Raw genomic sequence first — 551365 nt, 5'->3', positions numbered from 1 at the left:
TTGACCTTTCATTATTGTCGATACCTCTATCACTTCACGTCTCTCAAATAAGTAAAAAATGCAAGGTCCCAAAGCCAAATCCACTCTTGCATCTGCTGCTGAGTAAAAATATTGATGAATATGGGATTCCTAGTTTTGTTTGTTGTTTAAATCGTAAGAGCAGGAGGACTGGTAATGGAGAGGATTTACCAGGAATGAGGGAGCATTAACTGTTGAGGGCCAGGATCAGTCGATCCGTATGACAATTCTTTAATCCACCGGTGACCGCTGTCCATGATGGAGCCTGAAAGGAAGACTCAAGTACTTTGAGGAAAGCTTAACCCACATTCTGTGCCAATGTCCCAGGCTTCTATGGCCCTTTGGTACAGCAGCCTGGAATTTTTGTGGCAGTTTCACTGAAATTAAAATATAGATGCTTTCAGTGAATTAAATATGAAACTGAAAAACACAGTCAGCCCCAGTGCTATTTGTTTGGATATTAAATTCATTGTATGCTATCCCCCAATTTTCAGTTTTTAATATGCCAAAGCTGAAGGTTTTATCTGGAGCACTATACCCAGATGTACAGACACTCTTTTCCCAACCTATGTATTATATATATATATAAGCTTTAATAATTTTTTTAAAATCTGAGCACTTCACAATCTTTAATGTATTTATTTTCACAGCACACTTGTGAGGTAGGGCAGTGCAATTATCCCCATTTTACAGATGGGAAACTGAGGCACAGAGAGAGAAACTAAATGAGTGGCCCAAGGTCATGTAGGAAGTCTGGCAAGCAGGGAAGTGAGCCCAGGCCTCCAGCTAGCACCCGAAGCACTGGACCATCCATTCTGTTAGCGGTTGGTAGTTTTTAGTTAGGGCTTTTGTCCCCTCAGGGTGGTGCTAAAAGTAGGGTAAGGGTGATTGGTGCTCTGGGACCCCTGGGAAATGTGGGAGACAATTTGGAGGGTTGGAATAAACACGTGTGTTGGACATTTCTGCTAAAACAATCAGCTCTGAAATAGTCAGTGTTGACATTTGAATTGCCATCTTTTGATTTTAGTGTTAACAACCCAGTCCACACTTCCTATGGCTGACGTTTGCCGCAGACTCAGGCCTGGCCTACACTTAAAAGTTAGGTTGACATAGCTACGGCACTCGTAGGTGTGAAAAATCCAAACCCCGGAGCACCATAGCTACGCCGACCTAACCCCTGACGTAGATGCAGCTAGGTCGATGGAAGAAAACCCCTTTGGTCAGCGTAGGAAGTGTCTGCACTACTGCAGCGGTGCCATAGTTGTGCCTCGGTAGCACCCACAGTGTAGGCGTGGCCTGAGGCAGATATCACTGAATCGGTTCATACTCGCTGCACGTTTTCAAGTTGGTCTTCACCGTGAGGGTTAGAAACATAGTATTGATTTTTTTTAAAAAATGAAAGCTTGGATTCTGTGGCTCAATTCTGCGGCAAGGGGTGGGGGATTCCATGGCTGTAGAAATGTGAAATGCAAAGGCCATGGCTAAAGGCAAGCCGTCCGTAATAATTAGGGAATGATGAAGTGCAGATTCTAGGCTGCCGCTCCAGTGAATACAAGTGTTTTTTGGAGTCAGGAGGGTTGCCTGTGTGTCACTGGCAACAGAATTTGACCCTCCGTGTGTTTGTTCTTATAAAGTCAGTGGCCACTGAAACAAATTCACTGCCTGTTCATGGGTGACAGAAGTATGGTTATAAGGAAACTATGGTGAGGCAGGCTGGACAGTGATTGTTTCAGTGCTTCATCAGCTGGAAGGGATGCTAATGAGAGAAGAGATCTGCTCTTCCTTTTCCCAGGGATGAGGCAGGCTGCCATCACAACTAAAAAGAACAGGAGGACTTGTGGCACCTTAGAGACTAACAAATTTATTTGAGCAGAAGCTTTCGTGAGCTACAACTCACTTCATCGGATGCATTCAGTGGAAAATACAGTGGGGAGATTTATATACGCAGAGAACATGAAACAATGGGTGTTACCATACACACTGTAACAAGAGTGTTCACTTAAGGTGAGCTATTACCAGCAGGAGAGCGGGGGGGCAGGGGAGGACCTTTGCTCACCTTAAGTGATCACTCTGGTTACAGTGTGTATGGTAACACCCATTGTTTCATGTTCTCTATGTATATAAATCTCCCCACTGTATTTTCCACTGAATGCATCCGATGAAGTGAGCTGTAGCTCACGAAAGCTTCTGCTCAAATAAATTTATTAGTCTTGAAGGTGCCACAAGTCCTCCTGTTCTTTTTGCGGATACAGACTAATACGGCTGATACTCTGAAACCTGTCACAACTAAAGTTTCCTTTACGGTCTCTGAGCCACATCCAGAGGCTATACATAAGGTGGTGTAAATTACATGTAAATGGCTATCTGGGAGCCTAAGTTGGTGTCATTTACATGCTGAATGGTCCTGATTCTGCTGTGTCTTGCATCTTGTGTAATCAATGACACCCGTGCAAAGTGAGCGTAACATGCTACTGGTGGTGTGAGTGGAGAATTCTGATTGGATAGCATTTTTTACCCACTTTCCACAGGTGTAAATGACTCCATGTGGTGCAGAGCAGCAGGGTAAGGACTAGAAAAAACATGCAAGTTAAAATAGGGGGAAGTACTCTATCGTGCACCAACTTGGGCCTTCTTGATAGCTTCTTTTCCTGCTGCACCTCTCTCATGTAGCTTCTCAGCAAGAAAGTTATATCAGTTTAAACTCTGTTACCAATGTAACTTGCATCGCCTCTGCTCTAGGTCTTGCCAGCCTACAGCCATGAAAATGGAGAATTTCCCTATCAATATTGTCTTTTTTTTATTGGGCAAATATTTTCCCTGTGTTTTTGAAGGGAGATGAGCTCACCGTAATGTTTTTGTTTGCCATCCGTTCTTGTGTAGACAGTTTGGTACTTTGGGAACACAGCCTGGTGTATCGGCTTCACCAATGAAGAAGTACATGGCTCTGCCAACGTTAGTTCTTAGTTTGCTGCTAGAATGAGCTGGGGGAACATATAACATTTTTGTAGGACCCATAAAAATACTAGCTATTGCTTTTTTTAATATCTCACCAGTGAATGCTTATTTATTAGTAGCTATTAATACTTCATGGAGCTTTATTGGGTAGTCAAATTTTGGACCTATAAACCTTGAAATAACCTTTCAGATTGAAACTGGCATTATAATTCATTTACTTAGTGCATGTATTACAAAGAGATGCTGATTTTGCTTATCACGCACCAGCCAAAAGTCTGGGTTTGAAATTACCTGAATATTGAAAAATTATAGATTTCAAATCCAGATCCAACAGATTTAACAAGTTGCAGGCTAACCACCAGATACTGTCTTCGGCCGTGCCCAGACAATTCTCATTGACTTCAATCAGGATTGCAAGTGTGAACTGGAGAGTAGAATGTGGCCCTAAATTCTAGGCAGAATCTTTAGCTGTGTTAGGCACTTCCTCTGAACTATGGTAGAATCCTTTATAGTAGCTAAAGGTGTAACACATACGGCTTTAACTATGTGGGTCCTGTGGACTTAACTTGGAGAGGCCATGTGCCTAGGACTTCAGGGCCAGATTGCCAAAGGTAGAGGAAGAAAGGTGCCTAGTGGGATTTTCAAAAACACCTAACCTGGTTAAGTCCCTAACTCCCATTGGAAAAAAGGGAGTTAGGCACTTTTGAAAACCGCACTAGGTGCCTATCTGCACCTTTAGGCACCTATATACCTTTGTAAATCTGGCACAGTGACCAGCCTACACAAACACGACTGCCCCAATTATAACAAATACACCAGGCCTTAGCAAACTAATATTCCTATCCCAAATATCCCTGCAAATAATCTCTTTGTTCTGCCCTCCAGGTGCCCCTTCACAGAGAGTAATAGAACTGAAACCCCCATGCACCATTCTGAAAATAATTAGGTGCTATAAACTGTAGTAACTGAACTCTGACATTGGTTATTAAACTACAGGGAAATATCTACCTGTGTTGGCTGGGATCCAGATCCTGCCCTCCCTTGCTTAGTATCATGATTTTTAAACTGGAGACATTTTATTAAAGAAAAGAACTAAACGCATAGATCCAAACAACCAGACTTCCGCGCAGCTTCAGCCCCTGCTTTGTCTTCCTTGTTTACCATGACCTGTCCTGAATTCTATGCCAGAGGATCTCAACCTTTTTCTTTCTGAGGCACCCCGGAACATACTATAAAAACTTCAGGACCCAGCAGGGGGCCTTAGGGCTCCTGGCTTCAGCCACGGGATGTGTGTGTGGGGCCTTCAGGGCTTTAGCCCTGTGGGTCTTGAGGAGGCATTAAGGGCTCCGGACTTCAGCCACCAGGCGTGTGTGTGGCGCGGGGGGGAGGGGGGGGTGCTGGAGCTTTAGCTGTGGGCGGGTTTGGGGCTTCAGACCCGCAGCTCTGTTCCCGGTTTCAGCCCTGCAGGGGCACTGGAACTCAGGGTCACGTGCTTCAGTTGCAGAGATCTGCAGCCCCTGGTTGAGAACTGCTGCTCTATACCGCATACAGAGACATCTGGTGTCCGAATAACACAGAGCAATTCAACACATCATTTCATAACACTTAGGGCCAAAATAGCAATAGATGTTGCAGGTGGGATCTGTATTACCCTGGTGCAGGGGATCAATCTGCAGAAACACAAAGGGTGGTTTGGGATTTAGGGTTGGGTGAAAGTGTGGTCAGACAATCCACCCTCAAACCACTCTTTTTGTGAGAGGGAGGGTAGCAAACCCAGGGGGGTTCTGCTAGTGTTCTGTAACCTGGGGTGAGGTGATGAAGGATTCCATTCCCCTGCCGCCCTTTGCATTGTGCAGCTCCTGTTACTGCCTTTCAAGCTTCGATTTCCTGCAGGTTATCTGTGTGTTTGTCATTTGACAGCAAAAAAAAAAAAAAATTGCAAAGCCCACAAAATGCCCTGGGAAGTTTCATTTGTTACCAGCAAGCCCTTTCTAGCAACAGCTCAACAAAGCATCAGAAAGTGCCAAAAGAACGTATTCTTTTTTTTTTAACTTGCTTCCCTGTTGCTAAAATAAGGCTTAATTGATTGGAAACTGCTCTCAGGCTGACTTTTTTGTGGGTTTTTTTTTTTTTTGTATTATGAAGTTTCAATTTAAAGTGATTTAAAGTGACTGAATTACAGTGTCCCTCATACATCTTCCCATCCACCCTGCAGTGAAAAACACCCACAGACCTTTTAACTCCAGAGGAATTACTGCGTGCAGCTCGAATAGAATGTCTAGGGTTGATTGAAAGCAAAGTTTAAATACTAGTACTGCTACTCATGAAGATCATGCAGAAGCTTAAAGGCAGGAAAACTCATAGCTAAATGACACACATTGCTTCCCTCTGCTCAAACTGCATCTCTCCTGGGGATGCTTGTCCTTGTCAAAGACTTTTCTGCAATGCCTGCTTATGCAGCACTGCATCCCGTAGGCCAAATGCTGTCCCAGCTTCCCTGCATCTTGGATTAATAATTGGTTGTGGTTATTATCGTTCTTACGATCATGCCGCCTTCTCCCTTTGTCATGCTTAAAGGAAAAAAAACCCCACAATCAAAAACAGTCATCTCAATTATTTAAACAAATGGCATGTTGCAGCCTCCCCGGCTGCTTAAATAGCAGAAGGGTAAAGCCATTGCACGGTTGTTACCACACACTGCTAAATGCAGAAAGCATTTGACCTGAATTACAGTGACCTATGATAGCAATGCTGTGCTAGCTATGTACTGTTGGGTTGAAGTAAACTGCTGGGTTCTATAGGATAAAGCAAAACTCAAGAAAGCTCAGTGATGGGATTATGCCTCCTTGGCAGCACACCCCAGCGTTTTCAGGTCTGACCAGAACTGCTTTAGTGACAGAGGCCCAGATCCTCAAAGGTGACTCCTGACTTCCACTGACTTCAGTAGAAGTTAGGAGACTAAATATCTTTGGGCCAGAGGCACTGTGTTTGATCCTATACAGGATCCTACACAGCCCCATTGATCGCAGCATTGAGGGCTCTTCAGCTCAGGACTTGACAGGATCAGGCCCCATATTGGAACAGGAAATCTAAGAACTACTAGCCTTAGCCTGAGCCTGAGCAAACTTCATTAGCTTATTTAATGTTTTCAGTTTTTTTCCGAAATTGGACTATGGAGATATTTTATCAGCGTGACTTCATAGGTAGTTGCAATTTGCTGGAATATCATAGCATGTAGAAATGAACCTGAAGTAATTCCCCAGTACCAAACATCCCCAAACTTTGGATGTGGTTGAAATCTCAGCATGGATCTTGGTCCTAACTGTAATCTTGGGCAAGCCACTCAATCTCTCTGTCCCTCATCTGTCAAATGGGGCTAATAATACTTCCTTTCTCCCACCTTTTCTCTGTGATGTCTATTTTGATCATAAAATTGTCAAGGCAGGGATTACCTCTTACAGTGTGTAATCCACACACCTTCTGGGTGTGGTGTTCTGTCCCATCTAGTGGCACTGAGACTACTTAGAGAGAGTTAAATGAGTCTGCTCTCCATGTGGTAGAGGCTCATGCACTAAGCTCCAGAGGTCCCCGGCTCGATCCTGCCCGCTAACGACCAGGGGTCTGTTGATATTAGATATGCACATATACCAGGCGTTCTCAAATTTCATTGCACTGCAACCCCCTTCTGACAACAAAAATTACTACACGACCGCAGGAGTGGGGACTGCGAGCGGGCAGGCTAAAGCCCCAGGTCTTCAAGCCCAAGCAAGGAGCCTGTAACCTGAGCTCCGCCACCCAGGGCTGAAGCCCTTGGGCTTCAGCTTTGGCCACAGATGATGGGGCTTGGGCTTCAGCTTCAGCCTTGGGCCCCAGTAAATCTAAGCCAGTCCTGGCAACCCCATTCAAATGGGGTTGTGACCCACTTTTGGGTCCTGACCCACAGTTTGAGAATTGCTGATATATACAGTGCCTAGCACAATGGGGATCTTGTCTCTGTTGTGGCCTGTAGATGCTATTGTAATACATATAATAAGTAATACCGGCCTGGGCATTTATGGCAGATTAGAGGATCACACAGTGAATTTTGACCCTGAGCCAAAGGCCCGGTAGAATGACATTGCAGGGGGCTCCAGGTTTGCTTGAACCAGCAGTCGCTGTAACTGTGCATGCAAGTTAGGCCTGACATTGTGTGGACAAAATTTATGAATTAGACCCACAATATGAACGTAAGCTGAAAACCAAGAGAACCTGAAGGTGTATATCTAGGGTTAGCAGTATTATCTGGGTAGAGGCTTCCTTCTTTTGGAACAGTGTCAGTAGAAACTCTGATAAGTTTCCATAATGCAGAAAGCCACAAGCCCAGGAAAAAAAATTTTTTTGAAGGGGTGAGGTGTTTGACGTCAATGAAAGTCAGAGGGAGATTTTTTAAAAAAATTGAATTTGTGCCTTGTACTGAAATACTTTAGGGAGCGAGATTGATTCATTAAAATAACAATATTCAGGCTTTTAAAAATATATCGGCTTAGTCTAGAAAATTAACTTGTATGAACATCTGGTCAAAGATCAATCCTTGCTGTTTTCAATATCTGATTACTAATGAATGATGTAAGAGAGTGTCCTTCAAAAGAGATTTTATTAAATGAACAGTAGCCAAAGCTGAATTACAGTGGGACAACTGTGGAAATACATGTAACAAGGAGCTAATGAATATATTCATTTTGATTAACCTAGTCTTACAAATGCAAAATTAATTCAGAATGATGAAATACTTAGGACAATGGTGACTTTCCCGTCATTTCTGAATTCTGATCTTTTCCCCTCCCGCGCACATAACTGTGCATGTCAAATTATCAAATCATTCAGTTAATTCATCAACTATTACAATACAAAGGAATCTGTTAGGAGGGGGAAGGGAAAAATACTATTCCCCCTCCCCATTTCAAGTACTGTTGTTCACTGTCACAGCAAACTATGTGCCAAGACCAGATCTTAGTCATCCTGGTCAATTAAATCTATCCTTCTGATTGAAATACATCATTGTTACAGTAACATAAATGTGTGTGCAGGGAGAAGCACATTTACAATAACAGTAAAACAAATACACAAAGGGCACTTTGCCAAGAGATGAGGTGTGGTTCTAGCAATATTCCTCATTCTAAGCTCAGGAGAGTCCTGCTCATTATACTAGTAATACTGTACCTAATGGAAAAAGAAACTTCACCTGTGAAATCCTGGCCCTGCTGAAGTCAATGGGAGTTTCTATTGATTCCAGTACAGCCAGGATTTCACCCAGTGGTGCTGATCCTGCTGCCACTGAACTCACTAGGGAGCAGGAGCAAGGTCCTGATATTTTCAAGCATTAGGAACATGCATGGCTCATTCAACAGCTCATGGCTTGTTTCTTTTGAGCCAGGCCTTGGGCCCCCATGCAAAACCCTGAATGGAACCAGTGTAGGTAACACATATGTAAGTGCTGTGTAAGTCATATGGGCCAGATTTTTCTGAGCTGCTGGGCACCGACAGCTCTCATTGACTACATTTGGCATTCTGGGTAGGCAGGACCACAGAAATCAGGCTCTGTGCCCTAAATTTTCATCAATGGCTCGAAATTTTGTGTGACACAATTTTTGAGAGCTCAACTTGAGATGCCATTCAGAAAATCAGGCCCCTTTAAGGGGTGGGGTTGAGTTGGAAACCCAAAACCAGAGGTATCCTAAATACTAGCCATTCTGGAAAGTTTAGGTCTATATCAGTCGGACTTCAGTAAGTTCAAGTACTGCCTCATATGAATTAAAACAAAAGTAGCTTTTCTTATGTCAATCCCCCACATATATGTAACATATATAAATTATGTGAGATGTTATCACACTTATCTTTATCTCCATTTTTTTCTGTTGGTCACATGGCAATTTTATTACCCAACTCTGTAAAGCATTTAGAGCAGCGGTTCTGAACCTGAGGGGGGGCGGTGCAAGATGCCCTTTCTGGGGGTGCGAGACAGGCCAGATTTTTTTAGAAGGTAAATCATCAAAAACACAAATTAAGCACAGGCACATAAGTACAACTACTTTGTTTCATCAAACCTATGTATTTATTAACATTATAATTTTTTTAACGATTACTGTAATATACAAACAAAAAATATATCTAGGTTTAAAGAACTGACCTACTTCAATGATTTTTGATAAGGGGTGCGAGAACATAGTTTGAGAACCAAAGGGGTGTAGGCTGCAGTAAAGGTTAAGAACCACTGACTTAGAGCTACACTTACAAGGTGCTATATAAGTGGGAAAGTATTTAATAATATGAAGGAAGTGGTGTGTAAACATTTCAGCGAAGGACCGAACCAGGTGACATTTTTGACACCCCGCCCTCCTGCCGCCCCATCTGAAAAAAAAATCAACATGTTTTGTTTCGATATTTTGGAAATGAAACATTTTGATTTTTCAATTTGAAATGGCCTTTTGGATAGAAATTTCCTTTAATTTGAATTAAAAATTTAAAAAATATGAAATGCTCAAAATCTAAATGAAACATTTTTGTTTTGGGTTAAATAAAGTATCTAACTGAACCTGAAATGAATTTTTTTTTTAACTTTTTTGATTTGCCAAAAATTTTGTTAAAATTTCATTTTTGGTTGAAGCCAAAATGAGTCTCTCTCCCCACCCCCCTCATCCCCTGAATTGCTGGTGAATGGAAACATCTGCTATTCACCAAGCTCTGGGCAGGAATTGTCTCTCACTCTGTGTGTCTGTACAGCACTCAACACAACAGGGCCCTGATCTTGCTTTGGGTCTTGGTGTACTACTGTATTACAAATAATAGTAATACTAGATTCAGTACAATACTCTTTTAAATTCACGGGTTAATATAGCAGCTATTAGAAAGCATAACCCACACTCTGCAATAAGATGCCACTAACAATTAAAAAATAGCGACTATAGCCTATGAACCTTGACAGATGCTGTGCTGGAGCTCCTTGCCCAAGGAAGAAGGATCCCATTCACTGACCCATGCAGAGATCCCTTTTGCAATGTGGAAAAGACGTGTGTGGCAATCTGTGTGTGTGAATCCCACTCTTTACACAAGTTGCCTATGTGCATGGACTGTAATATGAATGGAGCTGCTTTCATATTCGCTCATGTGAGTCAATATATAATCTAATAGGCATTCAACATGCAAACCATATTCTACTTCTGTGAGGTCTCATCCCACCCAGACCATTCCACTGTTAGAGGTATGGAATTGGAATGACTTCTGGCTTTTATTCATGGCCTCAAAAGATCATGGACACTTTCAGCTTTGCTGCGCTCACATTTAATATCTGGATCTCAGACTTAACTGAATCACTCAGGGATTTATGGCACCCATGAGGGACCAGACATTGTGTTGGGTAATAGATTATGCTAATACATCTATGTTGGTTTTTATCTGCAACAGATTTAATATTGATTCGCTCTATTTTAATATTTAACAATGTGCTTCATTTAGGCAGTAATTCCACAAAGCACTTACATACAAATGCGAAGTACTCCACTTAGGAAGGGAACAATCAGTTGCACACATACAAAATGGGAAATGACTGCTTAGAAAGGAGAACTGCAAAAGGGATCTGGGGGTCATAGTGGATCACAAGCTAAATATGAGTCAACAGTGTAACACTTGCAAAAAAAATCCAAACTCCTTTCTGGGATGTATTAGCAGAAGTGTTGTAAGGAAGACACCAGAAGTAATTCTTCCACTCTACTCCACGCTGATTAGGCCTCAACTGGAGTATTGTGTCCAGTTCTGGGCACCACATTTCAGGAAAGATGTCAACAAATTGGAGAAGAGCAACAATAATGATTAAAGGTCTAGACAATATGACCTATGAGGGAAGATTGAAAAAATTGGGTTTGTTTAGTCTGGAGAAGAGAAGACTGAGAGGGGACATAACAGTTTTCAAGTACATAAAAGGTTGTTACAAGGAGGAGCGAGAAAATTTGTTCTCCTGAACTTCTGAGGAAGGACAAGAAGCAATGGGCTTAAATTGTAGCAAGAGTGGTTTAAGTTGGACATTAGGAAAAACTTCCTAACTATCAAGGTAATTAAGCACTGGAATCAATTGCCTAGAGAGGTTGTGGAATCTCCATCATTGGGGGTTTTTAAGAACAGGTTAGACAAACACCCGTCACGGATGGTTTAGTACAGGGGTTCTCAAACTTCATTGCACCACGACCCATTTCTGACAACAAAAATTACTACACGACCCCAGGAGGGGGGACCAAATCCTGAACCTGCTTGAGCCCCACTGCTCTAGGTGTGGGGGCCAAAGCCTGAGCTCCACCGCCCTGGGCAAGGGTAGAAGGGGGAGGATCAAAACTGTAACCTGATCCCTGCCACCCAGGGCTTCAGCCCCAGGCAGTGGGGCTCGGGCTTCAGCTTTGGTCCCAGGTCCCAGCAAGTCTAAGCCAGCCTTGGCAACCCCATTAAAACAAGGTCGTGACTCACTTTGCGGTCCTGACCCACAGTTTGAGAACCACTGGTCTAGTACTTAGCCCTGCCCTGAGTGCAGGGGACTGGACTAGATGACCTCTCAAGGTCCCTTCCAGTCCTATGATTCTAAGTACATGTTTAATTTTAAGAATACCGTATTCAGCAAAGCACTTAAGCATATTAAGCCTGTGCTTTGCTGAATCAGGGCCCCAGTAATTAACACAAGCATAAAGTAAGTTTAAAAATAGTCTTCATTTAACTAAAATCTCTTGCAATACATGTTGCTCAGGTATACTGGATGTAGGTTCTTTACCATACGTAGCAGCCACAAACAGGCTATGAGTGTGATGTGTGTGGGGCAGGGGTGGGGTGTGAAGAGGGTTGAAAGAAATTCCACTTATGAGTGGTGAGCTTATTTTGCTTATTTTTGAAGTGACGTAGTATGTTTGAAATTTTGACTCAAATTTAATATGCTATTTATAATCGTTATTTCGATTTAAACAAACTTAAAAAGCCCCCACCCCCAAATAATAACTATTTAAGGCTTTAGATATCTTTGTCATCAAATAAAACTACAACCCATCATCAGTAAAAGACTTAAACAAGGATTGGTGGAAGGATTGATATGAAAATCCTCAATCAGATCTGCAAATATAGACCCACTGAAATCAGAAATCAGAATAGAATAAGCAACCCTCTGTCCCGTTTGCACTCAGATGTGCTGCAGTTTACAAGATGAGGCCCTTATGATGTCTATGAAGAAAGGAAAATTCTGGTGCACCTCTGAACATAAGAAGTACAGTAGGATTCTTACCAGATTCTGTCCTTTTACAAATCTCACTGCGTGGAGCGGGCTTGCAGACTTCAGATGCACAGAATCAGCTTTCAATGAAGATTTCCCCCAGTATTTGGGATTAGATATCAGTATTTTTTTGCTAATTCAATTTTGCTTCATTCTGGCTTCTGAGCAAACAATGGGCTCCCTATATCATTGTCTGAAGCACATTCATGTTTGTGCTAAGGCACCCAGAGTCTCGCCATGTAATCTGAAAGAATTTTTCACAATGGGTTATCCCTGACAGTATTTAGCAAACATGTCACGTACCACAATATGGGCCAGCAGTATGTGAGAGAGAGGCTGCCGCTTGCAGCCTCATAGTATAGGCATCAGAGTGTTGTGTGCCTAGAGCGACAAGAGGCGTGACTTTGCCACAATATTTATAGTTTTAACATCCGATAATTAGGGTGCTTCACAGAATTAGATAGCCCAGCAATTTAATGGTTTCAGAGTAACAGCCGTGTTAGTCTGTATTCGCAAAAAGAAAAGGAGTACTTGTGGCACCTTAGAGACTAACCAATTTATCTGAGCATGAGCTTTCATGAGCTACAGCTCACTAGCTGTAGCTCACGAAAGCTCATGCTCAAATAAATTGATTAGTCTCTAAGGTGCCACAAGTACTCCTTTTCTTTCAGCAATTTAATGGGAGGGAGGAAACATTAGAGTACTGGACTGAGAGTCAGAACTCCTAAGCTCATTTCCAAGTTCTGCCACTGACTCACTGTGAGACCTCGTGCAAGTCACTTAACCTCTCTGTGTCTCAGTTTCATCTATTGTTCATAAGAACAGCCATACTGGGTCACACCAAAGGTCCTCCTAGCCCAGTATTCTGTCTTCTGACAGTGGCCAATGCCAGGTGCTTCAGAGGGAATGAAAAGAACATGTAATCATCAAGTGATCCATCCCCTGTTGCCCATTTCCAGCTTCAGGTAAACAGAGGCTAGGGACACCATCCCTGCCCATCCTGGCTATTAGCCACTGATAGACGTATCCTCCATGAACTTATCTAGTTCTTTTTTGAACCCTGTTATAGTCTTGGCCTTTACAACATCCTCTGGCAAAGAGTTTCACAGGTTGACTGTGCATTCTGTGAAGAAATACTTCCTTTGGTTTGTTTTAAACCTGCTGCCTATTAGTTTCATTTGGTGATCCCTAGTTCTTGTGTTATGAGGAGTAAATAACACTTCCTTATTTACTTTCTCCACATCCATCATGATTTTATAGACCTCTATCATATCCCCCCTTAGTCATCTCTTTTCCAAGCTGAAAAATCTGAGTCTTATTAATCTCTCCTCATATGGAAGCTGTTCCATACCCCTAATCATTTTTGTTGCTCAGTTTTTGTACCTTTTCCAATTCCAGTATATCTTTTTTGAGATGGGGTGAGCAGATCTGCACGCAGTATTCAAGATGTGGGCGTACCATGGATTTATGTAGAGGCAATATGATATTTCTGTCTTATTATCTATTCCTTTCCTAATGATTCCCAACATTCTGTTAGCTTTTTCGACTGACGCTGCACACTGAGTGGATGTTTTCAGAGAACTATCCACAATGACTCCAAGATCTTTCTTGAGTGGTAACAGCTAATTTAGACCCCATCATTTTATACATATAGTTGGGTTATGTTTTCCAATGTGCATTACTTTGCATTTGTCAACACTGAATTTCATCCGCCATTTTGTAGCCCAGTCATCCAGTTGTGTGAGATCCCTTTGTAACTCTTTGCAGTCTGCCTGGGACTTAACTATCTTGAGTAGTTTTGTATCATCTGCAAATTTTGCCACCTCATTGTTTACCCCTTTTTCCAGATCATTTATGAATATGTTGAACAGCGCTGGTCCCAGTACAGACCCCTGGGGGACAGCACCATTTACCTCTCTCCATTCTGAAAACTGACCATTTATTCCTACCCTTTGTTTCCAATCTTTTAACCAGTTACCTATCCATGAGAGGACCTTCCCTCTTATCCCATGACAGTTTATTGTAAAATGGAAATAAAATACATACCAATCTCAAAGGGGTATTCTGAGGTTTTACTAGTTTGTGTTAGTAAAGCACTAGGAGATTGTCAGGTGAAAGATGCTATAGACATTCAGAATATTATTATTATAGCTAACTTTTACACATTCCAATATTGTGCTGTCTAGGCTGTCGTATTGTGTTGCATGTGTTATCCCTATCAGTGACATGGGAGAGGCTTCCTGCATGCTTGGTTTTTAGCTGGGAAACACTATCTAGGCTATCCTGTGCTACTGGTAGCTCATGGTATGGCATAGTACAGTGGTCACACCATCACTCAGAAAATACTGTTGCATGCAACCTGGCTTTTAGTTCCAGTGATATGCATGATGCAAAGTACTGCAACCCCATCTTGCATTCCTGATAGCCAATTTCTGTGCCAGATGCTTGCTCACACCTGGTGTAAAATTTTTAAAAAATCTGTCTCATTTGACTCATCCCGGGAGTAGGAAGCTTTAAAGAGATGGTCACAAATGAAAAACCAGATTTTCAAAGGGACACTGAAACAAGTGTGCAAATGAGCAATTGTGACAAAGTTAACAATTTTGAATGCACATGTGAGTGCAAAAAAAAATCACACATGGATGCTCCTGCAAATATTGTGGGCACATTTGAAAATTTGAGTATCGACATCAGATTTCTCAGTTCTTCAGGGATGGTGTCCCTAGCCTCTGTTTGAAAGAAGCTGGGAATTGGAGACCAGGGATGGATCACTTGATGATTACCTGCTCTGTTCGTTCCCTCTGGGGCACGTGGCATTGGCCACTATCGGAAGACAGGATACAGGGCTAGATGGACCTTTGGTTCTGACCCAGTGTGGCCGTTCTTATGTTTTCTTTTGATATAGTGCTGGTTTGAAGGCAATTAGTATAAATTTCCTTTACACACATTACCGGGGACAGTATTTGTACAAGATTATATTTGTCACAGAAAACCTCTGAGTTTCTTAGATATTTCCTCATACTCTGTTCATGGCTTCAAGGACACAAAATTCTCCTGGGAATGTAAAAAATTCAGTGTCCTCAAGGACCATGTTTTCCAGTTAGCTCTGATTTAGCAGATGACGGTGAAAAACACAGGTAGCCAGACTACTCCTGAGTGATGGCACACATGTTGATGTTGAGGCGAGAGAGTTGCTGCAGCTAATACTGGCATATAGGCTAGGATCAGAAATAAATAATGGATATTCTGGTTTGGGGCGGTACAATATATTAGTGTGATTTTTTTCCCCTCCCCTAATGCTACTCCCTCTTAAATCTGGAGGATCACAAGGCATCACACTGCTGGTTGGTGCTGAGATTGCTATTAGCTTTTGAAATATGTAAATGGCCAAATTCTGCTCTCTGGTACGTTTGGTGCAGTCAGTAGTCTTACCCCAGATTTCCAGCAGTGTAACACAGCAGCATTTGCTCCAAAGAAAACCAGGTTTCTAGGGCAAGATTTTCAAAGGTACAAAGAGCAATTAGGCACCCAACTCCCTTTCAAAGTCAATGGGAAATGAACACCTAGCCCCCTTTTATGCCTTTCAAAATCTCTCCTCTAAGGTCCACGGGCGAATCTGTCCATATCACATGGGTTCTCAGCCTGGGACTCATGACTACTTCCCTTCCATTACTGCTGAATGGCAACAGGGTGCTGGCTAGATCCCAGCTAGACAGGAGGGAACTCCCAGAGGGTCCTGGTATAAAACCACTGTCATATTATACGTGTTTAAGTGGGTAAATCTTTAGAAGGACCATATCTGGTTCTGTGGGCGGAGACTTTGACAGATGGGATCGTGTTGTGGCTGTGACTTCATTATACAGCTGTCAGTGTGTCTATTCCTCTCAGTGTGATACGAATGAATAAATTCTTGTCATTTATTTTTCTGAACAAAGTAAATGCTTAATTTGTTTTTAAAGAGCTAAAATGAACTGAGGAAAATAGGTCGACCCTCTGAGTTCATAATCAAATCTGCTTAGTTTATTAATTTTATTTATTTGTATTATGATAGTGTTAGACGCCATGGTCGGTGTTGTATCAATTCAGAGAAAAGATGGTTTTTGCCCTAGAGTTTACACCCTAATAATTATTGTAGTCACTAAATTAAGTTTTGACTTCATTTTGCTACCACTGCTCTTTCCGTACAGCCGTGGGAGAGCGTACTGGATCCAACAGTACTTTGTGCATCATTAAAGGATTGTAAACGAAGGAGAATGGGCCTCGTGTTCTGAATGCAGAATCTTTGGTGGTGGTGATGTGTGAGCTGCCAAGAACAGATCTGGACTCAGTTCCCAGGCTGAATTTGCTGGCTGGTAGTTAAAAAGATGGTGTTTTTCTACGGTCCACATTTGGGTAGGGTCAGTGAGAGGTATTGAATATGGACCCCACTGTCCCATTTCCATGGAAACCACTGATCAGCATAGAACTACACTTCAGACAAGACCTAAATTGTAATAACTTCACTTGGGATCCCACATGGGAGCTTTGAGTGGGACTGAGAGACAATTATATTGTGTCTTTGTCTTGCCCTGAAAGGGCTCTATTTTATCCTGAGGAATAGCCCTGAGGCAGATAACTTTTATGCCACCTTTGTAGCCCCCTGGTACTATCTTTGCCCCACCCTCCTGCACAGTGCCAGCTCAGACCCTGTCCAGGATAGGCCCTGGCATGTTGGTTTGAACAGCTGGGATAATGGCACGCTGGACATTGATTTAGTTGTTTGCAGGTTTATTCATGTTAAAATCTTATAAAATCATATAAAAATTCATATTAAAAATGTTGTTTTACAAAGGACTTTTCAATTTTTTTCCAAAAGATAGTTTTTTCATGTGTTATGGAGGTAAAATAACCTCCCAGCTGAGCCACTTTATTTGTGGTTAAAGCTTCCATAGGTCACTGCTTTCAGAAATAAACATTCAGGACCCACTCCTGCTCCCACTGAAATCCATGACAAAACTCCCATTGATTCAAATGAGAGCAGGTTCGAGCCTCTACCAGCAACTAGAAAGCTTAATAACAGTTCTGATGGCTGGAGGCAAGGTCTCGCTATTTCACCCTATAACAAGAGAACTGTTCATGGTTGAGGAACAATCAGAATATTTGTCTCTTTAGATGAATAGCTCTTTAAGATTGCATTGAAAGTCAATATTCCCATCTGCGGCTGTGAGGCTATCCAGAGCCCGCAATAAATCAGCATGCAGGAACTGAGAGCTCTGTCCTTGAAGAGATGCACAGTGACCTTGCTTATGCTTACTCTGGAGGAATAACCAGGAAAAACCTAGAAACCCAAACAGAGCAGCGATGACGAAAGGCAGTGCATGGTGTACGCAAATGTTACAGTATCAAAGGCATTATCTGAACCTCACCTTGTTAAATAAAATGCAGCTTTTCATGATAGCCTAACCAGATTGCTGCTGCTGTTTTTGCAGGGGGCTGGAATGTAATCCTCATGATCATTACATACTTGTTCGATAATAGTATACCCCGGTCACGTCTCCCTGCAAGTGCATTTCACTGGAATCACTGAGCAGAAGCAAAGAAGAGCTGATGATATGTGCTGCCGAAAAAGGTTGCGGGAGCCCTGTATTTTCCACTGACTGCAGTTTTCTGTTTTATTTGCAGCTTCTCCCATCTGGAATATCAAAGCAGGATTGAAGTAGATAATTGTTAGCAGCGGGTTTATGTGAGAGAGACTGCAGGGAACAGAATGCCTCGCGCACAGCACAAACTGCTTCGTCTGAAAGAACTATGAATAGATGATTTTTAGATGTTACCCACATCTAATGCTCCTGGAAACTTTACAGTGGAATGAGCCATTGCGCCCAGTTCTTTAGTTAACAACCAAAAGGGGCAAGAAGGGGGACGCAGGGCTGAACAACGGGACACCTTGTCCTTGGATTTCTCACAGAAAAGCTAGCAAATGTTTCCCACCTCCTTCAAGTGAAAAGAGCATGAATGCTACAGTGAACTGAATTCTACCCAACAGAGCTTAAGTAAGCTTTTTTCACAAGGATGGGATACAGCGACCCCTCGTCAAGCAGGGATTTGCTGGGGAACAGAACTTTGTTCTTCATCTTCATCTGCACTTTTGCTGTGGTCACTTTGCTGCAGCAGATACTGTATGGGAGAAACTATCTCAAGAGGTAAGAGGGTAGCAGAAAAAGTTCTATCTGATCAGACATATTTGTGACAGAGATTCTGGTGCAAAGGGGAATCCAATCATGCCCTAATAGCATGAACATCCTGGCAAGAGTGTGGGAGAATGTGACTGGCAGCTGTAGCATTTGTCAGGGTTATTAAAGAAAAATGCTAGGTAAGATATTAATTGTATGTATTTTAAATCTCAGTTGGTGTAAATCACTGGTTCTGCTGAGATCATTGGACCTATGCTGACTTATACGAGCTGAAGATCTGGCCTAATGTGCCAAATTTTGCCCTGATTTATACCCTGTATAGCCTGCCACATGGCTCTGTGTCATCTTGTGTATGTCAGGGCAAAACTGTCCAGAAAGAATGAAGTGAGATCATTGTAAAAGTTTAATGCTTTTGTAAAATAAATGCAAATGTATTTCCAGAGATTCACATGATTGTAGCAATATCAGACGTCAGAATAACAAACGGCTCACTTTATTGTTCCATGACAGTATTTGTGTTAATTTGGGAGAAGGATGGTGTGAATGAATTGGTGGTGTTGCCTAAAGATTACATCAGTCATCAGCCTGAAAATGGTGAATTTGATGTTTCTTGCTCAGTCACAACAAAATACCCGCTGGGAACGTCAAGTGTTTACCTGAGCCTTAAAGGATCTATTTAAAAAATATTGTTGATGGTTTGATTTACAAAGGGAAATATTCCTATTTAACCCTCTTAGGCACCTGGGCTTCAATAACACGTGACTGCTGTGGAAGTTTTTGTTTTAATTTTAAGAGTAACTGGCAAAAAGATTTATGGTTTGATTCTCTCCTGCCTTGCATCTTTAGTAGTCATTTGTGTATGCATTTTAAATACTATCAAATGATAAATTTCCTCTCACCATGGTAGCGTTTCACAACCACTAGGCACTGACCTTACACAGATGCAAATGATAACAGAAGGGGCAGGGCAGTGGAAAATTCAAGCCCTAAATGTGAGTGAACAACGTAGAAAAATAACCACATTAAAACAAACCCAGTTCTGGGGAGAAGATGCAGTTAAAATTCTTCTATTGGGCCAAACTCTGTCCTGATTTATACCCTGTGTTTCTCCGTTGACTTCAGTGGGGTTGCAAAGGATGCAAGAAAGGGCAAAAGTTGACTCCCAAGCTCTAACTTGCGAAGAAAAGCTGGTCCTGTTATTTTAGTCTGTCCTGCTCTGGTGGTTGCTATCACAAAAACTGAAGCAATGAGATGCCACAAGTTTTGTAAGTGTAGGTTAATACACACTTACGTTAAGCTTAGCTGTGACTTTTAGTGGTTTGTGTCTTTGGTTTTTAATGAGAGTATCAGTCCCCGCAGTGCCACTCAAGACACATTTTCTTCCAGTGTTTGGGAGAAAGTACTTAGGACACCATCCTGAGGTGGGGTGATGACCCTTATCTCCCAGTGAAGACAATGGAGGTTGAAGGAACTCAGTACCTGGCGGGATCAGGCCTTTAGATATTAAAGAGGGGAGGGCAGTTGCTGTATGTAAAGTCACTATAATTTGTCACTTTCCCACTGTTCTCAGTCTCTCGCTGTTCTGCAGTGGGTTATGGTTGTGGGCTGGCACTTCTTTACATCATTTGGGTAAATGCACCACATTTTAAAAAACATAAGGTTTTGGAAGCTGCCTTCTTCTCTATTCAGCCAGCAGCGAGTAAATAAAATTACAGTTCTCCAGTGGTCTGCTCACTGGGCCACTCGCTAATGAGAATTGCACGTATCCTTAGATTAGTGTCTCATTATCGTCCTCCCGGACCAGGCCCTCCATTAAAATGTTACACAGGCTGCAGAGTTGGTCAGACCCCCCTCAGATCCTTTATATGTTGCGCCGCCTGATAACGCTGGGGGATTTTAAGAACATCTTTCTAGGGAGGAAGTGGGATATTTATAGCTGCAGCACAGCCTGCCAAGCTGGAGCTTGAGGACGCTGGCTGACCACGAGGCCAAGTTCCTCACTGTGATTCAATGTGCTTTTGGCTTTACGATAGCCTGTGCTAGGACTCTCTGCATGCAGCACTAATAGGCCTCTTGTCACTTTTCCCAAGGCGGCAGAGAGAAATTCCCCAGAGTACGTCGGGAAACCTGGAAAGTGACCCGAATTACGCTCAGAGTAAAGTTATGATGCTTTCAAGCATAAAGAGAACATCGGACCAGATTGTCTCATCCTGGCAAGAAGCCTGTGGGAATAGGAAGGGGCCTGCAAGGCAGGAAGGGTTTGTGGGGCTGAACCCACTGAGGGTACAGCTACACTGCATGCTCCTTACAGCACTGTGTGAAGTACATACACTGCACGGCACCCCTCCCCCCTCCCAGTAGGGTTGCCAGGTCCGGTTTTCGCCCCGAACACCGGGTCGAAAAGGGAATCTGGCAGCGTCAGTCAGAACAGCCGACGAGGCCATTAAAAGTTAAGTTGGCAGCGCAGTGGGGCTGGCAGGCTCCCTACCCACCTCCGTGTGGCTCCCGGAAATGGCTGGCATGTCCATTAGCTCCTAGACGGAGGCACAGTCAGGGCTCTGCATGCTGCCCCCGCCCGAGCGCCGGTTCTGCAGCTCCCATGGGCTGGGAACCATGGCCAATGGGAGCTGCAGGGGCAGCACCTGTGGGCAGAGGCAATGTGCAGAGCCGCCTGGCCGTGCCTCCACCTCTGAGCCGCGGGACATGCCGGTTGTGCTTCCGGGAGCTGCCTGAGGTAAGTGTGGTCTGGAGCCTGCACCCCGAGACCACTCCTGTGCCCCAACCCCCTGCCCCACCCCTGAGCTCCCTCCCACATCCTGAACCCCTCATTTTTGGCCCCACTCCGGAGTCTGCACCCCCAGCTGGAGCCCTCACCCCCCTGCAGCACAACCTCCTGCCCCAGCCCAGAGCCCCCTCCTACACCCTGAACCCCTCATTTTTGGCCCCATCTCAGGGCCCGCTCACCCCAACTGGAGCCCCTCATCCCCTCCAACATCCCAACCCCTTGCCCTAGCCGGGTGAAAATGAGCAAGTGAGCGTGGGGGAGAGTGGCCCAACAGAGAGGGGAGGATGGAGTGCGTGGGGCGGGGCCTTGGGGAAGGGGAGGGGCACGGGCGGAGCCGTGGGGCAGCGGGCGGGGCAAGGGTGTTCGGTTTTGTGCGATTAGAAAATTGGCAACCCTACCCCCTAGCATGGGTGTAAACAGCAGTGTAGATTGAAGTACTACTTAGGCGGATCGAGACATGCCAGAACCTGTACCCTACACTGCTCTCTCTGTGCCCAAGTGGTGCCTCCCCCATCTAATGTCCTGCTGCCTCCCCGCTGCTGGAGCCTTTCCCCACTGCAGTGAAAGACCTGGGCAGCAGGGACCTGCCAGAGCTTTTCCCTGCTGGTTACCCCCTGGCAGAGCCTTTCACTGCTGCGTGTAGCTACACACCACAGTGCGGATGCAGCCAGCTTTTCGCTGCGATGCGTAGCGACACATACCCTACATGCTGTCACCAGTGAGCCTGCAGTGTAGACATACCCTGAGTTCCTCTAAAGCAGGGGTGGCCAACCTTTGGCTCTGCAGCCGCACGCGGCTCTTCAGAAGTTAATATTCGGCTCCTTGTAGAGGTGCTGACTCCGGGGCTGGAGCTACAGGTGCCATCTTTCCAATGTGCCAGGGGGAGGGGGGCTCACTGCTCAACCCCTGGCTCTGCCACAGGCCCTGCCCCCACTCCACCCCTTCCTACCCCCTCCCCTGAGCCTGCCGTGCCTTCGCTCCTCCCCCCAACCCAGAGCCTCCTGCACGCCGCGAAACAGCTGATCAGGGAGTGCGGGGAGAGAGGGGGAGGCGCTGATCAGCGGGGCTGCTGGTGGGTGGGAGATGCTGGGAGCAGAGGAGGGGAGCTGATGGAGGTGACGTGTTACTGCAGCTCTTTGGCAATGTACATTGGTAAATTCTGGCTCCTTCTCAGGCTCAGGTTGGCCACCCCTGGGCTAAAGCATCATTTCATGAGAGGAGTAAAAGGGCCAGCAGAGATGGCAGGGGTGCCAGGGATCTCAGGGCTCTTCAGGGAAGACATTCCACTGACCAGATGCATGGAGGCAAAAGGCATCCTGAATGGTGCATTCATGCTGCTGCACTGATGCCCGCATGCTGCTATTGAGTTCCCTTGTAGCCGCATGGTGGCAGGTGCGGAGGGAAACAGAGGAAATTAACTCAGCTCCCAGCTGTATTAATTCCTGCCTGAATCTCCACGTGGATGCTGCCAAGGAGCATATCCAGTTCTGTGCTCCACCCACAGTCCCACTCCCAAAGCCCCTTCCCTGTGGAGCAGCAGTGGATGGACTTGGTGAGGAGAGAGGCCACACAACACAAGAGGAACTCTGTGACAGGTCACCTCCGCTCACTGAGATGCAAGGGATGGTCCACGCTTATGTCAGGAACCCTCCCTTCTCTCCTCCCCCTTCCACAGATGCTGAAATTCTAGCAACCTAAACAGGTGGTGGGGGGTGGGGGTGAGGAGGAAAACAGGTGCATGGATTAAAATCAAGCAGCCAGATCTGGCCATCCTTACTTGGGCTGAACTCCTGCTGCACATGGTGGAAGTTTTTGCCCGAACAGGAACTGCGGGCTTTGGCTCAGGGACTGTGACAGGAAGGGATAGAACTCTGGGAGCCTGTCAAGAAGAAGAAGAATGGCATGTGACGTGAGCTTTTAGGCCTGATCCATTAACATCTGTGGAAAAATTCCTGTGGACTTCAGTGGGCTTTGGATCAGACCCATAGACACAGGAAACTGACACACACCATGTAATAGCCCTTCCTTGCCTCCCACCCCACCCCCATTTTTACAATGTTACTAAAATATGTGAAGACCAAATCCTGCTCACCATGGTCCCTGAGGAGTTCCACTAAAGGAAATGGATCTACTTACACCACGAAGAGAAGCAAGGTTCAGCTGTGTATCTTACATGAACCTGTTAAAGTCTAATCAAATGTTGGAAGATTTCTAGAGAGGGAATCTGACAGCAGGAAAGGGTGGGCTTAGTGGCTATAACAAAGGGTGATAAAGTCAGACACAATTAGGCTTCTTTAATACTGATCTCTGGGGTAATTATTTTTATTGCAGGGTTTATGTGACATGATTAAAAATGTCCTCTCCATTGATCTGCTGAAGTAGGTTAAATCCTAGGGAGTCTTATATCTATCCAGAACACAGCGTGCTCTAGTGTGTGCTGTTGTTTCAACATTGGGCATCTGTATTTTTTTTTTTGAGTCAGATTGTCAACTGTGATCTGGCCCCTTTGTGGGGTCCAGGTGGCACAAAGAGGTTGGATTCTGCTCATTAGGTGGATAGCAGAGCATTCTCCTGGTGTGTGGGAGCTCCCCACTCCTGTAAAGATGTAGAAGTGGCTTCTGCACCAACTGCCTCCATCCCACAGCCCATGGCATAGGGGACATGTCAGATACCAAGAAAATGTAGCTGACTTGTTGTCTGCTACATTTATCTTCCGCTGGCATAGAATCCATTAGATGCCAGCCCTCTACTGTCCTGACTCCCTCACGGAGTGGGGCTCAAATGCAGGAGAGAATTTGCCCCTCTGAATTACATGCAGGTAACTAGAATAATGTTTAAAGTTTATTAAAGAACTTAACTGAAGTTTTCCATTGAGGCTCTTACTAGAAACACATATAACAATTCTCAAACAACCATATGGTGAGCAAGAAACAGTAAATCTTCCCATTCGGAGTGTATGCACTAAAGTATTTAAAGGCTTTCTGCATTCTAAGTTAGCATAAAATCTCACCTACATGTATATACTGGCACCTAGTATTTTAAAAAAAATCACACTCTTAAAATGAAAGATTACACCAACATTGGCACGTCCCTAGCATCTTGCATTCACGGACTGCAACCTAGACATCAGTTACCTACTCCTCACAACACCCACACGAGGGAGTTATCAGCTTCTGTGCAGGCTGGGAAAGTGAAGCACAGAAATGGATTGACTTGCCTGAGGTCACTGAATTTGTCAGATCTCATGACTTTCAGTCCTGTGCTCTGTCTGCTAGAGAACTTTCCCACCCAAAACGGAAATATTTTCTTGGTGAAATGAAGTACCACCAGCTAAGGTCCTACATCACTGACTCATGGCAAATTACCTATCGGAGTGTGAAACAAAGTTTTGCTATTGGTCTGGGTTTTCTTAGGAGCAGAAGGACATTGGAGATTGAAGGAGACAACAAAGCCTCAAACCCTGGTCAGTTTCTCACTTTATGTTATGCATTTCTGTCCCACAGTCTATCGTTTTTAAGGACAAGTCTAGCCAAAAAAGTTAGGTCAACCCAGCTGTTTCACTCAGGGGTGTGAAAAATCCACACCCCGTGAGTGCAGTAGTTAACCTAACCCTTGGTGTAGACAGAGATAGGTTGACAGAAGAATTCTTGCAGCAACCTACCTACCTCCTCTCTGGGACATGAATTAACTACAGTAATGGGAGAAGCCCTCCTGTCACTGTTGTGAGTGTCTACACTGAAATGCTAGAGCAATGTAGCCGCTGCTGCACTGTTGTACGTCTACATTTCACCATTACAGAAGAACGGCCATACTGGGTCAGACCAAAGATCTATCTAGCCCAGTATCCTGTCTTCCGATAGTGGCCAATGCCAGGTGCCCCAGAGGCAGAGGTGAAAGTAAGCCGGTACGCACCGGTATGGTGAAAGCAAGAACCGGTGCGCCGTAACGGAGCAGCCGGCTTCCCCAGGGGGCAATTTAAAGGGCCTGGGGCTCCCAGCAGCGGCTGGAGCCTGAGGCCCTTTAAATTGCTGCCAGAGCCCCGCTGCTGGAGCCCTGGGGTAGTGGCAGCGGGGCTCCGGGGGCTATTTAAAGGGCCCGGGGCTCCCGCTGCCTCTACGGCCCCGGCCCTTTAAATAGCCTCCGGAGTCCCACTGCTACTCCAGGGCTCTGGGGGCTATTTAAAGAGCCGGGGCGGTAGAAGCAGAGGAGTCCTGGGCCCTTTAAATAGCCCCCGGAGCCCTGCTGCTAGAGCCCTGGGGTAGCAGCGGCAGCCCGGGGCTCTGGCAGTGGTTTAAAGGGCCTGGGGTAGCGGCGGCCGAGCCCTGGGCCCTTTAAACTGCTGCTGGAGCCCCCAGCTGCTGCTGCTACCCCGGTTTGGGAAGGGAAGGGCTCTTACCGGGACAGGGTGGGCCGGAGCTGGCTCTGAGACCCCACCCCTTCTGGGGGCCAGAGCCGGCCCCAACCCAGCCCTGTACTGGTAAGTCCCTATTTCTTCTTTCACCCCTGCCCAGAGGGAATGAACAGAACAGGTAATCATCAAGTGATCCATCCCCTGTTGTCCATTCCCAGCTTCTGGCAAACAGAGGCTAGGGACACCATCCCTGCCCATCCTGGCTAATAACCACTGATGGACCGATCCTCCATGAATGTTTTGAACCCTGCTGTAGTCTTGGCCTTTACAACATTCTCTGGCAAATAGTTCCACAGGGTGACTGTGTGTTGTGTGAAGAAATACTCCCTTTTGTTTGTTTCAAACCTGCTGCCTATTAATTAGGTGACCCCTAGTTCTTGTGTTATGAGGAGTAAATAACTCTTCCTTATTTACTTTCTACACACCAGCCCTGATTTTATAGGCCTCTATCAAATCCCCTCTTAGTCGTCTCTTTTCCAAGCTGAAAAGTCCCAGTCTTATTAATCTCTCCTCATATGGAAGCTGTTCAATACCTCTAATCATTTTTGTTGCCCTTTTCCAATTCCAGTATATCTTTTTTGAGATGGGGTTAGCAGATCTGCACGCTGTAATAAAGATGTGGGGATACCATGGATTTATATAGGGCTGTAACAGTGTATGCACACCCTGGCCCAAAAAGGGGGGTACCAGGGGGTACACGGACACCACCTTTAAGTCTGCTTGTCCGTCTCTGACCTCTCCACCCCGGGGTCTAAGGACCAGCATAAAGTTAATAGTCCTAGTGCCCTGGGCACCATGGCCTACTAGCCAGAGTCAATAGCGCGGCCCTTTGGTGAAGGGCAGCATGGCCTAGTAGCCAGGACCCAAGGGGCCACCAGCAAGGGTCGCTGGTGACCCAGGTAGGGGGTTCCACGCCCACCCGACTCCATTGGGCCCCGACCTAGAGCCCTGGCAGCGGTGGAGCGGTCTGTCACTGGCACAGCGCTGAGCTTACCTGGGTGGGAGATACCACTCCATCATCCTCCCTGGGTCACTTCCTACTGTTGTTTCTGGTGTGGCAGTCCATGAGGCTTTGGGGTCTCCAGGCTCCGCAGCACTGGTCACTTCCTGGGGCTCTGTTGGTCGCAGGGGTCCAAGCTGATCCTTGGGGCCTCTGATCTCCACAGGCAGAGGCCGTAGCAGCCGCCAGTCCTCAGCAGGAGCTTCCAGCACAGGTCCTTCCCCTCCGGCATCCAGCCCCAAATGATCTGGGCTTCCTCCCTGTATACTGCTGCAGCATCTGGAGCAAGCCCAGTCTGGCCTAGGGGGCAGGACTTCTGCTGTCCATAATGTGGGCTGAACCCCGTCTTGGCTAGTGCGGGGTATGCACACCTTGTCACAAGCGGCAAAATGATATTTTCTGTCGTATTATCGATCCCTTTCCTAATGATTCCCAACATAGCCTAACTCTTTACTCCTCTTTAAAAGTGGTTATACCAGTTGCTGCTACTGCTGCGTTTCATATCTTACTGAGTACACGAGCACTCTGCATGGTGCACTCTTCTCTCACTCTCCACTGGTTATTCATTATCACTAATAGGAGCTATGTACACATCAGCACAATACAGTGTTGAATATAAAGGGCTTCTGTGGGTCTTGTCCACACTAAACATATCAGGGCAGGTCCCAAGCTGGTGCAAATCAGTTTAGCTTCATTGACTTCAGTGGAACTCCCCTGATTCACACCAGCAGAGGATGTGGCCCATTACCCTAAAATGGCTCATCATTGCAGCTCCACCTGTGATAACAGTAACAGCACCAAACACTGTCATACTGAATGCCAGCAGCTGGTCTTCACTAACACCACTGCTAGCACAGGTGATAACAGTGGGAAATTCTAGGAAACTGAGTCCCGAGTATGCACCCGTTAGCGTTCAGTCCTCCTTTTGCTTACACAGATGAAACTGTCCAACAGTTGAGGAAGGTGATTCATCCGATGAAGTGAGCTGTAGCTCACGAAAGCTTATGCTCAAATAAATTGGTTAGTCTCTAAGGTGCCACAAGTCCTCCTGTTCTTTTTGCGAATACAGACTAACACGGCTGCTACTCTGAAACCTGTCATTATGGGAAACTGATGTTGAGTGCTTATATTGAATAAAGAAAAGGAGTACTTGTGGCACCTTAGAGACTAACCAATTTATTTGAGCATAAGCTTTCGTGAGCTACAGCTCACTTCTGTAGCTCACGAAAGCTTATGCTCAAATAAATTTGTTAGTCTCTAAGGTGCCACAAGTACTCCTTTTCTTTTTGTGGATACAGACTAACACGGCTGCTACTCTGAAACCTATATTGAATAAAAGATCCAAACTCTTTAGATGTTACACAAACTTGCTCTGTGACACTACTTGTAAAGCTTTTCTTCCCCCTCGTCCATCTGTCTGTCCTCTTGATCACTGTGAATTTTTCACAGCTGTGAACATTCTGAGCTTGTGCCTGTGTACACCACTCCAAAGTTAAGGGGCCAGATCAACAACTAGTGTAAACTAGGGTACAACCATTAACTTCAAAGAAACGACAGCAATTTACACTAGGTGGGGATCAGCCACTGGAGCTACACAGATTTACACTGTAGATAACAAGTATCAGAGGGGTAGCCGGGTTAATCTGGATCTGTAAAAGCGGCAAAGAGTCCTGTGGCATCTTATAGACTAACAGACGTATTGGAGCATAAGCTTTCGTGGGTGAATACCCAACAAAATGCATCCGACGAAGTGGGTATTCACCCACGAAAGCTTATGCTCCAATACGTCTATTAGTCTATAAGGTGCCACAGGACTCTTTACTGCTCATAACATGATTCAAGGTAGTGGCGATGCAATGTATGCTCAATCTTCTGTCTTTAAACAGCCATCATTTTCATTATTTCAACCCCCAGATCTTCAGCGACGTCAGAAGCACTTATCCTAGTTCACAGCTCCATGAAAAGTATGAAGTGCTTTAGTCTGTAATGGATTAAGTAATGTTTGTAAAGTGCTTTGCAGATGCAATGCGCTAAGGAAGGGTTAAGTATTAAGTTTTTTAAAACACAGCTTGAGTTATCTGAGCTTAAAGAAAGTATCTGAACAATTTCTGACGGATGGAAAACTTAGTTTTTGATGCTTAAATAATGCAGTAACTTGGAGACCTTTAATACTTGACTGAACAAAGCACTGGAGAAAATATAGTAAGTGGGAACTAATCTTGTGCTTCAAGGGGTCTAATTTCGGTGAATAACAGCCTAACAGATTGTCATGCAACTTGGAAAACAAACACTTTTGGGCAGAGAACAAACATAGGAAACTCCAGCACATTTGCGCTGAAGGTTGAGGAATAATTTGTACTTATGAAACTTGTGGGATAGTAATACTTAATCTCTTTCTAAATTGCTTTGAGAACCTTGGGTGAAAGTTGCTATATAAGTAAAAAGTATTATTGAAAAGAGTTATTCTGCTTTTACGATCATCCTGTACTAAATGATTTTGTATGATTGGTTACTAAAAATGGCACCTTTCCTTTTGAAAGTTATACCAGTAAGTAGCTGTAAATAGGGGTATAGAATATAAGTGATAACTCAATTTTAATGAGCTGCAGCAGTACCGTACTTCTCTGCCAGTGGGATGTTAGTTACTTCATTATTTAAAAATAGTTTAGTGAACTCCAATTGGTTACAAACAGTGGACAGTCCTGTGACTGTGTTCTAAGCGCTCAAATACCGTAGTGAAGAGCACAGTGCAAGAAGCAAAGTTGAACAGGGTAGAATATGGCAGGTGGGCTGTGGAACTGCCTCAAAACTTCCTGAGGGCATTCCCCATACCTTTTTTCATTCGTGCTTCTTCCATCATTCCCCAAATAAAGGGAGAGACATCACAAGTTTTTGAGTCATGCGTTAAAACTCTGCAGAAATTTGCAAATATTCACAGCTCTTTTGTCGGCTGCAACTTAATTTTTACTGTGAAAATGTCACAAAGCAAAAATCCTAACCCTGCTAACTAGTGGCTGGGTACAGTGCGAGAATCATTTCTTGTGACTCACCAGTTCCTGTTAGCTTTTAAAAAGGAGGTAAAAGCAGAATGACAACAATGTTTTTCAGAGCTGTGCCTGTCTTAGGGTGCAATCCTGCTCCCACTGAAGGCAATGGCAAAATTCTCTCTGGCTGTACTGGGACGAGGGCCAGTCTTCCGTTCCTTCTTCTGTTCAGTGTACTGTAATGGTTGGCTGTTGACTTACTTTATTCATAGCCTTATTATCTTAAACAGCTCATTGCCGAACTGAATAACCACACACAGTACCTACCCATGATCCTTAGAGTAATTTCAATTTTGGGTCTCATTCTTTGCACTGGTGACTCCAGCATTGTAACACCAGCACATTTTGATACCCTGAGGCAGGCTCATACCTTCAGCATATTAAGTAATATAGTGAACAAATTAAAACCAAGTTCTGTTCCTTATGGTACTCCAGTAGTCCCCTGCTTTCTGCGTTAACTGCTTCTGCTATTGGTATCAAGGCCAATCCTTTGACTACTCAAATAGCTCCTCTTCAATACTTTACTTAAAAAATATGCCAGGCCCTTCATTTTTGGTTTTTATTTTATTTTTAAATTTCTAGGGGATTTATCAGTGATTATTTTAAAATAAAAAAAAACAGTGAAAACTGGTGCAAAAAATTAAGTGCGCCTTTTTCTGGGTAGATATCAGGGTTAATACTGGGGGACATCAGGACAGAAACAAAGCAATAAATAGAGGAAAGTAAGAGTATATAAACATGTTTGTGTATCTTCCACTACATTGCCTTACTTTAACAGACAGCCTCACATTTACACTTGGCCCTGGCCTGTGCTACAGAGTTAGGCTGACGCAAGGCAGCTTATGTTGACCTAGCTCTGTAATTGTCTATACTAATATTTCGCTCCCGCTGATGTAACTCGCCAGCTATCCTGACTTAACACCACCTCCAGAAGCGGGGTAGAGTCAATGTTGATGTAGTTAGGTTGATGCAGTGTCAGTGTAGACACTGTGTTGCTTACATTGACTGTTGCTGGCGTTCAGAAGCCATCCCACAATGCCCCACACTGACAGTTCAATTGGTGCAAGTGCTCCTGGTGAGAACGCATACTGCCGACACAAGGAACAAAGCATAGACACGGACAAGCAATGGAATTACTGCAGCGGTCAACTTAATTTTGTAGTGTAGACATGCTCTAGACTAATTGATTATTAACATAAATACATCTGCCTAGTGTAATGTATTTTCTCAACATAAACATATTTTCATGTACTTGAATGATCCAAAATTCAGGTGAAAATCTTTAAAAAACAAATAGTAGCTTTTGTAAAACTTGGGATTTTTTTGGTTTAAAAAGCCCCCTGAAAATGAAGGGCCTTATAAATATGGGACAAATTCTATCCGTTCTCTGTTGTTTGCATGCAAACCTGGCTGAAGTCAGTTGGAGTTGCATGCATGTAACTGATGGCAGAGTGATGGTGCTGTATTACAAACCCCAAGCAATCAAAAACCATTAGCTAGACCCTCCCAAAATCATGAAATTGGCTTAAAATGATATTTTTAAAAAGGACATCCATTTTAATTTGTCTTCTATTTTTGAACCTTTAGCTGGAAGTTGTCTGGAAGTTGGTATGCGGACAGGGTCAAAATTCAATCTTAACTGCATTTGCAAAAGTGGAGGATCCACTTACCATGTCCTGATCCTTGTGATGGGGCAGCTGCCATTTGGTCCCTCTCCGTTCTGCTCCTTTATCACTATTCTCTCTCTATCCCCCATCCCTGCACCCGGCAGCGTCCATCACTACTCACATTCTGCCTTCTTGTTCCGACGCAGTCTCCTGCCCATTACCCTCTCCCTGCATTCACTGCATGTTCATTTTTGAATGTGTGGGGTTGCCAATGTTAACCAGTGTTGCCAACTCTTCTGGCTTTTTTTCATGAGTCTCACTGTATTTGGCGTTTTTCTTAAAGCCCCAGTCCTTGGAGTCACGTGATTATGCAGAAATTGGATAAATTGGAAAGAGTCCAGCGAAGGGCAACAAAAATGATTAGGGGTCTAGAGCACATGACTTATGAGGAGAGGCTGAGGGAGCTGGGATTGTTTAGTCTGCAGAAGAGAAGAATGAGGGGGGATTTGATAGCTGCTTTCAACTACCTGAAAGGGGGTTCCAAAGAGGATGGCTCTAGACTGTTCTCAATGGTAGCAGATGACAGAACGAGGAGTAATGGTCTCAAGTTGCAATGGGGGAGGTTTAGATTGGATATTAGGAAAAACTTTTTCACTAGGAGGGTGGTGAAACACTGGAATGCGTTACCTAGGGAGGTGGTAGAATCTCCTTCCTTACAGGTTTTTAAGGTCAGGCTTGACAAAGCCCTGGCTGGGATGATTTAACTGGGACTTGGTCCTGCTTTGAGCAGGGGGTTGGACTAGATGACCTTCTGGGGTCCCTTCCAACCCTGATATTCTATGATTCTATGATTCTAAATCTCAGCTTTCATTGAAAAAAGGGAATTGCTAGTTCTCATGGTTGCAGAGAAAAGTTTGAAAACACGAACACTGTGCTCAGACACCGGTTGGTAATGAAAACGAACCCACAGCTATTATTTTCAAAAATCTCTTGATCTTTAGGCCAATCTCTCTTAATTTTGAGGCACCCTGATTCGTGATTTTTGAATACTGGGAATTGACAATACTGTGGGTGCGTGTAGGCCCAGATCCTAATTGAAATCAATGCAAGTTAGGCACCTAAATTCCTTTGAGGATCTGGGCCATACTGCCCATTGGAATAGCAATCTCCAATTGGGGGGTGGGATAACTCAGTGGTGTGAGCATTGGCCTGTTAAACCCAGGTTGTGAGTTCAATCCTTTTAGGGTTTTTATCCCTCACCATTTAGGGATCTGGGGCAAAAATTGGGGATTGGTCCTGCTTTGAGCAGGGGGTTGGACTAGATGACCTCCTGAGGTCCCTTCTAACCCTGATATTCTATGATGACAAGAGTATTTGCCTCTCTCTCAGTCAAGTCAAGTGACTAGAAACTGGCCCTAAAGTTAATGCCCCTGTCACATGACAGGGGTCAGTAACCACAGATTACAGTTACAGATATTCTCAGCGCACCAGCATCTTTCTTTTCTTCTTGACCTGATTTTATTTTCCTGATCATCTTTATACTGTGTTAACTGTGTTAACTCCAGTCAGGGATCTGCCCAGTCCTAATGTGTGTGTAAAGCTTTGTAATTTTTACTTCAGTTGTGGCTGAATCTTACCCTTGATTGCTTTTTGCATTGCCTTTTTTATTTCCTATTTTCAAGTGTATTTATTGCTCAGTAGCCCATAGAACCCCTACGCATGCTGTGGACTTAATGTCCTGTTTCCCCAGCATGTCCTTACCCTCTGTTGCTTTAAACCATTCCAGTTCATTCAGCCTTTCCCTCACCCCTCTGTAATGTTCTGCCCTGACATTCACTGTCCCTACACTGTCTCCTTTTAAGTTTCACTTTAGTCCTAATTATTCCTTGCGGATGAAACTGTAAAAGTCAAGCCCTGTCTACGCTGTTTGGACACTGCAGGTCTCGTGGCACATAAGAAATTAAGAATGGCCCTGCTGGGTCAGACCAAAGGTCCATCTAGCCCAGTATCCTGTCTTCCAGCAGTGGCCAGTGCTAGGTGCCCCAGAGAGAATCAACAGAAGAGGTAATCATCAAGTGATCCATCCCCTGTCACCCATTCCCCGCTTCTGGCAAACAGAGGCTAGGGACACCATTCCTGCCCATCCTGGCTAATAGCCATTGATGGACCTATCCTCCATGAACTTATCTAGTTCATTTTTGAACCCTGTTATGGTCTTGGCCTTCACAACATCCTCTGGCAAGGAATTCCACAGGTTGCCTGTGCGTTGTGTGAAGAAATATTTCCTTTTATTTGTTTTAAACCTGCTGCATATTAATTTCATTTGGTGACCCCTAGTTCTTGTGTTATGAGAAGTAGTAAACAGCATTTCCTTATCTACTTTCTCTACACCAGTCATGATTTTATAGACCTCTATCATATCTCCCCTTAGCGTGTCTTTTCCAAGCTGAAAAGTCCCAGTCTTATTAATCTCTCCTCATACAGAAGCCATTCCATATCCCTAATAATTTTTGTTGCCCTTTTCTGAACCTTTTCCAATTCCAACATATCTTTGTTGAGATGGAGTGACCACATCTGCACACAGTATTCAAGATGTGGGTGTACCATGGATTTATATAGAGGCAACATGATATTTTCTGTCCTATTATCTAACTCTTTTTTAACTATTCCCAGCATTCTGTTCACTTTTTTGACTGTTGCTGCACACTGAGTGGATGATTTCAGAGAACTATCCACAGTGATTCTAAGATCTCTTTCTTGAGCGGTAACAGCTAATTTAGACCCCTTCATTTTATATGTATAGTTGGGGTATGCTTTCTAAGACTTTATATTTATCAACATTAAATTTCATCTACCATTTTGTTGCCTAGTCACCCAGTTTTGAGAGATCTTTTTGTAGCTCTTCACAGTCTGTCTGGGTCTTAACTATCTTTAGTATTTTTGTATCATCTGCAAATTTTGCCACCTCACTGTTTACCCGCTTTTCCAGATCAGTTATGAATGTTGAATAGGACTGGTCCCAGAACAGACCCCTGGGGGACACCACTATTTACCTCTCTCCATTCTGAAAACTGACCATTTATACCTACCCTTTGTTTCCTATCTTTAAGCAAATGGGATGTCACACAAAGCAAACTTGCCCCATATGGAAAGCAAACCTTGATCTTGGCTCTCCTCCCAACCCTCTTACCTTGTTGTTGTCTCCATTGTCTCATGTCCTCACTTCTGTTTTGTATTTTTTACCATACTATCCCCCGCATCTAGCAAACTCCCTTTCTCTCCCACTTCAGTCCATCTCTTCAAGCAATTCCTCCTCCCTCATTTATTTCAATAGTTTTTTCTTTAGCCCTTATCTGCACAGTATTCGAGCAGCCCAGAGTCATTAATGGGTGTATCCTTACAGCACCCCTGTGAACTAGGCAGGTATTCTTCTTATTTTACAGATGTGGGACTAAGGTCAGAGAGATTGACCACCTGACTTGTCTAAGATCACATGGGAAATCCGTTAATGAGCCAGGAATACACATTGCACTTTCAAAGGGCATACTATGTGTGACGGATTGGACCCCCCTTCCGGGGTGTCACCTGATGTGCTGGGGTCTCACTGAGCCCACCCTTTCCATGAGCCTGGGTTTCCTCACCCTGTTCCACTGTGCCAGGCCCTCAAGCCTTCTCCAGCACACACACACAGGTAGGGACACACCCAGCTGCAAATGGACACAGAGACACTGAGATCAGCTCTGTGTGGGAGGAATCAGCTTGGGGATTGCCCAGAACTCATGTGAACATCTCCTTTGGGGTATAAACCCAAAATAATATTGTCTTGCGCAGTATAGAAAGATCTGCACAGTGCATGCTCATTAAAATTCACCCTTTCCCTCAATGTGGAGAGAGATATGCACAGCTTTTTGCCCCCCTACCCCCCCGATATGAATCACACAAACTGGGTTTCGAAATAAACAAGAAATAAGTTTCTTAACTACAAAAGGTAAAATTTTAAGTGATTATAAGGGATAGCAAACAGAACAAAGCAGATTACTGAGCAAATAAAACAAAACATTAAAACTAAGCTTAATACACTCAAGAAAATAATTTCTCACCCTAAATGTTGTTTTAGACAGGTTGCAGAGTTTCTGTAGCTTAGAGTTCCAGCTATTTCTCTTTACAGACTGGACCCTTGTCTCAGCATGGACTCAGCCCCTGCCTTTCTTTTCAGGTGTTTTTAGCAATCTTCCTTCTTGGATGGGGAGGCAATGGAAAAGACTCCTGTTTGCCTTACTCCCCAGCCTTAAATAGAATTTACATAAGGTGGGAACCCTTTGTTTCCAGTGGAAAAATACCAGCAGTGTTCAAGGTGGTACTCCATATCACGGGACATCCCTTAGATGACTCTGCAGTGTCAAAGCAACATCCCAGGAAGTTTTTCAGGATGGTGGGAGATTAGTATCTCCAAAGTTCTAGTGTCCTTCTTAAATGGCTCATTCAGGCTGATTGCCTACTGTGGGTGGGTGTTCCCCCAAATACACACACAGTTGTAATTGTTACAAAGTCAATATTCCTAACCTCAGATACAGAAATGATACATGTATACAAATTGGATAATTCACATTCACTAGATCATTACCTTTTCAATGATACCTCACATGAGCGATCTTGCATAAAAAATTATGCCATATTCGTATCATAACAATATTTCTATTAAGAATATGGGGTGTAATGTCACATTATGAACATTAATGAATCTTCAACCCTCCTCCCAGCAGGGTAGGTTTTATGATCCCAATTTTAGGTTTGGGGAAACTGAGGTACAGAGTGATGAAGTGACTTTCCTAAGGCTACAAAGTGAATCTGTGGCACAGCTGGTGTTAGAAAGGCAGAGCTCTCTGGTTTCCACTCCCAGTGTCTGACTACTAGATAACTCTGCCTCAAGTAAGGACTTGAGATAGAAGATAAGCATGTAGAAGATAAGCAAGGAATGAGAGTAAGAGAATGGAGAGAGAGAAAGAGTAAAGGCAGTGAAGAGAGAAAGAGACAGGAAGACATTGGGAGAAGTGTGAAACACACTGATTTCTCCTCCTGTCAGGGATAAAGTTCCCCTTACTGGGGGGTGGGATTATCTTCTAACTTCAGTGTTACCCTTCGCCAGACCATGTGTGGGATCAGCAGACTTAGTCAGGTTTCAGGTTTGCTTACAGGCATTAAATGACATTGGGTTCAGTCCATTGATGCTTGCCTTTGAGTTTATTCACCCTCTCTAGGGTAACTGCAGTACAACAGATAATGGGGATGTCAGCCTGACAAATCATGGTAAATACCCCTCATCCTGAGAAGAAACAAGTGTGCTGGAGGTTTCTTGGGACTGGTTGACATTAGAGGTGTTTGGGGTCTTCTAGTCTCCCCCTGACTAGTTTGCATGGAGCCTTCATTGCTATTCCGACCTTCTTGGAAATGAATGCTGAGCTTTCGGATGGTTAATCAGTTCTTCGTTTGTCCTGATCTGCCCTATGACACTCCAATGACAAAGAGGTAAGTATTTAGACTGTGATCAGTAGTGGGCAGACCAGTGCAGGAGCTGCACGAATGATTAGGACCATCCTTCTGTTTAGGGCAAGGATAGGGCCATCAGGGACCAGGTGAAGCCCTTCAGAATCTTCTCTCTTGTTTGAGCTGAACTTTAACCAGATATCTTGCATCCATATTGTACCTTCAGAGCTGCCCTGAGATGGAACCTCTGTAATCTGATGAGATGATTATATGGATCCTAAATTCCTTATCTTAGTTCATTCACTTGCTTGGTCTTGCTCATGCAATATTTCAGAAACCCATGATTATTTGACCTCTCCTGCTACTAAAACCTCAGTTCAGGCGGTAGTGGTTTCTTATTTGGATTTTCGCAAGGGGCTTTTTGCTAGGCTGCCTGCTGCTTTCTGACACCACCCTTGACAGGCCCTCCAGAATTATGCAGCCTGATTAATTTTCTGTTTTCCCATTATTTTCACATTACTTCAGTGTTCATTCAACCACACACTAGCTCAATCCTTGTAGCTACTGATTAAGGCCAAAACATTGCTATTGACATTTACTGGCCTGAAAACTTCAAGTCTTCTTTGTTTAAGGGAGCTGACTTGTGACTACTTTCTAGTGCAAGTCTGTAAAACTCAGTCTGTCGAGAGGGTCATACTCCATGGTGAATTGTTGCCTGTGAGTTGGCCTCTAAATTAGGATCATGCACTCCCTTCCATCCACAGTAGAACTTCCTCTGATATCAAGGAGAGATTTTTCTCAAAGATCAAGGGCAAGATATGGCATTTATGTAGTAACGAAGGTCTTAATTATCATTGTTATTTGTTCGAGATTTTTATTGTCATGTTCAGCATCAAGCAGTGGGAAAATATGCTAATTTAAGGGGGAGATGATATTTTATAATCATAAAGCCATCATTTGCAGCCACAAAAAAGTGCAGACATATCTTGGGAGGCTGTTTTTGAATATCTGATTCTCTGTCCCAATTACATATTAGGCCACTATTTCTGCCTGCACTTTCCCTTCCTTCCCCAACCTCTTCTCTTGTTTCTTTTCTTCTTCTTGTTTCTTTCTTCCTTCTCGCGCCCTCACCCCAGTGCATTTCTTCCTCTGGCAACTTTCAATTCCAGAGGCTTATCTTACCTTTTCCTCACTCTAGCCACTAAGATGATAAGCAACAAAATCGTTAATGCTGACTTTTTAAGTGTTGTTGTTAGGCTTTTGAATTAATACCCCAATGAGATAGATTGGTGGGGTGGTTCGCACATCTCAGAGCCATTGTTTCAAGCTGTCTGCAGATTCAGGCAGAAAGCGCTGCATCAATTTACATTTTGGTCTTGTCTATATGGACAGTTAGTGTGCAGCAAGCCAGGGTATAAATCTACAGTGCAGTAGCTTACCATGAGCTAACTAGTGGTGTGGACCTTGCTACCTCACACTAAAAGTTCCGTAGCGCACTTTGATCTATTCCCATTTCAAACAGCAGTGGATCAAAGTGCGCTACGGAACTTTTAGCGCATGGTAGCATGGTCCACACCACCGATTGGTGCATGGTAAGCTAGTACACTGTAGATTTACATCCCAGTTTGCTTAGTGTTAATTCTCCATCTAGAGACAAACCCTTAGTTCATGTTTTCAAGGTTTTCTTCACAACCACAAGGAACTTTTAAAAACTTCTTAAAAACTACAGCTGAGATTCTGAAGCATTGGCCTCACTCTGCTCTTTTTGAAGTCAATGGTAAAACTCCTACTGATTTTGATAGGAGCAGAGTTAGGCCAAGGCAGAGAGCTTTTGAAAAATCTCACCCTTAGTTTTCCTTGCAATTTGTTGTTTATGGAAGTTGCCTTACTCATAAGAATAGTTCTATTATGAAATATAGAGTTATAATAGAACTCCAGAAAATACATTACAAAGGCATGGACCCGATCCTGCATACCCGTATTCCTCCTTGCAAGTAGTCCTAGGATTGCTGTAATGTATCTTCTTGAGCGGTAGTATAGCTCTATACGTCGTTAAATTCTTGAATGGTTCCATGTGTCACTCCCTCCTTAGTGAGGGATCCTGACACCTACCTTGACACTTTGTCTCTCCTTAAACTCAGCTCACAACCTTGTGGCTTGTCCTTACCATGAAGAGAGAACAGATTCATAACCAGACCCTTAGTTGCACTCCTTAGGTATGTGTGTATCTTAATTAGATCTCTTCTCTGCCATTTCAGGCTAAGCATGTGAAGCCTTTCCTCATAAGATATACATACCTTCCATTCCCTTGCTGATCTCCTCTTGGATCTTTTCCAAAATGTGAATGCCGTGCTTTAAACTTCATGCCTCAATTGCTGCATGGTGTATTCCAAATGAGGCCTGAGAAGAGGGTATTATAGCGTGGAATTATCATTTCCTTTATGAACAGATCCTCCTGTCTGAGCATTTGAGCATTTCTTCTGCTTTTCTCCGAGAAGTTATGTGCTGTGTAGAGATGCATGAGAGGGCAGAATTTTGCTTCACATTTTTAAAGTGTTTTTCAATTATCTGAAATCCATCTGTCTGAATTTTAGCTATGGCACAGGAAGGGTCATGTATAAGGGACACACTGATACGAATTATACATCTAGATGAGCGACCTTCTACTTCAGCTTGCAAATGTTTATGTGAATCTGAACTTGCCAAATGGAGCCTAAATCCAAATGTCAACTCAGCTCTATGAAAGCACCGGGACTATTTGTCTCACTATTACTCCATCTTCTTGTTCACTACTGCCTTCATTAATTCAGAATAACTTTTTAGAGGATATACAATCAGACACATTTGACACTGGTTTAAATTTAAATCAAAACTCTTTAAAGCCATAAAGTGCAGTCACCAATCTGCTGGACTGAGGAACCTGGAAGAGAATAACAAGTATTTATTCCAACAGGCACAAAATCTAAAGTAGTCAGCAGGAGTGAAAGCTTTCTCATGCCTGCTTTACCCTAACATGCCACACAGAAATATGCACATGGCCTTTCTCAGAAAGTTCTGTTTGCAGAATGGAAACCAGATGGGAGATGGTCCAAGCTCCTGAGTGCATATCCTAATCTGGAAGTGGGCTCTTACACCTGTGCAGATTTCCCATTGACTTCCATGATTCTCCACTTGAGAATAAAGGGACACGTTAATGGGTTTTGTTGCAGGAGTGGGGCTCAAGAAAGCAACTTTTTTTTTCATTGGATCGTCTCTCTTTTAATGTGCTACATGGAGGAATTAGAATGATCCCTTTTGATGCCAGGGTGCTTTGGTGGAGAGAGAGCAGAATGGATGGATCACATTTTATATACTGGTTTTCCCCTGCCAGGCAACTGTCTAAACTGGCCATTATAGTAGCGCCATCCAAAATGAATGCAAACTCTAAATTTGCTCTACAACCTGGTCTTACTTCATGATAATTCAGCATACACTTTTGCACTGGCTAAATATTTCTGTTTATCTTTGGAAAGTCAATGGGACACATTCAGTTACTTATAGGCCGTTGGTCTTTATTCCAAGATGTCTGTAAACAGAGTTATTGTTACAGAGGGAATGACATGTTATCATTTCATAAAGGATTTTGTATTTACATTTTGGCTGTGACTGCCATTACCTGCAGAGCCAACCAGTCTAGGAAAAGTATGGTGTCTAGCACACTGGGCATCTGATCTTGGCCGGTGCCTTTGGACTATAGTGCCAAACAAATTAATAATAATCAATGCAATGAGCAGTGTGATATCTGCATGATGGATACTCAAATTTATCCTTAGTATATTATGAGTATATGACATAATTAGCAGCATGCTGGCAACAGACCCTTTAAATACTATATCAGACTACTATAGTAGTTTCCAGCTGGAGTTTTTTGGAAAGCCAAAGCTACATGATAGTCACATGATTCCCAGCAGCCCAACCTCCATTGCGGGCTAGCGCACACAATAGATAGGTTGGAGGTGGACTATGGCCATGCAACTGTGCCCTGCAAGAGGCTCATAATCAAGGTAGGTGGGAGGAGGCTAGTTTGCCATACTAGCCTGCACTAACACAAGTAGGAACCACTGAACCAACACCTACTAGTAGGTCATGTAGCAAACACTTTGTTGCAGATAAAGAGAGGCAACGGTGGAGCTACCCACATGCTGCAAGAACAAGCTTGTGAACATTTGTTTGAACTCCACCTGGCCGTTTGGTTTGACCGTGTTTGTTTCCCTTCTTATTTGCTATATGCACAAATGGGCTTTTGTTTACACAGATGTTTGGGGGATGGCTGTTCATCTTAACATCACCCACATTAGCTGGCGAGAAAGAGTATTTGTGGTAGACAAACTCTGGCTATTCACTGTGTGCTATTCATTTTGTGAAATACTGCTACTTTGGCGCACTAGGTATTTAGCAGAAATTAGTGCCAGAGATCTGACTGGGATTTACTAGTGCCTTAGAACACCTATAACAAGATAGAAAGTATGTGCCCGCCCACAGATTTTCCCCATCTGGAACAAGTAAACTGCTATCATATAGATTCCTAAATTCCTAGGCCAGAAGGGACCATTGTGATCATCTAATCTGACCTCCTGTATGACACAAACTATAGAACTTCCCCAGAATAATCCCTAGGCACATCTTTTAGAAAAACACATACCTGGTGCAAGGCCAGAGAACAACTGGAGTTGTCCTCCTTCTCTGCTTCTGGAAGGAAGAAAACCCTTCATTTACATGTCTCAGGCAGTTCCTTCTTCCTAATTCACTTCCTGTGCAGATAACAGCTGTCAATTACACTGGTAAAAGGACATAGATGGATCACTTCCTCCCGCTTATCATCAACCAAACAACCCCCCTACATCTAAATGCCTTTAATTTCCTGAGAAATCAGCTGACAACCTGTTCCCTCATTACAACACAGCTCAACTTCTACACTATCCAGCCAGCCCATGCTGGTAAACAACTTTATTGGGAAAACAGTATTGTCACCCCAAGTGTTCAAAAATCATGAGTGAGGCCCCCCAAATCATAGGATTGGCTTAAAAATCATGGTTCTTTTTCTTGGGCTGCAGGCTTTTGAACGTTTGGGGAGCTCTCGGCTCATGTTCTCAAGCTTTGCTCCAGAACCATGAGGGCCAGAAACCTTTTTTTAAAATGGAAGCTGAGATTCTCACATACGTGCGTGGTTCCCAGAGTTGGGGCTTTAAGAAAACTGCCTACTGTCATGATGAGTGTTTGCACCACTTGCAGCAGCAATGGCTCATATTTGTTTATAACACTTCAGTTCTCCAATCAGGGAATGGAAACAATACCATGTGACTTAGGCAAGCAATCAGATGTCATAAATAATGACAGGGAGGGGATTCTCAAACCTTCTTCCAGCCTGGCCCACAAATCAGAGACATCTAAATTCCATCATTTTTAAACCTGTGGGTCCAAACTGAAACTGAGCCAAGTTTCAAAGCTCTTTGCACATACAATCATCTGGTTTCACACACACCTGTCTCTCTCTGTATGAAATTACCTACTTGGTCATTGTACACTTATTTTGCATGCATAACCCAGGTGCTTATCTTTGACAATTTGGCCTTTTAATTCCACAAGTTTTTGTTTTGTGTTTAGCAAAATCAGGCTGAGCAAAGTGAAAGCTCCATCCATAACTATTAACAATAATAAAACAATGAGTCATGGCGCTTGATATTTTAATTTTTTAATTTAACCCCCCTCTCCCTCCTTTTGGTGAATGTCTCATATCTGCTGTATCAAGAAATGGACAACAGAACACATGCTGAAAGAATTAATCAAATGAATGACATGAACTATCAACTGCCTCATTTTCTTATTAGAGGGCTGCAGTTTAGCTGGCAGAGTGGAGAGGAATTGGCAAATTGGACCGGGACCTTTAATTTCACGGATGATGGAGCAATGAAGAGTGGCAGTGACACAGGCACCAGGTACAAACACACAAGAGAATGACTATGGAGGGGAGAACTCCAATCGATGTAGATCTCTCTTTGTACAAACTGGGGGCAACAGCATATATAACAGGGGCCAGATTCACCAGGCCACTCTGTGATGCAAAGCATCGAGGGCATACTTGTGAACCTAGCCCTCGATATTTATATAGTTATATATATACATTGTAATTCCCTGTAGTAGAATTGTTAGGGTGCCTAATAGAAAAAAAAATTCTGCCAAGATGTTACTATTCCCTTTATTTACTCTATTTTGAAAACTCTTTTTTCTTAAAGAAAATCAATTGAAATCCCCAAAGGTTTTACCGTAGAGGTGTTGTTTTAAGTTTTTTGGAAGAAATGCCGGTGCCCTAATCTACTCCCATTGTTTATTACTCGATTGCTAAAAGCAATATATTTATAGTTGGTGGTTAAATGAAACACAGTTTGTATTATAAGGTGATTTAACCAATTTGGGCCCCAACTCTGCTATCAGGTTCACATGGACCAATCCTTGTTTCCATGAAGACCCCATTGACAAGGAAAATGATTCACCTGCACAGATCCAGTTGCAGGACTGGGGTCAATACTGAGACTGTCCTCATGAGAATGTGGGTCTGTGTTATTCCCCCCAACCTCAGAGGCTGGTCCCTATAAGAGATTAATGAATCTGTTACTGTTCCCAGCTAGGGGACTTATTTATTTAGCTCAAGCAATATTCTTTACGTATTTAGTGCTATTGGTCGTGAGGTCAAATCATGCTGTTGGCCAAATCATGCTGTTATCCAACATGCGGCTGCCCTCAACTCCCACTGACTTCAAAGGGAATTGAGGGTGATGAACATCTTGCAGCATCAGGTACAGTATATAGAAGGTATCGGGGTGGGGTAGCTGTGTTAGTCTGTATCCACAAAAACGACAAGTGTTGTTGTTGGTGGCACCTTAAAGACTAACGGATTTATTTGGGCATAAGCTTTCGTGGGTAAAAAAAAACACTTCTTCAGATGCAACTGAAGTATATAGAACGGAAGCTCTTAGAAACACAGTTAAGCGAAAAATGTAATAATAAAAAAAAACAGGTCAGATCTATTTCCTGGGTATAAATACAACACTAGAGTGTCTGGATAAATTAAACTCTCTGTGTGAAATATCATCATAGAGTATTTCAGTAACCATACCCCACTACAGCTAGGGAGCTGACAGCATTTGAAAGGCAAACGGAAGTACAAAGGCTGGCCTGCCAAATCATACAGTCGCACTCAACTAAAGCAGCTCTGCAATTCCTGTTAGGGATCCCTGAGCTGTAATGTGATACCATATCAGTGCTACCAGTCGCTCATTCTGTTTAACTAGACAAGGGAGCCTTGTGAAAAGAACCAACATAACTGCATTTTTAGCCCATGGACTAAAATATTTGGTTTACATATTTTTTAATTTCATTTGTTGTATTGATCTTTTTTATATTCTTTGTGTATATATTTACAGTCCACATATGCAAAGTCTTCAGTGTGGGCACTTGGCATAAGAGAAAACAGCATGAGACACAAAGAAAGAAATCTTCGTGCTGAGAATTAATAAAGGTAGAGATTTCCCTCCCCTAAGCACCCTTGATAGATGCAGTTGGACTATCCTTTATTGTTGGGTTGGAGAGCGAGAACTCTTGACTATGTTGTTCAAAGTAGTTATAAGGAAAACAGATACATTTGAGATTAAGAATTTGGCTCTGATTTTCAACCTGCTTACTCCTGCAAAAGTTAGTGTCTCAGTTCAGATTCAGGCTGTTATACAAACAGTCTGTAAATGTACAAGTCAGATCTGGATTTCAAACCCCACTGAAGTCCAATGCCAAATGCATGTGTGAATGTTTGTAGAGTTGGGGGATTAGGATTTTGTGTTGTGGGTAAGTCCCTCTCTCAAAAATATATTAGTATGCGTATGCCCACTTCATATGTGACTGTAAATTGAAAATACATAAATAAGAACTATATGTATGAAATACCTGGAGGCGATACCATATGATGAATTGCAGAGCTAGTTGATCAATTGCATTTACCAGGCCCCTTTGGCCACCTCATCTGCCCTCTGCTCACTAGACTTTCCAGGGATTTATCCGAACACTCCAAAACTCTGAGCATCTTTACACTGCTGATATTTATTAAAAACTGCCAGCCACAAAAACGATTCACTCTTTCTACCAAATTTGGAACTTGCTGCCTAAATTACATTGGTCCTGAGGTGTGTTGATTTTAATTCTATATGTAAATCCTTGGGAAGGTGTCTAATGAGCACAAGGTAGGTGAGGTGGTCAAAGGTGCACAGTAAATGCAATTTATCGCATAGTCTGTAGTTTATCAGAGAGTGTCACTTCCTTGTAAAGTGTTTATGTAAATATTTATATCACTTTGAACAGATATTATTATAGTGATATAAAACTAACACACCTCTGACAAATGCAGAGCTCTATGATGTATATAAATAATGTGTCTGTGTATGCAGCACGGAAATAAGGTCGCAGGGTATGGGGGGGTCATCACTTCTGCACTGCCTTCAGAGCTGGGCTCCCAGCCAGCAGCTGCGGCGCTTCCTGTAGCCGGGGGAGGTTCCCGGAGATGGGTCTGACCCTGATTCAGGAGCAGCCCCTGCAGGGAAAGAGGAAGTCCTGTCCCTCCCCAGCCCGGCCAGGACTAGCAGCTGGAGCCCAGCGCATGGTAGGAGCCCCCATCTCCCGCAATAGCCATGTCCCACAGGGAAGATCAGATTTCACACTCCATGATGTGTTTTTTCATGTCCGTGAATTTGGTAGGGCCCTAATCATACAGTATATTTGCACGCTGCCGTGTGTGTTTGCTATTTAATTATTTTTAAAATAAATGATTACTAACCAATAAGGGTGTCATCCGAAGTGCAAATATGCATTCTAGCAATACTGACTTTAGACCCAGCCCTGGCCCAACAGACCCTTTAAAGACCTGTTGTAATGTAGGTAGATGGGTGCATCTGACATATTCCTGCCTTTTATAGCAACATACTTAGGGCGTGAGCCCTCAAATCTCCTTGGCTAGGATAGTAGTAAAGGGTAGTGGCTCACCTTGCTGGACTTGGCTCTTAATAGAGAAGGGGCCAAAATTCTTCACGAGAGAGAACAGGAAGAGCCCAAGGTATCGCTTGCGATGCTAAAAAGGGAAACAAAAAATAATATTGTTCAGGCATAGTGATTGATGTTATAAGATTTGCCATGTGCTCTGATAACCCCCCCCCCCCATATGGGTCATATGGACAACAAGATCAGCTGCTTATTTCAATCCGAGTGATGGGAATGAACTTGATTAAAATAAGCAAACAGCAGTGTATTCAAAATGAGAGCGTTCTGGAAGGATGGAATTAAAATAGGTTTCCCTGCAGCATCCCCCATCACTGCGTGTCACAAAGGAGCTGATGTGGTCTTGATGCATCACCCTAGAAAGCAAAAAGAGACCAAAGCCTCTCCATTTCCAAAAATTAAAGACATTATTTTGACACATTGTGTCCTGGGCATGCCTTCCGAAGAGAAAACATGACAATCCATGTTACGGTTGATATTACCAGAAGTCCCTCTCAGAGCAGTCAATAACCATGTAAGATGACCCTGAAAGTTTGGAGGCTGTGGTATTCTTATCAGTACTGTTACATAGTGTCCTCTGCAGGGAGGGTTTACTCTGGATGAGTAGACAAACAATGGGTTACTAGTCTGAACTTTTGATGCTTCCTCAAGGACTGCTTTTTTTAGTTCCTGATGATACTCCTACCATTGCTGCAACGTAGGTGTAAGTATAGGTTCGAAGTGACCATGCAGATGCAGGAGAATATACTGTAAGGAACGATTCTGCAATGGCAGGACTAGACCTTAGGTCAATTACCATCTATATTGTCTGTGATAAGCATATTGAGCAGCTGAGCTAAATAGTGCTAAATCCCAAATGAGCAATGTATCAAATTGAGGAGGAGGAGGTCAAAATCAGAGTTCTGCTGAACAGGAGATGAGATCTGTTGCCAGGAGGACACAGACAGGAAGAGATAGTAGTGGTGAAGATGGCATCCCCTGGAATGACCATCATAATCCTAATTATGCAGATGTGTCAATTGTCTGCAGATGTCATGGGGCTTTCTCACAGGATTCCAGAATGGAGACATCCCTGAAATCCAACAGGAGGAACCATGAACATCTCCAAGGGCTAGTCTACGCTAGAATCGCTACCGTGGCGCAGCTGTACTGATTTAGCTGTGCGGATGTAGCATGGCTAGTGCTCTCTGCTGGCAGGAGAGATCTCTCCCGTTGGCTCAGTAACTCCGCTTCCCTGAGCTTTGCTGGTGGGAGAGCATCTCCCGCTAACATAGCACCGTGCACACCAGCACTTAGGTTGGTGTGCCATACGTTGCTCAGGGCAGTTGCTCAGCTTTTCCACACTCCTGAGCAGCTTAAGTTGTATCAAAGTAAGCGCTAGTGTGTACAAACCCTAAGATTCACTCGGGTGGGGATGCATAAGGCTAGGGTCATCATCAGTGCATACCCTGTGGTGCAGATTAGTAGCTAAAAGCTAGAGGCCACTCTTAGTGATAAGCGCACATCCACAGTTTGGGAATTCAGGTCCAGTGTGGGGAAGCATCTGAATTTTTGGATGCTTGACTGAACACCTAGAATTTGGAAAACTGGGCAAAATATCTCATGGGAACAGTCTTCCTATAAAGAAAAGGAGTTCTTGTGGCACCTTAGAGACTAACAAATGTATTTGAGCATAAGCTTTTGTGAGCTACAGCTCACTTTATCGGATGCATTTGTAGCTCACGAAAGCTTATGCTCAAACACATTTGTTAGTCTCTAAGGTGCCACAAGTACTCCTTTTCTTTTTGCGAATACAGACTAAAACGGCTGCTACTCTGAAATCAGCCTTCCTATAGGTATCTTGGCACTTCAGACGCAGTCTCTAATCTGAAAGTGGAGAAGCTTGTGGAAATGGAGGAGAACTAAGTTAGCCAAACATTTCAGAACCTCATAAAAGGTTTGGTTCTAAAAACTAGTGAAGGTTCGGAGATTCACAGATTTTTAAGGTCTGAAGGGACCATTATAATCATCTAATCTGACCTCCTGTATAAAACAGGCCACAGAACCTCACCTAGTAATTTCTGCAATAAGCCTGTAATTTCTGTTTTGAGTGATAGTGTATCTTTTACACAGATATTCAGTCTTGATGTAAAGACTTCAAGCGATGGAGAATTGACTGCATCCCTCAGTAAACTGTTCCAATTGCTAATTACCCTCACTGTTAAAAATGCATGACTTATTTCTAGTCTGCATTTGTCTAGTTTCAGGTTCCAGTCATTGGATCTCATTATGCCTTGTTCTACTAGATAAAAGAGCCATAAACGCCGACTCCATGGGTGCTCCAGGGGTGGAGCACCCACAAGGAAAAAATAGTGGGTGCTCAGCACCCACCAGCAGCCCCGCGGATCAGCGCCTCCCGCACAACCCGCTGGCGGGCCCTGCAAATCAGCTCCGTCCTCCCAGCGCCTCCCCCCACCACAATCAGCTGTTCAGCAGTGTGCAGGAGACACTGGGAGAGGGGGGAGAAGGGGCGGGGATGGAGTGGGGGGTGAGAAGAGGCAGGGTGGAGTCTGGGGCAAGGGGAGAAGTGGTGGTGGGGTCTGCGGCAGAAGGGGGTTAGTGCACCCCCTGGGAACTGAGGAAGTCGGCGCCTATGTAAAGAGCCATATGCCATCAAAAATCTCTTCCCCATGTACGTACATGTAGACCAGGATGAAATCACCTCTTAACCTTCTCTTGGGTAAATGAAATGTGTGAGACTTAAGAAGCTCAATCTTATAAGGTATGTCTCTTCCAATCCTTGACTCATTCTTGTAGCACTTTTCTGAACCCTTTCCAATTTTTCAATATCCTTTTTGAAGAGTGGACCCCCCCCCCCCCCCGAACTGGATACAGTATTCCAGTAATGGTCTCCCCAAAGCCATATAGAGGTAACATGATCTCCCTACTCCAGTTGATATTCCTCTGCATGGGTGCTGGGACTAAGGGTGCTGGTGGTGTTGCCCCCATCTCCCCCCTTCCCCCTGGATTGAAGTGATATCCATTATATACAGGGTTTACAGTTTGGTTCAGTGGCTCTCAGCACCCCTACTATAAAAATTGTTCCAGTGTCCCTGTTCCCCTGTGTATACACTTGAGAATAGTGCTCAGCCTCTTAGCTACAGTAGCACCTTGGGAGCTTATGTTAAGTTGGCTATCTACCATTACCCCAAATTCTTTCCAGTGTCATAGTCTGTCAGTGCTCTTCTTTCCAAACACGTTCACCCATCCGTAGCCCTTACTGTTGCTACTGCTTTTAATTTTTATTAGTGCTATTATTACTTACTCTGTCAGGTCAGGCTACGCCTGCTGACCAGAGTAGATGGTTATTCTCTGTGGCTCATCAAACCCACTGTCTTGTGGGTAGTCCGGAAGGGTGTAAGGCTAAGGGAGCAACCCCTGACAAAAAAGCCCCAGTGCCTTGTGGGTGAATTCAGGAGAATGGAAGACGATGAGAGTAAACTTAGACAGAATATTTGGAGTGGAGCCCCAGAGGCGGTCAGGTACTAACATTTTAGTATCTTCAGCGGATCGGGTACCAGATATATTGGTTCTTCCTCTCCTATGGATTTTACTGGTGATGCTAAGAGTGGGGTCCTGATGCATGAGCAACTCAGGGCCTCCATATCATTTGCCCAGGCTTGTGCCCTGGAGAGGTACTCCAGCTTCACCTCGAACATCGACACAACACGGGAGGCAGCAGTCACTGGTTCTAAGCTCTTACTCGATTGGTGTAGAGTTGAGTGCCAGGGGCTGCCTCTGACGGTGGGAGAGATCAGCGAATCTCACTGGACAACTGTAAGTGGGGGAATAGTCCCGCTCTTGTGGGGAACTTTCCTGGCTTCTGCACTACCCCGGTGAAGTGGGCTAGCGAAAGGATCTGAGTCCTCGCTCCCACTTCCTTTACCCAGTGGCCTCCCTGCCCTTGAGGACTCCCCTTCCACTCCTGTCTGGCAGAGTCCTCGTAACCCCAACAAGGATGGGCCCAGGATTCCTGGGGGGCTCAACCCCCAATCCTGCTGTGGTCACCTAGGACAGGGGCTAGGGTGTCCCCACTCCGGGGTACTCTCTCTGCACTGGGCACTTCTCTGACCATTACATACAAGTTAAAGCAAATGCAAGTTATTTAATCAACAAATTTAAAAAGAATAAGGAAGAATGGGAAAGGTTATAGGAAACACATCACCCCGCTCTGTGGCAGGGAACATCGCAAACAGTGTCTCTGGAATGTCAGGGCAGTTCACAGTCTGCTCCTTGTAAGTCCCAGGCCTCCTGCTCAGGCCCTGGCTGTGCTGCAGGGATGCTGTGGGTTGGACACTTGCTCTGGTGGTGGCTGCACACTCTCAGGCTCTGAGTGGTAGGACCCTTCTTCCCGGTGTCGCCCCCGCCCTATCGGGGTTACGATCCAAGCCTGGCCGGCAGAGCCTGTTGGCTGAGGCGTCTCTCTGTGCTGGGCCCGCTGCCCAGGGTCCCCCTCGCTCTCCCCAGCTGCTCACTGCACCCAGCTCCGGACTGCTCCAGCCCCAGCTCCACCGCTCTGTCTCTGCACTGCTGCTGCTCTGCATCCAGCTCCCTGGGCTGCTTCTTTGGCCCCTCTGGCTCTGGTTGCTACAGCTCTGCTCCCAGCACAGGTCTGCTCTGCAGGCTGCTTCTGTGACTCTGCTCCCAGCACTGACCTGCTTCCTGAGCTGCTTTTCTGGCCCTTCTGGCTCTGGTTGCTGCAGCTCTCCTCCCAGGGCAAGTCTGCTCTCTCTGGGCTGTGCCTCTGGCTTTGGGGCTGCAGCTCTGCTCCCAGGACAGGGTCTGCTCTCTCTGGATCTGGCACAGCTCTGCTCCCCTGCTTAGCTTGGGCCCCTGCTTTCTCCTTAGCTCGGCCCCACTCTGTCTGTCTGACCCAGGCAAATCCAGCTCACATGGAGGAAGACGGGACCTCCCTGGCCTCCTGACTCCCTGATTAGCCTGCTCGCCCTGTCATTCAGGCTGACCTGGAGCATTGGCCTCTCCCCATTGTTCCTGGGGGCTGTCAGTCTCAGGGTTCTGATTTCCCATTGACCCTTCCGTCTTTTTAGTACTGGGAGCTAGAAAACCAAAACACCCCCACTGAATGTTAGTAAGGGGGCAACAGTCCCCTTACACCACTATCGCCTGCCATAAAACTGGGCAGCCCCCAGACAATAGGGTGTTGTCCCACCACAGTTTGCCTGCTTCAGTGGGTGCTTGGAGCTTAGTTTTATAACACGACAAGTGGATTGTAACCAACGCACCAGACAAATCAAGTAAAAGAAAGAAAACATCCTTAAAGATAGGGTGCTGGAACATTCACACCGTGACAACTGGATTATCTAAGGACCTTCAGCAGATCAAAGATGCACGTAAAACTGCCATGATCAATGACAAGCTGAAACAACTCAATGTGGATATCCCATCCCTCCAAGAAATCCGGTTAGCATCACGTGGCTCTCTCAGAGAAAATGACTACATATTTTTCTGGCAGGGGAAAAGCGCAGAAGAAATGCAAGAGCATGGAGTGGGATTTGCCATCAAGAACTCACTTCTGGGGATGATTGAGCCACCTACAAAGGGATCAGAGAGAACTTTGGCACTATGTTTGTTCACATCTGAAGGCCCAGCCAACCTTGTGAGTGTGTATGCCCCAGCACTCACCTTGTCTTCTGATATCAAGGACCAGTTCTATGACCAGTTGAACCCTGCAAGGTGGGAGTGTCCCAGTGCTCGGGCTAGAGTCCAAGCCTGACCGTCTACATCATGTGGTGGGGCATCTGCCCCACACTGACTCATAAGGGGTTAATAGAGCCCTTGGGAGGCTGCCAATCAGAGAGAGGCTGCGATGAGCAGGCAATCAGGGCTGGGCTGGCCCATATAAGAGCAGAGCAGCTTCAGTCACTCCCTGGAGCTTGAGGAGGACTGGCTGCCTGGCAGGCGGAGGGCAGCCAGCACCCTGGGCAGAGCGGTGCTGCAGGCAGAGACTCAGGGAGCTAAAGGCAGCTCCTGGCAGGCTGCAGAGATCTGCAGGCTGAGGCCCTGAGGCAAGGGCAAAGAGGGTGCTGGGGCCCTGGGGAAGTGGCCCAGGGAGATCTACAGACGAGTCGGAGGTGATGCAGCAGGTGGCAGCCAGTCACAGGGTCCCTGAGCTGGGACCCAGAGTAGTGGGCAGGCCTGGGTCTCCCCCCCCCCAGCCACTTGCCACTGAGGAAGTGGCTGGACTGGGACTGTGATACTGTCCCCCGGGTGGGGGGAACATGGAGTGTGGCACAGCCGGAGGGCTGTGTCATGAAGAGGATGCTGCAGTCTTGGGAGTGATGTGGGTCCCAGGAGCAGAAGTGACGATGCCGAGACATCACCAGTAGAGGGCACACTGATGTACAGAGCGAATCCCCAGGACAGCCAGCAGGAGGCGCCACAGTGGTGAGTTGAACCTCATCACACACCACAATTGGACAGCCCCTTAGCCTGAGCCCCATCAGCCTGAGTCAGCTGGCACGGGCCAGCTAAAGGTGACTAATTGCAGTGTGGACATAACCTGTATAGCTTGAAAGCTTCTCTCTCACCAACAGAAGTTGGTCTAATAAAAGCTATCACCTCACCCACCTGGGACTTGGGACCAACATGGCTGCAACAACACTGCTTAAAACACAGGCCTGGCACATGGTTTTATGAGCCACTCCAAGACCCAGCAAAGGTTCACCAGCAGTAGGCTGTGTGGGGCATTGTTTTTTACTGCCTTTCTGGGTACAGGCCTACAGCAGTGTTGCAAAATAGACAGGCTTGGCCTGCTAGGTCAGACTCTTATTAGAGAGAAGGCAAAAGGCGAAGGATAGGAAAGCAAAGAAATAAGGGAAGGAAGGATAAGGACACACACACCCAGTTTCACATCTGGGATTTTGCCAGAGCCAGTGAAGGTGGCGATGTCATTGGGGTCCCTTTGACTGGCTGGGACTGGTCAGGGCATTGCTCAGGCCCAGGACAAAGAAGGGCCAGTGGCGTTGTGGTGGACTCTAGGGTTTCAGGAGACGGGAGTAGCAGCCACGATGGTGAAGCTTGCACCTTTCTGCTTTTCTTTTAGTCACCAGCATTTTTGGCCGACAGCTGCTGCTGCTTAATTTTTCCCCATGAGGTTTTCTTTTAAGGAACCCAAAAGGGAGTGGTGGGTGGAGTAGTCTTTTCTCTTATTATTCTCTTTACCAGTTTGGGCTAATTTTCCACACACCAATTTTGGTCTATTGATTTTTTTCAGTCCGCCACTTTTCTTATTTACCAGGCATGCTGTTAACACAGTCTTTAAATTAACTGACTAGGCCTTTTTTGTTTAGACTAATTTAGTCTTTCTGTCTCCCTTTCCCACCTTCTCCCATTAATTATTATTGTTATAGGGTGTTATGACATTGAATGAACTTTTACTCCCTCCTTACCCTTGATCTTACAATTAGGATAACTTTGTAGGCCCAGTTATTACAACCTCCCCACCCCCTCAAGTCACGCCTTCACTTTAAAGACCCTTCCCTTCCCAGTATCTAGCTACCACCAATGAAGTGAGCTGTAGCTCACGAAAGCTTATGCTCAAATAAATTGGTTAGTCTCTAAGGTGCCACAAGTACTCCTTTTCTTTTTGCGAATACAGACTAACACAGCTGCTACTCTGAAACATAGCTACCACTGATAGTTTATCAGACTGCAGAAACAGCATACAAAGCAATGTGACTTTTTTGTCCCGTGCCCCTAGAGGAGTGTAAATTGATCCACATGCTGTACTGTTCCCACTCCCTTGCCAGTTCTGAGCTGCTATGAAAGCAGGAGATTCCATTTGGCAATGATATGTTTTCAGGTGTTCTTTTTCACAGATACCATGTGAAAGGTTATTTCATTTAATGTCAGTGGCTGGAGTCATGCACTCAGTGTTATTGGTGCAATCTCATTCTAGTTAACAGGGATCCACTGGTATAGAGTGAGAGCAGAACCAGAACTTCCTGGGTTCTCATTCTGGCTCTGCCACGCCAGTCATTTAACCTCTGCATTAGCTTCCTCATCTGTAAAATTGGGAAATTACCTACCTACCTTTCAGGGATATGGTGAGGATTAGTTTATATTTGGACAGCCTTTGGAAGATGTAAAATGTGAGGTAAGTGTTACTGTGTGGCTAACAAATTTGAGGTCAGAATTTAAAAGGAGATAATACATTCATCAATTTATTTGGGCCAAATCCTGAAATCTCTGTTAATGGCCAAACCTTGCTAGCCTTATTCTCGTATTCACGTTGAATTATTCATTTGAGGAAGGCAAGAGAGATTTGGCCCTCACTCAGATCCTCCATTGAAGTCAAAAGGGCTTTTCCCTTATTTAGAACTTCATAAAAGCCTGCAGGACCTGGCCCTTTACTTCTCATTTTCTTAGCCACCAGAAGGTGTTTGGTTTTGGAGAAAAGCTTGTTCTTCCTACAGTGAGCTCATAACCCTGTCCATATGGCATCAGGATCCCTTGCTGTGGAAGTATGACACGCGGTCATCACAAACTGAGTATGATGACTTAGATACGGAAGCCAGTAGGAGAGAAAGCTCTCGTTTAAAGACCCACGTCTGACAATGACACTTAACTATATTTTAAAAATCAGCACAATATATCTAATGAACCGATGCCCCAATGGTAGAGTCCCCCTAGGGCAGGACTGAGGTTGCAGACATAAGTAATGGAGCATGAGCAAGGAGATCTTGGAGGTCAGGGAGAAGAGGTAACTTGACAGCAGTTGATCGAAGAGCTCAGAGTTACACTAGCCAATGCACGAGCATGGTGCCAATTCCTCCTCTCAGTAGTGAACTCAAAAGCTGCACAGCTATAAACAAAAGCATGAAGGAGAAATGAAGGTTAGAGAGGAAGAAAGCCTTAGCTAGTCAGCGCTGGAAGGCCACAGTACAAATCACATTTCTTTTCACTATTGAGAGTCATAAGGAAAGAATCCTCTTCCTGCAATTGCAGCTGTAGGTGTGGTCTTAAGACCTGCGATTTGATGCTAGAAAGAGCCATCAAATATTAGATAACCAAAAGTGACCTGAATGTACATAGAGTAGTATGTAAACAAAGTGTATAGGGTACCACTATGAGAAAATCTAACCCAGTGTGTTTGCATCTTTGGGCATGTTACAGCTCCTGTACGTGTACTGTATATTTTGATATCGTTTGACCCATTTTGGACTTATGTGAAGATTCATGTATTTTTGTTTCAGTGTGTATATTTTTTGCATCAGTGTGTATTTTCAGTTAATTGGTGGTCTTGGGGCTGAGAGACATAAATTACTCAGGTTTCCAGAGATTGGGGGGTGGGGGGAGATAAAATAGAGAGAAGTGATATTCTGGGCATGCATTGTAAAACTTCTTTGAAGTAATGGAAGAATGATCATTGTTCTTGGGAAGGTAGAACATCGAGCCCCACTGGGTAAAGGGGATTGCTGTTGAGTGTCTGACAGTGAGAATGTGCACCTGGGTAATCAATAGTTTAAAACAAAATAAAATGTACCCTGCTGCCATTTCTTAGAGGTCTGTCAAGTTTAGACTAACGAAGAGAACAGAGAGGACAGATTTCTGTCATGTTATCTATTTGTGCTAATTATACTACTTGAAAGCCTAGTGCCCTGTCAGTTGCAAGGAATTGCATAATTCAGAGTGGGAGTTAATAGGCAGAACTTGCACTTATAATATAGTGAGTGGGTGAAGGTACAGTGCCTCTCCTGGGAAAGTACCGCACACTGCAGTTCTGAAGAAAGAGGCCTACCTGCGTTTCAGCAAACTGCCTCTATTAAAAGCAAATAAATAGAGCAAATGCTACAGGGGAGAAAGAGAGGCAAACAGGATTTTAATACGTGTTTAATAGATACCATTTCAGTGATTCTTTAAATCGGTGACAGCTTGGCTCTGGAGACTGGATATCCCAAAGCTAGAGAGCTTCACCTCTGGGTTGATGGTTCAAATCCAGATCAGGGTCATAGTCCATGTGATGGTTGTTCCATGGCTTGCTTGAGACGAGCTGGTTTTAGATCAGTTCCTACTGCATCAACATCTAAATCACAGTTCGCACCCTTTTCTGGCAGTCGCACCAGAAAGACTAATGGTGGGGCTGGCATGGAGACTGAGCCACCTTCGCCCTTTTACAGGTGGTCCCTCCAGGTTCGGCACTGAAGCACCCTGTCAGGATAGCATGGGGAAGCTTGAGCTGCCTTGCTGTGATGTACACGCTGTGTAGCTAAGCAGAGGGCTTCAGTCTCCAGGCATCTCAGTCTGGCCCTTTCCATAGCCTGGGGGCCACGGCTAAAGGGGTCTCGGACCCCCAGATCTATTTCTGTCTGGTGGCACCACGGAGGGAGCCGGTTGGGGCATCATGTGGGAACAGCCCTACCTGTGTGCTGGATTCCCAGCAGGTGAAGCTAGAATCAATCCTGGCAGGGGGTGCTGGCTCCTGAGTGGCGCCTCCTGGGAATGGGAAGTGGGGACCCTGAGGTGATGGAAGTGGGGAAAGGACTGTCTTGAGGGAAATGAGGGGGAATCCTGAGGTGATGGAGGGGGGAGGTGAGTCTGGGGGAGGGAAAGCTCCTGAGGCCCCATGTCTGGCAGCACCAGGGGTCAGGAAGGGGGCAGGGTGGAGCAGGATGTTGCTGGGGGAGGGCCCCGCCTGCATGCCTGCCTGCTGAATAGGGCTGGCAAATGTCTAATCGCACAAAACCGAACACCCTTGCCCTGCCCCTTCTCTGGGGTTTTCACTGGGCTGGGGCAGGGGGTTGGGGTGTGGGAGGGGTGCAGGCTCCGTGGTGAGGCCAGAAATGAGGAGTTCAGAGTGCGGGAGGGAGCTCCAGACTGGGGTAGGGGTCCAGGAGGGGGTGAGGACTCTGGCTGGGGGTGCAGGCACTGAGGTGGGGCTGGGAATGAGGGGTTTAGGGTACATGAGGGGGCTACAGACTGGAGCTGAGGGGTTCGGAGTGCAGGAGCTGAGGCAGAGGATTGGGGTGCGGGCTCCAGGAGGGAGTTTGGGTGCGGGAGGGGGCTCATGACTGGGGCAGGGGGTTGGGGTGCAGGGAGGGGTATGGGTTCCAGGAGGGGGCTCAGGACTGGGGCAGGAGGTTGGGGTGCAGGGAGGGGTGTGGGTTCCGGGAGGGGGCTCAGGACTGGGGCAGGAGGTTGGGGTGCAGGCTCTGAGAGGGAGTTAGGGTGTGGGAGGGGGTTCTGACCTGGGGTTGGGGGTGCACTCCAGCCAGGAGGCACTTACCTCAGGCAGCTGCCGGAAGCAGCCGGCATGTTCAGCTGCTAGGGGCAGGGGTGGCCAGGCGCCTTCATGTCCGCAGGCGCCACCCCTGTAGCTCCCATTGGCCATAGTTCCCGGCCAATGGGAGCTGCGGAGTCAGTGCTCGGGTGGGGGCAGTGCGCGGAGCTTTCCTCATTGCCCCTGTGCCTAGGGGATGCAGGGATATGCTGGACGCTTCTGGAAGCTGTGTGGAGCCAGGGCAGGCAGGGAGCCTGCCTTAGCCCCACTGCACTCCAGACTGGACTTTTAATGGCCCAGTCAGCAGTGCTCACCAGAGCCACAGCGTCCCTTTTCAACCAGGCGCTCTGGTCGAAAACCAGACACCTGGCAACCCTAACATCAAGTAATACTGTGGCAGGCGATTAATCTGCGAGCAGCAAGAGCAACGGGCTGGAGCAGAGAGCGGGGCCCAGCCCTGCAGGCCAGTATGAGGTGAGTGTTGGGAGGGCTCAGCCCCCCAAGAAATATGTTCACCAGCCGCCTATGTAGGAGCCAGTCCAAGGAGCCAGGCTGCAAATCCCTTGTTCCCACAGGATCCCGCTGAAAGCAATGAGGCTATTTGAGAAGCGAGGTGCTACTCAGTGAGAATAAGGGGATCACAATATGGCCCTCTAATCTTTTCAAATGTTATTTAATGGAGTTCCTCGGTTTATAAATGCAGTACTATTACTGGGGTTTCCTTTCATCCTGTAGGCACTGTTTAGTTTTAGTATAATCCCTTCCCCCACCCCATTCCCCCTGGTTTATAACACATCCTTTCTTTTCTCGGGCTTTTGGCTTGGCTGTTTGTGTAAACAGTAAATGATCCAGGGGGATCTCTGGGACTCAGGACATTTCATACATAGCTCATAAAGTGCCATCTCCCTCTCTGACGGAAGCCAGCTTTTCCCCCTGCAGGATTACCATATGGTAACGTGAGCTGTTTGATGTCGGAGCTGGGGTTCTCTAATTTAGAACAGCACGGGAAAGAAGGGTGTTCATCTGGATTTTAACAATTTCTTTCAGTCTCCAGGGACTTACTGTGTATTCTGTTCATTCGAGGTGATATGCACCCCTGTGCAGAAGGCCAGCACCAGGTCCACACACCCCTTGTGTCCCCCATAAGCCCTGATGGACTGAGTGGTGCCTACCTTGTGGTGGATGTTGGCATGGCCTTCCGTTTCATCCTCTAGCTGTGGAGTGAAGTGCGCACATTCAGGGTTGCACTCTCCTCTCGCTCACAGCAGTCTAAGTAAGGAGTGACTCCGGTAAACTCAATGGAGCTGCGCTGTTGAAAATCTAGTGTCAGAGGAGAATCAGACCCTCAGTTTATAGTGGCTGTTTTGTACTACAGCAAAATACTGTCATTGATCACTCATCCTGCCTTACTGTGTTACCAGCGTTTCCTTGAGAGAATGGAAAGAACAGATGGCAGAGGCCAATGGGAGAGAGGAGTGGCTCATGTTCATACCCATTGCAAGGACAGGCTGTGTGTAGGGTGACCTGCTGTGTGTAGGGTGACCAGACAGCAAATGTGAAAAATCGGGACAAGGGGTGGGGGGTAATAGGAGGCTATATAAGAAAAAGACCCCAAAATGGGGACTGTCCCTATAAAATCGGGACATCTGGTCACCCTAGCGGTATGTAAGGGTAACCCCCATGAATACCGTGTGGCTCTTTGTCTCCTGCTAGTGCTCAGACCATGTAAAGAGCATTATGAGTTTGCTACTATCTTTGAGATGGGTCCTTTAGCTGAGGAGTTTTCAACCTTTTTCTTTCTGAGCCCTCCCCCAAGACATACTATAAAAACTCCATGGCCCACCTGTGCCACAATTGTTTGTTCGCATATAAAAGCCAGGACTTGCGTTAGGGGGTAGGAAGCAGGGCAATTGCCTGGTGCTTCATGGGTGCCCCTATGAGGCTAAGTTGCTCAGGCTTTAGCTTCAGCCCCGGGTGGTGGGGCTCAGAGCCCTGCGCTTCAACCCCGCATGGTGGGGCTTTGGCTTTCAGCAAAGTCTAATGCTGGCCCTGCTTTGGGGCCCCCTGAAACCTGCTTCTGGGCCCCCAGGGGCCCCAGACCCCTGGTTGAGAACCACTGCTTAAGCAGTGGTGAGCCATGCTTTTTAGATCCAGAGGGACTGGGTTCAAATCCCACAGTTGACCCAGGTGTCATTAATACTCAGTCCATGGGCCTAGCTATATGCAGTGGAAGTGCACTGCATCATGCCTTCAAAAACAGCAGCAACATGTGGGGCTTGGTGGTGTCTCCTGACTGCAGTCTCAGTCTGGTAAGAGAAGCTGTGTACACATAATAGTTCTGTGACCAAAAAGATGTGATACCAACACTGATTCCTTATCGAGTTAAGATACATTGGCATGATTTAAATCTAAGTGTGTCCCCAAAAGATTTGCACTGGTTTAACCAAATCACCTGTTAAATCAATGTAAAGTCAAACTGGTGTAACTTTGAATATAGGTGAGGCCCTAGACACACTTACCTTCAGTTGACTTCTTTTGGAACTGTGAGTGCTCATTACTTCTCCAGATTAGATGTCCCAAGATGAGTTCCCAAAAATTAAGGCACTTCTTACTGCTTGAACTACCAAGAGAAGTAACTTTTTCCATGAAAGTTTCAAATGAACAGTTATTGAAAACTTAGTATTTTGATGCCAATTTACTTAAAAATAATGTTAAAAATGTGTTAGGAACCAACCCACATTCCAGTTCTGATCCCAATATATGGCCACAAAGTGGAAAACCCTTGTACTTTTCTTCCTTACGGAAAATACAAAATACATAGTAAATGAAGTCTGTAGTTATAGATACATAGTGTTTAAGGCCTGAAGACAACATTATGTTCATCTAGTCTGACCTCCTGCATAGCACAAACCATAGTATTTCCCCAATAATTTCTGCATTAAGCCTATATCTTCTGTTTAGGCTAGAGTGTGTCTTCTAAAAGATAAATGATTTTGATTTACTGACTTCCAGTGATGAAATGGTACTTAAATATTTAGGCAGATAGGGAGATTGGTTTGAAATCATCATTCTTCCTTTGGTAGTTCCAGTATGTTTTCATTAATTTGGTAGACAGCATGGGCTCCCTCTGGTGTCTAATTTGGATATCTGAACTTTAATTTAATTTGCCCTTTCATCCCAGCCCAACGAATACGGTAGGTAGGTTTAACTTAGAAAGCTGTGTTTTCATGTCTGTGTTAATCAAAAACTTGATTATCAGTCTTATTTGTGATGTAGATTAGTAAATCCACTTAAATGATTAAATCCACTTCTTACCATTTAAATTCTTGTTTTCTACATTAAAGGGATCTCAGATCAAAAACATGTACTAAGGGGGAAAAAACCCCAAAGAAAAGGTCAACTGCTTAAAATTGTGATATTGACAAGGAGAACCAAACTCAAAATGCTATTCCTGTCATGTAGAAATTGTAGCTTTCATCCTAAGAAAAGACACCAGGGGCAGATCTTAAAAAAGTACTTTGTGCCCATCCAGGCCTCTAAATGAAGGGGGACAGATATTCAGAAGTGTTCAGCCCCCAGCAGCAATCCACTGCTGTCCTTGTCTTTAGTGGGAGCTGCTGCATACTGACCACTTGAAAATCTGGTGACTTCATTTAGGTGCCTAACTGGGAGCTGAGCCGTTTTGAAAACCTGGCCACTTATTTAAACTGGCTAAATGGAAAGTGGTGGTGGGAGCTGTCTCTTGAAAATCTGACCATTAGTATTTGAGTTTCTAAAGGGACAGGGACACTTGGCCCATGTGGCATTTTGCAATCACAGATGATCATAGAATCATAGAATCATAGAATATCAGGGTTGGAAGGGACCCCAGAAGGTCATCTAGTCCAACCCCCTGCTCGAAGCAGGACCAAGTCCCAGTTAAATCATCCCAGCCAGGGCTTTGTCAAGCCTGACCTTAAAAACCTCTAAGGAAGGAGATTCTACCACCTCCCTAGGTAACGCATTCCAGTGTTTCACCACCCTCCTAGTGAAAAAGTTTTTCCTAATATCCAATCTAAACCTCCCCCATTGCAACTTGAGACCATTACTCCTCGTTCTGTCATCTGCTACCATTGAGAACAGTCTAGAGCCATCCTCTTTGGAACCCCCTTTCAGGTAGTTGAAAGCAGCTATCAAATCCCCCCTCATTCTTCTCTTCTGCAGACTAAACAATCCCAGCTCCCTCAGCCTCTCCTCATAAGTCATGTGCTCTAGACCCCTAATCATTTTTGTTGCCCTTCGCTGGACTCTCTCCAATTTATCCACATCCTTCTTGTAGTGTGGGGCCCAAAACTGGACACAGTACTCCAGATGAGGCCTCACCAGTGTCGAATAGAGGGGAACGATCACGTCCCTCGATCTGCTCGCTATGCCCCTACTTATACATCCCAAAATGCCATTGGCCTTCTTGGCAACAAGGGCACACTGCTGACTCATATCCAGCTTCTCGTCCACTGTCACCCCTAGGTCCTTTTCCGCAGAACTGCTGCCTAGCCATTCGGTCCCTAGTCTGTAGCGGTGCAGTGTTTGCTTTTGTGTAATAACTTTGCTCTATCCTGGGGCCAGACCTTGCAGTCCTAAAAGGGACAGGGAACACTGGCATTTGCTTCAGGCATGCTTCCCTTGATAAACAAAGCTATGTTTCAGAATCTAGCATTTGGGGGCATTGTTTGTAACCTTTGTTATTTTTGTCCTTGTTCTTCCTTAGGTACTTTGAGTTTTATGAAGGGCCTTTGGAATACAACTCCACCAAATGCCTGGAATTAAGACAGGATATCATTGAGGTGAAAGTGCTCTCTATGTAAGTATGAGCAATTGCTTTATAAAATGGTTGCCCTGTGTGATACAGAGAGCAGTGGTAGAGTGCTAGAGGGGAAATATATAAACCCAAGGCTAATTAAGGCGTGGTTCCCTGTAAACTAGGGAGGGTGGCTACAGGTTAATTGGAGCACCTGCCGTCAATTAAGGCCCTGTCAGGAACCTAATAAAACCCCCTGGTTCTGGCAGTCAGGGGGAAGGAGAGAGGACTGGAGCTTGGAGGTGTGCTGTGAGACTTGAAAGATCAAGAGCAAACCCAGACCCCTCCCCCGCTTCCCTCCTTTACCACCTTCCTGGGCCACTAGCGGGGCCTTCAGCGCCCCAAGAGCAGGGGCAAGGGATGGCATCTTAGCCCCCACCAAGAAAAGCGCAGGACCCACCATACTAACATCAGCCATCTTGTCACACCTGTCAGACGGGTTACAAACACATGTATAATGAGGGGGCCAAAAACACGTCTCCAAAGAGCAAGGCTTTTGAGCTTCCATGTCAAAGTAATGGGGATTAAGAATTTGATCCCTAGTGTAAACAATGAGGTTCTTTCCATTCATTTCAGTGGGCTTTGGGCCAGGCTCAGTGCCACTGTCTGAATTTTATTAATATAAGGAGCCCATGTTTTCATCTGTAATAGCCAAGTAATTTAAACAATTCAATAGCATAGCACGATTCTGTCATTTGATCGATGCGGTATCAGTATTCTGTCTTGTATGGTCCCACAGGTACATCAGGAAATATATCAGTTGCCTAAGAGGATTATACATCCCTGAAAAGGGGTTTTAAAACATAATAAAAAGGTAAAATAATAACTGGTGTAAGGACAAAATTCTCTTCTTCAGTCCACAGTGCATATTCCTTATCTTCACTATAGGCCTTCTTAGTGCCTGCACAGACTCCCATTGATATCCAGGGGAGTTGTGCTCATGAAACAACTGCACAAGAGGTAAATGTCCATGTAGCAGCTGGAAGCGTGCTTCCCAGTGCAGGCAGACAAGCGCTAGTTCTGCTCAAGCTGGTAGCAGCTTGAATACAAACCTGCCTGGACTGCCTGGGTGCATGCTCGGGTGGCTAGCCCAGGCAGCTGCCTCAGCTATCTTTAGCTACACCGCTATGTTTAGAGCACTAGCTCTTCTGCAGGGGTTGGCAACCTTCAGCATGCGGCCCATCATCAGGGTAATCTGCTGGCGGGCCGCGAGACATTTCATTTACATTAACTATCCACAGGCACGGCCCCGCGCAGTTCCCAGTGGCTGTGGTTTGCCGTTCCTGGCTGATGGGAGCTGCGGGAAGCGGTGGCTGGTCAAAGTAAACAAAATGTCGAGCGCCCTTCAGTGGATTACCTGATGGGCCGTGTGCTGAAGGTTGCCGACCCCTGCTCTAATGCATGCCTGTCTACCCACACTGAGAATCACACTCCTGCTGCAATGTAGACATACCCTATGACTGAGTTCTAAGCTATGGAGCGGAGGAGTTTGTCCTAGAGAAAGTAACTTAAAAGTCTTCTCTACAAAACTGTAACAAATCCTGGAGAGATTCCACATGTAAATGAAAAACAGCCCAGGTATTGGTTTAAACAATTATTTATTATTAAAAATAATGTGTCACCTTGAAAACAGTGTTGCAGTATGGTCTTCTGGATAGAGCATTGGATGGGGACTCGGGAGGCCGGTCCCAGCTCAGCCACTGGCCTGCTGGGTGACTTTGGGCATATTACTTCAACTCTCTGTGCGTCAGTTTCTCCACCTGTAAAATGGGAATAATGACACTGACCTCCTGTGTAAAGCCCTTTGAGTTCTACTGATTAAAAGCACTATGAAAGAGCAAGGTATTATTATTGTTAAACACAGATCAAGACATGTTTCCTGTCCTGGGCCCCAATTCAGCTAAGTAGCTAAGCAGGTGCTTAAAGTTCATTTACTTCAATGAGACCACTTGTGCACTTAAAATTAAGCATGTGCTCAAGTGCTTTGCTGAATCAGGGCCTTGAAGAGCTTTTGTTCTAAGACAAGACAAAGACAAGATAAAGCACCGGCTGGCAGTTCAGATGAGGGAGGGTTGTGGGGATTAATGATGATGACAGGAAAGGAGGAGGGACCCAACACACACTACTCTTCGGATGTTTCTGGTGTGCTTTTGGTAGCGTGATAGGCAGGTCCATGCCAAACTCTGCAGTTTGCATTCTTTACATAAGGAAATATATTGGCACTCTCAGTTGTCCTGTGTGGTCCACTGCTACCCTCTGAAAGGGAGTATCTGTAATGGACATAGTTATAAGAACAGTTTTCCCCTTACCCTCTATCTTTCATGTTTCTGACATGTATCACATTTGGCCTTTAATACATGATCCTGGACAAAATGCCTCCATCCATGGGTGGCGCATGAACTGCCCATTTGAGGAGGCTAGCCCCTGAGCCCATCCCTTCTGCCTGAGGCCCTGTCCCCCTCCCCCGCCACAGCTCCGAGTGCCCCACCACGGTGGGAGGAGCCCCGCACCAGCCACCCTGAGTCCTGGCTCACAGGCCGGCCCCAACCGCCGGCTCCTCTGTCCCAGCCCTGGGCTGCCCCGGCCAGCCCACCCCAGCCCCAGAGAGCTGTACAGGCGGCCCGAGCACCCACACCAGCTGCCCCAAGTCCTGGGCCCCTGCCCTAGCCCCAGCCCCAGCCCCTGCCTGCTTCGGGGAAGAGGAGCAGCCTGGGTTGTGGCCACAGGGGAAGAGTGGGAAGCAGGAGGGGTCCTCCAGGCGGGGCATGGGCGGGCTCCCCTGGCCTGTGATACCCACCCCCGTGCCTCCATCCACAGCATATTCCAGCCCCAGACAGGCGTTCAGTGGAGAATCTCAAGCAAAGGATGAGCAGGACCTGAAGACTTGGTTGCTATCTGAACATTCTATGGGACTTACTGGAGTCAATCTTGCACTTGCCTTGGGGTCAAAGAAAACCCTGCGGCTGGTCCATAAAAATATATATATATATATATATATATATATATATATATATATATATATATATATATATATATATATATATATATTTAGCCATTGCAGCAGTAGGCCTACATGGGAGGAATTTCCCTACAGCTCAGCCACTCATTTATCACCTATTTGTCTGAGGGACTGGGTTCTCTAGGGGTTAGAGCAGGGTAACTTGGAATTAGGATTCCAGGATTCTAATCTCAGATCTGCCACTGACTTTAGTGTGGGACCTTGAGCAAGATGTTTAACCTCTCTGCCTCCGGCTGCAAACTGGAGATTGTAGTTACTTATTATCTGGATAGTGCCAGGTAGTAGTTACTTTATAGACAGATATAAAAGACAAAGTTCCTGCCTCCGGGTGCTTAGAGCCTCAGTGATAACACTGACCTATTCAAAGGCCTGATTATTGTTTGTAAAGTGCTTTGCGATTTTCAGATGAAAAGGTGCTCTAGAAGTGCAAACAGATGAAAACAGACATCTAAAGCAATAGCAACAGCACTTTGCTGCTACAGCTCTTCATGAATCTTGGACGTACATCTCCCTCATGGACTCTGCATTGGTAGCAAAGCTGGCTGCTGCCTTTCCCCCTGTAACTGGCACTGGATGAAGGACATTGGCATAGCAACTTTGTCTACTTTGCTGACTCACAATGCTTAAAAATAAATAGTGAGAATGGGAACAACTTGCCAGGGTGCGTGCTGAAGGTCGTGAGTGCTGGAATTGTGTTCTCTTATATTGATTGCAGGGCACAGAGAAAATCACCTCTCTGTATCTTATCCAGTGGCACTCAGTTGTAAGTGGATTCCAATTTAATTGAATAGAATGAGCCTTGGATGTTCAGTTATAAATTATGTGTATTACTGTGGTATCATAAGCTGTTTAACACAGCAAAGCTCTGTTTGCCACGCTGGGTTCTTCTAATGTGCTTGTGGAATATTCTTTTCCCCTTAGTTATCCCTCAGGAATAATGGAAGATTTCCAAATTAGCATGCTCCGATGGGCCACAGAAGGTACAGTATGACCTAGTTCTTTAAGAGTGACTTCCACACTCTGGAAAGTCCTAAATTACACCAGTGTTAAATATAAAGCTATTCTTAAAATACCCTTGTTATTTTATTGAAAACCAGCATAGGGAGCATTCAAACCCCTCAAACCCAAAGAGAATGCACGAAGATCCAGCAGCCTCAAAGAGACCTCAAACTTCATCGAAGTCCAAAAGGGGACATCACATATCCATTCTACCTAGGTATTTGTGAGTTCTCAGTCACCATGATATCTAGGTGCCAGATATTGTAGCTCACACATGAACTCGTCTAGGTAGGTAGGAGCAACTTCTGGAGCTTTAAGGTAGTCCATGGTGCTGACCATTGAAGTCTTCTTCCTTTTCCCAGAAGATATGAAAGACAATCTTCTAATGTCAAATCTATAGACCAATCTGGCTCAGACTCTTAGCAGAAGGCTATTTTATGTTCTGCTCCATGAAATAACTGAGCAGTAAGAACTTTCCCACTCTTAAGTACATTTTCTCTTGGTTCCCCCTGCTGAAAGCTCTTTTTTTTCCTTATTGGAGTCTGCAGAGATGCCATAATGGTGAGGCTCTGACCTCCACAGCTGCCGGCTAATATACTACACATAGGATTATGGCTGCGGTGGAGGGACAGGCAGCAGAGAAGCTGGGTTGTGAGGCAGAAAGTATGTGTTACAGTACATCCAGGAGCAATGGCATGAAGTTAAACAAAAGAAAATTTAGGCTGGATATCAGAAACAAAAATTCTTCCAAGTGTTGACTGTGGAATAGTTTCCCTAAGGGAAATGGAGAGAGTCCCATCACTGGAGACAATTAAAACTAGAGTGGACAAAGCACTAGCAGAAAATACAGCTGGGAAAAATCTTTAACTGGAAGAGGTGCACTAGGGGCTTGATCCAACCTCCCTTAAAGTCAACGGGGACTTTTCCCATTAACTTCAAAAGTAGTTGTCGGGTCTTAGGCATTGCCTGCACTGAGGACATGCTCTGGTTACAGCCATCAGTGGCCAGCCACCAGTGTAGCTACCCCAGTGCATCACTGAGTGTACATCTACATTTGAGCTGGGAGGCGTGATTTCCAGCTCGCATAGACTTACCCATGCTAGCTCTGCTTGAGCTAGTGTCTAAAATTAGGAGTGTGTCTGTGATGGCACAGGCAGCTCCTCAGGCTAGCTGCCCCAAGTACAATCCCACCTGGCCCCTGTGTACACACTTGAGTGGCTAGCCCAAATCATCGCCCATGCAGTCACAGACACAGTGCTGTTTTTAGGTTCTAGGTCAAGTGCAACTAGTGTGGGTCTGTCTGTGCAAGCTGGGAATCACAGCTTCCAGCTCCAGTGTAGACATACCCTTAGCGTAGATAAGCAAGGCATCTATCAGTTTCATTTGGCATCAGGATCACTTACTTAGACTGAAGCTGTTTGGGACAGGGGTCTTCTTTGTGTTCCGTGTTTGTACAATGCCTAGCTCAAAGCTCTGTGACTAGGCTCCTAGATACTACAGCAAGATAAACAATCAATAATAATAATTTATTCTCCCAGTTTCAAGCAGGGTTATGTTGCAGGGGTGGAAATCACAGTTTATAGTAGTTTTACATGTACATTAGGAGTTTGCACAGGTGCAGCTAGCCTGATGGCTGAAATTCCTAGTGTGGACAAGGCCTTAGAGGAGAACTTGAGGGCTTATACTTTGAGAATGGGATTTTCAAAGGGTCTTGAAGAAACTGGGCACCCAATTCCCTTAGGCCCATTGAAATTCCCAGCCCAAATCTTTTCCAGATCTTATCTCTGTGGTTCCATAAATTAGCCATCATTAGCAAGTGGAATCCAGAAAATCACACACAAGGGATCACCTTGTTTTTTAAACATTCTGTTTCTCCAGTTTTCTTTCAGAGTTGGAGGAAGAGAATCTGAAAGTATAAGTGTGATTAAAAGAGAAACAGGCATAAATAGGATGTGTGTATTGACATTAACTGCCACTGCTTAATCAGACTTCAGGGTCTGTCTTTAATGTAGATATATAACATTCATAGTCTAGTGGACAGGACACTGGACTTGGACAGTTCTGGACTGTTCCTGTCTTTGTTACTGACTTCTGCATGACCTTATGCAAGTCACTTCACTTCTTTGTGCCTCTCTTTCCTCTCCTGCCCTTTGCCTGCCTTGTCTGTTTAGATTGTAAACTCTTTGGGGCAGGGAATGTGTTTGTACAGCACCTAGCATAATGGAGTCCCAATCCTGACTGGGGCCCAGTAGGCACTACTGTAGTAGAAATAATAACAGTAAGAGGAACCATAGTGTCACATTCCGGGGTGCAGCCCAGACCAGCGAGGGGTTGTGCCTCACCATGCTTTGCTGCTGTAGCTCCCAACTTGGGCCACTCACAAGCAGCCTGCCAGCATGCAGGTCACACCCTGAGTGTCTGTGTATAACAGTAGCCCTCGTCTAGCACCTCTGATCCCATCAGCCTGTCAGCAACACACCAATTGCACTCTGGCTTCCAGTAACCTTGGTTACTACTTGCAGGGTGACCCCAACATACTCCCAGTCCCTAATTTCCCCCAAAATGTGTGTTCTGCACTGTCCAGCCCTCTCCTGGGCAGTTCAGATATTAAAGGTCCGTTGCCCCTGTAAAGGGTCAATAGTCAACAGTTTGCTACTTTTAACTGGAGTTACCAAATAGTTCGGTTTACATACAACACTGGATTTTTTTAGATTAAAAATAAAACAAGTTCATTTAAAGAGAGTTTTTAAGTGAGTCCAAGTATAAGCCATTATTGCAGAAATGATTACAAGAGAAATAAAGATAAAGTGCTTCCTACTAGCTAAAACTTAACAAATTAGACTTAGTTCAAGGTAAAATCCTTACCACATGTTCCCAGCAACATGGCTGACCAAATTCTCAGGTCAGGACCTCCCCTCAAAGTCAAAGAGGTGATTCCTTTGTCTTCTTAAGTGAAAGAGTAATAACCTGGGGTGTTTTTGCCCCTCACTTTTATAGTCCAGTCACATTTTGCAATGCGTTTTCCTGAGGGTTACCCCTAGATAAAGTTCATTCCAGCTGAAAGGAAGGAGACATGGAGTCTTGTGGTGAAGGTTCCATGTTGTTGTTTGCTAAAATGCAGATTGCTCTGTTCCTGCCCCACTCTGTTGGCAAAAAATGGGCACTTGACACATAATTGCCAGTCAACTTTGACACCTGGCTAGCATTGTCAGCTTGTCTTTTGTCTTTGAGAAACCGGTTTACCGACTCCCCAGACTTGCCTGATTAACATGTTATAGTCATAATTTCAGTTTATGTTCAGAACTCTTACTATGCATTTTGTCCATACATTACAAAAGAATACTGATGATCCGTTAGTTTTTAAATGATACCTCACAGGGGGTATATTTTGCACAAAGGTTATTGCAACAATGTTTATGGTTTGAATACAGGGGTGCTTTCGTCATACATAGGGATTAGATTTTAGACAGAGAGCATTCACGTGGCCCAACTATCTCTTCCTATCAAATAACCATTACATGCCTACATCAATGCAGTGGTTTGAATGGAGAAAAGTGCATTTCATAAAAGTGCACTCAAAAGTCTTTGGTTTTGTCTTTAGGGTGAAGCAAACCGAATTGTTTGACAGGTGGAAGAGCCTACAGATGTGCAAATGGGAGATGAATGTGACAGAAGCCAACCTATTCAAGTAAGAAGGGTTTCTGTTAATGAGACTATAGCTACCAGTAACTAACAGGGGTGAGTTTCAAGGTAATCGATTATAAAGGAGTGATGTCGTCACATATCAATGGTTGTTAAAGAGCAAGTAAAACACCAAGAGGCTGTTACTTTTCCCCATTCATTGTGATCGGGGAGACCAATGCATTTAAATAGGTTTTGGTTATTGTTAATTTTAAAAAAGTCAGGTAGCAGGAAGGGCTGAGGGCAGAAGAATGCTATAGATGCACCTAAGACTCACACCCCCCCCCCCCCAGGGTGACCAGATGTCCTGATTTTATAGGGACAGTCCTGATATTTGGGGCTTTTTCTTATATAGATGCCTATTACCCCCCAACCCCATGCTGATTTTTCACACTTGCTACCTGGTCACCCTACCTGTGGAGGAGGGGGAATCTGTGCTGAGGGTCCCCCCAGCATGTTCAGGGAGAAGAGAGATGGGGGCACAATCTGGGCCCGGGAGAGATTATGGAAGATCACAGGGAGTCAATGACCAACCATAGAACAGAACACTGGAGTCCTGTGCTCCAGTCCTAAACCAAGAGTTCATCGTGATGCTCCTTGCGTCCAGCGTGCTGACCAAATTCTCAGCTGGTGTAAATGATTTCAGCTACACTGTCTTCAGCAGTAACACTGCTTTACACCAGCCATGAATCTTCAGAATCATCAGAATGAAAATCTTGATAGCTTGTTCTGTACTCCACTGATTATCTTTCCTAATTAGCCTTCTCAATTGCCATTCTCTGGCCTCCTCAGCTGCTGTTCTGGTATCCAGAGACCGCTGCCATTTGTCCCTAGAACACTCTATCTTATCTTATATCCTTGCTGAAGTTCATCTACAATGATTTCAGAACCCAGCTTTGGAATTCTGTACTGTAGGGCCAATATCTGAATGAAGCCACAGCATTGTTTTAGCTTTGTGCACATATATTTATCACTGCAGATGCACAGGCATCAGAGGCATGGGCATTGGCTCAGAAACAAACGTGCTCTGGAATAAGAGTGGGAGTAATTCAAGGATTTCTGTTGCAAAGACAAAAGTAGAAAAGGCATTGCTTCCATTTTGGCACACACAGCACTCACGCCTCTGTATATTTAAGTTTAATATGAAATCTATGGTGAGAGTAGCACATTAACCATAACATCATTGGGACAGCAATTTCTATCTGTTTCAATACTCATTGTAACTCTCAGCTTTAATCCATTGATTTAAGCTATTGGTTCATGTAAACTTCTTCACCTATAGTTCATTTGACAGGTCAACGTTGTCAAGATGTTGCAATGCCCCTGCCTTTCTGTTCACCACACAGAAAAATACTCCCCTGGGAACTAAATTGAAATATGAAGTGGATACAAGTGGAATCTTCCATATCAATCAAGAAATCTTCAGAATGTTTCCAAAGGTCTGTTACATGTCTGCGTCCATTTGCTAAAACCTCACACTGTAGCTGCTGCATTAAACAAAGTCTTATATAGTAATCAAGCTTTAACCAACATTTTGAAATTTTTGCAAACATCCTTGCTCATGTTACCAGCATCTTCATTTTTCATATGATATTCCATTTGTTTTTTCCTCTATCTAGGTGCCATCTACTCCAGCTGGCATGCAATGTGTATACTTTTGACTGCAGAATTTACTGACCACATGTTGACTGGCAAGTGAAATGGCTTTAGAAATCAGCATATAATGAAACTCAGTGACCAGAACTCAACAAGGACATGTCTGCATATTTTAAAAACACTATTTGTCTGGGTCTGATTCTTATTCTTCTTTGAAAATCTGAGAACTCAGTGATTTTTACCTTTTTTTCCATTTGCAGATTGTGAACATGTTGCAGAATTCTCAAATGTATTTATTAGAATTTATACACAAATTTCTTCAACAAATAATCCTTGACCTGAAGAACATTACAACCCAATATACAATTCTCAGTGCACACTGAAATTTAAGAGCAGAAACTAATTTATGTGACTATGAATTTTGTAACAAACCCACACATCTCGAATTTTAAGATGTATGTTTGTGGAAATATCTGAAACTCATCTCTTTGCAGAGGACCAGCACAATATTGATTTTAAGAACGTATATGGCTGCCATTATCATAGTATCCAAGCACCACACTAGCTTTAACACATTTATCTTCACGACACCTCTGTGAAGTAAAGCAGTGCCATTATCCCCATTTTACAGATGGGATCTGAGGCTCAGAGAGCCAGCCCTAAGGCCCAATTCTGGGTGCTAGGTATGTAAATACCTTTGAGGATCTGGGCCTAAGTGACTTGCCTGAGATCTTATAGGAAGTCTGTGGTGGGTGGAGCAAAGAATTGAATCCAGGTCTCCCAAGTCCCAGATCCAGGCTACTCCCCCACAGCCACCAGACCACTTTTACTCTCCAATGCTCATTCCCTCCCCAGGTTATAAGAACATAAGAATAGCCACACTGGGTCAGAGCAGCAGCCCATCTAGTGCAGTATCCTGTCTAGTCAACTATCCTGAGTAATTTTGTATTGTCTGCATGCTTTGCCACCTCACTGTTTACTCCCTTTTCCAGATCATTTATTAATATGTTGAACGGCACAACAGGTCCCAATACAGATTTTTGGGGGACCCTGCTATTTACCTCTCTCCACTGTGAAACCTCACCATTTATTCCTACCTTGTGTTTCCTATCTTTTAACCAGTTACTGATGCATGAGAGGACCTTCCCTCTTATCCCATGACTGCTTACTTTGCTTAAGAGTCTTTGGTGTGGGACCCCGTCAAAGGCTTTCTGAAAGTCCAAGTACCAACTGAACCACCCTTGTCCATGTACTTGTTGACTCCCTCAGAGAATTCTAATGGATTGGTGAGGAGTTTACAAAAGCCATGTTGACTCTTCTCCAACATATTGTGTTCATCTTTGTGTCTAATAGTTCTATTCTTTACAATAGTTTCAACCAATTTGCCTGGTACTGAAGTTAGGCTTATTGGCTTATAATTGCCATGATTGCCTCTGGAGCCTTTTTTAAAAATTGATGTTACATCAGCTATCCTCCAATCATCTGGTACAGAGGCTTAAGCAATAGGTTACATACCACAATTAGTAGTTCTGCAATTTCATATTTGAGTTCCTTCAGAACTCTTGGGTGAATATCATCTCGTCCTGGTGACTTACTTGTCACCAGGTTTGTTTCAAAATCTCTTCTATTGACACCTCAATCTTGGACAGTTCCTCAGATTTGTCACCTAAAAAACATGGCTCAGGTGTTGGGCTCTCCATCACATCCTCTGCAGTGAAGACCGATGCAAAGAATTCCTTTAGCTTCTCTGCAACGGCCCTGTCTTTCTTGAGTGCTCCTTTTGCACTTTGATTGTCCAATGGCCCCGCTGGTTGTTTGGCAGGATTCCTGCTTCTGACATATTTTTAAAAAACATTGCTATTTGTGTTTGTGTCTTTGGCTACGTGCTCTTCAAACTTTTTTTTTGGCCTGCCTAATTATATTTTTTTGACTTGCCAGAGTTCATGATTCTCTCCCAGCCTCTTTTACTCCATTGTTTAGCCATGGTGGTATTTTTTTGGTCTTCTTACAGTTTTTTTGTTATTTGGGGTATATATTTAGTTTGAGCCTCTATTATGGTGTTTTTAAATAGTTTCCATGCAGCTTATAGGCATTTCATTTGTGTGACTATTCCTTTTAATTTCCTTTTAACTAGCTTCCTCATTTTTGTGTAGTTCCACTTTTTGCAGTTAAATGCCACTCTCGTGGGTTTCTTTGATATCTTCCCCCCATAAGGATGTTAAATTTAATTGCATTATGGTCACTTTTCCTGAGCATTTCAGCTATATTCTCCTCTTGTACCAGATCCTGTGCACCACTTAAAACTAAATAAAGAATTCCCTCCCCCTGTGTGGATTTCAGGACTAGCAGCTCCATAGAATCAGTCATTAATGGTGTCTAGAAATTTTATCTCCGCATCTTGTCCTGAGGTGACATGTACCCAGTCAGTATGGGGATAGTTGAAATCCCCCATTATTACTGGGTTTTGTGTTTTTACAGCATCTCTAATCTCCCTGAGCATTTCACAATCAGTGTCACCATCCTGGACAGGTGGTCAGTAGTATATTCCTGTTGCTATACTCTTATTATTCAAGCATGGAATTTCTATCCATAGAAATTCTATGGTACAGTTTGATTCATTTAAGATTTTTACTATATTTGACTCTATGCTTTCTTTCACATATAGTGCCCCTCCCCCATCAGCACGACCTACTCTCATTCCTATGTATTTTGTACCCTGTATTACCATGTCCTCACTGTATTTTCCACTGAATGCATCTGATGAAGTGAGCTGTAGCTCACGAAAGCTTATGCTCAAATAAATTGGTTAGTCTCTAAGGTGCCACAAGTACTCCTTTTCCTCATGTCCCATTGGTTATCATCGTTCCACCAAGTATCTGTTATGCCCATTATATCAATATCTTCATTTAATACCAGATACTCAAGTTTACCGATCTTAGTATTTAGACTTCTTGCATTTGTATACAAGCATTTATAAAATTTGTCAGTATTTAGTTGTCTGCCTTCATGTGATGTAATTGAATGGGATTCTTCTTTGTTTGACTGTTTCTCTTCAGTTCCTGCCCTTTCTTTATCAACTTCTGTTCTCTCTTCTTTGATGGGATGTTGAGTATCCCCTTCAGTAAATCCTTCCCAAGGGATGTCTTTGTCCAAACCATGTGCTCCTCTGCTCCTGTTGGCTTTTCCGAGAACCTTAGTTAAAAAGTCTTCTATGACCTTTTTATTTTACATGCCTGAAATCTGGTTCTGTTTAAACGCTGTTTAAGTTCCAGGTATGCCCTCAGAACACTGTTTACATGAGACTTACGTCATGCGTAAGTGTGGTGCGAGCCCTCTGCATAAGGAAGGATTGACTTTTACCCAGTATGCCTCCATTTTAGCAAAGCACTTAAACACATGCTTAAAATTAGGCACATGAGTAATTCAATCCCTGTTGCTCCGAGCATGTAAAAACATGCTTAATTTTAAACACATGCTTAAATCCATTAAAATCAAGAGGATGAAGGCATATGCTTAAATTTAAGCATGTGTTTAAGTGCTCTGCTGAATCAGGGCCTATGTTGGTTTGTTGCATTAGTAATCCAATCAGGGACCAGCAATAATACCACATGATTTATGTAACTAACCAGCACAGTACAAATTGTGAATTGCACATTTTACAATCTTAGGGACAATTTGTGGTCAGCTTTCAGTGAATATTGAGCTGAAAAATTTCTGTTTATTTTAAGAGTAATTAGTGGGGCTTGTAGGTGTGCGGAAAGTGAAAACAGTCAAATCAAATTTACTTTTGAATTTGGATAAATGTTAGCCAAAACCCTGTCCCACTATTTACTCATTTCTAGGACATTCCATTGTATAAGAGTAACAAGATAGCCCAGCAGCACATGTCTATGGGGTTGTTGTTGCTTTTCTGAGATGGACAGTTGTATGTCCTTCAGTCTCATGCCCCATGAGCAACATGTGAAGTGCACTGTAAATAATCACCTAGAAACTCATTTCACATCACTACTCTATCTGGATGTGTATTTCATCATGAAATTACTTATAAAATATGTATGTGCCAATAGGAGCATTCTCATGCTTATATAAGCACGTCTCTACCATATTCATAGGGTGTCAGCTCTCCTGAGCTTTGCCTCACACTTCTCAGACCCTAAGGGCCTAATTCTTCCCTTGGATATGTGATTATAACTCTCATTAACTTCAGTGGCTGCTCCATACATTCATCTGAGAGCAGAATTTTGTCCTTTAGGATATAGAAGAGATGCTTGATGCTTAGACACTAGCCCTGCAAAGGCTTATGCATGTGCATATCTTTATGCATTGCGAGTAGTTGTGTTGACTCCACTGGGATGACTCATAGGCCCATATTCTCAAAGGTACTTAGGCTCCTTGCTTCCATTGATTTCAATGGGCCGTGGTGTTTAAGCTGAAGCAGATGCATAAGTCTTTGGAGGATCGGGGCCTTAAATTGTAAGCCATCTTTGTGTTATGACAGTAGAGGTCTTAGCACAATGGGGCCCAATCCCTGATTAGGGCTTCTGGGCACTGCCTCAGTACAAGTACAGTAGAACCTCGGGAATGGAGGTTGTTTGTCACTCTGAACTGGTCGTAACTCTGAACAAAACATTATCATTGTTCTTTCAAAAGTTTACAGCTGAACATTGACTTAATACAGCTTTGAATCTTTACTATGCAGAAGAAAAATGCTGCTTTTAACCATCTTAATTTATATGACACAAGCACAGAAACAGTTTCCTTCCCCAAATCTTTTTTTTAAACTTTCCCTTCTTTTTTAGAAGTTTTAGATGTTTAACACAGTACTGTACTGTATTTGCTTTTTTTTTTTTTTTTGTTGGGTCCCTGCTGCTGCCTGATTGTGCACTTCCAGTTCCAAATGAGGTGTGCGGTTGACTGGTCAGTTTGTTACTCTGGTGTTTGTAACCCTGAGGTTCTTCTGTAGTAAATAATAATTACAATGCTGTTATTACAGCAAGAGATATCCAGAATCCAGGTTCGGTTCTGATTAGCATCCCAAACATTCTCCCTTTCTCTGAACTATGCAGACCTCTTGAATCTTCTAAACTATACCAGGTGTTTCCTGGGATCAGATTTTCTGGCATTTAAAATCAGGACAGAAATATCGTAAGAGCAGTGTTTTTTAGGCAATTTATAATATAATGCCTGTGATAGATTGAATCTATGGTTTTGGTCCCCATCTGGAAACTAGAAGTGAAAGAACATCTCTTACATTATGGAAACTTACACATTCAGTTCTAGATATTGCCTAAAGGTTCAGGTGTTCTTACATTTTTTTTTCTTTCTCTGAACCAGTTTCCCACAGCATCTCTAACTACAATGAGAGTGGTCATGTCAGTTCATATAAACATGTATCCTGGGATTATTGGACCCCAGGGAGGGACCAATGGTCATTGCCTATTATTATTCCATCCATCTGATTTTCATTCAAGATACAGCTGAAGAAAAGGGAACTGCTGCCACATGCATGTCTCAGGAAAGTAACTGGTTTATTCTCGTTTTGCTGTAGGATATGCCGTACTATCGCTCCCAATTTAAGAAATGTGCTGTGGTTGGGAATGGAGGGATTCTCAAGAACAGCAGATGTGGACGGGAGATTGACAGTGCAGATTTCGTATTTCGGTAATCATCCTACAGTACAATTGTTTTAGCATTGTATAGTATTAAATAAAAGATCACACATCTATTCTTTCTTACGTTGGAATATAGGAATTGTGAAAATGGAACAAATGATCCAGCTAATGAATTATCCTGTTTCTGGCAATGGTTTAGAAGAAAAACCCACCGAATAGACAATTATGAAGTTACATGTCTGTGGGGGTAATTTCTTCCTAACTCCATGCAGTTAGTTGCTGGTTTATGTCCTGAAGGCGGATATCCCTATACATTTTCATCCTCCTTATTGTAACTCAGGAGGTTATTTTTATTATTCATATCAATGTCTTTAGTATTGTAGCTGTGTTGGTCTCAGGATGACAAAATGGGTGAGATGATGTGTTTTATTGGACCAGCTTCTGCTGTGGGAAGAGCCAGAGACAGGCTTCCGAGCTACACGGAGCTCTTTTGAGAGCTGTCTCTGTCTCTTCCCCCAGCAGAAGTTAGTCCAGTAGAAGATTTTATCTCACTCACCTTGTCTCTCACCGATCAATGTCTTTGAATCCTATTAAACTCTTTGTCTGTGTTACATTTTGAGTCAGTGATTTCCACAGATTATTTATTGTGTTGCATAAAAATATTTCTTTTTACATTTTTGCCTTTATTGGACCAGATTCTGATCTTAGTTACATTAAAGTCAGTGAATTACCCTGATTTACACTGGTGAAAATGAGATCAGCTTCTGGCTGATTAACTTTTAATTTCATTGGGTGTCAAGGGATAATTAGGAAAACCCTATGAGTCTTCTTTTCACGCTTCATTACTATATACACCTCTGTCATGTCATCTTTTGTATCCTTACTAAACTAAACAGTTGTGATCTTTTTAATCCATTCCTCTGTGCCTCTAGTAATTTTGTTTGGCTTTTCAGGCTAGTTTCTATTTTTGCTATATCCTTCTGGAGACAGGGTAACCAAAACTGAATTTATATAGAGTCCCACCTATTTGTATTGATCAACGCTGTTCCTGTCACTTTGATTGAAATAAGCAGCTGATCTTGTTATGAATTTAGATTGCCAACCATGAGTAGGTGAATGACAGCATGTACAGCAGAAGTCATAACATTAGTGTCTGCATAATACAACTTTTAGTTGTAATAATCTTTTTTGGACTCTTTTTTTTTTCTGTGATCTCATTCAGAATGTTGACATTTCTGTTACACCATGACTTTCCATAGCCTGTAATTGACCTGTACCTGCCCAGAGAGATGGAAGTGGATCAAGATAAAAAGTGGAAGTTGTGTTTATATTGATACTAATGATTAGGTTCCTGAGAGTTTGATCAAATGAAAAAAAAAAGAGCACATCAAAAAATGACTGAATTTCAGTGGAAACAATTGTAATATTAAGGATTCTCATGCAAAGAAAGTGGTGTGATGTCTAGAAGGAAGATAGGCTGTGATTAAGAACTGCACATGCTCAAATCCAGAAGTCTGTTCAGAACAGAATTTCACATGTGCTTAACTTTAAGCACATATTTAAGTTCTGTTGATGTCAACTTTGAAGTAAAGCATGTGCTTAAGTGCAGCCCCAAAGAGGCAGGTTTTCCTGAACTGATGCCATATTGCTTCACTGTGGGATGATAATCATCTCATTTTGCCATAAAAACTGCTCAAAAATACATAGCAGGACATCCAAAGAACTCTGCTGCAGTCAGTGGTAATGATGTTGATGCCCATTTTAACAGTGACAGGGAAGTTTATGTTTAGAAGGATTTTGAAACTTTTTTTCCCCTCTAGAAAACAAATATAGACAACAGTGGGTTTTATTTTAGATTATATATGGAATTTCCATTTATCACCAGTTGCTGTTGCCTATCTCCACCTACTGACCAAATAGGAAAACTACATGGAAACACATCAAACACATTTGGAGTAGATCCCTGGCAGGTTCTTGCACAAAATGTTATGATTTTATGATTCTTGCACAAAAAATATGGTTCGTTTAAGCTGATTTCATTATTTGTATAAGATGTTTTCTAATTCAACAAATAGAATTTGCCCTAATGTATTTCTGTATTGCACTGATACTTGCTACTAGTTGGGTAATTAAGAAAATTAAAAATTGAGGCTGAATATTTGGGGAATCTTCCTAAAAGTGAGTTCTAATAGGCTATGGAATAAGCTGCCAAGGGAATTAGTAGAACCCAACTTACTAGAGAAATTTTAAACTAGACTGGACAAACTAGCAGAAGAAATATCGTAGGGAACAATCCTACCATGGCTGAAGGATAGACAATGATTTCAGTCTCCGAAATGATATGGACACTAGTGCAAATATATGAACGATTGTCTTCGAATACATTCCCTCCAAAGGGTCATCACTGTCATCTTGTTAAACAACTTCAGATCTTATTGAAACGACATAAAACTTCTAATTGCAGAATCCTCAATATTAGAAGATTGTGCCCTGATAGGGAGGACTTGGAAGAGCTGAGGTCAGTTCCCTGCTCCTCCCAGTCTTCCTGTGTGATCTTGAGCAAGGCTCTTAGGGCCAGATTTGTAAAGGTACTTTCGTGCCTAATGAGGTAGATAGAGCCCTGGTGAGGTTTTCAAAAGCACCTAGCTGCCTCTTTACATGCCTTAATACTGTAAAAAAAAAATCTACCTCTTAGGGTATGTCTGCACTACAATGTAAGCCCAGGGTTAGTGGGCCTTAAGTCAGCTGACCCTGGGTTAGAGAACCAAGGGCTTGAGCATCTACACTGATGGTTACCAGTACATTAAGAATTTTCTAACACAGGCTTGAACCTGGGGCTCTGGCATCCACGCTGCAGCAACCAGACCTTAGTTAAACCAACCAAATCCCAGACTCCCTACATACCCCCAACAAGCATCATACTCCAAAATACCTCCCACAAGCATCAAGTAATCTTTAATTAAAAATTCTGTCATGTGATGAAATCTCCAAAGTTGGCAACCCTACCAGAGGAGCCCCAAGGCACCCCACTCCCGCCCGCACTGCCGGAGGAGCTCTGGCCCACCTGCCTCAGTGCTGCCCTTGGCCACTGGCCCATCCCGTCCCCCTGGGTCAACTAAGCTCCAAGCCACCAGCGGGAGCTGAGCCCCTGCCAGCTTCAGGGGTGGGGGGAGGGAGGGCAGGGCCTCGGAGCGGAACATGTGAGGGCCATGGTCTGGGTTAGGGGAGGCTTAGCCTGCCCTTGCCTTTGATATCCACCACCCATAATTCTGGGGCCACTAGGGTGCCATTCCAGCTGACCAGGTCATCATGCACAACGGTTGGCTCCATTCTGGGTTCAGCACCCAGCACCTGGCCAAACTCCTCATAAAACAGGCATGATTTTGACAAGTTCCCCAAGGTGCAGTTCTGGTACCTGGTTTTCCGGTACTCACTCTTGAGCCACTTAACCCACTCCCTGCACTAGTCACTGGTTTGATATATTTGCAAAGCTGCCAGCTTCTTCACTATTTGCTACTGTGTGTGGTCATTCCTGGTCCTCTTACTGAAGTCCACAGTTCTGCTGGCCTTGCACCAGAGAGTATCCAAAACCAGGCTGTGCTCCTGTGACCATGAAGCAGTGCGCTTTGCAAAAAGGCTTGTTCTTTTCTATCTCCATTGCAAACAAGGAAGGCTCTCTGATGGTGTGTAGGCAGCTCAGTGATCAGAAGACAATGGATGGGTTAACACTGACTTACTAAGCTGCTGACGTACACCGAGGGTGATTACTGCTGTTTTCTATAGAGTAGGTTGAAGATTCTAGATAGAGAAGACAAAGGAAGATAGCAAGGACAAAGGAAATTGGTCTATGGGATTGTGGGATAATTTTTGGAGGACTCCCAGGACCTGAGTCAAGTGGGGCAGCATATACTCTGCAAAGCAATAGGGCTTGAACCCTGGGTCAAGGTCCTGGTACCCTGTGTCTGAGCCCTGGGTTAGCATGATTTGTGTGTGGACGGATGTGGGGTTAGGCTTGAGCCTGAGTCTGAGCCTGGGCTCACATTCCAGTGGTAGTGCCTCAGTTTCTCATCTGTACAATAGGGAGAACAGCACTGCCCTACCCCAGGGGGTGCAGTGAGCATTAATACAAATAAGATTTTGAGTTGCTCCAATAGTGTGGTAACAGAAGGCATATAAGTGTGTAAATGCCAGTGTTACCTAATTTATGTTTTAGCTTTTTGGTAAAGCGTTTTAAGTATCCACAATATAGAGGGGGATATTTGAGGAACCCTTGGGGTTTAGAGATTAGTTTTCTTGGAGTCTCATCCAGATATTTCTGGCCATAAATATAATGAGAATCAAAGCCAATGAACTGATAAGAGGGAAATGTTACTAACAAGCAATGGACATTTCTACAGGGTGCATGTGTGTGTTAACACTCGCATGAGCAGGGAGGAGTAAATATTTTTCTTCTTACAGCCACTGACATTAACAATTTGTGACCTGTAGTGTGCAGTTTAAGCATCAACTCATTTTAGAATCAGAGAATTGTAGGGCTGGGAGGGACCTCAAGAAGTCATTTAGTCCACGCCCCCATGCTGAGGCAGGAGCAAGTATACCACGGTCCATCAGATTATGTATACCATGATCAGATTTTTAATTCACAGGCTATTTCTAATTTTGCTGTTTATAACAAATGTTTAAACACAGTTCCATATTCTCATCCTGAACAGCTGCAAGGCATTCTTGAACTTGCTTTTTACTTCTTTCCTTTAGATGCAATTTACCTCCTGTATCTGAGAAATATATAGTGGACGTTGGAGTAAAGACAGACGTCGTGACAGTCAATCCCAGCATTATTACTGAAAGGTCAATTCTTTTATTTTTTTTAACCCCTTTAGACTTTTCTCCTGTCTTCGCAAAACAGACAAGCAAAAGTGTCACAGAAAATGTGGCTGCAGACAAGACTTAAAGGATCGATCGTGTAATATGCTGAGCATTCTGGCCCCAATCCACCGAAGCACATAAGCACATGCTTAAGTCCCACTGAAATCAGCAGCATGTGCTTAAAGTTAAGCAGGGCCTTATGTGTTCCCAGTGAGTCAATGGCACCACTCACACGCATAATGTTAATTGCATGCTTACGTGCTTGCAGGACTGGGGCCTTAGGGCTACATCTTGCTTGCCTCACTCAAGAAGTCCATACAGTGTGTCTCCTTGCATGAGTAATGTGACTGGGGTTTGGCCCCAACAAATACAAGCTTCTTTCAAACATTACATTTTAGATGTTTCTCTAAAATTTCTGCTCTGAGGTGATATTAATTCTTGTATAATCACTGACACTGATATGTGTTAATACATATCGAATACCATTGGTAAAAACATTTCAAAATTTAAAGTTTTCTACCTAAATTTTGATGGAAAATATAAGGGATGAAATTTTTGTGGACATTTTTTCTCATTTTTTGACCACTAGTCAAAGAATTTATTGGCCTGGAAAGGAAAAATATATCCATGATTTTTTCTCTTCCCCCTCCGTTTTTTGTTACCAAAACTTCTTAATGACATATTTCCTGCCATCTACAGAGCTAAGTACATTTTTGTTTGTCACTGAAACATCATTTCAGAAGAAATTTTGCAAACAGCACTATTTATTAAGATCAGGGGGGTTTCATTGTGCCAGGGAATCTTTATTGAAAGGTTCTTGTTGGTTAGTTTAAGTCATACTGGAACTTCACAGCCTGATCATCGCTTGTACCCTTTGATCTTTAGATTCCATAAGCTGCAGAAATGGAGGAAACCTTTCTATGATGTGCTACAGGTTTATGAAAATGCCTCAGTGCTGCTGCCTGCTTTCTACAACACCCGCAACACAGATGTCTCTATCCGGGTCAAATACGTCCTGGACGATTTTCAATCTCAGCAAGCTGTCTACTATTTCCACCCTCAGTATCTCATCAACGTCTCGCGCTACTGGCTTGCTCAAGGGGTGCGTGCCAAGCGGATTAGCACGGGATTGATTCTGGTGACTGCTGCCCTGGAGCTGTGTGAAGAGGTCCACCTTTTTGGCTTTTGGGCTTTCCCCATGAACCCCTCAGGGATTTTTATAACTCACCATTACTACGACAATGTCAAACCTCGCCCTGGCTTCCATGCAATGCCCTCAGAAATCTTCAACTTCCTCCACATGCACAGCAAGGGGATCCTGCGGGTTCATACCGGGACTTGCAGCTGCTGTTGATGATGATGATGATTTTTCCTCTGATGTAAACGTGCAACAGGAACTCAGTTTAGTGCAGAAGAGTTTTATTACATCCTGAGATTATGCAATAATTATTCGATATCGATTTCTCAAAGCATTGCGTCCAATAGAAGCTGAGATTCCAGCATCCTTCCTGCTAGTTGGGGTAGGGTTATGTGATTTGGGTGAAGTGAAACTCGTCCATCATAGGATATGCACTGCCCTGAAAATCAGACCAAGAAGCACATTTCCAATAGGTTTTAGAGATATACAGAGCACATTAGTGTAGCTATCATTTCACTTTCAGGAAAAGCACCAAACTGAACCCATTGGGTAAAGCGAATTTTAGCATATACTGCAGAGCATGAGAAAGGTGTTTTGACTCATAGACAACTGGGGACATTGCTGATTTTATTGAAACTGCTGTTCTCTTGCATTAGGGTTTTACAAACAAATTCTTTAAGCATTATTGTAGTTGTAAGGGGAGAGGTATAAGCTGTGGTCTTTATTGTGTAATGATGCATAGCATCGATGAAACATGTCTGTGTAATATCTCATGGTCAGGTTAGCTCATTGGTTAGAAACCAGGCAGGACAGAACAGGTGGTTAAACTGCAATTCCCAGCAAAATGTAACTGCATCAATCTTATCAAATCATAGCTTCCTCTTCTTTGGTTTCCCACATACCTCCTTGTGTCTTACCCGCCTCCCTCCCTTCCCCAAACATGTTTTCTTCCTCAGAGCCTGAAATACTTTCCGTCTAGCTTAAAAAAGCTAATGGTGTGTGTTTGCTCCTGCAGTCACCAGCTCTGGACTTCTGACTGTTTCTTGGCAAAGCAATATATTGGTCCCATAGAATTCTGCCAGGGCATGTGAGTAGTTCTCTTGAAGCCCCTGAGACTATTCTACATGAAGTTTGCAGTACTGATTTTTGGGTTCATACAGCACCAACCATAGGAGACGACAAGGCTCTTCTTGCAGATTATTTTTTTCGGATTATTTTGATGAAGCAACAGAATGATGAGGTACTTCCCCCATTGGGAAAGCTTTCTAGTTACTTAATATTTACAGCAGTTGGTGGAAGGTAAATGCTGTTGGCTGGAGGGCTGGGAGGAGATAGAAATGAAGTTAAACAATGGAGTCACTTCTCATAGTTCGTGTGTGTTTAATTTAAAGTTATACATTCAGAGACCTTAAGTGTATGAATTAGACATTGTCTTCTGTTGGGGACACGGTTGTGAGTGTTACCCCATTTTAGCACTAACCTACACTTAAAAGTTTTACCATCATAACTATGTCAGTGATGTCAGAGGGAATTTTTTGCTCACATAGTTATGCTGGTAAAAGTCCTAGGTAGTTGCAGTTTTATAAAAGGCGCCTTATACTGGTACAGCTTATTTCAGTTCCTGTACGGAAATTTGTCTATGAGTCAAATCTCCTTCCTTTGAAGTTTTTAAGGCCAGGCTTGACTGAAAAACAAAGGTGTGATTAAAGAGAGGTTAAAAGGCATAGTAGAGAGACAACCCTTCCGTTTATTGTTGCCAGTTCTGCTGAGGTCTGATTCTTGATCTGTTGATGTCAATGTTGATGCCAAGTTAGTTTCATACATTGAGTTTCATACGTTCATGGAACTTGTCTAGTTTGGGGGACAGATTAATTTAGTTCCCGGGACTTACTTTAATGGCCTGTAGTAGAGAGCTAATACGGCAGATTCCAGAGTTCTTAATGACTTCAGGATATTCTGATTCCTTATCCCTATTAGGGGTAGGCCAAGGATGTGGAAGTTGGATCCAGACAAGGATTATGTAGCCATCTTTTTCAGAAACCAAATTTGCCAAATCTGACAAACTCTCTCCCTTCACTACCCTATTCCAACACTATTTCCTTCCCTTCTTTCTTCCCTCCCTCTTTCTGACCCTGAGATCTTTCTTCTTCTGTTTGGCTTTAATCCATCAACCTCTCTCCCCCTAGCTATTTATAATATTTCTATGAATTTAGCATCTAACCCTTCGTACCTCCTTTCATTCCAGTCTCCCTTTCTAAAGGCCAATTTGAAGTCAAACACAAACTTATTGATTCTAGTAGTAGCAGGCCTAATTCTCTATCTCCATTGACAACTGCACTCTCCTTCTTATTTTCCAGGCCCACAACCTTGGTGTTATCTTAGACTCTTCTTTCTATGTCTATCCAGTCTCTCACCAAATTGCCTAAATTCGGCTTGCTGAATATCAACAATATCTGCTCTTTCTCCAACCCCACCATTAATAACGTACTTGCTGGTTCTCTCTCACCTTTATTACTGGAACTTGCTCCTATCTGGTCTCCCTGCTTCTCACCTCTCCTTTCCAGTCTTCTTTCTGTTTCCCCATTCTGTCACATCAGTCCTTTCCTTAAGACCCTCCATTGGTCCCGTCTCTTACTGTGTCAAATCAGTCCCCTACACAGCCCTGTGTGATCTCACCCCATTTATATCTCACACCTCTGCTTTCATTTCTCTCCCTCCCTCATCCTCTGCCGATGCACTTCCCAAACTTTTCCCATGGCATCCTACATCTTTATAACGCTCTCACCTTCATGCCCCATTTACCTGAGACACTCTTGCTGTCCTCTCTCTCTTCCTTCAACCTCACCTCTTCAAACAATACACTTTCTCATCTTCCTCACCTGAATTGTTGTCCAGTGTCTTGTCTTATTTAGATTTGAAGTCCTAGGTCAGTAGGTCATCCAGTCCACCCCCTGCTCAAAGCAGGACCAACCCCAACTAAATCATCCCAGCCAGGGCTTTGTCAAGCCTACCTTAAAAACTTCAAAGGAAGGAGATTTGACTCATAGACCTTAATTGGCATGTAAAGAGCTGTGTACCTTTATGGAGCTACAGGAGGATCTGATATAAGGTTTTGCCTAGGGTTTGAGTCCGAATCAGGGGCCTAGGGTTTTTAGTTTACAATGTAGAGATCTCAGAAGCTGTTCTTGCAAGACTTTGACTCTCTCCTTTGAAATTTGGTTTCAGAGCTCCTTCCTATCCCTATGTCTATCAAAATTGCTTCCATTATAAACAAAACATAAAGAAAACAAATCTGAAAGGAAGAAAAGTACAGTTGTTTTAATTAAAAAGTCAGTGTTTACCACAAGTGACCAGGATGATGTTTGGAGATGCTACCATACCTCCCTTTCCTTAGAACAGGAAATACTGTGATATTTAAGATTCTGCAGCCTGTTGACTGTGGAACAACCATCACTGTAATTGATTATAGCATTTCAGAGCTCATAGGGGAAAGCTCACAGGGGAAAATACCGAGTGAAACAGAAGAGATGCCGATGCTTCAGGGTCCTGTAGTTTTGTTGTCATACTGTAGGCATATTACATTTGAGCAAGCATTAATTTGTATTTAACAGACATAAAATACTAAGCACACAATATATGAGCGGATGAATGTCTGAGTGAGTGGAATGTTTTTCCTTGATTTAATATGCAAAAGAGGTCTCCAACTTTGATGTGTTGACTAAACTAATGTATGTATAGGGTCTTGATGGTAAAAGTGTGATATACAGAGCAATTTAGACTACTGGCTATGGCATTTGAGAGGGATTAGGAGGCCTGAGTTCTGTTCCCTTTGCTGAGTGACCTTAGACAAGCCATTTTAACTTCTGGGCCTCAGTTTCTCCACCTGTGAAATAGGGATAATAGTGGTCACCTACTGTTCACAAAATACCCTGAGAGCCTCGGATGAAAAGTATGATATAAGAGTCAATATTTTTGTTAGAATGGCATAATATTTTTCATCCCTAAAATGTTCCACAAACACCAACTAGCTTATCCTCACAACTCCCTGGTGAGGTAGCTAAGTATTAACATCCGCATTTTATGCTTGAGGAAACTGGGGCAGAGGTAAATTAGGTGAATTATCACAAGGTGAGTCATTGTCAAAGTTGAGATTAGAACTGGTGCACAGTGTCTTGCCTAGATCTCTAGACAACATTGCCTTTTGCTATGTGTTAAGCTTTATAATAATAAGAATGATCCTGAATCCCTGACTTAGCTTTGACTGGTTCTGCCTGAATATGGATTGGGTAATGATGTCAGCATTTGCCTCAATATTTCTTTGCTGCTCTTTTTGCTATGGTTACTTTGTTTGCTGAGGAAATTTCTTTGCTTTATTGGTTGACGTGAACAACAGTGACTGAAAGGAGGCTGATGTATTGTTTGTGACAGATACTTATAACAAGGGAAGACTTGGAAAAGCATCTGTAAGTGGGGAGAAAATGGTGCAAATCTGCCTTTTCATTATAAGAAAGTGTGTCAATTTTTAGGACAGGAAAGAGGATAATAGAAAACACAACTACATGGTAACAGGCCTTTCCTTTTCTTTGTTTGCTTTACATAACTGATTGATGTACCTCAACCGGGGTTACACTGTAATAGGTGCAGTTTTACTGTCTTTAGAATTTGCTTATGATTCTATAATTACTCTATTTTTTTAACAATTTAAAAATGTATATGCAAGATACTTACACATCTGCACCAAAGGCCCAGTCCTGCAATGTTTATCCAGATGAAATTCCCATGGAAGTAAATGGGAGTTTTGTTTGTGTAGGCACTGCAGAAACAGTCCCCAAACATGTGTAGGAAGATTTTCATTATAGTGTACATAGCTGTATAGAATTAGATATATACAGTCATACACAAACTATGTAGATCTAGAAAAACCCATTTCATATATGACTAGCCTATGAAATAACATGTATGCTATTTCCTGGAGAGTTTATGTTTACCTGCCTGGTATGTTTTGCAGAGTGTTGCTCAAAAGTTGACTTGTGAAAAGTGAATGCAGGTTTGAAAATGCCCTAAGTAGAAACTTTAGTCCAGTTCTCACCTTGGGCCCCGATTCTGCATTAGGCTCCATAAAGTCAGATGCCTGTGTCCCCACAATGACTTCAGTGGGGCTCTGCACAGTTGCAGGGGTCTAGCTTCATGGAGCAGCTTTCAGGATGGGGGTGTGAGACCACGGAATGCTGATCCATTCTTTCCAGAATGCAAATAAATATAACGGAGGGGTACAACACTCCTCATATGCACAGTGATCATTACCTGTAAAATGTTACTGTAGAATGAGATGCACAGTGGTCAGTGCCAAAGTTTATGGCATAGGCACCCTGCCTGATGCCGCAGATTAATCAAAGGGAGGAAAAGAAGGATTTTAGGGAGAGCTCCACCATCCTTTTTTAATACGATCATTTCTTATCCCGTTCAAGTACTGTTAAGCTTAAGAAAATACCTCCTTGAAATCAGGAAGCTCGTCGAATTGGATGGTATTTTGCTTCCCTTCCCCTTCATTCAAACACTGAATGGTAAATGACTGCCTAGGAAGGAGTACTGTGGAAAGGGATGTGGGGATCATAGTGGATCACAAGCTAAATATGAGTCAACGGTGTAACACTGTTGCAAAAAAAGCAAACATCATTCTGGGATGTATTAGCAGGAGTGTTGTAAGCAAGACATGAGAAGTATTTTTTCCGCTCTGCACTGATTAGGCCTCAACTGGAGTATTGTGTCCAGTTCTGGGTGCCACATTTCAGGAAAGATGTGGTCAAATTGGAGAAAGTCCAGAGAAGAGCAACAAAAATGATTAAAGTTCTAGAAAACATGACCTATGAGGGAAGATTGAAAAAATTCGGTTTGGTTAGTGTGGAGAAAAGAAGACTGAGGGGGGACATGATTACGGTTTTCAAGTTCGTAAAAGGTTGTTACAAGGAGGAGGGAGAAGAATTGCTCTTAACCTCTGAGGATAGGACAAGAAGCAATGGGCTTAAATTGCAGCAAGGACGGTTTAGGTTGGACATTAGGAAAAACTTCCTAACTGTCAGGGTGGTTAAGCACTGGAATAAATTGCCTAGGGAGGTTATGGAATCTCCATCACTGGAGATTTTTAAGAGTAGGTTAGACCAGTGGTTCTCAAAGCCGGTCGCTGCTTGTTCAGGGAAACCCCCTGGCGGACCGGACCAGTTTGTTTACTTGCCGCGTCTGGAGGTTCGGCTGATCGCGGCTCCCACTGGCCACAGTTCGCCACTCTGGGCCAGTGGGGGCTGCAGGAAGGGTGGCCAGCGTGTCCCTTGGCCCGCGCCGCTTCCTGCAGCACCCATTGGCCTGGAGCGGTGAACCGTGGCCAGTGGGAGCCGCGATCGGCCGAACCTCCAGACGCGGCAGGTAAACAAACTGGTCCGGCCTGCCAGGGGCTTTCCCTGAACAAGTGGTGGACCAGCTTTGAGAACCACTGGGTTAGACAAACACCTGTCAGGAATGGTCTAGATCAGGGGTCAGCAACCTATGGCACACATGCCAAAGGCGGCACGCGAGATGATTTTGAGTGGCACTCACACTGCCCGGGTCCCGGCCACTGGTCCCGGGGGCTCTGCTGCCGGCCTGGCGTCCTACCGCTGGCCCCCTGCCACCTGGGGTCCTGTCCACTGGCCCCTGCTCAGCCCGCTGCTGGCCCCAGGTCCCAGCCACCGATCCCGGGCGCTCTGCTTCCATCCTGGCGTCCTGGCCACTGGCCCGGGGCTCTGAAGCCGCCTGGGGCAGTGAGGGGTGCAGACAGGGGCAAGAGAGGGCGCAACTCAGCACCCCCACTTTAAAAATTTAAAAATTGTTCCCGTGCCACCGTACTGGGATATTTTAAAGTCCTGATTTGCTGCTTACATCACTATAACGTCACGTGGAACAGTACATTGTATTTAACGTTGTGCATGCCATCTGTTGCGATTTTTCCCCCCACTGTAAGTTGAGGGGTACATTTGACAAAATGTCAGCTCCTAAGAAAGCAAAGTTAAATGTTCGTTCATTTCACTTCACAGCAACATTTGGTGTCTAAGTCATGGCAAAGTTTTGGTGCACTTTGTAAACTGTTTTGATGCAGTCAAGGCCTTTTTATTAGAAAAAGGACAAAACTACACCAAACTGGGTGATGACAAATGGCTGAGTAAGCTCATGTTTCTAACTGACATCACCACTCATGTAAACAAACTCAACCTCTATCTCCAGGGCTCAGGGCAAACGGTTCTGGATCTTTATGAAACCTGGAAGGCATTTGTTGTAAAACTACCCTTTTATTCTCGGGATATTTGAATTTCGACTTTCTGCTACTTCCAACACGTGAGCTATCTGCATGTTGCACTGTCAGTGTCGATGAGATTGGAATGTACATGCAAGAACTGGAATCAGAATTTCCTGACAGATTTCAAGATTTCCAGCGATTTGGCCCAATGCGTTCTTTTCTAATTAAACCTGAAAAGTTCAATGAAAGCAACTTGGATTTGTCTGTATTTCAGTGGATGGGTGTTGAAGATTTCGAAATGCAGCTCATTCAGTTAAAAAGCTCAGAATTGTGGGCATCAAAGTTTGGAGTGCTGCGGAGTGCACTTAAAGCTACCGAGAGAGATCATGGGGCCTCTATTCTGACCTGCTGGACATCCCTGCCAGCAAAATTTAACTGTTTGAAGAAACTTGCATTTGCAATACTTTCAGCATTTAGATCCACATGCCTCTGTGAATAGGTATTTTCACACATGAAATCTGTCCTCTGTCCTTCTTGGAGCCAGTTAACAGCTGATCACTCAGAAGCCTGTGTGCAGCTTCAATTATCCAAATGTGTGCCAGACATTGGAAAACAGCAAGGAAAAGCAAGGGCAAGGATCACACTAAACTGATAAGATCCGCATTTTAATTTAATTTTAAATGAATCTTTTTAAACATTTTAAAAACCTTATTTACTTTACATACAACAATAGTTTAGTTATATATTATAGAGAGAGACCGTCTAAAAACGTTAAAATGTATTACTGGCACCGCAACCTTAAATTAGAGTGAATAAATGAAGACTTGGCACACCACTTCTGAAAGGTTGCCGACTCCTGGTCTAGATAATACTTAGTCCTGCCATGAGTGCAGGGGACTGGACTAGATGACCTTGCGAGGTGCCTTCCAGTCCTATGATTCTATGAATATCCAGTGTTAACGCAGCTCCTTTTTAAAAGGCCTTCTAAAAAGGGTACATCTGGGTGCTAATAAGTGTCTGTCAATGCTCCTTTAAGGAAACAAGGGGATGGTTTGCTGCTCACATATACACCAGCCAAATGAGGAGCTGACGAGGATCCTGTTCCATTTCTGAATGCTGAGATTTCAGACAGGAAAGGCTGCAGGCCTTTGGCACCAAATCGCTGATCTGCCAAAGCAGGGACTTGTTCAGCTCTTCAGCTTCACTTTTGGAGGTTAAAATTTAATTTCAGGCATATTGCTGAGAACGTGAAAAGTTGAGACAGGGATGGAGTGGGGGGGATAATATTAGGAGTTAATCCCTGGATACTGATATTATCCTCAGGAGACTCAGAGAGAAGCTGTATTAGATGAACCTCAAAACATGATATGAAGTGATAATAGTATGTGGGGAATGCAGGCTCACATAGGGTAGCAATGTATACTATATAGGGAGGGAAGAGGGGATGAGACTGCTCCGTGTTTAGTGACTGGTCCATGAAGAGGTTTATGAATCTGCTACTGCTTCCAGCTAAGGGAGTTAGTCTTTTAGCATAAGTAGTACAGCCTCTTGCTTTTAGCTCTACAGAGCCCATGTTCAACCCCTGGGCTTGGTCCCAGCAGGTTGAGTGGTATTAGGTCAATTACATAGTACAGCACAACTGTGGTGGTTCTCCTGGGGTAGGGAAAAGTCCGGTCACAGGCTGCACAGGGAGACACTAAGGCTATGTCCACACGTGGCCGCGTGCCTCCCAGCCTGGTTCAACAGACTAGGGTTAGTGGGGCTTGTGCTAGCACTCTAAAAATAGCTGTGTAGAAGTAGACAGCAATTTGAAGGGTGGCTCAGGCTGGAGCTATGGCTCTGAAGCCCACCCGCCTCCCTGGGCTTCAGAGCCTGAGCTCCAGCTTGAGCCGCAATGTCTACATTGCTATTCTTAGTGTGGGAGGCTCCCTGCCACAGGCTGTGTAGACATATACCCTAACCGCCCTGTGTGCCACGGAGCAGTGCTTGGAGGGTCTCCAGGACTGTCCCTAGGAGCGGTCTGGTCATGCCAAGTAGGTCTATGACATCCCCCAACCAACTGGCTATCAAAGCCACATGGGGAAGAGTGTAATAGGCAGGAGCCACGACTATGCTGCCGAGGCTGTATTACTGTAGAATTACATTTTGGAGGCTGTAGTAATAGCTACATAGTTGCTGCACAATTCATTCTGGAGGCAGGGTGGCAGGAGTCATTTCCCCACAGCCTCATATAGCTAGCCCCCAGTGAGGCTTGGTGGAAGAAAGGGGTAATTCACCCGAGGTGACTTGATGAAGTAAGAGAGGGCCGCAAAAATCAACATTGTTCCATGAATGTTTTACACTGACTGGATGGTTCATTAAATCAACAGGAACATTGACATGAGAGTGACCAGGCTGGTTAATAATACAAGAGCTATCGCTGACAGAGCCATATTTCAAGCATTAGATTTTTATACCGTAATACGTAATGCACTCATTTCTGCTAGAATGGCTTCTTTGCATAAGGAGGAGCGGGTCCTGAATGAATGGTGCTGGGGCAAGTGACTGGAGGCTTTCCTCCTCCTGTGACCCTTTGAGGCTCTGATATTTGCCGTCAGACCCCTAACTTTACAAAAAAGGGGAGCTGCTCTTCTGAATAGTTTGTAGCTAGATCTGGATGCAGTTTTTTGACTGAAACTTTTTCCGTTAAAAAAAATGCAGATTCAGTGATGCTGAAACCTTTCGTGAATTCATGTCAGTTTCACCAAATTGTTTCGGTCAGAAAACAAGCCTAAAAAAAAAAAATCTGAAAAAACCAAAATATTTCATTCTGACATTTTCAAAACAAAACATGTTGATGTTTTGGTTCAAAACAATGTTTTGTTTCAAAATTTCCTTCAATTTCCTTTAAGAAAAATCCAAAAACATTTAAAAATGATCCAAGCCAAAACATTTGGATTTTGAATCAAAACTAATATTTTTTCTGATTTTTTTTTTTTTTTTGGAATTACTACTGAACCAAACAATCTGTTATGTAGCTCTATTATGAACCCTGCAGAAGTCTCTTCTCTATCTAGTTTACATCTCAGGGTGCAGAGAACTCTTTGCTTTTTAACTAGTGAGCAAAAATCCCACTGCTGCAAAATCCCACAGTCTGTACCCAGACAAAGAGGCATATTGCAGTATTCTCCTTGGAATTTTGGAGTCAATGGGGGTTGTCCGATTTGCGAATAAAGCTCCAGTCCTCAGTAGGTGTTCAGCATGCTGAGGGCCTGACCCAGAGCCCATTGAAGCTATTAGAAAGATTTTAATTGACTTCAGTGTGCTTTGGATCAAACCCCAAAGGTTCAGAGGATTGGGCCCTGAGAGTAAACTGCAGGATCAGCCCTTTGTTTGTCAGTGACTTATTTTAGTAGAAAATGATATTTTTATAAATTGCAGATACTGTGCAGTAGCAATATTGTGGTTTAAATTGTGTATGTGTATAAACAGGAACAAAATCCTATCTGGAGGCAAAAATGTGTCTCTCCCTGCTCCCCCACTCCCCACTGATATCTGCACTTTCATGGTTATCTCTGAGAAGTGTTACATTTTAAATCATCTATGCAAAGCATTTAACTGAAGCAACATAAATTGCCATACAAAATCACAGGAGCTTCAGTTATTAATGAGACTTTCATACACAACTGTGTATGTACATTAACCACATGCCTTTAGAAAAGGGATATTCTGTGCTGTCTTTAAATAGCTGTGTGGTGTTCCTTGGTGATATTAACTATTCAGGACGAGAACCCAATCCCGCTCCATTTGAGGTCATAATGAGTTTTGCCATTGACTTCAATGGGAGAAGGACAGGGCCCAAGGCTTGTAAATCAAAGTTTCAGGCAAACTGATAACTGGTATCACTGGGAAAACCCTATCACACTGTGGTCCTTTTAATGTAGGTGAAGCCATGGGGTATTAGTGTGTCATTTGCATGGTATTCAAAAATCAACAGTAACTGTTCTTAGGAAAGTGCTTTTCAGTAACCCTGGAAGAAATCCAAAGGTCCACTAACGTTAACATTTAGGGGCCGGATACTGAAAGCCTTGTGAACCTCAAACTGAGTGTTTGGGGTACAAAAGAATGCAGGAATGTGTCTTACTGGGAGACCAGAGGAAGAACAAAACTGGCTTGAAAGCATACAGGATTGGAAGTTTGTAAATAAATGATCATGCTATTGACATGTCTGAGTTTCCCTTTAGAAAGCCATAAATGTTCTAGATGTTTGATCTTTAGGTGAGTTGATGTGCATTATTCTTAATAACACCAGTCATTGTAATAGGTGTCAGCATGCAGAATGGTTACAAATTAGTAAAATTTGTGCGAGGAAAGCAGATAATATGTTGGATATATCTTGATACTTATATCCTGTTGAACTGCACTAAGATGGACAAGGAACTGAAGTGTCTCCACTAGTCGGTACAACTTGAATGAACCATGGTTAATTCCAACATTAATGGTTAGAAGCAAGCAGGACTGAACTCGTCCCCGTCTGTTACACCATCCTGATTATAAGGTGTGATACACACTTATGCACATGTGACTACAGGGCCTATTTCTTTAGTTATGAAGAAATTTGCTTGCTACTATACCTAGAACAGGAGATAGTGATTTGTTGCTTCTTTCCTGGGTCCCCCTTATTGTAAACCACAAGCTCTCTGACCAGACATCAGTGTTCAGCAAATGTAAATTGTACTATATTCAAAAGAGGCCTTCGAAAAGGAGAAAAAGAGAAGGAAAATGCTGGTTAAATGTCCTCCATTTTCATCTGATGGAAACAAATGCTCCAATTTACTGGAGCAAATGTCTGTGTCTTCATGCTGATGGAACTTGGGCTATTACTAAAATAAACGTTGTTTTGTTTTTTGTCAATTTTAAGTTGAAAAAATCCAAATGGAGTCTCCTTAGTTTCATGCTGATTTGTTAATGATCTCATGTTCAGTGACTTATGGGTTTACTGAAATCTTCCACCTTGTAATTTTTGCTTATTGTTTTTGTAGCTGTATTATGGGTGTGATAGAAAACCTACCAACTGGTGTAAACCATAACTAAAAGAGTAATCAGGGTATTTTTTTTGTCTGTGTCACTGTGTTTGAAAGACAATTTAACTATCAAATAAACCAGTCTAACAGTTTCATCTGAAAAGCAAACTTTGCACTACTTCTTTTTGTGCTTCTGTACTAATTTGTGTCTCTTACAGTTCCTTGTCTCTGAACACATAGAGCCAGAACCTCTGTTGGCATAAACCAGCTTGTAAATGGAGAGTGAAGTCAATGCAGCTATGTCAATTTGCACCATCTGAGGAGTCAATACCATAATGATTGTACTTTAAATGTTAAATCCTGCAGTATTAAACAGCAGTCTTAAAACGCTCTGATCTGCAATCCACTCCTATCTATGCATCTCTAATGAATTTGTCTCCATGTATCTAGGCTCCTTCCGCCAAATTACGAGTAATATCATTTCTGCCCGCAAAAGGACCAGACTCTCAACTGCTTTCTTGTTTTAGACAATTTCCTAGGTGCAGTTCATTCTCGGTGGTTGCTCTGTTGTAAGAGAATCTTTCTCAGGATGTTCTGCAGCTGCTGTTAATGAGGGCAACATTGCAAAGAGGAATCTTGCATCATGCTGCAAAAGTCGCAAAACTCGGTGCATTTATATAGTGAATCTATATCGGCAGAAATCTTGGCCTCATTCTGATCCTTGAGGGTGGGAATTATTAACCAAGGCCTTTCACCTGAGAGCGCCCACCCCTGTGGTCACTAAGAGTTCTAGCCTGGAAATGGTCAGTCTCAGCCTCTCTCTTTCTCTCTCTCTCTGCACTAGTAATACTCCCGTCACTGCTGTTTTTAGGCACCATCTTGTTCAAGCCAGTTTGTTTATGTTACGCCAAACAACTCCAGCAGGTTCTATTTCTGTTATCTGTACTGAAAAGTCTAAAAGTCCCATCACGCTTTGGAGTTAAGTGACATTGAGCAACCCATGCTGAAGCCCATGAGTTCATTCCAAATGCTGCTTCACGTGGGAGACCAAACAAAATTATTCCAATTGAGTGGGGAGAGCTGTGTAAGGCACATAAAGTAGGTGAGCATTTTAGTTGGCAATTTCTGGTACAGTGATCAGCAGTGAAATGGTTAACAATGGCTGGTTTGTTTAAAACGATTCTAATCAGGCCGAAAAGAGATGACCCTAAAGCGATGAATAGGGGAAGCTTACACATCTCTAGATGCTACTGATTCGTCCTGTGGCTGCAGATTTGCAAGCCACAGTGCATCAGTTTACATGATATTTTCAGAACCAAAAGAAGTAAAACACCAGTTTTCAAGGATTTGTGAGAATACAGAAAAACATAACAGGAAGCCCCTAATTTTTCTGGAAGTCAGATATTTTCCACGCCTGTGGGTTACTATTGCTTCAGGTTACAAGCAGCTGAAACTAGGGACTGGTAATGGAAATGCTGCCCTCTCAGTGTTAACTAACTGACCCATTATGAAGAAGATTGAAATTGCTTTGGAGACATAGCATTAAGATGAATACTGGAGGGAATCAGTGCTCATTCTTGCTGACATTAAAACTGATGGGTGCGCTTCCTTCCTACAGCTGCTCGTGATTATCGTTAGTGATTAGTCAATCAAGAAGAGGAAACATGTGGAGAGGGAAAGAACGAGTAGACAAACTTACTCTGTATGATATAATTGCAGTCTATCAAGTTGCAGATCGCTCAGCTAAGCAAGCAATCAAGAAATGGTTCATGTCCGTTACATCGCAGGAGCTTCAAAGTGTCATCCTCCGTAGCAGTGCATGCAATCCTTCGTCTCCCCCAATGGGCAGTGAAATTATTGTCTCAACCAATGGATTCAGGTCAGAATCTTCTCCCACCAGCATGGACCAGGTGGCTCTGCCCACCACCAGCTCCACTGGAAGCAGTCTGGGAGCCTGAGTGTCCTTCAGGGTGCCAGGTCCCTGATCCTCCAGCCATTCCCTCCCATCTCCACCAGTGGGGACACAGCAGGGGTGGGGAATGGGAAACTGTTTACTTTGGGAAAAAATTGCAAGTGAGAGATTTTCTAACTGTGAGAGTGAGGCTATGGCTCCTCCCCGAGCCCCTTCTACCAGCATAGAAATGCCCACCAGGAACAGAGCTCCCAAAAAGCTATGCTGCCTTATACAGCCTCAGCCCTGTTCCTCCAGCCTTGGCTTCCATTTCCTGATTACAGGACATTTTACAGTGGTAACTCTCCCCCACTACTCAATAAGTATACTATCTCCCTTCCTTTCTCCCTTCCGTGCAATGCAGATAAGAGCAGTAGGGGTGTCATGACAAGACAGACATCTTATTTCAGGGGAATGGACGTCTGTTGCCAGACACACACACCTTTTCTTGGCCTCAGCCCTGACTAGTATTATTATTGTTGTTATGCCACCATGCAACCAGCACACCCACCACTGCTCCAGGAACAGACTGCTTCATCAATCCCGAGTGCCAACAGCCCACAGCAGAACCTAACACCAATTGCTGTGAAGAACTATCATCCTACTTTGCTGAAAAGGTGAGGGAAAGTGTCACAAACAGCATGGATCCGATCTGGATATACCAACCAAGAGCCCCCCTGTATCCCCAGTACAGTACAGTCACTCATCAAGAAGTACTGGACACTCTAAAGGAGTCTTGGCCCAAGACCTCTGAATTCAACCTATATCCTTCCCAGTTTGTGAAAGATAGTCATGAACAACAGATGCCACTCCTGCCTCATTCATTGGCTAGGGGAGACTGTCCCATCCTGGTGGATGGTGACCTGGCCTCAGTTATACACAGCTTTGTCAACTCCCCCACCCCCCAGACTGCAGCGATGGATATACCTGGGCATGAACCCGCAGCCCTTAAGAAACTCCAACTATTACAAAACACTGCAGTGTGTCTCCTAAGCAACATGGGCTACCACGAGCATGTCAGACCCGTCCTCCTTTCTCTACACTAGCTTCCCTTACAATATTTAGTCAACTTCAACTTCTCTATCTTTATCTTAAAGGTGATCCATTGCCTAAGCCCTACATATCTAAAAGATCACCTAGAGCTCCAGGATGAAGACTGTGGTCAACACCTCCACTCTTCAGGCACAATGGAACTCTCTACCATCAGGGTAAAGCTTGTCTGTATGAACACAGAGCTTTCTTGGGGGCTGGTCCTACGCCATAGAACAAACTTCCTCAGGAACTAAGGACCATCACAAACTTCACCACCTTTTGCTCCAAGTGCAAAGCGCACTTCTTTGACCTGCTTTCTTGAACATAAAGCCATAAAAGCATGTACATTAAAAAGCAAACAAACTTCACAAACAAATCCCTGCCCAAAACAAAACACTCCTCTGCATACACACCTCTCCCCCTGGGAAGGCTGGGGGAGAGAACGAACAACACAAGACAGATGTTAGTCATATAGCTTAATGCAATACTGGAAGGTGCTCAGATTCACAGTGATGGGGGTGGGAAAGAACCTATCTAGAACAGACCACAACAGAACATGAAATAAGGGCATTCCCATTTGTTTATATGCAGATGATCCTATGAAAACATACCTGGCATCACCAGAGGGCAAGGGGAAGGTTGCCATGGGAAAACGAGAAGAACAGGGAAGACAAGGGGATAATTACCTTTCCCTATCAACTTATTTTAGATATTCCTAGAGTACCCATCACTGTAGTATCCAAGTACTAGTAATGGGGCTGAAATAAAGAATGCAAGAGAGAGGGTTGTCATGGGGAGAATAGTCTTGCATTCATTTTGTTGTATTTATGTAGAATCAATATCAAATTAAAGTTAGCTTACATTTGGTTAAAAACATATGAGTTATAAAGAAAGGCCCTAATGAGCCAGCAAAAGAAAGGCCTTGAGTGTAATGGGTTGTAAGGCTAGAAGGAATGAAGTAGGAAGGGTGTCTGGTTCAAAGAATAACTAATGAAATAAGGGGAAGTTTCTAAAAAGGAGGCCTCCTGACTGATGGGGGTGACTGTAGATGGTTTAAAATAAGACAAACAGAATCTGTTTTTAAAAGAGCCAACAGATTTTCCTACCCACATACCAGTGTTATTTCAAAAATTAGGGCCTATGTGAACCCATGTGCAATGGAAGAACTGTTGGTCAGCAAGAGGGAGGGAAAAGATAGGGAGGAAAGGCCTTGGGGAGAAAGGTGGTTGTAAATCTTAGCTGGATTCAGACTGGAAATAAGGGTGAAGTGTCTCAGAGTGGTTTTTATCTGACATCACTAACTGGCAGTGACATCACTTCTCTTTTCAAGAGTATCAGAAAATACACTCTTACAGGGTTCATTGCTAATACCTGCTGGACCGCATTGGAGCCAGCCAATATAGGTTTAAGCAGCCCTTGGTTTAGCCCACTGGTAAGTATCTTGATCAAATACTTATCAATGTTTTGTTACTGTTTGGATGTAGTAAATTGCTTATTATGTAGCCTTTTTAGGCATGTTTTGAACAATTGTATAAATACCATTTGGCCTTTGGATGTAATAAAAAAATTTATTATTAAATTACTGTTGTAATAATATCCTTCATAAATACTAATAATTCCAACTATTTATTTGGTGTCACAATGACTTCATTATTGTATTGTATGGCTTATAATCATGAGTGAGACCCCATTGTGCTAGGCCAGGGACAAACACACAGTAAGAGACAGCCTCTGCTTACAATCTAAATAGGCAAACAAAGGATAGGAGGGGAAGCAGTCTCAGAGAGTGAAAGTGACTTGCCCAAGGTCACATAGCAGGTCAGTTGCAGAGCTGGGACTAGACCCCAAGACTCTTGGGTGCCTGCCAGATACCCCATCCACTGGATCAAACTGCCTCTTGCACAATTATGGTATCTGAGATATTTCATACTTGAAAACCTCCTAGCTGTCCATTGCTTACTCTAAAATGTTTCTTTCTCTTAATGTAATGTAGTGTGTCCATCACCGATCTGTGAGTGGTTGTCATGTGCACAGGTGTGAAAGATATACCATCTTCCCAGTGAACGTGTGAGACTATGGCCATGCATGGTTCCTCTTTCTGAAGACATCAGCGTAAGATTGTGTCAAGCTTTGGGCATCAAATTCAGTGAACGGCAGCAGGGGTATAAATATTTAATGTTTTATTATTAATTATTATTATTATTATAATATTTTATATTATGATTTATTTGTTTGTGGCAGTGGCCAGCAATGTGCTCAGCACTCTACAAGAAGAGAAAGTTTGTGCTGCGAGGAGCACACAGTCTAAGGACAGACAAATAGATGATGTGATGCTTCCCAGCCGGTACCTGGGGTTGGGAAACATCTCACTACCACCTGCCAGGGGGTCAGTTCCCTGACCATCCCAGCCACAGGCTACACAAAGTTACACCTTAGAGCACAGCTGCACATAGCACTGAGATATGTTTATAGAGAAAGGACGTATGAGTTTATTTAACAAAAAATGGAGATTCGTATGATAAAAACCATCAATAATGGAAACAAAGGGTTACAGATAAAATCATAAAAAGAAAAGGAGTACTTGTGGCACCTTAGAGACTAACAAATTGGTTAGTCTCTAAGGTGCCACAAGTACTCCTTTTCTTTTTGTGAATACAGACTAACACGGCTGCTACTCTGAAACCAGATAAAATCAGAACACTCATTACAAAGCCTAAACTCGGCTAACACAATGGCCTCTTGTCAAATAAGGTCCTTCTCACAGCATTTTCAACCTAGATGGCTGAGAGACCCTTCTTTTATGAGCCCAAGTCTACGAGCAACTGACAGGAGTATGTGGATCACCTTTTGGTGACCTGCCTTAGCTCACAGCCCTTGAGAACATACTTTTCAGTATACAGGATCTACATATTTTCTGTGGACACATCTCAATGATTATGAGGACTGATGCGACACAGGCTTTCATTAGAGACCTGACCTGACATTCTTTAACAAACTAGTATGTAGATTCCAGACCAAGGTGATCCCTGTAACTCTTATGCACCCTTGTTCCTGCTACCAGCTGGATGGTTGTTCGCAACTTATTTCCACATGATGGAAGTGTCCAATGTATTTTCTCTGTCAGTCATTTTCTTTTCCCTGGTCACTTGTTTCCTCACCACCATTTTAAAAAGCGCCTGCCCTTCTAAAATAGAAGTAGACAAAATTATGAATGGGACATAGAATGTCAAAGGTCTTGACCAACATTAATGGATGCAGTCTCACAACAGCTGCGTGAGGCTAGTAAGCATCATGATTTATGACCAGTGTAATAATAAGCAGCTTTGACTGCTGCTTATTACGTTAATCATAAGTGTTTCACTCTTACCTTGCGCTTCCTGAGTGGTTTGTCGTCTGTTTTAGGGCTTCTCTACATGGGGACACTCAGAAAAGTTAATCCAAATTAACTAAAGGTGGGAATTTAAAGTGGATCACTTAAACTGCACTAAAGCCCCTTGTAGAGCCTGTTAGTCAGAATTAATTCAGTTTAGCTTGATTTAGGCCTTGTCTGCACAGCGCATCTGGGGTTGTGACTTTTAAAGTGCTTTAATGTGTTGGGCACCAATTGGTCCATGTAGACCTTGCTGGTGCACCCTAAAAGTTCCCTAGTGCACTTGAATGTAATACTCTTTGAAATGGGACTGTGTTAAAGAGCATGATGTAACTTTTATATGCACCAACAGGATCTATATGGATCATTTAGTGTTTACCTATGAATTTTCCCTCTAGGACTTTCCATATCGGACAGTCTGATCCTTTCTCAATGGACTGCATTAGGACCAGGATTAGCTATTGCATGCTTGTTAAGTAGTTTGAAAGGGAAGCAGGTCTTCCTCCAGGAAATCCCTAAATTCAATGTCAAGGCTCTGCTGCAAATGGTTTGATGTTTAAACTTCTATATAGTTAGTATTTTTTCACTTTGGAAGCTGTTCTAAACCCACACTCAAAGGTCCGGTCTGCCCCCACTTGCAATGGGGGCAGGGAATGCGACACCTTGAAGACTGTCTGCCATGGGAAGCGCCTAGAATGAAAATCCACAGGTAAGACAAGAATTTTCCCTGTTTCTACTACACCTGATTCCAGTAAGAAATAGCTTTGCTTTTTTTAGAATAGCCAGTGATGGAAAGTATTGATGATAACCCTGCTCTTGCTGTGAACTTGCATTACAAACCATATGGGGTTCACTGAAGTGTCCAACAACCGGACAAAGATTTGTACTGGGCCTCAGAGCTGGTAACTAATTCATAAAACCATGAGGCATTTCTTAAAAGGAAACAACATGCTCTAATCCGAAGGACACTGGATGGTACTAAGGCAAGGCATTTAGAGCAGCTTGACTCTAGCTCACAATTTCATGAAATGGAAGGAGGTGGGCAGACAGTGAAATACAAACATTCATGTGAAGCTGCAGGCGGATGCTTTTATGCTTTGAAGCTGGCTCACTTATCCCAGTCAGAGGCTCTGTGAAAAGAAGGCAGGACTTTTCCATACTTCCATGAATCTCACTGCAAATCCAGCAGGGGACGCAGAAACCGCAAGTGTTTTTTTTCTCCAAGAAGCTATTGCATTTCAACAAAAAGGGAATGGAAACAAGATAGATACACTTTCCAGTTTATATTCTCCTTCCATAAAATACATGTAAAGGTGATCCGCAAAGGGGAAAAAAGGGATTTGGACATTGTTTTGCTTTTTTGAGAGGTATAAACAAGGCCAGAAAGGGTTTATTTTTTTTCAGATTTTTCTTCTTCTTGCTATCAATATCAGGAATATGAAGTCTCGCTCAGCAGCAAATTTTGGATGTGGATTATTGGCATAATTATTATGTATTTGTATTACAGTAGAGCACAGAGGCCTCATTAAATGAGTAGAGCCCCTTTTGCGCTAGGCACTGTATACACCTAGAACAAAAAGACGTTCCCAGCCCTGCAGAGTTCGCAGTGTAACTATAAGGGCTTGTCTACAAGGTGGACACTCACGACTGGGGCTGCGTGAAACGTTACGGAAATGCAAATACAAGAAATACTAGATTGTATCACAGCCGTGGCACAACTTTTGTACATGGGTAGAGGACTGGCTCTAGGCACCAGCAAAGCAAGCGCCTGCTTGGGGGCGGGGGGGGGGGCACAATTCCAGGGGTGGCGATCGGGCCACCCCCCCCCTTTTTTTTTTTGGCTGGGGCAGTTGCGCTCTCGGAGCTTGGGGCAGCAAATTTTTTGCTTGGGGGGGGGGGAGGGGGGCGGCCAAAAACCGAGATCCGGCCCTGGCTGGGTGACCGGGCACCGTGGTCACCCCGGTGGACTAGATCTGTGGCTGTGGCTCCGGGCTCACTCCAGCGGGCTCCTGGGGTGGCTGGAACGTGGTTTATTCTTGCAGTGAAGATGGGACCAAACTGGGGGTTAAGCAGGATGCCAGGGGCAGGGCGCGGGCCGGGGCTCGCTGGATGCGGGAGGGAGGGGAGCCGGCCCCCCCAGGGCGGCGCTCTGAGGCGGCGGGGCCGGGCTGAGGAAGCCCCAGAGCAGGGGGAAGCTGCTCGCCCCCCGGCCCCGCCCCCGCCGCGTCCTTAGCAACTGCTCCAACCGCCGCCGCCGCCGCCGCCCAGCGGGCCCGGACTGGGGCAGCCTCCCGCAGCCCCCCCGGACAGGTGTGTCCGTACCCCTCCCCTCCCGAGACAGGTGTGTGACCCCCCCCGACAGGTGTGTCTGTACCCCTCCCTCCCCCCGGTCAGGTGTGTCCGTACCCCTCCCCTTCCGAGACAGGTGTGTGACCCCCCCCGACAGGTGTGTCTGTACCCCTCCCTCCCCCCGGTCAGGTGTGTCCGTACCCCTCCCCTTCCGAGACAGGTCTGTATCCTTCCTCCTCCCCCCCGACAGGTGTGTGACCCCCCCAGACAGGTGTGTCTGTACCCCTCCCCCCCCCGACAGGTGTGTGACCCCCTTCCGAGACAGGTGTGTCTGTACCCCCCCCCGTCAGGTGTGTCTGTACCCCCTCTCCTCCCCGGGACAGGTGTGTGACCCCCCCTCCCGAGGCAGGTGTGTCTGTACCCCTCTCCTCCCACCCCGGACAGGTGTGTCTGCACCCCTACCCCCCCGACAGGTGTGTGCGCGCACCCCCCTCCCTTCCCTTCCCCTCCCCTTTTCCCTGAGACAGCTGTGTAACCCCCCCTTCCCTCTAACAGGTGTGTTTGCTCCCTCTCTTCCCTCCCCAAGACAGCTGTGTCTGCACCCTCTCCCCCCACCTTCACAGGTGTGTCTGCCCCCCCTTCCCTTCAGCAGGTGTGTTAGCACTCCTCCCCTCCCATCCTCTCCCTTCCCCCAGACAAGTGTTTCTGCACCCCCTTCTCCTCCTCTCCTCCCCCCCCAGAGATGGGTGTGTCTGCACCCCTCCCCCCACAACAGGTTTGTCTGCACCCCTCCCCCCGACAAGTGTTTCTGTACCCCATCCTCCTCTTCCTCTCCCACCCAGAGACAGATGTGTCCACACCCTGACAACTGTTTCTGTACCCCCACCTCCTCCCTTCCTTCCCAAGACAGGTGTGTCTGTACCCCCACTTCTCCCCTTCCCTGCCTAAGACAGGTTCTGTCTGCATCACCACCCCCACCCCCCAACACAGGTAGGTTCCCCCCCACCAGACAGGTGTATCTGCACTCCACCTTCCTCCTCCACACCAGGTGTGTCTGCACCACTTCCCCACCACTCCCCTTCCAAGACAGGTGTGTATTTACCCCCCCTCAAGGTGCCAAGTGTGTCTGCATCCCTTTCCCCACCCCAGTAATGGTGCCAGGTTGCATCACCTTCACCCAGTAGTGGTGCCATTTGTATCTGTAACTGTGTCTGTAACACCCCAAACGGTGCAATGTGTACTTTTGCAGCTCTCTGCCTCCAAATAACGCTCCCTTCTGCCATCATGGTGCTAGGTGTGTCTAAACCCTTTCTGCCCAAAATGTGGTGCTAGATGTGTCTGCAACACACACAACACGTGCCCCTGAATGGTGTGGGGCGCATCTACAACCCCTCACCTTTGTGCCTGTATATTGTTTTTCTTTGACAGATACCTTCCATTGTATATGCTGGTAATATCTTTGTGAGTACTTGGTCTGAATGTTGTTTTTGCCCTTTCAATAATGCAGGAGAGATACTGAACCTTCAGGAATTTAATAAGACCCAGCCCTGGTCAAGATTTGCTGGCCCTGTCGCCTGTGATCAACTGGGCACTGACTGAAAATGCCAACCCAAATGCAGTATTATAACTCCTCTCCTTCAGTGACAGGGATTCTGCATCCACAAACTGCACAGTGTGCCTTTGAGAACATGAGGCCCAGAGACCCCTATCCCAGTCATACTGCACCACGGATACAACCCTCCACAGGTAAGGGTGTGTGATGGAGTCTATCCGGTAATGGCTACATGCTCTCATTGCATCTCTTTGGTTTATTCTGTGGCTGGGGAAAACACAATTTGCAGCTGGTAAAGCCTTAAAGTTGTGTTCTTCCAACAGTGCGCATTTGAAACTTCTGAAGTGTACACATACAACAAAAAGAAAAGCAGATCCCTTATATTGTAAACATCCTTCTATAATCGAAACATCATAATATGGAGGTTAAAAATAAAGTAGAACTACCGCTAACTTTTTATAATGGACGCTGAGTAGTGCATTCATTTACCACGAATGCATGCTCAAATTGTGATTGTGCAGGTGCAGATGACCAGTTAGATGCATACATGGCCATTTAAGGATGTAAAAATACTTGATCTGTGTATGTAGTCATGATGTTTGTGGACAATTGCACACCCCTGTGTGCACATTTTGAAAATCAGGCCTTATGTGACTTTCCCAAAGGCACACAATATATTAGTGGCAGAGCTGGAAACGGTACTCAGGAGCAATGTTCCCTGTAAACTGTGTGCATGTGTGGCCATGTAGCAATCTTGTGTCTACCGCACATGTCATGTGGCAGGGAGTGTGGCTGGCACCCAAGTCCCGCTCTGTGTTCTGGGCCCTCAGCCTGCCAGAACTCATGGTTCATCTTGGCACTGGGGACTGGGAAGCAGGGCAGACCTGAGTAAGGAGCAGGGTGGGGAAGGCAGGGGTTCCTGGTAGGGGTGGGTATAGGAGATCACAGGGGGAAAGGGAGGTGCTCCTGTGCATTTAGTGACCTGGCAAGAAGGGAGGGCTGTGGCCCCAGCTGTGGGGAAACAGGCCTTGGTCTGTAGGGTAGCTATAGCAGGCACACAGCCTTCGCTACCTGGCTCACCCTTGTTGCTGCTTAAGGGGTTGTGCACCCCCACAACTGCATTGTAGGACCAGCATATGGTCTGTGAACCCCTGTGAATCTCCCACACCCAGCCTGGAGAGAGACAATTAATAAATAATACAGGGAGGTCTGAGTCTGATCATCACTAGTCCTAGCAGTTCTCTCTTTTGTCTTGCTGTTTCCTTATTATGAGATTATGCTTTAATTCTTTTGGGAAACTTGCAAATATATAAGCCAGTGTTTCTGTTAAGCTCTCATCACAAGATCTGTTTCTCTGCCACTTGCAAGTTTCTGTTGAGATGAATGGTTATTTTATTTTGCCTTAATCTTACTGTATGTATAATGCTGTCATATAAATCAGTGCCCTTGCTTGGAATACTGTGTTCAGTTCTGGCACCCTGTCTGACACCACATTCTACAGGCCATTACCCTCTGACCCCACTGAGGATTACCGAAAGAAACTACACCATCTGCTCAAGAAACTCCCTCAAGAAGCACAGGAACAAATCTACATTGACACATCCCTAGAGCCCTGACCAGGGGTATTCTACCTGCTACCCAAAATCCATAAACAGGGGAATCCTGGACACCCCATCATCTCAGGCATTGGCACCCTGACAGCAGGATTATCTGGCTATGTAGACTCTCTCCTCAGGCCCTATGCTACCAGCACTCCCAGCTATCTTCGAGACACCACTGACTTCCTGAGGAAACTATACTCCTTTGATGATCTTCCAGAAAACATCATCCTGGCCACTATGGACGTAGAAGCCCTCTACACCAACGTTCCGCACAAAGATGGACTACAAGCCGTCAGGAACAGTATCCCCAATAATGTCACGGCAAACCTGGTGGCTGAACTTTGTGACTTTGTCCTCACCCACAACTATTTCAGATTTGGGAACAATTTATACCTTCAGGTCAGTGGGACTGCTATGGGTACCAGCATGGCCCCTCAATATGCCAACATTTTTATGGCTAACTTAGAACAACGCTTCCTCAGCTCTCGTCCCCTTACGTCCTTACTCTACTTGCACTACATTGATGACATCTTCATCATCTGGACCCATGGGAAGGAGGCCCTTGAGGAATTCCACCAAGATTTCAATGATTTCCACTCTACCATCAGCCTCAGCCTGGTCCACTCCCTGTACACTACAATGCTAATAAGCGATGGTCACATAAACACCACCCTATACCAGAAACCTACTGACCGCTATACTTACCTACATGCTTCCAGCTTTCATCCAGACCACATCACATGATCCATTGTCTACAGCCAAGCTCTAAGATACAACCGCATTTCCTCCAATCCCTCAGCCAGAGACAAACACGTACAGAATCTCTATCAAGCATCCTTAAAACTGCAGTACCACCTGGTGAAGTGAAGAAACAGATTGAAAGAGCCAGAAGGGTACCTAGAAGTCACCTACTACAAGACAGGCCCAACAAAGAAAGTAACAGAACGCCACTAGACGTCACCTACAGCCCCCAACTAAAACCTCTCCAGTGCATCATCAAAGATCTATAATCTATCCTGAAGGGCGACCCCTCACTTTCACAGACCTTGGGAGATAGACCAATCCTTGCTTATAGACAGCCCCCAAACCTGAAGCAAATACTCACCAGCAACTACACACCACACAAAAAAACCCACCAATCCAGGGACCAAACCCTGCAACAAAGCCTGTTGCCAACTCTGTCCTCATATCTATTCAAGGGACACCATCATAGGACCTAACCACATCAGCCACATCATCTGGGGCTCGTTGCACATCTACCAATGTGATATATGCCATCATGTAACAGCAATGCCCCTCTGCCATGTACATTGGCAAAACCGAACAGTCTCTACGCAAAAGAATAAATGGACACAAATGTGACATCAGGAATCATAACATTCAAAAACCAGTAGGAGAACACTTCAGTCTCTCTGGTCACTCAATAACAGACCTCAAAGTGGAAATACTTCAACAAAAAACCTTCAAAACCAGACTCCAACATGAAGCTGCAGAACTGGAATTAACTTGCAAACTAGATACCATCAGATTAGGCCTGAATAAAGACTGGGAGTGATTGGGTCATTACAAAACCTAAACTTAATTTCCCCAATACTAATTTCTCCCTACAGTTACTCAGACCTTATTGTCAACTGTCTGTAATGGGCCACTCTCTTACTACTTCAAAAGTTATTTCTCCTCCCTTGGTATCCTGCTGTTAATTGATTTATCTCGTTAGACTGACCTAACACTTGGTAAATCAAAACACATCCTTTCATGTATTTATACCTGCTCCTGTATCTTTTACTTCATACATCTGATGAAGTGGGTTCTAGCCCACAAAAGCTTATGCCCAAATACGTTTGTTAGTCTCCAAGGTGCCACAAGGCCTCCTCGTTTTGTTTTGTTTTTTTTGTCTCAAAAAAGTTATAACTGAAGTAGGAGTTTAGAAATAGGTGATGGAAAATATCTGGAAGAGTGGAGAGACTTCTGTATGAGGAGACATGAAAAGATTGGGTCTGTTTAGTTGAGAGAGGAGATGCGTCGGGGGAGACATAATAGTGGTATGCAAAATAATGAAGAGTATACTTCCATATAGAAGGTGCTCCTATTACTAGATGACCTCCTGAGGTCCCTTCCAACCCTGATATTCTATGATTTATCCTTGTCAATAATACAAGAACAAGGGGACCTTTAAACTGAAAGATGATAAATTAAAAATTTCATTTTAGTTTGGTCATCTTTAGTTTTAGTGTGCTGTCGTAAAAATACTTTCCTTCTCAGTGCATATGCATAGTTGTAGCACCCCAGTGGCGAGTTAGATCAGTGTAAGAAGTCTTTAAAAAACAAACCTGTAAGCTTGCCTGAGGACAAAAATGTATTGCGCATTGGAGTTTGTAGCCCTCTCACTACAAAGAAAATTCAGAGGGAATGTTGCCCAGGAGTCCTGACTCCCCTTCCCCTTCCTTGATGCTCAAACCTTTTTCCTAAAGTAGTCAAGGATGAAAATTACAAGCCTATTTAACAGTAAAAAAATCAGCAGTTTGAACTAAGTAGGCACTTATACTTGCCTGCATCGCCAAGGGTAGGGTCAAGCCCAAAATATAATTAAGTTTACTAGGTTTTTAAACTTGAAATGTACCACAAGGAAGTAATTGGTGGTGAGCATGGCTAGATGCTGCAGTGATACTGGGAGGTCTGTCTTGCTGGCATCGTGTGGAGGAAGGGTGATTGTGCTTATTCATGAGGAGTGACAAAAGGTTTAGGAAACCAGACCTATGAGGAAAGGTTAAAAAAACTTGGGCATGTTTAGTCTTAAGAAAAGAAGACTGAGGGGGGACCTGATAACAGTCTTCAAATATGTTAAGGGCTATCATAAACAGGACCATCATCAGTTGTTCTTCACGGAAGGTAGGACAAGAAGTAACCAGTTTAAATGGCAGCAAGAGAGATTTCTGTTAGATATTAGGAAACATTTTCTAACTGTAACCCTTCTGCCTGTCAGAGATGGCTGCAACAAGGGCCGGGTTCAGTATCTAGAAGTTCCTTTTCAACAATACAACACTTGAGCTCCCACCCAGTAACCTGGGACAATTAAACCCAACCCCCTGGGCACCTCTAAGAGGCGATACTTCCTCTCTTGCAAGCACAGAGTCTGAGTGTAGAAAAAACTTTAATTAAAGGAGGGAAATAATGTGGTATTAATTTGGGGAAACACCGCAAACAGGGTTTATAAACATAAACCATGAGCAAAAGACCCACTGTCAAGTAAGTTGGGAAGTGTCCTTTTCCCTTCAGGGTCTTAAGTCCAGCCTTTTCCCCTCAGGGTCTCAAGTCCAGCAACCCAAAATTCCCCTTTCATGTGCCCGACCCTTCTCTGCACCCCATTCACAGTTGCTGTCCTTGGACAGTGCAAACCCAGAGTTCGGAGGTGCATCTGCAGAGTTCACCTCCCACCCTAGGTGGATGGGGGCAGGTAAGGAGGCCCCTTACTCCCTCTGCTGCTCGGGCACTCACTCACTACCCCTCTCTGCAGGGCTCTGCTCTGACAATCTCTGCCAGCCACCCTGCTGGCTGTGCCAAGATGTCTTCAGGGCCCCCCCTTATCAGCTCTCAGTGATTTCAGTTCTGAGTGATTTCAGCTGTTAGTGGGGGAGCCTCACTTCTGGTGCACACTGGGTAGTTTCTTGCATCAGACACACGGTCCCAAAGCAGGTCTAATACTTAGACCTATGTATAAGTAATTTCAGCTCTGCAGCATGTAACAAGACTCTCAATTGAATGTAAATTAGCTCTTTTATTACACAGTGGAGAGCGGAAGGGCCAAATGGTGTCTGTGACCTTAGGCAAAGCCCACCCCACCAGATACAAGTACTTGTCATGGCCCTCTCTCAACTCACTGGGCTTTGGAACCCATATCCCCTGCCTAGCGAGTGCCATTCAGTTGAGTGCGATTCCCTCAATCGAGAAATGCCAAGTACAGTTCTGCTGCCCTTGATTCACACAACAAGGATAACAGCCCTTTATTACTCTTGCACCAATAACAAGGAGACTGGCGATCCCACACCAGCCAAAAGTGATAATTTGGGCAAGCAATCCCATCATGCTGAGCAGCTAGGCAGGGTGGGTGTGCCTATGCAAACGAGATCCGCTCCTGAAGTCCTTTTCCACAGCTCACCACTAGATGTCGGTGGAGAGCTCATTCAGACTGTGCTTACATAACTATAAGGGTAGTTAAGTATATTTCAGAAGGCTAGTACAGATACACCCCAATCTAGTACAAGATAAGATGGTTTGACAGAACAACGAATAGGGATGTTTTGTCCAAGATATCAGGAACAAGGGAGGTAGCAAACAGAGGTCTTGAAACACGTAAGGCGGTATATAAGTTGTGTATCCCCGTTGTTTGTCTCAGTCTACAAATGTCAGGGTACGTTGCCTCAATCCTTTGTGTAGCCTAGCAGAGACTCCTGCTGCTGACTGAGATACTCCTTGCCACTGGGCACTCATGTGTTAGTTGTACCTGTAACCACGGAGTCAGGATGCTAGGACTGTGCCTTGACGGCAGTAAACTGGGCCGAGTGCCTTTGTCACTGAACTGCGACTGTGATCGTTCTTTATGAGTAACATCGAGGTCTGCTGAATTCGCTTTATCTGCTTGTCCAAGGACAGAAGCACTGAGCAGCCTGAACAGTATTACCAAGGCAATGACTTTCCAACCTTCAACATTTAACAACACCTGGGACCTCTGCATCTAAAAACCTGAGCTTCTACTGCCTGCTCTAAAAGGCCTAGGTCTGTTAGCATAAAAGCTGTCATGCTAGGCTAGGACTTTTCAGCTTGGAAAAGAGGAGATTAAGGGGGGATATGACAGAGGGATATAAAATCATGAGTGGTGTGGAGAAGGTGAATAAGGAAAAGTTATTTACTTGTTCCCATAATATAAGAACTAGGGGCCACCAAACGAAATTAATGGGTAGCAGGTTTAAAACAAATAAAAGGAAGTTCTTCTTCACTCAGTGCACAGTCAACCTGTGGAACTCCTTGCCTGAGGAGGTTGTGAAGGCTAGGACTATAACAGGGTTTAAAAGAGAACTGGATAAATTCATGGACGTTAAGTCCATTAATGGCTATTAGCCAGGATAAGTAAGGAATGGTGTCCCTAGCCTCTGTTTGTCAGAGGGTGGAGATGGATGGCAGGAGAGAGATCACTAGATCATTACCTGTTAGGTTCACTCCTTCTGGGGCACCTGGCATTGGCCACTGCCGGTAGACAGGATACTGGGCTGGATGGACCTTTGGTCTGACCCAGTATGGCCGTTCTTATGCACCAGTCACTACAGGGGAAGAGAGAGCCACACTGCGTAAGGCTGGGTTACACACGGCCCAATTTGCGTTGGCCAAGATTGCAGCCAGTATATCAGGGACTGAACTGGGGACCCTCAGAGCTTAACTTGTGAGTCTTGACAGCTTTAGCTGAAGAGCTGGGCTCTGTAGCTGGGGTCTCTATCAGACTCCCATCTTATGTGGGTTGGGCACAGAAGGGGACATGTAACCCACACTGACGTGTGCATTATACACACACGATACCCTCCAGTCCTAGCTCACCAAGGCATACCCTCTCTGCATACACGTCTCTCTGAAGGACTCACCTCTTTCACAAAGCCCACAATGTTTTTTAGATTATAAACTCTTTGAGGTGGGGAATAAGTATCAGAGGGGTAGCTGTGTTAGTTTGTATCCACACAAATAATGAGGAGTCTGGTGGCACCTTAAAGACTAACAGATTTATTTGGGCATAAGCTTTCATGTGTAAATCCCGCCACCGCCCCCCCCCCCAATGTCTGATGCATACATCAGATGCATCTGAAGAAATGGGGGGTTTTACCCATGAAAGCTTATACCCAAATAAATCTGTTAGTCTTTAAGGTTCCTCGTTGTTTTTGAGGTGGGGAATGTCATCTGTCACTTTTAGAAGTTGTGACACAACATTACTGGTGACTATTTCATTCTGATTAGGATTCCAGTTCCGAGATGTTTCACCTCTGCGGGACAAACCTATTTGGAATGACCCACGCAACAAACCAGAACCTTGGACTAAGTCCCTCCGGAAATATAGAGTAACCTTGAATCACAGGCCTGTTGAATCTGTGCTGAGCAGAAAAGCACCTTTTGCAGGTAAGTAAATATTTCTCTGTCAGTTGAAACAGTAAGAACAAGTAATGATCTGGTGATTCCCTGGCTGGGATAGTTTGAATGAGGTGTTAAGAATTAAATCTACTGAAAATCTTTGTAAGAGGAGCAGATTTTGACGGTGGGTTTGAATGTGCCTGTTATTAAATATAATAAGTCCTGCTGACATCACTGTCTGTGACATGTACCTGACTCAGAGAAATGTGTACACAAGGATTTCAGAAGACTTTGTACCAAATGGCCATACTTTGAATCAGTACAGTAGGTCATGGGTTCTCAGACATTTTAATACTATGCAAAAAGAAAAGGAGTACTTGTGGCACCTTAGAGACTAACCAATTTATTTGAGCATAAGCTTTCGTGAGCTACAGCTCACTTCATCAGATGCATCCGATGAAGTGAGCTGTAGCTCACGAAAGCTTATGCTCAAATAAATAGGTTAGTCTCTAAGGTGCCACAAGTACTCCTTTTCTTTTTGCGAATACAGACTAACACGGCTGTTACTCTGAAACCTTTAATACTATGCACACTTTCAGTCAGTTGCAATTGCTTCACTTTCAGTGTGCCCCAGAATCTTGTGTGTCATTTTTCATGGCATTTTAGTGGAGTTGCTATGGAAAATGGTGCAATGATGATGGAGTAAGTCCTTAGAAGACTGAAGACTTGCAACAGGAGGTGGTTCATGAACTGCACTTATTTTATTCTACCCAGGTTTTTGTACTGTGCCTATCACTTTAATACCATAGAAGCCTTATGCAAATGCTTGTGGCCCACTGTGAGTAGCGGTAGGAAGGTGGATCCCTGCCTAGAAGCTGAGAATTTCTGAAGTAGATCAAAAACTACTATTCACCTCTGACTGTAAAGCCAGTTTACTGGTTAATCCTTTTGCATTATTTAGAAATTCCTTTAGCAATGGATTCTCAAACATGTTGTTAGCTAGCTCTGAGCTGTTGTTGCAAAAAGCAGGATGACTTAGACATGTACATATATACTCCACTGACTTTGCTATTACTTTTGATTTCTATGATTTTTGCTTTTTGTTTTTTTAAATATTTATCAAACATCTTTAAAATCTTTATTATTTATATGGTTAGGGCTCAGTCCTGAGAAGTGCTAAATACACTCAGTTTCCACTGGGGAACCAACTCCTTTGCAGCTTGTATATATTTCATCATGTGCAATTATATGCTATTTTGATCATGGGTAGTGCAAATTTTCATTGAGATTGCTATTGAGCTTTGGCTTCCGAAATTAATTAGTTCTATGAATAAGAAGCTTAATTTTTATCATGAGAAGAAGAATTAATTTCTGAGGAAAAGTGAACATACTCATTCTCACTTTAAATGTCTGGAAGAATTTTTGTATGTAGTGTTGTTGTAGCCATGTCAGTCCCAAGATACTGGAGAGACACGGTGGGTGAGGTAATATCTTTCACTGGACAAACTTCTGTTGGTAAGAGAGACAAGCTTTCAAGCCATATGGAGTTCTTCTTCAGCTGAGGAAGAGCTGTGTGTGGCTGGAAAGCTTGTCTCACCAACAGAAGTTAGTCTAGTAAAAGATATTACTTCACTCACATTGTCTCTGGAAGACTTTTTTTTACCTTTTTAGACCTTTTTAACTTGTTTCTGTTGTCATCAAACGCTGTGCCTACAGAATCCAATTTCTTCTACAAGAAAGAGGATATTATTGCTAGAAAGACAAAATAGGGTGTGTGAATTCCTTATCACTACAATTACTCTTCAATATTTGTTAATTTCCATTACCTAGCCATTTTCTAGATGCATTAATAATACCAGGTTTCAGAGTAACAGCCGTGTTAGTCTGTATTCACAAAAAGAAAAGGAATACTTGTGGCACCTTAGAGACTAACCAATTTATTTTAGCATAAGCTTATGCTCAGATAAATTGGTTAGTCTCTAAGGTGCCACAAGTACTCCTTTTCTTTTTATTAAAAATACCAACAGATGAAAAAAATAGCAGAAGAGAGATTCAGTAAACCGTGTGGGATTTGTTCTCTGTAATCCTTTACAAAAATCCCTTTTACTATGTTTATGTAATCCAGATACAAAAATGTTATCAAATGTAAAGATGCTGCTATATTATCAAAAACTTGTAACCTACATAATAACATGAAGACATGGTCTTATATACTTGCTATAAATGCCTTTATTTATTCTGTTTTTGTAGCTCGAACCTTAAGTGCTGGCTTGAGTGGTCATAGGTATAGAAATGGTTGTGTTGATGTGTTGCCGCAATATAGTTCAATGAATGATCCCCACTTGTTTGACTACTATGCTAGGAAGTTTGGACTGCGAGTGACTACCAGGTGTCTTCCAGTTGTACGTACTGTTTTATTTCAGTTTATTTGTCTATTCCACATTAGTAGGAATTAATATTATGTATTTATCTAACCCTTCATCCTGAAGAATTCCAAAGCTCTTAACAGCCATGCATGTATGTAATATATACAAATTTAACATTAACTTCATGCGTTGCTGAAATGCAGCCACTTCTGGGGTGAAATGTTTAATGCAGGTAATAACATTGCACAACTCTGGAAGATACATAGTAAAATAATGCAGTGTCCAAGCTTTAGGAGGACTTTAAGCAAACTGGAATTTGATCAAGACACAGAATAACACGCTGTTGCAAAAATGTGCTGTGAAATCTTTAATAGTCACAAGTAGTCAGTATGTCATACGTCCCATTTGGACTTCAGTACCATTCTCTGTCAGCTGATTTTGTAAAATAATGGTAATAGGGCTTTGTCATCCTATTTAACATTAGAATTTGTACTTTCAAAGTAGTGTATCACATTATTTATTAGACAATTGAGAGAGAGAGAGAGAAGGAATTATATTTATGCCAAGGATTCCAAATGTTTAAAAAAACAGCGCAAACCCCACTTGCTTTACTTCTATACACAAAACAAACTCCCCTCTCCCCTGCAACCAAAACAACAACAACAAAACAAAAACAAAAAAACCAAACCTCTATACTAAAAAACCTATAAGGTTTCTCAGCAATAATTTTTCTTCTCTGTTTTTAAACTTCTTAAGTCTGATTACATGAAGAGACGTCACCAAAGTGCACCCCAATACAGGAACGAGCGTGCTGGTACCAGATCCAGTTCTGCAATGCACGGAAAAGTGCTATACAAAGTCACTGTGAAGACTGGAGATAAGAGAGGTTCGGGAACTGATGCCAGGGTAAGAACATTTTAAATGTCAAAGCCTCCAAAACTGATAGGATCTTTTCTCTTTATATTTAGCAATACTGGAAAAATAATCCTCAAAAATAAATTTGATTTACATCTGCTATAAAACTTCAGCCATTTAAAAATCAATTACTGGTGGGTTTCAAAATACAAATTGTCATTTTCTGTATGTGCTCTTTACTACTAATGTGGTAGTAAGTCATATGTGTTTCTAAAGTGGGTCTTTCAGAAGCCATTAAAATCAGGGTTACTGATACCCGCTAATCTGAACCAATATTAGTTCTGCCAATCTGGCTGGGGGGCCCATTAATCAGTGTTTATCATTTTCAACTGTATGATTTCTTAAATAACCATAATCACAGTATGAAGGCAAGAGGATTACAGGTTCTGTTTGCTGTGAAGGAGACCAGATATTTGATGAAAGGATCCATCTGTAATTTATATAAAATAAGCCTGAGTCAGTTGGGTTCCTAAAGATTCCTTATTACCTCTTTTTAAGCCCAGTATACCAGGCGTAAACTCTGCATAAGAAGACTGAACAAGATTCCCCTCAGAACTCATCAGTTCATTAGCTTTGATCAGCTAACAACCTCTCTGCTAATTGACAGATGACTTACCTTCATGCTGAGCTTAATGGCTTGCTCATTGGCAGTGCAGAGAGCTACCAAACCGTAAATGAGCCCTGTTAATTGACTAGTCTAGCATGTCTATGTTGCCTTTCTGTCAGTGATCTCAAACAGCTTTACAACATTAATGAACTTAGCCTTACAACACACCTGTGAGGTAGTTATTAATAAGGCTACGATTTAGTCACAGAGGTCACAAAAGTCACAGGTTTCAGAGTAGCAGCCGTGTTAGTCTGTATCTGCAAAAAGAACAGGAGGACTTATGGCACCTTAGAGACTAACAAATTTATTAGAGCATAACCTTTCGTGGGCTGCAGCCCACTTCATCGGATGCATAGAATGGAACATATAGTGAGGAGATACATATATTCATACAAAGAAGGTGGAAGTTGCCATACAAACTGTGAGAGGCTAATTAGTTAAGATGAGCTATTATCAGCAGGAGAAAAAAACTTTTGTAGTGATAATCATGATGGCCCATTTAGACAGTTGACAAGAAGGTGTGAGGATACTTAACATAGGGAAATAGATTCACTATGTGTAATGACCCAGCCACTCCCAGTCTCTATTGAAACCCAAGTTAATGGTATCTAGTTTGCATATTAATTCAAGCTCAGCAGTTTCTCATTGGAGTCTGGTTTTTGAAGCTTTTCTGTTGCAAAATTGGCCAAACCGGACAGTCTCTATGCAAAAGAATAAATGGACACAAATCTGACGTCACGAATCATAACATTCGAAAACCGGTAGGACAACACTTCAACCTCTCTGGCCACTCAGTAAAAGATTTAAGGGTGGCAATTTTGCAACAGAAAAGCTTCAAAAACAGACTCCAACAAGAAACTGCTGAGCTTGAATTAATATGCAAACTAGATGCCATTAACTTGGGTTTGAAGAGAGACTGGGAGTGGCTGGGTCATTACACATATTGAATCTATTTCCTAATTAATTAGCCTCTTACACTTTGTATGGCAACTTCCACCTTCTCTGTATGTGTATACATATATCTTCTTACTATGTGTTCCATTCTATGCATCCGATGAAGTGGGCTGTAGCCCACAAAAGCTTATGCTCTAATAAATTTGTTAGTCTCTAAGGTGCCACAAGTACTCCTGTTCTTTCTACAAAAGTCACAGAATCTGTGACTTCCGGCAACCTCCATGACTTCGGCCTGCAGCGGCGCACAAACCCCTGCAGCTCCCAGCCATGGGTGCTGCGGGACCTTGCAACTCCAACACCCAACCCCCCAGAACTCCTAGCCGTGGTGAAGCTGCCCCATTGCAGGCGGTGTGGGGACCTGCAGATCCCCATTTTGTCACAGATATTTTTAGTAAAAGTCATGGACAGGTCACGGCTTCCATGAATTTTTCTTTATTTCCCGTGACATGTCCATGACTTTTATGAAAAATATCCATGACAAAATCTTCGCCTTAGTTATTAATATATCCAGTTTATACTTTTTGGGGGGGGGCAGGGGGGGAGCAGGGATGGCTGGGGGCAGAGAGAGGTTTAAGGTCTTGATTTTTTTTTTTCCCCGGAGGCACTGAGTACCCACAAATCCACTAAAGATCATTGGGAGTTGATCAGTCCCTATCCCTTATGAAAATCAGGCCACTTATTTAGGTGTCTAAATATTGATTTGGGAGCCTAACTTTTAGACCAAGATTTTTAAAAATTGAGAATTAGAGCTTAGAGATTTCCCTGGGGTCCCACAGGAAGTCTTCGATGGATCGTGACTAGATCTTGGGCCTGTGTCTTAAAGAGAAAACTGCCTCTCCTCTCCTCCAGCAGTAATCTTAAGAGTGGGATTTATTAGGCTATGTTTTGTTTACTGTGGAAAATTACATAAAATTTAAACTCCTTTGACGGGACGAGAGTAAAAGAGTGTCTTGTGTTCCCCCTCTGGATCACACAGGCATGAGTTGAGCTCATACCAGCACTCCTTGGCTAAAAGAATGTGTCCGCTTCTCACTGACCCCACCTGAGAACCCTGCTGTAGTCTTAAAAGATTACAAATTAAATCAAGGGTCTAATTTTGAAAAGTACATGAGCATATTACTTGTATATTGAACATGAAAAAATGCATATGGAAGCATGTGTAAGTTGCACATACGTTTTTGCACTTGCAATATCAAATTGGATCTCAGTGACTAGTAAAATTCCCCAAAGTGCCCAAATCTGACTTCCAAAAGAGATGTGGGTACTTAGGCTTGGTCTACACTAGAAATTTAGGTCAGCATAGCTACATCACTCAAGGGTGTGAAAAATCCATATTCCTGAGCCAGGTAGTTAAGTCAGTTTAAGTCCCTGTGTAAACAGTGCTATGTCAATGGAAGTGTAGACCTTCTTTCATCAACCTAGCTACTGCCTCTCAGGGAGGTAGATAACCTATGCTGGCAGGAGGGGTTCTTCTGTCAGCTTAGGTAGTGTCTATTTTGAAGTGCTACAGTGGCACAGCTGTTACAGTTTCAAATGTAGACAAGCCCTTAGTACCCTAAGTCCTATTAAAAATGAATGGGACCTGGGCTCTTTTGAAAATTTTACCCGACTAGTCGATTTGCATGCATGGTGGTAGTAATTACATCTGCAAATTAAGCACACATTTTTAATGTGTGATTGTGTGTGCACATTTTTGAAAGCCAGGTCTTTAATCTGTTGCACACGTATCACTACTCATAATATGTTTTTACTAATAAATTAGTGTATATTTAACTCTTAACTCCTTTAATCTTAATGAACGTGTCATAGGGATCTTTAACATTTTTCTCACTACTATCTTTCCAGTTATTTTTCCTCTCTCCCTGCCTCAGAATGATATTTTTAGAGTTTGGAACAGAAGTCTTTGATATTCTTGGCACTCTTATGCATTTAAATTATATAATTGACTGGATGATTTTGATTACACAAGGGTAACATAGGCAATACAGTTTCTGAAATATTTTTTCATGAAGCAGAAAAAGACACGTGTGTGAGGACTGAAAGCAGAAATTAGTTTAATCTTAGGTTATAATCTGCAAACGCTTAACCACTGGTTTAACTCTGGTCATGTGAGGATTCGCACTGGCTGTGCTCTCACTACTTCTGTTACCAGAGTTAAGTGGATACACTACTACTGCTGTTTACACGATCAGGACCTTAGTAGAATGTCTCTTGTCTAGCTGAATAACTGTTGATTTGGAGACTAAGTGGCAATGGCTGATTTTAACAGTTTTTTAAAAAGATAAAATGATTACACAAAAAAATAAAAAATTCCTAGTGCTTTGAAGTTACGTAACACCTTCCACTTGAGCATTTCAAAGAGCTTTAAAGACCTAAACTAGTTAAGCCACAAAACCCTGTGAGTGAGGGATGTATTATTGTCTCAATTTTACACATGGGTAAACTGAGAAATAGATGTGCAGGGACTTGTCCAAGGTCAGTCAATAAGTCAGTGGCAGACAGGGAAATAGCGATGAGTTGTGACTTAGGCCAGGTCTACACTAGAAAATTAGGTTGGTATGACTATGTTGCTCAGGGAAGTGAAAAATCACCACCCTGAGAGATGCAGTTAAACGGACCTAACCCCTGTTGTAGACTGCGCTATGTTGACAGGAGAATTTTCCTGTCAACATAGCTACTGTCTCTCGGGAAGATGGAGTATCTATGCCAATAGGAAAAGCCCTCCTGTTGGTGTAGGTCAGTGGTTCTCAAAGCCGGTCCGCTGCTTGTTCAGGGAAAGCCCCTGGCGGGCTGGACCGGTTTGTTTACATGCCGTGTCCGCAGGTTTGGCCGATCGCGGCTCCCACTGGCTGCGGTTCGCCACTCCAGGCTAATGGGGGCTGCGGGAAACGGCGTAGGCCAAGGGACGTGCTGGTCGTCCTTCCCGCAGCCCCCATTGGCCTGGAGCGGCGAACCACGGCCAGTGGGAACCACGATCGGCTGAACCTGTGGACGCGGGAGGTAAACAAACTGGTCTGGCCCGCCAGGGGGTTTCCCTGAACAAGTGGCGGACCGGCTTTGAGAACCACTGGTGTAGGCAGTGTCTTCACTGAAGTGCTATATTGGCATAGCTGCATGCTGCTGCAGAGTTTTAAGTGTAGACCTACCCTAAGTTTCCTGCTTTAAATTGTACTACTATTATTATTTATTAAAAAGCTACCTTTTAGAATTAGATTTAATAGCAATATTTTACCCACAATTTTTGCTTTCAGTTAATTAGAATGTAGGAGACAATTTTAAACTAACTGTTTACTTGACAATATTTAACATACTGGAATGAAGTTTATAACGGCAGTGTTCTTGCTAGGATATGGGTACCAATCCCTTTTGGTGGTTTTATAGTAGGAGCAGCTGTGGCTATTTATGGTGTGAAGTTTCCATTCTTCCCCTTCCCTTTCACCTGCTTTTCAGTTATTCATAACTTTCTCAAACAAATTCATTCTAGGCTGGAATTTTCCATGCTTGGCCTTGGATCAAATACAGTTTTTTTCTTTTGAAAGTTCAGCAACATGTTCTTAAATGAATCAATTAAAAATATATATTCTGATATGCCCAGAAGCCTGGACAATGGTTGCCTATTTTCATAGCTACAGAAATAAGATCTAGTTGACGTGTAAGGTAAGAATAAAAGTAAACACAAAGGGACTGACTGATCCAAATAGGCCAGACTTGTGTTGTGGGGAAGTGGGTAATTTCATGATACAAGTTTAAATGTTGTGACTTAATTCCCTTTATAATATGTACAAACTGTTTATATTCTGCTCCGTTTGAAGTCAGTGGCTAAACTGCTATTGACTCCAGACCTGGTGTTAGAATGCATTTATTTGAGAGACTTAGGGCCAGATTCTAGTCTCACATACACTAACATAAATCCATAATAACCCCAATCAAATCTATAGTTACACTGCTGTGAAACCAGTATAAGTGAGATCCAAATCAGGGTCTTACAAAAGTGAATCATTTACCTGCTTACCATATCTTCCTAGACAATGAAATCTTAAATGTTTTTAATGCAGCTGAGTTATTAATACAGGGATATTTATTATATATTTCTTAGGTATTTCTTAAGATGAAGGGCTCTAAAGGAAAACTCAGCAAGACACGTTTATATAAGAAAACTGGATCTAATGTGTCTCAACAAACAGCTGTGTTTAAATTCTCCAAAGGGTCAATTAATACCTTTAAAATTCATGGTCCAGAAATTGGAGAAATCCAAAACATCACCCTGGAGGTAACCATTTTTTGTGACTTGAAGTTAGTATAATTTGCTTAGAGGGGAAAATGTATATAATTTTATAGATCTGAATGGGTCACTTGTTTACAATATGTTAAATTGAGGCTCACATAATTAACTGAAAAGGGAAATGCAATCACAGCTTGATAGACCAGAGGTGAGTTGAAGGAAAAATAAGTTGTGACTCCAAGCTTCTACCCCTGCTATGCAAAAGCATGATAAAGATAATAAAAGCTGTCTGAGCATGCAATAGTATTAACTTTTGAGGTTATAGATTTAAGAAGAAGTCATGCATGGGAACAGCAAATCAATCTTCCCAATTAGGAGATGAGGTATAGCAGCGAGAGAAACCTTGTGATAGAGACAAGTTGCAGAATTCTGACCCACATCTCAATTTTAAGAAGTTCTTCCCCTCCTGCAAGAGAAGGAAAACAAAACCAAAAAACTTTGGGTCAACCAGTAGGAGCTAGTTAGGACATTGAGAATTGAATTCAGATTTACACCCCGCCCCCAATCTTTTGAGGTGTTCAAATCTGGTGTTGTGTTTTGGATTAAGGCCTAGAAATAATTCAACAATTATTATTTTTTCTTTGACAGTTTGAATTGGCGACATGGGGTTGAGGCTGGAGAAGGGGTTGAGGCTGGAGAAGGGGTTGACAGGGAGAATACTAAAAAAGGAAAAGAAAGGAACATAAAAATTCTCATCACAGAGTAGCTCCAATGTCCCAGAGTCCGGAATCCTATCTCTGATAAATACCAGTAAATATCCCTCTCAAACGTCTTGGAGCTAATATCATGATAGAGTGACAGGTTTCAGAGTAACAGCCGTGTTAGTCTGTATTCGCAAAAAGAAAAGGAGTACTTGTGGCACCTTAGAGACTAACCAATTTATTTGAGCATAAGCTTTCGTGAGCTACAGCTCACTTCATCGGATGCATACTGTGGAAAGTGTAGAAGATCTTTTTATATACACACAAAGCATGAAAAAATACCTCCTCCCACCCCACTCTCCTGCTGGTAATAGCTTATCTAAAGTGATCACTTTACAATGTGTATGATAATCAAGTTCGGCCATTTCCAAGTAAGAACACTATCCCCAATAATGTCACGGCTAACCTGGTGGCTGAACTTTGTGACTTTGTCCTTACCCATAACTATTTTACATTTGGGGACAATGTATACCTTCAGATCAGCGGCACTGCTATGCATACCCGCATGGCCCCACAGTATGCCAACATTTTTATGGCTGACTTAGAACAATGCTTCCTCAGCTCTCGTCCCCTAATGCCCCTACTCTACTTGCGCTATATTGATGACATCTTCATCATCTGGACCCATGGAAAAGAAGCCCTTGAGGAATTCCACCATGATTTCAACAATTTCCATCCCGCCATCAACCTCAGCCTGGTCCAGTCCACACAAGAGATCCACTTCCTGGACACTACAGTGCTAATAAACGATGGTCACATAAACACCACCCTATACCGGAAACCTACTGACCGCTATTCCTACCTACATGCCTCCAGCTTTCACCCTGACCACACCACACGATCCATCGTCTACAGCCAAGCTCTGCGATACAACCGCATTTGCTCCAACCCCTCAGACAGAGACAAACACCTACAAGATCTCTATCAAGCATTCTTACAACTACAATACCCACCTGCGGAAGTGAAGAAACAGATTGATAGAGCCAGAAGAGTTCCCAGAAGTCACCTACTACAGGACAGGCCTAACAAAGAAAATAACAGAACGCCACTAGCTGTCACCTTCAGCCCCCAACTAAAACCCCTCCAACGCATTATTAAGGATCTACAACCTATCCTGAAGGATGACCCAACACTCTCACAAATCTTGGGAGACAGGCCAGTCCTTGCCTACAGACAGCCCCCCAACCTGAAGCGAATACTCACCAGCAACCACATACCACACAACAGAACCACTAACCCAGGAACCTATCCTTGCAACAAAGCCCGTTGCCAACTGTGCCTACATATCTATTCAGGGGACACCATCACAGGGCCTAATAACAGCCACACTATCAGAGGCTCGTTCACCTGCACATCCACCAATGTGATATATGCCATCATGTGCCAGCAATGCCCCTCTGCCATGTACATTGGTCAAACTGGACAGTCTCTACGTAAAAGAATAAATGGACACAAATCAGATGTCAAGAATTATAACGTTCATAAACCAGTCGGAGAACACTTCAATCTCTCTGGTCACGCGATTACAGACATGAAAGTTGCTATATTACAACAAAAAAACTTCAAATCCAGACTCCAGCGAGAAACTGTTGAATTGGAATTCATTTGCAAATTGGATACAATTAACTTAGATTTGAATAGAGACTGGGAGTGGCTAAGTCATTATGCAAGATAACCTATTTCCCCTTGTTTTTTCCTACCCCCCCCCCCCAGACGTTCTTGTTAAACCCTGGATTTGTGCTGGAAATGGCCCACCTTGATTATCATACACATTGCAAGGAGAGTGGTCACTTTAGATAAGCTATTACCAGCAGGAGAGCGGGTTTGTGTGTGTGTGGGGGGGAGGGGTGAGAAAACCTGGATTTGTGCTGGAAATGGCCCAACTTGATTATCATACACATTGTAAGGAGAGTGATCACTTTAGATAAGCTATTACCAGCAAGAGAGTGGGGTGCCTTGCCTGGGGACCATAGCAGAATAGCATATCAAAAACTAATATGATCAAATGGGGCTATTCTAATGACACACGTATATGTGAGTGGGCTGAGGTGCTGACCATGGAGCATCTGCTCATTTCCTGACTCTTTGAGGAAACCTGTACAAAGGAGGATCCCGCTGCAGCAATGGAAAGAGCCATCATTTGTGCACAGTCCTGGAAAAGCCTCTAGTTTTTGACAAGGTCATGAGGAGAAGAAGAAGAAGAAGCTGGGAGGAGCAATTTCAGGAAAAGTCTTGCTCCGCTCCTGCAGCTCTGAGTTGGAGTATGATCGTTCAATGTGTGGGGATGGCGCATGTGAAGTCTGGTCAACCCAAAGGAGCTCTTTGAGGATGGAGGATACCCTGTGCTGCCAGCCTTTAACAAAATTCATATGTGAATTGCGACTTTTAGGAGTTTACGACTTGGACAAATTTGGATGTTTTTCACAACAATGGCAAAAGACACATTCCTGACTCTAGGCCGACCTTGTGCCAAATTTCAAGCCCTTACGGGTCACCACCAGTCTGTTAGGAAAATATCTAAATGAAAAGTCTTGTGGCCTGTCCCATAGGTGTTAAGATTTGTGTGTGTCTGTGTATGCATGGGTAGTATATGGACGTTATGGCATGTAGATGTATGCATACATGTAACACATGCAGTGTGTGTGTGTTGAAGTTTCACTAGACCCCACATCCCTGTAATCTCACTTTTTAAGGCTTTGCATGTTTCTGTTTAAGCATGATGGTCTAGAGAAGCAGCAAGCCTGGTATGTGGAGGAGATAACTGTGACTAATCCAAGCCGGGAGAAGACTTGGCACTTCCTAGGTCGACAATGGCTATCATTGTATCACACTGACTGCCAGCTCAGCCGCAGCTTTATGCCCACTGGCAAAAGCAGACTCGCTGTTGTGGATGGAAAACCTGACCACACAGGTAAGCACAGTGCTGCACTTTCTGCAAGCTGCCAGCCCCGTGTACACCCCAATGTGCTATGTTCAGTTTCTTGGTGGTGGTGTTTTATGCAAGCACGTAGCAGGTGGGGATACATTCCTTTTATTAACATACTACCCGTTATCTATATCTAACTATACATGTTGTAACGTGAAATATAAAGACAGATAATGCAGTTCCCTTTCACACTGGACTGAAATCTACTGCTCTGTGCAGCGTCAGCTTATATATAGGAAATGTATACTCATCATGAATTTTTCTTGCCTTCTTTAGTATCACGCTTGTATCTGGGAATCTAAGCATAGGTCACTCCACTATTATTTAATTCCAGACTGTGAATAGGAGGCAGGAAAACCTCCCAGTTCATGCATGTTTTTCTTGTTGTGAACTGACACAGTGATATTCCTGGGCTGTGCGTATCCATCTGGGTTGCTGTAGAATCTGTGTGCCAAAACAAAGGGACGCCACGCTAACCAGACTTAAATAGCATAAATGTTGTTCCCAACTGAAAATATTGGCTTCAGGATTCCATCAGTGTGTTTCTTCTTAAAAACACACAACAGCAGTAGGAGATTTACTAACTGGGAAAAAATGACAACAATAATAAATAATACAAAGCCAGGTTGGCTTGCGCTCTACATAAACTAGGGGATGGGCAGGAGGCAGAAGAGGTAAGCAATAATTACTGGTTGGAAACAGGCAGAACTGGTAAGGAATGAACTCTGTTCTCAAGCTTGTAAGAGAGCAGCACAGTGTAAATGACAAACCTTAAGAATAAGTGAGTATGTAGACGGTGTCCTTTAAGTTTAAACCACATTTCTGCCCTATTGAGCCTTGACTTTTCAGGACATAATTTTATGATACTTGCCTAGTTTTGTGGTAAAATAAATTCATGATCTGCAGACAACAGGAACAACTACTGCATATAAATCATACACACAAACAAATTGGCAGCTGGGACTATAAACCTGGTCTGTCGGCTCAGAAGCCAAGCAGTGGTACCCTGTAGTTTAAGAGCGAACTCCTGAGCTTCCACAAGTAGCAGCTCCCTTATCCTTTTTGTGGGTCAGCCACTAGAGAACAATGTCTACATACTTATATATATATATATATATATATATATATATATATATATACACACGCAGCCAGTGCATCACAGTGGGACAATATAATGAGACCATATGTGTAGAGAGTGGCCCACAACTTCACAACTGAGTGACAGAATTAAGGCCTAAATTCAGTATTCTCTTCCCTAATGTGGTTTTGTTTGTTAAAACTGCACTATAAACTTCATAGAGTTTTCTGTTTGATTTGCACACATACTGCCAATGTCCAGGCATAGTAACTATAACAATCTCCAGGGTGATCTGTACAAACTCATAACCACCACTGGCAGCAAGTGACACAATCGTTAAGAAAATGAATGTATGCAGTGTAGTTGTAGCCATGTTGGTCACAGGATATTAGAGAGACAAAGCGGGTGAGGTAATATCTTTTATTGGACCAACTTCTGTTGGTGAGGGAGACAAGCGTTTGAGCTTTTTGAAAGCTTGAGCTCTTTTTTCATGTTTTGAGAGCTCTGTGTAAGCTTGAAAGCTTCTCTCTCTCACCAAAAGAAGTTGGTCCAATACAATGTATTACCTCACCCACCTGGTCTCAAGAAAATGAATGAGCATTCTATTATCGGCTCTGCCACAGATTCCTGTATGATCTTGGGCAAGTCACTTAGGCCAAAGTCATGAAACTTGAATGCCTAAGGTTAGGCACTTAAATAAATGCCAGACTTTCCGAGGTGTTGAGCCCCTGCATCTTCCTTTTCTCGTGGGACTCCGGTAAATCAAGGGGAGTTGTATAGGCATAACACCTCTGAAAATCAACCTGCTTATTTAGTGCCACCGATTGAATCACTAACACCACTTTCTGCAGTGCCTCGCTGTTCCTTGGAGGTCTCTCGTGTTTATATACTGAGTCAGATGTTCCCACATATGCACCCAACCCAGCCCTGCTTAGCTTGGGAAGTCTGATGAGATTGCTATTGAACATGGCACAATTGCAATTTATTTTGATGCTGCTGTTAGTGCTTGAATAACATCTTTGTTAAAGGTCAGGCGCCAGCTGTGACTCACAGCATTTTGCCTTGTTTTTTATTCACAGGGAAGAGAGTAAAGGGAAAAAAGTCAGTTTAACTTTACCTTTCCTGGGTTTGTCACATCTTATTTTTCCAGCAATATTAACATTGACATGTGGTAGGGCAGATTCACGCGGGGTCTGTCTGCAATAGAAAGGCTGCCAGGACGGGTATTGAGGCAACCTGTGCAGGTGCAAATATTGGGAAAATGCATAGTAAAGACATTCAGGTGTCAGGAATTAGGACCTACAGCAGAGCCGGTCTCCGGGCTACCTAATGCACACAGCTGGCCTGTAGTAGGCTGTCTAATTGGCTATGCCACCTGAGTGGATGGCTCAGCAGATTGGCTCTTAAGCCCAGCAGCAGTTGCAGTTTAGCAGCTGCTCAAAGCATTTTCCCATGGCTGTGACAGCGCCTATACCTGATTGTTCCCAGCCTTGGCCCATGCCTTGCCTTGCTCCAGCTAACCGGGTTCTGACCCTCGGTGCTGATTCCTGAGCTCTGACTTTGGCTGTGGCATCTGACTGCTGACTCTGACCCTGGGTGCCAATTCCTGGCTACCGATGCCTGCTCTAACCACTAGGCATGTTCCAACCACTAGCTGTGACCACCTACATCTCAGTCGCCAAGAGCAGAAGTGCTGTCTGTATCCCTGGACTTGAAGTAGTAATAGCAACCAAATGCATGGCTTAATCATATGCAGGGTTTACAGTTTGTGCGATGGCTTTCAGCACCCACACTGTAAACATTGTTCCAGCGCCCATGAAGATGTGCTGATTTCACACGTAAACTCAGTAGTCTCCGGTGGCAGGAGACTTATGGAGACCTCTGCAGAACCCCAAGCTGCCTAGCATGGTTGAAATTCTAGGGGAGGGTAGTGTTAAAAATGCTGCCTGCATTCCCCAGGGGTGAATTCCCCTGCATAGGCACTGACCTGGCTGGCATGGGAAAGTGTAATTTGCATCTCCCTCTGCCAGCAGAAGTGAATCCTGACTAGTTTCTTTTTACATTTTAATAAAGAAAAATCAGAAAGGTTCAGGGTCAGGTTTTCCTTTGTGAACAAGGCTTGTTATTGTGAACCTTAATTGGCTGTCAGGTCACCACCAGTGCACTACCTAAAAATAGGCATCTCCTTGCTTTATTTATTAATTAGGGTAAGTATTTAAAGGTTAATGTCCAGGGCTGCAAGCACTGTTCTACCAGACATTGGCTGTGCTATAGAAATGTACAGCTTCTGTTGTACTATAAGGGCAGAGGTCCACATTTTCAAAAGTGGCCTTTAATTTTGGGAAGCTGCAGAGTGCTCAGCACTTTTGAAACTTGGGGGAATTGTCCGTGGCCAGTTAAGTACTTAAGCCTTTAAATATGCATAATGAAAGCACAAAGGTGTACATACAATATGTCTCTGTATTTATAATCATGCATATTGTACAGTAGATGTAAAATGATTGGGATCTGATTTTTATAAAACATTGCGTCCTTCAGCGGCACCTTCTAGGGACAAACTGAACACAGTCCTATAGTGTGCTGCAGACCAGTGAGCTCTAAACTGTGCCTCCCGAATAGCGCTGACAGCGTTAATCATCCTGACCTATAGTAATATTTCCTGGCAGTTGTTGAGCATAAAATAAGAACATAAAGAACATAAGAATGGCCGTACTGGGTTAGGCCAATGGTCTGTCTGGCCCAGTATCCTTTCTTCCAACAGTCGCCAGTGCCAGATACTTCAGAGGGAATGAACAGAAGAAGGCAATTATTGTATGATCAATAACGTCCAGTTGTCCAGTCGTCCAGTCCCAGCTTCTGGCAGTCAGAGGTTTAGGGACACCCAGAGCATGGGATTGAATCCCTAACCATCTTGGCTAATAGCCATTGATGGACCTATCCTCCATGAACTTATCTAATTCTTTTTTGAACCCAGTTATAATTTTGGCCTTCACAACATCCCCTGGCAACCAGTTCCACAGGTTGACTGTGCTTTGTGTGAAGAAGTACTTCCTTACATTTATTTTAAGCCTGCTGCCTATTAATTTCATTGGGTGACCCCTGATTATTGTGAAGGGGTAAATAACACTTCCCTGTTCATATTTTCCACACTGTTCATGATTTTATAGATGTCTATCATGTCCCCACTTAGTTGTCTCTTTTCTAAAATGAGAGCCCATTATGGTAAAGTGTCTCTGGAATAGTTGTCTTTTTTTGAAGGAGCAATAACACCTCTTCAAAATATTTCTTTGATTTTAATGGTACAGCAGCTCCACAGTAGTTAAGCTTATGTCACATCTTCTGTTTCAAGGGCAAATTTCTAAGACCTCTGTAATCAACATGCTTAGTCAGATTCCTTTGAAATTTGGTGTGCTGCAGGAGGGTGCCAGGTAGGGTTAATAAGCCAAATTTCGGGTCATTTGAACAAGGGGTTGCAGAGATATAAACCCAGAAAATAATAGCCATTTTTCAAAATATTTCTAGGTGGGTTTTTTTGTTCAGAGATAGAGGTCAAATTATTGATGTGATGCAGGCCAAAATGATCTCAATCTGTCGAGTTTTACTGAAGGTAGTGCGTGGCATCCACTAAATCTACAGGGGACCCAAATTGAGAGTGGTATTTAAGAAAATGACAGGTTTCAGAGTAGCAGCCGTGTTAGTCTGAATTCGCAAAAAGAAAAGGAGTACTAGTGGCACCTCAGAGACTAACCAATTTATTTGAGCATAAGCTTTCGTGAGCTACAGCTCACTTCAAGCTATAGCTCACGAAAGCTTATGCTCAAATAAATTGGTTAGTCTCTGAGGTGCCACTAGTACTATTAGTAGTACACTAGTAGTACGCTATCACTAGTACAGCTGCTAGAGGTTTCCGTTCCCATTATTTTATATGCTTTAAAGCGCAACCCTTTAAAGTGCTCTAAAATCTGATCTGTTCATTTGGATTGCTTTGAAATTTGTGCCTCATGGGGGCTTGGGGTAGCATTATTGATCAAAATTTGCCGTCATTTAACCGAGGGGTTAGAGTTTCATCCCCCCATCCCTCCAAAACAAGTTTTTTCTCCTGCCTTGTACTGTTAAACTGAGAGGTACTAGTGACTGGATGGCTCAGAGACCTTGTTGAGACTGATAGCTGTAAACTCATCCTTCAGTTGACATAACTAAGGCTAAGTTAATCACAAAGGGGGTTTGGACTATGACTGGAGGTTGCTACAATCTGTAAGTCGCGGGTGACAAATTTATTTTCTGGGGAATGTAATAAAAGTCTTTCTTTGGGAAAAATTAGACCTGTGAATGCTTCCTGGGAGGGGAGAGGTATTGGGGGTGGAGGAATGAAAGAGATGTCAGGGCTCAAGCAAGTAGGCGCAGGGGCTCAAACAATTATTTTAGTTTCATAACTGATGTGGTAAGCCGAGAGGTGCTGGGGCTATTAATTGCCAAGCCAAGAGGTGCCAGGGCTCAGTCCTGGCAAGCCCCAGCAAAAATTAAGCACTGATCTTGGCACTATAAGATTCAGGAGGTTCCAGATCCTGGCGTACACTCACACACTTAGTCAACTCCCCAGATAGAATACCACACATGTAAACTTAAAAACCACTTCTCAGCCTTTTACAACTCCCTTACACATACTCACAGGATACCATCTTAATCTACACTTCACTTAACCATCATTAAAGCACTGGAATCCTCTCATATTCCACCTCACTGCTGACAATATTCTTTGTAATAAAAGCCTTGTCCCCTGCTACTGACAACCTACATAATTTTTCATAGAAATGATGGATACTGCATCCTGAAGGTACACATGCACCTGTTCCCTTTGCTCTCACATACTAGAGGGTGGAAAACATAGATCTTCTCATATCACAATAACAGCTTGATCACACACTTCAAAGAAATCCACAGATCTCACAAATGCACCTCTGCCAAGCAGAGCTAACTACTGCCTCTACCATCAGTACAGCTACACCTGACACCGACCACACTCGCTTTACCTGGCGTGCATTCAGATAATAAATGCTTAGACTGCTTTCATATCCCAGCTCACTATTGACAATACTCTTTGTAATAAAACACCTGTGCCCTGCTACTTATATGACATACACAATTCTGCCCTGAAATGATGCATACTGGATCCTGATGGTACACCTGCAGCTCTTCCCTTGCTTACACACATTGGAAGGTGCAAAACACACATCGCCTTATATCATAATCACGGTTCTGTCACACACCTCCAAGTAACCCACGTGTCCTAAGATCACAAATGCACCTTTACCAAGCAGGCTCCGCTACTGCCTCCTCCTCTTAATGCAGGTGATAACATAACACACTTCCTGCTTCTAGAGTGTATGCAGATAATTGCCAATTTCTCCTGCTCCAGGAGAAAACAGAAAAGAGCACAATCCTTTTTTTTTCCTTCCCCATTTTTGTCCTTTAATAGTGTTAGATGGAGTCCTGGAGATGAGAGTGAATGGGTTATAAAAGAGCTTGTACATTTCAGTAACTGTGGAGTTGGCAGAGTAAAGGTATATGTGTTCATGAGGCGTACTGGGGCTTGCTGAAAGAGGGCAGAGTTAAGGTTGCATGAGCAACCTTCACTGTGCATTTCCTAGTTTTCAGAAGTTTGTGTTGTCCAAAGTTCTGCAAGTGGAAGACATGCCACCAAGCAACCGTAACTCTGCATAAATGTAGTTTTTTGCCACTGAATATTTCTTGCAAATCAGAAGTAGGTCCTCCCATGCTAGATGCAGAAGCAAATAACAATCTCCTCTCCCGTACCACTAACAAAGATAAGGTATATTGTAATATCATCCTCTGTGCAGATTTTAGAAACTTTTCTATAGAAACAGCAATAACTAAATAGCACGTAACATGCATAGCTCTGGTAGCAAATACTAAACTTCACAGAGGCATAGATCTTTCTCCTCAGTGTCTTAAATGAAGAAATCTCTTGAAGAAACTTTAACTCCAAACCTGCTGTGATGCTCTGTACCTCGGGAGAACACCCTGCACCCCCATATTCATCTTTATAATATGATTGTGTGGTGTCCAATAAAAAGTTTGTCATATCGGGTGTCTTTGGAAGGCTCATGATGCACTGAGCATTGTTGTTATCGTAGAATCATAGAATATCAGGGTTGGAAGGGACCTCAGGAGGTCATCTAGTCCAACCCCCTGCTCAAAGCAGGACCAATCCAATGGCATAATCAATGTTATAGTAATGTTATAGTTTGTAATTCCATGTATATAGTTATGAGGCTGCAAATGTGTCCTCATGGCTTAAAACAAGCCCAGGCAAAACTCTCCAGGAGCAGAGGGGCAGTTCACACCTCATCAGGGCATGTATGGGGCAAACCCAGCCCAGCCTCACAGGAACAAAGGACACTGGCCTAGGCAGCAACAAAGGATCTATTGGACTCTTGAGGGAGTCACCCCCCTACCCTTGTTCAGTTTGGGTCTTGGATGAGGTAATGCTCACCTGACTCTGAAGTGGTGCAAAGCCAAGAGGGAAGAAAGAACATGATAAAAGGGAGAGACATTTGTCATGCTCTCTCTCTTCCACCTCCATCTACAGACACCACCACCAAAGGACTGAAGAGCTGATCAAAGGATACAGCTGGGCTGAAGTGCAGCCAGCCAGCCTGTGGTGAGAAGCATCTAAGTTTGTAAGGGCACTGAAAGTGTTAAGATCAGCTTAGAATGCGTTTTGCTTTTATTTCATTTGACCAAATCTGACTTGTTGTGCTTTGATTTATAATCACTTAAAATCTATTTTTGTAGCTAATAAATTTGTTTGTTTATTCTACCTGAAGCAGTGCGTTTGGTTTGAAGCATGTCAGAGACTCCCCATGGGATAACAAGCCTGGTACATATAAATTTCTTTCTTAAATTGACGAACTCATATAAGCTTGCAGCGTCCAGCGGGCATAACTAGACACTGCAAGATGAAGGTTCCTGGAGTTGAATCTGGGACTGGAGATATTGGCTAATGTCATTCGGTTGCACAATCCAAGCAGTGGCTGGCCAAAAGAGCTCAGTCACGTAGCTTGGAGCAGCTTTGCTAGAGGCTGTGTGGGAACAACCTGGTAGTGGGGGGTTCTCACAGTAGAGCAGGGTAAGACTGGCTCCCAGAGCTGAGGAATGGAATGACCTAGCAGATCACCGGTCCAGATAACACCAGGGGAACATCACAGTGGCGTGGATTTTCTCCATCTGTAAAATGAGGATAGTAAAACTGATCTCACAGGAATGTTGTGCAGCTTAATTCATTAATGTACCTAGACACTGTGACTGGTGCTCTATAGATTCCTAAAAGATTTGTAAATTACATGTGAGATTCTTGGATGAAGCGCTATTATTGCTGCTTTAAACACCCTTGGCATAAGATTGACAAAATCAGAGTCTTATACAGATGCTATCACATGGTTTTAAACCCAAACTGTAGTTCTTCAAATATTTATTTATTTATTTTTAAAGAAAACCTAATGGTCCCAGTTCATTTCTAGTGTAACTCCACTGGTTTATAGCGGTGTTATGCCAGTGATGAAGCTGGCTCAATAGAAATAATGCTTTTCATGCATTTTTTAATGTCAATGAAAACACTTTTTAAACATAAGCAGCACCCTCCCTGGCTGGGGTGTGAAACCAGACAGAACAGCATTGTATCACAAGTGGAGTTCTTGGATTCTGAGTTGTCCATAACTGTTATTTCTCCAAAGGTGCTGGGTGAGATTTTCTAAGGTCTTCAGCACTCACCTAACTTTGCTCTGATTGGAATCAGTAGTACACTACCCATTGACTCCAGTGGGAACAAAGTTAAACCAATGTGGAGCGCTTTTCTGAAAATCCATCTTTGTTTTGCTGCCCAAGTAGTAGGTGCTTGGGAAGGGGTAGTGAGCCTAGGAGATGGTCTTTTCCTATGTGGTCCACAGAATGACAGAACCATGGGTGAACCACTGTGCTGCAACAGTAGAACTTGGAAGCAAAACTGCCTACATCCTAAAGTAGAAACAATAGTTCAGTGCCCAGACGGAGGGAAATGTGCAAGAGCATACAGGCTGAATAGCAAAATAGCTTCTTACAGCTCTCTCCATTTTAAAAATCTAGATGTTCTTAGCTATATAGGTAAGGATTTTTCAAACAAATCTTTGATTTTTATTTTGATAGAATCCTTTTGCCTCTCTGTTAGTGACATTAAAAGCCTGAATTTCCCCTAGTTAAAAAAACTCCAGCCATTCAACAAAAAAAAACCCCTCTGTATATTATTGATATTAAAGTTCTGCTTTAGTGAACTTTTACAAAGCAGCTAATGTAAAGCATAGATGAAGAAGAAGGTAGGGGGAAAGGGCAGAATCTCTGTACAAAATGACATTAGTGATTCCTCTTAGTTTTCACTTTTATGATCTTCCCTCATTCTAGCAGAGGTTGATAGGTCCTTGCCAGCTTCATATTTTTTTAAAGCACTCATTAAGTCTGAAAGGGCTCTCAGTTGGCTGACGCTTGCACTTAAATACCAGAAGTGATAGCTGGTACATCTTGACTTCTCTCTTTGCTGGATCATTCAAGCTCCTTTGCTGACAAAGCCATACCTGAGACAACATGAAGAGAGCTCCCTTTCTTAAGTGGTTTAGTTAAACAATCTGCCCAGCACCAAGACCTGAATTAAGGGAGTGGACAAGACCTGCGTCAGATAAATTGCAATGTGGTGGAGAAAGAGACTTCAGTCTTCTAGTGCACGTACTGGTAGGATAACATTTTGTCTTTTGTGTTGAATGTTTCTTAAACCATAGCCACCTGCAAACAGTTTGGAGTATTCCTGGAGTATTCCTGTAGATTGTAATGTGGTTTGGTTTCAGAATCTAATGTTCCACAAAAAAATTCCCAGCTGAAGATATCCTTTTATCTCTGTCAAAAGAAAGTATTTACTATATTTGAACAAAGCCCTTATCTAGAGGTTGGAAGCATGCAAAAAAAATGCCTTAAATTGCTTCCATTCACCTTTAGTCTAATATCAACATTTGCAATTGGATAAACACAACCAAAAGTAAACCCAAATCTGTGGGATGATCTTGTTTGTCTTTTGAATCCCAACAAATTACTCCCTGGGGAAAGAAATAACAGATGAGATAAAAATGCTGTTACTCTTTAACCCAGATAGGGCATAGCTTTTGGAATAGGCATACGTCAGTATAAAATATTTCACTGTAGCAGAGCCCAGTTGGCATTCCCCTATTACTGCTGATCTTTAAAGGAAGCGTATTAATAAGGTTAATGCAGGTTAATAATAATAATAATTAATTATAGGTTTATATAATAATAATTCAGGATTAAAAAGATGGACTATGTCTTGGTAGTATCTTATATTTTTTAATTATCATAAATTCATATGGCTGTTCAGCTATTAGGCTGCTAAGTATAGCTAGGCTACTAGAGTATAAAATAAGCAGGTTTAAAGTTTGCTTTCTCAAATGAAATGGTGAAGAACATTGCTGGGAGTGAGCTGTTTTGAAAATCTGACTCCGGTTGTGATTACTGATCCTCGCTGAAAGGTCTGGCTGTAGTCAATAAATAAAGGTTGAAGGTGCCTTGTTGTTTTTGTTTCTTTTTATTTGTAAGTGAAAAGGTGCATTAAGCATTTAAAAACAGACTACTGAACAGGTGCAGTTATTTTATTTTAATTGCTCCATTCTGTAGAGTCTCATGGTACGATGTGTTATCTACTTCTTTCCCAACTAAGTATTGATTTTTGGACAATATTTATTATATTTTTTATCTATACTCATTGTAGGAGCCTTGCTCTCTTCCCTGTCCCATGCTGTTCTCTAAAAAAGCACCCTATTCCTAATATTATTAACAGTCAAACAAGAGCTTGACCAAACAAATATGTCGTAGAGATTGTCCACAGTGGAGATTTTAGCGTTGATGCAGCCAAGCACAATGCCTGCCATAAGAGAGAGGTGGTAATTCGGTCTGAGTTCAATTAGTGATTTATAGATAGTAACCAAAGCCTTGATTCACCCTTGGAAATGACTATAGCTCGAATCCAGCAAAGTGCTTAAGTGTGTGCTTAACTTTAAGCACACAAGTAGTCCCATTAACTTTAATGGCACTTTGTGTGCTTAATTTTAAGCACATGCTTAAGTGCTTTGCTCGACTAGGCCCTTAGTAACCAGATCAGAGCATAGAGCCGCCATAACCCCTTAGGAACACATAACTCTTCACTCAAGAGATGGAGTGCTCTGCTCCTGGGTTATCTTTTGAGGGTAGCCCTGATTGGAGTACATCAGAGCAATCCTAGCACCTAGGTACAGTTGTGTGGATCTCTGTGGATAGCTCAGAATCAAGGAGGAACAGTTCCAGCCTCCTAGACATCAACAGATGAAACAAAGTACAGTTATATCACACATCACCTAGACATCCAGGACCCGGGTGGATCTAAAGTTACTCAGAGATTATGAGCCATATTGGCTAGGGACAGCTATATCTAAGGTAGATAGTCCCAAACACAGTCCCAAAGTCTCTCAGGGAAGGGGAGGTAGTGTATGTCAGCTCTCCCTCCAGTGACTTCATCAGGATGGCCTAGGAGCTATGATCAACCCATGTCTGCCAGAAGGAAACCATCAACAAAAGGAGGAGCAGGGAGATTCCAGCAAAACATTTCTGGAAAAGCTTCCTGTTTTGAAATATTTACACAAAGGTAAATAGTTAACATTTTAGACATGTTATAAAATGCCTTAAGTGGCTCTATATTAAACAGTTGTTTTCACTTTCATCGGGGGCTTTGCAAAGTATTAAGTGTCACAAAACCATGTGAGGTAGGTAAGTAGTATTATCCCAATTTCATGTATAGAAACAAAGACTCTGAGCCAGCAAAACACTTTAGCATATGCTTAACTTTAAGTGCGTTGGCTTCGATGAGAATACTCACATGTTTAAGTTAAGCATGTGGTTAAGTGCTTTGCTGGATCAGATTTAAGACCCCAGAGGTTAAGGTTTTGTTTTTATTTTTGTTTTTTAAATCAAACTTGAAAGCCTAAAGGTAGGCACCTAAGTATAATTGTCCTGATTGCTGGAGATGCTGAATGCCTGCAGTGCCCATTGAATTCAATGGAGACTGCAGATTCTCAGCCCCTGTGAAACTAAGGTGACTTACTTCACTCAAGTGACTTGACCAATGTCACAGAAGTAGTCGGTCGCAGAGCTGGAAATAGAATCGGGGAATGTTGACTCCTTGTTCTCTACCCCAAGGCTTGATCCTTCAAGGGGCTGAGCACTCTGGCCTGATCCAGCAAAGCGCTTAAACATGTGTGAGGTTCTGTTGAAGTCAACGGGTGAAATTCTGGCCCCATGGAATTAAATGGGAGTTATGCCCTTGATTTCAGTGAGGCCAGAATGTCACCCTGTGGGTCTAATTATATTCTGAGACTGGATCACATGGTGAAGTGCTTAGCTAGATCCAGTCAGAGTGCTGAGAATTCCACCTTCCAGAATTGAGCCCTTACCCACTAGAGTACACTATGATATAGATGGCTTTAGTCTGCCTCCTAAGTGCAATCATAATATGTGACAGAGTAGAGAATCCAGCATAGCTTATGACTTAGTAAGTATCTTCCTGTCTGCCTGCTGGAAAGGATGATATTAGCGCTTTCATTTCATCTTGCCCTCCTAAAGACGCCCGCTACATTTTCCATAGCAAATTACTTGAGCTGTTTGATATTGCTCCTCTGCCATGTTATTTCATGTTACTCCTTTCCATTCTGGGTTCAGCTCCAAGCCTTTGCAAAGAAAGGGCTGGTAGGATTGAGTTACTTCTTAATTTTTTTTTCCTTTAAAGTATTTGTGTGAGTGCTTAGATGCTCTTGTGCCTGTGACATTAGAAGACCCACTTGCCATTGTCACAGTGTCCTTTTCTCCTGGCTAATGGCAAATACAAGTAACTATATCACTCTGCTTTTATTTCTGGAGTTCAGCTACTTAGTAACATAATGTTTATTCATAATCTTGTGAAATCCTCAGTTAGATGATATTGTGGATTAAGCTTTAAACAGCATTTCCAGGCACCCAACTGTCTGGTTCTAACAGTGTGAAGAATCACCAGTTGTTTGCTTCTTGACAGCTGTTTACTGAGCCCTGTAATATGGAACAGTTTGGGGATTGCACTCCAAATATTTCTGAAGGCAAAGTAAACTAGTACTGGAACAAAAGTTCAATGGGAAATTCAGTAGTCTACATTCTAGGGCAGGTTTTTAGTGAGGTGCCTTGGGATCTAGATCTTGTGGGCTGAAAATGTACTTTTTATTGCATAGAAACTGGCTCATTTGCATTCAGCTACCTGACTAATGTAACAAATCTGTAATTATGCACAGACCAGTGTTGCCAGCTAAACAGCACGTAGGCTGCATGAGGAATAGGACTTGGGGACCCTCTGGTTCACAATAAAGGTCTCTGCTACTGGAGATAGAGAAGTCAGTAAATGGAGGTTTTATATTTTCTGGATGCCACCCATTAGACTAGAGGGCAAAACAATAACTAGAGAGTTCTGGTTCTATCAAGCAGAAGGCAGCGGTACACATATACCTGTGAGTTGTATTCACTCTGAAGCAGCAGTAGAAGCAGCTGCCTCCCTTCTTTATGACCTGTTGGACCCTTGAAATAAGTAATGGCAATGGATGTCCTTCTCTCTAGCTAATGTGGTTCAGGAAGTGATGTGCTTGGTCTGTGATTTGCAGGAGGAAAAGGAGATGGGAATTGGATCTTACTGCCCTTCAGCAATCCGAGCTGCCCAAATGGGAGCAGAGCAGTGTTAATGGTGGTTCTTCTGGCCAGGGGAGAAATCAGATGCAGCAGCAATTAGCAGCAGGGTAAGATGGATGGGGGAATTAATATGGTTTAGTAATAAAGGCTGGAATGGACCAGGCAACTAACTTGTTCATGGCGTGTGAGGAGACTCAGGTTTTTGCTCGCTGTATGGGGCTTGGAGCATGTTAGTGGCAGCACATTTAGTGCCATGTTCATTGACATGCTGCTGAGGCATATCAGCACAGTATTCAACTGGGGAGTAATTTCATGTGACAGAGTTCCCTGTGTTCTGGGAAGCAATTTGCATGCTTACACCGACTTACATCCATATTCAGATAAGGTATGCCAGGTGGCAGCTACTGCAGGAAATAACTAGATCAAATATGAGAACCTTAAAGTAAATCCATTGCACAGACAGATAAGAGGTATTAATATTTCTTGGGTTTGAATCTATGTAATCCTGAGAGCTTCTTCATTTTATGACAGGTTTCAGAGTAACAGCCGTGTTAGTCTGTATTCGCAAAAAGAAAAGGAGGACTTGTGGCACCTTAGAGACTAAGCTCATGCTCAAATAAATTGGTTAGTCTCTAAGGTGCCACAAGTCCTCCTTTTCTTCATTTTATGTAGGCCTAATGGAAATCTTCCTATTTATTTTCCCTGATCCAGACAAGTACAGCTGCAATTATTTTGCTTTTATCCTTTCCAAGATAACTTTTTTTGCCCTCCTGTTTGTTTGGCCGCTTTTAACAATGTCTCGAATTCCCTCTCCATGTGGCAGAAGTTTTCTAAAAAACCCAGTTCTGTTAATATGATTGTCACTTGCCTTGATTTTCCTCTGACCTAGAGGTTAAGATAATATGAGTGAAGAAGCCTGCAAGTTCCCTGAATTTCACTCCCAGTCCACCTTGGTTTGCTGGTCTGTGCTGCAAAGCCATATTAAATCTCCTCCGAACAAAGGATCTCAGGAGAATATTACTACAAAGAGAGAGAGAATGCTGGCTCAGAAAATCTGCATGAGTGAAGGCCGCCAGGAGTGAGAAATAAAACTGCCTTCTGGATGGCAGGCTCTTCAGCAGAGAACACTGCCAGTGCAAAGGTCAGCCAGCTCACCAGAGGCAGACTATCTAGCTTTTGCACAGAGAAAGTACGCATTTCCCAGTTAGACCAGTCCTGGCCAAGGAGTGCTCCCGAAGCAGCATTATTAGTCACTGAAGAGAGGGCACACCTTGCATTTCTCTAGAGCAACCTTCCTTTGATTCTCAGTGACATTGATGAGGTTGTTACAGGACTACTGTATCTGCATATATGTAAATGGTTCATAGATAAGGTGCCAGCGGATGGCATTCAAGAATAGGTAGAATAGTTCCTGAATTTTGGAGGACCAATAAAACTTCTTGTGCACTGCAAACGGTTTCCTCTGGCTGCTTTGTACATCAGCTCTAATGGGTCACATTCAGCGATCATCTGGAAGAAGGGTCACTGCTGGGATTGGTTGGGACCAAAAAAAAAAGGGTAAACAATGGGGAGATATTAGCAGGCCCATCCAAAAGTATATATTTTGTCTTGAAAAATATGGCTTTGTTGGGCAAATCATCTGCTTTATTGTTGATCAATGGCTAATCTAATGCGCTAACAACTGAAGCTGTAGGAAAGCATGTTCCATTTTCAAAGTACTGTGCAAACAGACAATTACGTAACAGAGGAGATAGCATGGCCCATTGGAATAGGAGTTGGGACTCCTGACTGCTACTCCCGGCTCTGCCACAGGCTTGGTTTATGCCCGTGGGCAAGTCCCTTAACCTCTCTGTGCCCTTGTCTGTGAAATGTGGATAATAATGCTTTACCATTATAAAGATCAATGGATGGAAACACTAGAATGTAACCCCTATACTGTTACCTGGCACTAGCCAATGTGTAGAAGGCACCTGGGTTGTTAGGATAGGCTGATGTTGAGCTACTTTGTGCAATTATCCGTTTAATCGCAACTGTATCTGATATAATCAATTAGTGCTGTGGCTGTATGGTGTCTCCAGGATGTACAAAGTGGGGTCATCCTGCCTATGAGAACTATCTCAATACACACCGTGCTCTAAGAAAACAAGGAACCAGTCAGGACGTGAAAGTAAGAACTCTTAGTGCCTGGGTACTACAGGGAAGGAGCGTGTTGTGGAAAAGGTAATACTTCAAACGAAAAATCAAACTGTTCACCCATTAGCGCCTTCCGCATCCCTGGTCAGCCATTCTGTCAGATCTCTGAATCCTTAGAAAGAGACCCTAGTTCTTGCATGGATAATTCTGAGACTTCTACTGTCCTTAAGGCCCAGTGTAGACAGGTGTGTGTCTGGAAGGGGCAGTCAGGAGTTGAGGAGTTGTCTCCAGTTAAGCAGGAGTTCATAGCTGTAACAGGGCGGTAGAATCTAGGTGTCTGCATGGGGTTAAAGGGCTATTCTGCTGAGTTATCTCTGGGTCAGGTGTCCAGCACCGCATAGCGAAGCAGAGGTGTGTTTACGTAGTGACTAAGGTAAGGTGAGGTGTGTCCAGTGGGCTTCAGTCTAGGGGCCTGATTCTCATGTAAGCCATCCAGGTGGGTCTCAAGAGTAAGCCCATTGAAGTCAGTGGAGTTATGCTGGTGTAAGGATCTCAGAATCAGGCCCTAGGAATATAAGAGGGGTTGGAGTGTCACTGAGGCAGAGGCAATTCGATACAATGACTGGGAATGGGGGGGCGGGGAAACACTGGGAATAACCAAGGCTGACTCTTATATGGTAGTGATGTGTAATGCCAAACCTCAGGAAGAGGGTATGCTTGAACCTTCTCTTGAGTATATATGCTTTGTGAGGAGCAGGGTGGTGATGCTACCTGCTTAGAAAGTACTGGGTAGTATAATTTACAAGTTCAGACGGCTGAATGCAGTGTCCTCCACAATTAGGTTGAAAAAAGACAGCACATTTTCAATGTTGGTGCAATTTGGTTGTATGGGAGCGAGCAGATAGAACCGTAGGACTCAGAGTCAGGGGACCTGGGTTTTATTCCCATCTCTGCCACTGACCTGCTGTATGACCATTGGTGAGCCACTCACACATCTTTGAGCCACTGGTTGTCTTGCCCCTTCCACCTTGTCGGTCTTGTTTATTTAGATTGTAACTTTTTCTTGCTGTGTGTTTGCACAGGACTTGGCACAATGGGGCCCCAGTTTCAGCTGGGCACTCTAGGGGCTACAGTAATAAATACAAATAATAAATAAGAATAATAAGCTTTTTCATTATCTAGGTATAAATATGCGGAGGTCTGTCTGATGCCAATTACATGGCATCCTTGAAGATAAAATGTCGCTGTCAGTAGAGGCAAGTCTTTGGATGCTCCATAGTGATAAAGCTAGATTCATTGATTCAGCCATTTTTGCTAAGAAATGTCAGAGAACCTCCAGCCCGCAGCGTGCCTTGTCAGAAGTGCTCAGCACTGTTTCCTATAACTGTTCCTGACCCCGTACTCAAGGGCTTGGCAGATGGGGGAAGGGGGGACTGCAGTCAGAGGCAGAAGGAAGGTGATACTCAATAGTGTTTTGCAATGTGATGGCATCCAGAAAAGGAAATTGATTAATACTGCAAAGCTAACTTTGCAGCCTTTGAAGAGTGGAATGTTTTATCTCTTCTATTAGGATTGACTGATAGATGAGAAAAGGAGTGGTGGTTACCCCAGGTTTTCACTGCCTTGTGGAGCAGTGAAGACGTTGCTTATTCTGCCTTATTTCAGTGCTGTGCTGGAAAGAGCAACCGGTGTAGTGAGCAAAATACACACGAATTTCAAGGGGAAACACACAGCTTCCCCCTGTTGTGTTAAACTCCCCAGTTTCACATTGTTTTTAAAGAGGAAAACCAGCCAGCTAAACAGGCATGTGCACTGTGAAAATCCCCAGATTGCCATCCTAGACAAGTCATTGCCTATAGCCCTGAGCCACTGACTGTTACGGACCTGATTCTGACCTCACATATCGTGGCGTAACTCCATTGACTTCAGTGGCATTACTCCTAATTTACACCAATGTGAGAGGAAGGTCAGGGGCTGTGGGTATGTCTGCACTGGGATTTCCAGCTTGAGGAGATATATTTGCGCTAGCTCTCAATGAACTAGTGTGTTAAAAATAGAGTCGAGCTACAGCAGCATGAGCTAGCGGCCCCCAGTACCCACCCCTCTGAGATTCTAGCCACATACTTGGGGTAGCTAGCTCGTCCGGTGCACACACTGCTGTGGCTCAATCAGAGCTAGCATGAATAAGTCACCTCCAGTTGGGAATCACCCCAGCTCTAAGTGTAGACATATCCTGTATATTTAATTAGCATGCTAACAGTGATGGGCCTGATTCTGCAAACGTTCCTGGGTGCTGTGTTACCGTTGTAAGTGGTCCCATTGGCTTCAATCATAGTAGTAAGCACTACACCTGGTAGTAAATATTGGAAGGAATGGTCCCTTAAGTACCATGTGCTTTGTGTTACATGTATCCAGTTTTTGTAGTTTTGGAGTCTGTGTGACTAAGTTATCTAAATCCAAAGTCTCAACTAAAAAAAAGTTATTTTAACAAGCAAAACTTTGGAAATGGCTGTTAAGTTTGCAGTATAATAGTTATAGTCCGACTAAGCAATACTGAGAGATTTGGGGGTAATTTTGAATTTGTGAGGCAATTAACAGCTCTATCCATTGAAGTAAATAATGGTTTAACATGCAAAATCAGACCATATGTTGTTGTGGAATTTTAAAAGGCTGAATTACTATTCTGTGTTCATTTAAACCTTGATGCTGTTTTGGATACAGGTAACTTCTCTTCCTTGGAAATTTGTATTTAGTAGGTCTTAGTGCTAATAACCAAAAAAGTTAAACTTGGTTTCAGTTAGAGGGGTTGATTTCTGATTTAATAAAAGGGTGTGATGTGCTCTACAGTAATTTAAATTTCTTCTGAATTTAAAAGCCTACTTTTTCCTAATTTTCTGCTTTTTTGTCTTGTGGTTGTGGTACATTCTCGTGAGTTTGGAGAATTTTAGAGACCCACTGTCGGGTTAACAATATTAAAACAAATAAAATACTCCTACCCCATGACCAATATTAATACCTACTTTACAGATAAAACTACAGATTATTAAAATTGACAATTTTTAAAATGTAACTTTTGCTGATCCTGCTATTCAATGTTTTTTTTTTTTTTTTTTGCATTTCTTTCAGATTGGAAAATGTACAGGGTTTGGAAAATGTTAGTTTCACTTTTGGTTCTAGTCAATTTCACTCTCAGTTTTCTCAGTGCAGCAATGTCTGGGCTGCAAACACAGCAGAAAAACCCTTGTTCAATGAAACAACCTGTTTCCAACTGGATTTTTTAAATGGAAATTTACAAATTGATTTTATCCTTTGTAAAAACCTATTTTTACAAAATCTAAATCTAATCTTTTGGACAGATAGTGCCTATTTAAGATCCATCATTGAAGTTTCACTGTCCAGGTAAGACTTCCAAAGCAGCCCATACATGTCTCCTGCCCATAAGGCCTCTCTCTAAGTTGAGACCCTGTCTTGTTAAAGTGTGCCACACACTGTAGTAATTCTGGGACACAGACAAGTGTTCCCCTCGCCTCAAGCAAGATGCCCTAAGGCTGCTTTCCCTTGGCTTCTAGAAATGAGAATGCATTAACCCACAATGCAATCTTAATCCCAGGAAGTAAATATATAATCCTTATGCAGGGGAAACAAATACAGAAGGCAGAAGTAGGGGACTGGAAGTCAGGACACTTTTTCTCTTGACTCTACACTGATTTGCTAAGTAACCTAGGGCAGGCACTTACATTGCTCTATGCCTCAGTTTTCCCATCTTTTCCTAACCTTTTCCTTCTTGGCAGGGCATTGTAAAGGTTATTTAATGACTGTAAACTGCTCTGAGATATTTGGAAGAAAAATATAGAGGTGCAAAATAGCTTTATGAAGGTTTTATGTTTGTCATGGCCATGACTTTTGTGACAGAAAGCTGACACATAGGGTATTTCATTTTTTTAAAGTCATAAGGTCTGATCTTTAACTGGTTTAAATTGGTGTAGCCCCATTTAAGAAAATGGAGCTATTCTGATTTTGCACCAGCTGATGATTTGACATATAGTCTCTGTCAGTAACCTGCTACTGAGCCAGACTCCTGAATATTTACCTCTCTCTATGTCCTGTGTAGCAGAGTGTGGGGTTTTTCTATTGTAACTCTTAATTTAAATAATCATTTAATGGGCCTAAATGATTTTGTATGTAAAATTATTTGACTTTCCCCATATCTTCTGAAGGCAAACCACCGTTAAAATGTTCTGTGGTATAATTTTCTCTTTAATAAAAACACCTAAAATTATAAAACTACAGTTTTTCATGCACATCCTCTGTACTGTGTTTAGCCCAGTGGAACCTTAAACTTTGAAATATCACACTGGCTCAAGGCACTGCTTGTTAACCATACGAGCATTCCCATATTTCTTGGGTAGTGGCTTTCAGCAATAAAGATAATGGAATCACCTAGATAACTTACTCCTTATCTGGTATATCTAGTTTCCTTCGTTGTGCTTTGACATTCATGCTTGACTTCTCCACCTCTCTTTTAATAAATGAAATAGGTTTCACCTTGTTGACAACACCAGCTTTTGGCCCGTTATCTCCTCTACATTGAGTTCTCCAGTAATTAAATTACTTCAGGTTCCTGGCCAGCTAACCTAATGAATACCATTAATGAATATGTTTTAGGAGGAGAGTCTTTATTGTTAACTCACAGAAGAAGCGCTTTCATGAACTGCAGTGCAAGAATGGTGTTTGGATGCTTTTGAAAGGATTAGTTACGCTTTGTTCAGTGGTACTAGATGATTTCATTTCTGGAGCTCTCTGAAGGCTTTTGTATGCTTTCCATTTTCCTCTGAAGAAGGTACAATTGGAGAGGTAGGCAGATTAACTGTGTTCCCAATCCCTTGAAGGAAAAGCTGAAAGATTAACTTCATCATTATTATTTGATGTGCCTATAGGACATGCCACCTGATTATCCCTCCTCCCCCTTCTCAGCACCCTTCACCCTGTCTGCTATTAACAAATTGCTCACTAGTGAGGACAGTGAAAGGTTGGCATATCTGGCCTCTTGACCTTCCATTATCCCATATCCTTGTGAAATGACAATGAAAGCACATTTTTGTGTGCCCTACATTAATATTGGTCTGTGTCATATCCACCATCTGCTCTGCTTTTTTTCCTCAACCTCCTCTGTTAGTGTCATTTCAAGATGAAATCATGTACAGAAAACACATGCACATCAGATGACTGAATCTGACCCTTCATTTCTCCTTTTTTTTTTTTACTGTATCCCCACTCCACTAGGAGGCACTAGCAGACTGTTCATGAGGGGGCTGAGTGCATTGGCTGGGGTGATATTGGCCTGGCTTGTGTGGTACTGACACATACCCGCATGGCCATTTCTGAGTGTACCTAAAAATACACCGTGCACCCTTTTATGTATTGTTCTGACATTGTAACATTTCCCACCAAATGCTGTTAAAACATCTGGATCTGTGTAATTTTAAGAACAGATAAACCAAAAATGAAGTGCATGTGCACAGGAAAGGAGGACTTCCAGCTGAGGCAAACGTTAATATTACAGGGGAGTCTAAGCCACGCAGTTCAGATTTCAGATGCCCCAAAGCTCAGGATGTTCTGATGCAAGGTTTGGGTGCTGCAGGTGCTAATTACCAAAAATATAGTCATTGTATTTGAGGATCTCAAAGCACTGTTCAGAACAGGACAGGTGTAATTACTTCCCTATTACAGATGTGGGAAACTGAAACACAGAGCGATGAACTTGCCTTAGTCATTCAGTGAGTTAGTGGCAGAGCTGGCCTCAACCCTGTCAATCTAGTGCCCTGTCTGCTGCACCATAGAGCCCGAGAGAGGGCGGTGCGCCTTCCTCTCCCGTCTCCTCTTCCTACGGGAACTTGCAGTGGAGCCACAATGGTAAATTTTGTGAATTCACATTTATTCCTATGGCCACAGATTAGGATTTCATAAATTCAGCAGAGTAACTTCATTGTAGGAGCATGTAGCAAAAGATTCATCTCAAGCTGTAATGCAACGAACAGGCATCTCTGAGAGAGGCATTTGCAGAAGCAGCACCGTTTTGCCCTGGTGGGTCTCAGGGGCTAGTGATGCTTTTGAACACTTCCACACCAATGGCCTTGGGGGAAAACCTGCAGAGAGACTCCAGCTGGTAGGAGTGGAAGCAGCCAAAGCAGGGACCTTCAGACACTGAGAACTTTCTACAGTTCTGAGTGGACTTACTCTGCCCTGGGCTGTTTGCTCCCGCCCTCTCTTCTCTTCAGCTTCGTTCTATGCTTGCCCCTCTTTTCCTCTTTTTCCCCCTGCCCCATCCCTGTCACCCTCTTCCCTTCAGTGCCTCCTCTCCCTTCATTTTCCCTTTCCACTTATCTTAACCCCTGCTAACAAAACCCACCCCAAAACAAAACATGTGGAACTCCTAGGATGTTGGCTGCTATCACATTGTTCCCTCTGCTAGTGTATTATGCCCCTTTCCCCACCTTGTGTCTATCTTGTCTATTTGGATTGCAAGATCTTCAAAGCAGGGACTGTTGCTGCTCTGGCTTTGTAGAGTCCCTAGCCCAATGGGTTGGTCCTTTGGCACTACTACAATAAGCCTGATTATTAATAGTAATAGTGTTGTTTCCATAACTGAAGAGGCTGTAGTTGCCCCCAGAGATATTAGGTCATTGTGAAGGGGAGAGGAAATGATCCATGCAAGCGTGAATGGAAGGGGGAGTGATCCACATTGTTGTGAATGCAAACTGTCCTCGTAATGTGGCCCTTGCTATGACCTTTATTCAGCAAGGTCCTTAAACATGTGTGTAACTGTCAGCACGACTAGATCCATTGAAGTCAGTGGGACTACTCATTCGCTTAGAGATATGTGTAAATGTAAGTACTTTATTGAATCAGGGCCTCATATGGAAAAAAAATTGAGAACCCTGCCATAGTGTGTGTTAGGTGTGTTCAAAGGGAACTTTGATTTTCTTGATGTGGTTGTCATTTAGTTATCCCTGCTGCTGTCTGTTACTAGTTATTTTGTGGCTTGTGTTGTGTACGTTCCTAGAGAAATCCATATTTTTGTGCATATCAAAGGATATTTTATTGAAGTGACTCCTGATTTTTAGTAAACACAAAACTGCCTTATGGTGGACGAGAGATGCCAGCTCTTGTCAGGATGTGGCTTGATAGATTGCCCTCTGTTGGTGGAATTAAAAAAAAAAGAAAAAGTAGAGTGTATGACAATGGAAGAAATCCTATATTGTAACAAACGCAATACACTTAATGTACAAAAACGGGGACTGGATTAGTAGAAAACATTTGGATGAAATACTGTAGCAACTCCTTGTAAGCCAGATATTTTGGGTGATCATACACAAATGTAAAGTCAATTAAAATCTTAGGGCTGAATCATTCTCATCTTACTCACATTGGTAGTCTCCTTTGAAATCACTGGGATGACACGTGTAAGGTAAGTGGGAAATAGCCCTTAAAACTGAAATTACACACCTTTCTATTGATTGTATTTGAAACTTTACTTATGGCTGGATTGTCAGATGGTATAAATGGATGCCCATTTATACTGGCAATGCCCTTTTCTACTAGCTGAAGATCAATCTCCCTATGCACATGCTTGCAACTCTGTCCATTTGAAATTCCTTGTCTCTGCAGTAGCTGTCCCTCTCTCTTCACAGACAACTGTAGAAGAGAGTGTCAAAATACCGTCAACTCCTAACACTGAGGCCTGGCCTACACTTAAAATGTAGGTCTACATAGCTACGTTGCTGAGAAGTGTGAAAAATCCACACTGTTGAGCGCTGTAACACTGCCGACCTAACCCCCCAGTGAAGATGCAGCTAGGTCAGTGGAAGAATGCTTCTGTCGACCTAGCTACCATTGCTCAGGAAGGCAGTGTTCCTGTAATGAGAGAAAAACCCTTTTTGTCACTGTAGGCTGCGTCTATGCTATGGGGTATATGTGATGTAGCGATGTCACTGCTGTCCCTGTAGGGTGGATATGGCCTTTCGCTTCCTGAAAAGCTTTTCCTACTCTGAAAAGAAAAGATCTCCTAAAAGGGAAGATTTTGATTGCATTATCCCCTGAGTCACATTGTATTTGTTTATTTGGAACAGTCTGCATTGTTTTTTGTTACTTTGGAAATCAGCTATATATGCAAAAGAATGCATTACTCCTGTAGAAATAAGAATAGCTTAGCTCCTTGTACCCCACTGAGCGTGCGTGGGCACACATGTACTGATGACTTTCTAAGGACACATGATAAGCCATAATCACTGTTCAAACTATTTTTAATTGTTGCTAATTGCTTGTCTTAGCCTCGTTTAAATCTTGTGAATTAAACAGATAAAACTTAAATGGAAGAGAGCCTGCGTTTCGCCAACATTACAAGTTTGTTCTGATAAGGGAATTCTGTTTAATGCTCTCAGCTTGATGATACTCTTCTTGCCTAGGATTGTGTCTTTTAAAATAGTGTCTGTGGATGGTTATTAGTTAGCAGTTGTGTGCACAATAACCAGTGTACCTCTCAAGCTGTAGCCGTAGACGCTGGAGTCATGCTCCCTCTCAGCCTAGGAATTTGGTAGTTACGCACAGACCCATGTGAGGAGCCAATGACAATAGAGGGGAGAGTATAGTCTAGGAGTTAGATTGCGGATCCAGATTCCTGTGATCTGTTCCCAGCTTTGCCACTGTCTCACTATCACCTAAGGCAAACTGACTCAACCTCTCAGTGCCTCAACAAAATAGGTGTAATACTTACTTATCTCAGAAAGCATTTTTTAGGCTTCAGTAATGGGTGCAAAGCACATTGAGGTCCTGTGATAAGAGGCTATGTAAGTGCCACACTTGGTGGTGATGAAGATGTACTAGATAGTGTTAAACCATTGCTCTCTGCTGGGTGGACTCAGGCCTGCACAAGTGTGTAGCCATTTGTGCCAACAGAGAATGGCCTTCAGCTCACTTGGTAAATAAAGACCTGTGGCTAATATTTTCAAAAACAGGTGCCTAAAGTTAGGCTCCTAAGTCTATGTTTAGAAATCTGAATAAGTGTTGTGTCTGCAAATGCGCATTGGCACAGATTCTGTGGGTGCTCAGCACCCACCGGCAGCCCCACAGATCAGGGCCTTCCCCTCACCCCCAGCGTCTCCCATCTGCCGGCGACCCCACCAATGAGCTCCTCCCTCTCCCTCCTAGTGCCTTCTGCCTGCCGCAATCAGCTGTTCAGCGGCATGCAGGAGGTGCTGTGGGGGTGGAGGCTTGGGGGAAGGGATGGAGTGGGGGTGGGGCAGGGGCAGAGCCAGGGTGGAGCACCCCCCGGGAACTAAGTCACTGCCTATGGTGCTGAATACCCAGTAGCCAATGAAAGCTGCTGACCAGTCAGCACTTCTGAAAATCAGGCCACTAAGCATATGTCTGCAGTGCAGTGGGGGCGGGTTGTGAGTGCAGCAGGAGCAGACATGCTCAAGCTAGCTTTAATCTAGCTTGCTCAGATACCAAGAGCAGTGAAGCCCACTCAGGACTGAGGCACATTACTCATACTGAAGTCCATGCTGATGCAGCTTCACTGCTATTGGAACCTGAGCTAGCTGGATTAAAGCTGTCTTGGATAAATCTACATATGCTGTAATTGCACCTCTGATTGCAATGTGGACAGGACCTATCCTTATTTACATCCCTAAACATGGCCTTAGGAACCTAACTTTGGGTACCTGTTTTTGAAAATCTTGGTCTAAATCTATAAGTTTCGTGTTGGTTCCTTCTAAGGTTTCTGACTTTGAACAGTGCATTCAAACTATGTTGTCTGTGTTCATGCAGTCTGTGTTGCTAAATAGCTAGCACAGGGGACTGGGATTCATGACCACTGGTTTCTATTCCTATCTCTACCACTGACTCCTTCTCTGATCTTGGGTGAATCACTTAATCTCCCTGTGCTTCAGTTTCCCCACTTGTAGAATGGGTCTAATAACAGTTACCTCGCAGAGACATACGTGCTGGGACTAGGGGTGCTGCTACACTGCCTGGTTTGAAGTAGTAATAACCCAAATACAGTAAAAGCTGTTTTATCCAGCATGTTGGGGGAATAGGGGATGCCAGTAAGTGAAAAATGCTGGTTAACAAAGAGGGAGGGAGTTTGAGTGCAGGGCGGGGGGTTGGGGCATGGGAGTGGGTGCGGGCTCTGGGAGGAGTTTGGGTGCAGGAGGGGGGTTGGGGCATTGGAGGGGTTTCGGGGTGCCGGATCCAGGGGGGACTCACCTCAGGTAGCTCCCTGCAAGTGGTGACCTATCTCTGCTGCTCCTAGGCGGAGGTGCGGCAGGCTGCTCCCGCTATGAACGCTAGCTCCACAGCTCTCATTGGCTGGGAACCTCAGCCAATGGGAACTGCGGGGGTGGGGCCTGCAGGTGGAGGCAGCCTGCTGCGCCTCCGCCTAGGAGCAGCCGGGATAGGTCACCGCTTGCGGGGAGCTGCCCGAAGTGAGCGGCCCTCGGATCCGGCACCCCGAAACCCCTCCCATGTTGGTAGAGCTTTCTAGTTGGTACAGGGCCAGATAACACAGCTTTTACTGTGCATGGTTTCCACCTTCAGCACTCCGACTGTAAACATTGTTCCAACACCACTGCGCAGTGGCGTTGTAAAGCTTAATTAAGGTTTGTGAAACATTTATACCTATGTGAAGCAAAAGGCTTCTGTGAATGCAGTGGGATCTGGGGAAAACTGTCTATCCTACCACTAATAGGAAAGAGGCCGCACTGTTCCATTAAACAGATCTAAAAGTCTCACTCAGTTAAATCACATTTTACCAGCAGGGGACGTTGTATCCATAGATGTGAAAACAGAGAGCTAAGGAGAAAGACCATTCAAAGATTAAACCTTTTTAAAATGCAACTTTTCCTGAGGTACCTTGGCTACATGCGGTGTTTGACAAACTAGGCCCAAACCTTGAACATCCAGAACTGCTCATGGGGTAGAGATGGAGGATATATATCTATATATAGATATAAAATATTTTTTTCTTCTTCCCACAAAAGTATTTTTTTCTCCCCAAAACATGAGCAGCTGGTGTGAGACTGAGAGGAAATAAAAGCTCCCAGTAGATTTCATAAGCTGTTCTTAAATGTACAGTACATGAAGCCAATGTGGTACAATCAACATTTTGATGAACACCTCACACAAAAATGACCCCCACAGCCTGTTAATCCCATGTCCCAGCAGCGCATGCAGAAGGGAGTGGGGGGGTAAAGGGCTAGAGAGTCTGTTGGGTTTTTTCCTTCCTCCACTGAAACAAAGACATTTATCAGATCTCTAACCTGGGCATACAGACATGCTGGCCTGGAAGAAGTATTTACCAGAAATTTTCCAGTTGATGGGGAAAATCCTACCCTAGCCCCAGCTGTGTGGAAAAGACCCATAACACTTGTGACCCACTATAGTTTTGCTGCATGTTGCAGGGGGAAGCAGCAGAGTAATGCTCAGTATGTGTGAGTGGAGAGGGGGCGGGGAGGTTATGTGGGTGGGCATGGAGATAACCATTGGATGTGAAAACTGTGTAAGATCCACTGGCCAATGCTCTGTGTTAAGAGATAGCATAGAAGGCTGTGAGTGATACTAGTTTCCAGGAAGGTGATGAGGTGGTAGCATTATCTATGGGATCGATGGGAGCAACCCACTCAACATGTATAACTTACAAAATTCACTTGGGGCTGTGTAGAAATGTAGCCCCAACTAAGAAACGGAGAACAACAATCTGTATCCATCAGCTAAAGGATCTCAAAACCTGTGAAACCATATTAATATAAATACATAGGTCCATAGAGTTTAAGGCCAGAAGGAGCCATTAGCTCACCTACTCTGACCTCCTGTGTATCACAGGCAGTAAAATTTCTCCCAGTTACCCCTGTACTGAGCCCATTTTTAAGGCCAGCTCCTCAGTGGGGACCAAGAGGAATACAGCACAGCTGCGGGTGGGAACAAAGGTGATTTTAAGCTACCTTTGCATTCCCCCAATCCTCGGGCTGGATAGTGCCTAATCCAGTGCTCAGTGTAACTTGGAGCATCCTAAGGACTGTTGTAACAGCTACCGATCTCTGGGGGTTAGGGGTGCCCTACCCACACCCTCCTTTTCCTTGGAATTCTCCCTAAGCTGGGAACTGGGGATGGTGTAATAGAGACTAGAGAGATAGTTAAGCCAACTTTTCCAGCTGCTTTGTGATGCCAGAGTGCCCCCAAGAATCAGGTCTTTAGTCTAGACCCATGCCCAAGAAAATCACTAAGGAGCATGTACGCACATCATTCTCTACAAACACTAAGACATGGTCTTCACTGCCTATCCTTTACCACATATGACCCCATGACTACTGCCAAGATGGCCCTGTACTTGGATGAGATCAGCTCATGGATGATGAACAGCTGGCTGAAACTGAACCTAAGCAAGAGAGAGGTGATATTGGTGTGCAGAGGAAAGCATTTTTGAAGAGTTTGCAGCCATGGGGCAGTTGGCTTTGGTTGCAGATACACACCCACAACTGGTGACTTCAGTCTGTGGTCTAAGAGTACTCTTGGATTCCTCCGACATTGAGCTCTCACACATCAGAATCCACGAGTAACTTTTTTTGTCATCTCCAGCTGACTACAATACTCTCTCATCCTGGAGAATGATGACCTGGCCTCAGTTATTCATGCCTTCGTCACCTCTTGGCTTGACTACAGCAGTGCGATATATCTGGTCATGAAGCCTTCAGTATTTAGGAAACTCCAACTGGTACAAAACGCTGCAGTGTGTCTCTTCAGCAACACAAGCTACCCTGAGCACATCACACCTGTCGTCCATCCATCCATAGACTATCGAATCAAATTCAAAGTCTCAATTCTTATTTTCAAGATGCTCCATGGCCTGGACCTAGACTATCTAAGGCAGTGGTTCTCAACCTTTCCAGACTACTGTACCCCTTTCAGGAGTCTGATTTGTCTTGCGTACCCCAACTTTCATCTCGTTTAAAAACTACCTGCTTACAAAATCAGATGTAAAAGTACAAAAGTGTCACAGCACATTATTACTGAAAAACTGCTTACTTTCTCATTTTTACCACATAATTATAAAATAAATCAATCTGAATATATTGTACTTACGTATCAGTGTGATACTTGAGCCTGTTTTTCACTTGTGCGCCTTTTCTGGAGCCCCAGGCAATTGCCAGGCTTGCTACCCCCCTAACGCCAGACTTGCACTTGTAACCCCCTAAACCTGTCTCATGACCCCCCACAGGGTCGCAACCCCCAAGTTGAGAAACACTGATCTAGATAATTTGAGAACCTCCTGGAAGACCTCTGCGTAACCCCAGAGGTTTGCGTACCCCTGGTTGAGAACCACTGTGGACTGCCTAAAGCTCCAAGATGAAGACTATGATCAACACTTCATTTCTCTGGCACAATGGAACTCTCTCAAACAAGAGTAAAGTTCACCTGCGCGGAAGACAAAGCTTTCTTGGACATTGATCCAAGACTGCGGAATGAACTCTCACAAAACTAAGGACCGTCACAAACCAAAACACCTTCCATTTCAAGTATTAGGTGCCCTTCTTTGACCTTGCCTTCTCATAGCAATGTGTATATTAAACAACCAACCAACAAAAAAAACACATCCAAAACAAGACACCACTGCAGATGATTCTTCTCTGGGGAGAGGATGAGAGAACAAACGGGTGAGAGATGTTAGTTGTGTCACTTAATGCAAGTGATGGGATGGCCTGCTGTTAAGGGCAGTAGTGTCTAGTGGTCAGCCCTCTCCACCAGCTGGCATAGCCCTTTAAGGATTTTGAAAAGCCCAATAGAGATATACAAGGACCTGAGGAGGGATAGGGATAGAGAGAAAGCTATCCCATTAATAAGTAGTATTTGGGAGAAAGATAGATACTGTTTCTTTAAAGGCCTGGGATCAGGAACCTGGTAGAGTGGGTGGGGCAAGGTTCCTCTCTTTCCCAACCAATCAGGGGATGAAGTGGGAGAAAGGAGCCAACATAAAGTCTGCCTCCTCCCTCACAGCAGGCAGACACTGCCAGGAGGAAGCTGGCCTGCTTAACCCTCCAGAGTGGAAGTCTAATGGGAGAGGGTGTTCAGCTGAAGGGAGCTGGCAAAAGCCTTGCAGCTGACCATTCCAAGGCATCAGGGCTGAGAAGTGGGCTGAGGGGACCTCCTGCTTGAAGAAGGGAAAACAGGCTGTCCTAAGGCAAGAGGCCTGAGAGACAAATCCCAGCTCAGGAAGAGGGCTGAGGGGAAACTCCTGTCTGAAGGATGGAGATGTGCCTGCTCTAAAGATGACAGGTAGAGGGACTGGAGGAGAAAGGCTGGGAGTGGTCTATGAGAAAGCACCTTCATCACTGGCTAAGGAGAAGCTCTGAGGAACCACAGATCCAGGTGGGGATAGTGAAGTCCAGAGACCTGGTAAAGATGTTGACAAGCTGGGTGAGGGTAGGAGCAGCCCAGGGAAGTGATGAGAGGATTGAAGAGACAGTCTTTATCTGCCTAAACCAAGGTCCCTGGGCTGGAACACAGATGAGAGGGCAGGCCTGGGTTCCCATATAACTGTCCCCCAGACCAAGAGGAGGAGCATGGATGTTTAAAAGAGGCCACGAATGGCAAGTTCCAGATAGATGTCAGGAGAGGGACTTTAAGGCCATTAGATTGTGACTTTTCCATTTTTGGACTTTTCTGTTTGCCCCGGAAGGGGAATGGACGGGGTAGTGCCCTGGCCAGAGGGCTGGGCCATGGAAAACATCAGATCCTTGTGGAATCAGAATTACTAAAGGAGGCACTAAACTGAAAAGACCCCTTGAACACCACACCTGAACATTTGGAGATGCTGTGGAAGTGAGAGGCTTGTGTACAATGTACTTCTGGAAGGAGTTCAGATACAGGTGGTGAGTACAACTTAAAAGCTTCTGTTTGCCAGAAGCTGGGATGGATCACTTGATGATTACCTGTTCTGTCCATTCCCTCTGGGGTCCCTGGCCATTGGCCTCTGTCAGAAGACAGGATACTGTGCTAGATGGACCTTTAGTATGACCCAGAATGACCTTCTTATGTTCTTTATAGAATACAGTAGGCTACGAAAAAGGTGTGTTCTTACCTTGTGTTAGCTAACTTGCGATAACCCACATGAAGTAAAATCCTAGTGAAAACAAGGAAGTTTGTAGTTGCTGTTTTCACGAGAGTTTGCAGGGTTAGGAACTCTTCCATAGTCTTTACCTCCACCTGCTCACTCTTGAGTAAACTGCCTTGCTTTCATTAGGATGTTGTCTCGTGTTAGTGAACAAGAGGTAAGGACACACTCCTCCCTGCCCCCCCTCCAGTGAAGACTCACCTAAAGGGACCACATTCTGATAGGGTGACCAGATGTTCCAATATTATAGGGACAGTCCCGATATTTGGGGCTTAGTCTTAAATAGGTGCCAATTACCCCCCACCCCCTGTCCCAATTTTTCACCCTTGATATCTGGTCACCCCACATTCTGATCTGGGTTACACCTCTGCAAATCTGGTGTAACTCAGTGAAGTTAGTCTGGGTTTACCATATTCTGGCAGAATTTGGTCCTAGATCCCTTTTTAGGGAATCTCTTGCTGAAATCCACCATAAGAACATAAACCGGTATAAATACTGGTGACAGTTTAACTAATGGTTCTCACCAATAGCTTGGTAGCTTTCCCAGTAGCTCTTTATGCTCCATTAAAGCCCATTATACTTCTTCTTCCATCTAATATTCAAAGAAAAACCAAAGGATGCTGGAATGGTCTCAGCACATTACTTTTAATTTTATAAAAGTAAAATAGTACCAAGTTGAGACAGAAAATGCTAAATGTTTTTCCAAGTTAGTGTTACTTTAATCTTCTTCTTCAACACTTAGCCAAAAAGGCGGCCATCACAACTGTTCACCATTTGGTCTGTTCCTGTGTGGCCCCAAGGGCTTCACAGACCGAGAGTCCAACGATGGAATAGACTTGATGCAGCCATGTAATAGGGGGTCTTCCTCTGGGCCGTCTCCAGCTCTGGGTGGTAGAATTTTATCACGGATGTTACAGGCTACCCGGAGAATGGCGTTCACTGGAACATCTTGCAGCATTCTCACGACATGTCTGAAAAGCATAAGACACTGTCTGCGGGCAGTTTAATCTACGGAATATAAAACATCTTTCTTGTTATGCCTGCGAGCCTGTTGTGCCAAAAGGCAGTGTCACAAGGCTCCTCTGTCACTACCTGGGCAGTTCATGTGGCCTGTCACAAACACACAGCAAGTCGTTACCTTGTCACCACGTGTGTATTTATTCTTTCCTTACAAAGTAACACAATGTCCTGCAGTCTTACAGCAAGGAGAAGCTTCCACACAGCGTTTACTCCTCAGCCTCAGGTCCACCGTCTGAGATTTCCTTCTGCGCCTTCCCCATTTCTTCCTGTTCCTTACACTTATATCTTCCCAATTACATCGTTAGCCCAGTGGTCACCACCCAGATGTTCATCATCCCCAAAAGAAATTGATTAATTTGGTGCATCTCAGGGGATTTGACAAACACAGGGTGGAAATGGAACTATGTCAGCTCGTTTACACACTTATCCTGGCAGCAGTAGCTCTGGAGAGTGCAGTGGTGGGACAGAGTTACTCTTATGTCTTGAATTGCTTTTGGAGATGTGCACTGGGCCTTAGCAAATCATTGTTAAAACTGGATTACGGTCATCTGGATTTTTAGCAGCCAGATTAGAGCAGGAAACCACATGAAGTAAATAAAAGGGCAGATGGGGAAAGTTTATTTTAGAAAACACAAAGTTACTTGCTGTACATATGGTATGGTAGTAGACAACACTGGGCAAAGCATTTTAAGCCAGAAGGAATCACTATAATCATTTAGTTTGACTAGTAGTCCCTAATGATCATAGTGATCCCTTCTGACCTTAAGGTCTATGCTTCATTACAGGGTTGTCAGTATCTTCCTTGCACAAACCTTGAGATCTAGAAGTTTAGGCCAAAACTGCTGAATGTGTGAATCCACCTTTAGGCACCTAAATACATGGCCTGATGAAGTGCTCAAATCTTAAGTCATGAAATCACAAAAGAAATGAGCTTTTATTATTCGGATGTCCTGTAGGTTTGAAGGGTTTCTTTTTCATTTTGAGTCACACAAACACAATGTCCACTTTAAACTGAGATGTTTATACCTGCAAAACATACAGTGGTCTGGTGTCAGTTTATATCAGGGAATAAATATGAGTAGAAACTTCATTATCATTTAGATAACACACATACTGCATATGGAAAACAATTGCTCATCAGCGAACATTTGTTTGATCCCCAGTCCCTTTAGGGGTCCAGAATTGCATTCCAGCATCCAGACATTCAACTCGAGTTGATTAGCACAGCTCCTTTGAACATCAATGCAGCTATACTGATTTACGCCAGATGAGCATCTACTCCCTTCTTGTTAAAGGCGATCTACAAAAGGGAGGGAAGGGGGAATGGGCTTGTGACTGTTTTTTGTTCTTAACAAGGAATAAAGGAGGCCTGACATTTCTAGTGAGATGGTGACATCCCAAGAGCTCAGCAAGTGAAAGCTGACCTATTGTGGGGGAAAGAGACTGTTAGTCAGATTGTTTAAACCTTTGAAACCCATTACACTCAGTTTTGTCTGTATTCTATATATTAAAGGACATTATTCAATGATAGCTCCCAGCTAGGCTATGATATTTAATAGTAATGCATTCTTTCAGCAATAGACCCATCAAAGAGTCCAGTGCATTTTTCAGTAACTCTAAGTTGATGGAAATGGTATACTTCATTGACACCTGGTAAATGGCATACCTGCATAATTGGGCCAATTGCCTGGGAACAGATTTATCCCACTTGCACCAGCCTCCTTGTCTCTTCTCCTTCCCTTCTCAATACAGGATTCCACCTCTCTCTTCTTCCCCTTCTGCTGCCCCCTGGCAGTATTTCTCCCCGCCCCCCATTTGTGAAAAGTCCATTTAAATGGTTCACCTGTTGTCTGCTAATCTACTGCAGTTGGTGTAAACTGGTGTATTCTAAACCAGACTTCTCCCCCTATGACTCTTTGTTCAATTCATGCCAGTTTCCTGTTCTAGTTTGGCTAATAAAAAGTTTAATTTACCATAGGTGAGTTTTTTTTAAAGATTTAACATTGCACAGTGCTTATTTTTTAAAGTAATGTGTGCAATAAAAACAACTCTGTCCAAGCACCATGACAGAGCTCAGAGCTGCTGTCAGGCTGAGTGTATAATTCAACAGGCATATGCTTCTGTTTCCACTTGGGTTTGCCTTGGTCACTGTGGAGCACCAATTATAGGAGTTGCATTTTTAAAAGCCCCCAAATATTTGTGTCACGCTGTAACACTTACAAGGCAGGTAGTGAGGATCACCTTACAGATAAGAGACATCCCAGTCATTCTGGAGGTGGCTGGGGCTCTGGACCAGATCAGATTTCATGAAAAAGAAAAAATACATCTCCACCATAGTCCACTGGGAGCTGTCTTTGGCAGCATAAACCATTGCTTGTTGTGTAAATAATCTGCATGGTAGACCAAATTAACCCTCAGTGCAACTCTGTGGAAATAAATGGAGTTATACCAAAGCTGAATCTGGCTGTATATCTGTTTGCATTTCATTGTTTTATTTGTTAACACTGAAAATAAAAATGATTTACCAAGCACTAGTTAATATTGTATCATGAATGTCTGTGGTGTGTATCTGCAACTAACTCACATGTAACTCACAATTTGATAAACCACCTATGCTGCAGGAATTCAGTGCGTTCTATCTTAACTGTAGCAGATGGTAGTGGGTGACTTATTATGATCCTATCATGCTACCGTCCAACCTGTCATAAATTTAGCTCATGGTCCTTTCATTAATATGATTTAGTGCCCATATAACTAGCAAGCTTTGTTACATACAGCTACAGCTATAACATAGAAATTGAATATAGTTTTCCATATAACAATTTTTTAAATGCAAACTTTCTATGACAAATCCAATAAAAGCATATTTATAAAAGACGAGATCAGATTTTTTCTTTCTTTTTACATCTGCAGCCAGACCTTAAATCATCCACTCTTGACTGTGACTCACATTCATGCAGACTGATATTACTGTATTTGTTGTTTTCTTATATACTGTATTAGGGAATGGATTTTAAAATAGACTTGCTGTCTGGAATGACAGCATGATTTGCACTGTAGTAAGCAGGCGTGGGATGATCAAACTTTTATGTCAGCAAACGTCAATTTCACCTTACTCACAGAAACTGACAAAAAATTATAATTGATAATCATAAACATTTACAGATAAGCAAAGTAAGAAAAGTGCTGCTTGAGAACTTAGAGTAAAAAATACAGGGATATAGACTTTTGAATTAGCCTTGTTACAAATGGACTTGTGAATGAATAGTAAAAAGATCTATGATTTGTTGATTTAACAATATTTACTTTGTATATTTTGTCATGTGACATTTATTGGTTTATAAAGTTTTAACTTTTTGAATATCAGTGTGTCTGCTGTCATTAAATAATTGTCTGTTCCCCCATAATTTCCTGCAACTATGAAAATTTAAATAGATAGAAATCTAAAAAATGCTTGAAAATAAACATTGATATCCATTGAAATTATAAAAAGAAATCAAATTCTGCCAAGCCTAGTTATAAGGTACAGACTATGGAGAATTAAATTTTCTTAGCATACAACAAAAAGGCACTCCTCGGTACTGGCTTAGCATAAAACAAACAAGACTGGTAACAGTCTATGTTGCACCATCCTCTCTACCTTGAAGTTATGCCATTATTCATTCTTTTTTCCCTTGAACCCTCTGTAGCAGCATTTGTCCATGATAGCAACCAGAGTGGCACATGCCCATGTCCGGTTGCTAAACCAGTCCATTTGTTCCTTTGGGCTTGGCCAAATTAGGTCATTACAAGGGCACCGTAGAGCAAACAAAGCATTTTCATTTGCCTACTCTATTTAATTTGCTGAGTATTAATGTTAATTTGATTGGAAACATGGCACGGTAATCTAGGGAACAGAGTAATGGGATCCTGGAGTGGTTTACCGTGCTGCGTAGGACTCCATGTGGAGGGCATCTGTGCTGCTTTTCCTGGTCACTATTGTCATGATATCTGGACTGGTCAAAAAAAAAATCCATGTAAAATTGAGACCTCTCTTATCTGTAAATTGATCCTGACACCATGAATAATGGAGAGGAAATGCAGACCAGTAGGGTAAGGTAACTGGATGGGTCTCCTTTTTCACCTATCTGTCTGTCTTGTGGTCACATGACCTTAGTATCAGTAAGTAATTTTTCATGAGGTTCCTGAAACTGCTTCAGGCAGTGAAGGGATAAAAGCATACTTTTTTTTCCCTTCAAAGCTTGCATGCATGCTAAGGACAAGGAAGGGTTTGACCATGTGGCCCTGCCTGACCTATTTTCCAAAGAACCATTTCCTTGATTGGCTAGTTCTGATACCATAGACCCAGATCGTTATGTGATTCTCATCTAGAGCCAAAGGGCTCTAAAAACAGAAAGTTCTCAAGATGGACCAATGAATTAGTAATGTCACTGAAAAAGAAGAAAACCCCAAGGCAAGAAGAGACAGAAGAGGACGAAGAGGAAAGTGCATGGGTCAAAGAGGTGGAGGAGAGGCAGGAGGCGTTAGAGGAAGAGGGCAGACCAATTGCTAATGAGAGCAGTGGTTCAGGAAAGAAAAGCAAGCTTACAACATACCAAAGTTTAGCTGGCAAGGAGAAAAGGGACGCAGATGCTGAGGAGTTAGAGGATCCCAGTCATAGATATAGGAGGAAAAAGAAACAAGGAGTTAGGGAAATAAATCAAAAGGGAATAAATTGGAAGGTAAAGGATCAAGGGAAGAGTGGCAGAGATCCAGGAGAGGTGATAGTCGCGTGTGATATTAAATGCAGTGGGGAGGAGAACAATAATGACATGAAAGAGAAGAATAAAAAGAATAAAGCAACAGAGGAGGAGGAGGAAGATGAGGAAGATGAAATCCATGACAAAAAGAAGAAAAAATCCTCCTCCACTGAGGCCTCTGAAAAGAAGAAATCAAAGTCCAGGGAGGCATTGGATAATGGCGCGGTGAAGAAGAAGAAGAAGAAGGAGGACAAGGGACATGAAAATGCCAGCGAAGATGAGGATGAAGATGCAAAAAAACAGAAGAAAAAGGCTAAAAAAGGCAAGGAAGAGGAGAAATTGGACAAGAAGAAGGGGAAAGGTGAGAAGTCCAAGAAAGAAAAGAAGGAGTTGAGCTTCGCAGAGCTATATGAACAGGAGCTGCGGGACTATCATACGGATTCCACCAATGAAACAGAAGATGAGTACAACAAGAAAAAAGGTGAACGTGGTCCTCTCTAATCTTTCTCTTTGAGCTGGCTCTTGATGCTGCTTATTTTGCAGCTTGGGTGGGTTTTTTTAGCTCTATGAATTCCCCTCTGGGTATCTTTCCTAACAGAGTGCTTGTCGTTCCTGCATGGGGAAGTCTTTAATATTACAAATGTAATATGGATTATTCACATGGAAGAGTCAATAAGCTAATGCTACGATGGTGCTTGTGTGTGTGTGTGTGTGTTGGGTCTTCAGTTTGTGGCCATTTGCTATATAATTCAAGGCTCCATGAAAGATTTATTCTCCTAAATATAAAAATGTATTATTTGTATTATGATAGCACCTAGAAGCTTCAGGTGGGGATCAGGCCCACATTGTGCTAGACGTGTATTGTGTATATACTTATAACAAAAAGATAATCCCTGCCCCCAAAGAACTTCCAGTCGAAGTATGTGGTGAGATACAACAGGTGATTTCGCCAAACATGTGAGGGGGAGCACAAGGTGACCGTGAGATGATTATGATTAGTGTAATAAGCAGCACTCACAGCTGTCCAGCCATTGTAAGTAACCAAACAAGTCTAGAGAAAGCATTGCTGAACTTTTTAAAACATAATATTCATATGATTAAAATATCCCTTGGTTTTATATAGCACTTGTCAAACATGACAAAACAGTGCATTGGATACTGACGTTGCAGGTAATATACAATGGGTCAGTTCTTAAGTCCTCAGCCATAGCTCCAATTTGGATACTAGAACCTGTTTTATTTGAAGGGGGAATTGTTGGCCTAGATGCTGGGGGTAATCTCAAGATCTTTTGGAAAGGAGCAATGGGATCTTTAACTTCCTCCTACATGGCTTACAGAAAAGACTTCAGTTCAGCCTTTCATCTGAAGGGTGGCATCTCTACTAATCCCCGTAACCCTGTGCTGAAGTGTTAATGTTGGATTTAAGCCCAATTCAATGAGTGGGATGTGAAACCACAAGCTCATGGCCGCCAGGGAAGAGGTGCTGCAAAGTGAGCAGTAATGACCCATGACGCATCTCCAGCACCTGAAATGTTTCAGCAGGCAACCCTCAGTAAATTAGAGGGTGCTCACAACTAAAACAAGGTTATATGTAGATCTAAGAAATGAAAAAGGAACAGATAACGGACAACTGGGGGATGACACTTATCGATCCCAGCACCTGTGCAACTGATTGTCCTGGAGATCGTACGCAAGTCACTGAACCTCTCTGCGCTTCACTTTCTCCATTTGTTAAATAGGGATGCTAATACTTACTCCCTACACTTGGAGCTCCTCAGAACTGCATAAATTCAAAGTATCAATTATTATTTGAACCACATAGTGAAATGGGAATGGTGACTCATGGAACAGTGTTTTATGACACTATTTGAAACAGAAAAGTGACTCTAATTCTGATTCAGAGAAAAGTAAGTTTTTATATCATGCGTTAGGAAATACAAACAGTTTATTTTGCATATGTGTCTTCCTTCAAACCACAGTTTCTTTAATGTAACAGAGTAAAAATAATTGTTACACTTTTCATATTTAGACAGTCAAAGATTTTTTTTATGGCTCAAAATACCCTGGAGATCGTCTAGTCTGACCTCCTGCATTATGCAAGTAAAAAAAAAAAATCCACCCAGCCATTCCTGCACCAAGCCCACTAGTTTGTGGCTGAAATAGACTGAAGATCCAGTCCTGAGACTCTTCCTCTCATAAGTGCTCTCAGTGAGTTCAGTGGGGCTACTCCATGTGAGTAAGAATTCCAAGACTGAGCCTTAATTAGTTCACTCTGTTAGTTGGATTTAGTGAAAATTTAAATCCATAACATAGTAAAACTGTGCTGGTGGTTCTGTAACATCACTGTAGGGTTGTCCTGGGAAATGGATAGAAACAATAGAAAATACTACATAAGTGAACATTTTAGCCCCCTTTTGGTGAAAGCTTCCTTGAAGCACCTTTTAATAGTTCAGATTTAGCTTTATGATACCATCAGACCCTAGGTTTTACTAGGGTGTTTAAGGGGTCACGGAGGCCTCCCTGGCTGATCAAGGGTCTTCTGGGAAGTTTCCACTGTCCAAAGAGGCAGCGTCCCAGGTCTTTATCGAAATGTGTGTGTGAGAGAGACAGGGAAAAAGTGGGGGGAAACATGGAATCAGCACACATCTCCATTCTTTATTACTCCACCAGAGAAGGGTGGTTCCAGAGAAATTTCGCTTCATGTTCGCTTTTAAAGTGAATAATTTGTGCTCTTTAGCATCAACAGCATAAACAATAGGGAGCTGGCTGGCAGATACTAACTGCAGCTACATCCTCGAAACTACTTGAAACAATTACGAAATCCTATAATCCCTTTGATGCTTGATTTATGAAAAAAGAAAAGGAGTACTTGTGGCACCTTAGAGACTAACAAATTTCATGAAGTTGATAGATTTCCACTCCATACGCCTAAATTCAGTGCCTTGAAGAGTTTCATCCTTTTCCAGTGTCTCGTGTGCTCTTGCGGCTACATTGCCTTTTTGTTCTAAGAGGGCAAGTTCCTTTTTCGCATGACTTAGTGAAATCTTCATTGCTGCTTTTTGATGGCAATAGCATTGACTGAAATGTGTGGTGTCCCCTTTGTGGGATTTCTAAGATTTGTTCAAATGCTCTGCAGGGCCGGATTAACTCTCCTGTGGGCCCAGGGCTATTGGGTTTTGTGGTGACCCTGTATACAAGTCTTTTTCCTAATTTAAAACAAAACGATCACAATTATCACATCGAGGCTATTAACGCTATACTAAACTTGCCTTTTAATTAACATAAAGCCATTTTGTGGTCACATTTCAGTCTTAAAACATGTAGAATATAGTTAAGTTAATTCAAAATACCCTACTTCTTACCTTAGAACAGCTGTTATATGAGTTTCTCTCTGGGAGGGGGTTTTGGGTGCAGGAGGGGGTGAGGGCGGGCTCTGGGAGGAAGTTTGGTACAGAAGGGGATTCTGACCTGGGGCAGGAGGTTGGGGTGCGGGGGGGGTGCGGGGTCTGGGAGGGAGTTTGGTTGCAGGAGGCAGATTCTGACCTGCGGCAGGGGTTTGGGGTGTGAGGTGTAGGCTCCGGCCGGGAGGCACTTCCCACAGGTGGCTCCCAGCTGGCTGCGCAACATAGCCCCATGCCGCTCCCAGAAGCGGCCGGCTGCTGGTATGTCTCTGCGCGCCCCTGGCGGGAAGGGGACAGCGTGTCTCTGTGTGTTGCCCACGCCCGTAAGGCCTGGCCAATGGGAGCTGTGGGGACGGGGTGGGTCAGCATGCAGAGCTGTCCCCCGCCACCAGGGGCTGCAGAGATGTGCCAGCAGCTGGCCTCTTCCGGGTGTGGCGTGGGCATGCAGGCAGCCTGCCTGAGACTTGCTGTGCCGGGGCCCCCCTTAGCCTGGCGTCCTGGGCTGCAGCCCCTAAAGCCCCGCGTTAATCTGGCCCTGCCCTTGTGTCCCTCCAGACTGCGGGGATGCTGGCTACCTTTGATGCTAGTGAACAAACAACAGCGCTGGATCTTAATTCATAGCGGCAGGTTGCCTTATTGTAAAAAGGAAGGGAGGTAGTGTAAATGTTTTATAAGCTGTGGATTGGTAGTGTCTGTTGCATCTGGTGACTTCTTGATCTTTAGTAATAAGGGATGCCATCCCTTTGTTACATTTGGCTGATGATTGAAGAACAAGGGGCATCCAATCCCAAGGGACAGGGAAGCAAAAGGCATAAAGTGGCAGGGTGATGCTGTACATGAGGAAATTATAGCTGAGATAACTGCCATTTTTAACTGAATTGCAGCTATTGTCTCTTCCTGCAACCCCAATGTTAACTAAGTTTTTTACTTATCTATTAGCTACATTTTGCAAAATTCTTTGTTCAGTATATCTCTGATTGCCATTAATCCTGCAAACGTGGTGGGATTGCATAGTTTAGGGCTAATAGGTGCCAATTGGAAGGCTTTAAAGTAAATTGGGGTAAATATGTGGCAATACCATCACACATAATTTAAATCCATCAGCAGTGTGAAATTTTGAGAGCTCCTCTAAATATACTGGAGTGAGTGGGGTAGAAGGAATGGTGCTTTAAAATTAGTGGGCTGAATTCCGCTTTGTTACACACACAGGCTTCCTCTCTGACATCTGTAGAGTCCAGTCTGGGGAGCCAGGCCTGTGCATCCAGATCCTGTAGCTATTGCAAGCTGGACTGCCATGAGAGTGAGCTGGTTCTATGGAAACCGAGCAGAGTTCTAGGAAGAGCGCTGCAACCCCTGCAGAGCAGGAGGTGGTAGCAAAGCCTTCTCTGAAGGTCAGTTGGGTACATAAAACCCAACTCTCTAAGGCAATTCCCTTCCTCCTCCACACCCTTCCCTAAGTACCCGTACAGACTTACCTACTATTGTCTGTTCTGGGGAGGAGGGGCAGTGGCTTGACCATGCACCCTTAATGCTCACTCCTGGGTTCAGTTGGCTCCTTCAAAGGGCTCTGTGGGTGCTGCTGCCTGGCTGATCCCACTATATTCCAGCTTCAGGGAGGCCACCAGCGAAGGACTACTGTCACCAAAGCTATACATAGCTCTGGGTTGGCAGCGAGTAACAGGATTACCTGCTTCCTCCCCTGTCCCTGCCCCTAGTGTGCACACAGGACAACAAACTAAACATACCTTCTGCAGCCAGCTGCTAGACTGAAAGAGACTGCAGCCCCAGTGCCTCTCAGGATAGCAGGGGATCATGGGGAATCTGAAAGAGCGTATGCTTGCCACAGAAACCTCCAGTGGTTCCCTCAACTCTGCAGCAGGGAGTATAAGGTGCCATCTGTCTCTGTGGGCAGAGCAGCAGAGTGGCTGGGAGAGGTCAAGGGCTTCACTCTGTGTCTGTGAACGTTCATGGGCTTGGCTTGATGGTTTGTGGGTAGGGCTGGAACTTGATCCCACCTTCATTTCTGGCAGTTCAGAGTCAAACATTTCATGCAGGCTACTTTGCCCTCCTTGCTGTGTTGCATATGGTCCTGTTAGCTCCCTCACAAACATGCACTAACATCCAATGGATCCTTTCACCATCCTTCCCATCACGTAATGGCACAATGGTGAGCTTGGAGCCTGCTGGTTTCCATTAGTCTATTGGATTTTCTAATTCAGTGCATGTTCAACAGCTGCCCAAACTGCTGTTCTTCCTTTTGCAGAGAAACGCATCATGAGCCTCCCATTTTGTGGGTGGATTTCTGATGAAACTTCATCGATATTTTTGACAGCTATTGCATCTCATTGGCATGCTCAACAGCAGTCATGATTTTTCTCTCTAAGGAGCTGCCTGTAACTCATATTAAACATCCCTGTGATGTACATCTCATTTCAACAGAAAGGGTGTTATGTAAATCTCCCTTGTATCCTAATGATAAGCCTCTTCAATATCTACTGTGATGTATAGGAATTGGGTCGTATCTTTTTAAATAATTTGTGAGCCTTCTAATGGCCCTCACTATCTTCTGTGTTTCAGAAGCCCCCAGAACCCTGTATACAGTTGCGACCTCAGGCCACTCCCCTATCCCCATCAACAAATAGTGTTGACATGATGACTTTGGTAATGTATTACTAAAATGTTTTAGAGAAACAATTTAGAAATGTTTCCTGGAGATCTTTAGTTGGAAGCTGCTGTAGAAATTCACATAATTATTCGGGCCCTGGATTTGTCATGGTGAGTTCTTGGTATAATGGTCATTTGTAAGAAGGTTGGCTAAATAAAGTGATCTGAAATGAACTCCTTTAAACAGTGGTCCCTTTATGGTCGGCCAGTCTGCAGATCTGGCCAGTTATTGTGTACACTTTGCTCTAGGGGAATGCAAATTCTTCAACAGGACAGCCAAGAGAGAAATTCATTGACAAATCTTATCCAGCCATCTGGAGCAGGGGCTCTCAAAAACTTTTCCTTGGTATGGACCAGAGCTTAACAGAGAGATTTACTTATAAGGACCTCCCCTCACATTTGTGTGATCAGGTATCTTCCCTTTAGCAACTACAGAAATTCCATACATGGAAAAAACCATTAGCAAAGTGATCAGTGTATTTTTAGCCTTCTTTTTAAGGTAATTTAGCAGCTGGAATCAAAGAAGAGAGCAAGTAACATGTAACCAACCAGCTCTCCAAGTACCATATAAATGTCACATACCTGTGTGATACACGTGATGAGCTGCTTTGATGATGCACCATTAGCCTCCTCACCTGCTTTCTGCTCACTAATCTAAACAAAATGCAGTTAGAGAGTCACCTTAGTAAAAAGTTTGGGAACCTCTTGAAGGTCCTGAGATACAAATGTGACATTATTTCACATGAGAAGACTGTTTTTAGATATCATTTAGGGTTTCACTAAGTCAACACACTTATCTAGGAACTGTGTTAAGGTGCAACAGTGTTCACTTATGTACCAATCCAGCACAGCATGTTAAGCACAAGTAGTTCAGCATGGGCTTAAGTGATATGATGAATCAGGACTCTATATCATAGGGAAGAAAAATTCGCTACGTCCCAGAAATTAATGGGTGAAATTTTGTGGTCTGTGTTATGTAGGAGGTCAGACTAGATGATCACAGTTGTCCCTTCTGACCTTAACATCTATGAATTTATAACAGCATTACCATTAGTGTAGTATTGATTTGTAAGTATAGGAAATGATAACCTTAATAAGGACAAGTACAATTAACTAAAACTTATAGAAAAAACATTAATGAGGTTAGCCAGTTTGAGAGTTTAGAACCTGATTCTGCAAAGATTTACTCAGGAGCTTAATTTTACGCACTCTGAATATTCCTGCTGATTTCAGTGGGACTACTCACACTGAGTACGGTGTGTAATTGTTTGCAGGATCTTGGCCTTTTTTTAATCCACAAAAATATCCAAATCCAATATTCAGAAAAAATATTTTAAAAGTGTGCTCCTGACACATTCATGCCCTATTTAAACTGGCTTAGCCCAGATGGCAGACACAAAAGACACATAAAAATACAGCTGTAGTAGCAAGGCTGCCATGCAAATTCTATAGCTGTCCTGTTGGGGAATTCTGGCTGACATCTGGGTAAAACTAAATGAAGAAGAAAGGCCAGATTTTTAAAAAGTCACTTCCCTTCTCAAACCTGAAATATTTGGTCCTAAATAATTGCAGGTACAGTTTTTTATCCTCCGTTGTGGGTGCATTAGGACATTGCCAGAAAATAATTGGGAGTCCAAAAGGAGAAGCCCAGCAAGACTGAATTGAAAATCAGGTGTTAAATATTCAGTTTAGCGTAGGTTCAAATTTTTCCAGAAGGGAGTGTCTCTTTGGCTGTAATCAGTGTCATTCAAAGGAATTCACGTTGGATATCCCCTGGAGGGAAGGAGACATTTCAAGGGGTCAGGACTAGAGCTAGGTTACACAATCATAACCATTTTTTTATTCATCGAAATTTGGTCTTTTTTTTAAGTTCATGAAACATCAATGTAACTTCTGCATTTTCAGAAAATTTAAAAGATTTCCAGTGAACCTTCACTGGGATTAATTTTACTATCTCATTTTTCACAATGTAATGAGTAGCCACTTTTGCTTAAACATACATTATAAGCTTTTTGGGGCCGCGATGGTCTCTTTTTTTTTTTTTTTTTTAACACAACGGGGTGTTGGTCCTGGGCTGCGGCTCCTAGGCACTATGATAATACAAACATACATAAAATCCAACAGTTCCACCAAAACAACATAGATCTGATGTGTTAAGAACTACTTTGGAAGACAGGCAGTCCTGAGTTCCATTCCCATCTCCGCTACTTACTAATACTTTGCAAATCTTCTGTCTAGTTTTCTGTAAGGTTGTCCATCACTGTGGTCTCTGAGCACCTATGTTGTGAATATTATTCAGTTAAGACGTAAGTAATAGGAATTGCTCCCATTTAGCAGATGGAAAATATGGACTGTGTGTGACTTACTGTAACCTAGTAGAATAAGCGCAGAGCTGGACAAACTGCGTTCTTATTCTAGTTCTGATATGGATTCTTGTGCAGCCTTGGGTAGGGCTATTCATTTCTCCAAGCCCCAGGAAAAGCAGACATTCACAGTGGAGTTGGTGCGATTCAAATGTGTAATGGCATAAACAGCACTGCTCTAATTTATGATTTGGCTTCATCTGTCAAGCATTATGGGTGTGATTGGGACACAGGTTCCAGATACATTCACAACATGTCTTCTGTCCAATTAGGTTTTGTCTTTGTGGCATTATTGCCGCTGTTAGAAACGTTTGTTTATTGTTGTCAGCCTGCAGGTGAAGTCTTTCTCCAGGCGTTGTTGGTCTGAGGCCCTTATGCCTTCAGTTTCTGTTCCCTTCAGAATGAGAGAGGCTGGACTCTGGCAGGTGGTGTGTTCCATTCCTGCTGGAGGGTGCAATTCCATTCAGCCCTGGCAGTGCTGACAGGAAATGTCAAGCAGATTAGTCCTTGCTAACATGGTTCCAGGGCCTCCAACTGCTGTTCCTGCTGGCGTGTCCAAAGAGATCTTGCAACATGAGATTGATTGACACCACTATCATAATCACCTGTAAGGCGATATTTATTTAAAAACAGGTTGCATACAAATAATTATAGAAAAAAGGAGGATACTTTGCTAATTAATTCACTTACATGGTGTGACTTCATGGGCAGATATTACAGACCGGTGACTCAGCATTTCTGTCATCTTTTGTGTGATAATCAGATTCCATCAAGTCTTTCACATGCTCCACTCTTTCAAATTCAGATCCAAATGTATTTTGCAGTATTAATTTAGCATAGTCACTTCACTTTGTAGACGTTTATATCGTGATAATATTTACCTAGCCACCTACCTTTCTCTTGCTACTGTGAGGATTAATTAGATGATGTTGATAAAGACTGAGGAAAGGTTAGGGGGTCACACTTTACATTGTTTCCATTTATAAATAGATTATAAAAGGGTTAATTAGTGATTAGTAGCTGTTTTTAATAAATGGTTAATCAATTGTTAAAGATTGTTACAGAGTCAGATTGCTTATCATCCTGTCTTATAATCATCTAAAATATCTTCTAGTTATGTATTTATAGTATATAAAAAACTCATGTCTAACATTCTTATGACATCTATCAATCATTTATTAACTTGTTATAAACCATTTATACATGAAACATGAATCTAAAATGTGACTAGATAGGGAATCAATTCATGTTTGCAAAAAATACTGAGATTCTCAGATACAAGGTGCAATAAAGTATTGTTAGTGCATATTTTTAATCTTTATTATAGGTGGCAGGGGTAGCAAAGCCTATTGTTAGGTTTTCTGACAGGTTCCATTATAAGATCTTGTTTTCAGATGCTTATAACTTTGTTAAACTTTAACTGTTTGGACAGAAATTTTCTTGCCATTCAGATTAAGAGAGAATATTTTTGAAAACTGTCAGAAAAAACAGTTTGTTTCTCAGCAAAAGGATAGAGGAATATATATTGTTTTGTCCATGTTAAAAATCTTTACAACTTTTTCATTGAGAAGCTCTAGCACCCCCATGGTTTGGAACAGAGACAGGAAATTTGGCTGGGAGTTTGGGGGGCCATAGGCACTGACTCCATGGCTGCTCCAGGGTTGGAGCAGCCACAGGGAAAAAATGGGGGTGCTGAGCCCTCACCAGCAGCCCCCTATCAGCTTTCCCCCCAACCCCCAGTGCCTCCTGCCTCTCGGCAGGCCCCACAAATCAGTGCCTCCCCCTCCCTTCCCGCACCTCCCCCCCGATCAGCTGTTTCCTCTTCTGAAAATGCCGTAGCTCTTCCTCACTAAAGGGGTGAGTATCCCTGCTCTGTGGCATGATTCCCTGTTCTAGGAGAATGGAGATCCTAGACCGACTACCCTGACTTTCAGAAGCAGCAGAAGACTGGTAGGAGGGGGATTTAGAGGGTGTGCAGAGGAGAGTCAGCCAAAAAAAACTGACTGACTGCCCCAAAGGCTTGCAACTGAACACTCAAACAGCCAAATGTTGGGTGCCTCACACATGCTTGGAGGAAGCTGCTTGCAGATGGATTGTTGTGGGGCATGTTGTACTAGCACAGGCTTTGGCTACTCACTGTTGCTGATTAAAGTCAACATCACACTTTATACAGATCATGTTGCAGAGCTGATTGCACCTTTTCCACTGGACAGTCATTTCTAAAGCTGCTGTCTGGACACACGATATGCAGACTGCTCCACGCTCTGTCAGGCACTTTGCCGTGCTTGGCAGATATTGAAAGAAGTGGACCAGTTTTCTCCTTCAGCAGGCCAAGCCAAAGCCTTTTCCCCAAGGCATGGCATTTTCCTGCAATGGATTTTCAACTCAAATAACAAATATGTCAATTTCTAAGCTAATTCAACTTCTTGTTTCAAGGAAGCACCAAGATGTTTGTGTTCTGGTTGTGCTAAGGTGACGGCTCTTTTTACTCAAAGCGAGAGCACCAGATAAATCAATATTTGCCTCTTGCAGTGCATCAGAAAGAAACTTTGACTTTGCAATGGCTGATCAAGCATAACAAACTTCAAACTGTAACTGTCCTTGCCTGCAGGAACATACAGGAATCTGCTCTGCTTTGGGTTTGTTTTTCAGTAGTATACAATGTTTCAGGGCTCAGGATAATCGTATCTGTACTGGCGCTGAATGGGATGCAGAATACAACAATCCGGCCTAGTCTGTGTTGGTGATGTCTCAGAGAATCCATTGAGACATTATTAATTTTGAATTTCTTTATATGATGCTTGAACAGAACAAATGGATAACAGAGTGCAATTGGTCCAGAGACTCATGAAGAAAAAACTCCCTCTAGCTTTGAATAATTAATTTGGAGCCCACAACGGGATTCAAATGCTGTTTTTGCTAGTTCCTATAAAGAACATGTAATCTTTTATTAATACATAGCCAAAATCTATTCTCCGTCACACCAGACTGAATCCACTGAAGTCAAGGATTGACACCAGAGTAAATGAGCCCAGGATTTGCCTCAGTTTGCATATGGCACTGATATTTCTGCTCAAGATTAAGGCACCAGTGACCTGATTAGAACCCCAATGATTTCTGAAGGCCTAATCTAGCTGTCTTCACGAACAAGGTCAGCTCCCAGACTGCTTCACTGGGCAGCACAGCATGGGGAGGAGGTGACGAGCCCTCTGTGGAGAAAGAAGTGGTTCAGGACTATTTAGAAAAGCTGGATGAGCACAAGTCCATGGGGCCAGATGCGCTGCATCCGAGAGTGCTAAAGGAGTTGGCAGATGTGATTGCAGAGCCATTGGCCATTATCTTTGAAAACTCATGGCGATCGGGGGAAGTCCCGGATGACTGTAAAAAGGCTAATGTAGTGCCCATCTTTAAAAAAGGGAAGGAGGAGGATCCGGGGAACTACAGGCCAGTCAGCCTCACCTCAGTCCCTGGAAACATCATGGAGCAGGTACTCAAAGAATCAATTCTGAAGCACTTAGAGGAGAGGAAAGTGATCAGGAACAGTCAGCATGGATTCACCAAGGGCAAGTCATGCCTGACTAATCTAATTGCCTTCTATGACTAGATAACTGGCTCTGTGGATGAGGGGAAAGCAGTGGACGTGTTATTCCTTGACTTTAGCAAAGCTATTGACACGGTCTCCCACAGTATTTTTGCCAGCAAGTTAAAGAAGTATGGGCTGGATGAATGGACTATAAGGTGGATAGAAAGTTGGCTAGATTGTCAGGCTCAACGGGTAGTGATCAATGGCTCCATGTCTAGTTGGCAGCCGGTATCAAGTGGAGGGCCCCAAGGGTTGGTCCTGGGGCAGGTTTTGTTCAATATCTTCATAAATGATCTGGAGGATGGTGTGGATTGCACCCTCAGCAAGTTTGCAGATGACACTGAACTGGGAGGAGAGGTAGATACGCTTGAGGGTAGGGATAGGATACAGAGGACCCTAGACAAATTAGAGGATTGGGCCAAAAGAAATCTGATGAGGTTCAACAAGGACAAGTGCAGAGTCCTGCACTTAGGACAGAAGAATCCCATGCACTGCTACAGACTAGGGACCGAATGGCTCGGCAGCAGTTCTGCAGAAAAGGACCTAGGGGTTACAGTGGACGAGAAGCTGGATATGAGTCAACAGTGTGCCCTTGTTGCCAAGAAGGCCAATGGCATTTTGGGATGTATAAGTAGGGGCATTGCCAGCTGATCGAGGGATGTGATCATTCCCCTCTATTCAACATTGGTGAGGCCTCATCTGGAGTACTGTGTCCAGTTTTGGGCCCCACACTACAAGAAAGATGTGGAAAAATTGGAGAGAGTCCAGCGGAGGGCAACAAAAATGATTAGGGGACTGGAACACATGACTTATGAGGAGAGGCTGAGGGAACTGGGATTGTTTAGTCTGTGGAAGAGAAGAATGAGGGGGGATTTGATAGCTGCTTTCAACTACCTGAAAGGGGGTTCCAAAGAGGATGGATCTAGACTGTTCTCAGGAGTAATGGTCTCAAGTTGCAGTGGGGGAGGTTTAGGTTGGATATTAGGAAAAACTTTTTCACTAGGAGGGTGGTGAAACACTGGAATGCGTTATCTAGGGAGGTGGTGGAATCTCCTTCCTTAGAAGTTTTTAAGGTCAGGCTTGACAAAGCCCTGGCTGGGATGATTTAGTTGGGGATTGGTCCTGCTTTGAGCAGGTGGTTGGACCAGATGACCTCCTGAGGTCCCTTCCAACCCTGATATTCTATGATTCTATGTGGATGATAGAATCCTATGGTGAAATGCTATGTTTTGTGAATCTTCAACTAATATATGCAATTCTCTTTAGTGTACAGTACTGGCCCCCTTAATATGTTGCAAATGCTTTTAGGTACATTTCTGAGACTCTGATCAAGCACTGAAAGTTAAGCTCATGGTTCAGTGTTTTGCTAGTATGGGGTCAGAATTATCAGCACCTTCCAGGAGTCAGCTCTAAGTGAATATTTACAATATTCAAGGAATTCTCTATTGGAAATATAGGAAAGTATAAGAGACTTCAGCTACTGACATAAACCTATTCATCTTTGATAAAACTGGCAAGTTTCTGAGGCTCTCAACAGTATCCGTAATCTATAGTTACTATCTAATGTTTTCCTAGACCTTTTGGCCTAACTAGCCATGAATGTACAGAATTGCTTGTGCCCTCCTTTACCCTTTTATTCATTACTAGGGCATGTTTGAATATTATTAATATTTCTGTACTGCCAAGGTGTGCTAGGTGTTTCACATAGAAATGAGAAGATAAAGCATGTGTCCAGAGGAGTTTACAGTCTAAATAGGCAATATTCTAAAGAAGGGGAAGGGGGCAGGGAAGCAAGCAATTAAACAGTGATATTTACAACATAATTCTCTCCTCACACCTTTTGCCTCTTAGTGCCTGTCTTCAACAGCTTACAATATAAATTACTATCTGTTTGTAAAAACAACAAGGAGTCCTTGTGGCACCTTAGAGACTAACAAATTTATTTGGGCATAAGCTTTTGTGGGCTAAAATCCACTTCATCAGATGCATGGAGTGAAAAACACAGTAGGCAGGTATATATAATACAGCACATGAAAAGACGGGATTTACCTTACCAAGTGGGGGGGTCAGTGCTAACAAGGCCAGTTCGAACAGGGTGGATGTAGCCTGTTCCCAACAGTTGACAAGAAGGGGTGAATATCAACAGAGGGAAAATTACTTTTGGTAGTGCTAATGAGGGTGGATGTGGCCCAGCACCTAGTACAATGGGACCCTGATCTCAGTTGGAGCCTGACTAATGTGTGAGTAATAACAATAAATAATAATAGTATGTTATTTCCAGAGAGACAGGGTAGGTGAAGTAAAATATCTTTTATTGGACTAACTTCTGTGGGTGAGAGAGACAAGCTTTTGAGCTCCACAGAGCTCTTCTTCAGGTCTGGAAAGGGTAATCACAGCGTTACAGCTAAATACAAGGTGGAACAGATTGTTAAGCATGAGGAGTTAACACGTGTTGCAAGAAACCTCTGCAGTCATAGGACACAGCATGCTGCTGATCTGTCTTCATGGCAGTTGAATCACAAATTGATTTCCTCTACCCAATCCGCCAGAACAGTCTTCACATGATAGAGAAAGGCAATTTCCCTATCTCACCAAGGGTAAAAGACCTATCGGCTACCCTCAGCTAGTTTAGCCCACTCATCGAAGTGGTTTACCAGGATGTGGACACTGTCGCATGCAAACAATTACTTGGAGCCACCGGTGAGAGCTGGATGTAGGTGGGGACTAAAGCGGATGAACTACTCCCTACGGAGCATGACGTGTTCATATGACAGAGGTTCTACCCCTCCCTAATACCCCTCATACATCCCATGACAAGGCACTGAAGGTGTCCTGATCACCCACTGCAGCTAAAGAAGTCCACAGACACAATGATTCTCCATGCCGCTGGAATCCGGCTTCCATGGCTGAGAGAGTGGGACTGCCTCTATGCAGCGGCTTTCTCGCTCAAACATTTCCTGAACAGTTTGTTTTTCTTGCAAATCTCATCCCATCAATATCATCTTTGGCGGCCTTGGGACTAGTGGTCATTCAGCTCCATCCCCAGGGCAGTGGAGAAGTTTGGCACCATCCTAGGTGGCTGAGCAGACCTTTTTAGGATAGCACTGCTCACCTTTTTAAAGGGATGGGGCTCAAAAAGGTGCTCGTAAACATTGCCTGCCCCATAACATCTGGCCGACTACCATGGCTGGCAGATCATCCTGCAGTGGTCAAAAAACAACAAAGAAGAAAAGACTCATTCTAGGACTGTGGAACGTCTGCACCCTTATGGACGGAGAAGATGCACAAATGCCTGAGAGAAGAACAGCTCTTGTTTCCAGAGAACTTGCCCACTACAATATTGATATTGCAGCACTGAGTGAGAATAGACTGTCTGGAGAAGGCTCCATCTGTGAGCTAGGAGATGACTACACTTTCTTCTGGAAAGGAAAAGCAGAGGATGATGACAGGATCCATGGAGCTGTATTTGCAATAAGAACGTCTTTCCGGAAACAACTTCCTGACCTCTCTATTGGCCTGCACGAACTGCTCATGAAACTTAGGTTCCCCCTGAGCCCTTCACGGCATGTCACTGTCATCCGTGTCTACACTGACCAGCACAGAGGAAGGCAAGGAGCAGTTCTACTCTGACCTGGACTCCATCCTGAGATCATCCCCTACATATGACAAGCTCATCTTGCTGGGAGACTTCAACACTAGAGTTGGTAGAGACAGCAGTGACTGGAGAGGTATGGTAGGACAACATGGAGTGGGAAAGATGAACAGCAACAGATTCCTCCTTTTCGGTAAATGTGCAGAATTTAGTCTGCTCATCACTAGCACCATTTTTGGGCAAAATGATAAATATAAAACAACGTGGATGCACCTATGGTCCAAACAATGACACCTGATCGATTATGTACCATCTGCCAATGAGACATCCACGATGTCAGAATTACCAAAGCTGGAGCATGGCACAGAATGCTGGACAGACCCCAGTTTGGCAAGAACAATACTCAGCCTGCATATAGTCCCTTCATAGCGCAAGTGCCCCAAGCTAAACAGAATAGCCTTCAACATAGCAAAGCTCTAGCACATCAACTATCAGGTGCAGTTTCAGCAGTCACTTGATGACAAGCTTTTTTCATGCTCACCATTCACTTGCAACCCAACTGAAAAATTGAATCAGCTCAAAGATGTGATTATGGACATATCTAAATCAGTGCTGGGGCTAAAGAAAAGGGTACACCAAGATTGGTTCAATGAGAACGAGGACATTTCCAAACTCCTAAGTGACAAACAGAGCATTTGCTGAATTGCAGAACAATCTCACTTCCATCTCAAAGAAAGATAGGAATAAGTACCTACAGAGCAAGGCCCAGTGTGAACTGAGGAGAATGCAAGATGAGTGGTGGGAGAGAAAAGCTGTAGAAGTTCAGCATTACACAGATATGAATAACGCAGAGATGTTCTTTGTCTCTTTTAAAGCAGTCTACCAATCATTTAAATCTGGCACAGCTCCCCTGAAGTCAGCAGATGGCACAACCCTCATCAAAGACTAGGAAGGAAACATACAGAGATGGGCTGAACACTTCAACAGTCTACACAATAGACCATTCGTAGTTGATCGATGTGTCATTGATCAATGACACGGGAAACCCATTAAAGAGGATCTCAACCTCCCTCCATGAGTTGAAGAGGTCATGAAAGCCATCAAACAATTGAATTCTGGCAAAGCATCCAGAAAGGATAGAATTCCACCAGAACTGTACAAAGCTGCAGGTCCAAAGGCTATTGAGGTGTTTCATGACATCTTGAGTAGCATTTGGAAGGAAGAAGAAATGCCAAAAGACTTCAGAGATGCTATTATTGTACCACTATTCAAAAACAAAGGCAGCAAACCTGACTGTGGAAACCGCATAGGCATTTCTCTCCTCTGTACAGCAGGGAAAATACTAGCTCGCATTCTGCTGAACAGACTCATTGCAAATATATCTGAAGAGAATCTGTCAGAAGCGCAGTGTGGTTTCAGACCAGCTCACAGTACTAGGGACATAATTTTTGTCATAAGGCAGGTCCAGGAAAAATATTTTAGAGCAGAACATGGACCTGTATGCAGTTTTCATTGACTTGACCAAAGACTTCGATATGATCAACTGAGAATGTCTAAGGGCTATTCTACATAAACTGGGCTGCCAAAGAAAGAATGTTCATACAAATCATCTGTCTGTTCCATGTCCATTTGATAGTGCAAGTGTTCTTGAATGGTGACTCTTCTGATGCATTTGAAATCTGAAATGGAGTGAAGCAAAGCTATGTACTTGCTCCAGTGCTGTTCAGCTTGTTCTTTGCCTGTATCCTCAGCCACACCACAAGGGACTTGGATCAGGGATATACATCCGTTACGAACTCGATGGATCTCTCTGATCTTTGAAGACTTAACGATAGGACCAAGATTCTGGAGAGACTTCTAGTTGAGACACTTTTTGCAGATGACTGGACCCTGTTGGCCCATAGACATAACGACCTTCAGGTTGTCGTTGATAGATGATTTAGTTGCGGATTGGTCCTGCTTTGAGCAGGGGGTTGGACTAGATGACCTCCTGAGGTCCCTTCCAACCCTGATATTCTATGATTCTATGATTTTTCTGAAGCATCCCAGCTCTTTGGCCTCACCCTCAGTCTTGGTAAGACAGAGGTCTTGTTCCACCCAGCACCTCATTCCAATGCCCCAGTGCCAGCCATCTCCATCCAAGGCACACAGCTGAAAAATGTGGATCAGTTAAAGTATTTGGGCAGCACCATCTCTAGTGATGGTTCCCTTGATAAGGAAATTGCCACCAGAATCAGTAAAGCCAGCCAGGCCCTTGACTGACTCTGAACAAAAGTCCTTAACCAACACAACATTCATCTCTCCACCAAATTGAAGATCTACAGTGTAGTGATTCTAACATCTCTCCTCTATGGTTCTGAGACATGGACTCTTCAGAGCCAGCACTTTAAACAGCTTGAGCAATTTCACATGCGCTCAATAATGAGCATTCGCTGACAGGACAGAGTGATCAATACTAAAGTTCTTGAGAGAGCAAACACAACCAGCATCAAGGAAATACTACTGAGAGCACCATTTAGGTGGACTGGACCATCTCATCAGAATGAAGGAGTACCGCCTCCCAAAACAGATCCTGTATAGCGAGCTGAGACAGGTAAAAGAAAGAAGCGTTTTCCATATAAGTGCTTCAAAGATCACTTGAAGAGCAGTCTCCAGTGGGCTGGCATCAATCTCAAAGAGCTTGAGAAAATGGCTCAGAACAGAACTCACTGGAAGTCTCTTATAAGATGAGCATGCAACAGGTTCAAGTGGGATCAATGAAATTGTCTCCAGGCTGCACATGAAAGGTGCCACAGAGCTGCATCATCTAACATCATAGATACAGACTTCCTATGACCTCAGAGTGGCCAACTCTGTGCATCAGAATTCAGACTTTGGAGTTATATGCATAGCTATAGATGGGAATTGTGACAATATCATCATCATCATGCTCAGTGATGGACTACTACTACTAGTCATAGAACAATGGAGAGTTAGTGGTTTACAGATTTTTATAATGAGACACAAAACCCTCTTCTCCATTGAGTGTATGATTTTTGGGGTCTAGCAGAGTTATGAATTTAAGTTCTCAGGCTCCTCTTTTGAAGGTGTTGTGTAGGTTTCCTTTCAGGATAAGGGCCAAGAGGTCAGATATGTCATGATTGTTTTGTGAAAAGTGTTCACCCATGGGCGATAGGGTGTTTTTGTCTGTTTATCATTTTTCTGTGTGCATTCATTTGAGAGCGTATTGATTGTCTGGTTTCACCCACCTAGTTGTTGTTGTGGGATTTGATGCACTGAATGAGGTGCACCACATGTTGTGACAGGCATGTGTAGGACCCATGAATCTTGAAATGTGATTTTTTTGGCGGGGGGGGGTGATCATTGTAGCAGTGGAGATATATCTAGCTGTGACACTCTACCACCATTCCCAGGCCTGAAGAAGGGCGCTGTGGAGCTTGAAAACTTATTACTTCCACATAGTTTGGGTTCCAAAGGCTTTTGTTTCTTTCTCTTGCTCTCTTAGCTAGACTACCCTATGCTGGCAAACCAGCTGACCCTTGACAGCTTAACAAAAGGATTGCCATTGTAATCAAGAGAATTCACTTGTGTGTGGATATCAAAGAAATGTTAATTAGGCTAGCAACCTCTAACCCATTTACTTGTGTTGATAAGAATCAAAGAGTAAATGCTAAGTGTATTTGTCTGTGTTTACCTATGTCCTGTTAGAAGAACTCAATTTAGTTTGTAGATGCTAAATGTGTCTTGTAGACACATATTGCTATATTACAATTCTTGATTGTCTTTGGGTCAAAAGGGATATTAGCATTTAAATGAAGCTCGGGAAGTAATAATATTATTATTCTCATCTAGCTTTGAAACTTGTGATTCCACATTGTAAACCACCTGTAAACTATCCTGGTAGTTTAAATGGCGGTTGCTAAGGGCATCCCCTTTGAATGGCCCATCGAATAAAAATCACAGACCGTGGGAATATGCTTTTCATCCAAGCCCACATAATGAAGTTGCCTGTCAGCTTGCCAGCCTGCTTCAGCTATAAAAAAGGAGCCTCGAGCCTGATTCTGGCCTCTGTAGAAACAAGGAAAGTTTAAGCCATAGGACTGAGATCTTTCAAGCAGTTGGTTGGAATACCCTGCAAAAATGCATGGAAAGACTCTAATAAACTCTACTTCTAAGGTGCACTTTGCATTCTGACCTGTTGCAATGAGTCTAGAGAGACTTTTGTGCAAACCAGCAAACTCACCATCAATGCTCCAATTCTGATTGGAGGGCTTGGCAATCACTTGTAATGTATATGATTTCTTAACCATTTAATAATTCGCTTATTTTTCTTTTTTATTATTAATAAAAGCTTTAGTTAATTTACTAAGGATTGGCTGATAGCATGATATTTGGGTAAGATCTGAAATACATACTGACCTGCAGGAAGTGTCTGATCCTTTGGGATTGGTAGAACCTCATGTATGGTGAATTGGGTTTTCAGTAACCTCTCACCATAGAATCATAGAATATCAGGGTTGGAAGGGACCTCAGGAGGTCATCTAGTCCAACCCCCTGCTCAAAGCAGGACCAGTCCCCAACTAAATCATCCCAGCCAGGGCTTTGTCAAGCCTGACCTTAAAAATCTCAAAGGAAGGAGATTCTACCACCTCCCTAGGTAACGCATTCCAGTGCTTCACCACCCTCCTAGTGAAAAAGTTTTTCCTAATATCCAACCTAAACCTCTCCCACTGCAACTTGAGATCATTACTCCTTGTTCTGTCAACTGCTACCACTGAGAACAGTCTAGATCCATCCTCTTTGGAATCCCCTTTCAAGTAGTTGAAAGCAGCTATCAAATCCCCCCTCATTCTTCTCTTCTGCAGACTAAACAATCCCAGTTCCCTCAGCCTCTCCTCATAAGTCATGTGTTCCAGTCCCCTAATAATTTTTGTTGCCCTCCGCTGGACGCTTTCCAATTTTTCCACATCCTTCTTGTAGTGTGGGGCCCAAAACTGGACACAGTACTCCAGATGAGGCCTCACCGATGTCGAATAGAGGGGAATGATCACATCCCTCGATCTGTTGGCAATGCAAGTGTCATCTGCAAACTTGCTGAGGGTGCAGTCCACGCCATCCTCCAGATCATTAATGAAGATATTGAACAAAACCGGCCCCAGGACTGACCCTTGGGGCTCTCCGCTTGATACCGGCTGCCAACTAGACATGGAGCTACCCGTTGAGCCTGATGATCTAGCCAGCTTTCTATCCACCTTATATTCCATTCATCCAGCCTATACTTCTTTAACTTGCTGGCAAGAATACTGTGGGAGACCATATCAAAAACTTTGCTAAAGTCAAGGAATAACACGTCCACTGCTTTCCCCTCATCCACAGAGCCAGTTGTCTCCTCATAGAAGGCAATTAGATTAGTCAGGCATGACTTGCCCTTGGTGAATCCATGCTGACTGTTCCTGAGCCTCCAAGTGCTTCAGAATTGATTCCTTGAGGACCTGCTCCATGATGTTTCCAGGGATTGAGGTGAGGCTGACTGGCCTGTAGTTCCCCGGATCCTCCTCCTTCCCTTTTTTAAAGATGGGCACTACATTAGCCTTTTTCCAGTCGTCCGGGACTTCCCCCGATTGCCATGAGTTTTCAAAGATAATGGCCAATGGCTCTGCAATCACATCCACCAACTCCTTTAGCACTCTCGGACGCAGCGCATCCGGCCCCATGGACTTGTGTTCGTCCAGCTTTTCTAAATAGTCCTGAACCACTTCTTTCTCCACAGAGGGCTGGTCGCCTCCTCCCCATGCTGTGCTGCCCAGTGCAGTAGTCTGGGAACTGACCTTGTTTGTGAAGACAGAGGCAAAAAAAGCATTGAGTACATTAGCTTTTTCCCCTTCCTCTGTCACTAGGTTGCCTCCCTCATTCAGTAAGGGGCCCACACTTTCCTTGACTTTCTTCTTGTTGCTAACATACCTGAAGAAACCCTTCTTGTTACTCTTAATATCTCTTGCTAGCTGCAACTCTAAGTGTGATTTGGCCTTCCTGATTTCACTCCTGTATGCCTGAGCAATATTTTTATACTCTTCCCTGGTCATTTGTCCAATCTTCCACTTCTTGTAAGCTTCTTTTTTGTGTTTAAGATCAGCAAGGATTTCACTGTTAAACCAAGCTGGTTGCCTGTCATATTCACTCTTCTTTCTACACATTGGGACGGTTTGTTCCTGTAACCTCAATAAGGATGCTTTAAAATACAGCCAGCTCTCCTGGACTTCTTTCCCCCTCATGTTATTCGTCATATAAGACCAGTTTGTCTGGATGGCAACCAGGGGCTGGAATGCCAGAAGGGGCCTGTGTTTTAGCTTCTAGTTAACCAGTGTGGTGCTACTGAAGCTCTTTTGGGGTGTGTCTGCCCTGTTTCTTGCAGTATGCCCTGAGTGAGGCATTCTCAGCAGTGATCCATTCTAGGCACCGGTCACAATTCCCTAGAAGAAAGGACTGTGGTTTGCATACACAAACACTGTGTTCACTCCAAGCTGGAGTGTAAATCTTACCACTACCACTGTCTCAAGCTGGCATCTTTCAGACATTACAATTGTTTCACCAACAGCTTTGGAAATAAGTGTTTCCTCTTGTCTGACACCTGAAAATGGCTGGGTTAATAATAACCCTCTCTTCGTCCAGGATTAGTAACTGGATGCAAGTTGTATCAGTCACCACAGTGTATCTGTATAAATTGATTTTGCACTTTCTACATCCCGCTCCTAAAATGAATCAGTTTTGGATGCTAATCTCTGGCAAAGTTGTCTGTGTATATTGTTTCCCTTAATTGCGTACTATTCTTCAAATCAGAGACTGTGCATGCTCATAAGAACCTGTAGCGTATCTGCAGTATAATCACAAAACAGTGGGATTTGTTCCCCTTTGCCTATGTTCTACTCATTAATATTTTGTATGCCTTGAAGACTGGCCACCCAGTTCTGTCAATAAGAGATGAAGTATCTGTGATAAGACTTTCATCAGCATTTCTTAAGACATATCACTAGTCAGCTTAATCATGGTCTCAGCTGGGGATTCAATATCCACCAGATGAGACAGAGTTTGAACTAGGCTTCACTTGCTATTATTGAAGTACTCCGTAATTGATGTGATAATTGGAACAGGATAGTCTGCACTAGTGACTGCTGTGCAAGCCTCTTGGGGAATTAGACATTGCTTTTATCTGACTCTCACTGAGAGAGACATGAGATCCAAGCACAAGACTGGGAGCCAGGCATTCCTGAGTCTAATAATGGCTCTCATGCTGACTCCCTGAATTGACCTGGACAAGTTACTTAGGGCACTGTTTGGCCCTCAGTTTGGCCATTTTCGTGAATCCACAGTCCAGGTCAACTCCTCCAATATCAAGTAGAGAGTTGAGGGGATGGAGGGAACCCAGGTCTGTCCTCTACTCTGAGTTACAGCCCAGGGCCCTGTGGATTGCAGCTGTCTACAGAGGCTCCTATAACAGCTGCGTGACAGCTACAACTCCCTGGGCTACTTCCCCATGGCCTTCCCCCAACATCTTCTTTATTCTCACCACAGGACCTTCCTCCTGCTGTCTGATAATGCTTGTACTCCTCAGTCCACGTTCTCACTCTTAGCTTCTAGTGCCTTTTGCTCCCAGCTCCTCTCACACAGACCACAAACTGAAGAGAGCTCCCTTTTTAAACCCAGGTGCCCTGATTAGCCTGCCTCTCTTAATTGATTCTGGCAGCTTCTTGATTGGCTGCAGGTGTTCTAATCAGCCTGTCTGCCTTAATTGTTTCCAGAAAGTTCCTGAGTGTTCTGGAATAGTCCCTGTTATTTTACCCAGGGAAAAGGGACCTGCTTAACCTGGAACTAATGTATCTACCTTCGACCACTCTTTTGTAGCCATCTGGCCTGACCCTGTCACAGTATTAAATTCAAGTGTTTAACCAGAGTCTTTTTTCTAGGACCTAATCTACCTCTTCAGAGCTGTAGCCCTGATGTAGCAACATTGAGATCTCTAAACCAAATTCCACCTTTGGATGTAAGTGTGGCTCCTGATTCTGATTTCAAGATTTTCAGCTAATTCAACTGTATTGCCTCAGGTAGTAAAGTACAGGATGTTTAGCTTTGGATTCAAGAGGGCTGGGTACATTCTCTCAAAGCCAGAATAGCCAATTTACTCAAGAGCAGACTTGTGTCACATGTAGCCTCATACATCTGTGGAGAGTGAGTGCAAAATGGGTGTAAAAGGCTAGCCCATGAGAATTGTAGCCCTTTCCACACACTTCCTCATTTGACATGAGTATATACATGATACAAGGCAGTGGCGAATCAGGTCTATTGATTTTTGCAATGGTTCAAATATATACAAAAATAAAAAATAATAAAGACAAGGTCTGAACCAGACCTGGACACAAAGATCTCTGAACTTTGAGGCAGTTCAGCTCCAGATCCAAGTTTTACAGTGTGGTCCCACTGCTATAAGGAAATGGAACTTTCTGCTTCTTGAGCACAATGGATTCTGCTCTGACTCTGTGTTAAAGGGAGCCAGATAGCATTAGACTCTAGTTTCAAGAGAAGCAATGTGTCTCTGTTTTCATGCTGATGTCTTCATGACATGGAAGTCTTATAATGTCGTTTACTTAGGCAGATGGGTGTACTGGCTGTAGTGCAAGAGCTGGGAATTGCAATAGCCTCTCACTTCCAGTAGTACATTGTGGAATTGCCTAAGCAGCTTATTAAATGGCCTTCTGATATTGCAAATTCTGCTTGGCTCCCATTTCCCTCTGTTTCCATTTTGTCCCTCTGTGGAATCTTAATTTTAATTGGTACTTGACAGTGTTTTTAATAATAGCACATGTTCCCCAAGCAGAGTTCATTGTATCTGTTTGTGTCCTCCATGCTTAAATTCTTGCCCTTAATAACTGTGGATATGTGCACTGCCAAGAAACCAACCCTGCTCTACTATGTGAATAAATTGTGTTCTTTGTCCTGTGCATGTAACACACATCCGTACCTAGTCACAAAGTTGTGCTTCCATGTACCGGTACAACTCCCTTTGCAGGAAGTATAGAAGTTACACTTTTTTTTGCTACTAGCTTCTTCTTTTATTTTTCTTTGATATCTTATAGTCTAGTATCTAGGAAGCTTTGGAAGTGAAGGGAAATCAACCTAGACTATCTATTCCACAGACTCACCCTCCGCCATTGTGTAGTTTGCCAGTGATGTGCATAAGTGGAGATAAAATGCACAGCAATCCCATTCAGGGACACAAAAGAAGAGGGTGCTTAATGAGGGAGATGTAGACAAGTATAACTTATATTGTCTGCAACATACAATTTGTAACAACTCTGAATGCTTCACTAGTCATGAAGTAACTCACTAAACAACTGATGAAATTTTGACAGACTATATGCTTGTTCTTGATATAACACTGGTATCTTAAGGGTGTAATTTGTTGCTGCAGCTGATTTTAAAGCTATTCATTGTCCTTCCATAGGCCTGTTTCTCAAATAACTGAGGAAGTGACTTTTCATCAGTACACTCACGTGGCCACCTAGAATGAAAAACAAGGGTGGGCACAAAGGTTAATGCCATCACCTTTAAAAAAGCAAGCGACCAGATGTTGCCTGGTTTCTGCGTGGGAAGGGGAGTCTTCAGACAGGGATCTTTTACAGTTCCCTGTCTGAACCCTCACACCCTGCACATCAGCTGGATACAATGACAGGGTCTGCTCCTGGGCTGCAAGCAATGCCAGAGGGAGTGAGGAAGGACAGAGACTGATGCTATGTCTACAGTACAGATCTTACAGCGGCACAGCTGCAGCTGTACCACTGTAGGGTCTCCCGTGAAGCTGCTCTATGCCAACGAAACCCCTCCAACGAGTGGCGGTAGCTATGTCAGCAGGAGAGTGTCTCCCCTCGACGTAGCGCTGTCCACAACGGCACTTCTGTCAGTGTAACCTATGTCAGTCAGGGGTTGTTTGTTTCATACGCCCCTGAATGACAAAAGTTTTACCCACAGGCGCCAACTCTGTGGGTGCTCCAGGGCTCCCACCTGCTGGTGGCCTTGCTGATCAGCGCTTCCCCCTCCCTCCCAATGTTTCCCACCTGTCACGGGTTAGCTGTTCTGTGGCGTGCAGGAGGTGCTGGGGGAGGGAAGCCCGAGAGCGGGGTGCGCTCGTGGGAAGGGGTGGAATGGGGCAGGAAGGGGTGGGGGCAGGGAGAGGCAGGGTGGGGACTTGGGGGAAGGGGTGAAGTGGGGGCGGGGCCTGGGGCAGAGCCAGAAGGAAGCCCCACCCGGCACATTAGAAAGTCAGTGCCTGTGGTTTTACTGATAAAAGTGTTAGCATAGCCATGACCTGATTTTCCCTCTGCACCAGCTGGCATGCTGTCTAGGCAGACAGAGGGGAACATGCTGTGCCATCCTTGGGGAGCATGCCAAAGGTATGCTCATCTTGTGCATCTGGGAGCACCAGCAGAATAATCCCCCCTGGAGCTCCCACTGGGCTGATGTGGCTCAGTGCTACCCCAAAATTGGATTTATGGCTAAAAGCCACAATGGAGCCCCAGCTTAGTTTATTGTTTAGTTTATTGGATCCCATGGCCTTTATGTTTGGCAGCAGGTGAGAACAAGGTGGTGCAGCTTGGGGGAGGTGGGGTTGACACTTGTTCAGAGGTGGCTTTAAACTACCCATGTATATTCCTCCCCAACCCCGCATCCAGTCCTGAGATCCCAACACCACCAGAAGCCAGCGTGAGCCTATTTTACCTGGCCGAGCTGGCTGTAGGGCCACTTGACTCCAGTGGAGTGGCACCAAGTGGCGCTAGCATAGAGTAGCAGAGGGAATATCATTGATTTCCCTTCTTTTAACAGGTTTTCTGCAATCTGAATGGCAGTTGGAGCGGTTGCTATGTGGCATGCCCCACATGTTATCCTGTACAGGCTGAAATATCATTGTCTGCCCCAACAAATACAAACCTTTGCCCCTCCAAACAACTCTCTGGATTAGACGGTCGTGCTCCTTTAATAAAACAAAAACAAAATCAAAATGTCCCTCTATCTAAATAAAAAATCAGGCAGTAAATGGCCCTCTATATAATATGTGAATTCTGATTAAAGCTGCTGAAAGGTAACCATGATTTCTGGTGATTTTTAATTATGAGGCAGAGAGTATGTCTACACTAGAAACTTAAGTTGAAACTTAACTTATTCCTGCCATGAAATTGACAAGACAGCTAACAGCTGATGTAAGGAAGGCAGTGTCTATACTGACACTGCATCGCTCTAACTACAGCGACATAAGCCCTACACCTCTTGTGGAGGTGGAGTTATGATGTTGGTGTAGTAGGGCACTTACATCAGACCTAAGCTGCTTTACCTTGACCTAACTGTGTAGTGTGGATACCAGACCTCACTTGGGAGAGTTCTTGTTTTATTGTTGGCCTCACTGCCTGTGCCGCAGCAGGTGGAGTGCTGCTATTGGCTCTCTCCAACCAGTCTGGAAGGGGTGTTGTGAAACTTAATTAATTCATCTTTGTAATTAGCTAATGTTTATAAAGCATCTGGAAGACCTTAAATGCTACTGAATGCGAGTGCTAAATATTCTAAAGTGCTTTGAGGTCATTGGAGGAAAGGGCCTATGCATTATTATAAGTTATTTTCTGAGGGAATTTTGGTATTTCTAAAAAAAAACTAATACAAAATTGAAAACCATAAAACAGCCAGTGGTGAATTACCAGGGGAGGGAGAAGGGAATTTATAAGTTTATTTCCATTGGTTGGAAATGTGACTAAAGGTTCTGACCATTAGCAACATACCAATCATTCACAGCTTGTATCAGTGACCAACAAGGACCTACAAGCTGGGGGAAGCTGAAAGTGAAACATTGCTCTATGGAGGCAAAAAATTGGTTTGCATGCTGTGGGTTTCCTATTCATGCTATGCAGTTAATACAAAACCTTGTTTTCCTTTGAGTACATGCATAAGGCACCTCGCCCAAGGAATTCTCAAACTTTAGTAGAGCACTAACCAGGTTTTAATAGACAGATTGTCATGTGGCCCACTCCCTGTCCTGTTTATAGATGTGCCAGATCACTGTGGAAGCTATAGCAATTGCTTTCATTGAAAGATGATACTAGAAAAGTATGTGGGTATTTCTAGCTGGCTTTTAAATCAATGGAACAGCTGGAAATAAGGAGGGGAAGCCAGCACTATGCGACCAGTCAGTCTCCAGTAAAGTCCTTATAGATCACAGTTTGGGAACATCCGATCTAGACCATTTCAGTGTTGTCTGTATAGCAGAGTTTGCCTGCCATCAGGACTTGGTGTAAACTAGCTCATTTTTCTTTCCAGCCAAATATTTCCTAGACGTTTTGGCTAAAGCTCTGAATGAGTTTCTTCCCTGCTGGTGTGTTGAGATGGGGGATAGCAGATGACTGTTATTTCTGCCCAGTGTGAACAGTGCTGGTGAATGCTTTGTTTCTTTTCTATGTGTGTACGTCTGCAGCCACAGAATTGTGTAATAACAGAATATGTAATAATTATTACAGGTCCAGACAAAATTTACATCCTCACAATGTTAAGATGGGACTGCCGAGTTTAAAGGTCGGAAGTTCAGCCTTAACTCCGCCACTTTGTGCCTAGAAATATAGTTGATATCAAAGATATCTAATATTCATAGATCTTAAGGCCAGAAAGGACCATTAAATCACCTAGTCTGCCATGTATAACAGAGGCCTGGTCTACAATAAAAAGTTAGGTCAAAGGAAGCCACCTTAATACCTGTTAATGTATGTGTCTACACAACCAGGTCCTTTATGCCAACCTAAGTCACCTCTAATGTTGACTTCTGTAATCCACCTCTCTGAGAAGCGTAGCGCTTAATTTGATTTTCATGGGTTGACTGTGAGGTAGTGCAGATGCAGCATTGTGTAATTCGACTTAATTGGCCTCCAGGTTGTGTCCCACAACGCTCATCTGTGACCACTCTGGAGATCGTTCTCAACTCTGCTGCACTGCAGCCAGGTACACAGGAAACAGGCCCTCCCTGCTAAAGCCCCAGGAATTTTTGATTTCCTATTTCCTGTTTGATCAGCATTGGGAGCATGCCAGCTTGAGCACAGCTGATCATGGAGACTACACGCCCCAAAAGCGTTCCAGCCTGGTCTGCACAGGAGGTGGTGGATCTCCTCGCTATGTGGGGAGAAGAGTCTGTGCAGGCAGAACTCCAATGCAGCAGAAGAAATGCTGACATCTATGCAAAGATCGCTTGTGGAATGGGGGAGAAGGGCTACACGAAGGACGCACAGTAGTGCCATGTGAAAATAAAAGAACTTTTCCAAACATACCAGAAGGTAAGGGAGGTGAACAGTCATTCTGGTGCTGAACCCCACACATGCCAGATATACAACGAGCTGCATGTGATTCTCGGGGGTGACCCTACCAGCACCCCCACAAGCAACATGGACACCTCACAGGTGTGTGAGTCTAGGGACAACAAGGGGGGTGATATGGTGGATGAGGAAGAAGAGGAGGAGGAGAATGGGAGACAGGCGAGCGGTTGATCCATTCTCCCCGAGAGCCAGGAAATATTTTTAACCCTGAATCCCTGTGGGTTACAGGACATCACGGTGGCCAACCGTGATGCCAGGGAAGGCACCTCTGGTGAGTATACAGTTACAATCAAAGTCCAGTTAAACTTTAGCGGGCACACACATTCAGTAGTATTGCATGTTTACTGTGAAGAAAAAGCGAGTTGCTGTGGCTCTCTGCTTACAAGAAGCCTCTCCAGTTACGCAGAGGATGGTCCCAGGAAACGACTGAAAATATTTTTCCTGTTCCAACTTTACAACCACTTTTCCCCAAGCTTACCTTTTTTTCTGTTCTCCCTCTTTACTTATGTTTGTTAAATAAAATAAATGGATTTGAGAAATAAATGTTCTTTATTGAGTAGAAGCAGTGGGCTTGAGTGGGGGATTGGCTTTACAGGGACAGTGATATAAGGCAGGTGAAGATTTGGGAAAGCACAATGCAGACAAGCAGCTCACATTACTGTGACTCATTACTGAAATGGCTTTTCAAAGCCTTACAGATACGCAGTGCCCCTTGCTGTGCTCTTCTTATTGCCCTGGTGTCTGGCTGCTCAAAAATCGCTGCCATGTGATCTGCCTCAAATGCCCACCCCTGCAGAAAATTTTCCCCTTTTTTCAGAGATATTATGGAGCACACAGCAGGCAGCTATAACCATGGCGATGTTTTCTTCACTAAGGTCCAACCTTGTTAGTAAACTTCTCCAGCGCCCTTTCAAACGACCAAGGGCACATTCAACCACCATTCTACACTTGCTGAGCCTATAGTTGAACCATTCCTTACTGCTGTCCAGACAGCCGGTGTATGGCTTCATGAGCCATGGGAGCAAGGGGTAGGCTGGTTCCCCCAGGATTACAATAGGCATCTCAATGTTGTCAGTGTTCATTTTGTGGTCTGGAAAGAAAGTCCTGGATTGCAGCTTTTTGAAGAGACCCGAGTTCCTAAAGATGCGTGCATCATGAACCTTTCCTGACCATCCTACGCTGATGTCGGTGAAACACCACTGTGATCCAGCAGCGTTTGCAACACCATTGAAAAGTATCCCTTTTGGTTTATGTACTCTTTGGCAAGGTGGTCTGGTGCCAAGATGGGGATATGCATGCCATCTATTGCCCCATCACAATTAGGGAACCCAATTGCGGCAAAACCATCCACTATGTCCCGCACATTTCCCAGACTCACTCCCCGTCGTAGCAAAAGTCAATTAATGGCCCAGCACACTTGGAGCACAGCAGCTCTCATGGTTGATTTACCTACTACAAATTGATTCCCCACTGACCAGTAACTGTCTGGTGTTGCAAGCTTCCAAATAGCGATTGCCACTTGCTTCTCCACTGTCAGAGCAGCTCTCATTTTTGTGTTGCTGAACTGCAGGGCAGAGGGAAAGCTCTGCACAAAGTTCCTGGAAGGTGGCCTTCCGCATTCGAAAGTTCTGCAGCCACTGCTTGTCATCCCATACCTGCAAAACGATGTGGTCCCACCAGTCAGTGCTTGTTTCACGGGACCAGAAACAGTGCTCAACAGAGTACAGCTGCTCTGTGACTGCCATCAGCAACTGTGAATTGTTTTTTTCAATGGCTTGCAGCAGGGCCGCTTGCAGGACATTGCTATGTTCCGTGCGGCAGACCCTACTTCGGCTCTGGAAATACTGCAGGAGAAGGCACGCGAGGTGTTTGAGATGCTCACAGCAAGAATGCACAACTGAGCAGGCTCCATGCTTCTAGGGTTATGGCATACATGCGGCAGCTTTAAGGCACAAAAACCACTGGGTTGTTTGCTGTTAAGCACAGTGCATAATGTGATGTCAGTGTTCCCATTCTCCCCTGCGACAATGTTTTGGTCCCATGAGGCGTTGCACAAACTTCCCAAAACATACTATGGCAAGTTGCACTTTGGGATAGCTACCCACGATGCACTGCTTTGTGCATTGATGCAGGCACTGCTAGTGAGGAACACTCCATCCAGACAATAAGCATGGTGTGGCCACGCTCAGTTGACTTAATTAATTCGGAGGTGCCAGGTTGAATTAAATAAGTCGACTTAATTTTGTAGTGTAGACAAGCCCAGAGGCCATAGAATTTCATCCAGTTACCTCTGCATTGAGCCCAATAACTTTTGTTTGACTAAAGCATCTCTTTCAGAAAGGCATCCAGTCTTGATTTGAAATCTGCAAGAGATGAAGAATCCTGTTCCAATGGTTAATCATCCTCACTGTTAAAAATTTGTCTTATTTCTAATTTGAACTTGTTTGGCTTTAAATTCCAGCTGTTAGTTCTTGTTATGCTTTTCTCTGCTCAGTTACATAGTCCTTTAATAGACCCTCCATTTTCTCCCCTTGATGGCACTTATACACAATAATCAAGTTCTCTTCATCTTCTTTTTGGTAAACTAAACAGATTGAGCTCCTTCAGTCTCTCACTATAAGGCATTTTTTTCCTGCCTTCAGATAATTTTTGTGGCTCTTCTCTGTACCTTCTCCAATTTTTTAACATTGTTTTTAAAATGTGGATACAAGAACTGGATGCAGCATTCCAGTATCAGTCTCAGAAATGCTGTAAAGAGGTAAAATCACCTCTCTAGTCCTGCTCACTACTCCCCTGTTTACACATCCAAGCATCACACTAGCCCTTTTGGCCACAGCACTGCTCTGGGAACTCCTGAATTGTATGGCCTCTATAACCGCTAAGCACTTTTCAGAGTTACCGATTTCCAGGATACAGTCCTTTTTTTCGCTGTAGGTATGACCTACATTTTTTGTTACTAGATGCATGACCTTGCATTTGCTTGTATTTAAACTCATTTTCTTTGAATGGGTCCGGCTTTCCAAGCGACCCAGATCATTCTGTATGGCCACCGTCTTCACCAGTCTTTAACATTTACACGTCAGTGAGATCTACAAAACAAGTCAAATTTGAACTTTCTAGCTTTATTCGTTTCTCAGTTAGCCTTATGCAAATATCTCATTGGAACAAATAAGGAAGAATACATTGCTTTGACACATGCATAAATCAAAAATAGCTCAACCAATTTTACTCAAATAATAAATATAAATTTACCTCCGGGCTTAGACCAAGTGTGGAACACTTCAGCCATGAAGGAGTTTGTCTGAGGATGTTACGAGCAGTTGGAAAAGTGGCAGTAGAAGGAATTTATAACTCTAACTAGTGGGTGCTTTTTTTTAACTTGACATGATATATAATATGGCAAAAGTTTCCACACATGGCTACCTAAAATTAGGCTCCTAAATCCAAGGATCTAAGGGTGGAATTTTTAAAAGCACCTAAGTGAAGTATAAGTCCCTTCACTTAGGTATTTTTGAAAATCCGAGGAGTCTAATTTTAGGTACCTACTTTTTTAAAAAAAAAATCTTGTTATACAAATAACATACATAAAAATATATATACACATGAATGGATATGCACACAGAGCCTTATTTTGTTTGAATTAACTCTGTCCTGCCCAATACCAATCTGAGTAAATTCCATCTGTCTACATAAATATCTGCATCAATTTTAGTTGGATAAGTTCTAACCTGTAGTGTTAAGCAGTGATTGTTGTTCCATCCCAGAGATGGATGCATTGCAGTAGTGGGTGAAGTGACCTGTGAGTAATTTGTATTTCAATTTGTTTGTAAAGTACGTTGGGTCCTTTTAAACATAAGACCAGGGGATTCCTTCTATTGTCTTGATTTTTATTTTCTTCTTCAACAGTTTATGAGGTGGTGACTGTGACAGGAGATGTACGAGGAGCAGGAACTGATGCCAATGTCTTTGTTACTCTCTTTGGAGAGTTTGGGATCACACCGAAGACTCATCTTACCAGCAAGTGAGTATTAGAGAGAATTGTATAACCCTATGGGCCACTCTGCATTCAATAATTTGTATTGCTTTTGTTGAAACATAACAGTATTTTGCTGATAGATGCAAATGGAACATAGCCTAAATATGTGCAGATTTTGTAAGGAAAATGCAGATTCATACAATTGGATATTTCTCACTCCAGTGCCCTACAACCCTCATGTGTAAAGTTGTGCTGAAGACCATACTGTGTAAGGTCCAACCCTGCAATTTGCTGAACACTCTCATTTTGCAAGAAGATAGATTGGAGTGGAGAGCACTCATTGCCTTGCAGGTCTGGACCCTGTATGCCTTGAGTGCCTACATCTCTTTCACGCATAGTTCTGTACATCCGCCATCGTAACACCTGTAGGGTTCTTGGTACATCCTGACTTTTTCATCACAGTATATGAAATGAAAGGTCAATATTTTCTCATCTGGGTGCCTAAAGTTAGGCTCCTGACTCCATGTATAGTCACCTTTGTATGTAGCCTGTTTTTCATAACTGCTGACCACCCATAACTTCCAGAGAAATCATCAGAAGCTGCATGTGCTCAGCACCCAGAGTAGAAAACGTTGACCTGTGCTGTTAAAAGTTTGTATGGGGCATGGAATGTAAAGGGTTAATGCCTTGTCCTAAAGATAAAGGCCAGCTGTCTGGAACCAGTGCAAATAAGAGTTAGTGGATTAGGAAAGTATGGGCCAGACCTTCCTGTAGTGTAAATCCATTGATTTTGATGGAGCTATACCAGTGGACACCAGCTGAATGTGTAGCTCTGCACATAAAGAAAACATTTCAGAACACTGCAATTTCTAAAAAAATCAACCTGTTTCTGCTTTATGGGGCCTGGTACTAGGCTGTGGAAGGTTGTAACACATTCTTGGAAAGAGCTAAGAACAGTCAGGGAAACCACTGCAGGGGTCTTCATGGACATTATTAACTTGCAGTTAAAAAACATTATGCAGCTTTCCTTGTGGCACAGCAGACTTGAGACTAGAGTTTTATTTGAAATATGCCTGGCTATCCCTGGTCCTGTTAATAATATCCATTTCCCCCTCCCACCCCCCTACTGGCTCTCTTTCTCAGAGGAGAGAACAATCCAATGTAATGGGCACTGATACGCCATAGGCTCCTGAAAAAAGCTCTTTGACTAGTTTGGGTTTTGTTACATAAGCATCTGAGGGCAGGGTTTGAAATTTGTGTCACTAATGTAGACATGTACAGTTCTGTGGAAAATTGCTCCCACCCCCGGAGCGTCTATTTTTTGAAAAACTATTCTATAAATTATTCTTATGAGTAACAGTATTTATTATTTGTATTACTCAGTCTCTCAAACTAAGAACGAGAGTCCCTTGTGTGAGGCTTTGTACAAGTGTGATGGCCGCCATCTTGGCTAGCACGAGGGTTTGAACCAGGAATATCCAAGGTAAAAGCATGAACTGCTACAGCTTGAGCTGAGGACCCAAAGCCCTCTAACTGGTCTTGTAACAGACTCATATCATTCGTGGATTGGCCCAGACAGGAATCTGTAACGTACACTCACCAGTGGGTTACATAAGTGCAATAGGTGACAGTCCTTGCCCCAGAGAACTTGCACTCTGAATAGATAAAACAAGTAGGGGAAATGGAGGTACTGGGTGTTGAAGTGACTTACCCACAGTCACACAGTATGTCAGTGGCTGAGCTGGGAATAAATCCCAGAATTCCTGCCTTCCAGTCTAGTGCCTTATTCACCAGATCATATTTTTTTAAAGATAAATATAATTTTGATTTTAAAACCCAAGAGAAACGGTGGTCTGTTTGCCCCTTTTGAAAATTATTGACTCTGAGAAGAGAAAATCTTTTTGATTTTATGAGCATTTCACTTGATTCGGAGTTCACAGTGCTCCAGCAGAGATTCCACTGAGTCCAATTGCTTGACAGGGCTATGCTTTACCTGGATCTGCTCAGACTAACATGTGCTGATAACAAAATTGTCTGCAATATTAAAATATTATTGCTCAATAGTTTCTAACTTCCCCTTTGGCAGAACAATGTTTTAATAGAAAAAATATTAATTCCCCTTACCTATAGAATCTAGAGGGTCTTATCTTTCATTATGCTTGCTTGTTTAATTTTGTTGCAAATGTGTTTCAGAAAATACTAACCCTCTGTTAATGTCATACGGTAACTTCACATTTTCTCCATTTCTACAGCACCGACAAGAGGTACCTGAAGCTATTTTAAATTTTATCCTCAAAAGAGCTTTTCTTCCCAGTGAAGCAACTCAAACATGAGAATCTGTAAAGAAAAATGATATGGGAATGGTAATGAAAATACATGAAATTTCAGACCTGTTTGCCATATTTGATATTCTGAAATCACTACTCACAGAGGTGTTTTGTTTTGTTTTTTTTTACTATTCCAGCCATCATTAGCAACAACAGTGAGAACTTGCTGTGCATATATGTATCTAAAAAAAATCCTAATACAACATATCTCTTATCCGTAGATCTCAAAGCACTTTACAAGGTAGGTATCATTTTCCCCATTTTACAAGTGGGGAAACCAAGGCACAGAGCTACAAGGTGACTTGCCCAAGCTCACAGAGCAGGTGAGTGGCAGAAGTGGGAACAGAACCCAATTCTCCTGACTCCCCATCTGCTGCCCTACCCATTGAACGCTGCTGCTGTCCCATTAGAGCACTCCTATCTGCCTTATGGTAATTGGTAAGGCCATTAAAGGCACCTGTTTTTCAGTGAGTTTTCTCCTGGTCAGCTTTTATGTGAGAAAGCCCTTTAGGGTATGTCTGCAGAGCAGTTAAAGACCCGTAGTGGCTGGCCCATTTCAGCTCACTCGGGCTTGCACTGTGGGGCTGTAAAATAGCTGTGTAGATGTTCGGGTTTGGGCTGGATCCCAAGATCTGGGACCCCAAGAGGGGAGGGTCCCAGAGCCCAAGCTCCCGCCCGAGCCTGAATGTTTACACTGCAATTTTACAGTCTTGAGCCCAACCTCTGGGAGCCTGAGTCAGCTGACATGGGCTAGCCAAGGGTCCTTAATTGCTGTGTAGACATACCCTTAGTTGCACTGAAATGTTGTTCTGCTGGTGGCCTTGGAAAGAATCCAAAGCACACTTTAAAAAAAACAACAACACTGCATGCCCTTTTAAGAGGAAGTGAAGATATCCCAATAAAAATGCTGGCTATTTTAAAATCAGTGGTGACCTTAAATGAGTTACAAGTTGTGTAGGTCAGCTTTGCTGACACTCTAATTAACGATTTTCCTTCCAGAAGCATTAGTTGTATTTCTCTGAATGAAAGAAAGAAGAGATGGTGGTGGTTTCACTCTACGATTGGCATAAGTATGACTGTTCAAAAACATTGTAAGGGTGGCTAGCATTATCAACTTCATCCTTGTTATGGAGGAAAGCAGAGAGCTAAGATGGCTGGAAATGAGAATGAGAGTCATAGCAAACAAGCCTTTTGCATTCTGAGGTTCTTAAAATTTGGTCCCCTGGGAGATGACCATTTCTACCCTGACTACAGTTTTCCACTCATGGTTTCCTAAATGTCAGCTAAAATTTCAGCACCTATAAGCAAATGCTTACAGAATTGTGGTGGTTTATCAGGTAAAAACAAGAGGAAATGATTCCAGATATAGGTTGCTGTCCTATTGTTTAATTGATTAATCTTTTCTCCCAGATTTGAAGTGAGCAATGGAATAGTGAGACTGCCACTAAATGTTTTACTCCACTTTGTGAATATGGCAAAAGGATGGAATCTCATGCATCTTCCAACTAGGAGTTTATATAGAGTTCACTGATGAAATGTCTGCAAATGCATGACATTTTATACATGTTTATTTTATGGCATAGATGGTATGATAAAAAGATAAAATACCATGCATTTCCTAATGAAGGTACTACCATTTCAGCTTCTGGTTAGCACAGGGGTGGTTTTTTTTGTGATTGTGTGCTGGTAGTGAAATACATGACATTTTAGACCTTTTTGTCATGCACACATGCCTTCAAAGTAAAATTATGACAAGACATGACAAGGTGATGAAATATCGTGTGTTTGTAACATTTTGTCCAACAATACGGTAATTGTAGAAACCTACATGAATTGTCATACTGACTTGTCATAAAAAGCATGAATTTTGGAAATGGAAGCTTCCAGAATCTTTCCAGTATAATGAAAGAGAAGTTTTTTGATCCCATTAAATAGAGTTAAGTCGTATCTAGGGTCTTTAATATACTGAGCCAAATTCTTTTTTCTCCTACAGCTCTTTTGCACGTCTTTTCCAGCACAAAACAGTTGTAAAGCTAGTGGATCTGGTATAAGGAAAATTCACAGGTGGCAAAGAGCGAGTGTAATGGCTTTGTGCTGCTCGCATCAGAGCCCCAGCATAGTAGGTCATGGCTAGGGTAATGGCCATAACACTGGTTAGCTCTGGCTGCTGTGGGCAGCTGGGAGAAGGCTGGAGTAACCTTGAAGCTGAGTAGTTCGGACAGCCCCCAGCCATGCCCAGAACCAAAGAGCAGAAGGCCACTTTGCTTCCTAAGTGAGGTCCTGCACCCAGCGCAGCTCAGTCAGACCCAAGCACAAGGCCACTGTAAAAAGTTTGTCTTTTCATGGGTTTCACAGTGGGTTTGCACGCTGGGTCTGACTAGACCCAGATTCAGAGTCAGCAGTCCCCTGCCTTGCCTCACAGAATTATGGCATTTCTCCTGCCTTCATCGCCTCCTGCAGGTGTTCCCTGTTCCCAGGGGCATCCTCTGCACCAGGGGTAGAATTCTGAAGATCCTCCGCTAATTTTTCCTGTCCTTAGCCACCTTTCCCCAAGATTCGCTGCACTGTGGCCTCTACAGCTCTTGGGCTGAGGGCGATGGAACGGGATAGACTAAATAAATCACATCACTAGGGTAGCAATGCTGCTACCACTAAATGTATTACATCCCAGTGTTTACCTAGCTATGTTATTTTTGTTCATTGAATTACAATCTCACAGTTACCCAGTCCTATTTATGACAAGTGGCATATATATTCATGTATTTTTTTCTATAATAAATTAATTTTTAAAATGGTTTAGCAATTACTGCAACTTGAAGCAAAGGTGAAAGAACTGTTCCTGGCTCAGAGCAGATTGGTAAATGATAGCTGAGTTGTTGTAATATTAATGAGATTGAAGGTACTGTGGATTGATTTTGTTTTTTTAAACATGCTGCAGTTTCTGAATTGGCAAACTCTTCTACCTGGTCTTGAATTACCTTCACACAAGGTTTTTCTGATTCATAATTCAGCCAAATAAAGATGAATTCAGAAATATCTACACGTTGGGCCAGATCCTCAGTTGATGTAAATCTCTGTAGCTCTACTGAAGTCAATGGAGTTATGCTGAATTAAATCAACAGAAGATCTGGGGCGAAACCTTACTCCCGTTGAAGTCAATGGAAATGAGGCCATTAACTTCAATTGGGCCAGGATTTTACACTTGTTTTTTATTTAATAACTGTAAAATAAATCAATAAATATAAGGAAGGGAAGACAGTTAACTTCAGTAAATACATTAACTTAGAAAGTGTTGTTATTCATGTTTTTTCTTAAAATAAGAAAAATCAGCCTATTTTGCATGGCCCACGAAAAGCACAGCTAGAACAATTCTCCAATCTCCAGGAGGCTGAGAAACACTTGTGCAAGAAAAGGGACTTGACTGACACATTCTCCTTTTAATGGCTCAAATTGTGCTGTCATTCATACTAGTGCAATTCCATTGCATTCAGTAGAGTTGATGAGGTGCTGCAGATTAATACTGCTGTAAATGACAATACAGTCTGGAGTTACATATTTCATTTTTTTTAAAAGGAACATTCTTGCTCTTTCACCCACAAACTTTTGTTAATCTATAGTCATTGTTGTACACCAAAAAATACATGAAAAAAATGTTACGGTTGTGAAGTCTCGTACTCAAAAATTAGGAAATGCCAAATTTCAAGTTGCCTGTGCAACCTTAATTTGACCCCTCTTCTTCATATGCATTATGATGATGTCTTTAATTCAGTAAGCAACACCTGGGAGCTGCAATTGCAGGGAAAGTCTTGCCCAGGCCCTGAAGCCCTGGGCTGGCACATTCTCAGTACAGATAGAATCTTTGGAGAATTCAGCTGCTAAATTCTAAGAAGTTTCTATTGAGCATGTGCAAACAGATTTTTCAAAGGTTTATAAACGTGGCCACATTTGTGTGTGTTTTCATGGGAATAACATAACACATATCACTGATGTAAAGGGGAACACTCTACCAAATTTCAATTCTCTACTCCAAAGTATGGAAGTGATAGAGCTTCTTAATAAAACATTTGCAAAAATATTTTCAACATGGCATTTTTCCCTAATCTGATTCTCAGAAATTACTGACACATGCTGAAACATTCAAAAAACAATTCAGCCTGAAGCTAATAGTTGTCTTAGGAAATTTTGGCTCAAATGATTAAAGTTTGGCAAAGTTATAAGCAACTGAAAATAGGGTCTTATAATGGGAAGTGTTGAGCAACCGTAAGTATAGGTCCTATAATTTCTACAGCAAATAACCAATATACAAAATACATAACAAGAATATCACCATTAACCCCTCATTGGTCTTAAAAGTATGGAAATCATGACCTAACGTGACACATAAATGTCTTATATATTTGTACAGTTTATTCATTCGTTTCACAACATCAGCATAAAAATTCACATTACACATTACAATAACAACCTTAACTCTGACAAACAAGACATACATTGAAAGAGCTCATAAAGTTGTGTTGTGGGTCAAAATTAAGGTTACTGGAACGTGTAATGTGAACTTTCAATCACTGGGTTTTCACACATCACTACTGTTAAATGAAGGTATGGGCTGCAAGGATGATAGAACGTTTATTTGTTACCTTACGTCATCATTTCCATGTTTCTAAGGTTTAGGTGTAAATCAATCACATTTTTTGTGTGGCAGTTAGCACCAGCAGTCAATTACAACACTTGACTTGCTGGCACTCTTGCTTTGGCCTTTAGCCTCTGCCAGTTACTTTCAGCACCTGTGCCAACTGCTGCAGCCACGTATAGAACATATTTGGCAGCTGAGACTTAAGGGCTGAATTCTTGCATTGGCTTTTCTAGCATGGGCAGCTAAGGCTTTGAACTGGCTTCTTAAATGGATTCTTGGCAAGTTCTCTGTTGGCTGTAAAACAATTTCTGAGCTATCATAGATTTAGCCTAATGCTGGGCTGTCATGTCCTACTGGACACCTCTGCGTTCTCCCACACTTTGACTGCACAGAATTATAGCCTTATAAGTGTGACCATTATATCATTGTGCAGAAGCCAGGCAGCAATGTTTACATGCTTTGTTTAAACAACTTGCTTGGCCCCTGTCATCTGATGACAGATTATTCCTAGCAAAAGGGAAATAATGGCCTTGTCATATGGATGCTTGTCAGGAGTGAGGGAAGCTCCCTAAAAGAGGGGTGGCCACTGGTCCTTGAACTGTGGCCTCGCCTCCACGCCACCTCTTTTCCCCTAGCCCCGGTCCTCGCGCCACCCCTTTCCCCGAGGACCAGTCCCCACACCACCGCTTCCCCACAAGACCTCACCCCCACTCACTCCTCTCTGCCCCTTCTCCCCATTTCTCACCCTTACGGCTGGTAAAAAGTGGGAGGTCATAGCCCTCCCACTTTTAAAAGTGATGGGGCCACGGCTTGTACTTGGTGTGCTTTCTCAGCTGGCACCTTTCCCATCTGGGGTGTCTTCTGATGTTTGTCTACCATATGCAGTACTTTCTGCAGATTACTGATTTAGCATCATTTTGTCAGCAGAATGACAACAGGTTATAGTGGATCACAAACTAAATATGAGTCAACAATGTAATATTGTTGCAAAAGAAGTGAACATCATTCTGGGATGTGTTAGCAGGAGTGTTGTAAACTCGAAAGCTTGTCTCTCTTACCAACAAAAGATATTACCTCACTCACCTTGTCTCTTAACAGATTTGATGACAGATTTGAAAGCCAAAACATCTGGATTTTTCATCCCTTATGGAAGGACAGTAGTGACCGTGCTTTAGGGTGCATCCACACTAGGAGAAAAGGTGCTCTCTTACCACATCTTAGCTAACACATGGTAAAATCCTGTTGTGGACAATACAGTTTGTAGTTTTCACATGGAAGTCAAGGAAAACAATAGCATAGAGCCTATGGCTTATCCCCACCAGCTAGCTCATGTAAGAGCTGTACTGTATTGTGCTTTGTCCACAATAGGATTTTACTACATTAGCTAACACATATATGTTATAAAAACACTTTTTTTTTCATAGAAAAGGGCTGCGAGTTGATCTGTATCACCAACAGTACCTTCTAGAGTCATTCTACTAGAGGTTCTTCTAAAACATCAATAGCAGCTATAACAAACAAATCACAATCAGAGTTAACAAGAGTAACAAGAGTTAATAAGATACTAAGAAGATCTCTTTGCTAATCCAATGGAGCAACTCTTTAATTTATCCCAAATTTATATCTTTAATAAGAATACTACGGACTTCTATACAACTTTTCTTCCATGATCTCAGAGTGCTTTTACAGATTATTCTATGTGGGTGTGCAAGACGGGGGTGGGGGAAGGGAGGGTTCATGATGTATGCAAAATACATTGTCAGGTAAAATGTGCATCAGAAATATAGTTTAATTTATCATTAATCCACTGATTTTTGCCTTTCTTTCAAAGCTAACATAATTCAGTCTACTGCATTAACAGTAAAGACTTTTGGTTCTATCCCTATATCTACCCACTTTAGCAATAGGTAAGAATTTCTGTATGTTCCTAGAGGCTAAGCTTTGAAAAGGATTGTTATTAGCTGATTAAACAGGGAAAACAATTTCACACAAATGTTCAAAATTTCAATTTCTTATGTGAATTTTGATTAGGCAATGATCTCAGGTGTTTCGTCTTTGCTTCCCACACACATTAAAACACTTGAGATATATACTGGTTCTGAAGGTGAATTTTGAATTGTTCATTTGACTGTAAAATTTGCAATTTTCACTATGTTGATTAGTAGCAGATCACAGGATTTTGTTTCTGTGCCCTAACTGGGTGGTTTATATAATTAATCCACACAGAGAACTATAAATATTACAATTGACTGTACACTTCAAAATCACCCTGTGCTTATTAGCTACCTAAATCATTCAGTCAGGGAACAGACCACTATGTGACTTGTGTAATGAAAAAGCACGGTACAAATTATGACTTCTACATTCACTTGTGAGAACTGCAAGTATGACAGTCTGCAGGCAGAGAATTATTCAGCTGAAGAAAGTTATGGATTGATTCATAGATTCGAAAGCCAGAAGGGACCACTGTGGTTATCTAGTCCAGGGTTTCTCAACCCATGGGTCAAGACCCAACATTGGGTTACAGTCACCAGAATGTTTCAAAGGGTCACATGGCAGCTTCTGTGGCTCCTGTCCCATGGTGCTGGCTGGACTGCCTGTTCCAGGCACTGCAACCTCTGGGGTCCCAGCACCATTCAGCTTTGGCCCAGCTGTCAAGATGACAGGAGTCTGGATAGGCCAAATTGGAGTGAGTGGCACAGAAACCCCATGAGCCAAGTCACAACTCCACTCACATGAATTTGGTCCAGTCAGGTGAGCGGGGCCATACCTGAGTAGTGCTGCAGCCCCAGAGGTTGCAATGTCTGGAGTGGAGAGCCAAGCCAAGCCAGTCCCACACCGCACTGGAGCTGTAAGAGCTGCCACTGTGGGGTGAGTGCCAGGCAGGACCCAACCTCTCCCTGGGGTAGACATGCCAAACCTGGAAAAAAAAAACGCAGAAATTGGGCTTGTTTTTGGCTTCATTGGCTTATGATTTGCTTGTTGGCTAGTTTTTGGCTTGTAGTTTGTTGCTTGTTTGGCTTGTGGCTTGTGGCTTGTAAGCAGGAGCAAGGCAGGGAGAGAGTCAGGGGTGCACAGCAGGTCCAACACAGTCCCAGACTGCATGCCGGGGGGATCTAGTCACATAGAGTTTTGGGGTTCTCAGGGATTGGCTTGTTTTAGCCTTGTTTTGAAATGGAATTTGCTTGATTTTTGGCTTATTGTGAAAGTCAGGGTGCTTATTTACCACATGAAAGTTGGCAACTATGCCCTATGGGGTAGGACCCGCCTGAAATGACCTCAGGACCTCCACCCCCAGACTATTTACTGGGTTGCAACAGGCCATAAACATTTACAAATGGATCCTGAGCCCAAAAAGGTTGAGAACCACAACTCTAGTCTAATCTTCTGTGGGAGAGAGGCCACTGGACTTCTGAATAAATTCCTGTTTGATTGCTTTGGATAACAAATGTATCTGAGAATTTCATATTCTACTCAGTGAAATTTGTTGCATATATTATCAGTTATGAAAAAAGAAAAGGAGTACTTGTGGCAGCTTAGAGACTAACAAATTTATTTGAGCATAAACTTTCTTGAGCTACAGCTCACTTCATCGGATGCATTCAGTGGAAAATACAGTGGGGAGATTTATATACATAGATAACTTGAAACAATGGGTGTTACACACTGTACCAGAGTGATCCATACACACTGTAACCAGAGTGATCACTTAAGGTGAACTATTACCAGCAGGAGAGTGCGGGGGGTTGGGGGGAGAACCTTTTGTAGTGGTTAACAGTGTGTATGGTAACGCCCATTGTTTCATGTTCTCTATGTATATAAATCTCCCCACTGTATTTTCCACTGAATGCATCCGATGAAGTGAGCTGCAGCTCACGAAAGTTTATGCTCAAATAAATTGGTTAGTCTCTAAGGTGCCACAAGTACTCCTTTTCTTTTTGCGAATACAGACTAACACGGCTGCTACTCTGAAACCTGTCATTATGCAAGGCACTGAATTTAGCCATATGGAGTGGAAATCTATCAACTTCATGAAAAAACTCGTACAAATACAGACAGACATCATCTTCCTCTCCAAATGCAAACAGATGAACATCATACCAAAAGGACTGAAGGTAAAAAATCCATTACAATCTACATATCACACAGACTATGCTGACAGCTTGTGCCACACGCTCTCAAAGAAACTGCGAAACCACCTGACCAACATCCTTTACAGCAAACAGGGAAAGATTAAGAATGAGCTCTCAAAACTGGATACTCTCATAAAAAACCAACCTTCCACACAAACTTCCTCGTGGCTGGTCTTTACAAAAACTAGACAAGCTATTTACAACACACACTTTGCTTCTCTGCAACAGAAAAAGGACACTAAACTATCTAAACTACTACATGCCACAAGGGGCCACAACAGTGGTTCCCTTAACCCACCCAGCAATATTGTTAATCTACCCAACTATACTCTTAGCCCAGCAGAAGAATCTGTCCTATCTCGGGGCCTCTCCTTCTGTCCCTCCACCCCCACGAACATGATACAGTTCTGTGGTGACCTAGAATCCTATTTTCGACGCCTCCGACTCAAGGAATATTTCCAACACACCTCTGAACAACATACTAACCCACAGAGAGCTTCCTACCAAGACTACAAAAAGACGGATTCTGGGTGGACTCCTCCTGAAGGTCAAAACAATAGACTGGACTTCTACATAGAGTGCTTCCGCTGACGTGCATGGGCTGAAATTGTGGAAAAGCAGCATCACTTGCCCCATAACCTCAGCCGTGCAGAACACAATGCCATCCACAGCCTCAGAAACAACTCTGACATCATAATCAAACAGGCTGACAAAGGAGGTGCTGTCGTCATCATGAATAGGTCAGAATATGAACAAGAGGCTGCTAGGCAGCTCTCCAACACCACTTTCTACAAGCCATTACCCTCTGATCCCACTGAGGGTTACCAAAAGAAACTACACCATCTGCTCAAGAAACTCCCTGAAAAAGCACAAGAACAAATCCGCACAGACACACTCCTGGAATCCTGACCTGGGGTATTCTATCTGCTACCCAAAATCCATAAACCTGGAAATCCTGGACCCCCATCATCTCAGGCATTGGCATCCAGACAGCAGGATTGTCTGGCTATGTAGACTCCCTCCTCAGGCCCTACGCTACCAGCACTCCCAGCTATCTTCGAGACACCACTGACTTCCTGAAGAAACTACAATCCATCGGGGATCTTCCTGAAAACACCATCCTGGCCACCATGGATGTAGAAACCCTCTACATCAACATTCCACACAAAGATGGACGACAAGCCGTCAGGAACAGTATCCCTGATAATGTCACGGCAAACCTGGTGGCTGAACTCTGTGACTTTGTCCTCACCCACAACTATTTCACATTTGGGGACAACGTATACCTTCAAATCAGCGGCACTGCTATGGGTACCCGCATGGCCCCACAGTATGCCAACATTTTTATGGCTGACTTAGAACAACGCTTCCTCAGCTCTCGTCCCCTAATGCCCCTACTCTACTTGCACTATATTGATGACATCTTCATCATCTGGACCCATGGCAAAGAAGCCCTTGAGGAATTCCACCATGATTTCAACAATTTCCATCCCACCATCAACCTCAGCCTGGACCAGTTCACATAAGAGATCCACTTCCTGTACACTACGGTGCTAATAAGCAATGGTCACATAAATACCACCCTATACCGGAAACCTACTGACCGCTATTCCTACCTACATGCCTCCAGCTTTCATCCAGGCCACACCACACGATCCATTGTCTACAGCCAAGCTCTACGATACAACCGCATTTGCTCCAACTCCTCAGACAGAGACAAACACCTACAAGATCTCTATCAAGCATTCTTACAACTACAATACCCACCTGCTGAAGTGAAGAAACAGATTGACAGAGCCAGAATTGTTCCCAGAAGTCACCTACTACAGGACAGGCCCAACAAAGAAAATAACAGAACGCCACTAGCCATCACCTTCAGCCCCCAACTAAAACCTCTCCAACGCATCATGAAGGATCTACAACCTATCCTGAAGGATGACCCATCACTCTCATAGATCTTGGGAGACAGGCCAGTCCTTGCTTACGACAGCCCCCCAACCTGAAGCAAATACTCACCAGCAACCACACAACAGAACCACTAACCCAGGAACTTATCCTTGCAACAAAGCCCATTGCCAACTGTGTCCACATATCTATTCAGGGGACACCATCATAGGGCCTAATCACATCAGCCACAATATCAGAGGCTCGTTCACCTGCTCATCTACCAATGTGATATATTCCATCATGTGCCAGCAATGCCCCTCTGCCATGTACATTGGTCAAACTGGACAGTCTCTACTTAAAAAAATGAATGGACACAAATCAGATGTCAAGAATTATAACATTCAAAAACCAGTCAGAGAACACTTCAATCTCTCTGGTCACTCGCTTACAGACTAAAAGTGGCAATACTTCAACAAAAAAACTTCAAAACCAGACTCCAATGAGAGACTGCTGAATTGGAATTAATTTGCAAACTGGATACAATTAATTTAGGCTTGAATAGAGCCTGGGAGTGGATGGGTCATTACACAAAGTAAAACTATTTCCCCATGTTTATCTCTCCCCACCCCCCACTGTTCCTCAGACGTTCTTGTCAACTGCTGGAAATGGCCCACCTTGATTATCACTACAAAAGGTCCCCCCCCGGCCCCCCCGCGCTCTCCTGCTGGTAATAGCTCACCTTAAGTGATCACTCTGGTTACAGTGTGTATGGTAACACCCATTGTTTCATGTTCTCCATGTATATAAATCTCCCCACTGTATTTTCCGCTGAATGCATCCGATGAAGTGAGCTGTAGCTCACGAAAGCTTATGCTCAAATAAATTTGTTAGTCTCTAAGGTACCACAAGTACTCCTTTTCTTTTTGCGAATACAGACTAACATGGCTGCTACTCTGAAACCTACCAATTATGAATTATTCACTCAGCTATCGTCTTTATACTCTGTTACCCACTGTATTACACCTTAGCGCTGTTAAATTGAATCCACAACTTCCAGATCATTACTAGAAATGTGAAATAAAACTCAGCCTGAAACCTAGCCCTGAGGTCCCCTACTCTGGTATCCAAGCCAATGTGAATTCATGTTTCAAGAGAAATTGTGCAACGTGCCATGTCAAATTCTTTGCTAAGTCTAATCGTGTCTAAAACCCCACATCTGAACAACTCCAAGCTTTAAGTCTCAGAATGCTGGAGCTGCATTTTCAAGTCAAGTTTTCCTCAGCTTTATTTATCACTAGAGAGCTTGGTAATTACAGTCCCCCATGACTACATTATCTTATAGTATCAAACTCCTTAATGATAATAGGTCCAGGAATTTTCTGCTCTCACTTCCAGTCTTGATGGTCTGTAGCAGAGGCCCACAATAATTTCTCGTTTACTTTTTATTTTTTGTAACTTTATGCAAACTAGTTCACTAGTTGGATTTTTTCCCCACACTGTATTTAAGCAACACTACTAAGTACAACATTATTTATTTTTTCCTAAGCATTCAATTTCAGCTCTTTGATGCTATACAATCAGTTCAAGGGCTGGGAGACTTTAAATGCTCATTGAATTCCATCCACAGTTTAACAATTACATTTTCCAGCAGTTTGTCTCCCTTGCCACAGACACAGTTCCAAATCCCTTCACAAGCACCTTCAAGACAAGTGATGCATACAGTCTGAAACCATTTGAGGCAATGATCGCAGACACATGCTCTTTGCTGTTTAAACACTGAGTTTTCGTTCTGCAGTTTCAAGATGCAGATCGTGCCTGTGTCACAAACATAATGAAGTCACATGTAAACTTAATACCAGTATTCAGACATTTAGTGTTGTCACGTGAATGCTGTAAATCAGCAGCAATTCAAATTAGTCTGCTAAAAGCTTTTGGACAATTAACTGCAGTTGATACTTTTACATAATTGCTGTAGTACTTTGGGAATCTGCAGTACTGTCCTGATCTCCAGGGCATGAGCAGGAAGATGCTGCTGTCATTACAATGTTCACTCACCCCTGGCAAACTAATTGCCTTGCACTTGCTGACTGTTTTCAGTTTGACAGCCAAGCTGCGGTTGAGGGGAGCTCTACTGGGTTTAATTGTCTCTTGCCATAGTGTTCTGGCAAGGTTAACTCTTTTAGCCTCTTTATGTAGCAACAATGGTCTAGCACAATATGCTCAGTATCGGTACTGGGGGTGAAAGCTACTCATGTATTTGCAGAATACAAAACAGACAACCTTTAGACACTGGCACACACACACCCTAAAGTGATGAGGAAAAAGATCTGAGCAAAACTGGATGTTATTGCTCAGGTTATTCGTATTCATTGACCTTCTGAGAACAAGTTGCTTGTCACTGCAGCATTGCTATGGTGATGTGCTGTAGTTGTTTGTTTTCAAATAGGGTGACTGCTTTTTGTTGTATATGTTCATTAGTATTACGGTGAAACCTAGAGTCCCAAATCTCAACTGGGGCCGCAGTGTGTTAGGCGCTGTACAAACTGAGCAAGAGACAGTGCCTGCCCTGAAGCCAGACAAAGTGTGCCTCTAGAATACAGAGACACAGACGGATGAATTGACTAGTTCAAGCCACATCGAGGTCACTGGGAGAGTAGGGAATAGAACCTGGATACCCTGACTCTCAGTGTTCTAGCCACTGGACCATGCTGTCCTTAACCTTCTGTCACAATTTCAGGGCACCTGAATTCCCCTTCCATGGCCACTGAGGGCACTCACTTTGGGCTTCCATCTCCCAGCCATCATCACTGTTGGGTGAGAACTGCATCTCACTCCCTCCTGACTGGAGTTCTTGGGACCACTTGGCTCCTGCCGACACTGTGATAGTCCCAGAAAGCCAGACTGCTTAAACAGGCCAGGGCCTGCACTTTACTTTCTCTGCAAGGGCTATCAACAGTGTATTGCCTGAAGTTATAAATTACCACACAGCTCCTTCTGAGCAGGCACATTTACTCTTAAGCAGTGAAGGATTAGCTACTGGGCCAACAGGCCTGTGAGCAGGGGCCCCGGTTTACTGGGGGGCCCTTGAAAAAATCCACCACCAGGCAGTGGAAGCCTGGAGCCCCAGTTGTGGGGCAGGGGAAGACCCCCCCAGTGGCCCTCCCCACACGGCAGCCATTGCAGGATGGGGAAGCCCGCCCCGTGGCTCCAAACCCCGTCCCCGATGGTAGCTGCGGGACAGGGGAAGCCCCTCCCCCCCAGTGGCTCCTGACCCTATCCCCAGCAGAAGCCCCCAGGTTCGGGAAGCTCCAGCGTCCCCACCCATCTCTGGAAGAAGCCGCGCCTGACCCCGCTCTCTGGCACAAACGCCGGGCAGGGTGGGAGAAGCCCCAGCGCCCCGATCCTGGTCTCCCACAGAAGCGTGGGGGGTGGCAGTGGAAACCTGAGCACATGAGCCCCTGCTGTGGCTCTGGGACTGGAGGACCTCTTGCTCCCCGCTGCCCTTTGGGGCCAGGGCCCAGGGACAGAGCTTCTCCGGTCTTGGGTTGCGGGTGGGGGCAGAAATGAGCACAAGGGGTTGTGAGGCTGCAGTCGGAGTGGGGGAGGCAGAATACAATAAAGCCTATCAAGGATATTGCAGGAAATTGCCTTATCTATCACACATTCCTCTGTCAAATGCTTAGCACTTTACAAATAAAGAAGAAGAAATAGTCCTTGTCCTACACACATTGCAATCTAGTTCTGACACAAATAGTACAGGGAGATGGTACAGGAATTGAACAGTGGTCATTTTTTTTTATGGTCTTGGTATGTCAGAAGAAGCAGGGGGAAAGAAATCTTTGACGCAGCTGCGCCTGTCTTTTATCTGTGCCTGAGCTCCAGAATAGAACTGCCAGCCACAGTGCAGCGCTTTGGGCCATGGACCCCTTCAAAACACAACCCTTGTTCTGTTGCTGAAGAACACACTCTTCTCGTGATGATGTAGGAATGTGCTGAGAAAGCAGAAGGAAACCTTTGGAAGAGGGAGCAGGCTCTGCAGGTATGGAGCAGAGAAACGAGCCCCGCTTCTATAAACCAACAGACAGGAAGGTCCAAAGTGCCTGTTTCACCGATGCTGTCTACCTTGTGTAGTCATCCAGGCCAAAGCAACTTCTATGACAAAGTCTACCATTCTGAATTTGCACTTCACACTGGTCTGAATGACAGCACAAGGTGCAAGGCGACAGAGAACCGCGCCCTAAGCCTTTGCCCACAGAGTCTGTATTTTAGTATCTATCCAGGTAGTTTTAGATGAATTCAAGAAAGGAGAAGAGATATTGTAAAAAAAATTTAAATAATAGCCTGGAATTTTAAAGATGAATGGCGCAATATAAAAATGTCCGCACTGAATATTGTTTTCTGTTACCTCTGAAAGCCATCTGCAGAGTAGCAAACCACACACTACTGCAGCTCTTTTCTATACTGGTGATTGTTTAATAGGTGAAAGATTTTTTCTTTTTAGCTGGTATAGAATATGACCCAAGGTTTGCATCCATTTGGGCCAACTTTGCATTTCTTCCCAAGTTGGTATGTTGGAATCTGAGAGGGTGCCTACAGACCTGCCAAGATATTAGCATGGAAAAGTTATTAAAAAAAGTCCCGGTACATTCAGACCTTTTCACAGGAATTAGGATATTGAAAAGTAGGTTTGTCCAATAACAGAAATGAGGATCCTTCATTCTTAAACTCTGATCCTTGATGGGTCTGCGATGATGTATTTGCTGACATAGTAACTATTTTCTTAACGTGTTTTTTGGTATATGTATATTACAGGAGTAGAACTGCCTTTGAGAGAAGTAAAACAGACGTGTTCAGAATAAAAACCAACAATGTTGGACAAATAAAGAAGATAAGGTATCGTGTAATATTATCACTACTATACCCAGTACAGCAAGATGCCGGGGTTGAGCTCTCAGCCTCGGCTGGGATTACAGTGGAGCTCTCAGCCCTGGCAGGAGCTCTGAGTCTCTGGCCCCACCCCTGTTCTGCCCAAAGCCCTGCCCATGGCCCCACCCCATTCCATCTCTTCCCCTGTGCCTCTGCCCCTGTTCTGCCCACGGCCCTGTCCCTGTTCTGCCCCTTCCCCCATGGCCCCACTCTGCCTTTTCCCTCCAAAGCCCCGCCCACCACTTGCTCCTCCCCTCCACCCCAGCCCTGGGGCCATGGCAGGGGAAGATTTTTCAGGGGCCCCCAAATCTGCTACTGCCCCCCTTCCGGCGCAAGGTTTGGGGAGGCTTAGCCTCCAATTCGCCCTGCCCATGAATATTGTATCCAATAAGTTGATTCAATTACTTATCACTTCAGGTTCAGCCCCCTGCTTTATAGACCAGTAAACTCCACAGAGCACGAGCCGATGTCGCCAGGACTTCTTGGCAGATTTTCACAGCGCTCTGCCATACAGGAGCAGTCTCCCCATGTACCAGTTGTGACCCACTTGGCCCGGCCACCTCTCCATCAGATTTGAGTGGTGTTGTGACCATGCAGCCAGAGCAGTGCTCTGGACCACTCTGGCAGCGGCTATACTGATTTAGTATGGGACTACGGCTTAAAAGTGACCAGGCCATGGTTTCTCCCTGGCTCTCTGGCCTGTGGAACTTTGAACAAGTGCAAAAACCTACAGGGGGCATTTGCCCGCCCCCCCCCAGCCTCCCCAATTGGTGCCACTGCTCTTACCTTGCCTAATATAAAATGTGCCACTGAATCAATGTGCTAGTTGCTGTCACACCAACCAATCCAAACTCTTGGGTATATTTTGTTCCTTTGTGCTGTAGAATTGAGCATGACAACACAGGAATGAACGCAAGCTGGTTCCTGGACCGGGTGGTAGTAACTGACATGAACAGGCCTCACCTCCGTTTTTACTTTTCTTGCAACAACTGGCTGAGCAAGGATGAGGGCGATGGCCTTTATGTCAGAGATCTGATTGGCAGCCTAAACCCCATGGATGTGCCCAAAGGTAAGTGTTTCTAGGGAAGCTGGATGATGTGGTACATTGTCAGTAGAAGAGCAAGTGTAGTCCAGTCTGATTACGCATCATTGGAAGAAAGATGGTCACAATTCTGACCATGAATATGAAGGGTTTCCAAATTCTGGTAGCACTCTGCAAGCAGCCTTTCTATAGACTCCAGCCTCTTCTCTGTAACTCTGCACCAGTTCTCAGATGCCTTGGGGAGAATGTGGATTATATCATTATTGAAATTGGTGCCTGTTTTTCAGAGTGTTTTAAGTAATGATGTTGAAAAGAGGCCAGCACAGCTTGTGAACCTGACAGGTACTCCCAAGCTGACATCAGTGTGTATGCCGGGTGGTGACGTACAGTGTACATAACATAAGTAGGGATCTGACCTGGGACCAAGATATGAAAGTTGAATCTGCGGACTAATCTGCAGGTTGTGTGTGTCAGTAGCTCACCTCCAACTGCTAATGGGCAACCTCAGGTTGAACTTCCCGTGCCCACTCTGTGAGTATGCCAGTACAGTCTAGATTTGGGCATGGAGATTGAACTAGCGTCTCCCCCTTAGACTGACTTTGAGGGAAGGGCTGTGGGTGGGGGAAGCTTGTGCTTCTGTTACATACCAAACATCTTCAGTGGATAAGTAATGGACTTCTTGCTCTGGTGCTGTCAATCAGGCCTTTGTGCCTCAGTTTCCACATATGTAAAATTGGGATAATACTTACTCCACCTTCATAAAGTGCTTTGAGATCCTTCAGTGAAAGGTGCTTAGCAGGGGGTATGTGAACCCCACACCATCCAGGAAGGGTTAATGACCTGCTGTGGGCTCAGTCAGCCTCACTCACTTCACCTGCTTGAGCTGTCAGGCTTGGAGTGGGTTGTTGAAAGGAGAGAGCCAACTCAGTTGGGGATGGAGAGGGTGGGAGAGCAGACTGACAGCTCCCAAGCCATGTGAGAAGCCTGTGTGGGGAGCTGATTAGCAGACTTCAGACAGCCAGGACCACCCTGCCGGAGGGTAGGACTGACACCAGCTGTTAGTCTGTGGTTTACCAGGTGGTGGGTGTTAAGGCAAGCTGCTGCAGCTGGGGTCTGCCTGAAAGGAAGGGGGCTGAAAATTGAGCCCAGCAGGGATGAAGGTTCTTTGGGTCTGGGGTTTTGTTGAACCTTGCCTTGAGATATGTCTGCACTGCAGCTGGGCACCTCCCAGCCTGGGTAGACAGACTCGAGCTAGCACATTAAGAACAGCAGTGTGGATGTTGGGGCTCTGGCACAGACTTGGGGTGGCCACCTGAGTTCAAACCCAGGGTGTCAGGTGAGCTTAAGAGCCCGAGCTGCTGCCTGAGCCACAATGACCACACTGCTATTTTTAGCACACTAGCTCGAGCCCCACTAGCATGAGTCTGGCCACCTGGGCTGAGTGGCTCGGTCCCAGCTGCATTGTTGAACTCCCTCAGTGACTGGGCAGGAGGGCTAAGCCACATCCATAAGTGATATGTGCTGAAGAGTCCATGGGGAAACTGAGGCAGGGCTTCTGCAGTGCCACGCCATACCTTGAGGGGCATGCAGGGATGGCACCTCCCCCATAGTGCTGTTTAAGTGCAAATTATTATTGTTCTTATGGTGACTAGGGTTCCATCAGAAGTGACCTGATGGAGATAATCTATTCTTCCTGTTACTAATACCATAACACTGATTGTTCTTGCACTGTGTTCTTAAAGAATTTTGTCCTTCTAATGAGTTGTGTCTTTCTAAGGGAGGTTTTTATGCATGAAAGGAATATGAAATATCCTTTAATACTCATAAGTGAGTAAAAATGCATGTGGGAGCCATTTATAAGAGCAGGACCCTGCAGGATTTGAATGAGACAATGTCTGGAGCCACTCAGCCAAAACTCCACCCAGTGACTACATACCTCCCATTGTGACTGTGTGCTCTGATATGTTTTGCTGCTTCTATATTCCATTTAGTCTGTGAACTAGAAGAGCTCATGATACTTTAGAGGGATTGCAGGGAGGTAGCATATGATTCGAAGCAGTGCTCAATCAAAGAGAGATTCCGCAAGGGCAAGCAAACTGCCCAAGCTATTTCTCAGTGGATCCTTTAAATGACACAACCGTTTCCTTGAATCCAGTATTGTTCCTTTTTGGGGTGGCTGATTCAAATTTAAGTGTGTGATTTCCTGCACCCTCTTCAAAGGCCCGTCTCTCTGCTTATGTGGACTTACACAGTCAAGAGGGATGGAAAAGGCTCACAGACCAGACCCTCAGCTGGTGTAAATCAACATTGTTCCACTGATACAGTGGAGCGATCTTGATTTTCATCACATGATGATCTAGTCCCATGTATTTATCGGTCTAGTGAAGTGGTTTCATCTTCTGTACTGGCCAACTACACTGTGTTTGGTGCTGTACATGCAGAATGGATGTAAATAACATGGTTCCTGTCCCAAGGAACTTGCACAGGTACAAGGAGAGAGGCCATAGAAATTTCTACAGAAACGTTTGCCATCATGTCATCTATTTAGCTTATTTTATCTGCTAGAAAATCATCCTTTGAAATTCTGCAACCTGTAAATGACACAATTGTCCAGATGAACCTGGGGAGTTGGATCTAGTCCAGAGATAAGAGTGAAGTGAGGAAAGGATTGGACGCCTTCCAGGCATTAGGTATGAATTTGTAACAGAAGAGGACTAACTCAGCCGTGTTAGGTTGCAATTATGCTTGAACCATAATTAATGAAAGATAAGTGTTCACAGGCTGCTGAGGTGAACTGTCAACCTGTCAAACATTCATGTAAATGTATCTGAATTCATTTAGCTCCAGCTGAATCATGAAGGTCTGAAATGAGATTGCGGTATGATTTTCCTTGTTTGCCCTAAGAGTCTTTTTTTTTTTTTTTTTTTTTTAATCTGAAAAGGTTGAAACAGAGACATTTAATCCTGTCTCACAGGTATTTTCCAGGCTACTAGGCAAATGAATAATTAAGTGCACAGGTGATTGTGTGTCTGTCTGTCTGTCTGTGTGTAGCTAAAGATTAGTTATTCCCGACAAAAGCCATGTTCTGACTGGCAGAGTACAAGACAGGAATTCTTGTCTCTGATGAATTTTCTGATTCCTTCTGTTCTCGTTTCTTGTATCATTTTTTCCCCTCTTGGGAGCCTTCAGTCCTTCTTTGTGAACATTCTAGGCACAGATGCTGGCGACTGGGTTTTCTTACTCTTCTCTCCACCTACAACTGCAGTAGTGACCTGATAAATTCTCCTGTGGTATGCAGACTCTCATCCTCCCTTTTTCTCCATCCCCTTTCACACAGCATATTCAACTGGCTCTGTCCTATGGTCTTTGTTTGGAGGTTTCCCTCACCTTTCATGATTGATGGTTTATTTTTCAGTCATGAAGTACATAGGTGACTGCTTAGAAGTGCAGGTTTTCTGTCACTTGTCTGAGATCTGGACTGTAGGAAACAATACATTGTGAGGGGGAGACTTTTGTGATTTTTGAAGAATTTCAGTATTTTTCTGTAGAGTGTTCACCTTTCAACAGCCTCTCTACTCTGTATATTGTGGGGTTGTTACAGCTTTACTATAAACACAGTGGTTTTCACTTGCAGAGGTATTCATTTGGGATTGAATTCACCCTGTGCATAGCCCTATGTACCGCTTAAGTCACACCTAACACCTTAGAACAGGGATTTAAGTAGTGCCATAGGCCTTCTGTACGGGCGGGATTTCACGCTCTCTCTTACAAAATCAGAATTCCAGCCAGAGTGCAACGGGATCTACAGAGCTGCCATTTCCTTGATCCACCTTCTTTTCTTTGTATTGATTTAAACATTGTTAGATTTTTAAAATCTTTCTTTCAGAGTAAGTCCTTACCTGTGTTACTAACCGATTATTAAAATCCAAAGGATTGTTACAAATCAAATGTTTATGCTCTGTGTTTATTTGCTGAATTCCACTCAGCTTGAACAATGAAGAGACTAGTCAGCTTCTAGTTAGTTTTTGACTTCTGGTTCTCATGCTGTCAGAGTTCCCTCCCAACTCTGAACTCTAGGGTACAGATGTGGGGACCTGCATGAAAGACCCCCTAAACTTATTTCTACCAGCTTAGGGTAAAACTTCCCCAAGGCACAAACTCTTTGCCCTTGGAGGGTACGCTGCCACCACCAAGTGATTTAACAAAGAATCAGGGAAAGGACCACTTGGAGTTCCTATTCCCCCAAAATATCCCCCCAAGCCGTTACACCCCCTTTCCTGGGGAGGCTTGAGAATAGTATCCTAACCAATTGGTTCCAAACTGATCACAGACCCAAACCCCTGGGTCTTAGGACCATAGAGAAATCAGTCAGGCTCTTAAAAGAAACAGAACTTTATTAGAAAGAAAAAAGGTAAAAGAAGCACCTCTGTAAAATTAGAAGGGAAGCTAATCTCACAGGGCAATCAGATTTAAAACACAGAGAATTTCCCTCTGGGCAAAAACTTTAGAGTTACAAAAGAAAACCAGGAATACTCTCAGCACAGAGAAAATCACAAGCCAAAACAAAAGTAAACTAATGCATTTCCTTGCTAGTACTTACTAATTCTAATGGAGTTGGTTTGCTTGCTTTCTTGCTGTCTCTCCGGCAAGCACACAGAACAGACGGACCAAGCCTCCCCGCCTGCCCACCCCACCAGATTTGAAAGTATCTTGTCCCCTTATTGGTCCTTTTGGTCAGGTGCCAGCTAGGTTACCTGAGCTTCTTAACCCTTTACAGGTAAAAGGATTTTGTGCCTGTGGCCAGGAGGGATTTTATAGTACTGTACACAGGAAGGTTGTTACCCTTCCCTTTATATTTATGACACATGCACTAGCAAATTCTGCCAGGTTCTAGTTATAAATCCCTACAAGCACCAGTACAAGAACCTGGATAGATAGATTGACATGGCTGTTCTGATGGAAATGAGGGTTTGAAAAACATTAAATGGTTTCTATTAACAGTAGGCTTTTAAAAACTTAAAACAAAACATAAAAACTCCAACGACCTCCCCCTAAACTTTGAGCTGGAACCACCTGACAGAGTCACTTGAAAGTGGAGCAGATAGAGAATCAGATCAGGCCAGGTAAAACAGTTATTGCAATTCTGCCCCTCATTTACATAGCCCCTTTTGTTCCTTGTTCTCCACGCTATCCTCTCACCTCACTCTTCCCTTCATCCGTTTATCTCATTCTTGGATTAATGCCTTTTGCCTTGTCACCCCTTATGCTTCCATCAGTTTACCAAGTGTGACGAGTTCCCTCTGGGGTGCCACCTGGAACTGGGATACCACTAAGCCCCCCAACCCACCAGCCTAGGCTCCCTCTCACACTGTCATGCTGTGACAAGCTGCAAAGGCCTCCAGCCTGCACTTTCACCACCATACATACAGGTAGAGACAAACCCAGCTGCACTTACATACAGACACTCTGACCAGCCACTGCATAGGAAGGCTACAGCTAGGGTAACTCCCAGCTCCTCAGGCATGTACTCTCTCTGGAGTGTAAACCCAAAATTATACCGTCTTATGCTGCACAGGGAACTGCACAGTGTAAGCTCATAAAATTAGCCCCCTCCCTCAATGTGGAGAGGAATATGCAACAGCCTTTTGCTCCTGAGCTAAGATTCCCATACACTTCACTACAACTCACTGGTTTAGATAAAGCAAAAACAAGTTTATTAACTACAAAAGATAGATTTTACATGATTATAAATGATCAAAGAAGATTACCTAGAAAATAATCAAAAAATGCAAACTAATCTTAATATGCTAAATAGATTGGATATGAATAGCAGATTCTCACCCAGAGATAATACAAGCAGACTGCAGATTCTTAAGGGGCAAGATGCACTTGCTTTACAGATTGGAATCCCCAGGTGTTTCATTCACAGGCTAGAAATCTCTTTAGCCTGGGTCCAGCACTTCCCCCAGTTCAGTCTTTGCTCCTCAGGTGTTTCCAGGAGTCTTCTTGTGAGGGGAGTTGAAGAACACCCAATGATGTCACTCCCTGCCTTATATAGCTTTTGCATATGGCGGGAACCCTTTGTTCCCAAAAGTTGGTTCCCAGACCAGCCTGTGGAAAAACACTGACATCCCAAGATGGAGTCTAGAGACATGTGGTCTCATCACATGTCCTTGTAGAGTCATTACTTGGAGGCTGTTTGTAGCGTTCTCAGGAAGGCTCACCAGGTGGGAGATAAGCTTCTCCTAAGGCCTATTTTTTTTCCTAATGGCCCACTGCCCTGAATAGGCCATCGCCCCCGCCCCCCACTATCTGGACTGAAAGCATCTTGTCTAGTGGGAGTTACTCAGGTGTAACTACATTGGAAATACAGATACAGTCAATATTCATAACTTCAGAAGCAAAAATGATACACACATACAAATAGAATAATCATATTTAGCAAATCATAACTTTTCCAATGACACCTCACATGGCATATCTTGCATAAAATACGTCATAATTATACTATAATCATATCATAATATCACTATGAAAAATATAGAGTGCTGTGTCACACCAAACACCATCTCTCTTTTCCCAAATCCTTCCTTAAGACCCATTTCTTTCACAACAATTTTCCAGGACTGGAAAATCTGATCTCCAGGATATATGTGCCAGCAGACTAAGTGACCTTGGGTGAAATCCTGGCTTCATGGGAGCCAATGGGAGTTTTGCCATTCACTTCAATTTGGCCAATTTACTCCTTGTCTTTTTATGGCCTGACCAAAAATCTACTGAGTTCAAGGGAGTCTTTCCATTGATTTCAGTAGGCTTTGATCGAAGCCTTTGTGGGTGTGTTTATAGCACTGCACGGCCGAGCTGTGTTTTCTCTATAGCAGTAGGTTGAATTGTGGTGGGGATTGGATTGAGAGGGAGCTGGTGAGTTTGGCTGGGCCAACAACCCTTCCCTCGAACCAGGTGGAGGCTAGTTATAGTTTAAAAACTGATCTGTAGAAGCACCTTAAGCTTTGGAGGGGCCCATTTTTTAAAAAAAAAAATCTAACAAAATAAAAATGAACAGTAAAGATGATTAAAAATGCAACCAAAATCCATATTTTTACTCCATGAACATTGAATTGAAAAATATGGGCAAAGTTTCAAAAAAGTATTGATCAGTTTAAATAATTAAAAATAGAGATTCTCAAAAGGTAACAGTCGTGACTGTGATAGCTCAGTGACTATAGTTATTGGTTTGATGAAAACGGTTCGTGTGAAGTTCCCTGCTGAATGACCTGAGTTCCTGAGGCCTGGTCTACACTACAGAGTTAGGTCGACACAAGGCAGCTTACATCGACCTAACTATGGAAGTGTCTACACTTAAATTTCGCTCTCGCCAACGTAACTGTCCCACTACGCCAACTGAACTCCACCTCCACGAGTGGAGTAGAGTCAAGGTAAATGTAGTTAGGTCAACACCGTGTCAGTGTAGACACTGCGTTGCTTATGTCAACTGTTACTGGCTTTCAGGAGCCTTCCTACAATGCCCCCACACTGACAGTACAATCAATACAAGCACTCCTGCCGAGGTCGCACAGTACCAACACAAGGAGCGAAGTGTAGACAGACACAAGCGATGTAATTACTGTGGCGGCTGTATGCCGATATAAATTAGGTCGACTTAATTTTGTAGTGTAGATATGGCCTCAAGGAGAATATGTCACATTTAATGTACCTGTCAGAAGAACTTCTTTATCCTCTCCCAGCCCCCTGATCCATAAACACAGTGCCATATGCCCATGGTCGTTTGACAATTATGGTGCTACAGATTCTTATTTACCCAAACGCTGCTGTTGGTAGCCCGGAATAATTTACAGCATAGATATTAATTGCAAGGAAGGGATCTTGTTCAATCTTATGTGGTTTCCCTTCCCTTCATGAATTCTTAGGGTTGTGTGACTGCAACTGAACCTTTGCACAAAGGGCCTTATCTAAACTGAAGTCAATGGGAAACTTTCCATTGGTGTCAATGGCTTTGGACCAAACCCCCATTAGGAAACGAAATTGCTGCCAACTTTCAGGGGATTGAGAATAGTAACATTAGGACATAATACATGGCTCCTGGTGTATTGCTAAAGCACCAGTGTTTGGAACTCTTTTGGATTGAGCTAAGCATTGCCAAACAAAACATGGGAGCACCTTCACTGCACAGCCTGCATTCGAGGTGGCAGGAACCTCGCACCTTGCTTTGCAACTATTCCCATGGTTGATGTTCTCTTCCCTGTTTAGGTGAAGCTCAAAGCAGCACTGGCAGGCTGCTGTGTCCAGACCTCCTCAGCTGGAAGGAGGAGCCATCTGGTTCCTCATGTGTCCACATCAAAAAAACCAATACTGAAACAAGTTGGCTCCTTGTTGGGAGTCTGACCAGAGAGCCAATGACTGAATTGTCACAGATATTGAACTGCCTTGCCATACCTAAGAGAGGTCTATCTAGGTCAGGATTGAGAAATATTGGTAGGGAGTGAGAAGAAGTTTGTAGTGTCATTGTACCTATTCTCAAAAAGAAAAGGAGTACTTGTGGCACGTTAGAGACTAACCAATTTATTTGAGCATAAGCTTTCATGAGCTACAGCTCACTTCATCGGATGCATCATGAAAGCTTATGCTCACATAAATTGGTTAGTCTGTAAGGTGCCACAAGTACTCCTTTTCTTTTTGCGGATACAGACTAACACAGCTGCTACTCTGAAACCTGTACCTATTCTATGGTTTAATAGTCTTCGTGCTCCAGGGCTGTCAATCCAAAACCTTTTGCCTTTTCACTGTGGTTTTGTCTAGATTAAGAAAAGTGGCTGGGATTTGCTAACATGCTAGCTAAACATGGCCTGATCATGACCTTTTCCCTTGTGAAGCCACAGGTTAATCATTTTAACCTCAATTTAGCTGGTTGAAATCTGCCGTAGGCTTTCCACCACGTAACCTCTAGCCTACCTGCACACTAGGGATAAGGTTGTGGTTAGGCCAGGGTTATCTAGTGCATGTTAGCAGACCATGACCTAACCCAGACCTCTTTTCCTAATCTAGATAAATCCTGTAAGAACATTCTTTTACAAAGAGAAAAAAAGGAAGCTAATTTTCAAAAGGGCCTTTTACTTTTCTAAGTCTTAAAACCAATAAAGAAGCATAAGCATCCAGAAGTAAACTTATACTTTGCATTGTTTAAGTGAATACTGAATTATAGATTATAACGTTTTCATGACATCCTGCCAACGTGGCTATTCCAAACGTGTCCAGAACTAAAGACTGGTCTCCAACTGGCTCCTAGGCTCCAAAGTTGCTAAAGATCAAACACGATGGCTATAAATGTTTCAGATAACAGTTTATGCAAACCCTAACAAGGCTGCATATTTAGAATAGGACAAAATTATTACTGTACCCTGTGTGTGAGCTCAAACCATCTAACTGTTCCATTTGCTTAATTAGTGATAACTCTTTCTTTGGGAAAAGTTTAATGTTATCCAGCTTATTAATAATAAATTTGATTACAATGGAGCTATATTATGTCTCAGAAATCTAAAAGGGCTATTGAACAAACATGTCCTTCTTCTTGCTAGGAAGCAGGTGTAATGCATTGTTCATCATAAACTTGAGGGAGGAAGCAGCCAGCTTAATTTAGTGTATATATTATCCTCAATGTTAAAAGCACCAGGATTTATATTATTTATTATTATTATTATTATCATCACTGATTTATATTATTATTTTTATTATTTGGCAAAAATTTAACATTATAAATAAAGATTAGCCATATCTGTGACTACATCTAAGTAATACAGCTGCCTAAATTGCTTCCCTAAAAGAACACATCTGGCAACAAGAAATTGAATCATTATGGATGGGAACTAACAACGAATCCTCGGAGTGAGTTTCTGTATGTGAATAAATTATTGAAGTTCAGCTGATCAAACTGAATATTGACATGGGTCTGTTACTTCTTCACATGCTTTCATAGCCACTTGTTGGTACGTTCCTGTGTAGAGTGAAGGTAGTGAGATCAACCAGGGAGATTGGGACTGAGTCCTTCAACAATCAGAGGAAAAGAAAGACCATGATCAATAAGGACCATAGAATACATTTTCTTCAAATTTTATTATGGTTGGACTTTATCTCCCAAACTACCCAGAACTTGTTTGTCTGGGATGTGTATCAGTATATGCAAGATTAACATGTGTTAGGTAGTCGGTGAGTGTTTGAGTCAAGTCTAGACACAATCTGCGCTATTCAGAGACTAAGAATGAGGTTTGCTTGTTTGTTTGTTTTTTGCTAGGAGGAAGGCTTCACAACTCCCTTTTGTTATGTTTTAATATTAGCCAACGTGAGGAATTATGAGTTCTTGACGCAGTTAGGGCTTGAAAAGGCCCTCCGTTCAGCAAAGCACTTAAGCATGTGCTTAAATTCATCCTGATTCAATGGGATTTAAGCACATGCTCAAATGCTTTGCTGAATCAGGACTTAAATATTCTAAATTGTGGCCAGTATTTCTTAATAATAGGCACAGTGCTACAAGCAATGGTATAGCAAAGCTCTTTGAACTTGGACTTGAGATAAAATTTGGTGTGATCCTGCTAGGTTTTTGGCTTGATTTTGCAAACTCTCTTTATGCAGAATTCCCATTGAGTTTAATAGGAGTTTTGCACATTCTAGGGATGCTGAATTGGGACTTTAAGTGAGGCTGAACCAATGAAAAATTATGAGAATTTTGAAAGCTGTGAGAGTTAAGTAAAACTAAAGGAACTCAACCCAATACACCAGTGCTTCATCTGTAGATTGCTTCTGATGATCTGTTTCACAGGAATGTCCCTATTGTATTCCATATATTCTCAGCATTTTGATGGAGATGAAGTGGGTGAGGTAATATCTTTTATTGAACCAACTTCTGTGGACCAACATAAGTTGATTCAACAAAAGATGTTACCTCACCCACCTTGTCCCTCTCATATCCTGGGGCCAACATGGGACCAACAACAGCACTGCAAAAAACATTTTGATGCACGTTTTAATTTCATACTGATGTCACACCTGTTGGGGCTTGATCTTGTGGTCTCTGGGCTCCACAATGCTGAAATGAACAGCTGAATTAAGCACAAGAGGGTATTGGGCAAAAGGAGAATAGTCATAATACTCAGTGGAGGAAACAATCATTTTCCTTTTTCCTTTTACTGTTAGGTTTTGTTGCATAATAGCAATCATCTCGATTGCTCTGGAGCATACTCAGAGCAAAACAACTTTTGAGACTAATTAGCTTTGTTTCAGGGTTGCTTCAGACGTAGCAGCTGTTTCTAAATGTCTGTACTGCAAAGTAATAGAAATACTCTCTGGAGTTTCTTCCCTAGTAGTACTGCATTTTGATAGGGTGATAGTCGTGATCAAATTCAGTTAATAGGAAAGCATCACTGAACTCTTCATAAACATCCCCTGTCCTCCAAATGCTCTTGTACCTCCAGCGAATACACAAGCAGTCTGAATTCCCAGTTCAAATATTCAGGTGAAGAAGCTATTCACAGGTTATGAAAGCTGCCGTTCATTACAAAGGGTAGTCGTCAATTACTATTGACAGGAATTAATTATTCTGAGGCACAGAAAGGACCTGATGATCTAATGACTTCCACATTTTTCTTGTGGGGACGGGGGAAAAGATCTTTTATTGGACATTGTGCAATGTTTTTATGCAGCAAAAAGCCAAGCCTTTCCAAAGATGCTGGAGCAATGTGTATAGTAGGGGTGCTGAGAGCCACTGACTGTAAACCCTGTATATGATGGACTCTCCTTCCAGCCAGGGTATGCAGCAGCACCTCTAGTTTCAGCACCTGTGAGCATCTCTCTCTGGGAGACTGAGCTGACTCCTCTTGAGATCAAGGGGAGTTTTTCCATTGACTTCAATGGCAGTTGTTCTGGGTTCTTGCTGTTTGTCTCACTCTGCCTGTTATATGGCCCCTATTATTTGTAGTCAGCAGGGAACAATTACCACCCTCCTTTCACAGTGAGCTACTGAGGCACAGAGGGTGGGATTCACAAAGGTGCTTAGTCACCGAAGCCCCCAGACTTAGGCACCAACGTTCTGATTTTAGGTGCCACTGAGATCCATAACCCCCCTGCTCGGCTGCCAATAAACCCTGTGGGCATCTAAACTTGCTTGGCACCTACGTTTTTGTGGTAAAAGTCCCCTAGGTGCCTATGTTTCTGCCTCCAAGTATGTGTACTGCAGCCTTCCCCTGGCTGTCTGGACACCTATCTCCTGCCTAAGTCCCAGAGCGAATCATGAACCAGGGAAAGGTTGGTGTGACAGGTTCCCCCAGGGTGCCACCTGGAACTGGGGTACCACTGAGCCCTCATACCCACCAGCCTGGGCTCCCTCTCACACTGTGCTGCTGTGACAAGCTGCAAAGCCCTCCAGCCTGCACTCTCACCAGCATTCACATGGTGGGGATACACCCGACTGCAGTTACATGCAGACTCTCTAACCACCATCCTCCCAGCCTAGGACCCCAGAGCAGTACCATCCTCCCCTAGTCAAATCTGGCCAATATATGGGTTTAATATATATGTGAAGAGGAGAATGGGGGAAGCAAACATCACAGTTGAGTGCCCTAACCACTGCGCTAAGGGTGAAAAGGGAAGTCCTCCTCGTCCTCGCCTTCCTCATCCCCCATCTCCTCCGGCTGTTTTGTGTAGATCTAGGCAGTCACTGAGCATGCCTGCTGCCGTAGGCGCTGATTTTCATTTTTTCCCGGGGGCACTCCACCCCTGCTCAGCCCCGCCACTACTTCACCTCTCCCTCCGATGCCTCGCTCTTGCTCCGCCTCTTCCCGCCCCCACTCCGTCCCCTCCCCCATGGTGCCACTCTTGTTCCACCTCTTCCTGCTCCCATTCCGCCCCCTCCCTGAGGCCCCCGCCTGCACACCGCTGGCTGCTCTCTGCCCTCCGCCAAACCCCTCTCCCAGCTGCCGAACAGCTGATTGGGGGCAGGCTGCTGAACAGCTGATAGGCAGGGCCCCGCAGAACAGCTGTGGCTGGTGGGTGCTGAGCACCCAAAATTTTTTTCCATGGGTGCTCCAGCCCCAGACCACCCATGGAGTTGGCATCTGTGCCTATTGGATCAGGGCCCACACACACATTAGGTGGACAAATGCCTATCTTCCCCCAGCTCGCAGAAAGAGCTTGCTAGCAGAAAGAGGCACCTCCCTGAAGCCCGGACTTAGGCACCTATCTCTGAGAGCGGGTCGGCGCTTAGCACATACCTCTCTCATTGGCATCTCCCATTAGCTAGCTTAGGCAGTTTCCTGCTTAGCATGTGCTGGCTTTTGTGGATGGCATTCTAAGGCACCTCTCTGTCTCCATTCATTGTATAGGGCGCCTAGGTGCCTAACTCAGGCTTTGTGAATCGTGGTGTATTCCTGTGATTTTTCTCAGCACTTAAAAGCTGTTGCAATGCTCAGTGCCGAATTGCCTACGTCCCTTTGTGACCAGAGAGAGAAAGTGAATTTTTGAAGGTCACATAAAGAATCTATAGCAAAGCTAGGAATTGAACATCCATCACCTGAGTCACAGGCCAGTGCCTTGCCCACAGTACCATGCTTCCTTCTTCTGCTAGGGTGAATTATTCTGCTTTTCAGATTAGTTATGAGTCAATTTCTAGGGCTGCAATAAAGCTGGAGTGTCAGAAATCACAGGCAATAGGGCTGGCTCGTTTCTGCATGCTCCATCGCGTCTTTATGGATCCCAAACACGCGGTGGAGTAACAGTCACAGTGTTCGTCAATGTGGGGATACATTTTAACAGACTATTCCCATGGCTGTGTTTGTAAAATGGAATTAAAATTACTAAAACTCATCTAGCTAGGTAATCACAACGCTGCCCAGAGTTAGGTCTCTGGCTTTTACCCAGTGTGCTATATATCAGATGGCTGTGCCATTGCTTGATTGTTTGACACCCTGCTGGTAACCTGCCACATTGCAGGTCATGCACAAGGAAGCTAGTCAGAAATATATAATAGAGAGCTTCACTGAGCACAGTGGGAGATGATAGCTTTAAGTAATGAAGCATAATCCTCCTTGCTTATTGCAATAGATGAGTTCGGTAGCTCGTGTTTGACGGTGCCATCTAGTGTCTGAAATAAGATTAGCTAAACTATTAGCCCTCTCCTCCCCCTCCCCCAGCACTTTCTTTCTTTTTTTTTTTTAAAGTACTGATGAGATTCTTTCTTACGGAATTTCAGGAGACAGACTTCATATATCCAATGACTGACTGACAGCTAAATGAACTGCACGGTTAGTGGAATAGTGTGGCATGGCAGAAACGGCATCTGGTCAATGTCAATTTGCAAGCTGAAGGAGAGACTGAGTTTAAGCTGAATGGAAAATAAGGAAGTGGTTTTCAAATTTCTGAATGGACTGGGATGTATCCATAAGTTGTCCACAGCTACGGAAGTAAGAGTAATTTAGTAGGGATGCTATGGAGTGACTAAATGGAATCTGTGAAATGCATTATTTATTTGTATTACAGGGGGGGCTGAAAAGCCCCAGCCAAGATCAAGGCTCCATTACATTTAGTGCTGGACATATTCCGTAGTAAGGGACAGTTTCTGCTCCAAAGGGTACAATTTAACTAGACAAGAGGGGGGGAAAGGGGGATTTACACATGTAGAACTGATACCCAAAGAGAGAGAGACAGATTACTTGCCCAGGGTTTATGGGATGTCTGTGGAACAGCTGGGAATTGAGCTGAATCCCGGGCTGGTGCCAACAATCACACGACTCTCCCACTTCACAACAAAACAAAAGCCCTTAAATGCTAGAAAACTCAATCTAACGCCAGGTGGAATTACCAGTCAGTTCACTTGGCTGTTGACAGCTGCACCCAAATTTGTTAGGAGCATACAATGCAATAAAGCACTTGACTACCACACCTCCCACTTCTTCAGTACACCCAGGCCATGTCAGTTAGTGCCACCCCCTTACTTTCCAGAGATAGCATCTATGTAACATCTCTAAGAATCCTTCCTGGGGACTGCTTTATGAGTGCCGCTTTCCTAGATGAGTTGTGTCAGTGGAAGCTGGAATGCCTGTAAGTGCACAGCATACGTGATTGCATAGAAAAAGAAAAGGACGGTAGACATTATACACACATAGGATATACCCTTGCAGGTTACATAGGTTGTGCAGTAGTTACCGTGAAGATGTAGGGACATCAGGAAATAGCTGAAAGCTCTAATTTCGGAAAAGCTGAAATATGATGTTCCTTAAACACAATGTGAAATTGACGTTTGTCAGCTATTCACTGAATAGCAGCCATGAAACTGACAAGAATGTCAATTTCCTTAGCAGCTCTGCAGCAGGTAGCCAGCCTGACTTGTGATGGGCCCCCAGGGCTGCTAGGCTCTCTTCTCCTGCTGGGGCTCTAGAGTCTGGCAGGTGTCCTGCCATGGAGTGGGGATCTTAGCAGCCTGAAAAGACCTGGCTTTAGCCAAGGCTGCTGCCACAGAGCAGGGACCCTACCAGCTCCCAGAGCCCTGGCTTCAGCCAGGAATCTGGGGTTGGCAGGCTCCCTGCCACAGTATGGGCAAATTCCCATATTTAAAACTGTACAATTACAGGAATCAAATATGCTGGTCCATGTGACGATAACCTCCAAGATCAACAAAGAAATATGTGCGTGTTTTTTTTTTTTTTTTACAAATTACATGTATGCATGTACTGTAATTACAGCACTGGTTTGACAGATATGTCCTGTATTAGTGGGCACAGGAGGAAACTAAGTGTACCAAATGAATAATATAAAAACAATTTCATATATATCTCTGCAGATATCTAGTATGCAGAGTGTACATTTTTATTATGATCAGACAACGCTCATTTCCCAGGTGAAAGCCCTACCATGGGGCTATTGTCTATTCAGGGGTGGGGTGAGGTCCCTTTCTCTGTCTCTCTCATTTTGTTGTGAAAAATTTTGAAAGGTCTAATCTTCATTCTGATGTGTAACAAAAACAAATATTGAAATATCTTTTATTTTTTTTGTGAAACAGAATTTGTGTTGTCTGAAAGTTAACCACATGCACAAGTGTTTCCAAGATCAGGGCTATAGCACTTTAGTTTTGAAAGTTTTTTTCTTCCTCCTCTGCCTGTGCAACACGACACTTGGTCCCATCAGCTCTTCCAACTAGATGGTTGATCCATGAAGTCATTGCCTCAAATTTGCATCCTAGGGATGTCAATGAAATCTTCAAGGTATCTTATCTGGCAAGCACTTGTACAATCATATCTCTCACTGACTGGTCATGCTCCAAGAAAGTCAGGGTACTAGCTGCTGTTTTCAAAAATGGGTCCGCTCTGGCTGTGGCTTGAAGAAGTCCTCTCTGCTGTCTTGTTTGGACACTTATTCCCTGATTCTGATCCTGTAAATTGCTCTGTGCGGGATACAACAGGGACCAGTGAGAGGTTCTGTCACTGCTTGTCCTGAAACCTCAGTGGCTTAAAATGCTTTGCTGCTATAGCTCCCTGTCTGGATGCTTCCAGCCAGCAGACAACTATGCACTGAGTATCTGTGTGATAAATAGCCCTGGTTTAGCAACTCTGACTCCAGAAGCCTGCTTGTTGCAACACATCCACACTCTGCTCTTCACCAGCCTTGATTACTACTAGTCAAGTGACCTCAACATACCCCCCCATTCTGAATGTCCCCAAAACCGTCTGCCCTGAAATGTCCAGCCCCTATTGGAACATTTGGTAATAAGGTCTGTTGCTCCTTTAAAGAGACAAAAACAACAGGTCGTTGCATTAACTGGAGTTAAACAATCACTTTGATTCAAACACAGCACTGGGTTAGTTTAGATTGAAAGTAAATGAAGTTTATTAACAAAAAGAGAGGATTGGAAGTGAGTCCAAGTGTAAGGGAGAAAGACAGAAATGGTTACCAGCAAATACATGTAAGAAAGTGAAATCCCTTGGGGCTCTTTGCCCCTCTCTTTTTTATAATCCAGTGAACCTTTGAAATGGGCCCTTCTCAAAGTCCAGTGCCCCTGCTGTGAGGAGAGGTGCCATGGAATCTGATGGAGAAGGTTCCATGCTGGTTTCTTCCCCACTGGTGCTTTCTACCATGCATGTTGATCTGACCCTGCAGCCTCCAATATGCCAATGAATGGCTGCTTGACTGTGGTTACCAATTGTCTGTGATTGCACCTGGATGGAGGCATCAGCCTTTTTGTCTGGAAAAAACCTGTTTACCTGCACCCTAGACTTACTGGTTCAAACACGTTAGTCCCATATTTCTTTCACATTTGTACAGTCCTTTGGGCATTTACCATACATACAACATAAAAGAATATTAATGATCACTGTGTTACTTGTTTTTCCAATGATACCTTACACGACACCTGTTAGATACAGATTATGATGTACACTGAATCGGGGTACAATGAACTGGTCAGGCCAGCTGAAACGCACTACCTGGTACCAGAGCCCCTTGCTCTCTGACACTGGGATGCTCTTAGGGTCACAGCATGTTTCCCCCTTCACCAGATTGGGGACTCAAGGCCTAATAGTGTTGTTAGTAGCATGTGGGCACAGAAGTCCACCAGCAAGATGAAAGCTTTAAACTGTACCAACTCTATCTTTGTCTATTAGAAATGAGAACTCTCTGGGGTTTGCGTCTCCTGTTGTTGCATTAGCTGTACTAGCAAAAGTCTTCAAGAGTCCTCCCTATTGGGAGTCAGGTTCTGCCCTTTACTTCTTGTTGTTGATTATTAAGGGCATTTTAACTCATATTATTTTATTGTGTGCTGATGCATTTGTGAGAGGGGCTCTTCAACTGTCAACTTGATTTTTAGTCTATTTAAAAAATTAGCTGTGAGAGGTACTGTATTTGCCCCACAGCCCCCCTGGCCAAATTTGTAGTTCTGCAGTTGCATTTCCTACTTGTTCAATAAAAACTCATCAACACATCTTAAAACAGGAAGACTAAAGACTTGTAGCAAACTACCCAGGAACAGTCTCTAGACCAGGAAATAGTTGGCAAATAATAAAAATGTACAAGTCATTTATAGGCTGTTCGTGGAGAGAGCCATCACTGAATACATTATTTGCTGCATGTTGTTCACTCAGGTCTAAATATACATGGAGCATGCCACCTGGTATAAAGAAAGAGGAGTACTGCTCCAATACAGTCAGTCCACTAAACTAGGGTGGGATTTTTAAAATTGCCAAACATTGTCCTAAATTTCCTCCCATTGAAGTCAGTGGGCATTTTTCCATTGATATCAATGGGAGCGGGGTTAGGCTAACCTTGATCACATCTGAAAAATCCCATCCCTAGTTTTGAAGAGCCTGGGCAATGGAAATATAATCTGTGCTTCTTATTGATGTAATTGTTTTTCGGGCTCCTTCGTGCCACATATGATATAGCATTGCATTTTAGCATTGCAATGTCAAAGGTACGGTGCTTGATACCTTCACTCGCTTATGGCTTTTTTCATATTCTAGAAAGCAGCAGAATTTTTAAACTGGATGGGGTAGCGGGATGGGACCTTTCCAAGTCTTTGCACTGCTTCAGTTGACTGATCTTTCTTCAAAATATTTGTTATCACCTGCTCTTGCTGAGTGTCTGCTAAGTTGCAAAGTTAGCTGCAGTGTAGTGTTCAGAATTGATGTAGATCTAAACTTGAGCAGTTGTTTGGGTTACACCGATCATTGATCTTTCAGAAACACAAGGCTAACACATGTTTAATGGCCATGTGTCAGCACCACAGTTTGAACCACTTGTGTCATTTGTTCAAACTTCCAATAAAAAGGCCAAGAACTGAATGATCTGCACCTGAGAAGTGGACACCAAACGTCACTGAGATCTGACTAGGCAAAAGGTCTTCCTTGAATGGTTTGCACGCCTTCCACAGAGGGAGAGAAGATGATCCAATGCATAGGGTACTAGCCTAGCCTAGCTTGTGGGATGCCTGGGTTCAATTCCCTCCTGTGCCACACGCATCCTGTCTGAGCTTGGATAAGTCATTTAGTCTCTCTGTGCTTCAGTTCCCTATCTGTAAAATGGGAATAATAGCACTTCCCTTCTTCAGAGGGGTGTTATCAGGATAAATACATTAAAGATTGTGAGGTGTTTGGCTAGTCCAGTGATTTGGGGTGGGGGTGTTTATAAGTACTGTAGATAGAAGAAGCACGGAGTATCAGATGTCTCTGTGGCACAGTTTCCAACCCCACAGAGAGCTCACTACAGAATTGGGATGGGGGGGGCTAATGCAAGAGGGGGGATTGCACAATACCCTCCAGCAGAGTCTCCACAGATGTTGCCACTCTTATTAGGAGAGGGATCAGTGTAGGATTAATTCTGGTAAAGTTTTGGGGGAATATTTCAATTGCCTTGGCTAAGCTTTGGTTTTCCTTCTTTATTGAAATTTTCTTGTATGCATTGGCATCCTGGCTCTCCCTATGGTGGTAGTCTTACAACAGCCAGGAAAGGCTGTGAATGGTGGCCTGCGTACACATGTTGGGTGAAATCCTGACCCCCATAATGGCAAAACTCCCACTGACTTCAGTGGGACCAGTATTTCACTCTTTGAGTCAGTTGCAATAGTTACCATAGCGTTCTGTGTACTAACCATTATGAACAGTGGCTCCTAGCATCCCATCTTGTCCAAGTGCTTCCAAGGCATATTGCACCACAGTGGCAGGTCTGGTGTGGATCCGTATGCTTTATGTTGATCCATGGCTTGTATTGTTAATATGCTGGGCATTTCTCCTTCTGTCTTTGCAGTTAACAAGTATGTGGTCAAAGTGTTTACCGGAGACATTAGCGGCAGTGGAACAGATGCTGATGTCTTCATTAATATCTTTGGCGAGAATGGAGACACAGGTATTCAAATGCAAATCATTTCCTAAAATACTTTTTCCTGCTCTGCCCTAGGCGAGCCTGATATCTGAACAACAAACAGCACAATCTGGAAAATGCAAAATGATTTGGCTCCGTGAAAGGACAACAAATGGCCTGTCTAGTTTAGGATTTTTCAGACCCATAATTTTCAGCAGGTGCAACAGCAGAACAGCTGGAATGTGAACAAGGGTCAGGCTTTTCTACCGCTGTGTCATCTAACACAAAAATTCCTGGTATAGACACTCGGGCATAGACCAATTCAACAGGGAAACAATCCACTAAAATATCTGATGTTAATGTGATACCCATACATGAAGGGAAAGCAAAATATTGGCAATCCCTTTTGGGAAGCTGAGAGAAGAATTTTGTCCACACATATTATTTCAAACTTTAATTGTGGACTATGATTGAATCTCTGTCCATTTAAAGTGTGATCATGTCACCATTTGTATCACCATTTAATTCAAATCAGCTGATAAGCTGCATTTATTTTATGAAACAGAGGCTGTAGCAAAACATGATAGTATGCACTTGATTTTAGTAAACATTATGTTTCATCTGTAAGATCAGAATAATAACTAGAGATGGGCCCAAACCAAACCCACCCTTACAGAAAAGTCTTCAAGACTTCAGTAAAAAAATGAAGTCCTTTCTATAGTTTAACTATCCTATAGAATTTAATAGAGAATGATATAACTTCTCTTGCATTCTGTGAAATGGTTCATAAACATCTGTTGAAAGGATTTCATTCCCTATTAAATTCTATGGGCTTTTAGAATAATTAATATAGTACAGTATTGGTTTTATCCCTGTTCAATTCTTTAACACTTTTCCATAAAAACAAACTCCTTTGAGTTCACAGGTGTTCAAAATCCAAACCTGGATCCTAATTTTGCAAATAACTCCTCTCTTTATAGTGGTCTGGAACAAAATCCAGGATCCAAATGCCCCTGAGCTTTGAGACATAGTAAATCTGGAATTCTGCAGCTTGTATCTACCCCTAAAAGTATTTTAAATGATTGGATAGATTTTTAAGAGCAGAACTGTTTGAAATGTTGCAATAGAGAAAATAAAAGAGATGCCCACTCATCTATTTTTGGAAGCTTCTGAGTGATGTAAGTAACTGCTGTAGGGCGACCTTGCCTGGAGAAGCCTCCTACAGCAAGTCATTACACGACCGGTGTGCCTGCCTCAGTTTCCCTTTCACACAGGCTTGCTTAAGTAGTACCCCTCCTTAGGGCCAGTTAATTACCAAAACATAGAGTAAATAATGCCAAGTAAGAGTCCCAACTATAGTTTACTTCTCACACTCACTGTTTATAGTCCTTAAAACCCAGTTCTTCCCCATGGGAATCCCTCCAGCCTCTCTGCTGGGAGTCCTTCCATACCGTACTGCAGTATCTTCTGCCACACCTGGGCTCTTCATCACATGCCTCCTGTCCTTTTACCAGAAGGGCCACCACCTCTCAGCCCAGGTGGGGTGTAGCCCCACACTTCCCAATGGGAACTCTCCCTGCTGCTCTGCTGGGAGCCCTTCAGCCGTCTGGCTCCAGCTCAGGCATGTCCACTGGTAAGTCACTGCTCCCCTGCCGTCAGACCTCTCTGGTCCTTGGCTCCAGCTCTCCGACGTGAAAGCCAGAAGTCAACTCCCTCTGCTGTTCTCCTGCCTCCAGCCCTGGCTTGGGGAGATCAGCCAGCAAACCCCACTTGCTACTCTCCTGCTTTTTTGTGTTCTGAAGGAATGGTGCTTTGTCACTGGATTATAAAGTTCCCTGTCTTCTACTGTCTGCACTGTATAGAAGCAGTGCTTTGGGACTGGTTGATTTAGTCACAACAGTAGCATTGCTAGACAGATTTTTTTTAATGCATAAATATGTACTGATTCCTTCACCAACTTTTTTCCATCTCATTCACCTTTCCCTTTGCTGTTGTTTTGCTTAGGGGAGAGGAGACTGGACAACGACAAGGACAACTTTGAAAAGGGAGCAGAGGACAAGTTCACCCTTGATGCTCCAAATTTGGGAAAGTTACGGAAAATTACCATAGGCCATAATAACAAGGGTGGCTCTGCTGGCTGGTTCCTTGACAAGGTTAGTTATTCCATAGGAGACAGTTAGTTAGGGCTGCACTGGGACCAAAAAGTCTAACTTTTCATCTGCTCACTGCTTCGATACCAACAGACCCAAATACTCACTGGTAATTTGGTCATTCAAGTTTCTTGTTACTCAGAAAGATGTGGGTCAAGCACTCAACATTCAAAGCTAATAACCACACCAAAATCTTCTGAGATCATTGATTTTTAAAACTGCAAATCTGGTGTTGACGATGGTATGTGAAGGGTGAGTGCAGGTGTTATAGCAGAAACTTCTCTTACCTGCCCTGCCAGTCAACTCAGTCATGTCCTGCAACACTCTAGTTTTGAGCCTGCTCTAAATAGTTGGTCCAGTAAAAGATATCACCTCACCCACCTTGTCCCTCTAATATCCTGGGACTGACACAGCTATAACACTGCATATATTCTAAATAGAGGTGCTCAAGCAAGTGACCAAAAATCAGAGGCACTGACTTTCTGAGTGCCAGGGGGATGCTTGACCCCCGCTCTGCCCCAGGCCATGCCCCCATTCCACCCCTTCCTCCAAGCCCCCACCCCTGCCCCACCTCTTCCTGCCCTTGCCTCTTCCCTCCCACCCCAGCTGATCACCAGTGGGTGGGAGGCGCCGTGGGGGAGGGGCAGCAGCTGATAAGTGGGGCCTGCCGGCGGGTAGGAGGTGCTGGGGGGGTGGGGGAGGACCTGATTGGCAGGGTTGACAGTGGGTGCTCAGCACCCACTATTTTTTCCTATGGGTGCTCCAGCCCCAGAGCACCCCTGGAGTCGGCGTCTATGCCAAAAATGGGGACCAGGTTGTAACTCACCAGTGACTTGACCTAAGTCAGTGTTTGGGCCCTGGACTGCAGAGGTGTAAGTACTCTGCACCTTCTAACATCAACCCTCCCCATCCTCTGCTCTCCTCACTCATTCAGTGAAGGAGAGACAAAGAAAGGCCTGTTAATGTGACTCACCTTTGTGGCAAACACTTATTCTTTTACAGGCCAGTGCAAGGTCCATGCACCACTGAGCTCCCATATAATCCCTCAAAATAAATTTAGTGGCACAAGGGCACTCTATAGAGAGTATACAATTTAGTGTGTCTTGTTTGTATGAAAATGGTTGGCGCCACCGGACTCCTCGTTGTTTTTATGATTCTACGATCATTTGCATGGTAAATGAAGGGGGGTTTAAATGGGCTACTAACTTTTCTCTGTGTCCGTTTATGTGCTCACTGCTTTTACTCTGCATGACTGCAGCTCATCACCTTCTTTGTGCATCCAAAGGGCCTCTCATTAACAGTTCTCCTTGCAAGTCCCTGTTTGATTTCTTTCCTCTTCAGCCGCAAACTCTCACTGAAGTTAATGGCAAATCTGTCATTTGGAGCATTTGTAATTAGGGGCCCAGCAAATGAGTCAAATTGCTGGACCTCTTACAATACAGAAAACTTACCCATGCAGTAAGTATACCACATCTGGGCAGATTAACCAAAATCGCCCATGCTATTTCAGAGCGCTTTTATCACAAGTGGGTCCAACGACTACAGAGCACAACATATGTACCATTCTAAAAGGTGAGCTGCAGTCAGTGGGAATTGTAGATTCCCATCTCAGAAAACCATGTGGAATGATCCATGTTTTGCCTGCAGATCCACCCTGATTTATTTTCAGTAATTCCAGGCATAGCTATAATCCTTGTGTAGGAGATCTTCAAGGAACACCCCTTGTAGGTGCTGCAGGACACGGTGTTGTGATTCAACAGATGGCACATTTCCTGCTGAGTTATTACTGAACCAGCTCCCAAAAATGATGTTAGCTCTGTACTAGATGGTGTCATTGTTCAGATGAGATGCAAAACCACGGTTATAATCTGGAGATTATTATATGTAAAGAAAGGTCCTGATTAGCACCAAAATTATGTGGTAATGAATATCATAGTAATTTGTCCTAAACCAAATTTTATAACTTACACCATTCACCCTTGAAACTTTTTGTATGTTTAGTTCAATTATGCACTGACTAAGTAGTTCATCTACCCAAACATGATCCAGTGATAACAGCACAGGTTACTTAAATGCTTGTTTAACAACTTACAAAATAATTACCTTGATATCTGGGTGATATGAATCATTCCCACATCTTACAATAATATGCACCATTTTGGAAACATGGACAGACATAAAACACAAAGAAATATAGAGGAAACATTTTTTAATAAAATAGCTGTGTCTTCTTTCAAAGCTTCACCAGCATACCCTTATCTGTTGTCGTTTGCATTGTGATCATGCCCAGAGTCCCCCAGCTGTGCATACCCAGAGACAGCCCCTCCCCTGAAGCGCTAACAATCTAAGTAGACTAGACAGCCAAAGAGTGGGGAAGAGGAAGTATTATTCCCAAATTTGCAGATTAAGCAATTTGCCCAAGGTCACACAGGAAGCGTCTGGGAGAACTGGGACTAGAGCATAGATCTCCTATGTGTCAATTCAGTGCCTTGACCTTAAGACTAATTTTGCTGTCTGTCTGACTTTGCCTTTATCTTGGGATCTTGTTGTATGGTTCACTCCAGCTAGCTGTCTCTCCCCACTGCAAGGATTGCAAAAAGACTGCTTTTCAAAGCTGGCTTGCACTAGTTATTAATATCATTTTATTTGTTACGTGCCAGCAATGTTTTTGTGTCCTGTCAACTTGACAGAGTTAAGAGTCTCAAATCACAAGGCTCATTCTAATTCAAGATGCAGAAGCTAGGCAGCCCTTTCATCCATTTGTTGCTGGCTCTAGGGGTGGTCCAGCAGAGTGCCAAGTTTCTCCATCTTGGGGGTGCTAGGGCTTTGTAGGATTGAGCCCTTGGAGAAGAAAGTTAAAGGATAGAAGGTGAAATGAGACAATAGTGATCCCAGTTTGATCAAGTCATTTCTTAGAATGGCACTGCAGAGTGTTTTAGAACAGAAGATAAACACTAATATAACTCACTCAGAGTTCAAACTCCTGGTATTCTCCTATTAGACAATAAAAGGTTAAAGAGTATTTAGATAACTTGAATATATTGTCATCAGCAGGGCCTGATGAATGCAGCCTAGAGTGCTGAAGGAATCAGTGCTTGAACCATTGGCAAAAAGGCAATTACTGTACTATATCGGGTTGTATTACTAGTAATATCATGTGTAAAACAAGTCAGATAATTATTCTGCCCTACTTAGCAGTGCTTAGGTCTAAAGCATGTGAAAGTTCAGAGGAGATCGAGAAAGATGATTAAAGATCTGGAAAATAAGAGCTGTGAGTAAAAAGTTAAGTGAATTCAGCAAGTTCTCTTTGGAGACAAACAGACCAAAGAGAGACAGGGTTAACTGCCTGCAGATGTGTGAACAGATCTTGTAAAGGGGTCAGGAATCAATTATTTTTCCTACTCAGCAAGGACAGAATGGGAAGCTCCTCATTGTAGGGAAGAGGTAAAATGTAGGTTCAATACCAGTGCAGCGACCATGCCGCCACTGGACCAAGCTCTTAAAGGAGATTTGGGAATTATTTTCACTGGAAACACTCAAAGACAGGCTAGACCACGCTCCTCTTTGTGAGAGATGATTTAGGGGTAATGAATTCTGAATTCAGTTTTGCACATTTACGGGGAGCTGGATGAATCAACCCAGGAGAGTTTCTTTTGGACCCTGCTGAAAATTGTTTAAATCGGTCCAGATCCAAAGCCAACAGAATTCAGTAACTTCCTTGTTACTATAGCTGAAAAGGTCTGTTTACCCAGGAACATCAAAGCAAAGAACTGAAGCATGCACTTGCAGTTCTAGCATAAAGACGACTCCAACTGGAGTCCTTCCTACTGTATTGAGTGGAGATCTGAGTCCATCATGTTTACCTCAAGCTCAGCTAAGACTGGAGAGTGTGTTTGTTAAATTTGTGTCAGATGGTGCTTGCTTGAAGGAGTGCGTGAAGGGTTGGATGCTCTTGAGGCTAAGCCATAGGACTAGGGGTTGAGGCTCTTTGGTTCTATTCCTCACTCTGCCACTGATTCTTTGAGAATTTGGGTCATTCAATCACATCTCACTCTTCTCAACTTTAAAATAGAGATAATACTTCCCATACACACAGGTGTATTGGAAAGCTTAGATGAGGGTTTGTAAAAGTGCTGCAAGTTTCTCAGATGGAAGGCAGTACGTAGGTTATATGTATGTGTTGTGTGTGTGTATATATATATATATTGCACATATAAAAACTATGTTAAAAGAGCAATAAGGTTGCAAAGTCAAGTAGTCAAAAGTTAGGAAAAGTCAGAATTAAAGTTGCCTGTGCAACCTTAATTCTGCCCTCGTGTGTATGCATTATGATACAGGCCTTAATTACATGGTCACATGCTATTTTTTCCACCAGACCCCTGTCTCTTTCATTGCACAGGATGGACAGTGCTCAGTTAATGACCAGCTGTTCAATATTTTGTTTTATCCTCATTGTCACTAGTCAAACCCTGCTCCTCATACAGAATTATTAATTTCCGCCAGGGCTATTCTGTGACGTTCATCGCTATAATATCTGAGTGCTTCACAAATGTTAATACATTTATCTTCACAACACCCCAGTGAGGCAAGGGAGTGCTATTATCCCTATTTTACCACTGGGCAATCGAGAAGGGAGATTAAGGTCAAAAGTGTCCACTACTTTTGGGTACCCAATTTTAGATGCCTAGGACCTGATTTTTCAGAGTCCTTAGCATAATATACCACTTATATCTTCAAAGCACAGCTTCCATGGATTTCAAAGGCAGCTTTGAGTGCTCAGCACTGCTGCAAACCAGATTCTAGTTGGGCACCCAGAAAATGAGGAACACACAATAGTGGCCGTTGGTTAAAATGATTTCCTCAGCATCACACAGGAACTCTGTGGCAGAGGCAGAGAAAAAGTCCAGTTCTCCAGAGAAGCATTTAACCGCCTTAACCATGAGACCACCCTTTCTCATCCTGCAATCGTCTGCCTCATTTGCTACATACCTTCCAACTTCTACAGCAACTGGGGCAGGGGTCCTGCAGACAACAGCCTCCTTTACTAAACAGCCCCAATTCATCTCCAGGAGCTGTGGCAACTGATATTGTGCAAAGTCTTATAACTTGGCCAAATTTGGATGTTTTTTCATGGGCACAGCAAAAGGCGCATTCCTGACACAAAGGTCATACACCCCTGCCAAATTGCGACCCCTTCCACCAAAGCATGGCGTCACTAGAATTCCCCATCAAAACGGTGGTAAGAATATTTTTAAATGGCAAAATAATGTATTTTCCCTATTCTCTGAAGCAGCTGAGCCATTTTTTTGCTGAAAGTTCAAAGGAAAAGAAAAAGAACGAGCCTTTGTCAGTCACGCAGCATAGAAAATTTCAGCCCAAACAGTTAAAATTTTGACAAAGTTATAAACAACTGAAAACATGGTTTTATAATGGCAAGCTTAACTATAGGCATCACTACCTCTCCTGCCTGTAAAAGAAGTAAAGAAATAGTATATAAATTCACCACAACCTCAGCTGGTGTTGCCTTCCTGATTTATACCCGTTGAGGATCTGACCTAGTATTTTTGAAGCCTGGGTACCATGACTAGAAATGCAAGTATTATCTCAATCTTTAGTATTGTTCCTGGGGTCTAAACCAAAGTTTGCCATTTAAACTGCCCAATGGGAACAGAGAAAATGAAGAACAGAGCCCTGGGGAATCCCTCTGATCAGTGGGAACAGACTACAGGAAAAGGAGCATGATTAGGATACTATAAATAGTCCCTGCATGACATAGACTTTAGAGCCACTTTGTTTAGGTCAGTGGTGGCACAGACACTGGGGAGGTGACAAGGGGCAGCCCAAAAAACTAGCCCTCCCCTTTGCAGCAGTAATCAGTAAGATAGTTGTGAGCATAAACGAAGCAGTTTCCTGAGCTGTGAGCTTGACATGAAATCTAGCTGGAATGTAAGCCGCCCCAGGTTCGAAGGTGCAGGGTAAAACATAACAGAATTTGTTTTTCTCCTTGTGCTGTTTTTCCCAAAGTGTTCCATGATCTAATAAAGGAAGCTTTGTCAGACCCAGACACACACATTAAACATCTCTGGTCATTCCTCTCAGACTTCCTAAGTTGTGGATGTTGTTGTCTAGTTGTTTATGTTCAGAGTGAGCTTGTCAGCTCTAAATATAAAATGAAATGTGAATAAAGAGCTTGAAGAGAAGCATAAGAAAAGTCCTAATTTATAAGAGATGGCTCCAAACTATTGATACTCCTATCATGACTGCTACTGGGCACTGCTATTATAGACACCCCCAGTCCACATGTACCTTAATGGAGCCGTCTCTTTTAGATCCAGTGCCCAGCTGCTGCTTGATTTCCCAGCATGCATTACCACCCAAACTCTGGAGACAAGCTCCATTCTGGGATTAACTATATGCCATTAGAGCCGGAGGCAGCTGGCACTACCAGCTACAACCAAAGTCTTAGAGCAGGGGTGGGTACACTTTTTGACCTGAGGTCCACACCTTGGTCTGGAAATTGTATGGCGGGCTGGCTGGGGCAGGGGATTGGGGCGCATGGGGGGGATGAGGGCTCCGGATGGGGGTGCAGACTCTGGGGTGGGACTGAGGCTGAGGGGCTTGGGGTGCAGAAGGGTGCTCCAGGCTGGGTTGGAGAGGTTCGGAGGGCGGGAGGGGGCTCTCAGCTGTGGCAGGGGATTGGGGTGGGGCTTCAGGCTGGGATCAAAGGGTTTGGAGGGCAATCAGGGCTGAGGCGGGGGGTTGGGGTGCAGGGTGGCTCAGGGGTGTAGGATCTGGGCGACACTTACCTGAAGCGGCTCCTGGAAACAGTGGGGCCCTCCCCCCTCTCACTCCCAAGCAGAAGTGAGACCATGTCACTCTGCGTGCTGCCCCATATGCAGGCATCACCCCCTCAGCTCCCATTGGCCATAGTTCCCAGCCAATGGGAGCTGCAGAGCTGGTGCTTGGGGCGGGGGCAGTGTGTGGAGCCCCTGGCTGCTCCTGCTTCTGGGAGCTGTGCGGAGCTGCTGCACACGCAGAGTGGAGCAAGGCAAGCCCACGACCCCACTCCCCGGCTGGAGCACTGGAGCAGGGGAACTCAAAGGCTGGATTAAAAGGGTGTGGCCCGCGAGCTGTATTTTGCCCACCCCTGTTTTAGATGAATGATAAGGTTGGGAATCACTGGTGTCTGGATTTTGGAATAAATAGTTCTCAGACTCTCTCCCTCTGGCCTTGAAGGCTGAGGGAAATACAACAAGAACAGTCTAGCCTGGAGAGCAAATCTTATTTACTGAACACATTCACCAGCAACATGAATGGAGATTCAGATTTTTCATGTCTAGCAGAAAATCTATTATCCTCTAATGGTATAAAACATTGCAGTAGTAATGGTATAATGGTATAAAACAGTTATAGTAATGGTAGTAGTAATGGTATAAAATATTTCCTAGTCAACTATGGAAATCTACAAATGTTTTGGAACAAAGGATATAGAAATTTTCATATCTGATCAGACTAAGGGTTTGTCTAGTCTAGTATCCTGCCTCTGGTAGTAACACATGCTTCAGAAGAAGGTCAAGAAACTGCAAAATTGGTAAGAACAGCCTTTCTGGCCACATAGGGGAAGTTCTTTCCTTGGCTTATCAATGTAGAACATATTTAGTGGGCCAGGAAGCCAAGTCCCCCCTAACTCATGGAGGATAGGTCCATCAGTGACTATTAGCCAGGATGGGCAGAGATGCAAAACCGTGCTCTGAAGTGTTCCTATCCTCTGTTTGCAAGAGCCTGGGAATGAGTGACAGGAGATGGATCACTTGATGATTACCTGTTCTGTTCATTCCCTTTGAAGCACCTGGCATTGGGCAATGTCAGAAGACAGGATACTGGGCTGGATGGACCTTTGGTCTGACACAGTATGGCTGTTCTTGTGATCTAACTAGCAGCTGTTTCTGCTCTAGGTTTACTGCCCCCATTGCAGAGGGAGGGTGCAGAACTGTGAAAGGAGGAAGCTGGTAGTTCAGTAATGGAGTCACTGGGTGAAATTCTCTGGCCTGTGTTATGCAGGAGGTCAGATTAGGTCGAATGGTCCCTTGTGGCCTTAAAATCTATGAAAAAAATCTTTGAAAAATGTGTCGTCATGGGGCTACCAGTTTAGCTGCCATCCAGACTAAGGATAGAGAGAAGGCAGCCAGCTGAGTCCAGAGAGGAGTAAAGCAGGCCAGCCAGATAGTCCTGCTGTCGAAGGTAGCTGGGAGCTCCAGTAGGGGGCAGATTCTGACAAAGTCCACTAGGCAAAATAGCCGCATTAAAAGGTGACGTATGTGCTGACTGTCTGCAACTCTCTGTCAGCCAAAATTGTGGAGAGGATGGTTTCATCTTGTTGTCCAATAAATGAATTTGTAAGTCAGGTAAGACAGAATGGGCAACTCAAATGCTGCATCTCCCCTGCACTCTTTGATCTCCTCTCCATGTAACGCCGCCCTTCACTTTAGCTTCACATTGATCACAAACTGTCTCCTCTTCTCCTAGGTGATCATCGAAGACATTGGCAATAAATCTGTTTACGAATTCCCAGTTGGTCGCTGGTTTGCTTTAGATGAAGATGATGGGAAAATCCAGCGAGACATTCTCGTGGGAGGAAGTGAGGCCACAGGTAAAGGCAGTGGGCCTGATTCTGGGGTTGGGGGCAAGGAGAACTGGGGAGCGAGCAAAGGTTTAAATAGCACTAAAATGAGATCCAATAAGTGGAGCATGGAAAGTGAATGTCAACCTCCAACATGGTCATAAGGGGCAGGTCACCCACATAGCTGGGTTAGGGTTGGAGAGGCAGATATAAAGAGGCAGAGTCCACTTCTTCATGATCCTTGGACCACAGGGACCTGTGCTGTGTGGAGATCTCTAGCCATGCCCCATTTAGAAATTAACATGCCATGTTTGTGATTCATCATGGAGACCTGCTGTGGACCAGACATCTGTGACATGCCAGTCCTCCAGTGCCCAGCTCACAAACAAGCTGATGCATGACATGTCCATTGACGTAGGTCAGGAAGCACCTGCATCAGCAGGCTCCAGGCTGATGGCTCATGGAAGAAGGATCCAGTGTATGTGTTAACATGTCGACTGTCAGCCTTCAGAATGTGGGTTACCGGTGCCAAATGGCTTAATTATTTATCTGAGTAACTGATGAAAAAGCTTCCAATGTGCTGCTCATCGATCAATTTTATGCTTGATACTATTGCTGGGGAAGCATAATCTCCTTTTACAATGCACTATGTTCAATTCTAAACTCTAATATTGACTTTATGATTGTCTAACTTAATTAGAACGCAGACAGACAAATGCTTTCTCATTGTTTGAGGAAATCTGAGCTCCTATGGTTTGATAAAGATGCTCCACTTGCATAGAACATGCCAACATACAAATGTTAATGTAACTTTTGAAAAGATATGACTGTTTATAAAACATCAAGTTCTGAAGTCCCTACTTAAGCAAAAATCACTATTGAAGTTTGAGTTAGTTAATCTGAGCAAAGGCTGCAAGGCTGGACCCAAAATATTTATATGTGCACCTTGGAACATTCTTATAGTAGTAGGAATGTTTCCTTACTTATTAATGGAAGTTAGGTATGAACATATATGTGGGAGCCAGGAGTGGCTAACTTCTAATAATCCCAGCTGTGCCATCGACTCTGTCCGTGACATCGACGTCTCTAAGGCGAGATTTTCAGATTTTTTTCAATGGACATGGAAATTGCCATGCTGGATCAGACCAGTGGTTCATCTAGTTCTGTATCCTGGAGCTTATTTTCAGTGGCACTGAAGATTTACAGGTCCACTTCACTTTACTTAGAACTTCTGTTGCTCAGCTCCTCTGAAAAGCAGGTCTCTCTTACTTAGGTGATTAAATATGGGTCTAGGCACTTAATGTTAGGCACCCACTTTTGAAAAGTTGGTGCTGACAACTATGCCTCAGTCTCCTAGCTCTTAAAGTGGAGTAATCTCTGTGACTACCTTGTGAAATGTAATGCAGAACACTCTGAAGATATTACGTATGTGTTCAGTATTTTTCATTTAATTTAATAGAAAAAGCAAGAATGTCAGAACCACTGAACTTAAGCTAAGGGTTCTTTCTTTCTGGGACCTTGTAGTAGAGAGGCTATCACCCTATGTGTACTCCTGTTGGAATATATGAAGTTATATACGCTTTAGCTGTGAGTTTCTCTGAACACTCCATGGCATGAAAAAACAATCATATTTACAGTGCACTGCATGGTGGTTGAAAACAAAACACCCTGCAGGAAATCAGTGCAGCAATGAACCACATTCTATGTCATGTCAAAAATTGTTACTTTCACTTTTTTTTTCTTTCTAACTGACTCTCATTCCTTTGTGAACCCCTCAGGTATTGTTTACAATGTTGCTGTAATGACAGGGGATGTCAGAGGGGCTGGCACTAACTCCAAGGTCCACATAATCCTGCATGGCTCTAAAGGTTTAAAGAACAGTGGGAAGATTTTCTTGGAAGGAGGTGAATTTGAACGCGCCAGGACAGATCTATTTAACATTGAGATAGCAGCTCTTCTCAGCCCCCTGAGCAGAGTCACAATTGGGCATGATAACTGCGGTGTCAGTTCTGGCTGGTTTTGTGAGAAGGTGAGAACAGGTCAAAGTCTTTAGGCAACTCTCAGATTATTTCTCATTTGCAGTCTGCCCTGGACAACCAAATCAGTTTTAAAATTCTACTTTTATTTAGATTACAATATCTCCAGTGTATTAAGTCAATATTATGCATAATGCATGCTATGAGACTGATTGCCACTAATATATGTTAGATGCATAAATCAATCCCTCATTAATTGGGTCAATTGCTCGTTTGCTGTCACAAAGAGAGAGAGTATTTTCTGCTCAGCACAGAAGCACTGTTAGATGCTTGCATAATGCGTATTGAAGAAATGTAATTTAGTGTTGTGTTCAGAGCTTCTAAGTTAAGATCCAGATTCAAACTTGCCCGATGTTTAGGGGTTGTTGTGATCTTGGGTTTTGGATGGGTCCAGAACAGGGAAAGGGGTCAACCACATCACTTTATTAGGGGTCCAGATTTGGGCTTTTCAGATCTATGGGTTTGTGTCTATGCCCATCTCTAACTGTGTTCTGCCATGAGATTGTCAGCTCTTAATCTAGTTTGCCAATAAAGGGGCAACTTTCCCTAGGTGTTGGAAGGCCATGTGGTTTCTCTGGGAAGTGATGTAGTTTAGCAGTGGAGACACCTGAATCATTTGCATAACTTGGGTCTCCTGCCAATCACTGAAAAATGTGGCTGCCCAACCCCCAGTCCACTTGGGCTGTTGAATTGAAAATGAAAGATGCATGCAACAGGCCCCTGTCATTGACTTCAGTGGCTCCTGGTACATCCTGCAACCCCCACTTCTCAAGCCCATGTCTTTGGAGGATGAGCAATTGACCCTTTTCTCCCTCCAGACTCTACAGTGGTGTTTGGCCTCTGCTTGGTAGCCACATGTCAATGCACCCCAAGAAGAATCTTCTGGGGGAGTAGGAGGGCAGAAACCATTTGTTGCACTCATAATTGGACAAGAAACAGCCTGTTGTTTTTTTTCTGATGACTTCCCAAAGAGCCTAACTTTTCACAGAGGACTCACAACTCCTTGCTCAGTTGTTACCTTAGCTGTGGCAGGTTTCACACACCTCTCATTTGGGCTGCTAGTGAAAGGAACTGGATAACTGGACTTTCTTTCCTTGACTTCTTTTCCTAGGTGGTGGTTTATTGCCCATTCACTGGCATTGAACAAACCTTTCTTTGTGGAAAATGGCTGGATGAAGATGAAGGAGATGGACTGATAGAACGGGAGCTCTATGAAATGGTCTCTTTGCGCCAGAAGAGACTAAAAAGTATGTATAGTGGCAGATAGGGCACAAGCAGATTCCTTCTACCCTCAAACTTGGATGCTACCTATCCTGACACAATACAGGTAGACTGTTCTGCAAGGCAGAGGCCTAGGTAATGCAGTGATCAAAGCTCTCAGGTCTTGCTTTAATTCCAGTTTGAGACATTGAGATGGACATGGGTTTGGGGGGTTCAAGAAATTAAACTTTTAAAATATTGTAAAGGAATGCACCAGTTTCCTTATGTAGGAGAATTATGGGCTTCTCAGGTTGGGTCACTGGCCAGGAAAAGAGTCCCTATAGCACCTTTACACTGTAAGCATGTTAGATCTAGAGTTGTTCTCCCTATAATATTAAAACCTGATCTGCTAGTGAAGCTGAATAGCTCCCTCCCCAACTCCCACCCCAGGGCATCCTAAAAAAATTGAAAGGAGGAAAAATAAAAGAAGCAACCATTATTGTTGATTTTACACAGCTTGCAAACCTTATTTTTCACTTAGGGTGGGGAGGACAGGAGTAAAAAGTCCAATAATATTTTGTCATCTTGACCAACTGCAGAATGTGCCTCTCCAGGTAGCAAAGTTAAGCATTTGATCCCCCTGCATTAGAGGGAGGCATGCTCAAAGGCATTTGGCTCAGTGTGCCATTCCATCTAGCAGAGGGCAATATGGTAGCAACATGGTTCAAGACCTGTTTGGTGTCTTTGCAGCAAGAAGGGAGTTCCTACTATTTCGTCTGCATTAGAATGTATATGTAAGCAAAACATTTTAATTAGCAAAATAGATGCTATTTAATCAGGATGTCTCTGTGGATTCCAGTTTGTCCTGTTTAAGCAGCAGTTTCATTTAAACTAAGTTTATCTAAATGTTATTTAATGTTATCGTCGCATTATGTCTCTGACGCAGTCCATTCAACTAAAGCATTTATGACCTTTAACTGCCATATTATCAACTCTGATTGTTATTGACAGGGTAATTCCCTGGTTGCTATTGTATGCGAGATGGGCAGAGAACATTAGCCTTGAGAAATCTGTGCCCTTTAAATGCCACATTAAAGAATTGTAAAAGCTGGAGATGGGGAAAACCTCTTATGTCATCCAGCCCATCAGCTTGCCAGTGCAGAATTGTTCCTTACTGTACATTTATTGGAGTATTGTTCAAACTCATTTTAAATGTCCACAGAGACAAGTCTGCCTGCACTGCTTTTGGAAGAGTTTTCCACAGACTAATAGATCTCACCGTTGGGAAGCTTTTCTTGCTGTACAACCAAAAATTTTCCTTCCGTAATTTCATTCTAGAACCCTTTGCACCAAATGATTCCTGTCTTTCTTTGGTGCTTATATCCAGGAGAATCTCTGCTTACCAAACCCTGCTTATGAGAACCTCCTTGCTATCCAAACACCCTGTGTCACTTGATGTGGAGGGAGGTTTGGACAGGAGATGAGTAGGGTAACAGCCTGAAGACTTCAGATTTATAGAGCCACTAAGATCTGCAAAGATGTGGCAAATGCTTGGGGAACTCCTAGTCTCCTCTGACAGCTCCATCCAGACTCTGTGCTTGGTTCCTTCTTCTCTGACCCCTTTAGTCCCTTGGCAACCAAATAATCACTGGGTTTTGCAGTCTGTTACTGTCCAATTTTTATAAGTTCCTGGCTAATTTGATTTTACGAATTACACCTGTGCAATGTACAACTACAGTAAGGCATGGATCTATGCCGCTCCAAGTGTTGTATACCACTGTTATACCAAAGGTAACTCAACAAATCAACACCCTTACTTTGTAACTAATTTGTGTGCAACAATTTCATTGGTTGAGGGAGACTGCACACATGATGGATTAGTTGGCCCAACTGCCACACCCATGTACCCAACTGCCACACACACAAATCAACACAAATCACCCAGCACAACCCACCTCATCTAGACACATATCGACACAATCATTTAGACAGCACAACCAGTATACACATGTAGCCCCTTATGGCAGCACACACCGCTTATTCGCCACCTGCACAAATCCACATAATCCTCCCAGCATACCACAACCCTCATACAACGACACAACCTTCACACACTATAACCCCAAACTCACATAGTTCCTCACCACAGCGCACACCCCTCATTTGCTACCCACACAAATCAACACAACTCTCCCAGCACAACACAACCCACACACAAAACAACCCAACCACCCACACAACAGCACAACCAGCACACAAAATAACCCCACACATCACTCTGAAGCCTAGATTGTCTGTTAAATCAGTGTGAAGTGATAAAAACAGGCACAAGCATGGCCAGGAGCTCTTTTGGTCTGTTACTGTTCAGTTTTTAAGTTCTCAGACATTTTTGGCTTTTTTTACACATGTGACTTTACAAATTACACCAGCACAACAGCACAGGCTTTCAGCTGCTACTTATAGTTTAAAGGGAGTCACACGGTTAAATCTCCATGCAATGCATGGACTATTATTCCTGTATGACTATAGGTACCCAATTATCTATATACCTAAGAGGATAAAAGGCCTGAATTTTCCTCATATAAATACCCAGCCTCCTCTTGTCCTAGTGAAGTTATAGGAATGTTTTTACCAGCATGTTTTGATATTTTTATTTGCTGTTTTGTTTATAAAATGGTTTGAATCTTCTTTGTAGAAAATCCCTGGTCACTTTGGATCTGGACAAGTGACATTAAGAATGCAGGGACAGATGCCAGCATCTTCCTCCAGATTTACGGAGACAAGGGGAAGTCAGATGAAATGAAACTGGACAACAATTCAGACAACTTCGAATCTGGACAAACTGACAAGTTCACGGTCAGAACTTTGCATTTGTGGTGGAAGGACTTGACTGCGGTTCTCTTAGGGCGAATTTTACCCCTTTGCAGAGGGCCAGCAGCCCAAGGCCTATACACCAATTAAATCCCACTTTAAGCTTTGGACAAATCCTCAGCTGATGTAAATAGGTATAATGCCATAGACTTCCATGGAGACACGAAGATTTACACCAGCTGAGAATCTGGCCCAAGTTCTTAAAATAGGGCTTACGGCTGTTCCGGCGCTGGTGACTTGAAGTAATCATTGCGTATTCATTGCGTATTGCATAGTATGTTCCCTCCAGAGCTCCGGGCTATATCCTCAGGTGACGTAAATTGGCACAGCTCCATTGACTCCAGTTCATTTGCTGCACCCATTTCTGCCAGTGGAGGAGATGGTCCGTTATGCCTGCAGAGGGGAAGAACAAGCACAGTACCTCCAGTGGTGCTGGGGTGCGGGGAGCTCATGGACCAACAGCTCTTGTTAGAACCTTGGGAAGAGCAGTCTATCCACATTCCATGCAGCACTAGCCTCTTTGTGCTTGTACAAGTGTGACTGTCATGGCTATTAGTATGCTTAGGAATAGTCTGTGTACAGTGCCAAAAAGTGCTCTGGGCTCTATAAAGAATAAGTAGCAGACAAGGTTCCTGTCTCAAATAGTTTATAGTCTTAACCTGGCCACGTCTCCCGTCTCCTTGGACATGCTCCTCAAAGAGTAACCAGGACTGATGTCAATATTGCCTGCAGAGTTGGGGTTGGGTAGGAGCTTCCTGTGCATGCTAGTACCCCTAATTCCTTGACATGCTTGCATTTGACTGGCTATGACACATCCTTAAAACTTAGTTATGGGTTGTCCAGAAGAAGGTTAAAAAGCAACTTACCCTGTTGTAACAATAATTCCTCTGTCTAGCTGAAGCTGTAGCCTTCTCACAGAAAGAAGTGCATATGTTTTGGAGGCTTTGTTTGGGGAACAGCTGTGGAGGGTTCAGACAAGAATAATGCCGTGAGATGAAGGTGCTCCAAATTTTATAGCTGACAGCCCTTATTCAGATGACTTATTCAGGGGACAGTGGATTCTCCTCAGTGTCCAACAGTGAACAGCTCAGGCCAATACAGGAGGATCTGGATGACCTTGTAAACTGGAGTAATAGTAATAGGATGAAATTTAATAGTGAGAAGTGTAAGGTCATGAATTTAGGGATTAACAAGAATTTTAGTTATAAGCTGGGGATGCATCAATTAGAAGTAACAGAGGAGGAGAAGGACCTTGGAGAATTGGTTGATCATAGGATGACTATGAGCTCCCAGTGTGATATGGCTGTGAAAAAAGCTAATGCGGTCTTGGGATGCATCAGGAGAGGTATTTCCAGTAGGGATAATGAGGTTTTTGTACCGTTATAAAAGGCACTGGTGAGACCGCACCTGGAATACTGTGTGCAGTTCTGGTCTCCCATGTTTAAGAAGGATGAATTCAAACTGGAACAGGTACAGAGAAGGGCTACTAGGATGATCCAAGGAATGGAAAACTTGTTTTATGAAAGGAGACTCAAGGAGCTTGGCTTGTTTAGCCTAACTAAAAGAAGGTTGAGGGGAGATATGATTGCTCTCTATAAATATATCAGAGGGATAAATACCGGAGAGGGAGAGGAATTATTTAAGATCAGTACCAATGTGGACACAAGAACAAATGGATATAAACGGGCCACCAGGAAGTTTAGACTTGAAATTAGACGAAGGTTTCTAACCATCAGAGGAGTGAAGTTTTGGAGTAGCCTTCCAAGGGAAGCAGTGGGGGCAAAAGATCTATCTGGCTTTAAGATTAAACTCGATAAGTTTATGGAGGAGATGGTATGATGGGATAACATGGTTTTGGTAATTAAATATTCATGGTAAATAGGCCCAATGGCCTGTGATGGGATATTAGATGGGGTGGGATCTGAGTTACCCAGGAAAGAATTTTCTGTAGTATCTGGCTGGTGAATCTTGCGCATATGCTCAGGGTTCGGCTGATAGCCATATTTGGGGTTGGGAAGAAATTTTCCTCCAGGGCAGATTGGAAGAGGCCCTGGAGGTTTTTTGCCTTCCTCTGTAGCATGGGGCACGGGTCACTTGCTGGAGGATTCTCTGCTCCTTGAAGTCTTTAAACCACAATTTGAGGACTTCAGTAGCTCAGACATAGGTGAGAGGTCTATCGCAGGAGTGGGTGGGTGAGATTCTGTGGCCTGCATTGTGCAGGAGGTCAGACTAGATGATCATTATGGTCCCTTCTGACTTTAGTATCTATGAATCTATGAATGATTGTCCCCACATTGGTTTCTATGCAGTCCTCCTCATCTGGAAAATGTTGGCTCTGATGTTGGGGCTCTAGGTGTGCAACACCAGGAGAACACGGTGTATGGGTGTGTGTCAGTATCCTATCTAAGGCAGAACTCCAAACTATGGCAGAAAATTCTACTCCATGCCGTGACTTCAGCGACTTTCATGACTAAGGGTTGCAGGATTCCAACCTTACGTTATTTATCATGAAAGCAAATTCATCAAACTGTCATTGCAGTGTAGAGAATGAGACCTTTCTAACAGCATTCATTCTCAGCTCCTGTTCTTCCTCCTGTCGACCCTCATTGGAAGCTGTGGATTACAGGAGGTTTTAAAGAGCAATGTATGTGCCTTGCTGAGTTATGTAATGTGCCGTTTTGGGTATGTTTGTGTTTGTTTATGTAGGTTGAGCTCCCTGATCTGGGCACATTTTATAAGCTCCGGATATGGCATGAGAAGAGGAGTCCTTTTGCTGGCTGGCATCTAGACAAGGTGAGATGATGGAAAGGCAGACTGCACCTGAAAAAGCCAAGTCCACTTTCAATGGAGCAAGTCATCCTCTCTTGTCGCCAAGACAAGAGACATTTTACAGACAATATGCTGTGCTAATGAGCAAGCAGTTGCATTCAGTATGCAATGGTCTGATATTAGGAGTCTGAATTGGTATCTCCATTTACAAGAGTGTGTGGAGCTGCTGTGCAATGGATCAGGATCTGGGGAGTCTGCATGGAAGGTGCATGCGCTCTGCATATAGCAGAGCACAGCTCCACTGGGGCTCCCTGCACGCCTTTGTCTAGCCCAGCTGTGTGGGATACCAAGTGGAAAAGAGGGAGCATGGCTGGTGGATAGACTGCTACAAAGGCACACTGAATATTGTCCCCTTCTGAGTAGGGGTGCGGGTGCTGCAGGAGATACCACAACTTTCCAGTGCAGTAGTAGCTAGAGAGTGACTCCTGTTGGTGTTTCATGGGTTTTGGGAGAGGATTCCTTCTCCTCTCAGCTCCATGGCAGTTCCCCTCCCACCACCCCACCCCACCCCAGTATTCAGCCCAGCCACTTTGGCTGTCAGGTTGCAAGAAAACTTACCCTCAGAAATGGGAACTGTTTCCAAGTCCTTTGTTTAATCTGAGCCGATTCCCGAGGAAGTTTTGGTGCTGTGCTCAGGTCCTGACGGCGGGAGGGAAGAGAGGAGTGCCCCTCATTGCCCAGCAGTGAACAGATCAGCCCATTGATTGTACCCACACTGAGTCCTATGCAGTCCTCCTCCACCTGGGGAACATTGGCCCTGATGCTGAGACACTGGAGTAAGGTGTGCAAAGCAAGGAGAACGCTGTGTATGGGTGTGTGTCAGACTCCTAAGGCCTCCCAACTGGTAGGCAATGGATCCTAACTCCCGCCAAGTTAGAGGTCCTGGATTTCACATATAATTCTTTTATCACTAGCCAGTCTGAGGACTAGAAGCTAGCCCAGTCTTCATTGCAGGGGACTAAGATTTCAGTGGGGATTTGGGTCTCCTGCTACTTCATGAAGATGACACGTTGGGTAGCAGGTGTGGAAAGGAATGTGTGTAGATCAGCCCACTCTTGTAGCATTTACTGTGATAAGTAAGCCAAGGAATAGTAATGGAGCAGGACGCCAGCGGTCTAATATTCCTGTCGAGTGCAGTCACTGCAGGAGATGAGAGGCATGGAAAATGGCAGCACCCAACAGCCCGGACTTCAGTGCCTGAAGGGTACATCCCTTCTCCCCGTCTTACACAGAAAACTATATTCCCCCCTTGCCTGCAGTATAGATGTGCTTTCCTGGGGCTCTCAGACACATTATCTTATGCAGTAGGACCTGCAAGCAAGTGCCTTCCCAGCCTGTTTTGGCTGATTGTTAAGAGAAAAAGATTCCTAACAGCGAGGTCTGGGAGGGTGTGACACAGTCTCCCAATGGATAATGCTGGAAGCCCCACGCTTCAAATCAGTCATTTACATCTTCAGTGAGGGAAACAGTGGGGGCTGTGCTTTAGAGGGCACCCCTGTCCTGTCCACCCCTGTTAAACAATAACCTACTAAAAAATCTTTACTCATTTCTTATTTCTCTCACTCAGCCAGCACTAGTTCTCTTTGTTACTTATCCAGCAGGAAAATGTTCTTGTGAAGAAGGGTCTAGTTTGTTTCTCCATTACTTTGACACTGATTATGATGCTGTCAGCCTTTGCCTAGGTCTGGAGGCATGGAGTTCATCCCTAAGCTTTATTCTATCAGCCAAAAAATGCAGCATGCTGTCACTAGGCCACCAGACCAGCTCTGGATCGCTTGGAAGATTGTGCCTAAGAAAACATTCATTTCACACTACAGCCGTAAATAACAGTGATTCGCCATTTACCATTTAATAAGGTCACATTGTTTATTCTTTAGTATCTCTAATGCAATTGGGCTGGACTCTGCCCTCTTTCACACTGAGGAAGCTGTACATGCTTAGGCAGGTTCTAGTTGAGCTAGTAAACTGTGAAATATTACAGATCATACTAGTTCTGAAGATACATGCAGAGTTATTCATGCTTCATGAGCCTTTGCTTTTTTCTCCTGAAGGAGGGGATGATGCTTTTTTCTCCTGAAGGAGGGGATGATGCTGTACTGAGGAGGAATCCCCATTTTGTCACTCTCAGGGACTCCATTCACTCTCTTCACTGCCTGCTGCGAGCAATAAGTGGGGCTGCTGTGGGAATATATCATCTTTATATCAGATGGAATGGTCTTGTCTTGCTCCCGCCAGGACACTCCCTCATTTAAGTGAGGGAGGTCTTGAGTAACCCCAGTGGGCAGCTAGGAATGTTTAGAATGGGTTCTGGAAGGTTATGTATTTAGTCCTCCATCACAAGGGCAAGGAATACACCGTGGGGAATGATGGGATTCCAGAGGAACCTCAGCTAGTTGCCTTAAGATAATTATTGGACTCTGGGAAATGACATGTTCCCACAATAGATTTATCTCAGTGTGCCGTTCTTTGGAGTATAAGCTGCAAATGCAGCCTCTTTGTGGAGCACCTGAAAGAATCTGGAGGTCATCAGGATTCACTAGAGCTGGTGGGACCATTTTGCACTTGACCATTTCTACATTTAGTGCAACTGAGATGTCTATCCTGGCTTCTGCCCCAGAGTCCGTGTGTTACAGTGCCTGGGTTCTGGACCATGTTGCTTCACCATAGCACCACTCAACTCAGCATGTATGAAGTTGGCAGCACCACCGAAACTATCTACTGTTGGGTTTCATACTGGCACCCATCACCGTAGTTTCTGAGTGCCTCCAAGGTCAAATGAATTGGCATGGCAAGGTCCCTACTGAAGTTCATGGAGTTTCCAGCTCCTCCTCTTCGCTAACAGGAAGATCTGTGTTGGGTAACTTTTTTCAGGGAGTGTGGAAGGTTGAGGATTTTTTTGCATGGGGATTGTTGTTGTAACTATCATTCTGGTCAGTCTTTATCAAACAGAGAAGTCTTGCAGCATGAATTTACAGGTAGTCAGATTCTGGGTGTCCAGTCTTCTCTGCTAGTTTGTTCCATAGCTATTTCCCTTGACCAAGAACACCTTATTTCCAGCTCTCTCACACTTCTTCCTGGCTTTGTGATCTGCATTGTCTCAGAAGACTAAAACTGCAGCTGTCTTGGCAGTTTGTAGATGATGATGTAGTCTCTAATATAACTGGGACCTAAACTACTAATAATGTTCAAGGTCCTGAACTGGAAGTGGACTCAGACTGTGAGCCAGTGGAGGGACTGAAGCACAGAGACCTAATCTACGGAGAAGCCAGGCCTCTACATTTTATACAAGCTGGAGTCTTTGTGTTGTTTTTGTCTTCAAGTTCAGGTTCAGGTGAATTGCCGTAACCCGGCCCGGAGGTGACAAATGCATAGATTGCCAGGGCGATGTCCTTGTCTGGGAGGAAGGGGTGGCATTTCTTAGCAAGCTGGACATGGGAAAAAATGTTTTTTGTCACGGATGCTAGGTGATCCTCTAGGGTATCACGATGTGTCAAACAAGACCCCAAGGTCCCAGATCACTTTCTGATGAATGGGGATGAAGGGGTGTGTGCCTGCAATGGGAGATGATGACAATCTCCCAGCATGTTCTTCAACATGTTTAACCCTGCTGACCAGCGTCACTTTGGTCTCACCTGGTTGAGTTTGAGCCTGCTACTTTTTATCCTGGAGATGATCTTTTCCAGGCTTGTGGCATCATAGCAGCAACAGGACTAGCATGCAGATGGTGCCTCCTTCCCCTGTGCCATGTGGCCTTGGGGAAAGACTGCAGAGAGCAGCCAACCAGAGATTCCAGCTGGGAGGGGCAGAAGCAGCCCAAGCAGGGATCTCTGGACCTTAGACATTCAGAGCAGTTTCTACAGTTTTAACTGGACTTTCTCCTCCCTGTGCCAATTGGCTGGTTGTTCCAACCCTCCCCCTCTCTCCCTCACAGTCCCTTGACCTCAGCTCCAGTCCACATCTGTCCCCCTTACCCTCTCCTCCTCGGCCCCCTTCCTTTCCTTTTCTTTCTGTTTAGCTGATCCCCTCCTAACTAACTCCCTTTACCCCCCAAATTAGTGGAACTAATATGTTGATTATTATTATCTATTTGTATTGCCAGAGCACCTAGGAGCCCCAAGCACGGACCAGGACCCCATTGTGCCAGGTGCTGTACAAACGCAGAACACAAAAACAGAGCTGACACTCTAAGTCTACATAAAAGACGTGAGACAACAGATGGATACAGACAGACAAATGGGGGAGTACAAGGAAACAATGAGGCAATATTGGTCAGCGTTGTAGGCAGTAGTATCAGCACACCAGCCACCTCTAACTGTTGTCAAGTTTTGTGTAGGCCTTACAGCAAAGGAGAGTTTTAAGGAGATTTTGAAGGAGGATAATGAGCTGGTGGTGGGGAGCTCCTCCCAAGTGGGAGGGGAAGTGCTGGAGAAAGCACAAAGATGCTTGTTTGACAGTGTAACAAATGGGTGATGGAGGCTGGCGTCATGGGCTGATTGGAGGCGGCAGTCAAACTTTCAATACTGGATGAGAGATAAAAAGTAGGGTGGGGTCAGGTCATAAAAGGCACTGAACGTGAAAACAACTCGCTTATGTTTGATGTGGTAGAGCAGGGGGAGCCGGTGGAGGGATGCCGAGAGAGGGGTGACACAGTCAAAGTGATGGGCTAGAAAATGATCTTTACAGCAGCATTCCGAATGGATATGAACATAGCAAGATTGCATTTGTCCAGGCCAAAGAAAGGGCTGTTGCAGTAATCATGACACAAGGTGATGAGAGCCTGGACAAGAACTTTAGCTGTTGTGGAAGGACAGGAAAGGCTGTATTTTAGCAATGTTATGCTGAAAGAATCAGCAAGATTTAGACGTAGCCTGGATACGAGGGCTTAACGAGAGGTCCTAGTTGAAGATGACCCCCAGGTTTCAGGCATGACTGACTGGCAGAATGGTGGAGTTGTCTGTGGTGATTGAGAAAGGAGATAGCAGGGAGGGGTTCGGAGGGAAGATGAAGAGTTCTGAGATGATGGGAGCCATGTTTTAGCTATGTTTTCCCACCACCACATTGTTCACTCTGCTTCTGTTTTATACTCTTACCCTCACTCTGTGTCTTCTTGTCTATTGATATTGTAAGATCTTCAGGGCAGAGACCATCTACTACTCTGTGTTTGTACAGCACCTAGCACAATGGGGCCTCATTCTTGGTTGGCCCTGAGGCCCTATGTAATAAACACAGGTAAGTCATGTGAGTTGCACATTTGTCAATGAAACCATGTAGAAAATGTTGAGGACAGCAGTTCATGACATTTCTTATTCCATGAGACTGCTGGGTGGGAGGTCTTCACACTGGAAGATGGGCTGGACTAACGAAGGAGGAGAAAAGCTACTTAGGGAAAATGGGATTTTTTTTTCCTTCCAAATTTGGAGTATCAGTAGTACTTTAAATAGTTATCCTCGTTATTTCTTAGTAAAGATAAGCCCAAACTGCGAAGTTTAGATGGCCTTTCAGCACTGGACATTATTTTCATCACCAAGCCACCACCCTCTCCCCATTCATATCTCTCCTACAGACTCACATCTTCATGATACACAACCCAACAATAATAGTTACATTTAAACAAAAATCCCAGTCATTCCACCCAGTGTGTCTTGCCTGTTCTGCGTTTTTCTGCTTTGAACTTGCAATCTGTATGATTGCATGAATTATCTGTATGTTATCTCTATGTTGTCTGTATAGTGCTGCTGGGTGTAGTGTGAGCACATAAGAAATTCTGAATAATAATGAGCTTGATCAAAACTTTTTTCCAAGTTTTTTGGGGGAGGGCAGATGTGATTGAGTCAACGGTTTTGCCTTGAGGAGAGTGGAGAAGAAAAGGAATGAAAAGGACTCAGATTTGACAGACGTTAGCCTCTTTGTTCAATATCCTAATTCTGGTAGGTGCTCATATACCACAACGATGAGCATAGTATGCAAACCTGAATAGGTTCGCTAATTATTAATACTTATTTCTTCACTGCTCTGAACCTACCCTTCCTCCCCTAGCAGAGCTTATTGGGAGCTTGTCATTTTTGTTTTTAAGCCTGTGAACTCATGTGGTGTTTCGGTTTAATTAAGATAACTCTGCTGAAAACGCTGACAAAAGAGAAATATACGTTCAACTGTGGCCGTTGGCTGGATATAAATGAAGACGACAATGAGATCATCAGGGAGCTCCCTGCAGAGGGACCTCTAGTGACTGAAGTCATGCCAGGTAAGAATCAAGGACTCCTTATAGAGGCTTGTTTAGTGAATGAATAGAAATAAATCCTCTTTGTTTCAGTGATGCACAGATAGACCTGTGCAATTCAATTAGCCTCTTTTTTTGGCACTGATTTTCCAATGGGATTTTATTTTTGCACCATTAACTGCACAAAGTGTTTGAAATTGTAGGCTCTGTTTTGAGCCGACTTAACAATAGAGATGGGAAAGATCAGGCCAGAATACAGTTGTTCCTTAAAGTATATTTTCTTTCTTCTCATGCAATTTCCATTCCGTTTTTAAATGGAAAGTACAAGATTTGAATATTTGTGTGTGTATAAAAATATTGAAATGAGGTCTAAAAAGTTTTGTAAAGATATATATACCAAAAGGGTGTACGCTATATTTTTATACATACACACACACAAGGAAATGGGCACCTTTCGTACATGCAAGTACTCAATATATGTTTATCACCTGTAGCTTTAATTAAGGAGCTTAACAGGACTCCATTTATTCAAGAAGAATTCCATCCTATTGCTTTTAGAACTGAATCATGAGTACAACCTCTCAACTGTATTTCGTAAGCATTAAACTTACTTAACAGAGACTTTCCGTGGGGGAAGGGAGGAGGATACCTCACATCTACTTGCTGTGGGGTTTCCTGTACCTTCTTGCGCCTCTCTAGCATCTGGTGCTGGTCATTGTTGGAGACAGGACACTGGACTAGATGGACCATGAGTCTGATCTCATATGGAAATTTTGATCTCGTATGGAACTCAGTGATCTGTAAGCAGCTGAGTGCTCCTCTAATGATGAAGAATAATTGTAATTGCAAATGTTATTAAAATGTCACACTGGTTTTTAAATTTATTTTTAATCAGCTATGAAGAGGAGGCCTGAATTTAAAAAGTTTATTTGTTAGGGAGCACCTGGTGATGCTGTTTTAGTTCTACTGTTCACCTGAGTTTCAGGCTTGAGCATTTAATGTGCCTAAACTTGCATGTAGGTGTCTAAGGGCTAGATTATGAAAGACTGTGCTCAGAGTAGTTATTAATGGTTTACTGTCAAACTAGGAGGATGGATCTAGTGTGGTCCTGATAGGACTTAGTCTTGGCTCCGGTACTATTCAATATTTTCATTAATGACTTGGATAACAGAGTGACGTGTATGCTTATAAAATTTGTGAGTGACACCAAGCTGGAAGGGGTTGCAAGCACTTTGGAGGGTTCAAAATGATCTTGATAAATTGGAGAACTGGTCTGAAATCAATAATATGAAACGCTATTAAATGAAAAATACTACACTGAGGAAGGAAAAATCCAGTGCACAAATATAAAATGGCGAATAACTGACTAGGTAGCGGTACAGAGGAAGAGGATCTGGGGGGTTATAGAGGAGGGTTATATCCATGCGTCAATAGCATGATGCTGCTGTGGAAAAGGCAAATGTCATTGTGGAATTTATTAACAGGAATATCACATACAAGACATGGGAAGTGATTGTTCCACTTTACTCAGTACTGCTGAGGTCTCAGCTGGAGTACTGTGCCCAGTTGTGGGCACCATACTTTAAGAAAGATGTGAACAAGCCAGAGAGAGTCAAAAGGAGAGCAACAAAAATTGAAAGAGAATTAGAAAACATGGAAGGTTGAAAGAAATCAGGCATGTTTAGAGAGGAGAAGTCTAAAGGGAGATTTGATAACAGTTTTCAAATATGTAGAAGATTGTTATAAATAGGATCGTGATCAATTGTGCTCCATGTCCACTGATGATAGGACAAGAAGTAAGCAGCTCAGTTTGCAGCAAGGGAAATTTAGGTTGGATATTAGAAAAAAAAATTAAACTCTAAGGATAGTTAACTACTAGAACAAGTCTTCTAGGTTGGGTGCGTTCATGGCTGATTCCCCACTCTTGCACTTCACTGCAAGAATTTTAAAAATTAATACTGGCCACTCCAGGCTTGTATTAAACCACCAAGGTTACAGTTTTTCTCTGACCTTGGATGGGTAGATGCTGCCACCACCCAACTGCAAAAACCCCTTTGAGAACCCAGGAAGGCGCACTTGGGAATTCCTTCCTGTGGAGTACCCTCAAGCCCTTTCACCACCTTCACCCCAACCCAGGGAAGAGCTGAGAAAGAAAACAAAGGAAATCAGCTGTTGCCACCAGATAATTAAACAACATGTGCACAAACCTCTTAGGACACAAAAAATCCAATCCTGTTCTTAAAAAAGGTAAATTTTATTAAGAACAAAAAAGAAAGAAAGTACATCTGGAAACTTAGGCTATTGCTAGATTTAAAAAAACCAAATACAAAAATTAAGAATCAAGAATAGCTTCCTTGAGGGCCAGCTTAAAGGTTACAAGCAAAACAAAACCACCTGGGGTTAGCACAGAGGAGTCCACAAACTATAAAGAAATAAACAGAGATAAACCTAATCGCGTCTTCCTAGACATTTCCTGATCTACTTATGTATCTGGGATTTTAAATGAGTAGTTTCTAGGTATGATCTGATGATTTTTCATACCTGGCCCAAGCTCTTATAGCATTGCTGCTCCCTGTCCCTTCTCTCCGGGAGAACCAAACAGACAAACAAAGGGAAAGTTTTTTTTTCCAATTTTAAAAAGTTTTAGCCTTCCCATTGGCTCTTTTGGTCAGGTGCCCACTCCCTTCCTTTTACCTATGAACTTTTTAACCCTTTACAGGTAAAGCAAGTAGAGAACAGCTACTAAGAGGAATTTTATAGCTAACTGGCTGGCTGGGGGTGCATAAAAGGAAGCTACCCCTTACCCCACTTCATTTATCACAGGTGCAGAATCCCTGTCATTGGAACAGGGTTAGATAAACACTTGTCAGAAATACTTAAACATACTTAATCCTGCCTCACCCCTGGGGGATGGACTGCAAGACATCTTGAGGTCCCTTCCAGCCCTACATTTCTATGTTTCTGTGATAAAATGCTTTGAGGTCCTCAGCTGCAAGACACTACAGGGTGAAAATTTTTATTGCTGCTTCTTTAGGGCTTGAAAAGAATGTAGGTGTTATATGTATTATCGTTAGGACTGTTATACATATATCTGTGGGCTTGGTGGTTATTGTGTTTGCTGGTTAATGGGTAACAAAGAGTTAAATCAGCCTTAGTTAGCTTTGCAGGAACCAAAACTCAATGGCTGGAGACAGCACCAGTAATCTGTACTCAAACAGACAATGGAGGTGATAATGCCTTTGAGGTGTACCTCCACTAATGTGAAATCAGCATCTGGATGGTTTCACAGGATGAGGGCAGGGAGAGATTCCAGTTTAAGGGGGTTTTAGTCCGAAACTCTCAAACAAAGAGCTAGAAAGTGGTTAAAAAGCTGTTCCTCTGAGGAGACAGGGAGACACATGGTCTACAGGTTTCAGAGTAGCAGCCGTGTTCCAGAAAATCAGGCTGCAACTCGGTTCCCAGGAAAACAGGGGTGGGGGTACCGAGGCTAAATCAGGCCGGTCCAATTGCATGAGGCAAATGTTAAATTTAGGTTAGACAACGTATGTTAGGCTGTTGTTGTTGTAACCCTTTTCCTGTGTTCCTATGGATGAATAAATTATAACAGCACTTGCTCTGCTATAGTTAAGATTAAAACCTTCTTTCTGTTTAAAGCTCGACTGTTCTAAGTGCTCTAAAATCTATATGGTTAATCAGATTACCTTGAAATTTGGTGTGCCTTATGGGGGCGTAAGGTATGGTCAGTGAGCTATATTTGTGGCCATTTGACTAAAGGGTTCCTGAGATACAGCCCCCAGAAAAAACAGCTTGTCTTAAAGTTGACACATTCTAACAACTTTTTTTTTTTTTGCTTACGGAGAGACGTAATCTCTGATAATCATGCCAGGATCTCAGACACACGAGGGTGACCACAACAGAGTGCATGGTATCAACAGTCCCTTTGTCTGAAATATAATCAAAATGTTATTTCAAAAAGAGTTTACTTCTCCATTTAGGCATGCTAAATCTCATGGGTTTATTCATATGCCTAGCGGATTACACTGAGCTTGTGCAGAGGGAGAGGCTAACTATCTAGAAAGACACCTTTCCATCACAATACCTGGGTGACTCTGACGCTATGTTACAGTCATTTAATCTGAGCTGTGCCTTATGTACTCTGAGTTCAAATCCATCCAAGGGCAGAAATCTGAAGTAAAAGAAACAGCATATTGCTCCAATCTGCCCCTATCAAAGGCGGGTATTTGTTTTGGGGACATGTTATCTGAATACAGCAGAATAATCAAATGGTGCTGAAACTATTTTTGGAAAAGAAAGGAAACTAAGCAAGCAAATGCTGGTTGAGGGGGAGGGTGATGAGGGGTAGAAGAGTAAGTGGGAATGGGGGAGCTGGGGAGGGGATGGGGACTGGGGCAGTGGGAGGAGACAGTGGGACACTGGGAAGGCGGACATGAGGGTGAGTGATAAAGTGAATGGGACAGAATAGGGACAGGTGTGCTTGTCAGCCCCACATTCCCCTCCCATGTGTGTGCCATGATCTGGGCCCCCCTCCCCAGCCTATCTACACAGGTATAACCCCATTCCTTGCTCCCATCATGTGAGCTGTGTTCTGGAGGGGGCTTGTCTATCTGGGGAGTTTGAGTCTCCTCTCCTTATTTTCCCATGTGAGCTAGGATGTGGGAGTCCCTGTCCCTGGAGGAGTCTGAGACCCTCACCCGACCCTCCTATCTATCTGAGTCGAGATTGGCGTTTCCCAGCCAATGGGAGCTGCGAAGCTGGCACTTGGAGTGGAGGCAGCGTGCGGAGCCCCCTGGCTGCCTCTATGCATAGGAGCTGGAGGGTGGACATGCCTCTGCTTCTGGGAGCCGCACGGCGCCATGGCAGGCAGGGAGCCTACCTTAGCCCCACTGCACTGCCAACCAGATTTATAACGGCCCCGTCAGTGTGCTGACCGGAGCCACCAGGGCATTCCAGGTCAGCCACCGGGCATTCCAGTTGAAAACTGGACACTTGGCAACCTAGATACAGCCCCAGTAAAAATAGAAACCCCCCTCCCCAGCATTTCATTAAGTTCACAGCCTCTAGCAACTTTGAAGTTTGAAACCCACCCTGGACAGAAATTTGAGAATGATCTGTAAACATCTGGGGAAATCTGCCTCTGTCAAGATTCTTGTTTGTTTGCAGGGGGACGTTGTTTTTTTTTTGAGAAATGTAGTCTGAGGGCAGCAGGATATTCAGTAGGTGCTGAAACTATGTTTGAGAAGAAAATAAATTACACATGCAACTGCTCACTGGGAAAGGAGGGTGATTAGAGGTGCAACAGTAGCAATGAGGAAGAGGGGTTTAGATCTATAGTGAAGGATATAGCGTATTATGGGGAGGGGCATACATGGGAGTGGGTGGCAGGGGAGGGATGAGGGTTTGGGGGATGCTGGTAAATGGGAGGGGGAAGGATTAGGGTGAGTGAGAGGGGAGGCAACAGGATGGGAAGCAGAAGAATTAGGGTGTTTTTAGGGGTGCGGTAGGGATCTGTCAGGCCTGAATTCTCCCCTTCTATGTGTGTGCTGGGATCTGGGAGAGTGCTACCCCTCTGCAGGGCCCCTCTCCCTGACGGTTGTGTATCCTGAGACATGGGGGACCCTGCTCCTCTTGGGGTGTGTGAGCCCCGCTCCCTGCCCCTCCTTGTGAGCTGGGATCTGAGGTTTGGAGGGGCTGAAGGTGACACAAATGTATATTTAAGGTACATATCACCCCTGGGAGAATGGTCAGATTGTGTGTGGGAGGGTCCCGGTATAGAGTAGGGGTGAACTGGGTGAGCCAGGGACAGCTGGGGAAGCCTGGAGGAAGCCGGGGCAGGAGTCTGATCTGGGCATGGGTACTGGGTAATTGGAGTGAGGGGCTGTCATAAATATAAAGGAAAGGGTAAACACCTTTAAATCCCTCCTGGCCAGAGGAAAAAACCATTTCACCTGTAAAGGGTTAAGAAGCTAAGACAACCTCGCTGGCACCTGACCAAAATGACCAATGAGGAGACAAGATACTTTCAAAGCTGGAGGTGGGGGAGGGGGATTGTTCTTAAGATCCAAGGGTTTGGGTCTGTGTTCACCTATGCAAATTGGTGAGGATTTTCATCAAGCTTTCCCCAGGAAAGGGGGTGTAGGGCTTGGGGGGGGGGATTTTGGGGGAAACGACGTTTCCAACTGGGCTCTTTCCCTGTTATATTTGTTAGACGCTTGGTGGTGGCACAATAAAGTCCAGGGACAAAAGGTAAAATAGTTTGTACCTTGGGGAAGTTTTAACCTAAGCTGGTAAAAATAAGCTTAGGGGGTTTTTCATGCAGGTTCCCACATCTGTACCCTAGAGTTCAGAGTGGGGAAGGAACCTTGACAGGGGCCCTGCTCAGTGTGCAGCTCAGGCTACATAATCAAGGTAACATGCAGCCCTGCAGTAAGCTGTTTCCTGTCGCAGCACTACAGGGCAGGAGACTACAAGGATCAACTTCTTATGTGTTAATGGCTTCTACAGGCCAACTAATGGCTTGATGGGATGGGATGCTGGGGAGGAGGAAGATCTGGAAATGTTGGTGGGGGAGCTACATGTTGTGGGAAATGGTAGGACAGGTGGTGGGGAAAGAGCAAGAGAGACACCGCTCTTCTCTCACATGCTTTAAGTTATTGTAACAACCATGTAATAAAATTATCACAGTTTTGGGACTTAGACTGTGGATGAGATTTCTCTCACCCGCCCTGTTAATAACTACATACTGCAAACATTTCAAAGCACAATCATTATCCCCATTCAAGTATAACTAGATGTACAGGAGTGGAAGGAGTACTTAAGGATCACATAGTAATGTGGCCTAGTGGAAAGACCACTGGTCTGGGACTATTCCTAGCTTTGCCACTGCTGGGTGACCTTGGGCAAGTCACTTCACCTGTCTGTGCCTGAGCTTCCCATCAGTAAAATGGGGATAATGATGTAAAGTGCTTTGAGATCTACTGATGAAAAGCACTATATAAAAGCTAGGTCTCATGATTATTACCTAGCCAAAATAATATAACAACTGCAAACCTAGGAGAGAACTACAACTATCTAAAAGACCACTAACTCCTACAATGAACATTTCTCTTTTTATTTAAAACACTGGGGAATGAAATGACATAAAATGCAGTGAGTAGCTTGTTCAAAATATAGTGTTATTAAATGGCAAAAAAATTTGTTAACACAGAGTTAAGCTTGTTAGGCGATAGCTCATGCTGTTTCAGAAGGTCGAGTTCAGCAAAAGTCAAACTCTGAAAACCAGGAAATAAATAGTTAAGGTAAATGCCCATGTAACCTTAACTCTGCCCTCTTTGAGCGATGTGCCAGTACTCCCATAACACACACACAGACACACACATACACACACACTCCCACTCTGCCTTTTCACTCTAATGGACAGGTGCTAACAGCACTTGTGTTGTGCTCAAACACTGAGCCTGCTAGCCTGACAGGTGACCACACTTAAAAAATGTGACAATCACTTCAAGCCCTTTTACAACCCCTTCACACTGTTACACAAGACACCACCGTAACCTATACTTTCCTATACCAACCATTAAATCCATGAACTGCTCTCATATCCCACCTTGCTGAGGACAATACCCATGGCAAGAACACCTCAGTGTCCTGCTACTGACACGAGCTACACAATTCTGTACTGAAATGACAAAGACTGGAACCTCAAGGTACACATGCACCTCTTTCCTTTGATAACACAGAGGGGGAACTCAGCCCCAGGTCTCCTCATACCAATCATAGCTCTTCCAAACTGCTCTAACTTATTTCTCCACCATTTAATACAGCTACACCTAACACAGTGAATACAGCTGGAATAGATGCAGATAATTCCCAGTAGCTATTGCCAGCTCCATGGGGCAGAGTTAAGGTTACATGGGTGTTTACATTAACTCTGTATTTTCTGGTTTTCAGAAGTGAGAGTTTTGCTGAACTTGACATTCCAGAGGGGCATGAGCTATCACCCGGCAACCTTAACTGCATTAATAAAGTGTTTAGCTATTTAATAATATTTTGTTTGGAACAAGCTGCTCTTTGCCTCAACATTTTCACACTGGTCACAGCCCCCGGAGAGGAGGCTGTTGCAGGGTCCAAAGCCATTTGGACTTGCTGAGGTAATGCGGTTGGTAAATGGGATGGTAGAACCTGGTGATCCAGTCTAAAAGTGAGATGAATCACGGCATTCCACACTGAGAGAAATGCAGGCGTCGACCTGGCACTTGAAGGAGGTACCGATAGAGAAGAGAGGCCAAAGGGATAGCTCACCACTGAACTGCAACCAGGCTAAATCATAGTTTAAGCAAGGGTGCTGCCCCAGAAGCAGTGCAGGAAGCAGACTGTGACTTTGAGGTTCATAATGTACCATTCCGTCTTTGCCTGGCTGTGGTGGGGCATGTAACCTGCACCCGCCTGCACGTCTCTCAGCATGCCAGTGTAGCTATGCTAGTGTGCACACTGGTGGTCAGGGTCAAGGCTCTGCCCACTCCCCACCCCATCCTGCCCATGTGTACGGCAGAGGGCATCACAGCTCTGCAGAGGCTATATCTATCTCTGTGCTTCTACCCATGATCGGGTATCCAAGGCAGGGAATGGGTGCCTTAAGTCCCTTAGTCTCCTGTACAGCTGCACAGGATGGGCTGCTTTGCCCCTTTATTTCCTTTCAGTGGGGATGATGATGTCTACCTGCCTCACAGGGATTGTTGTAAGAATTGATTACTTTTCAAACTCTTGCAAGGTGCTGAGCTTCATGTAGCTCAGTAGCAATTGTGCTGCATACAGGTGAGTGAGTTTGTTTGCACCTCTCTTTGTTTAGTTCTGAAAATCTGTCGTTACCAGTATCTGGCTCTAACTAGCTCACATGTATCTTCTCGAGTGCTTACAGGTTACTCCTGTAGCTGGTTGGCTAGCTTGCAAAGAATGGGGAAAAATAGGAAGGAAGCCTAAGGCTGGACTCTCTCTTTCTAAAACATATCGGTCTGTTTATTGGTGGGTTTGATGTCTTTTCGCCCTGAAGCTCTTTCTCTGTTTTGCAACCAACTTTCCCTTCTGAATTCTTTGGTAATGTGCAAGAAGGGGGAACCAGAGTTGGTGTTTAAACTCTGGGTTTTTCTCCTTTTTTCTGTAACAATGTACTGACTTGTGGCATTAGTAAAGTAAAAGCCAATACATTAGCAAAATTACCTAGTGAAAGTTTGAGCTGTGAATCAGAATGTTTGGAATTAATTATGGAAAATGAAATAAATTTCAGTTACAATAAATTGCATTCTGAAGTTGCTTTATTAATTTGTGTCTTCACAGTGATAAAGTACCGGGTAACCGTTTGCACTGGGACAGTAAGCGGAAGCGGGACAGACGCCAACGTCTTTGTCAATCTCATTGGGGACCAGGGAGATACGGGGGAACGTATCCTCTATAACAGCATAAACACCATGAATAAATTTGAGAAAGGCAGTGTAAGTTGGCCCCGTGGCCCTGTAAGCCTGTCTGAGCATGCTGCTTAAAAAGTGCGACAGTTGGCAACTAACTGAGCTCCTTTGGGAATTGGGTTGGGGGAATGTAGTTCCTAGGACTGTTTTAAAACATTGCCGATACTATCTTGATATCACACGAGCTACATGTTGCACTGAGGCATAGGAGCAGCTGCAACCTCAGGAGATTCAGCTGCAAGCTTGGCACTGATACTTCTTGGGACAATGGGGGGTTAGTGGAAATCATGTGCCTGGCAGAGGTGTCCTGATAGGTTTTGAGTGGAGAGAGGGTTAGGTGAGGAGGATGGTGAGAGGGAGGAGTGTCCTTTGTTTGACAATGTCTGGATGTGCATTGTCTGGCCACACCAGAAGAAAGACAGGAGGCAATGGATGTGATGTCATTAGGCTGTAATTTTATTCACTTTAAATGTCTGGGAGTACCTGGTAACCAATTGTACAGTGCAGGTCATCATCCTTTCCTTAATCATTTCCACATGATCCCCAACTAAGTCCCAGCTATCCTGCTGCTGGGACCCTGCCTCCCTCCTCTCATAAGAGGGGTAAGGGCACTATAAAAGGAGAGTGGGTCCAGCTCCCCACTTTATGAGACACAGGAACTCCAAGTCCCTCTTACTCAGCTTCCTTAAGGGACACTTTCCATCATCTCCTTTTCCAATCCATTTTATCCGATCACCATGGTCCCTTCCGTACTGAGTACCTGCATTGGACATCCACCACAACTTTTACAGACTAAGTGGTATTAGTTGCATCCCCACCCCCGCCCTTGCTCCCTCTCACATGGTCTCAGACCTGCTGTGAGGAAGGTGAGAAAACCCAACTTGCCTTGGCCAACCCGTCAGTAAGGAGAAAATTCCTTCCCAGTGCCCCAAGGAAAAGGGCAATAAGCGTAATGCCCACAGCGGGTCAAGAGAGGGCCCAGTCCTTTTGCTATGTGAGTCCAATGAAGTTAAAAGAGGGCCTCCCCAAGGTTGCATGGGATACAAATACCCCTGGCCTCCATTCTTCTGGTCAGCAGGAAGGGCAGAGCAGTTACCTTCTTCTGACCTGGCCCCAACTGCTTCCTACTCTTCCTGTCCATCCCTGTAAGCTTTTCCCTACCTCCTCACCCATTATAGAGAGTCCTTAAAGGGGCAATGCCCCTTGTCTTTCAGCTAGCTGGACAAAGACCCACACACACAAATGGAAGACTGCGGTGAGCACTTTCATAGCATCCTGTAATGAAGCGACTCTCGTTTTGGTCTCTAGGCTGAATGTTGACTGTTGTGATGGTTTCCGGGAGAGGAGGAACTCTAGGAAACTCATCAGTCCTCCAACAATGAAAGACAGACTTCTCCCATGATCTGATGTTGGGGAGAGCAGGCTATTTGGGCAGGGGAGGGAAGAGCAGAATGTTGCAGGTAAAAATCAGAAATTCATTATAAAACCAGAAGGGACCATTTGCGATAATCTAGTCTGACCTTCTGGGTAATACAGGCCGTAGAACTTCCCTGAATTAATTACTGTTTCAACTAGAACAGATCTTTTAGAAAAACCCATCTTGGTTTAAAACTTGCCCATGATGGAGAATCCACCACATGGTAAGTTGTTCCAATGGTTAATTACCTTTCCTGTTCACATTTGCACTTTATTTCTTCAATAAAATGTTTCCTCTGTGTGTTTTATTCTCATTTCCACCCCACTCGCATTGCCACACCAAATTTTCATGTCATTTTCATGCAGTTATTTTCTTGTCAGAATATCGTGTGTTTTTCTGTCCTCCCTGGAGGAGCGTGAAATGGCCAGGGATGGAGACTGTGCACTGCTTCTGTGCAAAGCATGGAATAATAGAAAGGCTTACTAGTAGGTAAGGCCACTGCATCATTAACAAGCAAATAATGCACTGATCTGACCCATGGGGTCAACCTACTTAATATGCATTCAATTGTGCCTGACACTTTGGATTTCTGGTTTTCAGTTTAAGCTGTTAAAAGCCAGGCATGCATCTCTAAGGGAAGAATTTGAGAATCTGATTAGAGAATCATTCAAATTTGCCATTTGTGTGTGGATTTTTTTAAAGTCATTTTTAATTAAAAATTTTAAGTGGCAAGAAAATGTGAATAGGAAAGGTGAGATTTTCAAAACTGGCCATTTACATTGTTCCTGCAAAATATGCATTCACAGGTGGGACCTGATTTTACATTTCTAGAGCTTCCAAACTCCCACTGAAATTCTTAGAAGTCACAGGGAGTTTTGGGGGCTCCCAGGATGCAGAAATGAGCCCTTATTATGTCTACAAAACGTGCACACAGTTGGTATTTGCATGGCAGGATGCATAGGTGTGCTTGAAAACTGTGTATTCGACTGCATATTTACTCATGCAAAATATGCATTTTGCAAGTGTAATATATGCACATACATATTTTTTCAGACACTATTTATAGGCCCAGTTTTGGTAGGCCCAAAGTGTAAGAGGAACTTTAAAAATATGAGATGATTTATTCCAGTCTACAATGTAACAATTTTTAAACTGGAGGAAAAGTTACCTCTTACCAAATGATAGCAAAGCAAGTCTCATTTTTCTGTTAGTTTGGAAGCCTGTTTCTGTGATGTTCCAAAATCATAATCATTGTAGTTCATTTCCACCAGAAACATATTTTAAACATAGATAATAACTAGTTTCTGACTTATAAGAATGAGTTGTATGGCAATGTGCATGAAATAAACAGTGGATAATAGCAAAAATAAATTTTAGAAATCCTGCTCATACTGTAATAGCAGCCAGACTATATAAACTAACCTGGGATGCATTAAAGAATAATTGTTCTTTTGGCAGGGTGAACTGAAAGCTGGTGAGTGAAACAGAAAGATATACAGGGCTTAACTCTGACCAAACAGAACATGTCCATTCAAAAAAATGCATAGTTTAAATAAATTTAATCAACTAATCAATCAATTAAAAATTAAAAATAAATAAAAAACAAATAAAAATAAGTAAAAATAAAAAAGTGCAAACCTCTAATCTAGATGCACTTAAACCAGTTTAACCCTATCTTATATTAGTTTCGCTTAAGCAGGTAGTTTACCGATGCAAGCTAAACTGATGTAAGCAAGGGTTAAACCAATTTAGTTTTTTATACATTAGCGGGTGGCACTGGTGTAATTTCATTGACTTAATTTATACCAGAGTATGGTAAATGCTCATTTATTTACACCAGTGTATGGTAAGTGAGCTTAGAATCAGGTCCAGTATAGCCAACTTCATTAAGTTAGGTCAAACCTGCTAGGTTTTGATCAGTGAATAGGTATTTGTGAGTCTGATCCTGTGACCCTTTCTTATGCATGTAATTTTTGCTCACACAAGCACACCCATTATTTTTAACACTTAAAAGTTCAGTAGTATGTTTTTGCTGCCTTTTTTTGAAAGGACAGTTTTGCTGAAATCTTTTGAAACATATTTTGAAAGTAGTGGCTGATATTTTTGTAATACTCTTTCTTGGTTGGGAAAATTTGTCACCTTCCTAACCCTCTATCTGGACATTAACAAAGACAGGCCGCCACCAGCAGCAAATTTGTGCTTTCTGTGGAGAGAAGAGACAAATGCACGACAGCACTATGTTCCCTCCAATTTTCTCCTGGCTAACCAGGCATTAAAGCAAGGGGCCCTTGTGATTGCATCAGGAGCATGGTAAACTACAGTGGTCCTCTCTGTGTATATGTCTGTCTAAGGTACTTATATGGCCCCATTACTGGAGTATCTGAACACGTCACAATCTTTACATGTATTTATCCTCATAGTGCCCCCCTGGAGTGAGGAAGTGCCATCTCCATTTATAGTTGGAGAACTCAGGCACACAGAGACTTACCCTAGCTCCCCAGGAAGTCTGAGGCAGAGCAGAGAACTGAACTTGGGTTTCCCAGATCCCAGGCCAACACCCGTAGAACTGGACCATCCTTCCTCCCTACTAGGGGGAGGTATGAGACTATGGGTAGGAGTAAGCACCCAAAAGCTCTGGCCGCCGTTCCTTTATCAATCCCACCCTATGAGTCTAGCACAGATGTTCAGGTTCATTCTTTGGTAAATTAACTTGAACTTAATGCATTCACCTGCTTCTGAGGGATCTTCTCCATCCTGCAGCTCTGGGATTGGTTTGATCACAGTAATAAATGCTTGTGTTTCGTTTTGTTTCTTAGGAGCAATATTCCCTAATCTTGTTTCTTTTTCTCTCTGTCAAAGGCTGATGAGTTCTACATTGAAGCAGTGACTCTGAAGCAGGTGAGGAGGGTGAGGATAGGGCATGACGGCAAAGGAGGAAGCAGTGGCTGGTACCTTGACAAAGTGATAGTGAGGGAAGAAGGGCAGCCAGAAAGTCAGGCTGTGGAATTCCCATGCCACAGGTACTGGAAATGATGCTCTCAAATGATGCCTGTATTTACTGATCTGTCACACTTCCAAGAGCCTCATTACCGTTCAGGGTTGGACTCTTCTGAGCTCATCTAAATCCTGCCAGATAATTTTTTTGCTTGGCCTGAAAGCAAAATGTGTGGATTGGGAGATTAAGTATAATATGGCCCTCTCCTACCAAATAGGCAGCAATCTGAAGAATAAACTTTACAGTGATTAACCCAATGGGGCTGAGGATTTCCCAGAGACAAAATGCAACCTTCTGGTGATGAATCCAATGTCAATGCAACCTCCTGCTGCAGGAACGTTCGCATTGCTTCTGCAGCCTCCTAGTTTTTTTTGCAGATGGGGGGCCTTCTTCTGCCCCCACATGCATGTCCCATGATCCTGAGAGCTGCGGCATGCTAATCTCTTGTTGGGAGTATGCAAAATTGATAAGATGCTGTCATTAAAACTCATCACTGGAATGGAAGTGCAGATTGCCCAAGGGCAGGTGGGAATCGAAGAGAAAAGGGCCCGTGACTCTGCCACCCAGGCAAGTTACAAATGTATTCTTCTCTTTCCTCAAGACAATAAGTGGCCGGAAAGAAGGTATGAAGCTTCCCTTGGAGAAGCTATAGCTAGCACTCATTTTCACATCCCACACACAAGTGCTAGCCAGTATCTGCCTCAGTGTGGAGAGTGCAAATAATCAATAGCTAGGTGAAAACACCGCAGACACAGCTTTAACATAGAGTCCTGGGTCCTTCAAATCCCACTTTTCTTTGCAGAGGATTTCATGCTTTGCAGGGTGAATTCCACGGAATAACAATGAATTCCTGTTTTTAAAAATATAAGGCACGCTCTTCCCACAGGACTGGTAGAATTTTATATACTAATATGATTATTCTCAAATTGCCAACAAAGGTAAAGCCACTGAGTCTGATTCTGATCTCATGTTGGTATAACCGGCAATTACTCCCCTGAAGTCAGTGTAAAACAATGTGAGCTCAGAATGAGGCCCACTGAATTACTAAAGCCACATCACATAACAGAGAGCAGAGCCAACTTGCCAGTGATGTAGAATTTGACACGAGATGCGACATGTTCGTTGCAAAAATTGGGCAAGTTTCCAAATTATAGCCCCCTTAACCACAAAATAAACCTATCGTGTTATGATGTTACCACTTTTTAATACCCATTTAATAAGTTAACTCACAATATAGTAACCAGACAGGCATTGATGTGGACATGAAATGTCCACATTGAGAACTGTTACGCTGAGTATCTTCAGAGATCTTCACAAGTCTAGCCATGTGATACATCTGGCTCACATTAATGGCTACTTCTGAATAACCTCATGACTGAAGCCACTTAATTAATGGCCTTCATCCCCCTTGGGATGAAGATCCTGTTCTAGTAAGGTTGCGCTAAAGCACTTGGCACACCATCCAGTTGTGGAAGAAAAGATTTCATTGACCGTTAAAAACAACAACCATAAACAAGAGGCTGCAAATTAAGACCTGACTGTAGACTATCCAGCTTGCACATTCAGCCTTCGCACCATGAATCATTGGATTCTGCTCTTCTTGTGTTTTCCATGATCTGTTGTCCAAGTGAGACCATCGTCACTCACAAGGGTTGTTTTGCTGTCCTTGTGCCACCAGTATCTGTTCCTGTCAGATGGAAATGGTCACATGACCAACAGAGTGGGAGTAAGTGGAGTACTGTTCCTACCACTGCCTCTGGTGCCTGCGTCTTCTGCAGGATCATGAGAAAGAGGAGCAGAATGACAGTCTACAGTTGTCGTGGAGGCTCGAGGTATCTGAAGGCAAAGGTGCTCACCCACTGCATCCTCCATCGGAATGAATAAACTTGTCCATGACCCGCAGCGTTTGGATGCTTCCATTCCTGCTGGCCAGGGATACCTCCAATTCCCTTGCTGCTCTGGATATCATTCAGAGGGGCCTGCTCCTCTAGGATACAGATACTTCTAGAAACCTGGCTAGGAGGAGCAGCCCTTTCTTAATGAGCCAAGGCAAGCAAGTGGTAATGAGAGGTAGAGACTACAGTTCAGAAAGGAGAAGGGGAGCATCTGTCTCAGTCAATCTGTTGCCAGCTGGTGGATATGTTGTTGTACCCATCAACCTTCTCTTCTGTGGCCTGATCATGTTCAATTGTTACCTATAGCACATTGACAAAGTCCAGGGGAAATAATTTTTTTTTCTGCTGTGTCCTGTTATTTAGGACTGGTCCAGAGACATGCTCTGAGCTCAGCTGCTTCTGCTGTGATCCAGCAAAGCCAGAGCACAAATACCTTCTTCCAACAGGAACAGATCATACTGGTGCAGAAGATGCTAAACTTTCTCCCGCCGATCTGGGTGCACTAAGATATAGGAAATACTTCCATTGTGGGGTGCTGGTTACACAGCTCTCATGATGTCTGATGCTGCAAGAACACCAACATGGATTTCCTTTCCATGTAACACACTGAAGATCTGTTTTGTTCTTCTCATTTATGTGTATAAACACGTGGCTAAGATTTTTATTAATTTAAAAGCTTTTAACAATAAGCATTTATGTAGCACTGGAGGAACATCCACTAATTAAATCACAACAGTCCTACAAGGAGTATTAGCAAAGTGAGGTACAGAGAAACTAAATGGATTAACAGTGAGTTTGTGGCAGAGTCAGGACTAGAATCCCGGAGTAATGTCTCCCAGTCCTCTGTTTTAAACTACCAAAATAGTTGCTGTAAAGAAAATGTAATGGCTCAGAGTTATTCTCAGAGTCAGTGCACTAAAAATGCTCCTTTGAAGTACATTTCCAAGAGCTCTGCGTAAGCTCAAAAGTGTGTCTCTCACACCAACAGAAGTTGCTCCAATAAAAGATATTACCTCACCCACCTTGTCTCTCTAATATCTGAGTGTTCTTTACAGAGTGCTAGCTCACCATTCAGATGCCTTGAAATCTTTTATGACTTTCTGACATTAGAATAATTCAGATTTTTTCAAAGTGAATCACTGAACCATTCAGTGCAATGACTGAAGCCATCTGTATATTATAAGTACTTTACAGTTTGGGTGCTATAAACATAAATAGGGCTCACAATAAAAAGGATAGATGAAAGGGCTGAATCAAATAAGAATCACCTTTCCCACCCAAACCTAGAACCACACCTATTTTGAGGATCAAAGCTTAAGTTTTTTATTTTTCATTTTCACTTTGGGGCTTTGTGCAAGGCCAGGAGCGGAGGAGCTGACATTCAGTAAAAGAGGCTGCTTTCATAATATCCCAGGCAAAAATGAAATGGAAATCAGACAGCTCAATCTCATGTTAGGCCACATCCTCAGCTGGCGTAAATCATTATACCACCGTTGAAATGATTTTATACCGGCTGGGAATATGGCTTCATATTTCTAGCTGAGCTTTGCTAGAAATCTGAATATTTGTGATAAGCTTTGGATAAGTGTCCAAACCTGACCCGAATCTCTGAACTTCTTGTGGTTTTCACATCATTGTGCGTTTTGTAAATATTTGTGCAATATGGGATTACAGAACATCATTTTAGCCTGATAGCGTGTGTAGCTCAGAGTGGTACCAGACTGAGGTATGTGTATGTTAGAAATATGTAGACAGATATATATAAACTACCTAGGGATTATTGATGATTTTACATTGCAAACCAAATGCTTCTACAAGCACTTTGTACAAGAAGTACTTTGGCCGTTAGGTCGAATGAATGCTATTTTAAATGGCCTGATGTGTTTAGAATGTGTTGATCCATTAGTGTCATGTGTATATATATAACCTAGTTGAGATCATTCTAAACCTTGTTCATTATACATAGAGTTCTTTTGTCCCTCCGAATTTTTGCAAACCTTGCTGCTGGGCATGGGAGGTACCTTGAGCTTGATGTACAAGGAACAAATATGTAGATACAAGTGCTTTATGGCGTTCCATTGTGACGCCAGTGGAACAACATTTGAATGGCACTTTGTGTGGGGAAAAAGGAGAAACAAGAATGTGTTGCAAATCAAAACCACTTATCTATCATTATTCACACGTCTTCATCTTGCGCTGCTTGAGGAGACGGTGTCCTTGCCACAGCCTGCTAGTCTTTTGGTTAACACAAGATTGGGCAATGGTAGCTGCCTTAAGTCATTTCTGTTGGTGGTCTATCCCCATCTTTCTGTCACCAGCCTGTAGCAAGCTTTCCACACCTGATTTAAACTCTTCCTTGCCTCTTCATCAGTAGCCCCCGGCAAAGAGCAAAGCTCTTCTCCAGAGAAGTCTTTCTTCATGAATTCCCTTGCGGCACTCCCTTCTCCACCAGGGAAGCAGTTAATATTTTCCCTTCTGCACCCAAAGCTCTGTTTCTTGTGGAAGACATTTTGATTCTTTCACCTTGGCTCAGGAGGAGTCCTTGGATTCACTCCATATTGGGTGATTGCACCAGCAACAGTGAAGGATACAAAAACAACCACATATACACCAGCAACAGAAGAAGCAGCTTCCAAGATGACTGATGCTAGATTAGCACAAAAAGCAGCTGGCATAAAGTCAGCTATGTCAGGGGCTTCTCTCTTCCTGAAGGGCATTCTGAATTGAGAGGATCACGGGGTGGGCAGAAATTAAGTTCTGTTTTCTGGGGGCACCCCATTTAAGTGCCATGTATGCAGAGGCATCTTGACTTTTGTGATGACTTAATTCCCTAGTTGTTGGATACCTGTCCAAGAGTGGGACCACTGAATCAACATCAAGGACTACACAACACACAGGTACTAAGGATCAGTTGCAACAGGTAAAAAAACCCCAAACCAACGACTAGTACAAAGACTTCCTTCCGTAAGACACATGTTCTGGTACGCTCTTCATGTGTCCTCCATACACTCCACACTTGGCTCCAATTCTTTACATCAATCTCTCATTCTTCAACACAGATAGCTGTGCTTCTATATCCCTACAGTCCATCTCACTCACCAACAAGGGCGAACATCGCACCTGATAACCTACCAGTGTTAAACTGATATTTCTTCATGCTGATATAATTACCGCTAAACCTCTCCAACACACGTGGCCACAGGTTTTACAGAGTGAAAGGGAAGAATACTGGGTAGATTACATACCCGACAACCAACAAAAGATTAGTGGGGAGACTGGCATTACATGTGTCTCTCTTCTGCATGCTGCCGGACACTTAGTATTGCGGCAAAATCCTGGTGGCTCTTTCATGTTCCCCTTATGAATTCTGGGCTACAGAATATTCCTGGGGCTGTTGCCAACTCTGAGTTCTGCTTCGTGTTTGGTGTTCCTGCAAACGGCTGTTTCTTCCACATAGCACCTGTTCTGATATTATTTCTGTGTGCAGGGGTGGGTGCAGAAAGGAGATTCTAACTCTTTTTTTTTTTTCAGATGGAGGGAATTAGAACCTGACAAATTAAAAAAAAAACTAGCAAAACTGGTGGGAAAGGGAGTTGGTAGCTCAAGGGATTGATCATTGGCTCTGGATCCCTTCACCTCTAGGTCACCATTCAAATCCAGATGGTAGTGACTTTGAAGGTGTTACAGCTTGATGAGTGTTTGGCCTATGAGAAATGAAAAGATGGTCTCATTCTAATTGTTAGTTGATATTTGTCCATATTCTAAAACCACCGCCTCATCCGCTCTCATTGGCTTCCTTGTAATAGCAGTCTCAGCAGCAAAGCTGAAGATTGAATATGATGGAGACTGAACTGCCCTCTCCCTTTGTGTAATGGGTCAGGATGGAGTACATTGACAGAGGACAGTGTGGGGAAACTTGCCTTGCTTCTGCGCTGCACTTGTTCAGTCCACAGTTCTGTTTGTGCCAGATCTCTCTCCTTAATTAGCCTAATGATTTGCTGTTACATGAATGTTGTGATGCAAATATATTCCTCCCCCCTTCTGTGTTAGCACTCCAGGGTGAAGCATGCTACTTCCACAGCACATCCAGCTCTGAAATCGAGAGGCAAGGTCCAAAAATATAATTCAGCTCTTGTCTGGTTTCCTGGTTACCCATAGAAAGCGTAGGATGAAAAGATAGAGGAATCGGCGGTCATAAGAAAAGATGTCAATAGCCATATCTGATTTTATTGTCAGAATAAAAGACAATAAGAATTTCTGGATAATGGACAAGATTTTCAAACGGCCCAGCCTGTTTGCAGGAGTGATTTGTATCTGCTGAATTTACACCTTCTATGTAAATGCAAATGCGAGTCACAATAGATGCACCTCTACCTGTGTTGCAAATGGAAGATGGACCTTTTGAAAATATTAGCTGTTGGCGAATTTAGACTAATGTGTGACTGCTGCAGGGTTAGATCACACTCATGTTAACTAGGTCTTGTCTTCTTCACAGATGGATAGCCACCTGAAAATGTCACTTTATCTACACAGTGTTACTTTTTGTTACATACTGTATCTGTCTGGATCTTTAAAACCCTGAATGTGGTAAATATTAGGAGATAACTTACTTTTATTTGCAAACCAGATGGCTTGACAAAAATGAGGATGATGGTCAGATTGTTCGAGAGTTAGTACCGGCTGGGGATTCACCGATCCTGAAAAGTGAGTTTGGTCTGGGATGAAGAAGGCTTTGGGTTGGGCTATTTATTTATGTTTAAATCAACAGGAAAACTACAAAATTTATACCAATAACATCTAAGAAATGTGTGCTGGGCCATATGGGGGGAAATCTCTGATCTTTAAATCGTAGTTTATGAATGGGATTAATTCGCATACAAGAGGATGACCGCCACATTTTTGTGTAATGGAAAGAATTTTTAAAACATTTTAAGAATGGCTTGTTTTGTGTGACTAGAAATTGGATCCTTAAACATTTGTCTCCTGTGCAGGGTGAATTCCATTGAATAATATTGAATTTCAGCCAATCCAAAAAAAAAAAAAAAAGAAAGACAAAGATGACAACCCTCCCTTATCGGGATTTTAAGGCATCAAGAGTGTAATTTCCTAAAACATTGCTAAATGAGAACAAGAACATAGCTCTTAGTAGTTATTTTGCATGCAAAAAAAAATGGCTAAAATCAAACTGTAGGCACAAAAGTAGATAAAGCTACTTCCGTTTCTAAAAAGCTTACTTTTTTTGTGTTTTGGTGGTAATCTAACCCTGTGGGTCTGTCATCAGACATTCTCAGTTCATTTGTGTATCTGTTATGTTTTTCACCACTTGTACAGCTGGTGAACACATCTCATAGGTTTATGAGCTCCTTCCAGTCTGCTCCTCTGGGCAAGACTCTGATGCAAATGTTTCCAAGCCTCTCTCATTCATGCTTGTGTTCTATTCTAGTTTGCAGCAAGCTTCAGTGGTTCAGGATGAACTTTGGTAGTGCATCATGTGTCTGTGTTGTGTACATTAATATCTCTTTAGATGTCAGCTATCACATCAGTGTGAAGACAGGAGATGTTCCTGGAGCCAGCTCAGATTCTAAAGTTTTTATCAAACTATATGGTGAAAAGGCAAACACCAGCAAGGAGCCTCTGTTAGTTTCTGATAATGACCTAGGCAATTACTTTGAACGTGGGCGAGTGGATGAGTTTATTTTAGAGACTCTGGATATTGGAAAGGTAAGACTTAATTACAAGTGGGTCAGTATTATATGCAAGTGATTTGTGTAATAATCAGCACAGTACTAAGGGAACTGCTGCACTGAAAGAGAATCTGACCTTTGGACAAAATGTTACAAACCACATTTTCAAATAGGCTGCTACAATTGCAACTAGGGATTTTTCATAGATACCATGGTGTTTGCACATGTAAGGCAATGTTTCCATGTGCAGTGTGGCTCTCTGGCTGCCTAACTGTCCAAATTGCATGTTTAAGGGAACATTGTATGTTCACAAGCTGATACGTATAGAAAAGGTTTGCATGCACACAGTGAAAGAACAGAACATACATGGGAAGTAGATTTTTATTTTATTAAGTAAATGCCTTCCTTGTTCTCCTCGCCCCTTTTTGCTTTTTCTTTTCAAGATCAACCGACTTCTGATTGGACATGATAATGTAGGGCTCCGATCTGGTTGGTTCCTGGCTAGTGTCCAGATCACAGTTCCTGTCCATGGAAAGCAGTACATGTTCCCATGCAACCGATGGCTTGACAAAGACGAGGCTGATGGGAAGGTGGAGGTGGAGCTCTACCCAAGTGAGATTGTGTCCATTGAGAAATGTGAGGGAGCAAAGCATTTGTTGTTATTATTATTATTATTAATAATAATAATAATTATCTGTATTATTGTAGTGCCTAAAAGGTCTTGGGATGAATCAGGACCCCATTGTGCTAGGTGCTGTACAAACCCAGAAAAGACAGTCTCTGCCCCAGTGAGCTTACAGTCTATGTATAACACAAGAGATAACAAATGGATACAGACATATAGACAAGGAAACAATGCTGCAATATTGGTCGGCATGATAGGCAGTGGTAGCAGCACACTGTTTGTGAAAGTGAATGATAAAGCCCTGTTGCTGTGGTCATTTACAATCAGATGAGAAAAAATGAAAAAAAAACCCACAAGAAAAAAACACTCTCGGGTTTATTCTTGCATTGACAGGGTTATTGCTGAGATGATGATGTAATAGGTCTCCTCCATCTCTGACTTCTGAGATTCTAGGAAGAACCTAGGCTATGGCCAGGCTCAGTGCAGTCAGACACTGGGTTTCCCTTGCTGCAGCATCAAGGCATCTCACTGCTGACCTGCAGCTACCATGCTCTTCCAGAGCAGCATCCTCACACAGCTCTTCCAGTTCATTATGGTCTTGACTTGCAACAGCATCTGAATTTCCAGTCCCTAGTCTCTCTTGAGGAGAGAAGTTTTATGATAGATACGGATGAAGATCCATTCTGGTTTTGACTGACATCAGTACATTAATTTTCATTGAGAACCAAGATTAAAAGTTGACCTCGTGTCCCAAGGAGGAAAAACGTGGTGCATTTCCCCACTGCTCCACGTAGCTCCCGGCCTGCTCCTGTATGATGGAGAGGTTCTAACCTCTCCATAGTTAATGTGGCAATGAGGTTCAATTTTTAAGGCCCTATTAGTACCCCTCTAACTTTGAGTTGAGAAATTCACTTGACCTGACAAGCCAGTGGTCTGATGGAGAATATTTTTATCATCCGCTACTGGACCAGGCCAGACTATTTTTCTTGCATGAAAGGAAATTCAGGATCTGGTAAATAACTCCTCTTGCATTCTCAACCAAAGTATTCCCCTTCAGGGAAATGTATATAGGTCCATTTTCCAGGTGGGGTAAGAGCAACAGAGTTTCTGAATGACTTGCCAAGAGTCTATATGGGAAGTCTGTGGGTGGTAGACATTTGGGGTATGTCTATGTTGCAGCTGGGAACAAGCCTCCCATCCTGGGTAGACAGACTTGCACTAGTTCCTTTGGAACTAGTGGGCTAAAAATACCAGTGTGGATGTTGAGGAGTGCAAGCCTGAGTCCAAGGTCGCCTGGACCCCATAGGTCTGAGCTCAGGCAGCTGATCCAGGCTGCAGCATTCACACTGCTACTTTTAGCCTGCGTGCTGGAATAGAGCTAGTGTGAATTTTTCTACCTGGAGAGGCACGCACCCAGCTGCAGCATAGACATGCCCATATTGTATCCACTAGATCATTCAGACTGATCTCTGTACTGAGTTTGGCTACTTGTAAAATTAGAACATTAGACAAATAATAATGTTTAGCTAGAGTTTGGAGAGCTGCAGATTTTTAAAGCCGTATTATTAGACACATTTTGCAGGTGGTTTTACCAAAGCAGAATGTGTCAGAGCCATTTCTGGGAGGTACCCTAGCCTCTTGAGATAGGCACTGGCTGTGGAGCCATGCATTGTTTTATACATGGTAAAAAATATCCTTTGTGTATTATAGACAATAATTAATTTTCATCTCAAAGCAATTCTATGCACTTCACCATTAGCAAACCCACCCCAGAATTAAACTAAGGAGCTTTGTGTACTAATTCCTCCATTACATTTATTTTTTCTTTTGGAATAGTGGTAAATTATGAGGTGTCTATAGTTACGGGGGACGTGCGGGCAGCAGGCACCAATGCAAATGTCTTCATGCAGCTTTATGGCGAGACTGGCAAAAGTGAGTTGATCACCTTGAAAAGCAGGTCAAACAACTTTGAGCGGGGAGCAACCGATATTTTTAAGGTATGATGAAGGCAGCCTTTACTGTTTATCTGAAGGGAAAGAAATGAGAACCAAAATAATGTACTTTTAACAAAATGGCAAAGCATGTTCACTTTTCAACCTTCCTGCTCGACTGGCTTTTGCACTTCATGAAAAATAGACTAGTCTCCTTTTCAGGTTTCCATGCACTAGTATTTAGGATGCAGGCACTGTAGAAGAAAAAAAATATTCATTTTAGCTTTGCAAAACATTTGTAAACCTATATTTTTGGCCTTGATCTAGTGGCATTCTCCCTTAAGTTTTAATTAAGCTTTTGTATTTAATCGAAAAAGCATGCATGACATATTGTCATGCTTACTCTGGAATGTGCCATTAATCACACATGGCACTTGCGATAGAGATACACATGATTGGCTCAACCGTGCCAGTCCTTGCTACTGGAATTACTACTCTTCGTTTCGTAGGAAAGTGTACTCAGATCGTGCTAATAGTGTTAGGGGGGTACAGAGCCAAGTCATCCCAGGAAACATGCTGTTTTTAAGGGGTGCATCGTATGCTCTTCTGTACTTTATCTGTTGAAGGTGCTAACAGTACCCTCCTACCATAGTATCTGAGCACCTTATGGTGTCTCTATTGTATTCTTCCCTGAAACCTCCCACCAGGGTTTGGAAGGGCAGTGCTATTATCCCTACTTGCAGAGGGAGAACTGAGGCACAGAGAGATTAAATGACTTGCTAAGGCCACATGGTAAGTCTAGTGGAGAAGAGAATTGAACCTGCACCATCTGAGTACTAGGCAAGTGCCCTAACCTCTGGGTCTCAGTCAACCTGGGCCTAGCAACCAAGGAGTTAGTGCAGGAACTGCCGGCCAATGCTGATTGGCTGCCTGACAGCACCTGGGAGAATAAAAGGGCTGAGGGGTGGGGCAGCTGCCAATGGAGCAAGGTGGTTAGAGAAAGAAGGTCCTGCCAGCAAGCTGATGAGAAGCCTCCCCCGGGTGACAAAAACCCAAAGAAGGGCAGATCAGAGGCACAGGCTGCAGAAGCGTACAGAACCAAGAGAGGAAGGAAGGAGCTCAACAGGGGAATTGTTGAGGACTGATTCTGCCTGCCTGGGTTCAGGGCCCTGTGCTGGAACCCAGTGGAGTGGGTAGCCTGGGTTCCCCTACCTACCTATTAACAGAGATTTAAGAACCAAAAGGGCTTCCAGGCCTCTTGAGGACAAGGACCAGATAACCTTTGCCAGACATGAGGAGAAGGGGGCAGGTATGCTCCAGTGGGACAAAATTAATGTCCTTGCCTCTAGAAGAGGTCGATAGAGATTCAGACAAGAAGGGTGGGCTGACCACCTTGCTGGTCTGAGCAGACTCTGTGCATTGCCCTGTCTGGCCAAAGGGGGTGCTGACGCAGTGGGGCACTGTCCACAGGAGGTGAGAGCAACTCAGTCACAGCTCCTGTGCTATTCTGAGCACAAGTCGGCAATTCAGTGCAGTCCTGAAATAGGCCAGGCAATGGAGGGCTAACACTTTTTAAAGGAAGTAAATAAGAACACTTAGGAAGTCCTGGGTCTAGCTTGAATGAGATGGATAATTAATGACTTCTTTACACCTCTCATAAGCGGGAAGCAGCATGGCCTACTGGATAGTGCAAGGAGATCAGTCAGGAATAGGCCTATGTCTGTGCTGTTTCTTTAAGTCTACTGAAGGAAACTGGGCAGAAGGGAGGGATAGGTGTGGCAGGGTCTAGGCACAAGTCCTATCGTGAAGGAGAGTGAGGGATAAAATGTTTCCTTTGTTCTAATAACGTTCCCTGTTAAGAAACTGACTTGTTCAGTGATTCTTTACCATTGTCACATTATGCCTAGTACATGTAGGGATAAAGTGAGAAAGGCTAAAAGTCAGGTAGAGTTGCACCTTGCAAAGGGAATTAAAACCAATAGTAAAAGGTTCTATAGCCATATAAATAAGAAGAAAACAAAGAAAGAAGAAGTGGGACCGCTAAACACTGAGGATGGAGTGGAGGTCAAGGATAATCTAGGCATGGCCCAATATCTAAACAAATACTTTGCCTCAGTCTTTAATAAGGCTAAAGAGGATCTTAGGGATAATGGTAGCATGACAAATGGGAATGAGGATATGGAGGTAGATATTACCATATCTGAGGTAGAAGTGAAACTCGAACAGCTTAATGGGACTAAATCGGGGGGCCCAAATAATCTTCACCCAAGAATATTAAAGGAATTGGCACATGAAATTGCAAGCCCATGAGCAAGACTTTTTAATGAATCTGTAAACTCAGGGGTTGTACCGTATGACTGGAGAATTGCTGACATAGTTCCTATTTTTAAGAAAGGGGAAAAAAAGTGATCCAGGTAACTACAGGCCTGTTAGTTTGACATCTGTAGTATGCAAGGTCTTGGAAAAAATTTTGAAGGAGAAAGTAGTTAAGGACATTGAGGTCAATGGTAAAGAGGACAAAATACAACATGGTTTTACAAAAGATAGATCGTGCCAAACCAACCTGATCTCCTTCTTTGAGAAAGTAACAGATTTTTTAGACAAAGGAAACGCAGTGAATCTAATTTACCTAGATTTCAGTAAGGCGTTTGATACCATGCCACATGGGGAATTATTAGTTAAATTGGAAAAGATGGGGATCAATATGAAAACTGAAAGGTGGATAAGGAACTGGTTAACAGGGAGACTACAGTGGATCATACTGAAAGGTGAACTGTCAGGCTGGAGGGAGGTTACCAGTGGAGTTCCTCAGAGATCGGTTTTGGGACCAATCTTATTTAATCTTTTTATTACTGACTTTGGCACAAAAAGTGGGAGTGTGCTAATAAAGTTTGCAGATGATACAAAGCTGGGAGGTATTTCCAATTTAGAGAAGGACCGGGATATCATACAGGAGGATCTGCATGACCTTGTAAACTGGCGTAATAGTAATAGGATGAAATTTAATAGTGAGAAATGTAAGGTCATGCATTTAGGGATTAATAACAAGAATTTTAGTTATAAGCTGGGGACGCATCAATTAGAAGTAATGGAGGAGGAGAAGGACCTTGGAGTATTGGTTGACCACAGGATGACTATGAGCTGCCAATGTGATGTGGCCATGAAAAAAGCTAATGCGGGCTTGGGATGCATCAGGAGAGGTATTTCCAGTAGAGATAAGGAGATGTTAGTACCGTTATACAAGGCACTGGTGAGACCTCATCTGGAATACTGTGTGCAGTTCTGGTCTCCCAGGTTTAAGAAGGATGAATTCAAACTGGAACAGGTACAGAGAAGGGCTACTAGGATGATCCGAGGAATGGAAATCTTGTCTTATGAAAGGAGACTCAAGGAGCATGGCTTGTTTAGCCTAACTAAAAGAAGGTTGAGGGGAGATATGATTGCTCTCTATAAATATATCAGAGGGATAAATACCGGAGAGGGAGAGGAATTATTTCAGCTCAGTACCAATGTGGACACAAGAACAAATGGATATAAACTGGCCATCGGGAAGTTTAGACTTGAAATTAGATGAAGGTTTCTAACCATCAGAGGAGTGAAGTTCTGGAATAGCCTTCCAAGGGAAGCAGTGGGGGCAAAAGATCTATCTGGCTTCAAGATTAAACTCGATAAGTTTATGGAGGAGATGGTATGATGGGATAATATGATTTTGGTAATTAACTATTCATGGTAAATAGGCCCAATGGCCTGTGATGGGATATTAGATGGGGTGGGATCTGAGTTACCCAGGAAAGAATTTTCTGTAGTATCTGGCTGGTGAATCTTGCCCATATGCTCAGGGTTCAGCTGATCGCCATATTTGGCGTCGGGAAGGAATTTTCCTCCAGGGCAGATTGGCAGAGGTCCTGGGGGTTTTTCACCTTCCTCTGTAGCATGGGGCACGGGTCACTTGCTGGAGGATTCTCTGCACCTTGAAGTCTTTAAACCATGATCTGAGGACTTCAATAGCTCAGACATAGGTGAGAGGTCTATCGCAGGAGTGGGTGGGTGAGATTCTGTGGCCTGCATTGTGCAGGAGGTCAGACTAGATGATCATTATGGTCCCTTCTGACCTTAATATCTATGAATCTATGAATCTCAGAGCACTTTATAAAGGTTGGTGTCATCCCCATTTTACAGATGGGGAGATGTAGGCACAGAGACAGGGCCATCCCTAGCAATTCTGGGGCCCTACGCAGCCCCCCTGTGGCGGGGGGGGCGGCAGGCCAGTGGGCTGGAGGCCTCCGTGGGGAGCCGGGGGGGGGCAGGGCCCAGGCCTCCGCAGGGGGCAGGGCTGGCTTGGGGGGGAAGGGGAGAACCGCCTCCCGCACTCACCAGCGGCGCGGCTGAGGCTGGGTTGCTGCACTCCCGCTTCTGGTGAGTGCAGGCCCAGCCCGGCTGCAGAGCTCAGGGGAGTGGGGGCGGGGGCCCTGGGCAAGAGCCGGAGCAGGGGCTGGAGCAGCATGCAGCTGCGCAGGGCACCAGGAAATTTGCCCCAAATTTCCTGGTGCCCTACGCAGCTGTGTACTTTGCGTTTGGGTAAGGACAGTCCTGTGCAGAGAGGATAAAGTGATTTCATTCGGTCACCCAGAGGCAGAGCCAGAAATAGAACCCAGGTCTCCTGGGTCTGAGTCCAGTGTTCTATCCACTAGGTCATACTGCCCCTGTGAGACAGAGATATGCATTCCTTTCTGGGGTCTGCCACTGCCTTGCTTTGTGTGTTTGTACAGCTCTGTTAACCTCTCTCGGCCTCCGTTTCTTCATCTGCAAAACAGGGACAACTCCTTTGAGTGTCTTGAGATCCTTGAATGACCAGCACTTTATAAACACTTATCATTTGTTATAGAGAAAAGACCAACTTCTGTTATAAGACCAACTTCTGCTGGTGAGAGAGCCAAGCTTTTGAGCTATACAGGGTTCTTCTTCAGGTTAACATATTTCTAGGGTTAACTACTTAAGCTAAACATTCTGTTCCACTTTGTATTTAGCTGTGATATTCTGAGTTCATTCCCCAGACCTGAAGAAGAACTCTGTTTAAGCTCAAAAGCTTGTCTCTCAGCAGCAGAAGTTGGTCCTATAAAATATATTACCTCACCCACCTTGTCTCTCTAATATCCTGGGACCAACACAGCTACAACAACACTGCATATATAATTTGTTATAACATTTCAAATACCAGCTGTACATTCATCTGTTTCTAAAGTAAATGAGCTTCTCCTGACATATTAAATCTTACAGATTTTTATCAATCTTCTACGTAAATCACTCTATTTACATAGCCATGATTGTTTTCTATTAAATGCTCACACAATTTGGAAACCTTAAGTTTAATGTGTGTGACAGGGTCGGGCCAGATGGCAATAGGAGAGTAATAGAAGGCAGATATATTAGCCCCAGGCTAAGTAGGTCCCTTTTCCCTGGGTAAGGTAACAGGGAAGGTTCCAGAACAATCAGGAACCTTCTGGAGACAATTAAGAGAGGCTGATTAGAACACCTGTAGCCAATCAAGAAGCTGCTAGAATCAATTAAGGCAGGCTAATCAGGGCACCTGGGTTTTAAAAAGGAGCTCACTTCCGTTTGTGGTGTGCGTGTAAGGAGCTGGGAGCAAGAGGCACTAGGAGCTGAGAGTGAGAAGGCGTACTGTTGGAGGACTGAGGTGTACAAGCATTATCAGACACCAGGAGGAAGGTCTTATGGTGAGGATAAAGAAGGTGTTGGGAGGAGCCCATGGAGAAGTAGCCCAGGGAGTTGTAGCTGTTGCACAGCTGTTCCAGGAGGCACTCTAGACAGCTGCATTCCACAGGGCCCTGGGCTGGAACTCGGAGTAGAGGGTGGGCCCAGGTTCCCCCCAAATCCTCCCAACTCCTGGTCAGACACAGGAGGAGTCGACCTGGAGTGTGAGTTCAGAAAAACGGCCAAGCTGAGGGCTGCCGTGAAGCTCCAAGACAAGCAAATCCACCAATAAGCACAAGACCCACCAAGGTAGAGCAGGAACTTTGTAAGTGTTACCCAATTTCTGCAGTTTTCCAAGTACACAAGGTAGAAGTTTGAAGCATTAGGAGATTAAGGATCTCTATCTTTCCCAATATTAATATTTACAGGAAGATATGGGAAAGAATAAGACTATATGAATTACATGTTAATGAGACAATGCTATCAGCTACAGACAGGGAATACTGGATACACATGAGTTGGGAAAAGAGAGACACTTTTCTCTGTGCTGGGATAGGTGGATCAATTTCAGTTTCCTGATAAACATCTCTTTTGCAATTGATTATTGTTTTAATCTGATAAAAATGCTTCTAGGCTGAAGCCTTCTATGCTAAAATGCCAAATTAAAGCCTGAAAAAGAAAATAGTCACAGGGTTCCTAGCATATAAACTACATATCAACACAAAAACCCACCAAAACTAAAAGTGTAATTGGTTATGGGGCCACCATGCTGAGAAGCACTTTCTAATGCAGTGGTTCTCAAACTTTTTGGCCTCACGACCTATTTATAAACCTTGATGGCCTGTCGTAACCCAGAGATCCCCAAGACGTCCCAGATCCAATGCCCTCCTACCTCCTGGCAGGGGTTCATCCAGGGGTGGCAGAGCTTGGAGCTAACATTTGAGATATGATCAACCAGATGTGAACTCCGCAGGCCACTGGGGGGAGGATTGGCAAACCGAGACCCCCCCCAAAAATACAGCTCCCCCATATGGCCCATGGGGGACAGAAGGTGAATTGGGGGGAATTTGGGGGCCTGGAGGTGAAATGGGGAAATTGGGGTCCTGGCAGTGTAGTAAGGAAGGAAATGGGAGTTCAGCAGGGGCCCCCCCGACCCCGTTTATCCCAGAGTAACCTGCTGCATCCGACGCAAACAGACACCAACCACTCTGTCCCACTGGGTTCAGCTTCCCACACTGGGTGTTATGACCTCTGCAGTTGCAACTCTGTTCAGATTTGGCCCACTCTTCCTGACAGGAGGCCCAGCCAGGCCAAATTTGTGTGAGGGGAATTATGACTTGGCACAGGAGATCGCAATGACATTTGCTCAAATTTGTCCTGATCGGCCCCCATCTTCATGACAAAGGGGTGGCTGTGCCAAACGTGAGCAGTGCTGTGACCCCTTGCACCAGGTCGCAACATCTGGAGTGGGAGCTGAGCCCAGCCAGCCCTGCAAGGCATTGACACAATCTGGCGACCCAATTTTGGGTCACAACACACAGGTTGAGAAACCCCATTCTAGTGGAGCAAGTTACTAAATAATTTGGGCAAATAGTCTAAAACAATGAGGTGCCCATTCTTCATATCTGCTTTACTGGCTCGAAAGATCTACTCCTACTCCTCCCTGTATAGCCTCCATCACTGTAGTGTCTGAGGATGGTACAATCTTAATGGAGTTTACCATCGCAGCACCCCTGTGAGGTAAGGAAGTGTTATGGGGAACTGAGGCACAGATAGATTAAATTACTTGCCCAAGGTCACACAGGAAATTTGTGGCAGAGGTAGGAATTGAAATCACATCTCTTGAGTGCTAGTTCAGTGTCCTCGCCTCTAGAACAGTCTTCCAGTTTGACTGGCTTACCATACTGCATTGCTCATATTTATTTAAGGAGCACCATATGTATATACAGCATTTTACTGATCACCTAACACCCACCCCAAAAAAACCCAATAGTGCAAGGTCCACATCCCAAGAAGCTTGCAGACTGTTAGAGATTAATACAATAGTCAGCCCAGTAATTTAACAAAGGCACAGCTACAATGCTGGTGAAAGCAGGAGAGGCAGGACTGGTACCCAGTAGATCTTAGTTTGGGTGTCTCTGCCATAGATGTTCTGTATGACCTTGTGCAAGTCACTCGGTCAGTTTACATCATGTTTGGTGGAAGAGCACTACACAGTAATTTAGAACAGGAATTGAAAAAGAACTATCAATCCAGCTGAAACTGGGGAGTGGGGCAGGAAATGACTTGAGCTTCACATCTCATAGTCAAGCTAATAGTGAGGTAATAGCTTTGGGTGTAATGATCCATGTTGAGTTTTAAGCACTGTTGTTGGTTATTTGTGAAGAGAAGACATTTCATGTTCTCTCAGGCCTTAAACTTTTCTTTGGTGGCAGGTAGAGACTGCAGATGTTGGCAAGATCTACAAGCTCCGAATTGGCCATGATGGGAAGGGCATTGGGGATGGCTGGTTCTTGGAAAGCGTCACTCTTAAATGGATGGTAATGAAGGTGAAGGAGATGGATAAGAAGAAAAAGAAGAAGAAGAAGAAGAAGAAATCCAGTGAGGAAGAGGAGGAGGACTCCCAGCCTGAAGAAGTGATGGAAATCTGTAAGTTCGTGGCTCACCGCTGGTTGGCTACAGATGAAGGGGATAAGGAACTGGTTGTGGAGCTGATACCCGAGGATGGATCTGGACTTGAGGGTAAACTTCAGCAGTAAATACGTGTCCCTAAGCATCTCATAATCAATAACAAAAAATTACATTAAGAGATCAGTACACAGTTAAGCACTCAAAAGTCTGGAAATGCCATAAAGTCATATATACCCCCTTATCTCTACCCCCTGGTGCACTCAGAATAGCTCAAATAATGTGCTTCTGCCAGGCTGCTACACCACCCCAACCCCAGTGAAATGAAAAAAAACAGCAAATTTAACAATGAGAAAAACATGTACTTTTCACATAGCATGTACTTCTAGGGGAATTCTGTGCAAAAAAAAATCTGCACACAATATTTCAAAATTCTGCATATTTTATTTGTCAAAATAACACAGTGTAATCACACCAGTTTCAATTATTTTGGTAATTTATTTCAAAATACCTCTCAGCAAAGTATGTCTGTAACAATTCAGGCAACAAAAAAAAAAAAGATTCAGGAAATGTCTGTTTGACAAATAAATTCTTTAGTAGGCATATTAATACAGAACATTGAGTAATTCATTTAAACTACAATACAGAAACATATTTCCTGCACCCCTCAGAAGTAGTGCAAAGGCTTGGGGGAGTCAGGGGTAATGAAAGAGCTGAGGGAGAGGGAAGGAGCCTGGGAGTGAACCTGGAGGGTTGGTGGATATGGGTGGGAAAAGTATGGAACAGGATTTTTTTGTGGGGGGAGGGATTGTTAGGAAGCTGGGGTTCCTCCCCCATGCAGACCCTGGCTGACCCCTAGCCTCTCCCATTCAGTCAGGCACATCTGCCCCTGGTCCCCATGTGGCCTTGCAGCCCTCCTCCCGCATTCCCATGTGACCCTGCAGCCCCTGTCCCCCAAACTCATGTGGTCCTGCAGCCCCCCTCCCATTCAGTTCATGGCTCAATGCTGTCACCACTAGCTCCTGTCTGTCCCTCCCACTAGCCCTTCTGAAACCCAGTCTGTTACCTTCCTGTAGCCCTGTGTGCCCCACTCTGTCCATGCTGTGCCTCCTCACCTGGCCCCACTGTGAGGAATGCATCCTCTTCCCGAACCTCTCTGCCCTCTGGCGGCCCTCTCTTCTGGTACCACAGCAGCCCCTGGCCAGAAAATGGAATAATTGCAGTGCCTCTCCAGCAGAATCTATATTCTGCAGAGAAAAAAAATCGGAATGAATTCTGTACGTGCGCAGTGGCACAGAATTCCCGCAGGTATAAGCATGTCATTAACCTGTGGAGCTTACAGCCACAAGATATCATTGAGGCTAAGGGTTTAGGATGGTTAAAAAAAACCCAGATTCAGCATTTATATGGCTAACAAGAATGTATGACATTACAATAGATAGGGTAAAAAATAAGATCTAAATCCTTATTTTCACAGAAGCAAACATGGGGGTTTGGAAGAAAAGTCCTAAATGGCTGGGTTATTCCACAGTGGTCCACTAGGGGTTTCTTGAAACTTCCTCTGAAGCATCTAGTGTTGGCCACTGTTGGAGACTGAATATTAGACTATATGAGTGTAAGTGTAACCCACACACCTCCTGGGTGTGGTGTTCTGTCCCATCTAGTGGCACTGAGACCACTTAGAGAAAGAGATTAATGAGTCTGTTCTACAACCTTAGTTAACAGCCATATGGCTTTTAGTTCATGCAGTAGATGCTCATGCATTTAGCTCCAAGGGTCCCATGTTCAATCCTGCTCGCGGACGACCAGGGTCTGTCAGCATTACATAAGCTGGTGAGCAAATAACCTGGGTAGGGAAGGTTAAAATAAAGCCCAAGTAAGAGTTCAGTTCAAGGCCCTTTCCTCAGAGCTGGCTTTATTATCACAAAAGGATTGGAAACAAGAGCAAACAACTCAGAACAGTTGGTCCCAGCCAAGCTGGGAGGGCAGAGGTCACGCCATTCTTCCTTGCTTTCCTGGCTTACTGACAGCTCCCGTGGAGGGACTTCCTCCAGGGTCTTACCTCAACTCTTACCTCCTCTAGAATGATCCAGAAGCATTCCTTTATATAGTTTCTGGCAGGCAATCACATGACAGTCACCTGATCCCTCTCCAGCGTGTGTCCTGTCTGGACCACAACTCAGAGCAAACCTCATCTTAATGGAGCTGGCGATGCCTGTGCTTATAGGCCAGCATGTTGTTATAATGGACTACTGTCTGATCCAGCATGACAGTTCCTATGTTCCTATGTCATCTCTTCTGTGCAACTTCACCTACAGAGAACACCTATGAGGTCCATGTCATCACTGGGAATGTGTGGGGTGCTGGGACTGATGCTAATGTCTTCTTGAGCATCTATGGCGAAGGAGGAGGAGACACTGGTGAGCGCCAGCTGAAAAGGTCCAACCAGCTGAACAAATTTGAGAAGGGCCAGGTAAGGCATTAATTAGTCACTCAAGCAAACAAAAGGCAGGTATGATCCTCTGTCCTTGAACACAAGCTGCTGGTCCTTCATTGCTACATCTTCTCAGTAAACCTCAGGCTTTTCTTTGAATTAAAAGTTCGGACATCTGGTTTTCTCTCTCAAACAAATAGAGGTGGGAAATACCTCAAATGGAGGAGAGACGGATTAAAGCTGGTGATAATATGATTTTAATATCTGAGAAAGCACGAGAGAGTTTGCACTTTTTTTTAATGGAAAAAATACCCTATCCAGGGCACTGACTCCCCGTAGGCTTGAGTGTGAAACACTAGTCTGCCTCTGTTTCTGCTTTTGCAGGAAGATATATTCACCATCAAAGCCATTGATCTGGGAGTACTGAAGAAACTGCGGATTCGTCATGACAATTCCAGCAGCAACCCAGCCTGGTTCCTGGACAGAGTGGAGATTGTTGATCTCAAGGACAACACCAGGTGAGCAGATTGCTGCACTCCATTCATGATATTGGATGCAAGGGATTCATACTTCTGGTCAGATAAATATAAATCCTTAGAAATACAAAGAACATAGTGATTTTGTTACATGTGTCATGAATTCAAACTGGATGATCCTCTTAGAATGCTAAAATAATGGTGCTGTTGGATGTGGGGATGGCTCTCTCAGATGTGTGTGCAGAGGACCCCTGGCTCTGTGCAAGAGGGAGGAAGATGGTATAAAGATGTGTGTGCAGGATGCACATCGTTCCCACTGTCATCACCCATCCAGAACTGTGCTGAAAAGGCACTACAGCTCCTGTTTCTGTTTCCTTTTCTAAGACTCCCCTTCACGAGAGCTCCTGGGGTAAATTATCAGTGCAAGTAGCCCTGGGAGACCAGCTCTAATGGTGTCAAACTGACTGGGAGCCTAGAGCCAGTAATGAGGCAGCAGTGTTCAATACTGATAGCTTTGGGCTCTGGGAAATCCCCTGAGATCTTCTGGGATCAAAGTGAAACTCGGGCCAGTAAAGTATGGAAGCAGAATCTACCATTTCTTCCAGGAGGAACACACTCCACTTGAAGGAAATTCCTGTTGCAGAGCCCTTGACCTGTGGGTTCCCTCCTATAGCTTGTACTCTGGAAGCTTGTGACCTAGCACTGGGTTTGCTTTTTACATATATGCGGGCAAATAAACCAATGGGCTAAATCCAAAGGTCCTGACCCAGGCAACTTGAGAGGGAGCCGACTGAGTAAAACTTGAGCCCCCAATCCATCAGAATGCTTAAGCATGTGCTCAACTTCAAGCATGTGAATAGTTCCACTGACTTTAATGGGGCTTCTCCCATGTTAAAAGTTAAGCATGTTCATAAGTGCTTTGCTGGTTTGGAACCTGAGTGAGGACATCAAGACTCGTTCCATTGTTTGTAAATATGGAGTATATTTTACTGTGAGACTATCATTAACCCTCAGGTTATTTATCTGCTTCTGGGCCTCAAAATAAAATGAGCCAGGTGGGACTGACAGCTTGACACTTAGTACCTATCAGCAGGCATCAGTTGCCAGGCCTGGATAAGTCCACACAAAGGGAACAAAAGACAAGGAAGGAGACACATTTATGCTTATCAGCTTTGAGTGCTGTTACTCTTTGTTAACTAGCCTCTCATCTTTACTAATGACTGCTGTTCATATCTGTGAAGTGCTCTGAAGATGAAAAGTCCCGTGTGAGTGCTGTGTACCACTGGTTTCAGAGTAACAGCCGTGTCAGTCTGTATTCGCAAAAAGAAAAGGAGTACTTGTGGCACCTTAGAGACTAACCAATTTATTTGAGCATAAGCTTTCGTGAGCTACAGCTCACTTCATCGGATGCATGCTGCTAATAACCACTGTTATTCTTGCAGGTATTATTTCCCATGCCAGCGGTGGTTGGCAGGTGAGGAAGATGATGGTCAGATTGCCAGGGAGCTGGTCCCAGTGGATGAAGCATTTATAAGGAAAGATTCGGACAATGATAACCAGTCCCTTGCATCTCTGGGCCTGGAACAGAAAGGTTTGCAGCAGTCTTGTGATTCTTTCAATAAGTAAAAAGGAAGCCAAGTTATGAATAGCTCTAAGAGCGTTCTCAATTATCATATTTGTTAGACCATGAAAAAGTCCCCTCCTAGATCATGAGATCATTACGTGTGAATGAAATGTGAAATACTCAGTGCCCTGTAAGCCACGAAGCCCCACCCCGACCCCATTCTCGTGAACTGTAATCACCTTGAAATATTGGACCCAGCGTGTGGAAAGGTTTCAGAGTGGTAGGCATCCGTAGAGTCCTCATCTGTTTCAGTCTCTCCCTTTCTCTTGCAAAGGAGCAAGTGCTGCAATATATCTGAATTGGAATGCACAGCCACCATTGAAACCATAGCCGCTTAGCAGTGCTAGTTAGCAGTGGGTACAAGTCTGGATATGAAACTGGCCGGGTGTCAGTGACTAAAACCAGAGACTGTTGCTATCAAGGGAAGGAACCTGAAAATGTATCTTTTTTTCATTCAGTACCCTGCTGTCTTATGATCGGAGGTGGTGGTGGCCCACTGGGGGCCGTAAGCAGGAATATTCCCACCCCCGCACACGCACGCACAACATATACTAAAAAAGCAAATGGAGGCCCCCTTGAGCTGCTCGGGGACCTGTGCAATTGCTTGGTCAGCTTATGCCTCATGCCAGCTCTGCTTATGTTTATCTTCCTGAAACTACCTTGTATCCAGTGTGCTTGATTGCCCATGCCGACAACGGAATAATGACGCCACCATGGGGCCTGATCCTGCAAGGTGCTGAGCGTCCTGGATTTCCACTGACTCCAGTGGGAGTTGAGAGCCTTAAGCTAAGCACCTGCGTCCATATTTATATGGCTGAATAAGGGGGCTAATTTTCAAAAACGTTGAGCACCCAGCAGTTCCCATTGACTTCAGTGGGAGCTTCTTGCTGCTCAACACTTTTGAAAATCAGGACACTCCTTTGGGTGCCTAAATATGGATCAGTGAGTCTAACTTTAAGCACCCATGTTTGACAGTCTTGGCTTAGTATTTTGTCACATTGTGGATACAACTTCTAGGAATTTCCACAGTTCTTAAGAGTTTGCCACACTTTTCAGATGATGGGGTTGTGGGAAACTATACAAATGTGATATAGTGAAGGGCTGTCTGTATATATAAAATCCGGTGCTTTAAATGAAATGTTATTGTAGATCGCAGCAAGAAACAAATCTGAGAAGCATGTGAGACTCCCAGGAAAGAAATGGGAAGTCTGAACTGCTCTCTCGTCTGTAAAGATGGAGAAAGCATTACTGAATGAAGAGCGGTCGCGGACCCTGCAGCCCACAGTCCTGTTTCACTCTAGCAAATACCAGAACAAACGACAGGAATTACTGTCAGAGCTTTAGGAATACACTCTGACTGTCCTAAAATAAATAAATAACATGTGCAATGAAACAAAAGAAGAAATAGAATTAGTAGCTGCTCAGTGTTCACGCTCTCAAATTAAGAAATGCTTTTTGACAGCTAAATCAACTACTTATACTGTGAAAGTGAAAACTGGGGACAAGAAGAATTCTGGGACAGATGCCAATGTCTTCATCATTCTTTATGGAAATAAAGATGACACGGGTAAGAACCAAGTATAACCCGTGTGAGAGAGATGGGGTCCGTGCTGTTGGTATAATTGACTGAAATGGCTGAGAAGAGTTTGGGGGGTTTTTTTGCTTTCCTCAATACAGTATCTGTTCTCAGTTAAGATGATTTCATATTCTTGCTGTAAGTCTTTTTCTTATCAAAGTGCATAGGAAAGCCAATGTTATTTAGCATTTTAGTTACTAGGGGATAGAGCCTCAGCTCCTGCAAACCACTGTCATTCCATGGGCTTCAATGGAGCTAGGCCAATTTACACCAGCTGTGTAAGCCAAATTGTTGACAGCATAGATTAAAACAAAGAGTAGGAAAACAGAACACTGGGTCTGGGTCAACTCATTTGTATCCCAGCAAGGGATACAGCCCACTCTAGAAACCCAGCTTGTCTTCAACTGCTGAGATGTTGCAGAAATATTTGATCTGTTGATGAGCAAACCCTGTTGGGACCGACACGATGCATATGTAGTGAATCTTAGTATTTGTGAAAGTGACAGACAGTGAAGAGAAGTGTAGGGCAAATTCCCTTGCACAACTTTCAGAGTAGCAGCCGTGTTAGTCTGTATCCACAAAAAGAACAGGAGTACTTGTGGCACCTTAGAGACTAACAAATTTATTAGAGCATAAGCTTTCGTGGGTTACAGCCCACTTCATTGGATGCATAGAATGGAACATATAGTAAGAAGATATATATATATATATATATATATACACACAGAGAAGGTGGAAGTTGCCATACAAACTGTAAGAGGCTTATTAATTAATATGAGCTATTATCAGCAGGAGAAAAAAACTTTTGTAGTGATAATCGAGATGGCCCATTTAGACAGTTGACAAGAAGGTGTGAGGAAACTTAACATGGGGAAATAGATTCAATATGTGTAATGAACCAGCCACTCCCAGTCTCTATTGGAACCCAAGTTAATGGTATCTTCTACGCAAAAGAATAAATGGACACAAATCTGACATCAGAAATCATAACATTCAAAAACCGGTAGGAGAACACTTCAACCTCTCTGGCCACTCAGTAAAAGACTTAAGGGTGGCAATTTTGCAAAAGAAAAGCTTCAAAAATAGACTCCAATGAGAAACTGCTGAGCTTGAATTAATATGCAAACTAGATACCATTAACTTGGGTTTCAATAGAGACTGGGAGTGGCTGGGTTATTACACATATTACACATCCAATGAAGTGGGCTGTAGCCCATGAAAGCTTATGCTCTAATAAATTTGTTAGTCTCACAAGTGCCACAAGTACTCCTGTTCTTCTTGCACAACTTGGACCGCATCTCTAGCTGGCCCTTCAACAGCATAGTTGCTGTGGCACTGAAGGGAGACCGCTCAACTGAAGAGAGATGTGATGTGTATTTTGGTGTGTGTGTGGGGGGGGTTATATACAGTTGAAAATCTAGGGTTCAGTGTGACAAAGGACAGATTGGAAACCAAATCTCCAGGGATGAAAGGCCATTTATTACACCGTAGGCAAATCCCCCATTCCTGTTTACAATCCCAAAGAATTGATTTCTATACACTAAACCAGTGATACTCAGACTGCAGCTAACGAGCTGCAAGTGGCTCTTTAATGTGTCTCCTGCGGCTCTTTGAAGGACATGATATTAAAACACTGTGTGATTTAATTATTAACCAATCTAAGTTATTAACCAATCAGCATAAGTGCTGGAAGTAGGTGTGCTGGGGATGCTGCCACACCCCTTGGCTTGAAGTGGTTTCCATCATACACAGAGGTTACAGTTGGGTTCAATGACTCTCATCCCTCCCCCACTATACAAATTGTTCCAGCACCCCTGCCAGTCAGGATGCTTTTACTATGTTATTAACCAATTATAGTTGATACAGTAATAATACGTGGTCTGTCATTTTACTGTGAGAATAATTATATATACACACATCTAATCTATCTATCTATTAAATGAAACAATGAATTCACATTTTTTGGGTAATGCTGATTGCTAATTTGGCTTCTGAACCACTGAGGTCTGAGTATCATTGCACTAAACAATATCTGTATGTGCTACAACAAACAGGGATAATCAATCTAAAGGCCTCCAAAATTAACAAGAACAAATTTGAGCGTGGGAAGGTCGATGAGTTTACAGTGGAGTCTGTGGACATTGGAGACCTGAAAAAAATAAAGATTGGCCATGACAATAAAGGTAAGATGACCTGGCACAACATAGCTTTCCTTGTTCCACATGTGGGGGTTATATTTGGAAATATTCATTTCATGACTTATTTATTAACGTGCTGGTCATTATTATCATCATGTGCTTGGTGCTTTGCAAACAAATGTACAGGCCCTTTCCACAAGGAGCCTGAAATTTAATTTAGACATGGTACAGCAGTGGTGGCAAATGAGGTGTAAGCGGCATGAGCAGTGTTGAAACACAGCTGTTTTTTCATCCTTTTGTAAGCTGTGATATTATAGCAGGAGGAGTATGCACCAGGGTGGAAAGGCTACCCAGGAGAAGTGAACATTGCAAGGGAATTGCTGTACAAAACCATTATTCCATGAAAGGGGTGATGCCAATCCTCTGTCTGGCTTTATAACCACCTTGTGGTATATATTCAGGGCATTCCGACCTGATTGCTATGCTTTAAAATGATCTGGATTTCAAAATGGGATCTGTAGATAATAAAACCCTGGTGCTAAATTCACACAAAGGGCCCAGATTTTCACAAGTGACTAGTGGTTCCAGGTGCCTCAATTTTTGAATGCCTGACTTCAGACATTTTAAAGGGGCCTGATTTTCAGAAAGTGCTGCAAACCCTCCCTCTGATAATGAGGCCCCTTTAGTCTCCCACTGGACATTCAGACTCTGAGGCACCCCAAACACGTAGCCACTTTTGAAAAAATTGGCCTCAAGTTCTGACAAAAGAAGCAAGAGTGAGCGAGAGTCTAATGGTGATGGCACAGCACTACCAGCCAGTGAGCTCCTCCTGTGTGCTGACCCTGGTTTTAACTCCCTCTGGGACTTCGGGCAAGTCACTTAGCAGTAACTTGTCTACTGCAAGTGACTTTTCTGTAGAATTGAATGCTAACACTTACCTCTTTCACAGGAATCTTGCGGGATGAATTAATTAGTTCATTGTCTGTAAAGCGCTTTGCTGGTGAAAAGTGTTATTCACTCTGAGTATAATCTCCTGCTACAGGTGGCTCCGCTGGCTGGTTTCTGGAATGGGTGGAAATTGATGCCCCATCACTTGGGCAATGCCTGAAGTTCCCTTGTGGCCGCTGGCTGGATAAATCAGAGGATGATGGAGCCACTGAGAGAGATCTCTTCCCTGCAGAACTGCAGACAAAAGAATATGTTCCATGTATGTAGAGTTTTGCCTTGTGGCAGACATTGAATTGCTCCTCTCTAAGCCCCCTGCTTTCCCCTTTCCCTATTTCTGGGGGTGGGAATCCACTGTGCTTCTCATTCCTCACATTCACAACTTTGGGGCTCTCTCTGACTCTTCTCCACATATGCTGGCTGTAGCCAAATCTTGTCACTTCTGCATCCATGGCTTTTTTTAAAATCTACTCCTTCCCTTTATTAGGAAGATGGTCCAGTAGTTAAGGTGCTAGCCTGGGACTTGGAAATGAAGTTCCATTCCTTGCCCTGCCACACACTTCCTGTGTAGCCTTGGCCAAGTCACTTAGCCTGTCTGTGTGCCTCAGTTCTCCCTCTGTAAAACGTGGACAATAGGACTTGCCTTCTTCACAGGATTGTTATCAGGATTACTAACCTTAAAGACTGTGAGGCACTCAGATACTATAGGTTTATAGATTCTTTCTTCTCTCCCCGGCCCAAACCCTGGTTCATGCCATAGTTCCTTCTCACCTGGACTGTCCTCCTCTCTGGCCACCCTGATCTTTACCATCCCCTCTTCAAACTATCCAACAGTCAGAAGCTAGCATAATCTTTCTCTGGTGATGCTCTGACAGTGTCTCCTCACTCACGTCTCTGCCACCGCTGCTGCTCTGACCATGGCATCCCCTGTCTCTCAAGCACATTTGCACTTTCTTTCCACATAAAACATTAGTGGTGGAAGAAGGGATGCTCCTTGTACCCTTCCCCACCACCACCCCTTGTGCGTTCAGTCTGCTGTCACACACAACTGGCTCCAGGTTTAGAATAATAAATATATAGACACATGGGATGAATGTCAACCCATCGGAAGGCCTCTGCAAACAGATCACACTTCAGCCTTAGGGACCATCAATGTCACATTTCAACCCTATGGGACTTAACCAGTGCATAATGCTTGCGTTGGTCCTCTTCAGAGGAGTGACTGTCACCCATAGTACCGTGGTTTTGCTTCTCACCGTGTTTTTCCTGAGACGTATCACATATGGTGTTAAATTCTTGATACATAACTTGATTGGGTAATTTTTTAGGGGTATTACATGACGTAAGAGTTTCTGGAATGCCAGCTCTTCGTGTATAAAGCTTATTTGTATCAGCAGCGTCTGGGACCAGCAATCAGGGCTATGTAGAAGGAGGCTTGCAAGATGCTAGAACCAAGCATAAATACACAAGCACGTAAATACACATGTTGTACTATTCACAATATTCTAATTTCCCAACCATTAACCTGGTGATTTCAAATTGCCACTAAAATGGTCTGACATGGTTCATGATCGCTCACGCCAAATTATTTCCCTGAGCATGGGAAACGTCATTGTTGTGCCCATTAAAACAGTGCCTGTGGGGTACAACCTGAAAACGAAAGGGGATTCTGACAGCTGAGAGCTGTGACCTTGTGTTGCTGATTCAGTTCTAAACTGATGTTAATATTCAAATAAATAAACCAAGCATAGCAGCCTTGAGAAGATCAGATCATTTTTAATTCATAACGCATAGCAGGCCATTTTGGTCTCCAGGATTAGTTCTTTATTTTTACCTATTGCAGGAAACTATTTCAGTTTATCTGCAGCACAGGCGAATAGGTTTCATTGGTTCTGGCAAAAAGAATATTAAGTACCTTCAGGCTGATTGTCTCTAAAATCAAACTTCTTCATCTCTGCTCTCCTGAGAGCTGTGTTTAGAAAGCCTGGATAGTTAATGAAGGATTATGCTCTGATATGCATAATCACAGTTACTCCAGCAATAATAGAAGTGGTGCCAGAAATACGCCATCTGTTCTGATCTAGGATAGTGAGTCCTGGAACTCCCAGCACTGTGGCATAAAGCATAACAAAAAATATTGAAATGGGTGGAGTGTGGGAGAGCACAGGATTATAAGCAGCTCAGAAAGATGCATAGGAAAAGGAAGAGAATGGTTGAAGTGGGGTTTGAGAGACATGAACAGGTAAACCAAAGAGAACAGAAGGGCAACCAGAATGACAGAGTAGGGATAGAAAAAATGGAGGCCCATGGTATGTGTATGGGCCAAATGCTGCACAACTCTAACAGAGACTGGTAGCATCCTGAGTGTGAGTCAGCAAAGATATTATCTCTATTTAGGGTTCAAGAACTGCAAAGAGGCTTTTGATAATTTGAAATAAAATAAATAATATTAACGCTGAGCTCCTGTCAGGCACTTTTCATCCATATACCTCAAAACGCTGAACAAAAGAGAGTAAATATCATTCTCCACATTGGGAAACTGAGACACAGAGAAGGGAAGTGACTTGCTCAAGGTTATGTAACAGGTCAGTGACAGAGCCAGGAATCTGTCCTGGTCTTGTGGCCCCCCAGGCCAGTCCCCTATATCCTGGGCTAGGCTATTTCTTACATCAGTAAGAGTCTGAAAAAGAATAAGAATAAGAAACAACTGTAGGAAGTATGGAATTAAAGGCAACAATAAATTCTAGAGAGACCGAAGTAGGAATAAGGAAGGTTTAAAGGGCCCAATTCATTGTTGCTCTGCACGTTGTATAGTCACAGTTCTAATTAGGTAGCATTTTATGCCCACTTTGCACTAATGTAGGTGACTGGACAAGGTGCAGGGCATTGGAGAATCTGGCCTCAAGAGAACACTAGATAAAAGAGTGAAATGGAGATTAGTTCTTTAAAGCGAGAGGCAGGTTCACATTCCTTCCCCCCCCGACCCCGGTTGATGTTACCTCCGCAAACTAATACTTAAAATAGTCCAAAAGTTTTAATGAGGTTTATATAGAATTTTTCATACCAGCTCCAGCTAGTTCAGTTTTGCCAGTTTGCTTAGTTACTCAAAAATCTTCTGAGTCTTTTCAAGACTCAGCGTACTGTGGGAGATTCATGTTTCAATGACTTTGCAGTATAAATATTCAGAGCTTTCTTGACTCCCAGGATTAAATCCAGTGGGTCAGATTCTAACCTCAGTAAATCAGTATGAATTCAGAGTAGCTCTGTTGGCTTCATAGATTTAAATGGAGTTCTCCAGATTTACGCTGGTGTAACTGAGATCAGAATCCAGCCTGATGGCTTGCAACATAATGTAACAGTTGTACATAACTTCCATGTGTATAATTCCTAATGATGCTTTGTAAATGGTGACATTTCTAATCTAGGTTTGAGTTTGTTAAATTCTAAAATGAATGATAGACTTTCCCAGTTGGAAGCCTGGCTTTTTGCTCACAGCCCCTGGTTTGTTTTTTGTTTTTCTCTGCTTACCTTAGTTGTCCCTTATGAGATCACAGTTTACACCAGTGACATCTTTGGAGCTGGCACTGATGCGGATGTTTTCATTGTTCTCTACGGAAGTAATGGAATCTGCAGCCAACAGAAATCCCTGTGCCAGAACAAGAGAGAGCAAAAGATGTGCTTTGAGAGGAACTCAGTGGATCAGTTCATTGTGGAGGTAAAATAAAAAATATTTGCTCTTTTTCAGGAGCAATGATTGGGTGCGGGGTTTAGGGACACAAAGTGAAGAGAAAAGCAGTTGGGATGTGGAAAAACATTGAAAAAGGACTCTTCATGACAGCTGGGTGAAATTTTTTGGATGACTAATTCTGGACAAAAGATGCATTTTTGGCCAACCTGAAACTATTTGTGAATTTGACATGAATTGTTTTCGCCATTCACAGACTGGCCAGAGAAGGAAGAGGTGGGGCTGCTGCTGTACCCTAATAACCTTTACCCCAGTGGTGGGGGCATTCATGTGGAGACCCAGGCTTGAATCTCTGCTCTGGGTTCAAATCCCTCTTCTGGGGTAGACCTCAAGCAGACTTTCTCAATTTACCAGAGAGTCTACAACATTCAGATATGGCTCAGCCCAAACAGAATATTTTTTTCCAGTTTTTTGGAACTTCCACTGAACCAAAAAATCAATGACTTGCCCAACTCCACTCTTTACCTCTCTCCTCACAGGAGACTTGTGCAGGTACTGCAGTGAGGGAGGAAGGGTGCTCTAGTGGTTAGGGCATTAGCCTAGGACTTGGGAGTCCTGGATTCCGATCCCAGTGCTGCTACAGACTTCCTGTATGATCCCAGGCAAATCACCAAGCCTTCTTGTGTAACCTACACACCTCCTGGTGTGTGGTGTTCTGTCCCATCTAGTGGCACCGAGACCACTAGAGAGAGAGAGAGAGTTAAATGAGTCTGCTGTACAGAATTTGCTAAGAGCCAGTTGGCTTTTCGCTTATGCACTAAGCTCCAGAGGTCATAGATTCAATCCCGCCCGCCGATGGACCAAGTCTGTCAGTGTTACACTTGCACCTCAGAAACCCATTTATAAAATGGGGATAATAGCCCTCTCTCACAGCATGTTACAAGGATAAATACCCTTAAAGCGCTGTAAGGTGCACAGATACAGTAGTAGGAGCAACATAAGATAGATAAGTAGCAACCCCTGCCATTGCTTGCTAAGGGCCTCATCTAGAACCTTTAATCAATTATAATTTCTCTTCCTCTCTCTTTGGTACACTTACACATATTCTCGCTTCTCTCTGTCCCTCCAATATTTTTAAAAGGAAACACCTTCTAAGAACCAAAGGTAATATCTGAAATTGCATGCACAAATGGGGGATCTATATGCACCATTTTGTGGGTGTACTTTCAGAAGGCACTTCAGGTTACGGAGGTGTTTAAAAATCTGGCCTTATATGTTGTTTCTGTTTGATATTTTTATCCACTGCGTGCGACAGAGACTAAGTTTCCAGAGGGACTTAAAACCTTTCTGTGTTTCTTTTTGTTTTGTTGTGGTGGTGTTTTTTTAATAATCAAGACCAAACCTTAGAACACTTTTAAACAAATTAAAATATTTTCAGCTCAAATTGTTGTCCTAGGAAACAAATCACAATAAACCTTCCTCTTTACATCTTTCAAAGACCAGAACTTACCACCATGGAGTTTCCCTGGAGTTGTCTATGATGGAGTCTGCCATTAATCAATCCATGTGTATAAATCTTGAACTGCACATTATTTTAACGTTGTAACCCTCAGGATTTATTTTCCCTTTAGACGAAGCTGAGCATCAGTGCATTTGAGATGAAGAACATGAAAATGCAGTTTGTTCTGTGGATTTAGAAGGACATATTAACTGGTCCCCAAAATTTATTTTTTTCTTTATCAAACCACAACAAAAAAGCAGAAAAATATATTCTTCTTTCACCTATTCGTGAGGATCCATAATTTGAAGCTCAGTAGACCTTGAAAATAATGCTGGGATTTCAGAAAATACAGAGCTGAGAATTGCCTTTTTGTTTTAGTGGTTTTACTGCCGGTGCTGTTTGGCATTCTGCAGAAGGGGCAATAAAAGCCTTAAAAAACACATTACCAGCTACAGTTCTGAGTGGTGATTTTCTGGAGATGCCTAAAGCGTTGCAACAAACACATCTTTTTTTAATAGCCATCTTTACAGTCACATGCCACTTCACTGCTATGTATAGATTGAATACCTCATTGAGGGATGGTTATTCAGGCTGAGCGGAGGAAGAATAACATCGCTTCACCTATATTAATGTTTTTGGATGAATTCAGAGAATTTTAATTTTTATGCTAGTAAGGGATTGATAATGCTCTCTATAGTCAAATCAGGTAGAGTGAATGCAGACCTCATGCAAGCTTCCCTATCTAGTTCTGTTGCAGCACCAAACCCTGAATTGCAGCAACCAGTCTACTCTAATTCTCTGTCTCTCCTGAAATGAGACACACTGTGCTTCAGTACATGACAGTCTTGTCATGTTGGGGGCAAGTGGTAGGGGAGCTAAATTGATACCTGCAAACTTTTAACGTTTGCAAGATCAAAAAATAGTTGGTATACAAAGCTCTGTAGGGAAAACGCTAGCTTAACAGGCCCCTCCCATGTGAAAAGGAGGCATTCAATCAGTGCTGATCTACACTCAAGCTGGCACTGAAATAACAAAAGGTTCAAATCAAAATCAGTTTCATGGTTTAGGTTTACAGCTTTATTTTCAGAATATAAGTGGCTAAAGGGGCACCTAGAAAATTAGTGGCTATTTAAAATATTGATCTGTGTGATTTGCTCAAAGTGTCAGACGGAGTCTGTGGCTGAGCAAGAAAGAAAAGCAGATTTCAGGGCTCTCAATCTTGTGCTTTGATTTCAAGACCCCCCTTCCTCTGTTATAATCATGAATCAATAATCTAACTCAGAGCTGTAAAAAAAAAAAAAATCAAGCCACAGTAAACTTACAGCTTCTGAGGATTGGTTCAATTCCAATTCCATCTGAAGAGCTTGAGGAAATGCTCCATGCACAGACTTGCACCTATTTAACAGAATCTGTTCCCAAAATGTAGTTATTTCAGTGCAAGTCAGTGTGGACGCACTTATTTCAGAATAAACACAATGTTGAGCCCCTCATTCCACCTGCATATGGATGCTACGGTAAGGCTAATATTTGCCCTTTTGGGAACTTAATATAGACTGAAAATAAGAAAATGTATAACGAATCAGTGGATCTTGGCTTTAGCTGTAAAGGAACCGAGGCTGCCGCCTATTACTCACTTCATAATCTTTTCTTTGTTTCCGTAGCTGGAGGATGTTGGAGACACTATTGAGAAGATTCGTGTTGGGCACAAAGGCGGAGGGCTTAATTCTGGATGGCATTTAGATCGGGTGGAGATACGGAGACTTTTGCCAAATGGGAAGGTAGGCATTGAATCTTTGGACTTTGTGGAAGGCTTCCAGTGGCAGCTGCTTCTGCTTCCCAAAGTGGAGCAGCAATATACCAAGAATGATTAAGAGTGAAAAATGACTCCCCAGAGAGCAATGCTAGCTAATGAAGTAGCAGGAGCTTGGGGACCCTGGGGCAAACATTTATTATGGTGGTTTATTCTTCAAATGTTGATTCTAAAACTCTGCAGCTTAACAAAAAAAAAATGCTTAACCTCCTCCCCTCCCCCATTCTTAATGCACTTCTTGAGTAGAATAAAGGTATCAGGGCTCACGTTAGAGCAAAATATTTCAAGACTACAGATGGTTAACAACAGATTAATGAGCAACCAGTATGTCCAACTGATGGCCCAGTTATCTGACTTTTAAAACTGCGGACATGTCTGCTTTCGGTAGCTACGATAAAGATCTCATGGTGGTTTTTGTAAGGGTAGACTTTTCCCCAGTTATCCTGGGAAAAATTTCCCCTTCCACCACTGTTGCGAAGTGCATGCTGGCTAGCATCCTCCCATCCCAGAGTTGGCTGCATTTCAGTGTTGTGAAATGGCTGCTGTATGTGTAGATTGTAAAGAGTTTGGGGAACTTTGGAATGACTGTGCACTGTGTAAATACATATGCCACTCTGTTGGTCTATAGCTGCAAAGGCCAGGGGAGAATTTTCTGTGAGGCAGGAGCAGTGAAAGGAAACCATAATCAGACATATGCTGCCCCCTTATATGTGGCATGTCAGGAATGTCAGAAGAAATCTTCCTGGTGCGGAGCACGACAGAGATTGTGGGATGCTCCGGGATGTGGTTCTGCCACTGGCTGTACTGGGGAGTCTGTTGTAAATTTGGGTAGCCCTTGAGGCTGTCTAATTGATGCCAGGAAGGTGCACCAGCCCTCACTAGCCTGGTATCGTTCCCTCACTACCTCTGGGCTGCTGCTTCTCTGCGGCGCCTCCTGTAAGGCACAGGGCAGAAACTCTCCCAGGATGTGTAATGCTCCATTTCTGTCTGGAGAGCCTTGCAGGTTTGATCCAGCTACCATTTTGTTCCTGAGCCAGACAGGAAGCTCTTTACCTAGGTCCGCAAAAGGATTTAGGCACCTAACTGCAATTTAGGCACCCAAGTTTGAACTTCAGATCCCCCCACTCAGTTGCTGCCCAAGGGGCTGAGGTGCCTACGTTTCCACAGATAAAGTCCTTTAGGTACTAAATCTCTGCCAGTGGACATGAGCACAGCTGCCTCAGTCCTACCACGCTTCACTGGGCCAGCGAAAGAGAGTGAGAATGACCCCCTAGCCTAGTGGTTAGGGCACTCCCCGGGGATGCGGGAGACCCAGCTTCAACTCCCTGTTCCAATGACTAATTCATTATTTATACAAAGTTTCAGTTTCAACAGGAGAGATGGAGGGAGCCTCCCTTCCCCTCCCCCTCCTCTGAGTACCCCATAGCCCAGTGGTTAGGGCAGAGGTGGGCAAACTACGGCCCACGGGCCACATCCGGCCCGCGGGACCATCCTGCCTGGCCCCCGAGCTCCTGGCTGGGGAGGCTAGGCCCTTCCCCCACTTTCCCCCCTCCCCTGCACCCACGCCGCAGCGCGGGCAGTGCTCTGAGTGGCGGGGCTGCGCGCTCATGCAGGGGAGCGCGGCAGCATGTCTGGCTCCGGCCGGGCGGCGTGGCTCCCAGACATGCTTCTCTGAGCGGCATGGTAAGGGGGCCAGGGGGCTGGATAAGTGGCAGGGAGTCCTGAGGGGCAGTCAGGGGACAGGGAGCAGTTGGATGCGGTGGAGGTTTGGGGCGGGGGTGGTCAGGGGACGGGGAACAGGGGGCGGTTGGATAGGGCAGAGGTTCTGGGGGGGGGCAGTCAGGAAATGGGGAATGGGGGGGTTAGGGATGCGGGTCCCGGGTCAGGGGACAAGGGGCAGGGGTAGGATGGGTCGGGGGTTTTGAGGGGGGCCGGGAGGGGGCGGATAGGGGGCAGAGGCCAGGCTGTTTGGGGAGGCACAGCCTTCCCTACCCATCTGTACATATAGTTTCGCACCCCGATGTGGCCCTCGGGCCAAAAAGTTTGCCCACCCCTGGGTTAGGGCATCCTCCGGAGCGGTGCGGGTTCAATTCCTGCTCCACGTTTGCACAAAGGGGCTTAGGCACCTCACTCCAAGAGAGGGTTCCTGGCTGTGAATCCCCAGCAGAGGTAGGTGCCTAACTCCTTTTGAGGGGTTGGGTTTAGGCCACACCCCTCTCATCAGCATTTCCCTCTTGGCTAGTTAGGGTAGCTCCCTGTTGAATGTGCTGTGTTTTGTGGATCTCCAGTTCGTAAGGGCCTACGGGCAGGTCTACACTACAAATTTACATTGTGCAGCTGTGCCGCTGTAGTACATGATGAAGATGCTCTAAGGCAACGGGAGAGAGCTCTCCTATTGGCTTAATAACTCCACCTCCGCGAAAGGCGGTAGCTATATCACGGGGGAAGGGCTCCCGTCAACATAGCACTGTCTACAAGGGGGGTTGAGGTCAGTATAACTACATTGCTCTGCGGTGTATGCAAGTAAGTATGTAGTCTAGACCAGACCTAACTCTGCCCATACATTGTGTAGGGAGCTTGGCCACCTAACTCATTAGGCAGCGGGGCACATAAAGTTAGGCCCGGCATTGCAACGCGTAAGTCCTCTTTGTGTATCCAGCACTAAGTGAACAGCTTGATAGGATGGGGATGGAGGTGTGTGATGTCTACAGAAGAAACATGTGAGTGAATGGGGAAAATACCCCTGTGTTGACTGTAAAAGGACTGGTTCTCAGGCTGGATTTACATAGGACCCTATTACGAAGTGGATAATGGAGATGACTGAAGCGCTATAAATGCACTTTGGTAATCAAACATGGGTGAACTTGTAGCAATTGACTGAATTCAGTCTCCATGGATTGGTAGCACTTATATTTCAGATTGCGAAGCCAAGCAAATATAGTGAAGTATTAATACTATTGCTACTGCTCTATTGCTGTTAATACTACAGTAACATTAACATGGAAGCTGTAGTCATAATTAGGTACAATGATGACACATGCTTATTATTTCTTACTGTTTACCTTCTTCATCCTTTGAAATTCTAGCTCATCTGTTTGTGGGACCCAAGGGACAGGCCAGGCATAAATATAAAGGGCAGGGTAACTACCTTTCTGTATACAGTGCTATAAAATTCCTCCTGGCCAGAGGCAAAGTCCTTTTACCTGTAAAGGGTTAAGAAGCTAAGGTAACCCCGCTGGCACCTGACCCAAAATGACCAATGAGAGGAAAAGATACTTTCAAATCTGGACGGGGGGAAAAGGCTTTTGTCTGTCTGTGTGATACCTTTGCCGGGAACAGATCAAGGATGCAAGCCCTCCAACTCCTATAAAGTTAGTAAGTAATCTAGCTAGAAAATGCATTAGGTTTTCTTTGTTTTGGCTTGTGAAATTCGCTGTGCTGGAGGAATTGTGTATTCCTGTTTTTGTGTCTTTTTGTAACTTAAGGTTTTGCCTAGAGGGATTCTCTATGTTTTGAATCTGATTACCCTGTAAGATTATCTTCCATTCTGATCTTACAGAGTTGTTCTCTTATCTTTTTTTGTTCTTCTAATAAACTTCTGTTTTTCAGAATCTGATTAGGTTTTTTGGGTCTTAAAAATCCAAGGCTGGTTTGTGCTCATCTTGTTTATTCTCAGGCCTCCCCAGGAAAGGGGGTGTAAGGGCTTGGGGGAATATTTTGGGGAAATAGGATCTCCAAGTAATCCTTTCCCTGATTATTTGTTAAATTATTTGTTGGTGGTGGCAGCGTTTGACTTAATCCAAGGGAAAAGACTTTGTGCCTTGGGGAAGTTTTAACCTAAGCTGGTAGAAATAAGCTTAGGGGGTCTTTCATGCGGGTCCCCACATCTGTACCCTAGAGACAGGCCAGAACCTCATCCAGAGATCTAAACTTCCCTTGACATCCCTCTGAACTTTGGAAGAATTTGGATTCAGATCTGACCTTTACAGACCTAGCCCATCTCGAGTTTCAATGCAGCTGTCCTTATTCATAAAGAACAAGGGGAGAGAGTTATAGAAAATGACACTTACATATATGTATGTTTGCTGTAATGTTTTTTACAGTTTTCCATGCACACTCTTTGCATCTCTATGCATCCTGTCCATCCAGCTCAAACAGCCCTGTCTCCCAGATAACTCAGTGCACAGGGATGCTGGATCCAAGAAAAGATGAAGCGATGTTAATTAATAGGGTAATGCTTTGAGGAGGTGGCAAGCACCACCATTTCACCTGGAACCAGTGGTCCTTGGGTACAGCTGAGAACCTGCTTGACACAGCGCATGGCTCCTCTCCTGCCTTCTTCCCCACAGAAACAGGACGGACTCCTGATGCAGTATCCACTAGGCCCTTCTCCCATCTCCTCCTCTCCTTCTCCAAGATTTTGGCATTTTTCTTCACTGCTCCCGTAAGTTTCAAAATCATGCTAGCCCACAGTCCATAGATGGGCAGTCTCTTTTTATACGTCCCTGTCTCCCACATTGGTAACAGGTAATTTCCCGCCTCCCCAGAGGGGACTCTTGTTTTGTTCTCTTTTCTTCTCTGTAGACTTCACCCCTAACACTTCTCCAACCCTCTTTCCAGCTCAGGCCTGTTAGACAGACACACCCCCTTGCAGGGAAAATCTACTACCTCAAACTCTTCCGTGAGTTTCACCACTGCCTCCAGGGCTGTAGTTCCTAACCCAAAGATGAGTGTTCTCCTGGAGGCCATGTAGAAATTGTTCAAGAATTATGGAGTCCGTGATTTTGCCCACAGTCTGAGTGCCTGGCTTTAACCAGTGGGTGGCCCAATCAGTTAACCTTTGGGCACATGCCCTGGGCTATACACATCTGGCCCATCTGGCAGCCCAAAACTTCTGCTGGTATTTCTCTGTAGACAATCCCACATGGTCAAGTATGGCTGCCTTAACAGCATCATAGTCCTCAGCCTGTTTGCTGCCCAAGGCCATGTAGGCCACTTGAGCTTCTCCTGCCAAATAGGGTACTAACTAGAGAGCCCACGTTCCTCTGTCCCAGCCAGCTCCCATTGCTACCATCTCAGATATCACTAGAGGGGTCATTGGCAGGTCCCTTTTACACAGGCTGACCCCCTGGCTCCAGTTACCATTCCCCAGGTCGGGACTCACCAGTCTCGGAAGCAACTACTGCTGCATTTGTGCTTAATCCCTGATAAATTCCTGCAAGCTCCTCTGTTTCTCTGCTTGCCAGGCCAGCAGGGATTCTCTGGCCAGTTTGTGTGACTGATGGAAAGATTTCATGTTCTGCTGCAGCTCCTTCTGCCGTCCACCAGCCACTGCAGAGTCTGCTCCATCATCCAGATGCCAAATACTCGCAGAAGCCTCCCCCCTTATGCCTCTCAATTGCCACTGTTGTTGGTAGCTACCGGTGTGGTGCTCCGCTCTTGTTCGATGATGATAACAGTCGGCTGTGTGCATGTTCCCTCTGTGTGCTGCCCCAGCTCTGCACAGATAACTAACACCACAGACCCCGAGAGAACGCCCAAAAACCACAGACTCTAGTAAGGTACGAAGGAACCCGAGCCAGGTTTATTGTCAAACGAAGCACAGTAAGAGTTCCCTATAGACTCTACAGGGCATACTACAAATTTGTGCTCCCTGGCAATGGACACAGCTCAGTCAGTGGCGGGACACTCCACTGCCCCCGAGGCTGGACAAAGATGTGCGCTCCGGGACCTACTTTTATACCGTTGCAGGACAGATTACTCATCATAGTTCAAACGAATCTACCCATCATGTTGTCCTTTTGACCCTGTCATTAAGATGCACCTGCCTGTTCCTTGTTATGTCTATGGAGTGTCTTGCTGCCGTCTTTGCACAAGTTCCTCTCATTAGCACTTATGTGTGTGAGTGCATGTGCCTCTAACAACCTTTTCTTGCCAACTTCTGTGAGTGGGACCTGCCTCTGGCTCACAACCCAGCTTTGCTTGTCACTGCCTGGAAGTACTTTGGTTCAGGCTTTACTTTGGTTCAGGCTTCAGGCCTCAGACTGGGCCTCTGGTACAAGAATTTATGTTTCAGGGCCTCCTCTTACTACAGCCACAATTCAGGGAGTCAAGATCTCGGGCAAGCCCCCACATATCACAAGGCATGGCTTCTCTCCTGCCTTCTTCCCTGCAGAAACAGCATGGACTCCAGTGGCTGTGCCTTCACCTTATTCTTTTATGTTAAGTTCCCTCTGCCACTTCTACAACAATCCGTGTGCAACAGTTTATTTACATACCAACAGCTCTTTCGGCCCTCTCCCCAAGAACTGAGGGGAACAGAGGCGTCCCTCCCTTGAGACCTCCGTGTTACTGAGCTCAACTTGCCCTGGTCCCCTTCCTCTCCTCACCCTTGGCACTTCCTTCCTACCTCTTTAACGGCCTTGGGCTGATGGGGTAATTGGCTCCTTAGATCATCAGCCAGCCAGCCTGATTGACTAGTTCCCCCCCCCCCCCCGCCAGCTTTCTCCAGGGGAACTAATTAATATTTGAGTGATCAGAGTGCAGGCTCACCTGTTTGCACCTTGCACTCTGTCATACTGTCCCTTGAACTTTAACCTTTGTCAATAGTTCAATAGGAAATGGAGGCCCAGCAGAGAGAGGAGGTTAGAGCTGCCTAGTGCCTCTCTCTAGCGACCTTAAAGAAGTTTTTGGAACAGTACTGCGGGCAGACTGCGGAGGACTCTGCACCCGTTTTTCAGCCGTAAGAAAAGTTGCCTCCATATGAGAGAGTTCACTAAGGAAAGGATATAATAATCTCTTGTTTGGTAACAATTTTGTTTTAAGTGAATCAAAGGGTGAGGATGAAAAGAATTAGGGCATATAGTTTGAAAGATACAGTTGCTGAGCATGGGCAAGGAATTGCTTACAATCAGTCTTATAACCATAGAAGGATAATTGCAGGTGGCTAGCACTGCTGATAGACACAAAACACCCATCAGTGTAAAGCAGCGAGTCAATAATGCACGAGCACCATACGTTAGGTGGCTGATATTCTTGTGTATGCGAGTCAGCAGCACCGGGAAAATGCAGCCAAACTGCAAACTAGCAGTCATCTCTATCATGTTTCATACAAGGGAGCTTTTTCACAACCAGACTTTACAGTGCCAGTTTCCCAAAGTGGGGACATGGGGGGTTGTGCCATTAGGCTATGGTAGCAAGTCTGGGAGCATGCAGGAAAGGATCAACCTTTCTGGACTTGAAATATGAGCTACATTCAGGGACATGCAGGTTCTGTCCTCTGCCTCTTTGTCTGTTCTTTTGTGCAGTGCCCATCTATAACCTCACCCATTCTTACAGCTTCAGCTACCATATCTATGGTGTTGGGTTCAGAAAGCTGCCTCTCCACCTGCAGCTTCTACCCTCTGCCTCACATTTGGGACTTTCCAACATTTAATCCTGGAAAATCTGCTCCAATTCAAAGTAAACGTGTTTCTTTGCCCCCCAAAAAGCATGTTTCTCATGTCTCAGCCTCCCACTTTCTGTTGTCTCTCCTTTGTCCATCACCTTCAAACACTGCACTCTCCCCTCTGGTACCCAGGCTCTCGCACACAGTTTCATTTGATTCCTCCCTCCTCTTTCGATTACTCTGTTGGTTTCCTTGAACTTTCTTCATCAAATTCAGGGCCACACCCTCCTCTTCAACCCTCTGCACAACTCCATCACTGCCTACATTTTCTCATTTCCTCCTGCTGCCTATCCTCCTCCCACTCTACCATTCTAAACACACACTCATTTCCTTCTCTCACGCTCATACTTGCCTCTGCTTCCATGCCACCCACTGTGTATCAGTTTGCAACTGGCATTTTTACAACAGCATAACGATGCTTTTGCCATACAACTTATTTCACTCGGGGAACTGGTACAATCAGTACTATTGAAAGCATATTGGTGGTAGAACCTGCATCTTCACTCGGAGAGTTTGCTGGCATAGGTCTTTCCTGGTGTAGACTAGGCCTCTGATATTGATTCAGTATTTATTGAAACAGAGGAGCGCCACCTGCTGAACAATCAATATAATTTTCTGAGGCCCACAAGTGTTCCTCAGAGATCTCCCATCCAAGGATCAACCCAGCCCGCTCCTGTTTAACGTGTGATAACCGATTGGGTGACAGCACAAGGGGTGGTGTTGCCAGTTCCAGAGGGGTAAAAGAAATGGGTGTTTGACTCTATGGGGAGTTTCAAGAGCACCACGCCCAAGGGAAAGTATGCTTCCTGCCTGCTTGCCCCTATCAGGCCCACATGTTTGACTCAGCACTTTGGACAGCTCCACCTGCTCAGTGTCTGGACGCCCTCTCTTCGGGCAGGGAGGTGGGTTCTAAACCAATCAGCCAGGCAATGGTTAAATCAGCATTTAAAAGACGTTAAGTGAGAAGACTGAGCAGAAAAGCCTCACAACCTAAGATAAAGCAGAGAGATCCACAATTTTGCTGAGCTTTGACTCTGGCATGTGGAAAAGAAGAAAGCAGAGCACTGCATGATGCCGCTGTAATCAACCGCAGGATATTATGACCTGCCACAGGATAGCAATATGCTGCCAAAGCTTCTAAAAGCTGTGCTACCTGATTAGGCTGTTAAGATGTATCTGTATGTTGCAAAGGAAAAAATGAGGTCAGTCGCTTTTAGAGTAAATTGAAAGCACATGGGTAGGAAACTAAGCTCATTGCATATCAGTAGAACGCTGCCTATGCGCGTCAATTATATCTGATCATTATATTTCATTTGCTATGACTCAGACGGGGAAAGCACTGAGTTTAGCAGACTGTCATGCCGCCTGTAGCTCAAAGCCAAAAATCAAACTCGAATGAAGCAAATCCCAGTTGTAAGCACTGTGAGATTTTACAGTCGTTACCATAAAATAATACACTTTGTGTCACTGTAATAATAATACCATCACTAACGAGTCAGCTCCAATGGAAACTGTGGCAATGACATGGAGACTAGTGATTACAATACAGGTAACGCTTGCCCTGACTACTTTATTTCCATCATGCAGGCTTTTAAGCTAGAGTCCCCCAAATATCATGTAACCTAATATATAATGTTCACAGCAATGACTCAGGCACATAAAACCAACCATGATAACACTATCAGCATTTAGGATCAGTTAAAATTTTAAGCAACCCGTATGTTCCTTCAGTCATGCCTTTAATGATGAAACACATTAGGAATCTCTAACTGTAATAGGGAATACCAAAGCATAGGCACAGTTACAAAATGTCGTCTCTTCCTTCTCATTGACACTAGATTATAACGTCAACTGGTAGTTCTAATTGTAATGAATGGTTTGGAACATAGAAAATACTGGTTACATTTCCTGGACTGCAGTCGTTATGTGTAGAGCTGTGCAAATCCGTGGATATCTATTTTTGCAGATCGTGGATCAGATGTGGATACAATTTTTGTATCTGCATAGGACTCTAAATAAAGGATTTTGAAGGCAGGGAAGCAGCTGTCTGCAGCTCATAGTCTATGAGGCTGCTTCTTCGCTTTCAAGATCCTATAATCCCTCTACCCCTGTATACAGAGAAAGGGAAGGTGATAGATCAAGACAAGCAGCAAAATCACCCCCATGCTCCTATCGCAGCGGTTTAAGCAGCCAAGCAATTTAGGAAACCTATCCCGACTTCATTGCCGTATCAGGTCACTTGGAGAGGGAGGAAGCTGCTTCTGCATAGTAAGTCAGTAGCTGCAGACAGCTGCCTCTTGATTTATCAAGAGGATCTCGAGTATGGAGATGATACCGCCTTATCTGGAGAAACTACTGATCAACTGCTGCTAATGCTGGAAGAGCTGCGACAGACTGCAGAATCTATAGGACTTAAAATAGGTGGTGATAAAATCAAACTATGCATGCCTCCTGTAAAATGGAAATGAATGACCTGTCGACACTGCATGACGATGACAATGGCATTGACTGGGAGAATAGTTTTATCTATCTGGGTAGTCAGTTGAAAGCAAGAGGTTCGGTATCCAAAGTCATACGTCGGATCAGTCTTGCATCAATGGCATTTCATCACCTTCAGCGGCCTCTCTTTTGGCAGTGGGATGTAATAATGCAATAATAATGGGAACTCTGTTATATGAAGCAGAAACATGACTGTAAAAAACAGCTGAGGAGAGGAGACTAAACAGTTTTCAGTGTCAACAAGTTATGGCATATTCTTAACATCCGTTGCTTTGATTTTTATCACAAACAAGGAAATACTTAGATGATCCCGGTAAGTTGCAGTCTTCCACCAGTTGAGAACAAAATGATTGCAGTGGTCAGATCATATCCAATGTGCAGACAAACCTATGCTTTTACAGAAGGATTGTAGAGATGAGGAAATAGAGCACAAATCTGACCATGAATGAGGTTGGAAAAGGAAGAAGACTTACAAGGGATCATTCAAGATGGAAGTCTGTTCTACATGCCACCTCCTCCTGCATCCCAGGTAAAATGGAAATAAGAACTTCATTTGCCATAATCTAAAGTCCTATTTGATTTTGTATATTGTCAGTCATACAGGCCATGCTCCAAAATGCTTTAGAGTGAACTTTTGCAAGTACAGGGTTAAATAACAGCTCTGAGAAGAACAGCAAGATGAATGAAGAGGTATACGCAAGGGAGAAATCATGTTTCTGGAAAAGATTTGGAATGAGAGGAAGGTTGTTCTAAATGACAGATGCTGCAGAGTAGAAGGCTCCTGCAAAAGCGTTGGGAGTGTCGGGAAGTATAAAGAGGATGACAGCATTACAGCAGAGTGAACAGGGAGGGTAGTGGAGAGAGTATGATAGGGGAAGGAGGGCTGGCTCTCCACCAAATGACGCCCCAGGCGTGGCGAGTCTTTGGCATCCCCCCTCCATTTGTTAAACTTTTCAATACCTTATTTTTTATTGTATTTGTAGCCCATTTCATGACTTTGATGCACAATTTGTATGCATGATTTATCTCTGTCATATTGGATGATAAATTTGCACGCTAGGATCTGTAAGTCTGTATTTATTCATGCCATGTATAAGCAAATAAAAAATTGTTTTCTCTAAGCTTATAGAAACTTTTTTAATGTTACAAATAACTGAAATGTACTAACATCAAGAAATGGAACTGTGCACCAACACTGGGTGGATCAGTATTAAACACTGTTACAGTAGGTTACAGTAGGTGACAACTTTAGAATGTTAACCCTAGTCCATTAGTTCAAAAGGTCACTTTTCTCACCTTTGCCCTCGTGAACGGTAGCACATCGTTGGAGAGATCCAAAGACTGCCCAATGGCATTTTCAAGCAATCAAATAGCAAGCAATGTCAGTGTATCATTGGCCATCATCGATCAAAGATACGTTTTAATGAGCCTGAGCTTTGAAAAGCTGTGCTCACCACTCACGACTGTGACAGGCAGCGTGAGCAGAATCCTCAAAGCTATCCACAAATTACCAAAGTGTCCTTGAGCGCTGCCTCATGAATAAATTGGAAAACTTGGAGTGGAGAGTGCTTCCTGTATGGCAAAATGTGACAGAGGTCGTCCAATTCGACATAGAGGTCTTCATCATTGAGGTCCAAACATTCCCCATGTGTCAGCGTCTGGTGAAGGTCCGTATTGTTCAAGAGTGTTTTCCTGTCTGCTGGCAGCTTACTAAGATCATAGGAACCCCCCCCCCCCCTCCAATCTTTTCGTAGTGCTTCATTTGTCCAAACCTTTCTTTGATGGACACTCGAGCAGAGTCAACGAGTGAGCAAAAAAACTCCCTTTTGAATTTTTCTTCTAAGCTTCCCGTCACCTCATCTCTGCTCTCATAACAAAACTGTATCTTCTTCCAATGAATACGAGTTTCCTTGAAGACAAGCTCAACTCCTAAGTTTTCAGCCATTTCTTTGGCAGCAGTGATGACATCTTCAAATCCATTGTCTCTGTAGGCCACAATGAAATCATGGCAGCTTCTCATTAAAGTAGTAGCGGTCACGATGTCCATCGATGGAGTTTGTAATGCCTGGCTTACAACATTTGGTTGGAACAGGATATTGTGCCAAACCACAACTGAGACCAGAAATTTGAAGTCAATGATCTGGTTTGCCAGGCTTTGCACCTCCTGTTGGATTCCAGCTTTGACTTTACTTGACTGTGGCAGTTCCATCAGGGTGTCATAAACCTCAGTTACTTGATACCTCACTGGCTTTACACTGTCAGTGAGGCTCTCTGAGAAAGTGTCACTTAGCCGCTTCCTGGTCAGATTTGTAACATTGTCCATGAGGATCTTCCACCTGATAGTTGATGCTGAAAACAGGATGTGTCTCCTTTGCAGTACTTCAAAGAGAGATACTGAATCTGAAGCAGATGACACTGCTCCTGACAACCAGGTTGAGAGACTGGCAGCCACAAGGCATAAAGAAAACGCTTGGATTCAGCACAAGGATCCTTGCCTGGACGACACTGTTTCTTCCCTTCATGTTGACACCATTGTAGTAGCCTTGGCCATGGGAATCCTGAAGCTTTATTTTATTCTCATTCAAAACATTCATGAAGAGTTCTCTTAGGCCTTTTCCAGTAGCATCATACACAGACCGGAAACAGATAAAATGTTCCTTTACTTGGATACAGCTATCCTTGTCGTCAATAAATCTTACTGTAAATGACATCTTTTCATTATGACTAATGTCGGGAGAGCAATCCATTATTACAGTGTAGTACTTCACTTTGCGAGCTGCATCAATATGTTATCAAGCCCCTTCTTTGCCATAAGGTCAATCAATTTGTATTGAATTGTTTTGCAGCAGTACTGATCCATAGCTTCTTTACGAACCACTTGACATAGGTGCTCACACATGACATCATCGTATTTCCCAAGGAGCTCTACCAAACCGAGGAAATTACTGTTATGTTTGGTGAACAACTTATCTGAGTCCCAGAAAGGCAAATTAGTCTATGCAAGGAAGAGGGTAATTGAGATCAGAGGCTCAAGACTCTGCTATCAGATGGAAGCAAGTCCATGGAGGGTTTCAGAAACAGGGAGCACTAAGCTACACAGGATCTTTAAATGAGCGGGAATGCCTGTGGAGTCATTTGAATATAGATTCGAGATGGCCCTACAGAGAGGAAGGGTAGTCCGGTGGTTAGGGCACTAGCTTGCAACTCCGGTGATTTTGGTTCAAGTCCCAGCTCTGCCACAATCTTCCTGTGTGATCTTAAGCAAGTGGATCAGAATAGCACTGTCCTACCTCAGAGAGGTGTTGAGAGGATAGATACATTAACGATTGCGGGGGGACATATAAGTACCATCGATATAATTGTGTATAAATGTTACATGACAGACAATGGCACATAGCTGTTTGAAAGACAACAACATGGAGCTGCAATAGTCAAGGTGAAAAGACCTGAAGCCCTGGATGAGGATCCCATTTGAGATGGAGTCAAGGCAGTTAAACATTCAAAAGCTTTTTCTTTCTTTATGCTGTGTAGTTTGTGGGTGGTCCGGAAGTTAACTTTGTTCTGTTCACACTTATGGGATCGGCAGTTTACATGAAGATTTATGTCCACTTCATACAGAGTTACCCTGGTTAAATAACATTTTGAAGGCCTTGAAGAAGCCTGTTACTTCTCCTTAGTAAGTGATCTCACATTGATTTTATTTGCTGTTCCACTGTTTTCATTTCTTCCTTGATAGGACAGAAATCATGCTTGTTTCTCCTAAAGTAAAGTCGAAACAAAGGAAAAAATTATTTCCCTTTTTTTCTTAAAGTACTCATGGGAAATGGCTTGAGAGTGCTTGAGTTTTAGTATTTTATTGGGAAAAATCATGAAGTTTGCACTTCAGCAAAATCCTGGAGTATGTACTCAAGCAAAACTACTGACTTCAAGGAAAGTATTGTCTGAATAAGGACTGATAAAGGGTTGCAGGATCCTGCAAATCCATATTCACAAACGTCTTCAGTGGGAGGATACTACTGGTAATAATGGTTTTCAGGATCAAGCACTGAACCCACTGAAATTAGAGAGGGAGAATACCTATTGGATTATATAGTCAATCCCCTGTTAACTAGTGGAGTAGTGTACTCTGCATTATCTAGTGCTTTGGTTAGTCTCATTTGAGTGCAGTTTAGCTTTTGATACTGAATAATAGAAAGGGTTTTATTACCTAAAAGTATACTTTGTTCTGCTTCATTGCATACTTGCGTTGTCTGGTTGTTGCACTTAACACAGTTTTTAATCTGTGCATACACACATACTGGAATTCACTGTGCTTGCAAATCAGTGGCTGTGTCCAATGGCTGAGAAGCAACTAACTAGTTCTCCCTCTAAAAAAGAATATGTCTTTGTCATATTACACCAGGGTTCGGAAACAATCACATTTCCATGTCAAAGGTGGCTTGCAAAATCTGAAGATGATGGCGAGATTGTAAGAGAACTTGTACCATCTGATATCTTTACTGAAAAACTCCTGAAAGATGGGACACTAAAGCAGATAGAACAGGAAGTTGAAGAACCACTGGAAAGTAAGTAAAATTCCACCACACCTTGACTTATTATTTTGACCCTTTGGAACAAGCCATTTGGATATGTAGTGCAGGTAGATGCATGCTACTAAAGGTTGCTTGTTTGCAATTATGGCCATTGAGTGAAAAATCAATCATTTAAGCTGCCATATTTTATGTGAAAAAGCTAGTATGTCCCATCTGGATTACTGTAACTTCTGGCCTCCTGGATGCCCAACATGCTTCCCATCCAGTCCTCACAAACACAGCTGCTACAATCATCTTCCCTGGCTGCTGTTCTGATTGTGTCTCACGTACATCCTTTGAATTTCTCTGTTGGCTCTCCTTTACACACAAGTTTCCAACATCTTGTCTTCCAGGCCCTGCAAGTTATTTGTCCTCATCTAGTTATCTCTAGTTATTTGTCCTCAACTAGTTATCTCTAGTTATTTGTCCTCATCTCCTGTCGTATTGTCCTCCACCCCTTCTGCTCCACTGACCAGCCTTGATGCCCCATTTGTAGCTTTTTTCCATGATTGTCTTTGCACTTTCTTCCACAGTGCCCCTTAGGTACATAACACCCTCCCAGACCTGGTCTGCAGGGCAGCTACCCACTCCTTATTCAGATCCCTCTGTAAGTAGGTTGAGTTCCTATCCTGCTGTGAACAGAGAAGACAAATGCTATGCAACATCTGGATTTACACTCTTCCTGGTATTTGGCTTTCTAATGTAAATAGTAACCACACAATATAAATTTCAGCCTCAACTTCTCCCTCAAACTTGGCTGTTGCTAAGGATTTCTCTGCAAGACCTCCCTGACCCAACCCTTAGTTACCTCTGCCCTAGAGAGAGATTCTTACCCTTCTCATATTCTGATTGGAGCTAATTGAATCCAACTGCCAGTATTGCTTGCCATCTTCTTTCAGGGTTCAAGTACCAGGTAAGAGGACAATTCAACCATGGAAATCATCCAGTCCAGTATTTCTTATTCTCTTTCACAGCCTGATTTGTATTTATACTATGCCTAGGGCCCTACCAAATTCACAGCCATGAAAAATGTGTCACTGACCTTTTGTGTGCTTTTACCCTATACTATGCAGATTTCACAGGGGGAGACCAGTGTTTCTCAAATTGCAGATCCTGACCCAAAAGGGAGTTGTGGGGGGAGGAGGGGGGCGGTGTCGCAAGGTTATGCTAGGGGGGTCGCGGTATTGCCACCCTTACTTCTGCGCTGCCTTCAGAACTGGGCAGCCAGAGAGCGGCGGCCGTTGGCTGGGCTCCCAGCTCTGAAGGCAGCATCCTGCCAGCAGCAGCGCAGAAGTAAGGGTGGCAATACCGCGACCCCCCCTAGCAATCCCATAACAGGCCATCCTTACTTCTGTGCTGCAGCTGGTGGCAGCTCTGCCTTCAGAGCTGGGCTCCCAGCCAGCAGCCGCCGCCCTCCAGTTGCTCAGCTCTGAAGGCAGCGCCGCTGCCAGCAGCAGCACAGAAGTAAAGGTAGCAGTACCGCAACCCCCCCTAAAAAAAATTTGCGACTCCCCCCCATGCACAGAATTCCTTTTTGGGTCAGGACCCTTACAGTTACAACACCATGACATTTCAGATTTAAATTGCTGCAATCATGACATTTTCAATTTTTAAAATCCTATGACTGAAATTGGCCAAAATGGACCGCGAATTTGGTAGGGCCCTAACTATGCCATTCTGTCAGTGTACATAATGTATGCACCCCTAAGGCCTTTTGTAGTTATAAGACGAGCTAGCAGGTCAAAGTGAGGACTAGACAGGAGCCTGGGGTTTACCTGAACCTGCTAACTCCTATTACAATTACAAACTGCCTTGTCTTCATTAGGATTTTACCTCGTGTTAGTTACCAGATGTTAACTAACACCAGGTAAGAACATGTTTTTTCTAGTGAAGACAAAGCCTTAGAATATTAAGTTCTTTGAGTCAGGGACTGTGTCTTCTGAATTGTTTTTACAGCTGATTTTGGGCACTAGCCCAATATAAATAATAAAAAATAACAGCTTCCTTCACTATAGTCGTGCATTCTGTCCTGACGAGCTACTGAAAGGATATGCAAAGAATCAAATTTAATAAACTGATTATGCAGAACATATGTTGGGAGCACTGCACCCATTATTAAAGTGCAAAAAGAACAGGAGTACTTGTGGCACCTTAGAGACTAACAAATTTATTAGTGCATAAGCTTTTGTGGGCTACAGCCCACTTCATCAAATGCATAGAATGGAACATATAGTAAGAAGATATTTATATATACATACAGAGAAGGTGGAAGTTGCCATACAAAGTGTAAGAGGCTAATTAATTAAGATGAGCTATAATCAGCAGGAGAAAAAAACTTCTGTAGTGATAATCAAGATGGCCCATTTAGACAGTTGACAAGAAGGTGTGAGGAGGATACTTAACATAGGGAAATAGATTCACTATGTGTAATGACCCAGCCGCTCCCAGTCTCTATTGAAACCCAAGTTAATGGTATCTAGTTTGCATATTAATTCAAGCTCAGCAGTTTCTCGTTGGAGTCTGTTTTTGAAGCTTTTCTGTTAGTCTCTAAAGTGCCACAAGTCCTCCTGTTCTTTTTGCGGATACAGACTAACACGGCTGCTACTCTGAAACCTATTAAAGTGCAGTTATTTCTTGGCTGGAACACCACAGTTTAACTGAGTATAGCAACGCTGCACAACAGTTTAGGACATAATGTCAGAAAAGTACTTTATTCAGTTAAAACTGCAGGTGAAATTTAAGTAGGTACATTGTAATTAACTACCCAAATTGGAATTTGGCCAGCATGCCAGAGTTAACACCTCTACTCTGATGAAAAATGCCAAAGTATCTTTGATAACCACAAGCCATCAGAATATCTTTTGTTATGGCACCTACTGCAGCATAATGCTCTCTGTGGTTAGTGAAAAAACAAAGCAGAAAAAGTGAAATTGCAGCAAACCAAACAAATATTTTCAGGGCTAAATGAACCTGATCCGTCTCCCACTGCAATCACAGGGAGTCTTTCCACCGATTACAATGAAAGGTGGAACAGCCCCTGTATTATTCTGAGAGCTAAGTGTGAAAGGACTCTAAAAAAAGCAAAAAAACCCACACCTTATCTGTGAAGCTATTAATGTACACAGAAGTATCCCACCATCAAACATGGTAAGTCTCCATACCCCAAGTTTCTGTGCCTCCAATAAAAAGTACAGCTTTTTCTCCTTCTCATTTTTGAATCGTGTGGGAGTAGCATGGAAAGCTGCCAGTGAGACTCTCTTTGGGGTTTACATGGCACTAATGTGAGTAAAAATCTGTTAGCTGCTATTTGCGTTTCCAGGGAACATTCTTTCAGTCACTGTTTGTTCCCCTCATGTAAATGGGGCGAAGCAGATACATGGAAATAGCTGCATTTAACACATTAGAAAAGCACCTTACTAAAGATTGTTATGAGATTTCATTGGATCACTGTTGAGTGAGCTCAACAAAGAAGATACTTAAACAGTACAACTCCAACATGTCTTTAATTAAATATTGTCCGAGCAACAAGATTCTGGAGTCTGCCCTCTTCTTTCAGTGCCGGGAATTTATACGGCTAAGTCCCATTAACTCTGGTGGAAATTTCCGATTGAAATCCCTAGAGCTTGTTTGTGGAGGATAGAATATTAAGAATCCACAACTCCAGACCACTTAACCCTCTCATATGCAGTGGAGAGCAGATCCTGAAACGTAATCATGAAAGACGCTGCATTCACTCAACTCCCATTGACATTAGATGAAGTCAGTAATAATAAGGATACTTAGCATCTTTAATTGCACGTTTTGTGGTCAAGGCACTGTAGAGACATTAACTAGGTGGGAGTTCATGGGAGCTCAGCACCTCTTACACTGCACTCAGCATATAGGATTAGGCCCTGAGAATCCATCTGCTCCCAAATCATATATTTAGATCTCTGTTTCTTTATATAGTTCATACATACAAGATAACTGTGTTCACTGGCAATATCTATGGCGCTGGGACAGATGCAAATGTTTTCCTGACTATATATGGAGACCTCGGAGACACCGGGGAGAGAAAACTCAGCAAGTCTGAAACTAACTCCAACAAGTTTGAAAGAGCACAGGTACAGATGAAACTGATTGATAACATTTTCCATATTGCAGGCCTTAAGCAAAGCGATGAACAAATCTTGTAACTGCTCTTCCCTAATGGGAAGTACCAGTCTGCAAGGATGGTCAGAACTGATGGATCATGTTTATTACCTCTTAAAACATTACATTTTCAATTTAATGTTGGTATTTATGTACTACAATGATAGGCTCTATAGCAATCCCTAAGATGGACAAGATCTTTCTTTGCTTGGAATCAGTGAGATAGGGCCAGTCTGGCCCATACCAAGCCTCCTATATTTCAGCTGCAAAATTGGAAGTATCCAGTGCTTAATTTTTGCCAGGGCTAAGCCTGGGCACCTCTTGGCTTGGCGGTTCATAGCCCCGGCATCTGTGGGCTTGCTGCATCCGTTATGAAAGTAAACCAATTGCTTGAGCCTGGCACCTCTTTCGTTACAAATTAAGCATCGGAAGCACCAATAATTGAGGGCGTGGTTACCATCCCTTGAGCTGATCTGTATCTCCTAAAAGGAGGGCAGCTTTGGTGAATCTGACTATAATGTGTATTATAATTAATATTGGGGCATCATCTCACGACACATTTTTGTAAGCTCTTAACATATGATTGTACTGTGAGAAGTGATGTAAAAATGGCACTAGGTTGTTCCATGTTTGTCACTCCATGATTTCCAGATCAGTGTGCTCAATTTAAAAGTTACCAACAGCCAGCCCTGCAGACTCCATATTATATCTGAGGGTATGTCTACACTGCAAAGAAAACCCACCCACCAAGTCACAGAGCCTGGGCCAATCAACTTGGTCTTGTAGGCTCAGGCCGTGGGACTAAAAATAGCAGTATAGATGTTCATGTTCAGGCTGGAGCCTGGGCTCTGTGACTTTCCCTGCTCACTGGGTTTTAAAGTCCAGCTCCAGCCCAAGTGGGAATGTCTGCACTGCTATGTTTAGCCCCGGCCGCAGCCTGAGCCTCGTGAGCCCAAGATAATTGGCCTGTGCTCTAAAACTCGATGCCGTGGGTTTTTCTTTGTAGTGTAGGCATACGCTGAGAGTCAAGCAAGTTTCTTTCCTGCTAATTTCACTAGCAATTGCGTATGCATAATAACCAAGTGCAGAATTTTCTCCATTGTCTCCAGTGTGTTGCACCAGGTATAAATGATAGCAGAATTTGGAGCTGCAACTGAAATGTAGTTAACAGTTCAGTTGTTGTGTTAACCAGAGGAGAATGCAGCTCACTTTCTCTTAGCTCTGTTGTCCTTGGCGAGCTAACAGCAGTAAACGGTAAAATTTTACTTTTGACACTAAAGTCAGCAGATACCAGCTCCAAGTGCTCAACACATCTATTCCCTTTGAGTCAGAGGGTGAGTTTTTACGTAGTCATGTTCACAGCACAACTGCACTTTAAACCTCTCCCTCTCAGGACAGTTTTAACGGACACAGAATCTTTTACAGACAGCTCTGCTGCAGCTTTTAATCAATTACTGTCCAGTAAGGTTGGGTTTACACATGCATTGTACTCCATTGTATATATTAGCTATTGTCCATTGAGAGAAACTATTGCTATTAAACATCCTGTAGGAGGATAAGTTCACAATACAGGCCGTGGACCTGGGCATTATATACAAGATCAAGATTCGTCATGACAACACCATGCTGAATGCTGACTGGTACCTGGAAAAAGTGGAGATTCTGGATGAAACCACAGAAGAATTGTACCTCTTTCTGTGTGAGCGCTGGCTTTCTACAAAGAAGGAGGACAAAAGGATAGAGCGGACACTTTATGAACAGGTACAGTAACAACAGCTAGCGCAGTGATCCTGACCCAGGCTTCTGAGCACTACCGCGTTGCTGCTAATAAAAATGAGATGCATGGCCTTTCATCTGGTTGCAGTCCAGCACAGTTCATGAGTGGCCTGACCATGTTACCCCCTGAAGGTTGTGTTTTGGCCTATGTAAAATGAATTGATGGTTCTCTCTCTGGTCCTCCATCACTGACTTCTTTTGTTTGCAGTCTCAGTGGAGAGGCCAAGGACTGAATGGTTAGTGGAGACTTACCCTCTTCAGATCAGGAGCCAAGTGCACTGACAGGGCTGGGTAGAGAATTCTGCTCTGTTGCTGCCTGCGCTGACCCTACCCAGCGGATAAGTAATAGATTTCTCTCTCTGGAGTTCTCAAGCCAAAATTCCAGGTTGCATGGCCCCTGCCTCTCCACCCATCAATCCTAATCATCGAATAGGGCAGCACCTTTCATCAGCCCTAAAAATATGCAGTAAAATGTCCTCTTACCAGCACCTGGAAAGGCTCCGTATGTATTGTTTAATCAGTCTAATACAGCTAATTAGAATTCAAAGTACATGTATTAATTAAAATTAGCAAACAGGATTAAGTTAATAGGCGCTTCTTGCCTTTACACAGGAAGGCACAGCACTGCAGCTGATTAACGTCTGTTGTGTTTAAGGGGTTTGCTTTACAAAACATAGTTACATTTTAATTGAAAGTTACTACTAAAATTATCCAAACTCATCCCAGGTATAGTCCCAGAGAGGTAAGCAGGGATGATCCTGGTGCCTTGCATCTAATATAATTACAGTTCCCAGCAAAGAGTCCTCTGAGTTCTTGTGGTCACGCCCACCAAATTGCTCATATTAGTTCCTTCTCAAAATCAATTAGATAAAAAAATGAAATGGTTGTGGGGAAGGATTCTCATGTTAACTGGGCTATGACACAAAACCCATCTTCAATAACTGTTCTAAAAATATAATAGCTTTGACATTTAGGATTATTCAGCTTTGTAGCTTTTGTTTGACCTTTGACTTTTGTGTAGTGTGGATCAACTACTCCAACAGCTACAGTGTATGTCTTATTCAGCAAATCTGTGGCTACTCTACCTGTCTACCTTGCCTGTGGTCATTGCTCTCACATGCTGTGTAGCCAAGTCACAACACATCTTTGTTATGTACATTAAGGGCATGCCAGTGGCCTTCATTGTAGCTGTCAGGGTTCCCTCCCCACTCTGAACTCTAGGGTACAGATGTGGGGACCCGCATGAAAGACCAATTTCTACCAGCTTAGGTTAAAACTTCCCCAAGGCACAAATTCTTTGCCCTTGGAGGGTATGCTGCCACCACCAAGTGATTTAACAAAGAATCAGGGAAAGTACCACTTGGAATTCCTATTCCCCCAAAATATCCCCCCAAGCCCTTACACACCCTTTCCTGGGGAGGCTTGAGAATAATATCTTAATCAATTGGTTACAAAGTGATCATAGACCCAAACCCCTGGGTCTTAGGACAATAGAGAAATCAGTCAGGTTCTAAAAAGAAGGATTTTATTTTAAAAAAAAAAGGTAAAAATCACCTCTGTAAAATCAGGATGGAAAATAATTTTACAGGGTAACAAACGATTCAAAAACACAGCAGAACTTCCTCTACGCTTAGTTTCAACGTTACAAAAAACAGGAATAAACCTCCCTCCAGCAAAGGAAAAATTCACAAGCAGAACAAAAGACACACCTTGCCTGGCTTTTACTTACAATTTTTGTAATATGAGAGACTTTTAGGATGGTTTATAGGAGAAGGAGTTTTCTGACCTGATGCTTCTCTGCTTCCCGAGAGAACACACAAAACAAAGCCTCCCCGCCCCAACCCCGCGCCAAGATTTGAAAGTATCTTCTTTCCCCATTGGTCCTTTTGGTCAGGTGCCAACCAGGTTATTTGAGCTTCTTAACCCCTTACAGGTAAGGAGGAATTCTAGGCTACCCTTAGCTATGGTTATGACAGTAGCACTCATGGAAATGGTAGAGGTAAGGTCATTACAGTAAAGTAAATGGATGAGCTGTAATAACTGATGAGGAGTCATGCTTATGAGAGCTGTACTCAGCAAAAACTACATGGAGAGATAGAGGGATTTCATGTTATGTTGCTTGAGGCATATAGGAACAGCTGGCAATGCAGTGAGCACTGAACCTGGTTACCTTCACATGTGTGTGTTCTAATTAGAGCTATGATGGTGAACGGAACAGCCTGGGTGGCTCATCTCTCAGCTTGAAGAGCCAAGATAGAAATGCAAATGTGAAGAATAAGAAGAAACTCAGCTTGAACGGGTCTGCCCAGGAAGGCTCATGTAAGAGAACTGTGTGTGTGTCTGGATGCACGTGTGTGTTCTTGATTTGAGTTCTTTGGGCCATGTGTTTATAGTGGTGAAGACCAAAGTGGGGCAGAAAGGTAAATTGTTCTGGTCATCCTACAGCTGTACCCCCTGGAGCTGTGATCCTATGGGATCTCATAAACTCAGCAGAATCAGGCTGGATCGGTTCTTGGATCTGTTTGTGTATTGCTATTTCTATAGTGGTCTTCACCATAGCAACTGAATAATCCTGCACAGTAAAAGGCACTTCCTATACTTCCAGACTTCTTCTTTCCCTCCCGCCTAAATCTAGGTTATGTAGCGCTAGAGCCCGGGGATTGAGTCCTTCATCTCCTGTGAAAACAAATTCTACAAGCAACGTGTTTTGTGTGACATGAGCACATAACTAGGTAGATTCTCCAAGAACACCCTCTCCACAACCGCCCTGAGGTGAAACCTGCACGGGGAACTTCTAACACAAACCCAGAGCTCCTTAGGAAGCAGTATGGCTGGTTCGTAGGGGGTGCTCTTTTCGTCAGGTCTGTGTTGACTCAGTACTTTCTCATGGTGTTGCTGAAGGTGCTGTCTTTTGCATGAGACTCTTGGTGGGCATTAAAAATCCCATGACTCTCTTGTAAGAGTTGGGGTGTTAACACTCATATCCTGGACAATTTGTAGCTCATGCAACTGCATTCTGACTCCTTAAAATCCCCCCTGCATTTTAATTTGGAAAAGGGTTCTCACTTCCCCTTTCCTAATCTGCAGTGTAATATTACTGTCAGCTGCTAAACAGCTGCTGTGTTTCATGTGTGCATTCGGTTGTGGGCAAAGTGATCCCTGCGTATATTGTTTGTTATCATTTGTTAAGCACTAATTGTGTGATTGGCTTTGTGCAAAACTCAGAAGAAGATTTCATCCCAGGCACATGGAGCCTCCTTCCAGCCAATGTCACCTTGATATCTAAGTATAATGCCCTGATCTTGGATGGGTGACCAGGGCACGGGGAACCTTACATATTCCACTTAGCACCTACTGGTGCAGGGACCAGTGGCCTCAATACCCCTGAGTGCTAGGATAATACAAGGATGAAGGAAAAGCCAGGCAGGCACTGGCCCTCCTGGGGTATAATAGCAGACATGTCTAGATGGTTGTGAGAAGGGCAACACCTCCACTAGACTTGTAGCCAATCAAGGGGGAGCGGCCAATCGTCTAGACTTACAGGATTTGAGACAGGCAGCTAGCCCCTTAGATGAACAGGGCTTTTTGGGAAGACAGCCACCTCCCAGACACACAGAATCATGCACCAGTTCCCTCCTCCACCCTCACCTTCCGGACACCAAGGATTTGAGAGGGGGAGAGGAAAGGCAACTCTCTGGGAGGGACAGGATTGGTGGAAGAAGTTGTACAAGGCATATATAGTTTGTGCATTCAAGTATGCAAAGCTCTTTGAGATCCTTTGCCATGAAAGGGGCTATATGTATGTAAGATGTGTTATCACCAAGTAACAGCCTCTTCTGTACTGGTTAGAGGATCGATTTCCAGTGAAGACTTTTACTTGCTGCTTGTATCAGATGCTCTTTCCAGCTCTCGCTCTCTCCCTTCTGAGGCCTCATGTCCTATGTGGCATTTTAGATCTAAATTAAACTCTGTGGGCCCTGAAATTCTGTGGCACTGTTTGCCACCCGCTACTCTTATCCCATTCAAGACCCCTCCCTGCATGGCACAGTCAGTACAGTATGAATGGCAGTGTTTAGTTAATTTGATTTTCAATTCATTTATTTTAATCTGCCCCCAGATTTTCAGTGTGCTACAGATTTTGCTCCTGCAATGCGTAGCTGCATTGCAGAAGCTGGCAGGCTGGTGATTTCCTAGAATCATAGAATATTAGGGTTGGAAGAGACCTCAGGAGGTCATCTAGTCCAATCCCCTGCTCAAAGCAGGACCAACACCAACTAAATCATCCCAGCTAAGGCTTTGTCAAGCCGGGCGTTAAAAACCTCTAAGGATAGAGATTCCACCACCTCCCTAGGTAACCCATTCCAGTGCTTCACCACCCTCCTTGTGAAATAGTGTTTCCAACCTAGACCTCCCCCACTGCAACTTGAGACTACTGCTTCTTGTTCTGTCTTCTGTCACCACTGAGAACAGCCGAGCTCCATCCTCTTTGGAACCCCCCTTCAGGTAGTTGAAGGCTGCTATCAAATCCCCTTACTCTTTTGCAGACTAAATAAGCCCAGTTCCCTAAGCCTCTCCTAATAAATCACGTTCCCCAGCCCCTTAATCATTTCCGTTGCCCTCTGCTGGACTCTCTCCAATTTGTCCACATCCTTTCTGTAGTGGAGGGCCCAAAACTGGATGCAATTCTCCGGGTGTGGCTGAATAGGGGGGAATAATCACTTCCCTCAATCTGCTTGCAATGCTCCTACTAATGCAGCCCAGTATGCCTTTAGCCTTCTTGGCAACAAAGGCACACTGCTGACTCATATCCAGCTTCTCGTCCACTTTAATCCCCAGGTCCTTTTCTGCAGAACCGCTGCTTAGTTAGTCGGTCCCCAGCCTGTAGTGGTGCAGGGGATTCTTCCATCCTAAGTGCAGGACTCCGCACTTGTCCTTGTTGAACCTCATCAGAATTCTTTTGGCCCAATCCTCCAATTTGTCTAGGGCCCTCTGTATCCTATCCCTACCCTCCAGCATATCTACCTCTCTACCTTTAAAGGCTCTCTTCCCAATGACAAAGGCTAGAGACTTAATTTTTTAAGAAAGTGAAAGCATTGATTATGGAGCATAATTGTAAACCAGCTGCTTTTAAAATGGGGTATTTTGGGGGGCCATTTATGCACCTTCATGATCTCAGTATGCATGGGCCCTGACAGTATTTTGCTCTGTGTTTATAAAGCACGTGGTCACCGTGGCATCTGTACAAACATGCAGCATTTAACAGCTAAAAAACCACAGCTAGTGTTACTGGTTCTCCTCTCTTGCTTTTTCCATTTTCAGGCTTAGGTTATGAATCTGATTTTATGTTGCCCAACCCACCCTGTAACCTACTTGTCTTGGTGCCACTCAGATCTTCCTCTTGTTCTTCACTTATTCCAGGATGAGCAGATCCAGTGTTGTGCTTGTGAAGGAGGTGTACTCACCACCTGTAGCACGCCCTTGTATCCGGGTGCAGTGCTGCAAGGATCTTTGTCTCCAGTGCCTCCAACTGGCTGTCTGCCTCTTGCCATGTCTTCCGTGCCTCAGCTCTCTGGCCAAGTCACAGGAAGTTCAGTCATATCACTGTCATATCACTGTCAGCTGGGAGGGTCATAGGCAAGGCTGAGCCTGGCCTTAAAGGGCCAGCCTTCCTGTGACAGTGCTGCAATGAGAAATAAGTGAGGTCATTCTGTAATTCGCACCTTCCTTCTGATACTGCTTCCTCAGCGGAGGAAGGAATAACTGCCTTGCATCCATCATCTGGGCATTCCATGTAATTTCCCAAATCACGTGTAAAATCTCAATGTCTTCCATTTGGCGCCATCGCTAATGGAACTGTAATGGTTTCTGTGTTCTTTTGCAGGTATAGCAACTTTTAGGCCTCCAGTACTTTCAATACCTGGAGAAGTACCACATCCCCAATAAACGAGAGAGGTTGTCCCATGCCCCAGAGGAACAAACAAAGACGTTATTTTGTAGTGGTGAGGGCACAGGATTGCAAGCCAGAATGCCTCTGCTTAACTCATTGGATACCTTTGGGCAGGTCACTGAGGCCCAGATTCTTAAAGGTTTTTAAGCATGTGCTGTGCTCAGTGTTACAACACCTAACTGATTTAGGAGCTTAAATCTCATTTTCAAAAAGGATATAGGCACTTAAGAGACAAAATCCCATGAACAGTCAATGTGATTTAGGCTCCTGGGTGCCTAAATCACTTGTAAAAAAGGAAACCTAGGCTCTTATATCAGTTTGGCGTTGCAACGCTGAGCACAGCAATGCTTAAGTACCTTTAAAAATCTGGGCCTTAACAACTCTCAGCTTATCCATATGTAAAATGGGGGGTGATAATACTTTCCTAGCTCACGTGTGCTGTCAGATTTAATGCTTGTAAAGTGCTTTGAGTTCTTTGAATGGAGCATGCTATTTAAGTTCTATATAGTATTAGCAGTAATTGTATGAAGAAAGCCATTTTAACCTACCACAGGATGACAGAATGAAATGGTCTTCCAGTGGAAGCACTCTCCAAAAGGCATTCAGAATACTCTTTAATTAAGGTGGGAGGCTACACCTTGACATGTCTTGTGGTGTGTGTCAAATGTATGTAACCCACATTGTGATCTTTTCGATGAAGAGGTGCCATCATTGCATTGCTTCAACAATTGTACTACAGTGATTTCATTGCACGCTCATTACACGGATGTGCACAATTAAGCATAATTGGTATTGTATAGTGTAGAATAATTCTTGCCTAATGTTTAATTCACTTCTGTGCTGTTACAGTCAATTTCAGAAGCCTGAAATTGGGGTTGTATGAAACTCATTGGTTTCAGCTCACAGAGGAAAGAACAGATTTAATTTGCATGAAGTCATGCCCAGGTGTACGTTTCAAGTTCAAACCAAAAGCAAAAACTTGATCAACACCACTGTGCTAGAATCATAGAAATGTAGGGCTGGAAGGGACCTCCAAAAGTCATCCAGTCCCGCCCCCTGTATTGTAGCAGGGCCAAGAAACCTAGATCATCCTTGAGAGGGGTTTGTCCAACCTGTTTTTAAAAACCTCCAGTGATGGGGATTCCACAGCTTTCCTTGGAAGCCTGTTCCAGAGCTTTATGGTTAGAAAGTTTTTCCTAATATCTAACCTAAATCTCCCTTGCTACAGATTAAGCCCATTGCTTCTTGTCCTACCTTCAGTGGACATGGAGAGCAATGGATCACGGTCCTCTGCATAGCAGCCCTTAGTAGATTTGAAGACTGTTCTCAGGTCCCCTCTCAGTCTTCTTTTTTCAAGACAAAACATGCCTAATTTTTTTAAAACTTTCCTTATAGGTCAGGATTTCTAAATCTTTTATCATTTTTCTTGCTCTCCATGGGACTCTCTCCAATTTGTCCACAATTTCCTGAGGCGTGGCACCCAGAACTGGACACAATACTCCAGCTGAGGCCTCACAAGTGCCGAATAGAGTGGGACTATTACCTCCTGTGTCTTACATACAGCACTCCTGTTAATACACCTCGGAATGATATTAGCCTTTTTTCCACATTGTTGACTCATATTCAATATGTGATCCACTGTAACCCCCAGATCCTTTTCAGCAGTACAACCACCTAGTCAGTTATTCCCCATTTCGTAGTTGTGTATTTGATTTTTCCTTCCTAAATGAGTACATTGCACTAGTCTTTATTGAATGTAATATTGTTGAATTCACACGAATTCTCCAATTTATCAAGGTCATTTTGAATTCTAATCCTGTCCTCCAAAGTGCTTTAATCCCTCCCATCTTAGTATCACCTGCAAATTTTATAAACCTACTCTCTACTCGATTATCCAAGTCATTAATGAAAATATGGAAACCTTAAATCAGTCCAGAATCACTTGAACCTCAGCCAAGTGTTACTCAAAAGATTTGTGAGCCTTGCCCCCTGTAACTGGGCCTAAGTGGGTCACAACTGAGGATGCCAACTTCAGGACAAACTGCTGAGAAACAGGGGAAACACAACCTAAAACTGGTGATGGTTATTCCATAAAATATACCAAACCAGCAACAAAAATAAACTTCTGTTTCACTGCACTGGCTACCAAGAAGTCATAAAATCAATTTCCTTGGGCATTTCAGTTCTTATGTCACCACCAAAATCACTGGATTTAAAGATGAGTGGTTCTTTACAACCAGTCTCATCAAATAAAAGGTTCTTCTGATCCCAAAGGACCGGCCAGGTCAATATATAACTTAGATATTACCCAAAAATCACGCTGATGCCAATCCTTTAGTATCTAAAATGGAAAGGTTTAATCATAAAACGAAAGAAAGAAAGGCGAGAGTTAAAACTGGTTAAAGGAATCAAATACACACACCAATTGCAAAGTTCTTGGTTCAGGCTTGTAGCAGTGATGGAATAAACTGCTGGCTTGTTAAGTCTCTGGTTGCTTCCAAATCATTGGAAGGACCTCAGTCCCTTGGTTAGAATGCTTCCATTAGTATAAGTCCATAGTCCAGAGGTTTGAGCAAGACAGAGGCAAAATGGAGCTATTTCCAGGGCCTTTTATAGCTTTTGCCATGTGGAGGGAATCCCATTGTTCTCACTGTGGAAAATTACAGCAACAAGATGGAGTCTGGAGTCACATGGGCAAGCTATATGTCCATGTATTTTGCTTAGTCACAGCAGGAAATTCCATTAAGTGTAGATGAGCATCTCCCATGGTCCATTGTCAGTTAAATGTTCTTTTGATGGGCCACTCAATTTGAATAGTCCCTCCAAGATGTGCTGGCTACCTACTTGTGGGCATTACCCCAGGGGCAAACATTTGAAATCCAGGTATTGAGCCAATACTTATAACTTCAAATACAAAAATGATACGTGCATACAGATAGCATAATCATAACCAGAAAATCATAACCTTTTCATAGACATCTTACATGCCACATTTTGTACAAGATTTGTTGCAAAAATATAACGGTGGTTGCAACAATGATCTATATGGTCATATTTTAGTCAGATAATGCCACTTCCCTCCCCCACCCCCCAAAAAACCAATCTGTTGATTAACCTCGGCCAAGTTTGGAGTTTGTGCTAAGGTACATTTCACAGAGTTTTGAACATATTTTGTTGTGAACACGTTGTACAGCTTGGCTTGAAATGTTCTGAGAAGTCATAGGTGTATTCATCATCTTTCTCTTCATCATCCAACAGACGTACCCAAATGGGCTCTTGGAAACCACTTGAAAAGCAGCCTGTCACTGGAGAAACAGCTCTTCCTTACTAACAGCTGAGCTGAAATGTTTCAAAACCACTATAAAACTACCTAGTGAAGCTCCGAAGCTATGGTCTGAAGGATTTTTTCCCCAAATATATATTATATAATGTATAAATATTATTCAGTGTCTTACCTTTAATATGAGAACATTTATAGTTTTCCTTGATTATATAAAGGGACACTGGAGCCCTGAAAGTGCCCCATGTATCAAAGTGATCCTTGAACAAAGAACAAGGAGGAACTACAGTGGTACTGGGGATGTTCAGTCAATGATTCTGTTTGGCTTGGCGCTAATAGAGTTTTTTGTGCCTTTGTTATCCTATGAGTGTGTGAACTCTTTGGTCTGCTGGCCTATTTATGATGTAGGGCCTGAGTCTTGTTGACACTAAATTCCCTTAATGTAAATCAAAACCAGGCCCTTAGTCTACACAGGAAAATTCTGCACTGAAATGCACCCTATGTAACCTTATGGAAATGAATGGGTTGCGTGGGAGGTAAGTGAAGGCAGAATTTGGCCCTGTGTGTGTGTATATGGGAAAATTTCCCAGCACACGTTCATAGCCCAATCCTGCAAGGTGATGTGCATCTCACAGATTGAGATTACTCAACACCTCTCAGGAGGCACTCCGCACCTTTTAGGATTAGACTATTGGCACTTGAGATGTTGGTATCCTTGCGTCTCTGTACACGTTTTCTGATTAATGGAACTTTGTCCTTTGCAGTGATTCCATATCACCTCATCATCACTACTGGCACAGAATATGATTCAAGCACCGAGAGCCGAGTTTACATCATCATTACGGGTCCTCAGAAAGTGCAGTCAGGCAGAATGTGGCTGGATCTCCCGAAAGAAAAGAAAGAGTTTGCTGATGGCTCCGTGGAGAAGTTCTCTGTTATGGGATTAGATGTTGGGGAGATCAAAAAATTGGAGGTACTGTGTGAACAAAGAATGGTCATTGGAGGCTTGAATGAAGCATGTTTCACCTATCTTCAGTGTAGTTAGAAAAGGCCAAAAGAGGAGGTGTTTGGATCCAGAATAGAAAATGGGGTTCTCTCAAGTTGTTCTCTCACAAGATTTCGACTACACCCAAACCAGACTCAGCAAATAAGTCCCTTCTGGTTTTGGATCAGACTTAGAACCAAGACTTTAGAGGGCAGGTTCAAAATCTGCAAAATTTAAATGCCTTTGATATTGATGTCCCAGTTTTGTCCCATCTCTAATAAAATGACAGTTGCTCTTCCATAAGACGGTTGTTTGAACATCTTCAATGTAAATTTGTTTTTTTATCTGGTGCAGTTATAATTTATCCACAGGTGCAGTAAAAATAGGCTCAGGGATTTCCCTACACCCCCCCTATGGGGGTGTTTCCCCCCCCCCCGAATTTCCCCAACACCCGCCCCGGTTTTGTGAACTAGTTACATGCAGTGTTGCCAATTTAGTGATTGTTTGGAAATGTGAGTTGAAATTGAAACATTAATACACACTTTAAAAGCATATGCAGTGTATGATAAAATACGTGTATCTGAAAGAGTATAATAGATTTGAAAAGTATGAACATAGACTAGCTTCCTTGTACAGCTGTTTATGACAATGTCAGTGCATTCATTTTGGTGATGTTGGCCAACCTAATCATTTCAAATTATGATTTGTAAGCAAAGTCTAAATGAGCTCTCCCTGACAGCTAGTGATGAGCTGGGGGCTGGAGGGAAAGGCTTCAGGACCAGACTGTATTTACATTCACACATAATCTACCTAGGTATCCAGCAAACAGAGCTATGTTGCCCAAGTGATAGATTTTGGCTGGGGTTGGGTTACAAATCACTTGAATGCGAGGGGTAAAGAAATGTTGTTATTCTTATAGTATGAGTAAAGGGCAGTAGCACTGTACTTAGCCTGTGCTGATTGAGGGCATCACGAGAGAGGGTGGGGACAGGTGTTTTGCTTGATGGTCTGCCTGAGTCACAAGTACTATTAGACCTGCCCCTCTCCACTGTTTAAAGACAGAGCTGATTAGGCTCCATAGATAGTCTTTGTTTTGTTAAGTGACCACTACAGCTGAAATCACTGATAATCAGGTCTAAATGCTTAGACCTGCTGTGGGACAGTGTTTCTGTGGAAGAGATGGCCCAGTCCGCACTAGCAGTGAGGTTCCCCCACTGAGAGCTCAGCTAAAATCACTGAGAGCTGGGTGGAACCTCAAGAGACCATCTCGCAGAGGTCACAGTGGCAGGTGGCAGCAGAAGATGACGGCACAGGGCCATTGGCAACATAGCGATGGAGTGAACGGTGGCACAACGAACAACAGTGGCCAGAGGGAACAGTGAGCAGCTGGAGGAACGAGCAAGATGCCTTCTTGCCCCCTCTCCCAGAGGTGAACTCATGTGAAAGCACCTCTGAACTCTGAGTCTCCACTGACCAAGGACAACACCAGTGAGTGTTAATGAGGCTGTTACACAACACAGTTCTTGCGAACAAACATGGCCGTGGCATCGTACTTTCTATTTAAGCAAGAGATACCACACACTATAGACTGGAGGCCAATGTTAAGTGCATTGTCACTTGTTCTGAAGTTGAACACTGGTTCCAAACAAGACCAGCAAATGTTCGCTATCTTTCTGCAAGAAACTCAACTGACTGGCTAGACGCATGTGGTGCAACAGTGAAAGACTCAACAGTTGAAAAAGTGAAGAACTCTCTCACCACATTCAAAACATTTGCATACATGGCTTATGAATGCACCAATGTAAATGATCATCAAGTACTAAGTCATTGTGTATGTTATCTTGATGTCAGTGGTAGGCCAGTAGATGCATTTCTAGATGTTCGAGTTATAGAAGACAGATTGGTTGCATCTGTGACAAATCACATCTTAGAAGAGTTAAATGCTTGTCAATTGGACCCCAAACAGATGGCTGCTTGTGCATTTGATGGAGCTGCAAACTTCTGTGGAAGACATGGTAGAGCACAAGCTTTGCTCAGATAGAAGTGTAACCCTAGTCTCTCCTATATACACTGCAGAGGCCATCTACTCCAACTAGCACTGGTACAAGCTGCAGACTCTTCAAAACACATTAAAAAAGCTATAAATTTAATGTCTTCATTATATTCTTTTTTCTGCAAGAGTCCAAAAAGACTGAATATCTTGGAAAATATAGAAGATACACTGGGACTGAAGTTCAAATTAGTCCAACATTTGGATCAATCAGAGAGCTGTCCATTGAAAAAGACTTCAGTCCAGAAGTTGACTAATGAAGGCATTTATATTGAATCATTAAGTGAAGAGGACGAGAAGTGTTTGTTAAGACAACTGAAAAAGTACACAGACTTGATTCTTAAAAATCTACAGCAGCAACTTCTAGATTCTACTCAACCTCTACGTAACTTTTACAGATCCCTGTCCTATAAAACACCGACAGTTGAGTGGAGTGAGGCACTACCAGCAATGGGACTGCCATATGCTCAGGACAGAACAGAGAATTTGAAAACAGAGTGGACTATCATATGATGAATGAATGAAGATTTGACTTCAACTTCTTTTTTTATCATCACTAGTGGCTCAACTCGATCTTTATGCTATGTTTCCTGAGCTGAAAGAAGTAGGAATTCATCTCTTGCTACTCCCAGTCACAACAGCTACAGTTGAGTGTTCTTTTTCCTCATTGAATAGAATTTTGTGTTTTGAAAGAAGTCGCCTTCTGCCTGATCATGTGAATGAACTAATGAGCATATCAGTTGAAGGAATGGAAGTACTGGACATATGAGAAGCGACCAAAGATGAATGCATTGCATTCAAGAAGTTCATTAATAGAGTTGTGCACAATTATAACAAGAAACCAAGAAGGATGTAGATGTAGTGCTTCATAGAAGGCTTGAGTAGCCAACTTTAATTTGTGTGATGATTGTAAAATCTGATCAAATGGTCATGAAACATTTTTCAGTTTTTATTATGGTGCCATGCAGCCCACCTTCACCCTCACAGTCTCACCCCTCAGCGGCCCTGACCTGCCGCCCCCCTTGTAAATTTGAACACACACACCCTAATTTCAATTCCTGGGGAAAACACAGCTCCTATTCTCTATTTACCTTTTCCCTTGTTGATTTTTGCAGTGCTTCCCACTGAGTTTCATAAGCTGCCTCCAGTGAGAAAAACATCTTGTATAATTTTCTAGCTAAACATGGAAATTGTTTTCGGAGCTTGGAGGGCCTCACAAACGAGAATTAATCATGGCTCATAAGCAATGTGCACAGATCAGAGCTCCTAGAAAAGGAACCTTTCTTTTTTTATTGTTGTTATGGCTCAGGGAGACAGAATTTACATAAACTCCCCATCACTGAGTTTAAATGTAGTATGAATCTTCAAAATATGAATAATTCTTGCTCCACATGGCAGCTACCACCTCCTGAAAGTTAACCCAAGTCCCACAAGTACTGCAGTCTTTCTGCAAGCCGAAGCCCACCAGGACTGAAGATTTCAATAGGCAGTCCATTCCAGGCCATGCCCAGCTGTTGCTGTTAACTTTTCAGATGTGCTGAAAAGCCTTTTTTAATTTTTTTGTCCAGCGAGAGAGAGAGGAGTGAAATATACAAAGAGAGAGAACTCCTAAACAAATTGAAAATCTCTTGAACTTGCATGCCCTGTTGCAGCAGGTAATGGTTAAAGTGTAATGCTTCCATTAACTTCCATTCAAGCAATGCATTCTGACACCTTGAGCTGTGCTTTCTAATAGCTTTTAGTTTATTATCAAGCCACTTTCTTAATGCACTCTAAGTGCCTAGTTATTAACGTTAGGCCAATTTGTTTCCAAGCATTTTTGGTGCAGATTTTCAAAGTTAGGCAAGTATATAACGCCTTTTCCCCCTCCCTCTCCAGTGTATGTTTATATGTAAATGTACCTCTGACCTGGGCAGGTAAGTTGTGGGTGAACAAGTATTGGCCTCCACCAAACTGTTCAAAAGGAAAGGAGAGAAAATCAGCAGTCTGGGGAAAAAGGGATAAAGAAATGAGCAGGAATGGTGGGAGGAAGAGAGGGAATGGGGAATCAGAGAAGGAAGTGTGAAGTAGGTAGGGACACTGTGAGAAGGGAGACAGGCAGGACGAGGGGAGAAAATAATAGAGAAGAAAAGGGGGGAAGGAAATGATGTGAAGGTGAAATTGAGAGAGAGAGAGAGAGAGAGAGAAGAATAAAAATCAAGAAATAACACACAGCTTTTAAGCTAGCCTCTGGCCACTTGGGCTCCCAAAGCCTCAATAGGCCCTATCATTATCCTATCCACCCTCCTATTCATTTGCCCATTTTTCCTTTTTAATGTGCCCTGCCTCTGTTTTGATAGTCACCCACTCAGGGTTTTGTGCCTCTTTTCATGCAGTCCCCTGTGCCTGGAAAGTCTCTCCTGGTTAAAATGCATCTCAGTATGACATCCACAAGCCAATCTGCACTGGCTGCCATGGCACATGTGCTTCTTTTCTTGTACAATATTGTACCCTTTAGAGGTACTGGGGAAGAAAATTGCTTGCTAGTTATCTACTTGGTGGAGGTGAAGAACACCTGGGTATTTGGAATTGGCATTTGCTTGCTATTAGCAGAACGTGAGAGGTTATAGACATAAATTCTTGAGCAGAAATAACAAAGTATATTGCAGAAGATGCTGGAATAGTCTCTGTACTCTGTTTGACTGGCTTTACTAGCATAGTAATATCTGCACTGTGATGCAGTTTGTAATCATGTATTTTAAAGACAGACACAATGAAGATTTGAGTGATATGAGAGGGCCCCTTTGCTGCCTGCTTTGCCTACAGCTCTAAAACTTTGTCATGATAAATTTTAATTTACACATTGAAATAAAAATAATGTGGACACCTGGTAGTCACAGAAAATGACAGGCAGGTACTTGGTGAACGCTGAATAGTGCTTTCTTAAATTCATGTTCATTTTTTTTCTCCTAATAAAGAAAAATAGCCCAGCATCTTTGATTTCGACTACCACAGAGAATCACAATATTATTTAAAATTCCACATTTCCCCCTGTGCATGGGGTGTCTTTCTTGGGCTGATATGCCAGGAATCTAGTCCTGTCCTCATTCAAATCCCTCCGCAAGATTCACTTCTGACATGATACCTACCAGAAAGAGCCGAGCTCATTTCATTATTACAAATTCTGCCCCACTGTGCTGTGCGCTGGACCTGATCTGGAAAGACACTGAGCATCCTCTGCTCTCAGGAGTCCGGGAGATTCTCAGCACCTCCGAGCATCAGACCCTAACCATGTAATCTCTTTGCTGTGACCTTTGTCTGTTCTTTCCCCTTCTGTTTTTTTAGTTTACCCTATTGTTTTGTCACATCTGAAATTTGATTGTAGGCTCTTAAGGGCAGGCTCCCTGCCTTATTATCAGTATTGTGAAGAGCCTAGCAAACTTTAGATTCTGAGAAATAATAACAGTGACTAGGATTTTCAAAGCAGCTGTGAGGTTAGGCACCCAAGTCTCTCTGAAATTCTGCTTCGTTAGGATCCTTTCAGCATCCCAGCCAGAAATATCATCAGTCTTCCCAGGTGGTCATTATGGCTCTATGTTCAGAGACTACCCTCTGGTGTGATTATGACTTAAGACCATGCAATGTATTGATGTGGCTTATTGCACTATTCATTTCGAAAAGGAACGAATATGACAGCTATTTACCATTCCTGCAGGCTCAAAAGTAACCTGCTAAGAAAACTCAAAATTAAATAATCCCAGAGTTATGTTCTGAATGCCCCACTGACCATGCTGTAGGGGTAATTCAGCATTGAACTAAGTTTTAACTCCAGTCCTCAGAACAATGTTTAAAACCTTAGGGTTGCCGACTTTCTACTCGCACAAAACCGAACACGCTTGCCTCACCCCCTGCCCTGCCCTGCCCCTCCTCTGAGGCTCCATCCATGCCCTGCCCCTTCTCCAAGACCCCGCCCCCCACTCACTCTATCCCCCTCCTTGTGTTGCTCGCTCTCCCCACCCTCACTCACTCACTCATTTTCACCGCACTAGCTCAGGGGGCTGGAGTGCAGGAGGGGGTGAGGGCTCTGGTGGGGGATGCAGGCTCTGGGGGGGGGGGGCAGAAATGAGGAGTTCAGAATGCAGGAGGGGGCTCCAGGCTGAGGCACTTGGTTGGAATGAGAGAGGGGTGAGGGCTCCAATTGAGGGGTGCAGGCTCTGGGGTGGGGACCGGGATGAGGGGTTTGGGGTGCAGGAGGGGGTTCTGGGCTAGGGGGTGGAGCTGAGGGGTTTGGATTATGGGAGGGGGCTCCAAACTGAGGCAGGGATTTGGGGTTTGGGAGGAGCTACGGGATCTGGGCTGGGGGGTGTGGGTTCTGGGATGGGATCAGAAATGAGGAGTTCAGGGTGCAGTAGGGGCTTGGGGTATGTGTGGGGGTGAGAGCTCCAGCTGGGGGCGTGGGCTCTGATGTGGAGCCGGGAATGAGGGATTTGGGGTACAGGAGGGGGCTCCAGACTGGGTCTGAGGGGTTTGGAGTGAGGGATGGGTGTGAGGTCTCCAGCTAGGGGTGCAGGCTCTGGGTGGGGCCGGGGATGAGGGGTTTGGGGTGCAGGAGGGTGCTCCAGGCTTGGACTGAGGGGTTTGGAGGGTGGGAGGGGGCTCAGGGCTGGGGCAGGGGTCGGAGCACGGGGGAGGGGTCAGGGTGCAGGCTCTGGGTGGCGTTTATCTCAAGCAGCTCCCAGAAGCAGCGGCATGTTCCTCCTCCAGCTCCTATGCGGAGGCACAGCTAGGCTACTCTGCGCACTGCCCCATCCACAGGCGCCACCCCTGCAGCTCCCATTGGCCACAGTTCCCTGCCAGTGGGAGCTGCGGTGGTGGCGCTTGGGGTGGGGGCAGCGTGCGGAGCCCCCTGGTTGCCCCTACGCATAGGAGCCAGAGGGAGGACATGCTGGCGGCCTCCTGGGAGCTATGCGGTACGGAGGCTAGCCAGGAGTCTGCCAGCCCCACTGTGCGGTGCTGCAAACCGGACATTCAATGGCCCGGTAAGCCTCCAGGATCCCTTTTCAACCGGATGTTCTGGTCAAAAACCGGACACCTAGTCAGCCTAGAGGACCGATGAAAGTCTGCTGGTCTTCTGGATTCTCAAAGGTAGCCCAGAATGCAAATGTTGATGTCAAGAGGTGTCCCAGAATGATGCCTAGTGGGACATTTGTAATGAATTGAGACAAGAAGCAGACTTTCACAGGAGTCCCAACAGAATTTCCCCTAAAGCTACTCTGTGTCTGCTTTCTAGGACTTCCCCATCCTCCTCATTCCTGGCATCTTCCTACAGATTTAAAGAAACAGTGCACGTGTTCTCATAAGGGCTGCTGAGTTGGCAGGGAGGGTGTGGAAAAGCAAGTGCATTCTCCACACCCCCCTCGGAATCTGAGAATTATTGCATCCACTGTGCACTTGAACGTCCCAAGTGGTTAGCATCAATTGTCTGCGGCTGGACAGACATTATCAGTGTAATAATATTCCTAATAGGAGTGATGGTTGAGACTGTTTGATAAAGTGATCATTTGTTTTTGGGTGGAGTAAGATACAGACCTCTCATCCTCGATAGAGCTGTTATTCTTAAAAAGTTATTAGATATTTAGAGGGGTTCAGAAAATAATTTGTAATAGTTGAGAGCTAAGAGTTCTGTATCTCTTAATGATGCATAAGTTTTGCTTTGAAAATAATGAACTGCAGGCATCTCTTATTTCCAGCCTGTTATGAACAGATTGTTCATTAGAATGACAGATGGAGAGAAGTTTTCTTTTTGTGATTGGGATACAGAATTATGCTGTTAGGGATGTGCTAAGATTAATCTCCCCAGTTATTTAACAGTGACACACACGTTCTTGGAGAGGAGTTTGAAGGATTAGCAGTTGACGGCAGCTGTATCATCTCCGGCTGTGATGTTGTCAGATCTCATAGGCAAAGGCTGGGAGACCCGTCAAGGAGCTGCAGAATGATAACTAAATATGAGGCATTCTTCACACTGAGTCAGTACTGAACCAATGCTCAGCATAGTGCTGGGGTTACTGTGCTGCTTCGGGTACCAGCTTTCAGCTGTCTATCTAAGATAAGCAGATGGCACCATCACCATAGTATCAGAGGGTTTGTCTACATTGCGGCATGGCCACTGCTGGCCCAGGTCAGCTGACTCAGGCCATGGGGCTCTAAAGTCTCAGTGTAGATGTTTGGGCTCAGGCTGGTCTCTCTGAGGGAGCTGACCCAGGCTCCGAGTGCCATGGATGTTTTAATTGCAGTGTAGACATACCCTCAGTGCCTCACAATCTTTAATGTATTTATCCTCACACCATCCCTGGGAGCTATGGAAGGACCATTATCCCCATTTTACAGACGGGGAACTAAGGCACAGAGAGACTAGGTGACTTATCCAAGACCATACAAGACTATGGCAGAGCAGGAAATTGAACCCAGGTCCCCCAGTTCCTAAGCTAGTGCCCCTTGGACCAGCCTTCCAGAGGTCCTGGAACCAAATGGTCATTTAAAGATCCATTTAATATTTATAGTACAGTAGCAGTTAGAGACTCTGATCAACATTGGGGCCCCACTGAGAAGCAGACACAGTTCCTGCCCGGAAGAGCTTACAATTCAAGAAAATGAGCCACATACCAAAGTTAGGGAAGAGGGAAGCAATCCGATATATGTATTTTTATATACAGACATATATATGGGGGGTTGGTGTGTGTATGGGAGGGGGTGTATGGCCTTACAGGGTGTGATGAGGCCATTCTGTACATGGGGAATGGCAGGGAAGAAAATGCAAACTAAGCAGAGCCAACAAGTGGGTGGTCATAACTGTTATTGTTGGTGGAGTGGAAGGGGGTGATGCCATAATAGGTGTGGTACTTTCTGCAACAATAGGGGTGTTTCTTGACCATGTTTCAATGTGGGCAGTTGCATTCTGCCTTTTTAATATCACTTCCCCCCCACCCACACACACACACGTATGTACAATTAGGGTATTGTATTGTCCTTCACTTCTGTCTAGGTTTTAAAATCATGGCCATCAGTATGATATCTGAGCACCTTAACTAGTATTAACTGCAGTGGATACTGACATCCTTCCTTTATGTAGAAGTGTCATGCATTGTTTTACATCTGCTCTGTTCCATCCTGGAGGTGGCTGCATTTCAGCAGTACATGAAATAAACTGGCTTTGGCTGTCATTACCAATTAAAACATCTGGTCTGATCATTTCCTGTTAGGATCCCTGGATACATCTTTACTTCCTTTAACAGTCAATGTTTTTCTCTCTCTGAATGTCGTAGCTGGGTCATGATGGTGCCACACCAGAGAGCTCCTGGCTAGTAGAAGAGCTAACACTCATTGTGCCCACTAAAGGGGTCATGTATACCTTTGTCTGTAAATGCTGGCTGGCCAGGGACCGAGGGGATGGTCTCACTTCACGTGTCTTCAACATCCTGGATGCAGATTGTATTAACATTGGCCACAAGGTATGTTCTAAGATGTTGTTACTCTTTAGCAATTAAATTAAAACCTACCTCTATATAAGTGTGTATGTGCCATATATGGTAACAGATTATAACATAACTACAGTGAATACATTTGTAAACTACTGTACTTTCTACATGAGGTTTGGGTTTCTTATTTTTAAAAGGTATCTTTATTATTTATTTATAATTTTTGCTTAGTATCGTTACCTGCTATAAAGCACTGTATATATTTACAATTCTAAAAAAATAATTTCTAATCTGTTATATTGTATGCACAGGAAATAATTTCAAAGTTAACAAAGTAAGATGTGACTTTTTGTTTGAATGAAGTTTGAGGATTGTTTCTGTACAAAGTTTGTGTTTCAGAAAAAAAATATTTTTGTTTTTGCTCAATTAAAAGAAAGCATCTGGAAACCATTAGACTTTTATAGCTTTGCTTATCTCTGAATCAAGTACCAAATGATTTAAATCAAATGTAGCCAAGAAAAATTAAAAAGAAAAGACAAAAACCACTATATATATATATAAACATTTGAGATGAGATGTTGTGTGCTATATTTTAACCAAATACAAATTTAAAAAGCCTGAATTATGCAGTCCTTGGAAATAAGATTCATAATGAAAATACTAGCAGACAATAATGTTGAAGAGTGAGACAATAATACAGTGTTGGTCTGAAATCTCTGTTGGTAAATCTATAGTCACAGCTAAATCACCCTGCTGGTAAAACAGTAATTTCATACATTGCTCCTGACTTCCAACTAAATGAAATTTACTCATAAAATCTTTTTTGTACCCCAGACAAACAGAAGTATAACAACATTTTTTACTGACAGACACAGCCACTGCACACAGCCTTCAACAGTAGAACCTAGTGCACTCATAAAGAAGACTTTGGGCAGAAAACTGGGACTAAGATCTACTTTATCTGAAACGTTCCACCAGTTCTTTAACTTTCACCTTGACAGCTTTCAAAGAGTCAGACCAGAGACCTCCTCTAATGTGTCATCCATAAATCAATATTGATGCTAATTAAGGTTTAAGCTTAGTTTTCCATTAAAAGCTCAGTGTTGCCCACCACTTCCTTAAGTTTACCAAAAGTAATTCCACCCACCTGAAATCTCATATGTGAAGTTATGCCAGAATTTTGTTGGAAAATTTAGGGGAAATTAGGAACAGTGTCTGAGAGCTGAGAGTTCAAATACTGAAGGGTAGGTTTCACTTTTCGAACAGTTCACAACATATTCTGTCCCATCTTTCCTTATAAATGTCTTGAATCAGAAACTCCAAATTTGTTGGCATTGGTGAGGACTGGCACCTTTAACTATTTTTGGAAAGTTAATGGTATGATTTTTCTTCACCTCCTGCACAGCTGCCGCATAATTTAAATGTATCAGTTTTAATTTATTTTCCCTCCTATTCCTTTGACACTCTTGAATAATGTGGCATCCATGACTGATGCCTATAAAACCTACATAATGTATCACACCAATAAGGAGTACAGTGTATTGGGACAGATTCAGATATCCCTCCACTGATAAACCCAAGGGCCTTAGTTACCATGAAAAACATCTGCAAAAGTGCCTAAGTGACTTAGGTAACTAAGTCCCATTGACTTTCAGAGGGACTTCTAGGTCACTTAGGTGCTTTTTGAAATGTTATCGAAAGTCCCATGGAGCATTGGGACTCAGGGACCTAAATCACGTAGGTGCTTTTGAAATATTTTACCCCATGAGTCAAGCTGTTTACGTCTCAGAGAAAGAGAATAAAGTAAAACTAATTTGTTGAAAACGACCCCAAGTAGCATTCCTATGCAAAAGCTGGCACAACTTTAAAGTCTGATATCTTGGGAATTTCCAGAGCTAGATGCAAGTGTTGTGTATCGCACTGGGAGAGTGGGAATCTCCACTTTGCCATGGCTAAGACACCCAATTCTGCACTTGGGACAGAAGAATCCCATGCACTGCTACAGACTAGGGACTGAGTAGCTAGGCAGCAGTTCTGGAAAAAGGGACCTAGGGGTTACAGTGGATGAGAAGCTGGATATGAGTCAACAGTGTGCCCTTGTTGCCACGAAGGCTAACAGCATTTTGGGCTGTATAAGTAAGAGCATTGCCAGCGGATCGAGGGACATGATCATTCCCCTCTATTTGGCATTGGTGAGGCCTCATCTGGAGAACTGTGTCCAGTTTTGGGACCCCCCACTACAGAAAGGATGTGGACAAATTGGAGAGAGTCCAGCAGAGGGCAACAAAAATGATCAGGGGGATGGAGCACATGACTGATGAGGAGAAGCTGAGGGAACTGGGATTATTTAGTCTGCAGAAGAGAAGAATGAGGGGGGATTTGATAGCTGCTTTCAACTACCTGAAAGGGGATTCCAAAAAGGATGGATCTAGACTGTTCTAAGTGGTACCAGATGACAGAACGAGGAGTAATGGTCTCAAGTTGCAGTGGGGGAGGTCTAGGTTGGATATTAGGAAAAACTTTTTCACTAGGAGGTTGGTGAAACACTGGAATGGGTTACCTAGGGACATGGTGGAATCTCCTTCCTTAGAGGTTTTTAAGGTCAGGCTTGACAAAGTCTTGGCTGGGATGATTGAGTTGGGGATTGGTCCTGCTTTGAGCAGGGGTTGGACTAGATGACCCCCTGAGGTCCCTTCCAACCCTGATATTCTATGAGTCTATGGGTATGTCTAAAGTACAAAATTATTTCGAATTTATTCTATTCGAATTGTCAGAAGCGATTTTATACATTCGGTCTTCTGTGTCCCCAGTAAGTGCATGAATTTGGCGAACTGCATCCACAGTACCGAGGCTAGCATCGAATGTCGGAGCGGTGCACTCTGGGTAGCTATCCCACAGTTCCTGCAGTCTCCACCACTCATTGGAATTCTGGGTAAAGCTCCCAGTGCATGACGGGGCAAAAACATTCTCACAGGTGTTTCTTGGTGTGTGTCGTCAGTCGCTTCTCCCTTTGTGAAAACTATGGCAGACAATCGTTTCGCGCCTCTTTGGCATAAGGACGCCATACTGGTTTTAGCAGACAGTGCACTGCTGCTCTCCTGCTACTATGAATCCACCTCTCATTTCCTCTTGTAATCTCTAGTATCGACTCTTTCTCTTCCTCATCGATCGCTTCCACTGCCAGCTCTGCTCGGCCATCATGAACCGAGCAGCACAGCTTCCGCCACCAACTCTGTTCTTCCGCTCTTGCCGCGCTACCAAGCTTCTCCATGTTTTCTGTCCTGGGCTCCCGCCTCCGTGAAAGGTACAGAAGACAACCATTTCCCGCCTTTTTTCGGCTATCGTGAACCAAACAGCACCTCTTCCGCTACCACTCTGCTCTCCTACATTTCGTGCCCTTTTCCCAGGAATACCCATGCAGGCACCATAGCCATGGAGCCCGCTCAGATCTCCACTGCAGTTTTGACCATTGTAAATACCTCGCGCATTATCCAGCAGTATGTGCAGTACCTGCAAAACCGGGCGAGGAAGCGACGACAGTGCGATTACTATAATGATGAGGATATGGACACAGACGTTCCTAGAAGCATGGCATGTGGCGATGGGGAGATCATGGTGGTGTTGGGCCAGGTTCATGCCGTGGAACGCTGATTCTGGGCCCGGGAAACAAGCACAGACTAGTGGGACCGCATAGTATTGCAGGTATGGGATGATTCCCAGTGGCTGCGAAACTTTCGAATGCATAGGGCCACTTTCATGGAACTTTGTGACTTGCTGTCCCCTGAAGCGCAAAGACATCAAAATGAGAGCAGCCCTTACAGTTGAGAAGTGAGTGGCCATAGCTCTGTGGAAGCTTGCAACGCCCGACAGCTACCGGTCAGTCGGGAATCAGTTTGGAGTGGGCAAATCTACTGTGGGGGCTGCTGTGCTGCAAGTAGCCAAGGCAATCATTGACCAGCTGCTATCAAGGGTAGTGACTTTGGGAAATGTGCAAACCATTGTGGATGGCTTTAATATGCTGGGGTTCCCTAACTGTGGTGGGGTGATAGACGGAACACATATCCCTATCTTGGCTCCGGAACACCGGGGCGGCCAGTACATAAACCACAAGGGGTATTTTTCCATGGTGCTGCATGCACTGGTGGATCACAAGGGACGTTTCACCGACATCATCGTGGGATGGCCGGGAAAGGTGCATGACACTCGCATCTTCAGGAACTCTGGTCTGTTTGAACAGCTGCAGGAAGGGACTTACTTCCCAGACCAGAAAATTACTGTTGGGGATGTTGAAATGCCTATAGTTATCCTTGGGGACTCAGTCTACCTCTTAATGCCATAGCTCATGAAGCCGTACACAGGCACCCTGGACAGTAGTGAGGAGCAGTTCACTATAGGCTGAGCAAGTGCAGAATGGTGGTAGATGTGCTTTTGGATGTTTGAAAGCACGCTGGCGCAGTTTACTGACTCGGTTAGATCTCAGCACAACCAATATTCCAGTTGTAATTGCTCCTTGTTGTGTGCTCCACGATATCTGTGAGAGTAAGGGGGAGACGTCAATGGTGGGGTGGGAGGTTGAGGCAACTCGCCTGGTGGCCAGTTTAGCACAGCCAGACAACAGGGTGATTAGAAGAGCACAGCAGGTTGCGCTGCACATCGGAGAAGCTTTGAAAATCAGTTTCATGACTGGCCAGGCTACAGTGTGACAGTTGTGTTTGTTTCTCTTAAAGTTACCCGCCCCCTATATATATGAAAGGAAATAAAGTCACAATTGTTTAAAAACTGTTCTTTATTATTTGTTGCACCAAACACTGAGAGAAATCAGAAGCTAGATGGCAGGGGAGTGGGGGGAGGGATTGGGTTGGTGGGTGGAGGAGGAGGGAAGGACAAGTCCAGAAACCAGATCAAAATTTTGGATATGCCAGATTTCTGCTGCTTGTGCAATCCTCTGGGGTTGACTGTGTGGGTCCCCGTAGCCTCCCCCCCACGTGTTCTTGGGTGTCTGGGTGAGGAGGCTATGGAACTTGGAGGAGGGCGGTTATACAGGTGCTGCAGCGGCAGTCTGTGGTCTTGCTGCCTTTCCCGCATTAGATCCATCATACAGCGGAGCATGTCAGTTTGCTCCCCCATGAGCTTGACCATAGCATCCTGCCTGCTCTCATTGCGCGTGTCCCTCCTCTCTTCGTATTCATGTAACGTTTAACGCAACTCCGCAATTGTTTGCCTCCACGCATTCAGCTGGGCCCTATCAGTGTGGGAGGACTGCATGAGCTCGGCGAACATATCGTCCCGAGTTCATTTTTTCTGCCTTCTAATCTGGACCAGCCTCTGGGACGCAGTAGATAGGGGCTGGGTTGAAATATTTGCACTGGCGGGAGGAGAAAAAGGGAGGGTGGTATTTTAAAAGATACATTCTAGAGAACAAAGGGGACACTCTTTCTCAGTGAAACAGGCAATTCACAGTACACAACACATGTTCTTTCTGTACAAGGTCGCATTTTGCCTCTTATACTGAAGTGCCTGCCACTTTGGTGTGAGTAAGCCATCGATGTTATTGATGCGGCTGGGCAACAGAATGCAACTTGCAGGCAGTCATGGTAAGCCCTAGAAGCACGCGGGATTCTGCTTCTTCCGCATTCATTTCAATGTTTTCAAACTGCCAGGTTCTCTGGGATGATCGCTTCACACAACACGCTCCCCCGCGCCCCCTCTTCCCACTGCATGGCTCCAATGAGGCTCTGAGCAGGGATGAGCGAGCCCTTTAAACTAAATGCGAACAGCCCAGCACAGCTGGGTTTTCCCCCACCCTCCACCGAGTGGCTCTGATCAAGCTCTCACTCACCAGAAGTGCCTTCTCTGGGGTGATGGTCCGGGAACATGCCTTGGGAGTGGGGGGAGGCTATTGTCTCCAGCATTAAGAATAGTTTCTGGCTAGGGGAGGAAACGGATTCCCCACTTGCTGCCTGTGCACTGTCCTCCTCCTCCTCCTCCTCCTCTTCATCCTCCAAAAACTCATCCTCCTTGCTCCATGCTACTCCCCCTTGCAGGTGTCCACGGACAGTGGTGGGGTTGTGGTGGCATCACCCCCATAATTGCATGCAGCTCACGGTAGAAGCGGCATGTATGGGGCTGTGACCCAGAGCACCGATTCGCCTCCCTGGCTTTTTGGTACACTTGCCTGAGCTCCTTGATTTTTGTACGACACTGCTCTGTGTCCCTGGAGTAGCCTCTTTCCATTGTGGCCCTGGAGACTTTAGCATATGTATTTGCGTTTCTTTTTTTGGCATGTAGTTCTGCCATAACAGATTCGTCTCCCCAGCATGCAGTGAGATCCAGTACCTCCCATTCGGACCATGCTGGAGCTCGTCTGCAAATCCGGGACTGCTTGGTCTCTGTGATGGCGGACTCTGCATGGTCGCCTGTGATGGTGGACTGTGCTGATGGTCACCTGTGCTGATGGTGACCAAACAGGAAATTCAAAAGTTCCCAGGGCTTTTACTGCCAACCTGGCTAGTGTATCGGAGTTAAGAGTGTTGTCCAGAGCGGTCACAAGGGAGCATTCTGGGATAGCTCCCAGAGGCCAATAATGTCGAATTCGATCACAGTACCTGTAACCCGGAACTGTGATCTCGATTTTAGCGCTACTCCACTTGCCAACGTGGAGTACAGAAATTGGATTCAAGAGCCCCTTAAATAAAAAAAAAACTGGTTTGGTGGTGTGGATGGAATCAGTTTTATTTCGAAGTAACTCGGCTAATTCCGAAATAACCGCGTACTATAGACCAGATTCTAATTCTTGCTGTGCAATGTGGTGAGATACGTATCAGGCTTTAAACCTGTCACTGCAGCAGGACTGAATATTGTTCACTCTGGGCATCAGAGCAGTAGCATTTGGGGAGGCAGGTCAGGGAGGAGACTGTATTTGAGGAGAAGAAACAAACATTTTCCTAGCAAGTTGATTTTTTAAAGTGGCAGCAGTTTGAAGCTGCTTGGGGCGGGGCTGGAATATCGAAACAGTCTCGAGGGAGATGGATTTCTGGGCAGAGTACAGATGAAATAGACAAAGCTGTATGATCATTGCCATTTATCTCTGCCTCGCAGTTCATCAGATGCCTATCACTTCCAAAGTGTGTATGGGTGTAGTAATAACAGAGTCTCTCTCACACTCAGACACATTGTGGGGGCTGTCAAAACCCTCTGAAAAGGGTTAGGTGATGAAAAAGGAAAATATTTCATAATACGTTTTGGCCAGTAACTTTGCAATAGAAAATATCAGTATAAAGGGAACCGGTATTAAAGGTACAGTGCAATGATAACTACACTTAAAGAAGCAGACAAACTGCAGAGTTTGACTCGCTTTTTGCTTAGGCTTTTGTTTGAATCAAGAATAGCTGTTTGCAGTGAGACGCTTCATGATTGTTTCAATCCTTGCCAGATTCTATATGAAGTTACAGTTGTGACTGGAGACATCCAAAATGCTGGAACGGATACCAGTGTTTACATGACTCTCTTTGGATCCAGCGGGAACACTGAGGAGATGCGGCTGGAAAAAAATGGAGAGAGGTACAGTATCTTGTCCTCTTTGTTCCTTAAAAACAGGCAACAACAAAGCTCAGCTTTCAAATTTAAACACAGTCAGGGCCCTGCTCCTGCTCCCACTGAAGTAAATGGCAAACGTGCCATTGACCATTTCCAAGTTGTGGTATTGGACTTAACAGCGCAGTGGGAAGAAATATACTGTGCAACAAGTGATATATCATCCTTGGGCATTTGCACAAGTCTTGGAGTTTATCCTGTTTCTATGCAGTCTTAAACCTAGACATTATACGGAAAATTGTGAATACAGATGCTCCCCAGGTTACACAAGACCCGACTTATGCAAATTCGCATTTATGGAAAAAGTTCCATAAACCAGAAATAGGATTTTTGAGTTGGCGGAAATTTTTGCGTAACGTACAGGTATATGTTTCCGACTTCTGCAAAATTCAAGTTACGCAAGGCTTTCCGGAACGGAACAATTGCGTAAGTTGGGGGCATCTAAAGTCTTGTGTCAGCTACAGCCAGGGTCATATATATTCCATGGTATCATAGGGGCAGTATCTGATGTGGAATCCACCTTTGCGGGAGAATCTAAGATTTGGGGATTTTATAAATTTATCTTTCATAGTTGTGAAGAAAATGTAAAAAACACAGATTGAATGTAAACTGACACTGTAATTCTGCTGACAAAGCCATGTGGACTGACCCACCCATACCAAGGGGTGGTGTACTCTGTAGCCTCAAGATAACCATTGTAATTACTTCACTAATGATCACTTTCACAGACACAGCTAAAATATGTACCCTATCATCCTAATCTGACTCCATCACCTTTCCGGATGCCAAAAGCTCAAACTGACCCTTACTCATCTGCCAAAACCACCAGCATCCTCGCTGATATCTTCTGCCATCCAGTTGTACCTTATCAAAATGTGAGGACAGCATGGAATGAATATCACAGGGATGACAGCAATGATTGTAAAATTCCATTTCAATTTTAGTTAAATAAACCCCTCCATTTTTAATATTTATACGAAGCTGCCACAGCATTTCCAGGCTGCCACACCAGAAAGCTGCAGGATCCAAGGATCTAGCCACAGAATTTAGATCCAGTTTGCTGTAGGGGACACCAGACCTTTGACCACAGCCTGACATTAACTGACTGAGTTCTGATTCTGTGTATAGCGCACTGACTAGTACTACTGAAAATAAGAGCTCTGTGGCCAGGATGATGAAGAGATGTTATATTTTCAGGTGGCAGTAAGGAATAGTTACATGGGCAAGTATATTCATTTGATGCCTTCCTGTGTTTCGTTATGTAACGAGAAGGGTGCTGTTGTTTTGTTTTGGAAAGGTAGAACGCATTTACCTCTGCCTAAAATCTCTGCATCATCTTCAAAGGACCCAACCCAGCAGAGTGGATACGCTCCCTTCTGAGCCATGCAGGCTACAGAATGCCATCGCTTTTGGATCCAGACAGAGACACGCAGAAGACAGTTTGTTTCCAGGCATGCTCAGGTGCTTTTAACCTAAGAGCACCAGAGAGATGACCTTCCCCGGCCTGCTGCCCTTTGCAGCTCCCTACACTTTTGCGGGTCTGTCTTCCAGTGTTTTAAGCCCAATGTGCAACCCCAGCAGGTCAGGGAGGGGGATGGACTGTTGTTTTTCTTGTTTAAGAAACAAAACCAGTCCCGTGTCAGCTGAAAATGCCTATGAGGGATGGGGAGAGACTCCCAGGCACTGGAGAGGAGTCCTTCAAGATAGCTGTAGATATCCCAAACTCCCCCCGTTGACTGAATAAGCCGGGAAATAACTTACATTACTGTAACTACTGAGGGAGGCCCACAGAGCTTCTATGACTAATTTTAAAGAGACCTGACCACAACATACTACATTGTGTGCCGTGACAGGGCCCCACAAAACATAGTGAAAAGCAACAGAAGCAGCAACGGAAGTACATGGCCAGCGAGTGACTCCTAAGGAATAACAGCTAATGTGTGCAATATATAAAGCAGCTTTGCACACACTGTAGCTCTCCCACAAGATGTCACAGACCAGGGCATGGGCAGTCAAGCCTAGTGCTCGGAGCAGCCGCTATCCAGCCTAGCGCTAGAGTCGAGATCCAGGAGCCAGAGCCGAGGGTCAGGAACAAGGAGTCAGAAACCAAGTGGGGCTGGAGTGGACTGGAGCAGGATAGGAGCAAGGCTGGCACAAGGCTGAGAACAAGGCAGGTACAGGAGCGATTGACGCTGTGGGCATACACAGTGAGCATTCCCTGGCTGAGTGCTACTAGTGGTCTTCAGAGCAGTCCTGGCAATGCCACTCAGCCAGTCAGACCATCCAGCTGATTAGGGGTTAACTAGCTGCTCCAGGCCCAACTGCAGGCCCTCATTCCTGACCCAAGATTGATTGTAACCTGCCCATTACTTGCATTGGCATGGCTGTCCTTAACACCCTCAGCAGAAGGGAACTTTACACAATGGGCACACTGCCTGTTTACTTGTAATTCCTGTTGTCTCTCAGCCCAGCAATTCACAACACAAACTTCTATTGATTCAAATCCCATACGGAAACATCTGTAATCATCACACAACTGGACCGAGAGAGGGGGAGGAGAAGGCACTGAATACAAAATTGTTAAAAGAGACACTTCATCTTTATTGGGGCCATCCAGTACCAGCTCACTGACAGGAGCTCTCCACCTTACCAAGAAACAACTCTCTAACCTGTCACAGATTTAAGGCGATTTTAGTTACGTTACTGTTTATTGCCCAGACCTCAAGACAATAGAAACATTTTTTAGTGGAGGCGTGGATAGGAAAGCTTAATGAAATCCTGCAGACAAATGGTTCAGTGTCCTGAAGAAGACATTTTGGCAAATACTTTATCTCCTCCAGTATTCCTTCCCCGCCCCCTCCCCCCCCCCCAGTTTTTATTCAGATTTACAATTCTTATGTTCATGCTCATATAAATTAGGGATAGAAAAGACCAATTAGGTCCTCCAGTCCATCTCCTTAGGGCGATTGTTTCCCTATAGTGTAATGAGTTCTTGTGAGTAATGGGTTGGATATGAAACCTACAAATTCTGAACAGGATATTGACTGATGACAGGAGGTTGAAAGAACGGGTTGATGGGAGACTGCTTAGACTAGAGTTATTTAGCCTGGAAAGGACAAAAGTGTGATGGGGCATAAAGCTTTACAAACAACGGTGTCCGTAATGAAAAGTGATGGTTTGCTCCTTTTCATTTTGCCTTATAAAGTTAGAAACTGGAGAATCAATCCACTTATATCATGAAAGGAAATATTATTTTCCACAGTGTATAGTGAACCTTGGAATTCACTACCACAGAAAGGAACTGAGGCAAAGAACATAGCACAAGTTTTCATGAGGGTGAGGGTAAGGTAAATTTAATCATTAATTCCTAGAAATGGACCTGAGTCAAAACCCACACCTGATGCCTCTGTAAATCTGGGGAATTTAAAGTCTGGATGAAAATTTTGCAGCTCATGCCAAAACTATTGGTAGCATCTGCAGCTATGCAGGCTGAGATAATGGCTCAAGGATAATCAGATTTACTCTATAGGGTGTAATCTGACCAGAGGCTGGAAAGAAATGTTTCCCTCATATCACAGAGTTTCACAACTGGTAGCAGATACAGCCCACTGCCAGGAATGGGGTGCCATTACTATTTATTATCTAGTCTGTAGTAGTGCAGTGTACAAAGCTGTGTCCAAACACATGAGAAGACACATGCCCTGTTCCCTAAAAAACCTCATGTTCACAACTTTTAAATGATGGACAAATGGGAAGACCATACCACACATAAGCAGAGGAGCCAGAGTGATGGCTGGTCGTTCCACTGGTGTTTTGGGGAATAGTTTATGCAAATATTCCTATCTCCAACCGCCCTGCTAGCTAGTGATTAGTAGTTGGCTATTTTCTTGTAGGTCTACAGCAATCCTGCCAGCCTGAGTGGGATATTACACGGTGGGCCTGGGAGTGCATTGGCTGTAGACAGCCTGCAATAACACATGCTTCTCACTATAGGTGAACAGTGGCCCCTCTGGAATCAAAGGTTAAACTCCTGTTGACTTCAATGGGGCCAGGATTTCTCACTGTAAGCATAGATACTAAGCAGCTGGTGAACTAGACACACACTTAACCAACGTACTACATTATTCAAGATGCACATTCCAGCCCATCAGTTGGCCCTTTTTCCCCTGGTTGTTCCCCAGCAGCAAAGGCCAACGTTCCCTCTACTCTCTTCTCCGCATAGTGCAACAGCATGACAGAATACAACCCCTGGCTTGAGGCCGAGTTTCCAAACACTAGCCTGTCCCAGGAGTAACAGGAGATGGCTTCAATCTGCAAACTTCAATTCCAGATTCAGTCTCTCAAAAAGTTTGGGGATATGTAGATGAGGTTTGTAGTTTTGCCCCATCTCTACTAGTAACACAATTTGCATGTGCACGGTATAAACGTAGTTATATCTGTGTTACAACCAGAGTAATGAGCCGTGCTGTAGATTAGCTTGGGCAACCTACAGTGGGGTTTGTATTGGCTTAATTCTCAGGGAAAAAGAATCCCTGTCCAAACTGGGCAGGGGAAGCTTGCCAGAACCGTGCTAGCATGCAATAACCAGACTGGGAAACTCAAGTCCAGAACAGTGCACATAGAACGGGTGGTTTACAACCATTTTTACTGAGGTTGCTGGCCCGGTTTGAGTTGTAGTATGCACAGAGCATGGTGAATGCATCAGCACAAGAAACCAAGCCAGATAATACAAAACCTGCGTGACCTTTTAATTTCTCCAGATTCGAGAGAGGTCAGGAGGACACTTTTATCATGGAGATTGCAGATATTGCACCACTCAGGAAGATGAGGATCAGGACTGATGGAAAGGGGACACGCCCAGACTGGTTCCTGGAAAAGGTAACATGGTTACTTCATGCAGTACACAAATCTGAACTCTGTTGTGTCGAGGACCCAAGCCCTAGTGGTGGGAGAACAGAAAGGGACCAAGCTGTGAGTAGGAATAGTTGCCTTTCTCATTCACACCATAACTAACACTCTTGTAAAAAGAAAAGGAGGACTTGTAGCACCTTAGAGACTAACAAATTTATTTGAGCATAAGCTTTCGTGAGCTACAGCTCACTTCATTGGATGCAAGTGAGCTGTAGCTCACAAAAGCTTATGCTCAAATAAATTTATTAGTCTCTAAGGTGCCACAAGTACTCCTGTTCTTTTTGCAAATACAGACTAACATGGCTGCTACTCTGAAACCTAACATTCTTGTAGTGTTTCTTTCCTTTCAGTTTCCGAATTCTTATCCTGGCAGAATCTGAGACCAAGGAGATTGGAGGGTGCGGGAGGGGAAAAAATGCAACGTATAACTTTACCCAAATGGAGTCTCTGCTGTTAAATGTCTGTCTTCCTTACTAGGAAAGAACGCTGGCTCAGTGCCAGTGCACCTGGAATATGTTATGGACTGTATGATGTAGTGAGAGCATCTAGAAAAACTGAGCTGCTGTGTGTGTATTGAAGAAATGATCATTCACTAGCAAGTGTGGGTAAATAGTACCAGCTGAGCTGGCTGGTGCATTATAAAAAGACAGTTTTGGGCAACTGTAAATCCTGTAAAACTGAAATGCATCTCCCATCCCCCATGCAATTTTTTTTTCTTTTTTCGTATGGCAACTATGGATTATTTTCTCTCTTGTGTTTCCAATGGAACCAATAATCTGGCTGCGCTGGGAAGAGGGATCAAGAAGCATATGGGGCAGCACTGCAGTGGGGTTTCCAGGTATGGGATGTAGCAAAGGCCATCACCATATGTATCACAGACAGCAGATACTTAGGGGGGCACATGCTGCTTCTTCCTAAGGCAGTGTCAGGAGCATTCGAAGGTATGCCCCATTCAGCATGGACTAAGGCATTCTGCTTGCCTCTGCCCTGTGTAGGCTGCAGATGCTAGAGGTGTGCTACTCAGCTGCCATGAATCTACACCCTTATCTTAGCATGCCAGGGACAAGTAAAGCCAAAATTGAGATACTTAGAATCCAGATGATTTTCCCCAGGAGATGAATTTGTGACAGGTCACATTTAGGGGTTGCTGTATATCTCTTCAGCAGCAGAACTGTTTCTAGGTTTGGCTGGTTTTTGTCTTGTTTTCTAGTTCAGCTCTTGAAAGGTCTGTGAGGTCTGGTCTACACTACACAGGTCGATGTAGGGCAGGTTACGGTGACCTACTTACGTCAGTGTAAACACTACAGCCTCGTCGCGCTGATGTAAGTGCCCTACTACAGCAACATAATAACTCCACCCCCACGAGAGGTGTAGGGCTTATGCCGGTGTAGTTAGGATGACGCAATGTAGACACTGCACTACTTAGGTAGGCTCTTGGCTGTCCTGTCAATTTCAGGGCTCCATGCTGGAGTTGTGAAACTGACAAGAAAGCCGGGCAGCTAGAACCCAGCAGCCCCCGGCTCCCTGCCAGGCTGTGGCCACCCGGCTCCCCACTCCCAGGCAGGCTGCACCTGCCCTAGCTCCCCACTCAGAGAGCCAAGAAGCCTGGGCAGTTGCCCCCTCTCCCAGCGGGGAGATGAGAAGCCCAGATGGCTGGCCCCTGTTTCCCAGTGGGGAATGGGGAGGTGAGAAGCCTGGGCAGCTGGCCCCCGCTTCTGGTGGGAAACAGGGAGATGAGAAGCCCAGGCAGCTGCCTCCCCACTCCTCTCAGGGAACAGGGGCCCCGGCTCTCAGCCGCCCCACACTGCCCCTCTTCAGTCAGTGAAAGCACTCCTGGTGAGGACAGGCACCACCGACAGAAGAAGGGTAGTGTGGACATCAGCCACCACAGTAAATCAACCTAACATAGGTTGGTTTAAGTCTGTAGTGTGGACATGCCCTCTGAGACCCCAGACTGCTTCTTCCTGTCCTAATTTCCTTGTGGTGTATTTGTAGCCCCATGGTCATTATTTCAGGACACAGGAAAGTTGCTCTACATTTGAACCCAAATGTAACAGTTTTTATTGCAGGGTCATTTCTGTTACTCTGAGTGAGCCTCACTTGTCAATTGGCAGATTCAGTAAGGGCAGAGTTCTCACCCTCTCTCTACACTTTCCCCAAAGCATGTCAAGCTCATATATTCTGAAGTTTTCCTTTCAGTCTTTAAGGGGAAGAGAGTGTTTGGGTGAAATTTTCAATGAGACTTAGCTTTCTAAGGTTATGTTTCTAAGAGCCGTAGGTTTCTAAGGGCCAGATTTCCAAAGGTATTTAGGCACCTCAAGATGCAGATAGCTGCCTAATGAGATATTCAAAAGTGCCTAAGCAGGTGAGGTGCCTAACTCCCAATTAAATTAATACTCCTTCCTTACTAATGGATTGGAAAGTACTTCATTTTCATCAGGTGATACAAGTACATCAGCCTGCTTCTTTCCAAATACAGAACAGAAATATTTATTAAACATTTCTACCTTTTCAACATCATTATTAACAAGTTTTCCATCTCCATTTAGTAATGGTCCTATATTTTTGTTAGGGTTTCTTTTGCTCCATTTTATTTTCCTTTGCCCTACTAGCCATGGATTTTTTCCGTGATGACTTTAGCTTCCCTTATCAATTTTTTGTTCATATTAACTTATAATTTATATTCATTGCTATCTACTCTATCCCCCATTTTTTCTATTTGTTATGTATTAAGAATTTTTTTCTAATTGCTGCCTTCACCACTTAACGAGGATGGGCTTTTATTCAAAGTGTCCTCTTTCTTGACTGTAGAATTTGGCGTTTTAGCTGTCTAATACCCTCCTCTTAAACGACTCCCAATTTTCATTCACATTTTTCTGTCTAAAATTTCCTCCCAATCAATTTTGTTCATTTTCCTCAGTTTGGGGAAATTAACCCTTTTGAAGAACTGCTGCTTGGGACTGTCTTCTTTTTGCCCACATTAGACACAATTAGGTCATGATCACTGGTCCCTAGGCAACCACCCACTGGGGTGATTAATTCATCTTTATGCACATTAGCGAGGTCCGAAATAGAGTCATCTTATGTTGGGTGCATTTTGTGTTAGAAAATTACCAACTATAATTTTTAGAAACACTAAGACTTAAATACTAAGTTTTCCTATTGGCTGCATGAGACCTACAACATATTTTCAAATTGAGGATGTGAAAACATAACTTTTATTTCCGTACACCTTACAGAGAGGTGCTTAAGGAGTAATGCATACTGTTCTCTAGTTTGATTTGGTGGTCTGTAACAGACCCCCACCAGTACCTTCCCCTGGGTTTGTTAGCTAGAGCATTGATTTATATGCATTCAAGATCGAGCGGTTCTGAGATGTCAATAACTATAAAAAAGTTAATGGTATCTGTAATGTAGAGTGCCATCTCTTTCATCCACTCTATCCTTCCTAAACAGGTTGTAACAATGTAATGATTTTAACATTCTAATAATGTGTCCCACAAGGTTTCAGTAATACCAGTACCAATTATATCAAATTTCTTCTCAGTGAGAATTTCCAACTCTAATTGTTTATTGCCCAGACTCCTAGCATCGGTATGTAAGCAATTGATATTTTCCTTCTCTTTACATTCTTTGTCACATTGGTTCAATTTGTTCATTACAGGCTGAGTTTGTACAACATTCACCTCCTTACCATTCTCCTCTTGGATTGTTAATTTAACACCCCCCGGGCTGCTCCAACTAAGAAGTCCCTTGCTGAATTATCTGTCCACTCTGATGGAGTCACCAATGATGATTGCTTGTCTTCTTAGGACAGTTGAAGAATCTCTCTTGGTAGCTGATTGCTTCGTACCATATCACAAGAATGCCCATCAAGTATGTCTCCTGTAGCATTCTGTTCCATTCTCCTAGAGATAAGTTCCTTGATAGTTGGCTCACTGAGCTGGCTCACTAGCTGGATTGAATGCCACCTGTTTCTCTTTCCTCCCTCTTGGTCTCAAATTGCCTATCTTCTTCTTTGGTTTATACTCTCTCCAATGGCAAACCTTCCCCATGTGGAATCTGTGGCGATAATTTCTGAATCTGGTTGTCCAAAAAGACTTCATTTTCTCAGACACTACACAGTGTTGATACCTGTGCTTCCAGACTATGTATCTTGTCCTCCAGTATGGCCACCAGCTTGCATTTCATGAACCAGAAATCTTTACTATATTCCAGCAGAAAGGAAAACATAGCACATCCCAAGCAAAACACAGCAGTTGTTCTCTCGTCATTCATATCCACTACCTGGCACAGAACCATACCTAAAACAGAAGGAATCACACTTCCTATTGCAATTCCCTCCAAAACTCCCCTGGTTACTCCTGTTCTCCTCCTTAAATGTTCACTTGGCAACTGACTTATATACTAAGACTTGCTGCTTAACTTTACCCCATCAGAGACTTCAAACACCAGATCTGATCAAAGAATCCCAGCCACATGGTCCTCATGGAGATGCAACAAATAGACCTCACCTGACCTGACCTGTTCACCTGGTAACCCCCAGCCACACAGCCCTCACAGGGTATGTCTTACACAGGGATTAAAAAAAACTGCTGCTGGCCCAGGTCAGCTGACTTGAGCTCATGAAGCTTGGGCTCCGAGGCTGAAAAATCACTGGGTAGACATTCAGACTGGGACTGGAGCCGGAGCTGTGGGACCCTGCAAGGTTGCAGGGACCCAGAATTCGGTCTCCCTCCCAAGCCTGAATGTCTACACAGTGATTTTTAGTTCAACAGCCCAAGCCCTGTGAACCCGAATCAGCTGAATTTGGCCAGCCACCATCATGCCACGGGTATTTTATCCCTGTGTAGACATCCCACAGAGACAGACAAACAACTAATGCACTACATTCTTTTTTAATGCTTTTGAAAATCGGGTTTAGGGTCCTAAGCCACTTGGGCACTTTTGAAAATTTTGCCCTCGTCTCCTTTTTAGTACACAAGTACAGGAGAGAGGGAAGAAGCTGAGAAAGCTGGACTTCTCTATTAACTGTAGTGCAATTTTTCGAACATTCTTTATTGATTCTTTTTTCCTGAGGTAAAAGTACAACATGATATTCTCAACAAGTGAACCAGGACAGGAGTGATCCATAAAACGGGAGAAGGGAGCCATTGTGTGCCCTGATTTGTATTCCGAATTTGAAAATGTATGTAGCTTGGTGTGACATGAAAACTGATCTGAACCATTTCTCTCAGCAATGCATATTAAAACCACATCATGAAATACATGGGGGGATATTGCTAAAATCTCAGACAGATGGTTCACAGTTAGTGCTAACTAACTGTGGTGAAGTGAGAAGCTAGATTAAGCTATCAACCCCATAATTAACCATTTGTTGCTCTATTTAGCCATAGGACATTCTCAGTTTTCTTGTTTTGTTGAAATAACAATAAACTTTCTTTTTAATTCTCTTTGGTCTTTTTGTAAACAGTTCACTGATCATAATTTATGCTGCTTTTAGTTTACTAGAAATGGAAGTGCACAAATACCAATGAAAATGCATGAATTGTCATTAAAGATGTACATAGCCAAACTTACCAGCAGAAAAGGTATTTTTCTTCAAAATTCTTTTTCTCTATTTGAGATATGTTGCAACCCCATTCAGAATCTCAGTGGGGTAAATAACCTGATACTTAAGATCCAAACTGCATTAAAAATGCAAACGGATTTAAAAGTATGACTTAAAATATTTAAAAATGGATTGAAAATTATGGCTTCAAATATTCATGGGATCAAGATCTTGATGCATAGCATGTTGAGCAGTAGTCATCATTGTTCATAGTTATTTATATATCCCCAGACATTAACATGGCATTTTACAAACTTAGTCCCCAGTTCTGCAAACAGATCCCTATGTGCACACACAGCAGTTTGGAGCACTGGGGCCATGCAGTAAGGGGTTGAAAGCTCTGAAGAGCTTAGGAAAAAATTCAAAACTTGCCACTGATTTGGGGTGATACAATTTTGGGATGTCTACCTTGAGACGCTGAAGGCCTGATTTTTCAGAATGTTGGGCGCCTATATCACCGACGGGAATTGCGGGTGCTCAGCACTTCAGGAGATCAGGCCCTGGGTGGCTGAAGTCAGGAGACCCAAGATTCAAAGCACTTAAAAGTAGAGGCCACTTTTTACAACTGCTGTTGTCGGGGTTCTGGGCCACATGGCAGCTCCACCTAGTGCCTCAATGGTTATACCTATCCCCTAGTGATGAGTCCCCTCCAAGGATCCTGCTAGCGAAGGTAAAGCATTTCAGTGGCTCTGGGAGGTAAGGTAGAGGGTTGGGAAGTAATGGGAGGAGATGAGGATTTGCTGAGTGGGAGAAAGGGAAACTGTTAGGCCTTTAAAATCTGGGCATTTGATTCATTGGGGGTTGTATAATCCATGCCCAGTCTGCTATGAAGCTGCCTTAAAGCACTCCTTGCATTACATCCAATACCTGACAAACCATCTGAGTTGGTATTGTTTGGTTAGAGTTTTCCTTTCTATTATAAAAATTCCATGAGAGTTTGAGACAGTTCATTCAAAGCAGAGCCCGTAAGTGTTCTCCCTTTGCAATGAAGAGGGAGTTATTCTCTTTCCTTTTTCAGTGTCCTGATGAGAACAATCACAGAATCAGAATCTCGTTATGGATTCTTCTACACATGTGTGCTGGGCACTTTAAAGTATAAGCACAAAGGCAATTACCCCCAGCATTGGTTTGTGTACATTAGGGAGTCTGCAGGCCCCCGGGGGAAGCTGTTCAGATTGGACTCTTCTGGCAGATGTGGGTAGAGGTCAATTGAAATTATTGATGTACCAAACCTCTCCATTACAGTACTCAGTGTGACAGGTTGGATCACAGAAAACCCCTTGGGAACTGCCAGGTGATATGCTGAGACTACTTCTAACCTATTTTCCCTGCCATCTTGGGACTCCAGAACCTTGCCAGTTTGAGCCAGAGACGCTAGCCTGTACAAACCCAGACCCAGGTCTGAACCACGTCCCGCAACAGCTGCAGGCTTAACTGAAAACAGCTTAAGAAGTGTTCCTGTCTCCAACACTCGGATGCCGAGCTCCCTATGGGGTCCAAACCCCAAATAAATCCATTTTATCCTGTATAAAGCTTATACCGGGTAAACTCATAAATTGCTCACCCTCGATAACACTGATAGAGAGATATGCACAGCTGTTTGCCCCCCCCCCCCCCAGATATTAATACATACTCTGGGTTAATTAATAAGTAAAAAGTGATTTTATTAAATACAAAAAGTAGGATTTAAGTGGTTCTAAGTAATAACAGACAGAACAAAGTGAATTACCAAACAAAATAAAATAAAACATGCAAGTCTATGCCTAATACAGTAAGAAAGTGATTACAGATGAAATCTCACCTTCAGAGATGTTCCAGTAAGCTTCTTTTACAGACTAGCCTCCTTCTAGTCTGGGTCCAGCAATCACTCCCACCCCTGTGGTTACTATCCTTTGTTCCAGTCTCTTTCAGGTAATCTTTGGGGGTGAAGAGGCTATCTCCTGAGCTAGCTGAAGACAAAATGGAGGGGTCTCCCAGGGGCTTAAATAGACTTTCTCTTGTGGGTGGAGACACCCCCCCCATGCAAAATACAGCTCCAAGATGGAGTTTTGGAGTCACATGGGCAAGTCACAAGTCCATGCATGACTCAGTTTTTACAGGCAACAGCCTTTGTTTACATGCTACCTTGAACGTCCTCAGGTAGACTTCTTATGTGGATTGGAGTCTTCCAAGAGCCATAGTCCGTTAAGTGTTCCTTGGTTGGGCACTTAACTTGCAAATTCCTTTCTAAAGAAGCTGACCAAAAGCCTTACTAAGGCTACTTAAATTCAAACAAGTACACAGCCAATATTCATAACTTTGAATACAAAAATGATACATGCATACAAATAGGATGAATATATTCAGTAGATCATAACCTTTGCAGAGATATGTTACATGGCATATGTAGCATAAAACATATTCCAGTTAGGTCATATTTACATTCATAAGCATATTTCCATAAAGCATTATGGGGCGCAACGTCACACTCAGAGCAAAATAAAATTGCAAAATTGCTTGGGTGCAGATTAAGGCTCCTGTCAGTGATGGTATTCACTTAACTACACAGCACACTACTGGGGCTGTATTTATACACACTGTTCCTGAAACACCTTTTTAAAAAAAAAAAAGTGAAGGATTGTCACAGGGTGTGCCTGCCCTATAAGACCCCTGCTGGCCAATAATGGCAATGCAGGCACTCCCTGCTCTGTTTTCTCCCCTGAAGTGGGTCCTCTCAGCCTTCTCCACACAGGCTGAAGTTGGCAGCAGTTCTTTTGCTCCCCTTGGACTCCATCTTCTGAGCTCCCTTTAAGTCTCTCTGCTCTGGGATAGAGCATTCCTCAAGGAACCCATTCTGAAGCACTTGGGGAGAGGAAGGTGATCATGAACAGTCAACATGGATTCACCAAGGGAAAGTCATGCCTGAGCAATCTGATTGCCTTCTATGATGAGACAACTGGCTCTGTGGATGAGGGGAAAGCAGTGGATGTGATATATCTTGACTTTAGCAAAGCTTTTGATACAGTCTCCCACAGTATCCTTGCCAGAAAGTTAAAAAAGTATGGATTGGATGAACGGACTATAAGGTAGATAGAAAGCTGGCTAGATCATCAGGCTTACAGGGTTGTGATCAATGGCTTGATGTCTAGTTGGCAGCCGGTATCAAGTGGAGTGCCCCAGGGGTCAATCCTGGGGCCGGTTTTGTTCAACATCTTCATGAATGATCTGGATTATGGCGTGGATTGCACCCTCAGCAAGTTCGTGGATGACATTAGGATGGGGGGAGAGGTAGATAAGCTGGAAGGTAGGGATAGGGTCCAGAGGGACCTAGACAAATTGGAGGATTGGGCCAAAAGAAATCTGATGAGGTTCAACAAGGACAAGTGCAGAGTCCTGCACTTAGGATGGAAGAATCCCATGCACTAGGGATACAGATAGTGCATGGGATTGATGCAGACTAGGGACCGAATGGCTAGGCAGCAGTTCTGCAGAAAAGGACCTAGGGGTTACAGTGGATGAGAAGCTGGATATGCGTCAACAGTGTGCCTTTGTTGCCAAGAAGGCTAATGGCATATTGGGCTGCATTAGTAGGAGCATTGCCAGTAGATTGAGGGAAGTGATTATTCCCCTCTATTCGGCACTGGTGAGGCCACATCTGGAGTATTGCATCCAGTTTTGGCCCCCCACTACAGAAAGGATGTGGACAAATTGGAGAGAGTCCAGCAGAGGGCAATGGAAATGATTAAGGGGCTGGGGCGCATAACTTATGAGGAAAGGCTGAGGGGACTGGGCTTATTTAGTCTGCAGAAGAGAAGAGTGAGGGGGGATTTGATAGCAGCCTTCAACTACCTGAAGGGGGGATCCAAAGAGGATGGAGCTCGGCTGTTCTCAGTGGTGGCAGATGACAGAACAAGGAGCAATGGTCTCAAGTTGCAGTGGGGGAGGTCTAGGTTGGATATTAGGTAAAACTATTTCACTAGGAGGGTGGTGAAGCACTGGAATGGGTTACCTAGGGAGGTGGTGGAATCTCCATCCTTAGAGGTTTTTAAGGTCAGGCTTGACAAACCCCTGGCTGGGATGATTTAGTTGGAGTTGGTCCTGCTTTGAGCAGGGGGTTGGACTAGATGACCCCCTGAGGTCTCTCCTAACCCTAATCTTCTGTGATTGACTCTCAAGCTGCTTCCCCTCTCACAAGCTCAGCCCCTCTGGGTTCCCTTTCCATCTTTCCTGCTCTGGGTAGAGCCCAGACTCCCAGGCTACTTCCTTGGAAACTTTTCAGAGCCTTCCACAAGAGTCCAGCTTGCCCCCTTGCCCCCAGACTTGTGGCTCCTCCCACAAACTGACTTTTCTTAGTCCTTGTTTGAGTTCCAGGGGTTTCAGGCTGTCTCCTGACCACAGTTAGGCAGCTAACTAGGGCATGGGGGCGAGGGAGGGGCTGACTGGCTAGCCCCAGGCCTCCTGATCCTTAAAGGAGAAGTCCACCCTCTTATAGAGATACTGAAGTTCCTGTCAAAATCCTAATAGGGTCAACTATCATTTATTAATATATTTAGATGTAAAAACATTTTAAATATTCCCATCAGAGGCTCTAGGGGCTTCGCTGAAAAATAGTTGAAACACAATCCACTCCCCCACTGGCATTGTCAAGCCAGCAGCCAATGCTCTCAACAAAAAGAACAGAAAACAAACAAAAAGAGCCCCACCTCAAAGCTAGAATTCTACCTCTAACCCTGATCCAAATGCAACGAGAATAATATTGGGCTCAAACCATGGGCACTGAGGTCCAGCTCCTTAAAAGTACTTAGGCTCCTAACTGCCATTAAAATGAATGGAAGCTTCAAGAGGAGAAATTGAGGGAGCCGCCCCGCCACATCAGACTAGCCCACAGCAGGGTGGGTAGAGCATGCTCCTGCGAGGTGGGAGACTCCTGTTCAAATCCATTCTCCCCCTCAGGCAGAGGGCAGCATTGAACTGTTGTCTCCCTCACCCCAGGTGAGTCCTCAAACCACTGTGCAAAAAATTATTAGGTGGGTGACACTACCACCTCCTTCCCTGCACATCTTGTGTGGAAGGAGGCAGGTGCCTAAATCATGCTCACAAGGAATGACTTTAGCGGCCATACTCCAGAAGAGGGATTGCAAGCAGCAATCAGTGACTCCTTCCAGCATGGATTTAGGCGCCTATGTCCATGAGAGGGCTGCCGCTTCAGAAAGACCCCTCTCATCAGCATCTTCCATTCATTAGCTTAGGCAGCTCTCTGCCTACCATGCTGGCTTCTGTGGATTGCAGTCTAAAGTGCTTACCTCTCCCCAGTCATTGTATAGGGAAGCCTAGACACCGAACTCAGGATTTGGAGATTGCAGTGTTGTGCTGTGATTTATCTAGGTGCCCAAAAGTTAGGCATTGCAATGCTTTGCATCACAATGCCTGAGTCCCTTTGTGGATCCAGGCATGGCGGCTCCTGCACCAGGTATTTTCCTGAAAGCTTTGGTCAGGATATGACGCTACTCACAATGGTACCAGAATGCATGTGTGGGGCACAGGATCACTAGTACTGGGAACAGGGTTTGGTTGCATTTTACATTGAAGATAAATTCTTGCAGTTTTGGTTGCAATATTACATTGAAGATAAATTATTATAGTTTCTTTTTCAATTGACTTTTTTAAAAATCTCTCTAGTTTGGCAACACTGCCATATGCCGATCAGGTTCCAGGCTCCTCTGACTCACCGCTCCGCGCCCAGCCCCAGATAGCCTCTTGCGGGGGCTGTTGCCTTTCCATCATACGAAGGTCCAGCATTGTGGAGAGGATTATCCACAAGGGGTTGCTCGAGAATAGCACACAGTACTTCTCCCATCCCAATGGAGCCATCATGATACCAGTAAAAGTTGCTCAGAAGGAGCTGGTGACCTGAATACATGTGTGTTGGACTCTGCGCTGGTCTGCGGCCAGAGTTATACCAAACAATCTATCCACTCTCAACTGCACAGTGCTACTTCTAAGCCTTATCTCTGCCCTTATTTTAACCGTGGCTGAAATTCCTTCGTTTCCCCAGATCATCATGAAGAACCTGTCGAATCAAGAAGTGACCACGTTTACATACAGCGCATGGCTGTCCAAGCTCAGAAATGCTAAGGGAGCTCTTGTGTGCGAGATGCCTGCAGTGATAAATGAAGAGCCGATGATGGAGAATACCACATACACTGTTCAGGTTAAAACCAGCGATATTGGAGGTAGGGTCATTTGGGCTATTTCTGATTTTCTAGCACCAGGCTCAAATTTTACCTGCAGATACAATCTCATATTTCAGTGGAAATTATGCAATTTCTTAGGGCAGAATTTAGTCCTACCGTCCTGGAACCTTGAAAATCCCGGGAGGATAAGAGTGTCTTTATTACAGAAACTTGACATTATTCAGTGGAGAACAGAAAACCTGCTAGAGAGAAAATATAATTTTAAGCCTCTAGGTCTGTATTTGACTGCAGCTGCTTCCCCTTAAAGAGTTAATAGGCAACAATTGCTAGACACATTGCTACTGTCACTGGTCCTTTCTTGACCGGGTCCTGCTGTTGCGTACAGCAGAAGGTTGTTCTTGTGGTTAAGGCTCAGGGGATCTGGGTTCAATTCCTTGACTTGCTACTCAAAGGCACCCAGAGTCTGTGGAGATGGATGCAGAAAATAACTCTATAATGAGAAATAAATGGGCCTGATTCTGATCCTGATTCCTGTGTGACTTGGGTTATTCCCTTAACTGCTTGGTGCCTTGGTGTATTTCTCTGTTAAACAGGGCTGATATTCACTGTCCTTTGTAACATGCTTTGAGACCCTTGCAGGGATGGTCTAGGTATACCTGGTTCTCCCTCAGTGCAGGGGACTAGACTAGATGACCTCTTGAGGTCCCTTCCAACCCCACAATTCTGATTCTATGAAAGTGCAAAGTATTTAAAGGGCATGAAAAGCCAGCCCAAGGGTAAGACCCAGACTGTGAAACTTTGGAAAAGTTCAGTTAATGACAGAAGAAAGCTGCAGAGCTTCAAATATCTCAATAAAATGCGCTTGCAATGCCATTTGCTGGGATCACTGCCTATTTCCATGGGACCCTCTCTCCAACTCCGCTGTGAATCTTACACTCATTTTACACAACCACTGAATGCCAAATCAGTCCAAGATACACTTTATCACGTACACACACTTTCTGACTGACTTAGCTCTGGATCTTACAACATTGCTCAGTCTTTTATTTCCCCCTTTCCAGCACTGAATTTACACTGTGTGAGGGATTTGTGTTCAGAATCTAAAGATCGCCCCGACAAGGTGTCTTCGTGACATCGCTCCGTTTTGCTGCGTCGCTACCCACTGCGTGCCTTAAAAACATGTAGAGAGACAAGGTGGGTGAGGTATATCTTTTATGAAGAGGATGTCTGGATAGCTTGAAAATGTGTTTCTGTCACCAACAGAAGTTGGTCCAGTAAAAGATATTACCTCACCCACCTTGTCTCGCTGATATCCTGGGGCCAGTGGGGCTGCAAAACAGTAAAAACGTGTTGTGGAGTACTAAAAACAAGAGAAAGAGTGAGGATGTGTTGGTGTCCTAAATATAAAGAGAAGGGTAAACACTTTAAATCCCTCCTGGCCAGAGGAAAAACCCTTTCACCTGTAAAGGGTTAAGAAGCTAGGATAACCTCGCTGGCACCTGACCAAAATGACCAATGAGGAGACAAGATACTTTCAAAGCTGCGGGGGGGACAAAGGCTCTGTTTGTGTGATGTTTTTGCCGGGACCAGAGCAGGAATGCAGGTCAGAACTCCTGTAAAGGGCTAATAAGCAATCTAGTTAGATATGCGTTAGATTCTGTTTTGTTTAAATGGCTGATAAAATATGCTGTGCTGAATGGAATGTATATTCCTGGTTTTGTGTCTTTTTGTAACTTAAGGTTTTGCCTAGAGGGATTCTCTATGTTTTGAATCTGATTACCCTGTAAAGTATTTACCATCCTGATTTTACAGAGGTGATTCTTTTACTTTTTCTTCTATTAAAATTCTTCTTTTAAGAACCTGATTGCTTTTTCATTGTGCTTAAGATCCAAGGGTTTGGGTCTGTGTTCACTTATGCAAATTGGTGAGGATTTTTATCAAGTCTTCCCAAGAAAGGGGGTGTAGTACTTGGGGGGATATTTTGGGGGGGGAGACGTTTCCAAGTGGGCACTTCCCCTGTTATTTTTGTTAGACGCTTGGTGGTGGCAGCATAAAGGTTCAAGGACAAAAGGTAAAAGTTTGTACCTTGGGGAAGTTTTAACCTAAACTGGTAAGAATAAGCTTAGGGGGTCTTTCATGCAGGTCCCCACATCTGTACCCTAGAGTTCAGAGTGGGGAAAGAACCTTGACAGTTGGTGTGATTGACCTTCCATCCGGTATAAACAGTATGATCATAGTGTGAACTTTTTCTGCAATTCAGCCCTGGCTCACCATAGGAATGAGAGCAGAACGGGAGATGACAGCAGCCACAGATTCACCTCCTCTTCATGTTGAATGAAGGGTGATGGGTATGAATGATGAAACATTTTATTTCATTATGAGCCATGGCAGTTGGTGGGATGAAAATGAGAATGAGTTTGGTTTGGATCAAATTATACACTAAGCTGGAATGATGCTGTGCTTTAGCCAACATATCTGGGAGGGGTTCAAATTGTGAACCGTGCCTTATGTGTTTTGTGGTTACCACTTGTCTTCAGGAAAAGCCCTTCTCTCCAGGTAATAAATTGCTTGTTCGATATATCGAGCATGATGCATCTGCCACTGTCACACCGATGCAAACCAGCAGTAACTTCACTGAACTCAATGGAGTTTCACTGGTGTAAAGAAAAGCAGAATCAGGCCCATTTATTTCTCATTATAGAGTTATTTTCTGCATCCATCTCCACAGCCTCTGGGTGCCTTGGAGTAATTTAAACAATAACACAAACTCTGCTACCTATATTAGGCAGTAGCACTTTTGCCAGCCACCTTACTGCTCACCCTTTCCCAACACTTTAAAATACCTCAGTGTTACTCAGGCTCAAGAAAATGCTTGAGTCATAGATGGGCCTTCTACTGCGCTCTGAAGGTCAGCAAACTTGGACTGTGGCGGAGAAATGGAGTTGATTCTACCACCCCTCCTGCAAGTGTGGGTCCTCTACTGCAAATGACCTGATCTCCAGTCTTCCAAAGACCAGACCTAGGGGCTGTCAGAAGTGCTTCAGCTGTCAGCATGAAGGTAGATAGGAAGAGAGAAGGTCTCTAAAGCAACCAGGTCCCAGGTTATATTCCTTAAAAACAACCCCTTGAATTGCTCCCTAAAGCAGATAGGAAAGCGGTACAGTGCATGAATGCAGAAATAATAGGTTTACAAGGGCCTGTTCTAAGATCCTTAGAATCCGGATACACTAATACAGTCTCTGGGTTCTAGCTCAGCCTAAGATAGGTGACCCTTTAAGAAGATGTGGGTGATTTTATGATGTCAGGGCCCTATCATGAGGCATCCTTTTTTAAAAAAAAATCCTGGCATGTCTATTTTGGGTTAAATGTACCCTAAGTCCTCCTTTGGGCCACTAGATAAGTGGCTTGGTTTTTGAAAGAGCTGGTCTCCCAGCAGCTAAGAAGGAAACTTGAGACAACTTCAGCTGGACTTTCAGAGGTGCAGAGTAGTCATAACTTCAGATGAAGTTAGTGAGGGGTATATTTGAGTCCCCAGATATGAAGGGTCTCAAAATTTAAAGACACTTTTGAATATTTGTCTTTAAGAGACTTGCCCAAGGTAATGGTGAGTCCGTCTGGTTCAGTGGCGCAGTACTAGGCAGTGAGTGTAGGCAATTTTTACTTGAGAACATTAGAAAGGGAGTTTAGGGAGGGGAATCAGCAGAGAAGGAAGGAAAGAAACATGGTAAGAGCTATTCCTTTTTAGTGACTCAGGTTTAAACTATTTAATTCAAGATATGACAGACACATAGCTGGAAATAGAACCCAGATCTCTTGATGCTCAAAACCATCCTCTCTCCTTAGTGGTCTTGATTTAAGTCATATTTCTATATTTTATTTGTAGCCATCAAATATGTGGCATTGCAAAAATAAAGATCCTGAACTAATAATAATATTGCTCTCTCTATCTTCAAAACTCATTACTTAATGCAGCTGGCCTAAGAGGCGGGTAAATATTAATATCCCTGCTATTATACGATCCATTATTGCTGTTGTAAGCTCAGCTACAGTTTACAATTTACCTAATATGAGGTGATTGGTGCAGTCCGTTTCTAAGTGTCTGATCCAAAGCCCAGTTCAGTTCAAGGGAAAACTCCCAATGACTTCAGTGGACTTTGGATCAGGCCCAAGTCTGGCAAATTGGTACAGCTCCTCAAAGAGTAAAGGACCCACTCTGGCTTCTGCCACCAGGAGCATGACAGCTACCTCATCAGGCTGACTTGACCTCTTTGTTTTGTTTGTCAATTGCATGTCAAATTTGCTGCAGCTCCTAAGTGTGTCTGACTGTTTCAAGGAACCAAAAAAAGTCAGCTAGGTGAAATAGCCATTGATTCAGCAATTTCTGTTCTTTTCTTTCCCATCTCGTACTAATTGCTTGTGAGGTTACTGTCACGGCATGAGGCCTTCATAAGCTGCCTCCTGCCAAGAAGGTTTTGCTAAAAGCCAGTTGGTTCTGTGTTTTTTTGAGACCTTGCATTAATTGGGAGCTTGCCTCTTATAAGAAAGTAGACTATTTTGCTTTCTTCATCACCTCAGCAAGCTTTAGGGCCATGAAAGGTACTGCCGACTGAACTGCATGAATCCCTGGTGCTTTCCTTCCTTCCTTAAATTTTTCTCAGGGAACTGCTGAAAATTAGTCCCAATTTAACATAAGCAAAATGTCATGTGGATGTGAGACATTTATTTGACTGTCCTCTGCATGCAAGTGAGTCACTTTTGCATTGGTTCTGTTTTTCTTTATGTAAAGATGTATGTGGTTAATACAAATTTGGAAGAATGAGTTATAAAGTATTGTCCTGCAGTGAAACTTATTTTGTCACAGGCTTTCCAGGTTCCTCACATTTTCCCCTTGGCACTTGAGCAGAGCTGTACAAAAATCATTGTACAGATGATGGGTTTGCAATATGCTTGTACAAGAATTGGCTTGAGGCCTCTAAAGTCTGAAAAATTGGGGCTTCTAGCAAAGGGTGGCAAAGGCTGTGTTTCTTTGTGAGCCAAGTTTGGGTTTGATAGTCTCTTTTACAGTTGCCAGAATTAGAAGGCCCCTCAGGTCTGATGCAGCAATAAAAGTCCGGCCTCAGAAAAGCAAATTTGCTTCTGTGAACCAGTGCTTTATTATGGAATTATAGAAGGTGCCAGGCAAAATGCTAAAATGCTCATAATTTCACCCATGCCCAAGTGAAATTCCATACTGGGAACCAGATTGGTATAGAGGCCATCTTAGAAATGCTTCCTTTCTAGATTGTTCTGTGGTGGGATGGGGTGGAAGAGAGACGCATAATAGGTGAGATTTTCTAAAGCACTCAGTGTTGTCCTAATTCTGCTACCATTGAAGGAAGTGAGAGAAGAATTAGGCCAATGCTGAATGCTTCTGAAAATCTCACCCACTGTATTTATGTTAGATAAGCACACGTGTGCATAGACACTGTGTGATGCAGAAGAGACTAGAAGCAGATAGGAAGAAGGTAAGGATGGTGGTGCAGCTGGGAGAGAAACTGAGGGCACTTGAATGAGGCGTGCGGAGGGCATTGTGCTGAAGAATGGGGAAAGCAGATGAGTTAGAATTCTGGGAGAGACAGCAAGTGTCTGAGATGACCTCTCAAGGTCCCTTCCAGTTCTGTGATTCTGTGATCAAGAGAGCAGCAGTTTGGTCGTGTCTGTGGAACACTCCCTGTGCTCTTTGCTTAGCCCTGCACTCAAACCCCATGCTTGACAAAGGGAGGAAGGTAGCAGCAAGATGGGCAGTATCTGGAGGGCCAGCCCGCAGAGCACGACTAGCCTCTCTCCCATGTGGGAGCACTTTGAGGATCAGTCTGGGGCCACTACTTGCCAGGAGAGGGAAATGGCGAAGTGGGAAGGGTCCCTGGCAGGCCAAGAGAGGCCTGTGGCAGTGAGGAGGAAGGTGTCCATGCCAGCCCACAAGCCCAACATAGAGCATTCCAACAGGTACTAGCTCCTTGACCACTAGTTTTTCTATGACTTTTGGCATCCTACTCTTTAAGCAAAGATGAGACAAATCTCTTACTGTCGGCTTCCCTGCCCTGCCTTTAAGAGCATCTGTGCTGGGCCCCAGTGCAGTGCTCCTGCTGCCTGCCTCTTATGCAACTGTGTGTCCTTTGGCCTGTGGTGGTGCTTAGAATGGCTCCCAAAGCCCGTGTTATCACACCATGCTATTTGGGAGATCCCAGGCTACCCCGTGAATTAGAACTGCACTACTGAATGGCAGGCAGTGGCAGGCAGCCATGTTCTTACTGTATTACTCTGGTACAGACACCAGGAATGTTAGGATGAAGCACTGGACTGGAACTTAGAAGACCTAGGTTCTGTTTCCAGTTCTGCCACTGGGCTGGCGGGTACCTTGGGCAAATCACTTCACTTTCCTGTGCCTCAGTTTCCCCATCCATAAAATAGGGATAATGACAGTGCTCTCCTTTGTAGAGTGCTTTGAGATCTGTGGATGAAATGTGCTATATAAGAGGTACGTATATTATCATAATTATTATGACAACTTGCGTATAAGGACTTGCTACTCACACTAAATTTGTGGGAACAAGTTAAAAGTATCCACTTGTTACCTGCCTGCTGTGAAGCCTCTCTTTGCTGGTCCAGCAGAATCCTGCAAGAATCAACTCTAATCATCACCTCTGCCCTAAGAGTTTTGCACATTAGAGCAAGAATCCCAGTCACTTTTAGCCTGCCATCTCTGTACCCATTTTGGTTGGCTTGGTAATCGTTCAGAGACATCATAGCAGTTACTGTGTTGTGTTTTGCCATCTCCTTCCAGGGGCTGGTACCGACGCCAACGTGTCCTTGATTATGTTTGGGGAGAATGGAGACAGCGGGACTCTTGCTCTGAAGGAGTCTAACAAGTCTAACAAGTTTGAAAGGAACCAGATGGATGTTTTCAATTTTCCCGACACACTGAGCCTGGGAGACCTGTGTAAGGTGCGCGTCTGGCACGACAACAAAGGTAACCAGACTGACGTGAGTGGCTTGCTGAAGGGTGGGGTGGGTGATGGTCTAGAGCTAGGAGAGGCAGCCGGGTCTAGTGGATTTGGCATGGACTCAGGAGTTCTAATCCCAGCTCAGCCACTGACCCAATGCGTGATCTGCAGTAAGTCACTTCACCTCTTTGGGCCACTGTTTCCCCTGCCATTCTTTGTCTGTTTAGTCAGGATCTCTTCAGGGAAAGGACTCTCTCTTACTATAAGTTTGTACAGCGCCTAGCAAAATGGGGCCCCTCTCTCAGTGGCGGCTTAGGAGTGCTACTGTCATACCAATAATAACCTCTATAGCCATCTTTATATTCTGCAAAGTGCCAGACATCCGGCCTCTGCCATCCTCGCAACATGACTCGGTTAATGAAAAACTTTAGTAACATGACAATACCACATTCCAGCAATTTAACTTCATCAGTCTGACACTGACAAGCAACAGAGTAATGTAGCTTGGTGTAATGCACTGAGCTTTAGAAGATAAAAACCATAAGGATCTGTGTCTATCTTTATTAAAATCACTATATTATATGTATTATATGTATAGAGTTTGCAGGGCTCTGCCTTTTACTGTTTGAAACCTTAAATGAATTAGGGAGCACAGCACTCGGTGCAGCTATATTCATTAGGGAACGTATGCAGATGCCAAGTAGCATGTTAGCAAACTGTCCAAGAAGGTATTACCATGGTTCATTGTGGCTTCATCTTGTATCTTGGCTAACAACTGAGTTTCTCATCTCAAAAAGAAGATCTTGCATTCACACTTGGTTTTCATTATAGCAATACATGTAAATGAATCAAATGCTGACTCCTCTTATTCTATCTCTCCTTACGGACAATATATAGGAATGGGGAAGGTTGTGACCCACATGGAATTCATGTAAAATCATCCTTTTGGATCAGAATCTCAAACTGAAGAGCTGTTTGCCGTTAGTCTCCAAATATAAACTTGTTCTGAAACGGCCGAGTAAAAACATAAGAAATACAAATTTTCACTTAACTTGGCCTCCATTTCTGCTTGCACACATCAATGCAAGCATAACTTTGGATCCACAATTATTTGCACCAACAACATAGGTCACTTAGGTGTGTGGTTTCTGTGTCTTCAAATTAGGGATTTAGACAAGTAACGGTCTAGACCAGTTCTCATTGAAGTCAGTAGAAACACTCCTATTGACTTCATTGGACCAGAATGGATCAATACTGAAGATTTCAGACACAATAAATTGTAGATATACAATTTGCCCACAGTTATTTGTGTATACAATTTGCACCTGCAAATGTAGAGGCTCAAAATCTGAGCAGTATAGCATGCCAGGTTTTCATGGGCCTAATTCCGTGCTCACCCAAACTCTGCTAAAGGCCAGCTCTCTATCTCTGATTGACTGAGCACTTAAACACTACAAAGGCGCTATAGAAACACATGGTAGCATTTTGGCTGGGCAGACAGTGCAGGCTCCACCTGATTTTTCGGTGCCATGTTTGAAAGCAGAGTCTGATCAACATGGACCTGCCAATCTGTTTTCAAAGAGGTTAGTAATTAAAAATATTACAAAGAGAATTTTTTCCTTAACAGAACTTTTATCTCCCCGATGATATATCATGCTATCAAAATTATAACATATCCATCAGACGCAAAGCAGATCTGAGAAAATAGTTAGTGTTTATGTATATATTCATACACTGCAATCTCAAATTCTTCTGTCTTCTTATTCCCCCAATGTATGTTTAAAACTGCATGTAATAGGATTTTTGCCAGATTTAGGAGCTGTAATTTTGGGCCCTATGTAAACTATCTACTTAGCTTTTGTTCAATATAAATTTACTTGTTTTTTTTTCCCCACTTGTAAGAAAGAGAATTGTGCTTTAAATCAGAACACGTCATCTTCATTGATCATTTTGAATTTTAATCCTATTCTCCAAAGCACTTGCAACCCCTCCCAGCTTGGTATCGTCTTCAAACTTTACATGTGTACTCTTTATGCCATTATCTAAATAATTGATGAAGATGTTGACCAGAACCAGACCCAGAACTGAACCCTGTAGGATCCCACTGGATATGCCCTTCCAGCTTGACTTTGAACCACTGATATGGGTTCTCTGGGAACGGTTTTCCAGACAGTCATGCACCCACCTTATAGTAGTTCCATCTAGGTTGTATTTCCCCAGTTTATTTAGGAGAAGGTCATGCGAGACAGTATCAAAAGCCTTACTAAAGTCAGGATAGATCACATGTACCGCTTTCCCCTATCCACAAGACTTGTTACCCTGCCAAAGAAAGCCAGTCGATTGGTTTGACATGATTTGTTCTTGACAAATCCATGCTGACTTTTACTTATCACCTTCTTATAACGTTTCCCAAAAACGTGACCAATATTGAAATATGTAAGGCCGCTACTTGGGTGTCTCTACATACTATGCAATAACTCACGACTCTGCTTCTGATACTGTGTTCAGCTTGGGTGTACTTACTTCCATACTGGACTCAACTTTGATATGCCGGAGTCCTGAGCAGGGGGTCTGGCCTCAACTGGAAGAGGCGTGGCCTCAACCAGAAGAGGTGGGGCCTTTAAATACCCCAGCCCTTTAAATCAAGATTTAAAGGCCCCGGGGCTCCGGCAGCGGCTGGGAGTCCTGGGGCCTTTAAATCACCCCTGGAGCTACCAGCTACCTTTAAATCGCCGCCGGAGCCTGGCTGCCAGAGCCCTGGTGTAGCAGCGGCAGGGCTCAGGCAGTGCTTTAAAGGGCCCAGGGCTCCCCACAGCAGCCAGAGCCCTGGGCCCTTTAAATCACCACCGGAGCCCTGCTGCCGCTACCCCAGGGCTCCGGCAGCCGGGCTCGGGCGGCGATTTAAAGGGCCCGGGACTCCGGCTGCTGTGGGGAGCCCCGGGGCCTTTAAATCACCCCCGGAGCTACCAGCTGCAGAGGCGGCTGGGAGCAACGGGGCTCAAGGGCGATTTAAAGGGCCCAGGGCTCCCCGCAATGGCCTGAGCCCTGGCCCTATAAGTTACCACTGGAGCCCTGCCGCCGCTACCCCAGGGCTCCGGCAGCTGGGCTCAAGTGGCGATTTAAAGCGGGGCACGGGTGGCGCTTTAAAGGGCCCGGGGCTCCGGCCGCTGCAGGGAGCCCCGGGCCCTTTAAATCGCCAGCCTGGAGAAGCCGGTCCAGTCCGGCACGGTGTACCGTCTCTTGCCGGTACACCGTACCGACTTACTTTCACCTCTGAGTGGAGCACCCATAAGGGGACACATCTCGAAGAACCGCAGTTACTCCACAGATTGAGCAAGCATTTCTTCCAAATCCCTTCCTGGTTTGGGAATTAGTCATCAATGTGGAAGTATCAGGTTTGAATGTTTTCCAGTATCTGAGGTTCCTGCATTTAAGTAACTAAATACTCTGAGTAGTGACATTATTTCCCTACAGAATCAGAGTGACTTTTTTCTTATCTTTCCTTCCATCCTTCTTGTTAGGAGAAGTTCTGTACAGTGTTTCTAGAGTCATCACTTTCCAACTCTTGACCATCTCCATCACCTTGATCCAAAGAGATTCAAAGAGCTTAAGTACTGAGAAATCACATTTCTCTTTATTGTCATAGAAGAAACAGAGAGCAGAGAGTCACCATGTAATTCAGTCCATTCCTCTGCCAGAACAGGATTGTGCCCTACATAATATTTAGTAGCGTGTTATCTGATCTTGTTTTAAATATCCCAAGTGCTTCCACCACTTCTTTTGGGTGACTCTTCCACAGGACAATGAATCACATCCACCTTTCTTGAGATAGACACAACTGGAGAATACCTTCTTTCTGACCATAGCTGATGGCCCTTAAAGGAACTTATCAGGTATGGTCCTACTACTGTAGGTCTTACATTGCCTAGCACTTGCGCTCATTATATATCACAATTCTGAAGGCTCCATCACTGTAGTATGTAGGCACCAATCCAATTCTAGTCCTTTCAGACAATAATAAAAGAATACATTATGAAAAGAAAATGAAGGATTCTCTGTGTCCTTACTAAAGATTTGTTTAAGTTTCAAACTCCAAAAGTCTTTTCTGAAGCCCTTTAGTCAACTCTTGATGGTTATCCATGTATTCTGTGAATCCAGTGCCCAGTTTTGTTCCCTGCTTTTTTAAAATCAGCCTGCTTGAATGTATCTTGAGACTCATCACATGGAAGTGGGTGAACACACTGAGCTCCTATTTCAATAAGAGTTGTCGCTGTTCATCCGCTTTATTCACAGCTGGGGAAAAGGCCCCTTCCTTGTATCTGTCTATCACAGACATGTGCTGTGGGCTTTAGAGAACAAACAGAAGACAATCATCCTTCCCCAAAGAGCTCACAGTTTTAGACAGGATACAAAAAATTATTGAAGCAAATAACATTGGGGAAGGTAGGACAAGGGTCACATAATAATGTTACATGGTTACTCATGTCTATCTAACCTAGTTCATTACGGTAGTATCAGAACTCTCTCCCTCTCTCTGCCCCATAAGATTAAAATAACTCACTAGCCCATACAGGCAGTTGTAAAGTTATCTGTTCTTTAAAAGCATATCTTTACTATGAGCCTCATCTGTTATGCTGGCCTACAAATTACTCTTTACGCATGCTAAGAGCTCTTACATAACGTGTGCCTCAGTAAAACATGAAATATGCTTCAATCACAAGAATGTCTTTAGCATCCTCAAAACACTGTTCCGTATTCACCCAGAGTAGTAAAGTGTTTTTGCACAGGAGGCTTTTAGAGGTAACATTTTCTGTCTCAGTGCCTGCATGGAGTTTATTGTTAGGTTTCACCTGAGTCAAATTCAGTGATACTCAAGTTGTGCAGGCAGTGGAGAATAAAAATACGTCTGTTCCTAAAGCAGTGTAAAAGATAATCTCACCATTTGTCAAAAGCTGTTAGAGGCACTTGGTTACCGCTCTGCTCAGTGAGAAAGCGTGTGCTGTGAGATGCTGTGTTAATTGAGATGGAATAAATGGGCCCAAAGAGCCAAAGGTGTTAACGTAACCCAGTCACTGTCCTACATGCAACAGTTTTAAACAAGGTTTAGGGTTTGGGACACAGAAACCTCAGCCTCAGTGCCATTGTAACCCATGCCTGCTTGGGGTGGCGCTCTGTCCCCCTCTAGTGGCAGCTAGACCAACTAGAGATTGATGAGACTGCTATAGCCTTGGCTAAAAGAGATGTGTCTTTTACCTCATGCAGTACCAGCTCATGGATTAAGCTCCAGAGATCCCAGGTTTGATCCCACCCTATGACGCCCAGGGTCTATCAACTTTACAAGTGGGGGCTCATCAGGAATATCAACTGGGAAGTCTCTGAAGCTCAGGACGTACTTTCTCAGCTAGTGAAGTACGTAACCCATGCCTGCTTGGTGTGGTGCTCTGTCCCCCTCTAGTGGCACCTAGACCAGCTTGAGCAGGGGTGCGCAAACTACGGCCCGCGGGCTGGATTCAGCCCGCCAGTTGTTTTAAGCCGGCCTGCAAGCTCCTGCTGGGGAGCAGGGTCTGGAGCTTGCCCCACTCAGAGGTCCAGCTGGGGCACTGGGTTGGGGGCTGCACCACATGGCTTGGCCCCACTCCGGCCAGGGCGCTGGGTCGGGAGCCGCTCCTGGAAACTGCAGCATGACCCCGTTCCAGCTCCTACGCGCTCCAATGGGAGCTGCAGGGGCGGTGCCTGTGGATGGGGCAGCATGCAGAGCCACGCCTCTACGTAGGAGCTGGAGTACGGACATGCCACTGCTTCCGGGAGTCGCTTGAGGTAAGTGCCGCTCGGAGCCTGCATCCCTGAGCCTCTCCCAATGCCCCAACCCCCTCCCCCAGCTCTGATCCCCCTCCCGCTCTCCAGACTCCTCGATCCCAGCCGGGAGCACCCTCCTGCACCCCAAACCTCTCATCCCCAGCCCCACCCCAGAGCCCGCACTCCCAGCTGGAACCTGCACCCCTTCCTGCACCCCTACCCCAGCCCTGATCCCCCTCCTGCTCTCCAAACCCCTCGGTCCCAGCCCAGAGCACCCTCCTACACCCCAAACTCTTCATCCCCAGCTCCACCCCAGAGCCCGCACCCCCAGCCAGAGCCCTCACCCCCTCTCACACTCCAACCCCAATTTTGTGAGCATTCATGGCCCGCCATACAATTTCTATTCCCCGATGTGGCCCTCAGGCCAAAAAGTTTGCCCACCCCTGAGCTAGAGATTGATGAATCTGCTACAGCCTTGGCTAAGAGACACACATCTTCTCATGCAGTCAAGGCTTATGTGTTAAGCTCCAGAGATCCCGGGTTTGATCCCGGCTGATGACAACCAGGGTCTTTTGTCGTTACGAGTGCGGGCTTGTCTGGCATATCAACTGGGAAGTCTCTGAAGCACACCATTAAAAATCCTGTTAGCCTTTTATTAATGATGCAGAAAAGAAGGGAAAACAGTTAAAGCATTTGAAATGTAAAGTATTGAATGAGGCATAACAGCATCCCTTGTTCCCTTTCCCTGTAGAGAGTCTTTAGAAGGAAAATATCCTGTCTGGCAGTCTCTTAGAGGCTACCAACGAGGGTAGTAACTGTCCTTTGGGGAAATAAGTCAGTTGAGATGGGCAGGAGTTTTTGTTGCTGTTAAAGTCTGATTCTGTTTCCTAGAAGCCAGCAAGACAAACACACAAAGAAGGGAAGAGAAAAGAACAGAGAAGATAGGCAATGCTGTTTCTGTCTCTGGTGTTGATTCTCGCTTGTAACCTCACTGCTGGAGAAACACAAGCACAGCATAGAGTTCTGTCAGCCACTCTGAGACCTGGCAAACTTGTACCAGCAGCCAGCTGTTTAGGGCACTGCATTTAGCTGCCTCTTTCTGGTCACCGGCTTACAGCAGCTGTGCTTCAAGCTATACAGACCTGGCCAGCTAAGCCAGACTCTTATTACACAGAAGGAAAAAGGTGAGAGATAGAAAAGAGAAGAAAAAAAGTGAAGAAAGAAAAGAACACACGGGGGAGTGAAAACTCCCCATAGTTTCTTATTTGAGGACCCCAAAAAGGGAATGATGGGTGGAATAGACTATACCCTCATTATTTTGTCCACCAGTTAAGCCTAAACTCTGATGTACCAATTTTGGTTTATTGCTTTCCATTTCCAAACTTTTCTTGTTTACCAGGTATGATCTTAACACAGTCCTTGAATTATATCAGTAGGCCTTTTTGTTTGGACTCATTGAGTCTGTCTTGCTTTATCACCTTTTCCCATCAACATTGGTTATTATAACTTATTGTGACTTTTTATGATCTTTCCACTTCATTTTTACAATTGAGCTCACAAATAGGGTAAGTTTGTAGGCCCATTTACCACAACAGAACACAAATGAAGTGAAATATACAAGACTGTTCTATTCCTAGCTCTGTCACTAGCCTGTTGGATGATATTAGGCATATCTTTCACCTCCCCGTGCCTCAGTTTCCCCATCTGTAAACTGGGGATCGTAGAATCATAGAAATGCAGGGCTAGATGGGACCTTGAAGTCACCAGGTCCAGCCCCCTCATTGTGGGAGGACCAGTAAACCTAGACCATTCTTGAGAGGTGTTTGTTGAACCTGTTTATAAAAACCTCCAATGATGGGGATTCCACAACCTCCCGTGGAAGCCTGTTCCACAGATTAACTACCCTGATAGTTAGAAAAAATTTCCCTAATATCTAACAGAAATCACCCCTGCTGCAGATTAAGCCCATTATTTCTTATCCTATCTTCCATGGATATGGAGAACAATTGATCATCATCCCCTTTTTAACAGCCCTGAACAGATTTGAAGACTGTTATCAGGTCCCCCCACCTCAGTCTTCTTTTCTCAGGACTAAACATGCCCAGTTTTTTTAGCCTTTCCTCGAAACCTTTTATCATTTTTGTTGCTGTCCTCTGAGCTCTCTACAGTTTGTCCACATCTTTCCTAATGTGTGACATCCAGAATTGGACACAGTACTCCAGTTGAGGCCTCATCGGTGCCAAATGAAGCGGGACAATTACCTCCCATGACACTTTAATTAATATACCGCAGAATGATATTAGCCTTTTTCACAGCTGCATCCACATTGTTGACTTATATTCAATTTGTGATCCACTATAACCACCAGATCCTTTTCAGCAGCACAACCACCTACCCAGTTAGTCCCCATTTTGTAGTTGTGCATTTGATTTTTTCCTTCCTAAGTTAAGTACTTTGCACTTGTCTTTATTGAATTTCATCTTGATTTCAGACCAATTCTCCAGTTTGTCAAGGTCATTTTGAATTCTAATCCTGTGCTCCAAAGAGCCTGCAATCCCTCCTAGCTTGGTGTCATTTGCAATTTTTATAAGCATACCCTCTACTCCATTTATCTAAGTTATTAGTGAAAATATTGAATAATACCAGACCCAGGACAGACCCCTGCAGAACCCTGCTAGATACACCTCCCAGTTTGACAGCAAACTATTGACAGCTCTTATTTGAATACAGTCTTTCAACCAGTTGTGCATCCACTTTGTAGTAATTCCATCTAGACATTTCCCTAATTTGCTTATGAGAATGCCATTTGGGACTGCCAAAACCCTTACTAAAATCAAGATATAGCACATCTACTACTTCCCACCTATCTACTAGCCAGTAGCCCTGTCAATGAAGGAAATTAGGTTGGTTTGGCATGATTTGTTCTTGTTACGGACTTCCTTTGGAAAGCACTTTGAGATCCACTGATGAAAAATGCTAAATAAAAGCATATAAAGAAAATATCTAGCTGACATACTGTCTGGAGTGGTTCACGCCTCAGGGCAGACTGTCAAAAGCAGGGTAGACACCCAGACTGGTGGTATGTTCTATTATTAGATTTCACCAGCCCCATAACAAATGTCAACTCCTAAGTATTGTAACAGTCTTACCATGTGGTCACAGAGAGATCCCCTTGGGCATTCCAATCTATCTTGCCACCTAGGCAAGCTGGACTTAGTGATGAATGGTCACTTACACCAAAGATCACAAAATATTAGGCTTATTGCCAGTTCCAAGTTTCCAGTCACTTACCCCAGGTCAATTTGTACCTCAGCTCTCACACCAAAGACAACACTTGTAGCCAATCCTATAGTAAAAACTAACTAACTAAGAATTTATTACTGGGAAAAAGAAATGAGAGAGTTATTTACATATTTAAACAGGCAACCCATATACACAATTGAGTTACAGTTTATGGTCCCAAAAGGTGACAGAGTTGTAGTAATCTGTCTGCACTGAATGTCTTTTAGGGCTAGCCCAGGTTGAGCCTGGGGCTCTCTGCTTCTGTTTCCTAGCTCCAGCTCTGTGAGAATCCAAACAGCAAAGAGATGTAGAATTTTCATGTGAGCGGTCTCTGTTCCCTTCTTCCAGAATTCCAGCTGACGGAACGAGCTTCCTTGCATGTAGCATCATATTATCCTGTGAGAGGGCCATTTGCTCAGTCTTCGTATTGTGATGCTTCACAATGGCCCACTTAGGTTTGATAGTCTTTCTTGATGAGTGTGGGAACCCTCCTCCTGCTTGGGTTCACAAGTTTGCAGCAAGCATTTTTACAGTTATAAAGCAAAAAATTTATATATCACCTTATAGCACATTAGGGATACAGACATTAGGGATACAGACATTACAAGTAAGATTAAAACATGCGGCAATTTACAAGCCTTTATGGAGACTAAACACTGAAGACATCTTTACAAGTCTCTTGAACAATACTACCATACAGGTGAGCTGGTCTGGTTTCCAGCTATGAGTTTGTCAGTGTTCAGCTGACTCCTATAGCCTTGGCAAGTGCTACCATCTACCAGCCTGTCTCTCCCCACCCTGATGACCTCACATATTTGTTTTGCATTTCCGATCAATATGGTTTATTTGTATTGTCCCATTTCACAGATGATGCCTGCTATGGTCAAATAGAGTGGTTGGTGGGCAGATAAGCAGGAGCAGTGTAGCAGGGCCACATGGATGGGAATGCATTATCAGATCTAGTGCTGGCAGTGGACAGTATCTAATGTTTTAGAGGAAGACTAAAAGAAAGCCATAGTGCACCCAGCAAATTGTGCAATGCTGCAGTGAGGGAATGGGAAACACAATTGCTTCTTGACCCCCTAAAACAGTCATTTTACTACCTGAAGTGGATTTTTTGAAATCTGTCTCAAGTACTAGCAATTGCAGATGTTATCATTCAGGGATGGCCAAACCGCGGCTTGCGAGCCACATGTGGCTCTTTTACAGTTAAAGTACAGTTTGCAGAGCCCCCCCCCCCCCCTCCACCCACCCACCCACCCACCTCTCTGCCTACCGGACTGCCTACCAGACTTGGGGTTTCTGCCCTGCAGCGGGGGGACTCGGGGGGCTCTGAGATGACTGGTGCCTACTGAGAGTGGGAGGGCACAATTTAAAGGTTCAGCTCCCCCCCAAGAGCTTGAGTCACCCGCTCCCGAGACACCTTCCCTCTTACATTCAGCGGCCCCTCCCTGCAACTCCTAGATGTTAGCCCCGAGCTCCGTGGGGAGAGGCAGCAGCAAAAGCAGTGGCTCTCCCTGCAGCTCCCACCTGTTTGCTGCTGCCTCTCTCCAGGGGCCACAGGGAGGGGCCCTGAGGAAGCATGAGACCAAGTGGGGCCAGCAAACCCTGACAAAAATCTGGGATCCTCACCCCCCACCCACGCGTCATCTCTGGTTCTGCCCAGCAGTAAGGGAGGTCTCAATAACTGGGAAGGGGAGCTTATAACTATTTCTGAGTAAGTCTGAACTGGATTTTTCTCATACAACTGTAAAGGATCGGTGTCTGCAGACAATAGACATGATTAGTTAGTCTATGGGGCTGGGGCCATCTTTTCACACTTGCCAACTCCAGCAACCCCACGAACAGAAAACAGATGGAAGAATTGAACTGCTCCTTGTGGCTAAGGATGCTTGGAGGAGATAATACATCTGCCTACATGACACTAAATTGCACAACTGCCAGAGTCAAGCCAGCAAAGGGATTCTGTTTTCCCCAAAGCTCTTCTCCTCCTCTAATTACATTTGAAATGTTTTGCTTGCTATTGAAAAAGTGGGACCATGCAGGAAGCCTACGTGTCATAGCCGTGGGTTTTATTAGGACAGGTTTGCTCCTGGGGATTTCAGTGACAGCAGAACAGGCTCGGGATTAAGTACCTTTTGTTAAAAACATTGATCTGGGTAATCAGCACTTGTTATGGTGATCAGAAAAAAAGCATGTTTGACAAAGGCACAGCAGTGACCAGGACTGTTCTTAAGACTAAGGTTGTACAAAAAAAGCAGTGACTGGTCAGTCACTTAGTACTTAATATCTTATAAAACTGCAGCAGAGACAACACACACATTGGTCTAAGTTCATCCCCAGCATAAGTGCAGCAAAGTCAATAAAGACCCTCTAAGCTTTCATACGGTGCACCTTGGCCTGATCCCAGCCTGGTCCCTTCTGTGCATCCCAAGCTCCTGTTGGCATCAGTTTTAGGTCTTCAAGGAACAGGTCTGTTACAAGCGTAAAGCAAACCACGTACATTTAGAGACGAAGTCAGCCCTGGCGTCTACAGCTCCAGAGATCCCCAGACAGTGGGATCAGGGTGGGAGAGGGAATCAGGTTGCAGGGTTGCTCTAGAGCAGAGGTTCTCAAACTTCTTTTGCTGGGCCCCCCTTTGAAAATATTCCAGGCTGTGATGACCCCGCCCTCCCATTCTCGGTACCGGACATAGCTTTCGCGGCACCAGAGCAGATCCCCACAGAACTCACCATAACATGCCACTCTTAGTTCTGTGCTGCTGCTGAGAACTAACAGAGCTGAGCACCTGGCCAGCAGCCGCTGCTGTCTGGCCACCCAGCTCTGAAGGCAAGGAAAAAGGACAAGCAAGGAAAAATCATGGATATTTGTTTATGTTCCAAAAATCCACCTGGACAGAGATCGGAGGACAAAAATGAAAGTCATGTCCAGGAAAACCCGGATGTATGTAGCCCTATTTTTTGTGATCTCATGACAAGCCCCCTCCCCATAGCTTTATGACCCTCTTTTGGGTTGGGACCCCCAGTTTGAGAAACACTGCTTTAAAGGATCTCTGCAGGACAGCTCACAGGGGCTTAGGACTGGTTAGGCCAAGGGAGGAGTGAAGCCGGTGGATCGGCAGAGCAGTGGATCCTCTGGCCTCTCTCTGTAATAGGGCTACGGTAGGGAAGAACAGGGCTGAAATGGCTCCTGAGGAGCAGCTGCATGAGCTTGAGGTGCTCCCACTCTTTACCTTCCCATATCTCGCTAGAACCCAGCCCAGGCTGGGCTGAGGATCTGGCCTGCGACAGGCTACATTCTTTTGCGGTTTCAGAGTAGCAGCCGTGTTAGTCTGTATTCGCAAAAAGAACAGGAGGACTTGTGGCACCTTAGAGACTAACCAATTTATTAGAGCATAAGCTTTTGTGAGCTACAGCTCACTTCATCGGATGCATTTTCCACTGAATGCATCCGATGAAGTGAGCTGTAGCTCACGAAAGCTCATGCTCTAATAAATTTGTTAGTCTCTAAGGTTCCACAAGTCCTCCTGTTCTTTTGTGGTGTAACTCCATTGGCTTCAAAGGATCTGGGTCCATTTACAAAGACAGCTTTGAAACAGAATGCTTCAACTGAGGTTTCGTTCCCTGAAAGGCAGCTGTGCCAATGCAGCACCTTCTTACTCGGCAAGTCTGCTCCTGGGTGTACGCTGTCTGTGCAGCCCAGTGAAAACACGAGAATCATTGTCACGTATCAGGGTGCTTCTTCGTTCCCAACCCCAGACACAAGGGGCCAGATTTTCAAAAGACAGAGTCTCCGCCTCTTCACACTGGGTTTTGAAATTAAAAGTGTGGGGGATAATTACAAGGTATCAATCCAGATTAAGTGTATACATCTATCTCTCTCTTCTGTAGAGAGAGATCTCTTATGTGTCTGTATGCATGTCATGGTGTGTGTGCACACACACATATGATGGTCCCCATTTAAAAAGTCCAATTTACGAACAGTTACATTGCCCTGTACTTAGAATAGGAAATAATTAGTATTGCAGAGAGGTAAGTCTTGACTCTCTAATGGCATCTATGATGTATCCACTGTGAACTCTCCTCTCAACACAGAGCTTCACAAGGATATCTGCAATAGCAGCAAAGTGGGGTATAGAAAAAGAGTGGAAGAACTTACAGTCTAGTTCACTTAGTCTGCCTCTTCCCCAACATGTGGGGAGCCTTCTTGGGGTCTGTCAAGGTTCCTCCCCCACTCTGAACTCTAGGGTACAGATGTGGGGACCTTCATGAAAACCTCCTAAGCTTACTTTTACCAGCTTAGGTTAAAACTTCCCCAAGGTACAAATTAATTTTATCTTTTGTCCTTGCAATATCCACTGCCACCACCAAACTCTAACTGGGTTTACTGGGAAACGTAGTTTGGACACGTCTTTCCCCCCAAAATCCTCCCAACCCTTGCACCCCACTTCCTGGGAAAGGTTTGGTAAAAATCCTCACCAATTTGCATAGGTGACCACAGACCCAAACCCTTGGATCTGAGAACAATGAAAAAGCATTCAGTTTTCTTACAAGAAGACTTTTAATAGAAATAGAAGTAAATAGAGGTAAAGGAATCACCCCTGTAAAATCAGGATGGTAGATACCTTACAGGGTAATTAGATTCAAAACATAGAGAATCCCTCTAGGCAAAACCTTAAGTTACAAAAAAGACACACAGACAGAAATAGTCATTCTATTCAGCACAGTTCTTTTCTCAGCCATTTAAAGAAATCATAATCTAACGCTTACCTAGCTAGATTACTTCCTAAAAGTTCTAAGACTCCATTCCTGTTCTATCACCGGCAAAAGCAGCACACCAACAGACACAGACCCTTTGTTTCTCTCCCTCCTCCCAGCTTTTGAAAGTATCTTGTCTCCTCATTGGTCATTTTGGTCAGGTGCCAGCGAGGTTACCTTTAGCTTCTTAACCCTTTACAGGTGAGAGGATTTTTCCTCTGGCCAGGAGGGATTTTAAAGGGGTTTACCCTTCCCTTTATATTTATGACAGGATCCAGAGGAGGGGGGGCTGCTGCTGCCTTACAACTGGCTGCCCTGCTTCCTTACTCACGATATTTCTTTTAATATAGGTACAGATTCTGATCCCCTTATTCCTTTTTAGAAACCAATGAATCTAGTCAAGAGGGAAGGTGCCACCCAGCCAGAGTAAGAGGATCAGAACGTGGTTCTTATAGGATAAGCTCCACAGGGGAGCGACCTTTTCTTCTCTGCCTCTGTACAGCACTGGGCCCACTTATGGCCCTTTCTAAACAAAGGACATACCTTTTCAGTGCCCACAGGTTCTTTCTGCATTATATATTTGTTCTTTTTCACCAAAAAGGAGTTGCACCTGGCTGGCACTTGGAATACATCGAAGTGAAAGACGCCACCCTGAATAAGACTTTCCGTTTCCAGTGTGATCGCTGGCTGGCTAAAGGCGAAGATGATGGTCAGCTCATCAGAGAACTGGCTTGTGCCAATAACGACATCCTGGAACTGAAGGAGCGCACATGTAAGTTGGAGACTTTCTCTGAGAGTCATCGGATGTCTGGAGCTATTGAAACCACTCTGCTGAGTGTCACCGGACTGGCACTTGGTACTTCTCAGGATTAGTTTAACTCAGTGCCTGTAGAAACACAGCCCCATGGTTTTATGGGAGAAGGTTTATGAGGGGGAAGCACACTGAGTCTCACTCTAGGCTGAAAGTGAAGATGGCACCATATGCATCTGTTGATGCTGGCAATATGCAGAGATGATACAAGGTTATGTCCTCATTAGAAATAATGGGCTTGAATCTTTGAGGTGGAAAATAAATTCAGTTTCCAAAGGCTTACAGGTAACATTGCCCCAGCTGCCTTGGGGCTGCAAGCTTGACTGCAGGGTTTAAAACCCCATAGCCCTGATTCTGCTCTGAGTTATTCCTGATTTGACACCAGGGTAACTCCACTGATGTCAGTGAATTTACACACTGGTCTACAAAGCGGTGAGGGAGAAAGCATTATTATTTAATAGCTCCAAGGAAAGTACCAGGCATGTCACAGGTCCCTGCCCTGAGGAGCTTGGACAATTTATATCATGTCACTCAAGGTATATCTGCATTTGGAGCTTGGGGTGCGACTCCCGGCTCGATGAGACATACCCGTGCTAGCTTTCATTGAGCTAACATGCTAATAACAGAGTGCAGCTGTGGTGATGTGAGCGGCTAGCTGCCTCAAGTACAGACGCATCTGAGATGCTAGGCACATCCTTGTGGCAGCTAGCCTCTCCCACCACTTGTGCTGCTGTAGCTACACTCTATTTAATGCATTAGCTTGATGAGGAGACAAACCCATGCTAGCTCTGCAGATGGGCATTTCACCCCCAGCTCCAAGTGTAGACACACCCTAACAAATCCTTCATCTTAATTCAACTCTCTCCATTCAATTGGACACCCTTGCATAATAGGCCATCCGTCTATCTAAAGTACTTATAAGTTCAAGGCTCTTAGGCAAAGTAAGCAGTCATGGGATAAGAGGGGAGGTCCTCTCATGGATTGGTAACTGGTTAAGAGACAGGAAACAAAGGATAGGAATAAATGGTCAGTTTCCAGAATGGAAAGGTCAATAGTGGAGTCTTCCAAGGATCTATACTGGAATCTCTGCTGGTCAACATATTCAGAGATGAAATGGAAAGGGGGGTAAACAGTGAGGTGGTGCAGATGATACAAAGTTACTCAAGATAGTTAAGTCCAAAGCTGACTGCAAAGATTTACCGAGGGATGTCACAAAACGGGTGACAGGGCAACAAAATGGCAGATGAAATTCAATGTTGATAAATGCAATGTAATCCACATTGGAGAACATGATCCCAACTATACCTATAAAACGATAGGGTCTAAATTAGCTGTTACCACTCAAGAGAGAGATCTTGGAGTCACTGTGGATAGTTCTCTGAAAACATCCGCTCAATGTGCAGCAGCAGTGAAAAAAAGGGAACAGAATGTTGGGAACCATTAGGAAAGGGATAGATAATAAGACAGAAAATATCATAATGCCACTATATAACTCCGTGGTACACCCACACCTTGAATACTGCGTGCATTTCTGGTTGCCCAACTCAAAAAAAAAGATATGGGAATTGGAAAAAAACTGCAGAGAAGGGCAACAAAAATGATCAGGGGTATGGAACAGCTTCCATATGAGGAGAAATAAAAAAGACAGAGTGTTCATCTTAGAAAAGAGATGACAAAGGGGGAATGTGAAAAAGGTCTCTAAAATCATTAATGGTGTGGAGAAAGTGAATAAGGAAGTGCTATTTACCCCTTCACATAACACAAGAACAAGGGGTCACTCAGTGAAATTCATAAGCAGCAGGTTTAAAACAAATATAAGGAAGTTCTTCACACAATGCAGTCAACCTGTGGAACTCATTGCCAGGGGATGTTGTGAAGGCCAAAAATATAACAGGGATCAAAAATTAATCAGATAAGTTCTTGGAGGATAGGTTCATCAATGGCTATTAACCAAGATGGTCAAGGATGCAACCCCATGACCTGAGTGTCCTAAACCTCTGACTGCCAGAAACTGGGGCTGGACAACAGAGGATCGATCACTTGATAATTGCCCCGTTCTGCTCATTCCCTGTGAAGCACCTGGCATTGGCCAGTGTCGCAAGGCAGGATACTGGACTAGAAGATGGACCATTGGTCTGACCCAGTATGGCCGTTCTTATGGTTTTAAACCAGAATGGAATACAATATAAGTTACAATATAAAAATACACTCTCAAAAATACACCCTTCTCAATCAATCCCCTCCTCAGCAGACTAAACAAAGTACAGGGGGTGGAGGGAAGATGAGCTTTGAAGCATGCTCAGGAAGTTAACAAATCCAAGCTCTGGCAGACCAGTGAGGGAGCAAGTTCCAAAATTATGGAACCCTCCTAGAGAATGCCTTGTCAGCAGCTCCTTCTTGTTTGTACTGAAGGCGCCTCTGTGGATCTCATCCATGGTGGCTTATGACAGATCGAGAGGTGATCTCTCATGGTACCAGGTCCAAAACCAGTTAGGGCTTTATAATTTAAAACCAACACCTTGAATTCTACCTGGAAGCTTACTGAAAGCCAGTGCAGATTACAGAACACTGATCTAAAGTGCTCCCGATGTGTAACTCCCCTTAATAAGCAGGCTATGGCATTATGCACCAGCCGCTGCTTCCTGGTCTCAAGGTATAACCCCATGGGGAGCACCTTACAGCAGTTTAATTATGAGGTGGTCGAGGAATGGATAATTGTGAGAGGATTCCCACGGGAGAGAGAAGGTTGTACGTCATTTTGCCAGGCAGAGATGGAAGAGAGCACTCTTGGCTACAGCCACTGCCTGGGCATGTAGGAGCTGCCCACGGCCTAATACCCCGCCCCGTATACACACATGAAGTGCACACCTGTTTCACAAATGGTGGTTGCACTCCCTCAGTGAGGGGTGTCCATATAAATTCTGCCAGCTCCTCAGTGGCTTCCACGACCCACCAACATGGTCTCAGTCTTGATGGAATTGCATCCAGTTTGTTCTCATCCAAGCCGCACTTTCATCTAGGCACATTCGTCCCCCTGCTCCGGCCAGGTGAGACATGGAGACACAGCTGTCATCAGCATACTGACTGTACTGCAGCCTCTGTCTCCTCACTAACCTTCCTAGTGGCCTCATAGCCAGGTTGCGCCAGAGAGGGAATAATATCAACCGCTGCAGCACACCTGCCATCGGGGCAGAGGGACAGCTGCTCACAACTGCCCTTTGAGTTCTCTGAAAGAGGAGAGCCACTCAAGAGTAGCCCCAGGCACCGCTGCTCATTGATCCGCCGAAGCCTATTCTGTTTTCTGTTTATTCCTTCCCTGGGGTGAAATGTTGGCCCACAGGAGTCAATGGCAAAGTTTCCATTATCTGAAGGCCATAGTGACAGTCCAATAGACAAGTCTCTGTCTGGCCATTGTCATTGATTGCATCTGCTCTGGCTATTTAATTTTGTGCTTTAATTTTGCCTTGGAAGCCTATGAAATTGTCACAGTGACAAGTGACACAGAGGATGCAGAAACCAAGGAAAACATCTGGATCATCTTAGAAGGAAAGAAGGGACGCTCAAAAGAATTCCTTCTGGAAAACGCCTCCAAAAAAAGGAAATTCACAAGGTAGGTGAGATAGGCCTTGATCGGTGAACAGGAAGGGAATGTCACCAGCTGTGTCTCTCTTACAAAGGCCCCTCCTCCTTCCCTCTGGAGGATTCATGGAGCGGCATTAGGAGTGTCAGACCATTTCTTACTTTCCTTTCCAAAAGATACAATGGGCAGTAAAGTGGAAGAAAGAAGTAACATTTGTCTCAGGAGTCCAAGTTTAAGAATGAGCAGAAATGTCCATCTGGGGATTGGACTCGTACATGTATGTATGCGCATGTCCTTCAAAACTTAAACAAGGGTCCTGATAGTTCAGGGGTTTGCCAGATGAGCCTAAAGGGAACCCCAACAGGCTCAGCTGGGAGGAGCTGTGGAAGAACTCATCTGAGAGAGAGGTGTTTTTAACACCTCTGACAGAAGGTTGCTGTGGTGGAAGAGAGTAAAAATAATTCCAGGCTAAATGTTGTCAGTGCTGTTTAGATCTGACCTGACATTCCAAATCTTTGGTTTAGGAACAGAGGTGAAAGTAAGCTGGTTCGCTCTGGCAGCTGCTACCACAGCGGAGCCCCAGGCCCTTTAAAGCTCTGCCAGAGCCCAGAGCCCCGGGGTAGCGGTGGCAGCCGGGAGCCCCCAGGGCTCCTCAGTGATTTAAAGGGTCCGGGGCTCCAGCCGCTGCTACCACCCTGGCCCTTTAAATACCCGCCGGAGCCCACCGCTGCTGCAGCAGGGCTCCAGCGGGGATTTAAAGGGCTGAGGCAGTAGGGGTGGCTGGAGCTCTGGGGCTCTTTAAATCCCCGCCAGAGCCCCCACCCCCCTCCCCAGGGCTCGGGCAGCAGGGCTTAGGCAGGGATTTAAAGGGCCCCGGGAGGGTAGTGGGGGTTGGAGCTCTGGGGCCCTTTAAATCCCCGCCACCCCTACCCCAGGGCTCGGGCAGCAGGGCTCAGGTGGGGATTTAAAGGGCCCCAGAGCTCCAGCCCCCGCTACCCTCCCGGGGCCCTTTAAATCCCTGCCTAAGCCCTGCTGCCGAAGCCCTGGGGCAGGGGTAGGGGGGCTCTGGAAATTTAAAGGGCCGGGGCGGTAGCGGCGGCTGGAGCCCCAATCCCTTTAAATCCCCACCTGAGCCCTGCTGCCTGAGCCCTGAGGTAGGGATGGGTGGGGGCTCTGGCGGGGATTTAAAGAGCCCCAGAGCTCCAGCCACCCCTACTGCCCCGGCCCTTTAAATCCCTGCTGGAGCCCTGCTGCCAAAGCCCTGGGGTAGCGGCGGTGGGCTCCAGCGGGCATTTAAAGGGCTGGGGTGGTAGCGGCGGCTGGAGCCCAGGGGCCCTTTAAATCCCCGATGGAGCCCGGCCACCGCTACCCTAGGGCTCGGGCAGCAGGGCTCAGGCGGGGATTTAAAGGGCTCGGGGCTCCGGCAGCTGCTACCACAGCGGAGCCCCAGGCCCTTTAAAGCTCTGCCAGAGCCCAGAGCCCCGGGGTAGCGGTGGCAGCCGGGAGCCCCCAGGGCTCCTCAGTGATTTAAAGGGCTCGGGGCTCCACTGTGGTAGCGGCAGCTGGAGCCCTGGGCCCTATAAATCGCCCCCAAGCCCCGGGGCTCCCAGCCGCCTCTGCAGCTGGTAGCTCGGGGGTGATTTAAAGGGCCCCAGGCTCCCAGCCGCCACTGATTTAATTGGGGATCGGTCCTGCTTTGAGCAGGGAGTTGGACTAGATGACCTCCTGAGGTCCCTTCCAACCCTGATATTCTATGATTCTATGATACTGCAGCTGGAGCCCTGGCCCTTTAAATCAAGATTTAAAGGGCCCGGGGATTTAAGGCCCTGCCTCTTCCGGTTGAGGCCATGCCCCCTGCTCAGGACTCCGGCGTACTGGTAAGTCCTCTAACTTACTTTCACTTCTGTTTAGGAATGAGAGATCTCAGCTTTAGGTCCTGGGTGCAAGAAAAGCAGAGAGAGAAATGATGAAAGAAAGCTTTATACTGCAGATATGAATGGGCACTATTATGTGTAGTGTATAGACTGGCTGGGGGCACCTTCATGTAGAGGAAATGAATGAGAGTCCCTCTTCCACATTTGAAATCTACACCTGAACACACTCAGAACTGGTCAAACCCCTCTAGTTTTTAGTGTGCATGAGAGAGGTTTTGTGTTGTTTTTGTTTATGGATACCGTACACAGTATGCTGCCCGTAGACCACAAAGAATATTAGAGTAGCCAGTTTGTTGTGGAGGGAGGGAGTGTTTCTCTGTCAGGAACTCAAGAGAGTTCCTTCCAAGGCAGGCAAACTTTTAAGTAAATTGGACTCTAATATTAATGGCATCAATGTGTATATAGCTATTTTAAACATCAGTGACCCAACAGCAAACAGCCATGATACGAGGAAACCTCCATCTGTTAAACAGTGCCGTGCTCCTGGTATGAAGCGGTGTGGCACAGTTTGGGGAAGGATAGGATAGGACTGCAATAAAAAGAAACAACTCTCTTATTTCACGGAATAAGCAGATTGTCTATGGTGGTCACGAAGGAACCTCCTCTATTTACACAGTTGGCCAGGGGTATAATGGGGCTAGGATTCCTTCCTCTGAAGTATTAAACATTGTTTACTGTTGGAGGCCGACAACTGGATGAACTACTAGTTAAGGCTACGTTTTAGTCAGGGGTATATAGTACAAGTCATGGACAGATCACGGTCAGTAAACAAAAAGTCATGGCCCGTGACCTGTCCATGACTTGTACCATACACCCCTGACTAAATCTTGGGTGCTGGGGTGGCGCATGGCATGTAGCCTGGGAATCTGCAGCTGCTGGGGAGAGGGACTGGTGGCACACAGCTCAGGACCCCTACTGCTGCTGCTGGGGATGGGGTGGCCCGAGACTGCCCCAGCAGCGGCTGGTGTAGCTGGCCCAGGAGCTGCCCAAGCTGCTCAGGCACCCGCGGCTGCAGAAGTCATGGAGGTCCTGGAAAGTCACGGAATCCATGACTTCCGTAACCTCCATGACAGACTCCAATCCAGGGGTTCTCAACCTGTTTATCATAGCGGGCTGCATATGCGACCCACAATGTATTACACAGACCACAGGTTGAGAACCACAGCGCCCTCTCCCCCCCCCCCCCCCCCCCCGCAAAACCCCACACACAGTCGCCCGTGTCCAGCACCCCCCCCACCCAGAGACGCCTCCACAGAGTGGGACCAGGCGTGGAGCCCTGGGCACAGAGCTGGACAGCTGGGACCCGGATCTGCCATGTTGGTCCAGGCAGCCAGACCGGGGATCCTGCAGCGCGGGGCTGGAACCCACCAGCCCGACCCACCACGCAGGGCCAGGCAGCCGGCAGCCAGACCCAAGTCACCGGGCCAGGAGCGGAGCCCCACCTAAAACCTGGGAGTGCAGCAGCACCCCTGCAAACCCCTAGTTTCCAGTGCCCAACCCCCTCACTGCCCAGAGCCCGCCCCCCAAACCTGCCCAGAGACCCACTCTCCTGACCCCTGTTCCCCCTGCAGCACTCACCAGCCCCCTGCTGGTAGGAACACTCCTGCAGGCTGCCTTACGCCCTCTCCCTCTCAGCCAGCTCCGCCCTCTGCCAGACTAGAGCAGCAAATTTTGAATTTTTGTTAGCACACAGCTGGGCCGCAGCTGTGTGCTAATTGGGCCAGGGGTTGAGAACCACTGGTCTAATCCAATAAGTCAGCTACTAAAGATACACAGGATACACAACAGAAGACTTGGCCAAATGTTTGACAGAGATACATTGTTCTTAAAAGTCCATCTTAAGAACAGCTTAAAAGCAGGAGGGGTAGTTTGATTAGTGGTTTTAAAAGCAGCTATGATTAGTAGACGTACAACAGATACAATATCTGTCAAGAAAAAGAATGAATGCTTTAGGGGAAAATAAGTCATTCTTTAGCTTTCCCTATAACAAGGCAAATTGATTTTGGATGTGAATTAGCTCAAACATACCCTGGAAGGTCCTAGTGGTAGTAATTTAAAGTGTCACCCTAACCAGGAAAAATACTGAATTTAAATACGGAAATTATACTTTGTGTTAAATAATTATGGGTTAAATCAAATGACTTTAAATGAAGGTTTGTTTTATATCTTTCATAGCCACGCGCAAATTACTTAATGCTAACATGACACAAGTCATTGCCAGTCTCCAGGATGTTAATTGAAACTCTTCTATGTTTCCTGCAGAGGAGCAACAGACAAATTTCTGTTTTCTTCAAAAAATGTTGGTGATATTGCAGCCATTTGTGTTGGTCACTGTCCAAAAGATGGAAGGAAGTCAACCACAAAAGCTGATGTGTACTGGTATGTCCGAGAGATAATCATAACAGAGATGGAACTTTGCAACAAGTAAGTTGCTTCCATCAAAACAGACATGCAGTATGCAATAAAGAACTCCAGGAGCTAAAGGCACAATGGCCTGGGAGATTTAAATAGTATTGTAACCATATTTCTGAGGTTCTTCATAGTTAACCTTTCCTAGCCATACATGTTGAGCCTTAAAAATTCTTAGCATGTTTTAAAAACTAAGGGCAAGATATTTAAAACATTTAAGAGCTGCCGCAAACAAGTCTAATTTGCATGCATGGTTTCCATGTTTCTGGTGCAAAGTATTTGCATGTGCAGATGGATGCACAATCATAAAAATAATCAGCATGTATTTTGCAAAAAAAACCAAAACCCAAAACCCTGCACTCCTAAACTCGTTGAAAATCTAGACCTAGTCATTTAGATTCTGTGGGCCACTTTTCAAAGATTGGCCTCTAAACTGCTTCTGTGAAAAAGACAATCAGGCATGTCAGTATTCAACATGGGAGAAACCTCAGATTTGACTCCCTTTGCATTGTGGGATGGTTCCACTAGGAATCCTTGGATCCAAAAGGCATCATCTACAAAAGTATAACCAGGGAGACATACCTCTTCAGTGCCTCCTGCTGCTGTATGCAGTATGGATAGACTTGCTTGGCAGGTCTTCTGAGGCTTGGCTCTCCAGCCAAGTCACTAAATCCAGATGCACACCTTCTGGGGTATATACCATCTGATAGATAAACAGTCTGTCTGCCCTTAGTAGGTGCCTTCCGCCCTTTCTTTGGGCTCCTAAGTCAGTCCTGCCCACTTTGTGGGGTTTACACCACTTTACTTCTAGCCAGTAGCAGAACCCAGGCCCGCCCAATACTCCAGGTTCCAACCCAGTGACCCTATGAACCGCCACAACATATTGCTCAATTTCAATTAGCTGCCACTTCTTTCCTTGGCCTTTTCCTACCTGTCCCCTTTTAGCTTCACCCTTATCTCAGGATTAAGGTGTTATGTCCTCACTCCCTACAAACCCAGCTAAGCAAATGCAGCCAGTAACAGACCCTGGCTATCCTGTAAGCGCCTAAGGCCAGAGAGAAGCACCCCACCTTGCCCCCTCTAGTCCCAGCCAGGGACTCGCCTGTTTGCGTCCTGCAATGCCTTTTATCTGAGCCTGCTGGGCTCTGATTGGCTGCTTCCATGCAGCCTCACTAGGCATATCCAGGATCCACCCTCGCTGCTCCTTTCCTAGGCAGGGTTATGGGGCCTCCAGGAGGGGGCCACAAAGGCCTAGTATGCCCTGTCACAAAAACCAAAAGATATTTTTATTCTCTGGTTTGGAGATGGCGGAAATTTTCAAGAGACTTCAAATCATCTTGGTAATCTCGTGTGATCGGCTAACCTCTCAGCACTTCAACTCCCTGGCCCCGTCAGCCTGAGCCCTTCATGTTCATGCAGCATTAACGAGCTGCTAGCATGGAGAATAGGCAGGAAAAGGAAAAGAATGGTCATCCAAAGAGCAAATACCTAATAGCTGTCAATCTTGGGCCAAAATAGCTAAGCAAGCACATCCAAACTATTAATGGATTCCTTTTCTTCTCTGCGATATTTCCACTACCGTTAAAGTACTTAACTTTAAGGGTTTCATTCCTGCTGAGACAGTTTAGTGTTTAAAAAGAAATCCTTGACGTGAGATTTTGATGTTAAGTGTCTCTTCCAGCAAATTAATCAACGGCTAAATCAAATCAGCCTGTAGAAGGGCCATGTTAATATTTGCAGAATGAAAACTCAGTCAGCCATGTTCTTGTCTCGCAATCAGGGGAAACCTGCGGCTCTTAACGCCCGACCCTGCAATCACAGCCACATGCTCCAGGCTATTGTGCATCTGAAGAGCCTCACTGAAACCAGTGTGGCCCCACAGGGGGGCAGAGGTCTTTTTAAGGCACAATTCTAGTCTTTTATTTAAAATGACATAGTAGAGCAACAAGATTCTGCAGTAAGTTGCAGCATCTCACAGCCCATTCTGCCCAGAACCCTGCCTTCTTGCATGTTCTCCATAACCACAGCCCTATCTAGCCACAGCTGCTCCACATTGCTAGATCAAGCCTTCAGTATTGCCTATCCCACAGGTTCAAAAATGATGAGTGGAGGACCCCCGTTTCCCCTCCACCCTCCCCCAAAAAGAACCCAGACAAATTTAAAAGATTGACTTAACAGTCATGATTTTATTTTAAATAATACATTTCGGTTCTTTTCCTTTGCCTTTTGGTTTTAGAGCCATTGGCGTACAATTGGGTCATGTTTTCAAGCTTTTCTCTGCAACGCTGAGGGATAGAAATTTACAAGAAAGAAAGAAAGCTGAGATTCTCACCTAATGAGACAATTCCCCCAGCCGAGGTTTTAAGGAGAACTCAGAATATCACAAAATTCACAATAAAAATCCCAAGAGCTGGCTACTCTGCAGTTGTGAGAGAGTTAAAAAAGCTCTCACTGGGAAGTACGTTCCCACCCCTGAATAAGGGCTTCAGGATTTATTCTCATCAGACCCTCCCAGGTACAAAACTCCTTTCCAAACATGGGCAGATATTTCTGTGGTTTCAGATGCATTAGAAATGTTGTAAGACCTTAAGAAATATGGTAACACTATGGTGCTGAAGCAGCCCTTTCTTCAGGTCTTAATTTTACTGGTGCATAATGCAATCCAGCTGAATTCCTTGAGGGAGTGCCTCCTGCCGTTTGGACAGGAGAGGGAGGAAACTCAGGTGGAAATGACTTGCATCATTGCAAATAAAATACCTCATTAAAAGCCCAGTGTCCAAACCTCTGGCTGATTACCAGACACACAGTAATTTATGAGTATGTTATGTGCTTCCTCTACATCGCCAGGGGCATTCCAGTGGAGTGAAGGGTTTTCAGCATCTGGTACATATTTCAGTGCTTGCTGCTTCCTTTGTCTGCTCAGGATGAGCTAAGAGTTATAAACGAGGAGAGAGGGGACACACATACTTCCTGCCCCAGACTTTAATATTCCCTCTTTTCCTGTTCTCCCTCACCTCTGGCCCCTTCCTTGTCATCCCATTGATGGTGGTAATTGTTGAACTTCACCTTGATTTGTGAGAGCATAGATGATGCACCTAACTTTGAAAACTTGCCCCTACGTTTGTTTGTTTGTTTTAAATCCAAAAGCAGCAGCCTGCCTGCCCTGCTGGGCTCTCCGATAGTAGCCATTTATGATATTATTTTTATAGCTCTGTAAGTGTACATGACACTTGATAGGCAAATAAGGTGACAAGGGCACCACATTCAATTCTGGCATAAGTTGAGTGACTTCAGTTATCTAGGGACATGTTGGATTCGCCATCACTCAAAGTCTTTACAGCAAGACTGGATGCCCTTTTAAAAGCAATGCTCCAGCTCAAATAAAAGTTACGGGCTTGATGCAGGATTTACTGTGTGAGGTTCTGTAGCCTCTGTGATGCAGGAAGCCAGACATGATGATCATAATGGTCCCTTCTGGCCTGAAAATCTATGAAAGTGGGACTTGAAAGTGACTTCAACAGACACTGCACCTGCTGGCACTGGAGCAGAATTTGGCTCAAGGACCCTGCCTGAAAGATATTTTTAAGCTGGTCTAGGCATAGGGAGCAGCATGGTCTGTTGTTTTTGATCTTCAGCCCTAATGCCTAACTAAATGTGCTAGCATAACACGCCTGTCATTACACAACTCCCTCACTAATCTTCCCCTCGGCTCTGCCGTGGTACCTGGCCTAGCAGAGGGCAGCACTAAACCTGCAACATGGCGGCCTCAAAACAGGTTTTCAACGGTGATCCGAGGAGGGGCTGTTCAGCTAGAAAGCCCCTTCCCCTTGCCACGTTGCATGTACGAGATGGCAAATCTCAAGGTGCAGTTTGGGAAGATTGAAGTCATTTAAACCAGCTGCTTGAAAGCATGGGATTTGAACATTCGTTCTACCAGGGTTGCCGCTCACACCTACAGCTACAGAATAATTCCATGATATCCATCAAACGTGGGTGGTAGGCAAAGCTTCCTCTTGGGAAGGCTAGCCCCCTGCCCACCTCTTTCAGCTGAGGACCCGCCTCTTCTGGCCGAAGCCCCGCCCCCACTCGCTGCTGTCAGCCAACCCCCATTGGCCCTGGCTGAAGCACCGAGCCTGGAGCCCCTCCCCTGTTCTGCCCCTTCCGCCTGTGACCCCGCCCATGGCTCCACCCTCTCCCACCCCCCTCCGATTCACTCCTCCCCCATCCCTGAGACTGGAAAAGCTCTGTGTCCCCCGCCTCAGCTGCAGAATCGCAGCGGGGAGCTCCTCCAGCCCTGGGGCCGTGGTGGGAGGAGACTTTTCAAGGGAGGGGTCCCAAATCCACCACTGCCCCTCCCCCAAGGTGGCTGGAGGGTTGCGGGGAAGGCTCAGCCTCCATTATGCACCACTTACGCCAAAAAATCCAGTAAAAGCACAAGTGAAAGGAGCTGCCTCCACTGTGATTAGGCCAGGGCTGTCTGAGGTCAAGAGGGCAGTGGAAATTGTTACGGTTTGGGGAAAATCAGCTGCCACGGGACTTCTGAACTTCAGAAAAAGTTTAAGCGTTCATACACGAAACTCAAGCCAGCTGTTTCAGCTCGGCGTGTTCAAAGCCGAGTGTATTACCCTGGGTAATGCTGAAATGTAGAAGAACTGGAAGGTTGAAGGGCTGAGCTGACTTTCTCTGACTGGAATTTGTGTTTCCAGGGAGGCTACATATTTCAAACTTGCAAAATAATTGGCTATGTCCTTTAGAGAGTTTCCTGTAGCACACCGAGCAGTGCTGTTTTTTAAAATCCTAGAATCTTCAGTTCAAGTCCCAAGCAAGGATATGTCCCTCTCATTCTAAATACAAGGTTTAAACATTAGTAGTAGGTGAATTTCCAAATCACCTGTCCCCACTATACCTGGGCATTCATAATGCAAAGCAAAAGGCCGTATTATTAACACACTGTTAACTTTCCTTTGGCAGATATTTTTTCAAGTGCAATGCAAAAATTCCACTGAGGAACAAGAGGGGTGACTACAAAGTCTTTGAGTGTGCCAAGGTCATAGAGAGTTTTGCCAGCAAAGCCCGGAGCTTGGTGCCAGTCAAATATGAGGTCATTGTGGTTACAGGGTCTGAAAAAGGAGCTGGGACCGATGCCAATGTCTTTATCACCATCTTTGGAATAAATGGAGATTCGGGCAAGCGTGCTCTCAAGCAGAAGTTCCGGAACCTCTTTGAACGGGGCAAAACCAATAGGTTTTTCCTGGAAACCCTGGAGTTGGGGGAGTTGAAAAAAGTCTGGATTGAACATGACAACAGTGGCATAGCAACCGGCTGGTTAGTGGAGAGGGTGGAGATCACCAATTCAGCTACTGGAGTGACCACGATTTTCCCTTGTGGGAAGTGGCTGGACCGGAATAGAGCAGATGGTTTGACCTGGAGGGAATTATTTCCAAGATATTAACAGGGATGCATCTGCAGCCTTTAAAAGGAGCTGCAATGAAGATATTTATATTCACTGCAGAGGGGTTTTTCTTACTCACTTCTTACACCGTTTTGTATCATGTTTTACTTTTTAAAATATTGTATTTTATATTGAAACGATTTTAGTAGGAATATATACTCCCTGGATTAACATTTTATAAAAAGAATCATACTTTTTAACTGTGTATATAAAAATGTGAATGGCAAAATTTTTCTGGTCCACTGATTATCCATATCAAATCCGCTTCATTTACGGCTCAAAGGGTGTGGTTTTATTTGCCCAACTACCAAGGCTGGAAACGCCAACAGAGAAGGGATGATCAGGCCGGCTCCTCTTTTAAAGTACAAGAGGCTGCAATAACAATTAAGCTGACATAATCAAGGGGGTTGGTTGTAGCAGTCCCAGTTTTGACCTACTTCTACTAAATGTCTCTGTATTCTAGTGTGTATATTTGTTTTTGTGTACACGTGCAATGAAGAGTTGAAAGCAACAACCCAGATAAGATTTTCTGAACAGGAATTTGCATCCGATGAAGTGAGCTGTAGCTCATGAAAGCTTATGCTCAAATAAATTGGTTAGTCTCTAAGGTGCCACAAGTACTCCTTTTCTTTTAGCAGGAAAGTGAATCATCTAGGCCAGGTCTCTGCTGGTGTGAATTGGCCTAGCTCCTTTGATTTCAATGGACCGACACCAGTTTACCGCGGCTGAGGATCGGCCCCAGTGCACAGGTGTTAAGCAGCTCCAAGATCATAGCTATGAACTGAACAACATAATGTTTTTGTGCTATTCAGCTGACTACATTAACAAAACACTTAACAATAATCAATTCTGCTTTAGGGAAGCAGCAAAGAGCACGTGTTCAAAGCTATCTCAGCATCGTTCTGCGCCGTGTGGCATGCATAGCAATCACTTGTAAAGGCAGCTGCCATTGATTTTATGGGGGGTTTTTTAAGTATTGCAATTTCGACTTTTCAAAAAAGGATAGTTTCATGGGCAGAGTCAAAACTGACACACCAGCACATGAGCTTCCCAATTCCTAATACCCTTTAATTCACCTATTTGGCCGGATTATATTAGATTTCGTAGCAAATAATTCTGTACTTAAAACAAAAAAGAACATTTCTAAAAAAAAATCTTTGGGACCCCATCGACCAACCTAGGAGAGTGCATACTATCTCCATTGAACTCCGTGGCAAAACTCCCCTTGACGTCATTGAGGCCAGGATTCCACCCCAGGGGTATGTCCTGGTCTCCTGGTTTTACCATTGTTTGCGGCAAGGGCGGGAAGAACAGTTTGCCCAGCTGAGGAAGGGGAGAATCAGACTCCAAAAACCTGCAGATCTTGAGCAGGTGCCATACAGTCTGCTCTGCTCCATACACTGCTTCCTGGCCACCCTCCTTCCCAATAGGAGTTTTGTTCCCATAGGCATCTCTGCCGGCAGGTGCTTCTTCATTCCCCACTCAGGACAGGGGTTCCCAATCTGAGCAGGGGCTAACTGCACACATTAATCCTGATTTAGTCATCAGTGAGTTACACAAGCGAGTCAGAAAGCTGCAGAGCACCAAAGGGGGGTTTTCAGTGGGGAAGGGGAGAGGATCTTACAGATGCAGCAATCCCTAGCATCCCAGCCAGGACCACAAGGGCTTCAGCACTTCCCTACCAATCTGCTAGCTAGGCAAAGCTACCCCTATGAAACATCTTCCTGCCCTTTCCAGCCGAAGATTGGCTGTAGTCTCAGTTGTTTCTTTACCAAGGAGTCTGCTCTCAGATCCACCCTGCAGCCTTGTAGTCCCATACTCTGCTCTACCTACCTGCAGGGCCCTGGGGGTTTAAAGGGCGATTAGCTGTAAATCCAGGGGTTAACGAGTGAATCTCAGTCTGGGACAGGGAGCCATGTGGATTTGCTTTGCATCGAATTGCTGATGACTGGTGCTGTTAATCACAGCCAAGGTTCAACAGCTCTTCAGATTCAATGAGCTAGGGTATTTTCCCAGCTCCCCCACTCCGCCATTTCTCTTTTGTTTACCACACCAGAGGCAGGATACATGATCCTGAGCGGCCTCATTACCACGGCTTGTATCTCTGTAGATAGTTTAGGTACAATCTGAGAACCTCACAACAGCCCTGGGGGGTCTGGAAATACTGTTATCCCCATTTTACAAATGGGGAACTGAGGCACAGAGAAGCTAAGGCCCAGCTCCACAAATATATTTAGGCTCTTAAGTGACTTTCCCACGCAAGGAATCCATGATCGAGCAGGGACCTGACACCATGTCTCCTACAGCCGAGGCCAGTCCCTTAAGCACTGGCCCATCCTTCCTCTCGTATGCAGTAGCTGTAGTAAAGTCGGTGCCACATGGGCCAGCTTATCTGAGCCTACTAAATGGTATGTTTTGGTATCGGGGAGGCATTTTTCTTCTAATATTCGGGAATCCATGGTAAGAAGTGGCACCGTACCTTTGCAAGCTACTCTCCCCTGGGCAAATTTCACACTACAGGGGTCCTACATCATGATCTTCGTCTGTAGACGCCAGCCAATGTACCTCATAGGGCTTGTCTACACTACCGTGTGGGGTCGATGTAAGATACGCAACTTCAGCTACGTGATTAGCGTAGCTGAAGTTGACGTACTTAGATCTACTTACCACGGTGTCTTCACTGCGGTAAGTCGACAGCTGACAATCTCCTGTCGAATCTGCTTGTGCCCCTTGTTCTGGTGGAGTACCAGAATTGAGGGGAGCGTGCTCAGCGGTCGATCTATACTAGACATGATAAATCGACACCCCCTCCCCCACTGGATCTATCGCTGCCCGCCGATCCAGCTGGTAGTGTGGACAAGCCTTTAGAGTGCATTCAGCCCTGTGTCGTCAGTTAACAGATAATCATAGAATCAACGATCAGAAGGGACCACTATGATCATCTAGTCTGACCTTCAACACAACACAGGCCACCGAATCTCACCCACCCACTCCTGTAACAAACCTCTGAACTATTGAAGTCCTCAAATTGTGGTTCAAAGACTTCGAGGTGCAGAGAATCCTCCAGCAAGTGACCCCGTTCCCTATGCTGCAGAGGAAGAACCCCGCCCCCCCAGGGCCTCTGCCTATCTGCCCCGGAGGAAAATTCCTTCCTGACCCCAAATATGGCGATCAGCTAAACCCTGAGCATGACTCACCAGCCAGACACCCAGGAAAGAATTCTCTGTAGTAACTCAGATCCCACCCCATTTAACATCCCATCACAGGCCATTGGGCATAGCTACTGCTAATAGCTGAAGATCAATTAATTGCCAAAATTAGGCTAGTCCATCATATCATCCCTTCCATAAGCTTAGTCTTGAAGCCAGATATGTCTTTTGCCCCCACTGCTTCCCTTGAAGGCTTCCCTTATCTTGGAAGGCTGGTCCAGAACTTCTCTGATGGTTAGGGTTAAATGGCTTAAATCAATTCATTTTCCAAACCTTTCTGGTAAATGGTGGTTTTTGGAGAACAGTGAGTTACTGAAATCTACCTAATAATCAACTGCGTAAGTGATCAAGTACTCACTGATGTGAATAATAACAGTGATTGACTCTCAGACTCTGTCTATAACTGTCGTTATTCCCTCCAGCTACAGGTCTGAGGCTACAAAGTGCAGCGTATTCAAATCGATGGGAGTTGAGAGCTCGCTGGAGGATCAGACCCTACAATGGAAATAGCCAGGGCCAGCATCTGTGCCAATGAACACCCGGCATGCTTCACTGGCACTGCTATGCCTAGCTAGGAGCCGAGCCTAGGGACCTGCTGATTTTATAATGCAAGCCACTGGTGTTACAGCGTGTTTAACCAACTCCGTACAGTAGATTATACCGTGGGCAGCGTTGAGGACGTTTGTCCTGCTGCTGCCGGCTGGGTCGCAGCTCTCTGGGGACTCGGGCATCCGTCACCATGGGCAAGCTGTCGTTCTTGTAAAAGGTTGCAGCCTAAGCATGCATTCAAAACTAGCCTGTAGTGGCTGGAGCCTCGGCATGTTCATTTGGAGGGCTTGGCTGCCTGATCATCTCCTCCAGGGGCTAAGAAGCGTGCTTTATTCCCCGCCCCCGCCCCCAGTACCACTAGTATGTTATTTATAGATGCTCTGGACTACCAGAGCCCCGCCGCCCATGGAGTTATTATCCAAATTATGACGCATGGAATTCTGTGACAGCGGAAGTGCAGGAGGTCAGACTCGATGATCACTGTGGTCCCTTCTGACCTTAAAAAATCTATGAATTAAAATCTATGAGGTTAGCCTCAACGGAGATCAGAGCTAGGCTATTGGGCTAGTCCCTGTACAAACACATTGTGAGAGATAATCCCTCCCCCCAAGAGTTTACAGTCTAAACATGCAGAGGTTGGGAGAAAAGAGGTGGTGTTATCCCCATTTTAAAAATGGGGAATTGCGGGCCAGAGAGATTTAAGTGACTTGCCTAAGGTCACCCCACAAATCTGTGGCAGAGATCAATCTAACTCTCCTGAGTTCTACGTCAGCGCTTTAACTGCAGTGGGGGGGGCGTATGAACTAGCAAACGAGATCTTCCATGAAGTTGCCTAGAGCTATTCTCTGAAGTAGAAGGTGGCTATTTTTCTACTATCTGCCTTTTAATTTTAAAAAGTTTCTTTCCCCCTTGAAGTAAACAACCACTGTGCATAACTTTTAAAAAAGCCACTTTGTGTTATAGCAGTACGATTGATCCCATTGTGTTATAGCAGACGTGCCATGCTAAAACGCAGTTCTCGGGGCTTTTTATTTTAGCCCCAAGTTCCTTAGTGAAAGTGACACTTCGGGAATTTCAGTATTTTCGTTCACTCTGCGCTTTTATTTTTGCGATAGAACATGCATGATCATCTTCTTATGCTTCAGGTGCTAACCGACAAAAAACATTTATTTATTTAAGTCTGATCAGTCCATAAGGTAGGTTTCTGGTGCTGAGTAAGTGACAAGAATTTTTTAAATAAAGATCAGTTTTTAAAACATAAATCAAGCAACTTTCAGGCTAAGAAACATTTGATGTCTGTGCCACTGTTTTTAATTTGGCCCAGGCTGACAGTTGCTGCAAGTCATGGCAGGCAGACAGCTGTCTGAGGGATTATGGCCAGTCAGTTGGTGGTTCCAGGCCAGTACTGAGTGATCAAGTAGCCATATCACCAAAGGACACACACATGACAAGCCCAAACTGGCCTCCTCATAGAACGAAAGGAGGTCAAGTGGTTCAGGCACTAGACTAGGACTCAGAAAATCTGGGTCCATTCTCAGCACCACCACAGATGGCCTGTGTTGACCTTGAGAAAGTCACTTAATTCCCGGTTCCTCAGCTTCCCACCTGTAGCATGTTCCATATATTTCCCTCCCTCAAAGGGTGTTTTGTGAGGACAAGCTATACCTATCTGGGAGGAGCTCCCATGGTATAGGCATGTGGCCATATAGAAGTGCCTAGATGGCCTAAATGGGTGCCCATGCTGTGATAAGTATGACATTTTTTATGATGACCACATTGCTTCCAAAGATAAATATGGCCTTTGGTCTTTTAGCACAACTTTGCCATGGTTTTAATGAACACCAGAAATGATCCATACAGTCCAGTGGAGAGGGACCAGCAGCCTTTGCTTCAGAGGACGGTGCAAAAAACCACTGTCCCTCCCACCCCCCCAAAAAACCTCCATAATGGACAATAGTGGCCTAAGCCGCCTATAACTGTGGCCATTAACCAAGATGGTGACATTTAGTCCTGGATCAAATTAGCCAATTCTCATGCGCTCCATTGTTACTTTGCGATAGATCTACTTATGCTGCAAGTGAAAGTGACTTTTGTTTTTTGCATCTTTACTGTAATGACTATAAACTCCAAGAGCGGAGGACGCGGCATAAACCCTCAGACACCAGAGTATGACCCAACCTCTAATTAATTAGGGGTAGAAAGATTATTTTTTATTTTTTAAATCAAGATCAGTTTTTAAAAACCTGGTGGGTGGTTTATCCCATAACTGCCACTGCAGGGTTTATGGCATCATCTTTTAAAGAATCTACTACTGGCCACTCTCAGAGACTGGAGTCTAGCTGGATCCATGGAAATCCCAATGCATAAGAGTTGCTGGTTGGGAATGAGGTACATCAATCTATGTAGGGAAATTGGCACATCACCCTTCCTTCCATCCCTCCCCCCCATTATGCTGGCTCTAGTCAATGCCATATTCCCCCTGCGCTTGTACACGCTCCAACTTCCAAAAGAAAAATGGCTTCTTAGTTCACTGAGCTCAATCACATCAGCTACGTCAACAAGGCTTACGTTGCCAAGTTACTGCATAGTTCCAAAATGAGAGCCACAATCCCTTACTGTTGACACGGAACACACCTGCTGCTGTGGACAGACGTAATCACTTGCAGGTTTTTATCTATTCTGAAGGCAGTCTAATAGCTGCTGGAAACGCCAGGCAAAATTTTGCTAATAAGAAACCAATGGGGAGTATGTTAATACCAAGGGTCACTGATCTCGCTGTGACCATGGAGGACAATCTTGGAGGGGGGAGGAGGGAAAGCCTTCAAACTTACCCCTTGTTTTCTATAAAACTAAACACTATCCCATCTCAGGGGAGCTGTTCATTTGCTACAACAGCTAATGCTATGAAAGTAATGAGGTTCAATGGAATTTTCCCAGTGTAGGGATTTGCATTATGTGGCTAAAATGAATGCATTCTTCGCAACGCTGAGAACCTGTGGGAACAGATCCTCAGCTGGCCTAAATTGTCAAAGTGCCATTGACTTCAAAAGCGCTGGAACAATTTACACCAGCGGAGGATCTGCCTGCTGGGCCTGTAAATTGGTCAGCTGGGCAACTCCTCTTCACGGCTCTTTTGCCATTTTGCTTTCTAATTATTTGATCCTTAATGAGGGACGGGCACATTTTATTGTATTTCTTTTTCTTGTTTGGACTCTGACACGTTGAAAATTGCAACCACCACTCTAAAGGCAGACAACAATGTGGCAAATGTTCCTGCATCAAGCTATATTTTGTAATGACAAGATTCTCCGATTCTTCCTCCTCGTCAGCCTGGTACTCGGTGCAACTAGTGAGTCTTTGGTGGAAAGGTGCTGTCTGGTGAAAGGCGAGTTGCCGAACGTTCTGTGGACATGAAAATGAAACTAGCCTGAAACCTGTTGTAACTGACAGGTTCATTACACTCCTTTGCAACTTAGTTTATCCGCTGTAATACTTAGACTAGGTGATCATAATTATCCTTTCTAGACTTAAAAACCTACGGAAGTGGGTGCAAAATGCCGCCATTTTCATTTGGTAGCATTCATACCCATGCTGGATTGGCATAAGTGAAAAAAGAGGTGGACCAGCAGGTCCCTATCGTCCCAATAAAGGTGTCCATACAGGGCTCTTTAATCTGCAGGAAGATGTTAAAAAGACATAAAAGAACCAAATTCATTTTGATACCAACCCAAAAGGTTTGGTGGCTCAAAATTACAATGTAGGGGGGCCAGATGATGCTAGATACTATTCAGCATGAATAAGTGTTACTCGACAAATAGGCCCACTGACGTCGTGGAGGCTACTGGTGGAGTTAAGATGCTACTTCAGGTGAATAAGGGTATTGGAATTTGGCCCTATCTGCACTAACCTAATGGGCAGAAGTATTTTTTTCCCCCACACCACTTGCTTGTTACTATTTGCTGTCATTGGACAGCAGGATGTTATCAGCCCCACACCTAAAAGCAGCATCGATTATGTTTTGTTGCGGAGGTTTTAAAAATAAAATGACTGTGTTCTAAACTGAATTCTCCCAGTGCTATTACCCTTTCGAAGGACGTCAATAAGATCTCCACAGAGCAACTGAGAGGTTGAGATCCGGTACCAGGAGACCATTTTGCCTTGGGATTTGTGTTGCTTGAAAATGATACCACACCCACGCTCTGTCTCTGTCTCTGTCTCAGAAATGACAGCACAAGAAAGTACATCCAGCTTCTTCTTATCAAAATGAGCTCAGAGTAATTATGAAGTCAATAAAGCTACTCTGCTTGAAACTGGTCACAGCTTTATAGCCGAGGTCACGCTCAGGTTTCCTTATAAGCCCTATATTTAGCTCTCAAAGAGCTTCCCTTTTTCAGCACTATGATTCCCTAATTTGGTGTAGATTTGTACCTAAACCCATTTAGTAGTTAGGATTCATCAAGCCTTTATCCCTAGAATAAATATGAACATTGGATAATAAATTTTAATAGCTCCAGTCAATAACTTTGTATTATTCTCTCCCCAGCAAAAATAAACAGATTAATAGGATGAATGCTATAAAATTTATCAGGTAAACTATGTCATAAAGAAAAGGAGTACTTGTGGCACCTTAGAGACTAACCAATTTATTTGAGCATAAGCTTTCGTGAGCTACAGCTCACTTCATCGGATGTCCGATGAAGTGAGCTGTAGCTCACGAAAGCTTATGCTCAAATAAATTGGTTAGTCTCTAAGGTGCCACAAGTACTCCTTTTCTTTTTGCGAATACAGACTAACACAGTTGCTACTCTGAAATATGTCCTAAAGAATACTCTAGGGGGGCAGCCAAACATGCGTAGTGTCAGTGAGATTCACACTTTTTTTAGGCATTCCCTTGAAATGGTCCAAATACTCTTGATGCTGGGAGAAAGAAGTGAACACTCTTTCAGTGGGATATTGGGGGTGACCTGACTCCGAGAGTTATGTGGAGGGACACTACCTTTATCTGACTGCAGCAGCAGATACTTCTGTTCTCCAGGCCTCTTCGTCTTCGCAGTGGGGTGGGGGTTCTGCCAATACCCCCCCCGGAGCACCTCAGAAGATGTCTGGCTGGCTGCAGCAAGTCAGTGGCATTGCAGCGTTAAGCTCTCATGCTGCTTCTTCACCAGGTCTGGTGTTGCTGGCCCCTTCACGGGACTGGAGTAAGCTTGTCTTCATAGGCACTGTAGTCAGAGGGGGACTTATGCAGCTTTTAGCCATGAGGGCAGTAGGAGGCACAGGACAATGTTGAGTATTTCCTGCCTACCAGCCCTGTGTTCAGGGAGGTGGAGCCTGACTTTGGCTTGTCGGTGCTAAACCTTTTAGAGGGTGAAAGACAAGTTGGTTAATTAATTTCTCAACATTGTCAGCATCGTATTTCCAGGTTCCATTCAGGACCAGAAATGCAAACTACCAAAAGGCAGGTTTGCTCTTTAGGTATTCCCAGCATGCAGAGGAGACACCCGAATTACCCACCCTGGGGAATGGCCAGGATGCTCGCCTTATCTTGCACAAAAGAGCCAGTGTGCCTTTAAAAGCGGCCTAAGGAAACAAGGTTGAATGTGTGTCCCCTTTGATTCTACAATGTATCAAGAAGTCCTGAAATCTTCTGGGGGGGGGGGGGGTAGTTTTTTAAAAAAAAGCTTTTCTTCTGTCAGTTTTAGAAATAGCAGGAAAGTCTCATCTTCTCTGGCTCAGCTGAGGGACTCATGACAGTGACCTATGTGCAACATGCCTCTCTCAGCGCTTCATTACACAGATGAATCCCCTCTCGCCTTCCAGTCATTCATAGACTCCTGCAGACAACACAAAGCAGCCAAAAGCAGCAAAAGAAGGTACACACCTAACAGTGATTTTGTTCTAGCTCACTCACGCCCAGGCCACCCGTGGACGTTTTACTGGTATAACTGTGTGGGTTAGGGGAATGCTTTCTTCCAGTTACCGTTACAAGCCCCAGTGTCAACCCAGTTACACTGGTATAAAGGCAGCTTGTACCAGTCTATTATTCTTCTCCCTGTACTGGAATAACTAGACAGGATAAAGCACCTAGACTGAGAGAAAGAGAGCCGCACTGGGAGGGTTATGCCACTTTAACTATACTGGTATAAGACAGGCCTGTCGGGCTGGAGCCAAAGCTGGCTGGAGTCAATGGACAGTCTCTCACTGACTTCAATGGTCTTTGGAGCAGGCACACAAAAAGCCCAGACAGGCCGGTGGGTTTTACAGCTGACCAGAACTCTCCCTGCTCAGTTAAGAGTCCTTACAGCTCCTCGCTCTGGCGGCATCACTGACCCGATACTGTGCTCTCAGCACACATACTGTTCTATTTTTAGACAAATGGGAAGTAAAATTTTCTACTTACGGAAATTACCGTCTCGACAGACGGCGTTGGAAATGAGTCCACCTGGCGGGGCTGAGTCCCAGCGAAGTCATTGGGCCATAGAGCAGGCCTTTCCTCCACACAACTGGTACTCCATGGGGGAGAGGTGGCAGCTCCCTGTTTATGGGGAGGCGGAGGGATAGTGGGTGCACTGGGGGAAGATTACAAGACTAGATGGGAGGGAGGGAGCAGCTGGCTCCAGGCTGGGACTGAGGGTCCCAGAGGTTCCTACCTGGTCCTGGGCCTGTTCCAGCCCCTCTGGGTCCCACTCCTGATCCCAGACTCCAGCCCTTCTCCGTCCCGCTCTTGCCTCCAGCACCCTCCCACCCCAGCCATGTGCAACTTCCACGGTGGGAGTGCTAGCCCCCTGCAGCGTGGGCAGGGACACTAGGCTTCCCTTGAACCATTCTATCAACATTTTCCCACTCTTACCTGAGAGCGTGATCTCTTGGGACAAAATGGTCCACAGGCCATGTCTACACAATCTCTGGCCTGTCTGCGTCAACAAGGGCACTAACACGTGCTGGGGCCCCAGCCATTTGTGGCTGAGTTTTAATCCTCACACATTTTAGCCTCAGTTTTAAAATTTAATCAAAATTAAAATATTGCTACTAAGTTTGCCCAGGAACCTCTAGTCTCAGGACATACCAGGCAATTTTACAAAGGAGCACTTACTCCCATGAGTATTTTCCTTGACTCGTGGGAGTAAAGGCGGCAAGATGGCACCCCAGCCATGTGATGAATGGCACAAGCCTAATATGTGGCGTGGGGGGAATAATTTGCCCCAATTTCAAGTTTAACACAGACTTTCAGATTACTAAACTGCAGATTTTATGTTGATAATTTTACAGTCTATAGGCCCAGACCCTCAAAGGTATTTAGGCACCTAATGCCTATTGAAATCAATAGGAGATCTAAATACCGTTGAGGATTCTGGACCTTAGTGTCTTCCATCCTAAAAGAGCTGAAAATGCTTTCCAGACATCAACAGTTATGCAAAGCTGGGGCCCAAGTCAATGGGCTTTGGATCAGGTCCTGTATGCAGAGCTCACATCAGTGGAAATACATTAAGAGGGCCTGAAACATTATAGGAAAGGAAAGTAGAGATACAAAAGTAAAAGAAAGAAACCTACCAGAAATAAATAACTTCCACTTAGACCGGGAGGTGTAGTTAGCAATGCAATTCATTTTATTAGTTATAAATAAAGTACAAAAAATCCACCAAAAGTGAATCTAAGCATTTACACAATTTCTAATGTCTCTTCATTTCTTCAATGCACTATTGCTTTAATATTAATAATAAATATTTTGTCTAGCTTTCTTCTATAAAATAGTCTATGTAGCAAAATGTTGCACAGCACAACAGAACAGCAGTAGGATTACAAAAAAGGTGGAAAATCCTTTCACTTGCCCGTGCCATTAAAGGTGTTTTTATTTGTTTGTTTGTCCACGCATTGCTCTAGTTATCCCCATTACAGTCCGATGGTGCCCACGGGAAAAACAAAACCAGCTCCACATTATGGGTATGTGCACATTAAAGAATGGTGTGAGATGGAGGTGGACATGTTTTAGTCACAGTGACAAAGCAAGCTAAGCAGCACCTTTAAGGGACGGGGGAAAAAAAAGGCAATTAAGACTGTCGTGTTTTTTGGTCTCCCGTCCAAAATAAAATCACTTTGAAACAAATTATGGGAAAAACTGGCTCACGGCCAGGAAAATTTCTCAATTATTTTCTCACTGATATTCTTATGCAGTTGAACCGCTAATTATTGACACGGCAGTATGACTCAAGGTTAACATTTCCCAGCAAGGGCTCCCACCCTCCTGAGCTGCCTATTTGCTGGTTATGGATCAAGCCCATTTAAAAGTGCCCCTCCTTGCCCTGCTGTGGCTGCTGAGCTATTCACTGGTCTTGCTGCTGCTATGGTGCCCCCTCCTGGAATATGCTCTGTTTGAATTGACACCTCTGAATGGCAGATAGGCTTGGGATGAAGGTTTGTTTATCTGCAGTTTTATTAGTGGACCAGTATCTCAAGGGTGGAAACAATCACTTCTAGCAGAGCCCTCAGGGTTGTGATAGCTTGTGGTGATAGGTCTGTCACACAGTGTGTGCTGTCCCCATGCATTCAAAATACGAACGAGTTGTTTAGGATCAACAGTGGCTTGGGTTCATTAATCCCCTTTTTCTAACTTCAGTTAAGTTTTGGGGGTAAGGTGGGCTTTTATTTGGAAATGAACTGCCTGGTCTACACAAGTACCGTGCAGGATTTTAGGATTTAAAAAAAATTAAACTCAGCTGTCACACAGAAGAACAACCATTGTACAGAATTATCATCTTTACGTATATTATAGGTGACTTCTCTAATTCACAGGAAACCTACTTATACATATGTGTGTCCCCTCCTTAGTAGAATGCTTATATGACAAATTTCAACCCAAGAGAATTTGCCTTGATTACACTGAGTTACTCCTAAGGAATAACGGTTTCAAATGGAACACTGCCAAACCGTTATTTCTCTAATGCAGCTAGCAAGTCTGACCAGATTATACAGTGGTTGTCATAAAAGAATCAACATTTGCCAGCAGCTACCATAGTTTTCCTTCTACATACACCAGGAGACATCTAGTGAAATGACTGGCAATTTTTTTTAAGTGGCTTCTACTATTCTCCACGTGAACCAATTATATCAGACATCTAGGGTCACATTTTTTAGAGAAAGGGATTTCCCTTCTATGCCTGAAAAAGCATTGTGAAGATGCCAGCTGAAATTACTGTGTCATATTAAGTTACAACTTTTTGATGGGGAGAGTAAAAAATGGAGGGTGGGGATTTCAATACTTATTTATTTTTAAATGATTAAACAAACAATTTCTAGGCATCTTCAATTCCAAGCCCTAGAGGCAATTTATAACTGTTTCTAACCAGTGGTGCTGCTGTCACTGAACCAGCTGAGACACTTGGAAAAGTCAGACAATAAAATTACAGGTGGGGGTGGGGGGGAGTACTCTCAGACCTAATTCTTTTGCTGGATTCATGGGTGTTCATTCTACACAGTGGTCCTGCCACACAGGAGAAGGGGCCACACAGGCCACTTTCTGTGGTGCCCCAGTCTATTCGGTCTGCACCTGCAACTGCCTCTAGGGGGCTCCAAAGTAACAGCAACGTCCCTGAATTGGCTGGCAGCCACAGCAGAGCAATGGAGTGATCTTCAAAAAAGTGCCCTTCGTTAATCAGCACTCAAATTCCACCTAAAACTTGGTCACAGCTCCTCTATAATGGAAATCCTGAGAGGTCAGCCACTGCCACTGCACAATCTAGGGCCCAGTCGTGCTCCACTTCCCATGATGAACTCCCTGTCTTCAAAGGGACTTCCACACTTGGGCTCAGCCACAAGGTCGGGCTCCACACTTAAAAACACAGTTTGATCATCTCAGAGGGCAGCCCCTGTCTTTTGCCTCATCCCCTTTGAAATGCTTAGCTGGCCAGACATGTAGCATGCTGAACAAACCACCACCTCACACACGCACAGGCACACCAGACAACAGATACAGCAGGAAGGAGAAAGCCCACAAAAGGTTAGTTGAAAGGGAACCATGCAAGGCCAGCCTGAGCTCTGAGACAGTGGTCACCAGGCAAAAAAACAGATCCATGTGCCTGTTTCCCCGCTCATCCATTTGTTGGTCTTGTCTATTTAGATTGTAAAAAAATTTGGGCTAGGGTCTATCGTTCACTATGTATGTGTACAGTGCCTAGCACAAAGAGGCCCCAGTTTCAAGGGGCAGGAGGGAGGTAATCCAGGAAGTACTATAATACAAATAATAAAATATCCCCAAAAGCCCCCGCACCATGGCATCCGAGACGTGGCAGTTACAGCTCAGCCCTGCTGCCTGTCTCCTGCAAGCAAGTTTCATTGACTTCAATAGGGCTATTTATGGGAATAAGAGCGGCAGAACTGTGGCCAGATTTCCTCTTCTAAGTACAGGAGGAAATTCTGATATCTCAGTCACCACTGTGCAGTTGTTATTGGCAATCACTGGCTTTTTAATAGTGACCACTGCATACTGAGGAGGAATATGGCCTATAGAGACTCTCTTTCTAAAGGGGATAACCAGCACTGACCTGATTTGCTTTCAAATCCTAGGTCTATATTATGTTACGATGGTCCAGATGCTGCCAGCCCTCTGAGCAAGAAACTCCCATTGAAGACACCCCCGGGGGCTTGCGGGAGCCACCCCGATTATTTGGCTCTGAGGAGTGTTATTTTCCTTCAGTGCATACGGGCATAAGTGAAAGGATCACCACAGTTTGATTATGAGTGCAAATAATATTTATATATATATATGTGCTAAACACAGTCACTATATTGCAGTTTTCCACTATGTCACAGCATACAGAATCAAAGGTTTGCATGTTTATGGAATGTATCCAAGGTAACAGCACCACAGTAATACAGTTTGTAATCACACACCCTGATTGATTTTTTTTTTGACATGATAAGCTTTACCCACCCCCACGCCCCATGTTTAACTTTGTTTAAGTACCGATGCATGCAAAGCATTCCATTCCCAGAAACGATGCAAAAATGAGGTAATAGGAGTAATAAAAAAAATTAGTATTAATTTCTAAATAAATAAATTATAATTAAAAATGCAAAAACAACTATAAAAATAATTAAATAAGAACCCACAATATCTACAAGTTAGTCATAAATTATGATTGTTAAATATAAGGCATTTAAACTCACAAAACCCTGTAAACTATGTTTTGTTTCTAGAGATTTGTTTTGTTTTGTTTTGAAAAAAATCACTCTATTAGCTCATTCTACTCATACAAGCTATTTAAAGACAAGGGAGCCTGACACACCAAAATGCAAATTTCAGACGTTACAAGCTCTCGCGTGCCACTGTATCACTCACTCACACAGACCATGGAAGTTTGGTGCTTTCTTCACCGTTTTAAAAACTGTGCTTGTTCATTAGGCAAATAATAATACTTTCGCATAGACGTAAGAGACAGGGGTCGGAAGAGTTCACTTCCTCCCCACTGAATAGTTCATTCCAAGTCTTGAAAGGTTCTGAGCACCACCTGCAAGGTGCTGAGTAGCTGTAATTCCCATTCACTTCATTAGAGGACCCTCAGCCCCTCCTTGGACAAGCTCAGCACTGGCAGGACCAGGCTAGAACGCATGATGGATTACAGTGCATCAAAAGAGCAACATCTTGTTTGGCTCGTTCATATTATTTTTTAATGATGTATGAATCTGCTGCTGCTGGAGTGAGGCCTAGGCTATTTATTGCCCAAGGCCCTCAGCCCTTCTAATCTCAGGGCTCAGACCATCACGTTCAACAAGATAAAGTGGAAATGACCACACGTGTTCTAATGTCATCTTGAGGCAAAATTTAACAGTGCTAGAATTTTTCAGAGCAGAGTTTTGCAAGAGCGGTTACCTGCCCCAGTTATCTCGCCCCCACCCCCGACACTGTTCTCATCACACACACACACACACACAGGACGAGAACAGTGGTTCCGAATAAACATTTATAGATTGCATCTTCTTCACCTGCTCTTGTAAGTTATTATCTTTCCCTCCTCCCCACACCACTACCTGTGTCTAGCAAGACAGATCATCTGAAGAGATGGCGACCCTGGGCGAAATGACTGCAGTGAATTGGAGAGCCTTTCCGGTGCGAATGCTGATGCAGTCGATCGTCCCAGCCCTATCGTTAACTTTATTCTCCAGACTGGAAAAAATATATAACATGGGCGTCTGGGAGGTCAGCGTTTTCCAATTACAGCTCACAGGAATTCTATGATCTCTCCAAGGGTAATTTATGTTCATCTCCACTTACAAAACATTACTTAGCTCCTATGAAACAGGCACTCGTGGGAATGAGAAATCATCCTCCATATAAGCATCCTAAATACATGTTTCTGATTAAAAATCCTCTAGTCACTTTTTTGCTCCCCTAGTACATGAAAAATGTATTAAAAGCCTGGAGAATCTGGGCTGTTGATTCCAATCCTCCAGAGAGCTGTCAGATAAAGAAGACTGAGTAAAGAGTCAACATGCACTTAATTCAATGTCTCTCATGGCAAATAATCTGAAATGTTTATTTCAAGGGAATGTGGCTCAGAAAGCGCCATTATTTTCGGCACTTCATTGATTACTTTCTAATCTTTATTTTGCACATACTTATAACCGAGCTGGCCAAATTAGCATCCGTTTCATTTCAGAGTTCACGCCATACATATCTATTATATAGGTGTGGTTTTGTGCATGTACATGCATACATATCTACAGTTTAAAATTCAGACCAAGTAGTCAATTATCCCATACATCTAAATTCCCGTCCTGTACTGAAATTTTCACATTGTCAGCAATTTCTTATGTACAATATAAGACTGAACTATCCTGTTATTCTCCCCCGCTTCTTGTCATCAGAACAACTCGCTGAGATTTTCCCCAGCCAGGTATGAAGAAAAAAGTGGATTTTTAAAAAACCTGCAGAATTCCACCTGAGCTGTAATCTCCTCTCTTATTCTTGCTTTCTAAGCTACGAGATGCTGCTATTTCGTGTAAATCGCAAAAGGAAAGAGCAGAAGAAAGAAATTTAGTGCAGGATGCAACTTGAATCAATCCCTTTTCTCCTTTGCCTCCAGGAGCCTGAAAAGGAGGTTAGATGGCAGCACAGCTCTGGAGCGTTTAATTAGATCACTTGAAATTTCTTAGTCTGCGAGCCAAAGAAGACCATGAGATTAGGAATTTAATTGTAAGAAGGGCATGTTGGTTGTGTTCAGTTTTCCCCCTTCTGGATACCTGCCTTAGCAGAAAATATGGTTTGTGCTTTTGTTTTTGAGAGATGGAAGAATGCATTTCTCATCACATTGCAAGCATATTTCCAGGCCAATTAGTCCTCCAAAACACACTTGCAGAGTCTAACGACTATGACCAGCTTAATAGGTTCTCTTTCTCCAGCAAAGAGACAATGGATCTTTCACCACAGGTGGGGTGTCAAGTTAGCATCGGATACATCTTCTGCTGCAGAATTCTGGGCCTGGTCTGGAGAAATGTGGAACACCTGCAGCTCCCACTGACATCAACGGGCCATACAGATTGCAGGAGCCATTGCAATTGCACTGGAAGATGAGACAGTGGTAGGAAAAATTACAATGATAAAACACCAAGTGGCCCTCCTTGAATGCTGCACCCCAAAGTACATTGTTAAGCTATGGAAGCAGGAGAAGCAGAGTCAGTCCCAGGATCCTGCCCTATAGAAAGTGTCCAGCACCAGCAGATAAGCAAGAACAAACCTTCTCTCTATCATTTTGTTCACTTCAATCCGATTTTTTTTTTTAGGCTTCTCTAAATTAGCAACACACTGTAAACATAATCAAAGAAATAAACGCAGACGAGGCAAAGAGCACGATCCTTCTAACTGTAAACAGGAATTTGCTATTTCACCTCTTTCTTTTTTCCCCCCTAAAGGTGGGAAGATTTAACTTTTTTTTTCTTTTTTCCTCTGCCACATTTCAGTCAGGCACCAAAATAAGGAATCTATGAAAAAAATATTTGGTGGAAATTAGGTTAAGAGCGACATGTCCACCACAAGATGACTAGGGCACCAAACACAACATTTCTTAAGCTAACATGCTCCAGTTGCTGTCCACAGAAATAGCTAAAGACCCCCTAACATGTGTCTACTTATTCGAGAGGTATATATACAATCCTTGTGAAATCCAGGATTGACAGGCCAGACTAACCACACACTAGTTCCTTCATGTTCGATACTAAATCTTCTGTAGCACAGGGCCTTCTAGCTCTGGGAATACCAGCTCCCATGCATTGGACCAATATGGCTGTTAGGATCCTCTCCTACCACTAGATATTGTACCACCAATTTCTCCTTTTCGCTAATGTGCTTGCAGACTTTTCCTCTAAATCAAATGGCTCAGAAGGCAAAATTTTGCTGCAAGGGCTTATGGCCAAATGACCTGGTAAGGAAAATGGTGCACCGCATTGGTTCTTTCAGCTGTCAGAGCCAAGTTGTGTTTCAATGTCCACTCTGCAGATCGGGCACTTCTTGCTGGTTGCTAGCCACTGATCCACGCACACTTGGTGAAATAGATGCATACAGGGTAAACGCCTGCAAAAGAGAATCACATGCCTGTTACAGTGGGTGAAGTGATGTGCGTGAGGCAGGTGGAAAAGGGACAAACACAATCACGTATAGGATACAGAGAGGGAGAGAATCAAGCATTCTCCACTTAGTATGTTTATAGAGTCATGGATTTCAAGACCTGGTGGGGCCGTTATTACTATCTAGTCTGACCTCCTGCATAACACCCTAAGACAAAGAACCACACCCAGTAATTGCTGCATCAAGTCCACATCTTCTGTTTAAACTATGGCAACTCTTTTAGAAAGATATCCCGGCTTTATTTAAATAGGGATGGGAAAACCCGCCACACCCCTAGGCAAGTTGTTCCAATGGTTAACAACCCTCACTGGTAACATTTCTGGCCTCTCTATTTGTTGCAGTTCAGAATCGTTTAAGCTTGGCCATGCTGAGTGACCTGGATGGCGATTGCAAACACAGCCCTAGCGAAAACAGTCACCAGCTGCACCCAGCACCTTAATTCCAAGATTTTCAAAGTGTCCCACAAACACCCGTTTGTTTTATAGATACGGAAATTGGAGTAAAAAAATGAAGATCCAGTGCCTTTAACCCTTGTGCATATGCCCTGGTGTATGGAGGATGGCAGGAACTGCTCCCTGCATGGGACCACTGAAGGTGCACAGTGCCCCAGAAGAAGTACGTGGTGGGCACAGGGAGAAGATAGAGAGCCATGGCTCTCCAGGCAGCCTGGACTGGGCTCATCTGCAGAAGCAGGCTACCCCTTTCTGGAGTCAAGCTACCTCATTATGGAGGAGTCACAATCCCTTCCTCCTGCATTCGGTGCAGGTCTGTCCCACCCCGCACAGGGCTGCGCCTACATGCTGCCCGTGATTGGACCAACGTTTCAGCAGAATAGATGGGCACAGCCCTTACTCAGCTGGTGCAAGCCAGGAGTAACTCTGCTGATGTTAGTGCTCCGCTACCATGTACGCAGCATTGTTGGGAGAATAGATGCCGGCCCTGAATCTTCAGTCTCGTCACTTTACGTGTGGTGTTGGCTCCTACCCCACTTAATTGCCGCAATAAAATTTTGCTAGGACAAAACTGATATGCACAGCCAGTAATCTTACTGCAGGTTGCTTACTTTAGGGTACAACGGAAGGTCGCAGCTGTTCCATGCCATCTGCAACATTGTTGTGTTGCCATTCTCGCTCAGGGCAGCGGGAACTTTATGCCAAGAAACCCAAAATTTCCTAAGTGGCCGTGACCTGGCTTCCAATTTTGGGTGCTCATTTAAGGCTCCTAAAACTCTGGTTGCCGTCCCCCTCTAACCTCCCAAACACACATGCACTGAGCAGCTGGATTAAAGAGGAACCTGAAGCAAAACCCCAGATCCAAACGTCCCTGAGCTTGAAATCTAAGTCTTCATATAGCTACTCCCGTCATAAGGGGTTGAGTCCAAACTCCAGATGCAAACACCCCAGAACTACAGAGACTTGCATACAGATCGGAACTGTGTGACTTGCCACTGACTTAGCTATCTAACCTGGCTCCTGCCGTCACACAACTACTGATTGGCACTAAAATCTGCAGTGCTGTGGGCCTAAAAACACAGAGGCCCAGAAGTAGGTGACCAAAAGCAGAAGTCACTGTTGACAACTTTGCCCCAGTGCTGCAGCATAGCTCCCTTTAGCCACAATTTATAAAATGGACTTTGAGAGAATCCTAAAGACGTTCAGCTTCCTACAGACACCTGCACTCTGAGTATCAAAGGGAGCTCACCAGATGTGCAGTGATGTGCGTGAGGCAGAGCATTGACAGCCTGGTCTTAAAAACATACTCACACAGCGGTGAACGATTTCCAATAAAATAAAATCCAACCAAGCAGGAAATGAATGGAAGTAAGGTGGAGGCTGGGGGGGAATCTGAGAGCCAGAAAATCTCTGTGGGAAAGATCATACCTCACGTCTTCTCCATCTTCAAGCATAGACAGACAGATTGTGCATTTCTCATCGGTGTCCGACTCCTCCCCATCCCCCTTCTCAGCTTTGCCTTCCTGCGGTCTTCTCTGTGACAAGGTTAAAGACGTAATGTAATTACACAAGGAGAGACTATGACTCACTACTGTTCTCTACAGCTCTGCAGCTGGAGGATTCTGAACAGTAAGTGCTTCATTGTCAACTGAAAGGACCCACCAGGTTAGGGAAGCCTGCCCAGTCAAAAATCCACAGTGGGATGCATGCCAGTTCCTCCTCATGCTCCAACTGTCAAATTGTACCAGGAGAGGAAAGGCAGACAGAATAATGTCAGCGTCCCAAAGGAGCCAGGCAGCCACTTCCTCACGACTTCCATGATTAAAGTCACAGTCATTAATGTCACAATTAATGTCATGATTTATTCTTAGGTACTGGAACCTCCACAGTCTCTTGGGCATTTCCAGTGAACAATAACAATCCCAGTTCAACCCTCGGCTATACCAGCACAATTCCCACAGATGCTGTACCTGTACATCGCAGGAGATATCTGCACACCTATCCCTGCCACAGCTATTGTTGTTTCCTGTAGACTTTAGAAGTGTGAGCCTTTCTACACAACTCAGCATTCACTGCAGTAACTTCCATACCACTGAAAATACCCTGGTTCCTGGCCCACTGAAAGCAATTCCGGGCCCCAGGGCAGAACAGTCAGTGGGCCCCCATGCGCGCGCAAGCCACGGACGCGGTCAGCCTGACATTTAGGCAATGCTGCGGCTGCACAGCTGGCTGCGCTCTTCCGGCACAGCCAGGGTTTCCACATGCCCTCCCGGTAGGGTTGCCAACTGTCTAATTTTGCAAACCCAAAGACGCTTGCCCCACCCCCTGCTCTGCCCCTTCCCTGAGGCTACGCCCCATCCTGCACCTTCTTCAAGGCCCCGCCTCCTATTCACTCCATCCCCCCTCCCGCTGTTGCTTGCTCTCCCCCAGCCTCACTCACTTTCACCAGGGTGGGGCAGGGGGTTCCGGTGTGGGAGGGGGTGAGGGGTCGGGCTCTGAGAGGGAGTTTGGGTGCAGGGTTTAGGCTGGGGCAGGGGGTTGGCATGCAGGAAGCGGTCAGGGGGTCGGCGCTTACCTTGGGAGGCTCCCGAAAGCAACCTGCACACCCCTCTGGCAACAGCTCCTAGGCGGGGGGCCCAGGGGTCTCCGCACGCCAGAGCCTATAGGCACTGCCCCCCGCAGCTCCCACTGGCCACAGTTCCTGGCCAATGGGAGCTGCGGAGTCAGTGCTCGGGGTGGCGGTAGTATGCAGAGACACTCCCCGCTCCCCCCGGGGGCCATAGGGCCATTCCGGCCGCTTCTGGGAGTGGCACGGTGCAAGGGCAGGCAAGAAGCCTGCCTTAATTCTGCTGCACTGCCATCGGTGGCTGCCAGGGGCCCCTGAGCCCTTTTAAATTGCCCAGGCTGCTGGGCAATTGCCCCCTTTGCCCCCACCCACCCCCGTTGCCAGGCTTGCTGGTGCCACAATCACTCTGGAGTGACAACTGTTACTTGTCTTGTGATAATTTCAACAGGCCCCAATCCCATCGTGCTAGGTGCTGTACAAATAGAAACAGTGTCTTTAATGGAGCTCATTAAATGACAGCAGAATTCGGCCCATGAGCTTTTCCCATTGTTTTCCACAGTTTCCAGTTCCACTCACATCCCCTTTCCTGAGAGAGAATAATCTAAACCCAGCCCAGCAAGTAAAACAGAGTCAAAGTCTCAGGCCCCACTTTCCTTCCTCCTCCCTTGTAGATCTAAAATAAAGTGACCTCTTGGAGTTTTGATCACAAAATCTGGAGATATCACTTTTACTGAAGGGAAAGTGCAGATTCTCTCATCGCCGTGTGAGTCTTCCTCGCATGGGACTTGGACTCAGAAGGGACATACATGTACATCCGCAGCTTTTCTTGTGTGTGTGAAATCAGTAGGTGCTACACTTGTGTGCATAAATTACAACAGTTTATACGCGCGTGCGCGCACGCACACACACACACACATGTGAGCACTGAAACGGAGACTGCTGAGTGGGAGAAAGTTGAGCTACCCTGGCACTTTAGCCTACGATCCCCACAACACCTTATAACCAAACATGAGATGGGCCATAGGGATTCTGGATTTCAAATTCCTCCCATCTGGATCTGAGGCTTTGATTTGAGCCTCAATCTAACCTGAATTTGGCACGCGCACACACACACACACACACCCCAAGTTTCTTCCCATTTCCTATCCCTGAGCAATCCTGGGACAAGAATGATTACGTGTTTCTTTACCAGCTACACTCATTCCCTTAGGAAGCGAAAGTCAGACCTACTGGGAGAGTTGCCTGTAGACTCAACCCTGGCAGCTTCCTCACCTTTTTGTACTTGTGTGGGAAAGTGAACCTCTCGATTGTGTTCTGCACAGCTCCCCGGTTCACGCTGCCTAATCTGTCTTCCAGCTGCAGCAGCTCCTTAAGCAGAAAATATCCACAAGGCATATGACAATCTCCCAAGACTACCCCTGCAGATTCATTCTGCTTTGTGATGAACATAGAATGTAAGGTTCTTTCCTTACCATTTATTCAGAGAAAATATAATCTCATGTTAATAATACTATGTTTCACTTTCACGAAGTCTTTTATCATAAGAACATAAGAACGGCCGTCCTGGGTCAGACCAAAGGTCCATCTAGTCCAGTATCTTCTGACAGTGGCCAATGCCAGGTGCCCCAGAGGAAATGAACAGAACAGGTAATCAACAAGTGATCCATCCCCTGTCACCCATTCCCAGCTTCTGGCAAAAAAAGCTTGGGACAGCATCCCTGCCCATCCTGGCTAATAGCCATTGATGGATCTATCCTCCATGAATTTATCTAGTTCTTTTTTGAATCCTGTTATAGTCTTGGCCTTCACAACATCCGCTGGCAAGGAGTTCCACAGGTTGACTGTGTTGTGTGAAGAAATACTACCTTTTGTTTGTTTTAAACCTGCTGCCTATTAATTTCATTTGGTGACCCCTAGTTTTTGTGTTATTAGAAGGAGTAAATAACACTTCCTTATTTACTTTCTCCACACCAGTCATGATTTTATAGACCTCTATCATATTCCCCCTTAGTCATCTCTTTTCCAAGATGAAAAGTCCCAGTCTTATTAATCTGTCCTCATACAGAAGCTGTTCCATACCCCTAATCATTTTTGTTGCCCTTTTTTGAACCTTTCCCAATTCCAATGTATCTTTTTTGAGATGGGGCGATCACATCTGCATGCAGTATTCAAGATGTGGGCGTACCATGGATTTAGATAGAGGTAATTTGATATTTCTGTCTTATTAGCTATCCCTTTCCTAATGATTCCCAACATTCTGTTCGCTTTTTTTGACTGCTGCTGCACATTGAGTGGCTGTTTTCAGAGAACTATCCACAGTGACTCCAAGATCTCTCTCTTGAGTGGTAACAGCTAATTTAGACCCCATCATTTTATATGTATAGTTGGGATTATGTTTTCCAATGTGCATTACTTTGCATTTATCAACATTGAAGTTCATCTGCCATTTTATTGCCCAGTCATCCAGTTTTGTGAGATCCCTTTGTAGCTCTTCGCAAGCTGCTTTGGATTTAACCATCTTGAGTAGTTTTGTATCATCTGCAAATTTTGCCACCTCACTGTTTACCCCTTTTTTCCAGATCATTTATGAATATGTTGAATAGGACTATCCCAGTACAGACCCCTGAGGGACACCACTATTTACCTCTCTCCATTCTGAAAACCGACCATTTTTCCTACTCTTTGTTTCCTATCTTGTAACCAGGTACCAATCCATGAGAGGACCTTCTCCCATGACAATTAACAGACATGGACCCAAGCCACAGAATCCACACCTGGGTTTCTGACACTTAAAAGTCCAGGGTGTTTGAATCAACAGTTTTCTGCGAAGCCATTGTCTACAAATTAGTGATTTATAAAACATTAGTTAATTCTCAATTCACACCTGTGCAGTTGGTGGAGTCTTATCTCCAGATAGGAAAAATGAACCAGAGAAATTAAGTGACGTGTTTCTGGCCACCCATTGAGCCAGAGCCAAAAGGAGGACCCTGGAGCCCTGATACACAGGGCTCCTTACTGTAACTGTTAGACTTCATTGCCACCCAAATTGATATTAAAATTACATGTTTTAAAATAATCTGGACACAAATATTTTGCCAGATCAGTGCTACTGTTTCACAGTGCTAGTATGTTTCACAGAGAGGATACAAACTGGGACAAAGCTCCAAAACTGCCTGCCTGGATGCGTACCTGTAAAATCTGTGCTCCCCCCTGTTCTGTGCACCACACCTGGATTTGTGTGTGAACCACTAAGAGCCTGATCCGCACCCGCCCCACCCACCCACCCCCGAATGGGAATCTTTCCACTGATTTCAGTGAGCTTTGACTCAGACCCTAACTACATCTATTTAGCATTCCTGGACCTAGCACATTTATTCCAGTTTGGAACAGCTGCTCTATAGTGAACCGGTTTAAACATTTATGGCAGGACAGCTGCAGGTTCCAGGGGAAGGAAAAAGGGGTTAAACCATCATGTAAGCCAGAAGGTACCTACTTCATAACTTTCCCTTACGGCAGACGTGTGCCTGTTTGGATTTAGTCCCTGAAGAGCAAGTAACTGAAGCTGAGGATAAGGGTAGTTCCTGATTTCATGGACAACCTGTGCAGGAGGAGAAAGACAATCACCTGGGTTTAGCACATAAAATCCTGACTTCAAATCAAATTTTTCTAAAATGCAAAACTTCAGAGCAGACTGGCAACTAGTTTGAGGCCCAAAATGAAGATTTCTTTTAAAAACAAAGAAATCATAGAGTTTTTATTAATTAAATCTACTCTCAGTAAAAATACAGTTGTGAGAGGTTTTTTGTGTACAGTATGGCCAACCCTAGACATTCAAAAATCATGAGATCAGCTTAAAAATAATCAGCAATACATTTCAGGTTCTGTTTATTTTTCCTCTGGTTTTTAGCCATTTAAATAGCATTTGAGTCACATTTTCAAGCTTCTCTTTGAAACCAGGAGAACTAGAAACTTACTTTAAAGAAAAAAATGAAAGTTTGGATTCTCATGGTCACATGATTCCAGGAGCCAGAGGCTTTAAGAAAAAAAACAGACAAACCCCCCACCAAATATCACAAGACACAATAAAATTGCTACGGTTGGCAACACTGTGGATCAACATCCAAAACGCAACATCCTGCTAGCAGGAGAGTATCACTAAGGTTATGTCTACACTATCACTTTTGTCGGTAAAACTTATCGGTCGGGGGTATGAGAAACAGCACGAATGATTCTCAGAGACTTAGAGACTTTAAGGTCATAAGGGACCATCATGACCATCTAGTCTGACCTCCTAAAGCCCCTTTACACCACTCTGACACACCACTCTACAAAGGGATTAAATTAAATTTAAATCCACTTCAAGGCTGCTTTACATTGCCAGAATGGTGTAAACAGTGCTTAGTCTAAATGAGCATCAGGACCAATGACTCAAATTCTGCTCTCAGCTAAATAAGTATGAATCTGGAGTAACTCCACGTCAATGGAGTTAATCTAGATTTACAGTGATTTACCTGGGAGTGGAATTTACCCTAATATCTACAGTGGTACAGTGTTCCATATCTTTTCCATTCTGTCTAGATTTTGTGGGCCAGCTAGTGTAAAATCAGCGTCGCTCCACTGATGGTAACAGAAGTAATCCTATTTACTTTTCCTGCCCAATGAGTACAATGATGCAACCTTATCCTCTCAGGCAGACTCCCTCCCACAGCCAGAGATAAGTGGGACTCTTAGAAGACAGGTGATGGAAAGATAACAGCCTTTATTTTGACTGCTTTCTGGCAGACAATGCATAAAACATTTCCCAGCAGAAGTGTTTCACTTACCATCTGCGCTGAGGATGTGTTTCTGGGGAAATGGTGCATTCTAGATGTAGCTAAATAATGTTGATAGTGCTGAGGAACTGGCCTGACCTGGAACTGGGCATGCGTCAGTCCAGCATCAACACTAAGATCCCTGTAAGAATGAGACCGAAAATACATATATACAGAAAACATAAATCCAATCTTCCTTTTAAAACCCTCGCTTTATTTCTGAGCCCATATACACTGCCCGTTATAATTCATAGCACGCTCTCACATACTATGCACGCAGTTCATTGGGTCCCATTCTCAGCTACAACGGTGCAAATCCAGAGTGATGCCACTGACATCGGTAGTTACTCCAGATTTACAGCACTACAGTAGAGCAGAACTAGGTCAGATTCTCCGCTGTCTTGCTCTTTGTGCAAGTCACTTGCACCTTGTCAAGGCGAGTGTAAAGTGGTGGTAAGAGTCCTGATTTTCATATGTGCAAGGCAGTAGAGAAATAGGCCCACTGGCTTCATGACTGGATTAATAAAAATTTAGTGGCCTTATTTGCGCTCCAGGAGATGACGGGTAAGGCAATGTGAATCAAATGGTTCAGAACAGGCCAGGTTTTGGTTTCGCTCATGCCAGTGTAAATCTGGAGTAATTCTACTGGCTATAGAATCTGCCTGTTCCACTTAATTTTTTTATTAATACTAATCATACTTTGCTTATATACTTTACAAACATAGGAGATGCCTCACCTGCCGATAAAATGCAATCACTTCCAAAGTGAAACAAAGCATCTGTTTTACACAGGACAGCAACAGTAGCACAGGGAGAGAAGAACTGAAACTACAAGGAGAATTTTAGGTAGGCAGAGTAATACCAATCACCCAAATTGGAATTAAGCCAGAACACAGCAAGGCCTTGGTCAAATATGACTGTGGGAGCTTTAACACCACCAAATAGTCTAAGAGCTGGAATTCACATAGTATTCAAAAGCTGGCCCAGCCCAATGAACAGAACCCCCTAACAGATCACAAGGGTAATGGTCCAATGCTGACTCAGAGTCCCACCTACAATGCTTTCTGCAGCACTTGTGTCTTCATTGGAGATTTACCATCCCAGGGATGAGCTCATCTACAGTTGCATGGCTTAGGAGAGCACCGTGGTTCACAGCACAAAGTGAGATGGTACATACTTTACCCTAATCAGTCACCCCAAGCCTCTGAACTGCAAAATTATTATTAAAAGCAAACAAAGAGAAGGAAGCAATATATAGGAGGGGGAAAGGAATACATCTGAGGGGAATGGGGCAGAAAGTGGGCTGGAGTCATAAGGAAAGAAGTTCATCAATTTTTAAGCCAGAAAGGACCATTAGACCATCTAGTCTGTTTACAGATTACAACATCATCTAGTCAGACCTCCTGTGTGACACAGGCCAAAGAATTTAACCCAGCTACTCCTGTGTTGAGCCTAACCACTTGTGTTTGGCTAAAGCATCTCTTCCAGAAAGGCATCTAATCTTGATCTGAGACATCTAGAGATGGAGAATCTACTACTGTTGTAATCTCAGAAAAAAGATAGTTTGTCTCATTGCATTTCTCATGCTTTCACCAGACAGAAATTTATGATCTCCATAAGCCCTCCAGCAGGGACCCCCTCCTGTGCACACACATACAGACACAAACCTGTGAGCTAAAACTAGGTTGACCAGATGTCCCAATTTTATAGGGACAGTCCCAATTTTGGGGTCTTTTTCTTATATAGGCTCCTATTACTCTCCACCCCCGTCCCGATTTTTCACATTTGCTGTCTGGTCACGCTAGCTAAAATGTGCTGGCAAACCCCACCCTCTTGATTCCTGGAGTCCAAGGGCAGACAGCTAGTACAGTATCTCCGTCAGCAATTCAATTAACAGATCCCTTGGCTCTCCAGCAAGAGAAATCTTGTAGCAAACAGCGCTTTGAATGTTGGTCACTTTATCAGAGTTACAAAAGTAGGCACTCTAATAACCATTGTATTAGCACTTGCCAAAGCGAAGCTAATGAGAATGGAGGAATTGCCTTTTCATTCCATCCTCAAACTTCCTTTTCCTTAAGCGGAGGAAGAGAGCAGCCGGCATTGAGGCTCGTTATGAGCTATCAAAACATTTCTTCAATGCACTGTGGAAGCTGCTTTCCCCCAGCAGCGGATGGCAGACATGAAAGTAGAAGTCTTTGGCAGCACTGCTGCTTGAAACATCCTGAGGGTGAGGAGAGAACTCCAACGCCCACTCCTGCCATTTCTCTAGCCTATTCTTGCCCTTGCTTGGCTGTACCATGCCTCCTGTCACGCGGGATCTCAAATAGAACAAGCCTCAGACCAGGAGAAGGTCCACCGAAGGATGCAAGGTGTTGCAAGAGGGAGACTGCCATATGAGGAGAGATTTATAAGCTGTCCCACTAATACTTAGTGTGCAAGAGATAAGATTAAGAATTCAGAGTGAGAGAGAGGAGAAGCAGTGTGGTCCAGTTGTCTATTCATGACTCTGCTGCTAGTTTTTATGATAGACATACATAATAGGGCATAGGTATACCTGATGCTATACAGAGAGAGTAACAACTCTTTCTTTTTAAAGACCTTATTATAATCTAAGGCCCCATTCTTACAATGGCATCTGCCCCGGCAGACCCCTGCATCGATGCCTAGCTCTACTATAGAAGAACATTGGAACTTCGGGTTGGTGCAGGAGGCTGTTTGCATGGATATCTTTGCAGGATCAGGGCATAAAAAGACACCATTAAGCCTCTCCTGTCTGATTCTTGGGTTTTCCTACCTCCCTGTGGCTGTGGGCCCAACTGGCTAGGGCATCTAGAAGTGTCAAGGAGAAAGTTTTTAAAGGTTTCAGCGGACAAAGATCAACATTTTCAAATGTGGATGGCCAAAGTTAGGCACCCAAATCCAGACTTTGGCATCTACCTAAAAGTGGTCAGATTTTCAAAGGTGCTGAGCACCCACAGCTCCATTTAGGGATGAGAGAAAGTCAGGGTATTTACACCTCTGCAAACCAAGTCACTATTATACAGGTGTATAAATATGCATTTTAGGTGCCTACTATTAGCCACCGATTTCTAATTCTTTTCCTTGAATAGATAGCTTTGAAACGCACACCACTGTGAATTGATTACTAGTGCTGAGAGGGCCAAGCCGCTGGGCTCTGCTCCTGCAGCAAGAAGTTGAGAAAGTCAGCGGAGGCTCCGTCTACACTACGAGCTCAGGGTGCGATGTCCCTGTTCGCGTGCATGCACTTGCACTAGTGCTCATCAAGTTAGTGTGAATATAAATGGGCAAGGTAGCCACGGCGGTAGCAGCAGCCTAGCAGAGGGGCCGCAGAGCTGAGCCATGCAGTGTACATACCCACTGGTTTCAAGTAGGTTTGTACTCGGCACAGCTCAGACATGCCTCCGTTACCAGTGCTACCATGGCTACCCTGCTATTTATACTCGTGCTAACTCAAGCAGTGCTAGTGCAAGTATTCATACACCAGCAGGGAAATCACACCCCTCGCTCCTAGCGCAGACGGAGCCTGAGTTCAGCATGGCCAGACAGGGTGAAACATCCTGCAGGATGAATGACTCAAATTCAACCCTTAAAGACATATGGGGAGATACTGTTTGTGGTTTTTGTGTATTTTACATATATATGAGTAGTGGTCAACAATGTAATCAACAGTCCCTGTCTATGCTGTATTCTGTTAATTCAGAGATCAAAAGAACATCCTAGCATTTAAATGAACTGTAAACACGGGATATCTCTCTATTCATCTCTCTTTGAAGTGTATAGCAAATCACCTGTGAATGGTGGAAAAACAGGCAATTGCTTTATGAATAATTAACAACAATGCTTAGGAAATGAGGGCCTGTTGTTCCTCGAGGAACTCTAATCTGTCAAAAAGAAGGAGGAGGACTTGTGGCACCTTAGAGACTAACAAGTTTATTTGATCATAAGCTTTTGTGGGCTTAAACCCACGTCATCGGATGCATGCCGTAGTAAATACAATAGGAAGATATATACATACACAGAGAACATGAAAAAATGGGGGTTGCCATACCCAGTATAATGAGAGTGATCAGTTAAGGTGAGCTATTATCAGCAGGAGAAAAAGAACCTTTTATAGTGATGAAGATGTCGGCAGCGGCACTGCTGTGGGTACCCGCATGGCCCCACATTATGCCAATATTTTTATGGCTGACTTAGAACAACGCTTTTCCACTGCATGCATCCGATGACGTGGGTTTTAGCCCACGATGCTTGGGTCCCAATCTTTTTTATCTCTGATCTGCTTGATGCTTCAATGCAGGGGAAGCGTAAGCTACAAGATTGAGATCCCAATTGTCTAAGGTTATACGACATGCCAATGGAAAAGTCAGGTGGGGATCCTATTCATATGACAAGGCATCCTTCAGTGCACATCATGTATCTGCACAATTACACAATTTACTCGTGCAGCTGCAGCACTATAATTGAATCACCAAATTAACCACACAATTGTGCACCTAACTTAAAAAAAAAAATCATGCCCACTACATGATGTTGCTTCACAGGCAGGAGGATCCCAACTAACGGACCATATTGAATGTTTTCTGAGCATTTTGAAATGAATGAATATGACAAGCTAGCTGGGGAAAGCAAAAACAACCACCACCAACGTTCTAGCCCAAGCCAACATCGGCACAGCTTTCTGATGCACAGACATCATAGATTCCCATCTTGTTGCAATGCCCATAGGACTCATCTCACTTGGAAATAATAATTGAAGGATTAAAGCCAGGATAACAGGTTAGATCATCGCACTCACTAAATGCATATTCAGAAGACAATCTGTGGGACCAAAGGGAGTGTTTTATGTTTTAATAAAGGTATGGCTGTTGGAAATATCTGATCACTTTCAGCAATTCCACCCATCCCCTTTTCATGTAAAACTACACTCCCTTACCTTCAAGTGAATGCAGTCTCCACTGATGTATTAATACATTACAGGAATGTTTTTACATCTATCACTGGATAGACTAGTACAAGCACCCTGAGGGGAGATGAGTCACCTAAAAGTATATATACATATATACTATATGATTTCCTGACAGCCACTCCTTCGGTTTTATAAGATTATTGAACAACCAAGGCAAAAATAGGATGTTAAGTGGTGCTTTATAATGAACATAATTAACACTACACACACACACAGAGAGAGAGAGAAAGAGAGAGCACTATTCCATCTAGAGAGAACCTAAAGCACTTGTCAGCACATAGAAACTGGGCCAAATTCTGCTCTCGTTGGCGTCAATAATGGGAATGCTTGAGAAAAAGAGACAGAAGAATCAGGCCATATTGATACTGAACTTCAAAGGTTACAAAGTCACAAATTAGGAAATGCCAGAATTCAGGTTGTCTGTGCAACCTTAATTCGTCCCCCTTGTGCATATGGATTATGATCCAGTCTTTAATTACATGATGATATGCTATTTTTTCCACAGCAGCCCCACCACATTCAGGGCGCAGAATGGACTGTGCTCACTTATTGAGCAGCTATTCAATAATTTGTTTTTCCCTTGTTGGTCAATGTGGACTTGTGCCGTTTTCACTGCACACTATTCAAACCGTGTCCTGACCACTGTTCCCTCTAAGCTGTGTGCGCGTACACACAGATCCGAAACCCCGCGTACATGGTGAAACACCATGAGCACAAAAATTCGCACCGAAGCACAACAATTTGCACAGAAGAAATTTTTTGCACACATGGCCTGTCAAAAATTTGCACAGAAGAAATTTTTTGCGCACATGGCCTGTCAAAAATTAGAGGGAACACTGGTCCTGACAACAGAATGATTAATTTCCTGGTGGGCTTTTCTGTTGTTCTCATCACTTTAGTAGCCAAGCACTTCACAAGTATTATTTATTTTCAGAACACCCCTGGGAGCTGAGGGGTGCTATTATCCACATTTTACAGATGGGGAACTGAGGTACAGCGAGATTGAAGTCAAAAGTATCCACTAGTTTTGTTTCAGAGTTTTGGGTGCCCAATTTGAGACATCTAGAACCTGATGTTTCAGAGTACTTAGCATTATACAGCTCTGTATATGTTCCAAGCACAGCTCCCCTTGACTTCAGTTTCAGCTATGAATATTAGCACTTCCACAAATCAAATCCCAGGCTCTCAAATCAGGAACCCATAAAATGAGGAACATACAATTCCTGTGAAAAGTTTGGTTTAAATGAATTGCCTCCCACTGCACAATAACACAGTGACAGAGGCAAGGATAGAATCCAACTCTCCTGGGCAGCATTCAACTGCCTTAACCAAGAGATCCTCCTTTCTCTTCCTGCAATCCCTGCCTCATCCACTACATACCTTCCAAGACCATAATAGACTGAATGCACCTGATCTTGTCTATCTCGGAAGCTAAATTAACCCTGGGCCTGGCTAGTACTTGGATGAGAGATCACCTGGCAGGTGATATAGGCAGCTTTTCTTCAATTTCTGGTCACTACACACCTTCCAACTGCTGTAACCAAAGTAAAAGGGGTTCTACGGACAACAGCTTCCTTCCCTACACAGCCCTGATTCATCCCCAGAACATCTCCCTCCTGTGCACTGAATGAGGCAGGAGCCCTGCTGAATAAATAGTATGTGATCATGTAACTAATGACTGTCTCATAATGCCTATGCACAAGGGGATCAAATTAAGATGTGCCACCTTAATTCTGGCATTTCCCAAATTTTGGGTGCCTGACTTTGCAACTTTCATAATGTGCCGCCGACATAGTTTTGTGTGTAATTTCCTTGGTTCTTAAAAAAAAGAAACTGAAACAAAAACAACAGAAATTCCATTATGTGCTATCATATTGACACCACACTCATTGAACTGCAGCCACTTCTGCAAAGGAACGTGGCAGCTATTTAACAGCACATGGCAACTTTAAACCACCATTCAGGAGCAGAAGTGAAGAATTTCTGGGCTGGACTCTCTAGCTCAATGCGCCTTAGCTCTGCTGGCCTCTATCCTTCCCTCTCCACAGGCCCTGCAGCGCAGACCACAAAGAGAGGAATCCCAGTGGCCAGAACACAATGCAGCAGGGAACTAGAGACAGCTAGGACTGTCGAGAGCAGCCTCCAGTCTGCTCTAGTTTGACTAGAGGCTAAGGCAGAGAATCAGGGTGCTGTAACTGACTTCAAAACAGTCTGCTGCACCCACAACATATGCTGTATGCAGCAGAAAATCTGACCCACTAGTTGTAAGTAAAACTGCAGGAGGAATATAGATAGGGAAATGTAATTGCCCAAGCTGGGATCTGGTTGGGCCTCTGGGGTTAATGCCCCTACTTGCTATACAAGTGCAAAGTTTTATCATATTGTAAAAAGTGCCATGGGAACATTATCATTAATTTATTATAGCGAGTCAAAGTATAAACATTTTCCCATAGTACCCAGGGGCCATGATCATTAATGACCACAGTTGCTTATGGCTTTGGTTTTATGCCTCATCCAAAATACCAGGGGAAATGAAAGACTTACCAGTCTGTGCCTTCAGCTAAATACCTGGGCTGGGGCCCCATGGGTTGAGGAGTTTGCAGTTGGTGGCCGAACTCAAAGCCTGGGTGTAACCGATGAGGTTGAACAGACATGCGCTCCTGAGTCCGCCTGCAGGGGTGAAGAGAAGGGCAAGTGTGTTTAGAGGTGAGAAGCCCATGGCCGAATGACGTCAGGGGGTAAGAGATGGGCAGATTGCTAGGCAGAACATTGTGCACCTAGAGCTCCCTCACCAAACATACCTTCCTTCCTTCCTTTAAAATACAGGGAGGGAAAGATATTGCTCTTCCGTGGAACTTTATTTTTTTATCGCACCCTAAGCACGTAATCGCAAATAAGGCAAGAAAACAGCAGCAATAGAAATGGTCACACTTTTAAGGGGTTACAGACTAGACAGACAAGACACACAAGGGATGAGAGGGAGGGGCAGCAGAGGCAGAGAGGTGATGGGACTTGCCCAAAATCACATGGAAGGTCAGTGGCAGAGCCAGGAGTAGGATCCAGGTCACCTCAGTCCCTTTCCAGTACTTTATCCAAACTTACTCCGTTTACAAGCAAAAACAAAAGTACGTTATTTTTGAGCATCAGCACCACAAACAGCCTCAAATCTGTAAATCAAAAGATATACTTAGTGGCTCAGGGATAGTCAATCTGCTATCCTAATTTGGCACTCAGTTATACTCTCTGTATCCATCCTTGTCTCCACATTCATAGAATATCAGGGTTGGAAGGGACCTCAGGAGATCATCTAGTCCAATGCCCTGCTCAAAGCAGGACCAATCCCCAACTAAATCATCCCAGCCAGGGCTTTGTCAAGCCTGACCTTAAAAACCTCAAAGAAAGGAGATTCCACCACCTCCCTAGGTAACTCGTTCCAGTGCTTCACCACCCTCCTAGTGAAAAAGTTTTTCCTAATATCCAACCTAAACCTCCCCCAATGAAACTTGAGACCATTACTCCTTGTTCTCTCATCTGCTACCACTGAGAACAGAGTAGATCAGGGGTCTCAAACTCAAATGACCACGAGGGCCACATGAGGACTAGTACATTGGCCTGAGGGCCACACCACTGACCCCCGCTCCCGCTGCCCCGGCCCCGCCCCCACTCCACCCCTTCCATGAGGCCCCACCCCTGCCCCACCCCTTCCCCGAAATCCCCACCCCAACTCCGCCCCCTCCCTGACCCCAGGGGGTGCAGGGTGCAGCAGGGGGCTCAGGGCAGAGGACTGGGGTGCAGGAGGGGTGCGGGGTACGAAGGGGGACTCAAGGCAGGGGGTCCGGGTGCAGGAGGGGTGCGGTGTGTGGCAGGGGGTCTGGGTGCAGGAGGGATGCGGGGTGCAGCAGGGGGCTCAGGGCAGGGGGTCCAGGTGCAGGAGGGGTGCGGGGTGCAGCAGAGGGTTCGGGGGGGGGTCTGGTCCGGCGCGCACCCGGGGCAGGGCAGGCTCCCCGCCTGCCTGACCTGCCCCCATGCCGCTCTGGGAAGCGGCCGGAACCTGTGGGGGGGAGGGGCACAGGGGTCTGAGTGTTGCCCTGGCCTTGCCTCCAAGCACCGCCCCCGCAGCTCCCATTGGCTGGGATCGGGGAGCCGCACCCAATGGGAGCTTCAGGAGAGGTACCTGGAGGCGCGGCCAGGGCAACACACAGAAAATAACCCTGCGGGCCGCATGTTTGAGACCCCTGGACTAGATCCATCCTCTTTGGAACCCCCTTTCAGGTAGCTGAAAGCAGCTATCAAATCCCCCCTCATTCTTCTCTTCTGCAGACTAAACAATCCCAGTTCCCTCAGCCTCTCCTCATAAGTCATGTGCTCCAGTCCCCTAATCATTTTTGTTGCCCTCCGCTGGACGCTTTCCAATTTTTTCACATCCTTCTTGTAATGTGGGGTCCAAAACTGGACACAGTACTCCAGATGAGGCCTCACTAATGTCGAATAGAGGAGAACGATCACGTCCCTCGATCTGCTGGCTATGCCCCTACTTATACATCCCAAAATGCCATCGGCCTTCTTGGCAAGAAGGGCACACTGTTGACTCATATCCAGCTTCTCGTCCAACTTACTAACTTATTCAACGTACTAACCTGTTGTTATGAATGGCGTTCCACAGGACTCCACAGCTGGTAACTAGGAGAAAAATTTGGCCCTGCCCCTGGAATTTAGTCAACAGGTAGCATCTCAGACCCAGGCTTGCACATGGGTGTGGCAGTTGGGCCAAGCAATCCACCATCCACCAGCAGTCTCCCTCATACAGCCAATGAAATTGTGGCATGCAAATTAGCTGTAAATAGGGTTGCCAACTTTGGTTAGCTGTATTCCTGGAGGTTTCACAAAGGTTAAATTAAATTCCTGGAGACTCCAGGAAAATCCTGGAGGGTTGGCAATCCTAAGTAAAGGTGGCAGTGATTAGTTGAGTTATTTCTGATATCACAGTGGTCTAGGACTCCAGGCAATGCATATAGATACATGCCTTATTGTAGCTGTACATCCCAGGGGTGGAGTTTGTAAAGTCAAAATGGCTGAACACTTAAAAACTGGTCGGTAACAGACTGTGAATTCCAGTGACAATTCAACCTGGTGACAATCTAAACAAAAAAGAGCTCTCAGCCATGCTTGTAGTTGTACCCATCACTTCACACTGACTCTGACGTTCTAGGCTTCAGAATAACAATCCTGGAATTTTATTATATTGTTTTTTCTCTTGATGATATGCAGGTCAGAATAGACCCCCTGCTTGCTCTCCTTTAGTTGTTTTGTCTTTGCAGGGCTAAGAGAAGAAGGAGGTAGTACAAGCTGTGTGTCTAAGGGCTGGTCTACTCACAGCTCTTGACTACTTGAACTGCATCCACACTGTGGGGTTGCTCGGCTTTAACAATATCAGTTTCTAAATTGATATAGTTAGAGAGAGACAAAAACTATATGTAAACAAGACCTGAAGTACACAGATGAGGCTCTGAACATACAAAGGGTGAAACCTATGTGCTCAGTCTTTATGTAGTCAAACTCCTATTGACACTGATAAGGTGAATGAGGTACAACTACACGGCATACATTGATACTGACAGTTTGCCTGAGCAAAGACTGAGTAAATCTAAGTAAAGAACTCTGGATATAGCCCAAATGGAGTTAATCTGCTGAGTAAACAGGTTTCATTTTTCAGAGTCACAATAGAACCCGCACGCTACAAGACATAAACCAGATTCTCCCTATTAAGGGTTTGAAAGAAACCTTCCCTGTAGACAGGCTATTCTACAGCTGCCAGCAACAGAAATTCTTGCAGCTTCCTCTGGTACTAGCTGTTTCCCTGAACAAGATATGCTGGACTACATGAGCATTTCTTGACCTTTTCCATACTGGGACCCCCTGAGAACTCCCTCCCATATAGTTAGCATCACCCATGTAACATTGTGAGAAAGGCATAAGGGTTGTGTCCCCATTACCTGATTTGTGAATCCCCCAGGGGCCCATGACCACAAAGCCAACAACCCATTGATGTACCACTGATCTGATCATCTGAGGACATTTTTATGTAGAACTGCACTGTATGGTTTCAGAAGAGTGCAGTGTACAACTAAGTAATAAACATATCATCATTACCCTAGCCACAAATATATTTGCTACTAATCATTAAATCCACTTAAAGAACTAACCCATGCAAAACAAAACAAGCACAAGAAGAGTATAAGAAAACACCTTTAACAAGGAAAACATATGGAAAGGAGGAACCTTCACTTTGCAGCAATCCTTCCAAACACAGCATTATTGCAAAGCTTCATGCTTTAATTCTTGATCCATTAGTATAACCCACAAATGGTTTCCATATGTTTTCAAATAGGTCTCCCCATCCTATATTTTATATAAACCACTCTCTCAAGAAATGCAGTCTGAGTAAGGCTAGCCATCAGTTTCCATCTCTGTTGAGTTAAAATTATTCTCTTTGCAGTCATCAGTCTAGTCTGCAGCCAAGTTGCCTTCCTTGACAAAATGTTCTTCAAATCAGATGCATCATTTACTCTGTATGCAGCTGGATTATAGCCATCAAGCCTACATCCAGAATGATGATCCTCTGCCTTTCCACAATATGTACATATAAGTGAACAGACCCAGAATATGTGATCAAGTCTCCTATATGGTTGTGAAACCTCCAGCAAACATTTATAGATCTCATACAAACTACCCATTTTCTCTCTTGCCCAGTATAGATTATGTACAGTTTTAAAACTGTCATCCCGATTCTCCTGTCATTTACACTATTACCTCCAATGACTTCAGGTGAGTTACCCCAGTGTGAGAGAAGACTCTGTCTTAGTACTTTTAAATTCAGGTCCCCAACTAGTCTTATAATTAAGAAGCTAAATGTTTTCCCCATTACCTTTGTGTAACTTTCACCTATTCTGATCTCCCTTGTGCTTTTAGGCCCCACCACTAAATGTACGTATCTATGTATATATTTTATATGCTTAATGAGTTTCCTTCATGCATCTGAGTTTTCAGAGCACAGTTGGCACATCAGTCAGGTGTTTTCTGTAAGGAATCACTCAATGATTTTTCATACATAGTCACAACTGTGAATGCCACTCTTACTGGAACTTTTTTTAACTTGGAAAACAAACAAACAAAAAAAACCTAGTGGCTGATTTTCAGAAGAGCTGAGCAGCTACATATCCCATTCAATCTAGGTGCTTGTACTGTGGATCCCCATGTGATTGCATAGCTGCAACAGAAATTGAAAATCTGCTCTGCAGACTCTCTCTTCCTCTTGACCCTGAAAGACCACACCTTTGGTGCCAGCTGAATCTGTGGCACAGGCAGGTAGAAACCAAATGTCATAGGAAGTGAGTGAAAGACGGGGCCCCAGGACATCATTTGTTCAGAACCACTTTTCAGACCCTACAATGGAGGGATGCCCACAGGGGCATCCTTCCATTCTAACCTCAGAAGGTCTCATCGACTTCTGCATTTGAAAAATCAGGCCAGGGGTATTTATCCCCTCCAGCAGGTCGGACATGTGTAGAATGTTCTTTGACATCCAGCAAGTCAAGTCTGACATCAACTTTGTTTTACTGCGCTCCTGGAACAGGACATGGAGCCAAACTCAGGCCTGATTTAAATGTGTGTGAGACCCATTGACGACACTGGGTGTCAGCCCCAACTACCTGAGGGCTGAGCTTGTATTGTTATGTCACATATGTAAGAAGAAACATCACCCTCGAGAGCCATGGACTGGCTGGGGTGGGTTAGTTCATGGCTTGTAGCTGGCTGCCCTATTTCTTGGTGGAAAGGTCACTCACCTGGGATGAGGCATGACCCTGCGGTGCTGGGCCTCGAGGAGCTGCTGCTGGAGGAGGTATTGCTGGTGTAGCGCCTGAGGTAGGAAGGAGGGTCCTGTCACATCCTGGAACGGCAGGGCTGGCAGAGGTGGTAGGGGCTGGTGTAGTGGGCCGTTATGCTGGTGAGCTGTCGCCATGTGAGGGTTCAGCCCTGGCTGTGGCTGGACAGGGTGAGGGAGAGGGAAGTCAGCTGAGATCTGAGGTTGGGGGCCCAGATGGAAGTGCCGGCAGGAGGTAGCATGGGGGTGCTGAGACCTTTGAAAAGGAGCACCTGCAAAAGAAAAGCAAGTCTATCACAGAGGTATGCAAATACTGCCACAAAGGCTATGCAACAGGACTTCCTCTAGAATACCCCATCAGGAACAATGCCTGGAGGGAAATAGATTACACAGCCTCATAGATGTCTTCCATCTCTTCAAATTAATGATCAAAGCCATCTGTATGCCTCTGACCACATTTCCAAACATGCCTCCACAAAAGCCAGCAGTTGCATTATGTGTGCATAAGCTGGATAGCTGCATTAAACCAAACATGAAATCTTTAAAGCATATAAACCTTCCTACTTTCGCACACAAGACAGCCACAAACTCCCAGGATTGAGGAAGAAATGTTACATGTCCCCCAATGCCATCATTGTCCAGGGTGGAAAATTTATACTTTTTTCTGAAGCCTCTTGCATTGGCTGCTATCTGAGACAAGATCCTGGACTACATGGGCCAGTGGGCTGATTCACCACATAAATACCTATTTCCTTAGAACTTTTGCATTCATAACAGCTGCCATATTGGCAGGCATACTAGGGATTGAACATGCATGCTGCACACCCACTGAAAAAACATCCTCATGTAGGAAATTAAAGACAGCAATATCATCATACGAACTACTTATTTTTAGTGTGTCTCATACTATAAGATGAATGTTTGTAATAAACCTCAGAGGTTTATTAGAATAAGTCTTCCGGTACAGATGAAAGCCGAAAATGTAGACTCTCTTATCCTCTAAGCCTAAGGCCATCTCTTTTATTCAGCCCAAGTGAAACCTTATACCAAAGACATCCAGCTTGTTTGTTTCATCTTGGGAGGCCTGGTTTTCATATAACCTTTTGGTAACATATGCAAGATCCTTCCTAAACTAACAATAAACCAGGTGCTACCTACTAGAGGCCCATGTCCCTCTCACTCAAACAGACCCCAGCTAGTGCTAGTAATGGGCCAAGGGACATGAATTCAATTCCCTTTTCTACCACAGACTTCCCGTTTTACCTTAAGCAAGTCACTCAGAGCCTGTCTACATGGGATGTTAGTGCACAGCAAGCCAGAGTGTTAATCTACAGTACACTGGCTGTCGCCAACCGGGAGTAGGTCAGAATTCACTGCAGAACTGTTAGCATACTGTGCCACATAGGACATTACTGCATGGCAAACTAGTGCACTGTAGATTCACACCCAGGTTTGCCCCACACTAAAGTCCCATGTGGGACAAGCCCTAAGTTTCTCTTTGTCTCAGTCCCCGTCTGTAAAATGGGGATATTAGCATTTCCCTTACCACTGGTTTTGTGAGCATAAGCGCATTAAATATTGTGAGATGCTCAGACACTACTGTATTGGGGGCCATATAAGAATCAGAGACAAAAAATAATCATTGGCACTTCTATGATGCTTTCAATCAGAACACCTGAAACATTATATTCATCTCGTCTCACAACACCCCTGTGTAGGTAGGTGGTGTTATCTCTTTTGCCAACTCTTACGAATCTCATGAAATTTAGTGTTTTTCTTCTGTGGCAAAGTGGTATAAAAAAAGCAGGTAAACCGAACTCCATATTTCCCAGATGAGATATGGGTAAAAACTCTGTTTACCCAAATTTTCCCCTCAACTACACTACTGTTTTTTGCCAAGCCTTGGCTCCTGGAGTCAGCGCAGCATCTCACTACAATTCTTTACAACTCTCCACTCTAACTTTTCTCCCATATCAAGACAGATTTCCCTATGCACCACACTAAGACTGGCCCTTACGTGGATGTATAGGGATCGCACACTGAGCCCCAGCCCTCCTCCCTCCCCCGCTCCCCCATCTGCATACACCAGGCAATACAGGCCCTGTGATCAGTAGAGCACATGGATTTCTCCGTCTGTGACACCTTGGAGTGCAGAGAGGCCTGAAGTGGGGCCGTGGTTGATGGTTTAATATACTGCTCTCTCTGATGGAGTGTATCAGTGATCATAGTGCGCTGAGCGCTCCAGGAGAAATTCTGCTTCCTGAGGCCCAGCATTCCTTCAAGAACTCCCTTGAGGATGGTGTATCTCCAAACACGCTCAACATGGGGCCATGCATATAACGCACCATTGACCACTGTATCAAGATCAGTTCTTGCTGCAAGTCATTAGCATCATACACTCCACCACCATCCATCTCCTCCCCATTTGTGCGTGAAATACGATTGCTTCTCAAGAGGCATTTAAATAAATAGACACCCACCTATCTCTTGAAAATAGAACAACAATTCTTGCTGGACAAAACTCTCCTTTCAGAACTCCTCTGAGAGAGAGTCAGATAATCTACTTCCTACAGCACACAGACAGCATGCCATACAGCACGCACACTGGAGACAAGTGGAGGTTGCTTTCGAATGCTTTGTTCATTACATACTTACTGTATAGTGGACTGCACGAGACATAACCCTGCAACTAGAACAATGCTCACAATTAAGCCAAAAAACACAGGAAATGTACCCAAGTTGAAGTTTTCTTACAAACTCAAATCTCTGACCAGGTTTGGAAGCCGCTTGAGAGAAGCAGGGTCCAGTTTGGGGTGAACTTGGGACAATGTTATGGTATTGAACTGGAAGCATATTATTTATTGTACTGGGCGCCAACAATTAGCATGGGGCTTTGAATACACAGTAAAGTTCAGCCTAATCTGCAAAGCTGAGAAGTGGCTCCAAATTCCTTTAGAGAGCAGGGTGTTCTTATGCCAGGCAGTGTTTTGGGGTCATCTTAGGTCAGACAAAGGCAAAGCAGTTTGGCCATCTATTCTCTAGGGTGCCTCTACAAGTCAGAAGCGGTGGAAGAATTATGCAGTGGACATATTTGAAATTTGTGGTTTTGCATGAATTTGTCCTGAAAACAAGCAACAAGCTGGTGTTTCTAATGGAGAGGAAGACCCACAAACACTGGCCGATTGAAACTAAGGGGACACCTACACTCGGAGCTGGGATTGTGATTCCCAGCCATGTAGACATACTAGTGATAGCTCTCTTCGAGCTAGTCCACCAGAAGTAGGAGTGTAAGTGGGGAAGCATGGACAGCAGGTCAGCAGCAAAGCTAGCTCCCCCGATAACAAACCCGCCTGAACAGAGCCATTGGCCATTATTTTTGAAACTCGTGGCAAACGGGGGAAGTCCCAGATGACTGGAAAAAGGCTAATGTAGTGCCAATCTTTAAAAAAGGGAAGAAGGAGGATCCTGGGAACTACAGGCCAGTCAGCCTCATCTCAGTCCCCGGAAAAATCATGGAGCAGGTCCTCAAAGAATCAATCCTGAAGCACTTACATGAGAGGAAAGTGATCAGGAACAGTCAGCATGGATTCACCAAGGGAAGGTCATGCCTGACTAATCTAATCGCCTTCTATGATGAGATTACTGGTTCTGTGGATGAAGGGAAAGCAGTGGATATATTGTTTCTTGACTTTAGCAAAGCTTTTGACACGGTCTCCCACAGTATTCTTGTCAGCAAGTTAAAGAAGTATGGGCTGGATGAATGCACTATAAGGTGGGTAGAAAGTTGGCTAAATTGTCGGGCTCAACGGGTAGTGATCAATAGCTCCATGTCTAGTTGGCAGCCGGTGTCAAGTGGAGTGCCCCAGGGGTCGGTCCTGGGGCCGGTTTTGTTCAATATCTTCATAAATGATCTGGAGGATGGTGTGGATTGCACTCTCAGCAAATTTGCGGATGATACTAAAGTAGGAGGAGTGGTAGATACGCTGGAGGGCAGGGATAGGATACAGAGGGACCTAGACAAATTGGAGGATTGGGCCAAAAGAAATCTGATGAGGTTCAATAAGGATAAGTGCAGGGTCCTGCACTTAGGACGGAAGAACCCAATGCACAGCTACAGACTAGGGACCGAATGGCTAGGCAGCAGTTCTGCGTAAAAGGACCTAGGGGTTACAGTGGACGAGAAGCTGGATATGAGTCAGCAGTGTGCCCTTGTTGCCAAAAAGGCCAATGGCATTTTGGGATGTATAAGTAGGGGCATAGCGAGCAGATCGAGGGACATGATCGTTCCCCTCTATTCGACATTGGTGAGGCGTCATCTGGAGTACTGTGTCCAGTTTTGGGCCCCACACTACAAGAAGGATGTGGATAAATTGGAGAGAGTCCAGCGAAGGGCAACAAAAATGATTAGGGGTCTGGAACACATGACTTATGAGGAGAGGCTGAGGGAACTGGGATTGTTTAGTCTGCAGAAGAGAAGAATGAGGGGGGATTTGATAGCTGCTTTCAACTACCTGAGAGGTGGTTCCAGAGAGGATGGTTCTAAACTATTCTCAGTGGTAGAAGAGGACAGGACAAGAAGTAATGGTCTCAAGTTGCAGCGGGGGAGGTTTAGGTTGGATATTAGGAAAAACTTTTTCACTAGGAGGGTGGTGAAACACTGGAATGCGTTACCTAGGGAGGTGGTAGAATCTCCTTCCTTAAAAGTTTTTAAGGTCAGGCTTGACAAAGCCCTGGATGGGATGATTTAATTGGGGATTGGTCCTGCTTTGAGCAGGGGGGGTTGGACTAGATGACCTCCTGAGGTCCCTTCCAACCCTGATATTCTGTGATTCTGTGATTCTATGAACACCGTGGGTGTGTACTCGGCATGACAAGCACCTGCTGCCGCTCGCTGCTGCCTGTTCTCCCAAGGCTACACTCGTACTCTTAGTGTGTTAGCTCCAAGCATAGACATACCCTAAAACAGCTGATTGAACACACAAACCACCAACTTTTGAACAATTCCGTGTAAAACCCGATCATACATTGGTTCTGATGAGCTCACTCGCTGGCAATGGTTGAATGAAGACATTCACACATTGGGAGCCTAATGAAACTGGATGATTTGTCCACAGCTTGGAGGCTCCATTACAAATGTTTCACGCTGCTCTGGGGCAGAATATTACACTCTGTATTTTTATCTCTGATGAAGACAGTCTCCATTAGACCCGGGCCCATATTAGCTAGCTGCTTGCGGGAACATTCGTTAAGATAAAAGCCATAAACTTGCTTTGACAGAATTTGTGACTTTTTTTTATTCCTTTCCTACAAGCAGTGTGTGTGGTTGTGAGGATGTCTGAGGAAAGACAGAAGCTTTGTGAAATACATCTGCAGGCCTGTGGCTTCAAAGGAAGTCTTAGCACAGCCATCTTGAAATCTCTGTCACCTCTCTCTTTCTGTTGTGGTCATCCAGACAGAAGCAGAAACAATACCAGTACAATGCAACTGACCAACCACACATCACAAAGAGCAAATAGTTATTGAAAATCACACAGGATGAAATCTGTTAACTAGGGTAAACCCATAGTACCTCCGCTGACATCAATTGGAACAGAATTATCCTGGATTTACCCCGATGTAACTGAAATCAGAATCTGGCCTTGCAGTACCATTCCTTTACTGAATTTAATGGAAGATTTCTCAGAGTAAAGTGCACAGGATCAAGCCCTATAGTATTTACTCCAGTAATATTTATTTTTTTCTTTTTGCTCAGCCAATATTTCAGTCCCAGGTCAGATTTGCATTGGAACATAAAGTCACTGCCCATGAGAGATTCTGCGTCAAATGAGAACTTGATCCATTTATTTCAACAGTCCTTTGTTTAGACAGTAATATCTGGCACAGCAGAGAGAAACCCATAACTAAAGATCTGTCCAGAGACACCACACTGGCTCAGTGTTTGTGCTTCCTGTAATGATGGCAAGGATGTCATTTTCACTTTCCAGAGCACCTCTTCAGCCTGTAGGACATTTCTATGGCAAAAATGATTACGCTGGAAATGTGCACATCACATTCAAAAGCCACTAATTGCATCCTTCCTGTGCCATGCTCTGCATAACCTATCTGCAGTGGGAATTTGTATATAAAATCTCCCCAATGCATTTTCTACGGCATGCATCCGATGAAGTCAGCTGTAGCTCATGAAAGCTTATGCTCAAATAAATTTGTTAGTCTCTAAGGTGCCACAAGTCCTCCTTTTCTTTTTTCAAAAAGGAAATGTAGTTCTAGGATTAAAGAAGGGAGATGGAGATTCAGATACTCCCTGTGTCAAGTCACAGAGGGCCTCAAGTTTCTATCTCCATGTGAATGGGAGATCTGAGCCACTGACTGGACCAACCACAATTGACTTTATTTTTCCATTAATGCACTTTGATCTCCTGACAAGTAAGCAGAGAGCTTACCAGTGAGAAACTGACCAGCTCACGGCCTAAAGGACTGGTCTCTGCATTAATAGCTGCTTTCTTAGGGCCTGCTCCAAAGCCCGTTGAAGTCCACTGAAAGACTCCCACTGACTCTCCAGACGAACTGGGAAAGAGAGTGTGTGCTAGCTTGGGGATGCATACACTTAGACCACCAAGTGATGAAATGCTGCTGCTGTTGCTGCTGAGGGCTTTTGAGCCGAAGCAAATCTGGAAAAACAGCATGTTCCCCTCCTTTCTCTACCAGCAAGGTGGATTCAAAAGCCCATCGGGGCACCTCCTCAATGTGTCCAGTTTATTTATGTGCCTCCCTAAATTGGAACTTCTAGCGCTTCCCTGAGGTTCCGGATTATTAACAATTTATGTGTGCTCTCTCGCTCTCAATATCCATTTTCCCCTTTTGCCGCTTACCTGTACTTTTCCATTAGACTATGATATTTAAATAGTAACTTGAAGGAATATTGGATCAGCAGCCCAGAGAGGGACCCTACTGAAAACAATACCCAGCTGCTGTGTCAGCGGAGGAGATAACAAATCACAACTCAGCCAGAGACACCAGTTCCCACTTAGCTGATAAAGGCTGAGCAACGTGGGGATCAGCAATCTCAGGGGCTAGGCCTGCATAAAATTATCCTGACGGTATGTTGCTTGGCAGCATAATGGTTTGACTCTCTATCTTCTCCCCTTCATTTCCTGGCTTTCCCTTTGTGATTGATCACATTCAGGCTCCCTGTCATTCTGCACTGACTCAGTGCTTGTCACGAAGTCCTCAATGTGTCCTAACTAACCCTTTCCAACATCAGATGGCAGGCTGCATCCTGTGCTGAATTACACCTGTCTGACTGTATGGAAGCCAATGTGGCAATTTCACCCTGTGCTGATGTAGAATGGACAAAACACAAAAGGTTTGGGATGGCTCAGGAAAATAGCCCTGTGTCTAACTGCTTAGCCCACGAAGCTTATGCTCAAATAAATTTGTTAGTCTCTAAGGTGCCACAAGTACTCCTGTTCTTTTTGCTTATCCAAATGATTAACAGAGAGGAAGGATTGTACAGTGGTTATAGCAGTAGCCTAAGGCTTGTCTAAGCAAACACTCAGTTTGCGGCAGCTGGGGTGTCAATCTACCCTGCACTAGCGTGCCCAGCATTAAGTGTCTGTCTGGTTTCTGCTGCCACACACTAAAAGTCTCCTAGGGTGTTTTGATCTACCCCGTTTCAAAGCAGGGCAGATCAAAGGGCACTAGAAACTTTTAGTGCATGGCAGCACAGTCCACCCAGACACTTAATGCGGGGCATGCCAGTGCAGGGTAGATTGACGCCCCAGCTTGTTGTCAACTGAGGCCTGGTCTGCACTTAAAAGTTAGGTGAATATAGCTATGGCAGTCAGGGGTGTGAAAGTCACACCTCTGAGCCCCATAGCTATGTCAACCTAACCCCCAGCTTATGTAAGCGGGGGAATAGTCCCGCTACTGTGGGCGACTTTCCTGGCTTCTGCACTACCTCGGTGAAGTGGGCTAGCAAAAGGATCCGAGTCCTCGCTTCCACTTCCTTTACCCAGTGGCCTCCCTGCCCTTGAGGGCTCCCCTTCCACTCTCATGTCTGGCAGAGTCCTCGTAACCCCAACAAGGCTCGACCCCCAACCCTGCTGTGGTCACCTAGGACATTGGCTAGGGTGTCCCCACTCCGGGGTACTCTCTCCGCACTGGGCGATTCTCTGACCCACTGACCATTACATACAATTGAAAGCAAATGCAAGTTATTTAATCAACAATTAATTTTAAAAAGAATAAGGAAAAATGGGAAAGGTTAAAGGAAACATATCAACCCACTCTGTGGCAGGGAACATCACAAACAGTGTCTCTGGAATGTCCGGGCAGTTCACAGTCTGTTCCTTGTAAGTCCCAGGCCTCCTTCTCAGGCCCTGGCTGTGCTGTAGGGATGCTGTGGGTTGGACACTTGCTCTGGTGGTGGCCACACACTCTAGGTGGTAGGACCCTTCTTCCTAGTGTCACCCCCGCCCTGTTGGGGTTACGATCCAAGCCTGGCCTTTAAAGCCTCTTGGCTGAGGCGTCTCCCTGTGCTGGGTCTGCTGCCCAGGGTCCCCCTCGGTCTCCCCAGCTGCTCACTGCACCCAGCTCCGGACTGCTCCAGCCCCAGCTCCACCACTCTGTCTCTGCACTGCTGCTGCTGCTCTGCCTCCAGCTCCCTGGGCTGCTTCTTTGGCCACTCTGCCTCTGGTTGCTCCTAGCACAGGTCTGCTCTGCAGGCTGCTTCTGTGACTCTGCTCCTAGCATTGACCTGCTTCGTGGCCTGCTTTTCTGGCCCCTCTGGCTCTGGTTGCTGCAGCTCTGCTCCCAGGACAGGGTCTGCTCTCTCTGGGTTGCTTTTCTGGTCTCTCTGGATCTGGCACAGCTCTGCTCCCCAGCTTAGCTCAGGTCCCTGCTTTCTCCTTAGCTCGGCCCCACTCTATCTGACCCAGGCAATTCAAGCTCACACAGAGGAGGACGGGACCTCCCTGGCCTCCTGACTCCCTGATTAGCATGCCTGCCCTGTCATTCAGGCTGACCTGGAGCATTGGCCTCTCCCCATTGTTCCTGGGGACTATCAGTCTCAGGGTCCTGGTTTCCCATAGACCCTTCCCCTTTTAGTACTTGGAGCTAGCCAACCAAAACACCACCACTGAATGTTAGTAAGCGGGCAACAGTCCCCTTACACATAGATGCACGTGGTCGACAGAAGACTTCTGCCTTTGGCTAGCTACCGCTGCGGAAGGAGATGGATTTCCTACAACAACAGAAAACCCCCTTTGTCAAGGTTCCTTCCCCACTCTGAACTCTAGGGTACAGATGTGGGCACCAGCATGAAAAAACCCCTATGCTTATTTTTACCAGCTTAGGTTAAAACTTCCCCAAGGTACAAATTATTTTACCTTTTGCCCCTGGACTTTATTGCTGCCCCCACCAACCGTCTTACAAATATATAACCGGGAAAGAGCCCGCTTGGAAATGTCTTTCCCTCCAAAATCCTCCTAAACCCTATACCCCGTTTCCTGGGGAAGGCTTGATAAAAATCCTCACCAATTTGCATAGGTGAACACAGACCCAAACCCTTGGATCTTAAGAACAATGAAAAAGCAATCAGGTTCTTAAAAGAAGAATTTTAATTGAAGAAAAAGTAAAAGAATCACCTCTGTAAAATCAGGATGGTAAATACCTTACAGGGTAATCAGATTCAAAACATAGAGAATCCCTCTAGGCAAAACCTTAAGTTACAAAAAGACACAAAAACCGGAATATACATTCCATTCAGCACAACTTATTTTATCAGTCATTTAAACAAAACAGAATCTAACGCATATCTAACTAGATTGCTTATTAGCCCTTTACAGGAGTTCTGACCTGCATTCCTGCTCTGGTCCCAGCAAAGGCAACACACAGACCGAGAGAAACTTTGTTTCTCCCCCCCTCCAGCTTTGAAAGTATCTTGTCTCCTCATTGGTCATTTTGGTCAGGTGCCAGCGAGGTTATCCTAGCTTCTTAACCCTTTTCAGGTGAAAGGGTTTTTTCCTCTGGCCAGGAGGGATTTAAAGGTGGTTAGCCTTTCCTTTATATTTATGACACCCTTCCATTGCTGTAGGAAGTGGCTACATTACGCAACAGCACAACTATGGCACCACAGCCGCTGCACTCGGAGAGTAGCCATGGCCTAATCATTAGTTTAGACATGCCCTCAGACTTAGGAGGCCTGGGTTCAAGCTCCTGTTCCTCTTTGAGCTTGGGCAAATCACGTAGAGCCAGATCCTCAAAGGTATTTGGTGCTTAGGGCCACCATTGACATTTTCAAAACCGCTGCTCAGCTGCCTCCTATCACTGTAACTACCTAAGTCCCCTAGGCACCCACATTCCTGCCAGTGGGCGTTTCCAAAGCCACCTAAGCTGTGACACCACTCCACAGCTAACGAGCTGCCCAAAGCCCTAGCTCAAGCTGAAGCCGCAGAGGCCCCAAAGCGGGATTCTCAAAGTGGGCAGGGGAATGCCTGGCTCACCAGCAGGACCTGGTCCTGTAGGTGTGCTCCAAGAACACCTGAAATCTGTTGGACTCTGCAGCAGGAGGGCTGGATGGAGGCCACCTATAGGTGGGGGGATAGCACAGCAGCGGACGAACAGGGAAATGTAGGGTGAGCAAGGGCAAAGGACACAGAGACAGAGGCAGCTTCACCTGTTAAGGAATGGTCTACCTAAGTGGCTGACCTGGCTTAGATCCCTAACTCCAGACCAGAGTTTGCTGCTGAGATCCCGAGCAGACAGAAATGCCATCTCTGGCCCATCAGTCAGATGTACCATGTTAGCCACCTAAAGATGCACCTAAGCCTCTCTCCTCGGCATTGCACTCATGACTTGCTTACGCAGCTCCTTGCTCAGGTGGCTGGTTCTCACGATCCCCTCCCTAAATGCTTAATTCTCCCCATGCATAGTACATGGAGCCGGGGTGTCTAGCTCAGGGTGGAGATGTCACGAGGCAGCAGACAACATAGGGTTAGGCATTGCATTGCTAAGCTGAGCAGGTCTAAGGACCTGTGAGGAGCTGGGCCTTAGTCTCTCTGTACCCCTTTAAAATGGAGATGGCAGCACTTCATGTTGTGTAGGGTTACCATATTTGAACATTCAAAAAGAGGACACTCCACAGGGGGTGTTGGCCCCGCCCACAGTCCACGCCCACTCCGCCCCCACTCTGCCCCAGGTCCAGACCCCTCCCCACTCGGCCCCACCACTGCACCCCTCCTAACCCCTTGGCCCGCCACTGGCTTGCTGCGTCCCTCCTCAGTCCCCCACCCACCGCTCGCCTCCTCCCTCCTGCCACTCATCTCCTCACTCCCCTGCCTGAAACCCCCATGCCTGCCCCAAGAACCCCCGCCCGCCGCTGGCTCCCTTGCCACTCTCCTCTTCTGCCCCCGCTGCCCGCCGCTGGCCTTTTCACCCCCCACCGCCTGCCGCTGGCTCACCGCCCGCCTCCTCACCCTCCCTCCCGCCCGCTGCTGGCTCCCTCACCGCTCACCTCTTCACTGTCCCCGCCTGCCATGTGCCTCCTCACCCGCCTGCCCGCCGGCCCGCCAGCCACTGGGTCCCTCACCGCTCACCTCTTCACCCCTCCCCGCTCGCCTAGTCACCCCCGCACCCAGTGCTGGCTCACCGCTCACCTCTTCACCCCTCCCCGCTCGCCTACTCACCCCTCCTGCCACAGGACCCTCTGGCTCCTAGGATCAGGGGCAGCCGAGGGGTCGCCACGTGCTGCGCCCGCCACACGCGCGAGCTCCATGCTCCCATTGGCCGGGAAAAGCGCCAATAGGAGCTGCCGGAGCGGGGCTTGCAGGCGCCGGCAGGGCGCAGAGAGCCCTCCGCCCCCCCCACCCCCCAACCCGACCCTAAGAGCCAGAGGGACCTGCCGGGGGGTGAGGTGGGGAGTCCCGGGCATGCTTACCTGGGGCGGCTCCCGGGAAGCATCCGGCAGGTCCCTCTGGCTCCTCCTAGGGTGGGGTCAGGTCGGGGGGGGGGGGAGGGCGGAGGGCTCTCTGCCCACTGCCGGTGCCTGCAAGCCCCACCCCCGCAGCTCTGATTGGGCAGGAGGGAGCTGGTGCCGCACACGGAGACCCCCTCCGCCTCTGTGCCTAGGGGCTGCCCACACTGTAGGCTCTTGCCGGAGGGCGGGTGCCGGGAGCTGCCCCAGGAAGCGCCGCCAGCCCGGGATGTTTTTAGATATTTAAAAATTCCTCCCAGATGGTGATTTAAGAACTAAAAAGCCGGACGTGTCTGGGAAAATACCGATGTATGGTAACCCTAATGTTGTGAGGATACATACACTGAAGACTGTGAGGTGCTCAGACAGAGTACTGGGAGCCATGTAAGAACCATGGCAGATAGTCGGAAAGGAGCGGGGGAGAGCAGGGGAAATCACACCAGAGCAGATTTTCTTACTGGAAGCACCAGGCCACTTGAGACTGGGGGTGGGGTATTGGGTCCTCCCCTTTTATTTAATCTGAAAAACAAAAAGAAGTGTCAGGTAGCCTTACAAAACCAGCCAGCCTGAAGCCTAGCTATGACCAAGATGAGTACGCCACTTAAATGCCTGAACCAGATACAACAGACAGCTGGCCAGCCCACAATGTGCCATGTCACAGGTGTTAGGCACAGGCTTATTTAATACCTTTATTAACAATGATAAGGGGAAAGCTCTAACCACTGGACTATAGAGTCACCCTCACACTCTCTGACCCAATGCATATTTCATTATTTATACACAGTACAGCAACTTCAACAGGAGCGACGGAGAGGCCATAGGTGCCAACTCCATGGGTGCTCCGGGGCTCTGCACTGACTGGCAGCCAAGCTCCCTGCCCCGCCCCGCCTCAACTCACCTCCTCCCCTGAGCGCACCACGTCCCCGCTCCTCCCCCTACCTCCCAGCGCTTGCTGCCGCCAAACAGCTGTAGCAAGCTCCAGGAGGGAGGAGCGGGAACATGGCGCGCTCAGGGGAGGAGGAGGGGAAGAGGTAGGACCGGGGCGGGGATTTGGGGAAGGAGTCGGAATAGGAGCAGGGAGGGGGCAGAGACTTTGGGGAAGGGGTTGGAATGGGGGAGGGGCAGGGGTGGAGTCGGGGCGGGGACAGGGGCAGAGCACCCACCGGTGCAAGTAGAAGTCAGCGCCTATGGGAGAGGCCCACAGTAGAATATCCCAAGGTGCAGTGGCTATATCAGTCACCTGAGAAGTAAAAGACCTATGTTCAAATCCCTTTGCTGCATCAGGTGGGGGGCAATTGAACCAGGATCTCCTTCCTCGCAGGTGAGTACCCTAACTACTGGCCTGTGGGTTCTAGCATAGACCTGCTCCTCCATCCACCATTTTGCCTGGCATTAGGCGTGTGTCAGGAACCCCTACCAGACTGGGCCCCATGGCAAGATGGCTGTTGCCTATCTCTGCCTGCTCTGAGGATCCCACTGGGGCCCTTAGGATATGTCTACACACCTGCGGCTGGCCCATTTCAGCTAACTCAGGCTTGCAGGGCTTGGACTACAGGGGTGTAAAACTGCGGTGTGGCCATTCGGTCTGGAGACCGAGCTCTGGGGGCTCGCAAATGGGGAAGGTCCCAGGCTCCAGCCCAAGCCGAAACATCTACACAGCAATTTTACAGTCCTGCAGTCCAAGCCCCATGAGCCGGAGTCAGCTGACCTGGGGCAGCCCCGAACTGCAGTGCAGACAGACCCTTACATGCGAGATGGTGCCTAGAATGAGGTGTTGTGCCCATGTCCAGTGACAGGCACTTAGGCAACATGGGGACTTTTACAGCAAAATTTAAGTCGCCAAGAGATTCAGGTGACCCCAGAGTTTGGCGGCAGCTTAGTGGTGCCTAAATTTGGGCTTAGGTGCCTAAAGTGGGAGCTAGGCAACTAAATCCTTTTGTAGATGTGCAACTCAGTGATTACAACTCTGCCCTCAATTCACTATGGGAGAGATTGGCACAGCCCTCAGCAAGGGGTGAGGCATCTGCTGTGTTAGCCCCTGCATGTACTGTGCCTTAGAAACCCCCATTCCTCAACTGTCTCCTGCTTCCTCCTGGCTCCCTGGATGTAATGATTTACAGCTGGCCTTTAACAACAAATTACTACCCACCCCACACAGGTTTGGGAGTCCGAAGGGCGAAGCCATGCCTTCCACTGTCACACAGGCCTATGTGACTCTAGGTTTAGGCAAGCTATGCCTCTGTGTCTCTGCCTGTGAAATGGGGGTAATGATACTTCCCTGCCAAGGGAGGGGGCGATGTATTCAAAAATCCTAGAATTGTGCTTTAAGCTCCCTGGATGGAAGGCGCAGAGCAATAAGATAGCAACAGAAACACCAACAACAAATGAATCAGGTCTCGTCCTAGCAACCAGCTCCAAGTCATGATCAACTTGAAGAATTTGAAGGGGCGGGAAACGCCAGCACTTCATTAATTTACATTGGTGCAAAATCTGAGTACTGCTAACTAATTATCGCACTTCATTTGGCTCACCTCCACTTCACCAACACAAACGTTTGCAACTCCAATGATGGCATTGCTGACTACACTGATGATCTGACACAGAGCTTCTCTCTAATGCTGCACTGCAGCTCCCCGGGCTGGTGCTGCTGCATTTTCCAAAAGCAGCTAGTCCAGAAGCTAAGCACCTGCAGTTGCCATGGAATGACAGTGCTTAGGATTAGTTTTGCTGCAGAATAAAAGGACGCCCTAATTGGGAAGTGTGTGATTTTACTCTACTACTTTCCCTGCCATGCGTTTTGGTACAAAGTGTCATAGCAACACAGACAAGGAAGGCAGTTTCTGATGGTTAAAATGGAAGCTTGGGAGCAAGGAATTCTGGACTTTATCCCTGGCCCTGACACTGATTCACTGTCTGTCCCATAGACAAGTAACTTAGTTTCTCCACCTGTAAAATGAAGAAATACTTAACTAAGGAGGATGTTGTAGGACTGATTAATGGATATTTACGAAGCACTTTGAGATACTTTGATTAACAGTGCTATTACAGGCTTCAGTTCTACAACCCTTCACTCAGGGCTGGTCTACATCGGCAATGCTAAAGCTGCAGAGAGCTCTCCCAGTGCTCTAAGAAAACCGCCTGCACAAGGGGTGCAGTTCCCAGCGCTGGTGCATTGTCTACCCTGGCGCTTTACAGCGCTGTAACTTGCTGCGCTCGGGGGGGTGTTTTTTCACACTCCTGAGTGAGAAAGTTGCAGCGCTGTAAACTGCCAGTGTAGACAAGCCCTCACTGAAGTCAACAGGATTACTCAGGTGCGTAAGGATTTGCAGGCTCAAGTCCATGTACTCATCCATATTCTATGGGGAATCTGTATAATGAAACACCCTCTTTTCACACAGGAAGGAAAAAAATTGCTCAAGTCCCACAAATTTGTCTTCAGAAAGATAAGATGCAACACAAAGGCCCGAATTAATTGTAACGGTTGAGAATTCCCACTGTGGAAAATTCATCAAGTTTGTGGGGGACGAGAAGGGGAGGAAACAACTTTCCTTCCTGATTCTCATCAAAAGTTGAAATTTTGTCAAAATGTAGAAATTTTGACCGTCTCTGCAAGTTACTCGAAAAACAGTGGGGGGAAGAATTTTCCCAGAAAAATCCTCAGAGTCCACAGTAATACAATCAAAGCATTGTAGGATGAAGGTTTGCATGTGGCACCATAGATGTAGATATGTTTTGGTCCTTGTTACATTCTGTAGTGTGGGCCCGTGTGTTGACATCTAGGGCAGATTATTTTGGCCCATTCATTTCCCCACCTATGGGCTGTTATAATACCTAACTTGTATACAGTGATTTTCATCAGTAGAGCTGAAAGCACCTTACAAAGGAGCACCATTACCCCCATTTTAGAGATGGGGAAACTGAGGCACACAAAGGTGAACTGTCTTGCCCAAGGTCATGCAATAGACCAGTGACAGAGCTGGGAATAGAAGCCAGGTCTCCTGAGTCCCAGAACAGTACCCAATTCACTCTGCCTCTCTGTAAGCATTGGTGATTACCACAAGAGTTGCCATTAAAAAAAACCCCTTAAAAACTGCTTTTTCAATGAAGATTAACTATCCATTAAAACACATTGAAACTCATCATTTTTCAGGGGATGGTTTGAGCTACTTTCTCAATGTTTCACATATCATTTCTGAGATCAGCTCTTTCCACATAAGATCACTAATTATGCTGCAATAACCAGGAGGTAGACGGAGCCTCTGACTCCAACAGGACTGCTGAGCTGGGGTTGCCAACTTGGTAATATTTAAAAACTGGACACTCCAACAGGAGTACCAGAACCTCACCTACCCATCCCCTTCCTCCTGATGCCCTGCGCTGCCTTTTCCCTGGAGGCCCCACCCTATGTCCACTTCTCTTCCCCTCTCCCCTCCATCGCTTGCTGCTTTTCCCTTCCCTCCCTCCCCTCCTCCCCCCCCCCGGGTCAGGAGGGACTCTCCTACAGAACCTGGCAGGGAGCTGCAGGCCCCCCCCCACACACACACACACAAGTAGGAGGCAGCCCCAGCTCAGTAGCGGCTGGCCGGGTGATGAACCAGCACCTCCCCATCTCCCACGCCCGCAGTAACTGGACTTGGGTGCCCGGTCAGTAGATCTGACCAGACACCATCAAATCCCCTTTTCGACTGGACTTTCCGGTCCAAAACCAGGCACCTGGCCACCCTAGACAGCTCATGGAATAGCTACTCACCAATGTAAAGGGCTCCTAGTCTGATCCTATATTGGCAGAACCAACATTCACACGTAAAGAACAGCGTGCACAATTTTATTATCATGCACCAATATTCCATCCAAGGTGTTCATAAAATCCCGGGATCTATAATGTGCATATAAAAAAACCCCTCATCAGTGCTTGTGATGTAAAAATCTGTAGCTAATATTCTCAACACAGACATACACGTTTCAAGCGTTACAGAAAGAAAAGAAGGCCAAAAATCAGGTTTGCCCATATGAGTAATTCTACTGAATACAATGGGGCTACTCTGAGGAGGGCTACTCATGTGAGTAAGAGTTTCAGGATCAGGCCCCTTAGCTTTTATTGGAAATAGGCATCCCAAATATGCATCCCCAGGGGCAATGCAACTGTGTCACATATGAAAGGAAAACAAAAATCTGTTTTACATTGTTAAAGCTGCCCATGGTGCATGTGAATTTTTCCCCTTGGGTAAGGAACCCTGGCCAGTGTAAAAGAGGCATTAACAGCATGTGGGTGAGAGGGAGAGCGCTGAGCAGGTGTGTGCATGAATGTAGTGAGGGAGGGTGGAGGGAGTTGAAGTCCTATTTATACATCTCTGTCAGATCACAGAAGAGAGGGAAATGGCAGCTTCTGGTGAGTCCTGACTCACAGGACACAGTCACAGACAGATTTTGGAACTTCAAAAGATCTTCATTTGCCTCTCACAATCTGCTCAGATGGGAGAGGCAGACACAGCTGCATATCTTGATGTTGGCCACTTGCTATTGTTTAAACTCCAGCTCAAAATCCCCCCCACTCCAAAAATAAAGAAATAAATCAAAAGGCACCCAGATAAGAATGACACACACAGCTACAGCCATTAGGGCTGTATTCTGAGGGCTGTTTCTTAAAGCACCAGCCACTGCAAGGCTGATTTCAGCAATGCCTTCCAGCTAGGAAGTCTTTAAATAGAACTATTGCCCAGTAACACTAATAAATCAGCAGCCATGAGAGATTGTGATTTCACTCCAGTTTGGGTTTGTTATCCTAGAAATGCTCACATTTTATATTAAGGTTCTATTTAGAAATAGTTATAAATGAATACTGATTACATCACACACTGATATTAATAATGATTACTAGATGTTAGCAGCACATTACCGATATGAGTAGGGTGTTATATATGGGGATTCGTATATCAGCAGGTGTATTACAAGCAATCTGTTGAACCCTAACAATTGATTAATACTATTTTATAACATCCATGAATCATGTATTAATCTTTTACAGACTATTTGTAAATGTATCCTTATAAAAACAGCCCAAATTTATTCAGTGATCTGAAATGGGAGATTATATTGCATAAAAATACCCATAATAGACATAACCACAGAAGCTGTGTCTTTAATATGCTCATTTACTTCAGTTTACAAGACAGGAAACTCAATACAGAGGAGAGATTCTGCTACAGCCACTAGACATGGAGGTCTGGGGTGCAGGGAGATATATAGGGTGGGAAATCACTCTGTCCTGATTTCAGTGCCTTTTACAACAGCATTGCCATTTTGTTTAGGAAATTCTGAGAACTGTGCCAAAAACAAAAAGCCAACCAGTATCCATGAAAAGAGGATATTAAACAGTCTGATGCACCACACATATTGTGAATAACCAAACTTATTGCAGAGCCATAACCAGGGGTTGTGAGCGCTCAGCACCTAGGGGTTTTGCCTCAGTTTTCTTGGTAAAGGACCACAGTTGTAGGTTTCTGCTTCTGTTAAACCACAAAAAGAAACCACAACACTTTGCATGTACATGGCAACTAGCCTCTAAGGAGAAAGGCACAACAAGAACCAGTGGCTGGACACTAAAGCCAAACACAGTCAATTAGAAATAAAGGCCCAATTTTTTAACCATGAGGGCAAATAACCATTGGAAAAAAGCTACCAAGGGAGTGGTGATATCTCTTGATATCTTCAAAGCAAGACCGCAGGCCTATCTGGAAGATATGGTTTAGTCAAACACAAGTAAATGGGCTCAATGCACAGGTACCTGGGTGAATTTCTTTGGCCTATGTGATGCAGGAGCTCAGACTAGCTGATCTAAATCCTTTTGGCCTGACAATTATTATCTCATTGTGCTATGCAAATAGTCATTAAACTTCAGGTTACCCTGGGTAGTAGGTATGATGCCCATGTATCAGATAGGCAAACTGCTCCACAGAGCTAAACTGAATCACTGAAAGTCACAGGCAAGTCAGTCCCAGTCTCATACTTTAAACAGTGAAGTCATTAAGTCCTACATGAGCTATGGGAAGTGTGGATGAGGGGTAGTTTCCGCTGGCCCTCTGATGGTTACTGAAGAGTGATTCTACTCTGAAAAGTGACTGTAGATGCATTGGGGGGATGTGGGGGGGAGAGTTCCCTGTTTATTACCCTCAGTACCTTCTGTATCAAATGCGCTGAATTTATGAGGGACATGGATTAACGGTAAAGCCTGCAAAAGAACGGTTAGGGATCCAGTTGATTCCCTGACTGAGAACTACACAGGCACACGCTTGTGTCCAGGCAGGTCTCAATACAAAATCATTCGGTGTCCTAAAATGTGCAAAAATTGGTGCAAAATTCACAACAAATGACTACAAGACTCTAGAATCCCATTTCCTATGCAGAGGATCTGTTCCCAGTACTATAAACACTAACACATGCTACATCATTACACACTATAGGGGCTACACACTCATTGCTATACAACATAATTAGTCAAGTTAAAATAGAAAGTTGTAAGTGAATGTGGAGGTCTCATAACACACTAGCACTCTTCAGTCAACATGGTTTTTAATGCCAACTCAATCAATCATTTCATTGACACGCATAACAATATTCAACCTGACCAGCACAGTACTCCATAGAATGCACAGAATTCTATGTCCTGGGGGGATTCATTCCTTTCAAAATCTTTATTACTTATTTTAGACAATGTATAAAACTGACAGTCGAGTCTCAAAGCATGTTTCCACTGAAGATCAAGACAGGTGAAGTTAATTTTGAGCAGTGTAAACTGGGAACAATGAGAGAAAATGATGAAGGATTATATGGCACTGGGGACCTTGTTACAAGAGTGTTCTACAAAGGAGACGTCTGTATGTATGGTTGAAAAAATTATGACGAGACCATTTGCCATCAAAAAATACAGTTTTGTCAAAATTCCCACGGAACATGTTGATTTCTCTACTTTTCCCATGCAAATTTCAGTAACATTTTGATTTGGCAATGATAAAATGTTTAGATTAATTTTGTTTATTTGTATAGTAAAATATTCGTGTTACTAGTACAGTAATACTATATTTAATATAATATTAAAACTGACACAAAATCAATCAAAACATTTCAGTGATCCTCAATTGAAATCTTTTGGAATTTTTGTTCTGTGGGAGATTCTGGTATGTTGTTTTTTCATTCTAATTCGGAACAATTTTTTCCTCCAAAATGTCAGAATTTCCCACAAAATGTAATTTCCAGTTTCAAACCAGATCTAGGTACCATTGAAAGACAGTGAATAGTAGTTTGTCAGTAGATGGTGCTCAGGAACATGCAGCATTATTCATAGGTGTTGTAGGGCCAGTAAAAGTTGGGCTTCACAGAGAGGGCTATTTGCAGTGTACTTTATGTCAACTTTTAACACAATGGAGCGAATCCTTTAACTGCTCATTTCCAGATTTCCTAGCATTATCAGCCAGCACCTCTGCTGATGTCCAGTCAGGCTACAGATTTTTATTTGGACACCTGTTCACTATTGGACTGAGAACCTCAATTCATTTTACCATCAGAAGGTAACAGCTTTCAGCCACTCTTGATCTGAAGCAGCCACCGAGAGATTCAGAAATTCCAGATCATGTTACTAAATCCCTGAGCTACCCAGGCCCCTAAATAGCAGATGTTTTAAATGAATGGCCTGACTTTCCTCCCCTCCTCCTCTTTATCAGTGGCATGCACTCACGCTGCATTCTTCAGTCTTTTAAATCAATGCTTGCAGCGAAGTGTTCTCTGGACAATCCCAGTTTCAGCACCCAAACTTGCATGCATAATTTTTTGGGCAAGCCCCTTTTTTGCACATCCCTAAACTCGGATTTACGGACAGATGGACATGATTTGCTCAATCAAGTGTCAACTGTGTACATCAACCCGCGTTCTGTATGCCCCAAAATGAATACCCCGCAAAACACACATGCACAAATGTGGATGCTCCCATTTGCTATTTTTGAAGATTTGGCCATCGACCATTCAGTCATTCTGTCTGTCTGGGCCACCCTCTTCCATACACTCATGCTCGCTGTTTCTTGTTTACAACATGACATCATTCTGTACATAACAAACCAATGAATAAAAACATTGAACAAAGCTTTTGCTGAACTTAAGGCAAAGCCCCAGGACTCATAAATGCTTTCCCAAAGTTCATACATAGCTCTCCAATTTATATATAAAGTGCTACAAAAACTGCATGGGGATTGTTTGGAACCAGCGTGCTTTGACTCATCCATATACGATACTGCGCATGCCCTGTCCCTCAACCTGAACTTCATATCTACTCAGTTTATCAACCACAGTACTCTTCCTTTTGGCCATTCCCTTTATCTTTCTATTCGAGCCAAGCCAACAGTGTCTTTTTTCCCCTTTTTCTGTTAATTATTATTAGCTGGGCTACACCTCCAAAGGAACTAAATGACAAGAATGTTCGTTTTGTTCTGTTTTAAATAATGGGCTTAGAAAAGACGGTGGACGTCACAGGAATGTATCCTGGGGTATACAGAACACAAAGGTATTAGTGCTTTTTCAAGAGTGGGGTATCGTTTACTGTGTCTTGACTACTTTACACTTGTCTTTCTCCAAGCAGGCAACAGAAAAATAAACTAAGGGAAGGGATTTCAGCCTACACTTTAAAAAGTTTTGCCCATGAACGATATCTTTTTATCGAACCTGCCTTTGCAGAATGCTACAATAAAGTGAAGAAGCACACACACACAAAGGGGAAGCATTAGATCTTAGTTCTTTCCCTGCCAGACCCTTGGGAATGTAAACGGTGCTTACTCGTGCCTGTGAGTGTCTCAGAATTTGACAGGCAGCAGTAAGCTGCTACCAGTTGTTTTAGAGGGTGAATTCAGTAAATGGTTTTCTGACGTTTGGTGTGCTTTGCAGTGCCCAAAAGGCCAGTTGGCATTGCTGAAGCCCTGGCGTCTAACAACACCCTTAATTGGCCTCTAATGACACCCCTAAAACCATGCATACATTAATTGCTACTATTATTAGTGGGAATAATACTTGGATGGAAAGTGCTGTAGACCTGCCAACTCAAACCTCTATACAAGCTGGAGATGGGCACAAAACCAAAGCCTTGAAATGAAAAACACCAAACTTGGGGGGTTCAGAATGTGACCTTTGATCCAGCTCTGAATTTTGTTGCTAGTCTGTGATGTGCCAAAACAAATCTCTGAATCCAACCACCACCAAGCCACGAGGATTTGAAATCCACAGCTGGATCCAAATGCTATTACGCCCTCCCATCTCTAGTAAAAGTAATAATTAGAAGATCTTTGTACACAAAATGACCTCCTTTCTCCTACTTAAAATCCCTCCCTGGAGAATTCTTCCACAGAGCCCTTTTCTGAAGAAGGTCTTCTGTTAGGATCCTATGCTGTCTCACACTTGTACCTGCTCAGGATGTTCTTTCACTGTCTTTGCTGGATCGTGCTCTAATTGAAACAGCAACAGAGTCCATCGATAATTTGTACAGAAACAACTGCACAGCCACTGCACTCAATAAACAATAATGACTAGAGAGACAGTTTGGTTTGTGAGCCTGGAACTAATTCTGACTCTGACCCACTGTGTAACAATGGCAAAGTCACTTTGCCGCTCTGTGCCTCAGTTTCCCCATCCATAAAATTGGGATAATACAGGGATGCACTGACTGCTCAATATCATGCTCATTCATGAGTAGAGATAGGGCAACAATGCAAAGTTCTGATAGAAATCTAAACGCTGACAAAGTGCGGGGGGCAAAGCCAGGGTTTTGGTTTGACCTGCTATAGCATTAAGGACCAACCATAAAATTCCTTTCTGGATATAACACGAATAATAACATGAATTTCTTCAAAGTTTGGAGAGGTCTGGTTTAGGTTCAGCCCCATCTTTTGCTCATTTGTATTCACACAGCCCCTCCAGCTGCGTGTGACAGATCTTACCCTGCTTCGAGGAAATTCTGTCATGTCTGCCGGACCTGAGGAAACGACACCAAATGTCTGCCCTGCTGCTCACAAGGGAGCAGGCAGGGATTTGACTGGAAAGCACAAGGCGCCACTTCTGAATATTGCTCTAAAGCCCAGCTCTCTGCTCAGGAGAGTAGGAAGGGAGGTCGCAATGACTCACTCCAAGGGCCCGATCCCGCTCACCTCACTCACACAAGCAGTCCTGCGGGAGTCAGAGAAACTGACTTGGGAAAGGTTTCAGAGTAACAGCTGTGTTAGTCTGTATTCGCAAAAAGAAAAGGAGTACTTGTGGCACCTTAGAGACTAACCAATTTATTTGAGCATAAGCTTTCGTGAGCTACAGCTCACTTCATCGGATGCATACTGTGGAAAGTGTAGAAGATCCTTTTATACACACAAAGCATGAAAAAATACCTCCCCCCACCCCACTCTCCAGCAGGGGGTATACTCTCCATGCTTTGTGTGTATAAAAGGATCTTCTACACTTTCCACAGTACGCATCCGATGAAGTGAGCTGTAGCTCACGAAAGCTTATGCTCAAATAAATTGGTTAGTCTCTAAGGTGCCACAAGTACTCCTTTTCTTTTGACTTGGGAAAGGTGAGCAAGTGCAGCACGTTTGGGCTGGGGGCAAGTTTTGGATCCCGTCCTCCCACTGTTTCTGGGGCAGCCCTTGAGTTCTGGTGTACAAGAAAGAGAGGGCTCTGGGCCGAAGGTGCAGCCTGGGGTTATTATTCCCTCCTTGCAGGGGTGTGAGGATAAAGAGCTGGCGAACAACACAAGGCAGCATCATAAAAAGGAAGACACAGACTGGAACACATGCTACAAATGACTCACTCAGTAGACATCCATGTGGGTTATTAGCTTGTCTCTACAGCCTGTGTGACCTACCTGGAGCCCCTGCCAACTGAAACATCAAGCCCAGCTGGCAAGGAGAAGGATAAAGACCTGCAATTGATAAGGGCCCAAGCTACCCCTGGTCTGTCAATCCTATGGCCCTTCCCTCACCTCAGGGTGGGGTGCGCCTTTTGTTCTGGTGAGCTCCACCCACCATCCCAGGATTTCAGTAGGCCAGATTCTTTCCAGACAAATTGGTGGAACTCATTTCCACAGCCCCGGTCCTTACAGAAATTGCTTTACCCAGGATCCCTTGCTGGGGACTTGTCAGATAAAGGGGCAAGTATGTTCATATGCCCTTTACGCTTACTGTCTATTCCGATGCCAGCAGGAGTATCTGAGGCTATAACCTAGCCTGCCTAGGAGGCGGCCTGCCCTCTCTGATTGCCACCTTGCCCCTGTGTGATTTGAACAGACAGTCATCCAGACCCAGAACAACTGTTACTAGCTTGCATACGTTTGTGAGAGGCAGCGTGGCACTGCTTTCCCCTAGGGCTTTGGGACCATATGGCTTTGGGAAGGATTTTATGTGCACTGTAGCCTTCACTTTAAAGGGTCAGGAGACTCAGGAGGATAGTATAAAATTGTGCTGTTTGTAGGGCAGGCTGCAGTTTGGATTTGTCAACTCTGAGAGCATCCATTTAGTTTCTTTTTATTTCAGGGCTCAAAAGCCCTGATGATAGCAAGGGAGAGAGAGGGTCTCGTGGGATCCTGGCAGCTGAGAATGCCTGAGTTCTAACCCCAGTGCTGACACCACATCCCAAGAGCCTTCCTTAGTGTACTTTACAATCAAAAATTTTTATGCCCATTTTACAGATGGGTAAACATCGGTTAAGCAACTTGTCCAAAGTCACCGCAGAGCTAGGACTAGAACATAGGAGTTCGGGGTCCTAAGCTAAACATCAGGTCACCTTTACTTTCTGGTCACCTACTTTCACTACCAAAGCAAGTCTTTCCTGCAGGATTCCTGCAGCACCTTCTCTCAAGTGTCTCCATGCATATCTCCCATGCCCGCCTCATGGGGAGCAAAATGCAAGCATAGCGAGGCAGTGTGGCTTAGTGGATAATGCACCTAGGGGACCCCAAAGGCCTTAAGTTCTAGTCCAGCACTATCACTAAGCTGCTGTATCACCTTCAGTTGCTTTACCACTGTTTCCCCTCCCACCATTTCTTTCTCTTGTCTACTTATAGTGTAAACCCCTCTTGGCAAAGAGCGCCCCTCACTCTGTGTTTGGACAGCACTTAACACAAAGGGGCCCTGAGCAATGCTCGTTCTACTGTTATGCAAATAATCAACAATCTCAGGTGATGTGTACATATTGATGGCTTTACTTTAAACTTGTATCAAAATCACTGCTAATTTTCAAAGCCTTCTGACTATCCCCATTCACCTCCACTAGGGACTGTGGCAGCATTTGAAATGTCTCCTTAAAGCCACACTGTTCCAATTACTTTTGCATTGGATGTTGTTATTCTATAACAGTGGTTTTCAACCTGTGGTCCGCGGATCCCCTAGGGGTCTGTCAACTATGTCTAAGATTTCCAAAGGAGTCCATAGACTATGTCTAAGATTTCCAAAGGGGCCCACACCTGCATTTGAAATTTATTAGGGCTCCGCAAATGAAAAATGGTTGAAAACCATTAACCTATATTGATTTTGTTCATTTCTATTTTAATAACACAAGAACATAAGAATGGCCAGACTGGGTCAGACCAAAGGTCCATCTAGCCCAGTATCCTGTTTTCCAACAGTGGCCAATGGCAGGTGCCCCAGAGGGAATAAACAGAAGAAGTAATCATCAAGTGATCCATCCCCTGCATGCATTGATTTCCCCAAGCCCCTCCAAATTTAAATGGGGCTGCAATTACCAGCTAGTTTTCTTATTACTATTTACTTATTGCTTAAACTCACTTGTATACTAGCATCATCAGGTGGGTTGGTACAGCTCTAGGAATAATGGAAGTTACCACCGCATAAACAGAAATGCTTGGGCATTTTTGGCAAAATGTTGGATGGTTTTTGTATTATCAGCAATGGAATTTTAGATTTAAAGAGAAATATTTATAATCCAGCCATTATTCTTCACTAGATTATAAGAGCTGTAAAATAAAGCAAAGTTTGAGCCTAAACTTTTTCAGACTGCTACATATCATTGCTCCCCTTTTCATCTTGTGCTACATGAACTTTCTCCCGAAACCAGTGGCACGAAGAAGACACAGGTCCTAGAGATTGGACCAATTGAAATTCTAAAACTTAAGAGGTCAGGCAGACAATTGCCAAAACAATATCTGTAAGTAATTGTTGCTCTTAACACTGAGAGTTACTTAACAGGCTGTTTTTTGTAGTTGTTAGACCTAAGAAATGGGAGTCAAGACTCACGGGTACTATTCCTAGCTCTGGTATTTGTTCATTGTATGGTCTTTGGTGAATCACTTTAATCTCTCAGGATGGGTTTTCAACAGTGTTCTGGATTGGCCTAACTCTGCTCCCACCGACTAGACAATCTAGTGGTCCCTTCTGGCCCTAAAAACTCTGACTCTTCCCAATTTACATATACGTTCCTCACTGGTGAATCTCCTATCATGTGACCCTTTCCCTTGAATTGACTGTTCCTGAAGTTCCTCTCCTTTTGGAAGGTGGTTGGGGTCAGTTTTTAGAAGCTGATTGTTTGAATACATGACAGCAGGAATTCAAAGCCCAGCAACCTTGATAGCTTGGCCTTTCGTAGAAGATAGGCTAATCTTTGGTTGATATTTAACAGAGCTTTGTAGCTGCCATACATGACCTCCTGCCATGTATCGTTATGACCTTTCTGTTTCATTTGTGAATTTATTTGATATTTCTGAGATTTTGATTCCTGCACAGAGGATGTAACCAGGAGTCCTACCAGGAGGGAAGGGGGGGGCGGCAGGGGGGAGGTATAGCTCTCCCTAGACTGTACACTGTGTCCTTAAATAGCACCCAAGGATTGCAAAGTGCTTTACAAATGGTGAGCAAGTACTGCGCTGTTACCCTCATTTGGGGGAAACTGAGGTACAGGGCAGTGAAGTGAGTTGCCTTCGGCTGCACAACAATTTAGTGGCGGAATCGGGGACAGAGCCTTTCTGCCCCAGACTCATCTCATCCCATTCAATCTCCTGCTGTTTCACAACAGGCATTAGGTTGTTGGCATTGAGCTGGCTACCACACCATGTGTGAACACAACACTTTCCATACATTTGGGAACTAGCATCACCGGCCTGTGTAAGAGGGAGAGCATCTGTCACATAGTTCCCAGTAAGCTGCCCGGCCGCGTAGCAGCCTATTTAGCGCCACACAGGCAACCTGCCCGGAGACCTGCTGTGGCTGCGGGTGGGGGGCCCCACCCATGGGCCGGACCCAGCCGTGGCCAGGGCGCACCTACACAGGCCTGGACCCAGCCACAGCCGGGGCAGCCCAGCCTGGACCCAGCTGCAGCTGGGGCAGCACAGCACAGCCCCAGCAGCGGCCGGGACTGTGCGGCCTGAACACGGACGGCTTAACTGCGGCCAGGGCGGCCCGGCCCGGCCCAGTCCCAGCCGTGTCCCGGACCTGCCACGGTGCCCCTCCCCTGGCCTGAACCCAGCCCCGGCCCACACCTGCCAGGGCTGTGGCACCACCCCAACCCCAATCCTCTGCCCCAGCCCTGAGCCTCTCAGCCCCAGCCCTACCCCAGAGCCTACGCCCCCAGCTGGAGCCCTCACACCCCTGCACTCCAACCCTTTGCCCCTCATTCCTGGCCCCACCCCAGAGCCCACACCCCCAGCCGGAGCCCTCAAACCCTGCATTCCTACCCTCTGTCCCACCCCAGAGTTATAGCAGTCAGAGGTGTGGTTTTTCCATGCCAATGACACATATAGCTAAGCTGATATAACTTCTTAGTGTAGATGAGGCTCAGAAAGAAATTCTGTGGGGAAGATCAGTGGGGAGCTGCCTAAGCTAGCTAGGAGAGAAATGTACAGGCAAAGGGTGGAGCGTTAGAGTCAGATCAACAAAGGTACTGAACTGCCTAACTCCCATAGATCTAGGCCTTCAGTGTCTGACCGACAGAGCGCAGGAAGGCACCTCTCTCCATTCAGGTGTGAAAACGTCTCCTGGAGTCAGGTACTTATCCCAGGTCTCCCAGAGGAATGCCCTAAACCATCAGGCTGTTGGGTAGTCTGGGGTAGGACTCTGTCAGTCATGCTTGCTGAAGCTGTTCCACTTTGTATAAATAACTAAATGTTCAGTGGGCCATAGGGAGAAGCAAGACATTGACTATAACTTTATGGTTAAGGCACTCCCTTGAGGGGTCCTGGGTTTAAGTCCCTGCTTCAAATCAGGTGAGGGGAGGGGAGGAGAATTCAAACCTTGGTCTTCCATATCCCAGGAGCATGGGGAGGGCCCGAACCAATGGGCAAATGGATGGATGCATGCACACCAGAATATTTCTTACACCCCATTGTCATTTCATAGAATCATAGACTCACAGAATATCAGGGATGGAAGGGACCTCAGGATGTCATCTAGTCCAACCCCCTGCTCAAAGCAGGACCAATCCCCAGCTAAATCATCCCAGCCAGGGCTTTGTCAAGACTGACCTTAAAAACTTCTAAGGAAGGAGATTCCACCACCTCCTTAGGTAACGCAGTGTTTCACCACCCTCCTCGTGAAAAAGTTTTTCCTAATATCCAACCTAAACCTCCCCCACTGCAACTTGAGACCATTAGTCCTCGCTCTGTCATTTGCTACCACTGAGAACAGTCTAGATCCATCCTCTTGTTACTCTTAACATCTCTTGCTAGCTGCAACTCCATGTGTGATTTGGCCTCCCTGATTTCACTCCTGCATGCCCGAGCAACATTTTTATACTCTTCCCTGGTCATTTGTCCAATCTTCCACTTCTCGTAAGCTTCTTTTTTGTGTTTAAGATCAGCAAGGATTTCAGTGTTAAGCCAAGCTGGTCGCCTGCCATATTTACTATTCTTTCTACCCATCGGGATGGTTTGTTCCTGTAGCCAACCTCAATAAGGATTCTTTAAAATACAGCCAGCTCTCCTGGACTCCTTTCCCCCTCACGTTATTCTCCCAGGGGATCCTGCCATCAGTTCCCCGACGGAGTCAAAGTCTGCTTTCTGAAGTCCAGGGTCCGTATTCTGCTGCTCTCCTTTCATAGAATCATAGAATATCAGGGTTGGAAGGGACCTCAGGAGGTCATCTAGTCCAACCCCCTGGTCAAAGCAGGACCAATCCCCTAAATCTCCTTTCTTCCCTTTGTATAGGTTAGGTGTGCTCTAAGCATGTCTACCACAGCAGGCCCCGCAGGGAATGCAGTGTTTTGAGAATCCTGCCAGGGGGTTAGGTGCACAGTTGCCAACTTTCATGTGGTAAATAAGCACCCCGACTTTCACAATAAGCCAAAAATCAAGCTAATCCCATTCCAAAAGTAGGCCAAAACAAGCTAATCCCTAAGAATCCCAACACTCTATGTGACTAGATCCCCCCGGCGTGTAGTCTGGGACTGTGGTGGGCCCCCTGTGCACCCCTGACTCTCTCCACCCCCTTGCCCCTGCTTTCTCCTGCTTGCCCTCCCTTGCCCCTGCTTGCCGGGAGCCGATAAAAAAAAAGCAGCAACAAGCTACAGCAAGCAACAAGCTACAAGCCAAAAACTAGCCAACAAGCAACTCACAAGCCAATTAAGCCAAAAACAAGCCCAATTTCTGTGTTTTTTTTCCACGGGTTTGGCATGTCTGGTTAGGTGTCAACTAAGGTTTTGAGTAGCTTGTTAGCTATGGGCCAGCATCAGGATTTAAGTGTTTTTAGGATTTAAGGATTTTACCCTATCACTGAAATCGACCTCTGTACCCTCTGACTGGATGTAACTGGATGTACCCTCTGACAGCTAATGTAACACTGATTTTAAAAATTCTCCAGAGGAGATCCTGGCAATTACAGACTGGTAAGTCAAACCTGAGTACTGGGCAAATTGGTAAAAACTATAGAAAAGAACAGATTTATCAGAGACATAAATCAATACGATTTGTTGGGGAAGAGTCAATATGGCTTTTGTAAAGGAAATCATGTCTCAAAAATCTATCAGGATTCTTTGAAGGTGTCTGCTAGCCAAGGCTGGCCTTACCATAGGGCGAACTGAGGCGGTCGCCTCAGGTGCCAGACTGTGGGGGGCGCCACTAGGACCCAGTGTGTAGAAAATTGTATCTGCTGCTGGTGCATCTGTATTCTCTCTCCTCTAGATGCACAGAGATGGTGGAGTGCTGTGCTGGAGGAAGGAGGGCACGAGAGACATAACAGGCAGGCAGGAGGAAAGGTGAGAGGGAATAACAGAAAGCAGCAGGAGCTGCAGGGAGAGAGAGAGGAGAAGGAGCCTCTTATGTACCTCTCTAGCACCCCCAGGGCCTGGACTGATTAACGCCAGCTTCTCAGGGAGCTTCCTGTTTCCTGCTGCTTCCCTGAACCCACCTGAGGAGAACAGGCAGTCAACTGAAGTGGTAGGAGCCAGTTAGGCCCTTAAGACGCTGATATCTTCCCTCACTCAGGCCCTGTTACCAGCCTGCTTATTTGTCCCCTTCAATTGAGTGTTGAGAGCCACTATAGCTGGCACAGAACAGCAGTCATGAGCGAAAGGAGAAAACGCCCCTCTGGGCAGCATTCAGAAAAAGAAAGCAAGCAAAGGAAGCTTTTCTATCTAAACAGGAAGGAGCTCTCCTGAGATACAGAGACACAAATGTTCATGGTGAGCCTTCCGGCCCCAGTGAAGATGTGAGTGGTGAGGGGATGCCTGATCTTCCAGTTAGTCAGAGTGCAGGTGACCTGGCAGCTACTGCACCATCCATATCTCCATCTCAAATGGATGTAACCATGCACATTCCTGAAGAAAAGTGTAGATCAGAGAAGAGTGTGGTGGAGGTGCAAGTAACAGCTGCTGCTGAGTTTAGTTCCTTAAGTCTAGATGATTCAGGACTGTGGACCCACTAGAGTAGTAGCCTGAGGGACTTCCTTGGCCACATGGGCCACAGTAAGTGAAAAACTTCATCTTCCCCAAAGACAATGAAAATAGAAGTTTCCATCCAACACATTACTGGCATGAAATCCCCCCCAATGGTGACAAAGTGGAGATGCCATGGCTTATGTACTCAAAAACCCAGAATGCTGCATACTGTTTTTGTTGTAAACCCTTCCAGTCTAATGTTCCAGTCACACTGGGCTCTACAGGAGCAAAGGACTGGAAAAATCTGGCTTGAAATCTGGCATGCCATGAGAAGGCAGCAAATCACCAGAGAGCGTTCCATAGGTGGAAAGAGCTTGAGATGAGATGAAGGTTAAAGGCCACCATAGAAGATCAGCATCAAGAGAAGATTGCATCAGAGTCTCTTTACTGGCAAAATGTTCTGAAAAGGCTCATTGCCATTGTGAGAATGCTTGCTACCCAAAACCAAGCACGGCGTGGCACTTCAGATCAGCGGTATGTGCCAAACAATGGAAACTTCCTTAAAATTGTGGAGCTGATGGCTGAGTTTGATGCTGTACTCCAGGAGTATCTAAGAAGAGTCACCACCCAAGAAATGTACACACACCACTACCTTGGAAAAACAATTCAAAATGAGATCATACAGTTACTGGCAACAAAAGTCAAACAGAAGATTGTGGCAGATCTGAAGTCAGCAAGATATTACTCTGTTATTCTGGACACCTGACATCAGCCTTATGGAACAAATTACTTTAATGGTGCATTTTTTAACAACAGAACCTAGTGAAAATGTCCCTGCAATGGTGACTGTCAGAGAGCATTTTCTAGAATTTATTGACATTGATGATACTACAGGAGCTGGTATGACAAATGTGTGTTAGAGAGCTTATTCCTTCACTCTCCCACTTCCCTGGTCCTTCTCGCATGAACAGAGAGCAACAATACCCGAAGTCCGAAGGTGCAAACAATTTGATGTTTATTGGGGTGAACTTCCAGCAAGCTTAAATCCAAGTTCCTTTTTCCTTATTTTCGAATCCCAACTTACTTCCTGTTTGCCCCTAATTTATATAGTAATATTCTTAGCTATACCTCAACCAATCATTCTACTGAAATTTAACTAACCAATCCTAACATATTGTAACATGATTAGCTAACCAATTATATCCCACCACCTTAATTAGTTTACACCCAGCAAAATTAATTATACAGCAGACAGAAACAATCACAGAACCAGACAGAGACCATGCAAATAAACAATAGCAAAGTGGGAACTATAATGACAAAACAATACAGAAGAGAGGATTTCACAACTACATCTATAAAGACATAAGCGTTTCCCAGCTATGTCTATTGATAAGTGAGTTCTTACCAGACAGAAAACTATCAACCTAAATTTCCTTTTACATCTTCTAGGCTCTTTCCTTTCTCTGGAGGTGATAGATCGGATCACCTTCCTAACAGCCCCATATTGACTAGTTTGGAATGTGAGGATGTGACCGGTCGCTTCCCAGCTTATGGCTGCCTCTGCTGCTTAGCCAAAGGCATTGGCCTAAGAACAGGGCCTCAGACTGTCACAGTGAGAGAAGGCCCTTACACAGATTCTTTCTTATATACCTCTATTACTAGCTAAATGATAAACATATACCTTCATTCTTAGAGTATAGGCCTTTACAGAGAGGCCTGAATATCTATATCCTAACAATGTGCTTCTTAAAAAGCTGGAAGGTATGGGAATTGCGATAGGTGACATGAGAGGTCAGGGCTACGATAATGGTGCCAAATGAGAGGAAAGAACAGAGGAGTGCAGACACGGATCCGAGAGTTAGACCCGTGAGCGTTTTTTGTCCCATGCAGTTCTCATTCATTGAACTTGGTGGTCAGTGATGCAGCATCAGCTTCTAGTGAGGCTGCTGAATTTTTTAATGTAATTCAGAGCATCTGTGTATTTTTCTCTGCATCAACTCATCGATGGCAAATTTTGAAGCAACATCTGGAACATCCTCTCTGACACTGAAACCACTGAGTGCCACACAATGGGAAAGTCGAGTGGAGACGATAAAGCCTATCAAACACCAAATTGGGATGATAGATGATGCCATAATTGCCATTATGGAGGATAATGCTATGACAGGAACTGTTCATGGGAGAACAGCGGCAGAGGGAAATGGAATCACCAGAAACATACACAACTTCGAATTTCTGTGTGGCTTAGTGTTGTGGCATGACATACTGTTTGAAATAAATGTTGTAAGCAAGAGACTCCAAGGTGTTGAGCAATGGAACAACTGGACAAAGCAAAGTCATACCTACAGTCTTACTGGTCAGATGAGGGATTTCAAAACGTTCTGAAGAGTGCATAGAAGTTGGCAGAGAAACTTCACACTGAAGCTATTTTCCCACCCATTCAAGAATACAAGGGTCACCAAAGAAGAAGACGACATTTTGATTACGAGGCACGGGATAATCCCATAAGAGACCCCAAACAACAATTCAAAGTTGAATTCTTTAACCAGGTGCCAGACTGTGCAATACAGTCAGTTGAAAAACGTTTCATGCAGCTCAAGGAACACAGCAGTATATCTGGGATGTTGTATGATATTCCAAAACTCCGCACTATACCTGAAGAAGACCTACACCAGCAATGCAGGGCACTAGAGACAGTGTGGACACATGATGACATGCGTGATATTGATGCGAATGATTTAGGTAATGAACTGAAAGCTCTTTCAAGATACATTTCAGCAGGATCAACTTCAAAGTCTGTTCTAGAATATATGTGCACAAATAAGATGACCACCCTCTTTCCAAATGCTTTTGTTGCTCTGCGCATACTTCTAACACTTCCTGTAACAGTTGCCAGTGAGAACGCAGCTTCTCCAAGCTGAAGTTAATAAAAACACATCTACGCTCCACAATGACACAGGAGAGGCTGGTCGGCCTTGCAATCATCTCAATAGAGCATGAGCTGACCCAGACTGTGGACCTTCAGGAAGCAGTTCAAATCTTTGCAACCAAGAAGGCACAGAAAGCACCACTTTGATTATTCAAACAGATAAAAATGCCAGTGTTTACTATGCAGACAAAACAAGTTACATTTGCTGTTTAGGCATTTGAAAGTTAAGTGTTACTTAAAATTTTTGAACAAGGCATTTTAAGTCGTTAGTTCTCCTTTATTGGGGTAGATAGCAGAGCAGTACCATGGGAGGAGTAGAACAGGAAGAAGGCAGAATTGAGACCTTTCAAAGTTTTGGCCCAAGTGAGGGGCATGGGGGCGTCATTTGAGCTCCCCATGCCAAAATGAGCTCTCAAGTGCCAAAATGTTGTGGGCCGGCCCTGCAGCTAGCATGTGGATAACGGTGATCCAGTCATTATAGTGTACTTGGGTTTTCAAAAAGCCTTTGACAAGGTCCCTCACCAAAGGCTCTTAAAGAAACTCAGTAGCCATGTGATAAGAGGGAAGGTTCTTTCAATGGTCAGAGACTGATCCACAAAGATAGGAATAAATAGTCAGATGTCACAATGGAGAGAGCTGAACAGCAGGGTCCCCCAAGGATCTGTATTGAGACCTGTGCTATTCAACAAATTCATTAATAGTCTGGCAAAGGGGGAGAACAGTGAGGTGACAAAGTCTGCAGATGATAGAAATCACTCAAGATCGTTAAGTCCAAAAGCTGACTGTGAAAAGATACAAAGGGATCTCACAGAACTGGTTGACTGGGCAACAAACAAAATGGAAGATGAAATTCAAGGTTACGTGCCAAATAACACACATTGGAGAAAATAATCCCAACTATACATACTAAATTAGCTATTACCACTCAAGAAAGAGATTTTGGAGCCATCATGGATAGTTCTCTGAACACTTCCTCTCAATGTGCAGCAGCAGTCAAAACAGCTAACAGATTGTTAGGAACTATTAGAAAAAGGATAGAAAATAAGACAGAAAACAACATAATGCCACTATATCAATCCATGGTGTGCTCATGCCTTGAGTGCTGTGTCCAGCTCTGGTTGCCCCATCTCAAAAAGGATATAGAGGAACTGGAAAAGGTTCAGAGAAGGGCAACAAAGATGATCTAGGATATGGCGCAGCTTCCACACGGGGAGAGACTAAGAAGATTAGGGTTGTTCATCTTAGAAAAGAGACGAGTAATAGGTGATATGACAGAGGTCTATTCAATCGTGAATGGCATGGAAAAAGTGAATAGAAAAGTGTTATTTACCCTTTCCCACAAAACATAAACCAGAGGTCACCCAATGAAATTAATAGGCAGCAGGTTTAACACTAACAAGAAGAAGCCCTTTTCATACAACATGCAACTAACCTGTGGAACTCATTGCCAGGGGATATTGTGATGGCCAAAAGTATAACTGGATTTTAAAAAAGCTGGTTAAGTTCATGGAGGATAGGTCCCTCAATGGCTATTAGCCAAGATGGGCAGGGACGCAACCCCGTGACTGTAAATCAGAAGCCAGGAGGTAAAATCAGAGGTGGATAACTCTATAATTGCCCTGCTCAATACATTCCCCTAGAAGCTTGGATATGAGCCACTCTTGGAGACAGGATACTGGGCTAGAGGATCACAGGTTCTTATGCCCACCAGTGGAAACTTCGGTGCCTACAGGGTTAGGTGGCGGCGGAACAATTGTGTTGAGAATGTCAGTGGGGCCTAGATGTTGGACATAGGCACTTAAAGAGGCCCAATTGCCTCTTGTGGCACCTAAGTTCCCTTGTGACTCTATCCTTCAGTGCCCATCTGTAAAATGGGGAGAGAATAGCACTTCCCTACCTCACAGTGTGTTGTAAGGATAAATAGGTTACAGATTGTGAGGTGCTCAGATACTGTGGTAATGGGAGCCATATAAGTACCCAAAATAGAGAGAGATGGGCCATTGCTATATAGAATTTACAGGCCTGAATTTGCAGTAAACCCAAAGACTGACCAACTAGATCTATCACACTTACCATTCTGGCATGCAAGTGCCTACAGTCCCTCATGAAGGTTACGCATGGATTTGAGGAGAAAGATACATCGCCTTTAGCTCTGAATGTAACCTCTAGGTCCCAAGGACTTGTCAATTACTTTAATTTAGTTAATTTAGTTTAATTTCAGTGTCTTTGCAGCTCAGTTTCCACATGGCTCTTTCCGCTGCCAGTGTTCGGAGACCATAGCAACTTCAAATTAAATATCAATCACAGCATTAAGGTCAAGTAGCTTGATTCCATTAACAGGCAGCTAGATTCAACTTCCATATAATGAACAGTCTATAACCTCCTAATGATCCTGAGAGAAAAACTGGGCAGTTCAGTTAGCTCCAGCATTCAATCATTGGCACCCCGCTGACATAAGGGATGGCAGAATTGATTCAAAAAGTCCATTCATCTGCCAAGAAATCTCATCTGAAATTATTCTGACCTGTGACAAATCTGTGAGAGTATCAATTTAAAGACAAAGCAAGAGAGATGGATTTCAGCTGGGCCTTTCAGTCTTGGCTTCCAAGTCTTACTCCCTGCAATACTATTATATATCTTTCAGAGTAGCAGCCGTGTTAGTCTGTATTCGCAAAAAGAAAAGGAGGACTTGTGGCACCTTAGAGACTAACCAATTTATTTGAGCATAAGCTTTCGTGAGCTACAGCTCACTTCATCGGATGCATGAAGTGGAAAATACAGTGGGGAGATTTATATAGATAGAGAACATGAAACATTGGGTGTTACCATACACACTGTAACCAGAGTGATCACTTAAGGTGAGCAAAGGTTCCCCCCACCCCCCGCTCTCCTGCTGGTAATAGCTCACCTTAAGTGATCACTCTGGTTACAGTGCGTATGGTAACACCCATTGTTTCATGTTCTCTATCTATATAAATCTCCCCACTGTATTTTCCACTTCATGCATCCGATGAAGTGAGCTGTAGCTCACGAAAGCTTATGCTCAAATAAATTGGTTAGTCTCTAAGGTGCCACAAGTTCTCCTTTTCTTTTTATTATATATCTGTATCTCACTTTCTAACTGAGGTTAGAGATTTTTTTTTCCTACTATGGGTTGACTGCCACACGGAAAAAAGAAATGATGCTATGTTGGAGAGGCTGCATGGTCTAATGGCTAGAGCACTGGACTGAGAGTCAGGAGACCTGTGTTCTACTCCTGGGTTATGATTATTTGTATTACCGCAGCCATATCATTTGTATTACCGTAGCTGCACCATTACCTAGTCATGGACCAGGACCTCATTGTGCTAGGTGCTGTACAAACACAGATCAAAAAGACGAGCCAGCTGTGTGACACATCACCTTTGTTTCCTTCTCCACATCCTTTCTTTCCCTTGTCTATTTAGATTGTCTGTCTTTAGGAGCAAGGCCTGTCTCTTACTACGGGTTTGTACAACACCTACCACAATGGTGTCTCAATCTCGATGGTGGCTACTACAACAGAAATAAACAATGAAATAATATGAATAATAAGCAGCAAGAGTGTGATATTATTATTGTTATTATTATTATTTATTATTAACACATTGCTAGATCTGAGTCAATTTCAAAATTAAAATTTTAGCAACAAAAAGGGGGAAAGCTTTATGCTCCTCTCTGGTTTTATGCAAATAAGTACAGTTCCACTCCTCCATCAATAGGTGGCGCTAGCTGTTACTACAGTCTGTACAATAGGAAGTCAAATCGCATTCCCCTCATGCTGGTTAACTAAAGTTCAGCCATGTCTGGTTCTTTTTATACACACACACACATATATATATATATATATATATATATATATATATATATATATATTTTTGCAATAAATAAATAAATAAATTCCCTTTTTTCAGCCAGCTCTACTTATTGCAACACTCTGTCATGCCAGCTGCAAACGTCCATTTTTCTACTTCCCCCACCCACATCTCCACCCGTGCTGCCTTTCACACTCAGAACTGATCTGACTGCTCCCTTAGTTTTGCTGAGTGTTCAGTGGCAGGTTCAGAGCGACATGCCTGGCGTCTGAGCACCTACAGTCCCAGGTGGGAAAAGACCAGGCCTTGGAAGAGTACAGCCTCACTCACTTGTATCTTCTGTTGGATTTGACTTTTGATGTTTTCCCTGCAGATGTGCATGTTTCACCTCTAGAGCCAGAATCACCCTCCCTGGCACAGGAAAGTCCAAACGACACCTTCCAACACCAGCAAAGGCTGCTGCACCTCATGGTGTAGGGTGCAATTTTTCCCGGTAATAGGGCATGACTGCCCACCCATAGGGGCTTATGCCAAGGGAAGGTGTTTCCAGAAAAGCCTCCTGCTGGCTGACACTGATCACCACTGGGTCCATGAGGGAGGGGAGATTGTAGAGGCTTTGCATCTGCACAACCTCACCCCAGGTGGACTTTCCTCTGCCAGGTGCGTGCAGACACTGGCGTGAATCTGACTCTCTCATCCGAGGAGTAATCGACATGTGCAGATTAAAAGTGATTGAACCCGAATGGGGTTAACCCTGCCTGCCTTATTGACAACCCCAGTTGTCCCCAAGTCCTGGGGCACCTTGCGCCTCTGGAGCCAGTGAGCTATGGGCTTTGGAGAAGTTGCAGCTACATGATCCCAGCCACAGTGTTCAGTGACGGGAATTCTGGCATAGCCCTTTTAAAGCTGGACAGTTTGCCACCCTAGAGACACGGCTGACGTTTAGTTAACCAGCATGAGGGGAATGCGATTTGACTCCCTATTGTACAGAATGTAGAAACAGCTAGCGCCACCTATTGATGGAGGAGTGGAACTGTACCTATTTGCATAACGCCAGAGATGAGCGTAAAGATGGAAACAGTGGCTATTCTCCGCTTTAATTTGATTATTTCAAACTGAAAAGTGCATCAGTGCAGCATAGGCCATAGCTTTATATCGGCTCAGCCCTGCACAGGCTGTGATTTTAAACTGGAGCATGAAGAAATTATCCTGAAAATTAACTACTATAACAAGAAAAGCTTGAGAGAAGGATGACTTACACTGTTGTAAAACAGGAGTCCCTCAGCTGACAGAGAGATCAAACTCAGGTCCCACGTGTTCTACCATAGACCATCACAAGCTGTGATTTTGACTCCACCATTTCTGTGACATCTGTTAAAAACCATACTTTTAGAAAAAACAAACCAACTCTAAAGCACCCATCGGAGCAATGAAGAACCCTGTATTTCAGATGGTAAGATCATTATTTACCCCTCTTGGCACAATTATTGCGTTTGTAAGGGGACTGTTGCCCCCTTACTAATATTCAGTGGGGGTGTTTTGGCTGGCTAGCTCCCAGGACTAAAAGGGGAAGGGTCGATGGGAAATCAGGACCCTCAGACTGATCGTCCCCAGGAACAACAGGGAGAGGCCAATGCTCCAGGTCAGCCTGAATGACAGGGCGGGCAGGCTAAACCAGGGAGTCAGGAGGCCAGGGAGGTCCCGTCCTCCGTGTGAGCTGGAATTGCCTGGATCAGACAGAGTGGGGCCGAGCTAAGGAGAAACCAGGGGCGCAAGCTGAACTGGGGAGCAGAGCTGTGCCAGATCCAAAGAGAGCAGACCCTGTCCTGGGAGCAGAGCTGCAGTCCCAAAGCCAGAGGCACAGCCCAGAGAGAGCAGACTTGCCCTGGGAGCAGAGCTGCAGCAACCAGAGCCAGAAGGGCCAGAAAAGCAGCTCAGGAAGCAGGTCAATGCTGGGAGCAGAGTCACAGAAGCAGCCTGCAGAGCAGACCTGTGCTGGGAGCAACCAGAGCCAGAGGGGCCAGAAAAGCAGCCCAGGAAGTAGGTCAGTGCTGGGAGCAGTCACAGAAGCAGCCTGCAGAGCAGACCTGTGCTGGGAGCAGAGCTGTAGCAACCAGAGGCAGAGGGGCCAGAGAAGCAGCCCAGGGAGCTGGAGGCAGAGCAGCAGCAGCAGTGCAGAGACAGAGCGGTGGAGCTGGGGCTGGAGCAGTCCGGAGCTGGGTGCAGTGAGCAGCTGGGGAGACCAAGGGGGACCCTGGGCAGCAGGCCCAGCACAGGGAGACGCCTCAGCCAAGAGGCTCTGCAGGCCAGGCTTGGATCGTAACCCCGACAGGGCGGGGGCGACACCGGGAAGAAGGGTCCTACCACTTAGAGCCTGAGAGCGTGTAGCCACCACCAGAGCAAGTGTCCAACCCACAGCATCCCTGCAGCACAGCCAGGGCCTGAGAAGAAGGCCTGGGACTTACAAGGAGCAGACTGTGAACTGCCCTGACATTCCAGAGACACTGTTTGTGATGTTCCCTGCCACAGAGCGGGTTGATGTGTTTCCTTTAACCTTTCCCATTTCCCCTTATTCTTTTTAAAATTAATTGTTGATTAAATAACTTGCATTTGCTTTCAATTGTATGTAATGGTCAGTGGGTCAGAGAAGTGCCCAGTGCAGAGAGAGTACCCCGGAGTGGGGACACCCTAGCCCCTGTCCTAGGTGACCACAGCAGGGTTGGGGGTCGAGACCCCCAGGAATCCTGGGCCCAGCCTTGTTGGGGTTACGAGGACTCTGCCAGACAGGAGTGTGGAAGGGGAGTCCTCAAGGGCAGCGAGGCCACTGGGTAAAGGAAGTGGGCGCGAGAACTCGGATCCTTTCGCTGGCCCACTTCACCGGGGTAGTACAGAAGCCAGGAAAGTTCCCCACAATAGCGGGACTATTCCCCAGCTTACACATTGTTGCCTAGGTACTTTGTAGATTTTATTCACTTTGCCCTCTGCAAAGTATGTTCTTTTAAAAGCACTCAGCTACGTCACTCGAGCAAAAGAACAGCAAACAACACAACTCCAATCTGAAAAGAGCCCTTTTGGTTTTAAATTTAAAAAAAAACACAGCCAATTCAATTTAAAAGTGCAGTTATGTTCATTAAAATGACTGTTAAAATAACATCACAACATCCCATCTTTATTCCCTTTGAATTACTTCCGATCTGATTTGCCCACTTAAATAAACATTATGAGCCAAATTCTCTGCTCCTGTGAGATGACACAACGACATTGGCTCTGTACCTGCCAGCACTGCAAACAAAACCTCGGATCAGAAAGATGAAGATCTACAAATTGGATATCAGATCAATTTCTTAAGGTCAGAACAACAGGATGAGGTGCTAGGATAACTGGGTCCTATTGTTGACCATTAATGTGATATGTGATTTTAGGCAATCTCCTGAATTATTATGCCTCAGATTATCCATTGGTAAAATTAGTGTAATATCTAGGGCTGGTCAAAAATGTTCTGCTTAAATTGTTTTTTTAATGAAAAATTAGTTTTTAACTAAGCAAAAAGAAAAGTGTCTGCTTTCTGCAGAACACTGCAACTATCAAATCCCCCCTCATTCTTCTCTTCTGCAGACTAAACAATCCCAGCTCCCTCAGCCTCTCCTCATAAGTCATGTGTTCCAGTCCCTAATAATTTTTGTTGCCCTCTGTTGGACGCTTTCCAATTTTTCCACATCCTTCTTGTAGTGTGGGGCCCAAAACTGGAAACAGTACTCCAGATGAGGCCTCACTAATGTTGAATAGAAGGGAACGATCACGTCCCTCGATCTGCTGGCAATGTCGCTACTTATACAGCCCAAAATGCCATTAGCCTTCTTGGCAACAAGAGCACACTGTTGATTCATATCCAGCTTCTTGTCCACTGTAACCCATAGGTCCTTTTCTGCTGCCTGGGATTCTTCCGTCCTAAGTGTGTTTCTCTACAGTGGTGTTCGGAAAGTACTTGGAGATCCTTGGACGAAAGGTGCTGTATAGACAGAAACTGTCATTGCCAATAGAGATTCTGCAATCAGAATGTAGGTGACAATTTTGCCGGACATGCGTAAAGCAGAGTAGAACCCAGCAGGACTTTCCAGACCAGTCTTAACTCCACAGTTATAACAAGATGAGGGATGACCCAAATACCCATAAGAATCAGATCCAGTGAATAAGAAGGTGCTGTTTTCACACAGTGGCTTTTCTGATTGTAACTGCACTGCAAAGTTTACAAAGCACTTCAGTCCTGGACTAAAAATGTCATTCCAAATTCTCAAATTAATCACCTTCTGCGGAATGCACTTCTAGAATAGCCAAAGTAACGGACCCTTCGAGCCGCATACAATAATCTTCAAAAGGTCAAGAGCTGCCAGATACGCGCAACCTGCACCGCCCCCTCCCTGTGGGGCAGAAGCCCCTAGTCCCACCACCCTGCTGCAGGGCAGAAGACCTGAGCTCCCCCCACCCACCACCACCCAGTCAGGCGGAGAATGGGGACATGCGTGGGGGGCTCCGCGAGCTGCACTTTAATTGTAAAAGAGCTGCACGCGGCTCATGAGCCGCAGTTTGGCCACACCTGCTATAAAGCAACACAAAACCCCTTTGCAATGAGTGAGACGGGATAATGAAAGAACCTTTTTCCCAGGTGGCCAGAGTGACTCTTGCCGTCAGTGGCAGAACTTGCACTGACTTCAACAGGAGCAGGAGCAAGCCCAGGCATTGCTACGCTTCCCTACCTCTCCAGCTGGGCTGAGTGCCGTTTAAGGAAACAGAGCAGCCGGGAGTATCTGAGGATAAAGACACGCAGAGCTCCAGCCTTCCCCAGATCTTAACACACAGCACTTCCACCTTGTTTCTCAGTAGGTACAACCACTTGAAGAAGAAGAACTATAATCAGCACCTTCATTGTCCACAGCCATTAATAAATCCATCCTCCTCATCCCTGTGAGGCTGGTATTATTAGCTCTATTTTACAGGTGGAGAAACTGAGGCAGAGAGGTGACGTGACTTGCCCAAAGCTACACAGAGTGTCAGCGCCAGGAATAGAACTCAGAAGCTTGGATCTCCACCATTCTCTGTGCAGATCTCAACACCAGGCCTCTCGGAGTAGCAGCTCTTATGGGCTTAGATTGCTTTATGCTACCTGCTCAAGCAGTTCCTTTGGCAGCTTAGTTGCCTATTGATCATCCACCTTTGTAATAAAAAATCCCTTCTTGCAATCCAGTCTAAAGCTCCCCTTCATTAGCTTTAATTCCTGAGCTCATGTGACTCTTTTACCTTGTTGTATGAATGAGCCTTGTCCTAGATCCTCGTGTGAACCCATCAAGAAGTTGTAAAGCATGATTAAGTCACCTCTCAGCTGCCCTTTTTATTTTTTCCTTTCTTGCAAGGCTGAACATATTCATCCCTTGAAACCTGTCTTTGCAAGGCAGGCCCCTTCGCCCCTTGGAACAATCGCTGGAAAACTCTTTTTGAAAGAATCACAGCAGACGGCCATTAAAAAAAAAAAAAGTCAGCTGTAGCTTAAGAGTGAGAGTTTCAAAAGCGCCTAGCAATGGCTGGATTCTGCTCCCAGTGAAGTCAACCGAAGTTTCACCAGTGACTCCAGTGGGAACGGAATCAGGCCAACCCTGAGAACTTCTGCAAATGCCACCCTACGTGAATTGGTCCAGCACTGAAAGATCCTTTACGTAGACCAATAAAACCTGTCACCTGCGCACTCCTTGCCCTGCACTACCCAGGCTTTTCTTGGAGGAGTGGGGAGGCTTTTAAAGTGTCATTTGCGCTGCTAGGACTGACCTACAAGCCCCCTCTTAGCTTCCCTCTTGGTGCCTCGTCAGCACTGCAAAGATCATCACTTCAGACTGACAATCCCTTCCGTCGCTCCTGTCATGAGCCTGTACAGAGCGCTGCCACAGCCCCTCAGTCAGTCCCACGCCACAATAAGCCCCAGACTGTCCATCATTCCAGCCAAATCATCAATCCACACACAATATTTTTTTTAAATGTTGTTACCGAATTTGGGAAGGATGAGACAGAAACCAAACTCACAGGGCCTAATTCTTTCCCAGTGTAATCCCACCGAGGTCAATAGACTTTCATCAGGGATGAATCTGGCACATTTTCTTTTGTGATTTGAAAGGAGGTCACCAGAGGTAGAAGATTAGTGCATTACCCAACTCTGCTCCTACACAAACACATACACGCACTTTTATTTATGCCTAGGACGTACAATAGGAAGAGCATTGAAAAAAATATTTAGCGTTGGCCAAAATGACGCAATAGATGCCATCGCAGAAGACTGGAATGAGGCTGAATTTCCTATGAGAACATAGATGACTTTACCTCAGTGTGTTGCATTTCTGGGCTAAAGAACTTGACGTTGTCCCGTTAAGGTCTCATGGGTTCATCCTAAGCCTGGGTCCCAGTGAAGTCAGTGTAAGAAAGAAGGAAGAAAGCACAATGCTTAAATCACAACTGGTCGCTTGAACCTCCTTGAGTAATTTTTTGGCCTCTAAAACACAAGATATGTATGACTGTGGGGGAAGCAGAGTTCAAGTCAACAAAAATCACCCTCTTGCTTCTGGGAATAAAAGCTCATGAAACTCTAATTGTGAAAGATATTCTGCTTGTGGCTTAGTCCATGCTAAGGGATCCCAGGTGTCTAGGTAGCAATCTCCATTGGCTAATCTCAACCCTATACTCCAGTGTGCTGTACACCGTAAACCCATCAGATACATCACCGAGCTGCACAAATATTTGCTGGCCCTCCCAGACTAACACTCTCTCCTGATGGGGACTAAAATAAGGAAACACTTTAGGAACAGCTTGTCCAGGGGAGGTGGGAGTGTGTCCAGTGGCTGAAAAGAAAACTCGGGATTCAGTTCCTGGCTCTGCTACAGGGTGGCTTTGGGCAAGTCATACAACATTTCTGGATGCCAACTTTGAAGAAGGGCTGATAATACTGACCTACCTCACAGAGGATATGTGAAGCTAAATTAGTTAATGTCTGCCAAGCATGTTACATCCTTGGATGGAAAATACTGTAGCCATGCAGCAAACTGGCTACTATGTATGTGCCCCTTTGCCCTCTAACGGAGGGGATCAGAACTACGTATTATAGGTCCTATACTGCTAACTTACAGAAGTTCTCCTTTTGCTCAAGCAGCAGCTTGTGTGTGTGTGTGTGTGTGTGTCTATACAGATAAACATACCCTTGCATCATGAGGAATATGCACCTGACTCAAAAACCAAGACAAAAATAAATCAGTACAAATTAAGTGTGTAATTGCAAGCTGCACTGTCCTTCAAAGGGAAACTCTCCTTATGGAAAAAGCAGGAATATGAAATGACACTCACAATGCAAATTGTGACAGGCCAGTCCTCGCTTACAGACAGCCCCCCAACCTGAAGCAAATACTCACCAGCAACTACACGCCACACAACAAAAACACCAACCCAGGAACCAAACCCTGCTACACCCCGGTGCCAACTCTGTCCACATATCTATTCAGGGGACACCACCATAGGACCTAACCACATCAGCCACACCATCAAGGGCTCGTTCACCTACACATCTACCGATGTGATATATGCCATCATGTGCCAGCAATGCCCCTCTGCCATGTACATTGGCCAAACCGGACAGTCTCTATGCAAAAGAATAAATGGACACACATCTGACATCAGGAATCATAACATTCAAAAACCAGTAGGAGAACACTTCAATCTCTCTTGTCACTCAGTAACAGACCTCAAAGTGGCAATTCTTCAACAAAAAATCTTCAAAAAAAGACTCCAACATGAAGCTGCAGAACTGGAATTAATTGGCAAACTGGATACCATCAGATTAGGCCTGAATAGAGACTGGGAGTGGTTGGGTCATTACAAAACCTATACGTAATTTCCCCGATACTAATTTCTCCCTACTGTTACTCACACCTACTTGTTAACTGTCTGTAATGGGCCACTCTCTTACCACTTCAAAAGTTATTTTGCCTCCCTTGGTATGCTGCTGTTAATTGATTTATCTTGTTAGACTGACCTCACACTTGGTAAAGCAACCCCCCATCCTTTCATGTATTTATACCTGCTCCTGTATTTTCACTCCATGCATCTGATGAAGTGGGCTCTAGTCTGTGAAAGCTTATGCCCAAATATATTTGTTGATGTCTACGGTGCCATAAGGACTCCTTGTTGTTTTTATTGGAATGTGACTTCATTTGGAATACGAAATGTGAACAAGAAAACGAACAACGAACAATACTCTGATTGAATCAGAGACTGTAGCCCCAATTCAGCAAGGTGCTACTGTATGACTAAGAGATGGAGCTGAACCAGAAACTTCCAAAACTGGGGATATTTGAAATCTAGACCCAAACCCATGTTCTGATGTGGCCTAAGGCAAAAAGGCACTTTTTCTACAATGGGCCAAAGTGGTACACCAAAGCGGAATACCCCCAATCCCTGGAGTTTGCATGTTAAAATACAGATTCAAACCTAGATCCACATTTTGCATGTAAGGCCTCACTCTACAATGACAAAAAAATGTATCACAAGAAAATTCCATCTTGGGGCCCTGGTGACAAATTATTCCACCTTCTGCTCAGGTAGTTATGGAATTATGTGGCCTTCCATTACAAACTGTAGTCATTCAGCAGGTCTCAATAGTAATAGAATTGACTATTATTAATAGAATTAATATTAACACTTAAGCTGAAGGCCAAATACTTAGTGGTCTGTGTTTCAGGCTGTAAATACCTAGACTCCTTGGAAACACAGATTCAAATCCTGCAAAGGTTGATGCAGTCTGAATTCCATGCATTCTACTATGAATAGATCTGTTAACTGAACCCATGGCAATTCAAGATCCTTTGGCACTTTCTTATGCATGGAGGCTTGCTCAAATGCGCTTGGTCAAAGTTTCCCTTCCCCACGTTACTCTGTGTATCAGTTAGCTGCCACCCTTCAGCCCCCCATCAGTATAATGCTGTAAAGTGCTCTGGGTTCATTTGCTTTGGCAGGTACTGAATAAAGTCAGATATTAATATTGTTATAATATTACTTCATCGTGGATACATTTAATCAATTCATGGCACTGATTTCTTCTTTGCATTGTGGGTCTTCTGTGTGAGTTCCAGGCCTTGATATATTACAGATGTCAATGGCAGTTTCACGTATGGAAGGAGTGCAACATATGCAATAGAAAGCAGAAGAGGAGAATTTATCCCTCCTTCCCAAACCCCTGACTTTTAACTTGTCTTGGGTCCTACTAGAAATATTCCTGCCAGTGATACACACTTACATATATTAAGGACAAAATAGTCATCTCTTCAACACGAGGTCGTGTTGTCAAATCCTGCAGTTTTAATCACAAGCCTCACAATATTTGGTATTTCTCTTACACCTCCAGCTGCTAGAGTGATGTGCTTACATGGGAATATCAGCTTTCATCTGAAAACAGAAAGTAAGTTTCTAGCCCTCACGGTTGCAGAGAAAAAAGTGAAAATGTGAACCCTAAAGGCCTCAAAAATCAGAGGACAAACAACGAACCACTCCAAATCTAGCCTCTCTAAAATCAGATGATTTTTAAGCCAACCTCATGATTTTGGGGGCCAGAGTCATGAGATTTGAACTAGAGGTTGGCAGCACGGCCGAGGTCATGCAATACTGTGTGTAAATGCAGAAGACACTGTCACAATCAGACTTAGGGCACGCCTACACTGTAATCAGAGGTCCGAGCGCAACATATGTTGACAGACCTGAGCCAGTTTTGGTCTGGCTAGCTCGGATAACAACAGCAGTGAAGCCGCAGCAGCGGGGGCTAGCCACTAGAGTACATACCGAGGGTTATACAGCCCCCACTGCCAGTTTCACGACTGCTGCTCTCTGAGCTAGCTAGATCAACGCAAGTTTGGCTATGTCTACATGCGACACAGTCACACCTCTGATTGCAGTGTAGATGTACCCTAAGGGAGGTGAGTTGCATGCATGCAAGGATATTTTTACTCTTACGTTGTTGCAAAGGCATCACTTAGCATGAAGCAGTTACTGAGTTGTTCTGGAAATGGTGCTGCGTTTTATCATATAAGGCTTAGAGAAGAGAACAGGCCAAGAATCAAGATAGGGATGAAGGTGAATTACAGTTCAACTCATACAGAAAGGCCCATCAATCATTGGTGCGAACAGCAATGGAAATGATGTATCACTGCACGGCTGCTCTGATTGGTGCATACTACATGTAGCGCTTTATCTTTCATTTTCAAGTGCTTCTCCAGCCTACAGCTGACCTTGTGACGGAGCAGAACTTTCTGCGAGTTTGACATTGTTAAGTACAATTAGACGCACAAAAAACGACATGACCGATGACACTTAACACACATGGCTGTAACCGCTAAGAGCTGGCACGGCGCAATCACGAGCATCGAATTCTTCTGTTGTTTTGAGAATGTCTTTTTTACCACATTACTTTTTTCTTATCACTCAACGTAAATTTTGTACTGGCGGAATAGTTACTAGCTTCACTGCTGTTTCTGTAAATCCTTTGTGTGCTCTCCTGCGATACTATAACTCCATACAGTGACATTCCCCTTAGAGAGGCCTTAGCCTTCTACAGCAAGGTTACACTAGGACAACTATTTCCCCCCTCTTTCTGGCCACCGCCATCGTAGAGCTATACTAAATCACAGCATGACAGCCACCAACTTGCTCAGCACACCAGGGATTGAACCAGGGAGATCCAGAGCTAAAAGCATGAGCTGCTACAGCTTGCGCTAAAGAGGCTTCTAACAGGCTCATATCTTCTGTGGATCAGGCACAAAGGGGCACCTGTAACAACACACACCAGTGACTACAACATCACTTTGCCCTGGCCATACAAATATCATAGATTCCGCTTGTTAGCAACCCTTCGCTTGCCAGAAAAAAATTGCCATTATCCAGCAGTTGCCAATAAGAATGGCCATACTGGGCCAGACCAATGGCCCGGCTAGTGCAGTCTCCTGTCTTCCAACAGTGGCCAATGCCAGGTGCTTCAGAGGAAATGAACAGAACAGGTAATCATCAATCGAGTGATGTCCATTTCCAGCTTCTGGCAAACAGAGGCTAGGAACACTTCACAGCATGGTATTGCATCCCTTCCCATGCTGGCTAATAGCCATTGATGGACCTATCCTCCACTAACTTATCTAGTTCTATTTGTCTTTGCCTTCTCAACATCCCCTGGCAAAGAGTTCCACAGGTTGACTGTGCATTGTGTGAAGAAATACTTCCTTTGTTTGTTTTAAATCTGCCCCTATTAACTTCATTTGGTGACCCCCTAGTTCTTGTGCTATGAGAAGAAGTAAATAACACTTCCTTATTTACTTTCTCCACACCACTCGTGATTTTTAGACCTCTAACATATACTCCCTTAGTTATCTCTTTTCCAGGCTGAAAAGTCCCAGTCTTATTAATCTCTCCTCATACGAAAGCCGTTCCATACTCCTAATCATTTTTGTTGCCCTTTTCTGAACCTTTTCCAATTCCAATATATCTTTTTGGAGAGGGGGCGACCACATCTGTACGCTGTATTCAAGATGTGGGCATACCATGGATTTATATAGAGGCAATATGATATTTTCTGTCTTATTATCTATCCCTTTCCTAATGATTCCCAACGTTCTGTTCGCTTTTTTGACTGCCGCTGCACATTGAGCAGATGTTTTCAGAGAACTATCCACAATGACTCCAAGATCTCTTTCTAGAGTGGTAACAGCTAATTTAGACCCCATCATTTGAAATGGATAGTTGGGATTATGTTTTCCAATATACATTACTTGGCATTTATCAGTATTGGATTTCATCTGCCATTTTGTTGCCCAGTCACTCAGTTTTGTGAGATCCCTTTGTAATTCTGCGTAGTCTGCCTGGGATTTAACTATCTTGAGTAGTTTTGTATCATCTGCAAATTTTACCACCTCACTGTTTACTCCATTTTTCAGATCATTTATGAATATATTGAACAGCACTGGTCCCAGTACAGACCCCTGGGGGACACCACTATTTACCTCTTTCCAGTCTGAAAACTGACCATTTATTCCTACCCTTTGTTTCCTATCTTTTAACTAGTTACTGATCAATGAGAGGACCTTCCCACTTATCCCATGACAGCTTACTTTGCTTAAGAGCCTTTGGTGAGAGACCTTGTTAAAGGCTTTCTGAAAATCTAAGTACACTATATCCACTGGGTCAGCCTTGTCCAAATGCTTGTTGATACCCTCAAAGAATTCTAGTAGATTGGTGAGGCATGATTTCCCTTTACAAAAACCATGTTGACTCTTCCCCAATTTGTTTCAACCAATTTGCCTGGTACTAAAGTTAAGCTTACGGGCCTGTCATTGCCAGGATCACCTCTGGAGCCTTTTTTAAAAATTGGTGTCACATTAGCTATCCTCCAGTTATCTCTTACAAAGAAGCTGGTTTCAATGATAGGTTACAAACCACAGTTAGTAGTCCTGCAGTTTCACATTTGAGTTCCTTCAGAACTCTTGGGTGAATACCATCTGGTCCTGGTGACTTATTACTGTTTAGTTTATCAATGACACCTCAATCTGGGACAGCTCCTCAGATTTGTCACCTAAAAAGAATGGTTCAGGTTTGGGAATCTCCCTCACATCTTCCGTCATGAAGACTGATGCAAAGAATTCTGTTAGTTTCTCTGCAACGGCCTTATCTTCCTTGAGTGTTCCTTTAGCATCCCAATTGCCCAGTGGCCCCACGGGTTGTGTGGCAGGCTTCCTGCTTCTGAGGTACTTAAAAAAAATGTTGCTGTTACTTTTTGAGTCTTTGGCCGGCTGTTCTTCACCTTCTTTTTTGGCCTGCCTCATTATACTTTTATACTTCACTTGCCAGAGTTTATGCAGAAGGCAGGTTTGTGAGGCTGCAGCCAGGGAAGGAAGCTCTGGGATGTGTCTTCACAGGCTGCAGCCCAGCAAACCTGCCTGCAGACAAGGCAGCAATGGGGAGAGGGTTTGCAACCCAGATGCCTGGGCTTTCTACAGGGAGTGAGAGCACTGGGGGCCTATAGGTCTGCACGGTACCTCTCCCTGCACGGTCCAGGAGTCGGCGCTCAGCACATCTCAGTGCGTCCTTCTCTGGGTGCAGCCCACTGGCAGGGCACAGCCTGGAGAGGACAGGGAGAGGTAGCATCCAGCTCCATCCCCGGATTCCCTGCTACTGCCCTGCTCACAGCCTCTCCTCCCAGCCTGCAACACCTTACCTCCTGTGTGGACCCTGCGTGCAGGCAAGTTTGTGAGCTTGCAGCCCCAGAAGGGAACACTGCGATGGGCTGAGCACCAGCCACTGGCAGGTTCCTGGGGCTGCAGCCAAGGAAGGCAAGTCCCACCACTTTGTCCCCAGTTTGCAGCCCTGCAAACCTGCCTGGGGTGGGCTCTCAGCACATCTCAGCACTTTCTTCCCTGGCTGCAGCTTCGCAAACCTGCCTGCAAGTAGGGGCTTTCTTCCATAAATGTTGTTAATAAGTAGCATGCCAATATCCAAATGCCATTAACATTCAAGTCAGTGTGATGGGATTGGTTTCTGGCAAAATGTTGCTATTAACTAGAAGTTGTCAATATCTAGGTTGCTATTTAGTGGGTAGATTCCCGCTTAGGAACATAGGACCAGCTATACTGGATCACAACTGGGTCCATCTAGTCTAGTATCTTGTCTACTGTCAGATACTTCACAAGAAGTTGCAAGAAACCAATAGACAATAATGGTCCTGACTTCTTCTGCAGCAGAAGAAGCTGTTGGTTGCACAAGATTCTCCTTCATCCAGCTCCAAGAATTCTCTCTCTTAAGCAGTTAAGTCTTCAGCCTTCCCAGAAATCCTAAAGTCAGCCCTTCATTTTTGTTTCTGGGATTTTCAGGCAGACGAGGAGGGGTAAGCATTTCAGATAGCAACTTAGGAGGTCATCAATCAAGGAGTCTCATGGCAAAGATAAAGAAATGTTTCAAGTGTAATTTCCAGGGTTTATACCATCTCATATTATTGTGTGTTTCAAAAATACACTCACCTCTAAAACACAGTGGAGCATCTCCTTTGGAATTAAGGGCAGATTTTGAAGTAATCAGCATCCACAATGGCGGCCCAATTGTCAAAACAGCTCCTCACTCAGCAGCAAACACTGTGGCCCTTTTGAAACTCTGCTCATAGTGGCTCAGCACATCCTGTGCTCAGCTCTCCTGAAAAGCTGGCCTCTGATTTTGGTGCCTAAGTAAGGGCTGAGCTCTTTTGAAAATCTGAACACTAGTGTTCACGAGCTTGAATGCCTTAAATTAAAATCTGTGGGTGAAATCCTAGCCCTACTGAAGCCAACAGGAGTTTTGCCATTGAATCCAATGAGACCAGGATTTCATCTCATATCTGTGGATCAATACAAGCCTAAAGTAGCAGTCTTTGCCATCAGTATCTTAAGGCGCCGAGCCTTGTGAATTGTATGTCATGGAAAAGGTAGAACAAAGAGGGCGACAATAAAGATTAGCTGACCCAGTGGTTAGAGCAGTAGCGTGGGACTCTGGGGGTATTCTGCTCTGCCACAGATGTCATGTGTGACCTTGGGCATGTCACTAAGCCGCTCATAGTCTCAGTTTCACAGCTGTAAAATGGGGATAATAGCCCTTTCCTATTTCACGGGGGTGTTGTGAGGATAAATACATTACTTGATTGTGAGGTGCTCAGATGCTACTGTGATGGGGGCTGTATGTGTACCTTAGATAGACCGAACAAGTATCTTTGGCCTGTTGGCAATCTCTCTTGGCACTGAGCCATGCTGTTGAGTGACCCATAGGATATCCCTCTTATCCTCTGGTATAGAAGTGCTTTCTTGTTGCAATGCTTAAAGGCAAGTGACGCAGAGCAAGAGGCGCTTAAACACATGTTTCTGTTAATCAATCAAAGACAACAGGAACATCTGTGATTTATTAAGGAAGAGAAATCCAAGACATATTCAGCTTCTCATAGAGGGAAGACATCTTTGTGGAGTAATTCTAACTGTCACCCAGGTTGCATCACAGTGGTGTTGGATTTGTTTCTTAATACTGAGACACAACCCTGGGTTGAGCGTGAGAACGAGAACTCTTGTCTCAGAATCATGGGATTACTGTCTGGAACCTAGATGCTTGCTCTCTGAATAGATAAACCCTCTGAGCATGCGAGCTTTCATAGGGGAAGGAACAATAGCATTGCCAGGCTGAGATTGTATATGTGCATTAGGCAGTTGAGAAAACAGTGCTAAGAATTTAAAGATCATAGCATTACAAGCCCCGAGCATTAAAAAATCATGATTCGGACCCCTCCAAAATCATGAGCATGACTTAAAACTCAGGAGATTTTATAGAAACAACACATTTGTTTTTCTTTTTTGTCTCCTGGAATTTGGACCTTTGGGATACACTCAGTTTACTCACTTGTGCATTTCTCTGCACTATGAGGGATAGAGAGCTGAGATTTAAGCAGAAAGCGCCACATATTGTGAGACTTGCAATAAAGTCACAAGAATTGGCAATACTTGGAGTAGGCGCCTATTCATGTGAGATGCTGTGCATTAGAGTATGGGTGTTCAGCGCTACGGCTGATCTGAAATAAAAATTTCTCATGGAAATTTGCAACAAAAACAACAACAAAAAAACCTTTTGGTTTCATCAAAATTTTCCACAGACATTTTGCTATATGCCAGAAACAGAAATATTTTGACTGAAAATGGGATTTATAGTTTGCGCCTCACGTCCAGCTGGACTACATCTCCCACACTGCATCAAGGTGTCCCCTTTTGGCGATGAGAAGCTCTGAGTCATGGAGTCCCTGGTGATGGATGCCGTATGGGAAATGACAGGTTTCAGAGTAGCAGCCATGTTAGTCTGTATTTGCAAAAAGAAAAGGAGTACTTGTGGCACCTTAGAGACTAACAAATTTATTTGAGCAAATATTTGCTCAAATAAATTTGTTAGTCTCTAAGGTGCCACAAGTACTCCTTTTCTTTATGGGAAATGTAGTCCACCTAGAAAATCCCAGCACATAGAAGAGAATGGGACACAAATAGCAAATTACAACTCCCCTTTTTTGGTCGAAATATGTCAGTTTTTAGCTGACAGATTTTGACAACAACAACATCAATAATAATTTTCTGTGGAAAGCAGACACTTTTTGCAAAAATAATTCATTTAGGCGAAACCCCAATTTTCTGTCAAAAAACAGTTTTGACAGAAAATTTTCAATCATCTTGCAGAACTGAGCCTTAGATTATCAACTGAAATCCAGGCAGATGTATGTGGAGTATTGGTTCAGTAGATAGGGCACTTGATTTAAGCGTGGGGAGACCTGGTTCTATCAGATACCTGCTGATGCTCCCTTTTCTTTGTAAAGTGCTTTGAGAGCACGGGATGAAAAGTGCTAAGTATTATTATTAATTACAGATGGTCTAGCACATCAGTGTGCTCCCAACAACAGGCATTATTATTACATAAAACATATACCTGCTTCCCAGGTGCTGGGAGGATGCGAATGCTGGTCCTTCAGCCCCACAAGCACAGGCCCCTAATCACTTACGCTAATATAGAACACCTGTTAGCACTACCATTAGTAGGCCTTTTATCCTCTGTGTGCGTCAGCCAATGGCGAGCAATACCGCTCTCGCTCACTCACACACAATACATATAATAATAATTAATAACAAAGGGCCCGGGCTGCCCAGTTTGACTCTGAACTTCTCCAAAGCGCCAGAGGGTCTGGTTGCAGCATCCCCAACCTGACACAGCTCTAATGTTAGTTAGCTGCCTTCAGGGATGAATTTGGCTGATTATCTTTAAACTGTCTGATGTTGGTAACTATTAGCAACAAATGTAAAACTCCAGCCCCCATGGCTGTAGTTAATGGGTGCAGTCCATGCTGAAACTAACGAGGAAAGCTTAGTAGAGAACAGAGCATGTCTGAAAACGGAGGGGTTGTACTGAAATCTTTTTCTTGGCCTGGAGCTTTGTTTGATCTGATCGGAGTTGGTGCAGGCAGCTGAACAGACTTACCCGCTCCCCAAATTCTATACCTGTGAGTCCCTTTTATTTCAGAGTCCCTTATGGTTTCAGAGTAGCAGCCATTTTAGTCTGTATCTGCAAAAAAAAAAAGGAGTACTTGTGGCACCTTAGAGACTAACACATTTATTAGAGCATAAGTGTATGCATCCGATGAAGTGAGCTGTAGCTCACGAAAGCTTATGCTCTAATAAATTTGTTAGTCTCTAAGGTGCCGCAAGTCCTCCTTTTCCTTTTATTTGGGAGTCTGTGGCACTGAACACAGTATTGCTACCCCCTCATGAGCCAGGTCCTCAAAAATCACAAGATTGGCTTAAAAATATTGAGAATGATAAACAATATGTTTTGGGTTCTTTTTCTTTGCCTTCTGTGATTTCCATTTCCAAATTACATAGTCCTGTGTGTTTAGGTCTCCAGACATTTTATTATTCATACCAAATGAGGCCATTTAGAAAACACTACCTGCTCTCTTACATGGCAAGGGCAGAAGTCTGAGTACTTTCATAAATGAGTCTGATGTTAATTACACATGGGTAGTTAAACTGCAAGAGCCAGCAGCACTGTATCGAAAGTTTTACACTATTTGGTGTTTTTCCTAAAATCTCAGCTCCCAGATTCATGTGTCTAAGAGAGAATCTCAGCCTAAAAAAAAAAAAAGAAAGAAAGTTTCTGACCCTCAGGGTCACAGAGAAATGCTTGGAAATGTGGCACAAGTGAACTCTAAAGACTCAAAACCCAGAAAGCAAATAGCAAGAACAAACATTTGTATCTCATGATTTTGGGGGCATGACATGTAATTTTTTAACCTTTGGGGTTGGCAATATTATATTTACAGTCTTTGGCAAAGTCTTAGATTCAGTATAGTCTTGGGAGAACCAAAAGGACTTGATGTTTGTAAAATAAATGTCACTACTGCACCAAATGATATTATACTATGGTCACACTGAAGGTAACATGACAGACCATTGTTGCACTCGGAATCCTGGAATAATTTAAAGAACACCAGCTGTACATCACAAATAAGCTGCATTTTTTTTTCCAGATAAACTTATGTAAGATGGCTGCTGACATCATTTTTTAAGGCAGATCATTCAGGGGAACTGTTTGTTCTAAGGAAAGCCACACCTGAAATCAACATATAGGAGAGATCCTACTTTATTCTGTGATCCTGTAGTTATTCAGGATTAGGCTGAGAGTTCTCCAAGGAACATCTTAGAGGTGCAGAAAATAGTGATTAATTAGGTAGCATTCTTCTTTCTGAATTTGTACTGAACTGGCATGATATTATAGAGCCCCGTGTTATTATAGTGCCATCTTTCAGATCCCATGGTCCTGACCACTTCAGGTCATTAAATATTTAATGGCACTTTTGTAAGAGTTTGGGTTATAAATCCTTTTATTCTCTCTTCCTAAATATATTCCTGGCTGTTTCATTTGGCTACAGTGTTAGTCACTTCCTGTCTCAACTGCTGTGTAACGTTCCTGTTCACTGTTAATCAGCTGGCATGTTTCACCTCACAGGTGTGGGTGAACAGTGAATGGTTTCACCTTGTTGGAGGCGTAGGGGGCCATTCATTAATATATTAAATTCATAAGTCAAATGCAGACCAGGATGGTGTAGGGATGAGTAATGGCCTATAGAGCCTTCTGCATCTCAGCTGAAATTCTTAGCTTAGTAGTAACTGAAAAGTAGTTATGATGCTGTGACTATTCAGGTGGCTTACATGAAATGAATCCATGATCTTGATCCATTGCCTAGCAGACGGGTCATCACAAAACCAGGACAGCAGCTGACATTGACTGGTAGTCTTGCTGAAAATCTCAGCACAGAGGCAAAGACTGGAATGGGTATGGAAGCTAAAGCCTCTCCTGCCTGTCCCAAGGCAGCCCCTTCACAATGAGGTCCCAGCACTTTGGAGAAGACTGCACTCTCACAATCTGTGATATAGCTACTTGGGATTAAATAGAGCCCTTCATTCCCCAGGGCTGTCAGTCATTCTTTGTCCCTTATGATGAGTTGACTTGTGGGCCCTCCCCTCACGGGCGGGGCAGACCTTTTGTTCCTCTGGTGGGCTGCACCAAGCAACCCAGAATTCATCTAAGATGGCATCTTCCACCAGCCCGAAATTCACGCACAAGTAATAAAGATGCCAGACTGTACATGTTAGACTGCATTACAGACGAGGTCTGTTATTATACCGAGACACTTCCCCGGGTTATGCTTGACACACAGGGCTTGTGTACACTTGAAACATGACGGGGCACAGCTGTGCCACTGTAGTGCTTCAGGGTAGACACTCTACACCAACAGGAGGGGTTCTCCTGTCAGCGGAGGTAATCTACCTCCTCAATAGACGGCAGCTAGGTTGATGGAAGAATTCTTCTATTCTATAATTGGCCGCACACTGTCCACAAAGGGACTTAGGTCCACTTCACTATGTCATTCAGGGTGTGGATTTTTCACACCCCTGAGTGATGTAGGTGGTCAATCGAATTTTCTGGTGTAGACCAGCCCACAGTGTACTACTTCAAACTAAGGCCATGTCTACACCATGGGTGGTATAGCAGCATAATTACAGCACCCTTGCTGCGCTGTTGTAATCCCATAGTAGAGATGCAGACTAAGGCAATGGAAGGGGGTTCTCCATCTCTGTAGGAACTCCTCCTCTCCGAGCGATGGTAGCTAGGTTGATGGAGGCATTTTTCCATCCACCTAGCTGCATCTACACAAGGGGTAGGTAGTCTGGCATCACTATGGCACTCAGGGGTGTGGATTTGGATTTGTGAGGCCAATGATCCTTTTACCCCAGTATCCTGTCTTCCTACAGTAGGCAGTGCCAGATGCTTCAGAGGGAATGACCAGAACTGGTCAATTTATTGAGTTATCTATCTCCTGTCAGCCAGTCCCAGCTTCTGGCAGTCAGAGGTTTAGGGACACCCAGAGCATGAAGTTGCATCCCTAACCATCTTAACTAATAGCCATTGGTGGACCTACCCTTTTCCATATTAAAGACCAAAATCCTGCTGTTATTTAGCCCAAATCCCAGATTTCAGTGGAAACTTTGCCTGCATAAGGACTGTAAGTACTGTAGGTATCTCTAATTACTGTCCTGGGGTGTGTAACATAGAAAGAGACATAGATGCTACTGCCCAGTGCGATGGGAGAAAGAGACATGAAATGAGAGGGCTGGTTTCAGGGTGTCAGTTACTGTGGAGTCTCCTGATCTTGGTCAGTTGTGTTATGCTTTAGAATAGGCTGATAGAAATAACTTGCTTGTGGGGTCAAGTAACACCTGTTTTTCCTTTGTACTCTTGTCTATTCATGAAACACATGCCCCCCTGCCCCACTTCCTCTTTTGGCAGAGCATTTGTGGCACTTACACCATGCTCACATTTTTTGATAGCTAGGATAATGAACCTAACATCTACATAGTCTTTTGCATCTGAGGAACTCGAAGCACATTCCTGAGAGTGACTTACCCACACCCATCCAGCAGGCCATTGACAGCGCTGCGAATAGAAACCAGGACTCCCACAGCCCCATTTGATGCCCTAACCCGCAGACCACACTGCCTCTAATATAGGATGTAGTCGCACACTTTAAGCACCATACTTGCTTAACACGAGAGGGTATTTGAATACCAAGACATGACCAGCAGTGTTTTACAATGAGTTTCCTGTCTAGTTACTTTTTGCATGAAACCTTCTGATATATTAAATTCCAAGCAAGGGCTTGGGTCATTACATACTGCCTCCCTAAACTCTCCCTGTGATTTCACTTAGCGATGATGTTCAGCATATCCTCATCCAAACCATTCTGCAGTAGGTGCCATTAAACAACGGGCATGTACAACACACTTCGCTATAGATTAGAAAACCAGAAGGGACCACTGTGATCATCTAGCGTGACCTCCTTTACCTATGATATTTGACAAGCTCAGTCGTGACCAGAGTCTGAATGGGACATGGAGGCTGAACGATCTTCTCTTTCCTAAAGGTTTTCATACCAGGTCATGACCAGGGAATTGTTAGTTTGCACCACTGCTCCCCACTGTGGATCAAAAGAAGAATTTTTAATCTCTAAGGCTGTCGGTGCTTCAGCTGAATTCATGTCATATTCAAAGAATAATGATTTTTAAAGGATTTCAGGAGCAAACCAAATCTTCCAGCTGCTATAGGGGAGCAGGTAGAGAGGCTAGGTGCTATCCAATTCCCTCAGAACTGAAGAGTTAATACCACACCTCACACAACATTGCTCCATAAATAATAGCAGCTGGAAGACACAGAGTCTTTGCCTTCTGCAATGCTGTGGTTCCATCAGAGAATCCTTTCTTTCACTGCCTGTAAATTACACACCGTTCCCTGATATCACTGCACAGCAAACAAACTCCCTCCTTATCTTGGATCCTGGAGATCTGTGGGCTATCATAAATAACTTCTGTACAAGATAAGTCTTCTTCCAATATAGCCTCTGCCTCGGCCCTGATGCGCTGCATAGCTAATACACATACGGCACTTTCTCCCGCCATCAACTGAGCTAAAGCAGCCAGTTTCTGAGAGAGGTCAGCTGTAGCCTGCTCAGTTAAGAGTCTACCCCTGCTCCTTTTGAAGAAGCAAAAACCCCATTGACTTCTATGGCACAGCTTCAGATTCTAAACCCATGACCCTGAATGGCGTGGAATGCCCAGCAACTCCCACTGATCTCAGTGGGAGAGGTTTCAGAGTAGCAGCCGTGTTAGTCTGTATTCGCAAAAAGTGGGAGAGGACGATGCTTAGCTTCAGGCATGGTCAAGCCTGATTCTGCTACCTTTGCTCACACTGTGTAGAACCTTGCCCTGTGAGTCATCCTGTTGGTTTCAATGAGTCTACCCATGGAATTAGGTACTACTCAGACACAGCAAGAGTGGCAGAATCTAGCCCAGGGAAGGGCAAACTACGGCCCACGAGCCGGATCCAGCCCATCAGGGCTTTCAGTCTGGCCCGCGGGATTGCCAGTCCTGTAGCACGGTGGGGCTAAGGCAGGCTCCCTGCATGCCCTGGCCCTGCGCCGCTCCCGGAAGTGGCCGGCACCACATCCCTGCAGCCCCTGAGGGTGTGGGGGGTGGGGGGGCAGAGGGCTCCGTGTGCTGCCCTTGCCTGCAGGCACTGCCCCCCACAGCTCCCATTGCCCTGAGCTCCCTGACACACCCTAACCCCCTGCCCTGAGCCTCCTCCTGCACCCTAATCCCTTGCCCTGAGCCCCTTCCTGCACACTGCACCCCCTCCCACACCCCACAATCCCTTCTCCACCCCAACCCCTGCCCCAGCCCTACATTCATGGCCCTGCATACAATTTCCCCACCCAGATGTGGCCCTCGGGCCAAAAAGTTTACCCACCCCTGATCTAGCCCTTTAGGTTTCATCATGAAAAACTAAGCATGCAGGAGATGAGATGTTTATAGATTCATGATTCATAATACTGCAGTTTTCAGGGAATATAACACCATTCATGATTAAGAAATGCTTTTATTTTCTGCCAAATATATAAAGTAATCACTCATCTCCCGAGCAGCCAAAGTAAATTATACATCGTATTAGCCCCATACACTGTAATTCTGGTATAGAATGAAACCATTTCCCAAGTCCCTAAATCTCCTTTCTGACTTCAAATTACAAATGTCTTGCCTAGGATCATCACTGCGATGACTAATGAACACTTATTACAAGTGAGTTTATAAATGTTATTAAGAGATTTCTATTAAAGGCCAGGCTAAAAAAAAAATGTGGATTTAACAAGAACAACAAGAGAAGAGGAATCTGCATAGATTTCACAGCTCTTTTCCTACCAGGCAAAGGAGAGCCACAATGTTTGCAGCTCAGTGAATGCGGAAATTGTTGGCTGCTCACTGACTTTGATGGACATACCTTCTGAAGTGCTGGAGCCCTGATTATCTTCAGGTTCATTCGGAGTGTTAGAAGGCTCTTGCGTGGACTCCAGGGAGCACATTACCCCACTAGTTCACCACATGGCAGGGGAGGGCTGAGTGCAGGCGGATATTCTTTAAGATCCTAACGCTGCATCTCCAGGCTCTTGTAAAGCATTTTTAGACTACAGCTGATTTGAGACAGATTTTTTTTTTAAACGACTCAGGTCGGATTCTGATCTCACTTACGACAGCATAAATCCAGAGCTGACGTTTATTCTGGATTGGTGCTGGTGTAATCAAGATTAACGAGGAGTCTGGTGTCAAGATTAGAATCTGATGCCTTGTTTTTTGATGATGCATTTTGATAGCTTTGTTTGGGAGCCATGGCTGATTTTCATGATGACTTCTCACTGGCGCTTTGGCTTCAAAGACAGCTCCTATTTAAAACTATCGCCCCCCTGCAAGTGGTGCAGGACAGGTGCGCAGTGAAGGTGCAGTCACTGATGAGATATGCCTATGAGAGATGGGCCCCACACAAAACCCCGACATGAACTTTGGGCAAGTTCAGATCTGGAGATAAATGTCATATCCAGCCCTATCTTTTTAGTGGGTTACACCAAAACCCTAGATGTGAACTCCCCCGTAGCTTGGATCTAGATGTTGCTACTGGGATCCATCACTAACACTTATACAAATAATAAGCAGCCAGAATAACATTGGATGATACAGGTAGTTTTTCCTCATCTCAAAAGCTACACAGCGAAGGGGAAGCACTTGCCTTCTTACTTTTCTATACACAAATGCCACTATCCATCACAAGCACAGTGATGTGATGGACAGAAAGAAGGCTAGCAGGATGGGAGGACAGATTTCAAAGCATTTTAAAGGCATTAATGAATTCCCCTTCATGGTAACCCTGGGAAGTACACACAGAGGTTGCCTTTAATAACTCACCTCAGAGACCTCAGTATTTGCAGTTTCCTAGGAACTCCCTATCATCAATATGCAGAAGCTGAGGAAAACATAGATACAATTTTTTAAGCAATTGTCACTTTTCCAGGGGGGTGGCTGCGCTAAGTATTATTTCCATCTTGCAGCTGGGGAAATTGAAGCGAAGGAAAGTGACTCGCCCAGGGGGACACCATGAGCAGAGTCAGGAACAGAAACGCAGATCTTCTTCCTCCCAGGTCCATTCAAAACCTCGTCTTCCCCTTCCAGGAAGGCGGATTGGCTTTTTACTTTTTTCACTACCATTTCACATTGCAGGAGAGAAGGCAGCAGGAAAAGTGGATGTGCGGCCTCACAGTACATGCCTAAAGCTTATGCAAGTTAAATTTAGGTCTAACTAAAACCATGTGCCTTGGGCTGCAATGCCAGTTGTGAGTGCTCTTTCTCTTCTCTCCTCTCCCCACCCCCAGTAGCTGTTTCTTTAGCTGATGATAAATCTTCAGCTTTCCCAAAAGAGATGGGCCTTTTAAAACAAGCCTCTAATTCCCTTCCCCTCCCCCAGTTTTGAGTCAGCAATGAAATAAATGTAAAAAGTGGGTGCCAATAAGCAGGCAAGTCATGGCGTCCTCTAGAGCAGTGCTTCTCAAGCTATCTGATGTGGGGGACCGGCAATTTTTTTTCCCAATGTGCGCACAGACCGGCAGCCGATGGCTCGCGGACCGGCACTGGTCCGCGGGCCACCACTTTGAGTAGCACTGTGCTAGGGCTTTGTTTTGCCTGGGGGGGCTCAGACCTGCATCAGAGCCGCAGCTGCACTCCAGGTGGCAGGCAGGCCGGCAGGCACAACCCTGCCCGGAGTTCCCAGGCAGTGCAGCAGCAGCACCCTTCTAGGGTCTGTCTTCACTGAAAAGCTAACGTGGGTTCTTATTGGAGTGTTGCCCCTAACACCTCTCCCGTCCACACACAAAAACCCCTCCCCCGAGTTAAGCCATGCTTTCGTCCCAGGCTAGCTGGCCTGGCTGGGGATGTGAGTGACAGCCCAGGTACCACGTTTACTTGGGCTGGTAGCCCGCCCACTGGGACGCAGGCTGAATTACTCAAGTGCTGATAGTCCTCCGGTGTCTTCCCGCAATTCCCCTCAGGTGCTAGAGGGACAGACGAATTCTCCCACAATTCATAAAGCAGCTCAGTTTACTGCAGCACAAAGAACCATGGGATGTGCCCCCAGAGTCCTCGCAACACACCCAGAGGGTGCACAGCACCAGTGAAGACACCAGCTTGGGTAGAGCTGTGCAGTGTGGCTGCTCACACCTGAGCTAAGCTAACCTGGGTTCTCAGACAAGGTGCTGATCACCTGGGCTAACTCTGCAGTGAAGACACTCTTATTAGAGGTTGCAGCATGCCCTCTGCTCTCAGCATGGCCAGTTCTATTGGCCAGTCCCAAAGCCATGACCCCCACCTCCTTCCTAGATCTCCCCAGCCTTTTTGCTACAGCTAGCTTTACAGGTGCCAGCAAAAAAGCAAGACCTTGTGCTCAGCGGAGCTCAAGAACGGTCATTTTTTTCCAAATCCTTGCCCTTTTCCCTTCCCTTGTGCCTTTGCAAGGGGCTCAGGCACGATCTGGCCCCTTGAATACCTTCCTGTACCCTCAAAACAGGCCTAAATGCCATCAGCGGTGCCTGCACAAGTTGGAACCAAATTGTGCCTGAAAGCAATGGTGGGTGCAAGTGTGGAGTATGAATTGAGGCCCCTTGAAAATCCAGGTGCTAAGAATATCCACTGCTCAGTTTTTTTCTTTCAGGATGTATTTACTTGCCCTATAATTCAGTCCAAAGTGAAAACAAACAAAAAAACCCAAAAATCTAAAACAATAATGTTGTGACATCTCGGTGGTATCCCCTGGGCCCTCAGAGGGAAAAGAGCAACTGCTTACTACTTTATCGAAGTTAATGGCCCACAAAGGAAATCACGATCCACTAACGGAGAGGTCCCTGGCAGCAGCAACAAAATTCGAAGGTGCACCCGGCTAGAAAATCGTGACCCAAGGTTGGTGGCATTTTGCCTCTCGAAGATCAGGAAATCCCCAGTTGGAAAGGTCAAGGCTATTGGCGTAGAGGAGATCAATGAAACCCTGGATTTCCTTAGGAAGCTGATAGAAGGAGCTTGTGTGTTAGATACGTAAGGAAGCTGTTTGTCAAAATCCATCCCAACCAAAACAGATGCCTCAGCTCATCAAATCAGCAGTGCATTTGAGTGAATAGTCAAATGGCCTTTCCAGACGAGAGTCTAATGAACTTGATTCCTGTAGGGCTGCCAGTTCTTATCAACAAAGATACTCTCATTTTGCCTCCCACTCTCCCTTTCACAGGGGCCTTCAGAATGGCTAAATGGCTTTATATTCATCCTGAGTAGAGGGGCCCACATTATACAATGCATATGCACAAAATGCGTGCGTCATTTTGCAAATCCGGGCCATTCTGTTTAGGATTGTGTAGCTCTGCTTCACAGGCCCATTACATTTGTTTTGACTGCCAAAAATGGCTCCTTAATCAGCACTGCATAAGGAGGAAGAAATGCCAGGTACAAATTCTGCTCCTAGTGACATGGGTGTAAATCCAGAGTAACTCTCTTGATCTTGACTTCAGTGGAGTAGCTCTGGATGGGTGCTGTAAGGAGGGACAGAATACAGCCCTTTGTCAAAGTCAACAGGAGTGGCAGAGATGTAATTCTGGATAGAACTGCCTCAGTGAGACTAGAGACAGACCGGGCACAATTTGAATTCAGATCGGATTTTTACAGTTCAGGCCCATCTCTAATTAAATCCAAACTACCTATCTATGGGAATTACCATAGCACTACACTATCCTTTGTGTATTTATCCTCACAACACCCCTGTGAGGTAAAGTACTATTCTCCCCAGTTTACACACGAGGAACAGAGAGACTGAGGAGATTTAAACTTCAAGACTCCTTATAACAAATGGAAAGGGAGGTGGATATTTTTTGCTGTTTTTAAAATTAAATAGGCAGCTAGTATTGTTTTTAAAATTATTATGAAGAACAAGTTTAAGTTTTGTTGCAATGTGTGTCATTTGCCTGAACTGCTCAAGACCCGAATGCTTGTGTAGGAGGAACTCTTTCAGTTGGCTTCTTAAATACCTTCATGCTGTTTCACAACTGATACTCCTTGATGAAACCTAGGAGCCTTGTCTTATAACAGGCTTATTCAAAGTGATACAAGCTACGAAAGTGAGATCTTGGAAGTGTTGCCATTTTCATAATGTAATAAAAATACTGTAATGATAAATAATAATTAATAATAAATAGTGTGTAATAAGCATGTCATAAAAACAAATTTTACATTTCCAAGATCACTGCTTTTATAATTTATACTCAGGTAAAGGAGAAAATCCCTAGAAATATTCATTTTTAGGAAGGGGTTCGCAAGACTTGACATTTTAGTGAAAGGGATTCACAGGTTGTTAAAGTTTGGGAACCACTGGTCTATACGGACCAATTAATGTGCAACACATTCGTGTGCTTTCGAAATCACTCCCCCAAAGAGTGCATTGTCCCACCAGTCTGACTTTGTACAGGGCCTGAACAACTTACAACCAGTTAGGCTGCAGTGGATGAAGTGAGGATGTGGTTGCACCAGGCCATCTACTCACTATTCTGGACTAACTAAAATTCCACATAACGTGTAGCTTATGTTCCCTGGTGCCCATGCCTGGATGTAACGGAGAAGAAAGGAGGACAGTGTGTTGCCATTATATTGGTTAATGCAACTATGACACTGACAAACCAACTCTTGCCAAGGCTGTAGGTGTCAGCTGAGCACTGATAAATTCATAGCTGGAAACCAGACCAGCTCACCTGCAGTGTTCCCTCTAATTTTTCCCACCCATGTGTGGAATTAATTTTTTTATGTGCACCGATATGGAGGTGATGTGTGACACATGACCTTCATATTGGTGCACATAACAAAATTCATTCTGCACATGGGGTGGGGCCGAGGAATTCTTGTGGGAGGGGGCTCAGGGCTGGGGCAGAGGGTTGAGGCACAGGGGTGTGAAGGCTTCGGCTGGGGGTGTGGGCTCTGGGGTGGGGCCGGGGATAAGGGACTCAGGGCTGGGGCAGAAGGTTGGGTGTGAGGGCTCTGGGGTGGGGCCGGGGATGAGGCGCTCAGGGCTGGGGCCAAGGATTGGGCGCCGGGGGTGAGGACTCCAGCTGGGGGTGTGGGCTCTGGGATGGGGCCAGGGATGAGGGGCTCAGGGCTGGGGCAGAGGGTTGGGGTGCAGGAGGTGAGGGCCCCGGCTGGGGGTGTGTGCTCTGGGGTGGGGCCGGGGATGAGGGGTTTGGGGTGCAGGAGGGTGCTCCAGGGCTACGGCGGGGAGAGAGGACTCCCCCCAGTGCTCTCTCCAGCAGCAGCTCCTGGGCTGGGGGGAGAGGCGCCTATCCCCGCCGTGGGAGCTCTGGGGCTGGGGCTGCAGGATAAGCACCCCTCCCCCGGCCTCAGCAGGTCTGGGCTGCCACCCAGGCTGTGCCTGGGTCCGGGCCGCTCTCCGCCACCCCAGCTGCGGCTGGGTCTGGGCCACTCCGGGGCTAGGCCAGGCCGTGCCGGCCTTGCCTGGGGCCGGCCCAGGCCACACCGTCCTGGCTACGCTTGGGGCCGCGCCTGGGTCCTCTCTGGCCACTGCTGGGTCTGTGCCGCTCCGGCCGCAGCAGGTCCAGCCTGCAGGGTGAGCTGGGGCCGGGGGAGGGGCGCCCCTCCCGCGGCAGGTTGGGGGCCGGGCTAGGTGAGGGCTGGAGAAGGGGCGCCCCCCCGGCTGCGGCAGGTCCCTGGGCGGGTTCCTTAAGTGCCTGCGTGGGGCTGCTGCGCGGCCACACAGCTTACAGGGAACTTAGCTCACCGGTATGTTCGTATTGTTCAAGATAGGTGCTAGACCTGTAAGAGTGTGTTTAGTGTTTCGACTCTACAGAATGCTTGTAAGTTGCTGCAGGCATTGATTTCACTTGTAATGTCTGTATCCCGGGCTATAAGGTCATATGTACGTTTTCCTTTGTAACTGTAAAAATGCCAGCTCTGAACCTGTGAACCCAGTCAAGAGGAAGGCTCCACCCACCGACCATCAAGAAGGACTATCAAAACTAAAAAGAAAAGGAGTACTTGTGGCACCTTAGAGACTAACCAGTTTATTTGAGCATGAGCTTTCGTGAGCTACAGCTCACTTCATCGGATGCATAGCATATCGTGGAAACTGCAGAAGACATTATATACACACAGAGACCATGAAACAAAACGATATGCTATGCATCCGATGAAGTGAGCTGTAGCTCACGAAAGCTCATGCTCAAATAAACTGGTTAGTCTCTAAGGTGCCACAAGTACTCCTTTTCTTTTTACGAATACAGACTAACACGGCTGTTACTCTGAAACCTATCAAAACTAAATGGGCCATTGTGGAACATCACCGATACAAAGACTTGGTTAATAGCCCTCTCACACCCATGAAGATGCTACGTGCAAGAAAGTGCATCCCATCAGCTTGAATGCTGGAAGAAGGGGATAAAACAGAAACACAAGAAAATTTCTCTCTCTTTTGCTATTTGGACTCTCACAGGGCTGGAGCTAGGAAACAGAAGCAGAGATTCCCAAGGTCAGCCCTAACCGTCAGTGCTTACAACTCTGTCACCTTCAGAAACATAGACTGTAACTCATTTGTGTATATATGTTGCCTCCTTTAACCTGTAAATAACTCTCTCATTTCTTTTTCCTGGTTAATAAATCCTTTGTTATCCTATAGGATTGACTACAAGCGTCCTTGGTGTGAGATCTAAGGCACAAATTGACTTGAAATAAGTAACTGGTTTCTTGGGACCAGGAGCAACCTGAATCTTTTGTGATCTTTGGTGTATGGCAACCAACTACAACTAAATCCAGCTTGCCCGGGTGTCAACATACCCTGGAGTGCCCAGGGGGACTGTCTGTGACTCCATGGTCAGACTGTTATGGTGCCTCAGGCGTTCACATCTGTTAATGGTTTGGTGAGATCTAGTGGTAGAACATACCACCAGGGCGGGGTGTCGGCCCTGCTTTATGACAGTCTGCCCTGAGGTTGGCACTCACGGGGGTGAACCACTCCAGACAGCGTGACGACAACAACAACAACAACATTTGGCTCCTGCAAGCGTTGCATGAGCATGAGCCAATCCTCAGAACAACTCGGCTGATGGGAAAGGAAGGATCATTCTCCCCATTTTACACGAGGAGAAATGGGCAGAGAGGTTAAGGCCCAACATTTTCAAAAGTGCACTTGTTAAAGTGCCCACACACTTCTGTGCGTGTCCAGTTTCCACATGCTCAACCCCCCTAATGAGCATGCACAAGAAGTCTGAGATGTGTATGCACAGATATAGAAGTATGTGCATAAACCCCTGATTCGCACACACCCTAGGCACTGTCCATGCAAATTTTAGCGTTGGTATTTTGAATATTGAGCTCAAGTGATTTGCCCAAGGCCACAGAGCAAGTCAGTGGCAGAAGTAATATGGGAAGTCAGGAGTTCTTGGCTGTCCGTTCCATGCTCAGACCACTAAGTGGTGCTTCAGACAGACTGACTGGTAGAGTACCCTTTAGATTCCCCTACCCAGTACTGATTGTTAATGTACTTCTGGCAGGATGGATGGATCTCTGCAGTCAGCAACCCATCTTTCTCCCCCATTTGGGTGCCTTCTCAAGGATAGATCCTTGTACACTAGCTTTGTTATTCTTTCCTAAAACAATTTCCATACATATTAAGGAGAGAAGGGACCATTATGATAATTCAATTTGACTTCCTGAATAACACAGGCCATAGAATTTCTCCCAGGAATTCCTGCATCAAGCCCTTCATTTGTGGTTGAACTAGAGAATACCTTTTAGAAAGCCAGCCCCTACTGATTTAAAGACTGCAAGTGATGAAGAATCCACTCCACTGCTTGGGAAGCTGTCCCAATGCTTAGTTACCCCCACTGTTAACATTTTGCACCTCATATCCAGTTGGAATTTTTCTAGCTTCAGCTCTCATCCACTGGCTCTTGTTCGGTCTTTCTCTGCTAGATTGAAGAGAGTGATGGTATCAGAAACCATCGTCCTGAGTAGGTACTTACAGACCATGATCAAATCACCTCTTAACCTTCTTTTCAATAAACTAAATAGATTGAGTTCCTTAAGTCTCCCATTGTAAGGGGTCTTTTCCTGACACTGAAAATTTCTTGTAACCTTCTCTAAACCCACTGTTTTTTCAACATCCTTTTTAAAATTAGGCATTGGAACTGGACACAGTGTTCCAACAACTGTCTCACCAATGCCACATACATGGGGAATACCACATCCCTAATCCTGCTTGACATTCCCATTTATATATCTAAGGATTGCATTAGTGCTTTTAACCACAATCCACTGGGAGCTCGTATTTACTTGACTCCTGAGTCCTTTTCAGAGTCATTGCCTTTCCACAATCCTGAAGTGCGACTTTGCATTTAGTTGTATTAAAACACATAATGTTTGATTACCTCTAGCTTGTCTGGTATCACACTTTGGGGGTGGGGGGCCATGGTTGAGCAGTGTGACACTGCAGGGGTGGGGTTTGGTGCTGGAGGTGGGGTTGGGCAGTGTCACACAGCTTGATCCAGACCCGTATGGGCCAGTGACATGGCCTCATCATTATTCACCTGCTGGCCAATCTTTGTCTCACCTGCAAACTTGATCGGCAATCATTTTATATTTTCTCCCAGATCATTGACAAAAACATTGACCTCCCCTGCCATGGCACTTGTGCCCCATGACTTTCCATTTCCTATCATCTGCATTTTCATGCCCTTTGGGCTGCTTCACAGCTGGGTCATTGGCAGTGCCTTTTCAGAACTAAGAGAATGCATGCACGAGACACACCCTTGTCATTTCCAGTCATTATGCGGATGGACTTTATAACCTCATAAAGAACTGCGACAGGCTACTGTGGGAGGTGTCTATGCTGCAAAGACAAACCTGCAGCACTGAGTCTCAGAGCCCGGGTCACCTGACTCAGGCTCACGGGGGCTCGGACTGCAGGGCTCAAAACAGCAGTGTAAACATTCCCACTCAGGCTCGAGCCTGACCTCCTGACCATCCCCCTTTGCCCAGTTTCAGAGCCCAGGCTCTAGCCTGTGCGGGAACAGCTACACTGCTGTTTTTTGCCACGCAGCCCGAGCTCTGCAAGGCCAAGTCTATTGACCCGTGTTCCGAGATTCAGCATGGTGGGTTTTTCTTGGGAGGGTAGCTATATTAGACTGCCTTCCCACCACATCCAATGCTGTCCATTCCATGACCCATCCTCACGTCTGTATGAATTTGTATCATAGCTACCTGCTGTAACATACAGGATAGACTTAAAACTAGCATTAAATACATGCAGCCACTCACACCCTAAAGGATTTCTGGGAAGGATCAGGCCTTAAAAAGAAAGGGATTGATTCTCCACTGTCTTTCACCTTGTGTACTTATTTACACCTGTGCCAAGTGGGCATTAAACACTACCAAATGAGAGTTCTCCACTCACATTCCCCAGGGGTAGCATATCACACTCATTTGCCACAGGCGTAAATGGCTGCAGAAGAGTGCAGTGAAGAATCGGGCCCATATTGCACAAGTAGGTTAGTGGGACTGCAATGAGGGAACTATGGAACAGTGAATGAAATGCAAAACCATTCACAACTATGTAAATATGCAGTTTCAAACTGCGGTGTCTGGTTTTCTGTGCACTGCCCCTTGAATGTCGTCTGGTCTCAGCATGGCTGCAGCCTGTAACCAGAGGGGCACACACTGTGCTCTCTCCTGAAGCCTTTACTTTTGTTCTTTCTTGCTGCTGTTTCCTTTTAATCCAAAATAAAAGTTCTCTTAGGTGGGTGGGATATAGTTCTTGGTATATTGGAAACATAACATGAAACAATTAGCACTACAGAACTAATCACTCCAGCAGGTGAAGGCTAAGACTACACACCATTCATGTGAGAACATGTTACGTCCCTAGGCCTAAGGAAGGGAGAACGTGACAGGAGGTGGGAACACTTACCAGCTGAGATAGAGAGCTCCACAGCAGGCAACCAAATGGCCATGTTAGGGCTGCAGCTGTCTGCAAAGTTTAAAGGGCCAGCACCCAGAAAGGCATGCTGGGCGAAAGGTCATGTGGCCACTGAAGAGTGTCACCGGGGTCAGACAGAAGGGCCTAAGGGCATTGCCAGTTGCAGCTGGGCAGTGGCCCCATATCAGAGTATCCCATAGTGCAGTGGTTAGGGTATTCAGCTAAGAGGTAGGAAACCTACGTTGAAAGCTCTTCTCCTCAAGCCGTATGGGCAGTTGAACCAGTATTGCTCTCCCCCTGGGTGAGTGCCCTAACCACCAGGCTAAAGGTTATTAGGGAGGGGTTTTTTTTCCTCCCCACCCATCCGACTGTTACAGGCGTTCCAATGCTGTTCTTGCAAGTGAAAGCATAGATGTCTGACTCCAGGGGAGAGTCCAGATCCCCCTAAGCTGTGAGAGGGGAGGGCTTAGGATACACCCCCTCCTTGGCACCTGCTAAGCCAACTCCCTGCCTATTGTGCTGGCTTTATGGATCCCATTTTCAGGATCTGTCTGTCTCTCCCGGTGTATTGTATAGGGAGCTTGGGTGCCTATCTCAGAGTCTGTGGATTCCACTGGATGGCTGGGTGCCTAAAAGTTAGGCATGGCAAGGCTGAGCGTTGCAATGTCTAAATCCCTTTGTGGATCTGGGGCTAGGTGATTCTGGGGAATGGTGATTTGTTTCTGCCTGTCCCCAGCATAGCTCCAATTCTGGAAGCTCCTGCTCTAAGCAGAGCCTGGTTGGTTTCACTGCGGAATTGGAATCCATGTCATGATAAAGAGCTCTGTAGCTAACACTGACAAGGCTCAGAAGTGATTGTGTTTGTCTATGTTGGAGGGGAAGGACCTGAGTGCTCTGCCTCCGTCTTAGAAGATCAAGGAGCAGACTACCGTGAGTGGGAATTAAATCGGTGTCTCCCACGTGACAGGGCGCAGAGCAAGCAGTTAAGCACGCACAAAGCTAGAGACTGCTTTGAACCACACTGCTCTGGGGGGGCAGGGGGAAGGTCCATGTCTCATGCAAGCTCTGCAAAACGCAGAACAGTCGTTTGTCCCAGGAAGAGAATCAGTGAGAGCAGAGGCAACCCATGCCTGCCGATAATGGGGGGTGGAGTGAGGGCAGCAGCTGGGGGGGAGGCAACTCATGCCTGCCTCTCCCCAGGCGTACCCTCTGAGTGACAGGAGGAGAAAACTCACAGCTAGACCCCTGTGCCTTACCCATGTGTCTACCAGCAGGGTTAGAGAAACTCATAGTCTGATTCCCACTGTTTGGAGGCTTTGAACCTAGCCTCAGTATGGCCAACCCCACACATTCATGAGTCAGCCCTCCCCCCCAAAAAGTCTGAGATTGGCTTAAAGATCATGAGATTTTTTAACAGTAAAGTGATAAACTATGGGTTCTTTTCATTTGCCTTCCAGTTTTTGAGGCTTTAGGGAGCACTTGGGTCATGTTTTCAAGTTTGTCTCCACAACCCTGAGGGCTAGAAATGTAGTTTTACTGAACGGAGAACTGAGATTCTCACCCAATCACCTGACCCCAGGAGTGGGGCATTATGGAAAACACCAAAATACTGTGAGACTCCCACTAAAAGCAGAAGAGTTGGCAATTACTTGTGTTGCTGTTACTTGTGGTCCTACAAGCTGGCAAGGGAGGCCACTATCACTGAGAGCATTAGCAAAGTCACAGGACATGGCCAGTGATCTGATTAAATATCCCTGATTCATGCAAGGGCCATGACTGGGGACATTTAGTACTGTCAGACAGAAGGTGCACAGGGCCTTCCTGCATAAGAGCAAGTATTGTAAGAATTTTACATCAGCGACATCCAACCTTAGCCCGGCTTAGGGCTTCCTTTGCAACTTACTAAGAGACTGCAGGTGGCACCGAACTTGCAGAAATGGAGCAGGGTAGCAGCTCTGCACTCATGCCGAGCATAGTCTTAGAGGTCTGTGAGGACTGCAGGTCCCAGTATGCTCCATCTTGGTATGAGCAACCTCCACTGGGATCGATTTGGAGAATGGCATACTGGGACTTGTAGTCTCCATGGGCTGTGCCTGGGAAAGGTGACCGTAGGTCGCATTGTGAACTCCCGGGATCCCATATAGTCTGCCAACTACGTTTAGCATCCCTGGCTCACTGGAGTACTTTGGAGAGGACAAGAAGCTATTGGCACATGCGCAGGATTCCTCTAAGAAAATAGAGGAAATGTTTTGCTTTCCAGAGAAGATAAGGAAATTATTTTAAAATTAAATTAGAAAAGCTTCAGAGTACAGAGAACGTTTGACTGTTGGACTGACTAATGAAGCGCAGATCAATACTGATAAAGCAATCAGGAATGGTTGGCTCAGGGATCTGGTAAAGCCATTCAGAGCTTTTCACTTCTAAGTTGCTGGTTTAAAGCCAGCTTAGACAGTCGTCACAGAGTCATTCCTATTGATGGCTGTTTGGTGCCCTACAGAAGGTGAGTGGGTGGGTCTTGTTCGGTTGGATAAGTGTCCACAATGCACAAAACCCACCATCACCTTTGTGTGCATTCTGTTGGCAGCCTCAGAAGAAAAGCCCAGGACTGAATGGGTCTGGAAACAGAACTCTCCTCTTGCCCCGCCAGGTCAGTGTAAAGTTCATTGGTAGGAAAGGGAAGGGGGAATCTCATGCTGTACTTGTTGCGTGGATAAACTGAGGGCTTCATTAGGCATGCTCGTCAAGCCATCTCAGTGGTAAATTCACCTTTGACACCAAACAAAAAATAATGGCTAAGAAATAAACAGAGTCTTGATTATTTAAGCAGCAAACTTTAGGGTGCTGATGAATGAATCTGTGGACATTAATATTTCTGGAGTGATCAGACTGTGAGACTCTGCAGCAAATCCCGAGACATAGACTGGGCTACAGCGCTTCATACGTCATGGCTTGCTGTTCACATATTTCTAATGGTATTCTCCTACTTAGACTTCCCAAATGAGAAGGGGATTTCTTTTCCACTGCTGCCTAAGCATAGTGTCTAGCCCATTTAAAAGTCCCCTGGGAAAAAAGGAACCTTCCACTTTCAATTATTTTAATAGCCATCCATATTCAGTACCAAAGCCCCATATAACAGGATGGACTATAAATGCATACTGCTCTGGGATGGATGTTTAAATGCAATATCCCCTAATAGCTTGTTCAAATAGAGGAAGCCAGAATGACAAGGCAACAGGTCTGGAAAAGTATTGGAGGGCAGAAGTCCGCATTCTCCCCATCCGGAGCAAGATTTCTCTAGAGAATGCTTGAACACAGCAGTTGGGAAGGCAATACTTTAAGATCTGAACAGCATGAACTGCAAAGTGAATTTCATAATCCTTTCGGGAACGCTTTGAACTGATCTGTTTGGAATAAAAGAAAATGTAACTCTGTAGGGAGCCGGATGGCACATGGAATTGGTAATGAGATACAGAGTCTTTCTTGTCCAGGTCACCTGTTAGAGACTTAGAATCTAGCCCGGGTCATTATTAATCAAAAGCTGTTACTATCATCTGATGGCTGTTTGGTGGCCTATGGGTAATGAGTTAGTTGGTTTTCTTCCAGTTCCTTGCCTCCAGAGCATACAATCCACCCTGACAAATGGCAGTCAAAGCACAAAGGTCAGAGATGAGATGGGGACTCAGATATGTCTACACTGCAAAACAAAACAACCCTGGCTAGGGCAGGTAGTCTTAGAGCCTGGGTCAGCTGACTCAGGCTTGACCTACAGATGTTCATGCTCAGGCTGGAGCCTGGGTTGTGAGACCCACTCGCCTCGCTAAGTTTCAGAGCCTGAGCCCAAATGTATACACTGCCATTTTGAGCCCCATAGCACAGGCCCCACAAACCTGAGTCACTTGACCCAGCCTCTGAGTCTCTCTGCCGTGGGTCTTTTTTTGCTTTGTAGATGTGCCCTAAATTACTCCTTCGGCCCTTAGAGGTCATCCCTCTGCATTAGCAGGTTAGCCCATTGTTCTACTGCGCCCTGTGCTGTACATGTCCTGCAGAATTCTTCAGGCTGCTTGTTTGGCACCTGTTATTAACGCTATAGCCTCTCTGTCTATATGGGTACACACTCCGTATTATTAAGGAAGCAAACTGGAAGCCGTCAGGCCGCTTAGAAGGGATGATTTTAGGGCAGTTTCAGCTGCTCAGAGGGTTATTAGAACACTAATCACTGTCCTTTAACGTGTATATGGGATGGATCCTTGAATTATGGCCCTTATTAAACTGTGCACGGTGACTCGGTAAAATGTGTACGTAGCTGTTTTGGAAAACCTTGCTTAATAAACTGGCTCTTAGCCTTTAAGCGAAATCTCCCCAGCAAATGGCAATTGGTTCAGAAGACACATTCCCAAAAGGGGCATGAGAATGGTAAACTGTTGGAGCCCGCTACAGCCTAGATGGGTCCTGCTAGTTCAAGAAAGTGATCCATCTTTCATGACGGGCGATCAGACAAAATGAAAGAACTCCAATCGCTTAAGGAAGGACCCCAGGACTGGGCAGTCAGTCTAAACCCAGAGTGGCGCCATTCATATTAGTGAGTCACTGGAGGTAACTGAGACCAGAAGCTGGTGCGTGTAGCCTTCATGACCACACTGCTTCCTCCACATACAGCCCAGCCCAGAGAAGACTGGGAATAGCAGGAATAATGCTTGGACAGTGTTGCAAAGGTCAAGAATCCCAGTAATTGCACTCTGATTCCTGGAGTCACAGTAAACTGGCTATGTGAGCAAAGGTAAATCTAAATTAAGCAGCATCCTCATGAGACATCACCTATTGCCACTCCATTACGTTTATTATATCAAGCCCAATCTTGTCATCCTTATTGGAGCAAAATGACCACTGACAGTGGCCTGGGTCTGCAACAGCAACCAAGGAGTGCCCAGCACAGCACGGGCAATTGGGGGGACTGGAAAGATGGCTTTAAGCTACCTTTGCACTCTCCCAGTTCTGGGCTGGCTTTGCAGCTGCCATCTGTGCTCTCTGTAAATTAGAGCCGCTTGATAAGCACAGCCGCAGCCTTTTTCCCCCTAGACACCAGCTGAACACCACCGGAGCCTCACCCTACGGTAGGGATCTTCCTTAGGCCAGTTAAGCCCCTATTCTTTAGGGATCCGTTACATCCACAGCGCCGCACAAAGCAGCCATGGCGAAGAGAGAAATTGGGTCTACTGACTATAATGGGGGTTTAACCAGACTATGGAGGACTGAGTACAGAGCACAGGAATTAGCCAATAGGGCCTGATTCTGCTCTTACTCACAGGAGTAACTCCACCGGAGTCCACATGAGCAGACTTGGTATCCAAAGGTCAGTTTAGTTTCTTAGCCATTTTTTTTGGCAAAGCATCTGCAGATACCTGGGGCATCCCCAGAGTCGGCACTTCCCCTATGGAGACCCATTTAGTGCAATTTCAGAAACAATTGATCTTTGGGAGGAAGACTGGCAAGCCTCAGTTGCATACATGGCATAGCAGGTGTATCTCTTAGCAATCACACGAAGCAGGCTCTAGCTTATTTCCTCCTGCCTGAAGGACTATCTTCCCCACAAGATGCTGGATCAGATTCTCATCCCAATTTTGCAGGTGCCACCCGCCACTGAAGTCACATAAACCTAATTCAGCCCTCAGATATACACACACAACTGCCCCAAGGACATGCATAGCTGAGGACAGACTAGACCCTTCAAGTCAGGGGGGTTGCTTTAACCAGGGTGACTGAAACCAGAGCTGAGGGTTTCCTGGAGTTGGGATGTGTTTAGTTAGCAGGAATGGTAAGGATTTATGGCCTGGTTTTCGAAAGCGCTGAGCAGCCCTTGCTCCCACTGACTGCGGTCGGAGGATCTAGACATGTAAAACTAGTTTGCTGGGACAGGTCCCATCAGGCATCAGAAGAAAACACTGTAAACGTATTTTTTGATAGAGGCCACGACGAAGACATGGTAAAACTGCTGCCTTGTTCATACGAATAATACAATGTGAATTTGGTGGATGTGCCTGGTCAAGGAGCTGTCCCCAGAATATACACATAAGTGGAGTGACGCTTGTCAGACATCCGTACAACTCTGTGCTCTACATTTAGGCCTAGATCTTTCCCTACCACAGAACAAACCTCAGGTCAAAATGAGGTGGGAAACAGCATCCTGTGTGTGCTGGGGCTGTGGTCCTCCCATCCCCTGGATGTTCTGAGATCTACAGAGGGTCAGGGAATGTGCACTGAGGCCTAGTCCCTCTCTGCTGATCCCTGGGCCCCCGAACTCCCTCGGGAGCTATGTTCTCTTGAGTCCCTGGCTATGACTAAGCCAAAACTCCTTGGGGAGGAGGTGCTGACAACATGGAATGAGAGTCTGTGCAAGATAAGGTAGCAGGATCAACATTATTTTGGACTGAGGAAAAAGCTGATTGTGGAGGAGAGTGGCGCTGTGCAGATGCTCTTACTCCTGGCTCCCCACATCCCCTGAAATCACAGAGCCGTGAACACACAGAGTTGGCCTGGAAGGGCTGGTGCAGAAGTGGGTGACAATTGTGGTGGGTTGACTCACTGTAACAGCATTTAGCTGGGGTGGGGGGCTTTCCACTCTTTCCATCAAAATGAAGGAGGAATGAGTTGGCCTTTAATATTTTGCATGTTCTTCATGGCATTACAGGGAATGTTTTCATGTGAGATACATGAGGCGTTTGAGAGAGGGGGTCGTTTACTCCCACTGACTCCTTTTGTCTTACATTTTACCCTATGTGCAGCAGAGGACTGACAACCCAAAAATTGCTGAAATGGAAAAAATCTCCTGATGATGCTATTCATTCACTAGGGCAATTGAGGATTCAGACAGAGCAGGATTCAGGCCTTGATTTGCTGTGGAGAGAGCTGAATGCTGTAGTCAACTAGTATGCAGCTAGCCAGAGTAACACCACTCTGACAGGGGCCACACAAGCACTGAGAGAGTCTTATGCACATAGGCAGATTGTGCAGCTAAGTGATATGTTTGGTGCAATGCATGGGGCTTTTTTAACATTACAAGAACCAATACTTATTAAGGAATTGTGTTTACTGCTATGATCTTGGCCTGCTTGCTGTGGGGTTTTAAGTTTCATAGCCACTAAGCCTATCATCTTCAAATTTAGTGCCTTAAAAATTTTAGGCAGCTAAATCTACTGTTAGGAACCTAAATCAACGAGGCCTGGTTTCAGAGGTTGTGAGGATCCACAGTTCTCTTGGAAATCCACACACAGGGCACTCAGCAGCCTCCAGGAGTTGCTGTGCACAGCAGCACCTGGCAGGATTGAACCCTAATCACTTGACTCACGGCTGATTAGGCCGTGGGTTGGATTTTTAACCGCATGCCTCTCACAAGTCCATTTATACTTTGGTTTCTTTTGCTTTTTAATTTGGAAGTGGGTTCATTAGTTTTTAAACATTACACATACGTGGGCACAATTCTGCTCTTAGCAGTGTAAATCCAGAGTTACTTCATTAAACTTTGCTGGAGCTGTTCCAGATTTACGCCACAGCAAATGAGAGTATAATTTGACCCAGTATGTTTATTTCTGAAATAAAATAAAAAAACCCGGTACAGATTATAATAAGACAAGAATCTCGGCTTGGTTCAGGAGATGGGGTCCGATGGGCCTGGTTCTTATTGAAACTTCTCTGGCAGCATAAATAAAGGAGTACTTGTGGCACCTTAGAGACTAACCAATTTATTTGAGCATGAGCTTTCGTGAGCTACAGCTCACTTCATCGGATGCATCCGATGAAGTGAGCTGTAGCTCACGAAAGCTCATGCTCAAATAAATTGGTTAGTCTCTAAGGTGCCACAAGTACTCCTTTTCTTTTTGCGAATACAGACTAACACGGCTGTTACTCTGAAACCTAGCATAAATAAAAGGGCTTAAAGTGAGTGTAAACTATTTCAATCCCTTCTAAAGCTGCCAGAGTAGTGTAAAGGCACCTTAGCCTACCTAAGAATCTGGCCCACTTGCGTCCATGGTCAGGATAATCATTCCCCCTCTTATAGAAGGATGTTATTTAAAACACCCCATTAATGCATGGGGGTGTCTTGAGAGAAATATACACTTTCAAGAAACCATTGTGAGTCCTTCCACACCCACAGCAACAATAGCACTTTGCTTGCCTCCAATGGTCCCAGTCTGTGCTACTGAAATGAAAAAGATGGCTCTCCTGTGTCCAGATGTCTTTTCCGAATTAGTGTCAAAGGTATTAATTATTAAACTCTGGATGCATTCGATGAATTATGAACCATGGAAGCCTTGTGGCTGCTTGCTAGTAAAGTGTTGGGGGGAAAGCAGAAATATTGTCTCTCATAAGAATGCGTGTTCTAACAAGATAGGTCAAAACATGATGCAGATGATAAATTGCTTAGCATGAGTTCCCATTAATCCAGAAGCTTTCTGTATTATTAGATTACTAAACTATCCTCAAAATGTATCAAACAATTTTGATCTATATTAGCCTAATTTGCAAAATAAGAACTGGTGGCTTGGTATGATGAAACCACTATCTGTAACAAAGGGACAGCTGCTTGCATATTTCAGGTTAGCAAGGGTTGGAAATGTAGGATTTGGAGTGAGGGGGTTGGTTGGATTTTTTACTTTCTGAAACCATGAACAAGATTGCATTGTACTGTGTGGGGAAAAAAAATCATGTAATAGAATGATCAGCCCCAAACAGGCATGCATGTCTCCCTTCATGCAAGTTTAAAAAAAGCACAGGCTCCCTGCTTACATATGTGTACGTGTACATGTGTCACAGCAAAACAGCTAAGCTTTCAAATCTGGAATAGGCTCGAGCAAAGAACAAAGGGCCAAAGCATACAGTACATCCGGAAGGGGGAGCAGAGAAATATATTGTGTGTGGTCATACAGGAGGGACATGATGGCCAAATAATTACTAAGATACATGGAAAAGGAATATGGAGGAGGAAAAAACTCAGGATACAGCTAGGAGAAAGTGAAAAAGCACTGCCTTGCAAAATGAGGAGTCTCTTCAAATGACGACCATTTAGGTAGCGTGGGTTCCTTTAATCACTTGATTTCATTTGTTTCTAACATGCCTTTTTCTACAGGACAAACGTAAGATTACTTGTCGTGCACTGAAATTTTGATAGGTGGAACTGTCAACTGCTGAATTTTTGCTCTACTTTACAGGAAAATAACCCAACCCTGCATTTCTCCATCTTCTTTTGAAATGCAATTAGTGCAAAAAAATGTTTTTGGAAGCCCTGACTTTACTTAGTCTCTTGTAGTGGCACCTAAATACCACCATGTAATCAATTTTAAATGTATTATGTAATAATGCCCTCCTGCAAGTCTGGGAAACAGTCCTCTTAATGGGTTCTGGTGAGATACCAAAGATGGGTGATCTGCATTATTATTTCATAGCATCTGCAGTAAACTCCCCTACTGGCTAAAGTGCAGAGAAAATTCAAATTTTCTGTGTGCTTACATATATTTTAAAGTGCATGTTTACTTACTTGAGTTTCTATGTCAATATTTAACTTGTTAATCAAATCAGATATTCAAAAGAGTGGACCTCAAGTTTTCACACTATAGTGCAAGCAGGAAGTGTAGTTATAACCTTAGCATCTTGGACACATTTACTACTCTAGCTCCCCAGCTGTCTATCTAAGGTATTTATAGTGTGCCAGTCATCATAGTATCTAGGCACTAACGACTCCTCTCCTACCAAATGGTGGGCAGGATAGTTATATTCAAAAGGGCAGGGTTATAAAAAGGAGGGGGGAAATATTTTTTCAGATTCATTTACTTCTTGCTAATAAAGCCAGCCATATAAAAATGTCTTTTTCCCTCATCCGTCTTGGGGCATTGCACCTCTCATTACTCATGACCAATGTGTAACCTTGTAATCAGAATGCAGTAATAGCAGGCTCCTTAATCTCTTCTGATAATTAATGAGTGTGGGTGTGTTTATACACTTATTTTTTGCCATTCTAAAGTAAAACAGAACTATACATAGGCACAGTGATAATATAGGATGTGTATCTGTACAGTAGATATACACAGACTAATGCTGAATATAGATATGGGATCGAAATATTAAAGACCCCCATATCTGTGGTACTGAAAAATTCATTCACTCAAATCTTACAATGGGGAAAGCAAGGAAAAAATCTAAACAGCAGGATACGACAATAAATGGGAAAACAGCAATAGAAAAAGCACACTAGGTTAATATAGGAAAACTAGTTTCTTTATTGAGAGATTGTATATTAGTATTAGTGGAATTGTGTGTAACAATGTCATCATGCACACAATACAAAAAGGCAAGGCCCACCATGCTATGGAAGGGCAACAGAACAAAAGCAGCGTACAATGAGCAGATGTATAGGCTACAGCACATTACATTTCAGCAGGGTATGTCTCTACAGAGAGATTTACATCAGAAACTAGGTAATGTAAAAAAATACAGACCATGCTTTAGTTTTAGTACAAGAAAAAAGGTGAAGATACACAACCAAAGGATATTTGATACAGAAAATTACCCACAAAATAAGAACAGGAAGTAATTTAGCACAGCAGAAAATGTTATCCCTGTTTAATGGAAAACCATTTTGCCAGTAGTCTCTCTTTTTAAAAAAAATAATTTAATTAAAATTGCCATTTAATATGCTTCTTTGGAGCAGTATTAATGGATCAAATGTTTGTGTCCAATTTATATACACTAAATAAAGTGTTTGGATCATTTCTGTAACAGGCAGTTGTATATACTGGATGTTTCAGCTTTCAAAGAAACAGATGGAGGCCAGCTGTTGAAAGTGGTGTAATTTTGGCCAAGAGTGTGTGTGATATATAATGTACAAAGATGCAGTACCCCTTTGTATTACAAAGTCTTTGAATAATCCTTGTTAATATGCAGGGTGGAGGACTATTCAGATGTTCATATGCTTAGTGTCCCCATTTATTCATGGATCTTATTCTCCAACTATTTTTCAAAGCCTTTTTTTAAATGTGAGGCTAATTTAATTACAGATTTTATTATTATTATTTTTGCCTATGATTGACTGTAATTTGTTTAGTCATAAAGGCATTCTAGATGGCAAACCAATGGTTGTCTAAATAACTAGAAACAAGCCCACAAGATCCTACATCCACCAACTAAAGCAAAATGAATCCACTTAACAGGAATTTACAGTGCAATGTACTTAGCTAAACAAGATGAAGATACAAAAATGGCTGTTATTATCTACAGCTATTCTGAAATGGCCTGTTTTCTATGCTACTACAATGAAATTAAAAAGAGCAGATTTAAGCTTACAGTCTGTCTAATAGTTTTACAAGAAAATTGTGGTTTAGGACTTCAGGTTTAAGCATTAGTATCCTCTGTCACAGGGTCTTTTATGGTTCATTTTTATGGGTCAAATCTCAATTTACAGTTTCTCTGTGGGTATGTTCAGTTTTAAGTAAAATGAAAGAACCCAAAATGAAATGTAAATTTAGGGGAGAGAAGCAGACAACCCCTCCCCTCCCACTAAAACTAATTTGAAATTGAAAACATTAAATTGCATCCAGCAATGGTATTAAAAATCAGTGTAATTAGTGATCATAATGATTTAATCAGGATAATTATACTTTGGGGCTTAACATCAGTCTGAATTATTTTAATGCATGCCTAGTATATAATAAAAAAATCCTAGACATTCTCAAATAATAAGAACAATTGCACAGATGAGAGGGAGAGGGGAAAAATTAGTGTTAGGGAGAAATCTCATCAATCTAAGCCTTTTTGAAATTGACAGACAGCCCATAGAGAGGGGATACTGCAGCTTAAATATCAATGCCTTCCTCGGATGGATACAGGAAATGGTTAAGAGAGGGGTGTCACAATACAGCTAAATGCAGAGGCAGAGGGCTACAGCACACAGCAGCAAGTTGACCATTCACTGTGCTACACAATGAAGAAAAAAAAATAAAGATTTGATAAATGCAAAATGTCATCATCCCATCATCACAATAGAGACTGCAGTTAACAATGCCACTATGTTCAACCTGGGTCATATGTACACATACAGTAAAGGGAAATAAAATTTAAAGTGGTTGGGCAACAGCAAGAAAGGAAAGACCAGATTCTGATCTCAGTCACACTGGGGGTAAATCAGTGCATCTGAAGCCATCCGTGCAGTGTGCAGTGTGCAGTGGAGTTACTCTGGATTTATAGCAGTGTAAACTGAGATCAGAATCTGGACTGAGTCTAATTGTGCTAGATTTTAACCCATCTTTTATTGGGTCCCCAGTGACCAAGATCTCAATGGTAATTACAGCAGTGCATCATCTTTACGAGGAAATTTATTTTATATATAAATAAAACTATAGGGACTTGACCAACAATAGGCCAAAAGGGGTGGGAGGTCAGGCTGGGGGAACAGTTCCAGGGAAAGAAATGTAAGGAGAGAGAGAGAGAGACAGAGAGAGAGGCTGATTTAGAAATAATAATGACTCTAAATGCATCCTGATTTTGATAGAAAGAAAATGGAAGGAATGAGGGAGAAAGGGGGTGGGGGGAGGTCCAAGTCCATTGTCTGTAGCAGAATGTGGAGTGGATGGGAAGGAGGGGAGGTGGAAAAAATATGCAAGGGCCATACACATCCCATATTAAATCTCTGTGAAAAGTCATCATCACGCTGCTTTTTCTGAAAAATCTCTCTGAGCAATAAGAGCACCATGGAGCTGCGGACTGATGTGCTGCTCTCCAGAGCCAACATTACAATTCGAATCCCCAAAGAGAAGAGGACAAATTACAGGAGATGGGAGGCGAGGGGTGGGGGGTGGGGGGAATGTCCAACAAGAAAAAGAAATAAAGGGCCCCCTAAAAACGGTAGGCTAATTCCAAAGCTATTTTAGTCCATTACAGAAGAAACAGCAAGGGACAAAAAAGAAAGGTTAAGAGAGGGTGAACATGCTCTCGGGTCCCAAGAGAGTGGGGGGAGGGTGGAGATAAGCTATGGAGAGACCTCGGCTTGGAAATAAATAATAATAAAAGCACAGATCAATGGGTAAACAGGGCACACACACGCCAAGAACACAAAATAAAATCGCTACCTACTGAATGCACAAAATCAAAAAGAAATATCCTTTTTTTTTTTTAGCCCCCCTACCCCATCTGGGCATAGAGCGAGGCAGGTCTGGGCTTGGCTTCCCACCCGAGAGCTCGATTTGTCAGGTGGAAAGCAGGGGGCAGATGATCCGATTTAAAGGAAGGAGGCTCCCCGAACCCAAAAGAGAAGAATCTTGAAATCATCCCACCAGCTCGGCTGCTGGATTTTCTTTCTTTCCTTCCCCCCCACCGCCCTCCTGCAGCTGACCCGCAAGACAGAGAGACAACGAGGAGCCAGGAGTGGGTGGCGGGGTGGGGGGCTGGGGAGGGGGGAACCCTCCAGAGAAACCAAAGGATCGTGCCTTTAAACCACACACACACACACACCCCGCCACCGAGAATAAGCCCCGAAGGATAAAGCGATACCTCTGTTTCGTACAGAGCCAAACACTGGAAGCACAAGGTAGCCGACGTGGACTAGAACCATCCTGCCTGCCTGCTGCCGCGGCTGCGGTCCCTTTGTTGTGCTGCTCCTGGGTGGAGGTGGGAGCGGGGCTGCTGCTGGCTGGGAGACAGATGGCCCATGGAAATGGTCCCTTCCAATCCCCTATATACATTCAAATGTGGAGCTGGGACTGCAGCTGCCTGGCACACAAAGGGAAGGGCAGCCAATGGGAGGGAGGCCTGGGAGGAGGGGGTGGTTGGTTCTTTCTTGCTGGGTTTTTTTTTTTATATATATATATATTATTATTATCTCCAGCTTGGGTCTCTGTGACAGGGAGGAGACCCAATCAGGGGCTGGGGCTGGGCTGGAACCTGCCCTGGGTCCTGCTGGCTAAGCTGCCTCCAAACAAGGAGATGGAAGCAAATTGGGGCCAGGGTCTGGAAGGCTGGGGGGGGGGGGGATTTCACACCCACGGACATGCAGATACACTCTCACACACACCCTGGCCAGCGGGATTCGCTGCGAAACACATGCACCCTCCACCCCCACCACAGAGATATGTGCATGCACACACCCACAGAGACACATGTAGTGATTCAGACAGAGACACAGAGCTACACAGACATCACATATGCTCCACACCCTAGCCACAGAGAATCATGTGTGTGCGCACACTCACAGAGACAGAGAGAAACATGCAGTACGCATATACAGGGCCAGATTTTTAAAGGTATTTAGATGCCCAAAGATGCAGCTTGCACCTTACTACCTTTAAATATCTGGCTCACCCATCCTACATACAAAGACACACACACAGGCACTTGTATGCCAACCGTCCACAAAGGCACATACACACCCAGACATACATAGGCACACATACACAAACATACGGTCTATACATACATCAAGAGACACAAAAATATACAGAGACATCAACATGCCCAACATATGAACACAGACTCAGATCATACCAGTATAAAAAAGTCCTATCGAAGTTGAGAGAACGATAACCCTGCTATAGAACTCTACAGAATGGTTAAGAAAACTACACAAATTTCTTTATTAAATCCTGTAGCTTTTCAGAGTAATTTCTGTAGAATCCTATTAAGTATCTCTATTGGTTTAATTCCTGTTACATTCTATATGTCTTCTCCATTAAGGCACGGACAGATACATATAAAAGACACACAATCAGGCATATACACAGCATATACACAATCTACACAAATATGTACAGAAGGGTATGCACACACACACACACAGGCATGGACACACACAGAGAGAGGGCACAAATATGTACGCTATGCATGCACCCAGACAGACAGAGGCACACAACATATACACTACATACATCCTACACTCACAGATAGAGCAGAGATACACAGACAGTGACCCATAAACATGCACATTGCACATACAGTCATATATGTGTACCCAACTCATATAGATATACATATAAATGCACACTCCCAACCGCTCAAAGACAAAGGGGAATACCCTATACAGACACACACACACACACACACACACAGAGTCAGACATATACTGGCACCCTGCACATATGCTTATGGAAAGTCCTACAGAGTGAGCAGAGAATAATATTCTCTCTGTAGAATTTCTAAGCCAGTCTATAGAATCCTATAACAGGGATAAAAGTCACTATTCAATTCTATAGGATAGTTTAAACATTCTATAGCAAGGATATCATCATTCCTTCAAAGGTGTCCATTTCAACCCTAAAGTCCTGCACAGAGTCCTAACAACAACAGCAAGACAACCCTTAAATATACAACTAACAGGAAAATAATATGCTACTGAACAAGACAAAAAGTGTAAGAGCAATGGCGTGACATTGATTGCCATAAACTAACAAGAAAATGAAGGAAACCTCTATTTTAAAATACTGTCTGATCTCTGCTTGAGGCCAGTCTGTGCTACATGCACCACAACATGCTGCAGAAGAGTAAATCATTGCTCATGTGACAATGAAAGAATCACAGTAGTCCCTTTCTTCTAACCCTGAACCAGGAACTTTATGAAAATAAGGACACAACTGTATTGCCCCTAAAGGTATTCTGTTTCTCTTTGCTTCACTGTAGAACTTCAGGGCTAGAGATTTTCCCAAAAAGTCTCTCTGTGGTCTGGTTTCCTGCTACCAATTTAAAGAAACAGTGCACATAACCTGACTGGGGCTATAGTAGAAAAAAGTTAGTTTTTTCCTTTGTAAAATCTGATGTTAGTGGAACTAATTGAAGAGACCTGGAAAGAACATAGTCCAAGTTAAAAGGAACAAAATGTAGCAATCCAGAATGGTAAAATCTGGAAACTGTACAGACACACAGAATCCACATAGAAAACAGACACCCGAAATTGTTCACCCTTGGGCCTCATAATAAATGCATCAGGAGGTTTCAGACCAGCTACATATAAGCACTGCAAAAAAACCAAACAACTTTCCATGGATGCCACCAGATAAAGAAACCACTAGATAAATACAGGTTTCAGAGAAACAGCCGTGTTAGTCTGTATTCGCAAAAAGAAAAGGAGTACTTGTGGCACCTTAGAGACTAACCAATTTATTTAAGCATAAGCTTTCGTGAGCTACAGCTCACTTCATCGGATAAATACAAGCCACTTCAAGCTGGTTGAAAATGGCCTTCCCCACACCAAGCCATTTTCCATTCTTTCCAACCAATGCAATCTCTCTCTCTCTCTCTCTCTCTCTTCCCCCCTGGAAGACTGAACATTTTGACCAACCCCTCCCCGCCCCACCCCCCAACACACAAACACACACACATTTTTATTTAAAAAAAATCATATTTGGCTTCAGTTTTTCCTCCAAAAACCTGCAGCAGCTAAAACAATAAAAAAAATCACACCTAGTTTTTTTAAAAAATTCCCATGAAAAACAACTGACATTTTTTGACCAGGTTAAAAGCCTGTGTGACAGTACAAGTCAAACTAGTCACTTGGTCGGAACAAAGTCAGCTCTAACTCAAGACTACAGAATGGAGCAAAACCCTGGGAGAAAACCTTCAGCAATTCTGCAAGCAGGTAGCGTGTGTACACAGGAACACTGCCACCAGCAGTGGAGAATAAAACTAGGACAGTTCCTCCTACCGATCGATATCTAAAACCATGTATTGTGCCCCTGGTATCACCTCATTAAAAGCAACACATACTCCCTCCATCAGAAAGCAGTACAGACCTATAAGATAAATACAAAAAAATGCCACTCCACTGCTGTGCAATTTCAATCCTGGCATGAATAATACTATACCACATGCTTCCTTCCTGCAAAAAGTACTCAGAAGGAAATACATTAATGCAAAAACCCCATAGCTCCATTGGCAGGTGCAAAGCGGGTGGGGACAAAACAGATGCTGGAGGGCTCAGGATCCATAGGGAAGCTGGCCCCCAAGTGGATGGATCCTGCCACGGGTGTATACTGGAAGTAAAAGCTCCCTCGAGCAGAATTAATTTTGTGTGTGCTTAGCCAGAGGTCTGGGACCAGGGAATGTGCCACTTAATGCTGCTCCTCCACCCCGCTTGCCCGCTTTTCCCTACACACCTTCAGGGATGAATTGAAGAGGGTGAGGGTGGCTACACGGACATAAGCAACCTCCCAAATAGCCACTTTCCCCCTCCTCATGGGCCAATCATGTTTCTTTCATAGCTTTTGTGTCACCTGGTTTTCCGAGGTGCTGAACTCTTGAGCCAATAACAAGAGCTCAGCAGCGCCTCTGAAAAGTAGGCCACAATCCTGCAAGTGACTATTTGAATCCCCCTGGAGCCGCATTCTAACACTTACAAGGATGCCATTACCGTAGTGTCTGAGCTCCTCACTGTTTTTAATGTAGTTCTCCTCCTAACATCCCTGTGAAGCAGGGAAGTGTTATCCCCGTTCTACAGTGGCACATGGAGGCTAAGCGACTTGACCAACATCACACAGGAAGTCTGTGATGGAACCGAGACTTGTATCTATGTCTTCCAAGTTCTAGGTAAGCATCCTAACCTGGAGACCATTCTTCCACTCCTAACTGACCTCAAGGGGCTTCACAAGTCCTCGGGCCTCCACCCACACAGAATCACTTGCAGAATCAGGACCTTATTTAGGGGTCCAAATAAGAAACTAGATGCCTAACTTTTGATCAGACAAGTTTGAAAATTTTGGCCAGTGGTTTAGAAACCCATGACTGTGCTGAAGACCTATCTTGGGTACATACTTGATTGTACTGTATGGTATTTAATTTAGGCGTCACTTGTTTCCCTTATGGTGCCAATAAAATGTACCATTGTTTTTTTGCAATGGTATTGTAGCTGTGTTGGTCCCAAGAGGCATCCTGGTCTGAAGAGCTCTATGTGGCTCTAACACTTGTCTCTTTCACCAACAGAAGTAGTCCAATAAAAGGTATTACGTCACCCACCTTAGAATATCAGGGTCGGAATGGACCTCAGGAGGTCATCTAGTCCAACCCCCTGCTCAAAGCAGCACCAATCCCCAACTAAACCATCCCAGCTACGGCTTTGTCAAGCCTGACCTTAAAAACTTCTAAGGAAGGAGATTCCACCACCTCCCCAGGTAATGCATTCCAGTGTTTCACTACCCTCCTCATGAAAAAGTTTTTCCTAATATCCAACCTAAACCTCCCCCACTGCAACTTGAGACCATTAGTCCTCGTTCTGTCATCTGCTACCACTTAGAACAGTCTAGATATATCCTCTTTGGAACCCCCTTTCAGGTAGTTGAAAGTAGCTATCAAATCCCCCCTCATTCTTCTCTTCCGCAGACTAAACAATCCCAGTTCCCTCAGCCTCTCCTCATAAGTCATGTGTCCAGTCCCTAATCACTTTTGTTGCCCTCCGCTGGACTCTCTCCAATTTTTCCACATCCTTCTTGTAGTGTGGGGCCTTCTTGTAGTGATGAGGCCTCACCAATGTTGAATAGAGGGGAACGATCACATCCCTCGATCTGCTGGCAATGCCCCTACTTATACATCCGAAAATGCCATTGGCCTTCTTGGCAACAAGGGCACACTGTTGACTCATATCCAGCTTCTCGTCCACTGTAACCCCTAGGTCCTTTTCTGCAGAACTGCTGCCGAGCCATTCGGTCCCTAGTCTGTAGCGGTGCATGGGATTCTTCTGTCCTAAGTGCAGGACTCTGCACTTGTCCTTGTTGAACCTCATCAGATTTCTTTTGGCCCAATCCTCTAATTTGTCTAGGGCCCTCTGTATCCTATCCCTGCCCTCCAATGTATCTACCTCTCCTCCCAGGTTAGTGTCATCTGCAAGCTTGCTGAGGGTGCAATCCACACCATCCTGCAGATCATTAATGACTCTCTAATAACATTTACTGAATTCAGTGGACACACACACACACAGGAAATCACACGCACACACACCCATGCCAGGTTATTCTGAATGTATTTATATGAAAAGGGATATATTTGTCCCCCTTAGGATAAGTAAATCCACCCTTTAAAAATGGGAATGCTAGTGTGATTCGTCTGTACTAGACTTCCACAGGCAAAATGTCCCTTTCTGAATCACTGAAACATCCCTGCAAACATGCCATTTAACTATGATACATTTATTTTTAAATAGCATTTAAGCTGCACTGGCGTTTCAGCTTTCATTTATAATCCACAAAAGCAAAGATATTAGGCATTAAGGTGGAAAACCCGGGTAGCTATTCTGTCCTGAATTCACCCCCTTGCACCCGGGGGGGGCGCGGAATACAGCAGCAGTTTAAGACCAAAGTGTCTGTCTGGATTTTCAGCCTTAATTTTGAAATACAGTTCTGTCCTGTTGTTGGTTTAGGAAAGCCCTTTAGTCTTTCCTAAACATAGGTTTTTGTGATTGATCTCATGGGTTTGTTTCCTTTGCAATTGTATTATTGCATCTAAGAGAGATTTTATTTGGAAAGAGAACTCACAATTTTTTCCCTATCAGCAACATATGTATATCAGCCCTTCCAATAACATCAATCCATTGTGCTCCTCTATACAACGGTAATAATCTTAACAAAACACTCACTGTCTAGGCTGTTACCACTGACAATTGCTTAGGATGGTCTAAAACTGGAAAATATATATAATGAAGGCTCTGATCCTGTCCTCGTGGAAGACAATGGGAGTACTGTCACAGACTTCAGTGAAAGCTAGATCAAGCCCTAAAAAGGGTGGAGGTTTTTTAAAAAAAACCCCACCATGAATTCTTAACACAATACACAATTATGATCTATTGTGTTGATGCCCTACATACTTTGGGGACTTATTAATTGGCATATCATTGACCTGAAATAGTTCCAGTCTATCCCAGATGCGAAAAAACCAAGCTGAAATTTCCATAAGAACACATCATAGGAGCACCCAGGAATTCATAATGAACAACTCAGTTGATTTGTTTTCAGTTTCAAAGCAGCGGGGGGTGGGGGAGAGGGGGGAACCAAACCCAATCTACCCTCATTTAATTAGTAGCTTTGTAACTTGTGTAAGTGGGTGGGTGGGAAAGCTCCTAAGTAGTATCTTACAAACAGGGCTACTGTTCTGGGTTGTCGGGTTTTTGGGGATTGTTACTTTCAGACTCATGATCTAGACAGTTTGGCATCTTTGGCAGAGATTTTCCTTGTTTACTCAGCATTTTCTCAGATAATTTTTTACCCTAGAAAACAGGAGGTTTGTAATAAGAGAAAATATGATGGCCATAAAAGGCCATATCTATTTGCCTTCTCTTCCCCACCCCAAGCCCTCTCCAGGCTGAGCTGGTCACTGTAGAGATGCAAGGGGGGATTGAAGAGAATGAAAAGTGACCTTGTCCTATTTCCTCATGGAGGAAGCAGCCTGCACATCCCCTAATGCAGCAAGGGAAAGCACAGAAGCACTCTGCAGGAGCAGAACTGCCTAGCCCATCTCTCTCCGATGACCTGTCCTGTGCCCTGATGCCTGCTCTCTGCGGTGCTGCAATCTGCAGTGAAGCTGGGCTCACGTCTGTGCACATGGCATGGGGTTCACCAGTGGCACAGCGGCGGAATCAGGGCTGGTCCACATTTGAGATGCTACAGAGGCACAGCTGCAGCGTTTCGGTGTGTAGACACTACCTATGCTGACAGGAGGGGTTCTCCCATGTCCTCGGCGTAGGTAATCCACCTCCCAGAGAGGCTGTAGCTAGGGTGACAGAAGAATGCTTTAATTGGCCTAGCGCTGTCTATACCAAGGGTTAGGTAGGTTTAACTATGGCGGGGGGGTCAGTTTTACACACCCCTGAGCGACATAGCTGGGCTGACCTAATTTTTTTAGTGTAGAACAAAGCTAAGAGTGCCTTTATTCTGGTTTAGCTTAAGTCTTTTGGGAAGGGGTTTAAGCTATGCCAAAAAAGCTACTATTGTACTGGCTAAGTGTCCATAAGGGGGGTTATGTCAGTATAACTACAGCCGTAAAACTGGTAAAACCTTCCCATGTAGAAAAGGCTTAAGTCACACAGCCTTCCCACCATTGCTGCAAGAGTCCCATCCCTCTGCAGGTCCGGCCATCTGGATCATCCTTCCTGTACTCCTCCACCGCCGGCTCTTTTTCCAATTTCATTTCGATATATCTATAGCCCTTTGTTATTAGCCTTACAGCTAAATGCTTCAGTCTATCTGCCATGCTGTAGCTCTGCTCCTGTTTACGCTGGCTTAGAGGTGTGACTGGAGAACACATCTGACCACATTAGTTGTCTTTGTCTATGTGTTTGTAGCCTCACAAAGTCTGCTAGGAGGTCACTGTAATGGGAAAGGACAGATTTCTTATACAGGCAGATTCCCAGAGGAGGAAACCCCAGGAGGGACAAGTTCAGACATGCCTCAAGAATGTGGATTGGAGACAATACCCTGGTGGATCAGACACCGCAGGGTTCCAGGGGGAAAAGAACAAAGGGATGAAGTTCCACCATGAGGCAGACCCTGCTGGGAGAGGGGACACAGAGTTAATGGGATACCAGAGGATGCTGCTCTTCCCAGGACACCCTACTGCGTATGAGAAGGGAGAGAAAGAATCAAGCAAAAGGTTCTGACAGGGACACTGACATGCAAGGCTCCTGCTACCTCTCCTTGCCCTTTGGAGACCATGCTTCATGACCCATAGTGGTGCAGCTTCCCACATGAGCTTACATGTCTTTATTTGCATCTGCTCCTCTCCTCTTTGGGACAGGGACTATCTTTTAATCTTATGTTTGTACAGCACCTAGCATAATGGGGTCTTGGGCTATATCTGGGGCTCGTAGGCGCTATGGTAATACAAATTAATAAATCCTCCTCTTCATTTGCATTTGGCTGCAAAGTAAGTACAAAAAAGATTTTGCTCCATTGTGCTGTGCACTAGCTTCTGCTGGTGCCTCCAGGCAATCCTAATGCCCTAACTCCAGCCTTTCTCCCTCATTGTGTCCTTCCATTTTGTTGCCCACATTCACTGTGGGTAAATCTATTCTGCATTGTAAACCTACGTCTATGGGACACGGGATTGTGGACTCGATGTTTCCAAACCCACACTTGAGCGTCCACACTGCATTGTAAACCTGGGCTTGCAGCAGCTGGACCTGGGTCTCACAACCATGCTAACATGTCCATACTGCACTACGCAGACCTTCTGACTCAGATCTGCAGCTTGACCTATGTCCACACTGCAAAATCACAGGGCTTGGAATGGAGTCACAGTGGCATTGGGGCTCTGATCCATCCCTCTAGCAGGGTCCTAGGACCCAGGTCCTGAGTGCTTGCTGACCCGAGTCAGATTGATTTGTGTGTGGACGGAAACAGAGCTTGGGCTCAAACCAGAGTCAGAGCCTTACTGTGTAGTGTAGACATGCCCTCTATCATGATTAAGCTAGAATGACTGGGCTTTGGGGTGGGGACTGCGTCTTCTCAATTGCAGTGGGAGGTGTCTGGTTCACTCTGGGGCACTGTAAGATAATTAGTAAACAAAGAGTTTGCCCTAGGAGGAAACATTTGTCCCGCATGTGAGGCAGAGCAAACGGTGCAGTCCTCTCATCTTGCAGCAGCACCAATGTGCAGAGGGGCTGTGGGTCTGGCCCAATGCCAGTCACCACTCTTTATGTCCAGCCACTGACTCCCCCTTCTCCACCATAAACACAAACCATTTGTCTTTATAGTAGAGGCCCTTTGTGGGTTGGCTCTGCCCAATCTTTCAGCTCAAATACCTTATTGCGCCATTGAGCCACCTGACCTCTCTGCCAGCACTGCCAGCCTGTATCACCTCAGTGGGGACCGTCTTTCGTTCTGTGTTTGTACAGCACCTCACACAGTAGGGTCCTGGGCCAGGACTGGGGTTCCTAGGCAGTAATTACTGTGTTGATTATTAATTCAGGCTTTGTGTTATTTAGCTCTGTAAAGCATTCTGGGTTACAGTTTGCATGAATGACAAAGTAAGGAGCTTTTCTGTTCCTATTTACTTTACTTTCAATTCTTTACCTTCATCAGGCCATTGTTGTTGGGTTTTTCGCTATATTGTTTTCTAGGATTTGCTTTGTCCTAACTTGCACCAATACCCTGGTTTTTACAACAGTTGGAGGCCTCTTTAATCCATGCTTAGTTTATCCATAGCATACATCTGGATACATCTGAAAAATTTAAGCAGTCACCAGTCTCAGAATATATATGTACTATTAATCTGGATTATTTAATTTTTCTGATCTGAAAGAAAATCAGATTCTAGTTACAAACTCGTATTTAACTCTTTTGAACCCTGCTATGCAGCACCAGCATGCTGGACGTTAGCACTAATGCAGATGCCATCTCCCAGCATGACATGGATTAAGCTGATCTGACTACTGCAGAGATGACTGTTTGCAAGCCCTTGTTTGCCATTTTATGGCTGTTAAATTCAGAGGGAGGGAGGCTGATTCTGCTTTTAAAGTTTTCACCCAATTTCTGGGCAGAGAAGCACAGCACTAGGGAACCTAGCATGGCAGCAGTCAGCATCTCACATACTGCGTACTGGTTTATAGTCGCCAGGGTGAGTTTTCCTTTCAAACCCTGTATGTTAAAGGTGAACGGAACAGGAAATTAAAATGAAGTTTGTCCCCTTTTTGTGATACATAAAGACAAAAGTTGTTTTCTGAAGAGGTACAAGGAGGAGCTGAGGAGGGGTCTTTAAAAAAACAACAACAAAAAACAAACAAAAAAAACCCCACCTAACTCACTGAAGTTATTTCTGCATTTTTTTTTTTTTTTTTAGGTTTTTTTGTTGGGTTTTTTTTGCATTTCCTTGTGTTTCCTAGAAGATTGCGTGGATAGCTGGAGATCTTTTGCTGTGAAGTTCTGAGTGACCAAAGTGTGCAGCATAAAGACGACCCTAAAGTTCCTTGAGGGCTGCAGATTTGTAATAATATTCTAGTGTTCGGCAGCAGTGATTCTCAACAAGGGGTACGTGTACCCCTGGGGGTACGCAGAGATCTTCAAGGGGATACATCAACTCATCTAGATATTTGCCTAGTTTTAAAACAAGCTACATTAAAAGCACTGGCAAGGCAGTACAAACTAAAATTTCATACAGACAATGACTTGTTTATACTGCTCTATAGACTATACACTGACATGGACGTACGATATTAATATTCCATTTGATTTATAATTATATGGTAGAAATGAGAAAGTCAGCAATTTTTCAGTCATAGTGTGCTGGACACTTGTATTTTTATGTCTGATTTTGTAAGCAAGTCGTTTTAAAGTGAGGTGAAACTTGGGGGTATGCAAGACCTATCAGATTCCTGAAAGGGGTACAGTCGTCTGGAAAAGTTGAGAGCCACTGTTCTGCACGATCCTGGAGAACTACCATTACTACCTTTAGCATTTTAGAAGGGGAGCTCAACTCGATTAACTCTTTTACCACAATGAAGCCCTTTCTGTGGAGTAATCCTGGTTCAGCAGCAGGCTGAAAACTGATTAGAAATGCAAGTAATTCATTCCAACTAGGTGAGGCTAGTTTATTACACCTTGATCAGTGAGTTCATTACTTAACAGAGAGGCAGTCACCGTTTCCCTTGGAATTTGATCTCTTTATGTTAAACATGCCACGGGGACACTAACTTAAGTGAAAAGAACAGGAGGACTTGTGGCACCTTAGAGACTAACCAATTTATTAGAGCATAACCTTTCGTGAGCTACAGCTCACTTCATTGGATGCATTCAGTGGATGCTTTAAAAGTAAAAAGTTCACACACAACCAACCAGAGAGAAAAATCTGAAAATGCGTATGGTTACATCAGATTCACTCATCATTAGCTGAGCCGTCTTAGTCTGCAATATGCTGAAAATTTCATGAGGTTAAGCCCTTTTATGAGATTTCCAATATTTTCAGGTTTCTGCCATGCTGGAAGGTCACAGTTGATCCACAGGTGGTTTTAGTGGGGGCAGGGTCCATAGAAATCAATGGAGATTTACCAGCTTACACAGTGGTGAATGAGACTCCTATCTCCCCTTTCTGGCTAAAGCCCCGTCTGCTTGAGAGGCAGGGTTTCCCAGTGGACTGGTACTCACGAGGCTGGGTTCCATTCCCAGCTCTAGCAGCGATATGCTGTGTGACCTTCATTTCCATCTCTCTGTGCCTCAGTTTCCCATCCCACCTTTTGATTGCCTTGTTTATTTAGAGAGTATAAGGTCTTTGGGACAAGGACTGTCACTCACTCTGTGTGTACAGTGCATAGCATGATGGAACCCCAGTCTCAGCAGGGACCTGTAGGTGCTAACAGAACATAAATAATCGTCATCTTCTACAATCACTTAACAGCCTGGTTACATGTTTCTGGACTGGCTGGAGAGCCCAGCAAAATCCCCAGGAGTGCCCTGGTTCAGATTGTCAACAGCCTCTTTCTAACTACTGCTAGCGAGCTGCCTTCTACATTTGTCTTTCTTGTCATCCTTCACAGCTGCATTTGACACATCTCAACATGTGATTCTCCTCAAATGCCTGATGACATCTGTTGGCTTGAGTGGAACGCTTTCTTTCTTGCAGGCCAATCACAAGCAGTTCATGTGTCTCTCAACAACTTCATCTCCTCTGGTGAATCAGTTGTCTTGGGTATTTCACAGGGTCTGTCCTCAGTCCCCTGCTTTTAATCTGCACATGCTTTCCCTCTGCAATTTGATCTATCGACATAGCTTTACATTTCATTCAGATGCCAAAGGCACAGATTTACGTTAAAATTAGCCATAATATTCCTTCTGCAACCTCTATGCAGTCTACGTGCCTAGTCAATATCAAGGCTTCGGCATCTCAACAGCAGCTACGATCGCTTGCCTCTTACCCCACAGTTAAATGCGTCCAGTGTTCAGTTGGGTTATGGTGCAAGAGTTGAACTGCATGAGATGAAGTCTGCTCTTGACCATTTAAAGAACACTGCCAGATCTTGCCGCCTCCTCCCTCTTTCTAATGTTGAGACCAGTGTTTCCTTCTTCCATATCTGGTACAAATTGCTACTCACCGAATTCCCAATGGCGCTATCTAGCTATAGACCTGAATCTGCTCTCACTTTCCTCCAAAACTCCATTGACTTCAAGTTACTCTGGTGTATGTGATAGGAGCACCAGCCACTGTATATTTGTAATGTAGCCATGTATAATGCGTCCATGATGCCTGATCTCACACATACCTGCATATCCACATTTGGCTCTGTTATGCTGGTTGCCAGTTTCATTCCAAATTAGCTTCCAGACCTGTCTTTGAAATCTTAATCTGAGCTTTCTCTGATCTGGTCACTCTATTACAACCCTAAACACCAGCTGCAGTAACGTGATTTTGGTTTACACGTTTCACCGGTACCAAGGGAGGCCAAATTAGATAGCCATTGCTTTCATTTAGCAATTTCTCAATGGGCAGCCGAGCCATAAAACATCAGGGGTGCTACTACTCGTTAACTTCAAAGGGAAGATTTCAATTGCTAACAAGCACTTGTGCATGGCATTACTCAATTGTTGTAGATGTTTCATAAAGTGCCTCAAGACCTCTTGATATGATAAGACTCTATATAACCACAAAGTCCTAACAACAAGACACCGAGTAATTATAAATCCCTAACAGAGGGAGTGTCTACACTAAAATTTCGCTGCCACCGACATAACTCACCCACTACACCGACTTCCGTGAGAGGCAGAGAGCCAATGTCGATGTAGTTAGGTTGACACAGTGTCAGTGTAGACACTGCGTTTCTGACATCAACTATTGCTGACTTTCAGAAGCTGTCCCACAATGCCCCACGCTGACAGCTTAATTGGTGCAAGTGCTCCTGGTGAGGACCCGCACTGCCAACACAAGGAGCAAAGCTTAGACACGCACAAGCATGTAATTACTGCAGCAGCTGTATGCCGACGTAAGTAGACCTTGATTTAATTTTGTAGCGCAGACATGCTTTGAGTGGCTAAAGGAATCTGAGCCCTACCAGAGGCACCACCCACGGAAGTTCAGACTGAAACAGCACCCAGCCCCACCAACAGGCCGACCGGTGCTATTTAAGCCAGAAGGAAGTTGTCCACGCAGCCAGGTGAATTCCTGGCTGGCTGGCACATTGGACACTGCCTTCCCACTTGACTCCTGAGCCCTGCTTTCCTGACTTGTTCCTGATCCCTGCCCCATGTCTCCCAACTCAGACCCTTGGCTCAACTCCCAATTCTGACTCTGGCTCTGACCCCTGGCTTGATTCCTGATCTGACGACTAGGTCTGACTACCCGAATCCTGGTTGTGACACCAACCTTCATTCCCCCAACTGTCCAGAACTTTCTCAAAGACATTTATTTGAGGCTGAAATTCTCTGTTTTGTCAAATTAGTAGAGAATGGTTTTCAAAAGTTTGAGCAAAATCAGCCGACTCATTTCTCATATGTTCCATTCAGGCATGACTCAAAACTAGCTGGGCCAATTTTGTTCAAACTCAGCTTGGTTGGTAGATCTTTAACGTGGCGTGTTCCTTTGTCCTTGTCCGAGAAAAAGTAGCTTAAAGTCATGGGAAGTTTGAGTGGGACATTTTGTTTGAAATGCTTATGGTTACTACACACGAGAGATACATGAATGACACACTTTCCCTTTCTGCTAGAAAACTGGCTAATGTTTGATTATCTTCCACTATTGAACTACTCTCTAAACAACAAATTCTTCAATAGCACATGATGACATCAGTCAGTGTTAACAGGCACAGCATCCCATCCCCTTACGTTTTCATGATAATTTTATGGTGAGGATCCTGGCTTGTTTAGCCTAACTAAAAGAAGGTTGAGGGGAGATATGATTGCTCTCTATAAATATATCAGAGGGATAAATACCGGAGAGGGAGAGGAATTATTTAAGCTTGGTAACAATGTGGACACAAGAACAAATGGATATAAACTGGCCACCAGGAAGTTTAGACTTGAAATTAGACGAAGGTTTCTAACCATCAGAGGAGTGAAGTTTTGGAATAGCCTTCCAAGTGAAGCAGTGGGGGCAAAAGACCTATCTGGCTTTAAGATTAAACTCGATAAGTTTATGGAGGAGATGGTATGATGGGATAACATGATTTTGGTAATTAAATATTCATGGTAAATAGGCCTAATGGCCTGTGATGGGATGTTCGATGGGGTGGGATCTGAGTTACCCAGGAAAGAATTTTATGTAGTATCTGGCAGGTGAATCTTGCCCATATGCTCAGGGTTTAGCTGATCGCCATATTTGGGGTCGGAAAGGAATTTTCCTCCAGGGCAGATTGGAAGAGGCCCTGGAGGTTTTTTCTGTGGCCTGCATTGTGCAGACTAGATGATCATAATGGTCCCTTCTGACCTTAGTATCTATGAATCTATGAATTGCAGGATGGATATGCTTGCTTTGCCAATTTCAAACCCTATAGAATGGAATGGGTTTCGAGTTTAATTCGGAGTTGAATATTGCAAGGGAAGGAAAAGGGTCACATCCCACTTGGACTGTGAGAGCAAGAGGGGAAAGTATACCATGAAAAATTAGGCTGGAAAATTGAGGAGAGAATGGAGTGAAAAAATGAGTGAAGACTGATGGCGGGGAGGGGGGGTGGGGTGGGAATCACCAAACAAATAAATGCAGCAGCGCCATGAATGCAGAGATGATCAAAAAAACAAATGCGGAAGACATTTCAGGGAAGAGTTTGAAGAAATTTTTGTTCCACTCATTTAAAAAATGAATGATTTTGTATTTGATTTTTTTGCAACAATATTCACTTCTTCTTTTAACTTCATTTTCCCTTTCTCCCTCTATTCCCTCCTTTTTCTTTCTTCCTCCATTTTGCCACTGAAAAGGAGGAGGGGGAGAAGGCAGAAGAGGAGCAACAATACGCTCAAGACTAAACTTCATTTTCCAGTTTCATGGAAAATTTTGGAAAAAACAAACATTTTTGGTGAGAATTTCCTATTCAAAAAAGGTTTCAGAGTAACAGCCATGTTAGTCTGTATTCGTAAAAAGAAAAGGAGTACTTGTGGCACCTTAGAGACTAACCAGTTTATTTGAGCATGAGCTTTCGTGAGCTACAGCTCACTTCATCAGATGCATAGCGATGAAGTGAGCTGTAGCTCACGAAAGCTCATGCTCAAATAAACTGGTTAGTCTCTAAGGTGCCACAAGTACTCCTTTTCTATTCAAAAAAGGCCATTTTTTAGTGGAAAAAATTGTTGCCCTAAAAAATTTCAACCAGCTCTTATATACAATAGCAGCACTATGCCAACAATCTTGCTTTGGGTTGTTTTATTATATCCCTTCTATGCCTCCCTGGTTTCTCATTAACTTGAAAAAAACCTGTTGTTGAATCACCCTAATGGAAGATAAAACAGATTTTAATTACAAGGGGAAAAAGCCAATGACCGGGAACTAGTTCTGAGAACCCCCAAGAGGATCTACATCTCAAGCCTCACAAGTTTCCACCATGCACTAATGAATCCATGTCATGACTCTGCAGCCTAGAGGAGAAATAGCCATTTAAAATTTTAATTTGGTGCATGTCATGTTTTTTGACTCTTCAAGACCCTGTGAGACTGATGTTGTCCCCGAGCCCTCACACACCCTGCTTTCACTCTTCCGCTGACCTGCATTATCATGCACTTTTTTTTATTAAGTCTACTGTTAAAAGGCCAAATAGCTGAGAGAAAAAGTACCCCCCGCTGCTTTTCTAGGGCAATAATGGTTCCTCTTTGGGAACCATATATTTTGTATGGTTATAAAACTATAATTTTATATTATATTACTCAATATTTTGCCTCAGCAGTTATCCCCCCAGGGACTGGATCAGGGGTTTCTAAAAAACACGTTATGATGATCTTACTGTCATTTCAACATAGCTTCTAGATGAGCGCATGCTCGGATCCATTCCATGTCTACCACAAGTCAGTCAGAAAAGTAAAAATCACAAACGGAGAGTGCTATCCAAGTTATACATTCCTGCCATGCTAGCTATAACTTGCCTTGTAGGAGACCAGAATAAGTTCATGCAACGTTCTTAGCTCTCGGTCAAGAGCTACAAAATAAAGTGGAACAAAAATGTTGCAATATCTTTCAGCCAACCAGGCCCCACGGTGCTATGTACAAACTATGGGCGTGGGCCTGCCCCTGCTAGAACAGAGGGGTGGAATTTATACCCCTGTCTGCCAGCCAGGGCAGCTGTACCCACGTGGGATTCACCAGCTCGGGAGGGCAACAGCGTTTGCACTGCTGCATTCTGGGGAGGTTCCACAAAGCCACACCTACTCCGAATTGCCATCAGGCCACCAGAGGGGTTCCTACGGGACACACTGCACCAGTTCAGGACAGGAAGTAGCACCCTAAGGCTCCATCCCGTAAGGCACTAAGTCTATGCTGCAACGGGATGATGAGTCCCCTCAACTCCCGCTGACTTCATCAGTTGTCGTGGCACTCAGCACCTCCCAGGAGGCGCTGAGCATCTTGCAGAAGCAGGCCTGTAACCAGTGGAAGCCATATGGGGAAAGACAGTGAGCATGCTGTTACCCAAAACATTAGGGTTAGCACCTATAGCTGCTCCTGAGAATAGTGCAAGGGGCTCTTTGACTGAAATGAACCTGAGCAGAGCACCCCTTTTACACCCTGTCAGAGCGACCCTCGGGAGGGGGCTTTCTACTGCACCGCCAACACCACTTCCTCCAGCGCCCTCCTGCGCTTTCCCTGGGAGGTCGCCCTTGCGAGGACAGCGTCACCCCAGCCTTGCTTTTGAGATCGGACAGGTTGGCTGGTTCGAGGACACTAGGGTTGCCAGGTGTCTGGTTTTTGACCAGAAAGTCCAGTCAAAAGGGAACCTGTGCAGTGTCCAGTCAGTACTGCTGACCGAACACCAAAAGTCCGGTTGCCAGAGTAACCGCAATCAGCCTCCACCGCCAGGAGGGCGAAAGAGCAGCTGCTGCTGGAGGAGGAGGCATCCTGACAGCACACAGCGTCTGAGGAGCGGGGACAGTGGCCGGGCTCACCGCCCATCCTAGCCTCTCAGTCTCCCGGGGCCTTGGCTCTCTCCAGCCCCGGGCTTCAGGGACTGACCCTTCCTCTGCCCTGCCGTGACCCAGTTCAGCAGGCTGACAGGCTCCGCATCAGCTCCTCCCAGACCAGCTCTGCAGGCAACTCGTGAGTGCAAGGAGAGCAAACTACTTGGGGGGGGGAAAGAAGCGAGTGAACGGGGGTGGGGATGTAGTGTCCAGTTTTGTAAAACTGGAAAGTTGGCAACCCTAGCAGGAGACCTGGGTTTCAGTTCTGGTTCCCCACTAGGTGTGGAACCCACTGCAAGCTTGGGAGAGCAGCTTGCGAGATTTTGGCAGCAGCAGACTTTGCACCCTGAAGCTGCCTCTCACTCCAGCACCCGAAAGCTGCATCCTCCCACACATGCCTCCTCAACCCATCTCTGACCGCACACTTGGATTACACTCTGCATCAGGCACCAGACCTCTCGACCTTCAAACCTGCCAGCGCGATACATCATAGTGTGTGAGCGAAATGCGGAACGCCCGTGGTTCGATGCACTATTACAGCATTATCATTTTTTTAAAAAACCAGAAAACCTGCTTTTAAGAGCATTTCATCACTGGGTCAATTAAATACAGCTCTTGGGTAACCTGTTACAGAGGGGGAGGGGTCCCTGCTCTGTTTGCTCTGGGATTGGTGGGTCTGGGGAGAGGTTCCCAGCTGGAGTTTCTCAGGGTGCTATGGGGAGGAGGGATCTGGCGAAAGAGGGGTGATCTCTGGGCTCAGCGTTCCCCTCACTATGCAACCAAGACAGGCTGACCCTACTCCGGCCAGACCTCTCCATTTCTCCTCCATACAGTTAATTCAGTCCCTCCCCTGCAGCCTGACAACTCTGCAGGGCTCCACCGGCCTTGCTGCGGCAGCTCTGGGCTCTTCTCGGCTCTGCCTATTCCCCTAGGAGAGCAGGGAGAGGGAGACAAGATGCCCATTGCTTTCCCCGGCATGGGAGCAGGCGAGATGGAGAAAGCAGGCAGTGGGAGCCTCCCAGTCTATGAAAAGTCCAGCAGCTCAGAGCTGGCTGTAGCCCCCAGACTCCAGCTGGGAATAAAGTAGTGGCCCAGCCTCCTAGCCCTGCTCACAAAAACCTCAGCTGGCACCAGCAGCTTCCTTCCTAGGAGCCCCTCTCTGCTTCATGCAGATGGGGGCATAGAAGAGCAGGGCCCCTGAACTGCTGGAGGAGCATCTCTCCCCATCCTCCTATAAAAGCAGCTGCCATTCTCATGCAGTCTGCTCCTGAAGAGATGCACACACTGTGCTGTCCCCAGGGGCATTCCCTTGATCTGAAATAAAAGCTCCAGTCGGGCCCAGGTATGGACCCCTGATGGGCCTTGCTCAGCTGTGCCATCAGCTCCCTGTGCGGCCTAGCAGGGACTTCCTGCAATAGCAACCCTGCGAAGCATATGAACTGCTTTATCTCGGCCTCCCCCCCACCTCCTTGGTAGCAAGTCACCAAAAAGGGGGTGTGTGGAAAGGCATGGTCACAACCCCTCCCCTCTTCCCCCTCAGCTTGTAGAGTGGGGGCAGTGCAAGGAGGGAAGCAAACTGCAGGTTGCACACCGAGCAGCATTTGGAGAGACCACTCCTGCCTGCAACACAATCATCTCCCCCCAGGGCTCCTCCTGGGGTGCTCTAGCTCAATACTAACCCCAGGCAGGGGTCTCGTGTAAATGACATCCTGAAAATACAGCGGGGCTTTTGGTGCAGGGAAGATCATAAGACCCACCAGGAAGAAGCCAATCTCCAGATTTCAGCAGATTCCCACCCCCCTTCTGCATGGGTTTATGTAAATCAAAAGCAAGAGAAGAAATGTATGTGGTGGGGAAGGGGGAAAGAAACCTGGGAAAGGGAGAAGAAGGATCCCAGGGGAAACCCTTTCACAGGAGAAGAAGAAAAAACAAGGCAGCAGCTTCCTCCGAGCAATGCCAGGGAAGCTGCATTCCCTGCCTAACTGAGCATGAAGGGAACAAGACTCTTCCCTGCTATTTCACGTGATTCTCCCCCTTCTCTCTTGGAAGCTCCCCACCTGTTCCAGGCTGGAAAGGGAAACCGGCAGCACAAATTCAAGGAGCCATCGACTCTGTCTGCCCATTTATGAAAAAGGGGGGAGGGAAGAAAAAAAAACCCCAAAACCCCACACACTTAGCCTTTGGTTGGGTAATGAAGGAAGGGGGGAGGAAGGGGAAGGGGGAGATAGTATGACACACCAAAGGGATCCATCCTGCAGGAACTGGT

The 551365-nt window shown here is 44.4% G+C and overlaps 3 protein-coding genes across 8 annotated transcripts; 2 read left to right on the top strand and 1 right to left on the bottom strand.

Annotated features, from left to right (window-relative positions):
• Positions 1–17603: 17603 nt before the first annotated feature.
• ST8SIA5 (ST8 alpha-N-acetyl-neuraminide alpha-2,8-sialyltransferase 5) lies at positions 17604–92720 on the top strand. Of its 4 annotated transcripts, none has more exons than XM_027817530.3 (8): positions 17604–18432; positions 42622–42729; positions 61855–61947; positions 69564–69650; positions 70938–71082; positions 76788–76900; positions 81607–81699; positions 82603–92720. In XM_027817530.3, the coding sequence occupies exons 1-8, from the start codon at positions 18302–18304 to the stop codon at positions 83069–83071; spliced, it is 1239 nt and encodes a 412-aa protein (XP_027673331.2). In that variant the 5' UTR covers positions 17604–18301; the 3' UTR covers positions 83072–92720. The 4 variants fall into 4 exon arrangements, with proteins under 4 accessions (XP_027673331.2, XP_043403327.1, XP_007055233.2 ...); XM_043547392.1 differs by having other exon boundaries at positions 70926–71082; XM_007055171.3 differs by lacking the exon at positions 42622–42729.
• A 12570-nt stretch (positions 92721–105290) lies between these two features.
• On the top strand, positions 105291–408740 carry LOXHD1 (lipoxygenase homology PLAT domains 1). 2 transcript variants are annotated; one of them, XM_043547366.1, is made up of 46 exons: positions 105291–105513; positions 112918–113076; positions 115279–115430; positions 116151–116300; positions 121967–122140; positions 125569–125764; positions 195605–195719; positions 213467–213547; positions 214465–214649; positions 234417–234515; positions 236475–236623; positions 245147–245270; positions 247019–247269; positions 248388–248523; positions 251172–251332; positions 254054–254140; positions 260285–260420; positions 269748–269902; positions 274152–274312; positions 280810–280886; positions 281707–281903; positions 282310–282502; positions 284328–284488; positions 292570–292876; positions 295081–295235; positions 295581–295714; positions 297115–297263; positions 298759–298863; positions 300927–301055; positions 302053–302217; positions 305489–305670; positions 308803–308919; positions 323300–323462; positions 327417–327571; positions 329151–329360; positions 331571–331694; positions 339367–339575; positions 348942–349127; positions 356527–356654; positions 361448–361565; positions 373244–373421; positions 380206–380391; positions 394802–394972; positions 398483–398621; positions 402788–402949; positions 407906–408740. In XM_043547366.1, exons 1-46 carry the CDS (start codon positions 105369–105371, stop codon positions 408384–408386), a joined length of 7497 nt encoding a protein of 2498 aa, XP_043403301.1. In that variant the 5' UTR covers positions 105291–105368; the 3' UTR covers positions 408387–408740. The 2 variants fall into 2 exon arrangements, with proteins under 2 accessions (XP_043403301.1, XP_037758750.1); XM_037902822.2 differs by lacking the exons at positions 105291–105513; positions 112918–113076; positions 115279–115430; ... (26 more) ...; positions 302053–302217; positions 305489–305670 and adding an exon at positions 308326–308655 and having other exon boundaries at positions 407906–408734.
• A 10986-nt stretch (positions 408741–419726) lies between these two features.
• RNF165 (ring finger protein 165) lies at positions 419727–532060 on the bottom strand. Of its 2 annotated transcripts, XM_043547369.1 has the most exons (9): positions 531608–532060; positions 447419–447728; positions 442119–442244; positions 434600–434729; positions 433270–433374; positions 431049–431144; positions 428639–428745; positions 426553–426704; positions 419743–425697 (listed from the first exon to the last, which is right to left on the bottom strand). In XM_043547369.1, the coding sequence occupies exons 1-8, from the start codon at positions 531666–531668 to the stop codon at positions 426587–426589; spliced, it is 1053 nt and encodes a 350-aa protein (XP_043403304.1). In that variant the 5' UTR covers positions 531669–532060; the 3' UTR covers positions 419743–425697; positions 426553–426586. The 2 variants fall into 2 exon arrangements, with proteins under 2 accessions (XP_037758703.1, XP_043403304.1); XM_037902775.2 differs by having other exon boundaries at positions 419727–426704; positions 531608–532059.
• Positions 532061–551365: the final 19305 nt, after the last annotated feature.

This window comes from Chelonia mydas, chromosome 5 (assembly GCF_015237465.2).
Source record: "Chelonia mydas isolate rCheMyd1 chromosome 5, rCheMyd1.pri.v2, whole genome shotgun sequence".
Lineage (NCBI taxonomy): Eukaryota > Metazoa > Chordata > Testudines > Cheloniidae > Chelonia > Chelonia mydas.
Note: the sequence above shows the minus strand (reverse complement) of the source record. Positions and strands in the feature narration are given on the sequence as shown.

Excerpts from the sequence above, each read along its gene's own strand:
- ST8SIA5 (XM_043547392.1), top strand. The coding sequence starts at position 18,302 with ATGGGATACAGCGACCCCTCGTCAAGCAGGGATTTGCTGGGGAACAGA. Across the intron at positions 76,901-81,606 it reads AGTGCAGATTTCGTATTTCG|ATGCAATTTACCTCCTGTAT; the intron begins GTAATCATCCTA and ends TCTTTCCTTTAG. Across the intron at positions 81,700-82,602 it reads CCCAGCATTATTACTGAAAG|ATTCCATAAGCTGCAGAAAT; the intron begins GTCAATTCTTTT and ends TTTGATCTTTAG.
- LOXHD1 (XM_043547366.1), top strand. The coding sequence starts at position 105,369 with ATGCCAACCCAAATGCAGTATTATAACTCCTCTCCTTCAGTGACAGGG. Across the intron at positions 280,887-281,706 it reads GGATTCACCGATCCTGAAAA|ATGTCAGCTATCACATCAGT; the intron begins GTGAGTTTGGTC and ends ATATCTCTTTAG. Across the intron at positions 380,392-394,801 it reads CGTCTGGCACGACAACAAAG|GAGTTGCACCTGGCTGGCAC; the intron begins GTAACCAGACTG and ends TTCACCAAAAAG.
- RNF165 (XM_043547369.1), bottom strand. The coding sequence starts at position 531,668 with ATGGTTCTAGTCCACGTCGGCTACCTTGTGCTTCCAGTGTTTGGCTCT. Across the intron at positions 433,375-434,599 it reads ACACATCCTCAGCGCAGATG|GTTGTCCATGAAATCAGGAA; the intron begins GTAAGTGAAACA and ends CCTCCTGCACAG. Across the intron at positions 428,746-431,048 it reads TCCCACACAAGTACAAAAAG|AGAAGACCGCAGGAAGGCAA; the intron begins GTGAGGAAGCTG and ends ACCTTGTCACAG.